The sequence below is a fragment of the Eumetopias jubatus genome, unplaced genomic scaffold, assembly GCF_037043125.1.
Source record: "Eumetopias jubatus isolate StellerSeaLion01/CBP00866 unplaced genomic scaffold, mEumJub1_p1.0 scaffold_9, whole genome shotgun sequence".
NCBI classification, from domain to species: domain Eukaryota; kingdom Metazoa; phylum Chordata; class Mammalia; order Carnivora; family Otariidae; genus Eumetopias; species Eumetopias jubatus.
Genome location: NW_028274815.1, coordinates 11,906,574 through 12,483,289, shown reverse-complemented (window position 1 = coordinate 12,483,289; position 576,716 = coordinate 11,906,574). Strand labels below are relative to the sequence as shown.

The 576,716-nt window shown below is 42.8% G+C and overlaps 2 protein-coding genes and 1 pseudogene across 2 annotated transcripts; 2 read left to right on the top strand and 1 right to left on the bottom strand.

Annotated features, from left to right (window-relative positions):
* Positions 1–158,950: 158,950 nt before the first annotated feature.
* Positions 158,951–200,051, bottom strand: DDX1 (DEAD-box helicase 1). Its single transcript, XM_028099534.2, has 26 exons — positions 199,958–200,051; positions 197,231–197,282; positions 196,871–196,934; positions 195,659–195,688; positions 194,744–194,840; positions 192,965–193,012; positions 190,292–190,375; positions 190,010–190,093; positions 189,573–189,649; positions 188,811–188,883; positions 186,874–186,950; positions 186,584–186,698; positions 185,704–185,842; positions 174,658–174,718; positions 170,932–171,030; positions 169,998–170,087; positions 169,032–169,220; positions 168,320–168,371; positions 166,184–166,330; positions 162,977–163,068; positions 161,567–161,639; positions 161,342–161,414; positions 161,216–161,258; positions 160,386–160,481; positions 159,972–160,092; positions 158,951–159,279 (listed from the first exon to the last, which is right to left on the bottom strand). Exons 1-26 carry the CDS (start codon positions 199,971–199,973, stop codon positions 159,149–159,151), a joined length of 2,223 nt encoding a protein of 740 aa, XP_027955335.1. The 5' UTR covers positions 199,974–200,051; the 3' UTR covers positions 158,951–159,148.
* A 14,665-nt stretch (positions 200,052–214,716) lies between these two features.
* NBAS (NBAS subunit of NRZ tethering complex) lies at positions 214,717–566,017 on the top strand. Its single transcript, XM_028099384.2, has 52 exons — positions 214,717–214,880; positions 217,006–217,060; positions 218,994–219,030; positions 221,619–221,696; positions 222,053–222,100; positions 226,721–226,764; positions 237,167–237,300; positions 239,847–239,980; positions 241,401–241,499; positions 261,426–261,564; positions 268,667–268,735; positions 280,228–280,356; positions 290,023–290,086; positions 290,964–291,157; positions 292,366–292,623; positions 293,351–293,476; positions 296,624–296,775; positions 298,047–298,184; positions 298,443–298,521; positions 303,425–303,529; positions 304,154–304,290; positions 334,402–334,485; positions 340,597–340,750; positions 345,449–345,634; positions 347,396–347,569; positions 355,982–356,115; positions 369,292–369,354; positions 371,414–371,536; positions 375,371–375,473; positions 380,215–380,444; positions 383,334–383,446; positions 390,647–390,760; positions 395,681–395,794; positions 398,134–398,291; positions 399,053–399,142; positions 416,601–416,765; positions 419,987–420,100; positions 420,634–420,757; positions 431,588–431,664; positions 432,044–432,181; positions 451,534–451,763; positions 455,082–455,192; positions 464,448–464,698; positions 465,721–466,055; positions 508,580–508,798; positions 511,675–511,877; positions 513,912–514,001; positions 524,443–524,638; positions 545,183–545,322; positions 548,128–548,272; positions 554,770–554,898; positions 565,594–566,017. Exons 1-52 carry the CDS (start codon positions 214,764–214,766, stop codon positions 565,867–565,869), a joined length of 7,119 nt encoding a protein of 2,372 aa, XP_027955185.2. The 5' UTR covers positions 214,717–214,763; the 3' UTR covers positions 565,870–566,017.
* On the top strand, positions 377,532–378,276 carry LOC114205819 (non-histone chromosomal protein HMG-14 pseudogene; annotated as a pseudogene).
* Positions 566,018–576,716: the final 10,699 nt, after the last annotated feature.

Here is a 576,716-nt window from a genome sequence, read left to right as displayed (position 1 = left end):
TGTCCCCATTTAATTTTCATTTAAAACAAAACAGTTGCCTCAGACCCAAAGCTAAAAACAGAAATCCCTTTCAGCTCCTGGCAAATTAGCAGGAATGTCTTATTATGGAAGCCGTGGGCGACGAACTTCTTCCAGAGCAATACAGGAAGCGGGCCTCCTGGTCACCCGGCCTCCCCTTGCCTCGCCACGCCATTCTCCAATGCTCCAAGCAATTAACCTTGTCCCTCAGGACCTCGGATCGCCCTCCCCTCACAGGCCCGGCTTAGCCTCTTTCAAAGTCCTTGCCTGAGGAATTCTGTCAAAAATCAGTAGCACCTTGAGGAGGCCTGAGGTCAGGGGACTTCCTTGCTACACAGGAAGGCGTGTTCTATCAGAAAAGGGAAATGTTCTCAGCCCCTCAGATCTTGGGCGACTAAAAATAAACTAATAGGTCTTAAATTAACGTTTTCTTCTCTTCCCCCCTCCCTGCCCCCCACTCTCCACCAAGACTTTTCAGCTTGAAGGAAAAGCATTTATTATCTGAGAGTGACACACAGGAAATTAGACTTATAAATTGTGCTTAAAATGTTATAGTTTCCAACTTTCTTTAATGCTAATCTTAATGCTAATAGGTTGTGAGATATGTGTTTTGACTTGAGAGATTTTTTTTTCTTTTCTAATTAATTCTCGGCTACACCACATGAAACATTTGTGTGGAGGGGTTCCAAGGTTTGCACACTCTTGGAGATAGGGCTTCTTGGTGGGGTTCAAATGGCCACTTTCCTAGAGGGGCTTTAGGAAGAATTCTTGTTGGTAGCGGGAGTTCGGTCTATCCAGAGTCAAGAGCACTTACTCACTAGTGGCAAAACACGGCATAAAGGCTTGGTGTTGACATTCCATTATGACCCCAAGTTACCTGCACGACACTGGTCCACCCCATCCTTTCTCAGGTACTTTCTGGTCCAGTCAGAAAGCCCCTCTGCTTCCCATGACTACCGGGCTCACCGGCACCCCACAGTCTTCTTCATGCCACTTCCCACCTGGAATCCCCCTCAACGCCCCCACGTCCACGTAGATTCTTACACCTGCGGCTCTTGCTGAATTATTTTTGACATTTGTATATATCTATTCTTCAGTGCAGTCGTTACGTAGGCAAGGCCCGTGCCACAGCCGGGACTCACCGTCCTCCAGGGCAAGCCCTGCAGGCCTCCAAGATGCCACAGTCACACAGTAGACGCAAAATCCATGCAGTGGCTGGAGGGTGTCAAGAATTTTGGGTGTCACTAGGTTGACATCAGTCATCCAGGACAGGAGGAGGGTGTGATGTGGGAGGAGACTGTTTTCATGGCTTCCCAGATAAGCCAAGACCTTCTAGAAGGTTTGGTTGAAGGGTTGAGAATGTTACTGAGCCCCCACTGGTGATTTGGGAAAAAAACATTTTCGCATTTTCTTATCCTCAAGAATGAAAATAAAATACATGGACTCTAAGGACCTGTGAAAGAGATTAGCTCATCACTGCCGAAACTACTTTCCCTTTCCTCCCAGGCACACGGTTAGGCTACCTTTCCCAGAATCCCTTGCAACTAGTCATACTCATGTGATTGACCTTAACCAACAGAATGTGAGGAGTCATGTTTTACATCCCCTCCAGTCCTGGCCCTCTGGGCTTTCCCTTTCCTCCTCTGCTGGGGAGGCATGGGGGATCCAATGGAGCACTCCAGACTCTAGAGGAGGGGAGAGCCCCTAGATGAGTGGTTTTCAACTGGGGATGATTTTACCACCCAGGGGACACTGTCATAACCAGGAGTGTGTGTGTCCCACCGGATCTAGTGGGTAGCAGCCAGGGATGATGCCAAGTGTCCTGAAAAGCACAGGACAGCCTCCCACAGCAAAGAATTACGGGGGTCCACAGTTTCGGTAAGCCAAGGTTGAAAAACCCAGCTCTATGTGGAAAGAGCCCGGGTCTCTGGATGACTGTGTGGATCCCTGCCAGCCTGAATTATCCTTGGATGGAAGGAAGACATGAAGCTTTTTGGGTTAAAGCACTGAGATTTGGTAGCATGTTGTTCGTGAGTCAGCCCCCTGTGATGAATACCCTGTTCCCTGACACTAGATATGCTGCATCGAAACAGGAGGCAGGCTTGTCCCTTCCAGGGCGGCCTTCCACACTCCCCCAAATCCAAACCAGGGAGCACCCCTCCATGCTTGCCAGCAATCCCAATGCTTTAGATACCTACCACCAACCCCCCACTTTGAAAAGTCATCCGTGTCCACAGGTACCCCTGAAACTCACTGTGAGCTCTTTAAAACCAGGAACTGAATCTCAGCCAAATTCTGGTGAACATGGTCAGCTTTTCCAGGGATTCTACTGTGTACCACACTCTGCAGATAGCTGGGGATGGAGACCTTGATAGGCTCTAGTCCTTCCTTCAAAGAGTCTTTAGTCCAGCAGGAGAGAAGCTTAAAGACATGATGGAAGGCTAGATGGTGAATGTTGTCATGGATGTGTGCATAAGGAGCAATGATTTTACAATCTGGCACATGACATTATGGTTTCCTCCCCTTAGGACACACTCCTGGAAGCCAGGCCTCCTTGGCCACAGCTGGTAAGAGTGGTAGCGAAAGCTGAAGAGCTGTTAGATCCCACTGACCGTACTGGCCAAGGTCTTCAGCAAGGCCCAGACCCCTGCTCTTCTCTCCAGCCCCTTAGCCCCACGCTGGTCCACAAGCCCTCTGCTCTGCGTGCCTGGATGACCATGAGGGGTCTCCTGCCTCTGGTCATGCACTCAGTAAAGACCTGTGTAAATGTGCCTGCCATAAATTGCACCCATAACTAGGGCAGAACAGTCACCAAGAGTTTCGGGTTGCATCTTCCTGTTGCCATGATCCGGTGGGAGCACAGACTATCAAGAGGCAAGCACCATAACAGTGCAGGCTGCAGGGGAAACCCAGGGCAGAAGTAGCTCACCAGGCCCTGGGGGACAGAAACACTTTCTAAATAGAAGGGACTTCTAGGTTAAGATTTTCAGGAGAAGTGGCCTTGGGAGGGATATGGTTAGGAGGTGAGGAGAACCAGAGGGTTCTTCTGTGGGCCCAGAAGAAAGTGAGAACATGTTGTTTTGAGGAACAGTGGGTTTGTTGGTACACAGAGGATGAGTCAGGAGTGACAAAGGCTGAGGTTGGCAGGTGACCGGTGACCAAACCATGCGTGGACTATCTGGGGCGATGGCAAACTCCAGATGGCTTTAAGCAGGATCAGTCACCTGACCTCTTGGGGCAAAGCTGGAGGTGAGAGGTGATGGCCACCAGGCCACTGTGCCAAGTGTGGGGTCCACAAAGAACACAGACTCCAGTCCAGTCTCCAGCCTCATCCATCCTGCAGCTGCTAGAGAGAGATGTTTAGACACTCATCCATCATGTTGTTCTCCCACTCTGAGTTCTTCCGTGTCTCCCATTGTCTACAGGACCGAGTACTAACTCTTTGCAACCAAGGTCCTGCAGAATCTGGTTTGCTGTGTCTTCCTAGACAGCATCATCTCTCATTATCGCTAAGCCCAAACCATGCTCTGGACAATCTCGAACGGCTCACCCCATGCAAGTCAGCTCCATCATCACTTTCTTTACAAAATAAGTGCTCTTTATTTCCATCCAGGCTGTGTTCATGCTTTCCTTCTGTGAACACTTGTACCCTGATCGGTGATCAGCCCAACTAGATGGGGAGCTTCCTGAGGACAGGAAGTAAATCACTCATGTTGACGTGCCCAGAACCCAGCACAGAGTCTGAGGACCCATACACATGTTTAGTAACTACCTGTTGAAAGAAGAAATAGATGGATGAATATCTATCTACATGTTTATGCATCTAGTTCCTTCCAGCTAGAAAGATTTATTTCCCTCTCTTCCTCTGGGAGGATTATCTGGCCTTCAAGGTTATGTTAGAAACATCTACACTGCTACAATAAACAGCTCCCAGGAATTCCGAGGCTTTAAGAACCAGAGGTTCCTTCCTTGCTCATATAGTCCCGGAGTGTGGGTGGGGTGTTCAGGTGGGCAGGGGCTCCAGCTAATCCTGTAATCAGGAATGCAGGCTGACCGAGACTGGCCATTGTTCAGCATCTGAGGGTCTTCGAGCTTGCCGCTAACATGGTGGAGATCCTATACTCCCTTGTTCCCTGTGCCTACGTTAGTTAGCTTCTCTCCTTTTCCGAATGACCAAGAAAACAGTCTATCCCTCATTTTCTCCCCTCTGACTTTGCAACAGAGCAGCGGGAAGAATACTGCAGTAGGAATCAGGAGAGCCCGCCGACTAGCTCGCTGTGATCTTAGGCAAGTCACTTCCCTTCTTTGGGTCTCAGTTTCCCCAAGCACAATGAGGAAGAGGTGGGGTAAAATGCCTCCTATGTTGTCTCGCACCCCTACTTCTCTGCGATCCTAGATGAGCAGCTTTCACCCCTTTGCCCTGGCCTCGCCCCCTGTCTCAGCCCCATAGGAAATCCAGCGTGGACTCTTGGGGCCTGGGCGAGGGATAAAGCAGTGAGGAGAGTGGGAGACTGGAGTTCCAGCCCCGGCTCCATCATCCCATTGCCTTGGGAAATGGGTGTATGCTTCTGAACCCCAGGCTCCTCTCTTATAAATGAAAATCCACCATCTGCCCCGTGGGGCTATTGGGAAGCTCAAGCGAGGTCACAGATGTGAAAGGCTTTTGGTAATAGTAAAAGGATAGATTTCATTTTACCCTAAAAATGTTTATTTCCCAGAACACCTGATGTTTTGTGGTCTGACATGTCTACATAACCACGTTCTTCCCCCCATATTGCTGAGGCCTCCAGAGGAAAGGTGGAGAAGCACACAATGGGGGGGGGGGCAAAAGATACCTTACGACGCTCATTTCAAGGCCAGCACACCCATATCTGGCCTACTTCTCCTTCCCGGGCTTCTGTCAGGACACCTGGGCTGGTAAATGAGGCCATGAAACCAGTCTAGTCAACACAATGGGGACAGAATGGTGACAGGAGTCACTTCTGGGCTGTGGAATTTAAGGGCCTGTTGTGCTGGGATGACCTTGGATGTCACAGGTAGAGATGGTGGCATCCGGGGGCAGAGGGAGTCTGGCCCCCTGAGTCTTGAGTGCTCACATAATTTATCACCCAAACTAGGACACTTTTGAGAATGAAGGAGAGGGGCCCATGAACATTAGGGTGGGATCGCAGTTGTAAACCGACACAGCCCCAGGCAATCCGCTTCTATGTCCTCCTACCTGAGTTGCAGGAGAGAGCGGAGCCCCCGCGCGTCAGCGCCAGACTCGGAGCTGATGATTTATGTTCTACTACGCCACTGAATGTTCGAGTTTCCTCTATTGTGGCAGTTAGTGAATACTTACCCTGATTAATACGTTCACACCATCAAATTCCGTTTCCGTAAATATCTGTGAGGCTGGCGTTATTTCCCCCAGGCGACACAAAGCCAACAGGAGGAACTTGCCCAAGGAACTTGCTAAGATCACACAACTAGGTTGAAACTAGGTTAAAACTCAAGTTTGCCTGATTCCAAAGTTCCTGCTCTTTCGCCATCTCCGTGCTCTTGCCTTCCTCACAGCGAAGCTAGACTCCCCAACTCCCAACAGGCCGATAGAGGCCATGGTTTGAAAGTGACATGTCTTTGCCCCCCGCCCCCCCATAACCCCCAAGAACAGAGCTCCCTTGGCTTCTCCCTCCATCTGCAGGGTTCTGAAGGGAAGTTCCCATATTTCATCTAAAAAAAAAAAAAAAAAAAAAGATCAAACGCCCTCCACCGGTGACTTTAACTTATTTATGGGTTAGATTTTTTTTCCCCTGGATCATTTCCTTTCGTTCCTGCCAGAACTCCTTGCCTGCAATCCTCCCAAGTTATTAATAAAAGAAGTCAAACAGTAGCGAGTGCAGTAGAACGTTCTTGGCTCCTGCTGATGTGTTTAGTTTGGGCTGGAAGCAGATGTTTTCGCCCTGATCACAGACACTTGCCAGGCCTTTCACATCTGTCCTGTTTTCGGATGAGGACAAAAGGAATTCAGAAGACCAAGTCAATTTCCAACCCAAATAGGAGAGAATGAAGAATAAGGATTGCCATCCACATCACGTACGACGCACATGAAATTGTCCAGCTCTGTGCGGGACGCTGAGGACCCCAGGGCGAGCAGACCAGCCACAGACCAACCCCCATGCCCCCTCCTACTGCCTCAGCTGGTTGGGATGGTTTGGCCATTTCTGGCGTGGGGATGGGAGATGACTGCACAGGTCCAGGGTGTATCGCTCACCTTTGACAGCAGGGGCTAAGATATTTTCAGTGTCTTTTGCCATTTTCCTAGGAGTTCTGAATTAAAACAAAACTCAATGGAGAAGTCTGGGATATATATCTAGGCCAAGTCCACCCCACAGATCTTTATGCGGCGAGGACTCCTATCCCCAGAAGGCAAAAGCTAAGCAAGCAGCACTCCTCAAGATTCTCCCGTCACCCTGTCCCCACCTCTGTCGTGCCAGTTAAGGTGGCAGATTAATTTTGCCCTGGGTGTCTGAGTGGACAGCTCTCTCCCCCAGTAGAACCAAGTTGAAGCATTCTCTCCCAGTCACTGTCATTTATGCATTACGATCTTCCATTCGCTGGCCCCGAGCAGGAGGAAACCCTGGGACCAGTCCCAGCTGGGGCAAGAGAAACCAGGAGCCAAGCCGCCAAGGCCAAACCCAGGTTGCCATGAGCTTCCAGAACAACACAGGAGCAGTGAGAATGGAGAGCCAGGAAGCATCCAGTGGGGAGAAACTTCTCCATAAGGGGAGAATCCAGGCCCAGGGCAGGCGGGCAGGCGCGCTGGGGACCCCAGCTTGGGGGCGGGTGGGAGAGGAAGGAAGATGTTTGGCGAAAAGCCGCAAGGGCTCGTTTTTAATGCCAGCTTTGTCGCCAACTGGTGTAAGTCCCCTATACTGGCCAAACCATACCTGCTTCGTCTGCAGAAGATGTTTTCAGGGAAGAGGCCTTCTGCTTTGTTGACCTCCAAAGGGGGCTGTAGAATCAAATGAGACAACAGAAGGAGAATGGCTGGGGGACAGGTCGGCCCGTTCCAGCTCTGGGGTAATCTTGTAATTATTTGCACGTTGCCAGGAAGGTTTGGGGAGCCATTTGCATCCAAGGATGTACCATGCCGTGACGCCATGTACTCTGCCTGAGTGCATGTGCGCACACACGGGATTTTGTTCGGTTCTGGAGGGAGCCTGGACCAGCAAGGGTTTGAGGGCACAAATCTGCATTCCTGTGGCGCTGGAGACTTGTCTCCATGGAGGGGCACAGGCCCAGGCAGCCTTCCCCCTGGGTCTTGGCTGGTAGCAGCCCTGAGGGGTGAGGCTGTGTGCCCAGGGTGTCTCTCTGAGGCTGAGTCTGGCTCGTGGCCTCCCGCCCCCCCACTAGCTGGCTCATTAGCATGTGGCCCTGTGGGTTCCCATGATGGGGGCCACACAATGAGGCAGTTATGCTGGTGGGGCTGCCCTCCAGCCCAAGGCCTGCTCTGTCACTGTGGGCTCCATTCATCCCAAAGGACACCCAGCCCCCAGCCTCCGGAGCCCACCCTGGCTTGGGAAGGCTCAGAGCCCAATCTTCCCTTGGGGGCAGCTGAGGGGCTGTGCCACACGTCATCATCAGGCATCGCTCAGATTCTTGGGGGAGGAGGAGAGAGATGCCGGGCGGGTCTTCCCGGTGGGGCCAGCCAGGAGCATGGGTCGGCTCACTTCCTGACTCTTCATTCTGCTCTTGCCACCCAAAGCTGGCCTGTTGCCCTGCACAGATAAGGAGTAGCTCGGGGGACAACAGTGTCCTTTTTGGTTCCGCTTTCTGCAGAGACAGCTTGTCCGGCTACCTGACAGATGGTGGGAGTCTCAGATTTGCCGCCGACCCACTGTGCAACTTTGGCCGAATTGCTTTGTCTCCCTGCGCCTCAGTTTCCCCTTTGTACTGAGAGGATCTTTATTTCTGCCTCTCAAGACTGTTGTGAAAAATTAAATTAGATGAAGCATGCAAAGCGTCACCACGCCTGGTGCTGTGTCAGTGGCAATAAGGGACTGGAATTGAACAGATGAGGTGCCCCTGGGCAAGGCATCTTATACCTCTGGCCTGAGATCCACCTGGGAAAGGGGGTGACCACCCCTGCGCGCCCAGCTCCCAGTGCTGTGGATGCAGCTGAAGGGACAGACATGGAAACACTTCATGCCCTGGAATCCTACTTTGGCTTTGTTATATGCTCTGGGGGCACCGAGCAGCTGCTGAAATGATTTCAAAGCCCTTGGCATTCACTGTCCTTGGGTGTGTGTGGGGGTGTGAGGCCAGGGGTGTGCCTGGTGCTAAGGGCCACGCCAAACACACATGGCATAGAGCTCCGGAGTTCTAAGGGTCCCATCCGGTGGGTCTTCCCCTCAAAGTGCAATTTCCCAGGTTCACTGAACCCACACAGACCCTTTCATGCATGTGTTTCTGATTCTGATTTCATGCGCTGACATCATTGAAACGGTATGCCCGGGGTTAGGCTCATGACCACCGAGTGGGGAGCGCAGGAATTTTGGTGCCAGAAAAATTGGATAATGTGGGACATTCTGACTTTGCTCTCCAATTTCCAAATCCTCCTGGGACACTTCTGAGCTTGTCGGAGGCTGTGGTCCCTGTCACTCATGTACAGGGAGGATCAGGCCCGTGTCCCAATCACTAGGCACCTGGTCCCTCACCGGCACTGCCTCCGCATCCAGGAAGCAGCCAGGATTTCACGAAGGGGGTCTCTGCAAAGTTCTTCTGAGACCTCTGGATGTCGTGCACGTAGTCTTCCTGCCGGTCTTGGGACAACCCTAGGAGCAGGGAGGGTATTGGGGTCATTTGGAGGGAAAAGGCTAGGTTAGGAGTCCAAGCAACCTGCCTTTGAGACTCGGCTTTGCCCTTTTGGAGATTTTCAAGGGGGCATTGGTCTCTTCTCTCTCTTACGGCATCCCAGTTGGGAAAAGGGTTGCATGCATTTATCAATGGGTTTTTATCTCTGCTTGCATGGTACCTAGCACAACGTCTAGAAGTCCTAGCTCTGCTTGTGTTTGGGTTCATCAGATCGGTACTGAGCACCTGTTCTGGGCTCTATAGCAACCACCAGGGGAAGAACGAGCTGCCTGCCGCTGAGAGAGCCCCAGACCAGTAGGAGCAAGACGGTGATGTGTGTTCACACTGCTGACCTTAAAAGAAAACAGCTGGAGCCAGAGCCATGGGCTGAGAGAGGGCAGCCCTGGGTGCTGGGTGCTGGGTGCTGAGTGCTGGGTGCTGGGTGGGAGGAGACAGGTGGACTATACCCATCAGAGAGAGGATTTCAGGGAAATCTAGGATGGAAGGGAATTCTCAGAGAGGAGGTAGAGGAAGGAGAGCAGATGCCTCAGAGCACATGTCCTTTGTGTCCATCTGCCCAGCTCACACTCCTCCTGGGTCCAGGGTGCCCCAGGACACTCCCGCATCCTCCGAGTCTTAGTCTAGGCAAAGCTCTGTCTGACTCCTGCCCTGAGCAGCCTTGGAAGCCCCAGCTTAACCCAGAAGCCCCTCTGCTATAGCACTCATGACCCCGCAATGTTATCATCTACTTTGTCTTCCCAGAGCTGAGCATTCTTCATGCTGGATGCCAAGGATGGCCAAGGACAGGCCCTCAAAGCGGGTAAGGGCGCCTCCGCGGTGGGACAGGGGGGCTGAATGGCACAGACAAGGGAGAGTGAGTCGAGCAGCTTAGTGATGGGGCCAGGCCACGGGCAGCAGTATGAAGGGGTAGCTGTATGAGTGTGTGTGCGCGCACACGCGCGTGTGTGTATGTGTGTATTTCATTCATAATGAGAGATGAGCCTGGAAGGATCAGGGCCAGACGGTGGGGTTCTTGGAGTTCAAACTTGGGAAGTTGGGCTTTTCCCCAGGAGCATCTGAATCAGCTCAGCTTCCTTTGCAAATACCGACCTACCATGTCTCCCTCTCTGCTCCCCAGCCAAGACCAGTGCCACCGGGCTCAGGATCTCAAGGCTTTCCACCATCTCTTCCCGCCTCCCTCCCTCCTCCTGTTCTGCTTTTCTTTCACCCTTTCTCTAGTTCTCCTTTCCTTCCTTCCACCAATCTTTATGGAAGTTGCTAGGTCCCGACTATTAATTCACAGATTAACCAGATAAAAGCCTTATCCTCAAAAAAGTCACAGTCTGATGGAGAAAATGCATTAACACAAGTGAGTAAGACAGCGTGCTGCTTCTTCTATTCTACTCCTTCTTCTATCTACTTCTATTCTAGGATAGAAGTAGATTTGATGGAAGCATGGAGAAAAGTGTATAACCTAAGCCAGGTAGTAATCCGGAAGACTTCTTGGAGGAGGCTGCATCTAAGCTGAGATGGAAGTAGTTGAGAGTTTTTAGCCGAGGGAGAGGAGAAGCTGGGAGAAGGTCTTCCAGGCAGAGCGAATGAGTGTGCAAAGGTGCAGGGGTGGGGAAGGCAAGGAGGCGGGGTGAGAATGGAAGGCAGAGCTGGGGTGCAGGAGGTGGCGGCTGATGAGCCAGGGAAGGTTGATGGGCCACAGCCTGAGGGGTCTTGTGTGCCAGGCTCGGGAGCTGCAGGGACCCGGAGCCACCTCAGCCCCTCAAGCAGAGGAGGTGATATGGTTTCTCCCTGACAAAAGCTTGGTCGGGCTGCCATGTTGGAATTGGGAGATCGACTCTCTGGATGGCCCAGGGGTATAAGGGGGGTGGCAGGCCCACGGGGGTGGCATGCCGATGGAGAGGAGGGTGGAAATGAACCGAATGAAGTGCGTGAGCTGGGGGAAAGGCAGGGGGCAGGCAGAGCTCTGACACACCGGGGAGGGGGGGTGGCGGTGCCCAAGCCTAGGGTCAGCTCTGGGAGGAGGAGTGGACCACCCCCAGGTGACCCACACCCACACCTCCCATGGGACAGAAGCTGGGCCACACTCCCGCACCAGCCCCATTTTGGTCTTTGGGGGTCAGAATGAACTGATTTTTCTGGCAAGGCCACATGTCTGATCCTGACCCATCTTTGGGGACCTGGTTATGGGACCATTTGATCATATCTATTTGGGACCTCGTGGCCCTCAGAGGCTGCATCACCTGGATGGCTGGATCACAGGCAGGTGGTGATTGCACACCTGTGTGTGCTGGGCTGCCATTGGTCACGGAGGTCTCAGGTCCGGCATCTGCAGCCGGACCCTAGCAATGAGGGCAGAGGGCTGCCGAGGATCTTGGAGTTGGATAGGCTGGGAGCCTCAGATGCCCTCTGGCACTCACCCTCCACCTGGCTGGTGCAGTCAAGGAAGTCTTCCTTCAGAAGGTGCTGTTGAAGCTGAGACCGAGGAGGACGGGACACTTCTCAGCCGGGAAGGAAGGATAAACAACGGTGGTTCAAGTAAAGGAAATCGGTCCCGTCACATGGAAACAGAAAGGGGGTTCGTTGTTCCCCCACCTGTGAACATCCGCTGGGGGTGGGAAAAGGCTAGAAAAGAGGTCCTCACGTGGTCCTTCTCTCTTCTTAGGGAGTCGCCACAGAATTGAGGCTCCAGTAGCTCAGAGGTGGAGAGACAGTCAAGGAAGGCTTCCTGGGGGAGAGGGGCTGGGAAGGGGAAGGAAAGCCTGCCCCACACTGTGGAACAGCGGGGAGCCAGGCCCAAGCTTTCAGGAACCGTGAGCCCCAGAAGGTGGCCTTGGCGGCCAGGCTGAGGGTCTGCGTGCACCCAGAGAGCCAAGGTCGGCTTCTCTCCATCCCTTGCTCTGTATTTTCAGCTCTGTGATTTCCTAATTTATTTGGCTTGAAATTTGTGTGAAACTTTTTTTTCCAGGTGTAATTGAAACCAACCCTCTAAATGCTTGTTCATTCCTTAGGGAAATTAAAGGTGATTTCAAGCAGGAAGATCACAGATTTCAGAAAAGGGGCCTGGGGCGGGGAGCGGGGGGGTGCTGCGTGTTGGCCTGGATGGTGGGGCTGCCGGAGCCCCGTTTGGGTAGATTAGCTGCAGCTGATTGCACTTTCCGGAGGGAGCATCCCCCCGGAAGAATTGGGGAGACCCCCATCCTCCTGCCCTCCTCCACGCAGCAGAGGTGGGGAGGTCTGCCAGCACCAGGGCCTGCCGCACGTGGCCCCTGGTCCTGGAGAGAGCGCAGGGGGGTCAGGGAGTGGAGGAAGCACCCAGCTCAGAAGGGGCTCCCTGAAAGCCCGCCCTGGGAGCCTGTGCCTTGGGAGCCTGTGCCGGGAATGCAGAGAAGGAACGGAAACCTCACCCAAGAGCTGTGGGGAGGATCCCATGAAATGAGATGGCACCCATGAAGCCCTCGGGGTCTGGGTCAGGGGGGAACCGACGATACCGATGGATTCCAAACTGGCGTCCCAGCCCTTGAGGGAAACGGCTTTTGGTTAAAAATAGGGACTCAGCCAGGACACCCCTTTGCTTTAGAAAGTGAGGGCTGGCTCCAAGCATGCCTCAGAAACAAAAATCTTTTCCTCTCTTTGCTGCCCGTGGAGGGGGGGGGAAATACTTTCAAAGGCTGCAAACTTGTCTGGGTGTCAGGCACTATGAGGACCACATTCCACGCAGTTGAGAATTTACTAGTCACCACAGAAATTCGGACGTGGTTATTGTTGCTTCTGTTTAATGGATGAGATAAGATTCAGAAAAGCTGTGTTATCTGTTCCAGGGCACGGGGCCAAGTCCTGGCCCCTTTCACACCCGGCAAGGAGCCCCTTCTTCCCGGCTGGCCTGGGAGGCTCAGGGACACGCGCTCCTGACCCCGCGCATGGCCCCGCGCGTGTCCGCAGCAGTGAGCGCGACACCACATACAGGGAGGCTCTGGACCAAACACCACACAGCAGAGCGGCTGCTGACCCCCAACCCACCTCGGCTGCTCCTCTTGCCTTGCCCCTCCTGCCCCCGAGTGTCTGGCACCAGCCTCCCTACCCGCTGCCCATCCTCCCCGCCTCCCCAGCAGGCTCTTCTCAGGTGATCTTGGATGACATCCGTTTGCCCACCAACCTGGGACCCTCCTCCACAAGGACCACACAAAGGACAGGGGCATCCCCCCTCAGTCCCCCAGCCCTCAGAACTGGGCGAGATGTTGGTTTCCCGTATCTGAAGAGCCGTCTGTGTCTTTAAGATGGAAGTCTGGAAGCTTCAGGAAAGACGATTTCAGCTTGTCACAAAGGAGGCTTTTCAGGAGTCAGGGGGCTTGGACACGAAATTGGCTTCCTCGGGAGGAAGTGAGCTCTCTGCTGCTGGAGGTATGCAAGCAGAAACTGGGTGGTCCCTTGGCAAGAACGCCAGAAAGGGGATTTGGGATTCAACTGGTGGCTTCCCTCCCCACCCCCCCCCACCCCCTGCCGAGGAAATTCTGTCCCATCGGGACAGCATGGTGGATTCTCTTGCTTGCTCCTGGCCTGTAGCCCACGTGGGGATGCACTCAGGCCTTTTTCTATTTGCCACGGGTTATTCCCGTGGAAATTCCCACCAGGCTACTCTCCCTCCGAGACCCAAGGTCTGCGCTACCGCCAGCCGGGGAGGAACGCTCAGGCTGCTAATCTCATGCAGTTGTTCCCCACTGGCTCCTCAGTCCTGGTGCCTGTCCTCTACGGGAAAGTGTCATCTGTCAAGCACATGAATATGAACTTGCACTGAAATTCTACTGAAGCTTCCTGCTCTCCCCAAAGGCTGTGCATGCTCATGAGAGTGCCTCCAGCTTGGCGCCTGGACCCAAGTCCAAGTGTCACACCTCTGCATTTCCTCCCCATGGGACCTTTGCCAACTTTTTAATCTCACCAATCTCCAACATCCTCATCAGCCCTAGGAAGGCTCCGTGATCTCAGGCAGGGCTGCTCAAGCTGTGGGTGTGACTGAATTTTCCAGGGATTCCTGTTAAAACACTGCTTCAGCAAGTCTGGGGTGGGGGCCTGAGAATCTGCATTTCTACCAAGCTCCCTGGTGATGCCCATGCTGCTGGCCAGAGGGTATCTGGGCTCCAAAGAACAGGTGCATGGCTGAGGGTAGCATAGAGGTTGAGAGCTGAGGTTCTGGACCACAGCACCTACTTCTTGCCCTTGGAAAAACTCATTAAACTCACCATGCCTCAGTTTCCCCACTCGTGAAGTGGAGATAGTTTTTATTAACTAACCCCATAAGGTTTTTGTCAAGATTAAATGAGTTAACGCTGCCCCTCCAGATAGTCCTGCTGCTTCCCCTTCCTTCTTTCTTCTCCTAATTCTTTCTCCCAGCCCCAAACATCCCAGCACACTCCTGAAATATCCTCACAGCCCAGATTGGAGTTCTGGAAGTATGACCACTGAGCCCAGAGCAGAGCATGGGGCTTGAACAGAGCCTGGCAGTGGAGGGACTTGAGCAGGGCCCGGGCTGCCACCTTTCCCCAGGAAGATGGCCTGGGTCGTCTTGACCTCCCACGGAACCTACAAGTCCCGCAGAAGATCCACTGAGAGTGAGCCCACGGCTGTCCCTCTGGCTGGGGGGCTCCTTGCTCGCTCTTTCCCTGGCACAAAGGGGAAAGCTCAAGCTTCAAGCCTCCCTGGGGCACTTGGCTTCAGCACGGCCCCAGGCTGGGGGGGTGGGAGCGGACCATGAAGTGTTGGAGATGTTGGCCTCCAGGATGGTCCAGCACCCTTTTGCACAGGCAGGGCGGCTGAGGATGGCATCTGGAAGCCAAATCCAGAAGTCCTTACACCTAAACCCAGCACTTCCCGCTCTTTCCCGTGGATGTATGTATGCTGGGGGATACCGACTTCCTCAGCTCCAATGGGGACCCTCAGTCAATCACTGACTCCCCAGTGGCACCTACCACTCTTCTCTGGTGCTTCTGACGGTACCCAGGACAGAGCCCAGACCCTGATCGGCTGGGGAACCACTCAGTGTCAGAATCACAGGGGCAGCTTGTGTCCACACCACAATATGACAAAGAAGCGAGACAACAGACCATGTGTGTATGCACATCCTTGCCGTCCAGTTGGATGGCCCTTCCTTGAACACTGTATATGTCAGGCACAGTACGAGGCACCCAAGGTAGAGAAGAAAATATGATGTACTCCTGACCTCACCTTGTTCCCAACTGGATACCTATGGCGGAAACAGAAACAGATCACTTAATCACACTAGGAGAGGGTTGGGCAAACCTTCTCTGTAAAGGAACAGATAAAAAATATTTCAGCTTTGTGGGCCATAAGGTCTCTGAAGGAACTACTCACCTCTGCCACTGTCGTGTGAAAACAGCCATAGGTAATACAGGTAAACAAATGAGCATGGCTGTGTCCCAGTAAAACTTTATTTACAAAAACAGGCCATGGACCAGATTTGGCCCTTGGGCAGTAGTTTGCAGCCCCCTGATCTAGGACATAGGTTATATAAGAAGTAATTTGGAAACACCAAGCAGGAGAGATTGCTTATCCCTGGGGTGGTGATGAGGTGCTGGAAAGCCTTCCAGGAAGGAACGACAGGTCGTTCAAGAGGCAGAACCTGAGGAAGGAAGGAGGGAGGGGAAGGAATCCCAAGCGCGGAAAATAACTTGAGGAGAGGATGGTCCGCATGAAATCACAGGTGTGTTCAGAGCACATGGAACAATCTAGTTCATGTGGTGCTTCAGTGCTGCACGCCAGAAAGGAGAATTTGGGCCAGCAGCTCTAGCACCTCCAATCAGAAAGACCTTGGAGGCCAGGAGAAGGAGTTTGCAGTTTATTCAACAGCAATGGGGAGCCACCATGGACACGCAGGAAGTTGTCTGCGGAGAGGTGCTGACATGATTATAGCTCCGCTTTTGATCATCTGAACACATCTGGTGACATGCCCATTCAGCAATCCCCTTTCTGCAGGCAGCATGGCTTGAGTGACAAAGCGCTGGCCGGGGCCTCCGCCCTGTTACCTTCCAGATTTTGGTAGAGCAGTCACTGCCCCTCTCTGGGTCTCTGTAATGCAAATGTCCCCACCGCAGTGCCAATGCAGGAGGGTAGTGGAGGGGAGAGTCAGGGGGGCCTTGTGAGCTCTCCATGGGGACACAGAACCCTCTGATCCACATGTCCTTGCACCCCTCCTATTGAATATTTTCTATGTATTGATGTATTGAGCCCCTACTGTTTACTAACTGAGCACCACATGGAAAGAGCATGACACTGGGCTCTTGACATGCATTATCTGATCTAAACCTTCAAACAGTCCTGCCAGACAGTTATTATTATATGCATTTTATAGACAAAGATGTTGATAGAGGAGACATTCTGATTTAGTAGGTGCCTGCTGGGTGCAAGTTTCTCTGTCCTAGACAGGGAGGTGGCGGTGTTGTGGGAAAAGGCCCTGTTTTTCAGACCTAGGTGCTTACCTTGGTTCCTCCTGTACTATTTGGGTTGGAGAAGACCTAAATGCTCTGATGCTGAGCTTCCCCACCTGTAAAATGGGAATACTGTGTCCACCCTTCAGGATCTCCTTGAGAACCAGAGGCTAGGTGTTGATGCATGGTGCAGCGCCTGGCATGTAGTAGGTGCTCAGTAAACAGATACTGGACAAAGAAATGCGTGGCAACCTCAGATCGTGAACTCTGTTGTAGCAACTTTGCAAATCTCTCACACTTCCTTCCTGGAAGTTTCTGTTTAGGGGGAGATCTTTGGCTGACCCTGGGACCAGGGCAGAAGGCCTCACTTCCATGTGGTTACAATTGGCCCTTTGAGGGGCCAACACCCGAGGGGACAGAGCCGGCTTCCCCCACCTCCACATCAAGTGGTCCGATTAGAGCCAGCCACCAGAGTGAGGCATCCGGGGGCAGAGGCCGGGCAGTGATGGATAACCTCATCCAGGGACGCGCACACAGGGCTATTTTGGGGCCTCCTGCCTGGGAGGCGGCCTCCTTGGGGCATGGGGGCCACTGACCCGGAAACAAATTAAAGGCACATCTGTTGGGAGGCCATTTCCAGCAGTGGCTCCAAGGAGCCGCCTGCATTCCTGGAACAAGGGGGCTGTGTGTTTGGTGAGCCAGGCGCATACTGTCCATGCCGAGAAGCGGGGGCTGGAGCCTCTGGCCAGGAAGGAGCAGCCGTGGGGGATGTGAGGCCTGAACAGAAAGGAAGGGCCATTTCTGGGCCAAGTGAGACTTGCTCCTCTAAAGAGGGAGTTGTTTCATTCTTAAGTGACTAAGGACACAAGATATCAGGATACTGGGTGTTGAGGATATCCCAACACTCCGACTATCATATCAGCACTTTCTGCTTGAAGGAGCCTGAGGAGGAGCTCTCTCTTCCAACCCCCTACTGACAATCGAAGCCCTTCTTATGCTCACACATGGACCATCTTGGCTTATATACTACAGGGGCCAGGAATTCATTGCCCTCCAACTGGGCACCTCAACATGCTTACTTATTGATAATAAGATAATATTTTGTTTCTGGGCCCCCCATCCAGTGACCTCAGTGTGCCTCTGAGGTATGTGCTCAGTAAGTATTCTATGGATGGATGGATGGATGGATGAAGGAGATTGGGTAGATGAAGGATGGATGGATGGATGGATGGATGGATGGATGGATGGACAGATGAAGGAGATTGGAGAGATGAAGGATGGGTGGATGGAGGGATGGATGGATGGATGGATGGATGGATGGATGGACAGATGAAGGAGATTGGAGAGATGAAGGATGGGTGGATGGATGGATGGATGAAGGATGGATGGATGGATGGATGAAGGAGATTAGGTAGATGAAGGATGGATGGATGGATTGATGGGTGGATGGATGGATGGATGGATAAAGAAGGTTAGATAGATAATGGATGGGAGATGGGCAGATGGATAATAGAGACTGGATTGAATGAACAGCCTGTGCTAGACACAGAGAATAAAAAAGATAAGATAAAAAGATGCCAAAACACAGCCCCTGCTTTCAAGACTCAGCATTCTGTCCACATGAAAAGAAATCTAACATGAGCTTCCCTAAGCCTAAATCATCCCTGCTCATTCTTTAAGGCTCAGTACAAGCACTTGCTCTGTGGAAGCTTCCATAACTGACCTGTTCCCTCCCCCTTCCTGGGAGAAACGAAATGATAGACATAGTCAGAGAAAGAAGAGAAATAAGTTCTGGGACCTTAAGTCCAATCACCGCATTTGGGAGAAACAGGGCAGCCAGCAAGAATTTCTCCAAAAAGGAATACAGGGAAAATGTTTTCCTATTTTGTTGTCTGCCTATGGAATATGAAAACCTACCAGTGTTGAAGGTCTCCATTGACTATGTTCATTGATCCATTCATTGAACAAATACATTCTCCAAGCACTCTGGGCCAGGCTGCGTGTGAGGAGCTGGGAAATCAGCATAAATCATCAAACTCCTGCCTTCAAGGACCCCACAATCTGCTGGTGGGGGCAAGGCAGTATGATGGCCCCAACACCACACACTGCACTGAAACCAGATTTTCTGAATGCGAATCCTGGCCCTCCTGCCACCTAGCTGTGTGGTGTTGCACAGTGGTACAGCAGAAAATGCCGAGATTTCCTGGTGCTGCCCATTCTTGAACAGACTTATGTGGCGCAGACTCAGGGACAAAGACCTTATGACGGTGGTGGCATCTCAGCTGGACCTCATTCACTCAGCCGTTCCTTGCATGTATGGGCCCCGGTTATGCTCTGGGCACTGTGTCAGGCCCGCGGTGTGCCTGAAATTCAGTCATCCCCCAGGAGACAGGTGTGGTGCTACGCTCACTTCACACATGACAAAACAGATTCAGCAAGGCTAAGTAACTTGCCCGAAGTCACACAGCAGGGCCATGGCAGAGCCAGGATGCAAACCCAGGCAGTCTGGGTTTTGGCTTTGCCACGCTGCTGCAGGTGATCTGAAATAGGTTACTTCACATTTCTGTGCTCAGTTCTGCTCTGTGAGGGATCGTGAGCGTACATGCCTCTGGGTGAGACATCGTGAGTTAGCGCATGCCGTGAGCTTGGAACAGCGCCAGGCACACTGTAAGGTCTGGGAGAGTCAGCCGTTGGTTGTTGGCTCAGACTCCAAAGCCCTGCTCTGACCATGCTGTTCGGTGGCCTCAGAGCACTGTGGTCTCCCTCAGTGTCCCCTCCGAGGAACTGGTTCTGTGCTTGGGGACTGATGAGACTTTCACTACGGTGGTAGTGGCTGGGGGGTGGGGCGGGGTGTCTGCGCTTTGAGGGCGGCATGTGGTTTGAGTTTGAAACTTTACTTCCTCGAAGTCTAATGAGCCTCTGAAAGTGATTAAGCAGAAGACAGAAAGGTTAAGCCAACGCCTTTTTATCGGAAGAAGTAATATCAAGACTAATGTCCCCAAATCCGTTTCCCACAGCTCCTGCGATCTCTCCCAAGAAGGGGTTATTTCCTGGTGTGGTGGAAATTCGAGCCCAAGTCCCCACATAGCCAGGCCAGATGAGGGACTGGCTGGCAGCCCCCCGACCACCACACACAGTGGGCTCCTTCTTTTCCATTTCCAGGGAGCCGGGCTGGGAGCTGAGCGCTCTAGGTCAGGCCCTGGACCAGCCCCTTCTCTCCCCAGCGTCCTCAGGGGCCAACGCTCCCTCCTGCCCCTGCTCTGCTCAGACTTACCTCTGCACTTTCTCTTGGCTGAGGGGACCCTTGTCCACACAGACTTAGATGCTTATCCTTATAGGGGCCCTTTTCCCTCTGTTGATACAGAGGTCCCACATTTCTGGAATCCCAAAATGAAAGTTTCCTGGCACCAGGTAAGGATTGCTGAGCTACTGCTCAGACACCAGAAAGTGGGTTCCCCATCCAGCCCGGATAAAGGCCCCAGGGGGAAGCCTCTGCTGCCCCGATCAGGGGGTGACTGATGGGTGATTTGCCGATCACAGGGCTGGGCTGCACTCGCGGCTGTGGAGAGCTATTGTGGAAGAACTGTTCTTTCAGGCAGGGGAAGAGCATCTCCACGCCTGGCGGGGACAGAAGGGGAGGGCTCACAGCAACCTCAACTGTTCCCCTGCACCCTGTGACTTCCCCAATCAGGGGGTGATATTTGAGGTCTCCCTCCAAAATGCGTCCTTCTTCCAAAGCTTCTCTGTAGCTCTGCAGTCTCCGCTCCCCTTGGCCTATGTTCCTGCAGTGGTGCCCTGGGCTCTCTGTGAGTCTGTCTTCCCGGGAGGCTGAGAAAGCATTCCCCAAATTTCCTGAGGGGGCAGGACTCAGAAAGTGCTCTTTTCTTCACCTGTTCTTTGAACCTTAGCATATTAGACCTGACGGGAGTCTTCCAGATCACAGAACCATCCCCTCAACGTACAGATAAAGCCCAGAGAAGTCAGGGGACCTGCCCGAGGTCACGCAGTGAGTCAGTCACAGTAATTAGAACCCAGAGAACCTGACTGAGTGCCAGTGACCACTAAGCCCACTACCTGTGTTGGCAAAAAAGGCTGTAAATATGTTGGAATATGAAGCGGGAAGTGGTTACGAGCAGCACATGTGTTGTGTATTGTGTGTTATGCACATATGTTGTGTGTGTCGTGGATGTTGTGTGTGTGGTAGCTGGGTGTGGTGTGTGTGTGTCCGTGGTGTGTGGTGTATGCACGTGTTGTGTGTGTGTGAACATGCACACTTGCTACTGAGAAGGGTTAAGAGTGGATAGGGGGACTTCATACAGGCCAACAGAGTTGTTGGGACAACCAGGCAGTTACTTTTTCTGAGCAGGAGAACATGGTTTCCCAGCGGGACTCCAGAACCCCCATCCAGGAAGCGTATTCACAGACAAACCTTCTACGTGATCTGGACAAACCAATGGGTGGGTGTACACGATGCAGCAGAAACACAAGGTAGGGAAGACCTGGGTAAGTGCCTGACAGGGAGGCTGGGGGTCAAGACAGTGTTCCTAGAGAACATGGTTTGTGCTGAGTCTTGAAGGATATTAGACAAGGTTCTCAGAGAAATAGAACCATGTGAGATATATATACAGAGAGAGAGAAATTTATTATAGGAATTAACTCATGCAACTATGGAGGCCAAAACGTCCCATGATCTGCCCTCCGTAGCCAGGAGAACCGAGAAGGTTGGCGATGTGATTCAGTCTGCGTTGGAAGGTCTGAGAACCAGGAGCACCGACATCCGAGTGCAAGAAAAGAGGGATGTTCCAGGTCAAACAGAGCAAACGCTGCTGAGAATGGGGCCTGGAAGGCAAGTTTTCCTACAGCTAAAGCTCAAAAGGAACTTATTATCCTATACTCCGGCATCCAGCCGGCCCTCAGCTGTCCTGGAACACGTCTGTCCCCAACCCTTCATCAACTCACATGGGTCCAACTCCGAGCACAGGGACCTCACTACTCCTCAAAGCAAACGTTTCCAGCTTTTAAGCTCAAATGTGTCTCTGAATACCGAATTGGGAATCTTGGGACAACGCCTGTCCATTTTGGGGTGGGAAATAGGACCACCATAATCTTCAGGGCAGAGGGATTCTTTTTTTAGCACAGAACACGAAGGTAGCCTTTGTGAATGTCTAGGGATTGTGAGAGCTAGTCACAGACGGGGAGCTAGGAAACTGGGGGTCTGGCCCCACCCCTTCCTTACTGGCCTGGTGCCTGTGACTTCATCTCCCCAGGCTTCGATGTGCTTGTCTGGAAACAATGAGGTTAATCTATGCCCATTTCATATGACTGTGGAGGAGAGCAAATCAACTCTTGAGTGTGAAAGCACTGTGAAAAGTAGGTAGTACTCTTTCAGGGCAAGGAATTATCTTTAATAATGGTGATGATTATCATTAATTTGGGTGGTAATGAGAATCATAACAATTCATCCATAGAAACTTTCTCTCTAAAGCCTGGGAGTAAGTTAGAGCACAAGAGCCAAGGTGAACAAACATTCAGCCTGCTGTCAAGAGAGGGTAGATGACAGCCCAGCCTTGGGGAGATTTTTCTGTCAAGCTGCCCTCCCAAAGGGACAGACCACCCTTCCTTGGAGGAGTGAGCTCCCCATCCCCTGGTGGCATCCAGGCGGCCCTGGGTAGCCCCATGTCTCTGAAAACATAGAGGGGATTCCTGTCTCAGGGGGAGGAGGGTTGGCGGGGTGGAGTATGAACCAGAGATCTCTCAGAACACTTTCACGCAGAGGGGGTGACTCAGACCGTAAGCCCCTCGCTCCCGTTCCTGCTGGCTACTCTCCCCGCCCCTAGCAGCCCCTGGCAGCCGTGGATGAGCTGTTATAAAATCCCGTGCCTGGTCTCTGTGGAGCTCCCTGCCCCCACACCCCAGCCCCTCCTCTCTCGCAGGGTGTGAAGACGAGGGTCCCGGGCTCTGCTTGCATTCCTCTGCTGAGCTCCAGAACGCCGCCCCCTGCCCAGCCCCCTCCAGCCAGCTGGAGCGTCGGGGTGGTCAGCCCCCCCTCCCCAGGCCAGGAGACGGAGAAGAAGACTGGGCGACCTCCCTCCGCCGTTATCTGCCCCCATCTGTAAACAGCGCCCGGCCCTCCCCGGGGCCGCCTCAGCCTCACACTCGGGGTGACAGGGTGTTTGGACGTTCCGAGACCCTCACCCAGCCGCCTTTGTTCTCCAGGCTTAATGAAGGGACTGCTAAAACCTTGCTGGCCAGATAAGATGACAGGGCAGTCTTTTAGGGTTATGGATGGTATACAGAGGTGACAGGACGAATTCCTGTGTGCAGAGGGGTCCCAGGGCACTGCCTTTTGTCCAGAGGGGAACCCGTCGGAGCTGGTACAAGTTTGGTCCTCCGGCCTCCAAAACAAACACTTCAGCCGCCCGCAGAGAGGCTGGAGGGGGATTCGGGAGACAGGCACTTGAGGGGAGCAAAGAACCTTGTCCCCCAAACCAGAGCCCAGCACACCTGGGAGCAGCGGTCTCCACCTCCGGCTCCCCTCGGACTTCTCCCTCAGTCGTGAGAAGAACCCCATCGCGTTCGGGGCACTGGAGTCGACAGAGCGCGGCTCCTTATTTTTACTTGCTCGGCACAAATCCTTGAGAGTTAGGATATGGGGCGGGCGGCGGGGGGGCTCCGGCCGCCGTTATCTGCTTTGAACTTGGGCCAGATCACTCGCCGTCCCAAAGATGGAGAGTCTCACGTGGCTGTGGTGGGAAGGCCATGAATTAGCATATTGGGAAATGCTTGTGAGCTGTGGCCCCCCGTGTGAGCGCTCGGCTGTGTCGCTGGGGGATGGCAGCTCAGGAGGGACAAGATTCCTCCGCCGCCGCCGTGTTCCCTGCTGCGTCCAGCCTGAGCAGGGGTGCGGAGGAGGGGCCGTCCTGCAGTTTTGTTTGCTGAACGCACAGTTGGGGGGTGGACTTGAGGGCTCCCGGGCTCTGCCAGGGCGGTCAAGGGGGAGCTGGTTTCTGTTTCGATGCACAAACATAGGTCCAAGGGTCTCTTGCTCTGGCTTTGAGGGGTCTGCCCCCCGCAGTCCCTGGGTGGGGGGGGGGTCTCTGGCTGTGGATGGAAGGCCTGCTCCCACTCAGCCACCCGGCGCTGGGCCCACCCTCAGCTTCCACATCCCAGGCAAACCAGGCCCCACCGGGTGGGTCCAAACTGGCACCAGGTCAAAACACAGCCTCCTCCCTGCCCCCCCCCACACACACACACTCGCGCGCGCACACACACACACACGCACACGCACGCCAGAGTGCTCTGCTGCAGCTGGTCTCTGAGCAGGGACTGAGTCCTTGGACCTGCACAGTCTCCAGCTGGACTCGAGGGTGAGTCCTGACACCACTCAGGCCTCTCCTCACTTAGGAGGTAGTCCAGAGCTCTGGGGAGCAACCTCTCCTCCTCAGCCCCTCATTCCAGCCCTTAAAGACCAAAGGGGAAGGGGGGCCCATCACATCAGTCCTGGAGGGGATGGTCCAGTTTGGGGCAGACGGTACCAATTCTATTTTACTTTCTTCAACATTGAGCCATCTCCTTCTGGCACTTCTATTTTGACAGACTCCTGTTCTCTTGCAGGTAAGGTAAATAAATGGAGTAAACGGACGGTCGATTGTTGCAGGGCAAATGATGGGGTGTGGAATTGTTTTTACCCCTTTTTGAGACCCTCGATTGGTCTGCCATTGGACCTCAGCCACCACGGGGGGGGGGGGAGTGGAAGCCCCACCCAGGAGCTCAGCTGCCTTGCCGAGCCCGCCCACCCCAGGGGGGACCCAGGAGGGGCCGGATGGGGGCCCGTCAGCCTGGCTGCCCGATCCCAGGCCCCCAGGCGGAGACCAACAGAGGCCTGTGGGACAGAGTCTGTGGGTAGGGTCAGCCTGATGCCTTATGTAACAAAATAGACTATGACAGAGAACAATAAACACCGCCTGGCAGATCAACTTGCTTTCTGGCAAGGGCCCCGTTGGTGAAGAAATGCTTCTTCACCCACTTTCTTCCTCCCACTGAGGCATCCACGGGAGGTGACACTCCTACTCAGGGAAGGCCCCTCTCCCACCTCCGTCAGCTCAGCTCTATTTAGCAAGAGTTTCTGCCTTGGTGTCCCCTGTGTTCTGCACGGCCACCCCAAATCCACAGGCATACTGAGATGGCAGCCAACCTTCTCCACCACCCTCAATGGCTCCACGTTGCCCCAGGATGAACACTGACAGTCTCAGTTGGGGATCCAAGGCTTTGCCCAGTTCCCAAGTCATTTTCTTCCCCTCCACAGCCAATGCCACATTTTTGAATGCACCGTTCCCTTCACTTTCTGGCCACCACAACGTTGCTCATGCTGTTCCCAAAGGCGGACATGCCCACCCTCCCAGATTCTTCCTCATCTACAGATCTTTCTCATCTTTCAATTTCTAACGAAAACTCCCCATGCCATTCACCCCCTCTGTACATCTTCCTCCAAAGTATACTCCTCATGTGTTCATTTTGTAGTTGGCTTTGATATGTTTGTCTTCCCATGTCGTTGGTAGCGGCTTGAGCAAAAGGAGTGTGACTTATTCCTTGTTGTGCACCCCTCCCTGCTCTGGAGGAGCTCTGATCAAGACCGGGGGGTGGAGGACAGGCATTTAAATAAATGCACGCAGCCGAGCTTTTGAGGCGCCATGGCAGAAAAACGCATGGCGTATTTGTTTAAACATCTAGGTCGTGGGAGCTGTTGGGCAAAAGCAGAGGGGGAAATGTGTATATAAGGGACCACAGTGGTTAGTTGAGTATCGTTGGACTATTCCTGGGGTAGAGGACCAGCCCTGTGGGCCATGCTCACAATAGGTCATTGTCATGTAGGTGATGAGAGTCTTTGAAACACTTCTTTCATTATAAATAATCAGAAACTACCTTTGTATCAATAAATATCACAAACCCTCACTTATCAGAGCTTAACTTTCCATTCATCTAAGATGTCCGAAAGAGCACCAATCTAAAGAATAATGAGCAACAAAGGAATAAGAAAACCCTGGGGAAATCAGGGCATGTTCTAATTGGCCACTTTGCTGACCAGAAGATGCACCCACACAACACGTTGAGCCCTTGGCTCTAAAAGACACAAGTTGACAGGACAAGGGGCAGGAGAGAGGAGAGACAGGTGACAGAAGGGCAGAAGGTGGGGGAAGAGTTGGGTAAGATTGATCAATAACTTCAAACAAAAGGAAATCAAGTTGACAGATTGATAACAGGCAAGGCATATTTCTTATACGTTGCTTCATTCCAAAAGACATTTGCCAAGGTAGGGAGAAAAAAGTTTCAAATAGCAGATAATAAGAGAAAGAGTTAATGAAGTTGAGGCATCCCAATCTGGTACAAAATAGGTAAGGCGATACCAGAGCTGTTGACAAATAGGGGGGAGGCTGACACATCGCAGGTAACTCACCCTGCCCTCTACCTGCTCAAACACAAATATAAAGAAGAACAACCTAGAAGAGAAAAATCAATAGGGGCTCCTGCATGGCGTAGCCTGTTAGGTGTCTGACTCTTGGTTTCGGCTCAGGTCATGATCTCAGGGTGGTAGGATCGAGCCTCATGTCAGGCTCCACGCTCAACGGGAAGTCTGCTTGAGATCCTCTCTCCCTCTCCTTCTGCCCCTCCCCTCACTCTCTTTGTCTCTGTCTCTTTCTCCCTCAAATAAATAAATAAATAAATAAATAAATAAATAAATAAATACAATCTTTAAAAAACAGAGAGAGAGAATCCATAGGTAGGCAGAAAACTCTGTATAGTTCAGGTCACTTCCCAAATCTCAGATTGGACCAGTCTTTGGAAATCGTCTCCTTCCTCTAACCAAAAAGCCACCATCATTTGGTAGCACACGGATTTACTTGCCAATTATTTCAAAAATGTCTAGCCATCCTGCCTGAATGAAAATGCTATGTTCCTGTCACGAGTCTTCTGACCCATACACGAAAGTGACGAGAATAGAGCCAGACAGATAGTGAATGGTAAGGATAGGCTGGTAATAAACAAAACGTGGTACATACATACAATGGGATACTATTCAGCCCTGAAAAGGACCGAAATTCTGACATAGACTAACATGGATAAACTATGGTTTATATACCAACAATACCTAGAAGAGTCAGATTCATAGAGACAGAAAGTTACCATCGATGTTACTGTGGATGGGGAATGGGGAGTAACATGCTCTTACTGGGGAGAGATCTTCAGTTCAGGGTGATGACGAAGTTCGGCAGATGGATGATGGTGACGGTTGTACAACCATGTGAATGTTGTACTTCATGCCGCTGCATTGTACACTTAAAAATAGTTGAAATGGGGGCGTCTGGGTGGCTCATTTGGTTGGGCGTCTGCCTTTGGCTCAGGTTGTGATCCCAGAGTCCCGGGATCGAGTCCCACGTTGGGGAGTCTGCTTCTCCCTCAGACCCTCCTCCATCTTGTGCTTTTTTTCTCTTTCTCAAATAAATAAATACAATCTTTTTTAAAAAAATCATGGAAATGGTAAATTTTATGTTATGCGTATTTTACCACAGGGGGGAAATGTGCTGGGAGATCAACAAGGTTCGGTGGGAGGAGCAAGCAAACACATAGCTTTCTTCTACCATTCTGCCTACCCCAACATAATTCAAACATAATTCACAACCAGTTTTCTGGCTGGAGAGCTGACCAAAGGGGCACCGGGCTGTCCCCTTCGCTGCATCGTTTACGTGGGTCAGGAATTAAGTAGCTGGCCAGTGGGGTGGACTGACGTGCGCACCTGGGCCCCACCGGTGTTCCAAGGGGAGAGGGCAGGGTGCCTCAGGACGGCCAAAAGAACGGGACAAATGACATCATCTGCAACGTCAACACACACACAGGGAATGTGGACATGCTCCCCTCTGGAGCTGCACGGATTTTGCGTTCAGAGACACGAGGGGACATTGTGGAGGCAACGTTCATGAACGTTTCTTCTGGAGAGACGCATGAAGCCGCTCCGTGTCCTCAGTGGGACAGACAGGCGTGTGAGCCCATGGGTCCCAGCTTCCAGCGTCCGTGCCAGGCTTTCACCTCCTCGGCGTGTGGACCATGCGTGTGGAACGATTACAGTGCACACCTAGAAGCCCCCTGGCCTCCTACCCACCGTGTGTCACTGCCTGAGCAGAACTGGCCACACGCTGACCTCCTTCTCGGCCCCGCACAGCAGAGACTCACACCCTCTGTGAACGGGTGGTCTTTCTTTGTCACTGCTCCACATTTTGCCATCCCTCTCATTTCTTGCTATTAGCAAGGCCCATCCCCCTCTACTGTGTCCGCCGTCGGGCCCCCCCACCCCCACCCCACGGCTTGTCTGGCAGGGACAGTCACACTGTGACTCAGAGTCATGGAACCTTCTTCATCCCTTCCCTCCTGTGACCCCCACAGCGGCCCCTGGGGTTGGCGGTGCAGGGTCATTTTTCCTTCGACAGCTGAGGACACTCAGGCTTCTGAGGACTTGCCCCGGCATGCAGCACGAGCCGATGACCCCCCTGTCAGGCCCTCTCTCCAGACCTCCCCAGCACCCCTCCCAGGTTTGCATGCAGCTGCCTCAGTTTCCCCTCTGGACCCTTGCCTGACTAGCCAATCCATTCATACTCTTAGGACTGTGAGAGGCAGAACAGACCTGAGCACGTCCCCTCAACCCCCCAAAGGCTTCCTTAAGAGGAGTGTCGTCTCCGTGGAAACTCTTGGGCCTCCTGCCTCACCTGGGCTGCTTCTCTCCATGTTGCCGATCGGCCCGCCCCCTCCTCACACTCAGGCAGTGTGCCCGAGGCCCTGGATTCGGCCGGCGGGGAGGGCCCCCGAAACCAGCTTATGATGTCATGTGATGAGCACTTGCCTTTGGAAGCCCACACGAGCATGCAGCTGGGGTGCTGGGGCCGAGCCAGCCTCGCACCCAACCTCTCCCTTCATGGAGGGGTCCAAGGTCACCAGAGGGACTGTGTCTTCCAGGCCTGCAGGTTAGAAGCCAGCCCTGACTTACCCTTCTGTCAGTGGCTAACCTGACTGGGACAAACAGGCGGGAGCAGGGTGGGGGTGGGGGTGGGGTCGTGAGACAAAAATCCCTTCGCAAAGACAGGTAAGGGGGCGGGTGTACAGTCCCGGCTCCGAGGGCAGCCTGCTGGGCCGTTGGGAGATCCAGGCCCCAGCCCCAGTCCCAGCACTGTTGTGCAAGGTGACTCAGAAACATCCCTGTACTTCCTGACCTTCAAACTTGGGGTCATCCTGTCCACCCTACTGGAAGAAAGTAACGCACAGGGAGCTCTTCAGAGACGCAGGAAGGGCTCACCCCTCAGACCTGAGGGATGGCTGTCACAACCATACCTTCCGTCCAGCGCAGGTGTCCTTCCTCAGGTAAGCGGTCACCATTTGAGGTGCGGAAGGGAAGCAGAAGGAGCTGACTCTAATGGGGCGACCAGAGTGGGCGCATTGTGAGCAGTGCTCCCACAAGACGTTCCTCAATGGGGAGGAGGGTGCTGGGTTCTGTGGGAGCCCGGAAGGTGGGCACCTAGCCCTGCCCGAGGCGTCAGTGGGGCTTGCCGGGGCCCAAAGGTGGACGAGAGGGAAACAGAAGGCTTCTTGGGGCAAGAACCAGGCCCAAAGAATGGGCAGGATTTGTCCCTGTGAGGAAGGTTTCCGGTTCCTCCTCAGGGCTCTGCGCTTAATTGTTCCTGGAGGAATCACTTCCTCCCTAGCTGGGCCCTGATTTTCCTCCTTCATCTCTGAAAGGGCAAAGGCCAGCGCAGTGGCACGGGGTATACGGAAAGGAGGGGGGGTTGGCCTCAGCATTTCTGCAAAGCAAAGATCTTGCTGCTCTGAGTGTGGAGCTCTGAGTCCTCCTCTTCCTAGGACCCCATGGAGGTCAGGCACCAAGAAGGCACATGAGAGCTACAGGCATGGATGGACCCAGGCACATGGAGGAAACCTACATTCAGAACCAAATTTCCAAAGCCCGAGGGGAATGGGGCCAGGGGAATAGGTGTGGACATCTGAAAGAGGGAAACAGAAGGGCCCAGAGTGAGCAGGAGACAGGGCAGCCGGCGGGGGAGCCTCACAGAAAACTCCGTCACCAAACCAAACCACCCCCTTGGTGGCTGCCGCCAGAGGGTAGCTGCCGCCAGCAAGGAGGGACCTCAAGCAGGGGCCAGGCTGAGCAGAGAGAGGCAGGAGTGAGGCCTGGCAGTGAGGCGGATGCTACGCCCAGCACATGCACCTTATTTCCACTCTCCTGCCTTCGGTTCTCCTGTGTGCAAAATAAGAGGTTGAATTCCACGATCTCACCAGACTTTCCCGGGCCTGCTTTTCTCGGTTCTGTAACTGTAGAATTCTAAAAGCCCTGGACTCCACGGTCCCTGCGTCCGGGCCCCAGCTCCACCACTCACTGCCTGTCTCACTTCACACGAGCACTTTAAACCTCTGAACCTCAGTCTCCGGGGCTGCAGAATGGGATCATAACAGTAGCTTGCCTAGCAGGAGTGTCATGAGGATTAAGGGAGAAAGTGCTTTTCAGGGCCCCGGCACACTCACGACCTGACCCACAGGAGGCCTCCAGAGATGGGAGCTCACGCTTCTTTGTTTCTCCTGGCTCAGTCATTTTTCCCCAGGAAGGCGAGCTCTGTTAAGGGGAGAATCAGGGCAGAGGAGAAGGCAACTCAACTTCTCCAAGTCCTCCGGCTGCCCTCAGAAGCATTCGCACAACGGAGGAGACGAAGCAGGCCCGAAGGGAAGGTGGTAGGAGGGCCAGGCTCCAGGCCCGCGGGGACGGACGGGGATGGGGCTGGCCACAGCCGAGGGAACGCTCGCTGAGCCCCGCCGCCAGGATTCCAGGCCCTGGGCCCGGTGCTGTGTCCGCCACAGAACCCCGTCGGCAGCCTGCTGAAGAGGGTCCCGCTGTCCCCCAGTAAACGCACAGACCATCCGTCTCGCGGAGTGACCCGCACCTTTCCTGCTGCCTGGGGCCTCTTGAATGCCAAAGAGCAAACTGGAGGAGAGACTGTTTCCGGACAATATCCTATTAACACTCATTACCCATAAAACGGGTAGGTTTCAAATAGCCAGATAATTGAGGCCATTGGGTGGAAGGGGGCTGAAATTACCTGATTAATTGCCTGACTTCTGGGCCTCACGTGTTTGGACACGGCCTAGGAGAAGCTGTTGGCGCTTTGAAGTCTTGCTACACTTTCCCTGCCCCTCTGTTTCCAGTCTCGGTATCCAGCCTTGCTTCCTGCTTTGTCCGTGAGCTTGCACACCTCATCAGTCAACCCAGGGCCGACATAAACTTTTATTTTTCATTCTCATTTTAAAAAGCAATCCCATTTGGCCCTTTCTCTGCTTTTATGTAGACCCGAGGACCAACAGATTCATTCGCATATTTTGTTCATTCAAGAAAAAAAATGTATCGAATGCCTACTACCCGCCAAGTTCTGTTCTAGGCTCCAGGGGATACAGCAGCAAAAAAATAAAGTAAAAAAAAAAAAAAGAGAGAGAGAGAGAAAACAAAAACAAAACCAGAAATAGAATGGGGCCACCCAGTTCAAACCCAGGCTCATCTCCGGAGGGTGTGGGCAAGTGATTGAACCCTTTCCAGCCTCCGTTTTCTTCCTTGTAAAACTAGGGCGATGACAGTACCTGACCCCGGGGGTTATTTAGAGAATAAAAAGGCACATTATCTAAAATTAAAAACAAAATGAAATTCCCTGCTCATCTGGAGCTTACACTCTAGCGGGGAGAGGGAGACAAATAAACAAGCTCGCATACACTGTTCCAGATGGTGATAAAAGCTTTGGACAAAGAGGAAGGCAAGGTGAGAGGGGCGCTCTGTTCCATCTGGCAGTCAGAGGATGCCCAAGCTCGGGGGCAGCTGCAGCCTGCGTGGGCTTCCGGGGAGGTGGCGGGGGCGGGGTTAGCGCTGTAAGTCCCACACCCAGAGAGCCCCTACGTCCCGGGGAAGTCAGGCAATGGGTCACTCTAGAGTAGGAAGCTCAAGGCCCTGAGTGGGGAGCACAGGAGTCAGGGACAGATGGAGCCAGATGAGCAGGCGGAGAGTGCAAGCCTGGTGGGCAGAGCCTGGACCACATCGGCCCGCATGTGCTTGGCCCCTTCCAGGCTTTACGCTTCCCTAAACCCCCAAGAGCCCACCCCGAAATGTATCAGCAGTCGGGATGTGTTTCCAATGAGAAAAGAATGGAGAGTCTTTTTTTTTTTTTTTTTTTTTTTTTTTTAGCAAACACCTAGTATAACGGCTACTCTTCGATGATGTGTCAGAATAACCCCCACGAGGCAGGCACAGTCCCCGTCCTTGTTTTACAGGGAAGGAAACTGAGGCTGGGGGGCTATTCATTCGCTTCTTGCCCACTCTCCTGGCCCCGAGCTTGGGTTTGACCTGGGCAGCCCGCGCCAGGGCCAGCAGCCTTCCCAGGACCCTGCGGTGCCCCAGGGTGTCGTGCAGGGAACGTCTCCTGTCACTCTCTCCATGTGCTGGAGAAGCAGGCAGGACAGGGAGTGGCCTCCCAGGGCACAGATGGGGAAACAGAGTCAGAACGGGGCGTGGCTGGTATACCACATGGTGGTCTGTTGGGATCGTGACATTCCAATTGAAGCCTTCTGAGGCCCATCCCTGACTTGTCCGTTCTGCGGCATAACTAGTAATGCCCATAGGGGGAAACAGACCTTCTCTCCCCAAACCCCAGGCCGACCTCCTTCCAGGGGCCGGGTTCCAGAAAAAGAGGCAAAAGTCTAGGGATGCAGTTGAGGAGAGGGGCATCGCCAGGAAGGGACAGGGTGCCCCACCCACACCTTCCCCTTCCCAAGGTTGCCTCTCCCCATGGCCGGGGAGCGGGGGGGGGGGGGGGGCGCGGGGGTCTGCTGCATCCGGGGAAACGGCGGAGGGAACTGGCCTGGACAGGTTTCCCCTCACCCCATCCACCCATATCCCTGCTGCTTCTTTCCCAAGGGGGAAGAGAATTATTTGTTTTTCCTGTTGCCCTGATTTATGGGCCACTTTGTTCTTTATCTATTTGCACAAACTCAGTAAAGTGACCCTCTCCTTCCCAGAGGCCAGAGATTCTGTCAACACCTCGGGGTCACAGGTCATTCGACCTGCCCAGGGTGGAAGGGGTTGCGGGAGGTCACCTGGGGATGGATAGTAGATACCAATTTTGCTCAGCCTAAGTGGCTCCAAGGTGGGGCTCCTTAAGGCAGAGAGGGAGAAGTGATCTCGTACAGAGCTTCTACAATGCACCGGGTCCTTAGTCCTTTGGGCCTTCTGGGTCCTTCCACCCATAGTCCTGACAGGGAGACGATCCTTGTCTCCATGTCACAGAGGTGGAAGCCAAGGTCTGGAGATGTGGGGATGGGTCATCAAACATGACACCAAGCGGGACTCACATCAAAGTCTCCTGACTGCCAGCTCACCATCTGCCCAGCACATTTGTCCAGTGAGACACACGGGCCAGGAGGGCTTCACTGACCAGGGCTGGTTTATGTCTCTTCTAGCTGGGGGCTCGGGTCAGAAAACCCAGCCCAGCTCGCTGTCTTCCTCCTCCTCTATGTCAGAGACCCCAGTCCTCTGCTCCCCCGACACCTCTCTGTGAGTCCCAGGACTGCTCCATTACAGGGCCGCTGGACTGTGTCCACGCAGATGCCAAAGGGGGACAAACTCAAGCCACGCTGTGGGCAGACTTCACCACATGCATTCGCAGGCAAGTTGGAACCACTGTCGAGCCCCCAGCTTCGAGCCCCAGTGGCTCCTAAAGGCTCAGTGAGGAGCCCCCCCCGGAGGCCTCTGCAAATGGCAGATGCCCCCTAGCCATGTGACCTGGAAGAGCTCTCACCCTCCCACACTGACATCTCTGCCATCAGTACAATGGTGTGGAATTCACAGGGATGCAGGGCGGGTTCCCCGGAAAACCGTATGGGAATACTCTGTGAACTGTGGAGGATTTCCTTCCCCTCATTTCGCAGAAGCCGGGATAGAGGCTCAGAGAAAAAAATGGAGCTTAGACAGGGAAGCCAGATGGGCCCAAAGTGGCATTGCCTAAGATGTGGCTTCACCAATCTGCCCAGGAGTCCACAGTCCTAACTCTCCCTCTGCAAACATATCACAAAATGGACTCACCAAACACTCTCAGGGAGTTTTGGGAACCTTCCGAAGACCTGCCTGAGCCAACCAATGCTAACCTAATGTAATCCAGGCTCTTCCAACTCGTTCCAAATCAGCCACTTGGAATTCTGTTCAGGCCAGCCAACTGAAATCCTTGAAGCCTAGAATAACAAAAGAAATGCATGGCAATAAATACAATTCAATTAAATTTGACCCACGCCAGTCCAATATTTCCATCTCAACAAATTCCATCAGATTCCAGTTAGTACCCAAACAACTCAATCCGGTATAACCCAACCCATCCAGCCTATCTCAGAGCCATCACCCTAGCCCGTGCTAATCCAATTCAGTCTAATTCATACTGATCTCATGCCAAAATGCTTCCCAGGCCCAGACAATACAGTCCAACCTGTCACAAGCAAATGTCTCTACACATATCTTGAAGATAAAAACATTTTTTTTAAAAGATTTTATTTATTTATTTATTTGAGAGAGAGAGAGAGAGAGAGAACGCTCGCAGAGTGGGGGGAGGGGCAGAGGGAGAGGGAGAAGCAGACTCCCCGCTGAGCAGGCAGCCTGACGTGGGGTTCGATCCCAGGACCCTGAGATCATGACCTGAGCTGAAGGCAGATGCTTAATCGGCTGAGCCACCCAGGTGCCCCTAAAAACAATTTTTTTAAGATGAGAAATTAAATCTGAAGAAAATCACCTTATGATGTTTCCAACCATTTGGGTTCCAATAATTCCTTCAAGGTAAGTTTTTATTTGTTTTTTTTGTTTTGTTTTGTTTTGTTTTTTGTCTATACAGCACACTATTCTCATTCCGGCCTCTACTTGGGAACCCTTCCCTCCCCCTACTCATATCTACTTGTCAATGTCAGTGCTTTGGACAACCCTTGCCTCCGACAAGGATGACTTCCCAGGAGATTTGAGCACATGGTTTCTCTCTCCAGAGGTTCCCTTACATTTACTGAGACCCTTCCTAGCAGAGGGAAAGCTTCTACTATGATGTCCTTTACTGTTAGTGCGAATGGGGTCTTGCCCAGTCACACTGTGAGCTTCTGGAACCAAGGATCAGTGCAACAGTAAATTCTGCAGACGGTATTTGGTGATACATGTAATTTCAATGATCATTTCAACCACACACATTTTTTATTCTACATGTCGTCTTTGTCTTGAGAATCTCACCCTTTCAAAGGATGCAGTTCACTTGGACTGCTCTTTCCTTATTCTTGCTTGCTTCCAATTCATTCCTTACTCTGTAGCTAGATGAAGTTCTAAAAACCTGTCACTCATAGCCTTAAAATCCTCGGATGGCTCCCCATTTCCCTTGACATAGACCAGATTCCTCAATAGCGCTCCCAAGGTTTCTTAAGACACGTCCTTTACTCCCCCCACAACCTTCGGCTTCCACTACCTTCTGCTCTCCACCCTCCTTGGCCCTTTGCAGGTCCTGTCTCCGTTAATGGAGTGTCATCTCTACCCCTCCATCCAGTTAGTTTCTTCCCACACTTCAGTTTTTAACTTAAGAATCACTTATTTCAGGAGGACTAGATTGGTTTCCCTTGCAAGCTATCCCTGTAACATCCTACCTTTATCAATTTTATTGCAGTTTCCTGGGTAATGACTTGCTTGCCCCATAGATGTAAATTCCATAATGGTAAGAACCATGTCTGACTTTTTCCTTGACATCTGTGTTCATGGTCAATATTGAATGAATGAATGAATGAATGAATGAATGAATGAACAAGATACTTTGCATTGCCTCGACCTAATTATGAAGTCTCCAGGTCATTCATTCACTCATTATCTCATTTATTGTTTTAGCAAAAATTCCTCAAATACATTCCACACACCAGACTCTGCTATGAGCTCCAAGGATCTTTACCCCCTCACCTGTGCTCAGGTCTGCCAGCTTCTGTAAAAGGATCTTCCAGTTCATCCACACACTCCACTGTGTGTAAAGGACCGACTTTGCTCCCAGCCCTGTGAAGACACAGAGGGGAATGCAGGGCTGATTAGCTCAGGCCAGGTGTGTAGGTAGGTTGGGGTCAGGGAAGGCTTCACGGAAAGAAAAACACTCAAAGGCCTCAGAGAATAAGGAGCATTTTGTTAGGCTGCCAAGCGAACGAGAGCATTCTAGGCACATGGAGAGGCTCCTTTGAAGGTCGGGGCCGTGACACAGGATGGCACTAAGAGAGGGCAGGATGCAAGTGGTGAGTGACAGAGCCGAGATTCAAGCCCAGGTTTTCCCCAACCCAAAGAACAGTCTCTTTTCCCTATGCGCCGATTTTCAGGGAAGCCCTTGACAAAGATCCACCCTCCTGGGCCTTGCAGGGAAGATTTAGAAACCCTATATCTTGATCTGGGGAGAACTCTCCCTTTACTGAAGCTACTTCTAAGTAAGCAAAGTGAATATCTGAAGCAATTATTCAGATAATTAATGTTAGAAACACTCCCACAAAGTTTTTTTTTCCTTCTCCATTATTACCATATTTCAGGTGTACAGTGGTGGGTTTTTCACTTAAATTATTTGCTTAATTGTCTTGCAGGTGTAGACACATTCTCAGAGGGAAAAGACTGCCAGAGCTGTATGCCCAGACCCCAGCCCCAGGCACCTTGGCACAGAGAGACCTTTGTGAGTGAACCATCTCGTAGAAATCACAGTTATTACTATTTGAGAACATAAGATGTTGGAAAATTGGCCTGTGCACGAGTGCAGAAAATGTGCCCCCCCAGCCCCCCGCCACCTCCAGACCAGGAATTGCCTGTATGGGCAGAGGCACTAAATGAGCTCCCTCGTCATTATTTCAAAAACCGACCTGGTAAGAAATTTGGCCCCTGGAAATACCGCCAGGAGTTCTGAAGTTAATACATTTAGAGAATGTTTAAACATCAGAGATGAAGAGCTCTTCAAACCATCTAAGCAAACCACAAACCCCCTCCTTTTATAGATGGGAATGCCAAGGCCAGAGAAGGGCAGTCCCTCGCCCCGGGTCACACCAGCTGGTCGGAGTCTGACTTTGTCCTCCTTTGGAGGAGAGCCTGCTACTTTCCCTTCGTCTGTGCCCTCTTGGTGACTCTGCCCGGCCAGCCCCGGGGACAACGGCATCCAGCAGGGGACAAGTGGACTCTGATTCTACCTGGCCAGCCACACCTGTCCGCACTTTCCTTTCAATGTCTTCAAGAAATCAGGCATTTCATCTTCATGAGGTTGGTGCTACTATCCCCATTTTATAGATAAGACAGACTGAGGTTCACGAGATTAGGCGACCTTGACAAAGTCTCCAGCTAGGGGTCATAACCCAAGTCTGATGGATTTGAAAGCCTGTGTTACTCATTTTCCCAACAGCAGCCCCCCCCCCACCAATATACCTGATGGCCACAAGCTGGTGGGCAACACAGCAAGATAATGGAGAAGAGACTAGGGGACCAGGGATAGGTTCATAGGACTTCAGGAAAGTTCCTTCCCGTCTCCAGACCTCAGTCTTGCCGAGTTTAGAATGATGCTGTTGGACGAGACACTCATGGCCTAATACAAACCACAGCGTGAGCAATAAACACCAGAGCCACTTCCTGGGGCCCTGTGGCCGCCCTAAGTTGGCTCCTTCCCTGGTTCACTCCCGACACGGGTATTCATTAGGGACCTATTATGGACCCTATGCTCTGAAGCTTTCACATCTGCAAGCTCTATCATTCCTCACGATGCTATTATCCCATTTGTGGGGAGAGAAAATTGAGGCTTAGCACAGTTAAGTGACTTGCCCAGGGCTGGGCACTTAGGCTGTGGCAGATCTGGGACTGGTGTTTGAGTCATGTGACTCCAAATTGGGTGCTCTTCCCCCAGGACCAAAAGTCTGTCCAGGCTCCCAGCCTGAAGTTGCCACAGGGGTTTCTTGATGGCGCAGGCAGGTAAGCAGACAAGGTAAACTGTGCTGGGGGCGTCGGCAACAGGGCCAGACACACTTTTGCCAGGGTGCTTTTCCTCCCCAAGGTCCAAGGTTGGGGTCCAGAACCTTCCCGCTGCCTTTGGGTGACCTCAGTAAACGGGCCAGGCTACCAGTGAAGTCCAGCCAGTGGCCTGCCCTTCAGCTCTTTGCAGTTTGAACTTAGAGTCAGCTGAGGTCCCATAATACCAAAGATGCCGCCAGCCGTGGCCTCAAAGAAATGCCCTCCATGTCCCCACGAAGACCGACCGACGCACGAGGAGCCATTTGCTGCCCGCCCGGCTGAAAGAATGGACATTCTTGAATTCCACCACCAGCGCACAGCACTCCCACACACCCCCTCGTGGGAGAAGCACAGACAAGAGGTGGATTCAGTTCGGGCACAATAAACACACAGAACGCTTAGCCGCCCTGCATCTCCGATCTGATGCTTGGTCCCTGCACCCCGCCTCCCCAGACCAGATCAAGTGTCAAACAGGCCTGGCTGGTTCAGAGTGGAGCCCTGTTTCCTGCAGCACCCTGGTCTCCATGTACTGCAAAGAGGCTGGAGTTCAAATCCGAGTTCCTGGGTACGAGGCCAGCTTGCATTCATGAGCTCCGTAACATTGAGCACATTCCTTGCCCTTGACGGGCCTCTGTTTCTCCAACTGTCGGCTCTGTCCTATCCACCTTGCCGAGGCGCTGGAGGGCCCGCGGGGGGTGATCTGGGTTTAGAGCTCAAGCACTGAGCTTCTCCATACAATGGCGCTTCTTCTTTGGAACCCCTGACGGTCAGGATTCGCAGCGTGTGCCCCATAACTGTGTTGAGTGGATGTTTGTCATTCTCTTTGGCCCCCCAAATCGGACACCCCCCCACACACATATTAGCTACCCACGAGTCCCGATGGGAGTCAGAGCCCACGCCCACGATACAGGCTAAAAATGACTAGCCCTGACTTCCAGCTCGGTGCACGTGCTCCTTCCTGGCTTGGTCTTCACCACCAGCCGCAGCTGCCTAGATGTGACTCAGGGTCGTTGAGGCAGGAAGTGGGACACTATGTGGCGGGGGGCGGGGTGCAGGGAGAAGTAGTAGGTGCAGCTGATGGAGCTCCTGGGCAGTAGTGGGTGCTTGGCAGGCGGCTGTGGCCGTGAACAGTCCGGTCCCTAAGGCTGGGCACGTGGGCGAGCAGCACGCATCGGCGAAGGCATCCGTGTCTGTGCGTATGCTTCTGCCATTCGATTCCCACGACAGGCCTAGGTCTCTAGCCCTCCTGGACTCTCTGACTCTTTGAATGAACTCCCCTTGTGTTCACATTGCCCGGGATCGTTTGGGTGGCTGACAGCTAAGAACTTTGACTGCTAACCATGCCAACTGACTATTTCCCAAGTTGCTGAAAGCCCTGGATTCTGGTCTTGTCTTTGTCTGTGTGTCCTTGGGCTAACCTCTAATCTCAGAGCCTTCGCTGCCTTCTGGGTAAAATGCAAATTGTAATGCACCCCCCATTGGAGGGCTCGAGAGAGTAAATGAGGCCATGTATGTGACAGCCCATGGCCTGAGCATGCCACATGAAGAATTCTTCTCCCATGATGAGGATTTGAAGCATGGATCGGGGCCACAAAGGCGGCCATGTCTACCACTACTCCCTGCCGCTCGCTTGCTGAAGCCACTGCCCTCCCTCTCCTTGGCCCCCCAGGCAAACCTCACTCAGGAAGCCTTCCAACCCTGCCTCCTTCTTGTGGCTCCTCTCTACCCTGACCTCTGCTTAGCAGGTGCATGCTTTGTTTCTCTCTATCCATCCGCCATTTCCCCACCTCCTTCCCTTCATTTCCCAGACCCTACCCAAACTTTTCCCCAAATCTTTCTCCTCTGCTTGCAGTGAGGGCCGTTTCTGAATTCTCCCGGAGGAGTTCAGCAAGAAGCAGGGATGCACCTGAGTCCAAGGGCTCTGACTCCTCCATCTCCAAATCCCAACCTCCAGCCCTGGGGCCTGGCAGGGAGTGAGCTGAAGCAGTCAGCTCTGCAAGCTGGGGACGGTGCAGCTCAGTGCATCTGGTGGTGGGGAAGGCCCGGGACCAACCTCCGTTCGAAAGATGAGAAACACTGTGGAGAGGAAATGACTTGCCCGAAGCCAGCATTTGCGCACAGGTACTGACCCAGCCCCTAGCGCCAGCCTTCGCACCTAACCGAGCCGGCCCTCTCTTGTAAACACAGCCGCTCTGTATTCCCCCCGCGGGCCAAGGGATTCCAGTGGGACTTGTTTGCTAATAGTTTTTGTGATATTCCAGAAATATTACAACCTTGTTGCTTCTTTTGCACAATTTCTTCACTCCATACAAATGTCTATTCTAAAAAAAAAAATTGAAGAAGAAAAAAAGAAAGAAAAAAAACCCCACTTCGGTGGGGAAGATGCAATTACTGCCTATAGATAATTAGGGGGCTATTTTGGTGCCGAAGCAGGGAACACGCTGAGGAAGTTGACAAAGACAAGTCCACAAACAAAGAAGTGACTGGTCTAACTTTCTCTTGAAGCACAAATAATTCACTTTTTTTTCCCCAGTCTCTCTAGAAAGTGAAATCAGCCAGCCTAGGGTGACCTCAGGCCTTGGAAGAGGCTGAATCACAGGGCATAGAAGAGCAGGGGGCACACCCTTGCTGTGCAGGAGAGGAAACTGAGGCCCCACAGGGTAAGGGCCTTGCCTGAAGCCCACACAGCCAGGCAGGGGCAAGGTCTTGAAAAGCCCTCAGTCAGGGCATCACAACTGAAGGAAGGCTCCCACATCACCAGCCCACCATCAGAACCCATTTGGCCACAAATGCAGTGGGCCACCACGTGCCCCCTGCCTTTACCCATGACTTTCGGGCTGCCTAGCATGGCCGAACAAACTCCTATTCATCCTTGACAGTCCAAGGCAAATGTCACCTCCTCTGGGAAGACTTTCCTCCTTGGCCCAGTTAAAATGAACTGTGTTTTTCTTCCTGGGTTCCCATTCCACAGACCCTGTGCTCTCTTGAACTGCTTCAGACCCATCACAATGGAGTATACATTGCTGTGTACTTACCTTCCTCTCCTGATAAGCTGTGAGTTGTTAGAAGGGAACACCATGTCCGAGCCCTGCTGTAGCCCTAGCACCTGACAGCATCCTTGGCAGAGAGTAGGTTCTTAGTATTTATTTCACGAACAAATGATTTTGGTTTAGCAATCTTGCAGAGTCTCCTTTCACTTTAAAATCCTGGAGTCCGAACGAACGTTTGGCGTATCTACTGTCCCATTTCCCTGCTATCTTACGGAAATGAGTGAACAAGGGATCGATTTCCTTTTCACCTCTCTGGGATAAAACAGCAGGTTGGCCTTCCTTGTGTGAGAGTCTTGATTTGTGGGCAAGTGCATTTTCTTACATCAAATTATATTCCAAACACACTTGAAGAACTACCTCTGTAGAGGAATCCCATCAGAATTCCTCTGAAAGGCAAACGTCTCAGCCTTCTCAATGTGCAGTATGGGCTCCGGGCCCCAGCCCAGAGCTGGAAGTCCCTATACCCGATGTGTTCTCTCCTGCTAGTGGGGAGATGCCTTCTTAGAGGCAACCTGGGGAAGGGAGGGAGCCTTGGAACAGATCAGGTGGGCCCATGGCCCATGTGCACCAGCTTTATGGTCCTGAGAGTCTACCTGATCTTTCTGAGCCCCACCTTCCTCTTCTCTGAGATCCATAGCTTCAGGGAGAAAGAAATGAGGTATTCTACATAATGATAATGGCACAGACTAGCCCTCCATACACAGTAGCTCTGCAAACATTGTCAAATGATAAATCACACTACGCGCATAAGCTGTTATAGTCAAGAGTTTGTATCGGTGGTCCTTTGGTGACAGCAGAGAAATAATAAAAGGGAGACCATCAATCCCAAAAAGAAGAATGTGAATTATAGCATACCCTAAGAAGGGAGGGGTGGTGCTTCAAGAGGTAGACTTGAAAATTCAACTATTAGTTAAACTATTTTCTGAAACCCTGTAGATGAGCAGCTGCATCCTCAGGGCATCAGCAGGACTGTCCCCCCCACCCCCGCAAGTCAGGCCTCAGCCACTTTAGGGCATAGTGAGGGGGCACACTTTTCTTTCTTTTTTTTTTTTTTTTTTTGAAATCATGGAATCTGAATGATTATATCCACTTCTCTCAGACATATTTACCGATTCTCCGAAACGAGGCACCAGGCAAATTCAAAGCCTGCATAGAATTAAATGAAAGTGTTGCTCAGATTGAAATCTCTGCTAGAAAAAGCTCTGTTGTTCCCTCCCGTCTTGGATTCACAGGCAGTGAACATGACCAGTGTCTTGGTCCATTTCAACCAAGATAACAAAAATGCCACGGCCTGGGGAGCTGATACGCCACAGAAATGGATTTCTTACACTCCTGGGGGCTGGACGTGTAAGATCAGGGTTGCCGGCATGGCTGGGTCCTGGTGAAGGTCTTCTTCCCGGCTGTAGACTGCCCACTTCTTGCCGGTCCTCACATAAAGAGATGAGAGATCTCTCTGGGTCTTTTTCATAAGGGCACTAATCCCATTCATGAGGGCTCCACCCTCATGACATAAACACCTCCCAAAAGCCCCACCTCCTAATGCCATTACACTGGGGGTTAGGGTTTGAACATACGAATGGAGGGGGATGCGTACAAATATTCAGACCAGAGCAATCAGTGAAAAAAGAAGAGTTTTATGTTATTTGCACGTCATTTGGTTCTTTACTATGTGCTTCGTGTAAAATGTTAGGATAGCATCTGACACAACCTAAGCCCTCAGTAAACATTAAGCCATTGTGTTATTAATGTTCGTACTGAGTTTCAATATACACTGCTGCTGAATTCACGCTAAAAAAGCAGAATGTCACTATTGATCATAACTAAGCTATTAAGATCTATCGGACACTCACGCTGTACAAGTCACAGACATTCTCTTGCTTCATCCTTAAAATAACTGTTACACAGATGAGGAAACTACGACCCGGTGGGATTCGGTTACCCCGAGAGGTGATGCCATTGTGCTGAGCATCTGACATTAGCCTTCATCAGCTCTGGCCGCCTCATGGTCGTTGGATGAGGGACATTAAGTAACAGGCCCACAGTCCCACACCTGGCAAGTGGTGGAGTTGGGGTGAAAGTGAGAACCAGAGGACATGCTGGGATTCCATGGTGTTCTCCCCCCGCCTCCCCCTGCCCTCGCGTGTGAGTTTGCTTGGGCTGCCATAACCAGGTGCCATACACTGGGCAGCTGAGGCAACAGAAATGTATTCTTTCACAGTTCTGGAGGAAGTCCAAAGTGAAGGTGTTGCCAGGGCGGTTTTTCCTGAAGCCTCTCTCTTGAGCTTGTCAACAGCCACCTTCTCTCTCTTTCCTCACATGGCCTTTTCTTCATGGACACATCCCTGCTGTGTTTTCTTCTCTTATGAGGATGCCAGAGAACCTGGATTCAGGCCCCACCCTCACAACCTAATTTTATTTATTTATTTATTTTTAATTTATTTTTTAAAGATTTTATTTATTTATTTATCAGAGAGGGAGAGAGAGAGCACAAGCAGGGGGAGTGGCAGGCAGAGGGAGAAGCAGACTCCCCACTGAGCAGGGACCCCGATGCAGGACTTGATCCCAGGACCCTGGGATCATGACCTGAGCCCAAGGCAGACACTTAACTGACTGAGCCACCCAGGCGTCCCCTTCAAGGCCTGATTTTAACTTTATCACCTCTGTAAAGACCTTATCTCCAAATACAGTCACATTCTGAGATGCTAGGTGTTCGGGCTTTAATAGAGCACAGTTTGAAGAGCACAGTTCAGCCCATAACACCCCTGTCTTCACAATAAAGGTGACTGAGCCCAGAATCAAAGCAAAGTGTGTGTGTTGGGAGCAGAATCCAGCCTTCTGGAGCATTGTTCTGTGCTCTTTCCACCACGGGAAAACCACTGAGTTCCATCCCCCGACATCCCCATGCTCTCCTAGGAAACAGCCACATTCCTAGATGCTTCACATGAATTTTCTGCCCTAATCCTCAGGACACCACGTCATCGTGCAGCTCCCTCCATGAACAGCTTCGAAAAAGACTGTCCAAAAAGCACACATCTTGTTCTTTATGTAGAACCAAAGAAGGATCTCACCTTAATGAGAATTCAGCCCTGGGTCATCAGAATAATGCAATTTTTCAATTCAGCAAATACTTATGAATGCCTCCCACATGCAGGAGCTGGTCTAGGGGCTGAAGACATATCAGTGAACAAAGCAGACCAAATCCTCACTCTGTGAGACACTTTCTAAAGAGAGACGAAACACATAGATCTCTTCTATAATAGGTGTTAAGAAGACAATGCAGGGAAAGGTGATAGAGAATGAGGAGCAGATGCTATTTTATATAAGGTGTTCAAAGAGACTTTTCAGAAATAGGTATGTTTGAGTCGAGACTGACATGAGAGAGCAGGTCAGGCAAATATATGAGAAAAAAGGCATTTCAAGCAAGTGCAAAGGTCCTGAGGCAGGAACACATTTGTATTCTAAGGACAGCAGGAAGGCAGGATGGCTGGAGGGGAGTGACCTAGGAAGAATCGAAGAAGATGAGCTCAGAATGCTAATAGGGGTATGACAGTGAAAAGCTTTGCAAGCCATTATAAGCCCTCAGCTTACATTTTGAGTAGATAGAAAAGGAGGACAGTTTGAACCAGAAGGTGACATGATCATCTGACTTATTTTGTTTGTATTTCTTTTATTAGTGGTGAGGTCAAGACTCTGTCTATATGTTTAAAGCCATTAATGTCCTCTTTTCTGTGAATAGTCCAAACACTGCCCATTTTCTTTTTTTTTAATTTTTTATTGTTATGTTAATCATCATACATTACATCATTAGTTTTTGATGTAGTGTTCCATGATTCATTGTTTGTGCATAACACCCAGTGCTCCATGCAGAACGTGCCCTCTTTAATACCCATCACCAGGCCAACCCATCCCCCCACCCCCCTCCCCTCTAGAACCCTCAGTTTGTTTTTCAGAGTCCATCGTCTCTCATGGTTCGTCTCCCCCTCTGACTTACTCCCCTTCATTCTTCCCCTCCTGCTATCTTCTTCTTTTTCTTTTTTCTTAAAATATGTTGCGTTATTTGTTTCAGAAGTACAGATCCATGATTCATCAGTCTTGTACAATTCACAGCTCTCACCATAGCACATACTCTCCCCAATGTCTATCACCCAGCTACCCCATCCCTCCCACCCCCCACCACTCCAGCAACCCTCAGTTTGTTTCCTGAGATTAAGAATTCCTCATATCAGTGAGGTCATATGATACATGTCTTTCTCTGATCGACTTATTTCACTCGGCGTAATACCCTCCAGTTCCATCCACGTCATTGCAAATGGCAAGAACTCATTCCTTTTGATGGCTGCATAATATGCCATTGTGTATATACACCACCTCTTCTTTATCTATTCATCTGTCGATGGACATCGTGGCTCTTTCCACAGTTTGGCTATTGTGGACATTGCTGCTATAAACATCAGGGTGCACGTACCCCTTCGGATCCCTACAACTGTGTCTTTGGGGTAAATACCCAGTAGTGCAATTGCTGGGTCGTAGGGTAGCTCTATTTTCAACTGTTTGAGGAACCTCCATACTGTTTTCCAGAGGGGTTGCACCAGCTTGCATTCCCACCAATAGTGTAGGAGGGTTCCCCTTTCTCCACATCCCCGCCAACATCTGTCATTCCCTGACTTGTTAATTTTAGCCATTCTGACGGGTGTGAGGTGCTATCTCATTGAGGTTTTAATTTGGATTTCCCTGATGCCCAGCAATGTTGAGCACTTTTTCATGTGTCTGTTGGCCATTTGGATGTCTTCTTTGGAAAAATGTCTGTTCACGTCTTCTGCCCATTTCTTGATTGGATTATTTGTTCTTTGGGTGTTGAGTTTGATAAGTTCTTTATCGACTTTGGATACTAGCCCTTTATCGGATATGTCATTTGCAAATATTTTCTCCCATTCTGTTGGTTGTCTTTTGGTTTTGTGGACTGTTTCTTTTGCTGTGCAAAAGCTTTTTATCTTGATGAAATCCCAATAGTTCATTTTTGCCCTTGCTTCCCTTGCCTTTGGCAATGTTTCTAGGAAGAAGTTGCTGCGGCTGAGGTCGAAGAGGTTGCTACCTGTGTTCTCCTTTAGGATGTTGATGGACTCCTGTCTCACGTTTAGGTCTTTCAACCATTTGGAGTCTATTTTTGTGTGTGGTGTAAGGAAATGGTCCAGTTTCATTCTTCTGCATGTGGCTGTCCAATTTTCCCAACAGCATTTGTGGAAGAGACTGTCTTTTTTCCATTGGACATTCTTTCCTGCTTTGTCAAAGATGAGTTGACCATAGAGTTGAGGGTCCATTTCTGGGCTCTCGATTCTGTTCTATTGATCTATGTGTCTGTTTTTGTGCCAGTACCATACTGTCTTGATGACGACAGCTTTGTAATAGAGCTGGAAGTCCGGAATTGTGATGCCGCCAGCTTTGCTTTTCTTTTTCAACATTCCTCTGGCTATTCGGGGTCTCTTCTGGTTCCATACAAATTTTAGGATGATTTGTTCCATTTCTTTGAAAAAAGTGGATGGTATTTTGATGGGGATTGCATTGAATGTGTAGATTGCTCTAGGTAGCATTGACATCTTCACAATGTTGGTTCTCTCAATCCATGAGCATGGAACATTTTTCCATTTCTTTGTGTCTTCTTCAATTTCTTTCATGAGTATTTTATAGTTTTCTGAGTACAGATCCTTCGCCTCTTTGGTTAAATTTATTCCTAGGTATCTTATGGTTTTGGGTGCAATTGTAAATGGGATCGACTCCTTGATTTGTCTCTCTTCTGTCTTGTTGTTGGTGTATAGGAATGCCACTGGTTTCTGTGCATTGATTTTATATCCTGCTACTTTACTGAATTCCTGTATGAGTTCTAGCAGTTTTGGGGTGGAGTCTTTTGGGTTTTCCACATACAGTATCATATCAACTGCAAAGAGTGAGAGTTTGACTTCCTCTTTGCCGATGTGGATGCCTTTGATTTCTTTTTGTTGTCTGATTGCTGTGGCTAGGACTTCTAATACTATGTTGAATAGCAGTGGTGATAGTGGACATCCCTGCCGCGTTCCTGACCTTAGGGGAAAAGCTCTCAGCTTTTCTCCATGGAGAATGATATTCGCTGTAGGTTTTTCATAGATGGCTTTTATGATATTGAGGTATGTACCCTCTATCCCTATACTCTGAAGAGTTTTGATCAAGAAAGGATACTGTGCTTTGTCAAATGCTTTTTCTGCATCTATTGAGAGGATCATATGATTCTTGTTCTTTCTTTCGTTAATGTATTGTATCACGTTGATTGATTTGAGGATGTTGAACCATCCTTGCAGCCCAGGGATAAATCCCACTTGGTCGTGGTGAATAATCCTTTTAATGTACTGTTGGATCCTATTGGCTAGGATTTTGGTGAGAATTTTTGCATCCATGTTCATTAAGGATATTGGTCTGTAATTCTCCTTTTTGATGGGGTCTTTGGTTTGGGGATCAAGGTAATGCTGGCCTCATAAAATGAATTTGGAAGTTTTCCTTCCATTTCTATTTTTTGGAACAGTTTCAGGAGAATAGGTATTAATTCTTCTTTAAATGTCTGATAGAATTCCTCTGGGAAGCCATCTGGCCCCAGGCTTTTGTTTCTTGGGAGATTTTTGATGACTGCTTCAATTTCCTTAGTGGCTATAGATCTGTTCAGGTTTTCTATTTCTTCCTGGTTCAATTTTGGTAGTTGATACATCTCTAGGAATGCATCCATTTCTTCCAGGTTATCTAATTTGATAATTAGATAGGCATAGAGTTGCTCATATGTTCTTATAATTGTTTGTATTTCTTTGGTGTTGGTTGTGATCTCTCCTCTTTCATTCATGATTTTGTTGATTTGGGTCATTTCTCTTTTCTTTTTGATAAGTCTGGCCAGGGGTTTATCCATCTTGTTAATTCTTTCAAAGAACCAGCTCCTAGTTTCATTGATCTGTTCTACTGTTCTTTTGGTTTCTAGTTCATTGATTTCTGCTCTGATCTTTATTATTTCTCTTCTCCTGCTGGGTTTAGGCTTTATTTGCTGTTCCTTCTCCAGCTCCTGTAGGTGTAGGGTTAGGTTGTGTATATGAGACCTTTCTTGTTTCTTGAGAAAGGCTTGTATTGCTATATACTTTCCTCTCAGGACTGCCTTTGCTGTATCCCAAAGATTTTGAACTGTTGTGTTTTCATTTTCATTGGTTTCCATGAATTTTTTAAATTCTTCTTTAATTTCCTGGTTGACCCATTCATTCTTTAGTAGGATGCTCTTTAGCCTCCATGTATTTGAATTCTTTCCGACTTTCCTCTTGTGATTGAGTTCTAGTTTCAAAGCATTGTGGTCTGAAAATATGCAGGGAATAATCCCAATCTTTTGGTATCGGTTGAGACCTGATTTGTGACCTTGGATGTGATCAATTCTGGAGAATGTTCCATGGGCACTAGAGAAGAATGTGTATTCCATTGCTTTGAGATGGAATGTTCTGAATATGTCTGTGAAGTCCATTTGGTCCAGTGTGTCATTTAAAGTCTTTATTTCCTTGTTGATCTTTTGCTTAGATGATCTGTCCATTTCAGTGAGGGGGGTGTTAAAGTCCCCCACTATTATTGTATTGTTGTCAATGTGTTTCTTCGCTTTTGTTATTAATTGCGTTATATAATTGGCTGCTCCCATGTTAGGGGCATAGATATTTCCAATTGTTAGATCTTCTTGTTGGATAGACCCTTTAAGTAGGATATAGAGTCCTTCCTCATCTCTTATTACACTCTTTGTTTTAAAATCTAATTTGTCTGATATAAGGATTGCCACCCCAGCTTTCTTTTGGTGTCCATTAGCATGGTAAATGGTTTTCCACCCCCTCACTTTCAATCTGGGGGTGTCTTTGGGCCTAAACTGAGTCTCTTGCAGACAGCATATTGATGGGTCTTGTTTTTGAATCCAATCTGATAGCCTGTGTCTTTTGATTGGGTCATTTAGCCCATTTACATTCAGGGTAACTATGGAAAGGTATGAATTTAGTGCCATTGTATTGCCTGTAAGGTGACAGTGACTGTATATTGTCTGTGTTCCTTTCTGATCTATGCTGCTTTTAGGCTCTCTCTTTGCTTAGAGGACCCCTTTCAATATTTCTTGGAGGGCTGGTTTCATGTTTGCAAATTCCTTTAGTTTTTGTTTGTTCTGGAAGCTTTTTATCTCTCTTTCTATTTTCAATGACAGCCTAGCTGGATATAGTATTCTTGGCTGCATATTTTTCTCGTTTAGTGCTCTGAAGATATCTTGCCAGTCCTTTCTGGCCTGCCAGGTCTCTGTGGATAGGTCTGTTGCCAATCTAATATTTCTACCATTGTAGGTTACATATCTCTTCTCCCAAGCTGCTTTCAGGATTTTCTCTTTGTCTCTGAGACTCGTAAGTTTTACTATTAGATGTCGGGGTGTTGACCTATGTTTATTGATTTTGAGAGGGCTGCTCTGTGCCTCCTGGATTTTGATGCCTGTTTCCTTCCTCACATTAGGGAAGTTCTCTGCTATTATTTCTCCAATATACCTTCTGCCCCTCTCTCTCTTTCTTCTTCTTCTGGGATCCCAATTATTCTAATGTTGTTTCGTCTTATCGTATCACTTATCTCTCGAATTCTGCCCTCGTGATCCTGTAGTTGTTTCTCTCTCTTTTTCTCAGCCTCTTTATTTTCCATCATTTGGTCTTCTATATCGCTGATTCTCTCTTCTTCCTCATTTATCCTAGCAGTTAGTGCCCCCATTTTTGATTGCACCTCATCAATAGCCTTTTTGATTTCGACTTGGTTAGATTCTAGTTCTTTTATTTCTCCAGAAAGGGGTTTCTCTAAAAACTTCCACGCTTTTTTCAAGCCCAGCTAGTGTCTTTAAAGTCATGATTCTGAACTCTAGGTCCGACATCGTACTAATGCCCGTATTGAGTAGGTCCCTGGCTGACGGTACTACCTCTTGTTCTTTTTGCTGCGGTGATTTTTTTCATCTTGTCATTTTGTGCAGAGGAGAATAGGTGAATGAGAGAACAAAATGCTAACAGGTTAACAACGTCCCCAGCAAATATATTGTATACACGTCAGAAAAGACCTGAAACCAGGGGAAAAGAAAGGGAAAGAAAGAAAAAAGAAAGAGAAAAAAAAAGAAAAAAAAAGATAAAAACAAAAACAGAAGAATACAAAAAAAGCAGAATATGATCAAATATGATCAGGCTAGTGCATAGATCAGTGCCACACACTAGATTTGGGGCATATTTTGGTCTGTTAGAAAAAAGTGCCTCCTAAAATTTTAAAGGAAGAAAGACATATATGTACAAAATAAGGGTTGATACAATGAAGGGATGGAAGATGACTGTAAAGATGAAAATTATAAAAGATTTTATAAAAGGAATTGATAAGTTGTTTGAAAAAAGAAAGAAGAAGATTTAAAAAAAAAGAAAGAAAAAAGGGAGAGAATGTGATCAGGCAGGAGACTAGAACAAAGCCATACACTAGTGATTTAGGGTATATTTTGATCTGTTAGAAGAAACTGTATCTCAAAATTTTAAAGAGAGAACAACTTATATATATATGCCAAGAATAAGGGTAACTACTATGAAGGGATAAAATATGACTCTTCCAGTAAGTGGTCGCTTCTCTGTTCAGAGAGTTGTTGCTAATCTCCTCTTCGATCTCCTGTTGAGTTCGTAGGTGTTCAGAACGGTTTGATCCCTATTCAGCTGAATTCCTGAGACCAGACGAAATCTAGGTCTCCTACTCCTCCGCCATCTTGCTCCACCCCCCCCAAACACTGCCCATTTTCTTTAAAAGGAGGTGTAATCAAATTCACACAGCATCCAATTAGCTATTTTAAAGTGAACGATTCCGTGGCATTTAGTACATTCACAACGTTGTACAACCACCACCTCTATCTAGTTCCCAAACATTTTCGTGATCCTAAAATAAAAGCCCATACCCATTAAAGACTTGTTCTCTATCCCCCCACACACCTCCACCAGGCCCTGGAAACCACCGATTGGCTATTATGGACTCACGTGTATTCTGGATATCTCATATACAAGGAATCACACAGTACACGACCATTTGTGTCTGGCTTCTCTCATGAAGCATGTTTCTGAGCTTCATCCAAGTGGTAGAATGTGTCATTCCTCTTTAAGGCTGAAGGGTGTGTACCTACCACATTTTGATCCGGTCATCCACTGATGAATGTTCAGGTCGCTTCCACCTTTAGGCTGTCCTGAGTGGTGCTGTTATGAACATTCACATCTGAGTACTCGTTTGAGTGCCTATTTCCCATTCTTTAGGGGAGACACCAGGGAGCAACAAATACTAGGTCATCGAGGGACTCCATGTTGAATTTCCAGAGGTACCAGCATGCTGTTTCCTGTAGCAGCTGTGCCTTGTGACGTTGTCACCTACAGTGCACCGGGACTCCAATTCCTCCAGATCCTCAACAACACTTGTTTTCATTTTTAAGAAATTATTATAGCCATCCTCATGGAATATGGAGGGGCATCTTACTGTGGTTTGGGTTTGCATCCCCCTAATGACTAATGATGCTGAGCATCTTTGCATGAGTGTTTTGGCCATTTGTAGATCTTCTTCAGAGCAAGGAGTTATGTTCATGGTATCACACTGGCTATTGTGTGGCTACCAGACTGGGGAGGTATGAACAGGGACAGGGTTGGGGGATCTGCAGTCATCCAGGGGGCAGCTGATGAGGGCCCAGGTAGGGGGTAGCCCTGGAAGGGTGAGAAGTGGCCAGGTGTGGACTTAATTTGAAAGTGGAGCCAACAGGATTGGGAATGAGTGCCTCACCTTACTGGGATATCACCTTCTCCATCAGTTAGTGGCCGATGCCATCACAGTACAGGGAACCCCCACCCAGAGGGATTTTCCTCCTGTCCTCTGCTGCCGAAAATCACTAATCAGGCAGAGGTGGGTGCCGAGAGTAAGGAGGAAATGTGAGAAAAGAAAAGATTCTAAACCCTCAGCTGCAATGTGGCCCTAGAAGTGGCTTTGGCAAGAAGTAAAATGGAAGAGATGTCTCTGCAACTTTCTGGTTTTTTTCTCAAATTGATGTGATACCTGGATTATCTAGATAATCAGTCCCTTATCTACAGCAGTTCACACCTCTCAAAACACTTTCACACTGATTATCTCAACAGATTGGTTCTCTCTAGTTTACAGATGGGCAAACTGAGGCTCTAGCCTAACCTCCGTGGGGGGCTTGTGCCTACCAGGTACCAACTCAATGATCTCAGCCAAGCCACTTGCCATTCACAAGAGGGGATGTCACCTTGCATGGGCATCAAGTGCTTGAAGGCCACCCAGCAAGCCCGCTTCTAGGTGAAGGGAGGCAGTTTGGAACCTGTGTGACTACATGTGCCCACCCCAGCCTCCACCACCTCCTGCCAGACCACACATTACTCGCCCAAACCCCTGCCCTAGCTCCTCTTGCCCATCAGACTACACCTTGCCACCTTGGGATGGGGTAAGGCACAGTCACCGTGTCCTCCTCCTCTTGAGGCTTTAAGGATTCCTCTGCCGCTGCCCAGGGATGAAGGGTGACCAGCTGCCCATGGTTGCAATCCAGGCCATCCATGTACCACGGGCAGTAGGGTAGCCTCTCAGTGCCTCTGTGTTGTCCTCTCATTTGCTACATCACTTCGGCTTAATAACCTCCCACTCTAGACCTCTTTCCTTACATATAAAATGGAGGAAGCCAATAAACAAGTCACGATCACCACTTCTCGGAAAATGCTGCCTCATTGTACATTTCAGCGAACACATGTTGAATAAATGAATGAGTCATGAGAGACTTGTTCAAAGAAGAGAGAACCCGGTAGCTGACTCTGGCTAAAAGGGGTGGGAGGTGCTCAGGCAGAGGGGTCACCTTGTGCCAGGTGACCTAACAAATCAGCGGAAGTGAGATCATGGGGGTCCATTAGGGACAACCTTCGGCATCACACCATCCCTGACTGCCAACCACAACCACAAAATGTCGCTGCCCCATTGTAACCAGGCAGCTGTTGATAGCTGCTTATTTTTGATCTTCCTTGGAACCCAGACAGGGTTTGCAAGGGGCCGGGATCACGGTGCCAATGCCCCCACCTGCCTCTGGCTTGCTTTGTGATTGTTTTTGGAGCTGTTGTCCGATAGCCGGGAAGTGCATATTTCACACTTGGCTGGAAAGGACAAAAGAACTTAGGGGCCCAAACAGAAGTCGGATTGTTATATTGTTCTAAATAAGAATGTGTTGAGTGGTTGCCAAAGATTCAAAAAGGACCAGAATGGATGCACTGTATTTTGCCGCTGGAGAGCACAAATATTATTTTTGGAAGGTGTCCTGTAGACACACCCTCCACCTCATATTAAGAGATAAAATGTCTCTGTTAATGTGCCCTTGGCGTTGAGAGATGGAGGGATGGAAAGACCATCAGGCCGTGAGCGCCAGCTCAGAGTGGTGGAAGCAGGGCTGGGAGCCCAGGGACCCAGGGCCGAGCCCTACCCACACCACCCTCTCCCAGGCCTTGCAACTAAGAGCAGAGCATGTCCCCACTGCCGCTGGTGGGTTCTCAGCACTAACCAACAAGGAGACCCCGGAAGTGTGCCCAGCATGGCATCCATGGCGGCAACCTGGTCAGGCTGACCCCATAGAGGACAGGGGGATGGGTCATGTGGACATGAGCTGGGACGAAAAGATACACACCCCTCGGGGCGCCTGGGTGGCTCAGTCGTTGAGCGTCTGCCTTCGGCTCAGGTCATGATCCCGGGGTCCTGGGATCGAGCCCCGCATCGGGTTCCCTGCTCGGTGGGACGCCTGCTGCTCCCTCTCCCACTCCCCGGGCTTGTGTTCCCTCTCTCGCTGTGTCTCTCTCTGTCAAATAAATAAATAAATAAATAAAATCTTAAAAAAAAAAAAAAAGATACACACCCCAATGAGAGGAGAGAGAAGCGGACACTGACGCCCTACAACAGTGAGGCACACAGCATCCGAAACAGTCCTTCCCCTCCTCAGACCCAACTTTTACATCCGGCAGCTCCCCAAAGGGCTGGCCAACTAGGTATCCTGAGGCTCTCGACAGCACCGTGAGGCTATCAAGGCAAGGATTCTAAACTCAGCTTTTCCCTTTTCCCCTCAGAAGACTAAAGCTCCAAGAAGCCATGTCAACCCCACCCCTTGTCCAGGCACCCTTGCACTCCCTTCCTGCCTACCTCCTGGGGATGCAAAGCCCTGCCTCCCAAAGCTCACAGCCTTGTCTGCTGCCTCAGTGGGGGGCAGGAGGCTTTAGGTGATGCAGATGAAGAGGCCCAAGAGAGCCACCACTCAATTCTTACAGGCCTTGTTAGAGGGACCTGTCAACTCCTGCCCAGCTTAAAGATGCCCGGGCTCAGGGAACGGTCCGTTCTTCTCCCTCCCAGCTATCGGGTGTGTGTAGCGCTTCAGGGAAAGAGATAGAAAAGCAACCTTCAATGTGGCTGGGATCCATACCAGGATGCAGCCAACTCCCTTGTCCAGAGAGTGGACATTTGTTGACTCAAGATGACCATAGTTTTTGACCTAAATCCAGCTCTAGTTCCTTGGTGCTGTCCAAAAAGCAGTCAGGGTTACTTGAAATGGATTTTTTTGCCTTCAAATCCAAAGATCTAGAGTGCAAATGCGGGCCTCACAGAACTGAGCCCTGGCAGGGGCTTGGCACTGTGCCCTGGGCTTTCGAACCATGCTCTGGCTCAATCACAGCCCCGGGAGGCAGAGACGCTTTTGTCCCCATTTAAAAAAGAAACAGAGGTTTAGAAAGAGGTGCATTCTGCCCTCATCACAAGTCAAAAGTGATGTTCATGTATTCAATGTTGGAAACAGGAACATTAAAAACCAAAATCTGCGCATCCCATATTACTCCTTTTTTTTTTTTTTTTTTTTAATGGACTTTAGTTTTCAGAGCAGAGTTAGGTTCACGGCAAAAGTGAGCAGACCGTACAGAAATTTCCCATATAATCCCTGTCCCGGAGCACATTCCTGCTCCTTTCAGAAGCCCGGGAAAACCCTCCCTACAGCCACTCCCTGTCCGCGGGCGAGGGAGGCAAGTCTTCTGTTCCACAATAGCCAATCTTCCAGATTACTGACATTTTCCATTCCAAGTGATAAGCTTTTCTATTTTTAGCCACCTGTATTGGTAGTATAAGATGGTTTATAAGAATTCCTCACTCCTTTAACGAAGTACGTGCAGCAAGGGGCGCCTGGGTGTCTCAGTCGGTAAAGCGTCTGCTTTCAGCTCAGGTCATGATCCCGGGGTCCTGGGATTGAGCCCCACATCGGGCTCCCTGCTCAGCGGGGAGTCTGCTTCTCCCTCTCCCACTGCTGCTCCCCCTGCTTGTGCTCTCTCACTCTCTCTCTGTCAAATAAATAAATAAAATCTTAAAAAAAAAAAAAAGTACATGCGTATTAGTGACCTTGAACAGACTTGGATACACTGATGTCCTCTGAAAACACCCGAGCTGTCCGGACCAGTTGCCCCTCACTGACCCTCCCCACTGCTCTTCTGAGGACTGATTCCATCCCCACACCTTGCACCCCTCCCCCCCCAGGTCCCCAACTATGGCTTCTCAGCTCCATCTCTCACTGTGTCCTTAGTTGCTTCGAAACCACCTCCCCCTGGAAGAAATTCTGTTTCCCAGAAGAAACCAGACACTCAACCTGATTCAGTAATTCCCATTTTGCACAGAATCCTATGCCACCAAACGCTGACAGGGCGGCCCCAGGCCGGCACAGATCTGCTGCACGGAAGACTGCATGTATTTTGCGGAAGTTATTTTAGTTGTTACTCAGGTGCATTTTCCACTTGCTCCCAGGGCGATGGTCTGCCCTGGAGTGGAGAGGTTCCTCCGCCTAACCATCAGGTGAACAGGGGGCAAATTGCCATTCCGGCTAGATAGAAATGTCCGACGATGACGAGCTTGTTGGGCTGGTCCTGGACACAAGAGGGAGGTGAACTCAGGCTCAGATCAGAGAGGCAGAGCTGGGTGCAAAAAGCAGGAAAGCCAACATAAACACGGATCACTTCAGGACAGGTACATCGAGGAAGAAACCAAGGATCAGGAACCCAAGAGGGCCACCTGTAAGTTTCTGGAATTCTCTCTGCTGGGCTCCTTCTCATACAAAGTATTGTTATCAGATTGCCCACCTGTTGTGGCAGAAATGTCATGCCACGCCATGCGAGTGCCCTGGGCAGGCTAATTGCAGGTGGATAGCAATATGGTACCACTTCCAACTGACAGTCTCTAAATATATGCCCAATATTTGGGGCGCCTGGGCGGCTCAGTTGGTTAAGCATCTGACTTGGGCTCAAGTCATGATCCCAGGGGCCAGGTATAGAGCCCTCCATCGGGCTCCCTGCTCAGCGGGTTGCCTGCCTCTCCCTCTCCCTCTGTCCCTCCCCCTACTCATGAGCACTCTCTCTCTCATAAAATCTTTAAAATAAATAAATAATCCGATATTTTCTTAAAGAGGAAGGGGCTGAGCAACGCTTGCAGGAAGGGCAGGAAAAGCAGGCTAGGAGCCATTTCTCAGGCTCTCCTCCATTGAGCCAAACAGCCCAGCTCTGGCCTTACCTTGCATGCTCCATTCAGCAAAACCGAAGTCCTGCTGTTCACCAGAGCTACACTCCTGGTACGGCGATTGGCCTGAGCATACCTCTTAGAGACCGCCCCTCCCCACCTTCATCCCAGCGGGCTTACCCCTTTACTCTGTCTCTTCCCTGAAAGAAGTCCTGGTAAATTTCTCCATCTTATCATATTTCCTGCATTTCAGAGCCCCGTACCGGTAGACTGGCACCCTAAGCAGCTGTTCAACTGTCCCCCCCTTCATCCATCTGTGATTGTGGCAGCCAAGTGCAAAAGACTGGTGATCTCTTAAAGGTAACAATTCAGTACCACACACACACACACACACACACACACACACACACACACACACACAGCTCTTTCTAGAATATATTCCCAAATGTTTGAAATGAAAGAGCTCTCTAAAAGTTTTTAATCCAATTTCCAGGTAAACAGCAGAAGACACAGAATCTCCAAAAGGTCAAGAAACTGTTCAAGGACACACCCAGGAAATAGCAAGCTGGAAGGTAAGACTTCGTCTGCCTCGGTTGCAAGTCCCTGCTGTCCCACAGTGTTGCTGGCGTGTCTCATGGCATAGGGGGGGCACGGGAGAGCTACTGGCACATCAGCATTCCCTGTGCCTAGTGCAGAGGAAGTCACCTCAGTCGTGCCTGGGGGATTGAATGAGCCGGGGAGTGACACAGGAAGGTCTGGGTCTCAAAGAAAGATCTGGCTAAAAAAGCAGGACCAGGGCAGCGGGGTATGGCTAAGGAGGCTAAAGGCTGAAGACTGGAACCCATTCAGTCCCTCCTTCCCCCGGGCCCACCTACACCTTCCCGATGCTGGGTCCAGCTGGGGCTTGTGGGCACCGGTCATGTGGCCCCGGCTCTGAGACCCAGACAGCAGGAGGCAGGCAGGGCCTGGACGCCTGAGCACACCCAAGAGGAAAGGCTGTAAAGAAGTGTATTTTCGTTTAAAACAGGAAAGAGTGTAATAAGCATTAGTAAATGGAATGAGGAAGAAACCATGAGGCCCCCATCCTCAGAGGCAGGGGAGCAGGAGAACGCAGTGGGAGGGGTACGGCAAGGAGGTCGAATCAGAGAACATCCAAGGCCTTCTCCTGCTCTGAGATTCCACAGCCCCTAGAGGAGGGGGCAGGTGGCGCTGGTACCTGAGCTGCCCTGGTTGCCATGGTGTCCTGGCCCAGGGAACCCAGCCTTGCAGGGGGAAGGGAAATAAACTTTTCAGAGAATCATTGTCCCCGGAACTATGCTAGGGCTACCTTCACATGCTGATCTCACTGAGGTGCTACCATAGCGCTATGAAATGGGCACTTTGGGCCCCTGTCTTCCCATGGAGAATGTGAGGTTGAAAGACCTTGAGAAGGCTGCCCTCGCATCTGAAGCCAGCGAGGCTCAGAGTCAGGATTCAAACCCAGGCCACCCGAGTCTACGGCTCGTGCACTTGCTGCCAGGGCCGACCGCCGCACGATGGCTCAGCGTCAGCCTCCATGGATGTCTGCGAGCTCCATCAGAAGTCATGACTTGAGGAATTGGAAACTGAGTCATCCGTGTTGGCAACAGGACCTGATTAACCCTGGACTAATTTTAGATTTCCTCACAATCGCTCGTCTGAATACAGAACAGCTCCTAAGGGTGATGTTGGCAAATGCTTTGTTTTTGTTTGATTTGACCAGAAAAAAGGAGGACACCAAAGGAGATGAGGTCATGGGTCTATTACCACCCACTCACCATTCTGCTCCTTTGAAGGGTTTCAGGAAACCCTGAGAGGGGACAGCGCCAAGAATCTCCATGAGTTTTTCCAGCTGGTGTTCAAGGGTCTAAGGAGAACAGAGCCAGCCTGCCTGGGCTCTCTGATGTCTCCAAAGTGTACTGAGCACAACTGTGTGCTCCAGGGGCAGTGGCGGGCAGGCAAGAGAGAGCAGGGAGCAGTCCCTCAGGGACCGACGCAAACACACCTGCACACAGCGTGCTGCCAACACAGTGCCTAGCGCACGCTACGAATTTCGTACATATTACAGAGGGACGTTTGAAAATAATCGTAGCAACGTCATCTGGAATACTGAGATTTTATTTTATTATTATGAATATTTTTTTAAGTAGGCTCCATGTGTGGAACCCAACGTGGGGCTTGAACTCACAACCCTAGGATTAAGACCTGAGCTGAGATCAAGAGTCGGACGCTGAACCAACTGAGCTACCCAGGTGCCCCTCAAATATTGAGATCTCAAAAGCAAGGTCCAGGTCGACTGTCATTACATAAATCATTGTGTCACCACAAAATAATAGTTGTGTTCATCGCGTGTCTACTCTGCAGGCATACTACACATTTTCTGTCTACTCCGAGATTTGACAGGTTGTTCAGGGTGCTCCTCGGCTTTTAAGCAACAAGTGCAAAGCCTTGCCGCACCCGGCTGCTTATGAATCCACCCTAGTTTTGCCTCATAGGATTTGTGTGACCTTGAGTGAGTCCTCCCCTCCCTCAGCCTTCCTCTCTTCATCGATAAAAAGGGGAGAAATACTGCCCGGGGGCTGTCGTGGGGAGGAAGTGAGCAACGTGTGCGGATATCCTAGCACAGGGCGGGTCACCAGGGGTGCTCACACAAAGGCAGGTGAGATGCCTAAAGACTCCAACCCTGCAAGTCCTTCTCTCCTCTAATTTCCAAATGCTTTTCTTATGAGAAGTATTAAAACCCATGCAAAGGAAATCATATTGAGATACTGAGCAAAGTGCCTTGTGGAAAAGAACAACCACAGAAGAAACCTGTGCTGTCTTGGGAATTACAAGCCCTGGGGGCCACCTGGTCTGAACAAGCCTCCAGAGACACCTGCAGCCAGACAGGAGCAGGAGGAGAGGGAGGAGGCAAGCTCACCTTGAAAAGAGGGAGCATCGGGAAAACCTGCTCCCACTTTAACCCACCACGAGAGCTCACCGCTGTTACCCTGTCTTCCAGTTGAGGAGCCGAGGCTTGGAGGGGCTTGGCCACAGGCACGAGGGCCTGCAGAGGACACGTGGGGGAACTGCGCATCTGCCTGGGCTTGACCTCCCCCCACTGGCCAGGCAGCCTTAGGAGCGCAGGTTCGGATGAAAGAGATTTCAAGGGCTCCCACCTTCCAGTATTTTCCACAGGCCTTCCTGGAGAAGGAGACGAGCTAGCTAACCCTGTGCCCTCCCCTCTGCCTGTGAGTAGTCTGGGGTGAGCTCACTTAGAGGTCCAAGGACATCGGAACCAGAACGGTCTACAGAGACCATCACATCCAACCGTCTCATTTCTAGAGTTGGGGAAACTGAGGCCCAGGGTGGGAGGCATCTGCGAAAGAACATGTGATCATGAAACCGAAACATCCAGAGTCCTGGTATTGCCCTGGGGCCGGAGAGCCCCCAGCCACCAAATAGAGAGGGTGGAGGAGGGAGGTGATGCCTTGAGAAATGCAGAGGCTCAGCATCCTTCCGGGGCTCACCTGTAATGCACATGGTGGGGTTCAGGAAGCTCCAGTGCCCTTCCTCCAGCCTTGTTAGGCCAAGATCCTCCTTCCTACCCCCTCAGCACCCCCTCCAAAACAGAAAGAACAAAAGCCACCTCTCAGGAGCACACTGCACAGGTGCCACCTCCTCATTCTTCCCCGGCCTTTGATTGATTAGAGGAAAGATAACATTCCAGGGGGCTGGTGTGGGGAGGCCCAGGAGGTACAGATCAAGGCACCCAGCCCGCCACCCCCACCTGGTCTGGGCTTGTTCTCTCAGCTGTCTGTCCATCATGGCTCCAGGCACTCCTGCCCCCATCCCCTGGAATGCTAGGAATCCCCTCCCAAACTCGAGGCTCTCCTCTCCCCAGAACCTCCCCCTCCCCCCCCCCCCCCAGGCATCCATCAGCTCCAGCCTTTCAGGAATGTGCTCCCTCCTGGCACCACCAGGGCCAGGAGCAGTCGGCTAATCCTAGGCACATTCATCACTCACGTGTGGCTCAGGGGGGACCCAGCAGCAGGCCGGAGGAGGCTCCCGCCCTGACCTGCCAATTTGGCCAGGACGGATGGGTGGATGGAAGGACAGCCACAGCCTGGAGGGGCGGGAAGGTGGCCGGGCAGGACATGCCCCAAAGATGAAGCAAGAGAACTGCTGTTCTCGGCATCCTGGCAAAGCCTCTCTACTTCCAGAAATCCTGACATTCAGGAAGCTCAGCTTATTTGATGGTGAGGAGGGTGGAGAACGTTGATGACTTTTACTGTTCTTGGGCAATAGATAAGGTGGGCCCGGGGGACCGCGCAACGGCGACACAGAGAGCCCGCTTCAGAGAATGGCAAAGGCAGCCCTAGCTCCTGCCACCGCATCCCCACAGCTGCCCACGAGGCGGGAGGGTCCCGGGTCCCTCCCTGAGAAGCCCTGCATCTCAGGGCCCCCGGCCTCACACAGGCCGTGCCCGGTGCCTCCCGCCCTGCTCCACGGGGCAGACACTTGGGCTGTCCGTGCCCTCTTCCCTCGGGCTTCCCGCGGCCCCTCTCTCCTACCCTCCGCACTCTTCCCAATGACCTGCCATTGTCCTAGTACCTGCGTGTCTTCCAAGCTGCGTGAGAGCCCCATGATGAGAAGAACTGCGCAAACATGAACAGCAAGACAGCCCCAAACCTGCCATCTCCTAGCTCCTGTGTGGCCCTAGCTGTGTACTGAAACTCTGAGCCTCTGCTTCCCTTTTTTTGTAAAATAGCTGTAAATAGGAGTAAAGACCTGCCAGCAATACCATCCAAAACTTCTATCCCAAGTACCCCATTCGGAGAGAAGCTTAGACGTCCGCAGAAACAACTGAGTGTTTCTCACTCCTAAACCCTTGGGCTGCACAGGGCTTGTTTCCTCATCCAGGACCCGAGCATTGGAACATCTCACGTCTTTATGCCTATGGACATCTTGAAGCTAGAGCCTAGAGAAATCCATACTATTCAGTCTTCACCCTGGACATCTTTGCTTTAATTAATCAATTCAACAAATGTTACCGAGTATCTCTATGTGTTGGACATTGTGCTGGGGATTTAGAACACTACAGAACACTACAGTGAGCCAGTTCCCTTTCTCAAGGAGGCAGATTCATGGACAGACAGATACTGAACAGTGGAAAAACCCTATGAGAGGTGAGCAGTGAGCCCTGGGAAAGGCACGCAACCCGGATGGATGCAGGAGGGAGGTATGCAAGGAGGGCTTCCTGGAGGAAGGTGCATCTAGGGGAACACTGGGGGATAAATAAGAGTTAGCCAGGCAAATGGGAGCCAATGAGAAGGAACACAGAGCCCCAGCAAACCTTCCATCACTCAAGACACATGGAGCAGAGCACCAGGCCCCATGACAAGCCTGTGCCCCATGGGCTGCATTTCCAGGGAGCTCTCCCAGCCCTCTAGCTTAGAGGGAGCCCCGTGGCTGGGAGACAACTCTCACCGTAAATCGTCCAGCCTCGAGAGGAATGCAGGAAGGGTGGAGGGCACACAGCCTTCAGCTGGGGTAATTTTAGATGCATTGTCATCCCTGCCTCGGGCCACCTCTCAGCCAGGTCCTGCCTGAGCTGGGAAGGGCTCCTGGTTCTCGAGACCTTGAGAGGATGTGGGTTTTGGAGGGAGGCCAGGCCAGCAGGATGGGAGGCCAGGCCCAGTCAGGGCCCTTCCTCCGTGGGGGCCGGACATAGGCCGGGGGTTTGCCACCTAAGGCCTTGCTCTGTGCAGGCACCGATGCATCCCTGGTCAATGTCAGGAATGCTAAGGAGCCCCCACTGACTGATAAGGTGCCCCGAAAAGGAAAACAAAGCAGATAAAAGGCGATTTGTTTGGTTGTGGAGGGATCCTGAGGCTAAGAAATAGCAGCAAAGTGGGAGAGGTGGGCATGGCTTGGTGCAAAGGCATGGCACTCGGAGCACCTGCTGGCTTCCAGGCTTTTCTGGGCACCGGTTGCACGAGCTTGGACAAGTCAGCAAGACCCTCTGTGCCTCCGTTCCCCCATCTGTGAAATGAGCTCAGTAATAGTAGAGGGGAAAATAAGTAGCATCTCTCCACTAGGGTGTGAAAAAAAATGAGTTCATCCATGTAAAGGGATTATCAGAATGTCAGAAGATCAAGTAAGTGCTCCATAAATGTTAGCCATGATGAATTTCTTATTAAAGAGCCACAAAGCTGGATCCAGATCCCCAGCTCTGGTCTCAGTTCTAATCCCTTCCTCTCTCCTGGCCTATGTTTCACCATTTTTCTCCTAAAATGAAAGGTTTTGAATAAAATCAGAGGTTCCTCTCCAGGTACAGGGAGAGAAGACATGCCCCTCAGGGTAGAGGGTGATTTCTCAGACTACAAAGTTCTAGGCTGTTCGGTCATCCCCTAGAGACTCTGATATGCCCCCTTGGGGCACAGGCACCTGCCGGGGTCATCGCACATGGACACAGAGAAAAACAAAAATGCTGGGGAATCTCCGAGGTGATCTGGGAGAGCCCCATGGGTGGGAGCATTCAGAGGAAAGAAGATCAGATGGGGCATTATGGAAACCAGCATGGAGGTTCCTCAAAAAATTAAAAATAGAACCATATACGATCCAGCAATTTCACTGCGGGGTATACATCCAAAGGAACCAAAATCAGGATCTCAGTGAGGTGCCTGCACTCCCGTATTCATTGCAACATTATTCACTAAAGCCAAAACATGGAAATAAGCTAAGTGTCCAGCAACAGATGAATGGATGAAGAAAACGCATGCGCACACATGCACGCACACACACACACACACACACACACACACAAAATGGCATATTATTCGGTCATAAAAAAGAAGGAAATCCTGCCATTGGCAACCTCAGGGATGAACCCAGAGGTCATGAACTGAGATAAGCCAGACAGAGATAGACAAATACCATATGGTATCACTTAGATGTGGAATCTTAAAAAACCGAGCTGATTTCATAACTGTGAGTAGAATGGTGGTTGCCAGGGGCTGGAGGGTAGAGGTGGGGGAATAGAGAGAGATTGGTCAAAGGGCCCAAACTTCCAGTTATAAGAAGAGTGAGTTGTGAGGGTCTAGTGGACGTACAAGGACTATAGTTGACAATGCTCTGTGGCATACTGGGAATTTTAGGTCTAAGCATTCTCACCGCACACTGAATAGAGCCAACTACATAAGGTGATGGACACATTAGTTATCTTCTTTTTTTTAAAGAAAGGTTTATTTGTTTAAGAGAGAGAGAGAGAGCAGGGAAGGGGCAGAGGAAGAGGGAAAGAGAGTCTCAAGCAGACTCCACACTGAGCTCAGAGCCCAGTGTGGGGCTCGAGCCCAGGACCCTGAGATCATGACCTGAGCCAAAATCAAGAGTCAGATGCTTAACCAACTGAGCCAACCAGGTACCCCGTGTTAGTTATCTTGATGGTGGTAATAATTTCTTGATATATATGAGTGTGTGTCATAGCATCACGTTGTACCCTTTAAATATACACAAATAGATTTGTCAACTATTCTTCAGTAAAACTGGACAAAAATAAACACCCATGTCCCCACCCTGAAGAAAAAGAAAAAGGACAGGAGAGAAGAGACCTGAGTTCTAGAATGTTCTGTGACTGTTTTACAGAGTGGATCTAGACAAGTTCATTTGCAAAGCCTCAGTGTTCTCATCCTTGAGTGGAGGGATAAAGCACCACCTCTCACAGTGAGATGATCATAGATGATTGGACCCTGCAGAGCACTGCACAAGAGAGAGCTCACCCTGGCTCCAGGCCTTTGTAAAGACTGCCTCCTCTGTTGTCCCTCCATCTTTTTCATCTTTATGACCCTGAAACAGTCTTGCAGTTCACTCAGGTGTCCTCTCCTCTGGGGTGCCTCTCCTGATCCCTGACCCTTGCAGTGGAAAGTCTCTCTTGAAGGTGGGGACTCTTCTGTGAACATATAGACTCTTCTTATGTGTGGGAGGAACCCCTTTTCTAGATGCAGGCTTCTAACTCATTATTTTCAAGCCCTGTCTTATGGTTTAGGCATTCAGAAAGTAAAGGGTGTTATATGTTTCATTACTAGGATGTGTCTCTCCTGAGAGACATGTGCTCAGTCAATCAGCAATAGGCACAAATATAGTTTAGGTAAAGAGGCAAATGGGCTCCAGTTCTGAATAATGAAGAGTAAATAAAGTCTACTCTGTCTCTCCCACTGAACACAAATAAGAAATCTGGACAGAATGTATAGAAACATTATACTAGGAGACTCCAAAACTCCTCTCAGTAATAATAGATAGAACTAATAAACAGAAAATCGGCAAGAATATTGAAAAACTGAACTAGACATCAACTAGGTGGATCTACATGACATTTATAGAACATTTCACCCAACAGCAGAATACACATTCCTTTCAAGTGTACATGGGACACCTACCAAGATATAATTTACCCTGGGTCATTAAACAGGAATCTTAACAAATTTAAGAGAACTAGAATTATGCTGGCATCTTCTCTGATGGTAATGAAATTAATTAGAAGTCAATAACAGAAAGATAAGTGGAAAATCTCTAATCACTTGGAAATTGAACAGTATACTTCCAAATAATCCATGGTCAATGAGGAAGTATCAAGGGAGATTAGAAAATATTTTGAATTGAACATAAATTAAAATGCAGAATATCAAAATTTGTACCAAGCAGCTAAAGCAGCACTTAGAGCAAAATTATAGCATATATTTATAGCATAGCATTTACATGACAGAAAAAGAAAAACCTCAAATCAAATATCTAAACCTCCACCTTAGGAAACAAGAAAAAGAAGAGCAAAATAAACTTAAGCAGAAGAAAGAATATAATGAAGAACAAAAGTCAACAGACTCAATGGAATTAAAACATAAAGTAATAAGAAAATCAGTTAAAATAAGCTGGGTCTTGAAAAAGATCATCAAAATTCATAATCCTCTACAAAGACTGATAAGGGACATGAAAGAGAAAGCATGAACTATCAAAATCAGGAATAAAGGAAGGAAAAGCACTGGGGCACCACAGACATGTAAAAGATAATAAAGAAATAGTATGGATAACTCTAGACACATAAATCTGCCAACTTAGATGAAATGGACCAATATTTCAAAAAACACAAATTACAAAACTTACCCAAGATGAAATAAATAACCTCAACAGTTCTATAACTACTAAAGAAATATATTTTATAGTTATAAAAAAGAACTTTCCGGGCTAGATAATCTCACTGTCAATTTCTACAAGGTAGTTAAAGACGAAATGACATCAGTTCTATAGACTGTTGCAGAAAATAAGAGGAAACATGCCCCAATCATTTTATGAAGCCAGGATTACCCTCATATCAAAACCAGGAAAAGAAAATATACAACAGAAAGCTAGAGATCAATATCTCTCATGAACACAGAGGTAAAAGTCCTCAACAAAGTATTTACAATTACAATATTTACAGAATCCAGCAATATTTTTAAAAGAATATACACAACAACCAAATGTATTTATTCCAGAAATGAAAGGCTGGTTTGATATTCAAACACTGATCGATGTAATCTACCATGGGGCACCTGGGTGGCTCAGTAGGTTAAGCGTCTGCCTTCAGTGCAGGTCATGATCCCAGCCTCCTGGGCTTGAGCCCCACATCGGGCTCCCTTCTCAGTGGGGAGTCTGCCTCTCCCTCTCCATCCGCCTCTCCCCCAGCTCATGATCTCCCTCACTCTCTCTCTCTCTCAAATAAATAAATAAAATCTTTAAAAAAAATGTAATCTACCATGTTAACATTTGAAAGAAGAAACACCCCATGATCATATCAATTGATGAAGAAAAAGAATTTGACAAAATTCAACATCCATTCATTTAAAAACACCTAGCAAACTAAAAATAGAAGGAAATTTCCTCAGTCTATAAAAGGACATCCACCAAAAGGTAAACATTATTTGAATCTTAAAGGACAGGGACCACAGCAAGCTGGCACTATGGAGGACACCCAGGGGTGGGGTGACACGTAGATGATATATTATTATCTCCATGTCACAGTTAAGGAAATTAAAACGGGTTGGAGAGCTCAAGAAACAGGAGGCCTCATGATGTCAGCGAGAGAGAATGCCCACAGAAGAAGTGCTCTGGCTGGGCCCCAGAAACCCTCAGAGAGGACATGCCTCCTAGTGCCAGGGGCTTCGTAGGCACTGTGTCATCCAGTCCTTGCGACCAGCCGGTGAGGACAGTGTGACTAGGAGGGGTTGTGACCTCCAATTTATAGACACGGAAATCGTCGCTCAGCGTGGTCATCTGGGGTACGTGCTAAAATTCTACTGCTGATACGCAGCAGAGCTCGGATTTGAGGTTCTGTCTGACTGCTGAGGGCATGCCTATTTCCTCTACAAATTGGTGACTAGACTGACTACATATAGAATCCTCCAGAGGCCTTTTTAGAAATGTAGAGTCCAGAGCCTCATTATAGACCTTCTAAGAGAGAATCTCCAGAAATGAGACCTAAAAAGCTACACTTTTTACAATCCCAGGCGATTCTGAGGTGCCTGGCAGTTTTATAAAGACCCAAGGCATAAGAGCCACTGTCCTTGGGGCTACTTTCCCTCTTGGCCAATTCATATCTACATCCCAGAATCAAAGCCCAGAACTGCTTTGTTGCTAGTCATGGAATAAAGGTCCCACCAGCTTTGCCACGCAGGCCATAGTCTGGGGTCAAGAGAACAAGTCCAGCATTTATTAGCTATGCAAAGCCATTTTATTCTCTAAGTCTTGGTTACTAGGTCTGTAAAAAAAGCAAGGTAGTATTGCTCTTGCGTAGTTGTAAGGATCAAATATAGGGATGCGAAGATCCTTTGTGTGATCTCCATACAAGGCAATTATTCATCACACATGTGATTCACACATTTTATTCAGCGCCCCACCACACCAGGCATTGTGTGAACACTGACCTACAGAGATGATCAAGACACAGTCCCTGACTTCAGGCTCTTGATGAGCAGACATCTGTCCTCCGCGGAGGATCCGGGAACCCAGGCTCCTTCCATCTTGGGACTCACTTTCAACACTGAGCCCCCGGGGTTGTCAGCTTAGGGAAAGAGCACATAGGACTTTTGTTTCATTTGTTTTGTTTTGTTGTAATGGCCAGGACTGGAAGGATCGCTGACAGTCTATCCTGTGGCACTGCTTAGCTGCAAGGGAGGCAGAGAAATGCCTGGCTGTGTGCCCAGAGAGAAGAGGGAGCTGTGACCGCCAGTCTTGGGGAGACAGGATGAGACTCGGGAGAGATGCCATTCAGACACCATTCAGCCACTTTCTGCTAGTATCTTCTTGGCTCTCTCCGGGTCGCCATACATTGACTCACCCTTGTACACTTTTCAAATACCCTGGCACTCATTTATTTTGTTCTTAAGGGGATTGGTGTAATGAAATCAAGCCCAATGACATGGCAGAAAGGGAATCTCATTTGCATTTTCATACAGGAAGAAGAGGAGATACATTTCCCCCGGGGCAGGAAAGTATTCTCTGATCAACTGGGTGCTTCTCTGAGGGGAGACTTCCCCAGCACTCCAGGCCATGTGGTTCTTGGGGGAGCTGAGGACATACCAGTGAAGTACCAGGAGCAGAAGACCTCCTGCATACCCTGCCCTCTCCCATCCATTCCCTCCATCTTTACCAAACGTCTTTGTCCCAGATGGGTCCAAGGGATCCAAGTGTGAGAAGGGGCAACACTGATCCCCTGAGAGAGAGAGAGGAAATCTCTGCCCTCTAACTCTTCCCTCGAAGGGCTACTGTTGTCTTCTTCTCAGCCACAGACAGAGACTGTGGGATTGAGCTGAGCCAAGCAGGGCATCAAAGATAAGGTGATTATGAGATTGGACTTTTGAGTCACTTGAATTTGAATTTGCTCCCCAGCTCTATCACTTCCTAGGTGGAAACTTTGAACAATTAATTTAAACTCTGTAAGCCTTAGTTTCTTTATCTGCAAAATGGGTCTAATACCTTCCCCATTTATTACTGTAAGGTTCAAATAAGAAGCTATGTGAAGGCACCAGCACCTTTAGTACTGTTCCTACTGTGGCCTCTCTCTTGCAAATGTTGTGTTTATTCCTCTGTTCATTTCTTCATGTACTCATTCACTCACTCGCTCATTTCTCAGCAGAGTTCCCAAACACTGACCTTGGGCTAGGCCATATGAGGAATGGTGGGGACTCCCTCCCAGAGTTCACAAGGGAGCACACACCTGAAGCAATCGTTACAACATGGAGTGATAAGACTCGTATGGGGAGGGAGATTGAGATCTCTGCCTGGGGAGGCAAAAGAAGAGGGGTCTTTTGATCATCTTTAAGCATGACTAGCTCACCAGGTCGGCAAGCTGCTAGCAGGGCATTCCTGGGCGAAAGAACAGCAAGGGCAAAAATACAGAGACATTGAAAGTGTGTGGGGTGTTTGAGAAACAGGAAATGTCCCCTTGTGGTGGGGACACAGACAGTGTGGGGAATGAGGCAGGAGATGAGGTGTTCTGGGGCTACAGGGAGCCAGATCCCACCGGGGACCATGTGCTCCGTGCTAGGTACTTAGAACCCGAACGGAAGCCATGAGCATCGCTGAATGGTGTGAGGCAGGGGTGTTTCAGTAAGATCATCATGCAGCCAGAGGGGACACCAGTGCCTAGAAGACAAGCCTGGAGGACAAAGGACTCTTTAGGGGTCCCTCATTTCAAGATAGCACAGGGGAATGCTGTGGCGTTGGGGATGAAGAGGCATTGAGAGGAACCATATCTCAAGTCAGAGCTATTTTGTCTTTGGTGGCCCCCAAAAGTTTCAGCATTAGCTCCTCGGGGAAAATAAGCAACCATGAGATGCTACTCAGAGATCATCCATCACCTGATTGAGGTCCCATGATCGCCCTTGACTAAGGCCACTGGTGAAAGTGCACTTGGAACCCCATAGTGCTACTTGAATTTCACACCTTGCATGGTTTTGTGGGACTCAGTTTCCTCCAGGAAAATCATGAAGCAATACTTATAACCAAGACGTAAGATCTCAGACTACAAATCATCCTTGTCCATAAGAATTTACCATTCCTTTACTTCCACCGAGACGGCCCAGGGTGCTGTGTTGGGAATGATGGGTAGGAATGAGTCCTCACCACATCAAGGGGGGCAGCGAACAGAGGTGTTTTTGTGTCAAACCCAACCCCCCATCAACTCTCTGCTCTCAAGAGCCACAGGACCTTAGATCCCCTGGTCTCAGTCTCCAATTGTGAAAAATGGGGAATTATAATACCTATTTCATGGTTCCATTTAGTCACGCCTAGCTCATGGCCTGATATGTAGCAAATGCTCAGTAATTCTTGTGGCACTGTGACAATGGGCTCTCTTGGCCATAAAGGGCTTTCTCTATGTGACTTGACCAGGGATGATCAGAGGGCAAGTAGACTGCTCCTCAGGGAAGATGGACACATGCAAGTAACCAACTTCTTTTGTGTCCATGTGCGAGGAGCCCCCTGGTTCAGAGGGTTCTTCCAAGCTCTCAGACTGAGGCTAAGGGACAAGCCCCACTAAGGGACTAGCCCTTTACGGGACAACACCTCAGACTGAGGCTAAGGGACAAGCCCCACTAAGGGACTAGCCCTTTACGGGACAACACCTCAGACTGAGGCTAAGGGACAAGTCCCCGAAAGCACCAGACCCTCATAGAGCTGCCTCCTGCCTTCCTGGAGAAGTTTCGATCCAACACCCACCTTCTGGGGAGCAACTTCCCTCCTCCTTCTGGGAAACGAAAAAGCAGCCAGATGCATGCTTTAAAAATAAACTCCGCAAGAGAAAGAAGAAGAATATCATGTGTTTGCTCCCAAGCTGGTCTGAAATATTTGAAATGCGGAGAGACTCAAAACTGTCAGGAATCAGCAGCACTCTTAGGTTTGTTTCAACATTTGGGGTGAGAAACAAAGGGATTCGAATCTGCTCTTTAAAGCTTCTACACAGCATTTGGGATTGCCATAACAATAGGCATGTTTCTCCATCAAAAGAGAAAGTCAGATCAGGCTCCACAGATAGTAACAGGACCACTAATTTGCGCCCATCAGCAAAGCCGATGAGATCACACAGAGGAGGCTGCCATATGATTTAAACGGCTGTGAGAGAATTTGCCCTGTGGTCAAATGAAAAGAGATTTTTTAAAAAACACATATATCTTAGAGGTTTAGATCAAACACTCCCGGAGCCAGACGGCTCAAGTCTGATAGCCGCCGGCACCGCCCCCCCCTCCCCCGCCAACCACCGCTTCTGTGCGACCTTGGGCAAGTGATTTAACCTCACTGGGCCTCTGCAGGCTTCAATGAAATTAAATGAGCAATTATTTGTAAAGTATAATGTCTGGTTTATAGTAAGTGCTTGGAAAATAATAAATAAGACTAAAATTAAAGGTGGAAAACGGCCAGCCTTTTGAGGCGTTGTCTTGCATTCACCGGGTTCTTTACATTTCAGTCTCACCAGATCATGAGTATAGATTAACCCTGAAGATTTCTCAAGGCCATGATGAAGGTGCTATGAATGGAGTCTCTAGCTCAATCTTCACTCCTCCGGGTCTTACGCGATGATACACATTGGTTCTGATCAAGCAGGTTTTATAATCAGACAAGCTCAGGAACCACTAATGCACACTGAATTCCTTCCTGATGAATAGGAATAACAGGGTTTGACCGGCTGCTTTCTTTGGTGTCAGGATTTTATTTATCCCTTCTCTCATCCAAGTGTCCAATACCAAAACAGGAGGGACTTTCTTGCACAAAACCTCCCTTAGGAGATGCAGGGCAGGGGTTGCTGGGGAAATCAAGAGAAGCTTGTCCTGGGGGTTTTATCACACCCCCCGAACTCCATTCAGATAAAACCACATGAGAGAGGCTCCAAATCACCCCAGATAGGTCAGGCAGGAAAGAATAGCGGAAAGAAATTAACAAGCTCGGGTAAGAAGCTTTTTGAGATTTTGCGGGGGGGGGGGGGGGGGTGTCATTATTTATTTATTTATTTTGAGAGAGAGCGAGCGTAAGTTGAGGGAGGGGCAGGTCAGGGAGAGAGGGAATCCCACGCAGACTCCACGCTGAGTGTGGAGCCTGACTCGGGGTTCCATCTCCCCACCCTGAGATCACCACTGGTGCCAAAACCAAGTGTCAGATGCCCCCCAACCAACTGAGCCACCCAGGGCACCCCAGCTTTTTGGGTTTTAAAAGTATTTTTGAAGGCATTCTCAAAAGGAAGATGCAAATCCCGGCCAGAGCTGGTTGGAAAAGATAGAGATCTTTGGGGCTTTGGCTCTCTGAGCGGCACCAGGCAGAGGCCGGCCTCCAGAGCTATAACCGGGCTGTTTGGAGACGCATGGCCTGGCCATGCTCCTGTCTTTAGTCCCCTGACAGGGACAGTTTCCCGTCTGTAAAATGGAGCCCCCGATAGTGCCCCTCTTACAACAACACACATAGAGCGGCTGCAGAGGCTGGCAGATGAAAGTCATATGGAGAACGAGGTCACAGTCACACAGATGGTGCTTGGAACTGACAGACAGGGACTGTGTCCCTCCTGCACACTAGGAAAGGGATGAGTGAGGGAGGCAACCTAGTCGCTGGTGACAGCCGAGCTGAGCTTCCTCTCTAGAAAGCAGGGATGCTGGGCAGCTTGCATGTCTCCCAAGCTGTGTGGGACCTGGTGCAGCGGTTTATTTGTGCAAATTACACAGACACGCCGTCTCGTGAGATTAGGGCTCATGTGTTATTTTCCTTTTTTTAAAAAAAGATTGTATTTATTTATTTGACACAGAGAGAGAGAGACAGCGAGAGAAGGAACAGAAGCAGGGGCAGAGGGAGAGGGAGAAGCAGGCTTCCCGCGGAGCAGGGAGCCCGATGTGGGGCTCGATCCCGGGACCCCGGGATCATGACCTGAGCCGAAGGCAGATGCTCAACGACTGAGCCACCTAGGTGCCCTCATGTGTTATTTTCTTTCTGCCCTTTTGGAGAAGCTGAGATGAACTCAGTCCAGTCTCTTCATTCATTCATTCATTCCCCAACTGCGCACCTGCTACGTAACAGGTACGACATGGGTGTAAAGGAATAAATACCAGCCAGACTCTGAATTCCAGGGCACCACAGTCTAATGGAGAGAGCCGAACACAAACATGTGACCGGGGATAGTAAAGTAAGAGTGGAGGGGTTTGCCAAGTACTCTGGAGGTGGGGGCGAAGGATGCGTGCAGCAGGAGTCCTCTCAGCTGGACTGACAGAGCAGCAAAGTGGAGACGAGGGGTTCCAGGCCTTGGAAATAAGCTGATCAAAGACAGGACAATGAGAGCTGATGGGTGGGGTAGGACCCAGGGAATTGGGGGGCCAGGGGCGTCAGGGATTGGGCTACAAAGCTCGAGAGCTGGAGGAAAGTGCCTAGAAGTTAGGGACCTGCCCGAGATCAAGTACCTGCTGAGTGGTGCTGTCGGTGGGGGGGCTCCCCGCGCAAGAGCTCTACCTCGGAAGGGGCAGCTTCCCCCATTGCTTCCCCCAAGGGTGGAGCACGGGGCTGATTTTCATTTCCGCAGGCAAGGCTTTCCTAGTCCTCGGTGCCCTCCCCCTCCAGCCCCCACCGGAGCCTGGCTGAGAGCCGCCCAGCGTCGCACTCGCTGGCTCTGCACACCTGGGCTCAGGCCCAGAGCCGAGTGTCCCTAGTCAAGTCGCTCTCCTCCGTGACGCTAAGTTTTCACATTTGTGAAATAGAGACAGTAGCATACACACTATCCCGGGAAACTCAGATGCAAGAGTGAAGCACGTTATGAACGGTAGGGTGCCGTAGGGCCACGAGGAGCTACAACAGAGACGGTGGTTCTCTCGAACCACGCTGCAGGGGCTAGCACACCAGAGATGAACGACAGCTCTGTCCTCGGGGGACACAGGCCGGACACCCAGGCACCACAGGGCTGCATGGTAAGTACCACGGCAGAGACTCCCCAGAGCCAGTCTTGGGCAGCGGGATGATACAGGATTCTTGGAAGAGGAGGCACTTACTCAGCTGGGGTCCAAGGGCCCACAGCAGTCAGGCCCTGAGGAACTGGGGCAGGGTGGCCCGGGCAAGGGACCGTCCCAGCAGGTGGCAGAAGCCTGATGACACAACCCAAGGAAAACCTGAAAGAGGCAGGCTGGAGGGGGAGAGTCAGCAGGGCATCGGTTTGCCAATCTGGGGAGCTGGGGTTCTTGCCTCTGGATAAGCGAGAAGAGCCTGAAAAGTGACACTTTGGTGCTTTTAGAGCTTCCCGGGGGGCACCCATGTACCCCTTCAGCCCTCGGGTGCCCCCACGCTTGCTGCAGGGTATTACCACCCAGGACACCGTTGAGAAGCGCCGGGCTGGGAGGTCATTCGGGCAGGGGAGCCTCTTCCTCCCTGGCACCGACGAGGGGTTTGATAAATGTTGACGGAATGGATAACGCGCAGAAGGCATGTGGGCAGTTTCACCCTTAGGGAGGGTCATCCAGTGGACGCGAGTCCACCAGGCTCAGCTCCGGCCCCGAGCAACGTCTGCGCAGGCCTTTCAACTCTGTGCATCTGTCTTGCTGCGCTCCGGACTGCATTTCTTTCCTCTCCCCAGATCTGCCCCTCGCCGAAGCGCCCCAGAGCCCGGATTCCTGCGGACCTACTGTCATCCCCACGGGACAGCTCCCGAGGACTCGTCCCGACTGTGGACCTGTTGCCAAACCACAGCCACCCGCACTTGTCACCAGGCTGGATGGGTGACCTGGCTCTGTTCCCCGCCTGTACAGCTGGGGAAGAATGAGTCAGCAGGGTCCTGTCGCCTCGGCTTTAGGTGGGGCATGACCCAAGGGCCACAAGAAATAAATTACCTGAGGGTGGTCCCAGCAGGGAACTCGCTAAAACTTCCAAGTCTGAGGGATGGGAAAATCTGGAAGGTCTTCTTGCTCACACCCTCTTCGTGTGCTGCAGGGGCTCAGACCCTGGAGCTGCACTGTGTTGTACAACCTTGAGCAAGTTAACGGCTCTGTGCCTCAATTTTCCCATCTATAAAGTGGGGGTAATCGTAGCACTTACCTGATAGGGTTGTAGGGAGAATCAAATGAGTTCATTAATGTGAGGTGGACATGGCACATGGTAACACCTAGGAAATGTTAGATGTTGTCACTGTCACCGGTCTTGAGAGCATTTCCGGCTCTCCCAGAGCAGCCGATCCATACACGAGGCTCTAAGGTGTCTCTCCCTGGGGCTCGCACAAAACACAAGTACTCCTTCCACCCTGACAGGTATTCTTAGATCTCTCTTCCGGCCATCCCCCCTCAACTCCGAAATGAAGCCCCTCGCTTCATTCTAAAGTTCTTCAAAGGCAGTGTCTCCATGTCTCTTTACTGCCTTGGTCTCTGTCTTGTCTCTACTCGTTAATTTGTCTGCCCTGTCTCCCAACCACTGAAAGCAGTGTTCCAAGTGTGTCACTGTGATGTCAGCTGCGATTGTCATTGGCCCCCAGTCCATCCATTGATCACAGTCCCTCGGACCCAGCCCCGTGACCCTCTCCTGCCCGCCAAGGAATTAGCATGGGGAGGACTCCGTCCTTCTGCAGACAGAGCCGGCAGGCCCCTTGTGGACCCGAGAGCCAAATGCTGAGCTCACCCAGGTGAATGGAGCTATGATGTCCAAGATCCCATCAGAAGGCTTCAGAGACCAGAGGCAGGCCTGGAAGAACAGGAAGAAGACGGATAAAAGGCACGGGGCCTACTCCTACTTTGACACTGACTCTGGAGTGTGACCTTGGGCAAGAGACACCCCTTTTTCTGTTGGGCTTGATGCCTTGAGGCCCTGTCTCACCCACAAATGCTGTCACCCCTCACATGACCGTTGCCCCAAGCCCTCCATGCACTCTGCCCACCCCAAGGGTTAGGAGACACGCAGGTCCCTCTCTCCACATCACTGGCGTGAGTGCCATGCACAGCTACATTAAAAAGCCCCCCAGGTGATTCCCTGAGGCAGCCAAAGCTGAGAAGCACCCATTTGACAAAGGAAAGGTAATTCAGACCGATTTATGCCTTTTCCGGCATGCTTTTTCACCTTCCCTAGACATAAATCTTATCTCTCCAAGTCTGCAAGTCCCAGGAAGGAAGAAGCCAGGTTTTATGACTCTGTGTCCCTCAATGCTCCAAACCCAGAGCGTGACATTTAGGAAGAGCTTGGTAAATATTGGTCCATCACTAATTGATTCATGTCAATCACATTTTCTTATTCAACCCCACATCTCTATAGCACTGAATAAAGTCTAAGAATTCAGTGACTTCTACTGTAAGATGGGGAAGGAGGCCCTTCCCCTATTCAAAAGCCCAGGTTAGGACCATGATAGATCCAGGGGGTCTCACGAGCAGGACTGAATTCTCTCCTGCCAGCCCCGCCTAGAGGGAAGTTAACTCATCCTACGTTGCCATCTAACCATCTCTCACCCAGGTCCTAAGAGGTCTCAAATGTAGGATCTAAATGTGAGCCTCTTGGTTTCCCGTGAACACATCAAGCTGCCCCTACCTCAGGGCCTTTGCACTTGCTGCCCCCATCACCCAAGATGCTTTTTCCTCCTACAGCCACATAGCTTACACCCTTACATCCTTTTAGGTTTCTATTCCAATATCCCCTTGGTAGAGAGAGTCCCCATGTCCACACTACACAATAGCAGTCCCCTTCTAGCAATGAGACAGTCCCTAACCCTCTCACCCTGCCTTATTTTCCCCATCTGACATACCAGCTGTTTGTTTATTGTTGGTTTTCTCCTCTTTTTTGTCAGTTTGTTAACTTCCATGGCCCCCAGTGCTAAGCACAGAGCTCAGCTAATAACAGGCACTGGATACAGAGCTAGGGAAGGAGTTCATGAATAAGGAACTATTTGGGGACCTAGGACAGTGGACTAAGTCACTACAGTGTTTAATCTCAAGTACTTTGATCTGCTCAGTGCTGGGCCCTTGCTCAATCATTCCGCCTCAGGCTTTCTGTCCGTGAAACGTGAGCATTTCTCCTGTCTTACTGACCCCACAAGCGTGAGCAGATTAAATAAGGTAACACGTATGAAAAAGACTTCGTACAAGTAAAGCAGGCTGCACATGAGAAATGGCACTGTCACAGTGATTAGATATTTTTAATACCTGACTTGAGGGGGACCTTAAAATCCAGGCCAAGAACCCCTAGATTAGGAAGGCCCAGAGAGGGGCACCGACTCACCCAGAGTCACAAAGCTTGCCCTGCCAACTCCTCCTTGACGCTCCCTAGAGGCTCCATTCTGTCACCATTGGGTGGGGGTCCCAGGCTGCTCAGGAGAGTGGGACAGCACACCAGCCGTGGCCAGAACCCTCCTCCTTGGAGGTAATATTTCCCCCCCACCGGGAGCTGCGAGCACATCTGGTCAAGCCCCCACAGACCCTCCTAAGCCTGCAGGTCAGCACCCAAGACAAGCTCAGGGCATAGACTGTTCTCTAACCCCCTTTATTCCAAAAGGCAGACCGCGGACCCGGCAGAGCCTCATCCAGTTTCCACCTCTCATAAAGAATTACAAAGGGGGCACCTGCCGCCCTCCCAGGACCTTTCTCACAGCGTCTGTCCCTGTCGTGAAGGTGCTCACCGACTGTCGTGGAAAATCCAAGCTCCCGGGTCAGCCCGGTGCCCATCCTCGCTTTGTCTTCCACCACCCGGTGCTTACACGTCCTGCAGCCTCCCTGCTCCCCTTGGACCCCGGACAGGGTGCAATCGTGTCCCCACCCCTCAAAAGTCCCGTCCTGCCCAGAGCCTCAGAATGGGACCTGACTTAGAAATAAGGCCATTGCAGGGTATAATTAGTTACACGAAGATGAGCTTAGGCTGGAATAGGGCAGGTTCTAAATCCTCTATGACTCACGTCCTTGTAAGAAGAGGAGAAGCAAGGACGCAGAAGAAGTCTGAGGGAAGAAGGCCATGTGACAATGAAGGACGAGATCTAAGGGAGGGGTCTACAAGCCAAGGAAGGCCCATGATCACTGGCAACCCCAGAAGCTAAGAGAAGGGCAGGGAACCGATTCTCTCCCTGGGGCCTTCAGAGTGATCACGGCCCTGCCCTCAAGCTGCTCTTGAACTTAGCCTCCAGGCCTCTGAGACAATACATTTCTATTGTTTCCAGGCACCTGGTGTGCGGTGCTCTGTCTGGGCAGTCCGCACACGCTGGACAGGCCCCCTGCACGATCTCACCCCCTCTGCTTCCCACCTGCCTTCTCTGCCGCTGTCTCAGCAACGCTGGGGACCCCCAGTCCTCAGGTCCAGCCCAAACCTTCCCCCTCAAGACATCTCTGCACCCACTTAATGGCCATGCTCTCTCCTTCCCTGAGAAGCAGACTTCTGCACACCAAGTGCAGGAAAGGAAAGACCTTTCAAGGCTCACTTCTTTCCCAGGATGTTTCTAGAAGTCTGGCCCCAGGGCCCTGGGCCCTCAGCGACGGTGCAAATGGCTGAGCAGAGCAGCCCACACCCACTGACAACTGTCGCCACTGCTTGGTCAGCCGCGAGGCAGCCGAGGAAGGGGACAGGGAGGACACCGCTCTGGGACGGTGACCTGGGGGTGGAACGAAGGCCCTGGCAAGGGGACGGGCTGGCGTCAGGATGCAGCTCTGTCACCACTAAGCTGCGCAGACCTGAGACATCGTGCCCCTTCTCACCTCAGGCTCCCCGTTCGTCCAAGAGGGAGCTGTGTCCCCCTCATCCTGAGGCCCCACGCACGGTGCCTGTTGCACGGATGGCAGACATGAACAGAAAGTACACTTCTTGTCTTCACGATGTGCTAACCGCCGGGCAGGACAGTGCAGGGCGGGGAGGACAGCATTGTCATGGTCTCCAAATCACGAGACAGGAGGCCAAGAGACCCCGGAGCAGAGAGACAAAGCCAGGGGAAGACGGGACAGGCAGGCACCGTTCTGGTGTATCTAGCTTATCTGCAAACCGTGGGGACGTGGGGAGCCCTGCTTCTTAATGAGTAGCAGGTAGCTGCAGTGGGTTTGGGTTCAAACCTGGAATAGCTTACTAAAATAATCCCGCATAAAAACATTCTCCTCACCTCCCACTCCGCCCCAGGAATTCTGCCTCCTCACAGAGGATGAGGCTGAGAGGGTTCTGGAGAGGGAGAATCAAAAGCAGCAGAGGTGGGAGCGGGGCAAAGGCGGAGCGTGTGGCTGGGAAAGCCGGAGAGAGGTTGGTAGGAGAACAGGAAACCTGGCCTCTTCTGGGCTTCCCACACGTCAGGCCGCCCGTGTCCCACCCCTCCTTCTCCTCTCGCACAGCTCCCTCCGGCGTCTTCCCAGACTCCCGCCTCCCTGCCACTGGGGCTGCGTGGTGTCCCTCGCAATTCATATGTTGAAGCCCTAATGCAGCTGAGCATGTGACCACATTTGGAGACGGGTTCTTTACAGAGGTGAGTAAGGCCACACGAGGCTGTTAGGGTGCATCCTGATTCAATCCTCCTGGTGTCCTTATAAGAAGAGGAAATGTGCCCCTCTTCCCTCTCGTGCTCTCTCTCTCTCATTCTCTCTCTCTCAAATAAATAAATAAAATCTTTAAAAAAAAAAAAAAAAAGGGCGCCTGGGTGGCTCAGTTGGTTAAGCGACTGCCTTCGGCTCAGGTCATGATCCTGGAGTCCCAGGATCGAGTCCCGCATCGGGCTCCCTGCTCGGCAGGGAGTCTGCTTCTCCCTCTGACCCTCTTCCCTCTCGTGCTCTCTATCTCTCATTCTCTCTCTCTCAAATAAATAAATAAAATCTTAAAAAAAAAAAAAGAAGCGGAAATGTGGACACAAACACGTTCTGGACATGGCAAGAAGACGGCCATCCACAAGCGAAGGAAAACGGCCTCCGCAGAAGCCGACCTTGACCTCACCGACACCTTGACCTCAGACTTCCAGCCCCGGCGGGTGAGAAATACGTTTCTGCTTTAAACCACCCATCCTGCCGTACTTTGTTACAGCAGCCCCAGCACCCTAATACACTTCCTGCCTTGCCGCCCGCCCTCCCAGCGCCCCCCCCACCAACCACTCACCGCCACCACCGCTGAGCCCACACCAGTCCCCCCACCTGCCCCATTGCAGCCACCCCCAATTCCTGTGGTCCCAGAGCTAGAGGCCTTCCTAGGAGCCTGTGGACTTGGTTCAGAGCCAAGCAAACTGCAGACCCTCTGGGTAGCCTTGAGAAAGTCACTTCCTCTCGGGGCCTCTTTTGTCCTCAAAATTGGGCAAAGTATACCCTGGCTTCTGGTGAGGGTTACATGCCATTCAGAGAGGACAGCGATTTGTTAGAAGGTAGAAGAATCGCAGTGGAGAGTTACCCGGGCAGCCACAGGGGGACGAAAACCAGGAATTACCAAGTGCACTCAGACAAGGGAACAACACACAGAGATGTGTGTTTTTGAACAACAAATGTGATATTTCAAGAATTGGAACTAAAAACTAAGATTCAAAACATTTTGGACCTCGTTCTAGGTTAATTCCCTTCAGATTCAGATGTCATGAGATTTCCACCCCCTTGCAACACTTTAGGGACATGTGAGATTCAATACGTTGTGAGCCCCATTCGTACCTCACAGAGGAAAGCAAATGGAATGAACATATGCCAAGCATCCTCTCTGGGCCAGACACAGTCACATAAATTTTCTCATTTGACTACAGTCTGGGTAGACCCAATACGATGCCCATTTGCAGATGAGAAAACAAAGCTAGATGTGATTCAGTGACTTGCCCAAGGCCCCCTGAGAGTGAGTCACTGGTAGAGCCTGGATCGAAGCTCATGCCAGTCTGGCTCACGAGCCATATTCTTCCTACAATGTCATGACGTCAGGCACTGTGCTAGGCACACCTGGTAATAAAAGCAGAGGTGCTCACGGTGCTCACCCGGGGGTGGGGGTGGGGGCCTGGCTTCCTGGGGGACCTTTGGCAATGTCTGGAGACATCTCGTTCTGTCGCAAATTGTAGGTGGGGGAGGGGCCAGGGATGCTGTGAAGCAGCTAACAAGGCACAGGACAACCCCCCATGTTTAGAAATTCTGTATTAAGGTGATAGCCATAATTACCTTACTGAAAAACCAGCGGCTGAATCAGGCCTAGAGGGTAGACACTTGGACGTACACCATGCCACGCATACCCACAGCAAACCCAGAAGGAACTTATGATGGTTTTCACGTTGAGGAGACTGAGTCTCAGGCACAGTAAGTGAGTTGCCCAAGATAGAAGAGCCAGGTTTCAAACCCAGCCTAGCTGAGGCCAAAGCCCATCCTCCTTAATACACCATGGTGCTTCCGCAAGGCAGAGAGAGAAATGAGGCCTTTTGTTAGAGGGTCCCAGCTAGGGAGAGCCCCCGGAAGACCATGCTCTCAGGAGAAAACAGCTGAGTACTGTGGGCAAAGAAGACAGGGTGTCTTTACAGAAGGCATCCCAAGGGGCCACACTCCTAATCCTAGGGGCTGCAAGAACCTTCTCCAGGTTTGTTGGACAGCCAGCAGCATCGTCCACACTTCTTGTCCCCACTCTGCTTCCAGAATGAGTGGTCTCTACCTTGGCCTTGCCCTTGACAAGGGATGTGGGATTTCTAAAAGCTGTCTTGTGGCTCTGCACATGGCCTCGGGACTTCTCGAAATCGTGAGTGATGCGAGCCTGCCTACAATAAAATGGATCTTTATTTGCATTGCCCGGCTTCATTTCCTACAAGACTCCAGGCAGGGTAGTGTTCTGGAAGATGGTGCGGGGACGAAAACACTGCGTAATCTTAAGTAAATCCCTCCTCCTCTTTGAACCCGGGTTTGCCCATCTGTAACATGAGACCAGGAGATGAAATGGTCTGTCGCGTTCTCCCCTCAGGGACATTTCCCGAGTCTATCACTCTGTAAGCTCCACAGGTTATCGCAGCAAAGAAAGAGCTGAGCCTGTGGCTTTTGGGAATTCTAAGTTTCTAGTTTCCAGTCCAAAAATAAACAGACGTCCGAGTTCAAAGAGCCGTGCCTCCCACGGGGAGAGCTCACTCGACAGCGACAGCGAGAAGCCTGTCCGGGGATGGTCTCAATGAGCCGAGTGTGAAGGTGCTAGAGCCACATGCAAGGATTCGCCTGAAAGTATACAACTTTGCCCGCGTGAGGGAACCGCTCCAGGCATACTGTGGCTGAGGCTTTAGCAAAACCCAAAACATTTGGCCACTTTGCCAAACCCTCAGCCCCCAGTCTCCACCTTTGCAGCCCCGTGCGGGGTGGGGGTGGGGAGTGGGTGGGGAGCAGAGTGAAACGCAATCCCCCTCTGCTCCCCACTCCCTGCTCCCTGGTCAGTCGGAGACTGTGGGTGAGCAATGCTGGGCGTGACTCCTAGGCTACCCCTAGTGTCCTGGCACAATCATTTTTTTTTAATTTTTTATTGTTACCTTAATCACCATACATTACATCATTAGTTTTTGATGTAGTGTTCCGTGATTCATTGTTTGTGCATAACACCCAGTGCTCCATGCAGAACGTGCCCTCTTTAATCCCCATCACCAGGCTAACCCATGCCCCCACGCCCCTCCCCTCTAGAACCCTCAGTTTGCATTAACAGCATCCCCTCTCCCTGAAGAGTTCCAGATAAGTTAGATAGATTGCAAGATACATTATAGGCTCACCCTATTCAGAAGGGGTTAGTGCTACCAAACGTGGGATCCGGAGCCGTTCAGCTTCACAGCCCTGCAGGTCATGTTTGGCAAACCCAATATGAAAGAGAGAGAGAGAGAAATCCGAAATCAACAAAGCAGTGAATGTGTATCTGCTCTGAATTGGACAGAACTGCCTCCGAACTCCTTGGCACCGACTTCAAGGCTCTATGACTGACTTGTCTCATTTCTTCTATTACTCTCCCTTCCCTAACCCCATGCAACCGTAGGGGGAGAAAAGTTCTCCCCTAATCCTCTGTTAGAACAGACAAGGAAACGGACGGGCGGTTCACCGTCTTGGAGAGAAACCAGGAAAACACTGTTTTCCTGGGAACCACCAGATGTGCCTTAAGAAGTTATTTGAAATTCATTCCCTTCTTAACAGGCTTCCTGGCCCGGAATATCGGGAGGATTCAGTAGTTGAGAGGAACCCGTATTCAAGCTAGACAATCCGCAAACTAGGTCCCATTCTCCTTATGGGCAAGTTGGAAAAGAGCACATTGGCTAATGAACCCAAGCGAGCCAGCCAGAGGGCCTCTCCCTGTGGGATCAGGAGATCTACAGGGAGATCTACAGCATTCTACAATGATTTAATGAGTGCTTGGACATGGAAGTGGGCGGTAGGCTGGTCCACAGGGGTGGCACCCTGGGGACAAAGGTAATCTTAAGTGACGGTGAAGTTAGAGTCCACAGGATGATCCACAGAAGCTGGGTGATGGGCCTCCCTTAACAGAATTCAACAAAGCAGCTATAAGTGTGAAATCTATTTCCTCTCTGTAGCCTAAGGACCCCACGAGAAGCTGTAGGGCAAAGACCGAGGGGCTCCATCCATGCAAGGCCAATGTCAGTGAATAGGAAGGAGGTAGCTCTGAGTAAGCTAAGACAAGTAAGTGCTGCATCGAGTGAGTTACATGCCCAGAATAAGGGATGAGATGGCCCAGCTTACAGCAGGTTGGACTGTTCCAACCTGATAAGGGGACCCAAAGGTCAAGTGCCAAGCAGAGCAAAGACGATCCCCCCAGAGGAGGTGTGGGCATGATCCAATCTGCTGTGAGGAAGCAGGAACACCCAGGGGGCAGCATGGGTGAGTGAGACAGGGAGATGGTTTCAGCTCTGTGGACGGGAGGATTTGAGCAATCTGAGCCACGCACAGCCGGCACAGTCTACCTTGGTAGATGGTGAGCTCCCTGTCACTGGATGCATGCAAGCAAGCGCAAGCAGGGGAACTACAAGCTGCAAGTTGTTGGAAGCAGGAGGGTTCAAACAGTCAATGGGAAAAGTCAGTTCATTTTCAGGGTCACATACAGCAGAGCCTGCCTGTGGGTACCCGAAAATATTTGTGGAATACCACGTGGATGATCTAGCTACTCAGCCGGGGACCCAGGACCTCCCAGGCCAGGACCACAGTCAGACTCATAAGCCATTCCCACCCGTATCAACTAGGGCGAATGGATTTTGTCTTCCCTTCTTCCCTGTTGGGGCTGCCATGACCATCAAATCAAAGGAGAATTTTATGTGGCGAAGATCAGATTAATGGAAGCATCTTGCTCTGAAAGAAGAGTAGAAGGCACCGTCTAAAGGCCAGGGCTGTTTTTTATTCTCAGCCCCGGAATGGAAGTCTCTTGGTGAGTCTATTGCTCTCATCATAACAATTCTGACAAGAAAAGGACCCCCAAAGAATTTGGCTCCAGCCTTTTCAAGGAAAAGACATGGAAGTCTTCAAAGAGAGATAAAGTAATTTGTATTTATATGAAGTCAGCAAATTCTCTTTTTTTCTCCCCAGTTCCCACAATTTAGACTGTTAAAAGAACCATATTACAAAACAAACCACTCTAAATAAAGAGAGGAAATCAATCCCAGTTTAGACCTTGTTTAAAGAAATCATTTCAAATCCCACACAAGAAAAACATACACAGGCCCTGATAAATGCTCTGGAAGCTGGCGGGGCCGGGGAGGGGCATGAGGCCGTCTGGGGCAGAAACGTAAACACACGCGTGCGGAGCGGAAAAGTGTGACCAGCTCCCGTGGCCTCGGGTGGCCGCAGGATGGGCCTGGCGGGAGGGGCACCCAGGGGCCACAAGGGGAGGCAAGTGTGTGAGGGTGGACGGGAGAGCGGGGAGTCCTGCACCCCGCCCATGTCAGCAGCCCCCCCTCCTCCCCCTCCCCCGGGGGTAGACAGAGGCCCCAGGACCCCCGCCTGGAGACCTCCAGGGAGCGTCAGCCATCTCCGAAGAAAGACCAGACCCGCTGGCCGTGGGTGGGGGGAGCCAGTGCTGGGGCACGCTCAGGAAGCGCTCGGAGATCCAGGCTCTCCTCTGAACTGCTGTGAGATTTGGGGTCCTCACCTGCCAAACACAGACAGGGGAGGACACCAGCCCCAGGCCCGCCCCAGCGGGTGCCCTGCAAGTGCTCAGTGAGGTTCTGATGGAGCCATCTGGCTCCATCACTGGCCCCCGACCCCTGGCCCCACCACCACCAAAACCCTCTCGGGCCTCCAGCCCCACAGAACCTCCTCCATTCCCGAAATGTGCCAAGGCTTTCTCTTCTTTCTGCTCAGAAACCTCTCCCCTTCTTATTCTAACACACTCCTAGCCAGCTATCTCATATGCTAGGAGCCTGGTCTGAAACTCCAGGCTAGAGAACGAGCTGTTCTCTGCATCTTCATTCCCATTGCCTGGCTTTGCGTGCTGGGTTGATGAGAGCCCCTCTCTTGTTGGTCTTCCCTTCTAGGTTGTGAGTTACTTGAGGGCAGGGAGGAGGCTCTGCCCCTCCATGAATCTTTCAAGCTTATCACAGAGGCTGGTAGAGGGGGAGGAAGGGGGCCAGGGGGAGATAGGGAGGGACTACAGGTAAAAGGTCTGGTTATGAGAGGCAGGATCGAGGACATATGGAATGCGGGTAAAAAGGAAGCAAAGACCGGAAGCTAGGAGCCCTGGAGACATTCCTGGCCCAGCCTCAGCATCCACTGTGACCTCTCCCTAAGCCAAACATCCTACACCCATGTCTTCGGCACATGTGGCTTCCTCCCCAAAGACACTTCCCCTCTCAGTACCTGTCCTCTGCCTCTTGCAAATTCCCCTTTCCTCCAAGAAACCTTCACTGACCCTGGGTTAAGTTCATCACCCTCAGCTTTGAGCTTCCTCCAGCAGCGCTCCTGTCACGACGCCTCCCTGTATCCCCTGGTGTGGTCATTTGCTGCCCTGGCCACTGATCTCATCAAAGATTCCCAAGGACCTTCCACAGAGAGCTCTGGTACCCAGGACTTCGGGTCAGGAAACAGGTGCTCCAGGCAACGCGAGGCTGGTCCTCCTGCCACATGTCCAGCAGGTGGGTCTTCAGGCAGATGGCACCGAGCTCGCTTCTCTTGGATCCCTGTGGTCTCAATGTTGTTCCCAAACACGCCAAGTTTAGCAACAACCACCCTATGTTCCCTCTACCACGGAATACAAGAGAGGGATAATCTGGAGCCCAGGATGGAATGTTCCCCTGGTGACAGAAGGTGTGAAGATGCACAATTAGATTCCTGTTAACAAGTCCTGATAATTTTCTCCACTTCAGAATCGATTGCTCTTGTTCATGCAAATTCCCTCTGTTACTAGAAGTTTTTATTTCTCTATCTTGCAGCCGGGATGTGGGCAAAATTAGGAGATTGATGTGCTAGGAAGGAGTGTGCAAAATGCCTAGCATAGGGCAGCCTCCCTAATATTTGTGGAAGGGATGAAATGAATGAGTGAATGAATGTAGAAGCCCCTCAGGTTAAGTTAGAGACCCGCCTTCCCTCAACCTCCCTGATCCCCTCCTAATAGCATTGGTCACTTCTGCACAGCTGTCCACCCATCAGGCTGCAAACCCCACGGGAGAGACACGGGCAGCACCCGCGTGCCCCTGGCTCCCGTCTGCATCCCCAGCACAAAGCACAACACCGGACTCACAGTTGGCATTCAGTAAGTATTTGAATTAATGGCGTCATCAACTCATGAACAAAGCGCCAGGGAGAAGAGAGAGTGGTGGGCGGACCGCTGCCCTCACTAGCCTCCATTTTCTCGCCTGCAGAATGAAGTGTCAGTCTCTGAAAATCTGTTCCCGGGCCTCCGTGGCAGCTCTTACTTCATCGAACTTGTTTGTTTATCTGTTTGCCTCTCCTATGAGACTGTGAGCTCCTCTCAAGGTCAAGGACTATAGACCTGTCGATCCTGTAAACCCAGCACCAGCACAGGGCTGGCATCTAAGAATGCTCCGCAAATCTCCATCCACTTGAAATTTCTTGAGGTCCAGACTCCCAAATACCATGTCCTTTAGGAACAAAGCATGTCCAGGCCAAATCTTATCTTATCTTGTGTCACATGAGTAGGAAGCAGTCCTCACTCAGCTGAAGCTTTCTATGCCAGCCTCCAGGCCTGGCACTGTGGAGAGAGAGATGAAAACAACTTGATTCCTGCCCTTAGGGAGCTCCCGATCAGGTGGCGAAAGGGAGATGGTCACGGGAACCAGGACCACGCCGTGTAGTGAGCACAGAGCTGAGGTAAGGAGCTCCTTCTGGGCCACGGGCCTATGAGGTGATCTTATTCCCAAGAGAAAACAATTTTGCCTTGGAAATTCCAGGAAAAATCTATTTGCACTTAAAAACAAAAAAACACCACTCTGAGTTTAGCAGGTCATTGGGAATATGCCCTGGGGCGGGGGGGTGATTCACCAGATGGAAGTTCATACCTTGAGACAGGGCTGCGGTTTGTCTCCTTCCCAAAAGGGCAGATTTCCCTTCCAGGCCCCAAGGAACCAGGAACGCAGCTGCGTGGGCTCCATCCGTGGAGAGTAGACCCCTGGTGAATTGTTGGACCTCCTCCAACAACCCCATCCCCAGAAAAAGGTGGCAGCAGAAGGGCGGCTCTGTTCCCAGGATGGCTCACGGATCCAGGAAGAAGGCAGGCCCAGGGATGGAGGTTTGTTCTGGTTCCTCATTCCTGCGGATCCCATGTGGCCCCCCCCAGAGCCCAGCCCAAACCTTCTCTGTCAGGTGGGGGTCTTGTTGTGGGCCTCAGAAACATCATCAGGAGCTTCACCTAATAGGTGACTGCAGGAATGAACCCCGGGAGCTCCATGGCTCAGGAAGCAGGAGGGAAGACATTGACAGCCCCCTGACAGCAGAGTAGGTCAGGGCTGTCCGGCTGCAGGCTTGCCCACAGAGCCACCCGAGTGATGGGCAACAATTCCCTTCTCCCCACCCCACTCCCCCAGGAGCCATTCAGGCAGAGCCTAATTCACTGTTCCCTGCTCTACCAGGGCAGGACAGGGAAAACACAGCTCAAAAGCTTCCCTGGTAGAAGGTTCTTATCTGGGTTTGTCCTTCCACAAGACCATACATTCAGGGTAAATTGACCCCAGCGGGAAACTGGGTTGTTATCATAAGGGGCAATGGATCTGGGCAGCCAAGAGCACCGAATGGCCATCAGATGCTGCTCTTTCAGGAATCCTGGAGAAACCTACTCCATCTGTGGCTGGTCCAGAAGAGTCTTTCAGGATTTCGCTGAATGAATCCACAAGGAAAGAAAGAAATCTTCGTAATGGAGATAATAGTGCTTCTCTCTTTCAGGTTATTATGAGTAGTAAGGGGTAATTTGTGAAAAGAACATAGGAGAGTGCCCAGCATAAGCAAACACTCAATAAAGGCTAGTAATAAATATTCAGCTCAGCACATCAACACACCACATTGCTGGCGTGGCATGTACCCAGTGTAGACCGAAGTGCACAGAAAAGGGACTTAAGCAGATGATGTCTGTTAAGTGGAAGGTGGGGGAGAGTCCCATTTCATAGCCATCGTCTGGCAAGAATAAAAAGTCTGACAACATCAAGTGTTGGTAATAATATAGAGCAAGAGGAACTCATTTCCACCATTGAGAGTGCATGTAAACTTTTTTGGAGAACAATTTGACGGTATCTAGTCATGTTGAAGGCGGATATATTCACTGAGTCAGAAGTCATACATACAAAGAAAAAATTTACAGATGGATTCCACAAGACATATGTAAGATATTTGGAGCCATTTGGTTTTGAGAGGAAAAATCAAGGGGACAAGTGAATATAGATAAATAAATTGTAATATAGTCATGTTATAGAGTCCGACAAAATGAATAAACTAAAGCCTGCTTATAAGAATGGATGAACCTCACAACAATTTAGGACCATATCCTGGGAGGATGTTTCTGCATGAGGCAATCTGTCCCAGGCGTGACACATATAGATAGTCTTGTTTCTTAGGAAAACAATGGAATATTGCTGTCTTTCAAACTTTCCATGTATTCAAAAACGATTCTGGCCCTCGCTAATGAATTGGGAAGATATCTATTCTGTTGACAATTTAGAGACCAAAACAATCAGTAAATATCAATTCTTGCAATGGTAAGTAAGTCCTGAGCCAAGGACATGGGTTGGGCAGGCATGGCGAGAAGCTTTCCATGTCACACCAAAAACCCCCACATGAATCCTGGGAGCCTGCCTCAGTCACTTCCCCGGGCCTGCGTCTCCTAGCTTGCCTCACAGTGGGCAAGGGAGAAGGCAGGCATTTCAGAATCTTTCTGGTAACTCATCCTCATACATTTCAACCTAAAGCTTTCGCTCCTACTTAATCCAGCCCATTCTCCAGAGCTCACCCCTAAATTCCACCAGCCTTTAGAAGCTGGCCACATCCTTAAGTGACACATGATGCACTCTCTAGTTGTCCTTGAATCCACCTCAGGTGGTTATGGGGGGTGCACACGAGACGCTGGGGCAGCGTCCACACTGAGATAGAGATGCACTCGGGACGACTTCAATACATGAGTGTTGTTCTGTAAAGTGCCTGTAGGACTGGCTTGGGTCGGGAAATTCGGCATGTGCAGTGAACACTGTGCACATGTCGTAGAGAAATTCCCATGGGTTCAATCAGGATTCTGATTCCAGAAGCACTGGAGGGGGCGTGACATGAAGCGGAACTCTGACCATAGATATTCAAGGAGTTCATACCTCCCCCAGCCAAAACCTGTTACTCCCCTACATGCCCTCTTTGGAAGATGGCTCTGCCTTCCTTCTGGCTACCCAGAGCAAAACCTACAGGGCGTTCCTAAACATCTCCTTTTCCCTTACTGTGTCACACTTAATCAGGTGCTAAGGCACCTGCTGACCCTGAATTCTTACCAGCTCACATCCGTCCGCTCCCATGGCCATGCATCCCCTAACCATTGCACGCCCGGTAATGAGCTCTCCACCTTAACCCTCTCCCCCTCTGCTGCGCCCTCTACGTGCTTCAAGGACAGTGATCCTAATCCAATGACACATCCCATAGGAGAAATTTTGAGCTCTTAAGTATCCTCCATGACCCACCCCTGCCTCCAGTCCAGCATCAGCTCCCACAATCTCCTTCCATGCCATGTTCTGTAGGGAAGTGCTGGGAATTTCTAGAATTCTCCACACTATTCTATACCCCTGAGATTCGGCATATGTTGATACCTCTGACTGGAAGACCCTCCTCTCTTGTAGTCCACCTGTTGCCCCACATTCGTCCTTCAAGACAGCTCAAGACCTATTTTCCTGTGGCACCTCCCTGACTCCGACCTCTATGGGAGCATGGAAACCTGTCCTTCCTCGTGTCCATTGGCCTCCGTCATGGTCAATGACACTGAGTTGTTTATATGTCTGCCTCTCCCACTGGACCGCTTGCTTGTCACTCCAGAGTTTGTCCAGTGTCTAATTTCTCTCTCTAGCCCCACCATCTATTACAGAGTTCAGGAAATGCTTGTTGGGTACATTTTCTAGAAATTTAAGAGGAAAATCTGATAGTCCTTGGTGACTCATTAATAATTTCTTCTGAATTCTGCAGGACTGGTCTTTCATGAAGAAAAATACCATCAGTTCAAACTCAAGAACCTAGAATGGAACAGACAAAAGACCAAGGATATGGGTCAAAGTAAATGGTTTAGAAGAGCCCAGGACAAAGATCCTTAAGAAGAATCCTTTAAGAATCGGATGATAGTATGTCAGCTTCTTTCCTAAAAAAATATACCCATGTACATATACACAGCATTCAAAGACTCATGGCTACTCTTAGAATCATGGGCCTCAGGTGCAAATGCCGGGCCTAGGGTCGGAGGCAGAGTCCAGATTCTCATGGAGCAGTAGGACCCCCCGCTTCCTGATTCCTAGAATCCTGGGGTATAACTTCCCAGAGTTCAAGCTCCAAGCTGGTGAGCATCAGATGCCCAAGAGTAGTGGTCCTGGAGCAGGTGGGGATGTTGGATTATTATATCCCAAGGCTCTGGGTCTGATCCTATGTCCAACCGCCACTCCCACAGAAGCTGTATTAGCAAATTCACATGGTTAGGGGATTTTTTTCCTGATTTTATTTGATCAATTTTAAAAGATTTTCTTATTTATATCAGGGGGAGGGAGAGAGAGAACGAGCAGGGGAGGGGTAGAGGGAGAGGGAGAAGCAGACTCCCCACTGAGTGCGGAGCCCAACAAGGGGGCTCAATCCCAGGACCCTGAGATCATGACCTGAGCTGAAGGCAGATGCTTAACTGACTGAGCCACCCAGGTGCCTCTGATCGATTTCAAAGGCAAGCAGAACTGGACTCGGGTGGGTAGAGAATGAGGGAGATCTCCTCTTACTCTCCACCTTGAGCCTGGCAGGAGAGGTAAGACACAGATATAAAATCACAATAAAGTGAGGAAGAAAGTGCCAAGTTTTAAGAGAAAGGGCTAGCCAAGAGGAGCAGGGGTCTGGCCTGTATTTTCGAGGGCATGCTGAATTTCCCAGTATAGAAAAGGAAGGAGAGAAAGAAGGAAGACAGGCCTCCAGGCCACGAGGCCTGGGAGAGCAAACAGCATGGAGTAGCACACGTCAGGTGCGCCAAAGCACAGGATGCTAAGGACCCTGCACCCTGCTGGTGCGTGCACCCCTCCCGGGGGCAGGGAGATTTCTATCCTCTGAAGAAGGCTGCTGCTAGGCTTCTGAATACACATCTCCTGCCCAGTCCCCCAACTGTCAGCTCACCGGCACCCCTTTGTCCCCTCCCACTCTGAGCAGCTGGTCCAGTGAGAAAAGAAGATTGAGGCTGAGGGTAGGGCACCTCAGTCATCAAAGGGTAGGGAGCGAATCCTGGAAGAGCCCTTGGCCTTGGAATCAGTTCTTCTGGCTGCCTGGGGCCGTCACACCATGATCTCTGCTATTGGTGCAGCCCCCACCAGCTCCCAGAAGGGCTGTGGTCCTATGCTCCTGCAGGCTGGCCCCTCTCAAAGATGGAATGAGGGGCATGAGGCAAGGGGCCATCCAAGAGTCCCCACAGTGCCACTCGAGTCACCCACCCTCCAGGAATCAGCACACATCTGAGAAGCACATCTTATCAGTCATTCTCACTTTAACATGATTGAAGAAAGGGCCACAGAGACGAGATTTTGAGCACTGGCAAGAAGTCTCTGAACCCCAAATCCTTCATTTATTAGCCACAAAGCCTCAGGAAAGTTACTTAGTGCTATAGGCTTTGGCAGAACCCAGCCACCCATTTTTCTGGATCCTCTCTCCCTTATTGTCCAGGCCCTGGGGCTCTCTCTGCTCTTCTCATGTCTGAGCCCCTTGCTCAGCAGCAGGCCACCTCACCTTGCTCTCCAGAGCCCTTCCCCCTACCATGTTCTTCACCCTTCAAGGGCCATGTCTTTGAGAGCAAGGCAGAGACTTTTGACCCCTGGTTTCAGAGCTCCTGCGACCTTCTGGCATGCCCCCTGTGCACCTCCCATTTACCTGAGGGGTACATTCAGCCATCAGTCTCTTGGTCAACCAAGCCTTCACACTGAGTGGGTCCCCCTGGCCCTGTTCCCCAGCTCTCTAAGGATTCCCCCCAGGGTTCCAGGGAACTGCTCATCTAGAACTATTTATTCATGCAACAAAACGATGGCTACCAAACTGTTAACCCCACCTTCTTGTATTTGTAGGGTGCACACTCCCAGTGCCTCGTGCGATCCTCCCATTTCACAGGTGAGTGAACCAAAGTCCAGAGAGTCACACAAGGAAATGGTGATGCAGCAAGGACAAGAAACCAGATCTCCTGACTGCCTGTCCCAGCTGTGTCCCCTGAACCTCCACCGTCTCCCTGGTCATTCCCACAGAAGCTCTCAAATTCACACGCTTGGCAAAGAAAGTTCAAAGCCTTCCCAGCTTCCCTCCCAGAGGTGTTCTGAGGATGTGCTGAGACAGTGTGTGTGACAGCTCTTAGAGAAGCAAGAGGTGCTGTAGAAACACAAGTCTCAACCACAGCCAAACCTCTGCGGGTCACGTGGCTGCTCCAGCACCTTTCTCTCTCTCTCTCTCTCTCTCTCTTTTTTTAAACTGCAGAAGAGCATAAAGCAGGGCCTGTCCTGAGAGAGGCTGCTAACACCTTGAACATGAGGAAATCCTTCCACCACAGACCAGCTCCAAGCTGAACAGAGAGAATTGTTTGGAAGGGGCTCTCATTTCCTCCTTCCTACCCCCTCCCTCAGGCAGAGTATTCAACAGGCACTAATTTCACTTTATAAATGGAAACTGAATCACTGCATTCCAGGCTGGAAAATGATTGGAAATGAGAGTATGTCCGAGGTCAAGACCTAGCCACTTCCTCTCTGGACAGGAAGTGGACCCTCCAAATGGTCCTGCAGGGCCTCTCACTGATAAGAGGTCGGCTTTGGCCCTGGACTGGGAGAGCTCTTGGCTGTTTGCAAATCACACTTTAAAGACGAGAGAGAAAAAAGAAAAACCAGGATGTCCCTCTCTAAACAGGGATGTCAGCTCAGGAAGGAGGGATTGTGCAGCTGCATTTTTGCGGGGGGTTGTCGACAGCATACGAATTGTTTAAAATCTGTTGTAAACACAGGCATAGAGTTATGGTGAGTCAGGCAACAGTGCTGGGTCCTCTCTTTCGAGTGCTGCATCAGGCCTCCCAGAGCCACCGGGGCCCTGCTTATACAACTGGCTATTCCATATTGTGAAGATCCCAGGAAACTCGGGCCTCTGGAGGGCATGACTCACCGATCGCCTGGGCAGCAATCAGCAGAGATGACAGGTGCCCCGTGCCTGTGGATGGACCTGGGGAGCAAAGGCAGGGAAGGGGGCTGAGGGTTGGAGCTGTGTTTTCTGGTCTGCACCAGTCTGGGAACCCCTGAGAACAAGGACTGGTCATCTACGCCCCAGTTCCTGGCTCCGGGTGGGACACAGGGCCCGCATCAGCAAATGCTGTTAAGCAGACCCTGAAGGTAAAGAGTATCATGTGTTGGCTCCTCTGGTCTACAAATAGCCCTGGGTTCAAATGGGGATTCCTTGTGTATCAGGTGTGAGGTCTCAGATCAAGTCACTCAACCATGTGGGATCTTCACATACACACCTGTAAATTGGGCCTAATGCTGCTGAATTTCTAGAGGTGCTGTTGGGATGAAAGGTCATGTCTGGAAATGCAAATCCGTTTTGGTTTGGAAAGCTGAATTTGTTTATTCAAATGCCTGTTGAGTCATACTCAAAGATCATCAGCCTCTGTCCTTGACAAGCCTCGATCGTAGTAAGAAGAAGGCTGAGACAAATATGTTTGCTTATCACAGCAGCAGAGCATACACACTATAAAGCACTTGGGGACCACAGTAAAGAATGCATAAACAGGAAAACAATCACCAAAGGCAACCCCCATTAACGTGCTGGCAGGTTTTCTCCCAGTTTTCAAATTCATTTTTTTTATGTGATTATCCCACTCTTGTACTGGTTTCTATTGCTGTGTAACAATTTCCCACAACCCCAGGGACTTAAGACAACACCCACTTATTATCTCACAGTTCTGTTGGGTCTGAAGTCCAGGTGGGCTCATCTGGGTTCCCTGCATAGGGTCCCTTAGGCCCAAGTCAAGGGGTCAGCCTGTCTGTGTTTGGCAGCTGGGATGACTGTCCTTCCAGGTTCATTCAGCTGGTTTGGTTGACTTCTGTCTCTGGCAGTGGCAGGACTGAGGTCCTTGTTTCCCTCTGGCCGCTAGCAAGGGGCCTCTCCCAGCTTCTAGGGATTTCTTCCAGGACTTGCCCGAAGTCTTCTCCATCTTCAAGCACAAGAGCATGTCAAGTCCTTCCCATACTTTCAGTCTCTGACTTCTCCTCCTACTGCCAGCCAGAGAAAACTCTTGGCTTTACAGGCTTGTGGGATTACATTAGGCCCACCTGAGTAATCTCCGTTTCACCACAGAACGTAACATAATCCTAGGAATAACGCCCCAGGCAAAGGTCACTGAGACCACTGTAAAGATCAGCCCACCACACACTGTGTACTCAATTTGTATCCCTTTCTGTCCCCTCACACCAGAGGACAGTGAGAGCTAATTATCACACTGGTTACTTACTGCTGAAAGCTGTTTGGGCCATGCCCTGTCTGACTGGCCAGTCGTTAACTATTTTCAGCGTAGCCCAAGCTTTTGCCCTGCTAATGATGGTCTTTTCACGCGTGAAATGACTGCATAAAATTCCATTACGTGGATGTACCATAATCTATTTAATAATTATGCTAACAAGTAGCCGCAATATAAGAAGTATTGATTGACTCAGTAAGGACAGCAAGCCACTGACCCTGGAAAATAACCTGATCAGTTTTGTATTTATAAAGATTCCTCGGTCAGAAGTGGGAATGGCTGACAGAAGGAAGGGAAACTAGGCAGCATCAACAGAAACAAACTGGAGGACCCTGCAGGGCATTCAGGTGGGAGAAGTGTGAGCCGACTCACATCTTCACCAAGAGCTGCGCACTTTCAGTCACCCATTTAACCAGCAACCACTGAGCACCTACTGTGCATTTGGCATCATTCTAAACCCTGAGGATACACAGTAGTAAAGCCCTCTCCCTGTCTTTAAGGAACTCACAGTGTAATAAGCAAGAGAAACACGTGCATAGCCCAAAAGCCAAGTTCTAGGTCCTCTGATGGTCTTTGTACAGAATCCAGGGAGGGCACAAAGGAGGGGGTAGCCAATTCTTCCAGGGGGCAGAAAGACGACAGACGGGAGATGAGAAAAGAAAAGTCTTAAAAAGGAAAGTGTTACAGGTTAGATTGTGCCCCTCCCCAAACATATGTTGAAGTCCTAGCCCCCAGTACCCCAGAATGGGGCCTTACTTGGAAAGAGGGTGTTTATACGGAGAGTCAAGTTAAAATGAGATCGTTAAGGTGAGCTCTAAAGAGAGCAAATTTGGACACAGATGCACAGGAAGAATGCCCTGTGAACATGAAGACAAAGATTGGAGTGGCGCCTCTAAGAGCGCCAACGACCGTCAGCAAGCCAGCTAGGAGAGAGCTGAGCACAGATCCTTCCCTAATGCCTTCAGAGGGAGCATGCCAGCACCTAGACCTCGGACTTGAAGCATCCAGAATTGTGAGGCAATACATATCTGTGGCTTATGCTATTCAGCTTGTGGAGCTCGATCACAGCGGTCCTGTGTGGAAACGAATACAGTGAGCAGACCCAGGGAAAAGCTGTTCTAGGGAGACACCATGGTATAAAGCAGGCTGGCGAGCTTGGGGCATGAGGCACCGTTGGGGAAGCAGGCGCTGAGATGCAGAGGCAGGCCGGGGCTGGATCATGAAGGGCCCTGCCTGCTGAACCAAGGACAAGGGAGGCTGCTTCTGGAAGGTGCTGGAGGCGCCTGGAAGGATTTCAGCGGTCAATGCATAGGGTTTGGTCACTAGTGGCGTGTGAGATAGGCGGCATTTAAGATGATGCCCAGCTTTCTGCTTATAGGTTATTCTAAGTGTCTCTTGTTTCTAGAGGAGGAAAATGCAGCCCATCCGTCAAGAGGAGCTTGTTTCTCCCGTTGCCAGGAGCAGCAGCTCAGCTGGGTTACCGTGATAGCATCTGACCATCCGATCGCAGGCTACCTCCTCTGGTAACCACGGTTGTCCCTGTCCAGAAAAGGGAAGCTAAGACTATCACTGTCATATGCCCTCCACACCCCTGGGGAAGAAAAAAAAAATCAATGTTTCCATAACCATGACTGCCTTGGGAGCCGCCAGGAAATTCCAGCAGGAAACTCCCATTTGGAAGTGTTTTGTTTTGATTAGAACGTGTTTATTCCCCTCCAAGGATGCGCTTTGGCCCTGGGGCTGAGCCAGGCGCTTGTGCCTAACACAGGCTCCGGGAGGGCATCGGCCACCGCTGGCAGCGGGCCGAGTGGCCAGAGTGTGGCTGGCCGCATTCAAGGGGCACCCACAGCCTGGTGTCCGCAGAGGCATCCGCAGGGAACCAGGATAAGCCACTTCAAGAGGCACCAGATGCCTTTTGCTTTGGCCTGGGACTCCTGGGGCCCAGATGAGCTCAGTTCCTGAACCACTGCTCCAATCGCCTCTTGGCTTGGTATTTACTTTACAACAAAGGTCTAGGAGAAGGTGAATCCGCCTCAGCCCTTTGTTCAGAAAGCTCATGCTTAAGCTCTTCCCAAATCAACTCCACCTCAGCTTCCAGGCACCAGGAAGACCATGCCAATGGTCAGGACAGGATTCGAACTGCAAGACCAAATTCCACATTCCATTACCGCCCCACCCCTCCCTCCAGCTCCCAGCTGCCCTGGTGAAACCCAATCAGGCCTCCACTCCTGCCCGCCATCCATTGCGCCTCAGGGTGAGGGTGCAGAGCCTCGGGGCCAGGGATACCCTGCAGCTGCCCCAGCACAGAGAGCCCCCCCATTCTGTCTGGGGGAACGGTGGCTGTTGGCCTTCTACCAGGGCTGCAATAGGGCTCCTAAGTCCTCTCCTTCCCTAGACATTTTCAGTGGGCCTTTACAAGCAAGCTTCCCAGGCCAGTATAGGGATCCGGAGCACAGCCTTTGCTCCAAGTATGAAGACCAGGGCTGGAAATTCCATTACCTGCTTCCCTCAGGTTCCCCAGGCTCCTCCCTGGTCAAATGTTGAGGGGATTCTAGTCAGCTCTCCATAGCACAGCTGGGGATGGGTATCATGCATTTGAAAGGACCAAAGTCACAACCCGCACTCCCTTCCTTCTCAATATTCTAAGATCTTCAAACAGTCTATGAGGCCCAGGGAGTAAGGGACATGGTGGCTCCTGTCTTTGCCACTCACTTGGGCTGGGCTGCCACGGGAGCCAAAAGAATGGGCACCCTCCTGCTGAGAGTTTCTTCAATACTGTCAGAAAGAAGGCTCAGTGATGAAATTCCAAAAGAGAGAAGTGAGTGACTCCTTCTCACATGCTGCTGCCCCCATCATCCAGCTTCCTGCTTGGCCAGGCTGTTCTTAAACGTGGGTTTTATTATGAGTCAGGTACAGTGAGGCCAGAGATAGTTTGTTACCCACACGTCCTAAGAGGAGGGGGCCACCACACCACGAAGAACCACACGAGGAAGCACCAGGGTCGGTCAGGAGGCAGGTGGGGTGATGGGAAAACGTGGGCCAGAGACTTTGTCGTGGTATTCATGGGAAGGAATGGGAGAGGCAGGTAAATTGGCTTAGAACTGGCTAAGTTGGATAGTTTCAGTGGGCTCTGGGGCATGGGGGCTGTCCCTGGTTGTCTGGAACGTGGCCCTGGGGTGATGAGAGCAGGTAACTCGGTGGCCTGGGCAGAGAGCCTGATAAAGGAGGTGGTTGGGTGTCAACTCTGGATTGGTGGGTTTACGTAGGAAAGGCACACTCAGTGAGTCATTTACTGTCTCTAGGAATTGGCTGACCCTCAGAAGGGCAGTCCTTCCGGGGTCAGCAAGGCCCTAGGTGTCAGAGCATCAGAATAAAAATATGCGCTTAATATGAGGGCTCACAGGACCGAGAGCAGGCTTGGTGGTGGATGCCAGCAATTTTCATGCAAAGGATACAGAGCATCTGACAGCGAACAAAGAGCCTCCTGGGAGTCTCAAGGCAGTTTTGGTAGGTATTTGGGGCAGAATTAATAATCCCCATTTATAGATGATTAAAAGCACAGTGAATGATATGACTTGCCCAGGGTTGTGCATAACAAGAGTAGATCTGGGCTTAATTGCAGGCGTCCTTGGGAAAGTTCACAGATCCCTCTTTCAAGTACATCTCACTGCCTTTCTGGGAGAAGAGGAACAACCAGGCAGTGGGGGGCTGGACAATGATCTTGTCCTTAAGACTGTCTTTGGAAGGGGAGAGAGATCGTCAGAAAACATCTGTTTTCCATTGGCTACACTGATAGCTACATCAATAGCCAAATAAGTATCTGTTTAATTGAATGAAGGTCATTAAAAAACAATTAACACTTTAGTGACTTCATTTGTCAACTTAATACTATCTCATGTTGTTTCTTGCTTTATAGTTAATTGAACTTCTCATGCTTTGTGCCACTTGCTTCGATTCAGTTGAACACTTATTTAGTGAGGTTTATTCTGTGCCAAGCTCTGTCCTAAGAGCTAGAGAAACAGAATAAATATAGCCCTACATCAGCCCTCAAGTTACAGTGTTGTCAAGGGAGGGGTTACACACACATTACAATATGTCTGTAATAAATACAAGTGTAGGGGCGCCTGGGTGGCTCAGTCAGTTAAGCGTCTGCCTTCGGCTCAGGTCATGATCCCGGGGTCCTGGGATCGAGCCCCGCATCGGGCTCCCTGCTCTGTGGGGAGTCTGCTTCTCCCTTTCCCTTTGCCCCTCTTCCCTGTTTGTGCTCTCTCTCTCTTTCTCTCTCTCTCTCTCTCTCAAATAAATAAATAAAATCTTAAAAAAACACAATGTGGCCTCGGTATAGTGAACACACAAAGAAGGAATGATAAACTCTGGGCAGTAATGTTCAGGGAAGAGTTCCTGCAGGAAGTGACATCCAAGTTGATTTTTAGGGACAAGTAAATGTTCACCAGATGGATAAGAAAATATTCTCATGTCTGTCAATGGGAATAACATGTGCAAAGACCCAGAGTAAATGGAATATTTTTTACTGAATCATTTTTTATTGCTCTCAGGTACAAGTAAAAGATTCAATTAAAGGTGGCTTAAACAATAAAAATATATACATATACAAAAATAAAGAAAACATTAAAGTCAATTTATGTCACATAATAAGTAGTCCAGAGGGAGGGCAGTTCCAAGGTTGGTTAATTCAGCTGTTTAATGACATCATCACAGATGCAGCTTCCTTCTATCTTTCTCTCCTGCCATCCTCAATGATAGACTTTTATTCTCAGGCTTGTCCCCTCATAGTCACAAGATGGCTGCAGTAGATCCAAACATCACGGCATCATATAACAACATCACAAGACCAGAAGGAAGCACTTCCTTTTCTTGGGCTCCCTTTTTAGAGGGTAGAAACCTTCTCCAGAAGGCTCCTGGCAGATTTCTTATTGGCTAGAATTGCATCATATGGCCATTCCTTGATTTAAAAAAATTATTGGTCAGGGAAATGGAATTAGCACTGTTAGTTGTTAGACTACTCACACTTCTCTCCTAGGGGCCATGGAAGGGCCCCACTTCCCCTCTGTACATGGCCTCTAGTACCTGAACAAATTGGGATTCTGTACAGGGGAGACTGATAGGCCATGGCTACTGCTCTAAGACCTTACTTAGGAGAGAGGTCACCTGGGCTCTGGCCCTCATTATGTGACGTTAGGCAACCACTTCCCCTTTCTGAGCAGTTGTCTCCGCCTAAAATAAGGACGCCAACATGTGGCTGAGTGCTTTGCCTAAATGAGCCAGGAGGTATGGAAGCACAGACAGTACAGCCAAGGCCAAGTCCAAGCAGGAAGCCCACCCAACAGTCTACGGTTTGCCTTCACTTGAGTGCTCTTCCATCGGCCCCACATGGTGGAAGGCACCAGGACCTTTGGCCTTTCTAGGGCACCATACTCCACTCGCGTCTGATTGCTGCAGGGATGTTTGGTGCTCAACAAAGAGCCAAGTGCACCTCTAGGTCTCCAACACCCCCCACAGTTAGGTTGGGAAATGTGAGTGGGTTCTGGCCAGTGACATGTGGCTTCACCTTAACAGCATTCTGAGCAGCCCTCCCTCAACCTGGGAGGCCCCAGGTCCGAAATGGCAGGGGGACAAAATGACCCACATCCCTCTGTCATCTGATGCTTGGCCAGTTTGTGAGCAGGGTCAAATGAGTTGACTGGTATGAAGAGCTCTGTAAACTAGGAAGTGTTATTTAAATGTGAGCAAATAAGAGAATTGAGGGTAATAATAGTGTTAGTTACAACAAGGGTACTAGTGAAGGTGGTGGGAGGGGTAGTAAGTGTACAAGTTGCAGTTACAGGGGTGAGAGTAGATGAGGCAGAGGTGGAGGAAGAAACATGGTGGTGACGTCGGTGCAGTGGTGTCACGGCCATAGCAGACATGGTGGTGAATATTTAGAAATAAGCTAAAATCTGTACAATAATGATAATAGGAAGAAGGGTGAGAAAAGTAACAGCAGTACAAAGCCTACTTGCCTCCTAAGCAGTGAGGGGAAAGCCAACATGGCAATGCCTGGTCCTGCCTGGGGCTGTCCCTGTTTCTTCCGTCCTACGGTCTGGACAATTGTTTTAAACATGCATCAGCCTGGCCAGTCTGACCTTTGGAAACGCTGGCCCTTTCAAAAGAAACTGCTTGACTTAATTCACAATAAAGAAACATCTATACGTCATCAGCCCCTTAGTTCACTTGGGCTGCTATAACAAAAGACCACAGACTAGGTGGCTTATAAACATCAGAAATCAATTTCTCATAGTTCTGGAGGCTGGAAATCTACACTCAGGGCACCCCAGCACGGCTAGGTTCTGGCGAGAGCCCTCTTCAGGGATGCAGATGGCTAACTCCGTGTTGTGGCATCCTCAGATGGCAGAAGGAGGAAGGGAGCTCCCTGGGGGACTCTTTTATAAGGGACCTAATCCCATTCATGAAAGTGTTGACTTTACAAATAAAACTACCAATTATTTTACCAGCAAAAATGAGTTTATTTGGGAATATCAGACAGTTGGAGTCCAGGACGTACAAACTCCAGCAAAACCATAGGCAAGTTAGGAGAACAAAGAGAAGAGCGTGGTTTTCTCGAGGAAAGGGAGGTAGTAGGGGAGACTGTTGTAAACAAAAAATTCTTTGGAGTAAACTGGGAGGTCTAAGTATACTGGCTTCTCATTGGCTGAGCTGTGACTGTCTCTCATTGGCTGGGCTGTTGCTGGGGGAAGAGGAAACCTCTCTTCCCCATCCGGCTGGGAAAATGAAAGTACCAGCTAAAGGAGCATCAAGTCGCAGGGTACTTCGCTTCCTGTTGGGTCTGCAATTGGCCACCAGTGGCAAGGCCTCAGAGCTCCCCCTTCTGGCCTCCTAATTTTTAAACACGGATTCTTTTTATTCATTTTCAGAAGGGCACCGCCCTCATGACCTCATTACCTCCCAAAGGCTCCGCCTTTTAATATCATCACCTTGGAGGGTAGGGTTTCAACATATGAATTTGGGGGCGGAGAGAGAAAGATACAGACATTTAATCCACAGCAATCAGGTTTCCCAATGAAGTATATAATTCTAAGAGTTGAGCTGCAGCTGAGTATATGTTTTATAGACTTCCAATTAAATGCTTATTAAATTCAGTTTGGCTGCTTCCTTTACATGTTTTGGAACAAATAAATTTTTCAGGCCTCAAACATTTTTGTAGGCCCTTAAAAAGCTAATAGAACCTGGACCCTGCACTTACAGCGGCTAATGGTCAAGCAACTCTGGCCCAGAGGGTTATTCAACTAGGAAGGAATGGATTCTTTCCATAGCCCACCTCACCCGTCACCCCCAGGCCTTGAACTTGATTGGCTTTGATCTGAGGAGGGTCCCAGAAATACATGGCAACAAAGTGGAAAGCCAAATATGGGCCCCTCTCTCCGATAACAAAAGCCCAGAAAGGTCACACACACACACACACACACACACACACACACACACACACAAAAACACACACACAAATCCCAGTGCGCCCCACCCATCCCCCCCCACATGCTCCTCTAGGCCCGGAAGTTGGGAGACCAGGGCTGTCATCACCTATAACCAGCATGCCAGGGCCTCCCGGGACATGGGGGCATCGAGGCCCAGCCCTAATGACTCAGGCGTGCCAAAGGACCCCACAGCTCTATGGGTCATAGTGTCTTCCCTAAGAAACAGCAACAGTAATTACTGTTTTAAAGAGAAACAGAGAGAAGGGTGATAAGTGGCAACAGGAGGTCTTGCTCTCTGGCCTCAGCAGATGTTCCCATCAACGCCCTTCTGAGGAAGGGGCCCTGAGTCTGGGGGCCAGTTCCCAGACAGAGTCCTAAAGGTTTGGAGCTGCTTGGAAGTGGCCATGTAAAGGTGCTGGAGAATCCAGGTGAGGGTCTGGGAGCCACAGGCAGCCTCAAGAAGAAACCTCACCAAGGTCTTGGTGAAGGAACCTCAGAATCCAGAGTCTTGTTAGACCCTGGGAGATTTTCTATGCAACGGGCAGCTGACAAGGGGGACCAAAACCCATTGAAATGGTCAGCATAGGTGCTCATGTCTGGCCTGGAAAGAGTAAAAGTGAAAACTTCCCAATGACTTCTGTTTCCTATAAGGCAAAATACAAACCCCTAAACAGGGAATCCAGGGGTTTCTATGATTCGCTAGTTAGCCTTATAAAAATTTTTAACTTTGGCTTTTGTACAGGCCAGGGGCTTCCTCCTTACCCCTCTGCCCTTTCTCCTACATCTCAACTGCACTGAGCAATTTGTTCCTCCCAGGTCCAGTCTTACATCTGGACTTACCCATTCCTCAGGGTCACTTCCTCCTTTAAGCCAACCAAGATCTTCCTTTCTGCTGGGCATTCTGCTGGGCCCCACTCAGTATTTACCCAAAGGAGCTGAAAACGTAATGTCCACACAAAAACTTTCAGAGGGATGTTTTTAGCAGCCAAAACTTTGGGTGATCATGATGTGTCAATGTAGGTTCATCTATTGTAACAAATGCCCCACTGGGGGGCAGACGCTGAGAATGCAAGAGGCTGTGCATGTTGGTGGGCAGAAGGAGAACTTGCCCCAAATTTGCCAAAATTTGGAAGCAACCAGATGTCATGCAGTTGGTGAATGGATACCTAAAGTGTGGCCCATCCAGACCATGGAGTATTATCCACCTAAAAAGAAAAGCTACAAGCCACGAAAAGCCAGAGTGGAAACTTAAATGCCTATCGCTACGTGACAGAAGCCAATCCATAAGGGCTGCAATACTACATGATTCGAACTTGGTGACATTCTGGAAAGAGCAAAATGATGGAACCATGAAAAGATCCGTGGCTACTAGGGCTTGATGGGGGAAGAGAGGGCTGAATAGGCGGGACAGAGGGTTTTTAGGCAGTGACTTACTCTGTGTGATGCCATCATGATGAGACATGTCATTATATATTTGTCCAAACCCACAGAATGTGCCACACCAAGAGGGAACCCCAGCGTAAACTCTGGACTCTGGGGGATGATGATGTGCGAGTGTGGGTTCATCAACTGGAACACAGGTACCGCTCTGGTGGGGATAATGGGGGAGGCCTGTGTGGGGCAGGCGGTATGTGGGAAATCTCTGTACCTACCTCTCTACTTTGCTGTGAATCTAAAACTCCTCTAAAACAACCTGTCTGAAACAAAAAGAGGAGCGGGCCTCTTCTCCCCTGGGGTGGGCCCCCGGTCGGGGCTGTGGAAAGGCTTTGCTGCTACCCCTAATGCTGGCCATGTGTAGCATGCTGGGCGGGCAGGCAGGCCACTTCATTACCTTGTGCTTAAGGAAATGCCTCCCAGCTCTGCACTTGCCTTTTTAAATTTCACAACCACTAAATCCACTCCCAGCAATTTTTTGTTGTGTGGTTTTTTTGTTTTTGTTTTTGTTTTTTTAAATAGCGAGCGAAAGCAGTGTGGGGATCTGCAGCAGACGCCTTTCCATGCAGCTGGTCCGTGAGTCACCTGGGGGCCAGGCGACCCACAGAAACCCAAGGCTGCCTCTCCAAGGAGACCTGGACCCTTCGCCAGATCAGCTGAGCTGGGGTTAGGGGAAAATTCTTTCCCTAATTAAAGCCAAGTCCTTTATTAGGTGACAGGTTCTAAAGGGCACTCCACTAGGGACCAGATCAGTGTGGGTTTAAATTCTAACTTTGTCGACTTACCCCTCTGGGCCCCAGGACCACATGCTGGCTTCTCCTCTGAGTTCCTAGGGGAACTTTTTCCTTTGTTTGGTTTTATTTACCCCAGCACCAAGCACAGCGCCCAATCCACAGTGAACCTGCTGTGAAAGGCCGTGGAACAAGATGGTATACGGGCAGGACATCAGTAACTCAGAAGTCCTGTGTTAACTGAAAGGAGTGAAACACCCACCCAGATGGGAGGCCCGCTGCATAAGAAGAGCCCCGTGGTCCGAAACTGGGGTCCAGCTCCAATTCTGCTCCCCGTGTTGCCATGGATGGGCCAATGCCATGGGGAGGCCCTCAGTGGGCTCACAGGCAGGGTGTAATGATGAAATGAGATCCTGGGAGTAGAAGGGTCCTGGGAACTATGAACTCTAGGCTCAGGGATGCAGACTTTTGGAGGACAGAAGGGCCATCTGCTAAAATCAAGCTGCTTGGCTGCTCCTGTCTTCTGCAATGCAGGGGGAATGCAGAGGGGCAGGTGGCTCCCACGTGGCTCCCATACGTAGGCTCCATCTTTGTATGACTTGATGACCTTCATGAAGCTGAGTATGATAGCTTCTAGGCTCTTTGCCAAAGGCTCAACGTTGGGTTATATTGTCTAATCCCTACAATAACCACCCCCCGCCCCGAGTCAGGACGAAGATCCCTATTTTATGTATGGGGAAACTGACCCTTAGGAGCAAGGGGCGGAGCCAGCATTTGAACACAGCCTTTCTGGCCAACCCCCAACACTCTTGCTCTCACCAGGTCATCTGTGGGCTTTTCCATCCCACATGGAAACCCCCCTTCATATACACAGACTAAGCGTCCAGGAAACCACCTGCTCAGGGCATTCCCAGCAATTTGCATGAATGACTTTCCCGAGAAAGACCTGCGGTCCAACCCACCTGGTGCTGCAAGGTAGCCTAGGGTCTGGGTGCTAACGAAAACTCCTCCACGTGGGTCAGAGCGAGCAATGCTGGTCCAGCCCTGGAGAGGTCTGAGCCAGAAGGCCAGCTTGCAGCTATGGTTTTCAGGGCTGGCAATCCTACACGCCACAGAGCTTCTTTGGGTAGAGTGAAAAAGGAGAAGAATATTGCCGGTCTGTACTCCCCCTCGTCTAGACCAAAGGATCAATGCTGCTGAGGGCTCAGCTTTCCAACTTGGGCTCCACTGCCCCCTCCCACAGCCCCATCTCTATCCCAGCCACTTGCTTCGACCTAGAGACCAAGGCTCCTGCCAGCCTGCAACCAGGACCCTCCTCCCGCATACGCTCACTCGACAAAACTCACTGAGCTGTCCCTGTTTGCTATATACTAAGCAGCCAGAGGTGAGTCAGACATGGTTCCTACCTCAAAGGAGGCCAACGTCAAGGGCCAGTGGACAATCTAATGAATGAAACAATTTGTCTGTCCAGCGTCTCTCCACACCCCTGCTGCCTTCCTGGCACGAGGTTACAGAGATTGTGCTAAGTCAGAAAAATGAGGGGAGAGGGAAGCCAGCCTTAGGGTGGACTCTGGCAATTTAGACAACCGAGGCAGAGAGAGACTTCGTGCCTGCCCAAGGTCACCCCCAGAGGAAATGGCACACTTGGAACCAGAATGAGAAGGGTGAGGGGCCCCCCAGACATAGTTGCCGTCTCTAGGAGACTACTTGGCAGGCCATCAGCTGGACCCCTTCAAGGCCCCCACCCTTGAAGGCCACCACACTGGAGCCGTCCACCTCTAGAAGGCATGCTCGTGTACAGTGGCATAAATACGAGGCTCCAAGATTCCAAGCATCAGCCGAGGCTACTGCTCAACAACCGTGTGGGAGCCAGCCCACCAACAGGGCCACCCTGAGACCCAGGCGAGCAGGTTGGTGCCCTGGGCCCAGGCTCTAGAGGGCCCCCCTCCCCACCCCCATCAGGTGTGGAATCTTCTGGAGCCAGGCAACATGCTCACCTGATCTATGCCCCAAATGCGCTCCCTAGACTGAGCTCCAAGTACCAAGCCGCCGGAGTGCCCTGCCATCCGCATAGCTCCGAGCCTGCTTCTGGAGCCCACTCCCCTAAGGGCTGATGGGGCTACTGAGGTGCTCACCTCTAGTCTGAGGGTATCTGGGGTCAGGGTGCACGCGGCTTGGATCTGCGAACTGCAATGTTCAATGAGCTCCCCTCCCATGTGAGACAGGGCCAGGGTTGTAGAAAGAGAAGGGAGGCAGGCTGCGGGCCTAGAGCCTTCACTTCTACTCCGACCTCCAGCTTATGGAACACAAGAGGAGAGGCTATTTGCAAAGCTCTCCCAACCTCCCTTACTCCCCAGCCTCCTCCCCTCCCTTCAGGCAGGTGCAGAATTTGCTAAGCAACCAGGAGCTCTTGGGCTGTTTCTCTCAGGTCTCTTCGGTTGCTATAGAAGCTGGTTTAGAAAACCTCTCCTGCTAACAATCAAGGCTTTTTTGTCAGAGCCTGGTTCAGGGCACCTTGCCTTTCAGTGAGAGGTTGGTGGGGGCGGGAGGGGCAGAGGCTCCCGGAAGCGTAGGCTAACCGCACCCTTGCCAGACCCACGCCATCCCCAGTCTCTACTTGACCCTGTTTGTCCTCCTGACCACCACCACCACCCCCAAAGAGATCCTGTCTCTTAAACCTTCTGTCCTTCCTCCCTGGACCTTCTTCTTTGCCCTGGGCTTCCGGCCAGGCTGTCTGTCCCTGGGCGCCATGTTTACCGTGAGGGTGTCGGATCCTCCCCGTGGCCAGGTGGTAAGATGAGGAAAACCAGTCCTTCTCTGTCAGGCCTCAAGGTGAAGTACCTTCAAGCACCCATTTTGCTTCTGCTAAGATGAGCCATCTCTTAGCAACATCCCAGTGCCCTATTGTGCTAAGGGGGCCCCTGTCTTCTCTCCCTGTGTTACCAGTGGCCCCCTGCCATCAGAGCTGAGCAAGGGTCAAGGCCCCAGAGTGGGGAAGAGCAAGAGGGAGAATGTTTACTCTGCCACGGGGCTTTAGCAGACTCCGCCCCATGAGGCAGCACTCTCCTTCCTCAAGCAGAAAGTAAGTACCTGATGCTAAAGGAACCAGGACCACAAAGAATTGGCCTTGGAGGAGGAGAGGAAAGCTGACACACTGGAGCATGCCCACCCACGCCTTCTTCCAGGATGCAAGGGAGACTAGAGCACAGGGGAGGCAGCAGTGGTTTCAAGAGTGCCTGCCCCAGTGGGAGGAGCCACACCACGGACTTGCTCTGTGATCTTGACCAAGGGGTTCTACTGCTCTGAGCCCAGGCTTGCTCATCTTCAAAAATGGCAGTGACGGTTTCTACCTGGTATTGCTGTGAGATATTGAGATGTGTGCCACCCAGAGGATGCACTCCATCAGTGCTGGTGCCCGGCCCTGCGTGAGCCCTGCACCTCTGGGAGTCTGCAGCTGTGTGTGGTGAGCATCGTGTGACTGAGCCCATTGAGTCACGTGGAGCTGTGATCAAGCCTGAGCACTTTATCTGACCAATCTGAGTGTGTGCTCCTTTGAGGCCTGAGAGCTCATCAGGCCTGTTCCCGGCTCTGCTCTTAGCACCAGAGAGGGTCTGGTGCTACGGACGTTATGTCAAAGAAGTGTTTGTGCAATGAATGAGTGTCATCTCAGTGCCCAGCGCAGCAACACTCTCACTCTGGGTCCTCATGCCCAGGTCTCCGAAGGCAAAGATTTTTATTATAAAGGGTGAAATTATTTCAAAGATGAGAAATAGTCCCACAGACCCATTTCTGAATGCCAAATTGCTCAAGTGACTAGAACAGCAAATGGGAAATAAAAACTAAAAGCCAAAAGAGACAAAGCCAGATGATATGGGGCCCCTTAGATATCAGTTTGCACTGCTCCCCGCTGGCTCCCCAAGGATGGCTTCCAGCACAAGGACAGATGTCCCCCGCACATTTGCAGCGGGAGCTCCATTCATCACACCATTCCCTTCTTGCTTCATTGTGATTTTGGCCAAAAATACCTGTTGAGGATCTGTCTTTCTTCTCAAAGGAAGAATCAGAATTGTCAGGTGAGAGAAGTAAAACGTGCTCATTAAAAAAAAAAAAAAAAAAAACAATAATTGCGAAGGGGCTCAATTAAAGTAACAAAAAGGCAATTGCAATTGATTTCTAAAAAGTCTGAGTTTATTGTTAAAATTTTGCTTTGAATTTGAGATTGAAAAGCTTCAAGAGGAAAAACTATAATGAATACAGCCTTTAGCGGATTCCTTCACTTTTAAAGAAACAACTCTGTCCTCTTTTCTCAGATCCTAAGAAACCCAGTTGAATATTTGAAAATGTATTTTTTTTAAAGACCCAGTTTCATACTCTTGAGCATCTCACAGGTTTTCAAAGCTGGAAAAGCCTCAAAGTCCAAAACTCTGGCCAATTCTTTAATGCTCCTTGGAGTGAGAAGAGCAGTCTCTTTGGATTCAGACCGGCCTGGGTTCAAATCCCAGCTTTACCATTGGCTGAGGGTCAGCCTCAGGCAAGCCACACACTGCTCCGAAACTCTGTAAGCACTTCTTTACAAAATGCTGATGATAATTTCTACCGTGGTGCAGAGTTAGGACAAAGATTCCCCAGCACAATATATGCACACCTTTAGAATAGCGTCTGGGTATTTTTCTTGGGAAGAATCATGGCTCGATCATCGGTGACAAGAGACAGAGAAGCTCCCAACATGCTCAGGGACTGGCTTTGGGGGAATAGGCAGGAAATGATGTTCATCTAAGCCAAGCTTTGTTCTCTTTCCCAACCCACCAGGAGTATGGGTGTTAAAGCGCCGCCCACCTCCGGCAGCCTGATGCCTACCTGACCACATCAATGCACCCCACACTGCACACCTGCTTCTCCCAAAGGTTAGCCAGGTTCCACGGCAGCCAGGTTCCAGCAGGTCCACCCTCGCTGCTCCTCCACAACCTGAGCCTGTTCCTGCACTTGACACCACCTAGTCTCAGCTCCCCACCTTGAAGCCCAGCGCCCCCACTCCCTGCCATTGCAGGGATCTTGTGTTAAGGACTTGGGCTGCCCTCTAGGGAGTTCAGCTTGGCCCACCTTTTTTCTCCCAGTCGCTTCAGGGAGGATCTCTCATCCTATCCCAGCCTCTTGGAGTGGAGCCCTCACCCAACAGGGCCATTAGGAATCTCTCTGGCAATTTGCTGGGGGGAGGGAGGGGTGTAAATGAAACACTTCCTTGTGGGGTCATCTACATATTTATGGTAGGTTTACTTGGGGGATTGGGGAGAAAGCTGGAGAGAGTATGAGGAGGCTGGATACCCCTTCATCCCTTCCGCCATCATTGACCCATCTGCCCTGATCTTTAGAATCCTTATTCACAGCTTCACTTCCAAGTTGGCAGACTCATCCATGGTTCCTCCATCAAGGATGGTAGGAAAAAAGACAACTAATACTTACCGAGTCCTAAGGAAAGAACCTACCTGCACTCTTCTGGGCACTTCCACATTTGAGTATCTAAAGGCTTATGCCCTGTGTCAGCCTAGCTGAGCTGGAACTACATTTCCCCGAATTCCCTGCCCTACACCCTTCAGATTCAGGGCTGCGTACAGGACATTTTTGGGAGATGTGGCTGGTGGACGTTATGCTCCGAAGGCAGTGGGGCCTGACACTATTGTTGCCCCCACGTATTGTCACCTATCTGCACGGTCACCCTGTTGGCCTGAGTTACCTACCTCATAAGGTGCTTGCGCTCAGTGAGCACTTATTCCCGTCTTAGATGGTCCTTAAAAACCCATACTGAGCTAGTATATTTTAGTCATTGTTCAGGGAAGGGAAACTCAGCAAGGTTCAGTGACCTACCCAGAGTCACTTGGATGGGAAGTGACAGACCCGGGGCTCAATCCCAGGGGGGTTTGCTTCCAGACCACTTGAGGCAGGGGAAGGTTCCCCCTTCCATCTCTTAACTCTAATCTTTATGGGAAGGAGTCTCTGCGAAGAGACTCTTGTTCTATAAGGACTCTTCTTCACTTTAATCAAAGAATGGAAATATTCACCAACCCAGGCTTCTTTACACAGACTCAAAGATTTTTTTCCCTTCAATCCTGAACCCTTTTCTGAACACAGTACAACTTCACTCATGACTAATTTGGAATTTCAATTAATCCACATGCATTTATTCAGCTCTGTTGTCTGGCCAAGGTGGTGCTAAATGCTAAGGGAGAAATAGACAACAGCGGTGCAGTGGGAGCTGGGCTTGAACTTGGAAGGTAAACACGTGCCTATTCACTCTGCAGTTGGCTCTCCATAGCGGAGTCGGATGTAGACCCACTTCTGTATTAGTTACTACAGTGGACTTAACGGTGGCTCCAAAAAGACATGTCCACATCCTAATACCTACACCCTGTCAATGTGACCATATTTGGAAATAGGGTCTGTGCAGATATAATTAAATTAAGGATCTTGATATGAGGACATCACCCTGGATTATCTGGGTGGACCCTAAGTTTGGTGACAAATGTCCTTAAGAGACAGAAGAGGAAACGACACAGACGACACAGATACAAGAGGAGGACGAGTCCCCAGAACACGAGGCAAAGATCAGACGTCAAAGAACACCCGAAGCCACCAGAGGCTGGAGGAGAAAAGGGAAGGTTCTTTCTTAGAGCCTTCAGGGAAGTGCAACCCTGCAGACACCTTGGTTTCAGGCTGCTGGCCTCTAGAACTGCAAGAGAATACGTTTCTGTTGCTTAAAGCCACCAAATTTGTGGTAATATTTTCTGTCAGCCTTAGGAAACAAATACGATTATCTACTGCACTGTAACAAGTGACCACAAACTGAGTGGCTTAAAATGACGCCCATTTATTATCTTGTAGTTTTGTAGATCAGAAGCCCGGACACGATACGACTGGATTCTCTTCTTGGGTTCTCACAAGGCCGTAATCAAGATGCCAGCTGGCTGCACTCTCGGCTGGAGCCCAGAGTCCTCTTTTCCAACGGATTGTTGGCAGAAGTCCATTTCTTGTGGTTGTCGGACTGCGGTCCCCATTTCCTTGCTGGCTGTCAGCCAGGGGTTACTCTCAGTCTCCAGATGCCACTCGTGGTCCCTGCCACATGGTCTCCTCCACCTTCAAAGCCAGCATGGTGAATCTTCCTCATGTCAAATCCTTCTCATGCTTCAAGTCTCTGACACGCCCTGTCACTCACCTCTAGACCCAAATATGAAGAGTGCCCGTGATTAGAACAGCCCCACCCAGAATCATCACCCTTCTTAAAGTCCACTGTATCCTGTAACATACGACAAATGCGCCATAACATAACATAGTCATGGGATTAAGATCCATCATCTTCATAGTCCTGGGGATTATGCTGGGCACACCGGGGACAGCAATTCAGGGAGCTTGGAATTCTGCCTACTGAGGTAGGTATCGAGATTAAATGTGACAATGGTTGCGAAATCATCTTTTAAATAATGACAATTAACAAACACGAAAGATTGGTACTGTTTGAAAATCCATACTTATTTTAAAGGAGAAAAAGAACGTTGATAGGCCCTGGGCTCTGTTGTCTGGAAGAGACATGAGAGAACAGATGGAAGGAAGGCCTGGCTCAGTGTCCCAAAGAGAGAATGGAGATGGACTGAAATGAGGACAAAAGTCAATGCCAGGTAGTGGTCTGAATGTATCAATTCATTCCTCCTGACAATCCTCATGAGGGGCTATTAGTATACAATCCATTTTATAAGTGAAAAAAAATGAGGGCAAGGAAATTAAATAACTTGCCCAAAGCAACACACACACCTAATAAGCAGCAAAACCAAGAGTTAGCCCCAAAGGGTGGGGCTCCAAAGGGTGTCTATGTAGTCTTAGCTGGTCTGCTGCACCTGCCTCTGGCGGAGGGGGCCACTGAGGCATGGTGGGTGGAGGTAGAAGTGTTGGGTGAGGCAACCTGCCAGGCAGACAGGGGGTTGAGAGCGTCAAGAGGACAAGGTGGTAAATGAGAGTAGCAGGAAGTGGGGGCCATTCCAGTTGAAGGGTCCAACCTCACATAGGCAGAGATGCCTACAGGTGACATAATGCATTTGTAGGGTTGAGGGAAATCTGGTAGAGTCTGTCTGGAATGAAGTTATTTTTATAACTACTGCCAGTCGGTTCTGTGGCCATATGTGGCCTCTGAAACCAATCCTGGGTTAAGTCAGCTTCATCTCTGGGCACAGAAACATTCAGGCTTCACGAACATAAAGTTTATGTTGGGAATCGGTATCGGTATAGCTCCCCAGTGGCTTTAAACAAAAATCAAAACCTCTAAGAATAGGAATATTGTGGCAGGCTGTGTTTTCTGAAGATGGTCACAGCAACACATCCTACCCCCCATGTTCTTCTTACAATGTGACTTGGGGACCTAGTTCCTGCTCGTGACTCTCACTCTCGGGACTGCTTGACCAACAGGAACAGGTAGCCTGCGATCGTCGTTCCTTGGGATGCTTGTTCTTGAAACCAGCCACCATGCCATAAGGAAACCCACTTGCCCCATGGGGAGGCCCAGGTAGAGAGTCAGCCACCATCAGCACCAACGTGTAATGTGTGATCAAGCCCTCTTGGGATGGATTCTCCGGACCCAGTCGAATCGCCCCTCTTGATGCCACGTGGCACAGAGATGACCTGTCTCTGCTGAGACCTGTCTAGAATACAGACATGTGAGTACAATTAGTGATTCCTGGTTGTTTTAAGCCACTGAGCTTCAGGGCGGTTAGGCGGCAATAGTTAACTAGAACAGATATTTGTACCTGGAAATAGGATGTTATCATAATAAAATCTCGAAATGTATGACCCTGGCTTTCAGACCAGGCAGCAAATACAAGGCTAGAGGACCTCAAGGAGAACATTTGTGAAATACGAAGGGGCCTTAGGAAGCCTGTCAATGAAGGCTGTGGGGAAAGTCATGAAAATGTTACAGGAATCCTGAAATAACGCAGATCATTGTTATAGAATGTTATAGAAATTTTGGCAACACTGCAGCCTGCAGCAACATGGAAAATAGGAAGGCACCTAATGATCTCGATAGGCTAGCTAAGGTTTCCAGGCAGAATATCGAGGGTGCCACCTGGCTTCTTCCCCCTAGCTATGCTACAATGTGAGAGGAGAGGCACGAGCTGAAGGAGCCAGGGCTTGATGGGTCCAAAAATCAAACTGTTTTTCATTCTCAAGTCTTTCCAGATGACAAATAATTCTCAGCTAAGAAAGGGGCTCAGGCCACACACAGATCCAGGGTGGGACTATAAGACCTTCGGCTAAGACCTCAGGAAGATGTCAAGTAGTGCCTCGTATAAACTCTCAGACAGACAAAAGGTCCTCTGAAGATCTCAAGGGATTGCCCAAGTCAAGCTGTTCTAGTTGATGCCACATGGTACAGAGATGACATGTCCCCCCTGGGCGCTGCCCAAACGATCAATTCGTGAGCACAGTTAATGACTGTGTTGTCTTAAGCCACTGAGTTTTGAGATGGGTGATTATGCAGCAAGAGATGAGCAGGACAGACACAAATCCCTGGGCCCCCATCTCCGCCCAGTTCCATCGACCCGATGACCTCTGCGCCCACAGCAAGAGCTCGGAGTCCTGTCTCGGGCCCCTCAGAATCTGCTATAGAGAAGCTCTGCTTGGATCTGGAAAACAGCAAAGTCTCCTCTCATTTGTGGCTTTTCTGAATCCAGAAGCCCGAACTTTTGCTAGAGTGATACAGTGTATTGATCAGGGTCGGGATTGGCCTCTGGGGCTCCAGCCTAAAGAAGTGTGTGGCAGGAGGGGCACAGAGTAAGCTGGGATGAGATCAGGGCAGGAAATGCCTTGACCTCAAGAGGCAGCTGGGTGTTCCCTCCTGGGATCTTCTTCCTCCTTTCCTCTCTCTTCTTTTGAGCAGATTCCAATGGGGCATCTATGAATTATCTGTGGAGAAAACTCTTAGAATCCCCCTCCTTCCTGCTAGACCGGGGGAACAAGACTACTCGTGCGAGAGGTCTGAGGAGGGGTGCCTGTGGTAGCCTTTACCCTCTCCCCCCCAACCTCCGATCTGTGATTGAACAACTACTGACATGGGCCTCCCCCATGCTAGGCACCAAGATGCATATAAATCAGATGCATTTCCCACCCTCAGGGAGCCATCTGTCTGGTGGAGGAAGCAGGCAGGGACACGGACAGCCACAGGGGGATCTTTGGGGTCTCCGTGAGGCACATACTGGGGCCAGGAGAGGCCCAAGAAGGGGCTGAGGAGGGCGTGGGACTTGGAGATAGATATGTGGGCGGGGCCCCTGCAGATGAACCGGGCGTCGGAACCTCAATGATGACCTCTTCCCTCCCCTATACTCTGAGCTGGGACCTCAGCCATCAAGACTATTGCTAGTTCCCTCCAGGCTGTGCTTCTAGGCTTTTGCTGAAGCTGTTCCTTCTGCCTAGAAAGCTTTTCCCCACCTTCCCTGATTCATTTGGTCCTTATCCTCTGAGGTGCGTACCATACACGTGAGGAGACCAAGGATCAGACAGTTTAAGGGATTTACGTACAGTCCACACTGAGAGATGCAGCATAGAAATCAAGAGCCATCATCTGAATGGAGAAAACAAAACCTTTTTAAAGCTTACAGCCTCCATTCTCTTGAAAATTATCAATATAAAAAGAGGATGCAGCAAAGATAATGAAAATATGAAACCAACAAAGAACTCAGCTTGCAGGTACTCAGAGGACTTCAGCTGTGTCTATAATGTTCTACTTCTTTTTAAGCCATGAAGCGAGCCTGCCACAGTATTTAGATTTGAGGGTCAGGTAGTGAATACATATTTGTTATTCTCTGTGCTTTTCATTATGTATAAATGCTTTCATCATATTTTTTGATAAGACAATTTAATAAACCCTCAGGAGTCAGATCTAATGTATTTCATGTTCAAATGATTTAATTCAGAGATCATAATGCAGATAACAAAGGTGGTTTCTCAGTTTTGGGTACGTTGACAAATAATCTCAGGAAATCAGAGTATAAACAATAATATATGTGTGATGTGTAGAGATATATATATATATATATACAGTCTCTCTCCGCCCTATGCTATGTTATTTTTCACATTTTTGCTTCTGGTCCTGGTTCACATGGAGACAACATTTCTCATAAATTCCATCACAATTTGAATTCTATTTGCACGTACCTCCGTCATTAGCGTTTTTGGTCTGAAGACTATGGTCTGAATAATCTTCATAATTATTCTTCTTAAGAGCTACAGTGTGCTATAACTTATTAAGCACTTCTCCTATTACAGCCCACTTTCATCATTTCCAGCTTTTGGCTCTTCTGGACCCACTTTCATAAATATCTTTATGAATACAATTTTTTATTTATTTTGAAACCTGTATCTTTATATAGCATATGAAGTATACGCAATCACACTATTCCCTGGTTGATATTATAACAATTTATAGTGTACAAGTGTAGGTTTTACCTCATTCTACCCTTATTGGATAGTCTCATACATTTGTTGCTGACCTAGGGATTTCTTCTGTCTTTAGTAGACCTATTCGGACCTTCCATGTTTAGGAGACTTATGGTTCCAACAGACATTTCAGGAGCTCAAGTACCCATAAGTGAACAAAGGAATGTTGTAATCTGTACACTAACATTGAAAAAAAAAGTCAGTACTTTGCTCTTTCTACCACCTTGGATTCTTTAAGTCCCCAGAACGAAATGTTATTACAGCTCATCCTGGTATCATGGTGCAGTGTTCTTCTTGCTCTTGGCGGGGTGGGAAATGGCAGGGAGAGCCAAGGGTAAGGAACAAAGGTGAAGGTAGAGAGTGATGGGGAAGACGGCAAGCTGGGGGGGAGGAAGCCACAAGATCTTCCCCATCACCACCAGGTGAGTCCCCCTGGCAGGAGCAAAATTTTACTTGGAGGGAATCCGCAGCACCTTTGCTTTGTTCCTTTAGGTAGACTGAAACCCAAGGGAGACTAGGAATGACCCCTTTGATAGGCAGAACATTATAAAACATGTCTTTCTTCCTGGTACTGGAAGGAGCTTAGGCCTTTCACTCCCCTTGCGATACCTATCCCAAAATTCCCAAACTCATTTTAAATAATTCGAACACTTCGAGGTATCAGACTGCTAATGAACTGAGCCTTGGTTTTCAGAACGTAATAAGGAGAATTCTGACCTGCTCTAAATTTCTCTGACTAAAAGTGTCCCACCGGGATAGGCTCTGGAATTCCTGTGACTTCAGAGTTAGGCAAGGATTTTATAACTTTGCCCCAACTTTTCAGCACAGGGATAATGACAGTTATAATGGATGGGACATGATCACAGTGATCCTCAGACTGGAATATGTCTGAGGGCTGAGGGCACTGACCTAAGAGCTTGGAGTCCAGGTTCAAGTTCACACTCAGGCCCCAGCTCATTGAGATTGGGGGTAAATGACCTCCCTGCCCTGGGCTAGAGCTTCTCCATGAGTAATATGTGGCTGGTAAATACTGCCCTGTCTTCTTCCCTGCACTCCTGGGAGACTCAAGGGGGCACAGGTGGAACATGCTTCAGCTACAAAGGGAGGCATATATGTAAGGGGTGGTGATGGTGATGCTCCGTATTTGTACAGAAAACCAAAACACGAATGTCTTTTATCAGATAGAAGGAAAATCTTTAAGAGGATAAACTAGGATTGTTGACGAGGACGAGCCACACCACCGAAAAGAAATTTTAAGACAAAGGTCCTGAATGACATACCTCCCCAACATGGTCCAGCTTGGTGGTGGAGCGGTTCTGAGGTCCCACAGTCAGTCCCGGGAGCCACCAGCAGGGTCCAGCTGGGTTTGCGGTCCCAGTTGTTCTATTCTGTAGAGTCCATTTTTAGGAAATAATCAAATTGATATTTTACACTACTGCCACCTTGGGATACTAATAGATGTCTCCTTTTCTCCCTTTCTCCTCACCCTCCACCGCCACAGCTGCTAAACTGTGAAGACGGAGAAGCATACCGTGGCCGGGAAAGTGGGAGGGGGAATGGAGAGAAATGGTCCCAAGTAGAGCCCAGAGCCAGAGGAAGACACAAAGGACCCGGAGAGGTCAACACAGCTTGGGTTTGAAGTATATTAAATTCAGTTCAACAAACATGTATTGAGGTCGCCCTGTAGACACTGAAGTATGATCTTTTGGGGGCTTCTCCAAGAGCTCACTATCTGGTGGAAAACACAAGAAAATAAATTACTGCATGACTGTATTATACTTGCTTTAGACCAGCAAAGAGTCCTAGGGAAACTGCAGATGATTCTTAATTGTATGGAGGTGGAATGGAGCATTGTTGGAAAATAATTACCTCACTGAGACACGTTAATATCTAAGCCCAAGTTTGGACAATGAAGCAGCTTATGCCAGTGACATAAGGGATAGTAGAGGCATTCCAGACAAAGTAAACAGTGTGAGTGAAGGCCTGGAACCCTAGACTGGTGTGGAATGCTTAGGTGGGAGCCCATGAAATATGTGTGATATGTATGGCATGTAAGTTAGGATGGGTTACAATTATGCTGCAATGACAAGCATCCCCAAATCTCAGGTGCTTATAACATCAAGGATTGGACAGGCTACACGTCCGTCATGGTCAGTGATGGCCCTCCATGTCACCTTCACTCCAGGACCTAGGCTGATAAAACAGCCACTGTCTAGAATCACTTGTCCAATATAGTAAGCATTAGCCCCAAGAGGCTCTTTAAATTTTCAATAGACACATGTGACTAGTGGCTACCATATCAGGCGGCATAGATATTATAGAGTATTTCCATCATTGCAGAAAGTTCTTACTGTACAGCTTGGTCTCAGAACAGGGGTCTGCAAACTGTGGCCAATTGGCCAAATCAAATCAAATCTGTTCCTCTAAATAAAGTTTTATTGGCACATAGCCATGCTCATTCGTGTGTGTATTATCTATGATTGCTTTCACATGACAATGGGAGAGCTGAGAAGCTACGACAGAGACCATATAGCCCTCAAGGTTGAACCTGTTTACAGAAAACGTGTTGACCCCTGCTTTAGACCACTGCCCCAGGTGTCGTGGTGGAGTGGGAAAAGGGACCAGCTGGCTAGCGCTGCTCACAATGCATAGCCAAAACTAGTTGTTCCCAACTAGTTCCCAACCACATGGGAGTCGGGAAGTGTAATATTTACCATTTGCCCAGAAAGAGAGGAGCCTGGAAACACTGGGTGCCTGGTGACAACCACGGGGGACATGGCTGGACACAGCATAAAGTGGAACTGATTCTACAGGACCCAGAGGCTTGAATGTCATGCTGAGAGGGTGAGGCATTACCAGAGCTTTTCGTTGAGGAAAGGGATGTGTCCATGATGTGTATCAGCACCCGAGGTTTCTGGGAAACTGATAAGAGTGACTGATACTGGCAGAAAGGAAGCCAAGGAAGAAATGGGGGGAAGCGCTCAAGAGAAGCATGATATGGCCCCAGCTCTAGAAGCTCCCCCAGGCCTGGACTATTCCCAGGGACCCACGGTTCTGCCCTCAGCAGGTAGTAGCCCATTTCCAAGGCAGAGACTAACAACAGGCACTCGTTCTCAAAGTCCTTTGCACATAGTCACACACGGAACCCTCCCAACAAACCCAGAAGGTGGGTACTATTTTATCTCCATTTTCCAAACGAGGAAACTGAAGCCCAGTGGGATAACTAACCTGCCCCAGGGGTGGAGCAAGAATCCAAGCCGGTGCCTCTGGGGTCCCGCGCTCAGAGCAAGTCCACCTGCCGCCATCACGGCGCAGGGATCGCGGGTCTGGCGGTCCTTCAGGTCCCCTGCTCCAGCTCCACTGACTGTAGAAAACTACCCAAATTTATGGATTATGTGGACTGTTGCCTTTTACTCTCCAAAACACATTAAGTGATTTTGTCTGGAAATGTTTTACAAGCCCCAATTATGCCTCCTACATTCCCTCCCCAGTACAGCCCAGGTCCCCAGCCAGGGCTGTAAAAGGGCCTTTTCTTCTTTCTAAAGCCTCTTAACTCTCTGCCCCCAGAGAGGGCTGGTTCTCCCCGAGTCTGGGAAAAGCAAAGCTCCCGTTCTGGCCCACGGGGAGATTTGAGACGGACCGTCATGTCTCAGCTCTGCTCTCCCTCTTTTCACGAGACTCTTTAATTAGGTTCAGAAACATGTTTATGATCCTGAGAACCAGCCCGTGTTATATTAGGCAAGTTCAAAGCTCCATTTCCCTCAGCAACTCTCAGAACATTTCAGTCAACTCAGAGGCCTGGCTCAGAGCCAGCTCTGAACAAAATCAGACTGTGGGCAAACAGCGCCTCCAGCACCCCTGCTCAGGGCAGCTTTGGAGAGTCGGTGGGCTTCTGGCTTGGACAGAGCTGGGTTTTCACACCTGCCCCTCTCTACCAGCTGAATGACTTTGAGCACTTTACTAAACCTCTGACCAGGGCATTCTAATTTAGGGACTAGGTGCATTTGAAATTTAGAGTGGGAGTTACAGTGGCCATCAAGACCGTGAACCCGAAATGACATAGAAGCCTTGGTTGTCCTCCCTCTTCCTTGTTGGGCCTGTTCCTGACCCCTCTAGGGGCCTGAAGGGGCCATGCTCTCAGGACAGGCAGGCCACCATCGCGCATGGGAGACCAGACCCTGGTCCATTCTGGGAGATGCTCTCTCCTCCCTGTGAGGACCTGGGCTTCTCCAGGGGGCTTACTCCAGGTGGTACGAACACCTTCACAGGGCCAGGAAATGTGTCTCTGCAGCCGGGGAGCCACCCACATCAGCAAAATGACAAAGTCAGTGTGGAACATTGCATAGATTTCACAGACCCAGGCCCATCTCATTTTCACATGACCTTTGCTTTTCGATATGGCTTTATTGAGCTAGGATCCACATCCCATACAATTCACCCACTTACGGTAAACCATCCGTGGTTTTTACGCAGTCACAGACTGGCGCGGCCAGCACTGCAATCGCTCACTGACTGTTTTCATCACCCCAAGAAGAAGCCATACCCACTAGCACTCACTCCCCATTTCCCCCCAGACCCTCCCCTTTCCGTCTCCATGGATTTGCCTATTCGGGACATTTCCTATGGAGGGAATCACGCAATATATGGTCTTTCGCGTCTGGCTTCTTTCACTTCACATAATGAGTTCAAAGTCCACCCACAGGGCAGCTCTTCCCGCTGTCTCCCTCACCCCTTCTGCCCGCCGCTTCCCGGGTTCCCTCTGCCTGCTCTGGGTGGGGCTGCAGCCTTGGCTGCCTCTTTGTGAAGGCTTCCCAAACACCAGGCGCCCCTCCCTCCGGAATGCTGTGCAGGCCACCTGGGGGCGGGCGGTGCACAGCCCCTCAGTCCACTGCCTCCCGCCCCAGGAAATACATTGCTCAGTTCTTTCCACAATTTGAAAGGTTTTAAGACAAACTGGCCTGCTGTTGACAGCAGTAATTCCTTTCTTCCTCTCCAATGCTCCTGTCTCTTCTCTCTCTCTCTTTTTTCCCCCCCAAAAGGATTTTTTTTTTTTTTTATGTTGTGTGTATGGGTTTTTTCCCTGCCTCTAGCTGTCACTTTGGTATGGGGATTGATGTTAAGTAGCACTTACTGGTTCTCGCTATATTCCAATTGCTTTATATACAGTACGTCATGTACTCTCCAGAGGACAGGCCTCATCATCCCCATTTTATAACTGAAGGCACTGAGGTTCAGAGAGACACTGGGATTTCTCAAGACCACCCCAGTAGATGGCAGAGTCAGGATTGGACCCTTATCTATTTTGCTTATTCTGCCTTCCCAGGGACCAAAGTCTGTGATCGGCTGGTGGTAGTTCTGACGATTTCTCCCAATGCCTTAGATGCGATCAGACTCACTGCAGACTGCTGGACCAGACTTTCCCGGGCACATCCATGGTTGCTCGGAGAAGGTCAACACCAAGTTCTTCCTGACCTCTATAAGGAAGAGGCCACAGAAGTGGCTTTACTATTTAGTAGAAAGAAGTTCAGAGGGAAGAGTTTAAAGATCTGTGTTCCCAGCACCTTGTTATAATCTTCAATGAAATAAGCCATTGATATCCTCATTATTCATCTCTCTGTGCTCTTCTGCTGCTTCCAAAACCTTTGATGGAGGCTACTACCTACAGGAGCATTTCCTACCTTTCTGCCTGTGGCACAAAAGGCATTTCTTAATTGCAGGGGCAGGCAGGGAATGACCTTCTCTGACACAGAGTCCCTGGGATGTCCTGCTCAACCCTTATTCTCCACCTCTTGAGAAATCTTTCAAAACAATGATGTCAAGTGACAATATTTATCAGCCGAGCTGAAGCCCAGGGGAGGCACTAGACAAGAAGGTTCGGGGAAGGAGGAGTGGGTGACGTGCCTTGTATCCTGGTGCCCTGGGAGGCTGTGGAGAGACTCCAATTTGACCCCAAGTGCATGGTCAGATCCGCATGCTAGGTCGGAAAGAATGGATTTGTAGGGAAATACACTTGTAGGGGAATGCGGAGGAGATGAATATGCCAGGTCCTGCTGGCAGCCTCCCCGCTACCGGTGCAGTAGCTCAGAGAAGCTGCTGGAGAGGCTGAAGAGCACGAAGCAAGTAGAGAACGTAGGTGTGGCTCAACAAGAGGCAGCCATGGGGGGGCGCCTGGGTGGCTCAGTTGGTTAAGCGACTGCCTTCGGCTCAGGTCATGATCCTGGAGTCCGGGGATCGAGTCCCGCATCGGGCTCCCTGCTCAGCAGGGAGTCTGCTTCTCCCTCTGACCCTCCCCCCTCTCATGTGCTCTCTCTCTCGCTCTCTCAAATAAATAAATAAAATCTTTAAAAAAAAAAAAAGGTTTCTAAAAGAGGCAGCCATGGTGAATAGTACTCAGGTTCCAGGGAAGCGCAAGGGGCTGTCCGGCTGGCTGTGGGCTGGCCCCGAGGGTAGTTCTCAGCAACCGAGGAAGCCAACAGAGACAAAGAATGTGGGGTGAGGGCAAAGGGGTGGCCCCAAAACAGACGGGCAGGTAAACTGGTCAAGGAAGCAAGGGAGCGCCTTGGGGAAAGAGAAGAGGGTAACTTGCTTGAGTGTCTATTGCTGTGTAATAAATCACCTCAAAGCTTTGCCGGCCGCAGTCCTTGATTATCTGTCCCAGTTTCCAGGAGTTTGGATTGTAGAGCAGTCGGACTGGGGAGCCCTCTCATGAGGTTATGGGCAGATGTCGGCTGAGCGGCAGTCATGAGGGCCTGGGAGACCCTTCGAGGGCTGCTCACCCACACGCCTGGTGAGTCAGTCGGTCATAAGCCTCAGCCAGTCTGCATGCCGGCCCTTCTACCAGGCCGCTCAAGTGTCCTCATGGCATGGCGCCGGCCTTCCTCAAGCGAATGATTCTAGAGACCAGGACAGGACCTGCGATGCTTGCATGACCTCAGCTCAGAGGTCACCCACCATCACTCCCGCCATATTCTGTTGGTCAGAAGGGGCCAGTCCTGATTCGGGGTGAGAGGGGACTACAGAGGAACGTGGATAGCAAGAAGCAAGGATCACTGGGGCCACCTTGAAGGCTAGCTACTACAACATGCACTTATTAAGCCTTTGCTATATGCTGTGAAAGATGACCACTGTGGGTAAAAATCTATGTTATTGTTATCTCGTTACTCCTTCAAAATCTCCAGCACTAGCACTTTGCCTGTGCAGCATAATAACTCAATAAAAAAAGTTATAACTCATACCCTCCACCTTCCAGTCCCCTCTGTAATCAGTGAGACAACTGAGGCCCAGACCTGTTAGGCAACTTGCCCAAGGTCACACAGCCAGTAAAGGAATGAGCTGTGATTCAAGCCCAGGAATCCTTGACTTCAAAGCCAGCATGGTTCTGCTCCACTGGGCCCCCTTAGCAGCCACTCTCCATCAGTAAAGAGGATGTTTCCAGCCGCCCAGGCTGGATGGACCTCAGAACTGGATCTCCAGCAGGAGAGAGCATCTCAGGGGCTCTTCTCGAGAGCTGAGGCCTCCCCCCAGGCCATCAGGACAAACCAGCCTCGAGGAGACCAGAGAAAGCATTGAGTCATGTGTTTATACCATTTTCAGTTCTACCTGTGTTTCCCTCTTCCTGTATACAACTCCCAGCAGACTATTCCAGACTCTCATCCCGCAGGAACTTCTGGTTTCAGAGCCAGAGTCTCCAGCCAGGCCAAGGAGGAAGGATGGGGACCTCAAGGGACTCAGGGAGCTGGAGCCCACACTTTGGTTAAAACTTCCTTTCCGGTGGGGACTGGAAATCCCCATTTCCTACCACATCCCCGGCAAGCTCTTCTGCAGGCCTTCCAGCTGTGCCGGGATGTGCCCGCAGCTTCAGCTCCCTCTGGGCCCCCAGCTCAATCCGGGAGGCCCTTTCCTCACGGAGAAGCGGAGAGATGCATGGGCCACAGTCAGACCAATGAGGTCAAGTCCCAATTCTGCCACTTGCCAGCTACAACTTAGCCAAGGTAACCTCTTGGAGCCTTGGTGTTGCTCTATTTAACGAGAGTGGGCTTCCCCAATCTCGCATCTTTTATTCAGTATCATGGCTGCCCTCAGACCTCTGGTGAAGCCCGAGCTCATGGAAAAAGGGACTAAGAAGTTCATCCGGCACCAGTCAGGTCAGTATGTCAAAATTAAGCGCAACTGGAGGAAACCCAGAGGCATGGATGTGCCCAGAAGACTCAAGGGCCAGATCTTGATGCCCAACATAGGTTACAGGAGCAACGAGAAGACAAAGCACATGCTGCCCAGTGGCTTCCAGAAGTTCCTCGTCCACAAGGTCAAGGAGCTTGAAGTGCTGCCGATTTGCCACAAATCTCACTGTACAGAGATTGCTCACAGTTCTCCTCTGAGAACCGCAGGGCCGCCCTGGAAAGAGCAGCCCAGCCGGCCCTCAGAGTCACCCACCCTGATGCCAGACTGCACAGCAAAGAAAACGAATAGACAGAGGGCTTATGTGCACAGCGTATTTGTGTTAATACAAAAAAAAAAAAAAAAATAGTGGCCCATTTAGGGGTAAAATGCCCTGCCATTTGCAATGGTGGCCTCCACACACGGGGAGGGTTCTGCTATTTTGGCCCACCTCCTCCCTCGAGCCCGAGTTGCCTAGGTTGGTTTAAAAATTAGACGCAATGCGTGTTAAGGGCCTGCTCATGGTAAGCACACATTGTTTTCCTATTAGGTCCTCCTTCCACCTTCCACGTCTGTCTGTCCTTCAGGGCCTAGGTCATCACTTCCAGTTTCTAGAACACCAGCCCGCAGGGCCCTGGACCTTTTCTAAGACAGGGATGCGCAGTAAGTCAGTAACGTAGGTCCCCCTCAACACACACACTGTATCTCTTCCTATACGTTGATTCATAGCCCTTGGTGCCTTAACAGACTTTGCAGATTTCAGAGTTAGCGTTTGGCGAAGAGGTTTTGTGTCACTTGATTGTCCTCACAGGCTCAGGACATCAAATGTTTATTGAGCGGACAAAGGAGCGAGCATAGTCACCTTCAACACTTGGAGAAGAGCATCGGGTGGGCTGGCCCAGCGCTAGCAGTGGGGGGCAGAGCAAAGCTCAACACTTGGAGAAGAGCATCGGGTGGGCTGGCCTGGTGCTAGCGGTGGGGGGCAGAGCAAAGCTCAACACTTGGAGAAGAGCATCGGGTGGGTTGGCCCGGTGCTAGCGGTAGGGGGCAGAGCAAAGCTCAACACTTGGAGAAGAGCATCGGGTGGGCTGGCCTGGCGCTAGCGGTGGGGGGCAGAGCAAAGCTCAACACTTGGAGAAGAGCATCGGGTGGGTTGGCCCGGTGCTAGCGGTAGGGGGCAGAGCAAAGCTCAACACTTGGAGAAGAGCATCGGGTGGGCTGGCCCGGCGCTAGCGGTGGGGGGCAGAGCAAAGCTCAACACTTGGAGAAGAGCATCGGGTGGGCTGGCCCGGCGCTAGCGGTGGGGGCAGAGCAAAGCTCAACACTTGGAGAAGAGCATCGGGTGGGCTGGCCCGGCGCTAGCGGTGGGGGGCAGAGCAAAGCTCAACACTTGGAGAAGAGCATCGGGTGGGCTGGCCTGGCGCTAGCGGTGGGGGGCAGAGCAAAGCTCAACACTTGGAGAAAAGCATTGGGTGGGCTGGCCTGGCGCTAGCGGTGGGGGCAGAGCAAAGCTCCGGCCTGTTGGTGGTCTCCGGTGTTGATGGAGGAGAGTCAGCAGAGCCTCACCTCTGCCCTCCCTCTGCCCCCCTCCCCTCCGCTTTCCTTCCCCCTGTCTCCCCACGCCACATCACACATGAGCCCCCAGCTGTTTCCTGGGGGGTCGGGGGGCCCAGATCAGTTGATCCCAAGAACAGCACAGCCTCCAGCCCACTCTTCATTGTCCCGGGTAGGTCTGCCACCCCACTACCTTACCACCCTCAGCAGATGGTGACGGTCGCTCTTATATTTTTAAATGACACCCCGGTCCCACATGCTCCTTCTAAATTGCCGCTTTCACTGGGCGAAGAATTCTTTCCTTTTTTTTTTTCCTAGAATGGAATTTGCAACGTGTTTTCTCAACCCACCCCCACCATACTTGAGTGTAATGAACCCTGGGCATGCCTGCTTCTTCCAGCAAGCCTCGCCTGATCTAAGGACAGTCATTAACTTGTTATTCTAAGTAATCCTCTGCTGAAAGCTATGAGCCGCCTGTGGTGGACCAGAGCAGGGTTTTCAGGCACAGAAACATGGGGTTTGCCGGCTCCCAGGACAGACAGCTTCCCGGGAGGAGGGACGTGGCCCAGAGAGGCGGGCTTGCTCCCAGACGGAGAGATGTAGCCTTTGCAGATCAAGACCATTTGGGGTTGGCCATATTACATACTTTTGTCACTGCCTGGGGACTATTTCATCAGCCCCCCGACTCCCTAACATTTAGGTCACCATCGTCAACAGAGGCTTTCCCACCTGTCACCTCAGATCGACAGATTACATACCCTGCCTAAAATCCTGAAAACTGGCCCAACACCGAGTTATTAGACCTTCTCTGAGGCCTTCCTCACTTGACTCTCTCCTGCCAGTTCCTTCTCTGACCACATCCCAGGCCTTCCTCACTTGACTCTCTCCTGCCAGTTCCTTCTCTGACCACATCCTCCGGCCAATCATCCCCTAATCCTGTTAAGCTCCTCAAAGCCTGGAAATGCATGGGCACCCTGCTGTTCCCTGTGCCCACGCAACTTTCCAGAATTCACGGGAACTTTTCTGATAACGAATTCACGCCGACTTTCAAGGCAATTCACATCTCCCAGGCCGACTGTGCTCTTCCCAAACACCTACCTCCATCCCACCACCTAGCAGGCTGGAATTATTTGTGTTCATGTCTGGTTTTCCCCGCAGGAACCTGCTCCTTCATCTCTAGTCACCTAGAGGGTCTGCACCTGGTGGGTCTTGACCGCATTTTTGGTTAATGGAAGAAAAACTGACTGAATACACGTCTGAGGGAGTTGGGTGCTGTGATAGGATGTTGTAGCCCACAAAAGTAAAAATAGAATGCCACTCCAGGGTTCCAGACCTCTATGAGCATAGGAGTGTGTAAGCTCATAAAAATTCAATAATCCATAGTCAAAAGTGGTAAAAAAAATATATATAAAGGGACACAGGGCAGAGCTCCAGTCCTGGGGAACTTAAATCTAGTTTCCAGAAAGGACTTCCGTGTGCACATAAAGGATTCACATTTCACAAGTCTGCGTGCTCCTGGCCAGCTGGGCACCCAGATGCAGGGGAGGAGGCTATTCCCGCAGGCCAGGTGGTCAGGGAAGCTTTCCTAGAGAAGGTGGGGCTTGAGCTGGATCTTGAAGAATAGGCAAGATTCACAAATAAAGAGGCTTTCCAGGCACAGGGAACAGAATGAGCACAGTAGAGGCGTGGGAAAGTGAGTTCAGGAAACTGCCCCTAAAAAAAAAAAATTAATCTTAGTAAAGGGTTTGTGAGCTGAGAAGCTATTGGGGGGATTTTCAGATAATGTAAGGTTTTTGTCATGGTGGTAGTTTTAATTTCAAATGAGCTTAAGGCCTTGATCGAGGGCCACTCCACCAAATTTTCTCCTGACTGGCCGATGGTGCACCCCCAAACACAAGTGGTAAAGCAAATTGTCTCTTCATATTTTGGTTTTAATTTAATATGAGATATTTTTGCTTAATATTCTTCCATACCTTTTGCTAAAGTTTAAGGCAGCATAAGGTTCTGCCTTATGGAAAGAGCATAGGCCTGGCCCCCTTGGGTTCAGAGCCTGAGTCCACTTGAGGCCGTGAGTTCAACACTACCATCACCAACGGTTACCTAGTGTTGGTTTGGGTGCCAGGCACTGTTTGAAGCATTTTACAACAACCCTGTACTATTTTATCATCCCCATTTTCCAGATGGGGAAAACTGATGTACAGAGAAGAAATAACTTCCCCAGAGTGATCTGTAGCTAATAAGTAGCAGAGCTGGGATTTGAACCCATGTCGTTGGACTCCGGGGTCCTCACCCTGAACCGTTCCAAGCCTCAGCTCCTCATCTGGAAAATGAGGATAACAATCACTAAACGCTCACCGTCATTTTGACATGGCACAAAACTGTATCACTCCCTGAGTGCCCTTGAGAGTGAAAACAAAAGCCCCTTTAATGTTTCCAGAAGCATCACCTTCTCCTACTCCTACAGTGATTCAGATCCAGTCTAAGCATGAGCAGATTTTGCTCTTGGCTTTACCATTCCCTTCCCAAGCGTGTCTGAGAAGCCATTCTGTGCACTGACCTGTTCCCTGCTACCCACAAAGTCTCTCATGTCCCACCCTCCGCTGTCCCAACATGCAGCCTTTGAGGGGCAAACACACAAACAGCTGCTGCGTAGCAGAATTCCAGCCCAGAAGCCCTGTGTGCCTCTTCCGATTTCCCCCTTTCAAACATCAGGGAAGTTTCTGGAGGAGACAGGGGCCGTTGCAGACTGACGAGGGCTGGAACGTGCTGGGACTCCGCCACACAGAGGGGGCAGAAAGTTCATACTGAGACCACCAAACGTCTCTCTTCTAGCACTTACCTGATAGGGCCCCCTCTGAAAGAATGATGGAACAGAGGCCAGCAGGCATTTTGATCTTTTGCAAGCAAAGACATGTTCCTTCCTTATATGGAATTTGATGTCTCCAATAATAATAAACGCAAAAATAGGTAGCATATTTTCTGATGGCCTGCCACGCACCCAGCGCTATTTGGGGTCATTCACATAGACATTTTAATTGAATGATTACAATCACTCCTATGGATTAGGAACGATTCCAAGCTGTCCCACCCCACCCCCATTTCACATACGAGGAAACTGGCATCTCCCTTCCTTTAACGACCCTATAAATAAACAGCACGCGGTGCCTGGTACAGGAAATGCTCTGGGTATCAGGGAAAATCATTCACCAAGACAAGCACGGATGTTAATGTTACGAGCACTGTGTGGTGGAATATATTATCACCAGCTCAAGCATGACAATGCTCAGCCACCCCAGGCCAGGAAATGTAAGCACAGGGATGAATGGATAGTTTTCCCATGCCTCCCTTGCCTGCTCCCAAGGGCTGAGGCCGCCCAGAGAGGGAGCTTGACCTCCTCCTCTGATCCCTGGGGAGAGGTCACCGCATTGCTGTGCCTACAAAGCACCAGAAGAATGGGCAGGTAGAGGTCAAGCCTGGGGCGTGTGGCCAATGGTGAGGGAGCACTTACTGCAGGGTTGTGTGTGTGTGCGAGCGCGCATGCGTGCTATTTATTTGGGCAAACCCAGGGTCTAGATGCATGCCTGGCACACAATAGGCACCCAATAAATACTTATTGAATGAGTGAGTGAAGGAAGGAAGGAAGGAAGGAAGGAAGGAAGGAAGGAAGGAAGGAAGGAAGGAGGAAGGAACTTGCTCATGAGAATCAGCTAGCAGAGTTGGAATCTGAAGCCAGAACTGAGGTTCATGCGAGCAGCTCCCTCCCAGGGATACACAGATGCAGAAGAGGCAGAGATGCCTGAAGACTTTTCCCCTGCAAAGGAGAGAGGATGAGTGGCAGCCCACAGGCAGCCCACCCTCCTGTCGCCAGAGCGTTGGGCAAGATCTCAGCCCACCCAGGTCCTGGCTCTGCAACTGCCGTGCTGGGATCCGAACAGTCCGGCAGGTCCCTTCCCCTGTGTGGTCCTCTCCTTACCCAGATGTAAAATGGACTTGTTAATGCCCTCCTGCTCCCACAAAGAGAAGTGGATGAGATAAGGCATGCAACATTGCTTTATTAGTCACAAAGGTAAATTAAACACCAGTTGAACCAAGGCTCCCCGGCCCTCCCCTATCCACGCAGAGTGCCGCTCCCTCCCCCCATCCACACAGAGTGCACGGTGGGCACTGCCAGCTCTCCCATGTCAGGAGTTCCATTGATCGGCAGGGCTTTCACACTGCATGAGTCTACAGGGCTCCACCACTTAGACAGCAGAGTCTGTTGAACCCCCTGCCCTCCCCCAGGGAATGGTCAGTGCACAGCCAGCACAACCGGACCCAGTAGTTCTAGATCAGGGCCTATTTTTGGTGGGACCATGAAGTCAGTACTACGATGGGGGAGAAGATAAGAAAGTAGTTCCCTACTGCTAGGAGCTCTCCAAGAGGAGGCAGTATTTCCAGGGAGCAGGGCTGGTGAAGTCTCCCTGGACCTGGCAGGCTGCCTGCAGCAGGCTTCTAGAATCTAGATGGGCTCTTCTGCTTTCTCCAGACCCAAGGCTTTGCCTGCTTTTCTTCTCACCCAGTGATAGGTGAGTCCTTAGGCCAGAGGGAGGATGTGGGAGAGGGGGAGGAGAGGCCCCTGCCCTGGCTGCTGACCCCTGCTGGCCCCTACGCCCTCCTCAGCACATGGCCTTGCGGCATGGATGAGGGAGCTCAGAGTCAACCCATCAGGCCCTAAGGGCCTGAGAGCAGAGACCCACTCAAGGTCATGAGACGAGTAAGACGGAGCTCTGACGCCCAAACCTGGTTGTCATTGCTCTTGGCCCCATTCTTTCCACAGCCCCACGTGCGTCTACACCAGCACTGAACATTGCTAGAGAGGCAATTTCACCCACCGTCAAAACACCCAAACGTATCAAAAGTTAAAAATTCTCCTGTTGGCTGGGAATCTGTGGGTGGGATCTGGGGAGAGGACCGTGGGGGGCATCTTGGGCCACACTACAGTTCACCCTGGGCCCCCCTGCCCCTAGGCTGTACTTTCTGGGGGTGGGGAGCTTGGCCCAGAGCTGCTCCCCTCACACCTTGGTGCTCACGGCTCAGGATTTTCCACACCTGTTCTGACACTGGCCATCCTGATGGTACCAGCCTGCTTCCCTGTCACCTCCTGCATGGCCTTCTAAAGTCCTTGAGGAAGGAGCCCTCCCAGGGAGGTGAGGGTGCAGCCTCTGGGTGGCACCCTGCTGCTCTGGGTGCCCCGAGTCAGGTGCAAACCTCAGCCAAAACCCCACGCGGCCTCACGCCCATGGCCTCAGGGCTCGTACAGCATCAAGGTTCTGCTAACAGGGGCCCTCGGAGCGCTCGCATGGGACCCGGGGTCTGAGCCCCTCATTAGGCAGAGGCCGCTCTCACATAACGCCTTTAATGTGGTGCGATGGTATTTTTCAGGCTTCTTTTCAGAAAGAAAAAGTTAATAATGTGAAAGCTTTATTACCCCTCTCTCCCCCCGCTCCAAGACATGCCCTTTGGTAGTGGAACACCAGGGCTAGTTAAGGCCGCAGCCCGGGGATTTCCTTCTCTCTGGGAACGGCTGTAATTACGCACACGGAGGGGCCAGAGCAGTAAAGAGGCAACACACCAAGGCCTTCACCTCGGAGGCTGGAGGAGGCTAGGTGTTGGCCGCTGTGCCCCGGTCTGCAAAACAGAAACATATGGGGAATCCATTACCTGCTCTACAAAGGAGGCGGCCTTGCTAATAAACATATTTACTGGGTTAAATAAATATGCCGAGGGTTGTTAAAAGCCTGGCCTGTGACTTAAAGTCACCAACATTTTTCATTTGTCAGAAAGGGGCTTTTGGAAGCTTTCAGGCGGCATGCCTTCCTGCCCATGTTTATGCATCCACTGTGCCCCCTCAGCTCCTCCTGACCACGGGGAAAGAAAGGGTCTTTGTCTAGCAGCAGCGTGGAGACCCTACGGGTGGGCAGGCAGATACGCTCAGGCTGTGTGAGCCGGGGACTGCCGGCAGAGGGATCCCTGCCCGGAGCGGGTTCGAGGCCCCGCCGTGAGGAAAGACATCTTTACACGGTGACGTATCCTCCGAGAAGGCTCCATCCGGATGCCAAACCCAGCATTCCCCAACATGACCATGGAGTCTTATAGAGTATACTCACGCTCCCTCCTTTTTTTTTTTTTTTAATACTGTGGTAAAATGCACCTAACATAAAATTTATCATTGTAACCAGCACTAAGTACCTTTCATAATGTTGTGCGACCACCCCTACCATCTACGTCCAGCACATTTGCATCCCCCCAAAAGGAAACCTTGTACTCATTAGTCCCCATTTCCTTCCTCCCCGCCAGCCCCTAACAATCACTGATCTGCTTTCTGTCTCTAGCGATTCCGCTGTGCTGGCCCATTTCGTATCAACGGAATCGCATGATTTGTGACCTTTGCGTCCCTCCCTTTGCACCTGGCGTGTCCTCGAGGTCCATCCGTGTGAGAGCACGCGCTCAATACCTCAGCTCATCTCCCAGCTGTGTTACACCTCTATCCAGATACGCGGCATGCTGTTGAGTCATTCGTCGGTCTCCCCACATTTGCTTTGCTCCTACCTTTTGGCTATGGTGTGTGGTGTGGCAGTGAGCAGGTACAAGCTTTTGTCTGAACACCTGTTTTCAGCTCTTTGGGTGCAGACCTAGGAAGAGATTTGGCGAGTCACATGGTGATTCTGTTTCACTCACCGAGGAACCGCGACGATGCTTGCTATGTTCTTTGTACCTGGTAGGAAGCAGAGGAACAAAGACACATTTCTCACTCAAATTTTCAATGTCTGGTAAGACGCTGACATGACATTTTCAAAGATGAGAGAAAGCTAACAGTCGATGAGGTCGTACTAGGCCCCAGGCACCTACTTCCCGCTGCCCCCCACGGAAGTACTCCGCCACTAAAGGGACTACCGTCCGCATCGTACAGACAGGGAAGTCGAGGGACTTACGGTCACACCGAGTATGTATGTCAGGGATTTGAAACCTGGTCCTTCAGACCATGGAATAACGTACTCTTTCCAGCACCCCCAATGACCCGAGAATGTAGAGGGAATGGCACGAGGTCCTATGGCCCCAGGAAGGTCTCAACACGTTGTTAAATAACATTCTAACTAATGCCACATGGCAGGGGACCGAAGGCCTGGGCACCACCTGCTCTGCTTTGCATCCTACAGATACCATAGGAGAGGGGGCCCCAGAGTGTCCACCGGGCTCCAGCCAGTCAGGAAAGCACAGGGCTCCTAACATCGTATACCCACCGACACCACGTTGACTAGCCAAAAGGGCTTATTTTCCTCCAAAAGGGAATGTTATCACATTAAAAGAGTATTTGTTGATTCTAGAAACACGGTAAGTACCACACAGGTGCATTCTTCAGTGCTAGCCGTGGTAGGCATAGAACCTCACTTTTAGACCTGTTCCGTGGTAAAGGACTCCAATGAGAACTGTTGCTAACTCAAGAATTACATGATCATGCCCATTTCTCCCTTGGCTGTATTCTTTGTTTGCTCATCTAGATTTTATTGTCACACCCCAAGTAATTTCTCTCAGCGTATTTTATCCTAACCTTCATTTTCTCCTTAATCCTTTAGCTTCTTGTACATCAGCCATTTCACACACATGCACGCATGCATGTACACGTTCATGCACACGCACTCGCACACACACAAGAACATATATGCACACATGCATGTGCAGAGACATATACACATACACACTAGCACATATATGCACACATATACACACATGCACACTAGCACATACGTGCACACATATACACACATGCACACAGAAACACATACACACTAGCACATGTGTGCTCACATATACACACATGCAAACACAGACACATACACATTAGCACATATGTGCACACATATACACACATGCACACAGAGAGACATGCACACTAGCACATATGTGCACACATATACACACATGCACACAGAGAGACGTGCACACTAGCACATATGTGCATACATATACACACGTGCATGTGCAGACACATACACGCATACACATATATACACATGCACACACAGACATATACACACTAGCACATATACATACACAAGCAGACATACAGACACACAGACACCTATGCCTGCATATGCCTCTGGTGACCACACTTGACCTCTCCAACCACTAATCAGTCCCCACATTCTGGCAGATGTGACAGAGGCAGGAGAAGGAGGCTGGGTTTTGGTATCATGAGCCTCGGGCTTGAAGCCCACCTGCAACACGAACCACGTAAGTGAGGTTAAGCAACATACATCACCGGTCTTTGCCTGCATTGTCTCACCTGAGATGATAACGTAACTCATGCAGCGTTGTGCTGATAATTTAATTAAATAATGTTTCTAAAAGCCCAACACCTGGCACAGCAGTTGGCTTGGCATACGTAGTAGGCATCCCGTTTTCTCTCTTATTATGGGGCAGGAAGTGAAGGGGCACTGGGGGAAGGGTAATGACAAAAGGAACAAAATACATTGAAATTATTCCATGAACTGTGGAACGTGTTACTCCTGTGTGTATGTCGTAGAGATCACAACCTTTATTCAGATACTATAACTTCATTCTAACTTAATCTCACTGTAGTCTAAACTATAGAAAATCCAAGTTTCAGGGGTTTTGGAAAACCGAATAAGCTGAACGTTCCACAAAATTCTGTAAGCTGCCTCCTCCCCTGCGGTCCATGCAGGCAGGCATGAAAGCCTTCAACAGCCCCCAGGCCGCTTAGACTGGAGAAAACTTTCTGGCTTATATCCACATTATCCCACTCTGTTTGCCGAGAAACTAGTGACTTCTCCGCGGTAAATGCTTTCCTTTGGGAACAGAAAAAGGGGGAAAGCAGAAAAGGCGTTTGCGATAATGAGCAGAAGTTTGCCATCAATTTGATGCTTGTCAGATTCTCCAAAGATGAGCTATGTGCAGCGAACCCCCTTCTTTCAAGTCCTGTTTATGGTTGGTTAAGTAAGCAATGAAGTCATCTGTCACCTCTGCTCTCCAGCCAGTGAGTGGAGAGAGCAACAAGCCAATCTGATGTGAAATGATTTGGACAGTAAGTAAATAAATCCCACCTTGATAAGCCGGCCTCTGCTGCAGCTCTCCCACGGGCCCTAAACATTTTGACTAAGGACTGATGAGGGCTTCCCAGGGGGAGGCCAGATAGTCCTTTTCCCTGGAGGTCCTTACAAAGAGAACCTCACCTCATCCGCTGGCAACCGTTTAGGTGGAAGAGGGTAAGTGGGGAAAGGGGGCAACCCGGTGACCATTGTAGGTCTTTTCCCCCAAGGCATCTTAAGGGACAATATCCGATTCCTATCACAGGAGACTAACTCCACTCCGGAGTATTGGACTTACCCACATTCCTGCTCACTAGACACATGGATGGATAGATAGATGGGTGGACAGGGGAGAGAGTCACAAGCTTGTCTTGCCCAGGCCATTTTCATAAACCCAGCTGCGTAATATATCTGCTGTCTGAATGGCAGATGGCCGGAGCAGAACATACAAACGCAAAATCACTACTTTATTGGGTAAGGAGTGTCTCTTCCTGTTTGGGGAATCTGTGCTCTTAATGGAAACTTTTTCTTTCCCATTGAGAGGTGGAAATGTTTTATTTATGTGCAGCTTTTCCTAGGTTTATACCTATTTCCTAATCACTAACCTTTCAAAAACATTGCCCCAAACCAAGAAGCCATTTCCTTTAAAATGCCCCAAACTCACAGCTTGCATGTTGTTCATGTTTTTGAGCTGTTCCAAGCACTTTTCTGTCTTGCAAGCTGAAAGATGTCCCTTGGCACAGGCAGTGGTCACAACCACATGGAATTTACTAGACAGCCAGACTGCTTTTGAGCCTTAGATCTATACTTACAAATCATGCTAAGTTCTAGCTCTATAGGCTTGGGTCCTAGCTCTATACTTAGCAATCATGGGACCTTGGGCAGGTCCCTTAAGTGCTCTGTGCCTCCTTTTCCTCCTGGTACAAGGCGGATGGTATTAATATCTAACCCACAGGCTTGTCCTGAAGTTTACATGAATGGATCCATGTCAAACACTTAACAACAGCAAGGACTCACTGATATTCTTGCAACTCACAGCAGATTTCCAAACAGATACAGCTCCATTTTTGGCAGATTTCCCATTTGGCAGAAGAAGAGGGTAGAGATTGTCCGAGGCACGTGGTGAGGGGGACAGCCAAGCTCGGGCTCGAGCCCAAGATGTCCTGAGCCTCAAGGCTTTTTGTAGACATCAAATTCATGCTCAACCACTATTATTGCTCGATATTGAGTGAGCTAATTGTGATCCAACGTTATTTATTACAGAAAATTCCAAGAGCTTTGCCTGAAGATGAGAATTTCAGCTCTTGCTCAGGCCCAGAACACCGGTCCACAGAGAAAGGCCTCATCAGCAAAGCTCTAGATAGCCCAGGGATATCAAGCTCTCATCTTCCTTTCCCGTTTGGATTTGGACAGAGTGGTGCTTTTTGCTTTCTTTCTCCTTCTTTTTCTTATTTTACTAATAGGAAAGGCACCTTTCAGAAACATGATGTTTGGTTTTTAGATGTTGATTATAATATACTTTTATAGTGTTGAAAATATAGGAAATTGATGTAAAGCAAAAGAAGAAAAAAAATGTTAACTATCCAAAATTCTATCACTCAGAAATCAGTGTTGTTTTGGTATATTCCTTTCGTGTCTTTTTTCAGTGCATGGGATGAGCATATGTACATTTCTTTCTTTTACATAATTTGGATCTTGGTGGTGGCGGTGGATGGGGTGGTTTATTTATTTTTTTTTAAGATTTTATTTATTTATTTGAGAGAGAGAGAGAGAAAGCACGAGCAGGGAGAGGGGCAGGGGGAGAAGAAGGCTCCCCGCTGAGCAGGGAACCCAATGTGGGACTCAATCCCAGGACCCTGGGATCATGACCTGAGCTGAAGGCAGACGCTTAACCAACTGAGCCACCCAGGTGCCCCATGATGGGGTGGTTTATGTAACATATTGCAATTACTTTGTTTGTTCACCTTTTAATTGCTTTGGGGTTAATTCTCCAAAATATAGATAAAATAGCAGCATGTGAGGGTGTAGAGCAAGGACAGCTTGGGTTTGAGTCCCTGCTCGGGCACCTGTTGGCTGTGTGACCTTCAACAAGTTACTTAGCTTTACCGTGTCTCAGGTTTCTCTGGGTAAGAGAAGAATAATAGTACACACCTCAGAGAGTTGACATGCTTACGGAATGGAATGAGCTAATGTTAGAATCAGTAATGGCTTGAACTTGGAATGCAATGCTTTTATTTTGTGAGTCTGGACTAGAGCTACATTCCATGTAGGATTTCTGGTTGCTAACAGACACAAACTGATATCAACCAAAAAGAAGACTTGAAAAGACATTGAGTAGGATACCTAGTCTTCCACAGGGAAGGCCATCTGGATGATGACCACAAGCATCACGTGGGTGCCTACCTTGTACCAGACATAGTGACTATTTTAGGCCCCTCACATTCATGTCCTTTGTCTTCATAAGTTCCTACAAAGCAAATATTAGGATCTTCTGTGTATTAGGTATCTGAGTCTCAGAGGGATTAAATGATTGCTCAATATCACAACTAAGGAAGTAGTGGAATAGAGACCCAAGTCTGACCTAGTGGTGTGTCTGCTTCGTGCCCGCCTGCGTTCATCCATTCAGCACCACCCAGTGCTCACTCTGTGCCAGACCAGGGGTTCTTTGGTGAACACGCAGACAGGATCCCTGCCAGTATGGAGCTTACAATCCAAGGGGAGAAAAAGACGTTTGTCCAGTTACCACACAAATAAAAGTGACACGGCAGCAGTAATGTGGGCTTTGGAGGGGAGGTCTGTAGCTATGAGAACCTGTACTAGGGGGCGCCCGAGTGGAGTGGCTCAGTCGGTTAAGCGTCTGCCTTCGGCTCAGGTCATGATCCCAGGGTCCTGGGATCGAGCCCCGCATCTGGCTCTCTGCTCAGCGGGGAGCCTGCTTCTCCCTCTGCCTGCCGCTCCCCCTGCTTGTGTGCTCGCTCTTTCTCTCTGTCAAATAAATAAATAAAATCTTAAAAAAAAAAAAAAAGAACCTATACTAGGGATTTGATCTTGACAGGGAGGTGATGGAAGATGCTCTTAAGGAAGTAATGCCTGAATGGAAATGGGATGTAAGTGGAGTTGATGGCCAAGGCCTAGGCAGGTGGAGAGGAGTGTTTCAGGAAGATGAAACTGCAAAGGTTCTATGGGAGAAAGAAGCGTGAGGTTGCGAGAACTTACACCTGCCAAAGGATGTATCTGAAATGGGGCAAAGCAAGGTGGTTGGTGGAGAGATCATATAAAGTTTTGAAATTAACCAAGGAGCTTTGGCTTCTCCTACGGTCAATGGAACTCTTTAAAGGATTCAAATATATCACTCTGGCTTCAATGGGGAGAATACATCAGGGTGGGGAACTGGTTTACCATCAGGGCCTATGGCATTAGCCCAGCATGGCAATGACAGCAGCCGAGACCAAGGATACGGAAAGATGTGGACAGACTCGGGAGACCTTTGGGTGGTCAAACCTACAGAGTTTGGTGATGGATTGGCTATGGAAAGGGAGAGAGAGGGAGGGGTTGAGGATGATGCCTGGGCTTCCAGCTGGTTTAACGCAGACAATGATGGTGCTATTCTGACCAGGTGCATGTTGGGAAGATTCACATTTGAGAAGGGTTTTTATCAGTTTGGGGTATGTTAAGTTTGAGGTGTATTTAAAATACCTCCCCAAAAGATGTTGAACAGGAAGTAAAATATGGAGGTCTGGAGTTTACAAGGGAGGCCTGGGATGGAATCGTGTAATCAGGCATCATCACCTATGGATAAAGGTTAGCGGACATTCGTCATTCTTTTGGCTGTCCCCCATCGAACCCCCTTCTCATGTTTGGAGACTCCCTCATCTTATGAGGCAAAGCCCACCTCCCACTGTAGGAGCTGAGAAAACCAGCTTTGGGATGACCTACAACAGTTTAGATACAGGCCCACAACTCCCAGGTCCTCTGTGGTCCCACAAGCTCCTGGTTTGACTTGGCTTTGAATTAGCTCCTCCTGCCTTGCAAAAGCAGGTTAAGTCTTTCCCCATTTATAGCAAATGAGACCAAGGCACAAGGGTCAAAAGAGAAGTTGTAGGTTGTTTGCTAAGGAGAATGGGCTAGGGACAGGAGTCAGGAGGACCCCTTCTGCCACAGGCTAACCGTGTGGTCTTGGGTAAGTGCCTCCCCCCTACTCTTGCTTTTGCCAACCCTACAAGGGACTGGGGACCTCAGGACTCTCCTTACCATCCCTAGTAAGCTCTAATATGTGCTTGCCCTTAGCGGCCTAAGGACAACCAGCCAGAGCAATTACCTAGTGAATTCAGAGAGAAGAATTATCTTACTGGGATGAGAAAGCAGATTTTATTTTCCTGGCCCTGAATAATCGAGATTGTTCATCCCCAAAGCTGTAAATATGCCACCCAAAATAGCAAAGAATTGAAAGAAAATGAGCTCATCAGCAGATTGAAAACAAAGTTCCCTTTTTCTCATTAACAATAGATTTTTTTTTTAATCTACATTTTTCTTTAGTATGAACTTCATTTCATTTTGCTTACCTAGGCTAATGTAATAAAACAGTCCCAGGGGGTAGTAGTTACTGATAATTGAGGCATAACAGAAGCAGTTTGGGCCCTGAGTGGTTTTGCCTGAAGAACAGACCGGCGCTGTCCAATAGAACTTTTGGCAGTGATAGGAGTCTTCTATTCTGCGCTGTAATTTAGTAGCTACTAGCGACATGTGGTCAGTGAGCAGTTGAAATGTGGCCGGTGCAACTAAAAAACACAACTTTTTATTTTAATTAATACACATGTAAATTTAAAGAGCCACACGTGGCTGGTGGCTACTGTTCTGGACAGGGCAGAAGACATTTGCAGCCAAGTGGACCTTACCACGGACGTGTTTTCTGCCCCTACACGAAGCTCAAGGCAAATCTACATTTCCGGAAGCTAGTCATTTGGAGTTTGGGCACGGAATCAGGGGGAGGGGACAGAATTCGCTCTTTCCCGGTGCCGTGTGAGGGTTTATTAATTGTCTACATGACTGCTTTTGTAAAAAGACTACCTCTCTGAACCCAGAATTAGGAGCTCTGAATTTGAAGCCATTTATTAGGCTTAAATTTATGTGGTGTGAAATCTGTTAGATCATTTGCTCATCAGTAGGTTGTCTAGAAAAAAGGCCCATCTACAAAGGCTTTTCAGGGTGAGGGTCACCGGTGTAATCAGAAACATACCAAGCCTGGCCTCCAGCAAAAGATTGTGTGCTTTCAAGTAAATTTTGAGTTTGCGAAGTGGCCTTTTGAAGACCTTGCCATTGGTAACATTTCCTCTCTTATTAAAAAAAAAAAAAAAAGCAATTATTTTTCACTATTGTTCAACTTAACCGAAAGGTAGAAAACTCTCTGGTGGTTCACATTTGAAGATACGGAGTACATGAGACCTGCCATGCTGATAGGAAGCCTTCGAAGCTAATAGGCAGATGTTGGGATCCAATAAGAAAGTCTGATTAAAATTCAGACAAATCATGCAACAGGACCGGCCAACCAACCCCAGGAGTCAAAGTCATATTCACTGCAGTTTACGAGAGGAAATAATTCGTCTTGGGTTGGAGATGGGTCCATTCATCCCACAGACACTGACCATGGGCCCCATGCGGGTGCTGAGCAGGGGTCTGGGGACAGCCGCTGACCAGGGGCTCACTGCCCAGGGGCTCACTGCCCAGGGCAGAGGCCCGGCGTAAGCCAGGCAGCGTGCTGACCCCTGTGAGCATTGTTTCCCAGACCCGTCGGATCCTAAAAACCATCTGAGGTGCATTTTGAAACACGGATTTCCAGACCCTTCTCTCCAAATACCCTGGTGCCGTAGGTCTGTGGCCCCAAGAATATGTATTTTCATACAGCGCCCTTAGAAAGCTCTTATTAAAGACGCTTTGGGAACTTTCTCGAAGTGAATGCAACCTCTCTCCATCTGTAGCTCTTCCTTATCACTTCATTCACTCCAGCGAGAAGCGAGGAGCCACCCTAGGCCCTGGCCCCTCCCTCGCCACATCACTGAGTCCAGCTGAGGGTCCCCCTTTGTCACCTCACACCGGACTAGGGCTAGTCCCTAACCTTCCTCAAATCTTGATTCTTCCCTCTCTGAAGTCATTCCCCGTGGAACTGTCAGCAGGAGCTTTTCAAAACACAAGGTTAAAGGTGTCTCACTCGCTAACACCACCCTGTGGCTTCCACTGCCCGAGAACAGACCCCGGCGGCCCCCGGCGGCCCCCGGCGGCCCCCAGCCTGCCCTCCTCCCCGCCTCTCTTCCGCATCCCCCCTTTGAGGCATGGATGTTACTACTTCACCTTCAGGGCTCACCCCACTGCACCGCCTCCAGGAAGCCTTTCCAGATGGTGCCACATCATATCATCTGTCTGCCTGCCCCTGGCCAGGGCACAGGCAGAGAGAAAGAGAAGTGGGACTTGAGATTGGGAGAAGCAAACGGTCCACGTGGTCAGCGCATCGGGCAGAGCAAGGTCCCAGTGAGACAAGAGCGGGGACGCAAAGGCAGCCTGGGTTGAGAAGGGCATTAACAGCAGGTGCCGAGGTTGGCTTTTATTCTGTAGGAACCGGGAAGAAATCTGGGTAAGAGTTGCTTCACCTCAAGGAAGGAACACGGAAAGCCCCGGGGTGGGGTGGGGAGGGGGTTGTTATTTTTTTATTTGTTTTTTACTTTGTATTTTAGAAAACATCTAAAATGTTTCAAAAATAGGGAAAATAAAATAACGAAACCTCATAGATATCTGGGAACGAACTGAATCTGGAACATTTTATCCAATCAAGGGGGAACAAGGGGAGCTTCGAATTGACATATTCCAATAATAACCACCGACTGCCCAGGCACCTCTACATGCCCGAAAGGTCTCATCACTCCTGACTCACACCTTCTTCTGGGCTTCCACCTAATTCGGGAAGTCGCTGCCCAGAGAGAAAGAGAGGGGGCAGCACCCCTCATATTAGCATGGGGCCACCGATTGCCCGGCAAGATGGACAGGAGCACGCTGTCCTTCTGTCTGATCACGCAAGGTGTGCGGTGCCGGAAGAGAAACAGGGGCTGGGCGCGCATACGTGGCGGGCACCGCGGTGGGTTGGAACATGGCAGGTGCTGGAGGGAGCGGGGGCGGACTGGACACTCAGAGCCTCGGGTGCCCTGCCACGAGCCTGGAGGCCTCGGGCAGCCACACAGGGCTCCCAGGGAAGAGAGCGACAGGCTGGGACTGTGTTTCGGGAAGAGCAGGGTGGCAGCGTGGAGGCCACAAGCCTGGAGCCTGGAGCCCAGTCAGGGAGACTTTAGGACCGTGTCCACGAGAACATGTCACTAGAAGGGAGCGCTGTGGCAGAGGGCAGGCAAGGACGCGTGTGCAGGAGGTAAGGAGAGGAACCCCGCAGGCTTTCCTTGGTGACCACGGCCAAGGGGGCAGTCGGGGACAGCGCCGCCTCCCTCCCCAGAAAGCCTCTGGACTCCAGCCCCCACCCCCGACCCCCTCGGGGCTCCATTAATTCCAACCACCTGGCACTTGCCATTTGGTGGCCTGACGCTGGCCAGGCCTCCTCGGGCACCTTTCATGTGACATTCCTCCCTCTTCGGCTTTCACAGGACGAAGGGTTACTGCCCGTGGCGCTGGGAGATGAGAAGCAGGCCCCAGGGGTGAAAGGAGGTCTGCTGGGACCCCAGGCTTCCCGGGGGGCAGGGGCCGCAGCTCCAGAGCTGCCTGAGCTGGACAGGAGGTGTGAAGGCCTTGCGAGGGGTTGATTTGTGCAGTCATCACGTGGGGGCCCGGAGAAGGCTGTGACTCCTGGCTGACACATCTATAGCCACAGAGTGTCACCAGAAGGCCAGGAGAAGCTCTCCCGCCGGCACCCGAGTTTTCGGAGAAACACAGACCCGGCGCTGCAGGTCGCCAGCCGTGGGGGGCACGGCCAGATCCCCTCCGAGGACGCTCTGCGGGGCACGTTTGCAAAACCCTTTGGTCTCCAGTCTCTCAAAACAACGCGGGAATTCAAAGCATTAGGGGCCACTACTGGTGTGATTACTTTAGTGGGGAGATTATTCAGAAGGTTATTAGTGATTTTAGGCACAAATCTCTTCGAGCCAAGCTAACCCAAGAAGCAGGAAGAAAAGAGTTCTGGAATGGAGCGGGGTGGGGGGAGGGGGGTGTCAGGTAGCGCCCAATTCAAGTCCTGAGGCTGACTCTTTGCATCCCAGGGACCTTGGTGGAATCATGGAACCTCTCTAGTTCCTCGGGCGGCAGGGACAGCCCTGAGCTGCTGCTGGTGACATCCTCTTGTGGAGGGCTGGCGTGGGGAAGGACACTGCACCGCTCAGGCGTCAGCCGTCCATCCGGGCTTTCGGGCACCCGATCCCAGCTCATCTCCCAGAAACAGTGCAAGGTCATCCTTTGCACACCTCTGTTACAAATGGTGGTATTTAACTTGTCTCACATGGAACAGCCCGGAAGGGGCCGAAAGCTTTGAAACTGGGCTCAGTTACTCTAACCCGTGTCACAGAGTCCTGCAGGGACCCGATACAAAGCTCCACCACAGAAGAGTCCCAAACTGGGGGCCGAAGCCTTGTGCGGACTCGGTGTCTGGGTTCCCAGGGTGTGCGAGGCACGCACCTCACCCCCCGAGGGGCCGCAGGGAGGACAGGACTGCGGTGTTGGATGTCTGTGGGAATTGTCGAGTTCGCTGCTCATTTGGAACTGTGCCTCTTTGAGGGCTGATTTACGTGTGCTCCGGAGGCTGACCTGTTTGATCTCCAGCCCGAGGGCTGAGTACATTAGCACGGCCATCCGCTCCCACCCTGAGGGTCTCCCATCACCAGCCCGTGCCTAGCTTGGCCCCCAGAACCAGACAAAGGGATGGGGCCAGGCTTACGGGCCTGGTGGGCCAGCCTCAGGGGCAGTGCTGGAAGGGGAAGGATGTTCTTCAGGATTAGTTCCAGGGAGGCAGAGCAGGGTAGCAGAAAGATCATGAGCTCGGAGGCAGAGATACCAAAGTTCCAACCCCAGGCTCAGACTTAGCAGTTGAGAGAGTCTCTGGGGGGCATTTCTCAGAACTTCCTTGAGCCTCCATTTCCTTATTTGTAAAGTGGAGGCGTGGTATGGCCTCATTTGAAGAAATCTGGGGGCAATAAAAATAGATAATGAGCCTAGAGCCCCTGCTTTCGGGAAAGCACTCAATAGAATGTACCAATAGAATGAAAGCACTCAAAAGAATGTTATTATTTAATCAGAAAACCGGCCCTGCGACAATAGCCCAATTTCTAATCATCGGCCCCAAGTTTGAGTTTGCAGTAGTTAAATGAAAGGGAGATTTATGAAGCTTTTTGCCAAGGTAGCCAGCCAGCAAGTTCTGCTACCAAGCACCACTGCAGCCCAAGCCGGAACTGGAGAGCTGACTTGTGATTTCATCTCTGCCTTGGTTGGACCTGGGGTGCCCCTGGACCCTCTGAGCCTAGACCCAGGGCAGGCAGGGGGCCAGCACTTAGATGAAGCTTCTCCGACTTCAGACTGACGACGAGAGGCTCACCATGTTGGCAGCATCCGCCTCACCCCGTGAGAGTTCTCAGCCATCTCATCATGGCTTGCCTAACACCTAAGTGATGTGCGGGGGAACTTGAAGGTGTTGGAGAGCTGGAAGGGAAGTTAGTCTTTTTTAAAAGGGAGAAAAAACAAAGGCGCAACAGCAGCGGCAAAGCAAGTGACGTGAAGCCACCACAAATGGTCGGATCAGGGCACTTGCAGCCCACAGAGTGAAGAAGGCCCCCCTCGGTGCGGGAGGAACTCCCCCCCCCCCCGCCACCTTCTGGGCTAGGCATACCTGCACAGGTCCCAACACATGAGTGCACATGGGTCCTCAATATGCAGTCCCTATTGGTTCATGCATAATCCAGTTTTGTGTCAAGACCCAGGTCTGCCCTTAACTCCCCACTGACCAGAAGTGGTAGGACCAGACGATCCCCCTGGCCCTTCCAGGTTGACCATCCAGCTTCCTGTGCTCTCCCATGAGTCACTGATGTCTCTGACTATGTCCCTCCATGTGGTACGTCCTTGGAAGTGGTAAAGGAAGAGAAAGGCCCAGCCCTGCCTTTAAGCCCTGGCAGGGTGCTGTCCCCAAAGTTGGTGCCTGATAAGTGAATGGGGCACAGGATAAATGTGGGACCAAGCTAGGAGAGACAGAGCTGACATATGAAAACAGAGAGAGAGAAACAGAGACAGAGAGAAGAATATGACAGAACCAAATCCACATCCTACACAGCAACAAGAAGGTACCATCGGGTGTTGGGGAACAGGAAGAAAAGAGGGGGGCCTGGGACCCCTGCTGCCTCGGGCAGCCCTGGTCTCCCCTCTCCCTGCTGGAGGCTGCCAGGGATGGCTCTGCAGCGAAGGCGACCCACTGCTCAGAGTCAATTAGCTGCTGCATGGGAAGACGGGAAAGATGGATCCAAAGATTAGATGGATCCAAAGATTAGATGGTCAGAAACTGGGGGAAGGAACCATTGTCCTCTAGGAGGTGAAAAGCAAAACACCTGAGGGGAAGGACAGAATCAAAGCTGTGGAACCCTGATGTGCTGGGACCAGCAAGGTAATCTCTACCAGGATAAGCCACAGATTTGGGCTCAAGATGTAATTTGAGGAGGATGGTCTACTGGCTGGGAACGGGTGGGGGTGGGGTGGAAAGACAGCTGAGCTGCTCCTAAAACCTGAGAGCTGCCAACACTTAAGGCCACCTGAGGCCACATGAATAGAGGTCAAATGTCCAGTTCTGAGGAGGTGAGGACCCTGTTTCATTCCACACCAGCGAGACCCGACTTTGAGCATTGCATCAGTCCTGGGGTCCAGCCCTTACCATTTTGAAAGTCAGAGCAACATTAAAGAGACACAATTGAAGGGGTGCTGGCTCTTTGGTCTGGAGAAAAGCAGCCCAGTGGGAGGTATTTCTGAAGGACTTCAAGGAGTAGAGATTTATCTGGTTTGGGGGTGGGAGAGTGAAGAGCAGTGGAGGGAATTATAGGAATCCATATTTCAACACAGAGTCATAATTTGTCCAGCAGTGAACTCATGGTCTTGCACAGAGTGAGCTCCCCATCCCTGGGAGCATGCAACTGAGATGTGCAAACACCACGTGCATGGTGGAGGCGTGAATCCCCGTGTCTTGCTCTGCATTTTTGAGATAAGCTTCTGTGGTTAAATATGAATTCTTCCCCAGGTTGCAATGCAAGATGTGCCCATCCAGATGCAGAAACATCGGCTGCCAGTCTCCCTTCCAACAGTGTGGGCTGTACACGCTCGTTAGGTCCAAGACGCCCAGCCTCAGGTCCGCAGCAGAGGTGATGTCACTGTGGAAACACGAACATCCCGGCCCACACCTTTCCAGGTCGCGGAGCTGTCCCTGCAGCAGGAAGAAGCACTTCCTGGCTCTGGCCCCTCAGGGGTCCCCGGCCTGGTATCCTGTTTCTCGTCTGGCAGGGCATCCTGTGATGCACCGGGGCCGCTGCAGCCGCTCGGGGGTGTGGGCCTGGCGGGGCCCTCGGTGCGGACCACGGCCCTCACAGTGCTTGGGGCGGCTGAGGAACTGGGCAGAAGCTAGCGGAGGACACGCTGGGCAGCAGCCGTCCCACAGCCGGAGGAAGTGCGGCCCCAGAGAAGACCCCTCTGCCCTCCTGTCCCTGCCTTCAGCCTCCCTCAGCTAATTCTCTAGTAAAACCCCTTTCCCGCTGTGCTGGATGCTGCCCCTGAAGACGACCCAGCTCCTGCCACGTGCCAGGCGGCGTGGCCAGGGGGAGGGTCACCACAGAGCAGGCGAGGACAGAGGTGCTCTCGGAAACTCAGAGGCCTGGGGGTCTGTCCCTGAGGAGTGCTCTGTGTGGAAAGGGCTTAGCTCCCAGTGGGGAAAGGGGTGTCTGTCCCCCAAGAGGAGCAGGCAGGAGCCTGAGCCTGGCTGCAAGGAGCCTGTCCACCTTGGAGCCCCTTCCTAAGGGAGGAATCAGTGGTCTCTCAGCCCTGAGTTTAGGGAATTTAGAGCCTGAATATATGGGGTGTGGTTTCACTGGCCACAGGTCTTGAAGTGACCAAGATCATAAAAGACAAAAAGTGCCTAAGGAAGCGGGGCAGACCATTCAAAGGATTGTGTTCAATGTGCCGATGGGGAAACTGAGGCACTCGTCGGGCTAGCTTTTTCTTCCTCTAGGTTCTAAAGGCCATTTCAGCAGCGTCCCAGAGCAAAGCCACCAGGCCACAGGTCTCTGCAGTATCAGTCATTCCTGCCCCACCAGGACAACCAGTCACCCTTCCGTGAGGCGCCATCCAGCTCCTGAGGGCAGTGGGGGCTGTCCTTCGTGACTGCCTGCCAGCACTAACTAGCGCCCGGCTCTGGTCCCCATGCTGAGGGTGTGATTGCCTCTGGGTGCTGCATTTGCCACTTAGAGGGTGTTTCCAGGTTAGAGGGACGGCCTTCACCTATTCCTAACAGACTTTCTAATCCCAGAAGAATCCAGTGCCCTAGCTAACCAGCCCCTCCCTGAGGCTGCCTCTGTCCCTCAGGTCTGGCACGTGGCCACACTGGACTGAGGGCAGCCTGCCACACTGCTTTCCTCAGCAGGACTGTGGGAGATGCATCTTTACCTCAAATATTCGGGTATAGACAGACATGCCCAGATGGACATCTCCTTACCATGTTGTGTGGAAGGTAAAAATGGATCAACAGCGATGGGTGCCTCAGGACACAAACCTGATTTCACATTCTGATGTCTTCCCTGATTTCCAGGGCTCAAATCCCAACTTGCTACTCACCAGCCATGGATTGTGGATAAAGCTATCTAACGTCTGTGAACCTAATCGTTTTCATCAGTGAATGTCCACACCCTCAGGGCCCGTCTGGAGTGGGAGTTGGGTCTTTGTCACCCGGGCTCCACGCCCCTCTTTCCAACCACAGCTCTAGCAACTTCTCTTGGGGGGTGGTCTTGCTTCCTCATCCCATTCATTTGCAGTGGGGCTCTGACCCCAATGTGCCCAGATTTTAAGGAAGGAAGGAAGGGAGAGAGGGGGGGAGGGAGGGAGGAAGGAAGTGGAAAAAAGGAGAAAACGTAACATGTTCTAGCCTCCCTTGCAGAGATGTGGCCTCAAGTTCTGGCCAACGAGATGTAAACAGAAGTTGTTGGGTCAGACTCTGAGAAGACTCTTCGAAAGGATGACAAGTAGGGAGGTGTCCCCTCTCTCTCCCCCACCTTCTAGTGTTTTTAGTGCACATATGATGGCTGGAGCCCCAGCAGCAAGCTAAGACCATGAGGCATCTTTGAGGATGAAAGCAGTGAGCTTAGTATGGCAAAGTGGAAGGAACCTGGGTGATAAAGGACCAGCCACATCAGCTTCAGACTTGGTGTTTAAGCCTCCATTATGAGTACATTGCTGTATGTAAATGAACCTAATCTTGATGTAATGTATCACCAGATTTTTACACTAATGTTCCTTGATCATAGGTGGTTATTTTATTCTAATTATAAAATGAGATTTTAGATCTATGCCCAACATTTTGAATAGTGCATGTGTGCCAGACATTCTGGTGGCCAAACAGTGGGAGATACGGACGTAGGAATGAGAAAGGGAGATATTTTACAATTATATCACTTTCTCTAAAAAAAAAAATTTAAAAAGGGGGGCTATTATTTCACTGATTTTATGGTATAGAAATTAGAGGTGGTTAATTCTAAAGTTAGAATTAAGGCTTATATTTCCTTATGCTTAATTCTGGTCCCTTCCGCCCCATCAACAGCAGGTGGGAGGGCTCTGGGTGATCAGAGTAATTCCTCCATGTCTTCCTGCCACGGAGCCTGAGTGGATCAAAAGGCCAAGAGAATGAGGAGACTTTTCTCCTTCAAAATAGCTCCTCAGCCCCTTGAAATGAATGAGCAGCTTCTTTATCAGACTGTTCCTCCAGCTCACATTCCCCATGGTTGGTGAGGCAGAAAATTCACACGAACAGAGCTCTTGCCCTAAAAAGATCTTCTTTTCAATTTAGGGTCAATTCCACATTTGGGGCTTCCAGGAGAGTCACCTTTAAATTAAGAAAAGAAAAAAGGGGGCTGCTGCAACTAAGCTAGGGAAATCACACACATGAATGTGCACAGAGCCCGCCCTCCCACCCTGCACCACACACACGCACGCACACACACGCACGCACACACACACACGCGCACACACGCACACACATACACGCTTCATGGGAAACTCATAAATGGCGGGCATTCCTCAAGCGGGCTTCCAAGAGGCAGGGGTGTGCCAGAAATCACTGGACCTGGGAGTCCCCAGAATGGATTCATTGCCCTCCCCACTGTGAGTCCTCGGGCGACTTCTAGGGGCCTCATCTAGTCCTTCTCGAAAATGGGCAAACAGCCTGCATCCTGCCTTCCTCACATAGCAGGTGTCCACCCAAGAAGATGTGCCATTTGTGAAGCCATCCTGCCTCCCCCCCCCCACTCCCAGGACAGGTGGCCTTGTCCCTCCAGCCTGAACACGTGGTAGCATTCTGGCATATAATCTACCTGGGATCACCTTCCCCCCTCAGCCTTTTGGGACATATCAACATGCACTTGGGTTAATTAAAGTCAACATTCTTTACATTTCACCCCTTATAAAATGTCAGAAAGCTAGACTCCACGTGGAGCCTGGTCTGGCTCAGCGCGGGGGCCACTGCTGAACCCTCGTTCCTAACCTATCAGCGTGGGGTGGGATTCAGCCTCCTGTGCTGTGGGATCGGCTGCTCCCTCTGGGCCGGCCAGCCCTCAGCATGAGTGGTAACCAGGATCGGGGAGAGGGCGGCCAGGCGGCCAGTCCGCACCCAGGGGCCAGGTCAAGGTGATCAAGTTTCTCACTCCAGTCAGAAACCCCATCACCCCTGGCTCCAGGGTCATAAACTCAATCTTGGGGCTTGAGCTGTAACACGGTTCATTTCTGGGCCAAATCCCTGAAGCCGAGGGTTTATTTTTAAGGACAAGCAGTTTGCTGTTTTCAGCGTTTCTCATCAGAAATAGTGCAATTCAGCCCGATCTGCATGGGAAGCATAATTTATCATCTCACACAGATGGTTGACTAAGGGTGGGGAGGAGGTTTACTTTCCATTTTAGTCCAGCAAACATTTCCTGAGCCCCTGCGTGTGCCAGGCACAGGGCAAGGCAGTGGGGCTCACAGAGGAGTAAGGAAAGCTCCTGGTCCTTGAGACACAGTCTAAGTAAGAGGAGACAGACCCCCAAGCCCAGCTTTGGCATCAGACAATCCTGGCTGGGAATCCCGGTTCTGTCCTTTACTATCGGGGTCACACTGGGAAATTACCTCACCTCTTTCTGACCAAGGTTGGTCAACTTTGTTGATCGTCTCAAAAACCAACTTTGGTTTTGTTGATTTTCTATTTTCTGTTTCATTAATTTCCATTCTAATCTTTATTATTTCCTTCCTTCTGTTTGCTTCAGCCCCTCCCCCAGTGCCTTAAAGTAGGTTAGCTTGATTTGAAATCTCTCTTCCTTTTAAAGATAGTCACTCACAGCTATAAATTTCCCTCCAAGCACTGCTTTACCTACATCCGCATAAGATTTCCAAGTTGTGTTTCTGTTTTCTTTCATCTCACAGTACTTTCTCTCTTCCTCTTTGATTTCTTCTTTGATTCATTGGTTGTTTAGTAGTGTTCATGAATTTCATATTCATGAATTTCCCAAAGTTCTGTTATTGATTTCTAGTTGCATTCCAATGTGATTGAAGAACATATTTGATATAATTTCAATCTTTTCAAACGTACTGAAGCTTGTTTTATGGCTTAGCATATGGTCCATATTGGAGAGTGTTCCATGTGCACTTGAGAAGAATGTGTATTCCGCTGTTGTTGGGTGGATTGTTCTGGAGCTGTCTGTTAGGTCCAGTCAGTTTATAGTGTCATTCAAGTCTTCTGTTTCCTTATTCATCTTTTGTCTAGTTGGTCCATCCATTGTTAAAAGTGGGGTATTGAAGTTTCCAAGTACTATTGTTGACTTGTTATATCACGTCTTTGCAGGAATAATGATTCCTGCCTTGCAGAGCTGTAGAGATAAAGAATGCAGAGCATGGCGGCACAGCCTGCCACACAGTGGATATCACTGCTGTGTCGCAGATCGACTAGACAGAGTATAGCCAGGTGATGCTGAGGATTTCCTCCAAAGGTGGTTCTGGGTTAAGGCAGCATAGCTTCAGCCCAAAAAACATAAGCCCTGTTAAAAGAGAAAGATGAGGCTCACAGCCTTTTTCTGTGGCCTTCTATTCAGGATATGCAGATCTCCTATCCAAAACATAAAAACTAAGTAGCAAGCCAATCTTATTTTGTTAGCTAATGTCTAAAATTCCTTCATAGAAGTTTCTTGTGATAATTCATCCATCCACCCATCTATCCTTCCTTCCTTCTTCACACGTGTTTGTGAACCTTCTCTGGGCCAGACTCTGCCCTGAGGACCGAGGATACTAAAACCAGACCTGCTGTAAAGGGCCTATCCTACCTGGGGAGAGACACTGATATGTAAGCAGGTAAATAAAAGGTAGGCATATAAATGCTCTAATGAAGGAGCAAAAGGTTTGCAGGGCACAGAAGAGGGAAGTGACCTGCCTGGGCCGGGAAAGAGAAGCCGAGGTCAAGATGGCTTCCCAACAAACGTTAACAAAACTGAGAAGATCAACAGTGGCGGGAGTCCATAACCCTCCCGCTCCACCGGTCCTCTCAGGTAGGGGGCCCCCGGGAGGAAAGGGAGGAAAACAAGAGGATGTTACACAAAGTGAGTCATCAACCTCAAATAACCAGGAACTGCAAAGGCAGAAAGTTCTTGACTTGGAAGTTTGCCAACATCAATGCTGCAAAAATAACCATGATGAATTCACATATTTCTGTGCAAGTATCGGTCCACCATAACACTGAAATCTCAGCCATAGGAAATTGGAGCTTTAGGCCCCATATGTTCAAAATCATGCTCATATTTTGGTCGAATTTTTCTTAAAGAAGCTAAAAGCTGTATTTTCCTGTTGAGAGTGGTGCTGGTCTTCCATCCTGGCCTGGAAGAGACCACAGAAGGAGACCACAGTTCCTGTTCCAGGTTAAGTCACGAGGTTTTGGGTCTCTGTTTGGGGTCTCAACCTCCACAGAAGAATTGCCGCCATCAGCTAAGTCGATGGCCACTCCCCATAGCCTGAAACTTAGCTAACCAATAATACTTGTTGTATGCCCACTCTGCACGCTGCAGGGAGAGAGACTGGAGCCCAGATACCCACCCTTCCCTAGAAGAACTTTCGATCCACCTGACAACACTGGAGAAAAAGAGTCATAAGACAGTTTTTAAAAATTAAGAGCCACCTAGGGGTGCCTAGGTGGTTCAGTCATTAAGCGTCTGCCTTCGGCTCAGGTCATGATGATCCCAGGGTCCTGGGATTGAGCCCCGCATCGGGCTCCCTGCTCGGCGGGAAGCCTGCTTCTCCCTCTCCCACCCCCCCTGCTTGTGTTCCCTCTCTCCTGTCTCTCTCTCTGTGTAAAATAAATAATAATAATAAATCTTTAAAAAAAATAAAAATAAAAAAATTAAGAGCCACCTAAAGTGTAAGGACAACACACAGAGTAAGATGCTAGAAGGCTTCCTCGGGGCAGAGCTTAGGATGGAAAAGCACAGGCTCCGGGGCCAGACAGACAACTTAATGGACTTGGACTCACCTCTCTAGGCTTTGGGTTTCTTATCTGCACAAAAAAACTAAAAAATTAAAAAACTTAAGAACTCTGGCTCTTACATGAGGCTGAATATAAAATATCTGGCTCATGGCAGGCATTCAAAAACGTGGTGTTCTCTTGCCCCCATGAAGGAGGTAGAAGTGACTCAGCCCCGTAAGGATGGGTGGCATCCTGGCAGGCAGGGGGAGGTGGGAAGGTCTGCCCGCAGGCAAGAGCAACCATGCAGTCCCAGCAGCAAGAATGCATGGGACTCAGTGGGTCAGTGCCTGCATGCAAACTCTGACCCCACCACTTACTAGCCAGGGAATCCTAAGCCATCACTAAGCACTGGGTGCCTTGGTTTTCTCATCTGTAAAATGGAAACACTAATAGAACCTGTCACCCAGGGTGGTTAGGAGAATTCATAAAGACGAGTAAACCCACAGAACAACACCTAGCACATAGTGAAGGGTCAATTGATGTCAGCTATTTTTATTACATACAGAGGGGCGTGAGGAGGCCCGATTCAGGAGGAATGGCAAATAAAGGAGATGACAATAGGAAGGCTGGCACTGAATTTTAGAGAACCCTAAGTGCCCAAGTTAGTCTGGACTTAATGAAGGCAATAAAGGCCCATTGCAAGTTCCTGAATGGAGGTTGACGTGGATTAATTATAAGCTGAAAATGATAGAAGCAAACGAGCTCCTGTCATAGCTTTATATTACACCAGAAAAGGCTATTCTTGAAGAGTGACTCAAGTCTCCTCCCGCCTCTACCCCTCAAAGATGGCATTCTTTGGAAAAAAGTAGAAGGCAAATGACAGATCTTCTATCTGCTCATTTTTCTGGTCTCTCAATTTACAACCCCAAGAAGTCACTAGGTCAGCAGGGAGACTGGCACTCGGGGTGTCTGATCATCGTTCTGACTTCTCAAATTGAGTAGCCATGAGCTACTTTCTGAAGTGACTAGGCTCATTGTTGGGCTGTCTGTCCAAGCCCACACATCCTGCCCTCACCGCCACCCACCCCCACCCACCGGCGGGCAAAGTCAACTGGGGATCATTCCGCAAATCTCCACGATGCTCTCAAAGGGCAATGCCGTAATTCCTAGGATCAGCGGGGAAGGGGTAGGAAGATGAGTGGGCACTAACACACTACCCCCACTCACTTTATTCAGATCTGGGCCTTTAGAGACAGGCAGAATCAAAGGAAGTGACTGAGGAAGTACATTCTGCAGTCTAGAGATGGTAATGAGAGAATGGCAATTAGCATAAATGCAATTTTGACGTGTGTGGAAGTTCTTTGTACAGAGAACTCCAAACGCTGGGTCTGGGAGAAAGTGGGTGCCGTGATCCTGTAAGTGCTTTTGTAACAGGAAAACCACTGGAGCACAAACTGTGTGGAGGCAACTCATGGAAAAAATCCTAATGCACATTTCTTGGCCTTCAGGATCCAGAAAAAAAGACCACAGACTCTGACAGATGTAATGGGAAGTAATTCCTTTGAATCTATGATTTGCCTAGCAGAAGGGGGGAAAAAAAAAGGAAGTCAGGTAATCCTTAACTGACCCCAAGTGGTAAAAATACACCAGCCTGTGTTTAGGTCTTTGTGGGTATTCACGGTGTGACATTAGCGCCACCTGGTGCACTGACAGGGAAACGACAAACCACAAAACCACAAGAGCTAGTAGCATAGGAGGGTCCTACTGCCTTCAATCATTTTGTAGGAAGTATTATTTCGGTGCAGGGTGGTGAGTCGACAGTGGGAAAGTAAATAACAATTGATGGACAGAAGTATATGATAGAGTTTGTTACTACAGCCAATAGAACTAATGTTTTAAGTGAACAGTATTTGATGATACGGGTATAATCCGATGTCTCCAAATTGCTAGCCTTCAGGAGCCAAACAGAATACCTCAAACTTCCAGCCTGTATGACTACAGGTTAGACAGTTCTGCCCCAAATATGTCTAAGAATTCTTGGGAGTGCCTGCTAAACCTGACTGCCACTAAGGCTGATTGTCAGCTTTCTAAGTTTTGGTTTAGACAACTGCTCAGGAGAGTTTTCTGGTCCCCCACCCCAACCCCTGCAATTATGTAACAATTTCCCAAAGGACAGGCAGGGTCCTAACCAAACCACCCTCCAACACCACTTTGTCAAAACACAGAGCCCTCCCTTTATTACCCAATTCAGACTGACATACCTACTTGCTAATAAGATAGCAAAGTTTTGAGGATTTCAAGGGGATCACCATGTAAGAAAAGGAAACCCCAAACTCATTATCAGACCCCATTGCTCCCATATTCAACTGACCCCATCCCTCCTGGTGATCTCTGACTCCAACCTCCATCCAGGCAATTCCTATGCTGATCAGGATATCCCATGCTGGCCTCTCTTCCCGGAGACCCTGACCCACCACAAAATACTGGGAAGCCCTTAACACCCAATTTATCGCCTGCAGAGAGAACCTCTGGCTGCCTCTTCAAAGTCCTACTTTGGCAGTAGAGAGTATTTATCCTTTGATTGGGATTTAAGGAAACAATACAGCTAACAGGCAACCAGAGCCTCTTCTGGTGAACAGGATGAGTTATCAGGCAGGGAAACAAGATGTGAGGTAAAATAACAGGTTGAACTAGTGATTTCAATAAGTCTATAAAGTAGCTCTGTCTAAAGCATTTGAAATATTTTAAGTAAAAACAAAGTGGCAATGTCAAAAACAGAAAGAAATTAAAGCATCCTTAAAAGATCTGTCTGAATCGTCAAAATCACTATTTTGAAGGAAACTAAATTCATCTGGCTACAAAATTTTTTAAAATAATCTTAGTTTCTCAAAAATGATAGGACACCATTTTTATAAACTTTTTTCTCTACAATAACCTCCACTGCATAATACAGTAGCAAGGGTTCCAGCTTGAACCTAAACTCTATGTCATCTTAGAACATACATTAGCTTGGACATGTGCAGAGGGCACACACTGATTTGCAACAGAATCAAGAACTATGTAGACCCAGGCTCCGTTTAAAGCATCGGCCCTCAATCCTAGCAGCAGCTGAGCATCACCTGGGGTACCAGGCCCCACTCCAGAACAATAAAATCAAGAGTTTCTGGAGGTGAAGTACAGATACGGGCATGGTCTTTTAAAACTCCCCAGGTGGTCCCAGTGTGCAGCCAGGGTTGAGAACCACCACCTAAGGAAAGAAACAAGGTATCATTTAGGCAGCCGACCAGCACTGAACCACCAATGATTCTAGTAGAGCAAGCCTCTCTCTCAGCCGTCCTTTTGAATTCTCTTGCCTGGGTCTCAGGGCAAAACATTACAGTGAGAATTATAGCTCTAAGAGCCATTGCTCTGGAACAGTGTTTCTTGATCTGTGGTTCAAGGTGCATCTGCACCACGATCTTCTGAGGAATGTGTTAAAATGCCGATTCCCCGGTCCTACCTGAGACCTACTGATCTCCTCATGTGATTAGCTAACTACAAGTCAGGGACTGTGGCCAGGGTCAGATCCAGGCCCGTCCGACTCCAGGTTCTTTCAAATTCCCCTCAACACCAATGACCAGTAAGAGTGGGATCTCTGTCAGGAAAACCAGAGCTGTAGATGATTTTAAATGAAAGGTAATTATTTAAAGCAACAGAACGGAAAACAACAGCAAAAATTCCCCTTCCACTCCCCCCTCCAAAGGAATCCTCTATCAATTACTTTAGAGTAGCCAAATAATATCCCTCCCTTTCCTTCCTGTTCCACTACATTCTTTCCCTCCTAACAAATATTCCCTTTTCCCCCAAATAAGGTCACTTGGAAAAATCCCTGGTAGGTGTCAGCATCTATAGGAAAGTAATAAAATCTCTGTAAGTGAACCTACCCCAGATCATATTTTATATTTACACAGTTCTCGTACCTTACCTAGCTTGTTCAGAATGCAGTGAAGTGCAGAGTAGGGCCATCTGAAGTCTGAAGAATAAGGTAAAAAATGTGACTAAATGGTTTTGCCCATTTAGAACTGGCTGGAATGAAATCCGGGCTATTTTCAGTCACTGCCATACACACTTCTACCTTGAAAAAAAAAAAAAGTTTTGCCCCTGATTTACAAGCTGGATCATTGTGCAACAACGATGGTGGTGGCACATGAATGCGGCAAGGAGTCGTGCGCAAAGAAGCCACATGTAAGGTTTAGGCGACCTCTGGCACCAACTCACACACCACACCAAGAACCAGTATGAAAACAAACTTTAAATGCAACAAGTACCATTTGTAAAATACATTGTGCAGAATTCTTCCCATCTTGTTAGTGTGTCAACCAGTACAACCCTTGCAGGAAGTGATCTGGTAATGACCCTGAAAAATGGTCATAAGCATCACTCATTTTAATTCAACAATCCAGTTTCTAGGAATCCAGTAGCAAGCAATCCAAAAGAGATCAAACATGTTCACGGCCGTGAACAGTATAAATACTATAAAATACTTTATGAGCACCTCTTATCTGCTGGACTTCACTGAATGCTTAACATAATCCTGAATGATGAGAATTACTTTCTCACCATTTCTATAAACAAAGAAACTAAATCTCAGAGAGGCTAAGGAACTGGCCTTGTGTCATCCAGCTCTCATGGGTTAGGGGATTCACACCCTCCTCCAACCCCTTGGTGCTCATGAGCAGTTAAGAATGCAGCAGTCATGAAAATCACAGCACATTCCATGGATTACATAGCCATTCAAGTATTTACAAGGAAAATACTAAGTCCAGTGAAATACAAAATTGTACATAGGTAGGACCTAAACTATACCAAAAATTTCACACACAAAAAATGAACTAAAATGTTAGTGATTTCCTCTGAGAGTGGGAACAGAAGTCAAAAGGATAGAGGGGAGATGGGTGGGCAGTGTTCTAACCTGAAATTTCCATTTCTGTTTATTATAGGAAAATATGTGCTAATGAGGTAAGCGAGGTTTTGGCACTCTTGTAACTAATGCCACTGGTTAGAGTCCTTGAGACTCAGTTCTCTTTAACACAGTGGATCCATAAAGAGTCAGAGAAGCTTGCTTAAATTATTAATATTTGAAATAGAAAAGAAAAGCCCCAAACACAAAACCAGTCACTATGAAAGTAGAACTCTACTAACCAAAGCCCGAAGCTAGCTTCGAAGAGAACAGAACGACACACGGGATAACGAGGGGGACTGTGGCAAGACTCCTCAGCCCCCGGCCGTCTAGGACATAGTGAAGGTGGGGCGAGTCTTTGTATTTTTGTGTAGCAGGGAGACTGACAGAATTACAGGCACAAGGTATGTGAGTACACTTGACAAGCTCCTACACTGTAAAGGCTGAAGCTATGAGTCAGAAAGACTAACAGGTGATGGTTAATATTTAATATTTCCTGGGCTTTCGTGGACCCCTAGTGTTCTGTATTAGCTGGGATAGAGACCTAACCATACGGTGGCTTGGCGACGATAAAGTTACTGTAACAGGCAGGTCAGCCAGAGAGGATAGCAGCTCCCCTCTAAGGTCCTCTAGGTTCCTTGTCCCTCTGCCATTCCCTAAGTAGGACACTTTTCTAACGTGGACACTGGCCCACTAATACCATCTCCGAGTTGCAGCTTGAGAGAGGAGAGCAAGGGCAGGTGCAGGACGTGACCAAGAAGTTGTGCGCATCACTGCCGCTCATACCCCCTGACCAGAGCCTGGGAAAGGCAGTCTCTAGCTAGGCAATCTGGTTCTGCCGAAAACTCAGGAGGTTCTGCTTCTAAAAGGAAGAAGGGAGGCAAATTAGCATCCCTCATGGCTCAGTGACCACCTCTTTAAGCAGACTTTTAACAGTTCTTTACTTCGTTAGCGTGAATCCAGAGGCCTGAAGGAATGGGTATCTAGAAATAGGGACTAAGTAAAGGGAGCAGTTACTGGTGATATGAGTAGCTAGAAAGGGCCAGCCAGGTCTCCTGGCTACCCTCTGCTGGTCTGGTCACACACAGCTTGCCCTTTTAGAAACTCCGTTGCCCAGGTCACTGCAGGTGGACAGTAATTTGCATTGGAAAAGCCAAATACCCACTTCCAGTCTCCATTCTTCCCTGACCTACCCATTTGGACCTGAGGATCATCTTACAATGGGAGACAAAGAGTAGAAGTGGAGACTGAGGAACCCAAGTTCTAGCTCACTTCTCCAAACCAGGCCACATGTGCATGCGTTCCTCCAAACTGCGCTTCTGCAACTATAAAAGGACCACCACCAGCCCCAGTATTTAAGTGGTCTGGATCTCAGTTTTTTCCTTGCTGTTATATCAGTTAAAATAACCCCTTTCTAAAGCAGTGATTAATACGCGTGGACACTGGAGGGCTGTCAGCGCATAGCTCTGAGATCAGCTGGGGCGGTTCAAGGACATCTCCAAAGAACATGGTCTAAATGTGAGAGGATGATATTCTCTTCATCATTTCACACAAACTATGACTCAAAATACTAGGCAATGGTTTTCCCACTGGTAATGTCTACGCTGAGTTTCACTCAAGATTTTGTTTGAAGAAAATATTTCAGTGCTAAAAGGTTTGAAAACCATCATACAAGAATTTATAGTACCCTGTGTTCTAGCACAGGAATTATACTTTATTAACTAAGAGTCAAAAGGCACAAAATAACAACTCAATTTTATCTGTTTAAATTTTCTCTTTTCCTTCTTGTATCTTAGGCAAAAGGGATTGAGGAGATACATTCCAAAGAACTGTGTGTAATTTTAAAAACACAGGAAAACAGAACAGTCTTATCTTTATAAGTAACTATCCTGTGGAAAGAAAGTTCTTAGAAAGAAGGTAAACCTTCCAAGATACATCTCTACCGTCACCATCACACACCAGCCTTCAACCCTTAGACGCAGAACCCTTTCGACCTCTCTAAAAAACTCCAGGCCCCCTAAAACTAACCAAGCTGTCCTTCTGCCTTGGGATCATCCAATTTTCTTTCCTGTCACGAGTTTCCTCCGGCTTCAGCGTATACCTAGGTAACTACAACATCTCAAGAACATCTCCATTTAGGATCACTTCCTATGATAAATTCTACTCAAGATATTCACTGGTGGTTCCACGCAGGTCCTCTGCCAAATTCACATACCCATAAACTTTACCTCATCAAGCCATAGTTTTCTTGAAAAAGAAAACTATCAAGTAACTTTAAAAATAAGACGCAAACCTTCATAAAAATATAGTCATCAAATTTATTATTCTCATTAGGTTGCCATTTTATGAAGAATTCCTAAGATTAATGTTTCTTGACATGGAAGAGTTAGCATTAATAGCTTATGTTACTATAAATACTGCTGCTTGGAAGCAATACAACTGTTTTAGAGTTTTAAGACTACAGACTTTTATTACTCAAATCTTATTCAGTGTACGTTAAAATCAGAAGGTTCTGAACAGCTGGTTAGGAAGGTAGCCAAGATGCAGGAAAGATGTCTGCGCCTCCTTTTCAAGGGCAGCCAACTCTTGAACTGTAGGTGCCAAAATATCCACATGGCCTTTATAGTTTCCACCTGCATCACACACACAAATTATAAAGTAATGTAAATGACATGCTTGAAATAACTTGTCAGCAATACTCTGGCTCAATTACATCCATTTATACATTGCTTCTAGCAATAAAAATGTACTACCGGGCAAGTCATCTCCACAAGTGAGTTTTAAAGACGTTAAATCCATATAAATGAATGATCAGACCTCGCTAATAGTGTCCCCAGGCCCCTAGCAACCCCTCCTCCACTCCTTGTTTTTTTTTTTTTTTTTTGGTTTGGAAACCACTAGGCTCACTACCCTGAATCTTAAAAAAAAAATTTTCAGGAATGAGCTAAGGGCATTCCAGGCAAAGGAAATAGTATGCTGGGTTACCACTTGAAATTAAATCAAAGGTTTTCAATTCTTTTTTCAAAACTGCCATTATATTCACTTCCTAATAATTCCATAAATGTTCAACTACTCTTTGTAACATTAATACCTCAAGAGAAACAGCTAAGCCGCTGTTCTTCATTCGCATACAAATCACACAACCAAAAAAATGCTACAAGACAGGTATGGATACCGTGCTATGAGAGTTAATAAGGAGGAAATGATTAATAAACTAAAAATAGACACGTACCATGATGGTATGAAATTACTCTCTTCTATACATTGAAGCCCAAGAAGGACACATTCACATTTAAAATAGAAATTAAAGTAATTCAAAACTCACCACCAGCGGCCCTTTTCTGACCATAGGTGACTTTGCCATCAAATTCATCCACTGGTACCTTTATATCTGGTTCAACCTGAGAGATGGTGCAATTCAGATGCTCTTCTATCTCAGACAGCAACTAAGAGAGGAAAGGAAATATAAAAAGCATTTTCAAATAAAAATTTCATTTTGACAGAGTTGCATTTTAACAGTGTCCAATAAAACCAGGAGGACTATAATACTTAGGATAAATGGAAGTTAGATTTCTGAAGAGATAAACTCACAAGTTACAATGTACAAAACTATAACTAACTTTATAATCAATTACTACTTTTCCTCACAGCTAACAAATAGATAAAAGCTGAGGTATTACTTTTATAATTAAATGTGGTCTATTTTTGCCAATTTTAGTACGTTTTTTAGGAGTCTTACCTGCATCTCATTGTACCATATGGTACAGCCACCATCTTCCTTGAGTCTTGTGTTATAACATCCTTTTCCACGGCTGCTACATACATGGTACCAAACCTACATGAAAGATGGAAAAAATATTAACATGTATGGAGACTGAAACATGCTAGATATTTGTATTCTCAATTAGTTTTTTAAATACTTTCTGTCCCCAAGGAACAAGGAAAACAGACTGCAGTATGGTATGTCATCCAATTACTACCACCATTCAGGAGCTCATTAACTAGGTCTTCTGAAAAAGTTCTTTTTGAGAATAATCCTGAAGTCTTCCTAAAATGCATGTCAATTACAGAAACGAATTCTCAGATAAAGACAAGGATGAAAAAGTAAATACTGGAGAATGGTATAAATAAGGTCCAAATGCTTTCTATAATAAAGCAAATAGCAAAAAGCAAAATGAACAACTAGTTTGGACAATGAGTTTATGGGAATTCCTTATTCTTGAAACTATTCCATAAAATTATATCAAATTATATTACAAAATAATAAGTTACCACCCTCTCCCACAAAAGTTTTCTCTGACATGATGTCAGGGAGGGCTTAAATAGTTTTTGGTGAAATCAAGTACATTAAAGCTATTAGTGAAAATTACATTTTGCATTTTTCCTTTCTAAATTTCATCCTACTGCAGGTCCATTCAAGAATATGGAGAAAAAGATGCCATTAAAAAGTTCATTTATATTCCATATGCAACTGAATTCAATGTAAATGGAAAAACCAAACTGCTTTTACTTCCAACATCTAAAATGACAACACAAACAATGAATATAATACAGCACTGAAAAGATTACCTTTTCTTTCTCTGTTGCCACCAGGGAAATGGCCAGACCCATCCTGAAAGATTTTAGAAGTCTTTATTAGACTTTATTCCGGAAGCATAGAAGCATAAAAAAAAAAAAAAAAAATTACAGCAGTACCTTTCAGCTCTTCCTACTCTGCCAATTCGATGTACATAGTTTTGCTTTTCATCAGGCAAGGTGACGTTTATAACTGCAAATCAAAATAATTATTACCAATTGCCATTAATTTCTAAAATTTTCAACCTCATTAGATGTTTGATGTTCTAAATATTTCAAAAACATCAGAGGGTTAACTTTGAATTCCACAAAATTTAAATTGCAGTTATCAAACTTTCTTTTTACCATAAGGAACACCATGGATATCAATTCCTCTGGCGGCTACATCTGTGCAAATCAAGAATCTTACATCTCCTTTCTAAAGAGAAGAGAGGAGAGAAAGGAATTTATTAGGACATAGACTAAAAAATAAATAGAAATACTACCATTCCAGTAAATGAGACCTCTAATAACTAATGTGTTACTATCAGATTAGAGGTACAGATATTCATAATGCACTGCACCATATCTTAAATTTTTAAGTTATGATCTACTAAAACAAGACATTTAAGGTGAATAAATCAATAACTGGATTCATTTTTTATTTTCTTTTTTCTCACACCAAAGACATTAAACTGCTATAATTTGGCTTTATCTTTAGAAATCCTGACTGATAATTCAAAAGAAAGTTTATAAAATTAAAAAAAAAGGAAAGATAAAATAGAACAAAAATGTTATAATATAAGCATTATCTTTACCCTTATATTAAAATAAATTCAGAATACTAGGTATTTTACCTTTAGGTTACACTTTTTGTGACAACAGACAAAATCCTAAGACAAGGGAACAGAGAGTGGGCCCCAGTGCTCTCACCAAGGAAATACAAATTAGTCTCTGGATGCCATTTGTGCCCCAAGGCACAGCAAAGTTAGAGACGGGGTGGGGAAGGGATGCTGAGCTGGGGTCCAGCGTAAGACCCTGGGTAGAGATGGTCCGACACACACACTGAAATGCGACCATAAAACATGCTTCAATATCCACATTCTGCTCAGTGTGGAAGCATAACCCAAAGTTCCTAAGCTCAGTTCTTCCCACCTTTTATTCATATGATGGGTCTGAGAGAAAATACTATTTGTACTCTGTCTGCACTGGGGTAAACACACTGGTAAGTAATGAGAATGGAGTGGGTGGAGGCTACTGACCTTGTGTTCTAAATGGCTCAAGCCCTCCCCACCTCCACCAAGAGCTAACCAACCTGTTCCCGGGCTGCCAGGATGTAACGAGACAGTGTGCCCCAAACAATTACAAGTATTTTTAATTCCACAAAACCATATTCTTGATACCTATCTTAAATTAATCTACAAATTAACTTCTCTAGGGGTATTACTACAAACTGTTAAAAAAAATAAGACTCACAGACACAGTTTAACTATCCCGTGATGCTTCTCCTAAAAATATCTACCTGAAAGAATTTAACTAAAACTTAAGTTGAAAATTCTTATCACAGCAGTGTTGTGCAGAGAATATATTAATTTACTATTGACTGCTAAAGATGACTAAGCCCTGCTGTCATGGCAAGGATATTCCAACAGGGTAAAAATCTTTTGAAATTTCTAGGACAAGAATGGCTTTAATAATATTAACTGGAACTGATTAAAATTGGCTACAAATCTCCTCTTAATTATTAAGGAAATACAATCAACTAAATAGCACTACCTTAAATCTTTCCAAGTTTTGCTTCCTTTCATGAGGCTTTCTGTCCCCATGAAGACAAACACATGAGAACTGGTGTCCTTTTTTATCAGGTCCTGGTGAAAAGCACATTAAACAGTTAACCTTGGAAAATATTACACCAAAGAATATGTCAAAAAACCAACAACACTCAGACTACAATGGTGCCATATAATTCTACAGAAATCTATACCCCAATCTGCCATAAACCATGGTTAACACAATTTCTGTCATAGGTGAAATGCCATTAAAATAAACTCCATGAGCATTAGAACTGATTTGCTTTGAAGGACATTTTTAAGTCACTTTTCCTGATCTGCAGAAGTAGACAGAACAGTATGCCAATTAAGATGTGTTACTAAAAGGAAAACATACATGTATAGCAGGAACCTCTCCTATCCCATATAAAGCAAAGAACCAAAAAATGTAGACAAGAGAGATCTATCTTGGAAGAACAAAAGAGGCATTATGAAGTTCATGCCCTTACTAAAGGCCACATCCACAAGCCTACCATCCTCTGGAGGTACCCTGGCCAAAGCAGATTAGAAGCAAACTGGTAGGATGGAAAGGCAGATGCAGTGGTAGCCAATCCTAAAAATAAAGCTCAAGTAGATATAGTAACAAAAAGCAGTCCAGTCCAGACCAAAGTAAGGGTAAACAGCCTTCTAGAGCACAACAGAACCTGTAGGAGGCTCCAGTATGAGCACAGAGTAACAATTATGCCGTAACTACTCTCCACAGTAAAGTTTAGGTTCAATAAAATTACTTCAGAATTCAAGGAAAAATATATTATGAAAGCTACCCACCCAAAATGACTAACACAAGAACTAATTATGCAGAGAAGAAATAATAACTAATCAGAACTTCCAGAGGCCTACAGCTTAGGTCTTATTGCATTCTGAATTCAGGTGGTTTAGGAAAATATCACAAATACACTCCTACTCCCCAGTTGAACTGTGTAGAGAGAAGGGAGGGATCCTTAATTCCCTCTCTTAAACCTCTGAAGTTCTGGTATATATTGTGTTATTTTGGTTTTGGAAACTTGGTTTTTAGACAAAGGTACCCAGAATACTTAGGGAAGGAAGGTAAAAAGAACTAAAGAATATTACTGCTTGAGCAATGGCATTTCTAACCAAATAATCAAATAATCCTCCATTCAAAACCAATACGGACAGGAAGTATTACAAAACAGCTGCTGTAACTAAAAACAACCAAGCAAGTCTGTTTGCTATGACTTGGGGGCGGGGCGGGGGGAAGGTACTAAACAGTTCACTGTAATGAACAATATAACCTGTTCTTCATATGACCATTTGTTCCAACTTTTTAAAATGTTTTGAGTTTTCTGGCTCCCTGATGTATTATCAATTACAAAAAGAGACGTGTTAGAGTTCTCCCCATTATGAAAGCAGGATTTATCTGTTACCTTGTACATCTGTCAATTTTTGCTTTATATATTTTTACATTGTACTTTCAAACACAGCAACAATGAAAGAATTCTAAAAGTAGATAGCTATATTTTCACCTCCTAGATTATACCATTAACATTTACTGTATTTCCTTTACTGTCTATCTAGCCCTTTTTCCTATGAATTTATTTTTATATTTTTGATACATTTCAATGTAAATTGCAAGTATCTGTACACAGTTCAGCATGCACCTCCTTAACTAGAGATGCAGTTATTTATTTAGGTTTTATGATTTTCCTTCCAGGTGAAAGTTACATACAAGGAAATGTACAAATCTTAAGTGTGTATCTACTGAGTTTTGACAAATGCATGCACCTATGCAGCCCAAAGCCCTGTCAAGATAGGGAATATGAATGCCACTCCACAAAGTACCCTCATGCCCTTTCCCAGTTAACCCCACTTCCATTCTGCTGGGGAAAAACCACTATTGTGGGTTTCTTCCCCTTACAGATTAATTCTGACTCTTCTAGAACTTCACGCAAATGGAATCATACAGAATATAGGCTTGTGTAAGAAATCTTTCATTCTGCAAGTTGTCTGAAATTCACCCCCAGCTGCTGAATCCGCTCCTTTGTATCACCAAGCAGTATTCCACTGAAAAGATTTCACATCTGATTTAAGCCATTCCCCTACTGAGAGCCACCTGGTATATCTTCAGTTTGGGGCTATAATAAATAAAGCTGCTATGACCATTCTTGCCCATAGCTTTTGTCAATAAATCTTGGATAAATTTTACTTATCTTGAGTAAATATTTAGGAATTGAATTACTAAGCCATAAGACAGCAATGTCAATTTTATTTAAAAATGTAAGACCTTTTACCGACGTGGCTGCGCAGCAACTAGTATGAGTGCTCCAGCTGTTCCACATCCTCACCAAAATCTGGCGTTGTATTTTTAATCCAGCCATTACAATGAGCGTACAATGGTATTACATTGTGACTTTGCATTTCCCTAACGACTGAGCATGTTGAGCATCTCTTCATGTTGGTTTATTTATTTCATGTTATAAGGAGCATAACATTAGAATCATCATATATTCATTGTAGGTTAACTATTTGATTACATAGTGACCTTTATTTCTAGTTAATATTTTTGTCTTAAATTCTACTGCATCTCTTGTTAATATAGCTAAACCAACTGTCTTTTGATTAGTAGTTTAGCTGATACATATATTTTTTCAGCTCTTTCAATCTATCCATGTCCTCAGGTTTTAAGTATGTCTCTTGTAAATAGGATATAGCAGTCTAACCACCATCTATGCTTTTTAAACGAGGACTTCAGTCCACTGATACATAGTGTTTACTCATATGCTCAGATTTTTCCACCAGCCATCTTACTCCGTAATTTCTAACCATTCTGCTTTTTCTTATTATTTTTCCTCTTGCTTTCTTAGCTTTTTTAAGATGGTTTTTTCCTCATTGGTTTAGAAGATATACATTCTATTATTTAATGATTATACTTGAAATTTTAATATTAAAGTTAATCAATAACATTACCCTTCTTCCAAATGACAGCAGGGCCTCAGAACACTCTACTGAACCTGGAAAGCCCTCACTGTTTTCCTGGGGCTTATCCTATGAAAAAGTACTAGATGAGCATAGATACTCACAATACACCACCACTACTTTAAATTCTGTGCATGCACTCTAGGCCTCAACAACATGAGACTAATAATCTATTAAATGAGGAGATAAACACAATTTATTTTAAGTGAGGAAATATTACCTCCTCCTTGTTGCATAAAATATTGCTCCAAGTTATCACAGTCAATTTTGGTTCTACAGAAAATAATTGCTTGATCCATCTTGTGTTCCTTGATTGCCCGGACAGCATACTCCCCCTTCAGGATTTTAATAGCTTCAGACCACATCTCTTGAATACCATAACAACAAAAACGGAAAAAGAATTTCAATCTAAAATTGTTATAAACACACACAATTACAATCATAGACTTACTGCTTAACTCATCTAAAACACTCTGTTTTAATATAAGTATTACTGACAAAAGTAAGTAAGATTAAGATAGGATGAAATGGTGAGAAAATATCCATTCACTCATTTATTTCTATTTCTGTTAATGTACATTTGTGCCAGTTTAGGGGGCACCAAAACACCTATAACCATACTTCTTATGAGGGAAAACTGACATACAAACACACGAGTAAACAGAACTTCATACCTACAACAAAACTGTTTCTACCTCTCACGGACAACTAATCATATTCTGCCTTGCATTAACTTCCCTAAGTGCTCAATAAATGTTTAGTCAATTATTTTAACCCCTTTTAAAAATAATTAATGTACTTTTTTTTTTAAAGATTTTATTTATTTATTTGACAGAGAGAGACACAGCGAGAGAGGGAACACAAGCAGGGGGAGTGGGAGAGGGAGAGGCAGGCTTCCCACGGAGCAGGGAGCCCGATGCGGGGCTCGATCCCAGGACCCTGGGATCATGGGACCTGAGCTGAAGGCAGACGCTTCACGACTGAGCCACCCAGGCGCCCCAATTAATGTACTTTTTAAATCAATCTAACATCAGAAAGTTCATACTTCGCTCTACAGAATAAAAACTGTATGTCAAACTAAGTCATTTCTTAGCCATCACCCCCCATCTCTGTTTCAGTAGGAAGTTGCACTACGGTTACCAACTATCTAATGTGAAATTTTAATTCTGTAATCCACCATATTTCTGAAGTCTCTCTAGTCATACCTAATTGTTGTATAAACTTAAGCAAAACACTTACAAGAAAAAATACACGAAGTAACAATTTTTATTTTATAAAATGCATTCTCCAACAGTGGGAGGATACACTATTTTGAACCACCAGCGTCTCTGCCCTTCTCTAACAATAAGGCTAGTGAGCAAGCACTTTATAAATTTGGAACTGCACATAAAACTGAATTCAAAGGGACACTATTTAATCAAGATTTCAGAAAATTCACCTTTCGGATACTTGTCATAAGTCTACCCATGAGTCCAACCGTGAAGCAAGGGCAGTCTCACGCTTCCCAATGATCCAGCTGAGACATCTGACATCAAACACGCAGCCTAATGGGTCTGTGATCTACTCTAGGTTCTATAAGCACTATCCTTGCAAAACAATGTACCTTCATAGATCTTTAAAATATTATGCACCTGAAACAAACGGTCTCCTCTCTGCACAAAAGTATCTTCATTGAATTAAATGTTCAGCTTTTTAAAAAAACTGATAAATATTTAATGGTTTAATGATATTCAGTTTACGAAGATGAAAAAATCCTGGAGATGGATAGTGGCAATGGATGCAAAGTAGGAATGTACTTCATGCCACTGAACTTGATCCACTTGAAAATGGTTACAATGGGAAATTTTGTGTTAGGTATACTTTACCACACACAAAAAGAATAGATAACATATTTCAAGATAATTTCTGTATCTTTCACAAAGTTGTAAGCTAAAGACATTTTCCTTTGTTACTTAATTCCCTCAACGAAGAATCTACGTGACATTTCTCCTGGAATTCAGGACCAAAATAAAATCTGCTGCCAGAGAAATTTGCTGATAGCCCACGATAAATAAGAATTCCCAAGTCCAAAATATGACTTGGATGCCAGCAGACTAACATGTGAAATTCAGTGATTAATACTGCTCTAAGTTCACTGGTAACAGCAATTTCCCCCATTTTCCTTATTATTTTTATTGCTTTTATTTTCAGATTTCCTGTTCTAATTTGGTAGGTCACCTCAATCCTTCATGAAAATAGGGCATAAATTCAGTAAGACAAACCAATTCATTTTCAAAATCTTTCAACACCATTTATTCATTAATTCATTCACCCATTCATTCATTCATTCATTTATTTGTTCATGCATTCAACTTACCGGGACTATTAGCACCAGGTCTTGTGTTATCTTTTGCATGTACATCATCAGTCTATCAAAAGAAAATGATATAAAAGGGGTAGCAAGTGGCTAAGTAAGGATTCCAAACAGATATTTTTTTTAAAGGGAAAAATGTTTCTAACTTTGGACTGCATTTCAGACATACATCTTTAGAGTATATAGGCAAAACCATTCTTCAGATTTAGAAAACCCTTTCTTAACTGTGGATCTAAGGCTAATCATTTTTAAATGTAATAATAAAAACGCAAAGGTGGCTTTTAGAATGTTGTATATTTACTATAACACACCTTTATTTTATAAAGGTAAATCTAAGAATAGTGGGGGGGGGGGGGAGACCAGATGGGCACATGGAATTGATTTTTAGGAAAATAAGGAACCTCAAGAGGACACTAAAATATTATTAAAAATAGCAATCATTGTGTCTGAAATTAGATCTATGTATACACATAATCCTACTCATTTATAAAAATTACATCAAGGAAGATGATCGTTAAAAGTAACTCTTACAGAGAAAAAAATAAAAGCCCATCAGTTATTCTGCACTCTCAAGGCCTAAACTTTTCTGGTCAATGTGCTGGACTTCTCTTTTCTTAGGTATAATATCTGGCTATAAGTATCACTAAGAGCCCAAGGTTAAGCTAGTTTATGAAAGTTTTATTCTCCACAAATGTTAAAAGTGTAAAGTACTCACTCTAATGTGGTTTTTCCCAAGCCTTTCCCAGAGTCTGTCAGTTTTGGGATTCACTGGGACAACAACATGGTGTACAGTGTCCGGAACGGAGTCTTCTCCTTTTAAATCAACCCACGTGGGAAAATGCATTATCTTCTCAGACAGCTTCTTCACATCAAAAGAATGCAAAGTAGCAGAGCAAATAATCACCTAAGAGGAAAAAAAAATTTAGATCAACTTTTATTTTACAATAATAATTCTACCGTATAAATACTAATATGGGGTCCAAAGTCTGTTAACCCGGAATCTACAGATGAGTTTAATACCTGACCCTGCAGTAGCAACTAGTGGTATGACTTTGGGTTGGTTAATCTCTCTGATCTACAGTCCCCTCACTCACAGTGAGTCCCCTCGCTCACACCGAGTCCCCTCGCTCACACCAAGTCCCCCACTGCCACAGAAACCATGCCATCGATTCCACAAGGTCCTACACACTAAGATGAAGAGGTTTCTGAAGATCTAAAATCTTAACTTACTATTAATTCCCTTCTCTCCCCCTTAAAGCCTCTTCTACCTCTCAAATTCTTCCTAGGAAAGAAGGGTGAGAAAAATAAGAGTAATATTTTAAGAAATATGATGAAGAAAACAACTGTTATTCAACAGCTCAAGATATTGCCCCCTCAAACAGGAAGCAGTACTCACAGTCTGGAATATAAACTCTAAATGCTCTGTAGAAAAAAACAACTAAGAATTTTTTACTTATCATCTTTTGTGACACCTAATTTCCTCAAGTTCCCTTCTCCTTCATTTCTACAAGAAGCTTTTAAGACTGTTTCTTTGTGTGTACTATTTGCTCAGGTAATAAAGAAAATGTTTTATACAGCAATTAAATCAGAAGACACAAACAAAATGTAAAACAAAACAAAATAAGCATTAACACATAAAAATTGTCCACATGTATTTTAAGATGCATCCGTCATTTCATACCTGAAGTCTTTTCCCATCAGAGGTAATCTGAGGAATCTGATTGTGAATCCTATTTATGAAATCAGAGTAACCTTGAGAAAGAAGCCCATCCTGAATGAGAAGCAAAGAAAAGCATACATTTTTAAATCAATACCTGAATCCTTCTTTTGTAAATCAAATGTAGAAAGATAATGGAAATGAATTCATAAACAAACATATCCCCATATTCTCAATGATTATTTCCTATCAGATAAAGACAAATTATAAATTCAACTTTAAATTCCATGTGACTAAAATATGAAAAAGCTGACAATAAACAATCCAAAAACTATACTCCAGTATTCTAGAATGAATACGAGAGATAACCGCTCCTACCATATATCCTTAAGCACACGATTTTAATATGAACAAATGAAAACAAAAATCCTCAGTGCTAAAAAACCACCTCAATTCATATTGAAAATACTCTGGAAGTACATCTCAAGAGGCTCCAAGACATTAATGTCCTTAGAGTTCACATTGTGCAACTATGACATGAAAAAATAATTGTAATGTGTAAAATAATCTATGTACCAACAAAGATAACTATTTGGAGTAAAAAACAAATCAATATATCTAGTCACAAGAGGGGTTAAATAAATCATGAAGTATCCATATAACAGAGCACTAGACAACCTTTAAAAATTGTTCACAAATAAGGACATGAAATACTTTTACTTTATTAAGGGAAAAAAAAGGGTTTCCTAGATTCACATAGCTTGATTTACCACATAAAACAGTATTTATATAAATACAAGGAGTGGATGAAAATATACCAAACTGGTAATAATGATTATTTCTAGGTATTGGGATCATGACCGAATTGTGGTTTTTTTCATCATTTTAACATATTTTTATCTCCAAAAACATAAGCAAACATTTTTTTTTTTTAAAGCATAACTATATTTCAACATACAGCTTCATCCAGGACCAGGAATCTAACTTGGGATAAGTTCAGTTTTCCAGTTGACACCAAATCATCTAGTCTTCCTGGAGTGCCAACGACTATATCTACCTGAAAAATATCAAAAGAAGCACCTAATGAAAACCAAAGCACTATTATGATCACCGTAAAACAGCAACCAACAGTGGTTTACTTACAGTGAAAACATGCATACTAAAGCAGTCTCCATCAGCTCAAAATTCTCAAGACAGGAGCTCTAGATAATGCCCTATTACCAAACCTGTATTTGGTTTGGAATTAATGTGAAGATTTTGGTAACTGATTTTGACATCCTTAACTGTTATGTACAGTCTAATATATAAAACTTGTATTTTCCGAGTGAATGAATTTATGGGAACTCTGAAATCAAACCAGGATTCAAATCCCAGGTCCACCATTACCCAGTTGTGTGACCTCAACTTAGTTCACCTCTTCTAGTTTCAACTTTTTCTTTTTTGAAATGGGCAACACCTTTGACATCGTAAGACGGTTGTGGCAACTGAGAGATGAGATACATAAATCACGTGATGCCTAGTACGCCAAGTGCTTGATAAATGTAGTTATAGTTGAGAACGATGACGATCTGACTACCTTGGAATACATTACTACATGTCAAGTGCTTACAATGAACAGGCACTGTGCTAATGTTTTACAAGTATTGTATCATCTCATGACCACTCAAGAAAACACTATTATTATTCCCTTTTTTAAGTAGGCTCCAAGCCCAGTGTGGAGCCCAACGTGGGGCTTGAGCTCATGACCCTGAGATCAACACCTGAGCTGAGATCAAGAGTCGGATGCTTCACTGACTCAGCCACCCAGGTGCCCCAATTAGTCCTATTTTTAAATGAGGAAACTGAAGTTTAGAATACTAAAATCACAAGAACTTAAATGATACAGCTTGTAAGTACCCAAACTGGGATTTAAAGCTCAGTCCAAACATGAGAAAAGGTCTAACTCAAGAACAAGTTTTATTTAACTTTTATTTTTTAAAGATTTTATTTATTTATTTGACAGAGAGAGACACAGCGAGAGGGGGAACACAAGCAGGGGGAGTGGGAGAGGGAGAAGCAGGCTTCCCGCCGAGCAGGGAGCCCGATGTGGGGCTAGGTCCCAGGACCCTGGGATCATGACCTGAGCTGAAGGCAGACGCTTAACGACAGAGTTACCCAGGCACCCCTTTATTTAACTTTTTATTATAAAAATTCTCAAACATACTCAAAGGGAAAAGAATAATGAACCCCCACACCAGTATAAACAATGAACATTTTCCATTCACACACACACATCTTTTAATCAAGCTCATAGTGATCAGGAATATGGGTTTTGAAGTAAGCTCTACCTAGGAGTTGTAACATCTTGGGGAAGTGACTTAATATTTAGTATAAGTCCTCTTCCTAATCTGTAAAAATGGGGGAGAGTACTATCTGAGGGCTACTGTGAGAACTGACTAAGAAAATATATGTTAAGCATTTAGCTGTGCTTGGTCCATTTCCAGAAAGTAGCCAACAAAGTAAGTTTTTTTATTTATTTATTTTTATTTTTTTTTTTGACAGAGAGACACAGCGAGAGAGGGAACACAAGCAGGGGGAGTGGGAGAGGGAGAAGCAGGCTTCCTGCTGAGCAGGGAGCCCGATGCGGGGCCGGGTCCCAGGACCCCGGGATCATGACCCAAGTCGGAGACAGACGCTTAACAACTGAGCCACCCAGGCACCCCAAAGGTAAGTTATTTTTAAAGTGTACATAAGGATGAGTGTGTGTGAGCACAAATAAGATATTATATAAAATCATTCAATAAGTTAGGCAATTCAAAACAAAACTTCTACTCTATTAAACGGCCTGAAAACTGACTTCTATTCTTAATTGTTTTCTCCACTGTAACCTAAAAACATAACTTTCTCCTAACAAATTTATCACTGTAGTATCATTACTTCAATATCTCACCCCTTGAAAAAGCAGAATACTGCACTAAACAGACTTTTGATTCGAACCAATATGAGGCATTTATATTCCCATGAAAAATTAAACACTTTTCGGAAGCGACTATTTCATTTGTACTGATGACTATAAGGAAGTCTCAATTCATTGTAGAGAATAGTGCCTAAAAATATGAAGATAAGGTCTGTTTAACGTATTAAGAACCAACTATGTGCCAAGCACTGTGACACAGGTGCCGTACATAGCAATGCAAAATATCACTCTGGTTCTGTGTGTAACATCTCTTTACTACAGGATTCCAGCCCACATGTGAGTTTCCACTCTCAATTTCAGCAGCTAAAGTCAGTGTGAAAACTCACTTTATGTGAAATATAGACACTGGGTCTCTCAGGTTTAAAAAAGGATAAATTGGAAACCCCCTACCCCCGTATAATAGCACCAACTATTCCTCTAGGCCTCAACTGCACATGTTGCATAACTGTGCAACTTCTTAAAATTGTAAAAATTACATAGTTCTACTCTCTCATTCCAAAGCTGACTTCTAGCCCAGCACAAGACATAACATAGGACTAAGGCTGAGCCAGAGGATGATGGGAGATCATAGGAGGAGAGAATACAGACGGAAAGAGAAGAAAGAGAACATATTAGATTCCCTAAGTAGAATGGAACTGAATCCTGTCAAGAAAGCCACAGAATAACATTGCCATTGGATTTAGCCAGTACCAAATTTTAGATATGACTGAGAAGCATACAGAATTCCCTAAAAGCTCCACAGCTGGAAAATAGAGGAGTTAAGAAGCTTAATAACTTATGAGGAAAATGGATTTGGGTTTGAGGAGCCAAGAATGGGAATGAACATTAAATCTCTTACAACCACTGAAAAATACAGCACAGCAAATAAGAACTTATCAAAGCAATATTACTATCTTAAAATAGTATTAACAAGTACAGTAATAGGATTCTTTGCTTTTAAGATGTCACACCAGGTCAATCTAAACCATACGGCATAAAATTTCATTTGACAGGGCACCAATGGAACCGAAGGAAGTGGACATATTTCCTTGCTATGATTCAGTATCAGGTGGGTTAGATTAAATGATAAAATATTTAGGAAAGGAAAGGGAAGAGAAATTTGAAACAGGCAAGTTATTTCATACATATGAAATATTTTATGAAGTCCTTTCTATATCTAGCTTCACAAAATTGATGAGCCCAGTTAAGAATATTCCCCAATAATGAGGATCCTGGTTCTAGCTTTGCCCTTTGTAACTGCATGCCTGAGCACCCTCTGTAAGACTCCCCTGACCCATATTTGCACTCATCTCCCTCCTCCTAAAACCACAGTTTATCACTTTTCATCCTTCCCTTGGGTCACTGCCAAAACGTCTATATTCTCTGCAATCCACTTGATTTCCATTTCTATTCCTAACTCCAGTTTCTTCTTTTTCCATTATCCTCAAAAGAAAGGACTCTTAATTCATGAGAAAGCAAGAAGAAAATCTCCAAGCGCTCAAAAGGTAAACCAAAAAAAAAAAAAAAATCATGTATGTTGAATTTTGCATGAGGGGTTTGGAAGTAACTATGGTGCTGTATACTCTTGGGAAAAGAAAAAAGACATACTTGCAACATGTTTTGAACAAATTTTGTTTTGATCTTGTTCTAATTTCAGCCTCACTTGATTTTTCTTGAAACACAACAGAACTACATTGCCAAAATGACAACTCATAATGTAACCTCTTAAAAATTAAAAGTACAACTTACCCCATTATCCAAAACAGAGAGCTGATCCCGCGCTGCAACACCTCCAATTATCAGAAGCTCCCTGAAATAAATACCATAATGATAACATAAAAAAAGATTAAAGCTTCCTTTATTGTTTGATTTATTGTATCCATTTCTCTTAAGTGGAAATGAAGGTTGAGTTAGGTGAGAAAGAATCTACAACAAAAGGCTGCAGGAGGGTGGAAAGCGAGCACTTCATTTCCAGCAGCCACATAAATGCTAGAGCAGGCCGACATGCCAAGGAGCACATGAAAGCTCAGAACCCAGAGGATGCCAGTTCTCGTTCATCTCCATGTCCTCCTGTACTAGGTTAATTGCTGGGGTTCCAAAATCTGCTTTCAATCTATACCTTCTTGGACAGTTGTGGCTGTATGTGTATAAAATATCTCTGAAAGAATATATAAATATCAATTTTTAAAACTTGCCTCCAAGGCAGGATAACTAAAAACTGGGGTGAAAGACTTATTTTTCACAGGATATTCTTTTGTATTGTTTGAATTTTTCTCATTCCTTATAATTTTTTTTTCTTATGTTTAGGTTAAAAAAGATCATCTTATGCCAAGGCAATTCTGGGGGCGGGGGGGAAGAACAGTCTTTTCACCAATGGCGCTGGAACAAATGGATATGCACATGCAAAAGAATGAAGTTAAATCTCTTCTTTATACTACACACAAAAATTAGCTCAAAATGAATTACACTGCAATTATAAGACATAAACCTATAAAACTCTTAGAAGAAAACATAGGGGTAAATTTTCATGAGTTTGTGTTGGGCAAAGTCTCATCACATACAACACCAAAAACAAAAGCAACAAATGAAAAAAAAATTGGACCTCATCAATATTAAAAACTTTGGTACTTCAAAGACACTATCAAGAGAGTGAAAATATTTGCAAATCCTATTTCTAATAAATAATATTACATGGGTATCAGAATATATAAAGAACTCTCACAACTCAACAAAAAGACAACCCAATTGAAAAATGGGCAAAGAATGTGGACATTACAAATGGCCAATAAGCATAAGAAAAGATGTTCAACATCATTAGCTATTAGGGAAATGCAAATCAAAACCATAAGATACTACTTCACACCCATTAGGATGGCTATAATCAAAATGAGAGATAAGTGTTGATGAGGATTTGGAGAAACTGGAACCTTCACACAAAACTAGTAGGAATGCAATATGGTGTCACTTTAGAACACAGTTGGGCGGTTCCTGAAAACACTGAACATGAAGCTACTATATGAGCCAGCAATTCCACTACTAGGTATATATCCAGAAGAAATGAAAATGATGTCCACACAAAAACTTGCAAACTAATGTTCACAACACAGTAGCCAAAAAGTGGTAACAACCCAAATGTCCATCAACTAATGGATGCATAAGCAAAAACATGGTGCATGCATACAAATGGGACACTTTTGGGCAATAAAAAAGAACTAAGCACAGATCCACACTGAACCCTGACAACATCATGCTAAGTGAGAGAGGCGAGTCAGAAAAAAGCATGTTATCACCCAATCCCATTTATGTAAAATGTCCAAAAGAGGCGAATCTATAGACAGAAAATATATCAGTGGTTGCCTTGACATGGAGAGGTCAAGAGGAAACCAAATGGCTCTTAACAGGTACAGTGTTTCCTTTGAGGGTGAGGAAAAAGTTTAAAAATTGGTTTTGTTGATAGCTATACAACTCTGTGAATATAATAAAAACTAAAAGCAACCTGAACACTTTATAAAGAGTGGATTGTATGGTATGTGAACTAGACCTCACTAAAGCTGTTTACCAAAAGATTGTCTCCTTCTTATAAAGCAGGCAAAATTACGTCCTGATACAGCCAGATAACTTTCAATCAGAAATACCTACCATGTATCTTCCTTTATTAATTTTATTTTTAATGATCAATCTTTTAAAAAATCTTAGAACACACTAAGAAAGTGGATGATTTTAACACTGAGTCTTACAACACTACGACTGATTAAGAATTGGCTTTATGGTTTCCTACCTTCATCTTGAACAATTTAGATAGGAGAAATACAGAACACAAAGTGCTTTCTCACCTATGAATGTCCACTATCTTAGCATAGTCCCTAACCACCTACCACTCTAGAGCCATTACATTTCCTAAATCTGGTAATATTAGATGCCAGATTATCTAGGTAAGAATCACCTGAAGAGTTGCCATTCTTAAGAAAACAAAAAATTCTAATTCCTATTCCCTGGAAATTCTGATTCAGTATATCCAAGAGAAGAACAATAAATAATTTATATCTTTAAATAAGGTTCCTAAGTTCCCAGATTTGGAAACTATGGTCCTTAAATCTATCATTTCTTCTGCTACAATAATCTTAACCACTTTCCTTATCAGATATATTTATCCCTACGAATTTAGCAGAAGATACACACACCCCAATCTATGCTTGTGTGCAAAGCACTGTAGGCTTGAGGAATATAAAAGAACTGCCCTTGACTTAAGGATTGTAAAACTAAATTGGGATGAGCAAAGCTATGCATATTTAAAACAAGGAACACTAACATGTGACAGTGTATAAGGATTAAGGTGAGGCATACACAGTCAGTGGTATCCCAGGAGGGAGAAAGGACTGGGCTGGTACAGCCAGGTTAGCTTCACAGACTAGGACTTGAGCTGGGTTTTCAAGGAAGGCTCATTTGTACAGAATAACAAAATGAGTAAACCACAATTTTACCTTCTTAACAAATAAATTGATTTTATTATTCATCTTCCCTTCCAGTCCCTGTCCATAAGCACGTTAATCTTTACACATAATTATAGCATAAAAATCCATTCATATTAACATTTTACATTCTTCCAAAATACACTCCCTCATGAAGAATTCCAAGTCCCTTAGGCGAGCAGGTGCCCTGGTTGTGTCCTCCGACAGCGACTTTCCCTCTCGTACCCCAGGCATTCTATCCCATTTATTCCACTGTTCCTCTCCCTTTCACACAAGGCCCACACCCCCACACTTAATTCTGTGAAAGCAAAGACTTTCTCATTGTTATGGCCCTGACCCTGAGCCTAAGACTTCACACACAGTAGGTATTCAAATAGTTCCCAAATTAGTGACATGCATCAATCCTCAAAACAAAATTAAGAATTATTTTACCTGAAAAATTGCATCAAGTATAATTTATCCCTGAGTAAGTTTAACTTGTAGGAAAGATCAGTATTAAAAAGATGGTCCTGTGTGATGTCAACAATTCCAAGTTTCTGAAATCACACGGTGGTGATGCTGGTACAACCTGACTATGCCAAAAAGGACTGAACTGTACACTTTAAATGGTGACTTTTATGGTGTGAGAATTATGTTTCAATAAAAAAGGTAATTAAAAAAATCAAGTGACAAATCAACCCACAGAGTAGTTTATAAGGTATGGCCTTCCTCAAAACAAAAGGCATTGCTAGTGAGGAAGGAGCTCCACAAGATCACCTAACTTATGGTCTCCCTCAAAGGTACCCAGAGCCCTCTAACTAGGTAGTGACCAGTGAAAGGCCAAATGGAAAGTCCTCATCCCTGTGAGACAGACTAGACTTAGCTTCCCCAAAGTTTACCAACATGCTAGAAACAGTGATATATTTTCTACACAAATGAAGTAATGGATCTAAACTGAATGAAATGTTCCCTTTAAAAAAGTAATTTTTGGGCGCCTGGGTGGTACAGTCACTTAAGCCTCCAATTCTTGGTTTTGGCTCAGGTCGTGACCTGAGGGTCATGGGATTAAGCCCCACTTCAGGCTCTGTGCTCAGGGAGGAGCTGGGTTTGCAGACTCCACACTGGGTCAGCTGCCAGAAATAGAAACACTCGGTCACAGGCCGGGTGAGCACGGAGTGTGGCCAGAGACCACGGAGACGGGAGTGACTGACTGCTTTTCTCTGGGGGCACACTGAGGAGCGGGCCCCGAGTTCTCAGCTCCTCCAGGCAGAGAGTGGGAGGCCACCATTTTCACCCTGGTCCTCCAAAGCTGTACCGAGACCTTGCAAGGAACAAAAGCTCCTGAGAGCAAACCCGAGCAGCTTGCTTAGCCCCGACCAACAAGGGCGGGGCAATTCCGCCTGCGGCAAAGACATTTGGGAACCATGGCAACAGGCCCCTCCCCCAAAAGATCAGCACGAACAGCCAGCCAAGACCAAGTTTAATGATCAATGAGAACAGCAGAACTCCAGCGCTAGGGGTATACTGCACAAAGAATTCATGGCTTTTTTACCACGATTCATTAGTTTTTCAACGTTAATTTTTTTAACTGTTTTTTGTGGTTTTTTTTTTTCTTTTTCCCTTTTTCAACCAACATCTTATCAATCCCTTTTTTAAAAAAACATTTTTTATTTTTCATTTTTAGAGTCATATTTTATCCCTTCATAGTAGTTACCCTTATTTTTGGCATATATATATAAGTTCTTCTCTCTTTAAAATTTTGAGATACAGTTTCTTCTAACAGATCAAAATATACCCTAAATCACTACTGTATGGCTTTGTTCTAGTCTCCTGCCTGATCACAGTCTCTCCCTTTTTTTTTCTTTTTTTTAAATCTTCTTTCTTCTTTCAAACAACTTCTTATCTTATCAATTCCGTTTATAAAATCTTTTATAATTTTCAACTTTACAGTCATCTTCCATCCCTTCATTGTATCAACCCTTATTTTGTACATATGTAAGTCTTTCTTCCTTTAAAATTTTAGGAGGCACTTTCTTCTAACAAAACAAAATATGCCCAAAATCCAGTGTGTGGCACTGATCTATCCACTAGCCTGATCATATTTGATCATATTCTGTTTTTTTTTTGTTTTGTTCTGTTTTTGTTGGTTTTTATCTTTTTCTTTTTTTTTCTCTTTCTTTTTTCTTTCTTTCCCTTTCTTTTCCCCTGCTTTCAGGTCTTTTCTGATTTGTATAGAGTATATCTGCTGGGGACGTTGTTAACCTGTTAGCATTTGTTCTCTCATTCATCTGTTCTCCTCTGGACAAAATGACAAGATGAAAAAAATCACCTCAGCAAAAAGAACAAGAGGTAGTACCGTCTGCCAGGGACCTACTCATTATGGACATTAGTACGATGTCAGACCTAGAGTTCAGAATCATGACTTTAAAGATACTAGCTGGGCTTGAAAAAAGTGTGGAAGTCATTAGAGACACCCTTTCTGGAGAAATAAAAGAACTAAAATCTAATCAAGTCGAAATCAAAAAGGCTATTAATGAGGTGCAATCAAAAATGGGGGCACTAACTGCTAGGATACATGAGGCAGAAGAGAGAATCAGCGATATAGAAGACCAAATGATGGAAAACATGGAGGCTGAGAAAAAGAGAGATAAACAACTACTGGATCACAAGGGCAGAATTCGAGAGATAAGCGATACGATAAGATGAAACAACATTAGAATATTTGGGATCCCAGAATAAGAAGGGGGGGCAGAAGGTATATTGGAGCAAATTATAGCAGAGAACTTCCCTAATGTGGGGAAGGAAACAGGCATCAAAATCCAGGAGGCACAGAGAACCCCTCTCAAAATCAATAAAAATAGGTCAACACCCCGACATCTAATAGTAAAACTTACGAGTCTCAGAGACAAAGAGAAAATCCTGAAAGCAGCTCAGGAGAAGAGATACGTAACCTACAATGGCAGAAACATTAGACTGGCAACAGACCTATCCACAGAGACCTGGCAGGCCAGAAAGGACTGGCATGATATCTTCAGAGCACTAAATGAGAAAAATATGCAGCCAAGAATACTATATCCAGCTAGGCTGTCATTGAAAATAGAGGGAGAGGTAAAAAGTTTCCAGGACAAACAAAAACTAAAGGAATTTGCAAACACGAAACCAGCCCTCCAAGAAATATTGAAAGGGGTCCTCTAAGCAAAGAGAGAGCCTAAAAGCAGCATAGATCAGAAAGGAACACAGACAATACACAGTCACAGTCACCTTACAGGCAATACAATGGCACTAAATTCCTATCTTTCAATAGTTACCCTGAATGTAAATGGGCTAAATGCCCCAATCAAAAGACACAGGCTATCAGATTGGATTAAAAAACAAGACCCATCAATATGCTGTCTGCAAGAGACTCATTTTACACCCAAAGACACCCCCAGATTGAAAGTGAAGGGGTGGAAAACCATTTACCATGCTAATGGACACCAAAAGAAAGCTGGGGTGGCAATCCTTATAACAGACAAATTAGATTTTAAAACAAAGACTGTAATGGGAGATGAAAAAGGACACTATATCTTACTTAAAGGGTCTATCCAACAAGAAGATCTAACAATTGTAAATATCTATGCCCCTAACATGGGAGCAGCCAATTTTATAAGGCAATTAATAACAAAAGCGAAGAAACACATTGACAACAATACAATAATAGTGGGGGACTTTAACGCGCCCCTGACTGAAATGGACAGATCATCTAAGCAAAAGATCAACAAGGAAATAAAGACTTTAAATGACACACTGGACCAAATGGACTTCACAGACATATTCAGAACATTCCATCCCAAAGCAACGGAATACACATTCTTCTCTAGTGCCCATGGAACATTCTCCAGAATTGATCACATCCTAGGTCACAAATCAGGTCTCAACTGGTACCAAAAGACTGGGATTATTCCCTGCATATTTTCAGAACACAATGCTTGAAACTAGAACTCAATCACAAGAGGAAAGTCGGAAAGAACTCAAAATACATGGAAGCTAAAGAGCATCCTACTAAAGAATGAATGGGTCAACCAGGAAATTAAAGAAGAATTTAAAAAATTCATGGAAACCAATGAAAATGAAAACACAACTGTTCAAAATCTTTGGGATACAGCAAAGGCAGTCCTGAGAGGAAAGTATATAGCAATACAAGCCTTTCTCAAGAAACAAGAAAGGTCTCAAATACACAACCTAACCCTACACCTAAAGGAGCTAGAGAAAGAACAGCAAATAAAGCCTAAAACCAGCAGGAGAAGAGAAATACTAAAGATCAGAGCAGAAATCAATGAAATAGAAACCAAAAGAACAGTAGAACAAATCAACGAAACTAGGAGCTGGTTCTTTGAAAGAATTAACAAGATTGATAAACCCCTGGCCAGATTTATCAAAAAGAAAAGAGAAATGACCCAAATCAACAAAATCATGAAGGAGGAGAGATCACAACCAACACCAAAGAAATACAAACAATTATAAGAACATATTATGAGCAACTCTGTGCCAGTAAATTAGAGAACCTGGAAGAAACGGGTGCATTCCTAGAGATGTATCAACGACCAAAATTGAACCAGGAAGAAATAGAAAACCTGAACAGACCTATAACCACTAAGGAAATGGAAGCAGTCATCAAAAATCTCCCAACAAACAAAAGCCCAGGGCCAGATGGCTTCCCAGGGGAATTCTATCAAACATTTAAAGAAGAATGAATACCTATTCTCCTGAAACTGTTCCAAAAAATAGAAATGGAAGGAAAACTTCCAAACTCATATTATGAGGCCACCATTACCTTGATCCCAAAACCAGACAAAGACCCCAACAAAAAGGAGAATTACAGACCAATATCCTTGATGAACATGGATGCAAAAATTCTCACCAAAATACTAGCCAATAGGATCCAACAGTACATTAAAAGGATTATTCACCATGACCAAGTGGGATTTATCCCTGGGCTGCAAGGTTGGTTCAACATCCGCAAATCAATCAACATGATACAATACATTAACAAAAGAAAGAACAAGAATCATATGATCCTCTCAATAGATGCAGAAAAAGCATTTGACAAAGTACAGCATCCTTTCATGATCAAAACTCTTCAGAGTATAGGGATAGAGGGTACATACCTCAATATCATAAAAGCCATCTATGAAAAACCTACAGCGAATATCATTCTCAATGGGGAAAAGCTGAGAGCTTTCCCCCTAATGTCAGGAATGCGGCAGGGATGTCCACTCTCACTACTGCTATTCAACATAGTATTAGAAGTCCTAGCCACAGCAATCAGACAACAAACAGAAATCAAAGGCATCCAAATTGGCAAAGAAGTCAAACTCTCACTCTTTGCAGATGATATGATACTTTATGCAGAAAACTCAAAAGACTCCACCCCAAAACTGCTAGAACTCATACAGGAATTCAGTAAAGTGGCAGGATATAAAATCAATGCACAGAAATCAGTGGCATTCCTATACACCAACAACAAGACAGAAGAGAGACAAATCAAGGAGTCGATCCCATTTATAATTGCACCCAAAACCATAAGATACCTAGGAATAAATTTAACCAAAGAGGCAAAGAATCTGTACTCAGAAAACTATAAAATACTCATGAAAGAAATTGAAGAAGACACAAAGAAATGGAAAAACATTTCATGCTCATGGACTGGAAGAACATACATTGTGAAGATATCTATGCTACCTAGAGCAATCTACACATTCAATGCAATCCCCATCAAAATACCATCTACTTTTTTCAAAGAAATGGAACAAATAATCCTAAAATTTGTATGGAACCAGAAGAGACCCCAAATAGCCAGAGGAATATTGAAAAAGAAAAGCAAAGTTGGCGCCATCACAATTCCGGACTTCCAGCTCTATTACAAAGCTGTCGTCATCAAGACAGTATGGTACTGGCACAAAAACAGACACATAGATCAATGGAACAGAATCGAGAGCCCAGAAATGGACCCTCAACTCTATGGTCAACTCATCTTTGACAAAGCAGGAAAGAATGTCCAGTGGAATAAAAGTCTCTTCCACAAATGGTGTTGAGAAAATTGGATAGCCACATGCAGAAGAATGAAACTGGACCATTTCCTTACACCACACACAAAAATAGACTCCAAATGGTTGAAAGACCTAAACGTGAGACAGGAGTCCAACGAAATCCTAAAGGAGAACACAGGTAGCAACCTCTTCCACCTCAGCCACAGCAACTTCTTCCTAGAAACATCGCCAAAGGCAAGGGAAGCCAGGGCAAAAATGAACTATTGGGATTTCATCAAGATAAAAAGCTTTTGCACAGCAAAAGGAACAGTCCACAAAACCAAAAGACAACCGACAGAATGGGAGAAAATATTTGCAAATGACGTATCAGATAAAGGGCTAGTATCCAAAATCGATAAAGAACTTATCAAACTCAACACCCAAAGAACAAATAATCCAATCAAGAAATGGGCAGAAGACATGAACAGACATTTTTCCAAAGAAGACATCCAAATGGCCAACAGACACACGAAAAAGTGCTCAACATCGCTCGGCATCAGGGAAATCCAAATCAAAACCTCAATGAGATACCACCTCACACCCGTAAGAATGGCTAGAATTAACAAGTCAGGAAATGACAGATGTTGGCGGGGATGTGGAGAAAGGGGAACACTCCTACACTGTTGGTGGGAATGCAAGCTGGTGCAGCCACTCTGGAAAACAGTATGGAGCTTCCTCAAACAGTTGAAAATAGAGCTACCCTGCAATCCAGCAATTGCACTACTGGGTATTTACCCCAAAGATACAAATGTAGGGATCCGAAGAGGTACGTGCACCCCAATGTTTATAGCAGCAATGTCCACAATAGCCAAACTGTGGAAAGAGCCAAGATGTCCATCGACAGATGAATGCATAAAGAAGATGTGGTATATATATATAATGGAATATTATGCAGCCATCAAAAGGAATGAGATCATGGGGCACCTGGGTGGCTCAGTTGGTTAAGCGACTGTCTTCGGCTGAGGTCATGATCCTGGAGTCCCAGGATCAAGTCCCACATCGGGCTCCCTGCTCAGCAGGGAGTCTGCTTCTCCCTCTGACCCTCTTCCCTCTCGTGCTCTCTATCTCTCATTCTCTCTCTCTCAAATAAATAAATAAAATCTTTGAAAAAAAAAAAGGAATGAGATCTTGCCATTTGCAAGGACATGGATGGAACTGGAGGGTGTTATGCTGAGTGCAATAAGTCAATCAGAGAAAGACATGTAACATATGACCTCGCTGATATGAGGAATTTTTAACCTCAGGAAACAAACTGAGGGTTGCTGGAGTGGTGGGGGGTGGGAGGGATGGGGTGGCTGGGTGATAGACATTGGGGAGGTATGTGCTATGGTGAGCGCTGTGAATTGTTCAAGACTGTTGAATCACAGATCTGTACTTCTGAAACAAATAATGCAATACATGTTAAGAAAAAAAAAAGAAGAAGAAGAAGATAGCAGGAGGGGAAGAATGAAGGGGAGTAAGTCAGAGGGGGAGACGAACCATCAGAGAGGACGGACTCTGAAAAACAAACTGAGGTTTCTAGAGGGGAGGGGGGTGGGGGGTTGGGTTAGCCTGGTGATGGGTATTAAAGAGTGCACATTCTGCGTGGATGGAGCACTGGGTGTTATGCACAAACAATGAATCATGGAACACTACATCAAAAACTAATGATGTAATGTATGGTGATTAACAATAAAAAATTTTTTAAAAAAGTCTCTCTCCCCTCTCCCTCTGCCTCTCTGCACCCCCCACCCCCACGCACGTGCACACGCTCTAAAATAAATGTTTAACAAATACAAAATAAAAAATTAATTCTTACTGATATTGTTTTATACACCATGACATTTCACGGAAAAGAAAAATCTCAATTTACTTACTTTTGAACAAACTTATCAAACAAGAGTTTTAGGGGTGCCTGGGTGGCATCCAACTCTTGATTTCAGCTCAGGTCATGATCTCAGGGTTGTGATATCTAGCCTCTGTCTGGCTCTGGGCTGGGAATAGAGCCTGCTTAAGAGTCTCACTGCCCCTCCCCCACCTCACCTCCCCATCCCAGAGTGTGAGTCGCTCTCCCTCAGGAAAGAAAAAAAAGAAAAACAAAAACAAAATAAACATTTAAAAAACTTAACAAGAGTTTTATATAAAAACTAAATGCTACTATATATCAAAATTAAAGAGTTACACACTCACACCTGTGCATATGTATGCATACTGAATTTCTACCTCATTTTTTTTTTTATTCTTCTTCCAAAACACCTCAAACCTAAAAACAGGCATTTGAGCACAAAAGGAAGCTTTACCTTAACTTAGGATTATCAATATATTTCTTAAACTGCTTGACGTTATTCAAAGTTTGTTCAGCTAACTCTCGGGAGGGCTCGACGATGAGAGCTTTCGGAGCATTGGGCAGAAACTTCGTTTGTGCCACTTGTGCATTACCTTAAGAAAATAAAAACCGATGGAACATGTTCAAATCACCCCTCAATACCTTTAGTTGTAAAGCATGAGTGCAAATATTCCAATATCAAAATTTTCAATAACAACTGTCAAAAAGTATAGGAGATGTTCATAAAACAAAATAAAGCTAAGATTCCTAAAATGAGCTACAGCTTCTTTAAATTTACTTGCAATGATTGCAATTGATTATACGTCTTGCGTTAAAATAAACAAGCTATGAAATGTATTTATTTTAAGTAACTGAAACTGATTAGCCAACACAATGGTAGAGTATGAGCTTTGGAGTCCGACTGCTTGGGTTTAAATTCAGTTCTACCACTTACTTGCTGTGTGACCTTGGGCAAGTTACGTCAAGTCCCTATTCCTCGAGGTCTTTGTCTGTAAAATGGGAAGAGTACTACCTTATAGGGTTGTGAAGATTAAATAATTTACGTAAAGAACTTTAACACAGTGCCACGGCACTTAATAAGCACAATTTTATAAATACTAGATATCATCATCATGATCAAGTTCCCCAAAATGCCTAAACTGAAACCAAATACTCAAGAGTTTATGAGTTTATGAATTAGGTTTTGAAACTGAATTTTACTGACGTGTTAAGTAAAGATGTGTGACTAAACCAGCACAGGGAGCATGTGTAACTCACTCACTATAAGAAGCCTCCTTACTGGAGTTTTCACCAGTACCCCATTCTTGCAATTCTTACCCATTCAGGAGCAATACCTGTGTGCTGTGATTTAACAACATAACTATCCGATGCCTTGGAAAGAGCAACAAAACCATCTTTTGGTGGAAACTTAAATTCTTCTTCACCGAAGTTAAATTTTAGTTCGGCATTCTAGCATGGAATAAAGGGAGAAAATGAAAATTCTTAACCTAACAGCAAACTAACCAGTACAAAGTAAAGCGTATCAAAGTAGCTTATGAAAATTCTTAACCTAACAGCAAACTAACCAGTACAAAATAAAGCGTATCAAAGTAGCTTATAATCATAGCATCATTTTTCTGATTACCTTCAAAACACAAGCAGGAAAGAGGGCTTGGTTCTTCATATGTGGTGGTATTTCAAATGCCAGACCAAGGTCTTTTCCTAAAAAAAAAAAAAAAAAAAAAAAGAGAAAGAGAAAGAGATTGAGGAAAGTGAAATGACCAGAAAAGAACATCCACATGTTGACATCATCAAATCTACCAACCTACCCGCATTCATGCTTTCCCATCCTATTCCCACGGATAAATTGGGCTGCCTAATGTCAAACTCTTCACTTTTTTACTTTACTCCTACAAGTGCCCCTTCACCCGCTCTACATTTTCAATCATTCCCTTCATACTGATTACTTCCATTAGACACTTCAACATGACAGTCCATGGCATACAAGCATACTATAACACTAAAACACAGACAACCTCCCTGAATCCACATCTTCTTCTATTTACCTTCTATTTTTCTTCTCTCGTTTGTAGTAAAACTCCCTGATTTCCATTTTCACTGTGTCATTTCAATTCATCCCATTCTCTGTTGAAATGACTCCCAATCAGGCTCCCCCCAGTTCACCCTTCACGCTCACAAAAACAGAGATCATCAGTGATATCCACTTGCCAAACCCAGTAGTTAATCTTCATCTTTCTTTCTAGGCTACCCCCATCAGCAGCACTGGATACGATCTGATTCTTCCCTTCTTCAAATACTTTCTTCACCTGGACTACAGGACCTCAGTCTCTCTTGGTTCTCCTCTTCCTTCACCTCTGCTAAGATTCTCCACAACTTGCTGACTTCTAACCAAAAGAACACCCCAGGACTCAGATCTCTCCTATTCCTTATTTACTCTCATTCCCTAGGTGATCTCATTCAGTCCTCTGGCTTTAAATATCATCTATAAGCCAATGTCTCCCAAAGCTGTATCTCCAACCCTGACCTCCTGACTTATGCATTTAACCACTTACTTAACTTCACCACTTAGATGTGTAATAAATATCTCAAATTTAATATGCCCCAAATAGAATCCCCAGCATCCCACTGGCTCCCTATCTACTGCTCCCATGCCTGCCACTCTGTTTTTAACACAGAAGCATGATATACGGTGAACGTGAAGAGAGAAGATATCAATTCTCTACTCAAAACCCTAATGGCTTCCAATCTCACTCAGAAAGTTTGTATATGGCCTGGCCTCACTACCCCAACTGACCTAACATCCTACCATCCTGCTCCATGCCTAGTGTGTTCCAGACCCACTGGCCTCCTCAATGTCACTCAAATACCTCAAGCACACTTTTGTCTCAAGGCCTTTGCATTTACTGTTCCCTCTGCTTGAAATACTCTTTGAAGATTTCTGTATGGCCCACCCCACCCAACTCATTCAGATTGCTATTCAAATGGCACCTTATCAGAGAGGGCTTCTCTGACCACCCAGTCTAAAGTAGCATACCCCTAGACTGTTTTCACCCTCAGTCCCTTACCCTGATTACACTCCTTTGAGTGCACTTGTTCCAACCTCACATATTATGCATCTGTCTCTCTCTCCCCACCAGTAGGTAAGCCACAAGATGAAACATGCTTGTCTACTCCATCTTCTGCTCTAACTCCAGCACCTATCAGTGTGCCTGAGCATTTACAGAGTAAATGCTCAGTAAGTACTGGTTCAAAAGAAGGGCAGGGAGGGAGGGAGGACTGAAGAGGGTAAGGGAATTATAAATCACAAATATTGGGTATCTATCTTCTCTAAGAAGACAATCCATTGAGGGGTGCCTGGGTGGGCCAGTCGGTTAAGCAGCTGCCTTCAGCTCAGGTCACGATCTCAGGGTCTTGGGATCAAGCCCCATATCGGGCTCCTTGCTTCGCAGGGAGCCTACTTCTCCCTCTGCCTCTGCCTGCCTGCCGCTCCCCCTGCTTGTGCTCTCTCTCTCTCTGTGTCAAATAAAAAAAAAAAAAGAAGACAATCCATTGAAAGCTTACCATTTTTGGAGAATTTGACATGCCCTTTATCTATATCGAGGTAACATCCAATGGTATCATGCATAGTGAATTCCTAGAAAAGTAGAAAGTGAAATGCTGTTAATAGGAAAAAAAATTGTAAATTAAAGCTAAAAGTTCATGTACAGCTACATCAAAAGTAGTCAGTGCTTCCAAATAATTCCTTGAAGCCCTAGTGGAGGTGTTAAAAATGCCTACTGGGGTGCCTGGGTGGCTCAATCGGTGCAGCATACAGCTCTTGATCTCAGGGTTCCAAGTTCAAGCCCCACATTGAGTGTAAAGATTACTTAAAAGTAAAATTTTTAAAAACAAAATGCCTATTACAGCAAATCATGTATCATAGTAGAGGCATCTTGACAGGCTTTTTAGAGTCAACATGATATTCAGGCTCATCCATATTACTATAGATTTAGACTTGTCAGAAAACCACACTTAGATTCACCACGACTGAAAATAAGAGAAGAACATATGCATTCAAGTCAAAGCCAAATATCAAAATGGGTGAAAACAGAGATAAAGTAATATATTTTGGAGAGGCTAATAAATGGTATTAGAGAAAAATATTTATCTCATTTTGTAACATTTCTTCACTGAAATCCAAATCTGAACTTTCTGTGGAAAATATTCAGAAAATCCACTTGAATTTCAGAGTCCCTTTTATACCCCTAGACATGTCACAAGTGATCAAATTAAGTACACAAGAAAACTTACTAGTGCTACGACTGGGTCAATAATGCAACTTACCTCTCCATAATTATCAAATTGTTTATTATGGGATTTCTTTCCTGTTCCACCAAAGCCAAATCCGAACTTGTCAGTACCTAGATTTTAAAATGTATTTTATTTATGTGGTAAAGAGTAAATATAAAACTAAATCTATAAATCTACAAAAACTTGAAGCAACTGTGTGATACCATGTGGTACGTACTGATGTATCCTAATTGTACTCTGACTTCACTCAGATTCTTAACCCTCCTCCTCCTGTTTGACGCTGTAATAATATGTACTTTCTTAGTACTTCAAATCTTTTTGGAACACAGTGAGGTATACATAGATTTATTATTTCCAAGTCTTGAAAATATAAACTTTGTGTGGTTAAGCTTATGATTTTGCCTCCGCTAAAAATGTCAACAACCCACAAATATAAACCAATAAATTCAGTTTATTTTAGAAACGCTTACCTAGGTCTAAGGAAGCCTGCATGGACGACCACCCAACTCTGCATAATCCTTGGTCATGACAGGACACTTCATAGTAGTGCTTCCCTATAAGGGCAAAATACTTTGAGATTTATACACACCTATGAATCATTTACCATGTAGCCACTTTCCCATTGTTTCTGAATTACAATTTGTATGTTCTAAAAGAGGAACTATCGATCTTTCTGTAACATCAGAAATCTTTTCAGATCCTTGATTTAAAGCTACTTAAAGTTGAAACAGGTAAAAATGCTATTTAAATACCTTTCGTTAATCCTTTAGTAGCTCTGCATCCATGCCACTCCTTCACTTCTCTGCTTTGACAACAAAGACCATCAGACCCAATTGCTGGATTTGAGAAAAACACAAAAAACCATGTCAGTACAGATTATATAAAATTAAGCATCCTGAAGCAAATATCATTCAGTCACCAATAAAATAATTGCTTCATTTGACTTCTTGCAACGTTCCAAACACTGAGACTTACTGATTTCTGAGTAATAAGATCTTCGTCAAAAGTAATCGCCCTTATTAATCCCTTGGAGGGCCTTGGCCATGTGGCGGACTAGTTCCTATACTGTTACCTGTTAACTAGGACAAGATTTTACTGCATCAAGTCTGGAAAGTAATCAACACAGCACCTAATCTCACTCCCACTGACAGCTGTATCACCAACACAAATGTGTTTAGACAACCATTCCCTAGAGTCTTTTAAAGAAATGGATCCTCAGAGGGGATGCAGCACTCACTCATCAATACCTGTGCTCTGATTTTATGCTTAAATTAAAGCTTAAGCAAATACTACACTAAAAGGAAAACAGGACGTATCTCTGGCTTGTTCCCCAATCCATGGATCCAGATCCATTAAGAGAAAGCAGGAAAAAGCACAAATAAATAAACCTGTCATTGTTATTTGCTAATATTAGGACCCTAAAAAATCATGTTCTATATTCTACCTCATGGTCAGTCACAGTGCTTATTAGAGCTTACTGACTCTAAGGAAAGCATATGGCTTTTGTCTGTACTGGAAAGAAACTATAACTTCTGTCCTGGTTCAGGCTTGCAACCCATATTCAGCACTTGAATGTAAAACAAACTTTCAAGAAAAGCATCTCATCACACATCACCAGAAATTAATTTATTCAAAGTATAAATTCTTACTCATATGGGTACTATGTTCTGTAAAACTTTGAACTTTTTTTTTTTTTTTGAAGATTTTATTTATTTATTTGACAGAGAGAGACACAGTGAGAGAGGGCACACAACCAGGGAGAGTGCGGGAGGGAGAAGCAGGCTTCCCGCTGAGCAGGGAGCCCGATGTGGGGCCTGATCTCAGGACCCTGGGACCACGCCCAGAGCCAAAGGCAGACACTTAACAACTGAGCCACCCAGGTGCCCCAAAACCTTGAACTTTTTAAAAGGTTCTCCAAGCAATGGCAAATCCTTAAAATTCTTGTATTTAAAATTCTTTATGCACGTATACAGATATAAACTTTATATAAATTAGAGGTCATATGGTGGAGAGCAGCAATTTGGATGTTTTTGGCTCTTTGGGGCATGATTCCTCAAGCCCACTCTCAATTTCTTTGCATCCTGCTTTTCTTACTCACCAACACCTGGTGAAAATTTCTCCAAGTCAACACTGTAGTTCCGACTCATTCTCTGTAATAGCTACACGGTAGTCCTCAAATACACCCTAATCTGTATTAACCAATCTCTTAGCAATAACATTCATTTTGTTGTCAGTTTTTACCATTACAAATAATGCTGCATCAAAGAGCTTTGTATGTATATCCTTATATACTGGCACATTTATTCTAATGGGCTAGACCCTCCAGAAATAAATACATATTTTTAATTTTAATTGGTAATGCTAAACTGCCTTCCAGAAAGGCAATTAATTTGTTAGGTTGGTTATCACTCTATTCAATTCTTACCAATAAATGGGTATAAAAAAATAATCTCACTGTAACTTTAATTCCCATTTCCCTACTATGTATAAATGTTATTTTTGAATGTTTTGAACGTTATTTTTGGATTTGCTCTTCTGTGAACTGCCTATTCGTATCCTCTGTCCACTTTCATTATTGGTGATCTTTCTTACCAAAATAAGTAACTTAATCTGCTATCTATGCAAGAACCACTCACCAGTTTATAAGTATTCTTTATATTTCATCAACATTGCAAGTGTTCTCTCTGTATTTTTTCGTTTGACTTTTTTCTGTGGTATCTTTCCCACGTATTTTTTATAATGGTATACAAATAAACCTCTACCCTTTACAATTCCCAAGTTTCCTCTTTGGGTTAGGAAAACTCCTCCACCTCAAAATTGTATATGTAGTTTTCTATATTTAAATTATATACATACGGGCGCCTGGGTGGCTCAGTCACTTAAGCGTCTGCCTTCGGCTCAGGTCATGATCCCAGGGTCCTGGGATTGAGTCCCATGTCGGGCTCCCTGCTCAGCAGTGAGTCTGCTTCTCCTTCCTCCTCATCCCTCCCCCTGCTTGTGCTCTCTCACTCTCTAATAAATAAAATCTTTAAAGAAAATAAAAATTATACATATATATATATTTAAATCCTAAGAACATACAGAATTTGTTTCTAATTATAAGTTAATTTTACATTGCTCAGGATGGAGCATCAATTACGCCAGCACCCTTACTGAATAAATCATCCTTTTTCCCACTGAAATGAAATGTTGTTTTCTGCATGTTAACTTATCATATATACTGGGACATATTTCCATTATATTCCAATGACTCACTTGACTATTCCTATGGCACTACTAAACTACTTAAACGTAGTGACTATATTCTAGTGTCTGATAAATTAAATCTTCATTTACTATTCTTTTTCATAATTTTCTTGGTATTCTCAGGTATTATTAAAAAAACAAATTTCTTACAAATAAGCTGCTAAAATCTGTCCACTTACCAAAAGCAGATCCTCTATCATATGGGTTCATTTGCCATTTGTTGAGCACTAAAATTAAAATAAGTCACAATCATATGAAATTAAAAACATTCTCTAAAAAATATATTTTATATACCTTAATTCCTCTAGATTTAATACGATTTTACAAATTATTTGGAATATACGAGTAAATGTTTTGCTCTTATTAAAGGCAAAATTGAAAGTGAAAGGCAATAATCACTGCCCTATGGGCTAAAGCCTTTTCTCCTCACTTGCTTCACTGCACTTGGTAAGAGATGGAGCTGATCTCTGTTGTAACTATGAAGGCACTGATAAAATGAAGCCTTGGTAACTAAACACGTTGAAATAAATGACCAACATAACAGGATCTAGTCAAGCATCATTTTTAAAAGAAAAGCAAGTCCTTTAAATAAGTTAATATCACATTCAAAAGTCAAAATTTTTTTCCCTCCTCAATTGCACAGAACCAGCATTTTCCTTTTTTAAAACATCTTAATAGTCTACGGATAACCAAAGAATTGTAATAGCTAGAGAACTCTATATGTTTTCAGTCCTAATTTCCTGCCCAAGGTGGAAATCTTTTCTAGATTACTTGTGGTCAAATAATATCTACCATCTGCTTAAACACTCTGATGGAGAAGTAACTTACTCTTGAGGTTCTCTCTCTCATTGTGGGCTCCATCTAATTACTAGTAAGTACTTAAACAGAAATCTTCATTAGATTATTTCTAATTAGTCCTGGTCCTTTCTAGAACAGTTATTTTCTCTCCAGATCCCTTCAATGATTTTACAATTATTTCATCTCTTTTGTACTTGTTTGTTAAACTACTACCATTCTGGTTATCCTCCTCTGCAAACATTCTCTTTTATCACCATCTCTCATAAATGATGGTTTATAGTTGTTACAAGTTCTAAAACTATTTCTGAATAGGCCAATAGTCTAAAGAGTTCATATCCATTATCTCACATTTACAAATGAGTTCATTCTATGAACTATGCAACATTGTTACTTTCAAATTACTGAGAAGAAAAATGTTGATATACCAAGTTCATTCCACTTAAGCTTGCTATTTTGTCACAATCCTGTTTTGTATCAGGAAACAAATGTGACTTAAAATACAGAACAAATGTTATCAAAATATAACAAAACCATAGATTACTCATGGTAGAACGGGATTCAGAACTATTTAATAAAAGCAACACAATTTACAGATGAGGAAATTGATATAAGATTACCCATGGCATAGACAGGACTGAAAATCCTAGTAAAGGATCAATCTCCATGTAAATAGGACTAAACATAACGTACTTTAAAATTTACACTTTACATTTTAACTTCCTGGACTCCTTTCTTATCTTAAAGGAAAAACAAGGCATGCCTCCTTTCCCTGTGGGAGGCAGTATTTACCACCATCAGGGACTTTTATTCCATCAATTTGTTATAAAATCCTTAACATTTTTGTAAAACATCATACCAATTTACCTTTAATACTAAACGTAAAAGGTATTAAGAAAAACATTAAAATAACTAAATATAATTTCCAAAAGGCCAGTGTCCTCTCAAAGAAAGCACTATTAGTATTTTAGGAAGGACAATCTTTCACTGTTTATGCTGGAAATGGCATTTAGCATCCCTGATTTCCAGGGCACCCAATGCCAACAGCCCTATCCCCCAAATATTGACAGTAAAAATGCACACTCTCACCTCCCATCTGTCAATGCCAGGAATGAGAATTACTATTTTTACACAAAAGGAAAATATTAATATGCAAAACTTACCTGAAGCACCAGTTTTAATTGTTGTTTTTCCTTTTTTGCCTTCCTGTTGGTCTTTCAGAGTTTCATAAACTATCTGGATAACTGGAATACTGAAAGCCTATCAAAGAAACAATAGTTCCCTACATGAGTATTCAGATATTAATGACAGTTTAACAGTCAGTGTTACAAAAGTTACACATGCACATTAAATAATTACATATTCCAGATTGCTACTCTAATTTCGTTTGCCCAAACTCAAAATACCAGCAAAGTAACAAGAGAGTTGATTAAATGAAGGAACCAGGAGGCAGCTGATAACCCAAAACCATAAACAATGGGGACCTTCAGAACAATCTCAAAGAGGAAAAATACTGTCCAGTTTGACAAACTGCTTCTCTGGTCCAGGCCAATAGGAGAGCCATCTCTATTTGCAGCCTCTTTATTATTAGAGCCATTGCATTAAAACTCAGAAATAGGGGCGCCTGGGTGGCTCAGTCGTGAAGCGTCTGCCTTCGGCTCAGGTCATGGTCCCAGGGTCCTGGGATCGAGCCCCGCTTTGGGCTCCCTGCTTGGTGGGAAGCCTGCTTCTCCCTCTCCCACTCCCCCTGCTTGTGTTCCCTCTCTTGCTGTGTGTCTCTCTGTCAAATAAATAAAATCTTTAAAAAAAATAAAATTCAGAAATAAATATAAATACTAAAGATACTACAACTCTTTATCCAAGATCAGTTTAAAACTGTTCCAGTCTTAAACCTGTACTCTTGCACATCTTATTTCAGAATTAGCTGGCAACTAAAGTATCATTCTCAGTGGCAAGCAATCAATTCCTTACATTTTGGAAAAGGTTGTTTTATTAAGTATTCAAAGTAAAAACCACTGTTCAAACTTGCTTTAAAAATCAACTCTTACAAAGTAAGTCAATTTAAGTTTATTACTTACACCAGTTTTTCCACTTCCTGTTTCCGCAGCCTAAGTGGGAAAAAAATAGTTGAGTTTACAATTTAGGTTGTCAATTAAAAAAGTCAAATTAACATGATAGCATGGAGAAATCTTTAAGACTTGACTGGCTACTATAATTTTCACAGTGCCTCTAGATTCCTCGGGTTTCTTCAGTCAACTATGACTACTGCCAATCTTGTCACTTCTCCCCCATCCCTCAAGAATCTGCTTTCCCCTTTCCTTCCCCATCGCTACCATTCAAATCCAAGCCCTCATCGTTCTAACCTAGATTATTACAGAAGTATCCCAGCAGTATCTAATCTCTGAGCTATACTACAAACTGCTACCAAATCAGTCTTCATAAATACACAGTTCTAACAATGTAACACATCCCCAGTTAAAAATTTCCAGATCCCAGGATACCTGGGGGGCCTCAGTCGGTTAAGCGTCCAACTCCTTGTTTTGGCTCAGGTCATGTTCTCAGGGTTGTGGGATGGACAGCTACATCGGACTCCAGTCTCGGGGGAGTCTGCTTAAGATTCTCTCTCTCCCTTTCCCTCTGCTCCTCCCCCATCCCCGGCTCGTGCGGGCATTCTCTCTCTCTAAATAAATTTTTAAAAAAACTTCCCATGACTCCCCCCTGCCAACAAATACCAATTCTTTAACATAACACTTGAGAAAGAGCCCAAATAATCTGACCCACTATATACTTCCCATCTTATCTCAAGTTATACCCCTCCCCCCCCACACACACACATTTTATGCTACCATCTAATTGAATTATTCTGGGATCAGATCCTGCATTCTCCTACTCACTGTGTTTGTTGATACATTCTCTACGTATAGAGCATTTCTCTTTCATCTCTCCTTTGTCCCAAATATACTCCCCCGAGTAGAGCCCCTTGTATGACAGACATTTATCCGTGTACCTGGTAGAGCCCCTTGTACGAGACATTTATCCGTGTACCTGTCTAACTATGCAACTGGATTCAAGCTTCTCAAGGGTAAAGGCTGCATCTTACTCACCTTTGTGTTACGCACAACTTCTGCCTCATTACTTTGAATATAGTATGTGTATCCTAAATGTTTGTGAATAAAAGTAATTTGGTGAAAATAACATTTCTAAGCCTATGGAGCTCTTCAAGTGGGTCACAAACAGCCCCAGAAATGTGTGTCCTCAGCTCCCAAATACCTCCCCAAATGTAAACATACCATAAGTACATCACCGCCTCCTAGGATCAGTGGGATAGATTCAGCCTGGATATCAGTTGGGAGACTAAAAGAATCATATTTTGAAGAATTTTAGTTAGTAAAAAGAGAATCACCTATGCTAAAGAAGTTATGTTAAACTATAAACCTAAAAGAGAATTTTATTTGGTAAATAGCACTGATCTTTTCCAGTTAAAAATAAATCAAAGTTTAAAAAGGAAGCTTTCTATAATTTTGAGAATCTTAAGAAAAACTGAATCTTAGTTACTCAACTAGACTCAAAAATATTTTATAAGTTCACTAGCCACTGTTTAAATTACTGAACATTGTTGTCACAGGTACATTTAAGCTTTGTGTACTTACAGCCAATCCATCTCTTCTACAGCTTGAGCAATCTCAGGCATAACACCCATCTCTGAAAATAAAAATTCACTTGAAAAAAACTGAACATATTAAATTTAAATAATACTGCTTTTAAAATTACTGTTCAAAGAAAAGGGAAAAGGCTTTGGAGCATAGCTGTTACTTAGTACCTCCAGACTATGGCACCATTAAGAGTATAGTTAACAGACTTGAGCTAAAATACAAACCCTCACTAGTAAAGTGACCTTAAGCAAGCTCTAGAGCTTACAAAGCTATAAACCTATTTTCTCCACAGAAAATCACACTAATATGACCTGCCTTGTAGGGCTATAGGAAGATTATAATTGGTAATATGTAACACATCTGAAACATAGTTGTCACTTGATACATAGTAACCACCAGTGAGTGCTTCCTTCCTAGGACTGGTGAAAAATCAGCCAGAGTTGGAGAGAGGTTTCTCAACCAACATCTTGGTTGTTTTATACAGAAATAATGTGGAAGTCATGTGCCTTGACAATTTGCGGACCATGTGATTAGCCTCAGCGATCTGAGAAAAGTGAACAGCCAAGTGGAGAGAGAGGCCCACACTTATTGGCAACCATAATCAAACTCTGGTTAACTAAAAAGCGAGGGGCCAGAGTGAAAACTTGAGTAACTGGAAGTCACAGCTGAAGAACTACTGTTCTTAATTGTTCAGATATTTAGGTAATTCACTTTGAAGCCAGTCCTAAATTAATAGATTGGGTTATTTCTGATTGTATTTTGTCACTTTTGTCATTTCTCAAATGAACTTTTGTTCATTTGAGAAATGAATGTCATTTGAAATGTCATATCTCAAATGAACTGTAGAGGGTAGTTACACATGGAGTAGTTAGTTGGATTGCGTAAACCTCCTTTCCAAATAAGTAATTTTTAAGTCTGCATTTACAAAATGAAGCTTTTATTATTATTACAAAAATACATATTTCTATTAAAAAATTAACAACACTCAAACATTCCTAAGCCCCAGAGATAACCAATTTGGAAATTTTTTATTTCTTATAATTATTTGTGAAAAGGCACAAATCTACATATTGAATATATGCACCGGAAAAACAGCTTTTCTTTGCATGTGAGAAGAACCATACTAGCAATTAACATAATAGGTACAACACTAAAACTTTAGTACATAGTCAACTAGTTAATATAAATATTAACTATATAGGTAAGTATGAAAATCGTTTTCAAAAAAAGTTCTCCTACCTCTAAATCTCCCCAGGAAAATCCACAGATCAAAAAACTAATCAAGCACTGAAGTTGTATATCCAAGCAGACCTTTCTAAGAATTGCTCCCATTAGAGTCCAGCTTTATTTTCTCTCTAAAATCTAAGTGCTTGAAAAAAAGGGAGTGATGGTCTTAAATATGCTGCAGTCTCTACTGCAAGCTCAAGTTGCCTGTGAAATGTGATACTGCACGCAGCAACCACAGACTGCTTTCAGCAAATTCTAGACGTCTTGTTGTCTCCATGTTTGCTTTGGAACCATGTTTTCTCTAAACAGAACACTTTACTATTTAAGGGAAAAACAGGAACATTCATGTTCTGTGATTCCATGTCTTTATTTCCTATCACAGACTCTAACATTCTTGAAATTTGTGCCTGACTCCCAAAGAAGCAAACCTATAAAATGACAATCTGGAACTGCTCTACACATCTCAGGCTCTAAAATCTTGTTTTAGGAGAGCTGGGGAAAGAAAACCTGCTACCACTCTAAGCGGATGCCGCCTTGCCTCCATTTAGGAGATGCAACTAACACTAACCAGAAATCCTCTCTGGTGACTTAAAGATGTGGAATTCCTAATGTTCTTAGAGGAATAAACTGAAGGAAGTACAGTACTGTGTTATATCAGAAGTCATCTTAATAGGTTCAGAACATTAAACGATATTAGGCCTAACTTGATACATTCACTTTCATAAATTCACCACCTTTAGTATGCATAACGTTTATGGAAGCCTCGTAAAATTATGGATGTAAAAAGGATGACAAAGAAGAGGGAAAAATCACAACTTTGGGGTTAAATAAGCCACCTCGAATTACTGTTTGGAATAAAGGAGGGAATCATACAGCAAAACGGCAAATCAAGAACAGAGGAGCTTTCAAAACGTGTGCTGCGCTAGTGTGTTTGCGGACGAACGTGCTTCAATATTTAACGTTAAGGTTGCTATCACAGCGTTTAACAACACATAAATAGTAGACGTGTGCCAGGGGCTTTTCGTTCCAGAGAGGCTTGGAAAGACTGGACAGAGGCAGGACGGTCACGTCCGACTGAGCCCTGCCCACGCGCCGCCGCTAGTCGGCCGGGCCGAGCTCCAAGCGCGGGCAGAAAAGGGTTCCCGAGCACCACTGCCACGTCAAACACGCAGGAGGCCTAGCGCTCCGCCGCCGCCGCCTCCTTTCCGCGGCCGCGGGTCCCCGGGCAGACGGGCCGGCCGGCCGACGGCAGGGCAGAAAGACGAGGGGGAACAGGGGGACGCCCGGCCAGCACCTAGAGAGAAAGGCACTGGCCAACACCGAGGCGCACCGGCCCCCCGCAGGGGGGGGCCCCGCAGTTCCCAGACCGCTGCGGACAGCTCCCTCCCCGGCCGCGCCGCACCTGTCCGCCCCCGTCCCATGGCTCCCCGCCGGCTGCCCTAGCGCCCAGGCGCGGATGGAGTCGCCCGCAGCCCCTGCCCCGCTCCAAAGACGCACCAGAAAAGGCCGCCATCTTCGCCCGGTCTTGCGCGGCTCCGCTCGCTCGCTCGCTCGCTCGCTCTCCCTCTCTCCCTCCGCACGGACACGCTTCGCAGTGGCAGCGCGCGCTTCCGGCCCTCGGTCTGCGGCTTTCCGAGTCCGGGCAGGTCCCCAGCCCCGGGAGAACGGTTCCGGCCGAAGAAAAGACCCGCCCTGGAGCGCGCCGCGCGGTGCCCAGGTTCAGGTGGACCTCGCCTTCCGCAGGGACCCGTCATCATCGTTAGCCGTGCTAATGGTTTCCGTTTACTTAGAGCGTGCCATGTGTCACCAGGACCACTTTTCCACACGTGAGGAGGCAGACGTTATGTGATGAGGGGCACACAGTGGCCCAGGATGATCTGATACTAAAACATTGCCCTCTCCGCAGCCTCTCTGAGCACCCCCAGCCTCTGAAGATAAGCGCCCAAGACATTCACTTAATGCTTTTGATCTGGGTCTCCCAACCTCCCTGACACGGGGTCTGACGTCCTGAGCATTCCAAGGTTATTTGACTGCCGTGCCGTTTTGACTCCTTTCTCTTTGCAGAGTGAGAGGAAGGGTAAATGAATGTTTAATCCTACCTACACCTCCTGTCAGGCAGTGTTAGTATTTTTAGATGAGGACAGAAGATTCAGGAAAGTTAAGTAACTCATCTAAAGCCATACACAGCTACTCCAAGGCAGCGTGGCGTCTGAGCCTTGTGTGCATCACTGCGGGGTGCGTGCTGTACTATCTTTAGGCTGCCCCAGGATGACATGGAGGAAAAGTGAACCCCTCCGGCAAGATTCATGGACAGAGAAGTACAGCTGCAGGACCCCCACTTCCTGAGTAACCTGTGTAACCTTAACAAGTCTGGGCTTCGGTTTACTCATCTGTAAAATATAGCCATGAATAACAGTAGCTGCCTTATAGGATTGTTAGGAAGATTCAACAAAATAGGTAAAGCATAGCGCATGGTAAGGATATGTGTTACTGTTACATGTAACAGGATTCGCCTGAAGCTCCAAAAGCCAAGGACAATACATTCCATTCGGCCCTGGAGCTTCACACCTCCTGGGGGCACCACTTACGTTATATTCTATATCCTCACACCTACCATATATATTTCTACAAATGATAACCCCTGAGAGTTATGCAATGTAGCAATTCTGAATAGGTGCCACATTCTAAAGACAGGCATGAGATCACACACCACACAGGATTTGCCTTTAGCCAGGCCCCAACTTAAATGTGTGAAAGGATTGAAAGTATAAGAAAAAGAGATTTCGCTGAAGAGAGTTGTTGGCATCCTATGGCATTTTTCCTCTCTCAAGACAGAAAGTGTTTTCTAGGGGACTACTCAGAATTTTTGATCGCTGGGCTTTGGGAAGCATTGGACATGCTGTGAGAAGCTGTGGCAGGCAGAGACAAAGGGAAGCACAAGGCTGCTGAGGGAGCAGGGCACATTTCCAACACCTGTGGGGGAACACGTGTGACCTTTCCCCCAAGGGCTCCCTGGACCTGTGGGAATGGACTTGAAGCTACCTTCAAAGGAAATGTGCTCCGAAGAGCTGCCTGAAGAAGCTAAGTGACACAGCAGGCAGGCTCCCAAAGAGCCCTGTTGAATTCCGACCTTCTAAGCAGAGGAGCGGTATCACCTGCCTCAAGTGAGTTGCACCTGGAAGATACCAGCAAAAAAATCTCCAAGATACCCACAGAAAGTAGCCCCTCTGAGAATCCACCTTGCACATGACTGAACCAGAGAGCCCCAGAATCAGATCACATGGCAACAGCCAGATGAAGGTAGGTATCTCCCCCACCACACATGACTTTATCTCTCACCAGACACCAGAAACAACAGCTAATGGGAGAGGGGAGAGCAGAGACTGACCACACACTCCATCCCATTGCCAACCTGGGGAGGGAGGAAGCCACAATTTTGATTCAAGTTGTGAAGTTTGATCATTACACTGGACTTGCTCATTTAATTAAAGAAATGAGGCTCTCCTTGTGATGGAAGAAACCGGACCACTTTTCATTATCTGAGAGTAACCAGAAAAGCTTTGGAAGATGCCAGAGGCTCTATCTAGGTCAGGGAAAGAAATAGCCCATAGAGAGGGTTTGAAGGGAAGGAATGATGTTTTCTGCTTATGCTCTATCAGGTTTAGCTCATTTAATATACTACTTTAATAAATATCAGTGGGGGCCGGTGTGTGGGGGTGTGGTAATACCCTGAATAATGTGAACTGGGATAAAATGTGATTGGCTACCCACTTTGGCAGGTAAGGACATGGCCAGGCAAAGAAATAGCAGGCAACTCCTTCACTAAACCAAGAGACAGAGGAGGAGTGCCCCCAGTCCAGTATGCCGCTGGTCTACTCTTCCCAGAACAAGCTGATAACGTGGAGGCCTACTCTCAGGGAAAGTCCTAGAATCCCAGAAAACCAGCCACTCTTAGGTCTTTAGGTGGGATGAGAACCACCAGCAAGTGGCGCCAAACTGCAGCTGAGTCTTGGTAGAAGTTTGCACTGGATTTAAAACTAACAGCTGGGACGTTCCCCTGACATTTATTTCTAGAACCTCACATAGAACCCCACATTTTATGTACTTGGGTCTTTTGAACCCCAATAATCATGTTGTGGTGGAATTTTAGTACATAATCCATGTACCCAGAAAGACTGTGCTATGTATTTTCAAGAACCTATGGTTGATTTTGCAACTACTAAGACAGGCCTGGGAAATATGCCCTTCAGAAACCCAGGACAGTGTAAAGAGAAGGAGTCCAGTGAAGGACTCTGTCGACTGGCCACTCGAAAGCCACACACAGTCCTCTTCCTCCTTGATCTTCTCTATTATACAGACTGGGAGAAAAAAGAAAAAAGAAAAGAAAAAAGGAAAAGAAAAGAAAAAAAAAGAAAGAAAGAAAAGAAAAGGAAAGAAAAAACTAATCGCCTTTGCAGACTCCCTTGTAGAGAGGGATAGCCATGAGCCCCGGTTCCGCCTGGAGAGATGTGAATGGAAATCCCATGTAGGGACTCTTTAAAAGATAAAGACCTAACTGGTATGTGCTCTTCTTCCTCCTGGGACCTGGACATGGTCCCTGGAAAGGCAGCAATGCATTGTGCAGATGAAAGCTTCATGCTATGGCTATTGAAACAAATTAGGAGGAGGTTGGATCCTTGATGACAATGGTAATCCAAGTTGCCAGGCCAGGTCTGGCTACCTCTAGACCTCTTGTGGTTTGAGAATGCCTTATGTACTTAAGCCACTGATAATTCTCTCTTGCTTGCAACCTAACACATTGCCAATAGGCACAGAAAAGAATGGAGATGAAACATTCATCGGTATGGATTTGGTGTAATGTGTCATTCAGAAAATGTTTTCAAATGATCTAGAATAGAGCAATAAGCAACCAATTGTGGCTCTAAGGAGGAGACATTTTTAGCCTGGGTCATGAAGGCACCATCGAAAACAGTCCTTGAATACATGGTCATTTCCTCAAAACCAAAAATAAGAATGAAATGTGTCATATACAGTGACCCTGAATCCAGCCTAGGAAATAGAAGTCAAATCAGGTTGTTTACTTTGTCCTTTTGATTGACACCCAACCCACTCCTCAGATCTCAATCTGGTTCTTCTTGGGTGCTGCCTAGTGCCTAAGGATCCAGCCCCCAAGAAGATGGAAGCAGTAAGGGAGAAAAGGTTATCTTAATGTAAAAGAAGTTGATCAGAAAATGCGGTATCTTCATGATATAAACCCAAGTCCTTCCTCATATGATACAAACCTACCCATCATTCCGTACATGAAACCACAAGCTTCTGCCTCCTCCAGTGCTGCCCAGGGAGTCTGCCCTCCCATCCACAGGTTAGGAGAAGAGAGGACTCTAGACTACTTGGCTCCAGATCCTGAATCCTGCTATCAGTAAACCTCATGTGGCCAGCCTTCCATTAGGAAACCCCCTTCCCTTTGATACAGTTCATAGTTGGTAAGGCTCCTGAACCCACCCTCCTTAGTATGGCACACACCAGACCCTCCATGTCCAGCCTCCTGTTTACTTCCAGATGATTACTTAGGGTCATTTCACCCTCCAGCAAATTAAATGATGTAGGATTCCTTACATACACCAGATTGCCTCTTACAGCTGTGTATTTTCTTATGCTGCTCCCTCTCCCTAGCATAGCCTTTCCTTTTTAGTTTCAGTTATCTCTTGCTGTGTAACATCCATTCCAAAATGAATACAATAACCAATGTCTTTGCTTATGATTCTGTGAGCTGCCTTCAGCAGGCATCTGGCTGGGCTGGAAGGTCTGAGAAGACTTCACTGCTTTGTGCGGTGCCACAGTGCTCCCATTCATGGTCTCCCTCTCTCCACAGGCCAGCTTGGATCTTCTCATGGCAAAACTCGTCCCAGTAAGACAGACTTCCCACCCGGTAGCTGGGCTCCAATAAGATGTGTTCTAAAGATAGAAAGCAGATGCCGCATATTTCTTAAATCAGCCTGGGATTTGGTAACTGTCACTTTTGTCACATTCTGTTGATTAACACAAATCATGTGGCCAGCCCAGATTCATAAAAAGGGAAAACAGACTCAATCTTTTGAGGCAGGGATTGGCAAAGAGTATACAGACATATATAGTATAACCACACCTATCTTCTCAGCAAACTCCTGGTTGTTACTGAGATTCAGCTAAGCTAGCACCTAGCAGCAAATCCTGTTTGATGCCAATCCCCAGCTAACAAATACTGCTAGTTTGCCCTAATATTTATTTCTCTTTTCCTTAAATTTCTGACTCTTAGCTGGATGTATGGCTACCCAGAATAAGGAGTCCCCAGCCTCCCTGGGACTTAGATATGGCCATATGCCTGTGTTCTGGCCAATGGCATACACAGAAAAGGCTCCTTAAGAGAGGTGATATATTCTTCTCGCTCTTCTTCCTTCCTGTTGGCTGGACTATGGACATGATGGCTGGAGTTTGAGCAGCCATACTGAACCATGAGAAGAGAGCCATATATTGAGAATGGCAGAACAAAAAGAGAGGAGTAGCTTGAGTCCCTAGTAAGGGGCACCATACTAGCCAAAACTGTGACTCAAGATTTCTTACATGGGAGAGAAATAAACATCTGTCTTACTTGTTTTGGGCTGTTTGTCCCACACAGCCAAATCTAACCCTAATTGATATATTCCCATTAGGTATCTCTTGCTACAAAACAAGGTGCCCCACAATCTAGGGACTTAAAACAGTAACCGTTTATTATCACTCACAGTTTCTCTAGCACAGAAATTCAGGAGCAGCCTGGCTGGGCACTTCTGCTGACAGTCATTCTTGTTATTGTAGTCAGTCTGCTGGTGGGGATTGCAATCATCTGAGGCTGGGGAGGGAGGCTCAGTTTGTAAAGGTAGCTTGCTCTCATGACTGTGTGGCTGTTAGCAGGAGGCTTCTCTTCTCCACATAGACCTCTTCTTTGGCTGCTTGAATGTTCTCACGATATGGCTGCTAGTGCCCCCCCCAAACCCCACTCCCTTGCCACCAGAAAAAGTGGTCCTAGAGAACAAGATAGAGTGTGTGATATCTTTCATGGGCTAGCCATCAAAATCACACAGTCACTTCTGCAGTGCTTTATTGGTCACAAAGTTGTGTTCAGTGTGGAAACACAAAGAGGTGCCAGTGCCAATAGATAAGGATCATTTGGGGGCCATCTTAGAGGCTGGTGACCACACCCCCTTGCTTTCATAACAGACCCCTGATCTATTCAAGTAGCAGGTGGTAATCCCTCAAAATCAGGAAACAGTATTTTCATACAGCATCATCTGGGACAAATCCTGTTCCTTCCAGACCAGCCATTGTTGTCATTAAATTTGTTGGCCTTAGCTTACCCTATTTTTCTCCATTTGCCTGACTCAGAAAGCAGTTTGGAGACAGGGAGGCTCACGTTTAAACATCCTCTTTTTTCCCTCTGAATTTCCTATAGCTTCTAAGCTGAGCAACAATCATTGAATTTTATGCTTTTGTCAAAATAAGCTGTCAGAAACTGGTCCAGATCTATTAGAATGCAACATCATTCTCGCTGCCCCAGCATTCACCTTATGCTGCAGGGGCCAGAGAGGGCCTGGCAAACAGACATAAATCCAGAGATCTGTAATTCTCTATCCCCTGAAGAAGTGCCCATAAAGTCCATCACTCCAGATATACGGGGAGAGGGAGACAAAGGACAACCTGAATGAGTTCCAGAGGGACTGTAAAACAGAAAAAGAGATCTCACTAACAGTGTTGGTCTCATTATAAGCTAGCCAGGCAGGGACATGATTTACAGTTGGGTGTTGACTGGCCGACAGGCAATGGATGCCACTCTCTTTCCCACGCCTGCCATCTTGAGTGCTCATCAGCCCCTGTGAGCGATGCCGGTGGCTCTTGGGGAGATGGTGCGACACTTGGAGCCTGAGCAAGAGAACATGGCCTGGAGGTTGTGGGTGTTTAAGAACAGACTGTGCACCAGAAAAATGTTCTGAATCCAGCTGCCCAGAATCTTCCAGGACCCATGAGTTCCATTACCCACAGAAGAGAGCCATTTTTCATCTGCACACAGGCTTCAGGCTTGCTTTTTCAGCCTCCCTCCCAGGGTCCTTGCTTCCTGGCACCTCCTTCCTGTCTGTGAAACTGATCACAGGTTTTCTTGTTAACAAGGTCTGTGATTTCTATTTAAAGCTGGCTGAGGGGCGCCTGGGTGGCTCAGTCGTTGGGCGGCTGCTTTTGGCTTGGGTCATGAGCTCAGGGCCCTGGGATCGAGCCCCGCATTAGGCTCCCTGCTCGGTGGGAGGCCGGCTTCTCCCTCTTCCACTCCCCTGCTTGTGTTCCCTCTCTCGCTGTGTCTCTCTCTGTCGAATAAATAAATAAAATCTTTAAAAAAATAAAATAAAATAAAGCTGGCTGAAACAAGACAACGTGCTATATGAAAAAAAAAAGCAGAGGCAATAAGAAAGATGGCCAAGAATTCTTCAAAATGCCTCGAGAAAATAATTGTGAATATGGAAATTTATACTACCTGGTCATAGGTTCCTATGATATTACAATAAGAAGACTGGGAATTCATGGCGACTGCTTTAAGTATAGCTCTGAATAGTGATGTTCCAGGTACTTTGGCTGCATAACAAATTACCCCAAAACATAGTGGCATAAAATATCCATTTATTATGCTCATAGATTTTGTGGGTGAGGAACCTGTGCAGAGCACAGCAGGAATGACTTACCTCTGTTCCTGAATACCTAGCACTTCAACTGAAAGACTCAAAGCCTAGGCGTTGGAATCATTCGAAGTTTCCTTCACTCCCATGATGTAATTGATGCTGTCATGTCATCAACGCCCTGGCTGGGGCTGTTGGCCAACTGTGGCCTCTCCATATGACTTGGACTCCCTCACAACATAATGGTTATATTCCAAAGGCAGCATCCCAAGGACCAGGTCATCTTTAATGACCAAGCTTCTGAAGTCAAGCAGTATCCCTTCCTCCCTATTCTATGAATTGAGGCATTTACAAAGATCTGTCCAGGTTCAAGAGGATTCTAGATATTACCACTTGAAACATGAGTGGTAACATTTCATTACAAGAAAAGCATGTGGGACAGGGTATAGATTTGTGTGGCCATGTATTAGAGTTCTCCAGAGAACAGAACCAAAAGGATGTATATATATACATTTATATATATAGAAAGAAAGAGACTTGAGAAATTAACTCATGTAATTACAGAGGCTGGTAAGTTCAAAATCTATACGATGGGTTATCAGACCGGAGAACCAGGAACTGCTGTTAATGCAGTTCAGATCTGAAGGCTGTCTGCTGGCAAAATTTCCTCTTCCTTGCGGGAGGTCAGCCTTGTGTTCTGTCAAGGCCTTCCACTGATTGAATGAGGCCCAATGTTACCCAGACAAGTTGATGCATAAAATTGAGCACTGCAAATTCACCCCTTGTCAACTTGGCCACCATATGTATCTTCTTAAACTATACTTAATCTCCAAACAAAGACAATGACAAGGTCACACTCCCAGCTAACATGATACAACTGTGTTGTGTACAACTGAGAACTCACTAACCCTTTCCCCAGATGAGGATGCAAAGTCCTTGCATGATGTTTACTCTTCTTGGTATCTTGTCATTTGAATACCATTATGTTAAGTTAACAATACTTAAATACTGGGACATAAAATAAATACATCTTATGTTACATGATAAAGGGGTAATAGAGGAAAGGAAATATATTTGCTTAGCGTATATGTATAACACATACACATTCATAACAAAATAGGGAAGAAATACTCATGACAATTGTAGTCACATTTCTGAAACTGGTCACATGGTCATAGCTTTTTTTTTTTTTAAGATTTTCTTTATTTTTTTGACAGAGAGAGACACAGTGAGAGAGGGAACACAAGCAGGAGGAGTGGGAGTGGGAGAGGGAGAAGCAGGCTTCCCACAGAGCAGGGAGCCAGATGCGGGGCTCGATTTCAGGACACTAGGATCACGACCTGAGCCGAAGGCAGACGCTTAACGACTGAGCCACCCAGGCGCCCCTAGTCATAGCTATTATTTACAACCACTTTCTTCCACTACCCATTCCATATTTCCCTGCCCTGTGTCTCATGCCATTGTTGCCACAATATCCTACTTGTTACCTGGACAAGCCCTCTTCCCTGTAGAGGGAGCTACACAAAAGCATGGATAAAATGAGGCTGGAATTGTTGGTGGGCATTTTTGGAGCTGAGCTCCTACACCTGAACATGACAAATATTTCTCCATTCTTCGGATGTCAAGTTCAAATCATCCAATGGATACAAATAAGGCTACAGCAGTTGGACCTGGATTAGATCAGGGAGGACTATGTCTGTCAGATGAAGAAGATTGGTTTAATCTGGTAAGTCAGTGGTTCCCAACCCTCAGTGTGCCTCAGAATCTCCTGGAGGGCTTGCTAAAATGCAGACGTGGGGCCCTCCTCCCCAGAGTTTCTGATTCCGTAGGTCTGGGGTTAGTAGACCTCTCATTGGCATTTCTCACAAGTTCCCAGGTGATGCTGATGCTGATGCTGATGCTGCTGGTCTGGGGACAACAGTTTGAGAACCACTGTCGTGGGTGAAGCAGATTTAAAGCAAGCAAGGCAGTGACATGATCAGATTTTCATTTTATATGACTCTTTCTTGGGGTCTCGTGAAGAATGTATTTGTAGAGGCAACAATAACGGGTTATCCCAGTAGTACATATAAGAAGTAACTAAAACTTGAACCAGGACCATGAAAGAATGTCAGACAGGAAGCGACAGGTAAGAGCAATATCATTAAACTGGCAGCGTTGGATTTGACTGGGGGCAGCATGGCAGGTCGAGGAAGTGGGATAAACGAGAGAGGAAGAAAGGCATTGGTACTACTCCCGAGTTTCTAGTGGGGATAACTGGGTGAATGGTGTTAGCATCAGTTGAGAAAAAAGATTAAAGGCAAGGCAGCAGGTTGGCAAACAAGTCTATTTCTTTTGGATGCTGCCAGTCACCTCCCTTTGGAGCCTCTCCACTGGGCCTCTCTCTCCAGTAGCATAGCCTGGCCTTCTTGGCAGCTCAGGAATCTAAGAGGGAGAAAACAGAAGCTGCTAAGCCTTAACGTCTAGGCTCAGATGTAAGAGCAATCATGCACAGACCCAATGCAGATTCAAGAACAGGGGACATATAAGCTTCATGCATCCATTCAAGGGACAATAATCCCCCCATGGAAGGACTGGAAGACTTGCGGTCCTTTGGCCTAGACTTCTTTCCTATTTATGTAGGTTCTGATGAGAAAAGGGCAGAATTCCATACCTGCTCTTTTCCCTCCCCACCCCCACCCCTAATTTTTATTTGAGAAATCTTACCTAATAAGTGCTAAGGCCAACAGAATAAGTACTATGCCCTAACTGCTTGTTTAGAAGAAATTTTTCACCTGCACATTTATACTTGATTAGGCCACTGATCTTTAAACTCAAGTAGATCAGAATTACTCTGGGGAGCTCTTTCAACTGCAGATTCCTCGGTCTTGCCACCAGGAATTTTGATCGCTCCCATCTGAAATGGAGTCCAGAAATGTGCATTTAAACACGTTTTGATGGATGTGGGCATCCCTGGACCACGTATGTAGAGAGATGATTTTAGAACTGATTTTTTTTTTTTTTTTTTTTTAGAGCTTGTCTACTTGGTCATGTTGAGTTCATGGCTTTATTCTTAGATGTCTACTATATTATTTTATTTATTTTATTTTATATCTTATTCTATTTAAAACATTTTTTTTCTCACTTCTTGAATTGTCAAAGATAAAACAAGCCAGACACTGGTTAAAGTGGTAAGGACAGGTTTTAATCAGTAATATATTGTTGCATTAAAGAAAGTCCAGAATGAACAAAGACTAAAATTTGATTTATACAGACTTGGTTGAACATTTTAAAAAGAAAATCAGGGAACAGGGAAGGGAACCGGTGGAAGGTTAAGCAAAGTCAGGGAAGTGAAAAATTACAAAGGGTTGGTCAGTGTAAATGCATTTTAGGCCATCTATGTTAGCGGGCAATTATGGAAGTTAGTATTCTATCCTTACACAGAGACTTCCAAGACAGAGGCCCTTCCTGAGGATTACATTTGAAAGGAAAGCTTTCAGCTCCTTGAGAAAGACACTGCTGAGTTGCAGGAAATATATATATATATATATATATATATATACACCCCTCAAAGGGACAGAGGAAGGATTCACCATTGTAAACTCATTTTAGGGAATGAGAATGGGTGGTCAGGGGCCTGTGCCAGGTGTTGGCTAGAACAAACAGTTCTAGCTTTTTCAAACAGGCACATTGGGGGAAGGGGGACACTGAGACCATCTTAGGGATGTATCTTGAGGTGTTAGAATTTTTTTTTAATGTTTAAGCTCTTTAGTGGTGGGAGAAGGGGGTGGACAATATCATTTGTGCTGAGAATCTACATGTTTTAATAGACCAAGAGGAAGACTCAGAGGAGGTACCTGGCTGGCTCAGATGGAAGAACGTGCGACTCAAGAGGAGAACATCTAGAGTTTGGTCAGAATTTTTGTCAGAACAGTGCCTTTCTTTAGGTCTTCTTACTTTAGTTAGGAAACCAAGGCACAGATAGATTAAATAATTTGTGCAAAGCAATAGTAGAACTAGTCAGTAACAGCTATTGTTCAAAAGGAAGTTTTTCAGAATCCAGAGTCTATGCCAGAAGCAGAGAAGGAACTGGAAGATTGTACAAGTCAAGATCCACTCGGGTAGAAGAGATGTCATTCTATAAATGTGCATTCACTGAAAAACTATTGAGTTTTACCTCTTAGGTTCAATGTCAATTCCAGAGCAATTCCTAGCATATCAGTATATTTGACTTTAACATACTGTTTTCTTCCTCGGTCACCTAACTTTGGTAAAGATTTGTGTCTCCTCTGAAATGCCTTTAATATTTCTTTTGGTTAATTCCCTTAGGACTTAATTAGGTTGGAAAGCTTCTTTTAAAATCATTAATCTCGTGTCTGTATCAGAATATAACAACTTAAACTTAAAAAACTTTGAGAGTTTAACACTGAGCATACATTTTTATCTTAAGAGAAACCTAAAATGATAAGGACTTCACCAGGAAACAGTTCACTGCATGAAATTCCACTGAAGAGGTTAACATCATTAAAATTGGAAGACGTTTAATAATTCTAACTCAAATTGTTTTTAATCCTTGGTGTTTAATTTAGGTTTGTAGAAAGTGTCTGATCCTATGTAATAGCTTCTAAAAAGTTAGTACATTGCTCTACCAAACACATTATTAATTCCTCATTGGCTTCATTGAATCCTTGTTCTGTTGGTTAATATTCCCACTGTAGGTTTCCACTAGCAGAAACTCAAGGATAAATTGGACTTGACCATAATTTCAATACAAGTGTAGGAAAAAAATATAGCTCATAAATGGGCTATCCAGAGAAACTTTCTTTGAGAAAATTACTATTTTATTGGAGAAAATAAATGACTTTTAAAAGTTGCAGTTTCTTTTTTAAGCAAAAAAGGGTTAATCTATAACAGTGGGAAAATAACCATGAAAAATTCATGCAGTCAAGAAAAATGTATTCAGGGCCACCCTTCAAGCTGGGTTTATAGAGATTAAAAAGCCATCGTTCCTGCCCACAAAAAATTACAGTATTTAGGTTCTGTAGTTGCCTTTTGAATTCTTGAATTATTGGTGTTATTTGAGACCCCCTAGTTGTCCCCAGACTGTGGACAGGAATGGTAGTCATCATCCTAACATGAAACACTGTCATTTCACTGGTCTTACTACCAGCTGGTGACACAGGACCCTCAGCCATTTGTAAACTCCCCTCCCAAATATTTCTGGGGAGTTCCGGAGGTGTCTTCTACATGTTGACAAACAAGACCATTTCTTTTGGATGCTGCCAGTTGCCTCCCGTCAGAGCCACTGTTAAGCTGCTATCTGTGGTCTGTGCATCTGAGCTGCATGGCTGTTTGTGGCAAAGCTGGGGAGAATGCCTACCCCCATTGTGTTTCCCTCTGTGAGGTTCAGGAGGTTCATTTCAGATAATTGGTCAGACAAGATGTCCTGAAAGACTCTTACAAACCCCAACAGTGCAAGCTAGAATATAAAAGCAGAAACACAGCTTTTAAAATAAGTGGATGAGTTGGTTGGAAGGAAAAGAATCCCTGAGTCCTGGCAACAGCCAGGAGAATCCACAGAAGAAGCAGTGAAGTCATTATAGTCGCCTCAGGGATGAGTTTCAATTTCAGGGCAGGTGATAGAGGTGCGGCGGGATGGAGAGGCTGGGTCAAGGCCTCAGACTTGTGGGGAGAGGGGAGCTGGAGCACTGATGAACCTACAAAATGTTAGGATCCATGATGAGCAACCCTATTAACATGAAATCTCCTAAAACAGAGCCAGACAGCAAATAAACTTGTCTGCTCAGCTTGGCATCTGAGTGGCTATAAAAGTCTCCTTCGAGAATTTGTGGCCACGGCCTGCCTGAATTTACAGTATTTGCAATATCTGAAATAATTTAGAGTCTTAATTTAAAGGGGATCAAAGTCTCACGGGTGCCTTGCAAAAGTGAAGGCAAGTCTTTCCAGGGCAAGGCACCATCCAGGGCAGAACTCCAAAACTTCTCCCAGAATGGATTCCAATTCACAATGACACACACACAGAGTGCATAAAGAAACAAGTCACCATGAGCAAGAGTCAGCAGGAAATTAAAGAAAAATTAGGTATTAGAAATATCAGGTAGAGAAACAAATTATGTTTGATGTATTTCTAAATGTAGGAATGGGAACATAAGAAGTAACAAACTCACCCTACACAGGTGAAAAGCTGAGTGTTTTTTTTTCTCCATTTTAGCATCGGTATGTATATAATAGTGCACTCTGTCCTGGTGGAGCCTACATTTTAGTGAATGGGGACAGACAATACAAAAATAGGACAAAACATACATTATATGGCATTTTGGGTGATAAGTGTTATGGGAAAAAAAAAAAACCCACAAAAAACCCAGAAGGTAAGGGGGATCTGGAGACCTGGAATTCAGGGAAGGTGGTTACAAATTTAAAAACAAGCAGTCAGGGTAGGCTTCCGGAGAGAAGGTGACATATGAACAAAAACTTGGAAATGGGGGGGAGAGAGAGACAGATATTTGGTAGAAAGCCTCTCAAACAGAAGGAACAACTTTTGCAAAGTCCCTGAAGTGTGCTTGCTGTGTTCAGAAAGAGCAAGGTCAGTGAGGCTGAAGGTGGTAGGGCCAAGGGTGAGGAGCAGGAGTGAGGTAAGGGGAGTGGGCAGGTGATACAGGGCAGGCTTTGAGCATTTAACTTTGAAAGAAATGGGATCCCTAGGCTTCCCAGCTGAGGCTTTTAATTGCATTACTGCCTAATGCATCTTAATGGGTATTATGCAATATAATTCCTGCAAGAAATCTTCAGTATTTGTGTTTCTTTTGAGTGTGACACAGTGCTAATTTCTTGTACACTGTATATTCATTAGGGTTACGATAGACTCTGCTTGCACGTATAGGGTTTTCCACATAGAGGCACTTGTTAAATGAATAAATGAACAAATGAGGCTGGCATTTTAGCTACCTCCCAGTAGGTCCTCAATGTATTATTTCAAGTTTATTGCCTCCATACCCTTTTCCCACTTGGGTTATATTCAGCTGCCTGTTCTTTCAACTATGTATTTTTCTGCCTGTCTTTGCTCACCCCATTCCTCCTGACTTGAGATGCTCTCCCCAAACCTCGATTTGATTCAAATTCTACTTAATGTTAAAGACCAAAGACAAGCTCCACTCCTCTTGACTCTGTGAATTTTGTTGCCTTTTCTGAGCTCCTATAGCATCATTCCTCTGACACCTTTCATTGACTTTATCTATTGAGTTGCATAATTTTTGGTGTTTATTTAAAAACCACTGTTTGCACTCTTTCTTTGTATTTGGCTACAGATACGCAAATGAAAGCTAGCATCTTAGATCCTTTACCATCTTTGTTTTATATAAGCTGGCTGGATAGGAGGGGTTCAGACTTGTTTATCTCACGCAGATTAATAAACAAGGGGTACCCCGGGGCTAGGACCTAAGTCGTACCCCTGACCGGCAAGAGTCACTGTACTTCCTGCTCTTGAAAGGGTTAATCCAGCATTTCCTTTCCACGCCCAGTTAACCACGGCCCCTTCCTGTGACTCAGAAGCCGCAGCGGCCTGGGAAGTTTGTCCGTTGCGCGAAGCCGTAGTGGCGCTGCTTCGGTTGCTCGGCTCGCGGGCGAACATGGCGGCCTCCGAGTCAGCCCCGGCTGTGAGTCCAGCCACCGCGGAGAGCGAGGAGGAGACGATTCTCTATGACTTGTTGATCAACACCGAGTGGCCCTCGGAGACAGAAGTACAGGTGAACCAGGCCCCTCCAGAGCTGCGGCCAGCTTGGCGCGGGCGCTGTCCGGGCAGAGCCGCGTAGCTGGAGCCACGTAGGGTAGTGGAGCTGGGTGGGAGGGGGAGCAGGGCTCCGCCGCTTGTGCTGTCGCCCTGGCAACGGCGCCGCGGATTTGTAACCGGGGTCTGGGTCCCCTAAAGCGGGAGGTACCTGGGGTCCCTCCTGGGCTTCCGAATTCGGTCGTCGGGGCAGAACCTCGGGCTCTGGGGCACGAACCTTCCCATTCCGGATCTCAGTTTCACTGCCTGTATTTGGAGGGGAGGCACAGCTGCTGCCGGGATTCTCGGTGGTCCTTTCCGGGAGGCGAGGCAAGAGCTGACCAGGGCTGATCCTCATCTGCAGTGGGAGAACTTTCCAGGACCCTACAGTCACCTCAGCATCTGGAGGGCCGCCGTGGAGTGCGGCATCAAACCTTTACCCCTCCTTGGTGCTGAACTGCACCCATTCCTGTGTTATTTCAGTGAGCAAGCATTTAATATGCTCGTGTGTCGGGCCGTGTCCCAGATAATGTACGTGTGTGTCCGTCCACGTCCCAGATACTGTGTCGGGCGGTGGGCTTAGAAAGGTGGTAACTTAGGTAGTGTCTGCAGTCTAGATGGCAGACCATCCAGTAAAACCTTTTTCGTCACCTAGTATAATTGCGCTGTGATAGTGGTCTGAACAAAATGCCCCGACAGGGAAGAGTGAGGAGCTGCTGACCTGGGGTTGGGTTCCTTGCTGAAGAAGGGGGTCAAGGGGTTGGTAACCTTAACTGGACCTTAGGGTTTTCAGTCGTTGTGTAGAGAGGGGCCTCCCGGCACAAGGTGAACAGTAGGAACCAGGAACCCACATTTATTCAACATATTTACTGAGTGTCTGTCATTGTTTTAGACTCCGAGGATGCAACAAGATTCCAAAGGACTTTTATTAAAGATCGGGGAGTCCTGACATAGGAGTTCTTTTTTACAACATCTTTCCCGTTTCTTTACTGGAGAAACTGCTCATTTTCCTATCTATAAAGTTTGTAGTTTTTCTTTAACGTCCTTTCCATTACAGTTTTTGCTTGTCTTGAATTCTTGAATAATGTATTCTTTCATGCTGTACATATTGTTTTTCAAGTATATACTTAGTTTCTGTCTTGAACAATGTGAATATTGTAGGGTATGTACTAGGAGGCTGTTGCTGCTGCTATTGGTCAGAAAAGGTTGCATATTCACTCCTTAGCACCCACTGGTTAATTACAGGAATGTTTCAGAATGCTTAACATTATAAATTGATTAAAAAAAGTATAGGGTCAACTTACATCGAAACCTCATAGCACTTTTTTTGGTTTTGTTTTTGTTTTGGTTCTATTGATTTCACCTGCCCAACTTCAAGCTCTTGGAGGGCGATTACATCTGATTCATCTTTATAACCCTCCCCAGGACCAAATTGTGTATTATTGATCAGTGGATAATCAATTCATGTTTGTGTAATGAAATACCTTTTCGGTGCTTTTAAGCTGTATCTGTCTGCACTTACTGTATGTCCATGTTCCTCTCTTAACAGCACATTAGTACATCTTATTTGTAGTGCCTGCTATTGTTCAGCTTATTGTTTAGCTTATTGTTTAGTCTATACTTAGGAACTATTTAATATAGCAGTTGTATATCAGTGTGCGTGTTAGTAGCATTTTCTCTGTGGGTGTACAACAAATACTCAAATTTGTCTCCAGGTACGAGTTTATTAATCCATATGAGCACTTTTCCTGCAAGCAAAAAATTATAGGCCTTTCTAACCCACCCAAGTAGACTGCTGAACTGGCAACCAGTATGGTCTTTGCCCTTGACTTCTTGTCTCTGGACTGGTGTTTCGATATTTGGTGTTTGAGTTTCCAGCTTTAATCCTTGTCCTTTGTCCTGATGAATGCCTGCAATTCCACCGTGTTTACTTTTGCTTTCACTGTTTTCAGTCCTGCTTCTATTTCTTTTGTTTCTAAATAGCGGTTTGTAAATACTGGTAACTTGTACCCTGCACTGAGTATTAGCAAAGAAATGTAACTTTACATATTGTATGAATATTACTAGAAAATTCTCAAATGTAATATTCTTTTTTCCCATTGCAGTCTAGAGGCAACCGAAAACATGGTGCATCCTTTATTGTCACAAAAGCGATTAGAGGTAAGTATAGCTTAATTTTCTTTTTACAGTGATATAGTTAGATAATTTTTTCATTTCATTTATAACTTTGCTGTTTTTGAAACTTTAGGAATTTTATTTATTTTTAAAAAGAGTTTTATTTATTTCTTTGTCAGAGCACAAGCAGGGGGGAGTGGCAGGCAGAGGGAGAAGCAGGCTCCCTGCTGAGCAAGGAGCCTGATGTGGGACTAGATCCCAGGACCCCAGGATCATGACCTCAGCTGAAGGCAGATGCTTAACTGACTGAGCCACCCAGGTGTCTCCAAAACTCTAGCAATTTTAAAATGTTCTTTAGACTTATAGAGCCTGATAAAAATGAATAGCATACATGTTACCCGATTTTAATTTTATATATGTGTATATTTTAATTTTAAGTGGTTTACGTGATGTTTCAGCGACATCTGGTCAGAGTTATTCAGATTAAAAATTTGATGAGCCAGAGCATTCATGTAACTCCTGACAAAGTTTGCATATGAGCTCACAGTATCTGAGAAAATCTTGAGCACTGGCTGCATTACGTTGGTGCTGTGAGAACTTTATTTATATTTATTGATCTAATCCTTTATTAGACCAGCAAGTTAGGTGCTGTTACAACTTCATGTTTTTAGATGAGGAAACTTGTCCAAGGCACTCATTTGGAATTTGACTGCATGTCTTTCTGGCTCCAGAGCTCATCCTTGTAATAATTGGTGAATTTGAGCTACTTACACAAAGAAGATTCAGTTTCAAAGGAGTTAAGTACTTGAAATTATCTTCTCTTATAAGCACTAGCATATTCAATTTTCATTGTGACATATGTTTTAAAATTTTGATAATTTAGAAAATATACACAAGTAATAAAATTCATTTAGAGAAATTCAGAGAATATGGATAACTATAAATTCGAATGAACAATTTCTCATTTTACCACCTGGAGAAAATCTGTTACCCTTCAGACTTTTTTTCGTTGATCTACACCTACATGTTCACACTCCCATACACAGTTTAAATGAGATCATATAAAGCATCATTTGTCTATAGTGTAGTTAATCTTAAAAGTAAAACTGTCAGTTGTTTTACCAGCAAAAGAGGGTTATTCAGGAACAACAGATTTGCAATTCAGGACAAGCAAGTTACAGTAAAACTATAGCCAAGTCTAACAGAGGAGAAGAACATTATTTTCTGGAGGAGGAAGTTGGGAGGGGTTGTTTTGAATGAAAGCCCATTGAAGTAAAGCATTCAGGTGATGATGGTTTCTTACCGCCTGAGTTGCAGGGGGAGTCCATTTCTTGTCGGCAGTGTGATGGTACATCGGTACATCTCTTCCTTCTTGGGGCCTATAACTGATGATACTTTCCTGTTGATGATTCTTCTGTTGAGGACTGACACTTCTTCCTATAATTGATGTTGAGTGTACTGCTCCCCCTTCTAGCCTCCCGACTCTACTTAAGTGAGGTGTCCCTTTATTTTCAGTGTGTTAGAGATTTTGTTTTCCTTGGACTTGTGCATTTTAGGTATTTTTTTTAAACCTTTGCTATAAAGTACAAAATAATATCTTAATTTTTATACAAATATTTTGGTTTTAAAGGGTGACTTCTACTCCTTGGTTTTATCAAAGTCTTTGATGGAATTTAAAATTTCAAACCACATTTCCCACATCTCAAACCACATTTCCCACATTTCCTTTTTGTACTGTTAGGAAATACTTCAAAGGTTTGAGTAACACAAACTTGGGACTTAACATACACAAATGTATGATCTTATAAAAGTTATAGTGTATATTAGATTATATACCTTTATTTTAAGAATTTTGTTCTCCATATTTTCTAATGGTTCAGTCTGCAGTATATTTTAGATTTATGGTCACTGAAACTAATTGAAAGCGATTCCTAAAGAATAGCTGATTCATATTTGGTTTTGCTATTTTTTGTTACAGATCGTTTATTATTTTTACGCCAGTACATCTGGTACAGGTAAGTGTCCTTCAGAGAACAATATGAACGTCAAATGCAAATATTATCCTATTAAGGACTTAAGTTTTCAGAATTCAGTCCCAGATTGTGATACAGATGCTGACATTCAGGTGAATGAAGTAAACCTTTTCAAACAGTTGATACACTGACAAGGTATCTCAGTTGACTTAAGGGTAATTTTTGTCCTTTAGTCATTAGTCAGAATATCTCCGGATGACTTCTGCTTTCTCTGATGAGTGTTCTCAGCCTTATCTTGAATGCCCACATGCTTGGGGAGCTTTTTAAAAACAATTTTGTTCTTACTGTATCAACAATTATTATGGTCAATACTCAGTTGCTGTGTATCAAGGAAGTTCCTTTAGGTTTCAGTTCTTCTGTACTTTTTAATTCTTTTGAGTGTTAAAAGTCTTTTTAGGCATGGTTTAAGTGTTCAGCCTTAAAAGGAACAAAGAAATGATCGTTCTGACAAATGATATAGTTCTGCTTTTAGACAGGTGTATAGGAATTGTTTTATAGATTTATTTAACACAGATTGTTTTTTCCTTAAGGACATCTAATCTTAAAAGCTCCGGAGATAATAGAGTTTTATAAAAGAGACCTTTGACTGTTCTCTAGGATTAGCTCTGATGTTTTTCTGCTGTGTGTGTGTGTGTGTGTGTGTGTGTATATGTGTGTATAAATTTAATTTCTTATTTAATTTTGTTTTTTTGGGGTGTGTGTTCAGTATGATAGGGTAAAGAGATAAGAGCTGAGGGAGGGGCAGGAATGGGGAGGAGTATTTAAGAGGTTGGCTGTTCTTCCTGAGCTCACTGGGTGATCTAGCTTGCTAGTCCTGAACATCTTAGGGAAGTGTGGGCAGAAAATACGTCAGTATAGGTCAATGCCATGAAGTGATTATTTAATCTTCCGATATGTTATTTTCATAGGTAACATAAAGTTAACTGAAAAAAGTTCAGTTTTTGCTCTTGAGTTTATAGTAATTAAAGGTTTCTGGGGAATATTTGTTTCAAGTAGCTTTTTCTTTTAAATTTTTTTTTCTTTTAATTATTAAGTATTATAAACAGACTGAGAATTATAGACCTTGTAAGTCAGAACAAGTTTATTGTGGTATTATCTGCATGTGAATTAGGCAGTTGCTACTGTTTGGTTCTGATAGGCTTTTCTCTCTTTTTATGCAAAATGTTACAACTCCTTGCCCCCCACCCCTCTTCCCCACGGGAGGAAATTATCATCCTCAGTTGATGGTATCGTTCACATGCAAAGTTTCATATCTTTGTTATAATATTTCTGTAACTATGGTATAAAATATTTTGTGTTTTAGAAATGAACATAAATATGCTGAATGTCTATTACTGATACTTTTATCCTACTTTTTTGTTTTCTAATTTCCATGGTGGTTTTTATCCTCTTTTTTTTTTTCCCCACCAGCTTGTTTTCTTTATTTTTCTTTTCCATCTGTTTTCTTTTCTTTCTTTTTTTTATAAAGATTTTATTTATTTATTTGACAGAGAGAGAGAGATAGCGACAGCAGGAACACAAGCAGGGGGTGTGGGAGAGGGAGAAGCAGGCTTCCCGCGGAGCAGGGAGCCCGATGCGGGGCTCGATGCGGGGCTCGATCCCAGGACCCTGGGGTCACGACCTGAGCCGAAGGCAGACGCTTAACGACTGAGCCACCCAGGCACCCCTTCCGTCTGTTTTCTTGATTTCCTCCTGCCCTTCGTTGCTCCTGATTTGTTGTATCTGCTTGTACACTGCCGGTGAATCCTTTCCTCCTGTCTTTTGTGAATGATGTTATTGTGAGCTTGTGCTTGGCGATTCTTACACCACTTGAGTGAAGTGAAATTGCGGTCTGATCTTGCATGTAGTAAAGATTTGAGATTTTTCTTTTTCATAGGGGATTTCATTCCCATCCTCCCACAGACCGAATTCCAGACAGAGATGACATTCCTGAACAACGCATGCGCCCGCCCCCCCCCCCCCCCCCCCCCCCGCCCATGGCGAGGTTTGTCTAGTCCTTCCTCCTCTCATGGAGTGCAGTCATGTCAAGGGGTCAAGGGAGGTGCTGGCCTTGCTGGAGTCTCCCTTTCAGCTGTTCTTTCCATGCCCTTCAGCTCCTTTCCTGTGCCAGGTGTTACCTCCTGTTTTGAGTTCTTGTACCTGTACCCAATTCGAACTTTAAGTTCCCCTTTCATTTCTAGCACTTGAAGATTTCTTTCGTTCTTGTGAGTTTAGCTGTATACCAGAATTTGTTAGACATGAGTCAATTTTTAGGTGTGTGTAACAGGAAGGGTTTCTCGCAGGCTTACTCTGGTATGGTACTGTTATCTTCGATATCTTTTCCTTAGGAAGGACATAAAATTTATGTATTTGAACATACCGCCATGTTTTTCTGGAAAAAGAGGTATGTGGTCAAATTTCAGGTAACTAATTAGTAACTCTTAGTTTTGGCTTTACCAGTATTCAAATCTTATATTCGAATGGAAAAAAAAATCTTATCTTGCTATAGCTCTATATGCTATTTATAATATTTATTTACTTATATGTGTCTTTCATGATTAGATTTTAAGTTAGCTAATGTGTTGTTTCAGGCCTGTGCCTTTTTTGCTCCCTGATGGACTGGTTCGCTTGGTTAATAAACAGATAAACTGGCATTTGGTACTTGCAAGGTAAGGTGTTAAAAATTTATGTGTTTCTCTGCTGGGATTAGCACTTAAGTTTCATTACGGACATTAATTTTGGGGTCTTTTGGCTTGCAGTCTTGATTTTATTTTTATTTTACTGTATGTGAATTCACTTTGTCACATATGATTGGTATCTTTTAAATGTATTAATTCACCTGTATTGAATCATTTTTGTGTACACCTTGGTACCTTTATACTCCTTTAGTTTTAATGTCAAAAGTTGGATAATTGAAGATGCGAAAGCATTTAAAAATGATTTTTAACTTAGAGTCATTCCATCTTTGTTGAAGACTGCTGCAAATATTCACATAGAATTTTTTTCTCTCTCTCGGCCATGAAAGCAATGGAAAACTTTTGGCTGCTGTTCAAGATCAGTGTGTGGAGATCAGGTAATTGTTAATATTACTCATATTTAAAATTTCCCTTGAGAGAGATCAGGTAATTGTTCATATTCTTCATATTTAAAATTTCCCTTGAGAAAATTTTACTTGATTTATGGGAACTAAGATTTTTGAAGGGGCGTATTTAAAGGGATTTTACCATTAACTCGCATAATTTTGTGGGGTGTCAAACACCACTTATGCCAATTACAGGACAAAAGATACTTTGTTAGAGTAGCATGGCCTATTTCCCCAGATCAGTCTGCTGTCACCTGCGAAATTTTACTTTCTCAGGAGACCAGGCATGTCTTCGGAACTCTAGAAGTCACTCTTGTTTGACTGGTTACTGCTAAGTCAGGTGAAGCAGATACTCAAGAAGGTATTGAAGTAGGGACTACTTTGCTCTGTTGGCATAAAGCTGTAGATGGAATATGAGTCTGTGAAAGACAAGGATTACATATTACTTGAGATCAGTGATATTCTGTCATCTTGAGACATTCAGTGGTATTCTATACACATCTAGAAGGCTTCTCTAAGCTGGGCTTTCCATGTACTTTATTTTTTAAAATTTTATTTATTTTTTTTTTAAAAGATTTTTTTATTAGAGAAAAGGCAAGAAGGGGAGGGGGAGGGGGAGGAAAAGCGGAAAAGGAGGGAGAAGCAGGCTCCCCGCTGAGCAGGGAACCTTAGGCAGGGCTGAATCCTAGGATCCTGACATCATGACCTGAGCTGAAGTCAGATGCTTAACCAACTGAGCCACCCAGGTGCCCCTCCATGTATTTTATTTTATTTTTTATTTATTTTTTTAAAAGATTTTATTTATTTGAGAGAGAGAATGAGAGAGAGAGCATGAGAGGGGGGAGGGTCAGAGGGAGAAGCAGACTCCCCACTGAGCAGGGAGCCCGATGTGGGACTTGATCCCAGGATTCCAGGATCATGACCTGAGCTGAAAGCAGTTGCCTAACCAACTGAGCCACCCAGGCGCCCACCATGTATTTTATTTTTAAGTAATAGATCAGTTGTGAAAGAAATAGCAACAATAGCAACTAACTTAGGAAAACTAGTTAATTTTGGGGGGAAATTACCAATAGCAGACAAAATGTGTTGCATTTCTAAAATTAGAGGCTACTTCTTCAGGCAAGGTGTAGCTCTTGGTTTTTTAAAAAATAAGCAATGAGACTGAAATTTCAGGATGCCTAGATACCAGTCAGAACTTTTTTCTGATACTTTATTATTCTTGACTAAGCGTAGTATAATGAGCATTCAGTTGTTATCACACTGGTTTTAGCTTTCTGTTTGTGTAATTTCTTTTTCTAGTTATCCAAACAGACCTGGGCCCCTCAACTTGTGGGGGAGTAGACAGAGGGTTTGTCCGCATTGGAGCATCAACTTCAGATGTGGAGGCTTTGTTTCATGATCCCTCTTACAGTTGTCAGGATGGAGATGATTGACAATAATGACAGCCTTTCCAAACTACATTACTTAATTTGGCATGCTTTGATAGGCAGGTCCCTCTTTTTTAACACAGCATCAGTAAGCATCAGGCTGACACAATTTTTGAACTTCCATTGTTCATAGGAATGGGCAAGTACTTGCTATTCTGTTGCGGTAATGTGAAATGTATCTTTTTGAGAAATGTGTTTATGGTGTCACTTTACAAATAACCGTTAATTGTCAAAATTTCCATCTTCCATGAAATGAGAACATCAGTGGAATGATTTTAGGTGTTAGGGTCAGAATGTGCATGTGGGGATGGGTTTGACCATGGGTTTCTGGAATTCGTTAATAAAATTTTTGACGAGAAGAATAAAAAAAATTTGCTTTTATAAAAGGATTTGCTACTGGATTGTTAGAGTGTAAGATATTTATAAAACTTGTACATATATCCAACTCTAGGAATTCACTCATGTATTTTGAGACTAAGTGGTGAGCAAAGATTTCTAGGCAACGGAAGCGATGCTCATCAAGATCTTATTCATCTGGTGTGTAATTTGCAAAAGCTTTTGATAACATTATTATATCTAAGGCATCTTATATGGTGAGGCATGAATTCCACTAGCAAGCTTTTCAGGAACACACTCCCTATGGACCCACCCCTCCCCCTCAATGTTTAGGTACCAATCCTTTATGCTCCTGAAATCAGCACTATTATACTTAATGATAGGCTAATGCTAATGGTGTTGGGCACTCTCTTGTAAGTGCTTTGCATGTGTTAATAAGTAAGGTGTTTGTAAGTGGGATAGAAGAACCAGATGCTGGGGGGCATTACAGGGCATAGTCCACTGACTTGCTCAGAGTTGGCAAGGAAGAGTGTTTGAGCAAAGATGTGGAATGGTTAGCAAAGAAAAAGGGCAGGGGTAAATCCTCAAAGTAAACCTGATGCACAGTGGCTCTGCCTGAGTTAAGACCTTTGTTCTCGCTATTCCACGTTTGTGTTTTTGTGCTGTGGTGAAGAGCACATACAAGGCAAGATTGCTCCAGTAGTGCTAGTAGTGGGCACCTGGTATTCGGTCAGTATTTGTTGATTGTATTACAATAATGAAAGATCGCTCTAGTGTTCAGGGTCATTATTCGATATTTGGAAGCAGGGTCATAAATAGGAAATGTTTTTGAGGAGAGAAAATGCAAAGCTGAAACACATTTTAGTTGTAGTTCAGAGAGAGCCCTGCCTTTTGCAAGATCATACCAGGGCTGCTGGGCCCCAATATGTTTGTAGTGGGTGGCAGGTGACTCCAGTCCTTTGCTCTGATACGGCATCCCTAACCTGCTTGTGGGTGGGGCTCACATGAATAAAAAGCAACTTCTTGTGAATTGCTACTTTAATTTGTAATTTGGCAGTAATTACATATTATAAGTGCTAATATCTGTTTCCTTTTTTCCTAAATAGTGAAGTAACAATTTCTTATTATGGGCTGTTATAAATACAAGGACTAATTAGGAACCATCACAGAACACAATAAAAAGCATTAAAATAAGGGACTCATAAAAAAAGGCACTCTCCCCCAAATTTGCTTAAGTAAATACGTTTATGAAGTTTTGACAGAACCAAATTTATGTCTCTCTCTCTCCATTTCCCCAGCAGAAGAGCAACTATTATTTGTGATGATATTAAGGATGAAAGTAATAAACACTGACTTAGGTCTAGTTTGTGCTAATTTATACGTATTTATACGTGTCTTCTTTAATCTTTCCCTAAGCTATGAAGTTGCTATTACCCATTCTATTTTATTGAGAGGAAATAAAACTCCTACTGAATATTTTGTCCAGGTTACCCAGGTGAGCTGAAATCAGGTCAGCCTCACTTCAAAGACCATGTTCTTTCCACTGTATTCTACTTGGAGGCTGAATAGTCAATTTCTTGAAGAAATTTATTAAAATATTTATAATTGGCTTTTGTCTGTCATATTCTTTTTTAAAAGATTTTATTTATTTGACAGAGAGAGACACAGCGAGAGAGGGAACACAAACAGGGGGAGTGGGAGAGGGAGAAGCAGGCTTCCCGCTGAGCAGGGAGCCCGATGTGGGGCTGGATCCCAGGACCCTGGGACCATGACCTGAGCCGAAGGTAGACGCTTAACGACTGAGCCACCCCGGGCACCCCATGTCATATTTTAATAAATATTAGTCTTTACAATTTGTTTTAAAAGTGATGCTTAGTCATTTTACCAATATTAGAAAAGAGTTAAGTATTTAAGAAAGAAGAACTACAAATTACGGGTCAGCCAAAATGCTGTATGTTTTTTGCACCTTTTCTGTGTGTGGGTGTGATCTTTAGTCTAACGATACATTCTATACATTCTATTTGATAACCTATTTTCTTGATAACTTATGGGAAGATGTTCATAATATATTAATTTTCAAGTCACATACAGTAATTGCATAATATTTCATTGAGTGCATTAGCAAAATCTAATCTTCTACTGGATGTATTTTTTGTAAATTAAGCTGCATGAATTTCCTTGAGATCTGTATGTATCTGTAATTATTTTCCAGGGATAACTTTATTATAGAAGTTGAATTGCTAGATCAAATAACTGTGGGCATTAAGGTTTTTTGATAGTTGTTACTAAATTATTTTCTAGAAGGTTTACCAATTTTCATTTTTAAACATGTAATTATATTACTTTGGTATATATTTCAAGATCACAGATTTTAAATAGGTCACTGGTAAAAAATATGGTCACTTCTTAAAGCTATTTGATATATTAAAGCAAGACTTTTTTCCCCTAAGTGATTTAAACTTTGTACAATGATACCCTGGTTCTTTACCAAGATCAATCTGTGGAGCTTTAAAAAATATTGTTGCTTGGCCCTGTTCCATATTTGCTGAATCAGAACCTTTGGGGAGGGGCCATGCATCTGTATCATATTAAAAGACCATGCTTAATCTAATTTACGCTTAACATTATTCTATTCCGGATGTAGCTCTGTTTCTCGTGAAATAAGGTTGGAAGAAAACATTGTCACCAATGGAAGGGTCTTATTTGAGCACAAATCCATGTCTGAGAGAAGGACTGGGTTAGTGTTGGGCAGACAAGTTGTCTATTTTATCATTTTTGTGGGGTTTCATAGTACAACAAAATGGTATTGTGGTGAAACTGTTGGCTTAATTTTATACATATTTTGCAGGTCTGCAAAAGATGATTTTACATCTATTATTGGGAAATGTCAAGGTAAGAGTTTCCAAAATATTGAAAAAATGAAAATTTCAAATTTATAACAGTTAACAGTATTCCTTAAATGTCAGAGGAGATATTAATATTAATAAGGATTGTTGTGACTCTATTAAAATAATTTTAAAACTTCTTAACTGATTTCTCTTACTGCCTTAAATGTTGTGCTTTGTCCATTTTGGACATTTTAAAGAGATTTGAAATTGCCTGGGTGGCTCAGTCGGTTAAGCGTCTGCCTTTGGCTCAGGTCATGATCCCAGGGTCCTGGGACCTAGCCCCGCATCAGGCTCCCTGCTCCGAGGGAAGCCGGCTTCTCCCTCTGACCCTCCCCCTGCTTGTGCTCATGTGCTCTCTCTCTCTCTCCTCCTCCCTCTCTCAAATAAATAAAATATTTTAAAATAAAAGTCTGCCAGTTTGGGGATAAAGTATTTGTGTCTGTAGTCTTTTTTTTTCCCCCCCTAATGTACTCTCTCCACTCAATGTGGGGCTTGAGCTCCTGACCCCGAGATGGAGTCACATGCTCTACAGACTGAGCCAGCCAGGCACCTCTAGACTTTTATTTTGAATTCAACGCCAAAAAAAAAAAATATATATATATATATAAATCAAGAGTTGATTAGATACAGACTAGTAAAAAATAATCTGGGATTTGATCATTCTTCTGCTGATATATTCAGCACACATTACTATCATTTATGTATATGAACCATTTTGCAGTGTACTAGGGATATGATTGTGAGCAAAAAGGCACGGTCCCCTACCTCTTGAGATATACAGACACTCAAAATATAATTACTGATTTTGACACATCTGATGAAGGAAAAATACAGAGCAGAGTGAGCGTTTAACTAGGGCTGTAAGATGAGATTGTCGAGAAAAAGTGACTTTGGAAAGCAGCCTAAGGGATGAGTAGAAGTTAGAAGAAGCTGGGGGCGTGTTTCTGTCTGCAGGAGCAGGTATGAAAAGGCAGAGGGAACCTTACAGGAAGAAAATCATTAGGAGGGTGCTATTAGGTAAACGCAACTGCTCTCTGTGTTTTAGTCAGGGACCTGCAGTTCCATCTGTCTGACCATGGGTCAGTTTAACAGTGTCATAGTTGTAGGAATCCTGACCATGGTAATCATGGTTGTTGTGATGACGACAAACATTTATAGTAATCTTACTGTGTGCCAGACACTGTATTTAGGGCTTTATATGCATTTTCTCATTTATTTGGAAGAACATAGTATACATATTTTATCTCCAAGTAGCATTAGGTAAGATGATAAATCCTTGACAGTGAAAGAGCGAGGAGAAGGAAGACATCGATAGTTTTGAAATCTACAAAATGATGGTAATACAGAGGATTTCTCCCAGCTTCCCCGTGACAATGCTGGTCTTAAACTCCTTGTCAGATGTGCCATTAGTGAATGGCTTAGGGCGAGTTTCCTTCTCATCTTTCTCATTTTTGGCCATCCACATGTGCTCAGAAAAATAAAGATCAGATGTTTGAAAGATATTTTTGGTTTTCTTATGAATGGTAATATTCTATTAGTATGTCAGAATTGCTGTATTTCTATAATGCCACATCTTCTAGTGGATAAGGTAGTAATCGTTCTTATGGAGTTGCCTGTATGCATAGTATGTATTACAACTTAAAAGCAAATGTAAAACTGCCTATTTGTTTATATAAACTTACCTCTTGTAATCTGTTCCTTGACTCTGTCCCCTGGATTGTCAGTGATACCATTGTCTGTACCAAGCCAGAAATCAACACATTCTTTCTTTTTTTTTTAATTTTACATTTTTAAAATTTTATTATGTTAATCACCATATATTACATCATTAGTTTTTGATGTAGTGTTCCATGATTCATTGTTTGTGCATAACACCCAGTGCTCCACGCAGAACGTGCCCTCTTTAATACCCATCACCAGGCTAACCCATCCCCCCACCCCCCTCCCCTCTAGAACCCTCAGTTTGTTTCTCAGAGTCCAGTCTCTCATGGTTTGTCTCCCCCTCCGATTCCCCCCCCTTCATTCTTCCCCTACTGCTTTCTTCTTTTTTTTTTAACATATAATGTATTATTTGTTTCAGAGGTACAGATCTGTGATTCAACAGTCTTGCACAATTCACAGTGCTCACCATAGCACATACCCTCCCCAATGTCTATCACCTAGCCACCCCATCCCTCCCACCCCCCACCACTCCAGCAACCCTCAGTTTGTTTCCTGAGATTAAGAATTCCTCATATCAGTGAGGTCATATGATACATATCTTTCTCTGATTGACTTATATCGCTCAGCATAATACCTTTGTTTGATAAATATTTGGCTGCTGCTGTGTGCCAGGCACTCTCCTAGGCGCTGTGTACAAAATGAGGAGTAAGCTATAGGCGACATTGATTGAAGGGTTTGCAGTCTGTCAGGGAAGAGAGAAATACTTCACTGCAGCAGTACTGACACAATGGGGAAGCATTGCTTTTGCTTAACATCAAGCCCTGGGAACCTGTGAAAATGTCTCTCGCCCATCACAGCCCTAGCTCAGGCTTTTAACATTTTCACTAAGTTTTATTTATTTATTTATTTTTTACAACCGTTTCCTGACCAGGTTTTCTTCTGTTTGCCTCTCACTGATCCACACTTCACACTGCTTGCCAAATTGATTGCTGTTAAATGGGAATTCCATCCAGTTCCCCTTCAGATCTGGCTCCCTGCTTTCTAGAAATGTGACCTGGGACAGGTTACCTTACTCTCTGAGACTCAATTATCTGTAATGGCATAACGTTACGGACTGAGTTGTGGAAAAAAATAATAAGCGCTAGTATATGTAAAGCTCTTAGGATAACGTCTGACACATTCAAGTACTTAGGGGACCTTAAGCTTTTATTATCACCACCACTACTAGTCCTGTTATTCTGCCTAGAATCTTTCAGTTGTTCCCCACTGACTGTAGAATACTGCTCATTTTTTCCGACCTTTCAGTCAGTCTGTCCCTTAAAATCCCCCTGCCATACAGCCTGTGTTCTAGTACAAAGCAGCTCGCGCTTTTCCAGCCCCATCGTGCTTTCATGCCTTGGTACAGATAGTTCCTTTTGCCTAGAAGCTCCACTTTTATATTTAATTAATGAGTCTTACATATTTTAGTTCAGGCATCCGCTCTCTTGGGAAACCTTCCTTTCCTGTCCACTTCCTCATCATTTGTACATCTTTCTTAATGTTTTCCTAGGACTTGTTTGTACGTGTATCACCACCCTCAGGCTAATCGACTTTTTCCCCCCTTAATTGTTGATGTGCTTATCTGATTCCTCATTAGACTGTAAATTCTTTGAAGGCAGGGCTCCCATCTTTTGTTTTTTTTGTTCCTCATGCCCAGCGTGCTGTCTCACATAGTAGGCACACAATTCTTGATCCTATCAAGTTTTTATGAGTTTATGTATGACTCCGTATGTATAACTCCTGTGAGTTAATTTTAGAAATTCATGACTGTATGTATATTTATAATTTGTATATACATATATAAAAATTATGGATAATTGTCATGATATTCCTGGTTTTTATTCCCTATGCACACAAATGTGTATATATACCACAAAGAATAGATAAGGGGCTCTATTTGCTTAGTATCCTGTTGAGAATACTAGAAGAGTAGTGTTTGTGCAAGCTCTAGCATTTTCTGAATTTGCTTTCAATTATCTCCTCGCCAACGCTTAACTAAAGTAGACCAGACCTGGCTTATGTAATGTGTAAGGACCAAGAAGTTCCCAGAAGAATAATTTAGGATGGATATTCAATTACCTATATCCAAGTGCTGTGCTTCTGTTGGGTGATGGCTTGGGGAGCCCGCGGTGAGCTGCTGAGAAGCATGTTCAGAACGTTGGAGTGACTCAGACATGAAGGGCCCTTTTGAGCTGTGACTTTAGACACTCACTCTTAGCCAGTATGTAGATTGAGAAAGCTGCAAGTTAACATGAAAATGGGAAGCTTAATCCTCTGTATTTCACACAAATTATTTGTTAGAAGTTTTAGTGTGTACAGTTAATGTGGTAGGATGGGATAATAATGCATTGAGAACTAATGTTTTATATTGTTGGCCTCCAAATGTTTGAATTTATGACCTTAATGCTGCATTAATAGCTTCTTTCCATTTCATATAATTTTGAGGTAATGATCATTTGCTTATTATCTGACTCATCTTTATGAGAATAACTCTCATATGCCAAATATTTCCTGTGTATGCTTGAAGAAAAGGAGCCAGATTGTTGTTAATGCATTTTTGAAACTATACATTGCAGAGTCTGCAAACTAAAATAGGAACTATTTAGTTCCACTTTGATATTTTTCAATTATTGCTTTATAAAATATATGCCATTTGAGAATGTTTTAAATGGGGTTGCATCTTGTTTTGGCTCTGTTTGCCAGGCCATAAATATTAGCCTTCTCTTTCTGCCTTGAATAGTGACCTAAATAATAGCATATGGAATTAGAAGTTTAGATTTTTTTTTTTTTAGAGCTGTACTATGTTAAGAGATTTTTCTCATATTTCTGATTTTGAGATCCCATAAGCCAGAGCTTCCAGTGCTAAGGAGCAGCTTGCCTATTGTAATTTTGCTGAGATCCCATCAGCCCACTGGTGGCCTGGTGGGCCCCATGACAGCCCAAGCTGAGATACTGTTTTTTGCATTTTTGTATTTCTAAAACTGGCTTGAGATTTTGTAGTTTCCATCATATTTTTATTGAGATTCTCTATATATTCCTTATGTTTATGTTTTCCTTTGAATCCCCAAATATGCTTTAATAGTTGTTTTGAAGCCCTTGTCTGCCTATTCCTTAATTTGTATATTTCTGGGTGTATTTCAGTTGGTTGAGTTTTCCCACGTTTATGGATATTTTCCTGCCTCATATGTCTAACACTTTATTTTTTAATTTATTTTAAAATTTTATTTTTAAAATTTGTGATCAGTTGATTTTTAAAAATTATTTAAATTTTTAATTTTTAGTTAACATATGCCATATTATTTGTTACCAGGGTAGAATTTAGTGATTTATCAGTTGCATATAACACCCAGTGCTCTTAATTTATTTTTTTTTTATTTAAAAAAATTTTTTAAGTAGGCTACATGCCCAATGGGGAAGCCAACATGGGGCTTGAACTCATGACTCTGAGATCAAGACCTGAGCTGAGATCCAGACTCAGACACTTAACTGGCTAAGCCACCCAGGCACCCCTTATTTTTTATTTTTTTACTATTTTATTTTTTTCTAACACTTTAGATTGTATGCTCAACATTATGGAGTTGAGTTATTAAATTTTGTTATCTTCCCCTAATAGATTATTGAGTTTTGCTGGGATGTGGTTCATTTTATTGTGGATCAGCTTAATCTTTTAAGGCTTGTTTTTAAGTGTTAGAGTATATGGTTTAGAAAAGCTTTTACTTTGGTGTTAGATTAGTGCTACTTTAAGGTGGGGTCTTTCAGGGATCTCTTATGAGACGTCTGAGTGTGGGTGTGTGTGTGTGTGTCTGTCTCTCTCTCTCTCTCTCTCTCTCTCTCTCTCTGTCTGTCTCTGAAGGCCCAGGGTTCATCTCTGTAGATTTTTATAGCTCCTTCTCTGCCTCGGTTCCCTCTGGAATGCTGCCTTGCAGATTGTATTCAGCTTAGTAGCTCCAAACTCCGTTCTTTATCTGCTGTGTTCATTGAGACTTGCACATGCTGTTGGAGGTCCCTTTTCATCCACCGTGGTCTGGAAGGTGCCTACTGGCTGAAAGTAGCTTCTGCCAGTGACCATAGTCTTGCACTGCCTGTAGTATAACGTCTGAAGATAGTTATTTTGACCTATTTTTCTTTTACAGTAGAAGATCTAATCTGAAACTAGTTACCCTGTTTTTTTTTATGACAAAAACAGTACATATGTGTAACAAATTCAAACAATACGGAAGTAGAAAAAGTAAAAATAAACTTTTTCAATTTGTATTTTTCATAAGAACTTATATTAATTTAATATAAAACCATCTATGGTTATATAAACCTGTATATACATGGATTGACTTTTTTCTTTAACAAAACAAGATCATCTTGTATAGTTTGTTCTCCAGCTTCCTCTCCCTCTGAGTGTATTGATGTCTTTCCCGGTCAGTATGTGCAGATGCGTTTCAGTCTTTTAAATGTAGCCACAGTACTCCATTGTAAGAATGTGAACCACATGTTTTTTATTCCCCTCTTGATAGAAATTGAGGTTGTTTATAGTGACTTGTTTTCTTCCATTTTCTCTTACCTTTGTCCCAACCCCCCCCCCCCCCCCAAGCACTGGAAAACACATCCTGTTTGTCTCTGGGTATAGTATTCAAAATAGCTACTACTATAATTCTTTCCAGAAAGTTACACCTATTTATACAACTATGAAAAAGGTATGATTGAAGCTGTTTCTTTTCTCTACTGTCAGTACCATATGTTACCTATTTAAAAAATATTCGTTATTGGGCGCGCCTGGGCGGCTCAGTTGGTTAAACGACTGCCTTCGGCTCAGGTCATGATCCTGGAGTCCCGGGATCGAGTCCCGCATCGGGCTCCCTGCTCGGCAGGGAGTCTGCTTCTCCCTCTGACCCTCCCCTCTCTCATGTGCTCTCTCATTCTCTCTCTCAAATAAATAAATAAAATCTTAAAAAAAATATTCGTTAGGTTCACAGGCAAAGGAAAAAAACATCTCATTTTCAATTTGCATATTTTTAGTTATTAGGTAGGGCATATGTTAAGTGGCTATTTTTTTGTGAATTGTTAGATCATATCCTTTTGCCTATATTACTCTTAGATTACTTGACTTTATCTTATTGGTGTGATAGTATGAATGTTAACCCTCTGTCATATATGTTGCAAATATTTTCACCCAATCGATTTCCTTTTAAATTTGTTACGGTGGTTTTTTTTTTCGGTCCACAGAACTTTTTTTTTTTTTTTGGTAACTGCATTTGTCACTTTTTTTTCCTGTATAATTTCAGGGTTTCTCTTCGTGGTTAGACCTTTCTCATTCCAGGACTGTAACATTTTTCTCATGTCTTTACTGACACTATTATTTCAAACATTCAGATATTTAGCTTCTCAGCAAGTCTTTATAGCTCCACTGGTTTGCTCTTGCTCACTGGAAGAGATTGTTCATTCAGCCCTTCGTTTTGCAAATGAGGGAGCTGCACCCCTGTGATCTCCCCAAGGTCGTGCCCCTTCATTTTATGGCAGCACTGGGAATAGAACCCAGTGTTCCTTGCTTCTTAATCTTTCCCCCATTTCTCTTTCCAGTCTGGGTGGGTGTACACTGGAGTAGCCTGTCCTCTGTCAGCACTTGAGTGCCTTTTACTAACACTAGAGCGCTGGGCCCTGGGGATGCACTTCTGAACAGAATGGGCCTAGCACCTGGCATTTTGGAATTTATAGTTCAGTGAATAGACGATAACAAGTAGACAAAAACATGCATAATTGTTTGGGAGAAGAGATGTGAAGGATGTGAAATTGTTGGATAGTGGAGAATAATGGGGCCTTGAGGCTGCTTAGACAGGATGGTCAGAGACGCATCCGGTGAAAGTGATACGTATCACTGAGAGATTTGAGAAATTGAAAAACTTTTGAAAAAATTGAGACCTGAAAGATGAAAAGGAGCCAGGAAAGGGCTCAGGGAAAGGGGCTCCAGGCTGAGAAAACAGCACAGACAGAAGTGTAAGGGGAGAAAGAACTTGGCAACTGGGCAGGTTGAAGGGGTCACAGCTGGTGCAGGATGTGAGCGAGAAGAAATGGTTTCACTGTGAACATGGCAGGTGTCAGATTGCAGGCTTGGTTTACCAGCAGCCATTCTGAATACTTCCCAGACAACCCCACTGACACTTGATTTGTAAAAATCTGAACTGTTCATTCCTCTCCAAAACCACACAGTCAGCTGGAAAAATGCGGGGATAAAAACCTTTTTTTTTTTTTTTTTTTTTTTTTACAGTATTAGGTGAAATCTTATTTTGTGTTGAGAACATGTCTTTATCTGGGTCAAAACACATGCTGAGTTTTCTGGAGCTGCTGGTTATAACTAGAAGTAATAGTAAAAACAAATCCCTTTCAGATGAAACTTACTTTAGATAAAGAATGTGGTACATAAATCTGTTTATCCTATCAAAATGCCCCTCTGCCTACCTGTGGTCTCTGTCTCTCTGTTAAATAAATAAATAAATAAAAATATCTAAAAAAAAATGAGATAGGAGGAAAAAACCTATTATCACAGGTAAAACTAATAGTAGAAAAATGTTTCTGTGTTTCTTTAGCACATGAATATTTTTCAGGGCATTAATTTAGCTCCCCTGGTGTTTGTGTAGCATCTGTGTGTAGGCAGGTCTTGTATTCCTGTGCTGTTTATCATTTTGTGCTTTGTTTACTTCAAGTTTGATTTTTTTTTTAAGCTTTATAAAGATAGAGAACTGGTCTTTTCCCTCATTTTATTCCCATTAAAAAATTTTTTTTTCTAGAGCATGTATAGTATTTTGTTTGTCTTTAATATATCCACTAGACCCTCCTGTGTTCAAGGGCCCCTCTTGGTTTTTTTTTTTTTTTCTGTATGCTTTTTACCTGTCGATGAATAGTCAAAGAAACTCCTTGATGTCTGGCATACTTTCCTCCTATACAGAACATCTATTATGTGTATTACACAGATAAGAGGGAAGTCTGAATTCTATAGCACCTCTTCTAGGGGAGAGAACAGTTATGTAATTCACCTTTAGTTGGTAGTCCTTGAGGGATGGTAAACTCTTACCATTCCCTTTTCCTGCTAGTATAGATTTTCCTGAATGAGTTAGTCTTCAATCATTAGTGAACTCTTCACTCATTAGTGAAACACTAGTCACCTTCCGTTCCAGGTTCTAGGATGGCAGTGTTGAATAGGACACTGTCTGTGGATTTCATGGAGCACAGAGACTCGTGGGGGAAATAGTCCTGTAAACAACATAAAGTGATGTGATAAATGCTGTGGAAGAGTTTTGTACAGGATATTTGGGCACAGAGAGAAGAGCAGTCAGTTTTGAAGAGTGCCAAGGAAGGAGGAGGGAACCATTTGTTACCTCAGGTGGTTGTTACAAAAGCGAACCCTTTGAGGAGTACTGAAGAAGAACATTCTAGGTAGAGGCAGCAGTGTGGATGACAGACTCTTAAGTATGCATGGTTTGCTTGTTTGCCAGGTGGCTGTGTTGTTGGTGGCTTATTAGCTGTGTGCTGCAGGAAGTGGTGGGAGGCGACCCTGGAAGGCTGTGATGGGGCCCTTTGTAAGGGCCTTGCAGGATGTGATCTGTTGCTCTTTTTAGAAAGATCTCTTTGGACAGTATTGAGGAAGGTTTGGGGGAAAAACTGAAGGGAGGAGACCAGTTAGGAGGCCGGTGAGAAAGGCTCAGCAAGAGATGGTGAAGCCTGAATGGGGTATTCTGTTAGCCGGGGAAGAGAGAGAAGCCCATGACTCTGAGAAACCTTCTGAGGCAGTCCTGAGGCTCAATCCAAACGTGGACTGAGAGGCAGTGTGTGGTAGTGAGCTGCTCAGTGTTTGGGAATGCAAGACACAGAGGTTCTGGGTTTTCTTTGCTCTTGACTCTGATGTCACCTTGTCAGTCCCCTAATCATTTGGAATTCCTGCTGGTAAAAGGAGGGCACTGGTTCTACCGGTCTCTTCAGTTCTGGGATTCTAATGAGGGGACATTGAAGCGAGCAAAACCGCAAACACCTTGAACAAATCTGAGTTTAGAGTTTCACAGTCCTTTTTTTTGCAGTTGATAGCCTTTCTCTTCATTACTGTACTGAAAAATTCAGAGCAGAAGAAAGGTGTTGGATTATTAAGGTTGATTATTAAAATACTATAATTGTGGGACTGATTAGGGATAGTACTTGATTCACCTAATACATATGTTAATGTATGATATGTGTGTGTATATATATTTCTCCAATACTGTGTCTGTATAACCCTGCGTATTTCCTTGTTACCTATATTTGATGTATTTAAAAGATCTCAGTTGAAATTTTCATTTTTTTTGCTGTTAGAGGAGCTGAACTCATTGGATTGGAAATAATTTTATGCCCATTCTCTATGCTTTTGATCTGTCTTAATTTCATAACTATTTTGGAGGTGTACTATTCTGAGCCTTTGCCAGACCTGGCTCTGCTCAGCATTCAGTAGACCACTGGTGTCAGTAGTCTTTGCTTCTTAAGTAAGTGGGGCAGAGTTTGCTGTGGTTTATATTTCGCACTCTTACTTGGAGTGGCTTTCTGGAAAGTGTTCTTTTCTGTTGAACTGAAGCATTAGAAATCCTTGGGAGAGGATGTAACATAGTTGAATAATTAGTTTAGTTGCAGTAACTGTAAATGTTAACTATCTGTATGACATATTGTTAAAAGCACTTCTTTTCTTTTCATTCTAGTTCCAAAAGACCCAAAACCCCAGTGGAGACGTGTAGCATGGAGTTATGATTGTACCCTGCTGGCCTATGCTGAAAGTACAGGAACCGTGAGGGTGTTTGATCTCATGGGAAGTGAACTTTTTGTTATTACCCCGGTACGTGCATAACCTTAAACTGATTACATAAAAGGCATTCAAAAAAATATGTGAAAGTACTTGAGTGACCGAATGTGAGGAGAGGGGAAATAGACCTATAAGTCTGAATAAGTTGTGATCTTAAGATGTTCAGAATCTAGTAGATACCTGTATGTGAAATATTTTTTCTTTGTATTTTGTAATGCAGTATTCAGCGGTAATCCACCGTTATGGAAACATGGTGGTAAGTAAATACTAAACAGAGGTACAGAAAAATGTTAGAAAGTTCCATTGAGGGAAAGTAGTCACTGGACTGTCACAATAGGAACAGCTTTCTGAGGAGTTGGAATTCATTACCCTAAAGGGGATAGAAATTGAAAGAGAGAGTGGAGAAAAAATTAATGGTGGTAATAACTTGTATTTGTATAGTGCTTTATACTTAATTAATGGGTTTGATGTATATTCTTAGTTAATATTCACAACAACCCTTTGAATAGATTGGCCAGATATTGTCCACATTTTACAGTTTAGAAAACTAAAATTGAGAGGCAGTTGAATGACTTTTCCCATGGCAATCCAGTTAATAAGTGTTTCTTTCAGGAATTCAGTGCTTTTTTAAATTTTTTTTTTTAGGTTTTTTTTTTTTAAGATTTTATTTATTTATTTGAGAGAGAGAATGAGAGAGAGAAAGAGAGAAAACAGGAGGGGGGGAAGGTCAGAGGGAGAAGCAGACTCCCTGCTGAGCAGGGAGCCCGATGCAGAACTCGATCCTGGGACTCCAGGATCATGACCTGAGCGAAGGCAGTCGCTTAACCAGCTGAGCCACCCAGGCGCCCAGGAATCCAGTGCTTTTTACTTTGTATCCTTCTTCCTTGAATGAACAAGATACAGAGGCAGGTAGAAAAACAGTGCTAACTCTTGCTGCATTTTAGGATCAGCTGGGAAGCTTTGTAAAGAAAAGAAAAACAGCAGAAAAATTACTTGATTGTCTAGGTTCAACCCATAGAAATTCTGATTTAATTGATTGGAGTGGGCTCTGGGCAATAGTATTGTTTACAAGTTTTCCAACTGATTTTTAATGAGAAGCTAGGGATAAGAACCTGTGATATGGAGAATAATTTTTGTTCAGAAATAATGACTGGAGAAACTTGAAAAAAATGTGTTAGCTTCATATTATGGAAGTCCAGGGGAACCAAACTAACAAGTTTGGATGACTGTTTTCTAGACTAGCACTGTCTGATAGAAAAGTAATGTGAATTATATATAGGATCACATTGTAATTTTAAATTTTCTAGTAGTTGCATTAAGAGTCAAACAGGTGAAATTTATTATATAATCTAGTATATCATAAATATTATTTCAATATGTAATCAATGTAAAGATTATTAATGAGATATTCTACTTTCTTTGGTACCAACTCTTTGAAATGTCATGTTTATTTTTATATTTAGAGTCTGTCTCAGTTAGGACTAGCCATATATCAAGTGTTCAGTAGCCGCATGTGGCCACAGTATTTATTTTGTGGTTCTAGATAGTGAGGTCTGGGGCGCCTGGGTGGCTCAGTTGGTTAAGCGACTGCCTTCGGCTCAGGTCATGATCCTGGAGTCCCGGGATCGAGTCCCGCATCGGGCTCCCCGCTCAGCGGGGAGTCTGCTTCTCCCTCTGACCTTCCTCTCTCTCATGCTCTCTACCATTCTCTCTCTCTCTCTCTCTCAATAAATAAATAAATAAATAAATCTTAGATAGTGAGGTCTGGTCATTCAGTGTGATAAACTTTATTATGTGTGCTTCCCAAGGTGCACATGCCTTCAGATCCTTAGCAACATAGCCTGATATTTAGTTCATGGGAAAAGGTTGCCATTGAGTGAATGTTTTAAGTGTCTTTTCCTTTTAGTTGCTGATGGGGCAAATGGGAAGTAATTGAAGGTTTTTTTTTTTTTTAAGATTTATTTATTTGAGAGAGAGAGAGAGCACATGCATGCAAGCGTGGGGGTGCTGTAGGGGGAGGGGCAGGGGGTGAGAGAAACACAAGCAGACCCTGCGCTGAGTGCAGAACCTGACTTGGGGCTTCTCGGTCTCATGACCCTGAGATCAGACCTGAGCTGAAACCAAGAGTCAAATACTCAACCAACTGTGCCACCCAGGTGCCCCGAGGCTTTTTTTTTTTAAAGCATTGGTTACTCCTGGCAATGAAAGTCAACATTTGGGAGCTTATATCTGAGCTCTGTATCTTAGAATTCTTTGAGGCTGAATGGTGGCATCCCCCCCCCCCCCCGCCCATACACACACACAACAGAAGTACAGTCTCAACAGAAATTCACGTATCTAGGTGAATTTCTCTTCCAAAGAGGGTTGTGTGGTTGTAGCCTGTGTTGGGAGAGCAGGTCTAAAGTTGGGTGTCTGGTTCTAGGCACTCTGATTTGCATGATTCTTCAGTATACAGAGCAGTTCTCGGACTGTCTTAATGTGTACCTGGCAAGGCCAGTGCCTGGGATGTCTTCCAACTATACATGTGTTAACTTCTATCTGATATCTTTTCAGTGTCTTGATTTACCTCTCTTCCATAGGCATCCAGTTTAGCCGGTGATTTGAGCTATGCCATTGCTGGGTTGATATTTTTAGAATATAAAGCCAGTGCACAGTGGTCTGCAGAACTCCTGGTCATCAATTACCGAGGAGAACTGAAAAGTTACCTTGTAAGGTAAAAATATATTTTATTTGGGAACTCCTATTTGAAATAATGTTTTTCTCTGGCTTAGTGTCAGATTTTGTTTTGTTTGTTCTTTCAGCATATTATTGTGACAAATTGCAAATATAACAAGAAGGTTGAAACCATTTTATAGTGAATACTCCTATACTGTCACTTAAATTCTATGATTAGCATTTTACTATACTTGCTATTTCACATTTCTGTCCATCCCTCCATCTAGCCATTAATCAATGTTATTTTTTAATGAATTTCAGAGTTAGTACTTATGTACTTTAGTGTGCATGTCATTAATTAAGGTTTAAAATTTGCTTACAGTTTTCTCTTTTGAAATAATATTTGCATTCAATGAAATGTACAGATCTTAAGTGTACCAGCCAGTGAATTATGACAAATGCATACACTGTGCAATTCAAACCCCTATCAAGACACAGCACATTACCATCATGCTAGAAAGTTCCCTCATGCTCCTTCCTAGTAAATCTGTCTACACCTACCCCTCAGCTTATCCATTCTAGGTAAGTTTTGCCTGTTCTGGTAATTCACAGTAATGGACTCATAGTATGCACTCTCCTGTCTAAGGCTTCCTTCACTTAGCATATTTTGAGATTTGTGTTTTTTCATGTATCAGTAGTTTATTCCATCTTATTATAGTAATTATTTCACTGTATGAATATTTCATGTATCTTAGAGTTGTTACAACAAAGTACCATAAATGGGGTGCCTTATCAACAACAGAAATTTACTGCTGACACTTCCCGAGGGTGCCAGTCTGTGTTCTGGGTGCCAGCATGGTTGGGTTCTGGTGAGAACCTTCTTTTGGTTTGAAGACTGCTGACTTGTCTTTGTATCCTCACATGGTGGAAATAGAGCTAGGTAGCTCTCTGACCTCCTCTTATAAGGGCAGTAATTCCTTTCGTGAGGGCTTCATCCTCATGACCTAATAATTACTTCCCCAAAACCCCACCTCCAAATACCATTGCACTGGCATTAAAGTTTTAACATAGGAATTTTGTGGGGGACACAGACCTTCAATCCATAGTGGGGTCCCAAGCATTCAGACCATAACGTTCATGATTTCTTGATTCGTTCTTCTTTTGATGGACTTCTGATTTCCAGTTTTGGGCTACTGTGAATAAAGCTGTTATGACCATGCTTTACAAGTATTTATGGATATGTATTTTCATTTCTCTTGGGTCACTTCTTTGAGTGGAACTGCTGAATCATAGGGTAGATACTTCCAGACATTTTTCCAGAGTTTTTATATCATTCATATTCCCACTAATTACGAATCAGAGTTCTGGTTGTTTTGTATCCTCAGCTGTGTTTGGTGCTTTTAAATCATAGACATTGTAGTGGGTATTTTTTGGTCTCTCACTGGGCCTTACTGGTAATTTTTTCTTCTTAAATGTAGTGTTGGAACAAATCAGAGCTATCAAGAGAGTCACTGTTTCAGCTTCAGTAGTCATTATCCTCATGGAATCAACACAGCTATTTACCATCCTGGTCACAGGTAAGCATCTCCTTTTTGGTGGAGTATGAGGTGGATGGAGAGGTCTTGGCACAGTTTCAGAGAGAAGAAAATGTCTACTCTGCTTATTTTGGCTTCTTCATTTCCCCCTCTTGTGCATAGTTGTCTTCAGTATCTGTGATGTGGTTGTAGTGCTCTTCGGAGCATTTCTGTTCGTCCAGCTGACTGAGCTCTGAGCCGTATGGGGCAATGGGCAAGCTTCCCTGAGGAAGTTTTTCTTTTCTCTTCACTTTCTTAATCTTATTTTTCTCATCTGTGAAATGAGTATGTAGCTAACTCCTAGCGCCGTGACATGTTGCGAGAACTCACAAAAGGCTGCATCTGAAGTGCCCTTGCACAGGACGGCCCCGCCCGCATCCCTGCCCTCCTCCCCTTCACTGCAGGTTGGGGCTCCTTCGATGGTGGCACAGCTGACTCCTGCAGTTGTCGCCCATTCTTCATGGAGGTCATTTCTCCACGTATTTGCCACCTACATTGAGGGTTAGTTGAAAATTGGGCATTTTCTACTTACCGTGATTTCTCGCCTTTCATTTTGTTGTTTGAGAGTGAAATTTACATTAATTTTATAAGTTAGCCAAGCTAACTTTGTGGTTCTCTAAATGGGGAGACCATCAAGTTGTAAATCAGACAAACCTAGCTTAAGTTCTGAATTTTGAGACTTATGACTCTGTGTCTGTTGTAAGTCCGTAAACTCACTGATCCTCTATGTACTTGCATACCTTTTTCATCAAAAAGACTTAATTTTTGTATTCTATTCAGTCATAGGTCTGTCCTTTTTGTTCAGAATTTTATGATTATGAAATTTTCACACTGCAAAGGAACCCACACCCACCAGCGTCCCTTTGCGCTCTTCCCTGACCCTTCCCTACTAGAGATAACCACTGCCCTGAATTTTGTGCTTAGCATTCTTTTGCTTTCCTTTTAGTTTTACCACCTACTCATATTTAGTTTTGCTGTTTGGCTTTATGTAAATGGAATCATGGGAAACACACAAGTCTTGCTTTGAGGCTTGCTTTTTGATGCATGTTTTTCTAGTTCATTCATTTTTAACTACCATTAGGAGATTTCATTTTATGAATATATCACAGCATGTTTATTCGTTCTCCTGTAGATGAAAATTTGGTTTGTTTCCAGTTTTTGTTTTTTTTTGGTTATTAAAAAAAAAAAGTACTGTGGCCAAAATGATTATGTATTCCTCTGACACATATGTGTAAGAGTTTCTGTAGGATATATAAGTAGAAGTGGAATTGCTGAATTATTGAGTTTGTACATCTACAACTTTACTAGGTAATGCAAATGCTTTTCAGAATGGTTCTGCCAGTGCACAGTTCCATCAGCAGTGCATGAAAGTTTCTGTGGCTTCTTATTAGTGCTCTTGATATCAGACATTTAAATATTTGCTGATCTGGTTAGATATAAAAGACTATCTCATTGTGGTTTTAACTTTTATTTCCCTGATTACTGATGAGGTTGGACAGCTTTTTATGTTATTGGCCATTCATCTTTTGTCATCTATGAAATGCTTTTTTTAGATATAATTTCTTAATTTTTATGGGGTATTTGGTTTTGACTTCTTTATGTGATCTGGATGTTAATTCTGGATTATGTGCCTATTGAGTATTTTCTTCCAACATGTGACTTTTTTTTTTTAAATTTACCTTTTTTGAGTTATGTCTGTGTGTAGTTTCAACTGTTAAGTAATCTTAAAAACTGACCTTTTCACCTAATTTCTTTCCAAAGATAACTACTTTGAGATATTTTGTTTGATACCGTCGGTTGTTTTCACACATAAAAATAAAATCCTGTGTTGTGACTTCTTGATTTTTCTGTTTTACACATTACCTATTAATGTCTCTTTATGGAATATGAGTATCTAGTTTTCTTACTCTGTCCTTCTCACATACACAAACCTAGCCTTCTCTTGTTCAATTTTGATTTTGTAGGGTAAATATTATTATGGTTATGTAGATGCTATTCACAGATGAGACAAGAACCTTCTGTAGTATTGTGTGGTTGCCTTTTCATTCTTATTTATTTATTCATTCATTCATTCAATAAACATTCATTTCCTGCTCTGTGCCATGTGCTGTTCCAGATGCTTGGTAGATACCTAATGGAACTTACTTCTAGAAGGGGTGACAGACAACAAACAATGAACATAGAGTATTTGAGGAACTGATAAGTGCTGTGTGGGGAAAAAATGAACAGAGGATGGAGGACAGTGGCAGGGTGGGGAGTAGGGTATGGGTTGTAATTTTAAGTAGGGTAGACAGGTTACCCTCACTGAGAAAGTGACATTTGCGGCAGACCTGCAAGAGGTGTGGGTATTCGTTATTTGGATATCTGGGGGAAGGAGTAGCCAAAGTGAAATGAGTTGGGAGCCTACTGGCTGGCCATTTTCTAGAAACCACAAGGAGGCCAGTTTGGCTGAAGCTGACTGAGTAGAGTAATATATTGATGTCAAAGAGATAAAGCCAGTGCTAAATCATGGAGGGGCTTTGTATGCTGGAGTAAGGCCTGTCTGGTAACTTCTTACCTGTATATGTACTTGTAGTTAATTTTTTTTTTTTTTTAGTTTGCAAAGTTTTTAAATACATTCATTATAGATTTAACAATAAACTCACTCCTGTTAGTGTAGATCCCTCTGTAGTATACCATATGCATTAGATATTCTGTAGGTTTTGTCTTCTTGAAGTCTTTCTCAGAACTTTCTGACCTGCTCTGATGTGGGTTTGCATCTGCCACATAGCTGTTTCCTTAAGAATGTCTGTAAGTTTCACTTCATCATCCTGAGGATTGCTTTTATATTTTTTGTTGCATCACCTGTTTCCTGGATCCTATTTTTTTTTTTTCTTTTTTGGTTTATTTTGCTGTTTTGGTGAACTTCTGTAATTCCCTGAGGAAGAGTACATGGGAAATATATAGTTTTTGAGGCCTTGCCTGTCTAAAAATGGCATTTATTCTATATCTTCATGCCTAAATGGTAATTTGGCCGAATAGAATTGTAGGCTGGAAATAATTTTCCTTTTAGAATTTTGAAGATATTGCTCCATTGTCGTCTAGCTTCTCGTGCTGCCCTTGAGAATTCTCATGCATTTTTTTTCCCCTCTATTTTTTTGTCTTCCTTCTCTCTGGAAACTCAGATTCTTTCTTATTTTCCCACAGTGTTCCAAAAATTGGTCGTGTTATGTCTTGGAGTAGTTTTTTATTTCCACACTGTTGGCCCTTCAGTTTGAATACTCACTTTTGGAAAGATTTATTGAATTATTTCTTTGATTGTTCTTCCCCTCTGTTTTCTCTTTTCTGTCTGGAATGTCTGTTCTCTATATGTTAGTCTCACTGGGCTCACTTTTATTCTTTTTTTTTTTTAAGATTTTGAGAGAACGAGAGAAAGAGAGAGAGAGAGCATGAGAAGGGGGAGGGTCAGAGGGAGAAGCAGACTCCGTGCTGAGCGGCAGGGAGCCCGATGCGGGACTCGATCCCGGGACTCCAGGATCATGACCTGAGCCGAAGGCAGTCGCTTAACCAACTGAGCCACCCAGGCGCCTGGACTTACCTTTATTCTTATTCTCTTTTTTCCCCTCTTTGTGTTTGTTGAAAAAGAGAAGTAAAAGGTTATTTTAATTCCTTCTATATAAATGTATATATTTACCAGAGAAAGTTTGAAGCACTTTTGAGATCTATTGTAAATATAATGAATTAATGATACATAAGATTTCCAAATGAGTATTCAGTGAGCTGCTAGTTGTTTTGAGGATTAGATATTTAGTAGGTACTCAGGATATGATAGTAGTGGATAAACATAATACTATTAATTTCTTCCTTTTGATTTTTATGGCTTCTGCCATGAAGAGTCAGTTTGCTATATCATCCTTAAGAAATTTGAAAATTGGGGCACCTGGTGGCTCAGTCGGTTAAGCGTCTGCCTTTAGCTAGGGTCATGATCTCCAGGTCCTGGGATTGAGCCTTCCACTGGGGCTTCCTGCTTATCAGGGAGTCTGCTTCTCACTCTCTCCCTCTGCCTCTCCCCACTACTTGTTTTCTCTCTTTCAAATAAATAAAATCTTAAAAAAAAAAATTGAAAATCAGTTGCAAGCCTAGTTAATTAAAAAATTTAAAAAATTGTTTATTGTATTTTGCATATTATTTTCCAATCTGAAATAATAGATCTTTGTTTTATTTTGGATACAGTTAAGTGATCACATGCACAGTTAGAGGTCTTTACATTTCATAAAATTGAATGTAATTGTATATGCTGCAAATTACTGCCATTTTCTTAAAACATTTCATTATAAAATAAACATGTTACAAGAATAAGAAAATTGTGTTGTTTCTATTTTATTCTTTCAACTTCTTACATGAAATGTGGCCTCTTAATGTTTGTTTTTATAGCTCAGATACCGTGTTTTCCTGGCATAGCTTCACATTAAGGTTTGAACTTAAATTTTGCTGTTAGAAAGGGGGTAGCATGTGTTTTGCTTTCAACTGCTCCGTTTTCTGGGGTGAATTTTATCAGGTCTAGACAGTACCCATGACACTCTGCTTGCTGGTTTGATTTCTGTGAGGTTGACCTGTTTCTTTATTTGCATCTTCTTTGATACTGTGTTTTAGTATGTTTAAGCCAGGTTTTTCTCTTTGCTCTTTTAAGGCCTTTTTTGTTTGTTTGTTTGTTTTATTTAACTTGATTTTGTTGTTTTAAAGCCTAGGTATTAATACCTTTCTCGGTACATATATACTTTTTAGAATTTATATTGTACTTTACTTCCTTAGCACATATATACATTTATAAAAATTTAATCTGTTGTCCATTAAAAAGTATATTCTGTTAGAGGAATTGTCTGTATTACAAAGAGGTAGAAAGTCTGTTTTATCTTTGGCCTGCTTTCCATTACTCTTGTATTTATTGTGGCTTGCAGTGTGCGGCACACCCTTGGTAGGTGTTGTGGAAGATGTAAGGATGAAGGACAATCTTGACCTCAAGGCCTTATATTCTTGAATGGAAAATAATGTACACACATATATATGTGCATGTATATCTAATATATGTATTTCTAATGTCTGACATACATTTTCTCTGTTTAAAAGTGTGTACAAACAGGTGTGTTTATATTATGTGTGTGTGTACTTCTGGAATGCACACTAGAAATATGTAAGTGTCTTAAGAGGGTGCAGGTATGGTGATGTGGGGATCCAGATGAAGGAGATCTTCCTTCTTCGAAAGATCAGGGAAGTACGGCAGGCCTTGCACTTGCTTTGGAGAATGGCTGCAATCTGGGCATGATGGCTGTTCCAGGCAAAGTGATAGTGTGAACAGTGACGAGAGGAAGGAAGCCACAGTGTACTTTGGGGAAATTGCAAGTGGTGTAGTTTGGCTGACACTGTAGGGTGTATGTGGTGGGGGAAGAGACGTTGTGGTGGGAGATGGGGTCTTGGGAAGGCAAGTTGAGGTCAGATAATGGGGAGCTTGAGTGGCAGCTTGTTCTTTAGGGAACTCAAATTTTTGAGAAGAGAAAATAAGATCATCTATGCTTGGAGGAATGTTGATTCAGCTGGGAGAGACTAGAGGCTGGGTGACTCCTAGCCGATAGTGTCCTAGTTAAGGACACAGGCAACGAGACCCTATTTGTTTTCTTATATAGATTTGCTATTCTCAGTTTGTGTAACATTTTGGGCACTACTTAGGTAGACATCATACTTAATTTTTTTCTATTTTGGTGAATGGATCCTATATCTGCAGTTAGAGTGTCGGATATCTGAAGGCAGAGAATGTGTGATGTACGTTTTTCTAGAAGCCCTTGCCTCTAGTATAGGATTCTGTTTTGCTGATTGATAACTTTCCCTCAGTGGGTTTCTTGGATAAGTAATTTTAATTTCCTGAGTGGAAAAGAAAGATTAAGTTTCTTTTGATTTTTCTCTTCCTTTTTTCTTCTATTTTTGTATTCTTATTCATCTCTCCCATTTCTGTTTTATTTTTCTCATCCCTTTTAAAAGAAGTGTGTTTTATATCTTAATCCTTTCCTGTTTTGTTTGTTTTGCTTAGTTTATTTCATACGGACCACTCCACTGTCTTGATTTATTACAAACGTCAATATTTGATTTCTTTTTTCCTCACAGTATTTCAGGAGGGTATGTGGGGGGGTTCATTTGGCACCATAGGTTTGAAATTATCACTAACTAAATACTTATTACATGATAACAATTTGTCATATGTCGGATTCTGTCTATTACTCTTAAAGCTTTCGCTTTATGGCCCAGGATCTAAGCAAATTGCAGGTGTTTTTTTGGAGGGGGGTGGTCTCTAAAAATTTTGGAATTTTAACTATTAATCAAACCACAGAAGGAAGGCCTGTTCTGGGTTCTGCAATCACATACAATTCTTGATAGCAGTCAACTTGGAGATGGATGACTGCATTAAGGTTTCTGAATGAAAATTGTTATAAAGCAAGGGGTATGTGTAAATGCCCTGTTGTGCCTGACAAAAATATTGCTAGGTTGTTTATTTTTTCCATTATGCAGTCTTTTTTAAGTGAAAGAAGCTGAAATATTCATCACATTTTTATTTATTTTTGGTTACTCTAGTAATGTGAGCCTGTGATATTTATCATCTACAAGGATCTTATAAATGTGAAATAAATCAGCTAGAGTGGAGTTGGAATAAATGGTAATGTACAAACTCAAGGTTTTATGAAATTCATTGTTTTGTCTGATGCTGCAAGCACCGTTGAAGAAGAGAAATCGAGGTGGTAAACTGGGTAATAAGAAACAAAAATTAATGGAGCAGCTTCGGGTTAACTGTGGATTTTCTAATTTTGACCTTTTCCTTCTTTACATGTCCTTACTGCCTAATGAATGTATTTTATTCCCCTCCCCTGCCAGACTCTCTCCTCTTCTGGTCCTGCTCCCCTTTGAGACCCACCCCAAGACCTCCCTGCTGTTTTTAGTATTTTCTGTTCTTAGTATTCTCTGTTAATTTTGGCTTAGATTGCACCTTGATTACAACTAAGAGGAATTTCTTACCTCCTCTGCATTCTTAGAGGGGACTGAAGTCAGCTTGTAGTACTGTATGCTCAGGGTTGGAGATGCCCATGTAGTGCCTCCCCTCTAGCAGTCTGCAGCCGATACTGGGAGTCCTATTCACAGAGAAGGGCACTCAGTGTGAGTTAAGTTCAAATAGAAGACTTTATCTGTGTCTGTATTTTATAAATGACATTGCTTCCGTCAGTATATAGCTTTTTTTTTAAGGTTTGGTTTTTAATTTCATTGTGAATTTCTACAAGCAAAATTGGACATAGTCCACTTTAAATGTCCAACAGTTCCTTGATAACTACACAAAGAGTGTTTGAAGGTAACTTCTTTTAGACTCTAATTTACATCTCAGCAGTGACAAACAATAGAGAGTATGCCTTCTTTCTCTGACCCTTTTGAGAGGCCACCCATGCTCAGAATCCTTGATGACTTTTTGATACTGATCTCTTAAGTGTGTAATTCAGTGTTTTATTTTTAGTAAATGTTTATAATTGTGCAGTTGTGCACTACATCAGTTTAGGATATTTCCATTAGCCCTAACTTTCTCTCATGCCGGTGAGTTTTATGGAATGTAAATCCTATCTCAGTAAAACTGTAATAAATAATGAATGAATAAGAAAGAAAAAAAACCCTACGCAGGCCTTCTTTTGAACATTTTTTATATTAAGAAAAATACTCAGCTTTATGTTAAGAAAGATATACTGTCTGTGGGGAAGAACCATGACTAATTATGTCACGGTTGTGCAAAGGGAGAATCCAAACATTTGGATAATGACAAAATTTTTTTTTCTCTCAGCTGTTTTAAGGCAAATACAGTTTGTACAGAAAGAACTTGAGACAACACTTATAGGGAATAATAAGCTGTGGTTGCCTTAAAATAGGTTACAATCAGATTACAAAGGACTTCGGTTGAAGAGTAGTTAGTAATTGACGCATCAATTGGAGCTGCTGCTAATCTGGGGGAGACTCAGAGGGTAGAATGGAACGTGGTCTCTAGAAAGCTGTTCATTTTCAGGGGGGACTGAGGAATACCAGTAAGTACTGGCATGCTGCAGTGTTAAAGGGCTTTGCTTTATATATATTGACTTGACTCATCTCCTGTGGGTTTCTGATTTCCCCGAAACAAAATCGTAGCCATTTTAAATATGTGAGCCCTTTATCCTCACAGGGGGTAAAGGCAGCAGTCCAAATAAAATAGCTAGTACTTAGTGGTAGAAATAAAAAATGCTTGTTGTGTTAGAGAGCTCTCAAGTGACAGGATGATAAGTTCCCTGCGACAGAATGGAAGGAAAACAGTCTTGGGGATAGAAAGGGAAGGGGTGCAGTAGAGTATGCTGAAGGCCACAGTCTCTTCTTAATACATCACTTTCGTCTAGGGAAGGGTACATGGGTGCCACAAATGTTTAAATTTGATCTTGTGGAGGGGGTAGTGTTGAGAGTTCCTACCTTTTGTTTATCCAAGGGCTTAGGCAAATTTTATTCTCCTACTGTGAGGTATAACTTCTGTTAAGATCTATGAGATGCATTTGGAAGCCAGTCAGTGGATTTTCACAGCCATTACATTGCTGTAACATTGCCCATCTTTCTGGTTCCTAAGGTCGTACGTATTCTGTGAGAATCAGGGCATGGTTAAGTGAAAAGATATGCTCTGTTGACAGCTGGAGGACCAGTTAAGTGTAAATTGCATTGAGATATTTTTCATAAACCCTAACTAGATAAGATTAATAATTTTATGAAGGATTCTTTCTAGAAAAGGAAAGAGAGTACTGTAGTTAGGATCATTGCTGATTATCTGCCACTGCAGTGAGAGAGTGCATTTGGCCTTTGATAATGTAGGGGCTATTGGCATTTGAGAGATTAATGTGCAGCCTTGTACCTGGGAAGTGTGAGTGTCAGTAATTGAGTTGACCTTATATTAAGGAGTTTTTCATTTTGCCTCTCAATTTCTCATTTCTCCAGCATGAGAAAATTCTCCTTTTTCTAAGTTCAGGTCAGTTTTTTGAGGAGAAATGAAGGGTGCTATTGTCTGTGGAGAAAGCTGCATTGTCTCGTAGAGGTCAAGCTCTTGGTGTGAATAAGGGACTTCTGAGCTTCACGGACTAAAGTTTTTGGTTTTATAGGGATTTCTTTTGGGGAGACAGGGGAGTGGAGATTCTTGGCCATATCCTGTGATCTGTTTTCATCCAGAAGATGTTACAGATAGGTAGTTCTGTGTGACTCAGAAGTATCTTGGTCCTTAGCGCTTTCCATCTGGCTGCCTTTTAAGTCGAAGACTTTGGTGTTTAAAGATTCTTTGGTAGGAGGGGCTCATTCCCTTATGTTACAGTTACATATAAATAGACTTTGAAGACCTTTATAAATTTTTTACTCTGTTCAGCTGATAATCAACTGATCCCCCTTCTCCTCTCCCCTCATCTTTTTTTTCAGAGTGTTTGATTGTAGTTTAATTTGATATAACTTTATTTTTTCTTTTAAAAAACTTTTATTATGGAAATGTTCAAGCATACACAGAAATTCAGTGACCAGTATAACAAATCTACCTATTACCCAGCTGATGTAACTTTATATATCAGTGCAGTTCATTCATCTTAGGCAAGATATTTTGTACTTTGTTTATACCCCCCACCCTCTGGTTATAAGGACTACTCTACAATTCCTCTGCAAAGATTTACGGAAATGCAATTTTAGGAATTAACTAGGGCCAGATTGAATTTTTTCTTCTACCTGGAGCGATGCTAGCTATTGTGCATTCCCTTTGGGAGTAGAGAGCTGAAAGAAGACTCTTGAGGTTAGCTCATTTTATAAGAATGAAGGAGTGATGTTTAATTATGTTTTATGGACAAATAGAAAATTAAAAAAAATGTTTCTGACCTAATAGAATGTGTACTGGCTTAGGGGACAGGAGATCTGAATTCTGTTCTTGGTTCTGCTTATTAGCTGTGTAATTTCAAGGTAAGTCATTCTTTCTGAACCATTTGCTGGCATTGCGCCGGGCACAGATAGTATATGGTTTTAGTAAGCTGCTCAAGTACCTACAAGGTCTGGTATAAACTACGGACAGTGTTTAACAGAGGAAAATTGCGGTAGGGAGTTTAGTAGCAGGCATTAGAGACAGACCCATTGCTGGGGATACTTGGTGGGCCACAGTAAGGGTTCAAAGACCAAACTTCTTTTCCTGGGAAAACAAGTTTGAGAAAGATTTTAATAATTGAACTAATTGAGTTGAAGATGAATTTGGTTTCAGAACCTGGGTAGTTCTGAAATCAGGATCCAGGGTAGACCTGGGATGGACCAGATGGGAGGATGCTGAACATACTAGGCTTTTGCAGTGGTGTTGCTTAAATCCATCCTGAGGATTGGAAGGCAATTAAGTCTTCAGATGATCGTTGGCATCAGCTGTGGGTTGAGGGAAGGAAACAGGGTCAAAGACCTCTGGGAAATCTAAGTTAACTTGTTAATTAGTATTTCTATGGACATTCTGCTTACCAGGCTTGCAGTTCTTAACAAGGTATGGACACCAGAATCACCTATTGGAAAAAAATTTTAAAATATGCATACCTAAGCTGTACTGTTAAAGGCTTGATCAGGTAAGGTATAGGATGGGATTGTAGCATCTGTTTGTTAAAAGGCTCTGTAGGGGATTCTGATTCCCCCACTTGAGAACCCTGTGCTAAGACTTTGAAAGATTAAATAAAGTTAATAAGAAGATATCCTTGCTTTTGAAGTTGCCCTAATGAAGGATAACGACTAATTTCATTTGACGAGTCACCTCCTTTCCATAGTTATGGCTGCTTAGAATACTGGATTGAGAAGTGCTGGGTGCCCAGGTCTGTAGTTTACTGACTCCTGTTCTGGATAACTCTAGACCTATATACATTCTTATATTTCCCAAAATGCCTTTTTTTTAAACAATAAAGGCATAGATAGTTTTATTGGTAAGTTTCATCAAGCTCTTAAGCAATAATTACTATTTTTATACCAAAATATAGATCAAAATGCTTTTGTTCTTCAAGATATTTGTACTTTTCATTTCTCCTTTTTTTTTTTTTAATTCCTCTCATTTATCTGTACCTTGTCTTAGCATGATTGTCAGTGCTGATTGCAGTGCTTTGGCTGGAATATCAGTAAATTTTGGTTCAGTTGTTAACATTTACTTGGCTTTGTCAAAACATGAAAAAGGGAAAAAGCAGTCCTGATGCACTGGAATGCAAACTTCACGAGGGCAGGAACTTCATCTGTGTTATTTGTAGCTCTATTTTCAGTGTTTAGAATGCAGCCTGGTGCGTAGGGTGCTCAATAAATATTGAGTAAATGAATGAAAGCTTGAGTTTGGAAGAATTAAAATGTAAGAGCTCAGGCTGAAGAACTGTATGAATGGAAGGCCTGAAACAGGTTTTTTCAAACCTTTCTTAGACGAAATTACATTCTCATTAACCTATGGGACTATAAATTCCTTTGGGGCAGGGAAAATTTGGTTTCCTTACACTGCATTTCTTACACTGCTAGCACAGTACTTAACAACATTTAGCCATTTCTTAAATTGACATTGAATTGACTTAACCTGAAGTTATTAATGTTATAATTGAAAATTTTTAGAGTCTTTGCTGATTACCAGATACTTACTGAATCTCAGTCTTCACAATTCAATAAGATGGTATCCTAACTGCTCTTGTGTAGATGGAGAAACTAAGCTCTGAGAGGTTAAGAGACTTGCCTGAGATGATATGACTGTTATGTGGTAAGCTCATCTCTTCTGATACTCACGCTCAGTAAGCTTTTCTCTGTACCTGAGTTTGGAAAACTACGGCCTGTGGGCCAAATCTGACCTGTTTCTGTGTAAACCTGTGAACCAAGGATGGATTTTAACATTTTTTTAAATGTTTGAAAAAAAAGAATATTTTATGGCCCATGAAAACTATATGAAATTCAAATTTAAGTGTCCACAAATATAATTCTATTAGAACTTGGTGACACTTTAAAAAAAAAATCTATGCTTTTTTGTACTGTGACAGAGTAGTTGTGAAAGAGGCTGTGATGGCCCACAGACCTTAAAATATGTGATTTCTGTTTGTTTTTTTTTTAAAGATTTTATTTGTTTGACAGAGTGAGCGAGCACAAGCAGGGCGAGCGGCAGAGGGAGAGGGAGAAGCAGGCTCACTGCTGAGCAGGGAGCCCGATGCGGGACTGGACCCTCGGACTCCAGGATCATGACCTGAGCCGAAGGCAGACGCTTAACTGACTGAGCCACCCAGATGCCCCTATTTTCTTTTTTTTTATAGAAAATGTTTGCTGACCTCTATTCTGTGCCAGTCAGCCCGCTTGAGTATGGGTTCAATTCTGCTTAGAAGATAGAAAATAAAGAGTACTGAACTTTATATATAGATTTCCTTGCATCTCTTGGTTCTGATTTCTAGATTGTATTTTAAGGAGTTTATAACCAGGTACCGCTCATTTTTAAATACATTAAATGTATAATTATTAAATTGCTAGAAAAATGTGATGATTTTTATTACTAAACTAAGCAGTCTTTTCCCATCCAAGAAAAATTCTCATTGTTTTGCCTTTAACAACTAACCATTCATTAAAATCAGTTTTCTGTGGTCATTCTTAGGTTGTGTTGACTAAGTAGTGTCATGCTTCATAATTTGATTTCCAGTGAGCTGTGTCCTCCAGAGCTCAGATTATAGATTCAGGCATAATGTAAAGCTGCGCTCTTATGTGGGTTCTGTACCGGTAGCATCAGAATCATTGGGAGAGATTGTTAGAAATGGGGACTCTTGGACTCCATCCTAGGCCTACTGAGTTAGACCTCTGGAGGAGTGGCCCAGCTTTCTGCTTTTACAAGCACTGTAGCTGATTCTGATGCATATGTGTGTTTGAGAATCACTGATGTAAGAGTCACGATTATGTATATTTTCTTCCTATAAGCTCTTTAATAAATAGACATAAGCAGAATTTTAAATTTTGAAGTGGTAAGATTTTTGAAAGAAAGAATGTATAAGATAGACTAAAAATGAATTAAAATGGGAGAATAGTTTCCATTATCCCAAGAGAGCACCGTCTTCTAGCTGTGAAATAGTAGGTAACAGTTTTTGAGCCCTTATTTTGATAGGCACAACCTTAGGCACTTCTTAATTTTGAGACCTGTAGTTTCTTTTCTTTCTTCCCCTTCTGTGGGTTGTATGCTGCAACCCCAGCGGTCAATGGACAGAGCGTATACAGGTGTCTCCTTGTATGTCAAACTTCCTTCTTTCCTCAGCTTTAAGAAGTTTTGAGCCACTAGATGGCAGATTCTTCCAACAATTATTAGATTGAAGAGCCTTCTTAAACCATTTGTAATTCTTTTTTTAGATTTTTTATTTTATTTATTTATTTGACAGAGAGACAGTGAGAGCAGGAACACAAGCAGGGGGAGTGGGAGAGGGAGAAGCAGGCTTCCCGCAGAGCGGGGAGCCCGATGTGGGACTCGATCCCAGGACTCTGGGATCATGACCTGAGCCGAAGGCAGACGCTTAACGACTGAGCCACCGAGGCTCCCCCATTTGTAATTCTTCTTGGAAATAATTTGTAGTGTCCCATTTAGCTCTCTCAGGATCACATGTGGTGTGGTGCTTAGGGACACACATTCTCTCCCTACCTCCCTTTCCTCAGATGGCCTTGACCACCCCTTTGTCACTGCCCCTTGTTCTGCTCTGGCCTCTGCCTTTAGTCCTGCTCATTTAATTCACCACTTCTTGTGTTTTTGGCTCCATCAGTCACAGTTTATTTTTGTTGTCTGATCCCTGTGTTCCTGCTTTGAGTTTTAGACTCTTAGACTGTCAGAGCTGGAAAAGAGGTTCATCTATCATTTGGCTCAGCCCCTTCATTTCTCAGGTGGGAGAGCTGAAGCCTGGGGAGGTTGAGCCAAGGACAAGGACTGTGTCTTATTTATCTTTGTGCCCTGTAGTGCTTGGCACGTAGCACGCGGATAGAGGTTTCTTGAGTGGAACAATTGTGGTAAATGCTGTGAAGAATACAGATAGAATCTCTGTGCCCAAGTGGCTCCAGGTTTTCTAATGGAGGCATGATTTAAATAACTGTCCCAGTATAGAGAGAGAAGGTGATAAGTGCCCAAGAAGGGAGCAAGACAAACCATTTTGTAATGTTAAGGCCCCCTTGGAACTTTGTCTCCCGCTCCTCCTGCTTTTTCTTTTATAGGCTAGAAGCACGCACTATGTTTATTGTTCTCCAAGCACACCATTTTACAAACTAGAGTCTGTTCTTTGCATTGAGTTCCCTTGGCTTAGGATGCTCTTTACCTGATCTCTTTTTCTGTCTGGGAAATTGTTTAAAGGGTAAATTTTTCTGCTGATTTTAAGCCAGGGAAGCCTTCCTCGGCCTCTTCCTCCATGCAGTTTGTTTATCTGCCCTTTGGGCTGTCTTTGTACCTAATTCCAAGGTCATTGAAGAGGTCCTGTGCAGTAGTGGCTTGTGTCCTTTCCCCTGGAGTGGACTGTGCTCGTTTTCATTCCTTTGTGTCAATATTATCCCCAAGGCTATCCGAGGAAAGGAAGGTAGGGTCAGAAAGCGTGCCCCTAAGCACCACACCGTGCTTGATCCTGATGAACTGAGAAAGCTAAATGTGACACTGTAAATTGATGACAAGAAGAATTATAAATGGTTTATTAAGAAGCTTCTTCAGTTGCTTAGCATATTCTTCATTGCTTAGGACACAATTTGCATTTAGCAAATATCAATGGGATGCAGGGCATTTCTTAAGATTACATTTGTTGCAGAGGTATTGGAATCTAAGACCCAAGATTTTCCTATCTTCCACAAAATTTTGAGGTCAAAGATTATTGGGCAAGGTAATCTCCTTCTCTCTCTGCATGTTAGTATTCTGGATGGAGGAAATTATTGCAACAGAACAACATTAATGATATAAGTTATTTTGTACAGTATGTCTGTGGACTTAAGTTCTGTAAAAATCTTAACAGTCCTTTCAGGAGTAAATCACAGAATGCTTAAGCTATAACCATTAATGTGTAAACAACCTCAGTATTTGGCTAGACTTGTGGGTTGGTGTTATGTGTTAGAGCCACTTTACTGAATTTTCTCTCCTGGACTTCATTAACTAGAAAAATTTATGTACATAATTTGGGATACTCTATCTTGATGTTACTCTTTTTAAGCTAAAGAGAGAATGATGTAATGAACACCTAGGTACCTACTACTCAGAATTAAATATTAAGATTTTCTTAAAATCTTAAGGTGTGTGGGTGTGTGTACATACACATACATGAATAAAAGACAGTAGTACAAACAAAACTTCCTGCTTCCATTGCTTTGTGTCATGATTTTGTTGTGTGACCTTCCCTATCTATCAATCTTTCTATCTATCATTTATCTGTCATCTATCTGTTGTAGTTACATTGCATGTTTCCCTGAACAACTTACTGAATTTATCCATCCCTTGTAAACATTTAAAATACTTCTAATTTTCCTGCATTATAAATAGTGCTGCATGAAATAATCTTTTACCAGGAAATAGATATACCCATATAAGAATTTCTCTAACAGTTCCTTAGAATAGTTAGGTGTATGTGTTTGTTAGGTATTGTCATATCATTCTCCAAGATGATTGCTCCAATTTGCAATTTCACCAGTACTTTTTAAGAGAAACTGCGTCCTTAAACATACTCTGTATTGTTTTACTGATTTTTTTTTTTAAACATAAACTCTGTGCCCAACATGGGGCTCGAACTCGCAGTGCCAAGATCAAGAGTCACATGCTGCACTGACTGAGCCAGCCAGATGCCCCTAAATCTATATTGTTTTAATCTGCATTACTGACTTCTGGATTTCTCCTTTTGTGACTTGCTTAATTCTTTGTCCGTTTTTCTTTTGGGCTGATTGTGGAAGATCTGTATAAATTGTTTGCTAATACTGTTACTTTCATGTACTCCCCTGGTGTGTGATTTATCTTTGTATGGATAGAAATTTTAGATTTTGATATGGTGAAATTGGAAGGAGAATGTCTTAATGACACTAGGGCAGGGAAGTATTTGCAGGTCAAGATGCACAAAGCACATCTCATAAAGGGAAAGATTATCAGTGTGAATGGAGTTGGCTTTTCTTAGACTTGCTACCTGCCCATGTAAATTTTAGATTTGTCTAGTTCTGTCACATCAGTTTCAGTTCCATGAAAAATTCTGTGGGGATTTTATTTGAAATTGCATTCAATTTATAGATTTAGAAGAATTGACATCTTTAAGGTATTGAGAGTTTGTCAAAGAGCATGGTATTTTTCTCTTTTTATTCATGGCTCTTAGTCTCTCACAAACATTTTGAAATTGTTTCCCTAATACTTTGGTTTACCAGATTATCGGCTTAACATTGTTTAGTGCGGTCTTTATCAGTGAACCACCCCCTTCCCCCATTTCTGCCCACCCCTGCGGCCATGACCTTTCCCCTTCTCCCTGCCTCATCTTCTTGTACTTACTGGTGAAACCTAGCAAGCATGGGGACAGGTGGGGGAAGTAGAGTTGCTCTAGTACCCTTCACTGTGCCACTTAAGGAGAAAGTTGGAGTTTTAAATTCAGTCATTCAGGAAACGTTTATTCTGTGTACTGTGCTGGGTCTTGGACTTCTCTCCCCTCTTTTTCATTGACTGTTTTCATTCAAGTTACATCATTTTACCATCTAGTGAGGACAGTACATGATTAGGGCCATCGTTCTGCCTCTTTTTCCACTTACCCCTTAATTGGGCATTAATGGAGGAAAGATTATTTGGAAGCAGATATTGAATCTCTTTTGTTCTTGATGGAGTTTGTCATGTAGCCAATTTGATGTGTGTATGGCTGTCGATGATATTTATCAAAAATCAGAGAGAGTCAGTGTACTCTAGTGTTAAGACCAAGGGATAAGAAATCGGAAATTTTGGTGAGCTTTGTATCTCCTTCAGTAGTCAGGCGACTTAGTTCTATACATATGTATGTATGTATATATATATATATGTATTTTTTGGTCAAATGATCCTTTATTGAAATATTTTCCTTTGTAGCTCTTAACTAGTGGGACATTCCACTGCACCACTGTTGATGTCATCTATGGATGTCATGGGGTGGTCACTGTTGATGTCATCTATGGTATCACGAGGGTGCTGACCATCAACACTGCAGCCCACAAATTGGGCAGTTTCCAGAACCTCTTTAATGGTTCCAGAGAGTTCTCTGGCTAAGGAATGGTGCCGCATCAGTCGGGCAGTGTTGACAATCTCATCAAAAGTGATATTTCCGCTGTGTTAATATTTTTCTACTTCTTTCTGTCTCTTGGTATTTCCTTGAGGGCTTTGATAATCAGGGCAGAGGCACAAGGTACCATTTCAATCTGGGCCTGTCTGTTCTGAACAGTCCGTTTCACTGTCATCCTTAGACCCTTCTAATTACTAGTTGATAACTAACAATGTTATTACCAACTTTTTTGGAGACAAACCCAGGGGGCTGATCTTGGGGGCCAGGACGGACGTGGCACCGACTTTGCCTCCGGTGCACCTCAGGTATATCTCATTGGGATCAAACTTAGGTGGCATGGGAGACTGAATCCGGATTCTGGATGACTGCAGAGAGTTGCACCTTTACTTCTGCCAAGCCAAAAGCCACATACACTTTTTTAATCTGAAAATTAGATGTGTCCCCTCCTTGACATGGTAGTGCAGATTAAAAAATAATGTCCAGTCCCTTGAGAAAAGAATTATATTGTTAATATAAATATATATGTTGTACATTGAGCCGAGGAAAATTAGTTATCAGGATCTGCTTTATCCTGGCCTTTTAGGGATTTGTTGAATTCTCTAACAGTGTTTTTATTTTTATTATAATTATAGGTTACTCATTTTAAAGATATGCTTTATGAATCACATATTTCCTATTTGGAAAACCATTGAGATTAAATTCAGAAATGTAGATATTCAAAATTGCCTGTTTTTTTCTATTCAGAGGACTTTTTTTTTTTTTTTTTTTTAAGTAATCTCTATGCCCAATGTGGGGCTTGAACTCATGACTCCAAGATCAAGAGTTGCATGCATGCTCCACCAGTTGAGCCAAGCCAGGCGCTTCCGGAGTTGTGTGTGTTGTGTGTGTTTAAACAAATTGACTTTTGAAAAAAAATTTCTTTGTGGAATATTTGAAGCCTGTTCATAGAGACGATAGTATATTGACTCCTTTGTGCCTGTCATTCAGTTTCAACAATCATTTCGTGGCCAGTCTTGTTTCATAGATATCCCCAGCTCTTCCTCCACCCACCTGTTTTGGATTACTTTTAAGTAAATCCTTTTGATATGCCAACACTAGAGAGCCTTATGAAGTGTTGTTTTCTTTTACCTTCCAATTTCTATGCAGAAACTAAAGTTTTTTAAGTTTTGGTTTTACCATGAACATGGTCTAGAAAAAGGTAATGACTTATTTGTGTGATGGAGTGCATCTTCTTTCTGATAAAATGGGAGCATAGTGATAACAATACTATGTGTTTTGCTTTAAAAGGAGCTTGATAATTGTTTTCTGTCATTTGGGACAGTGATAGTTCACGTTAGGGGCGCACTATATGCACAAGACCAATGAAACCTGTGGCCTAGCTCTCTTCTCCTACTATATTGCCTTATTGTCATTGGGAACAAAAATAATTCACTGGTAATTGTAGTGCTTCCTTTAATATATCAGAACTTTACTTTCAAACTTTTCTCTTTTTTAGACAGATGATTATAATATCTATTATATAGTTCCCTGCCAGGTTTAGAGAACATGACTTTAAAAATCATGACTGTTTGTGGTGACTCTAGTTAAAAATACTGTGTTGTGTATTTCAAAATTCTTTTTTTTTTTTTTTTTTTAAAGATTTCATTTGAGAGAGAGAGAGAGAGCGCATGAGAGTGGGGAGGGTCAGAGGGAGAAGCAGACTCCCCGCTGAGCAGGGAGCCCGACGCGGGACTCGATCCTTGGACTCCAGGATCATGACCTGCGCCGAAGGCAGTCGCTTAACCAACTGAGCCACCCAGGCGCCCCATGGATTTCAAAATTTCTAAGAGAGTAGATCTTAAAAGCTTTCGTCACAGGAAAAAAATTTTTTTTTTTTGTAACTATGTATGGGACAGATATTAGCTAGACTTATTGTGGGGATCATTTCACAATATATACAAATTTCGAATTATTATGTCATACACTTGAACTAATATAATGTTATGTATCATTTATACTTCAATAAAAAGTCATGACTGGGTTTTATTATTAATCAACTTAGTTTGTGTAGTGTCACACAGACTTTGAACTTTTAGTATATGTTAGACTGTTTGCTCTTTTGGTACCTCACCTCTAATTGCTAATGAAGTAGAGCAAACAGTAAAGTAAACACATCATAATGCACATCTAAACTACTACATAGTCTTGTTTCAGTGTAGTTAGACTGTAGAGTGCTGTCCTATCCAGGGCGCTCCCAACTGTCCTTGCTAAAACATCTGTAAGTGTGTATAACCCGCTGCTCTAACGAATACATACATACCTGGGTGTGGTGACAGACCTATGTGTTAAAGTTTACTGGTGTTGATAACAGTTTCTTCACTGTTCCATGGTCAACCTTAAAACCTTTTTACTCTTCTTAAAATTCCCATCCGGATTTCAGGGGCTTGAATGTTTAAGCCTTCCTCTCTAAGTGAAGGTGAAATTCTAATTGAAAAACCATCTGCTTTTCTTTTGGTGGTTTCTTCTAAAATGTTGAACTTCTAGGTTTAGTGTATAGTAATTTTACTTTAGTTTTCTTTGTGAAGGTGACTGTTTCTGCTCTCCTTGTTTTGATGTCCTCTTATTCAGACTGCAATTTATCAGTTCTTTTTATTTTTCTGTGTTTTTTTAGACTTTTGCTGGTTGGTGGATGTGAAACTGCTGAAGTGGGCATGTCAAAAGCTTCTCGCTATGGCCTGTCTGCCTGGAGAGTTCTTTCGGGATCGCCTTATTATAAGCAGGTTACTGATGGTGGAGACAGAGTCACTGCCGTAAGTATTAGTCACGGCATTTCACTTTGCGAGTAGGTCTCAGGCAGGACAGGAGGAAATACTTTGTCTTAAATGAGGAAAGTGACTTCATGTGAAATTTTAGTACTTCTTTCAAATATCAAATTTATCTAAAGTGTTTTTTTGTTTAACTTGGTCTCATTTTTATTAACAGTATTGGCAGATATTAGAGAAAGAACCTAACAGTAGTCCTATTACTTGCATTTGCTTATTTAGACATTAATGTTTATTCAGCACTTTTTATGGGCTGGCAACTGTTCTGAGCGGCTGTGCATATTAGCTCACTTAATTCCCACTGACTTTTTGAGGTAGGTATCATTACTAGCCTGTCTATTAGTGAGGAGAGTACAGAGTAATTAAGTAGCTTCCCTGGGTTGCCAAGCTTGTAAGTAGCAGAATCGGAGCACAAACTCCAGCACAGGTTCCCCCTGTTCAAGTTCTTTACCACCATGGTACACTTGCTAATATTTTGGTCTGTGTTCACCTGGATGATTTACCCAGCCGTTCATTCCTTTGTTCTGTAGCAGAGCACTCTGGTGTGCTGTAATAGTTTGTACAGGCTAGGTTCTGCTGTGATAATAAAACCGTCCGATAAACAGATGAAAACTCCTGACATGGGTTACTGTATAACAATTCATTCCTTATTTGTGGCAAAGCCTGTTCTTGGTGCCATGACTCCCCTGGACAGTTTGTTCCAAGTGATGGTTAAAGAATCCACACAGGTTGGTGACCTTTGAGATTCCAGTGTCTCAGTATATAGGAGGGGGAGGAGGGGGTTAAGAGGTGGAACTTTTCAAACCAGAACTAACATTGCCTGTGCTCACAGTTCATGTGTTCTAACTAATCACATGGCCCTTCCTACCTTCAGCAGGCCTGGGAAATAGTTTTTCCATGTGTCCAGAAAGGCAAGAAAAATGAGATATTCGTGAATACTAATTTCTCTGCTGTATTGGCACCCTACATATTGTTTACTTATGTAAACTGCAGGAAATCAAGCACTTGATCACAATTATGCATCCTGTGCTTAGCACACTGCCTTACATGTAGTGGACGCTCAGATACGTTTCAAGTGAGGAAGAAACCAAGAAATTAAAGGGAAACACAACATAAGTGAATGTGTTATGTTGTTTTTTCCTGTAGTGAATGTATTTGTCCTGTTATTTCTGTTCTAAAATGCACTGATTTTAAAATAATCCTGTAAAACCATGAATGGTTAAAGGTTTGGTGTTAAAAAGGAAATAATGAAGAAGTACTTTTAAAAAGAAATCTTAAGCAATTATTGTAAGCTTCCATTCTTTTTTTTTTTCTTTAGCTTTTGGCATGTTTTGAAGTACGTGATTGTGAATTTAACCCAACAAAGTTATTCTTTTTTTTTTTTTAATTAGCTCAATGTAGTGGTTTATATGCTACTAGACCTTCTAACAGTTTGTGTTTCTGCATGAATTTATAGTCGAGGACTGTGCTTTGTCTTTTTCCTTCCATGCATTATCCCTCTACCCATTCTAGGTACAGCCTCCTCCTGCAGGATGCAGGGAGGAGTCCAGACTAAGTGTTAGTGGCCATACTTCACAGATAAGGAGCCCAAGACCCCAGGACTAAAAATAGGGGAACACAGGTGGAACGGATCTTCTAGACTCTGTTGAGTACCTTCCCCCGCTCCCCATAGGAAGTTATATACAGATCAGTGGTACCGTCAGATTTATCTATGATGATTATCCCATAATTCATAAAGAGGTAGGAGTTGCTTATACATATTAAACATATTATTTCGTTTCTGCAGGAAGTTAGTCCTGTTTCTCTTTCTGATTTAATTCATACCCAGTTTGTAGTTTTCTCTGTGAGATCTACCAGGGCAAATCTTGGAAAGAGTTTGAAACCGTTTTGGCTCTTGAATCTAAGTGTGATGTCTGCAACTTATTTTTAAATGGTTTAGTCAAAAACATAATTTTTAAGTTTTATTTAAGTAATCTCTACACCCAACACAGGGCTTGAACGCATAACCCCAAGATGAAGAGTTGCACGCTCCTCGACCGAGCCAGCCAGGCGCCCCAGTTAAAACCCATAGTTTAAAAGATGTGTATACACACACAGAGATACAGCAAGTGTGGCAGAGCGGTAATAACTGGTGAACCCAAGCAAAAGGCATATTGGTGTTTTGTTGTACATTCACTTCAGCTTCTCCTTAGCTATGAAATTTGTCAAAATTAAAGGCTGAGGGGAAAAAAAAAAAAGAAAAAAGCAGGTAAGTGTGGAGAATACAAGGAGAGATGAAGTAGGCAAACGGTGAAAGTCCGTTTCAGTACAGATAATCAAGCGTGTTTGTGACAGAATGGTCTGGGAAAGGAAGAGTCACAGAATATGGTCACATACCATGAAACCTTTCTTCACCTTGGCTTCTTTGAATTCTCTTGTGCTTTCACTTTGTTCCTCACTGAAGTATTGGAATCTGATTTGCTATGGTCCTTCCTTCTCCAGCTGAAGCTCTGGGATTGCAGTCTCTTAGAAGAAAATTGCCTGTTCACGGACAGAATAAGTGGGGAAAAACATTAAATTGCAAATCGAATGCTTGGCTGTATGATTAATTTCTTCAAATGCTGCAAGTGTATTTTAATTACATTAGTGGCTCTTAAATGTGTCTTGCCGCTAAACTTACAGTCATTCTACATAGCCTGCTCCTGCCTCGAAGTAATTTGAATTACAGGATTAATTCCTTTCGTCAGGTGGCAGATATTGTCCTCATTGAAGGTGTTTGTTTAAGGTTGCTATTATGTTGGGGTGGATATTGACGAAAAATGCTGCTGACACATACATTCTCGTCTCTCACAAGGCTGCTAGGTTGTAAAAAACGACTATGCAAGATTCAATATGTGCATTGACCAAAGTTTCCAAATTAATGTGAGATAGTTTTATTTATTCATTTGTTCAACATTGAATCACTGCTCTGGGTATTAGGAATAGGAAGGTAGCATCCCTCAAGGGGTTTTACTGTATAGGAGTATACAGCTATGTCCACAAATAAGGGCAGTAAGCTGTAATAGATAGCAGGTTTGAATCCAGTAACTGGGAGAAAGGAAAGAACCCATACTTGGGAGTCAGAAGTCTGGGATTGGAATCCTAGTTCATCACTTACACTTGTGTAGTAAGGCTTTTGCCACAGTCAAACGAGCTAATGTATGTGAAGGCCCTTGGTAAGCCATAAAATGATCTATAGTGTTCATTATTATTACCTGTTTGTATTTTTAAGATCAGAATTGTAGAAAATATGTAAAAATGAACAAGACTAATTTTTATGTTATTGCTGTTGCTGCTTTCTGGGTAAAGGATGTTTTGTGGAGAGAACACGGGCATTTTGGAATCCTTTTTCCCTGAGAAATCCCATTTCCCTCAGAAAATAGAAATAATCGGAGGACTATTTCCATAAGATCCCACTCCTTCCCTCCATCTGTCTGTACACGGTACCTTTTCTCTTGTTTTTACAGATGAACTGTCTTTGTGCTGGCTAAGGCCAACCTGTCTGTTTGTCCACCAGATCTCACATTCTTGCTTACTGAAGGATATTTTTCCTGCCTCATGAATTTTGCTGTCGATTAGATTTATCAGCATACAACATGGTTTTATTTTTCCATCATTAAAAACCATTTTGTTTCATTTGGTTTCGGGGGATTTAGACCCCACTAAATCCTGCTACCACCCCCATTTATTTCCCTTTCTTCAACATGTTCGGGAGCTGTCTGTATTTGTTTACACTTCTTCTCTCTTGAATTCGAATTCGCTTGTGTGGGAATTTACCTCCATCATTTCACTGAAACTATCGTTTTGATGTTATCATTGCCCTCCAATACTTTACCAGTTTATCAGTTTTATTGGTAGTTTGTCTGTCTTTCTTTCTCTCTTTCAAAAAAGATTTTTATTTATCTGAGAGAGAGCAAGAGAGCAAGAGAAAACACGAGTGGGGGGAGGGGCAGAGGGAGAGGGAGAAGCAAGACTCCCTGCCGAGCAGGGAGCCCGAGGCAGGGCTCCATCCCAGGACCCCGGGATCATGACCTGAGCCGAAGGCAGACGATTAACTGACTGAGCCACCCAGGCACTCCTATTGGTATTCTTTAATCCCTACTAATTGCTTTTACAAAAATCAGTTTATTTTCCTTTTTCCCTTTCTGTTCTCTTCCCTTTTTAAGTTGTGTTATTGCTACTTTGACAAAATGTGTAATATTTGCACGTTAATTTCTACTCTCATCCTTACCTTTCTTTAGCCTTCGATGTCCATTTCTTTTTCAGAATGCTGTTACTTCTTTTGTCGAAATGTTCCCAGTTATCTCTTGGTTGGATGAAATTATCTTCTAGTAGATGTGGTTTGTTTTTGTTTTTGTTTTTTAAGATTTTATTTTTAAGTAATCTCTGCACCCAACGTGGGGCTTGAACTCACCACCCTGAGATCAAGAGCTCGCTGCATGCTCTACTGGCTGAGCTAGCCAGGTGCCTCTCTTTTAGTAGATGTTTTGAGAAGGTCTCATAGGTAAAGAGTTCCTTCGGTTCTTTTATGTTCAAAATTGTTTTCCTATAGCCTGGATATTTGAAGGAAAACATGTCTGGAGATAAAATCCTTAGCTTACCATTTCTTTCATTGAACTTAAAGAAAAGCCACTATTCTGTTATTGCTTTGCTTTGCCTGTGGAATTTGAAAATTCTCACTTATGTTAAATCATTTTCCCTACAAAGGGAAACAGAAATAACATACAAATGTTATTTGGCCCTTTTGCTTAGAGTGCCTTGAGGATTTTTGTTATCTTTGTGTGAAATTTAATAGCTTTCCTGGGTTTTTCTTGGAGTTGATTTTTTGGGGGTTAATTTTCTCAGGTACCCCCATTGGCTCTTTCAGTGTATAAATTCAGATCTTTTTCAATTTCTGGCAAGCTTTCTTAGATTATAATTTTGACAATGTTTTTAGATAAATGTCAGATCCCTTTGCTGCCTTCCCTTGTCTGTCCTTCCTGGGCCCTGCAGTATTTTTACAGTCTGCTTTGGCTCACCACCAGGCCTTGTAGTGAGTGTCATGGGGAGGTGGGAGTTGGCAGGAGCAGTGGAGATGACACCTGGGATTTGGTGATTTTTATTTTTCTACTTAAAATTATTTTGAAGTTTGGGTTATCTTCTGTCTTCAAGTTAAGCTGAGGGCACTTTTTTTTTAAGATTTTTTTTAAAATTTATTTGAGAGTGAGAGAGCACGAGTAGTTGGAGGGACAGAGAGAGAGGGAGAAGCAGGCTCCCCGCTGAGCAGGGAGCCTGAGTTGGGGCTTGAGCCCAGGACCCTGAGATCATGACCTGAGCCAAATGCAGATGCCCAAATGACTGAGCCACAGAGGCGTGCCTGAGGGCATGGTTTCCACATAGATTTATTTATCTTTTTCTGTCTTTCTGTCTGTCCTGTAATCTCTGCACCCAACATGAGGCTTGAACTCATGACCCTAGGACCAAGAATTGCATGCTCTACTTACTGAGCCAGCCAGGCACTTCATATTTTCCCTTGGTTTTTTTTTTTTTTTTTTTTGGTGTAAATATTGGGAGATACGAAGCTAGGTCATCACTAATGGCTTTAGCTACTCAGAAGTTCTGGTAGGAAAATTTTTAACCTTGACAAAACAGTACTCCTCTTTGCCTTTTTCTCTTAAGGAAAAATTCGTATAGTATAAAATCAACCATTAACCATCTTAAAGTATTCAGTTCACTTGCATTGAGTACATTCACGGTGTTGTGCAACCAACCATCACCAGGATCTAGTTCTAGGATATTTTCATCACCCCAAAAGGAAACCTCATACCTATTAATTAGGTTGTCACTCCCTGTTCTTCCTCCCTCCAGCTCTTGGCAGCTACTAGTCTGTTCTCTTTCTATGGATTTACCTATTCTGTTTCATATAAATGGAATCATACCATATGTGGCCTTTTGTATCTGGTTTCTTTCATTTAGCATAATATTTTGGAGGTTCATCCAAGTTGTAGCATGCATCAGTGCTTCATTCCCTTTTATGGCTGCACAGTATTCCGTTGTGTGGATATACTACATTTTGTTCATTCTTTCTTTAGTGGTCATTTGAGTTGTTTCCACTTACTAGTATTGCTATGAACATTTGTTTGGTACAAGTATTTGTTTGAATACCTGTTTTTCATTCTTTTGGGTATGTACTTAGGATGGAATGGCTGGGTCAAATGGTAATTTCATGTTTAGCTTTTTGAGGAATAATCATACTTTTCCCCAGCAGCTGTACCATTTTACATCCCCTCAGTAGTGTACTAAATTCTCTTCATCTTCAACAAAACTAGTGGTTTTCCATTTGTTAAAGTATTTTCTTCTCCTCTCTTGCTTTTATAAATGTATCTCTTAAATCTAAAGATAGTCTTGTGTTATATTATTTCAAATACTGGTTTCTAAATTTTTTTTTTTTTTTTTTTTGGTATTTTTCAAGTATAGGATCAATTCCTTAATGAATGAAATTTCCCTACTGGAAATTTTGACTTTTCCATAACAATGATAGGATAAAAATGATAACCTGGAGAACCTCATTGGAGAAGAGCTTGAGTGGCTTCTGATTTGCATAGATTGTAATATACTTGTTATGTGTGTATTTAAAAAACAAAACATTTGAGTATGGGTGTATGTTGACAGATTTACCACTTGTTTTTTTTTCCCCAAATAAAAATAGAGTCTCACCAAGATCTTGGACACCTATTGATGATTTTCTCAACTATTTCTTTTTTTTTTTTTTTTAAAGATTTTATTTACTTGTCAGAGAGAGAGAAAGAGAGTGAGCCAGCATGGGAGCAGGGAGGAGGGGCAGAGGGAGAGGGAGAAGCAGACTCTCTGCCTAGCAGGGAGCCCAATACAGGGCTTCATCTCAGGATCCTGAGATCATGACCTGAGCTGAAGGCAGACATTTAACCCACTGAGCCACCCAGGCACCCCTGTTTTCTCAACTATTTCTTAAAATACTAGGTTTGCTATAATTTGCATTTCATAATAAAAGAATTTTTACAGCGAGAAAGCATTCCATTAATTTTTCTTTGTATGATGTGCATTTATTTTGTAGGTACCAAAGACATTGGGATTATTAAGGATGTTAAGTGGCAAGTTTTATAGTCGCCCGGGACAACAACAGGTAACTCACAAGCTTAACCTTGTGCTTCTCAGATACTTTCACCCTGAGTACCTTTAAAGGACAATTGAATGAACCTTGAATGTTATAGATCTTCATCTGGATGTGCTCTTAATTGCACATTATGTGGGCGTATACATAAGTAAAAATTCATAGAACTATTCACTGAATTTGTTTTACTATATATCATTATCTCTATAAAGAAACTTAAAAAAGTAAAGAATGAACCTAGTTCTCTTGAGTCTGGGAATGTAAGCCAAAGAATTCTCCTGGAATCATTATATGATCTGAAGTTTTTTGTTTTATCTTGAGAATTTTGTATCCTTGTCTACAATATATCCTTTTCAGTTCGTTTTAATTAAAAAAAAAATTCTGAGATTACTGAAGCTCCCAGAAGAAACAAGCCACGTTGATTCTGATCTTCAAGTACCATTGTTATACTGCTTTCCTCAGTAAGAGATGCGTGGATTCATGGCAAGGTTGTTTGTCAGCTTCATCCTGATGTGAGTGAGATGCTCAGGAGCTGCCTCTGGGGGAGGTGGTTCTATTCACTCTCTCTCTGTCTTGCTCTCACAAGTGTCTGGGCCCACATGGAGGCCTCGGATCATACCCTTCCTGTTTTGGGGAGAACCAAACCTCATTTTTCTGTTTCTCCAATTTCTTTACTAACCCAAAGGAAATTATAAGAAAATACAGAAATTGTAAGAAATAAGATGAGCATCCTATTGTTGCATTTGTATTTAATATATTTAAAATTTTGGGTTCTAGTTCTTTCTGTGCCATTGACTTCAGCTAAATCGTGTATTATGGATTTGTTTGGCATTCTGTCTGTAGAAGCAAGCAGTACCACTACTGTTTATGTCTGAAAGTCACTTTCATGTTGAATCCCCATATGTTTGTGCTATTTTCCAGTTAGCATTCTCCTCAGTCAGTTCATGGAGTTTGTTTTCATTTTGCAGATGAAGAAACATATGGAACATCAAGTGACTTGGCCTCTGCCATGTACTTGGTTCTCTCTAATTTACTATGTTGCCTCTGTTGGCCTGTTAACCATTTTAGTGCAGGAGAGCCAGAGCATTACTTTGCTTTTTCTCCCTGCGTCCTTTCCCCATTCTCCTTAATACTATTTAAATTAGTCTTTTTTTTCATATTTTTAATTTAACTTCTAGTTAGTTAACATGCAGTGCAATTTTGGTTTCAGGAGTAGAATCTACTCCTAAGTTACTATCTTTAACAAATTTTAAAGTGCTCACTTTTTTTTAAATTTTATTTTGTTGACTATACTAAAACAAAAATAATGTCATTTCAGTGTTTATTCATTTTTTTTTTCAGTCAATGAGCAAACACTCCATTTGAGCCCAGGCATAATGTTAGAGCTGAGAATAAATAGGTGAATAAAATGCATTGTATTTCCTCAAGGAGCCGTCAGTGTAGTGGGGGAAACGGTTATAGAAGCGGTTGTGAAGCAACACAATATTACACATTTTATAACCCCTGCTATAACATCATATGAAGTACCACTGAGGTGCAGAAGAGGGAGCCTTTCATTCTGGAGGGGATACTTGATTTGGAAGTAAGAGTTCCTCATGCAAAAGGAGGAACACTGGACGTTTCCAGGCTGGCAGCAGCATGTGCAAAGTTCTGGAAGTGTCAGCAGTGCTGGGATTCTCTGGTTTGCTGGGCTGCAGGATCTGTAGACGCTTGTGGTTTGTATTTGGTGCTTATTTCATTTGGACTAGTGTAGATGTAGTATCTTTAGAACAAGAATTATTTGGGGATTGCTATTCATGCTTCTCCTTTGTGTTATATCCTGTGTAATTATTAGATACTGTGTTTTTTAGTTGATTTGGGATATTAATAGGCAAATATGACTCTGTTCAACCGGTATAGGAAGACCTGTTTTTAAAAAAACGTTCTTACCACCTGGGACCTCCAGTTGTGTGTTGCCTTGACCCTGCTATTGGCAGTTCTCTTGTGTGGAACGCGGCTCTTTCTCCTTAATATGTTTTGATCTATCCTAATGGCACATTGTACCAGAATCCTTAAAAAGACGTTTTGAAATTAGTATTCTAAAATCAATGCCTTCAGTAAATATCTGAAGGTTATGTGTTACCTTATTTGTACCTGATGGTTCCTAGCCCAGAAATAATTATGGAGCATAGATTTTTTTTGTGCTGTAATTGTAGAGCTGAAAGGCCTCATACGGGTTATCTAATAATTCCCTATTATTGTGAATGCTTTCTAGCTTACATGTACTTTCACATGATCTCACAGGAAGCTTGCATTGTTGGCATTATGATGCCTATTTTATTTTAATTCAAATATAGTTAACACACAGTGTTGTATTATTTCAGGTGTACAATATAATGATACAGCACTGTTATCTGTTACTCCATGCTCATCATCAGTGGACTCTTTAATCCCCTTCACCTATTTCACCCATTTCCTGCCTCCCCACCTCGCCCCTGGCAACCACCAGTTTGCTCTCTGTATTTAAGAATCTGTTTTTTTAATCTCCTTTTTTCTTTGTTTTATTTTTTAATTCCACACATGCGTGAAATCATACAGTATTTTGCCTTTCTCTGACTGACTTATTTCGCTTAGCATTATATCCTCTAGATTCATCCATGTTGTTGCAAATGGCAGGATTTCATTCTTTTTAGGGCTGAGTAATATTCCATCATTTATAATATGCCACATCTTCTTTATCCATTCATGTAAGGATGGGCACTTGGGTTGGGTCCATAGTTTGGCTAGTATAAATAATGCTGCAATAAACATAACAGTGCATATATCTCTTTGAAACAGTGTTTTCATTTTCTTTGGGTATATATCTTAGTGGAATTTGCTGGATCACATGGTAATTCTATTTTTAATTTTTTGAGGAACTTCCATACTGTTTTCCATAGTGGCTGCACCAGCTTGCATTCTCACCAACAGTGCATAAGGGTTCCTTTTTCTCTACATCCTAGCCAACAGTTGGTATTTCTTGTTTTTGATTTTAGCCATTCTGACAGGTGTGAGGTGACATTGTGGTTTTGATGTGCATTTCTCTGATGATTAGTGATGTTGAGCACCTTTTCTATATACGGATGTCTGTTGGCCATCTTTATATCTTTTTTGGAAAAATGTCTTTTCTTGTCCTTTTTTTTCTTTTTAGTTAATTTTTTTTTTTTTTAAAGTAGGCTCCATGCCTGGTGTGGAGCCCAGTGCAGAGCCTGAGCTCATGACCCTGAGATCAAGATCTGAGCTGAGATCAAGAGTTGGATGCTTAACTGACTGAGCCACCCAGGCACCCCGATCTGTTCATTTTTAATTTTTTTTTTTTTAGGTGTTGAATTATGTAAGTTCTTTATTTTTTTATTTTTAAAGATTTTATTTATTTTTAGAGATTGAGGGTGCACGCATGTGAGCAGGGAGAGGGGGAGGGAGAGAGAATCTGAAGAAGACTCTGTGCTAAGTGTGGAGCCTGAGGCGGGGCTCCATCTTATGATCCTGTAATCATGACCTGAGCCGAAATCAAGAGTTGGACACTTGACAACTGAGTCACCCAGGCACCTTTTTAAGTTCTTTATTTTTTATATTAGTTTCCTATTGGATATAAAATTTGCAAATACCTTCTTCCATTCAGTAGGTTGTTTTTTGTTTCGTTGATGTTCCTTTGCTGTGCAAAACTTTTTATTTTTGTGTGGTCCCAATAGTTTAATTTTCTTTTTGTTTCCCTTGCCAAAGTATGCCTAGAAAAATGTTTCTATGGCTGATGTCAAAAAGATTACTTTGCCTATTTTCTTCAGGAAACTTTATGGTTTCAGGTCTTACATTTAAGTCCTTAATCCATTTTCAGTTTATTTTTGTGTATGGTGTAAGAAAGGTGTCCAGTTTCATTCTTTTGCATATAACTATCTTGTTTTCCCAGCACCATTTGTTGAAGAGACCATTTTTCCCCATTGTATATTCTTGCCTCCTTTGTCGTAGGTTAATTGACCATAAAAGCATGGGTTTATTTCTGGGCTCTCTATTCTCCTCCATTGATCTATGTGTTTTTTTGTTTTGTTTTGTTTTTGAGCCAGTACCATACTGTTTAGATTACTATAGCTTTGTGTTATATCTTGAAATCTGGGATTGTGATACTTCCAGTTTTTTTCTTTTTCAGGTTGCTTTGGTTATTTGGGGTCTTTTGTGGTTCCATACAAATTTTAGGATTATTTGTTCTAGTTCTGTGAAAAATGCTCTTGATATTTTGATAGGGATTACATTAAATCTGTAGATTGCTTTGGGTTCAGTAGTGTGGACATTTTAATAATATTGGTTCTCCCAACCCATGAGCATGGGATATCTTTCCATCTGTTTGTGTCATCTTCTGTTTTTTTTCACTGGTGTTTTATAGTTTTCAGGGTACAGGTCTTTTACCTCCTTGGTTAAGTTTATTACAAGATTTTTTGTTTTTGTTTTTTTGGTGCAGTTGTAAATGGGATTGTTTCCTTCCTTCCTTCCTTCCTTCCTTCCTTCCTTCCTTCCTTCCTTCCTTCCTTCCTTCCTTCCTTCCTTCCTTCCTTCCAAAGATTTTATTTATTCATTTGAGAGAGAGAGCACAAGCAGGGGAAGAGGGAGAGGGAGAAGCAGACTCCCCTCTGAGCTGGGAGCCCAACATGGGACGTGATCCCAGGACCTGGAGATCATGACCTGAGCTGAAGGCAGACCCTTAACCATCTGAGCCACCGAGATGCCCCAGGATTGTTTCCTTAATGAAGTAGCAGAAAGAGAAATTATTAGTGTATAGAAATGCAACAGATTTCTGTATATTTTGTATCCTGTGACTTTACTGAATTCATTTATCAGTTCTAGTAGTATTTTTGTGGAGTCTTTAGGGTTTTCTATATATAATATCATGTCATCTGCAGATAGTAAAAATTTTTACTTCTTTCTTACCAATTTGGATGCCTTTTATTTCTTGTCTGATTGCTGTGGCTAGGACTTCCAGTAGTATGTTGAATAAAAGTGGTGAGAGTGGACATCCTTGTCTTGTTCCTGATCTTAGAGGAAAATCTCTCTTAGAGGAAAAGTTTTTCATCACTGACTGTAATGTTAGTTGTGGGCTTTTCATATAAGGCCTTTATGATTCCAAATAACCAACTGCTGATTGTCTGGCATATAATATTATGTTTCAAAGAGTATATTAATAATAAAAACTATGTATGTTCTTTTATAAAGAGTATTGGCTTGGAAAATTTTTTTCCCAAGAGTTTTCTCTTTCCTACATACTTTTGCACCAGTGTTGCTCCCCACTGCTGCCCCCAGGTTTGTTAACCATGCTTTTGAGGATGATTGATTGATTGATTGATTTGGGGGAGGTCAGACTTATAAACCACAGTGGGCAAGAATATCTACTGAACTTCTTGAGGGCAGAGATTTATGTTTTGCTGGCTCCCCAGAGTGTAAAATGGTGCCTGACATGTAATATTGTATTATTGAGTATATTTATTCAATAAATAATTGTTGAATGTTGGAAGAGCAGGGCTTATGAATTCACCTTTAAGGCTGCGTAGTAATTTGGAACATTTTGAGTGTATGCACTACAGTTCAGACTTTAATTTTAATATAGCTTGTACATTTGAAAGGTGTAATGAAATAGGAAATCACTCATTTTTAATTGTTCTATGTAGATGATATGCAGTGGAAGAAAGGCAATTTAAACTAATCTCAGTATAAAGATCTGATACTTAACATTTAAAAGAATTACTCTCTTAGAAAGGACAGTTAAAAGTTTTATTGCAGTGTTTGAGAGCAGGCACAATTCCACTCTAAATATTGCTGCCAGTAGTAGAAGGATTTAATTAGTGTTTTTAATTAAGAAAAGATCAAATGGATGTTTGAGCTAGTGGTTTAATAAATGAGAAATAGAGGTGGAAGTTAAAATCCTCTTCATATTATTAATTTCAATAGTATTAGTATCACATTGCTACACAAGAGGTTCAATGAGGTAAGAGGAAAGTACCTTTTGAAAAGTTTTGAGAAGAGATTTGAGAGAGGGAGGTAAATAGAATTGATAATACAGTCAGTTAAAAGGGCTATAGATTAATTTCTGGTGGAAGAAGACCATCTACTGTGTAAATGGGCTTTGCCATCCAACTTACTTTGTCCCATGTTGCCTACCCAGTGATAACAACTTACCAAGTAATTACTTAGTGAGACTGCCTTTCAGTGGCTACTCACGGAATAGAGTAGACTGAAGCAGGTAGTAAGTGATATTTATCATTTTCTTTCTTGTTTTGTTTGTCTCACCTTTATTAAGGTATAATTGTAAGATATTTAAAGGGAACAGCGTGATGATTTGCTGTATGTATACAATGTGAATGGATTTTCCCCCATCGAATTTACACATCCACTACCTCACATATTTACCTTTTTCTTCTGTGTGTAAGAATGTTTAAGTCCTACTCTCTTAGCAAGTTTTAGTTATGTAATGAAGTGTTATCAAGTGTAGTCATCATGTTATACATTAGATCTTCAGAACTTCATCTTATAACTGAAAGTTTCTACCCCTTTACCAACCTCTCCATACTTCCTTCACTCCCCCAGTCTTTGGTAGGCAACCAGTTTCCTACTATTTGTTTCTAGGAGTTTGATTTTTTTTTTTAAGATTACATATAATATATATAAGTGATATCATGCAATATTTGTCTGTGTTTGTCATATTTCACTGAGAATAATGCCCCCCAGGTTCATCCATGTTGTCACAAATGACAGGATTTCCTTCCTTTTTTTAAGGCCAAATGATACTTGTGTGTGTATGTGTGTGTGTGTTTGTGTGTGTCAGTCTGTCTGTCTCCACATTCTCACCAGCATTTGTACTCTTTTCTTTTTGATGATGGCTATCCTAACATGTGTGAGGTGATACCTCATTGTGGTTTTGATTTGCCTTTCCCTGGTGATTAGTTGTACACCTTTCCATGTACCTATTGGCCATTTGTATGTCTTTTTTGGAAAAAAATGTCTATTCAGATGTTTTTTCCACGTTTAAGTTGGGTTATTTGGGTTTTTTTGCTATTGGGTTTTTGGAGTCCCTTGTGTATTTTGGATATTAACTTTTTATCAGATATGTGGTTTGTAAATATTTTCTCCTATTTCATAGGTTGTCTTTGCTGTGCAGGTGTTTTTAATTTGATGTAGACCTGTTTGTTTATTTTTGCTCTTTTTGACTTTGCTCTTGGTGTCAAATCCAAACAAAATCATTGCCAAGACCAGTCACGGAGCTTATCCCCTGTTTTCTTATAAGAGTTTTAGGGTTTCAGGTCTTAAGCTCAAGACTTTCATCCAGTTAGAGTAGATTTTAGTATATGGTGTACATTAGGGGTCCAGTGGCTATCTGGTTTTTTCAATACCATTTATGGAAAGAGTATCCTTTCCCCACTGTGTGTTATTGGCTCCTTTGTTGTGAATTAGTTGACTGTCTATGCATGGGTTTATTTCTGGGCTATCTGTTCTGTTCCATTGATCTTTGTGCCTGTTTTTATGTCAGTGCAGTAGTATTTTGATTACTATAGCTTTGTAACAGTAGTTTGAAATCAGAAAGTGTGATACCTACAGCTTTGTTCTTTCTCGAGATTGCTTTGGCTGCTTGGGGACTTAGGGTCTTTTATGGTACCATACGAATTTTAGGATTATTTTTTCTAATTCTGTGGAAAATGCCATGTGAATTTTGGTAAGAATTGCATTGAACCTATAGATCACTTTGGACACTATGGACATTTTAACAGTATTCTTTCAATCCATGAACATGGACTATCTTTCCATTTATTTGTGTTCAATTTCTTTGATCAGTGTTTTATAGCTTTTCTTGTACAGAGCTCTCCCCTCCTTGGTTATATTTATTCCTAAGTATTTTATTCTTTTTGATGCTAGTATAACTGGGATTGTTTTCTTAATTTCTCTTTCTGATAGTTCACTGTTAGTGGATAGGAATGCAAGTGGTTTTTGTATGTTGATTCTTGTATCCTGCAGCTTTACTGAATTTGTTTATTCTGACAGCTCTCTGGTGGAGTCTTTAAGGTTTTCTATATATAATACCATGACATCTGTAAAGAGACTGTTTTACTTCTTCCTTTGCAGTTTGTGTGCTTTTTCTTTATTTTATTGCCTAATTGCTCTGGTTAGAATTTCCAGTACTATGTTGAATAAAACCAGCAAGAGTGGGCTTTCTTGTCTTGTTCCTGCTCTTAGAGAAAAAGCTTTCCACTTTTCACTGCCAAGTATATATATTCTTGAGCAACATTCCAGCTGTTGTAATGATTAAAATAAACATGACATTTATATTTGAGGAATATAAGAGAAATTCAGACACATTTTAAGTGAAGTGAAAATTACGGCTAAATTTTATTGCTTTTGGAGCTACTTAATTCAAATAGAGAAGATGAGACAAAGATTATTATTCACTTATGCTGAGAAATCTTAATACAGTATAAGGAATTACGGTTTGAAGGTTTGAGGTTTACTTTTATTGTGACGTGCAGTTGATTGAAAAGGCATTTCCTCTTATTTCCAGAGCACGTACACTGAAATTCTCTCTCTGGCCGACCAAGAAGCACTCAGACTTCTAAATACTGCAGACTCTGTTCACAGAATTTAGCCTGGATTTTCTAACTGTGGCTTTAGATCTTGTGTAACACTTACTGTCAGGATAATAAATTATTCCCTGAGCCTGAAATACTCTGTGTGCTGTAGAGACTCAGAAATGTTTCTACAAATAAAAGAGGAGTTTTTATTTCACAAGGAGAACACCTTGTTTCTAAAGTAACACAGGTGACTTGTCTATTGCTGACTGGCTGTAATTCAATTACTACTGGTAACTGTATCTTCTCACTGTGGGTATATATGAAACTTAAACAGGTAACTTGGGACTTTAAAGAAATGTATATACAGCTCATGTCTGGGATCTGCCTTTTTTTATATATTATGTTAATCACCATACACTACATCATTAGTTTTTTTTAATAATTTTTTATTGTTATGTTAATCACCATACATTACATCATTAGTTTTTGATGTAGTGTTCCATGATTCATTGTTTGCGTATAACACCCAGTGCCCATGCAGTACATGGATCTGCTTTAAAACACTTCAGGGGAAAAAAAAATTCCCAAGAATATTGTAGTGACTTGGAAAGGAATCATGAAACAAGTGTAGAATGTTGATACTTGTTTATAAGCTGGTTGTTGGGTCCGTGGGTATTCATTGTACTATAATTTCTACTTTTGTGTCTGTGTAAGTGCAGATTTCTACAACAAAATGCTTAGGAAAAGGAATGGTAAGTTTGCAGTGTGGATATCATAGTATCAAATAAAACTAAGGGGATTTAAGAACCCACCAGGTTAAAAAGCAAGTGGTAATATTTTAGTTAATATATTTACTGCTTAATATCTAGAAAGAAAAGGAAGGAAAGGGGGGGAGAAGGATTAAAACAAAGGATAATTTAGCATATTTGTTCAGTGTTTTCTAGGTCACAATGCTATTGTTAAATTCTTCACATTATTCAGTATACTTTTTGTTTGTTAAAGACATTCATAAACTTCCTATTTGCTTTCAGAGCACTTTTAGGGGAGTTGGTTAATGAAGCATTTGTAATACCTGGGAGTGCTCATCCAGATCACTAGTGACTAATTACGTAGGTGAGAAAAACAGTTAAGTGTACTTGACCATTACTTCTCCTGAGGAGCATACCTGTGGCTCCTGGAAAAGCTACGACCCAGGGGAGGGCAGTGATCATGGTGCGGTGGAAGTGACCTGTGTCGGGATTGAAGATGCATCTAGCTCAGGTTCTGTGGTCTGTACTTGAATGATCTTCAGCAAGTGTCTTAACCCTTGCGGTCTTCAGTTTCTTTCTTTATAAACTCTCAAGTGATGAGGGAGAGTTCTTCTAGCTAATGAGAATCTATGCTTGTGAGGTGTACCTTACACCAAACCGTGGAGCTTATTGACCAGAGTTGTGAATGGAAGATGCCAGGCTCTTCATCTTCTGCTCCTGACCTTTCCATCACAGAGGAGGGGATGGGGTGTATTTAACATCGTGCTGTACGTGCTTTTGCTTTCATTGCTTCTCTTTCTTGGGCTTCTGTATTTTATAATTTCTTACATTTAATTCTGGCATTCTGGGCTAGACATGTTATATCCAGCTAAAGTGATTTTACTCCTTGGTGAGGAGATTAGAGGATACTCATCTTTTCATCTGTCTACTCATCCAGCAGTGTTTCTCACTTTCTGAAATCGTTCTGTTTGTTTTGGATGGCTAATATATCTTAGTCATTGTAGACCTGAGGACTTAAACTCTTGTGTCTATAGAGACCAGGTAGATAATGTGGTGAATTGAGCCAGGCATACTTTCTTTTTTTTAGTATAGTCATGTTTAATTTTTACTTCTATAGCTGATACTTGGCCTTAATCTTTGGGCCATAACCAAGAATGATGGGGGCTTTGGCTAACTGGAAAGTTTCTGACCCTTTGAAGGGTACGTATGCTACCCAGTCCCACCTGATCATTGCCATTTGGAGGTGCCGGGCCCTGTGTTGCCAGTTTTCTAAATGTTAAGGACAAATACGGTTGTAGGCCCTCATTTTGGGTCTGTTTTATTATTTGTGGGTAAACTACCTTAAACCCTGGTTTTAATAAATGCTTGATGGGCACTAGATGTCAGTTAGTGTTTGTTTGATTCTTCTGATTCTTCTTAGACAATAGGCAGGAGACCTTTCTGCTTGTGTGGTTTCTCTTGTGGTAACTGAGCAACCTGGTATTCTCACTGGGAAAGGACTGAGCGATTGTTTGGACACGTAGGACTCTGTGCACACTGAGTTGGCCATATGAAATCCGTGCACTACAAAGTTTCTCTTTTCTGTAGCAACAGTTAGATTCCTCAGATTTACCAGGGGATCTGGACAATAAACACTCCTAGTGCTCCTCAAGTGCAGGAGTGCGTGTCCCCCTTTGCCTTCTTCTCTCCTCACCGTTGGACCCTCTTTTCTGCCAACTCTCTCTTCCTCCTGTCCCTTTCTTTTTGTCCACACAGCATGAATCTGTGACCTGTTTGTGGTAGAATATTCCAGACATTGTGTACATACAGAATCTTGTGAAAATGTGGAGCCTAAATTCAGGAAACTCACAGTCTGGTCAATATCAACCCATAAAAGTTAATAAGAACTCATGGTAATTGATGTGTGATATAAGAGTATTTTTATAATGCTCACATATTTGGGTTTTCAGTTATATGTAAATTATAACACTGTAAAAGAGATTAAAAAAAAAAAAAAAACAACTCCTGAAGGGTAAGAGTCCTGTTTCTTTATGCTGGAGCACATTATAGTGTTATAAAGTTGTTGGAACCCTTAATTATGAGAGATCACTTATGACATGTCACCCCCTGAAGAGTGTTATTAAATTCTGGAGGTTACTTCTATTCAGCTACAAGTTCCTTGATCTGACATTAATGTAATATAATTACTATATAGGATGGCATCTTTAAGATGAGCCTTTCTCCAGATGGGACCCTCCTTGCTGCCATTCACTTCTCAGGGAAACTAAGCATCTGGGCCATTCCATCTCTGAAGCAGCAAGGGGAATGGAATCAAAATGAGCAGGTATGTCTCTTGATTATTATCATTCTAAGAATGAGTCTTGCTTAAGGGTGCATACTGACAATACTAATTTCATTTGGTTGATATTTTACTGTAGCACACAGCTATTATTTATTCACATCATGCGAAAGCTTTAGTTATATTCGAATATTATCAATATAGTAGGATAAATTTAGAGTAGAGTAGCACTGTGTACTGACTGTAATTTGTAATGCAATACACTCTGTATACAGAGTGTACTCTGTCCACCAAATCTCCTCTTTTCTCTTTTTCTCATTATAAAAATACAGAATGAAGATATTAATTTTGTAGCAATAGTCAACTAATATGATGGCTTCCAAGGGTCAGTATTCTAAAAGGGTTACAATTCTTCCCACATCTTGCAACACTCATATAATATTGGGCTTATTTAAGGCTTAAGACTTGAAGGGAGTTACCTTCTCTTCACTCAAAAGGGTAAGAGTCCTGTTACTATCTACTCAAAAGGTAGATAGTGAAGATTACAGTCTGTTAATTTTTTAGTGTCTTGAAATGACAGTTTTTAAGAATGAGCAATGTCACTTGTTTAGCAACAGATTCAATATCTGTTATAATCTAAAATCCTCATGGGCTGTGTATTGTGATAGAGTGAAGATTTAAAGAAAAATCTTCCCAGTTAGATACAACTTATGTTCTAGATCTTTTACTCCTCTGATGACTATTTAGCATTTCAGCACTTAAGGTTTACACTTCCCCATACCCCTTTTCCATAAGAATATCTTGTCACCAGCTTTAGTGGTTGGTTTTGTGATTCCAGGATTGGAGCCTATGCCCTGAATGGTCTGAATGGATTGATGACCTTTTTCAGAATTCTTTTTAATGTCATTTCATCAGTTAAACTGAGCTATTAAAAGAATTTTGAAAATCAAAGGGTGTTTGGTTATTCCCAGAGTAGCAGAGGGAAAGAGAAACTGGCTTGGCATTTTCTTACACTTTTCACAGACTTAAATTTGTTTTCACTATTCTTCAATTTTTTGTTTTTATGCACAAGTTTGGGAAGATTTTTTTCCCTCTAGCTCCTACTCACCTTGAATGTAATTTGGTTTCCACATGTCTACTGCACTCTATCTCACTAGATCTAGATTTGTTCTAAATAGAAGAGGCGCTCCTCAGTCTTCAACCTCAGTGACTCAATACAAGGAACATTCTCTCTCTCTCTCCTTGGAATTTATAGCTACCTTGATTTATATCTTCCTTCTAGAAGTGGAGTGGATCAACTCTAAAACCATTTGTGTAACAAATATAGCTATGCATACTGGATTATTGATCTAAAAGGTACCATGTATTTGTCATGGTTATTGACGTATAGTGATAAATTTGTCATTTGGGAATACCCTGTTGTATTATATGTGTGGAATTTTACATTTGGGCAATTTTTTTTGAATTTACTAATTTTCTTGAATTATTTCATTCACTTAATAGAAATACTGATGAAGTTCAAGGCACACTTAGTATTTTATTTTGTTAATATTCCAGAATGGCATATGTGTGTAGTGCAAAGGCTATTTAGGCAAAATTCATTAGTATGCTCTTAATGTTTACTGAAATTCTGGATATCCTTCTTTACCTGCAAGGATAAATTGAATTTATTATAGTCCTTATTAGCATATATTCAACTTTTTAACTGGTTAGACATTATTTTGTCATTAGTTGCCAATCAATATCATTTTAATTAACTACTCTTTAGCTCATTAATGTTAGTCATTAGATTTTTATAATGATTGTACTAAGAGTTAAAAATTGTTTAAAAATCTTGAATGAATAACTCTAAATATCTCAGTAATTTGGAAAATGCCATCAGAAAAGTAATGGGGCAGGAAGGGAGGAAGAAGTTTATGGTGTAAAGAGATGAGTTCGTGCCAAAAGTTGGTCTCCAGTATTGTCCCAGGGAGACTCTTTTGAACTCTACCTTGAGAGTTTATCATTTTATTTTTATTTTTTTTAAGTTTTAATTTATTTATTTAACAGAGAGAGAGAGAGTGAGAGAGGGAACACAAGCAGGGGGAGTGGGAGAGGGAGAAGCTGGCTTCCTGATGAGCAGGGAGCCCGATGTGGGGCTTGATCCCAGGACCCTGGGACCATGACCTGAGCCGAAGGCAGACGCTTAACGACTGAGCCCCCCTGGTGCCCTCTACACTGAGAGTGTAGAAGGGTAGTTTGTCAGGGATGGCTGGAGAGGGACCTTCCTGTTGTACTCCAGGGAGCTTCCATCTTACCTCTTCTAGCTCTGTGTTATGCTGTAGAGGGATCCTTCTGTTGTACTCCAGGGAGCTTCCATCTTACCTCTTCTAGCTCTGTGTTAGCACCCCCCCAAACAGTCTACAGAGACCATCTACTGATGCAACTTGTTATATCTTTTATTACAAACTGACCAATTTTTAGGGTAATATATCTGTCTTTTCAGATTGGGTTGCTATAAATTCCCTTGAATGCCTGAGCAAACTAGAGAAAAAACAGGTTTGAGGACTCACAAAACTGCAAACCAGGGACCTGGTTGCCATTACCATGGACATTTTGCAGGTGGTAGATTCCTTTGCTGATGGAACAGTGGCTTAGTGAGAATTACTAAACCTAATCCTACCTTTATGGCTATTTCTGCTGCTGCTCAGTACACCACCTCATTCTAGATTTCATCCCATCCTGGGCTGGTGGCTGCCAGGCCCTCTGTTTTCTTTCTGTAGCTCAGCACATGGAAAGACTGTGGCTAAATAATTTAGAATAGATTTTGTGCTCCGAGACCCCTGCTCATTTTGGTCTGAGAAGAAATTTTGTCCACAGTTGAAAACACAAAGAATTTAATTTCATATAATCTTTTCTTTAAAATTCTAAGATTATGGTCAAAATGCAAACTGATTTGTTTACCTGTCATCTTTTCTCATCTGATGATGATGCTGTTTCACACTTGCTTCCTGAACTTTCCTCTCCCTGCTCCCTGCTTTTGTCCAACCCTTTCTACTATTCTTTCTGAAACATTATTCCATGATAGACAAATGCCTATGAGGCTTCATCATTTTCACAGGAAGAACACTCTGGTTTCTTTTGATACACTCATTTCAGGCTTATGTAGCTCAGTAAGATCATGGTTCATGTAGACAGTATTCTTGTAGCTTCTGCAAAATTTGCTGTAATAATAGCCTCCATTATTATTTATTGAGCACTTATTTTGTCCGAGGGTTACTTAGCAAGTCAGGTAAGCAGTAGAGTTGAGATTGGGTTTCATCTCTCTCTGACTGTCTTGTACATGCTCTATCCATGACCCTGTGGGAAAATAAATACATTTTTAAAGAGGTGGAAAAAACATTTATCTGGTTTTTTAAATTAGGCTTTGTTTGACCTTTAAAAGAATAGAGTTAAATCCTTTTTCTCAGTGACTGTAACACAGATTTCTTCAGCCTTCTCGGATGTGTTGAACTCTTGAGCCCCAGTTAGTGTGTACACCCAAGAACTGGAGTAAATAATTGGCATGGCTTCTCACTGGTAAATCCTTAAGTTTACAATAGATAGATACAGTACTTACGATGTGTGGAGAGATTATGTGAGGGTGGTAACTCTTTGTTCAGCGAAAAGAGTTAGAACAACTACTTTGCTTGAGTCTTTCACCTATATCCTGGGAGTTCATCAACTTGGATTGGACATTTTGGGTTTGGATATTACTATATGAAGGGAGTCATTGAAATCTAGTGTACTATGGTAAGTGCTATAAAGCTTGTATGTAACAGTTCTATAAAGAGTAAGCTGTTAACTATATTTGTAATAATAATCATAAAATAATAGAGTTCAACTATTTACTGAATCTTCACCAAGTTTCAGAGTAGAAAATGCACTGAAGTCCCAGTGCTTGTGCCCTTAAGATGTTCATAGTCTTGCAAGGGAGATTATAAACAAATCAATAAAGGAACATGTTAATATTATGAAAAGATAAGCTCAGAGGAAGGACACACAATCCATTTGGTGGAGTTGGGGGGAAGGATCTTTGGGAGTAAGTAGCATTTGTATAGTAAGGTTTGGCTGTCCACTCTGAGTGATTGTCACCTATTTCAGTTACTTCACTGCAGTCCTAGAAAGTGACAAGTGTTTTCGTATTTTAATAGATGGGACTAGTGCTAAAAGAAGTAAACTTTTATCACTGCATGTTAGACTCAAGATTCTGGTTGGGCTCGGGTTCTCCGACCTCATAGGTTAAGCCTTTTTTTCAGCATATCTTCTGTAGCCCTTGTGTTGAGAGCTGCTGACTTTTATCTGGGCCAGTTAGGCACTAGCGATGATAGTGACAGAAAACAAGGGAGAGAGTCCATGCAGTTTATGTGAATGACACCTCCGGAGTTGGGTGGTTCGTTGTGCCGAGACCCTGGAAACGTGAAACTATAAGTAAGTCATTTACCAAATATATTGGTGTCATTTTATGTACTCATCACTGGGTGAGAAACTTAAACAGTGCTCCTTTCTCATTTGTCCAGCAGTAGTCAAGGGACCTTGGGTCAGCCAGCTAGGACAGGGCTCTACCTCTTCTTATGGCTGTTCTAGGAGATGAATAGCCAAGCCAATGAGTTTGAAATAGATTACATGGTAATATATAGTGTACAATCAGCTATCGTTTTAGCTAAAACATTGCCTGAGAAGAAACTAATGTTACTATTGCCTATACAACCTTTTAGACTCTTTTACGAAATTGTGAATGCAGCTCATCTGGGGCTTTCTTCGTGTAATTCGCTACTTTATTAGTTTTTCATAATATGCTTTGTGTGATTGAGTATTTTCTCTTTAAAATCTAATGATTAAAGGTAGTTGTGGAAGTGCCTATTCTGATTTACTTCTCTCCAGTTTTGAGTTGATTAAATACTTCAGCTTTCATTGTCAATATGAAATTCCATCTGGCTAGAAATCTGTGAGTATTAAGTTTTGTTCATGTCTGGAATATAGTAAAATTGCTAAAGTGTTTTTCATTTCAAACATTTCCCATATGTTATGTTTATATATTTCCATCTCATTTTTGGCCTTAATTTTTGTCTGAAGAAGTTTTATTATTTTTCTATTTGTACTTCCTTAGATGAAATAGGAAAGATAAGTTTCATTTCTCCTACAATTTTATTTGCTTTTTGACACAAAAGTAGGTATTGAACAGATTTTGTTAAATGGATCAATCAATGAAAGATAAATGGGAAGATGACAGTTAATGTGATTAATCTTGATACAAGCCACAGCTGTTTTCACAACTTCACTCAACTGTGAACTTCTGGAGAATAGACACTGAATATACATTTCTTCCATGGGGTCTAACATAGAGCTTGGCATATTAAATACTAATAAGTGTTTGTGGAATGAAAAAAAAAAAACAAAAACATTTGACAGGTTGCTTTTATGCTGTTGCATGCGGGGTCTTCATTATATTTAGCTCCTAGCCATTAAAAAGGATCAACAATTAAATTCCTAAATCCAAAGAAAACATTGCAGTAGCCATGATAGCTTTTCTGTACAAAATCTATAAGTGTATTCTTAGGACATTCTCCGTTAGGCTGCTGCTACACCATGAGATGGGGGCACCTCGGGCTGTTTTCGGACACAAGGTAGCATGTCCTACAAAGCAGAGTGACACGGAGGTTACTTCTCAGAACATAACAACATGGTACCAGGAGTGAGTACTCCTGGCGTGCATTCATAGGGGTCATGGTGACCCTGCTCTCAAAGCACCAGCCTCCAGAGTGTATATCAGACGTCCTATAGCACGGCCTATAGCACAGATTGCGGATCCCCTCATAGAGTTTTTAGGGATCAAGGATGGTAAGTCTGGTGCAGTTTGAATAGTATGGGGGATGCAGTAGGAATATCAGCTTTTTTGGGGGTGGGGAGGTGCCTCTTAATCCCCTTTACCTATTTTTGTCCATCTCCCCCCACTCCTACAACTACCATTTTATTCTCTGTATTTATGAGTCAGTTTATATTTTCTTTGTTTTGTGTTTCAGATCCCACATATAAATGAAATCATATAGTATTTGTCTGTCTTTGTCTGACTTACTCCACTTAGCATAATACCCTCAAGGTCTGTGCATGTTGCCATGCAAATGGCAAGATCTCATTCTTTTGTATGGCTGAGTAATATTCCATTATATGTATATACCACATCTTTTTTAATCTCCTCTATCAGTGGCCACTGGGTTGCTTCCATATCTTGGCTGTTGTAAATAATGTTGCAGCGAACATAGGGGTTTATGTATCCCTTCAAATTAGTGTTTTTCTTTTGTTTCTTTGCTTTCTTTCATTCAGGCTTTCATAGCCTGAAGCAGAGCTAAGTTTGGAATTTTGTTTGGGCTTCTTTCTTAAATATGCTGTGCAGATAATTTCATCAGACTTGCACATATTGTGAAGTTAAACATTTAGTGCACATATCTAGAGTGAATCTGCTAGGTGTACTGCAAAGGTGATAGTGTATAGATCGGTGTATATCCAGAAGAATTTAAAACAGGTACTCAAACAAATACATTTACATACATGTTTGAGCAGCACTGTTCACAACAGCCACAAGCGGAAGAAACCCAAATGTCCATTAATGGAAGGCTGGATAAATCAATTGCGGTAAATACCTACAATAGAATGTTATTTGGCCATAAAAATGAATGAAGTACTGATACATGTTATAATGTGGATGTACCTTGAGAACATTATGCTACTCGAAGGAAGCCAGACACAAGAGGTTACATGTTGTATAAATTCATTTATATGAAACATCCAGAATAGGTAAATCCATATGAGGCAGAAAGCAGATTGGTAGCAGCTGAGGGGAGGAGGAGCGGGAGATAACTGTCTGCTGGTAAGTGGTTTCATTTTGGATTGATAGAAATGCTTGGAAACTAAAAGGAAGTGACAACACGGTGAACATACTAATGCCACTGAAGGTTCATTTTAAAATGGTTAATTTACATTATGTGAATTTTAGCTCAACCACAACAAAAAATGACTTTGTGAACCCCTCACTTCCCCCAGAACCCCAAGACAAGCAAAAATGCAGATCATGAGAACTGATATTCCTGTGCTTTAGTTAAACGAACCTACTTTTTTAAAAGATTTATTTTTTTACTTTAGACAGAGCATGAGTGGACGGGAGGGGCAGAGGGATAGAATCTTCAAGTGGACTCCCTGCTGAGTGTGGAGCGCCACGTGGGGCTTGATCCCAGGACCCATGAAATCATGACCTGAGCTGAAACCAATAGCCGGACGCTTAACTGACTGAGCCACCCAGCCACCCTCTGACCTTCTTTTGTTTTCTGAAAAAATTTAGTACTTTTTTAACCTTTTGTGTACTTTTGCTCATGTTATATTTCTCTGACTGGAATGTCTTCCTCCACCCATCTTCCATGCCCAGGTTTTATCCACTCTGATAGCACCAAGTGTAGCACTTTCTTTATACCTCTTTAACCCCTTTCGGCTTTCTCAAGCCTGTATTCAAAAATGATCTCTTCATCCTTTGATACCCTTGGTGCTTTTATCTATGTCTCTTTTTGGGTAGTTACCAACTTTGAACTTGGGTTATAGTAAATTTTATCTGTTTCTTAGCTCTCTGCCTGCTTGAGTTGTGGGACCTACAATATCTGATTTCTTTTCCCTCTCTCACAGTGTAAGTGCACAGTATTCATGGACTAAATAGCAGAAGAAACCACACTTGTTAGAGGGTGTAGGAACACTGCTACTATGTCAATGAATTTTCCTGTACCGTAGGCATTCTCATTAGAGTACAGTGATGTAAAAGATTAATTCATTCACTTATTCAGCACTTAGCTCCTATGACAGGTGAGCACCATGATGGATCTGGGAATAGGAGGATGACTGACAGAGCTGTGGATGCAGAAGAACAAACCTTCAGCTTGTGGTTAGGCATGGAATCACAAGGGACACCCATTATTTAAGCCATCTGCATGGAACAGTCTAGTCCCAAAGTGTCTGGAGACTGACCCCCATAGACTAGTACTGCTTGTTCATGGTGCGCCTTCTCATCATTTACTTGAATGAAGACAAGCTCACCTTGAATTCTGAACGTACTTATACCACTGAGGGATTTCTTCTGAAAATTTTTTGAAGATTTCTTTTAAATTTCATTGTGATCTGTATGTACTTAAATTTACCTAAGGCTGAATTATCAGTGTTGTTGTTGTTGCTTGTGGGACTTAAAGCTTTACTCCCTGCTCCCCTAGTGTACTTCAGAATGTCAGTTTAGGGAGGCACACATGTTGTCATATAAATCAGTGGTATGGGGCGCCCGGGTGGCTCAGTTGTTAAGCGTCTGCCTTTGCTCAGGTCATGATCCCAGTGTCCTGGGATTGAGCCCCACATCGGGCTCCCTGCTCAGCGGGGAGCCTGCTTCTCCCTCTCCCTCTGCCTGATGCTCCCCCTGCTGTGCTTTCTCTTAGTCTCTCTGCCAAATAAATAAATAAAATCTTAAAAAAATAAACTCAGTGGTGACGTGCATGTGGTACTGGGGGAACATGTACACCGATGATTCAGAGGGACTGAAAATGGCTAAAGTGCCCTATAAACGATCAAATAAGATTTCAATAAGTTGATTATTTTCACTAATACATACCTTCTGGTATTCTAAGTCTTTGAAAGTTAATTATCTTTTTTATGATAAAGTAAACCAGGACATTCTATTTCTTGGCTTTTATGGTAACTTTTTGGATAAAGTTTAAAGAATTATATCTTCTGTTCTCAGGGACTGCTCTGAGTGATTTATCATAGTAGTGGAGATCAGAAAGTTCTTTTAGGCCATGAAAAGAAGTATTAATTTTCATACTCGAAAGGGTTAGCTGCTGAGAAATTGTTAATAAAACATATATGCTTTTTCTGTTACATTAGATGAAAAAGCACATTTTGATGTAATATAGCATTTTTTTTTTTAGGCTTAAGATTTCAGATAAATAGCCAAATGATTTTTTGCTGGCCTTTTCCTATACTGTTAAAATTCTGAAAATGAAATAGTTAACAATGAGCCAAGAGGGTGTATGGCAGTGCCTTAATCTTGGTTGTTTTATGATATTTGAGATTCTAGGAGGTGGGCATGGCATTATGTTCCATGAAATTAGAATATGAATAGATCAGGTTTGAGGATTGCATGGTTGTATTTTTTTACTTAGTAAATTTTTAGTCCTAGGAAGTTAGAACTGGAGATAACATGGGGGTTGCAGAGTCCTGTCTCAGAGCTGGGGAGCCCAAGGCCTGGAGGGGTTGCTCAGCTTATTAAGTTGTAGGCGTAGGACTTGCATCCAGTTCTGTGTTATTTACAACGGCATAGCTGTTCTCCTCTCAGAATGTAAGTGTGTGTGTGTGTGTGTGTGTGTGTGCGCGCGCAGAACTGTTAGTGTATCTTGCTCTCATTTGTGTTAATTGCATACTTGCTGTCTTACTGTTCTTCTGCATGCTATTTTCTTTATTAAATTGAGTCACAGTAGTTGCTTGTGCACATTTGAAGTGTAAGAGCAAGATTATTGAGAGGAATAGATTTCAGCTAGGTATAATTAAAAGATTGAAGGAAAGCATCATTTCTGTATTTTGTGACTTTAAAAAATCCATAGTTCTTGATGATGTTCTCATGATTTTCTTACATTGTTGACTCGAAGTCCTGTGCATATTTTTCATATTTAGCCAGGCTATGACGAACTTAATCCTGATTGGAGACTCTCTATTGAGAAGAGAAAAAAAATCAAAGGTGAGTTGTATGAAATATGATAATTAAAACCTTAAGAGACTACTATTGTATAATAAAAGTGCTCTATGGATGATATATATAGGGGACGAAAAAAAATCTTTTTTTTACTCTCCATGGTTCTCTGGCTGAGGCCCTGTATAATTAGATTAACACAAAACAGATTAACAGGAGAAGAGCAAACAGAAGTTTCTAGGGTGTACATCGAGCTTACACATGGGAGTACCCAGAAATGAGTTAACTCCAAGGGTTGTTTGGAAATTGGGCTTACTTATACAGCATCTTGGCAAAGGAACAATAAACTTATTAAGAGAAGTGACAAGACAAAAAGAACTTTGGGTTTCTCAAATTTCTTTATCTTAAAATATTTATATCAAAGTGGCATATTTTGAGGTGGTGATTCTGATCTCCACAAGTTTAAGAGGAAATCAGCTTTGAAAATGATTATATTTCTGTCTTAAATTTTTATTAAGAGTATAATTCTCTCATATTGTTTGTCTGAAAAAGGATATATGAACATTTTCTAAAACCTTTTATAACCCTTATGATATGTATACTTTGTACACACCAACCTTCAGCTTACTCTGTTTAAAATGGTGATACTATCTGTATATTCTTCATTTTTTAAGTGGAAAGACCTAAACATACTTACTCCTGCGTCCTTAGAATTTTGGACTTTGGTAAATTGTTGGCACTTAGATGTTTATTAAATAAATTCCATTTTGTAAAAATTTGGGTGATGACTTACAATTTATTTTTTCTTATTTAACATGTTTAGGGCCCAAATACGGTTTTTAAATTGATCATTGGACTAAATGTGTTGTATTTAAGCCACATTGACGGATGGACTTGTATTGATTTTTTTTTTTTCCTCCATTAGATAAAGAGTCCTTTTACCCACTGATAGATGTAAATTGGTGGGCAGCCAACGCAGTGACTCTGGCTCGTTGCTCTGGTGCTTTGACTGTTTCATCAGTGAAAACTTTGAAGAATTTACTGGGAAAATCGTGTGAGTGGTTCGAACCGTCACCTCAAGTCACTGCTACCCATGATGGAGGATTTTTAAGTTTGGAGGTAATGCTTTCCGTTTTAGAGCAGCTGGTGTGTTGGAAAATAAACATGCATTTCACCAAAAATCTAAACACCTGATTTTAATGTAAATTTAATTTATTTTTTAATGATGGCTGTCCGTTTATTTTTACTGAAGTACGGCTAAACATTTGATTTTTAAATTTTAGCTCTCCCATTATCTAATCTTGTCCTTAAAAACAAAAACCTGTGATTGGAATCAGAGATTGAGTGCAGTGTAAGAAAGATGTATTGTTTAGTCGATTAAAAAAATTGCATTGTAAGACTGAGGAAAATGGAGTCATTTTGTTCTTTATAAAGCATTTTTTCTTCACAGGCATGTTAGTTTGTTTTCTTTTTCTTAGATTAGACATCTTAAAAGATAAAAGGTATTTCTACTTAAATATGGTCTTTAACAAACTATTTCCATGAAGTTTGGGAACTTAAAAATTCTGGTTCTTCTTAGTAAAGAAAGCTTGTTTGTCTCATGTCAAAAGACGCAAAAATGGAGGCTAGTAATTTAAAGTTATGTTTTGGTCATTAAAAATTCTTATTCTAGGCCTTTCAAGGGTAAGGACCTTTAATAGCTTTCACTTTAGTGCAGATTCACACGTATTTTTTACCTCAAAGTTTGTTACTGAGTCCACAGATGTTATTTGATAAATGAGAACCATGGCTTAAAATTGAAGCCAACTCCGTTAAGTCTGGGAATGAAAGTTATCTTTAACAGTCAGGCTTTCAGACTCAGAAGTTTGTGAAGCTGTTAGACATTTTTTTTTTTTTTAAAAAAGGGAGGGAGGGCAGGAGAGCTGTTCTCAGTAAAGCAAATAAATACCTTCATGTTCATTTTCTAAATAGATGAAAAAATCCTATTTCTCTACAGCAGCTACAAAGATACCAGAAGTGAAGGAATTAGCATTCTTTTTATTTTCCTAAAATAATTGCTAGACATATTTGGGAGATCATATTAATGAGCCATGATGAAAACAGGGTTTAGTTTTGGAGATTTGTGGCCACTAAGGCTATGGATATTTCTGGAGCTGTTGATGGGTATTCTGTTTGCTGTTGGGTTCCTCTGAAGTCTACTCTTTGTCTTCATCATGTGGCTCATGTCATGCATGAACCAGAGTAGAATTAAAAATATTTTTCTCATGGACTCGAAAGCTTGTCTTGACTTCCTCACTACTGATTTAACATTTCCTTTTTACATTTAGTGTGAGATTAAACTTGCCCCCAAACGATCTCGTTTGGAGACTCGGGGTGGAGATGAAGAAGAAGGGGAAGAGGATTCTGATTCTGACCAGGAAGTGTCTGCCCGGGCTCGCTACTTTGGCTACATCCAACAGGGCCTGTATCTGGTGACGGAAATGGAGCGATTCGCACCCCCACGGAAACGCCCGCGAGCCATTACTAAAAACTACCGCCTCGTGAGTTTGCGCTCCACGACTCCGGAGGAGCTTTATCAGAGAAAGGTGAGGGGGCATCCTATTACTTCCAAAGTTCCCAGGCCTCCAGATTTTATTTCAGTGAGGAAAAAACTAATTTCTTAATACAGAAATTTAAAGAGGGATTACCCTATCATGGACATGTCAGGCGTATCAGTGGGATAGAGCTTGTGAAAATAGTGCCGGCTTTTTGTGCCTGAGGAGTCAAGGTGACAACAGTGGATAAAAGATGAATTCACTTAGACTGTCCACTTGTGGCTTAGCCGGGTCTCTGTTGCCCTTCCCGTGGCCTTCAGCACTCACCTCATCCTCGGTAAGCGCAGCTGTCTGCTCAGACTGCAGATGGGGAGGGAAGAAATGCGGGCCTGCTCTCCAGCCAGGGCTTTGCTTGGGGAGCAGATGGAATCCATGCTGAGCATTCCGGTTATGTGTGCTGTCCCCGCAGTGTCCCGGTGGGCCCTGGACTAGAACTCGGGCTGTCGGCACTCCTTTCCTGGTTCTGCCATTGTTTTACTCTATAAATGTGGGCACTTCAACTGTCTCTCAGCTTTCTGTTGAGTGTGGAAAGGAATACGTGGTCTGTCTGCCCCCCAGCAGGTCTGTGGGCCTCCGGTGCCACTGTGCGCATGAGAATAGTTAGCAGTGCATCACCTGCTGTGAAGTGAAGGGATTATCCTCATCTGTGACCTCATTGTAGTGACAGTGTGGACGACTCAGTAATGTAACGTTCCTCTTCCCATTTCCTTGTGCCAAGATTGAAAGTGAAGAGTATGAGGAAGCCTTGTCTCTAGCTCAGACCTACGGCCTGGATACGGATCTGGTGTATCAGAGGCAGTGGAGGAAGTCTGCGGTCAACATTGCTTCAATCCAGAATTACTTGGTATGTTTCAATATTTTGGTAACATGGTAAAATTCAAATGTATGGAATTTTTTTGTTATAGGGCTTCATATTGGAGCATTTTATATTGCTGACATTTCTGATGCTGAAGTGTGTTTCATTCAACACGGATAAGTTATCTTTTATCTGGGTGTATTGGCCTTTCAGCTGAACTTTAGTGCTGAAGATGTGTGAACAGATAGGCACTGATAAACCAGCTAACTACCTGGTTTTGGCCTAATCCTTTCTCTTCCTCTACCTCAGTTACTTTCTTCGCCTCCATCATTCAGGGTCCCCTCAGGAACCAGAAACCACCTAGTAATTTGAACAGGGAAAGTTTTAATATGGAGCATTATTTTCTAGTGAGATTTACTATAAAGGGGTAAACAGAACCCTGAGGAATAGCTTAAGGTTGAAGGAGCAGACCCAAGAAGGGAACAAACTTGGAAGGGAGCTGGGATTCAGACCTCACTGAGCTTTGGAGTAGTTGGGGGCACATTGGATGGAAGAGTTCTTTGGGATGCCTTGGGCCAGGGCTGGTTCTTAGTTGCCATGGTTGGCAGGTAGGAAAAGGTGGGATGGTTGGGCAAGCTGATGCCTATAGTTAGGGTGCCCCGGCAAGCTGAGGTTGGGGGTCGGAAAACCTCAGATAAGGAACCATGGCCAGGACTGAAAAGAAAAAGTTCCTAGTAGGCAGGTGGGCATAGTCTAGGAAGACCCCAGACCCCCCCCCCGACCCCCCCGCGCATGTGTCTGGGAAATTTACTGGGAAGGAATATGCCCATGGGAGTAACAGCTGAAATTCAGTGGGAAGTTGTGTTCAGTGGGAGTAAGGGGGGAAGCAGGCACTTCTGGGTGTCCCCTACAGGCTTTTCTGGCTGCTAAGCCATAGGAACAAGTTTAGAACCTTAGCGCATTAGGATTAGAAACCAGAGCCTTTCCTCTGCAGTGGCCCTCCAGCGCCCTCTCTTGACGAAGCTTGATATTCTGTCAGTTGCAAAATGGAAATGCTGTCCATCCCATGACTGGCAGTGAGGAGAACTTTTGAAGCTGAGAGGCAATAGATAAGTGACATATCAAGCTTTCCAAATTCTCCTTCTTTGTTTAAATCTTACAGCTGGGTTCCTCCTGCTGCCTGCTGCCTGGGTTAAATTTGTTACGTAGCCTGTGTGTTGGGACCCTCGGCTCTTTTGTGAGGATGCATTTGGATTTATGGCATGCTTTAAAGAGGGCATGGCTTCTCATGTGACATTTAAAAAGGAAAATGCTTTTGCATTTAGGAACATCTAAGAAGTGTTGGGAAATTTTCATGAAAATTTTTTTCCATAAAATTCATGTACACAAGTAGTTGTAAGAAGTTCAACCATTTCAGAAAATAAACTATTAACAAGTAAGACACCAGAGAAGAGAGAGCATGAGCGATAATGAAATAAAGGAAGAAGAAGAAGTTGCTTGTATTTCCTTTAGAAGATTAGAACACCAAAGCTGTATTATCTTTCTTCTTTTGTGGCTCAGGACAGTGAGTGTGTGAGTTTATGTATACCCATTCAGGGCTTTTTCTGCAACACAGTAAAGGACAATTTTGGTCCCTGAAGGAGTTGACAGGTGTTAAGAGAGACAAAGCAAGTACATTTTTTATTGGGAGAAATACTTATTTCAGCTAAATAAATAGGCAATTAAGAGTAAAAACACTAGGCGAGAGAAAGTGAAAGGAGTACAGGAGAAGCATAAATATGGCCTTCCCTTTTAGGGAGCTTATAATCTTTCTGAGAAGATAAGCTTCATGTCTAAAATATAAATAACCATACCAGAAGATTCCAGAAAAATGCTGTGGGAACCCAGTGAAAGTAGCAATCATTTTAGATCCAGTGGTTATGGAAGGCTATAGAGTGAAGACGTTTTGAGCAGCTTTGAGAGACTTCAGAGCAGGCATCCTGGAGTTAGAAGAGAGGAAGGCATTCTTCATGGGACAGATGGTATAAGCAAATTAATAGAAAATGAGCATGACCTGTGGCATTGACTGAATTTGTCATAATCATTGCTTCATGTCTAGATTAGTACCTGGCCCCCTTAGGCGCCTAGTCAGTATTTTTTGGATGAGTAAATGAGCTCTGTAAGTAAACGCATCTGCTGGATCAGCTATTCAACAGCAGTGATGAACTTTGGGAAATATGATTAGAAGATACATTGACTTGGGTTCTGGAGGATGTGGAAGGCTTGTGATGACTTAGGCTTTTTATCTTTAGGGTAATGGGGAAGTGTTGTGGATTTTTGACTGTGGAGGTACCGAGGGAGATGGTATAGAAGATGAACTAGCATGGAAGGAGAGTGTTGGTGGGAAACCCTTCTAAGGACAAGGGACTCCTGAGATGTCACAGGTGTCCTGTGTCAATGACCTGGACTGGTATGGAGGCCATAGAGCTGGAGAAGAGAAAATGAGTTAAGAGACATTTGAAGACATTGACATTTGAAGAAAGAACTGATAGAATGGAATGTGTAAAGGAATACAGAGTAGGAGTCAAATCTTACTTAAAACTTAAAACCACAGTGACTTTTTCTTGAAGAGGGCAAGTCAGGGATTTTGAATGGAGTCAGAGGAAGCAGTTGGGAGGGAGGAATTGGCCCCTGGTCTTTCCAAAGAATAGCATATCATGGCTTTTTATGATTAAATTATCATCTGCACTTTATGTTACATCTCATAGGCAAGTAAATATAGAACTTTGATGTGCTATGCCTCATTAGTTTTGTTTCAAAGTGAAGCATGCTTGTTACAATAAGACATATCTTATCTTGCCTTTCTGCTTGCTTTTCTGCTCTGTTATATAGCCCAAATGCAAACTAACGAGCAGCTATAAAAATTTGGGTAGATCTTTTTTATGTTTCTGAAAAAGAGTCCTGAGCTTTGTGTTTCAGTGTGTCTCATTAGAAGAAAAAAAAAGAAAACTGTAGGAATCTCATTTTCTATATCCCATTCCAATCACCATTAGGGAATTAGCCTTTTCCTGTTGAGCTTCTCTAGAAGCTACTTGTGGCTAAGGGCTTAGGTAGCTGTACCCCCTTAGGTCTAACTTTATGATTCTAGAAGGCAGTTGTCACATGTTATCAGATGTCCTGGGTTCTTTACTGCCTCTGTTTTGTATTTGTATCCAGAGCAAAATAAAGAAACGATCCTGGGTTCTTCATGAGTGTTTGGAAAGAGTTCCCGAAAATGTGGATGCTGCGAAGGAACTGCTTCAGTATGGATTGAAAGGCACAGACCTGGAGGCTCTGGTAGCAATAGGGAAAGGAACACACGATGGCAGGTTGGTCACAGAAAGATTTGGATTCAAGAGGGAAGGTGACTTTGTGAAAACATTGAAGCTGAGACATGGCAGAGGGTAAACTTTTCTTTATTTAGGTTAACCTGTAATGAGACAGTTGCCTTCGATCAATGCTTCTCTTATCTGAGGTCACAGCTTTCTTTCCTTTGAGTTAAATATGTGTACCTATGATAGCTTGATGCTAAGAAAAGAGCAGATTGTCCAAACCTTTATCGGATGCTGGCAGTTTCTAAGCTGTGGGCTAAAGACGCATACCTGGGAGTGCTTACCAGTCAGGAGCAACCCCTTGGCAAGTGTGAGCTTCATTCACTTTGTCTTGGCCTCATACCTCTTTTAGAGAATTAGAGTGATTAAATCGTGTGTTTTATGAAAGCACTTCATAAACTTGTAAGTACCACACAACTGTCTGTCAATAATAGTAATAATTTGACAAGAGCTATTGTTCATTAGACATTTGGAATTTTTTAAAGATATAAGTGTGATGGTATATTTAATAAATAAGTACTGTAAATGAGACTGACCTTCATTATCATTTTCAAACCTTATTTTTTGTACACTAATTAATTAATTTTAAGTAATCTCCATGCACAATGTGGGGCTTGAACTCATGACCCCAAGATCAAGAGTCCCATGTTATGGACTGAGCTAGCCAGGTTCCCCTCAAATTTTATTTTACTTTTATTTATTTATTTATTCATTTATTTTATTTATTTTTAAGATTTTTATTAAATTGAGAGAGAGTGAGCATGCGTGCGAGAGCAGGGGGAGGGGCAAAGGGAGAAGGAGAAGCAGACTCCCCGCTGAGCAGAGAGCCCAACATGGGGCTCGATCCCAGGACCCCGGGACCATGACCTGAGTTGAAGACAGACACTTAACCGACTGAGCCAGTCGGGTGCCCCTATTTATTTATGTTTTTAAGTAAACCATTTTAAAACCTTAAGTAGAAGTGATTCAGACTGTAAACTCTGGGCAACATTTTCTTCATGGGCTATTTCACACTGGGTGAGTATAACCTCACATGTTTTCCTAAGTAGTTTTCATTGCCATGATTTTAAAATTTTTGTATGTGACAATTAGTGATGACTTTGTGCTCATCCTGTGGATACAATGAGTGAATCACTTTGCAATGCAAAAGCTTTCTTTCAAATAATTGGTTCTTTCTATTTCTGTGGAAATCAACGTAGTGATAAAATCAGCCAGAGTAGGGGAATGCAGCTTTCACTAATAGCTTTGGGTTTTTTTTTTTCTTCCAGATTCACATTACCTGGTGAAGTAGACATTGACGGTATCCCCTATGAGGAGCTTTCACCACCCGATGAAGAGTCTGCCAAGAATAGAAAGGAGAAGATCAAGAGGAGACGGGAACTACTTAAATTAGTGAACTTTGCAAAGTAAATGATTTATGACTGTTTGGTACTTTCCTTAAAATAACTAGTCATTTAAGTGTGTTCCTTACGAGGATTAATTGCTCTGAATTACTCTAGCAACTTACATCAAACGCAGTTAGTATTATTTTACCCTTGTGCTTTTGTGTATTGTTCCGTCAGTTTGGGGCTCAGTGGAATATTGTTATTTTTATTCTATTTTAACTTGTAGAGAAGTGTGCTTCTGTGTTAATATAAGTGGCCTGATATAGCTATTCACAACAGGTTAACGCTGGAACAAAGGGAACTTTGCCGTTGTAGACTGAAATTATTAACCTACTTAGATCGGCTTGCAACATATGAGGTAAGGACTAGTTTTAAACCAATTATGTTTATTCGGTCCATCATTGTAAATGCTATGGCTGCCCTAATATCTGACATTCTTGATCTTTATAACTAGTTATATTTTAGGAAAAATTTCATTTTGTGCAGAAGCAGTTTCTCTTACATACCAGCTTTGGTAAAAATTAGAGACTGTGGAAGGCAGAAGTTGTGTTAGTCTAGGAAATAGAAATGCTTTAGCCATTTCAGTGTATTTATGTTTTCTAGATATAGGATCCTTTTCATTTACTTTTATTTTACATTTTGATTTTAAGGTTATGGCATATAGCTTTCTCCAGTACTAAATTTCAGTATGCACTGGGTTTTAATAATCCTAATATGAATATTTCTGATGCATTTTAATGATTTGCTAGTGGGTTGAATTTAGTCGGTTGAACTTTGATCCTAATTATGGCCAAAATGAGACACTTGAACTTTAAAAAAGGTATACTTTATTTCTTTAGGGACACAAATACTGATGTTTCCATGTTTGGTAGCACAATTCAGATGTTGTTAAAGATATTTCAGCAAATATATATAGTTTAGACTGCTTTTTTCACATGACCCTCATAGCTGAAATCACCCAGAAATTAATATAAATTTCTAACTTTTAAAGTTTGACTTCACTTGCAGGTTACTTCCTCCATCTGTGTTAGTCCTCCTTTCTGTGGGCACACCTCTCTTGACTCTTGGTACTCGTACAAAGCAGGTGCTCAGTAAATGTGACCTCTAATGATGTGATGCTTGTCCCCAGAATAATGCAGATATTTAGTACTTCTAATGCCTATAGGCAGATCCAAAAGCATTTGATTTCCCACCTGCTAATGAAATAGAAGTGTTTTCAAACAAAATACCACTGACAAAAGAGAGCTATTTATGGTTACTAGAAAACATGGTAGTGAGTATATCATTTTGTACAAACAGGTTGAAAAAAAATTCCTAATACTTTTATCTATAGGTGCTGGTTTGATTATTGGATGGTCATGTTATTTTAAAGCATATCCTTTTGTTGTGTTGGAGTTCTATTTTGAGGTAATACATAAAAGCATGTAATGAACTGCCGAAGTCGGTACAGATATGATTTATTATGTTTTCTTAGCCTTTGTTTTACTAAATTTTATTGATTTTGAGATCTTAAAAGAGTTCCATAAAATGTTCAGAGTTTGACTACCCAGTTAATTTTCTTTCATTACCCTTTAGTTACCGAATCGCCATTTTTCTATTTGACAGTTGTCAGTACCTTTACTAGTGCATGGTTTAAAGTATTTGTTGAGCCCACTTTCTTAGGGAATTAGGCTAATTAGGCTTTTGAAAAGTAGGCGAAGTTGATGAATTCGGCTGTTAAAACTTAAAGATGAAGATGGTCAGATACAGTGGCTCACCAGCTAGATAGTAGTAGAGATAGGCATTGCATTTTAATCCTGGGGCATAGCTTATTTTATGAATTCTGTGATAAATTAGATAAAATGGATTCATTTCGATGTGACACAAATGCCTGGTATGTACCAGCCATCATGGCAGTGCTGGAGGCGGGGAAAGGAGCAAGGAACTGTCCCTCTGAAGTCTGTATTATATAGGCAGTAAGCGATGACCACAATGTGTGAAGAATTGATGAGAGAGCATAGTGGAGAAAAACATTCTATTTTTCCTGGGGACGTCTGAGAAGATGCTACATGGGAAGTGATATTCCAACTAGTCCTCAAAAAAAAGGGCACGCAGATTTAGGGGGCTGGGGAGTACTCCAAGGAGGACATGGGAGCAGAAGCTCTGGAAAAGTGTAGGGGTTTTGTCTTGTTGGCTGCTATATCCCCAAGCTCAGATTGGTACCTGGCTCCTTGAGGAGCTCAGCAAATATTTGTTGAAGCAATCGGTAGGTAAGAGACTACCTTAAGAAATACGAACACGTTTGTTGAGGACTTAGTGTTTGTCAACCACTGTGCTGGGCACTGAGTCTGGATTATTTCTCAGCAGTCCTTTCAGGCAGGTCTTGTTTTATGGATATGAAAACTGAGGCTTGGAGAAGGAAAGTGATTTGCTTAAATAGAAAGCAGGAACTCATAACGAGGTCTCTTGGATTCATTTGCCTGCCCTGATAATGAGCATGCTGTATGAAGAAAGGCCCAGCAGCGTGAAAGGAGATGGGGTGCTCCTGACAGAGTGAGCTGGTAGGGGGGCTGGACTGCAAGGGAGGGGCAGCACAGACCAAAGGGAGGAGAGGTAGTTAGAAGGGTTTCTGGCCACGTTTTGAAAGGTCTGTCATGCTGTATAAGGAATGGAGTTGCACTATTAGAGGTTGAGTGAGTTTAGGAAAGAACAGGAAGTGGGTAAGTGGAGACGGTAGTTGTAGACAGCTCTTTCAGGAAGTTTTGTTTCAAGGGAGCCAAGAAGATGGTGTTAGCTACAGGGTATATGAAATTAAGAGTTATTTTTTTAATAGAAGGAGGAAGTATTGTTTGTATGTTAATGGGAAGGAAGTAGTAGAGGGTGAGGAGGAGTTTATCGAACAGAAGAAAGAGGAGATAATGGCATGATTATAGAAACGGGAGAAATGGGATTTCGAGCGTGAGTAGGGTTCGGGGCTGTTTGGGGAGCAGATGTGTATAATTTTTCTGTTGTAACTGAAGGAAGGAAAAGCCTGTTGGTATAGATGCAGGTAGATGTATGGTTTTAGTGGGTTGGAAAATGAATGGATAGTCCATCTAATAGTGTCAGTTAAAAAACTAAATGAAGCAAGTTTTCAGTTGAGAATGGAGACGGGAATAAATGTTGGAGGTCTGGAAAGAATGAAAGAATTGTGGGAAATGTTCCAAACAGAATAGGAGACAAAACTTGTTAGGGAAATGTAGTAGCGTTGAGGGACAGCAGATTTGAATTGAATTTATAAAATGTCAAACCTTCCTTAAAGTATAGAGAAGAGTATAATGAACCCGGGTATACTCACTGCCCAGCTTCAACCATTTTGCCAATCTTGTATCTTTTACTCTCCATTCCTGCCTTTTCTTTCACTTAGTTGTTTTAAAGCAAATCCTAGACATCTTAACCATTTCACCCATAAATACTTACATGTCTGTAATTGGTAAAGACTTAAAAAAAACCACAATCACACTATTATTTCTAAGAAAATTAGTAGCAGTTCCCTAATATCATTTGCTATCCACTTCACATTCAGATTTCTCTGGTTGCCTCACAGATGGTTTTACAGTTGGTTCATTTGAATCAGGATCCTAACAGGGCTGAGATCTTGAAATGAGAATTGTCAGCTTGGTTTTGTGATATTTTTTTCAGACTCCTGGTAACTTGTAATCAGGGTTCATAGTTGCCTTGGACTAAGGATGAGGTTTCGCCAGGTAGTATGATGAAGGGAAAGAAGCAAGGGATTATTAAATCTCTGTAATGATGGACCAGGGACTGGTTGAAGGGGATAAGAGACTTGGAGGAAAGACAGCAGGTGAAAAAGGTAGGGTCAGGGGACTGGATGTCCCAATGGCTTTGAGGAATTGCTGGAATGCCCTGTGCTGGGTTGAGTGGGGGCCCAGTGTTTGACATGCGATGTCCCGGAGACTTCCTTCTTGGTGGTGATAGGGGTCCAGGGTGGTGGTAGGACGTGTAACTGTGATGGAATAAGGGGAGTGATTGTTGTGGATGAGGAGTCAGGGAACTGAGAACATTTTTGAGATGTTTTCTTTCTTGGTTTCTGTGAGAATGTGTTAAACACTCCCCCTGCCCCCCCTACTTCTTTGGCTGCTCCTTCATTTGCTTTTCAGATGCAGATTCCTGCCCTCCCTTCCCCTTCCACCACCTCCCAACCTTTTTTTTTGGTTGATCCTTTAAATGATGTTGCTCCCTAAGGCTCCTTTCATTCAACTTAATCTCCTTTGAAATCACACTCCTGTGTTCCTGAGAGTATGGCATATTTGTGACCCATCTTACTCCAGAACTCTCGACCTGTCGATCCACCTGCCTCCTGGGAGGCTCCTTTTAGATATGCTCTAGTTGCAAGCCCAACATATTTGCAAGTGACCTTCTCAACAGTCCACCCTCCCTCTCTCACCTCCTCCACACCTCCTCATTCTTGTCTCTCTCCTACCTCGGTAAATTAATTCAATCCATAAGTAATTATTGGTTACTTATTATATGAAAAGCAGTCTGCTAGGTATCTGGAGTTAGCGTTCAACATGACAGACACGAGCCCTGTGTCATCCAGTGCAGTGGGCAGATCCTCACTTGCAGTCGCCGTGGCTAACTCCTGTTTGTCCTTTATAGCCCAGCTTCGGGCCCACTCCTGGGAAGGCTTCCCTGCCCTCCCCGAACTGGCTTTATGGTACCCTTCCTGTGTGTTTCCTCTTACCTACTCCTGTGCGCTTGTTTGTCTGCCCTACTAGATTTTAAGCAATTTGGAGGGCAGGAAACATGTCTTGTTCATTATATCACTGCTGCCTATCACAGTGCCCCTAGCACGTAGTAGACACTCAGTAAATATTTGTTGAACGAATGAATGGCTCAGTCTGCATTGTACATCGATCACCAGCAGCTGTCAAGTTCACCTAAAGTTCTCTCACCGATGCAGGTGCTCATAACGCACAGCCATGTATAATGGTTGCTTATTTGTTTTTAGCAGGTGGTGTGTTTTGGTTCTCTTACTGTAATTAATTTTTTACTGCCTATTTCATTTACTTCTTAATTTTTTCTTAATTATCAACATTTATAAATACAGCCATTTTCAAAATAAAGGCAAGAATGCGGATGTACTACTTCCGTTAACAGTTGATAGTTTAATTAATTCAGGGCTTATTTATTTAGGGAGGCAGAGTTGTAAAGGTTTTTAATCTTTTCTTGTCGCCCGTATTTAAAAGCCTTTTCATTATTAAGTCGCTCTTTCCCCTCAGGAAATCCTAGGAGTGCCTCATGCATCCGAACAGAGATATGATGCTGAATTCTTTAAGAAGTTCAGAAATCAGAATATTGTTCTCTCAGCAAGAACTTATGCTCGGGTAATTTCTTTTTTGTAAATAAAATAATTATGGTTATTAATACTTTCTAAATCTCGGAGCCGTACAGTTAATGTTATTGCACGATTTAGCATCATTTCATTTTTTGTTGTAATATTAATGTAGAGAAAATGGAATTATATTTTAAAAAATGTCTGTTCATTGTCCCTCTGCCCCTCCCCCTGCTCTCACTCCCTTTCTCTCAAATAAATAAATAAACAAACAAATAACAATAAAAGGTGGGGGCGCCTGGGTGGCTTAGTTGGTTAAACTTCTGACTTTGGCTCGGGTTATGATCTCTGGATCCTGGGACCCAGCCCTGAATCCTCGGGGAGTCTGTTTCTCCGTCTCCGTCTGCCCCTCGCCCTGCTCGTACTCTTTCTCTCTCTCTCTCAAATAAATAAAATAAAATGTTTATTCATCATTCTGAATTTTAAAAATAAGTAATTTTCACAGCACTAGATTGGGAAATGTGATGCAGACTAGGAAGAATTAGAAATATTTCAAAGTACCTTATATCAGAGCTGCATAAAAAGCTAACTTTAGGTTTTTGAACATTGTCCTACAAAAATCATTCCTTTATTTCTAAGGTTTACAGTGGAAATTTACCCCTTGCCATTTGTACAGGAAAGTAACGTACAAGCCCTGGAAATTCTGTTCACTTATCATGGATCAGATCTGCTTCCTCATCGTCTTGCAATTCTCTCCAACTTCCCAGAGACCACTTCTCCGCATGAATATTCTGTTTTGCTGCCTGAAGCTTGGTATGTGACTGGGTTTACTGAGTTTTACCTTCTTTCTAAATCATTACAGTTTTTTGTTTCGTTCTGTATAATTTGAAATAAACAAAAATAATTTTAATGTAATCTATTTAAACTTTTTTCTGATTATAAAATTATTTCTAACTAATTTTTAAATGCTCTCAAAGCCAAAATGTGTCTAACGTAGCAGGATAACATTAACTTAATGAACATGAACTTTACTTTTTATTTTTTTAATGAAGGCCTCTTGATTTTACTGGGGTGTACTCAGTATGTTTTTATGGTTCTTTTTTTGTGGGTTTTTTTTGGTTAAGAACAGTTTTTAGGATAACTATCTGAATTAGATCTATCTTTTAGAAATGAAGTAGTTCTGACAATATCAGGTCATAGGTCCAGAGGACTCAGGAATGTCTGAATCCTGGCTCCCTTAACAACCGTTTCTCCCTGTGAAATTCCAGAGGCAGAAAGACAAATGGGAAATCAAAGTTCCGCTTGATTATTAATTGAACTGATGCTCTTTATCTCAGTTCAAGGTATTTGAGAATTGGGTCATGACACGTGACATAGACTCTAAGTTCAGTGGTCCTCCTTGTAGCACTCAGTGGGCTTGTGGAGGCCAGAATATTTCTTCTTGAGAATGAAGAAAAGAGAATAAATTTGCCTCAGTGCCTAGCTCAAAGTGTGTAGGTAGGCCATCAGCTCCAGGCCCGAGTGGCACCTGGGAGCCAAGAGGAGTGCAAAGGATACTTGGGTTGTCCGTTACTGCACTGAGGCCAAAGGCAAGAGTATTCATCGTGAGTCCTTTTGCATCCAGTGAGTGAACTAGGTTAGTAAATGTGAGACTTTTTATGTCTACTAGTAAATGTGGCTTAGTCACTGATTTGCATGACATATATCCTTTCTGAATTTGAGTTTACTTATCTTTACCATGAGTTGACAGTCCTTGTGCTGCTTATTCATATTGCATATGTTGAGTAATGAGTGAATTGAGATGTATAAGGTCTGCTTGTGATCTGTAAAACACTGTAAGAAATTATGACCATTCCAGTTGAAATCATCATTACAAATTTTAGCTACTGGCAACTTTACACTGTTAAGGGATGTTACTGGAATTTAGTGGATCATTTAGCTTCCTTATTTCTCCCCTGTCACCTCCACCCACTATCCTATTTGTAGGCTTGGGTGTTGATGGGGAAGGCCAACATTTATAGAGTAATTAGTAGGTATTTCATACATAGTTATATCTGGTTTCCACTTTTGGTATTATTCCTCTTACTACAGAAAACAGATTTACAGAGGTTTAGTAATGTAACTCTATATAAAATACGGCCGAGATTTGCAACTTTTATTTTTTATAGTTGTAGATCAGGAAGCTCAAAAAATAAGTTCTAAATTCCTCATTTGGCACTACTCTTAGTACTAAAAAAAAAAAAGTCTTTGTCATGATAAAAGTGAACAAAAAGAAGCTTGAGGTGCTCTTTTCATTTTCAAATAATTTCTTTTATATCCTTGTAGTGATATGTAAAATGTATTTTGTGAATGTATATTTATAGGCATTTTAGAATATAATTTTATTGTTCTCTTCCTCTTTGCAAAAATAGATCTAATCTGAAAATAAATGGGCTATCTCTTTTTTAAAAAATTTTTTTATTGTTATGTTAATCAACATACATTACATCATTAGTTTTTGATGTAGTGTTCCATGATTCATTGTTTGTGCATAACCCCCAGTGCTCCACGCGGAACGTGCCCTCTTTAATACCCATCACCAGGCTAACCCATCCCCCCACCCCCTTCCCTCTAGAATCCTCAGTTTATTTTTCAGAATCCATCGTCTCTCATGGTTCGTCTCCCCCTCCGATTTACCCCCCTTCATTCTTCCCCTCCAGCTATCTTCTTTTTTTTTTTTCTTAACATATATTGCATTATTTGTTTCAGAGGTACAGATCTGTGATTCAACAGTCTTGCACAAATCACAGCACTCACCATAGCACATACCCTCTTCAGTGTCTATCACCCAGCCACCCCATCCCTCCCAACCCCCCACGACTCCAGCAACCCTCAGTTTGTTTCCTGAGATTAAGACTTACTCATATCAGTGAGGTCATATGATACATGTCTTTCTCTGATTGACTTATTTCACTCAGCATAACACCCTCCGGTTCCATCCATGTCGTTGCAAATGGCAAGATCTCATTCCTTTTTTTTTTTTTTTAAAGATTTTATTTATTTATTTGAGAGAGAGAGAGAGAATGGGAGATAGAAAGCACGAGAGGGAAGAGGGTCAGAGGGAGAAGCAGATTCCCCGCTGAGCAGGGATCCCGATGCAGGACTCGATCCCGGGACTCCAGGATCATGACCTGAGCCGAAGGCAGTCGCTCAACCAACTGAGCCACCCAGGCGCCCCAAGATCTCATTCCTTTTGATGGGTGCATAATATTCCATCGTATATATATACCACGTCTTCTTTATCCATTCATCTGTCGAGGGACATCTTGGCTCTTTCCACAGTTTGGCTATTGTGGACATTGCTGCTATAAACATCGGGGTTGAATGTAAATGGCCTATAAACATCGGGGTTGAATGTAAATGGCCTATCTCTTAAAAAAAGAGGGCTATCGTCTCTTAATTTTTTTTTTTTTTAAGTAGTTTGTCCTTAGATTTGAGTTCAGTTGTGGTTATTGTCTCCTGATGACTGCTTAGATGAACATATGATTTTCTGAGATTTCAGAATTGGTTTGCAAAATAGTTTTACAATGCCCAGTGCTGGGTTATCTCTGAATGCCCTGTGGTTCCTTTATTGGGGCTGCTATAACCAACTTAAATTGTGATAAATACTTCAGCTATACCATATTATAGCAGAGGGTAAAAGAAGATAAAGTTATTTGGAATCACTGTGTTGGGATATGTTGCTTAGACAAATTTTGAAAAGACTCTGGTTTCTTAGGAGTCTTTATATTCATTTTAAACACATTAAGGAAATAAAGATTTTTGTTTCTCAAAGTCTCATTGAGTGTAGTTTTGCTCTAATTAGAAAGAATGAGGAACAACAGTAGGTTTTAAGAGTATTGTCTCTGTCTCCTTATGATTTTATGTGGCTGCAAAGCAAACCTGTAGTTCTATTTTAGGCATAGCCTCTTTTGTGAGGTCTTCCATAGACTTACTCCTTTTCCTATATTTTCATCATTCTTTGTTCTTGTAGTATAACCCTTTTTACAGTGTATTTTAGTCAGTCATTTTTAGTTCAGCTTTTCTCCCTTTTGTTCCCTTTTTTAATAAACATCCAACCTTCAACCCAAAACTAACTCTTTAAGGTAGAGACCATCTCCTCCTTATTTTTGGATTCTCATGGCCTAGGCTGGTGCTTGTGTGATTGATCTCTGAAAATGTTTGTTTGCTGGATCAATTAGGGCTCTCTTGTGTCCATTTATAAGAGAGATCAAAGTCCCGAAGGAAGTACAACAGAATAGACTTCTTTTTTTTTTTTTAAAGATTTTATTTATTTATTTGGCAGAGAGAGAGAGAGAGAGAACAAGTAGGCAGAGAGGCAGAGGGAGAAGGAGAAGCAGGCTCCCCCGCCGAGCAGGGAGCCCGACGCGGGGCTCGATCCCAGGACCCTGGGATTATGACCTGAGCTGAAGGCAGCCGCTTAACCGACCGAGCCACCCAGGCGCCCCCAGAATAGACTTCTTACCTTTAACAATGGAGGCATCCTGGTTAGTGTCTCACTGAGGCTCTGATGACCTTAATTCACGAGTCCAGTGCTGTTGTAGCCCAGAGTGAAAGTCTGACTTTTTTCCCCAGTTTCAAGTTTTTTTCTAATGGATGTATGGATCAGTAAGATCTATTTATAGAAATCATTTCCTTTTTGAGGAAATTTATTCTTCTTTGAATACTTGGTATTTATTTTCCAGTCAGAGCAACACAAAGTGTCTCTTTTGTTGGGACATGCCCCTCTGCATGTCCCCACCCACCGTTTGCTGAGCACTGTCTGTGTGCCTGGCACTGTGGGAGGGATTCTGAAGTGAGGAAAAAACACACTTCCTCTTTAGCAGGAGTTAATCAGGTATGTTTGAGGCATCAAGAGAAATTCCTGCGTACAGCATCATACTTTCAAACTGAGGAGGAAATAAGAGTTTGAAAAGACTCTTAATACATTTGCAGCCTTTTCTGCCTTTTTTTTTTTTTTTTTTAAAGTCCCCTCACTTGCAGTGTTTGAAAACTAGTAACATGATCTTCCCTCTTCCTCATTTACTGCCTTCAAGGACAGTAGAACTTTCTGTACAGGTGCCTTTTTTCTCTGAGTGTATATACTGCTCAGCACCCAGGCCTGCTTCATCCTGCTTTATTGGCCCGTTAACCCCTCCACTTGTATTTTGTAAGAAATGACTTTTCAGTAATCTGTTAAATGGATTTGGAACCAGCTACTCACCTCTAAATGTATGGCTCCTAGAAGGCAGAATGGCTGTGGAACTCTGCACAGTCTTCAGCTTGCCCTTAGGACAGTGGTGTCCAGTCCCTCGTTTCCTCCCTCCTGCCCCACAAGCCCCTCTGCCCTGGAGCGTGCCATGCCTGCCCCCGCCATCGGGCTTTTGAGGCCAGTGTGCCTCCTGCCTGGTGCACCCTTCTCCCAGATCTTCATGTGCCTGGGCCTCTTACTTCTTCTGAGTCTCCTCTCAAAGGTCAATCTCTTTCTCTGACCACTCTCCTTCCATAGCCTCCGCTCCCTCCCACTGCTTTTGCCCTTAGCAGGTGTTTCTTCGTAGCACGTACACCTAACATATCATATGGTTGCACGTCTTCTCCACTTTATCTCATCTCCCTTGGCCATCCTATTTACGATTTTACCCGCACTTTAAATCCTCCTTTTCTGCTTTATTTTCTTGCTAGCATTTATCACCCCTACCTTAGCTTGAGTTCTATTTACTTATCTTTTTTTTTTAAAGATTTTATTTATTTATTTGAGAGAGGAAATGAGAGAGAGAGAGCATGAGAGGGGGGAGGGTCCGAGGGAGAAGCAGACTCCCTGCTGAGCAGCAGGGAGCCCGATGCGGGACTCCATCCCGGGACTCTAGGATCATGACCTGAGCCGAAGGCAGTCGCTTAACCAACTGAGCCACCCAGGCGCCCCTCTATTTACTTATCTTGTTATTTGCTTCCCTGCTAAAATAACGGTTCTAGTAGGACAGGGACTTGGTGTGTTTTCTCCCCTTCCTTAGCCCCTGCTGCATTTAGAAGATTGACTGGCATGTTGTAGGCACTCAGTAAATACTTGTTGAATGAATGAATATCATATCCATAAGGGAAGGACCTTGTGTATTGTTCACTATGTAGAGTGTACATGGGAGGGTTGGTAGGGCTTTGCATTTTAGAGTTCAAGCCATGTAATATCTTGGGAAGCAATAGTAAGTTATGCCAGCAAAGTGGCCTTTTACTGACCTCGTGTCGAGATTCTGTAGGCAGAACTTTTGCTTTGTCATTTACTCAAAGTTTGATGAGCCAGTTGTGTTTGAACCAAATTTGATGATTATGATTGCTGGGAAACTTCTGTGACATGTGTTAGTTTTGTGTTTTATGTTGTCATTCTTTAATTATCATGTGTGTTTGACAGTGATGAAATGTGAGCAAGTTTTGTAAAACTTTGAAATTACATTTTCTATCCTAGACAATACATCTTTTTCTTACTATCCTTAGTTTGTCATTGCTGTAAAATGTGTAATACTTTATATTCTAGTTGACTGTTTTAGTTGAAGTACAAAGGTGACATTTCTTACTGTCTTTATTAGCTGTCACAATTTTTGCTAATAGAATTGGTTTTTATAAAAGGGATTTTTTTTTTTTTAACTTTTGGGATTTTTGATATTTAAAGCATGGTTTAGAAAGATTATTTTATTTTTTCCTTTTATGCCTCTTTTCCTATTGTAGAATATTTCCAGAATGATGGAAGTAACCTAGTTCAAAAAAGTTGTATTTTGAACAGTTGTCTGTTGAAGTAGCGTTGGTGTAAGAGCTTCGATTCTAGAGCCAGGTAGTCTAGTTTGTGTTTTTGGATAACTTTTCTTAAATGCACCTCAGTCTTCTCACCTGTAAAATGGGCATGCTTGTAACACCTACCTCTTAGCCTTGTGAGAATGTTTAATGAGTCAGTGTATATAAAACACTGAGAACAGTGCTTGGCACCAAATAAAGGCTACGTAAGTGTTAGCAATTGTTAATGCAGAATCCTATAGTAGGGCCTTGGCTTTATCTACTTTATATGCTTACTGTTTTAAACTTCTTATTGGCATAATTTTATAATTACAGAAAAGTTGAATGAAGAATACAGGGAGTTCCTGTATGCCCTTCACTTGGCTTCTCCTTTCTTCCCATATAATCATATCACATTTGTCAAAACTAAGAAATTGTCACTGGAATAGTCAGTTCTGCTGTAACGTGACATATGCACTCCTGAAAACCACTGACTATGCAAAATCTTGCAGTGAAAACCCCAGGGCTGTTGGGAGAAGTGGGATTAATGGTCTAGCACTCAGAAACTTTGTTCAGGGAAACAAACCAAATGAAAGTCCTAACATATTTTTACATGTTTTACATGGGTAACAGACATGCAAATACTAAAATATGGCACTTACCTTAAAAAAAAAAAGCCCTTAGAAATACTTTGCGCATGGAAGTGGGTGTTGGAAGAGTTGCACGCCTGTGTTATTGGGAAATGGAGGAAGGGGGGTGGTTAGAAATTCGTGGAAAGTTGCTCCACCAGATGTGGATGGGGGGCTTCCTAACACATTCTGGAAACTGAGGTCGCTGGTAGATGTTTGGGTGTCCCTGCACATGTAACCCGACGTGGCTGGGTTCAGTTTTCTGTGTGCACCTAACATTTCTTGTGGATGAAATTGGGCGTCAGCAAATGTGAAATTTGTGTTACGCTCAAGTGTACAAGGGAACACCCTTGTATATATCACTGGAACAAATTTGCGTCTTCAAAACCGTATAGCAGAACTGACTGTACAATACTGTTAACTAAATGACAGATTTATTTGGATATAATTAGTTTTTCTACTAATACCCTTTTTCTGTTTCTGAATCCAATCTGGGATACCACATGTGTTTAGATTTCATTTATTTTTAATATATGGAAATAAACTCTGCTGTACATATATATCAGTCAGGAAATTCTTTGACACGTATATTTGCTAGACAATGAAAATTGATACTCATATCTATATTCCTGGATCATTTCCAGATTCAATAAGGAAAGATTGCATTATTTAATGTGTTTGGGGATATTATAATATTTAATATGTTTTAGAGTTACAAGTGGTAAAACTCTATTGATGGAAGTCAAATATCCAGAACACTGCATTGTCCTTGTCCTAGACAAGCTGTTACTATAGTAACTTGGCAGTTTGTTGCTTGTAAATATCTGAGTTTAGTTAGATTATTTGGTGATTGAAAGTTTGAAAAGCGTGCTGTAACATGCGGATGGATTGTACTTGTGTGAACCATAAAAATGTGTTGCAGACGTTTGTTTTCTTTTCTGAATTTGTGATTGTAAGAATTATTTGTTGACTTCTAATCATTCTCTGCCTTCAGCTCCATGGTAATTTATGTGACATCCCATTAAGACTAAAAATCATAAGGGGCTGGGTAAAAGACGTTAAGTCATTCGTTGTTTAGATCATGTAGGATGTCAGCCTAATCTTATGTCAGTACATACCTGGCTATTTAGAAACTGCTCTTTTTCAAATAAATAAATCTTTAAAAAAAAAAAAAACATAAAAAAAATGGAAAAGAAAAAGGGCGCCTGGGTGGCTCAGTTGGTTAGGCAACTGCCTTCGGCTCAGGTCATGATCTTGGAGTCCCGGGATCGAGTCCTGCATCAGGCTCCCTGCTCAGCAGGGAGTCTGCTTCTCCCGCTGACCCTACCCCCTCTCATGTGCTCTCTCTTTCTCTCTCTCTCTCTCATTCTCTCTCTTTCAAATAAATAAATCTTAAAAAAAAAAACATAGAAACTGCTCTTTTTCTAGAGCATAGAAATAGAAAGCACTTTCTTTCACCTGCGTTCATTTAGAACAATATTGCAAAACAGTACGATAAGTTGTATGACTGGCAGAAGCATTTCTCCCCATGACCTGCAGACCCAGGACCTCTTTGTGCCATGCATACTGTAACGCATGTTTGTCCCTAGCATTTTATTCCCTTGCTAACCTTGAATCATTTCTACTTTTCCTAGGCTTTAATCTCTTTGTGGTGCTCTCTACCTGACTTGATAATGCAGCAAGGTGATAGACTAATTGTGTTCTTCAACAGTTCGATTCAGAATGAATATATCTTTTGTGCATTTTGAAGTCATATTTTTGGCTTTGTATATTTCTGGCTCTGTTATGCATGGGGGCCGTTAAGACTATGTGGCCATTATAAGCTTTTTACTTTTTTTTTTACTTTTTTTTATTGTACGTTAATCACCATACATTACATCATTAGTTTTTGATGTAGTGTTCCATGATTCATTGTTTGTGCATAACCCCCAGTGCTCCACGCGGAACGTGTCCTCTTTAATACCCATCACCAGGCTAACCCATCCTCCCACACCCTCCCCTCTAGAACCCTCAGTTTGTTTTTCAGAGTCCATCGTCTCTCATGGTTCGTCTCCCCCTCCGACTTACTCCCCTTCATTCTTCCCCTCCTGCTAACTTCTTCTTCTTCTTCTTTTTTTTTTTTTAACATATATTGCATTATTTGTTTCAGAAGTACAGATCCGTGATTCAACAGTCTTGCACAATTCACAGCGCTAACCATAGCACATACCCTGCCCAATGTCTGTCACCCAGCCACCCCATCCCTCCCACCCCCCATGACTCCAGCAACCCTCAGTTTGTTTCCTGAGATTAAGAATTCCTCATATCAGTGAGGTCATATGATACATGTCTTTCTCTGATTGACTTATTTCACTCAGCAAAACACCCTCCAGTTCCATCCACATCATTGCAAATGGCAAGATCTCATTCCTTTTGATGGCTGCATAATATTCCATTGTATATATACACCACATCTTCTTTATCCATTCATCTGTCGATGGACATCTTGGCTCTTTCCACAGTTTGGCTATTGTGGACATTGCTGCTATAAACATCGGAGTGCACGTACCCCTTCGGATCCCTACATTTGTATCTTTGTGTTAAATACCCAGTAGTGCAATTGCTGGATCGTATCGTAACTCTATTTTCAACTGTTTGAGGAACCTCCATACTGTTTTCCAGAGTGGCTGCACCAGCTTCCATTCCCACCAACAGTGTAGGAGAGTTCCCCTTTCTCTGCATCCCCGCCAACATCTGTCGTTTCCTGACTTGTTCATTTTAGCCATTCTGACTGGTGTGAGGTGGTATCTCATTGAGGTTTTGATTTGGATTTCCCTGATGCCGAGTGATGTTGAGCACTTTTTCATGTGCCTGTTGGCCATTTGGATGTCTTCTTTGGAAAAATGTCTGTTCATGTCTTCTGCCCATTTCTGGATTGGATTATTTGTTCTTTGGGTGTTGAGTTTGATAAGTTCTTTATCGATTTTGGATGCTAGCCCTTTATCTGATATGTCATTTGCAAATATTTTCTCCCATTCTGTCGGTTGTCTTTTGGTTTTGTGGACTGCTTCTTTTGCTGTGCTAAAGCTTTTTATCTTGATGAAATCCCAATAGTTCATTTTTGCCCTGGCTTCCCTTGCCTTTGGCGATGTTTCTAGGAAGAAGTTGCTGCGGCTGAGGTCGAAGAGGTTGCTACCTGTGTTCTCCTTTAGGATTTTGATGGACTTCTGTCTCACGTTTAGGTCTTTCAACCATTTTGAGTCTATTTTTGTGTGTGGTGTAAGGAAATGGTCCAGTTTCATTCTTCTGCATGTGGCTGTCCAATTTTCCCAACCGCATTTGTGGAAGAGACTGTCTTTTTTCCATTGGACGTTCTTTCCTGCTTTGTCAAAGATGAGTTGACCATAGAGTTGAGGGTCCATTTCTGGGCTCTCGATTCTGTTCCATTGATCTATGTGTCTGTTTTTGTGCCAGTACTATACTGTCTTGATGGTGACAGCTTTGTAATAGAGCTGGAAGTCCGGAATTGTGATGCCGCCAGCTTTGCTTTTCTTTTTCAATATTCCTCTGGCTATTTGGGGTCTCTTCTGGTTCCATACAAATTTTAGGATTATTTGTTCCATTCTTTGAAAAAAATGGATGGTATTTTGATGGGGATTGCATTGAATGTGTAGATTGCTCTAGGTAGCCTTGACATCTTCACAATGTTTGTTCTTCCAATCCATGAGCATGGAACGTTTTTCCATTTCTTTGTGTCTTCTTCAATTTCTTTCATGAGTATTTTATAGTTTTCTGAGTACAGATCCTTTGCCTCTTTGGTTAAATTTATTCCTAGGTATCTTATGGTTTTGGGTGCAATTGTAAATGGGATCGACTCCTTGATTTGTCTCTCTTCTGTCTTGTTGGTGTATAGGAATGCCACTGGTTTCTGTGCATTGATTTTATATCCTGCTACTTTACTGATTTCCTGTATGATTTCTAGCAGTTTTGGGGTAGAGTCTTTTGGGTTTTCCACATACAGTATCATCTCATCTGCAAAGAGTGAGAGTTTGACTTCCTCTTTGCCGACGTGGATGCCTTTGATTTCTTTTTGTTGTCTGATTGCTGTGGCTAGGACTTCTAATACTATGTTGAATAGCAGTGGTGATAGTGGTCATCCCTGCCGCGTTCCTGCGAAAAGCTTGAGAATGATATTTGCTGTAGGTTTTTCATAGATGGCTTTTATGATATTGTGGTATGTACCCTCTCTCCCTATACTCTGAAGAGTTTTGATCAAGAAAGGATACTGTACTTTGTCAAATGCTTTTTCTGCATCTATTGAGAGGATCCTATGATTCTTGTTCTTTCTTTTGTTAATGTTTTGTATCACGTTGATTGATTTGCAGATGTTGAACCAACCTTGCAGCCCGGGAATAAATCCCACTTGGTCATGGTGAATAATCCTTTTAATGTACTGTTGGATCCTATTGGCTAGTATTTTGGTGAGAATTTTTGCATCTATGTTCATCAAGGATATTGGTCTGTAATTCTGCTTTTTGATGGGGTCTTTGGTTTGGGGATCAAGGTAATGGTGGCCTCATAAAATGAATTTGGAAGTTTTCCTTCCATTTTTGTTTTCTGAAACAGTTTCAGAAGAATAGGTATTAATTCTTTAAATGTTTGGTAGAATTCCCCTGGGAAGCCATCTGGCCCTGGTCTTTTGTGTGTTGGGAGATTTTTGATGACTGCTTCCATTTCCTTAGTGGTTATAGGTCTGTTCAGGTTTTCTGTTTCTTCCTGGTTCAATTTTGGTCGTTGATACATCTCTAGGAATGCACCCATTTCTTCCAGGTTATCTAATTTGCTGGCATAGAGTTTCTCATAATATGTTCTTATAATTGTTTGTATTTCTTTGGTGTTGCTTTTGATCTCTCCTCTTTCATTCATGATTTTGTTGATTTGGGTCATTGCTCTTTTCTTTTTGATCAGTCTGGCCAGGGGTTTATCCATCTTGTTAATTCTTTCAAAGAACCAGCTCCTAGTTTCGTTGATCTGTTCTACTGTTCTTTTGGTTTCTATTTCACTGATTTCTGCTCTCATCTTTATTATATCTCGTCTCGTGTTGGGTTTAGGCTTGATGTGCTGTATTTTTCTCTAGCTCCTTTAGGTGTAGGGTTAGGTTGTGTATTTGAGACCTTTCTTGTTTCTTGAGAAAGGCTTGTATTGCTGTATACTTTCCTCTTAGGACTGCCTTTGCTACATCCCAAAGATTTTGAACCGTTGTGTTTTCATTTTCATTGGTTTCCATGAATTTTTTTAATTCTTCTTTAATTTCCTGGTTGACCCATTCATTCTTTAGTAGGATGCTCTTGAGCCTCCATGTATTTGAGTTCTTTCCAACTTTCCTCTTGTGATTGAGTTCTAGTTTCAAAGCATTGTGGTCTGAAAATATGCAGGGAATGATCCCAGTCTCTTGGTACCAGTTGAGACCTGATTTGTGACCTAGGATGTGATCAATTCTGGAGAATGTTCCATGGGCACTAGAGAAGAATGTGTATTCCGTTGCCTTGGGATGGAATGTTCTGAATATGTGTGTGAAGTCCATTTGGTCCAGTGTGTCATTTAAAGTCTTTATTTCCTTGTTGATCTTTTGCTTAGATGATCTGTCCATTTCAGTCAGGGGGGTGTTAAAGTCCCTCACTCTTATTGTATTGTTAATGTGTTTCTTTGCTTTTGTTATTAATTGCCTTATAAAATTGGCTGCTCCCATGTTAGGGGCATAGATATTTACAATTGTTATATCTTCTTGTTGGATATAGTGTCCTTCTTCATCTCTTATTACTGTCTTTGTTTTAAAATATAATTTGTCTGATATGAGGATTGCCACCCCAGCTTTCTTTTGGTGTCCATTAGTATGGTAAATGGTTTTCCACCCCCTCACTTTTAATCTAGGGGTGTCTTTGGAGTTAAAATGAGTCTCTTGCAGACAGCATATGGATGGGTCTTGTTTTTGAATCCAATCTGATAGCCTGTGTCTTTTGATTGGGGTATTTAGCCCATTTACATTTAGGGTAACTATTGAAAGGTATGAATTTAGTGCCATTATATTGCCTGTAACGTGACTGTTACTGTATATTGTCTGTGCTCCCTTCTGATCTATGCTGCTTTTAGGCTCTCTCTTTGCTTAGAGGACCCCTTTCAATATTTCTTGTAGGGCTGGTTTCATGTTTGCAAATTCCTTTAGTTTTTGTTTGTCCTGGAAGCTTTTTATCTCTGCTTCTATTTTCACTGACAGCCTAGCTGGATATAGTATCTTGGCTGCCTGTTTTTCTCATTTAGTGCTCTGATGATATCATGCCAGTCCTTTCTGGCCTGCCAGGTCTCTGTGGATAGGTCTGTTGCCAGTCTAATGTTTCTACCATTGTAGGTTACATATCTCTTCTCCCAAACTGCTTTCAGGATTTTCTCTTTGTCTCTGAGACTCATAAGTTTTACTATTAGATGTCGGGGTGTTGACCTATGTTTGTTGATTTTGAGAGGGCTGCTCTGTGCCTCCTGGATTTTGATGCCTGTTTCCTTCCCCACATTAGGCAAATTCTCTGCTATTATTTGCTCCAGTATACCTTCTGCCCCTCTCTCTCTTTCTTCTTCTTCTGGAATCCCAATTATTCTAATGTTGTTTCATCTTATCGTGTCGCTTATCTCTCGAATTCTGCCCTCGTGATCCTGTAGTTGTTTCTCTCTCTTTTTCTCAGCCTCTTTATTTTCCATCATTTGGTCTTCTATATCGCTGATTCTCTCTTCTGCCTCATGTATCCTAGCAGTTAGTGCCCCCATTTTTGATTGCACCTCATTAATAGCCTCTTTGATTTCGACTTGGTTAGATTTTAGTTCTTTTATTTCTCCAGAAAGGGTTTTTCTAATAACTTCCACGCTTTTTTCAAGCCCAGCTAGTATCTTTAAAGTCATGATTCGAACTCTAGGTCCGATATTGTGCTACTGTCTGTATTGAGTTGGTCCATGGCAGACGGTACTACCTCTTGTTCTTTTTGCTGAGGTGATTTTTTTCGTCTTGTCATTTTGTCCAGAGGAGAATAGATGAATGAGAGAACAAAATGCTAACTGTTTAACAACGTCCCCAGCAAATATACTCTATAGAAATCAGGAAAGACCTGAAAGCAGGGGAAAAGAAAGGGAAAGAAAGAAAATAGAAAGAGGAAAAAAAAAAGAAGAAAAAAGATAAAAACAGAATAAAACAAAACAAAAACCAGAATATGATCAGATATGATTAGGCTAGTGCATAGATCAGTGCCACAGATTAGATTTTGGGTGTATTTTTTTCTGTTAGAAGAAAGTGCCTCCTAAAATTTTAAAGGAAGAAAGACTTATATATGTACAAAATAAGGGTTGATATAATAAAGGGATGGAAGATGACTGTAAAGACGAAAATTATAAAAGATTGTATTAAAGGAAATGATAAGATAAGAAGTTGTTTGAAAGAAGAAAGAAGAAGATTTAAAAAAAAAGAAAAAGGGAGAGAATGTGACCAGGCAGGAGACTAGAACAAAGCCATACACTAGTGATTTAGGGTATATTTTGATTTGTTAGAAGAAACTGTATCTCAAAATTTTAAAGAGAGAACAACTTATATATGTATGCCAAAAATAAGGGTAACTACTATGATGGGATAAAATATGACTCTAAAAATGAAAAATAAAAAATGTTTTTTTAAAAAAGGGATTGATAAGATGTTGGTTGAAAAAGGGAAAAAGAAAAATTCAAGAAAAGAAAAAACAGTTAAAAAAAATTAACTTTGAAAAACTAATGAATCATGGTAAAAACTCCATGAATTCTCTGTGCAGTATTCCCTAGCGCTGGAGTTCTCCCGTTCTCCTTGATCAGTAAACTTGGTCTTGGCTTGCTGGCTGTTGGTGCTGATCTTCTGGGGGAGGGGCCTGTTGCCGTGGTTCCCAAATGTCTTTGCCGCAGGCGGAATTGCCCCGCCCTTGTCATTCTGGGCTAAGCAAGCTGCTAGGGTTTGCTCTCAGGAGCTTTTGTTCCCTGCAAGCTCTGGTACAGCTTTGGAGGACCAGGGTGAAAATGGTGGCCTCCCAATCTCCACCTGGAGGAGCTGAGAACTTGGGGCCCCGCTCCTCAGTGTGCCCCCAGAGAAAAGCAGTCAATCACTCCCGTCTGCCCGGTCTCTGGCTGCACTCCGTGCTCACCCGGTCTGTGACCGATCGTTTCAATCTCTGGCATCCGACCCCGTGTGGAGTCTCCAAACCCAGCAGATCCCTGCGGTGCGCTCCTGCGCCGCTCCTCCCGGGCGAGGAAGGGGAGTCTCCCCGGCTCTGCCGCTTGTTGGGTCCCTGCTGGAGGCGCAGTGGCCCGACTGTGCCCTGGATCACAGTTTATGGCCACCCCGAGCTGAGAGCCCGCGCCTTGGCTCCGTCTCTGCAGCCGGCTTCCCCGCTTCGATACCCGTGAGCTCTACTGCACTCAGGCACCCCCTGGTCTTTCTGTGACCCGGAGCGTCCTGAGGCCACACTGTCCCGTGAGGGTTCCACCCCCCGCTTAGCCACTGGAGCGACGTCCCTCAGCGGAGCCGACTTCTAAAAGTTCTGATTTTGTGCTCCGGGGCTCTGTCACTTGCCAGAAGCGGCTGACGGAGGCCCCCTCCCCCGCCGTCTATCCTCCCCAATATCACCTCGGATTCACTTCTCCGCACGTCCTACCTTCCAGTAAGTGGTCGCTTCTCTGTTCAGAGAACTGTTGCTACTCTCTTCTTCGGTCTGCTGTTGAGTTCGTAGGTGTTCAGAATGGTTTTATCCCTATTCAGCCGAATTCCTGAGACCAGACAAAATCCAGGTCTCCTTACTCCTACACCATCTTGCTCCGCCTCAGCTTTTTACTTTTTTAGAGAAAATTTTAATTGTAAAAAATGCGTAACATCAAATTTACCATTTTAACCATTTTTCAGCATACAGTTCAGTAGTAATTACATTCACCTTGTTCAACGAATTTCCAAACTCTTTATCTTGTGAAACTGAAGTTCTTTGCCCATTGAACAACTCACCATTTTCCACTCAACCTGGCCCCTGACCAGCACCATTCTGCTTTGTATCTGGTTGAAGCTGTCTACTCTAGGTGCCTCACAGAAGTGGAATCGTGCAATATTTGTCTTTTTGTGGCTCTTTTATTTCACTTAGCATAATATCATGCAGGCACAATACACTTTTTAAAAAAATTTTTATTTTTTAAAGATTTTATTTATTCATTTGAGACAACAGAGATACAGAGAGAGGGAGAGAGAGAGCATGAGCAGGGGGAGAGGCAGAGGGAGAAGCAGGCTCCCCACTGAAGCAGGAGCCCGATGTGTGGTTCGTTCCCAGGACCCTGGGATCATGGCCTGAACTGAAGGCAGACGCTTAACCTTCTGAGCCAACCACGTGCCCCGCATAATACACTTTTAGGGTAGTTAATATTACGCTTAAATGAAATTTAGAGTGGCTTGCCATCTGTGGGTTACGTTTCTATTTATGCTGCGAAAGTACTTCCCAAATGAAGTAAAGGATGAAGATGAATTCTAGTTTGAGATGCAAGTTACCATTATTGCCTAACTTCCTATGGAAAACCTCTTCATCTCTTGGTGATAAAGAGGGTGTACAAAGTGAAGGGAACTTCTAGTATCTCCTTTAACACTTTGTTTTCTAAATCTTGGGTTTGAGTAGCCAAACATGGAGACTTTTTCTATAATTACAATAACATAAAATTTATGTCTTAAAATAGCAAACATCAATATGCATTTTATTAAAATTCCCAGTAGGACAAATTTGATTTTGGTCAAATTGATTTTATCTTATAACGTAAATCATTAATAAATAATTTATCCTTAGGAAATCAGATGACATTGTTCCCTTATTCACAACTGAAAGATAGGTAGAAGTTTACTTTTTATTACACTTGCAGTTTCGAATTGTTGATGCTTTGATGTTTTATATTAGTTGGTGGTCTTTTTTTTTTTAATAGAAATAATTTGAACCACCTTTTTTGTTGAAATCAGAGTTGACCCTAAGCAGCTTTTAATTCCGAGCTGTAAATTTTTGTTTATTCTCCTTGAAAGGCAACAGAAGACCGTACTGGAATCAATTAATGGTGGCTTAGTTTCATAGTTTTAAGGATATTCTGGAGGTTTCTCTCCCATAAGAAGCATATTAATGTTTCTTTCAAAGCAGACGCTGATTTTTGAATTTTAATCTTTTTTAAGTGAAGTTTATAACAAATCATGAGTACCTGTGAAACTGATTTAAAGATTAAAGCATGCTTATATAGCTTTATCTTACTTTGTTTTCATTGAAAGAACAGTTTAAAGAAGATGGAGGAGTCATTTGAGATCGTGTGATGTGAATCAAATGTGGTGCCTGTCCACAGGTAAATTAGAATCTAGTAGGGAAGGTATCAGGTGGATTAGGTATAGCTACAACTGTCATACAATTAAAATACATGTTGTAGGACGAGTATAGATAGGTTTGGAGGTGGGAGAGGTTACTGTCTGTTACAAAGGATGTAAATCAGGAAAGCCTTCTTGGAAGAGGTCAAGTTTGCTCTAGATGTTGAAAGTTGAGTGTGATTTTTGGTATTGGGAAGTTTGAGGAGGAAAGAGTCATCTGAATATTTAACATGAAGTTGTTTTACCCGCTCAGGCTTCACCTGGACAAAAGATGTTCCTGGTGAATTTGTTAGTTGAAATGAAATGAATTAATGCACAGGATTTCCAGTAAACAATCAGGAATCTGTTTTTCCTTACATTTTTATGTAGCTTACTCTTGTTCATAGAGATTTCTTTTTTCTTCTCTGAAATTGTTAAAAAGCAGTTTCTGTTGGTCATTCCCATTGTAATTTTGTTGTTGTAATGGAAATATCACCTAAACTAGCTTGGATGATGAAATAATTATGGAAAAAATTGGGGCATTGCATTCACTTGTTTGATTCTCAAGAGAAAAATAAAAGTGTTTCTTTTCCCTTTAAAATTGAAAAGTTGATTAGTTACCTAATCAAAATTCAGTTCCCATATGTGCAGTTTATTTCTGAACTGCTGTGAACAAAGAACAATAAATTGGTTTGTATTTTAGACTTGGAATAAGTATTTGGCCTTCTGTGGTGAGAGGAGTATAGAGAGTACTTTACAAAACGGGATATGTTGGCAGTTTCTGAATCCAAGGATAACCTGGTATTTGGATCAGAAAGGAAAAGCTAATCACCTCAACTGTCTGGGAGCAGGGTCTGGGGCTGGCCATGGGATAGTTGGTTTGCTTGTCTCCGGGCACTATGGGCACCTTAGATCTTGACTCAGTTAGTTCTTGTCTTCCTATTTATGTAAAGCAACAGAATGCATTTAGGGCAATTTCTTTGATTAACAAGGTGGAAATGAATATTATTTCACTGTATTTTTTTATGGGCTTTGGAAAGTATGTTGATACTGATATTTGTTATGTATTTGGTACTCTGAGAAGAATGTATTTGGTACTCTAAAGAAATGAAGGTGTACTGATTTGTTCATTCATTTCCTCTTTTGAGTATGGAACTTTTTTTTTTTAATTTACAAACCAATTTTATGTTTCACATGTAATTCTCACAGCATGTTTATGGGATAAACAAAAGGGATTGTTATCCTGCTTTCAGGGCAAAACTGAGAGGCATTAGTAGGAATATATGCTGAAATAGGGAGTTATTTTAAAAATAATTTTAATTGCACTGTTATTTTAGTGTATATATGTAATATTGTCAAATGTTTTTAATATGGCTTAATGCGGTTCAAAGTTTCTAATTTTATTTGAAATTAAGACCTCTTTGAGAGGGTGCTTGTTTTTTAAACGAATGCACTCTCCTAAAAATCTGTTACTAGATTCAGCATTACCTTATGGTACCAAATGATACTCTTTTCATGGAGATGAGATTTTTCTTTCATTATTCATTTTCCTCCCTGCTTTAAGTACCCCGCCCAATAATTCTGAACATGTGATCTTTAAGTAGATTATAACATCTTCTGAATGGTTGAATTACCTTAGGGAAATAGTCCCTATAATTCTTCTTGATCACACAATGTCTTTTCCAGTCAAGATTTCATTAATATGTAAATACTTGTCTGTAACAGCAGTGAATCTCTTTATCACACTATATTTAATTAACATATAAATAACCCTGTGAGACACTTTCCCAATTTCTGATATAGACAAGACTGTTTAAATATTGTATTTGTAATAAGAAAAATTCTATTAAGAATCAAATTCATATTTCATACACAAAGTCCATGCATTATTTTAAGAAATGTTTTGATCTCCATACGTACCCAATTTTTAATCCCAAAAGTTTTGATACTATATGTAATGACTGTAGGGAAAAAACTCCATGACGTACATAAATGTTGGGATCATGTGACATGGTATTGCCATCTGTTTGATGGAGAGAAGTGGTAGGACAGTGGTATTCTGGGAAGAGCAAAGACTTTCATCAAAAACATGGGTGTGTGTCTTGGTTCTGATACTTTGCTGGCTGTGTTACATTTGGGAAGTCACTTAGCTTCTCTAAACTTGAGTTTCTTCATGTGTGGGATGGGGACATTGTGGAGGTATCGTGACGCTTGAGTGACGTAAGAGTGATGTCCTCTGCCACTGTTCCGAGCATGGCGGTGGCGTCCCATGTACGGCAGTGGTTAGAGTAGCCAAAGGTATGGCTGTGGCAGCAGCACCAGTGTCCTTGGTGCATGTTGAAAAGCATGTCATAGATTCTTTTAGTTTCAGGCGCATTAAGTAGGCTTGCAAGAGACTGATGAATGAACAAAATGTCAAATTATAATAAGGAATATCCCTCCTGATGACACTGATGCTGTGATTGCTCATCTGGGACAGCACCCCTTTCCTGGAATTGGGTACCTGAGGTTCCAGATTATTAATCAAGAAGTTGCTTAGTGGACCTTATTTCAAATGCAATTTTGAAGTTTTTGTTTTTACTTTGTATTGAATTATATATACAGGAAAGTGTACAAACCGTAAATGTACAATTTGGTGAATTCATGAACAAGTTGAAGAACAACTTCATCAGCATCCCTTATCCCCTGTCCTGTTTACCTTCTTGTAGTCACCTCATCCAAGAGAACCACTACCCTGACTTCTGACGCCACAGCTTAGTTTTGTCTGTGAAAGAAATGGAGTGGCTTCTGCGGACTATTTTACCTAAACTCTGGAAAAGCATAAGTAACTTCTTACTCTCAAGAGAGCTCAGGTTTCTGATGTCTTTCAAGTTGGATACTTTTCTAAAGCTGGATGTACATTGTTATTTTGTTTTTTATATTTAAAGTATATTTCTTATAGATAATACACAGCTGATCCTTGAACAACCTGGGTGTCAGGGGCACTGACCCCCCTGTGCAGTCAAAAATCCACATGTAACTTTTGATTCCCCCAAAGCTTAACTACTAATAGCCTGTTGTTGACCAGAATTTACCAGTAACATAAATAATCAATTAACACATATGTTGTATGTATTATATAACTGTATTCTTACAGTAAAGTAGGCTAGGGAAATGGAAATGTTAGTAAAAAATCATAAGGAAGAAAAAACAGTTGCAATACTGTATTGTATTTATCGGAAAAAAATCTGTGTATAAATGGACCCACATAGTTCAAACCAGTGTTGTTCAAGGGTTAACTGTAATTGAATCTTGCTGTTTAATCTAGTAATCTCTGCCTCTATGTTGTCATGCTCTGGCTATTTATATATAATGCACAGTTCAGTATGGTTCAGTTCAAAGATGACATCTTGGTATTTGTTTATCATTTGTTCCATTCATTGTTTGCCTTTTTCTCTTTTCCTGCCTTCTTTTGAATTGGCTATTTTTTATAATTCCATTTAATTTCCTTTATTGGATTATTAGCTATACCTTTTTCTTTTTCTTTTGGTGGTTGCTCTAGTGTCTACAGCATGTGTCTTTAACTTAGATAGTCTGCCTTCAAATAATACGGTAGAGCTTCATGTATAATGTAAGAACCTTACCACAGTATGTTTCCATTTTTCTCCCTGCTGGCTTTTGAATGATTGTTGTCCTATATTTAACTTTTACATATGTTATGAACTCCTCAATATATTTTTATCTATCCATCAAGTATTTAGCGGGGTTTAAATGAATGCCAGGTATTGCACTAAAGATAAAAAATACTCAAACTTTGAAGGAGCTTGTAGTTTAGTAAGGGAGCAAGACACAAATAAATAATTGTACATATCTTATATGACTTATGATGGGGTTATAGCCTGATAAACCCATTGTTAAAAGTATTAAGTTGAAAGTACATTTAATACACCTAACCTACTGAATATCATAGCTTACCTTAGCCTACATTAAACATGTTCATAATACTTAATACTAGCCTACAGTTGGGCAAAATCATCAAAACAAAGCCTATTTTATAATAAAGTGGTGCGCATCTGAGGTAATTTATTGAATACTGTACTGAAAGGAAAAACAGAATGGTTGTATGATTACAGAAGCTTTGTAAGTAAATTGGGTGTTTATCCTTTGTGTCGGTCGCATGGCTGACTGGAAGCTGGGCTCATTGGCGCTGTCCAGCATCAGGAGACGGTATCATACTGCATAACACTAGCCCAGAAAATGACCAAACTTGAACATTCAAAGCACAGTTTCTACTGAAATGCATATACCTTTCACGCCATTGTAAAGTAAAAAAATTGTAAATCGAACCATTCTAAGTTGGGGACCATCTGTAATTCTGTGCAGTGACAGCAGTAATGGTAATACATACAAAGCTTAGTAATGTGGAAGAAAGTCAGGTGAGCTTTATCTAGGAACATGACAGAAGGTTTTAATTTTTTTTTTCCTCTACAGATCACCACATTGATTGAGCCAATTAAAGACAACATTGTAAATATGCATGCCATGAATCAGACTGCTTTTTGTATCCATTTAGGTGAGGTTAAAGTGCTGAATTTATAATTTTTAAAAATTCTTTTTGAATCTCAGTCCACATTTTTTTCTTCCTATTGCCACTATACAACTTGATTTCTGAAGTGTAAATTTTTCTTTTTTTTTTTGTAGAGTTTTTTTTTTAAGTTAGAGTAATATAAGGCTTCCTTTTTAAAAGGAGCTTGCTGAGTCATTACTTGATTGAATCATTTTGCTGATACTTTTCTGTAAGATAGGTACTGAGGGTGTAAAGTGCCTCCACTCTGAATCACTTGTGTACAAATAATCACAGTGACAGTGAGGTAAATGCTGCAAAAGTATCACAGTCTCAGCTATGTAGTCTTAATTGACGTTTATGTTTTTCATTTATTGTTCAGATTAAATTTTTTTCTTTTTTTAAGTTGAAATTTAGTCGACACACAGTGTTACATTAGCTTCAGATTGGTTTCAGTGTCAAATTAGTTTCACAACATAGTGATTGGACAAGTCTATGCCTTATGCTATACGCACTGCAAGGGTAGCTACCATCTGTCATCATTCAATGCTATTATAATACCATTGACTGTATTCCCTAGCTGTGCCTTTTATTCCTGGGACTTACTCATTCCATAACTGGAAGCTTATCGCTTCCACTACCCTTCACCCATTTTGCTCATCCCCCCACTCACTTGCCCTCTGGTAACCATCAGTTCTCTGTGTTTATGGGTTTCTTTCTTTTTTTTTTAATTTAGATTCAATTAGCCAACATACAATCCATCATTAGTTTCAGATGTAGAGTTCAGTAATTCATCAGTTGCATAACACGCAGTGTTCTGTTTCTGCTTTTCGTTTGTTTACTCATTTGTTTTTAGATTCCACATATAAATGAAATCATATGGTATTAGTCTTTCTCTGTCTGACTTATTTCACTTAGCATAATATCCTCTAGGTCCACCCATGTTGTCACAATGGCAAAAAAAAAAAAAATCTCAACCTTTTTTATGGCTGAATAATATTCCATTGTATATATGTACACTGCATCATCTTTATCCATTCATCCATTGATGGACACTTGGGCTGCTTCCATATCTTGGCTCTTGTAAATAATGCTGCAGTAAACATAGGGGTGCATGTATCTTTTCAAATTAGTGTTTTCATTTTCTTTGTGTAAATACCTAGTCATGGAATTACTGGATCATATGGTTTTGAGGAACCTCCATATTGTTTTCCACATTGACTGCACCAATTTACATTCCACCAACAATGCATGATGGTTCTTTTTTCTCCACATCCTTGCCAATACTTGTTATTTCTTGTCTTTTTGGTTCTAGCCATTCTTACAGGTGTCAGGTGATACCTCATTGTGGTTTTGATTTACATTTCCTTGATGATTAGCGATGTTGAACAATTTCTCATGTTTTATATCTTGATTAAATCTTTTCAATTCTTAAAAGGTTTTTTTGTTGTTGTTGTTTGTTTTTGAGAGCTCTGATATTAGAATGAAGAGAATATCCGTGGATATGTTCCTACTGATCATTTATTCATTCACTCAGTAAGTCAGGTTCTGGAACCAGGCTGTCTGGGTTCAGATGCCAGCTGCAGCTTTTTAGTTGTGTGACTTTGCATTGTTAGTAAACATTTCTCTGCCACTGTAAAATGAGAAAGATAATGTCTGTCTCTCAGGACTGCTGAATTTATATGTGTGTATATATATTGGTTAGAACTTTGTATTTGTGCTCACACATAGGAAGTGCTATATGTGAAATGTCCATTCAGTGCAGGTCTAGAGGTAGGAATATATGGGATCTTGAAGGGTGATAATGGGGAAATAACATTTCCTGTGTCTTGAGATCTGCGTAGGCATTATTTTGCTGTTTTCTTTAGTTGTATGAGTAAAAGGAAGATAAAAAAATGCTTATTTTTCTCTCTAATCCTTTGTGGTTCAACTTTGGTTTGGTTCAGACTCTGTTAGCATTATAACCTTATACAGGGTCAGGGTTTGTAAAGTACACTGATACAATGCATAAACATTTTGGTACATTTCAGTTTTGTAGTTGGTAAATTTTGTAGTTGATAAATTCAGATGTCATATACCTTTATTTTTGTCCTGGAAGGTTTTGCTGGGGTTTAATTAATAGACCAAAGGAGATTTGTCAGGGTCTTGTTTTCTTTAAGTTGTATGAAATGAGTTTTGCTGCTATTCAGTCTAAGTAACAGAACAGGGAGTGAAATTGACTTGATTTCTCTTAATGTTACCTCCCTGATGGTGGTTGGCACTTGTAGTTTTGAGCCTCCCTCGTGTGAAATAGTCCTCATCAATGCTTAGTTGACTCTTAGACCTCAAATCTTTCCATATTGTCACATTGAATGTGTTCTCCCTTCCTGAATGAAACACTGGCAACTCTGAAACTATAGTTGAGTTTATGCTATAAATGAAAGTTATAATTCACCAATTTTAATTCACCCCATTTTCCATAGGTGGAGTATTATAAATATGAAAATCATGACACAAATAAATTAAAAAAGAAACATTTATAAATATTTGTTGTGTGTGACACCACATGCTGAATGTAAACATTACTACATAAATGTTTTGGGGATTTTAAAGAAAAAGTTGTCTATTTTAGCCTATTTTTTTAAAGTATATGCCACTGAAGTCGGGTTTGAGGATGCCTTTTTTTTACCCCTAGTAACTTTCCTTGTAGCAAACATAAGTATTTTCATTGTTCTGAGGACCTTGAGTGCCTCTTCTTCAGATTTAGGGTTCTCTCTCCAAGGGACAGGTGATGTGCAAGGGTCAGTCTTCCAATCACTGACCTCTCTAGTCATCTGTTGCCCCTTGTTTTGTTGACAGCCAACACCTTGGTGAAAGAGTAGCCTTTCTCACTTAGCTTTTCGGGAGGGATTTTCCTTTGAAGTTTGTGGCTTTCCCTTAAACTTTAATGATTTTGCCAACTTGTTCTCCTCAGAAGTAATCAGGTCATCCTTTGCTGATGGTAAAATATTTATTTTCAAACTTTGTTTTAAGCATTTTGGGAGAGAGATGATGCCTTGTAGATATTGTTGCTTATTTCTACCCCACAAATCAGCTCATCACTGCTTATTACTGCTTATTATGTTGGCCAGGTACCATATGTTCAGGATGGTGTGCAGTTGCTAGGTATTTGTAAACATAATCATTGGTATTATTTATATAGTGTTACTATTTATCATAAAGTAGATCTTGAAATGTCACCCAGTTACATAGATCTTGTGTTTTACTCCCCATGAAAACCGTCTTGCTGGTGTTAGGAATAATGATGCTTTTTATGATGGTTGAACACTTATTATTATCAGGTACCACTCAGTCTTTAGATGTGCTCACTCGATTCTCCCCAAATCCTGTTATTCTTTGTTTTACTAATGGGGAAACTGAGGCACAGGCCGATTGAAGAACTCCCTCAAGGTTACACAGCTGTGTAGGGTGGCATCTGTCACAGAGGTTAGACTTCTGAGACCGTACTCTTAATTATAATGGATTAGAATTCAAGAAAATATTTGTCTAGTCTTGTCTTCATTTGGGGCAGATAATATTACAGTAATTGCTAAATAGATGAAGCAGCTGGGTCCCAGGGAACAGAGGAAGTAGCTGGTGGAGCGGGGAGGACAGTCCAGTCCTGGAGGTGGTATTTTCACCCTGGTCTCTTGTATTCATCGCTAACATCTGAGAATATGGGTTAAGTTTCAAAATAACTCCTTAATCTGCTGTATTTTCTAAGTCATATATTAATGAGAGTGAATCCTGTTGGTTCAGAAGAGAACTCGGGAGTGATGCCTTTTTTCCAGCCTGGCCTTCTGAATGACAACAGCGTTTTGATTGGTTTCCCACTGAGTTTCAGACCAGTGTGATTTCTTCAGTAATGGTAACCACAGTGTAGTATACATTTCTTGTCCTTTATTTACCAGAACATTTTCTTCTATGCTAAATAACAGAAATAAATATAAATAAATATAACTCCACATCTTAAAACCAGCACATTAAAAGGTGGCAATTAGTAGTAATGCACAGTCTATTTTGCCTTTTGTTTCCATGGCACAGAACATGAACAAAAGAACTTTCTGTAAGTTTATTCTTGATAAAATTTCTTTGAAATAAAACATTCAAATTTAGTGTGAGAAATAATTGGCGAGAGAATAGTCAGACATAATAGAACTTGTAATATTCATTCCTTTCCTGCTGACAGATAAATGTTACCTTCAGATGAAACCAGCAGTTTATTGTTTGGAATAAAACAATGAACACGGTTCTAATATAAAGAATCTTAAAATTAAGCAGCCATTATTTTGTAAAGAGATCATTTAAGTTTACCCTGTACTTCCCATTTTTAGTGGGGGATGATGCATTTAAGTTTTAAGACTTCTTAAGCCAAGCAGAAACAATAAAAGACAAAGATGAAACAAAGTATATGTAAATGTTTTGTGTTTGTGGAACTTTAGATTCAGTGTAACTTTTGCAACTTCCCAAAACTTCTTACAATTCTTTAGAAGGAAGTAATCGGGCTCCCTGCTCAGCGGGGAGTCTGCTTCTCCCTCTGACCCTCTTCCCTCTCGTGCTCTCTCTCTCTCTCATTCTCTCTCTCTCAAATAAATAAATAAAATCTTTAAAAAAGAATCATTAGAAGGAAGCAGTGTGTTCTCTAGGTTTTTTTTTGAACCATAGTTTCACCTAGCCCATTGACCGATTTACATGACTAATATGTTTATTGTGAACAGAATTAATGAAAAAGGTTTTCTCTGAATTTTATTGTATGTGCTATCATTCTGCTTACCTTATGAGGGAATAAGTAACTAAAATTTGGGCATTTTTAAAAAGGTAATGATAGAACCAATTAGTTATTTTCAAGTGTAAAGAATGGTGAGATTTAGGGAAATATATATTCTGAAATATTTTTCCCACCTGAACTAGAACATGACATGTCCCACTACCTCGATTGGATGTGCACCACTACTAGTGTAGCTTACTGGTTCATCAGCGTGTAGTGGTCTATTTAAGGAAAGTATTTGTGTTCTCACGCTCAGATCTGCAGATTCTCTCTATACATGTGTGTGTACTTCCTTGGCATATCTGTTTTTATGAACAGATTGTCCGCTTTCATTGCTTTATTCCAATTTTGAATTTCTGTGATACTCATGAGAGCACTTTTTGAAAAAAAATTGAGTATAGTTGACAGTGTTCATGTAAAAAAAATCTTTGTGCTTTCATTTAATAATTCAATTGCCACATTATTTTAGAGTCTGCTAAATGCCAGGCACTGTTTTAGGTATTGAGGATATGGCAGTAAACAAAACAAACAAAAATTTTGCCCTCAAAGAATTTATATTCTGGGTAGGGAGGAGATCCTGTTTTTGAAATGCAGTTATTTGAAGCATGATAAAGAACTTACAGTATTTTTATAGCAAGTATTTTAAACTCCTAAAATGTGTTTTAAAAGAGTTTGCTTTGCAGAAACATCCTGTAAGAAAAGAGCAGAAAGAAAGTTTTTGGTTTTTTTTTTGCTTTTATCTAAGTGTCGGTAATCAGACCTAAGGTCCAGCCATATTTGGTAGAAGTTGGTTTCGTCATATTAGTAAGCTACTGGTATTGAGTTTGGTTTTATATTGTACTTAAGGTATGCATGTAAATGGTCCTTATTGGGTTGTCTGAGTTAAATTATCAGGAAGGCTCAAGTGACCCTCTTCTGGCCACCTACACATCTTGCCTGCTGGCTCTTAGGTATGAAGCACGGGAATGGTAGAAATGAGAAAGGATGGATTTGCTGTTGGGGGCTAGATTGTAGACCCTGTGCCCTTTCTAGAGGTCTGTGCTAGCTAGAAGTCTTAAGTTTTGGATTCTAACTGGTTGTGTTGAAATCCTGGCACTGTCATTTATTAGTTTTATGAGGATGGGCAAATTAACTTAGGCCTCAGTTTTCCCATTGTAGTACAAGGAAGATCCTATCACCAGCTACACTGGATTGGTAGGACTAAATGAGGTATTGTAGGTTAAATGCATTTCATCCTGTCTAGTCCATAGTAAGAGATCAGTAGATGTTAAAGATAATTGTTGCCGATTATTGCCAATATACTAATAGTAGTACAGGTCGTACTATTACTACATCAGTGGTGATGAGCACATGTAGGAACACTTAGTTGTGCCTTGCTTTGAAAATGCAGCAAAAATACTTTATTAACTCAAGATTCTTCAGGCCTGCCTTTTGGAGTGTACCTCTGAGCAGAACTTGTCTTTAATACTGCATTCTGATAAAAATAGGTATGTTTTCATACCCATTTCTGTTCAGTGAAGCTTAACAAAGTTTTATAGCTTTCCAGTCTTTAAATACCAAATGAATATTATTTTGCTGCGGGTCCCACGGCATTATTAATCATTTCAGTAATAACCCTTGTATCTAATATGTACTTTGTGTAGAAAGTACAAATCTCAACTTGCGATACATTTTTCTAAAATTCTTTTAGAAAGCATTTTGTGTAGCTATGGAACCATGTCTGCTTTAATTAGAAAAGGCAGTAATCGTTTGTTCGTTTTTTTTTTTCCTTGTTCCTCAGTTCACTTCTATAATTCTTATGTTGGAGGAGTGAACGTTATTATCATCGTTGTATCCCCGTGTTCTTCTTTACTTTCCATTTCAGTAGCCTGTGATAAAGTATTAGTTATTGACATAGAGGGAAATAAAATAGTTTTTTATTTGGTGACAAGTGAAATAGTGTGATTATGGCATCTATGCTAAATAATCATCCATGTGATGCAGAAATTTAAAAATATGAACTCAGATGCCTTCACGAATGTGTCTCTGGTACACAGTTTGCAAGGGCATTACATGCTAGCTGCAAAGTGGGTAAAATACTGTGTTTATAAAATAAGGTATAATGCATTTCTTCTTGTCTGTATCTAATGGGGAGCTTTGACTTTGGATAATTTGCACCAATAATCATTTGATGGGGACGCTGTTGACTGATGGACAGCACTGCCCATTCTCAGACCTTTCAGCTTCCGTCTCCTACCTGAAACCATCCATTGGGCTCCTGTTACCTCGTACATGAGGACTAATATTCGGCATAACATTCAAATGTTTATGAAGTGTTTCTTGTGTAAGGCATGTTACATAACCTCATAAGAGAAGAAAGAGAAAAATACAACCTATTATAAGAAAGTGCAAGCCTTTCCCTGGGGCTATGATAAATTTTAGAAAATTGCAACCATTAATACTCAGAAACAGGAGAGAAAATGTTTCGTTGAATTATAAAGCAGAGCAATTGCAATTTGTTCTTAAAATTTTTGCCTTAATTCAGAATGTTTCATTTATTGTCATGGGCTTATCGAGTATTAGAGCTAAAAGCGGCCTTCAAGGTAATGTCTGAAGTGTTTTGCTTTAGAAAGTTACATGTCGAAGACCGCAGGGCTGGGTGCCGGCAGCTGGGTTTCTGTGCTCCGTGCGACCCGATGTGTGGGATGATGCTCTGCTCTGTTACCATACTCTACTATCTGTACCTCGCGGGTCTTTCTGAAATTATTCTTAATTCCATCCAGTCAAGCCTTATTTTTTCCCTTCTTAGTTCTCCTCTTCATTTTTTAGTGATATGCTTTCTTTCCAGTTTTACTGAGAAATAAATGACATACATCCCTTCAAATGTAAATTGAAGGCACACAGCATGATGGTTTGATTGCCATACGTTGTGAAATGATTATTGCAATAGGTTCAGCTAACATCCATCATCTCCTATAGATAAGATATAAAAGGAATAAAGTGAAAAAGAAAAAAAATTTCCTCTTTGTGATGAGGACTCTTAGGGTTTCCTGACCCAACAGTTTTCCCATATATCGTGCAGCAGGGTTAATTCTAGTCATCATGTACATTACATCCCTAGTATTGTTTATCTTCTAACTGGAAACCTGTACCTTTTGATCATTTAGTGTTATTTTTAACCTGCAAAATCATTTCTTCCCTCTTAATGATTACCTGTCCTCCAGATCTGTGCTGTCATATACAGTAGCCACTATTTAAATTTAAATTTTATGTGTCTATTTAAATTTTAATTAATGCTAATTAAAATGAAATAAAATTAAAGTTCTCTTAGCCATATTTCCAGTGCTTAATACATGTGCACGTAGCCCCTGGATTTGCAGTTGGGGGCTAGATTGTAGACCCTGTTGTAGAATAGTTACAGAACACTTCTATGGTCACAGGAAGTTCGACTGTAAGCTTTTCGAGGGCAAGGGGCCATTTATGTTGATAATAAGAACATACGACTTAGGCTCTTGATAAATGTTCTAGAATGTGTGAATGAACACACGCCCTTGCTGTCCTTTAGTTCCTTGCCAAATTTTTAGTTTTGAAATAATATCCTTTTCTTCTTGAACCATTTTCTGACTGAAGAGAAATCAACAATTGGGTATTTTCCATTTACATATTGTATATAGCATGTAGCATGTACCACTTAATAGACCATAAGCAGGAACGGAGATAGAACATTATAGAAATACTTTTTGCATCATGTTCCCTGTGTAGCCAGTCATTGAGCTAATGTGTATTTTAAATGCTTATGTATTTTTTTTTTTTTTAATTTAAGTTATAATGGTGACTCCTTGGTGCTCATTCCTTGGCATGAACACAAACACCGAGAGAAAGATTGGTGCGAGGATCTGGAGTGCAGGTAAGGATGAGCCTGTGCGAGAGACCTTCGTTTCTCCGGGATGGATGATTAGAAGGCCCTTTCGAGGTGGTGTGTGGTAGGTGACCGCGTACTTGATAGTCCCTGATTTAGAGAGTTTGAGTGGAGTTGTTTTAAACACTTGACTTGATTTTTACTCAGTTACATTACAGTTTTCTTAAAGGAAGAATATTAAATTCTACAAAGTAAATAATCTGAAAAATGATCCTGATACACCAACTCTTTTCTTTTTAAAGTATTTCCTTTTAGTCTTTGACACGTAGAAATATAATTTTCATGGTTGTTATTATGGTATGCACACAATTTTGTTTTTGATTCAGTTTGAATTTTTATTTTTGTAAGACTTAACCTTAGAAAGCCTCAGAACATGGAGTCATCAACTACTGGCAAGGGGGTGGGAGATGAGGTATGGGGCTGAAAGCATTTGAATTCCCTTATTCCTCACTCCTCAAAGTCAGGTAAATGTTCCTTTGCTATCTCTCCTTCCATATTTCTCCTACATGAAATCAGAGGTTAATTTTTTGGATTCATGAATTGAGGCCTACAGCCTTCAGATTGATCCAGAAATCCTCCAGATTCGTGGGCATCAGGCACAACATAGGGTGGGGTTAGAGTGCTGGAGTTGAAAATCGGAGCATTTAGTGAAAATCTGTGTCCTGAACGTTGACGCTTTGGTTCCCTGCCACCTCCCAGCTCCTGGAGTGTAGGCATATTCCCCAAGTAGAAGTTTGGAGATTTCTGGAGAAATGGAGTAGCCTCTGAGGAGAGTCCTCTAGATACCGACATATTGTCCTGAGAGATTCGTGCATTACTAGGTCACAGTGAAATCAGCAAATGAACAAGTCCTATGACAACCCCCGAGCTTCCTGGACGTCCAAGGACTGGTGCCGGCAGGCAGAACACATGGAAAATGGAACTGAAAGTCAGAGGCCACACAAAAAAAACTTCAAAAATTAATATTGCCCAGGGGATAAGAGAAGATGCTGTGAAGTAACAAATGGATTTTATAACATAGGAACAGAGAACTACGAAAACTTTGGAAAACAAAAAATACGATAGTTGGTGTCTAAAAACTAGAAGGGTTGAAAGATAAAAGCAAAATACTTTCCCAGAAAGTAGAATAAAAATATTATAGAGCTAGATAAGAGAGCAAAGATAAAAAACAAACGTAATATTCAAATTATAGGCGTTCTGGAAAGAGATGATATATATAATAGAAGGGAAGAAATTTTTTTTAGAAGGGAAGAAATTTATAAGAAATATTTCAAGCCTATTATTTAGAATTGAAAGCTATGAGTTTTCAGATTGAAATGCCCAGTGCACTAAAGGATACCATCACGACCTTCCAGAATATCTGGGATGCAGTCTACCAGAGAGAAAAACATATTACATAAAAGGAAGTTTGAATTAGAATGACCTCTGATATCTCCAGAACAGCAATAGAAGCTAGAAGAAAAACTTTTGATGGGAAATATTTTTTGATCAGGATTCTTAGATCTAGCTAAAATCATCAATCAAGTATGTGGTTAATCATGTGAGATTTTGTAAAATTTACCACCCATGTACATCTCATTTCAGGAAGCCATAGAAGATGTGTTTTATTAAAATGAAGGAATCAGTGGAAAAAAAGAAAGCCATTAGATTCAGAACTGGGCTCTAACATAGGCCATGGCAACGGGAGGGTCCAGGCTGACCAGCTATGTTCTTATCGAGTGAGCAGCAGCCAGCACAGACTGTGGAAGGGTGTGGATGGCTTCAAGAGCCAGGTCTCTTGGAAAATATTTAAAAATGGAACAGGAATATTACCTGTTATGTTTGACTATTTGGGAAAAATCTTTATATCCTTTTATACTTTGCTCTTAATACGTTTTTTAGAGAATTTGGAAAGCGTAGCAGTGGATGCATGGAAGTCTGTGGTGGGACAGGAGGACACTTGGCACTTATTAACTCCAAAAAATGAAAAGTTGTTCAAAGAGAGCAGTAGTTATGATAATGTACCACTTGGCTCAGGAGAAGATAACCATAATCACATAATAATAATAATGCAAATAATTAGTGGTTTAATTGTGGTAAATTGTGATATATCCACTGTGGGAGGAAAGGGTGTAGGGGAAGTGGATGGCTGTGGTTTAAGACAGCAGAATAGCACGTAGGGTAGATAAATCAGAAACGGTCACAAGCACATACCGTTTAGATTCGCAGAGGAAAATCCAGGAAGTTGGCTGAAAGATGTGAAAATGGCGTAGAGGGTGGCAAGGATGGCGGCAGGATGGATTGTGTATGGAATTGCTGGCTTTTCTTTTGATAGGACTCTTTTCATGCTTTTGGATTTTTGAAACTATGTATATATACTATCTGATAAATGATAAATAAAAGCCCTAAGCAGTAGTGTAATCACTGCAAGTGACAATTGGGAGCTTTCTCAATGTTAGTGGTAACGTTGGCCGTTTCCTTTCATTTTGTTGTGTTTTGGATATCTGAGATAATGGAGTAAGTAATTCTTAGTTACCTTTTTTACTCCAGTAAGTTTTAGTGTAATGGCAATTGAATGTCTTGCTGTGTTTTTGCTGTTTGCTTTTTAAAAGTTGTTTTTAGGGCGCCTGGGTGGCTCAGTTCGTTAAGCGACTGCCTTCAGCTCAGGTCATGATCCTGGAGTCCCGGGATCGAGTCCCGCATCGGGCTCCCTGCTCAGCAGGGAGTCTTCTTCTCCCTCTGACCCTCTTCCCTCTCGTGCTCTCTATCTCTCATTCTCTCCCAAATAAATAAATAAAATCTTAAAAAAAAAAATAAAAGTTGTTTTTAGGGGCACCTGGGTGACGCAGTCAGTTGGGCATCTGGCTCTTGGTTTTGGCTCAGGTCACGATCTCAAGGTCATGAGATCGAGCCCCGCGTCAGGCTCTGTGCTCAGCGCAGCGTCTGCTGGAGATTCTCTCTCCTTCTCCCTCTGCCCCTCCCTCTTGTGCTCTCTCTGTCTCTCTCTAAAATAAGTAAATCTTTAAAGTTGTTTTTAATTTAGTTTTCATTTTTTAATAAAAGTATATATTTGCAAGTAGATTAAAGAGCTAAAATTTTCTACAAAGCTTGTTAAAAAAAAAAAAAAAGCAGAACCCAAACCCGCAGTCCTTTGTACCCTTCTCCCCATTTCCTGCTCTCCAGAAGCAATTACTTTTAATTCTTTCAGACAGTAGTTTTGCTGTTAACTCCATATCTCAGAATAACAGTCGTGCTGCTACTTGATTTTTTAGTTCTGGCCGTTAACTGTGGGCTTCCTGGAATGGAAGGTAATGACGTGCATGTACCCTGCTCCTCCTGATCGTGTGTGTGGCATCCTGCACCCCCTCCCTTTAACGATCTTGTGCTGCCATTTCAGGGCAGTTGCAGGAGACTGGAGCTTAAATGCGTGGTCTTCATCAGCCCTATTTAATTAGAAGTCATCACTTAGCAATTGTAGTGAGAGGTTGAAGAGGTAGAGAAACTGAAGATGGTGGGAGGTCGGGGCCAGTAGACAGGGTGATAGGCAGAGGTGTGGAGAGACTGCTGACAGGTGAATTCTCTCATTTCCAGATGGGCTTTTGAGAGAGTGGCACGGGCAGAGCCCCGACCCATTCATCCCCTGCTTCCCAGTTCCCCGCAGCCTGCACCTTTGTATGATTATAAGTAGATGTAAGGCATGAGGGCATTTCTTCTTAGACCAACTGCAGCAAGCTGAAATGTAAGCAGAGCTTGCTGTGCCAGGACTCCTAAAACTAAAAATGAAAAGTCAGGAAAAGTTTGACAGAGGAAAAGATGCTTTTGAAGATGGTACAGATTTTCAGTATTACAGGACATACCGTGTTGCTTATTTGTTTAATTGGTGTCTGTCCTCTGCTAGATGCAAAAATACTGAAGGAAGAAAAGCAGATGCAGTCCCTGTTCTTGTGAAGTTTATACTCTGGTGGGAAAAATGGTCCTGCTGTAAATGACTGACATGATGGGTGCTAGGAAAGCCCAGGGGGGTGCATGGGGAGCACGTCCCAGGGAGACCTCTGCTTGGTGCAGGGCAGGGAAGGTCGTCCTGGGCAAAATCTTGTGAAATCTGAGATTTGAAGAATGAACAGGATTTAATTTAGCCCGGTGGAGGGCAAGTTTGGCAAAAGAGAGAGGGGTGTGTTCTCAGCAGAGAGAACAGCATGTTGGAAGAAGGCTCAAGGCGATGTCCCCTTCGAGGACTAAAAATAAAGACCTGCCTTGTTGAAGTCACCAGAATGAAAGTGAGATTGGCACCAAGAATAGCCTAGAATATTTTACAGCAGATTACAGACTATAAAAGTAGGCACAGGGATGATAAAATCAGGTTTCTGTTTTTATAAAGATAACTATTTTACCCAAGGAAATCCTGAATTCAGTTTTGATCTTGTTGCATTTGAAATGCCTGTGAAACATGGAGGAGCAAATAGGAACGTTTTGGGGCTTCTGAGTGAAGTGTGACTTAGGGGTAAAATAGGGTCGTTGTTGTAGTGCATGTGGTAGCTTATGCTGCAGTCAATGGTGAGACCAAGAGAGAGTCCAGAGTGAGCAGAGAGGAGAGAGCTTCACTGGATGTGGGGAGGAGCCAGGATGCAGGGGTTGGCTGGATGAGGCTGTTCTGGTGGAGATGACCCAGGAGGAGCCGCCAGGAAGATAAGAGAAGGCAGACAGCCCCACATACTGGAGTGAGGGAAGCCAGCTTCTGGAAGGAGAAAGCAGTGAAATTCTGTCAGTGCCGAGAGGGAAATATTAAGGACTGAAAAAAATATCAAAGGACCTCATAGTTGCTCATGGGAATTTTTCCCTGCTAAAATGGGCAGCTTTAAAGATTTCAGGGGGAAATGTGACTTTTTTTCGTGACAGCGATGGGGAAAAACCACCAATCAGAATGTTAATGGCAGTTGTGGGACTAGCTGGGTAAAGGGCTACCAATTATAAGCACAGTAGGTTGTCTAAGGCATGTGACTAAAATGCCCAAATCTTGATGGGCTTTGTGTCTGCTCATATATTACAGCTACTAATAATTCTAATAAAAAAATACCTGTAAATAAAAAATTAAACACCTGCTCCGTGCCAGACGGTGTTCTCTGTGTACTTAATTTATATTATTTTGAATACTCTGGCATTGCATTCTCCCCATTTTATATGAATAAAATGAATCTAAGATTAGTTTTATCTCAGTAATTAATGCAGAGTTTCAGGGCTTTCAGCAATGGAATGTGCTTCAGTTCTGACTCCAGAGCCCACTGCCTTGTAACGGTAACCGTGACATCACCTGTCATTACTGTGGGCTGGCCCAGATGAGTGGATGGCCCTAGTGGCGTCCAGCAGCTTTCCATAGGTCGCTCTGAACTCTATTGGTTTAAGTCCTTTTTTTTAGTCCTTGATTATGGAGGGCAATTGGCCAGGATCACCCTCTTAAAAAACTCCTCATAATTTGTGATCCCTGAGCTGTTAGCCTTGTGTACTTTCCTCTTGGGGTCCTTCTTTACCTACGGCGAGTGGCACAGAGCAGTTCTGTGCTTTGTAAATGTCAGGGCGGTACCACATTGCTGACACCTACTAACAGTGTGTTACCGATGTAAATAAGACGTATTTCCTCTGATTTTTATGAACATGGAAAACAAGGTTTCTGCATTTATATTTGAGTTACAATCACCTGGAGGTGTTTTTCCTAAATGAGGCCTGGCTGGCCTCACAGGTAATTTTGATTGGGCAGGCTCCCAGCCATGTGCATTTGGTAAAAGCCTCCCAGGGTGATTTTGATTTTTGTTAATACTTATTTGATTGATTTGTGGCCTGGCTGTTTTGATTTATCGTCCATCCTGATTTTTTTAAATTGGGAAACCTAATAGGAAAGTAAATTAAGCATCTCCCAAATGTCCCATTTATTTTGTAAGTGTGTCCACAGATACAGGAAAACACATACACACAAACATCCCCACCCCCCTCCCCCCACACATACATGCATACTCCCTGTCTCTGTCACCACTCCCTCCCCATCTCTGTTCTTCTCTGTCTTTCACAAAATTCTAATTTTTCCCAGCATTCCAATCAGTTACTAATTGCTCCTTTTGTGCTTTGCAGAGCGGTGGTTGAGCCGAGTCTCCAAGACGAAAGTGAGTTCTTGTACGCCGCCCAGCCCGGGTTACTGAGGTACAGGACATCAGAGCTTACGGTAGAGAAGGTTATGGACTGGTATCAGACCAGAGCACAGGAAATAGAGCATTATGCCCGACAGGTGAGGGGAGAATGATGGCTGCTCCTCAGGGACGCCAGCCGTGCCGCGCTGGGGCCTCAGGATTCTCTGCGTGTCGTGGCAGCCGACGGTGGGGCCGGGGAGCGTGTGTTTGGTTTGCAGAGATGAAATGAATATTTCTTATTACATTTGTTCTTTCATCCTTTGCCTCAGAAAGCTTTTGTGGCTTTTTTGGGGATTCTTAAAAAGCAGATACATAGAAGAAAAATTGTTCAAAATCGTTCTCTAAAATGTAAGTTGCAAAATATGGTACATCCTATCCACGATTTTCCATATATTTTTAATAGGCTTAATACCATATTAGTGGAAATGACTGTATCAACCCAGAAATACTTGATCAGCTCCCTGTCATATCACAGTAGTGCAGGTGGTTTTTATTTTGCTTTTTAGGAACCTTGTTTGAGGCTCTGTCTCTAGTGTTTTCCTTGAGTCTAAGCCTAATTCCCCTCAGTTCCCCTGTGCCTTCATGGGGCTGCAAACGAACTACATCAGACAGAGGAGGAGAGGGATAGAATGTACTGAAGCTTAGGAGGTCTGAACACTAATCTCAGATCTTCCACTAACACGCCTTGTGACTCCGGACCTGCCACTTACCTTTTCTGCTCATTGATTTTTTTCATGGGCTTGGTTCCTATACCAAGGTCAGTGAGAACAAAGAAAATGCACAGGAGAGAATATTAAAAATTCTGCTAATTGAGTGCCCTGCACATGTAAGCAATAGTTGTCTTCATCTTAGACAACAGAAGTTGGCAATTCAAAGCGAAGAATGGCAGAATGCACATTAAAATCTCATTTAGGGTCTGGCCGCTGGATGCCTTTTTCTTTCTACTTGTGGTCTTGGCTTTGGACCACCTGTCCTACCATCAGTTTTTCGTGTGACAGGAAGGGTGATTCTAAAAGGTCTGATGAGCAGCAGTACTGTGGGAAGGAATTTGCACCCCTTTGTTTACATTTCTACATAGTGATTGGTGCGGCCCTGTGTCTCCGTTTGATAGTCTCCTTGAATTTCTGCCTACTCGGACTCCTACTTTTCGTATTCATAGAATTGAAGGGGAGCTATGTGTTGGAGCTGATGGTAATATTATAGATCAAACTTTTGGGAAGGGTGGGCCAAGAATATTTGATTGACTTTCCAGGTCTTTGAAGATGGCTAAGGACCATGGTACATTCGAAAATGCTTAGAATCCTGATACTGGGATGAGAAGAATCTCTGGAGGTGCTCCAGTCTAATTCCCAATGTGCTCTTTGTGCTTTATCACCTTGAGTGATAATCATGTGTTGGTATAGGTTTATCGATTGTAACAAGTGAACCACTCCAGTGGGGGCTATAGATAACGTGGGAGGTGGGAGGTTGTCGGTAGGTGGGGGTAGAGGCTCTGTGGGAAGTGGCTGTACTTTCTTCTTGATTTTTGCTGTCAATGCTGCTCTAAAATGTAAAGTCTATAAAAAATAAACAGAAAGGAAACTATAGAGCTTTCTGAAAGTTAAATTTTTTAACAGTCCAGTAATAATTGTTAGACATCTTGAATTCATTTTTGTGGAATTAGGAATAACTATAAAGAGAAGTGATTGGGGGGTGCTTTAGCTGCCTTTTTTATTCTTTCATCTCTTTCCTTTATATAAAAACACTTCTAATAGAAGTATTATTCTTCAGCTTCATTTTATTTATTGATGCTTCATGTGGCTTATGCTACAAAGTGATATCTAACATAATTTTTATCTTTTTCATTTTTAGAGACTTAATTGATGTGGGACTTCTTTTTCCTTAGAGCCTACAAATGCCTTTTAGCAAGACTTATTTGTTGGATTAGGAAATGTGTATAGTAGTGAAATTTATCCAGTGAGGGCTTTGGGGTACGTGGCATAATTCAAGTTGCATTAGAGCCTGCTTTCATTTAAGGTGTCAGTAATTTGGTTCTAAAACATTTTTACCTCAGTAAGTATCTGGGAAAGCAACAACTTCCAAGTTGGTACTAGGAAAACCAATCTGGATCACAAAATTGGTGAGTGTGTTACACATGGCAAGTGTGCTGTGTTCAAACCATTACCAGCACAGAGTTGTGTTTTATGCACCAGGTTTTCTTCACGCTTTCTGAAAATTCACTTGTGATAGTTTTTTTTTTTTTTTAATTGGTATGCGGGTAGATCTGTCTTTTCAGATGTAAACTGTATTTTTATTACTAGAAATGAAGTAAAAAAACACTTCTCTGTTGAAGTATACCAGATTACTCCTGTTTTGCCTCATGCCTTACCTACCTATAGTGTCCCCCGCCCCTGGCCCCTTGTATTTACTGGCACCGTTCTTTCCAACTGAAAGAAAACCGGGTTTTTCTTTCATTTTATCGGTCCCTGGGGCTTTAAAGGGCTTTAAGAGTGGTTCTTTAATGTTGCTCCGTGTCCTTCCTCGCCTTGATGCACTGCCCCTCCCCCTTCTCTGCTCCTCCCAGCCTATCACCTCCTCATTCCCAGAAGATGATTTTGCTTTGTATTTCACTGGGGAACTTGAGAACTCAGTTCCATTAGTCCTTACTCTTTCCGGCTTTTCCCAGAGGAAGAGATCTCTTCTCTTGCATCCAGGCTACTGCTTTCCTTCCCTGTGCTCTGGATTCCACACCCCGGCCTGCTCAGGCTGCTCTGTGGCTCTGGGCTCTCTCCCCAGTGTCTTCAATCCCTCTTTCTCTACTCTGTTCCCTTTTTTTTTTTTTGGACCTAAAGTCCCAACCACTCCTGTTTTATAAATACAACAACAACAAAGATTAAGAGTCCTAATCTCCCTGGCTTGGGTTGCAGCTGTCTTCCCTCTGTCACAGCTCAGCTCCACAATAGGCCCCCTGTGCTCTTTGTTGTCACTTTCTTGATGATTCTTTCCTCCTCATTTGTCTGGCGTCTGACCACCCCTGCCACTCTAGGGAAACTGCTTCTTCACATCCGATTCCCTTCCGGTGTTATTTTACACATCGTTCTTGGACACCACTGCTTCCTCTCTCCCCCCCCGTCTCCTCTGTGTGGCTTCTCAGGTGTCTTCGTGCTTTCCCCCTTGTCTTTGTCTCAGCCATTCGTTTTCATCTCCGGTGGCTCACGTCCTTTGGCTTGTCCCTTAAATTTTGCTGTCCCCCGGGTGCTGTTCTTGTCATTAGTCCAGAGTCTTCTAATACTAGTAAGTGCAGTTCTCTTCACTGGCCTGTTTTCTGTTCAGTTCCTTTCCAGTTCATCATTCAGTGAATACTGACCAAGTATTCTTTCTCAAGTGTGTAAATCGACTTAGGACATGCCCCGCTTGGAAATCCTTTGGTAGTATTTGCATTTCAGGATAAACTGTAACTTCCTTAGCTCAGCGAACAGTATCCTCCGTTCTGCGGCCCCTCCCCGCTGCTCTAGCCATGTTTCTCATCGCTTCGCTTCGGACCATCTTCTCCATCTTAAGGGAACCAACTGTACTCTCACAACACGTCACGCATCTCTGCCTTCCATGCTGTTCTCCTGCCCGCCTTCCTTTGTGACCTGCCAATATCCATGGGTTCTTCTTTTTTTTTTTTTTTAAGATTTTATGTATTTATTTGAGAGAGTAGAGAGAGAGACATAGCATGAGCGGGGGTGAGGGGCAGAGGGAGAGGGAGAAGCAGACTCTCTGCTGAGCAGGGAGCCCGATGCGGGGCTCGATCCCAGGACCCTGAGATCATGATCTGAGCCGAAGGCAGACGTTTAACAGACTGAGCCACCCAGGTACCCCTATCCATGGATTCTTGAAAGTGCATTTCAAGTCTTCCTCCCTTGGGGAGACTTTGTGACGGTTTGGGCCACGTGCCCTTCCTTGAGGTCCCCTCACTGTACTTCAGCCTCTGATGTACCAAGTCAGTTTCCCTACGAGGTGGAGAGATCATTGAAAGAAGAGACCTCTTCTTATTCAATTTTATGTTCCTAACACTTAGAATGATGCTTAGTTCATAGGCAGTCCTCAATAAATAACTGGTAGTCTGGTAGTCTAGGAATAAGGGAGGAAGTGAGGAGTACGAGGTGCCGTGAGTGAAGGACACATTAGATGATTTTGCCATCAGTCAGAGGTACGTCCTTTCATAAACCCGATCAAGTGATAGGGAGTCAGATTGCTGTGTCCTGAGCTTGTCTAGGAAAATCAGTCCTCATTTTGGTCTCAGTGAAGAGTAAATGTTTGAATTGAGACAGAGAAAGTGTCTCCCAGAGTTCATCATGCAGCGAGTATTTATTGAATGCCTTTTATATGGGAGGCGCTGTGGAAGGACAGGTACTGAACAGGGATATAAACACAAAAATTTTTGTTTCTGGAGCAGAGTGATATAGTGAAAATAGGATTAATTTGGCATTATCACTAACTAGCTTTCTTCCCCCACCCCGCCCCCCGCTTGTTAATGTTTTGAGAGTTAAATTGACAGATATATGTAAAACTGCTCTTAAACTGTCATGCTCTATGAATTTAAGATGGTTGTCTTTTATTATCTTCGGTATTTCTTGCTGATTCTTTTGAAACAGTTTGCTGATATATTTGATGAAGAACTCTGTTTTTATACTAAATAAATGCATGTTGCTGATAATACGATTTTATATAAGGTGATGAGCAGAATTAGATTCTGTACTGGAGGCTTTTATTTGAGAAGATGTGGGAGACACAGAACACTCAGATTTACTGTCGCTTTTCCATTTCAGGTTGACTGCGCGTTGTCACTCATTCGACTTGGAATGGAGCGGAACATTCCCGGTTTGCTGGCTCTTTGTGATAATTTGGTTACTCTGGAAGCTTTGGTTTATGAAGCCGGGTGTGATTTAACCCTAACCTTGGAAGAACTCCAGCAGATGAAAGACATTGAAAAACTAAGACTACTGATGAATAGTGTAGGTTTTATTTTAATTTTCTTCTTAAGCATTCCCTATGTACTTTGATTAATGTGGGTCTCAAAGCCAAAGACGAAATATCCTCCAAACCCGAGCACTTAGTAAATAAAATAAAAAAATTAAAAAAAAAATCCAATTTTTGAATACATTACTGAAAGCATCCCCAAATTATTTTCGCTGTTTTTGTACCTTGCTTGCCCTTTATTCATACTCCTCTGTATGTAACTTTTTTGTCTTTTAGCTAGGCATATTTCTAAACTAGCTGGCCATTCTAATAATCATGTTTCTAGTCCTTCACTAATGTTAAAATTCCCAATTACTTATATATTTCATTTATACAGAAGTACTGGAGTTCAGAGGGCTAGGTGCTTGTGTGAAGAAAACATCTTGGCTTAGGGGCTCATGACTTTAGGAGAATTTGCCCAGCACTTTTAGATTCTTCCTGGGTCACCCTGGGGAGAAAGTGCACTCGCTCATGCTAGGACCTGGTTTCTACTGAGCCCACTGAACAGAGAGACACCACTGAGAGAGGAATGATGGGGCTGCAGAGCACTGGCTGTCAAGGATGCCCCGGGTAGTCTTTTGCTCTTGGGCAGCCGGGTTCCAGTGGGTTGGCTGAGGGGGAGGAGTCATGGCTACCTGATGTGCTCTCTTTCCTCCAGGACTCTCTCTCTCTTTTTCCTGTACTTGCTTTTTCATCTTCCCTCCTTTTCTTTCTCGTCATCTTTCTCCCTCTGGCCCTCCCTTCCCTTTTGCTTAGTAATTTTTACCCCCTGATAACCTACCCAGTGAAGATGGATTTGTGTTATAGGTAAGACTCCTCTTACGGGATTTAGGTTATCTTCGGGGATAATTAAAAGAAGGAATTAAGGAATGTCAGGGAGAATGAATAAAATCATGTGCGTCATTTGGAGTTTTGTGAAGGTGGATGTAAAGGGGCAAGACGAACCAGGAGAGATGATGGACTCTGAAAAACAAACTGAGGGTTCTAGAGGGGAGGAGGGTGGGGGGATGGGTTAGCCTGGTGATGGGTATTGAGGAGGGCACGTTCTGCATGGAGCATTGGTTGTTATGAACAAACAATGAATCATGGAACAGTACACCAAAACAAATTATGTAATATATGGTGATTAACATAACAATAAAAAAATTAAAAAACAAAACAAAACAGGAAAAGGAAAAGGAAGGGAGAGATTCTGGGATTTTATGCAGAAGATGGTCCTCAAGTGCTTCCCTTTTAGAGCCTTTCAATGCTCCTGTCTCTGTCTCTCTGCTTTTTTCTGTTTCACTCTTCCTGTCCATGGTCGGTCTCTACACACACACACACACACACACACACACACACACACACACACACTTTTGTCGGTCTCTACACACACACACACACACACACACACACACACACACACACACACACACACACTTTTGCGGTAGAAGCTCTCTTTGCTCTGAAGACCTCATGTTGAAGTCGTAGTAGCAGCGTGTTGGTGTTCCAGAGCGGGGCTTGGGCTGTGAGGGACCCCGAGTGACCATGGTCCCGCAGAGATGGACTGCACTGCTGTTAGCTGTACTAGCCCCAGGCAGAAGGTGATTCTCCTGCCACTTCTCAGCCTATCTAGGAGAGGTGAACTGGAGTGTCTGTTTTAGAAAGTGTTGGGCTTCTACTGTTTAACATTAGTCTGATTATATGTGAGTTTTAGAACTTGTTGTCTGGTATAATCCGGTATTTAGTATGTTTGTTTTGGTTGATTGTATTTCCAGTGTTCTGAGGACAAATATGTGACAAGTGCCTACCAGTGGATGGTTCCCTTTCTTCATCGTTGTGAGAAACAGTCTCCTGGTGTGGCTAATGAGCTATTAAAGGAATATTTAGTAACATTAGCTAAAGGGGACTTAAAATTTCCCCTGAAGATATTTCAGCATTCCAAACCAGATGTAAGTAGAAACTCTAACTTCTTAAGAGCCTCTGCTTTTTCCTCTGCAATAAATTTGTCAATTTATTATAGTAGGCTTTCTAAGTAGTTTCCCTTTAAACAGAAAAGGAAATGGTTGTCATGTTATTCTTTTCTTTTATTACTTAAATTTTATTTAAAATCAATTAACATATAGTGTATTATTAGTTTTAGAGATAGAGTTTAGTGATTCATCATTTGCATATACACCCAGTCCTCATTACATCACGTGGCCCTCCTTAATGCCCATCACCGGTCACCCCATCCCTCCCACCACGTCACCTCCAGCAACCCTCAGTTTGTTTCCTAGAGTTCAGTGTCTTTTATGGTTTGCCTCCCTCTCAGTTTGATTTTACTTTTTTTTTTCCTTCCCTTCCCCTGTGTTCATCTGTTTTGTTTCTTAAATTCCACATATGAGGGAAATCATAGGTTGTCATGTTATTCTTTAAACATGTTTCAATTCGGTCAGTTATTTTAGAAGTTCATGTTTATTTTGATTTATTTATTCCAAAGTTTGTTGACTTTCTGTTTCTACTGATTATATGTATTGATATATATCAAGACCAAAAATACTAATAGTTGATAGATAACTAAATTCTTACTATAGACTGGCACTGCACAAGTGTTAACTCATTTAATCCTTATAACAGTCCATGAGGTGGGTCTTTTTATTAATTATTGGAGGGAAAGAAAAATTGTGATATAGAGTGGTCAGGCAGTTGCTCAGGGTCACACAGTAAGGAGTGGGATGTGGGTTCACACATTGGTCTTCTAATTTCACAGCTGCATTCTTCATCATTAAGCTTTACCCTAACACCAATAGAAGAAGAAAAGATTCTTGCCCTTCAGGACTTTCAAAATATTTATGAAAATCTTTAGGATTTCATAAGGAAATCTATAATTATTCTTAATAATTTTTGTATTTGCTTAAGAGTACTATATAGTTGACTCTCAACATAGCGTTTAGGGGTGGCGGCCCTCCACCCCCTATCCGGGCAAAAATCCATGTATAATTTTTTATTCCCCTCAAACTTAACAATCGGTAGCCTACTGTCGACCTTACCAGTAACATAAACAGTTGATTATTTTTAGAAAAAAGTAAGCTAGAGAAAGGAAAATGTTATTAAAATCCTACAGAAGACAAAATATATTTACAGTACTGTGCTGTATTTATAAAGAAGCCATTGGGTTGTAAGTGGACCCATGCAATTCAAGGGTCAGCTGTATTTAGAGCGCTATACTTCTACAGAATTCAAATGGTTGTTCAGATTCATTGGCAGTAAGTCACTTTATTAAGTGCAGCATACTTTTGCAACATAAATAACCTCTTAATTTAGCCATAAATCAAATATGCTGTTTCAAGAGACAGTGGCTCCCTTCCTATTGGAGGGGGCTCAAGCAGGAAGCAGGATAGCACAGACAGTGGAAGGCACTGAATTTGTAGTCAGATTCAAAGCCTTGGATTGGGTTTCAAGCAGAAGCCTCTTCCAATCCTAAGTTCTAATTGAGTTACTTCCTTGAGCTAGCCTGTGTAGCAGTCTGAAGTCCTCAGAAGTATATGGCCACAGACCATATAATCAAGATAAAGAAAGAAAGCATTGCTTAGCTAACCTTACACATATTTTGGTTTCTGAAAGGGCTGCTTGTCAAACATGTATCTGTTCTTTGGCTATTTAAAATTTTCCATCTTGTCATAGGCCGTTCCCACTTAGCATTCCGATTTTGAATTTGGGATGGTTTGCTGTGAGCCGAGGGTGGGTTGCTTATGACAGCAGAATACTATGTGAGCAGCAGGATGGATTGAATATGAATGTTTTATGAGGAAGAAAGAAACGACTTTAAATTCCTTCCAGTAATCTTGTTTGTGATACTTCTCTTTCTTACAGTCTTGTAAATCCTTTGTATGCCGTCAGCTTTTTGTTGTTTTTACTTGGCAATTTAGCATGTGCCTTTTGAATAAAACATACTGCCATTTGCTTTTGTTGAAATATGTAAACATCAAAGCAGAAAACAATGGTGTTGCTGGGCTCTTCCTTTCCAATCTATCCTCTTTATCTCTATCAATATTATCTTTCCCCAACGGAAATTTGATCATGTCATGATCTATGGGAAACCAGCGTCTACAAGGTAAACGTTGGGCTCTCTAGAGTGGCTTAGAAGGTTCTTTGTGGTCTGTTCCCAGTCTGTCTCTTTAGCCTCTTTTCCCTCTGAGTGAATGTGCTAGTCCACTCACACTGAACTTTGCCTCCTGTCTTCATGTTGTCCAGCCTTTTTTTTTCTTTAAAATTTTTTATTGTTATGTTAATCACCATACATTACATCATTAGTTTTTGATGTAGTGTTCCATGATTCATTGTATGTGCATAACACCCAGTGCTCTACGCAGAACATGCCCTCTTTAATACCCATCACCAGGCTAACCCCTCCCCCCACCCCCCTCCCCATGTTGTCCAGCCTTTTATGCCTCTTTATGCTTTTGTAGACTATTTCCTTTGTTTGGGATGGTCAGCTTCCCTTTCCTTCCCTTTACAGACACCTGCCTGTCCTTCAAGATCCTGCTGTGTTAGATTCCGTCTGCTAGGAGACCTGTGACCCATCTGTGCTGTGACAGGTCTTGTCATTGCCTCTGTAATAACCCATGTCACACTGTGTCATAATTAATGTTCATGGGTTTCTCTTTCCCTCCCTTTGTTTCCTATGTATGTTCTCTGTGTCTCATGCATCTGTGTATTACCTGGGAGTCAGTGCCTTGCAGAGAGCAGGTGCTCAGTAAATTTAGTCAGGTCAAATGACGGGTGAATGATTGAAACTGGGTTTCATTATGATGCTGTAGACCACTTGGTTACATTTGTTTGCTTTATTAGGATTGTGCTTGGAGCACTGTTTTTATTTTATTTTACTTTTTACTCTTTACAAAAAGAATGTACCTTGGATCTGCCATGAGTCATGCACAGAGTGTTTATAGTAATATAACAGGAGCAATGATTTCCATGTCAGACAGCTTAGGCTAAATTATGCTGCATTAACAAGTGATCACTAAATCGCAGTACTTGAGAACAGCATACATTCATTTCCCACAAACATCATATAGGCTATAGTCGGGCTTCTGCTGTGTTCCGTGTCTTGTTCATTCCAGGGCTTGGCTAAAAGGCCCCTTTTCTAAGCTGTGGCACAGGAGAAAGAGTAAAGTAGAACCACAGTGGCTCTTCAAGCTTACCTCAAAATGCCTCAAGTTACATCCTCTCACATTTCACAGGCCAGAGGAAGTCTAGCCCCGCCTGTTGTTAATGAGGCAGGGAAGCATAGTCCTGTCTTGGGAAGAAGGGAGTGAATACTTGGAAACAATAATACAAATACATATTTGTCCTTTTTAACTGTAGCATATGCTTCAAACTCTTCCTCTCCTTTACGACATCCTGATTTTAAGCACTCATCTGTGATTTTAAGCTGTTGCTCGTTATTTGCATGGCCCTTTGAAAAGTGGAACTTCTGAAGGAACTTGGACAAGTCTGGATGGAGGTGATTTGGGAATAACATATTCTGCCTTCTCATATTGTTCTCAGTCTTCTGTACTAGCACTTTTTTTTAATTTTTTTGGATGCATCGTGTATGGGAACTATGGACTTTAAAAAAAAAATACAGTTTTCTCGGCTCACCCCGTATACAATGGATTAGAATTTGGGGGATATGGACCTGGAATATGCATTTGACAATTTATCCAGTGATTCTGATAGAAAGCCTTTTGATCTGTGTTATAAATAATTCCCACTGTTGCTTTGCTGTTTCTCCAGTTCTAGTAGTGGTGAAACGGTCACTTTCATCTGATCATCTGATCAGGAATGGAACCCTGTCAAGTTCTCCCGTGTTCCTTTAGTACAGCACTCCAGGGCTCTGAGTTTGGAAGCTTTCGGTGCTGACCTATATGCCATATGCCAGCAATGGCATAGACGGGAAAGTCTACTTAACAGTTTAAGCTCTTGCCTGCAGTTTCCTGCTTGTCTACTTTGGGCCCACACTCCTTAGGGAATTGAAAGGTGCCTCTAGAACCGTGCTGTTCAGTATGATATCCTCTAGCCATGGGTGGCTATATAAATTAAAATAATAAAATTAAAAATTCATTTCTTCAGTCTCCCTGGTTTTCTGTTATTTCTAGTATTTTGTAATTACAAACAATGCTACAACGAATAACCTTGTTCATATGTGTTTTTGTGTCTTTGGTATACTTTCAAGGTGTATTCCTTGAAGGGACTTCCTGAGCCTAAAGGCAAGGGATGGGTTGCTGTTGCCAAATTTCTCTCCAGAGGGCTTGGTCCACTTGACATTCCCACCGGGAGTTTAGGAGCATGCCTATTTCTCCAAAACGTTGTGGACAGAATCTGTTGCCATATCTTAAAATTTTTGCCAGTGTGGTAGGTGAAAAGCGGCATTTCAATGTTGTTTTAATTTGCATTTCTTTAATTATGAGTGAATTAGCACATTTCCTCATATATTTGAGGGGGTTCTCTCTTTTTTGGTGAATTGTCCATCATGTCTTTTCCCCATTTTTTAAAAAATTTTATTATGTTAATCACCATACATCACATCATTAGCTTTTGATGTAGTGTTCCGTGATTCATTGTCTGCGTATAACACCCAGTGCTCCACGCAGAACGTGCCCTCTTTAATACCCATCACCAGGCTAACCCGTCCCCCCACACCCCTCTCCTCTAGATCCCCATTTTTCACTTGGACTTTTGTTCCTTTGTGATTTACTTTTGTAGAAATTCAGATATATTGGTGTAATTAGTCTTTTTTGTGTGTGGTATGTATTGTGTATATTTCTCCCAGTTGGTAGGCTGTCTTTTGACTTTGTTTATGGTGATTTGTGTCAGGCAAAATTTTTATCTTTTTATGTATAGTCAAATTGAGCAACCTTTTATTGCCTCTGTATTTAGAGTCATGGTGAGAAAGCCTTTTCCTACTCCAAGGTTAAAGAAGAATTCACTCATTTTCTTTCAGTACTTGTATGGTTTTATTTTTATGTTTAGATCAGTAATCTACTTGGACCTCATTCTTTTGTATGGTGAGATGCCAGATGGCTATATTAAAAATTTTGTCTTTTCTTGAGTGATTTGAGATGCCACCTTTGTCATCTACCAAGTTTCCATTTGTTGGTTAGTCTAATTCTAGAGTTTTTATATTGTTACTGGTTTGTTCAGACACTAGGAGCACACTATTTTATTTTATTTTTTAGATTTTATTTATTTATTTATTAGAGAGAGAAAGCAAGCAAGCAGGGGGAGAGTTGGAGGGGGAGGGAGAGGGACAAGCAGACTCTGTGCTGAGTGCAGAGCCCCATGTGGGGCTTGATCTCAGGACCCTGAAATCATGGCCTGAGCTGAAATCAAGAGTTGGATGCTTAACCGACTGAGCCGCCCAGGTGCCCCTAGGAGCACACTGTTTTAATTATAGAGATTTTATAACGGGTTTTTAAAGTCTGGTAAGGGTAGTATTCCTCTGTAGTTTTTTTCCCTAGGTTTTTTTTGTTTTTGTTTTTTAAAAGATGTTCTTATATGTTTCTTTCTCCATCTGAACTTTCGTAACAACTTGGCTAATTCCATAAAATAACTTGTTGGTGTATTTACTGTTACTATATTAAATTTATAAATTGGTGAGACCAGTATCTTTATAATGTTCAGTCATCCTATTCAAGAAGAGCATGTATCATTGTGTTTGTTCATGTCCTTTTTTACTGGCTTTCAGGAGTGTTTGAAAGGTTCCTCCTGTGGGTCATGCACATTTCTTGTTAAATTTATTCCTAAGCATTTAATTTTATGTTTCTATTTTAAATCGAGTTTTCCCTACTTTCACCCCTCTGTTTGTTGTTTCTGTATATGAAAGCTGTTCATTTTGTATGTTATTTTTGCATTCTGCCACTTCACTAGTTTTTTGTATTGCTTCATTCTCCGGGGTTTTCCAGGTATCATATCTTATCATCTGTTCTTTATCTACTAATCTGTAGTGCATAATTTTAAGACCATTTTTAAGAACCAAATTATAACTTTCTTATATCTTACCTTGTGATGCAGTATGGAAAATAATCAGCTGCCCAGGGTGGGGAAGACTTACTGACTTCCTAGAAAGTTTTAGAGGGGCTCTTTTCTATCAGCTTGAGGTGGGGCAAATGATGGTTTAATAGTTACCACTGAGATATTAGGACAGGAATGATAGAAATAAGAGAGGACGTGTGTCTTGACACTTTCTGAAGTTAGGCATCTTGTAGGGAGTTGAACCGAACAAGAATAGAATGTGTCTTAAAAATTTAAGCGTTACGATTCATGTACATGATAGATTGCATTAAGAAAGGTATGCTAAATGGCACAGGAAGAGAACAAAAAGAAGCCATAGGAATACAGAGAGGAAAAAGGATTTATGTTTGAGAGTTGTATGAGGATGTGTTCATTGGACCAGCATTTATGGAGCTTTTGGAAGAGACTAGAAATCTGGGAAAGCCCAACTGAAGTCAGAGTCAAGCAGGATTATCAGGGAGGATTTAGATAGGGCAAGACTGAGTTTTTGAGAAGAAGGTCCATGTAGGAGTAGAATAAGATGAGGAGACAAAAGACCAGTAACATGTTTACATAAAGGCAAGTGATTTAATTTGTGTGAACTAAAATTTGCATAGTGGTTCAGAGGACAGGAAGGGTGAGTTGGCACCAGGCCATGAAGGAACTTGAGTAGAAGGCAAAAAACTTATTCTTTACCTTTCACATTGTAGGGCTACTAAGGGTTTTCAACAGAAGATTTTGAACATACGTGATCAGTTGTGGATTCTAGAACAGTTCACTTCCAAGTGATACTTGAATGTTGCTGGGGGGGAAAGACAGGAAGCAGGGAAATCAAGGAAACCATCACAGAGTTGGCTTCTGTTTCATTTGGTTTTCCAATTTATTCCTTTTTACTGAAACTGGTTTCAGTTTTTTTTCCTTTTCCTATATGAGCTGTTGATGACTATAGTTTTCCTCCATCTCTCCCATTCTTCCTGTATGTCAAGTTTTCCTGCAGGACTGTGAGAGTCTTAGTGTGGGCTCTGGAGCCGGCTGCCTGCGTTAGCCTCCACAGGGCAAGTGATGTGTCCTGTCAGTGCCCCAGTGCCCCCTTATGGAAAACTGAGATAGAGCTAGTATTAACCTTACCGGATGGTTTGAGGAATTAAGAATGAATGCATGTGAAGCACATAGAAATAGTACCTGGCACACAATAAGAAATCAGGAAGAGTTAGCGATTTTAATTAATTTTTAATAATAATTATTTTACTGTGCTCTGTTTGTCTCTGTTTCACCAGTCTGTCACTTTGCAACCTTGGATAACTCTGTCAGATGTCAATGGCAAATTAACAATATACTTTTTTCTTAACACCTTGAAGAAAGGTGTATAACTCCTTTAACCCTAGTACTTCAGAAGACTTCACTTCCCTGTAACTTGAATGTTTCTTCTTTCCATCCATTGGTGTGATTTTTTTTTTTTTTTTACAGAGAAGCTTCTTATCTGTTTTGTGAGTTTCTACTAAAATGTTGAAAACCACTAGATCTTTATTATGGAAATTACTTTAAACTTATTTTGTCATTGAATAGGGCTCTAAGAATATAGTTTTGACTTTCCATTTTGGTGTCTTTGGCAATAATGGAAGCATTCTTTATGTATTAATTTAATCCTCACAACAGTGATATTAGGAAGATGTTAATATCCAGTAAGATGAGAAGGAGAGATGAGAAAAACAAAGCACAAATACAGTATTTTTATATCCCAGAAAATAAGAAAGAGAGTCTGGTTTGTGATGGGAAGTGTGTATCCTGTAGAGACAGTGACCCATAGTAGTCGGCTTTCTGCATCGGAGTGTGTTCTGTGATTTGAATATTACTGCATAGCCATGTGATTTCTTTCGAATAGAATGTCAGTACTGTTTAGTTACATGACTAATATATAATGCATACTGAAAAATAGTAGGTTCAAACATCTCTGAATATTAGTTAAGGAATTTTATATATTTTTGTAATTGAAACACATAAAATTTGGCTTTGGGGTTAGAAATGTTTTTAATGAATTGCCTTTTTAATTCACTGTGTTTCTTCTATCTACTTTATCCTGAATGGGTCATAAATTGAAGAATCTGTTTTTAGCAGATGCAAAGCTTATGGGTACAAATTATCTTTTCTAGCTGATTCTGTAATTAAAATGTGATTTCATTTAGAATTATTAAAGACCCCAAAAGTCTGTAAGCTAAAGAAAAATCAAGATTTGTTTTTGCAGCTGATTAATTGCACTACTTAATATTCTATTGACAGTTGCACTGGGCTATGGAAAACCTGAATGTAAATCTACTGACGTTTAGTACAGCATGCTTTATTTTCTCTAGCTGCAGCAAAAAATTATTCCTGATCAGGACCACCTGATGGCAGTAGCTCTGGGCTGCATCTACAACTGTGAACGAAATGACCAGCTGTCTCTTTGCTATGACATTTTAGAATGTCTTCCACAAAGAGGATATGGGTAAGAATCCACAGCATGCCAATCCTATTGTTGTCTTTTCATCCTAACAGCTAAAACAAAAATGTTGCTTCCCAGAGTGTTCATTAGACAGAATTTTGGGAATATAAAAAATATACAGAGAAGAAAATGGAACCATCTGCAAACCTGTTGCCTAGAGATGAACGTTTGTTTTTCCAGCAGTATATGAGCAGTGACTATAATTTTGTCAACCTTGGTAAATAACCCATTAAAAAACAAAAATATCACCACCACCACAACAAAATATACTTTGTTTTTAGTGGATAGACAGTGATGTCTCTGTTTTAAGTTGTGTTTCTTTTCTTTTCTTTAAATTTTTTTATTGTTATGTTAATCACCATACATTATATCATTAGTTTTTGATGTAGTGTTCCATGATTCATTGTTTGCGTATAACACCCAGTGCTCCATGCAGAACGTGCCCTCTTTAATACCCATCACCAGGCTAAAGCATCCTCCCACCCCCTCCGCTCTAGAACCCTCAGTTTGTTTCCTGAGATTAAGAATTCCTCATATCAGTGAGGTCATATGATACATGTCTTTCTCTGATTGACTTATTTCACTCAGCATAACACCCTCCAGTTCCATCCACGTCGTTGCAAATGGCAAGATCTTATTCCTTTTGATGGCTGCATAATATTCCATTGTATGTATACACCACATCTTCTTTATCCATTCATCTGTCGATGGACATCTTGGCTCTTTCCACAGTTTGGCTATTGTGGACATTGCTGCTATAAACATCGGGGTGCACGTACCCCTTCGGATCCCTACATTTGTATCTTTGTGTTAAATACCCAGTAGTGCAATTGCTGGATCGTATTGTAACTCTATTTTCAACTGTTTGAGGAACCTCCATACTGTTTTCCAGAGTGGCTGCAGCAGCTTCCATTCCCACCAACAGTGTAGGAGGGTTCCCCTTTCTCCGCATCCCCGCCAACATCTGTCGTTTCCTGACTTGTTCATTTTAGCCATTCTGACTGGTGTGAGGTGGTATCTCATTGAGGTTTTGATTTGGATTTCCCTGATGCCGAGCGATGTTGAGCACTTTTTCATGTGCCTGTTGGCCATTTGGATGTCTTCTTTGGAAAAATGTCTGTTCATGTCTTCTGCCCATTTCTGGATTGGATTATTTGTTCTTTGGGTGTTGAGTTTGATAAGTTCTTTATCGATTTTGGATGCTAGCCCTTTATCTGATATGTCATTTGCAAATATTTTCTCCCATTCTATCGGTTGTCTTGGTTTTGTGGACTGCTTCTTTTGCTGTGCTAAAGCTTTTTATCTTGATGAAATCCCAATAGTTCATTTTTGCCCTTGCTTCCCTTGCCTTTGGCGATGTTTCTAGGAAGAAGTTGCTGCGGCTGAGGTCGAAGAGGTTGCTACCTGTGTTCTCCTTTAGGATTTTGATGGACTTCTGTCTCACGTTTAGGTCTTTCAACCATTTTGAGTCTATTTTTGTGTGTGGTGTAAGGAAATGGTCCAGTTTCATTCTTCTGCATGTGGCTGTCCAATTTTCCCAACAGCATTTGTGGAAGAGACTGTCTTTTTTCCATTGGACGTTCTTTCCTGCTTTGTCAAAGATGAGTTGACCATAGAGTTGAGGGTCCATTTCTGGGCTCTCGATTCTGTTCCATTGATCTATGTGTCTGTTTTTGTGCCAGTACCATACTGTCTTGATGACGACAGCTTTGTAATAGAGCTGAAAGTCCGGAATGGTGATGCCGCCAGCTTTGCTTTTCTTTTTCAATATTCCTCTGGCTATTCGGGGTTTCTTCTGGTTCCATACAAATTTTAGGATGATTTGTTCCATTTCTTTGAGAAAAGTGGATGGTATTTTGATGGGGATTGCATTGAATGTGTAGATTGCTCTAGGTAGCATTGACATCTTCACAATGTTTGTTCTTCCAATCCATGAGCATGGAACGTTTTTCCATTTCTTTGTGTCTTCTTCAATTTCTTTCATGAGTATTTTATAGTTTTCTGAGTACAGATCCTTTGCCTCTTTGGTTAGATTTATTCCTAGGTATCTTATGGTTTTGTGTGCGAGTATAAATGGGATCGACTCCTTGATTTGTCTCTCTTCTGTCTTGTTGTTGGTGTATAGGAATGCCACTGATTTCTGTGCATTGATTTTATATCCTGCCACTTTACTGAATTCCTGTATGAGTTCTAGCAGTTTTGGGGTGGAGTCTTTTGGGTTTTCCACATAAAGTATCATCTCATCTGCAAAGAGTGAGAGTTTGACTTCCTCTTTGCCGATGTGGATGCCTTTGATTTCTTTTTGTTGTCTGATTGCTGTGGCTAGGACTTCTAATACTATGTTGAATAGCAGTGGTGAGAGTGGACATCCCTGCCGCGTTCCTGACCTTAGGGGGAAAGCTCTCAGCTTTTCCCCATTGAGAATGATATTCGCTGTAGGTTTTTCATAGATGGCTTTTATGATACTGAGGTATGTACCCTCTATCCCTATACTCTGAAGAGTTTTGATCAAGAAAGGATGCTGTACTTTGTCAAATGCTTTTTCTGCATCTAATGAGAGGATCCTATGATTCTTGTTCTTTCTTTTGTTAATGTATTGTATCACGTTGATTGATTTGCGGATGTTGAACCAACCTTGCAGCCCGGGGATAAATCCCACTTGGTCATGGTGAATAATCCTTTTAATGTACTGTTGGATCCTGTTGGCTAGTATTTTGGAGAGAATTTTTGCATCCGTGTTCATCAAGGATTTTGGTCTGTAGTTCTCCTTTTGGATGGGGTCTTTGTCTGGTTTTGGGATCAAGGTAATGGTGGCCTCATAAAACGAGTTTGGAAGTTTTCCTTCCATTTCTATTTTTTAGAACAATTTCAGGAGAATAGGTATTAATTCTTTAAATGTTTGGTAGAATTTCCCTGGGAAGCCATCTGGCCCTGGGCTTTTGTCTTTTGGGGGATTTTTGATGACTGCTTCCGTTTCCTTAGTGGTTATAGGTCTGTTCAGGTTTTCTATTTCTCCGTGGTTCAATTTTGGTAGTTGATACATCTCTAGGAAAGCATCCATTTCTTCCAGGTCATCTAATTTGCTGGCATAGAGTTGCTCATAATATGTTCTTATAATTGTTTGTATTTCTTTGGTGTTGGTTGTGATCTCTCCTCTTTCATTCATGATTTTGTTGATTTGGGTCATTGCTCTTTTCTTTTTGATCAGTCTGGCCAGGGGTTTATCCATCTTGTTAATTCTTTCAAAGAACCCGCTCTTAGTTTCGTTGATCTGTTCTCCTGTGCTTTTGGTTTCTATTTCATTGATTTCTGCTCTGATCTTTATTATTTCTCTTCTCTTGCTGGGTTTAGGCTTTATTTGCTGGTTTTTCTCCAGTTCCTTTAGGTGTAGAGTTAGGTTGTGGATTTGAGACCTTTCTTCTTTCTTGAGAAAGGCTTGTATTGCTATGTGCTTTCCTCTCAGGACTGCCTTTGCTACATCCCAAAGATTTTGAACCTTTGTGTTTTCATTTTCATTGGTTTCCATGAATTTTTTTAATTCTTTAATTTCCTGGTTGACCCATTTGTTCTTTGGTGGAATGCTCTTTAGCCTCCTTGTATTTGAGTTCTTTCCAACTTTCCTCTTGTGATTGAGTTCTAGTTTCAAAGCATTGTGGTCTGAAAATATGCAGGGAATGATCCCAGTCTTTTGGTACTGGTTGAGACCTGATTTGTGACCTAGGGTGTGATCAATTCTGGAGAATGTTCCATGGGCACTAGAGAAGAATGTGTATTCTGTTGCTTTGGGATGGAATGTTCTGAATTATGTCTGTGAAGTCCATTTGGTCCAGTGTGTCATTTAAAGTCTTTATTTCCTTGTTGATCTTTTGCTTAGATGATCTGTCCATTTCAGTCAAGGGGGGTGTTAAAGTCCCCCACTATTACTGTATTGTTGTCAGTGTGTTTCTTTGCTTTTGTTATTAATTGCCTTATATAATTGGCTGTTCCCATTTTAGGGGCATAGATATTTACAATTGTTAGATCTTCTTGTTGGATAGACCCTTTAAGTAGGATATAGTGTCCTTCCTCATCTTTTCTTACAGTCTTTGGTTTAAAATCTAATTTGTCTGATATAAGGATTGGCACCCCAGCTTTCTTTTGGTGTCCATTAGCATGGTAAATGGTTTTCCATCCCCTCATTTCAATCTGGGGGTGTCTTTGGGTCTAAAATGAGTCTCTTGCAGACAGCATATTGATGGGTCTTGTTTTTGAATCCAATCTGATAGCCTGTGTCTTTTGATTGGGTCATTTAGCCCATTTACATTCGGGTAACTATTGAATGATAGGCATTTAGTGCCATTGTATTGCCTGTAATGTGATTGTTACTGTATATTGTCTATGTTCCTTTCTGGTCTATGCTGCTTTTAGGCTCTCTCTTTGCTTAGAGGACCCCTTTCAATATTTCTTATAGGCCTGGTTTCGTGTTTGCAAATTCCTTTAGTTTTTGTTTGTCCTGGAAGCTTTTTATCTCTGCTTCTATTTTCACTGACAGCCTAGCTGGATATAGTATTCTTGGCTGCCTATTTTTCTCTTTTAATGCTCTGAATATATCATACCAATCCTTTCTGGCCTGCCAGGTCTCTGTGGATAGGTCTGTTGCCAATTGAAGGTTACTACCATTGTAGGTTACAGATCTCTTGTCCTGAGCTGCTTTCAGGATATTCTCTTTGTCTCTGAGACTTGTAAGTTTTACTCTTAGATGTCGGGGTGTTGACCTATTTTTATTGATATTGAGAGGGGTTCTCTGTGCTTCCTGGATTTTGATGCTTGTTTCCTTCCCCACATTAGGGAAGTTCTCTGTTATAATTTGCTCCAGTATACCTTCTGCCCCTCTCTCTCTTTCTTCTTCTTCTGGGATCCCAGGTATTCTAATGTTTCGTCTTACAGTATCACTTATCTCTTGAATTCTGCCCACGTGATCCAGTAGTTGTTTATCTCTCTTTTTCTCAGCTTCTTTATTTTCCATCATTTGGTCTTCTATATCACTGATTCTCTCTTCTGCCTCTTTTATCCTAGGAGTTAGGGCCTCCATTTTTGTTTGCAGCTCATTAATAGCCTTTTTGATTTTGAGTTGATTAGATTTTAGTTCTTTTATTTCTCCAGAAAGGGCGTCTCTAATAACTTCCATGGTTTTTTCAAGCCCAGCTAGTATCTTTAAAATTATGATTCTGAACTCTAGGTCCGTCATCGTACTAATGTCTGTAGTGAGTAGTTCCCTGGCCGACCGTACTAACTCTTGTTCTTTTTGTTTAGGTGATTTTTTCCATCTTGTGATTTTGTCCAGAGGAGAACAGATGAATGAGAGAACAAAGTGGTAACAGGGTAACCACGTCCCTAGGAGATATACTCTAAACAAATCAGAAAAGACCTGAAACCAGGGAAAAAGAAAGGGAAACAAAGAAAAAACAGAAAGAAAAAAATAAAAGATAAAAACAAAAACAGAACAAAAGAAGAAAACAGAATATGATCAAATATGATCAGGCTTGTGCATAGATCAGTGCCACACACTAGATTTTGGGTGTATTATGGTCTGTAAGAAGAAAGTGTCTCCCAAAATTTTAAAGAGAGGAAAACTTATATAAGTAAAAATAAGGGCTGATACGATGAAGGGATGGAATATGACTGTAAAGATGAAAATTATAAAAAATTCTATAAAAGGAATTGATATGATAAGAAGTTGTTTGAGAAAAGAAAGAAGAGGATTTAAAAAAGAAATAAAAGGGCAGAGAATGTGATCAGGCAGGAGACTAGAACAAAGCCATACACTAGAGATTTAAGGTATATTTTGATCTGTTAGAAGAAACTATATCTCAAAATTTTAAAGAGAGAACAACTGATTTATATATGCCAAAAATAACGGTAACTACTTTGAAGGGATAGAATATGACTCTAAAAATGAAAAATAAAAATGTTTTTTTAAAAAAGGGATTGATGTTGGTTGAAAAAGGGAAAAAGAAAAATTAAAAAAAAAAGGTTAAAAAAATTAACTTTGAAAGACTGAAGAATCATGGGAAAAAAGCCATGAATTTTGTGTGCAGTATTCCCCTAGCCCTGGAGTTCTGTTGTTCTCATTGATCGGTATACTTGGTCTTGGCGGGCTGTTCTTGCTGATCATCTTGGGGAGGGGCCCGTTGTCGTGGTTCCCAAATGTCTTTCCTGGAGGCGGAACTGCTCCGCCCTTGCCTGGTCCCGGCCAAGTAATCTGCTCGGGTTTGCTCTCGGGAGCTTTTGTTCCCTGCAAGCTTTCCTTACAGCTTTGGAGGACGAAGAGTGAAAATAGAGCCCTTCCAATCTCTGCCCCGGAGGAGCCAAGAATTCAGGGCAGCACTCCTCAGTGCGCTCCCAGAGAAAAGCAGTCAGTCACTCCCGTGTCCCCGGTCTCCGGCCGCACTCCACGCTCACCCGGCCTGTGACCGAGCGTTTCTATCTCTGGCACCGGACTCGTTGTAGAGTCTCCAAACCTAGCAGATCCCTGCGGTGCCCTCCCGCGCCGCTCCTCCCAGGGGAGGAAAGGGAGTCTCCCCGGATCTGCTGCACGTTGGGTCCCTGTTAGAAGAGCAGTGGCCCGACTGTGCCCTGGATCACAGTTTATGGCAACCCCGAGCTGAGAGCCCGCGACTCGGCTCTGTCTCTGCAGCCGGCTTCCCCACTCTGATACCTGGGAGCTCTGCCGCACTCAGGCACCCCCGGTCTTTCTGTGACCCCGAGGGTCCTGAGACCACACTGTCCCGTGAGGGTTCCACCCCCCGCTTAGCCACTGCAGCGATGTCCCTCAGCGGAGCCGACTTCTAAAAGTTCCGATTTTGTGCTCCGCGGCTCTAGCACTTGCCAGAAGCGGCCGACGGAGGCCCCCCTCCCCCGCCGTCTATCTTCCCAAATATCGCCTCGGTTTCACTTCTCAGCACGTCCTACCTTCCAGAAAGTGGTTGCTTTTCTGTTCAGAGAGTTGTTTTTGTTCTCTTCTTCGATCTCCTGTTGAGTTCGTAGGTGTTCAGAATGGTTTGATCCCTATCCAGCTGAATTCCTGAGACCAGACGAAATCCAGGTCTCCTACTCCCTCCGCCTTGTTTCTCTGCCCTTTAAGTTGTGTTTCTAATTATTTTTAATATTTATGAGCTCGTGGGATTCTGTGAATTATTTGTTCTTGGCCCTTGCCAAACACAGAATAATAATTGTGTTTAAGTAGTAATGTATGCATATGCATAATTTTATTTTACTTCATTTTTTTACAGTTTTATTGAGATATAATTAACACACAGTACTGTATAAGTTTGAGGTGTTTGGCATAATGACATACATACGCATAAATATATCATGAAACGTCCACAGTTTAGTTAACATCCATCAGCATGATGAGATCTTTTACTTTCATAACAACTTTCAAATGTAACATATAGCAGTGTTTTGGTTGTTTTCAGTTGGTTTCCCAAATTGTTCCTTGACTGAACATGTTGTGCGTTATAAGTCATCACAGTGCATCAGGTCCCCTGTACTTACTTATCTTAGACTTGGAAGTTTACCCCTTTCAACCACCTTTATCTAGTTCCCACACCTCCCACTCCCACTTCTGGTAACCACAAATCCGATCTTTTTCTATGAGTTTACTTTTGTTATTGTTTTGGGGTTTTTTAGGATTCCACATAAAAGTGAGATCCTCATTTCATCATACAGTATTTGTCTTTTTTTGTCTGACTTATTTCACTTAGTATAATGCCCTCGAAGTCTGTCCGTGTTGTCATAAATGGCAGGATTTCCTTCTTTTTTTTATGGCTGAATCCTATTCCATTGTGTGTATGTAAATAGCACATTTTTGTGATTCATACATTTGACGGTCACTTAGGTTGTTTCTAGTCGTCTTGGCTACTGTGACTAATGCTGCCCCCTCTCTCTTTTCCTCCTGAGGAAATTTTTATTTTTTTGTGAAATGAATGATAGACATCACCAATTTTGTACCGCATTGTGAAATAATCGTTTCATACAGTCACTAATGGTACTGCAATCAGGTGAAAGATTGATGTGTAAAGGATATTTGCATGGTACCAAAGTATTACCTCAGCGACCTCATTTATTTTTTTGTCATTTCAAAGGGGAAATTTAGCTTTATAAAGTAGAAGTCTGACTGCCATCACCTTTTATCAAGCTGCCAAATGGACTAGCACAATCAGCATCATGTTACATGCCTCCTGCTGAGATGCCAATATGAAGTAAAGTTCTGTTTTTTTTTTGTTTTTTAAGATTTTGTTTATTTATTTGACACAGAGAGACACAGTGAGAGAGGAAACTCAAGCAGGGGGAGTGGGAGCGGGGGAAGCAGGCTTCCCATGGAGCAGGGAGCCCAATGCGGGGCTCAGTGTCAGGACCCTGGGATCATAACCAGAGCCGAAGGCAGATGCTTAAAGACTGAGCCACCCAGGCGCACCAAGTTGTTCATTGTTAATCTAATCAGTCTTTTGGGCCAAACTTCAGGTTTACAGGGAATGCAGAGAACAGGAGAACAAGTTAAATAGCACCCTGAAGGAAAGTCAAATAAATGCAAAGTGTGAGACACTCTACAAGTCAGCTGGTCTTTTCACTTGGAAAAGTCTGTGTCATGGAGGTGCTGATCTAAAATCAAGGAGTCTGGTTGGCTCAGTCAGGAGAACATGCGACTCTTGATCTCAGGGTTGTTAGTTTGAGCCCCTCGTTGGGTGTAGAGATTACTTAAATTATAAAAAAAACATTAAAAAGAATAAAATGAAGGAGTCCAAAGAAACATAATTTTCTCCTAATTTTTAACTATATAAAGTGACGTATGCACATAATGAAAGTGAGGGAATTGAAAACCTTGTAATTGATAAACAGCTGTTTGCTGCCCCACCTTCCCTGTTCTTGAATACCTGTCTCCTCACAGGAAAAACTTGCATAGAGCATGTTTTTCTTCAGCTCATGTTGTGACTGCAGTTTTACATGATTATTGACTTCCTTTTGAAGTCTATGATGAAGTCTACCATCCCCCATACCTACTTCTACCATTTTTTCAGTGTAGTTAAGGTAATTTTCATCATTTTCATCATTATGTTATGTAATTATTGTTTCTGTAGAGCTGGGTATGAGTATCTTTCTTTTTTATGCAACTTTTTGTTTTTCCCAGGTTTTTTTTTCCTTTTTTGGAAATTTCCTTTTCCTGTTTTGTTGTTTTATTTGTTTCCATTTATCCCCTTCTCTCTTCTGACAGTAATAGAAAACTCTTTTTTGTGGTCAGACATATCTCAGTTCCTTCCCTCTTTCCCCCATATTCTCTCCCTCTCTACCTTTTGGAACATCCTTCTTGGAATTGTCTTTTCTCTTGCTTTGAATTGTCCCATATTCTGCACAACTGCTATCCTGAGACTTGGATTTGCCTGTCTCTTGTGTTACATACTGCATTTCTGGAATTTCTTTTCTCCTTTGTTCACTTAGTTCTCTAATTTTGTTGGAACACGATCTTAATAGCTTCATGTCAAAGATTACATGGAGGCATTTTTATTTTAAGACTGTCTCATGTCAGAAAGATACCAGAATTGCCCCCCTTGAACTTGGTAGAAACCTTGGCTATGTATGCAGTTCTAGGTTTATATTCATTTTTTTCCTCGTGAGTTTTGAAGGCATTAGCCTTGTCCTCTCCTCCCACGTTTATCGATTAGTCCTATACCATTGTAAATCACTACTTTATAGCTGGCTTTTCTTCCTTTTTGGATATTGTAGTACCTTCTCTTCATCTCTAATGTTCTGAAATATCATAAGGACGTGTTTTATTATGACACTAAATTTGTTGTGTTATTCATTTCGATAGCCTGTTCCAATCTGGAAATTCCTGCCCTTTAGAGCTTTGGGAAATTTTCTTACATTCTTTCCTTGGTAATTTTATTTGTACTCCCTTCCTTTTTCTTTCTCCATTTTTTTATACTTTATTTACTGCCCTTTTTATTCTTTTTCCCACTTTTTGATCTTCTGTTAAATGATCTGGGAGTTTCTTCAGTTTTATCTTTTCATCCATCTTTTGAATTTTAAAATTTATTTTGATTTTCTTATTTAAATTCTAAGAACTTTTAAAATAAGATAGCATCCTAGTCTTGTTTCAGAGATGTGCACCTACCTGTCCCTCTACTCTTGGCACTACCCACTTTCTCACCATGGTTTCTCATTTTTCATATCCTGTTGTTTGTATATCTGCCTTTTTACTGTTAGGGACTTTCGTTCATGTTGAGTGATTCTTTTTTTTTTTTAAGATTTTATTTATTTGTTTGACAGAGAGAGGGAGAGCACAAGCAGGGGGAACGGCAGGGAGAGGGAGAATCAGACTCCTGCTGAGCAGAGACCCTGACATGGGGCTCGATCCCAGGACCCTGAGATCATGACCTGAACTGAAGGCAGACGCTTAACCAACTGAGCCACTCAGGTGCCCTCATGTTGAGTGATTCTTGACCATTAATTTATCTCTAAGACACTAAAAAGCTGATTGGAATCCTTGCGACAAGATAAAGTGTTTGGGAGGTTGCCTCATATGTGAGCATCTAGCTTGTCCTCTTGTTTCAGTTTTGATTTTTTTGTGTAGGATAATCTTAGATTCTATTATGTTATAGAAATGTTGGGTAGTTTATAGATCCTGATCATTTATCACCTCATCGGGGTCTCAGTACTGACCACCAAGAAGGAATCCAAGCAATTAGACGTGTTAGTGGTAAAGTTAAATGGAGATTGTAGTAGTGCTTAATACATACTTCCCTTCCTCAGTCTAGGTTTAGGGAATCTTCATGTAGGGAAAGGTAAATCACAGAGTGCCTCAGCATATGTTTATTACCCAGAATTACAGAGATATGACCGTAGGCTATCTCACGTCCTTAGTAAAGAGTAGCAGGAACGGCAGGTGAGCCTCTGGGAACCGTGGGTCTCTCTGAGAGCCATGGACTGTCAGTAGGCAGCAAAAGGCTGGAAAAGGGATTGTATGAACAGATTTTGTAGGAAAATGTCATTGCCCATCATTTAGAAACCTCAACCCATTGGCTCTCAGGGTGTTAGTAGTAAAATTGCTCTCCCTAGAGGGTGGCAAGAGATGCAGAAGCTTCTCTTAATATCTGTGTCAGAGGGCAGAAGTGGTGGGGAGTTTCTTACTCAAATGGTCTTGCTGGGAAACGTGATGGTTTGTCTTTCAGCTTTGTGCCTCCTTTGTTGTCCTCGAATCAACTAGTCAAGCTCATTGACTCCCAAGTAACGTGTATAATTTTTAGGAATAAGTGTATTAGACTTTGTTTTTCAGTAAGATCAAACTAGCATAAATTTCAACTAGGGCTAATCTATTAATTTTTAAGCAGTAATTTGCCTACCATCAAGTATCAATGGAATGATGATATTAAAAGAACAATTTTTATGTAGACATTATAATTACAGAATTAATGTGTTTTTGAAGAGTGTGTAGGCTAAGAAGTGTCTCTTTTTCTTGGCTTCAGATTAATGATTTTTGATCTAACATTTTTTTTTTTGTAAATACAAAAATAGATTGATACTCTCTTGTTTTCCATTTCTTTATGATTATATTTCATATTTACAATTTTCTAAATAACTTATAATTTTAAATTAGCCTAGTTTTAAAATATAGAGCTTCAAAATATTTTCTGTGGTTCTCTTCATGCCAAGTTCATCAATTTTACTCTGCCTGTGGTTAATTGCTCATTTTTAGTGGTTATGTGGTTATTTACCAAATGGTAAACGGTTATGTTTTTTGCCGTTTGGGAAATGAACACTTACTTAACCTTATTAATTTTTGTGCATCTTATGTAGGCAGCATATTCCACTGGCTGAAAAAAAGAGTCTTTAGTAATTATGTTTATGGATGTCAATTCACAAAGGAAAAACCCTGTATTCTTGAAAATCAGTGACAAATGTTTGTTGTAGAACTACAAAATATAATTAAAACAATACTACAGTATTGTACCTTAATAGAAGGTAGCTGTGACTAGTGACCTTTTGAAGGACTTTAAATGGAACATACACTAACTTAACACTCTAGTTCAAGGCCTAAAACTTGGTTTGAAAAGATAGTATAATCTTTGTAAATTGCACTAATAAGTGACCAATAGATTTAGACCAGGAAAGATCAATAGTTTTAAAAAATAACGAGTTTGTGTGTGTGTGTGTGTGTGTGTGTGTGTGTGTGTTCAAGTTAGGACATTTTTAATTTTCTAAGTCCAGACAAAGATTTTATTTGGGCATCTTACTAATAAAACCCTGAGATCTTGCTGGGGTTCAGTTGCATCATTGGCTGGAAGGCACCCGGGAGCGTCAGGTGCATTGGTTCTCCGCTGCGAGCATTCCCTCCATAGTTGGGGCACAGAGCTGTATAGCATGGAAGGGGACTTTTATAGTAGTGTCTCAGCTTTGTGACAGATCCCTGCATTCACTTATACATGTGTTGTGTCATACTACATCTACTCTACCAGCCACATTTTCATTTAGTATATGATCCTTTGCCATGATAATGTTTCTCCTAGTCACCTGTCCACATGCTTCCTCAGAAGGGACTTGCTTTTTATCTCCACCACTTTCTAGGGATTATCTAGATAATGGTTGTGCTTCTTTTTGGTTCCTTATATTGGAGTGGGTGCAGAGGGAATGATATTATGGAAGAAGTCTTCTGAGTATATAGAATCCTAATGGAAACTTCCTAGGGGGTGTGGAAGGGATATAGACAGGCCTAGGAGCAAGCCAGTATGCAGGGCCATGCTTCCTTACCTGTTTTGTTTTATTGGTTAAAAGAACAGAACCAGATGGTGATTTGACCCTTTAACTCTTCTTTTAAAAAAAAAAAAAAGACTTAAAATTGATTTATAATGCTTTGTTGCCTTTTAGTGGAATTGAACTAAAAGTTCTTCAGGAAATAGTTGTCCATATAACACTAATCAGTAATAGATAATATTCTTCTAGTCCAGTATTTTTTATCTTAAGCTCTTAAGTCATGAAAGATGCTGAAGGCATTCAGGAAATAAGACCAAAATTTTGCCCAGCAGTGTAATATTGTTGTATATTAACCATAAGGGAAACATCATTTCTTTTTTTCACTTGAGTATTATGTGTTATGTAAAAAGCTACTACTAAAACTTTATTTTTTTTCTCTTAATCTTTTAGTCATAAAACAGAGGTAACAAATGCTCTTCATGACATGGTAGACCAACTGGAACAAATTCTCAGGTGAGAAAAATGTTCGTCTGTTGGCTCTGTGCTGATAGATGAGGTCTGTCCAAGAAACATTACTTTTCATATGTCTCATGGTCATTTGCAGTTTGACTTCCTATTTGTTTGACTCTCTTGGGAGTGAATTTTCTTAATACAAATGTACTGCTAGCTTATGGTAGAGTAGTAAGAGCCTGGATTTTGAAGACTGGTGGACCTGTGTTCAAATGTAGGCATTGCCACTGAGAAGCTGTGTGATTGAATCCCGAGTTTCCTTCTTTATAGCATCTATAACCCATGAGATAATGGAATTAATGTCAGAATAACCATTTAAAGTGCCTCCTACGCAGTAGGTATGCAAGAAATGTTAGTTCCTGCAGAAATTATTGTGTCTGTCAGCAAACAATATTTATTATACTCCTGACTTCTGTTTTTTGGGCATACTACATTTGATTGGAATCTGGATTCGATCAAACTGCACTAGAGCCTTCAAGTAACTCTATAGTAATATTCTTCACTGTCAAAATGAAGCATTAAACTTTCTATCTTGGAGCCTGAAATTCCCAATTTGCCATTTAGGAAGTCAGATGTTGTATACTAGTATTTATATGTGTATATGAAGATGCTTGAGTAGTTTTTAAGTATTAAAAATGAAATTTTAGTGATAAATTTTTTCCAACACATAATTATAAAATTACAGGTAATACCATCACTTTATAGTGATACGAATAGTAAAGTACAATAATTTGGAGTCTCCTAATTAGAAGTTTTATTCATTCAATTTAAGGGATTTGAGTATAAAAATATTTCAAGTTGTATTTAAGGAAACAGTGTTTTTGTGCCATGTATGTATGGGAGTTGAATGAAAAATTAATTGTTCACTTTCCTTGGGACCTCTGTTTCCTCTTTTTATTACTACCTTGCTGCTTGTTACTTTGTGTCCTGAAAGCTATATGGTTGGTTTTTTTTCCCCTTGAAAAATTCTTAGTAAATCAAGCTTTTTCTTTCTTTTCAAGCTTTGGTTATTTTAGTTTGGCTGTGTCTCTCCTTTCCCCAGTGTCCCTGAGAAGTTGAACATAGTTTGAGTAAAGCTTAGTGGATTAAGTCAATGTAGATTCATTCCTTACAAATTTGCATGATTACCTTTTTTTCCCCTAATGAAACTGAGACGAGTGATCTCAAAAAGATATGGTGAAATAGTATATTTCACAGTATGTTCCTGGGTGTAACCATGAGTGGTCCTGATGTCACATTATGCTCTTACTACTTCAAGGAAACAATTATACTCGGTCAGTTTCTGGATGATACCCATGTCTTTCCCTGTTTAGTTTAAGTTACTGACCTTTTAAAGTAAGAATTTTTATTTCTGTTCCACCTCATAGCTACTAATCATTGAAAAATGTTTTAGCATACATGATGTCGGGTGACATGACCCATGAAACCTGTCTTCATGATGAGCTACTGAATTCTAGCCAGTCACGCTCTATAAACCCAGTAGTAGTTATTTCAAAAATGTGAGATTTGGTGAGGCCAACCATCATATATGTATGATGCTGATGATTAGGGAATGAGATATCTCAAGAAGATTCATATGGGACAAAATTTGTGACCTATTTTGTATTTTTATATAATAGATTCTGGAGGGAGATTGAGCCTTGTGATGTTTCTGTGGCTCCAACTTTAACATTGTTTATTGCCTTTCTAACAACCTTGCCTATAACAGATTACTCAGTAGGATTGCTCAGAGTTAAAGCTAAGTATTGAAATGATAGATTTGGCTTGTTTTACTGATTTGATGCTTTTAGAGTAGAGGAAAATAATAAAAAATATTTTTAGATAAAGATATGTCATACTTTAAACAAAATGGGTTTGTAATAAAAGTGCAGGAAATAAGATTTGATATATAATTGTTAGCTTTTTTTTTTTTTGCTGAGAATTAATGCACTAAAATTGGGTCATTCTATATGCTACTTTTTGGTTTTAGTTCTAAACCCCTAAGTGCTACTTTTATGTTCAAGACTCTTAGACTTTTTTTGTTTGGTAGCAAGACTTTAAAAAATTTCTCTCTCACTTTTAGTGTGTCGGAGCTCTTGGAGAAACATGGCCTTGAGAAACCAGTTTCGTTTGTTAAGAACACTCAGTCTAGCTCAGAAGAGGCGCGCAAGCTGATGGTCAGGTTGACCAGGCACACTGGTCGGAAGTAAGTAATGAACAAAATTAATTGATACTTTATATGATTAAAAATAAAGTACTGTTCTTTTTATTTACTTCATTGAGTTATAACTGACCAACAATAAATTCCATGTTTCAAGTGTTGAATTTGATAAGTTTTGATATATGTAGATACTCATGAAACCATCTTGCAGTCAAGGTAATAAATATGTCACTCTTAAAAGCTTCTTCTTGCCCCTTTATGTGCCCCTCCCCCTCCCCCTCTTATTCCCTCTCCAGACTACCACTGATCTATATTCTGTTCCTCTATATTACTCTGTATTTCCTATAATTTTATGTAAATGGAATCATCCAGTATACACTTTTTGTTTGTTTGGCTTCTACTCAGCGTACCTATTTTGTCATTCATCCATGGTGTATCATGGATCAATAATAATTCCATTTTATTTATCGAGTAGTATTCCCTTTTATGGATTTATCACACTTTGTTGATCTATTCACCTGTTTATGGACATTTTGGGTTGTTTTGAGTTTTGGTTTTTATAGATAAAGCTATGGATATTTGTGTACTCTAAAATATTCCTGAGATTTTTTTTTTTTTATTGTAGATAGTTATTTCCGTAATTTCATTTTTGGATTGTTCATTCCTAGTGTGTAGAAATGTTGATATATATATATATATATAGATAGATAGATACATCTTTGATTTTGGTATATGTTGAGCTTGTGTCCTCCAACCTTGCTAGATTTCTGTATTAGTTCCAGTAGAGTTTTTTTTGGCGGGGGGGGATATTCCATAGGATTTTCTGTATACAGTGTCATGTCATTGCAAATAGAGACAGCTCTACTTCCCAAGCCCTACTAGAGCTAAACATGCACCAGCTAGATGGCTCTGGGAATCCTGAGCCCAGTCAACAGTAGTAAACTGCTTATGGAATGCAACTAGTAGTGGCTTGCTCAAGGAACTCTCCTTCCTAAGAAATTCCCTGGCATTTTGTATCTGCCTCTCCCTATCTGTCTTTTTCAACAGTGTGCTATAATTATTGATGTCTGTGCCTTATGTTCCTTTTGAGATTATAAGCTTCTCCAGGACAAGTGTTATAGTTCCCATACATCTAATATGGGACCATATATACCAATGGCCCTCTCTCAATAATTATTAAATGAATAATTTAAAAGGTTTTGTCAACTCTTAAGATTTTTTTTACAACTAGAAACAAATGGTCGATATTTCTGATCATGCTGACTCTACTCTAGAACCTACTCTTCAAGAAAGCCTTGCTGTTACAGCTAGATTACTTCCTGTGTTTTCCTTGAGTTCCTCAAATACTTCTGAAGCCTTTGAAGTTAATCTCTGCTCATGGTGTTCTACTCTGAATATGTAAGAGAATATGGCCTCTTTTTTTCAAACTAGTTAATTTGAAGTAAATATTAATTATATGCTACCATGGCTTGGCCTTAGCATCTATGGAATATTCTTATGGATATTCTAAATGGTAGGAGATTTAATTGAATCTGTGCAAACCAAGTTTTACCATCATGAGTGCAAAACTGTTTCTCCTTGGAAAATATACCTCTGTTCCAAGGTTGTAACTAATACATCATGTTTATATTTAGGGATCTCTCTGTTAATTTGCAACTCTCTAGTATAGTGCCTGCAGGTTCTACTCTTGGTTCCTATTTACTGAATGTATTCTGAAAAGGCCATTGTAAATAATGTCTTATAATTTATTTTAATTAGAACCTGTACTTATGGCTAGCCATGTGTGAGAAAACATTAATACCATCTGTCCCAGTATTGATGGCTTCCAGAAGAACAGCTGGGCTATGAGAATTTGAATTCAGCTAGACAATGCCTAGATTTGATTTTATCCAGCTGGTGCAAGATGGACACTCACTTCATCAAACATTTTGCAACTTACCTGCAAGCCACATCTGAAAGAACCCTCCAGTTCTTTGAAGTTCACCCGAAGAGTTCGCATATCAAGGTCTAACTTATGGAACACTTCAGGGATTGTCCTGGAAGACATGAAAATATGTCAGTTTGTTTTTTCTGTTTGTATGCTGAGGAAAAAATGTATTCTCTTATGCTTTATTGCATAAAGATAGAAGTAATTATTCATTTTGTGTAATATAAAATAAGTAAATGAAGCATATGCTTATTAAAAATTGTAGGTGAAAAAGTTCCTGAAGACCAGAAATTTCGTAGGAATGATCTCAAATACATGCTTTTCCCTTGGCAATACTATTATATGCCTATAGTCTATTTGCCCTGTTTTTAATGCATAAAAAAGGGAAAGGTACATGGGAAAGAAACATCCAGTTGTTATTTGACAGTTGGTATTTGACAAGCACAAAACAAAATAAAATATGCTCTTTCAAACAGTGATATTCAGGATTATGTAGAACGTCAAGATTAGCAAGTAAACATAAATAATGATTCCAAATTCATAGACAGTCAACAAAGGTGAACTTTTGGGGGAAGCAGAGAGAATTACAGCACTTTCTCCCTTCTGCTAAACAATATTAGTAATCATCTATGTAACTATAGAAACCAAAGAAATGTGTTTGTAACTTTCAGATTCGTTCATTAACATTTATTGAATACTATTTTATACCAGAAAAATGGGAGGAGTGTCTTTTCATACATTCTAGTTTTAGTTAATCCTCGCAATGTACAAAAAGGGAATCTAGCTCAGAGAAATTAAGAGACATATTCAGAGCTGTACAGGTAATTGAGCTTGTTTTTATACTTAGAAACATCTTGCTTCACTGCCTGTGCTTTATCAGAGTTAATCTCCTCCATTTCTTATCACTCTCCAAGATGGGCTTTAAGTGAGGAAACCAAAATTCAGGAACATTAAGTGTTCATGATCATGCAGCTAATATGTGTCTGTCAGTGAATTTGTTAACAAAACCCTTTCCCGGCTGCAGGAGAATCTGAACCATTAATCCTCTAACTCTGTAACGGATCCCAACATAAAATGCTATTTGATCAACAAGACTGTGTATGCCTCATTGGTTGTGTAAACCTGATCCCTGGTTGGTAAATTGCTTCTGACCCGGAGGAACTGGAAATGAACTGGAAAACCTGATAGGGGCTTTATGCTTTGGGCTTTCCTGAGTGTGGTCACTGGCATGTCTTTGAGGAGACCCTGAGAACTGTGCCTATGGAATTGTTACAAAAGATATTGGTTCTTGGGGGGGGGGGCATGAAACTCCTTCCTGAATTAGATGGGGCAGCTTTTGCCACTCCCCTATAGGACTGTCTTCTGGCACCTTGGCTGTCTCGTGGGATGAACATAACCCCTGCGGCACTTGGTCAGTCGCTCTGCAGACTATTGCAAGGACTCCTTGTTGAGGAGAGCCACTAGTGCTGCCCTGCTGATGAGCTTGGGGTCCCCAGCCTCTCGACTGATGTCAGGGGTGGCCTCTAGTTGCCTTCCAGGTCTGCACGTGTAGTTGTAGTTAAGAAGATCCCCTGTGGGGATTGCAGTGTGATAAAGATGGATATTAAACCAGTTCTCCTGTCTCCGAGTGCTTTTTCTGCTAGATCACAGCTGCTTTATCTTACTGTGCTTTATTTTATCTTGGAAACTCACACTTGGTTTACCTTTGCTATTATCACTGTTATGCTCTTCTAGTTCTGTGTGCCGAGGTGGCTCAGGCAGCATCTCTAGCATTGATACAGAGCCCTTCAACTTTTCCCTCTGATCGATGTTTTTTCCTGGAAATTCAAATGAGATTCTTCCTATTGATCATTTGGGAGCTGTGTGGCATATAGAATGGTGATACCATTTTTTTTTTTTTTTTGGCCAATCGAAGAGCGATTTCATGAATTATTTTCTTTTCTTCCCACCAGGCAGCCTCCTGTCAGTGAGTCTCATTGGAGAATGTTGCTGCAAGACATGTTAACTATGCAGCAGAATGTTTACACCTGTCTGGATTCTCATGCTTGCTATGAGGTAACTCGATGCATGGAAGTTACTTGCTTTTAATTTGGAAAGTTTGGCTGTTGCAGTGTGTTTCCTGGACACAGAGGTGGTGACCATAAGCCTCACTTGTACGTAATGCTATTGAGTCATAGCAGTGAATCCAGTAGAGGAGTGCTTTCTAAGTTGAGCACTCGCATATCTCACCTCCTGTCTCCCCACCCCCCGCCCCAATCTTCGTTCACTGCAGCAGCGGTTGTTTGGCAAGCTAATCCTCAGCTAGGAAACAGACTCCTGGACTCCTCTCACTACCATGGTCTTGGTGGTCACTACTGCCTATTTGATTGATGTAGCTGGGAAAAGTCTTTCAAATCTGTCCTATCTCTGCTAAATTGCAATTCCTCCTAACTTGTCTCCCTGCTTCCATATTTCCAATCTACACTGATTCAGAGCATTCTCTAAAACACCTTTTCATAACACTCCCCTTCTTAAATTTTCTGCTTGTTACGTGTCTGTATCAGAAAGTAACCATACTTCTTAGCGTGGCATAGAAGGCCACAGCAGATCGAGCTTCCCTGTCCACTCTCCCCTGTGCCACTCTGTAAGTACAGGGGACACAGTGTCCCCCCTGCTCCACCCTGTCCACCAGATCTGCCCTGACTCTCCACGTACCATGCTGCTTCACGTCCCGTGACTCCACCTGCATTGTTCCCTGTGCTTGGATCTAGTTCTCTTTCCTTGATCTGAAAATTCCTGGTAATTTTCAGCACTCACTTCACTAATTATGCCCTCCAGGATGCCTGCCTTTGTCCTTTCATGTAACTTGTCTCTGTTATAGTCTTTCTTTCAAATGCAGTAACTGGTTTCCATGTGTGATTTTTCCCTTTGGTCATGAGCCCCTTGGTAGGCATTATCATATTCATGTTCAGCCTCCTAGCCCCCAGTGTATGTTGTAATGTCCAGAACACAAAGGATACTTAAGAAATGGCTGCTAATTGATGGAGGAGTGTAACCCAGGGGGATTTAATTAATATTTTTGGAAGGTATGTGTCTTAACCAAATTACTCCTAGCTCATCTGGAGAAATTATCCAACTAACCCATTTTTAATGAGATATAATTTAAAAGCAGATTTCCATTTTGAGTTTTTCTGTCAATAAGCCAAACATGAAATTCTATAGGATATTTCTTTTGTTGCTCTGCTCTGACATCACCAAGTGTGACCCCTTGATAAAATGAGTTTAAAAAATAGGTCTCTATTTTGTGAAATTGGTTGGTATTTTTATTCAAGGTGATTTTAACAAAAGAGTGCTAATATAGACTGTTGAGAAATGGTTTTATATTTGGACTTCAGGTTTTAATGAATGAGTGTGAAGTTTACATTGATGATTATAGTCTCAGACCATGTACATACAACTGCCAGTAGCTTCCCCTTTTGTGTCTAAAGTGAAACTTGAATTCCAATTCCAGGAGAACATCTGTATTCACATGGGCTCCAAAGCTTAACCATCATTTATATGTCTGCAGTAGTGTTTTTAAGTTGGAATGGTATTATTTTGCTATTTTCCTGTTTCTGATTCTGATTGGAAAATTGGCATAAATATATTACACTTGAACTAGCTCATAACAACTTGACATATTAAATTGTTTTTGTTACATCTTAACACCTTTTTATTAGGCTTTGATATTTTAATGACTTCTGGCCATTAGCCTCTCTCCTTTGAGAAAACATTTGAAAGCATATAACAGCTTGAAATGGTTCTAGAGGAAGGTAATATGGATTTGGCAAACTTACATTTTTTTTTCAAACTTACATTTTAAATATTACATTTTAAATATCATTTTAGTAACTTTTAAGTTATGCTATGTTGTTTTACTGACTTGGCTATTAGGGGTTGCTATCTTGGAAAATGATTTGAAAGCTCAGTGGCACAATTTTTGAGAAAGTTAAAGGTTTCGTTACAGCATGTAGAGCAGAAATCTATATTTTTCATTTTAGCAAAAACTTAAATTTTAGAGTGAGTGACTTGTATTTCTCAATACTGGGCATTAACTATGGCTTACTTGAATAAACGAAAGGAATAGAGGGCGGGTCGCAGCAGCTCGGGCGGCGGGAGGAGCGGTAGCGGCCAGGCAGCCCAGCTTCGCGAAGGGTCTCGGCGCGCCGCGGCCCGCAGGCACCCGGCACGCGCCCGCCCCGCCGCCACGATGCCCAAGAGGAAGGTCAGCTCCGCCGAGGGGGCGTCGAAGGAGGAGCCCAAGAGGAGGTCGGCGAGGTTGTCAGCGAAACCTGCTCCTGCAAAAGTGGAAACAAGCCAAAAAAGGCGGCAGGAAAGGATAAATCTTCAGACAAAAAAGTGCAAACAAAGGGGAAAAGGGGAGCAAAGGGAAAACAGGCTGAAGTGGCTAACCAAGAAACGAAAGAAGCCTTACCTGCAGAAAACGGAGAAACTAAAAATGAGAGTCCAGCCTCCGATGAAGCAGGAGAGAAGGAAGCCAAGTCTGATTAATACCATAAACCATGTCTTATCAGTGGTCCCTGTCGCCCTTCTTGTACAATCCAGAGGAATATTTTTATCAACTATTTTGTAAATGCAAGTTTTTTAGTAGCTCTAGAAACATTTTTAAGAAGGAGGGAATCCCACCTCATCCCATTTTTTAAGTGTAAATGCTTTTTTTTAAGAGGTGAAATCATTTGCTGGTTGTTTATTTTTTGGTACAACCAGGAAATAGTGGGATATTGAATGTGGGAGGCTTTGATTGTCTTGGGTGTCAGCTCAACATTCCATAGCTGGGGTAGTTTTTATATCCTATAATACCAAGCATACTAAATGGCAATTTGGAGTCGGTCGTGCATTTACTATGTCTTGAATATTTTAAATTACTTCTATTCCCATGTTGTTTTCGGTAGAATTGTTTCCTAAAGAAAACCACTCCTAGGTCTTGGCTCTCCCGGTCCGAATTCTTGTGCACTCTGTAACATCTTGGTCGTCGTAGTCCGGTTTTCCTAGTAACTCTGTTAATGTGCTGTGCAAGATTGAGAATCTGAGTATGTAGTATATATGATATTAAATTGTGAATTAATGGGACTTAATGTAACAGTGTATCAGCATTTGAAGATCTTGGTACTTGATATACTGTTAAGGAAAATTTGCCTCCAAATTTTAAGCTGGAAGGTCACTGGAATAACTTTTAGAAAAGAATCACAACTACATGTTTTTTTTAGATTTTTCGGTACGTATGTTAAGAATTGTGTACAAATTGAAACGTCTGTACTGATCCTCAACCAATAAAAAATTAAGAATTTTGTGAAGCAAAAAAAAAAAAAAAGAAAGGAATAGAGAAACCGTCATATCTAAGTCATTTGGGTCACTTGGACTAAGCCATTTTCACCTGTCAGACATAAATGATTAGGGTTGCTCATTAGTAATTTGCTTTCTGTCACAATAGGTATTTGTAGCAGATCACTTGTAGATTATTAGTAATTTTAGTCATGTCATCATAGTCATTTTAATAAAGGCCTGTCTAAGAATAACTACCTTCCCCAGAAGCCTAGAAAGTAGTGAAAATAGAGGATCCTATGAAAACTGGGTAGTCTTAATTGTAAGAAGATTCTTGATTCTTCATGAAATCTGCTTTTCATCTCTTGCTTCTATTTCTGTGCTATCCTCATCCAGCAGAGGCCTAATAGGGGTGAACATTTTTGGGGAAGTTCTTACACTAATTACATGTTTACATTATTAGTGTATATTTAAAGATCTCTTTGTTTAAGACTTTTCTAGACTAAGTAATAAGTAAATATTCTCAGTTATACAATAAATGTTATGTTAATTGATGCTACTGGTTGCCAGTAGAATACAATGATATTTGCACGAATCCCTTCCATCAGTGGCTCTTGTCGTATTTAAATAGTTTTTAGTCTGCAGATTGGAAAAAAAATCAATGTTACATTTATAGCTTGGCTGTTTAGTCTGTAAGACTGAATTCAGATGCTTTAAGCAGTTAGAAATTTTATGTGTCGTATTCAAAGATTTTCTTTAAAAAATTCAGTGGTTATAGTTTAAGCAGAGTGGACCCTATTGAGTATGGGACAGTATGTCTAAGGAATCCTGTTTTTAATTAGTATGAATTTCAGATAGTTTACTCAGACATTCCTTGTAACACATTAAGATACAGTTGATTCTTGAACAACATGGGTGCGAACCACATAGGTCTGCTTATATGTGGGTTTGTTTGTTTGTTTGTTTGTTTTGGTAAGTACAATATTAAATGTATTTTCTCTTCTTTATGATTTTAGTATTTTCTCCAGCTTACCTTATTGTAAGAATACAGTTATAGAATACAGTAAATACAAAATAATGTGTTAATTGCCTGTCCATATTATTGGTGAGGCTTCTGGTCAACAGTGCACTATTAGTAGTTAAGTTTTGGGGGAGTCAAAAGTTATATGGGGAGTTTTGACTGCATGTGAGTTCAGCACCCCTAACTCCTGTGCTGTTCAAGGGTCAACTGTATTAGGCTTCATATTGGTTTGTTCCGTTAAGTTACTTCTTCTTCCTAAAAGATGAATTTGGTTATTGAGGTGAAATTCACATAACATAAAATTAACCACTTACAGTGTACTTCATTGTCATTTAGTGCATTTACAGGGTCGTGCACCTGCTACCTGTAGGATGGATGTATTTTTAATTTATTTCATTTGGATATCAGAGTCTTCATTTTGTTGAGAACTGAATCTGCCCTCTTTAACTAATTAAAGTTTCTTCTTTTCCCCAGATATTTACAGAAAGCCTTTTGTGTTCCAGTCGCCTTGAAAATATCCACTTAGCTGGGCAGATGATGCACTGCAGCGCCTGTTCAATAAACCCACCAGCTAGTGTAGCCCATAAAGGGAAAACCCAGTACAGGGTCAGTTATGAAAGAAGTATTGACTTGGTTTTGGCTGCCAGCAGAGAGTACTTTAATTCGTCTACCAACCTCACTGATAGCTGCATGGATCTGGCCAGGTGGAGTAATTCTGTATTCTTCCAGAAGAGGGAGGGGACAAGTCAGAATACACAAATTCCATTGTTGGTTTTAGTCTTTCCTTTAAAAAATATATTGCCACCAGTACAGATTGACTATTACTGTATGGGGCACAGTTATTTATTGCTTGAATACAGAAAGATAATTATATCATGAATATTCATCAACTTTCCCATAACCCCTGTTCTCCAGCATGCTTTCCCAGTCTTTCTTGCTGATTATCTGTAAGATTGTACATTGTTTCTGTTATGAAGGATTCATGAGCTAGCCTGCGAATTCAAGTTCTGGGAATTTGTAGCACATTGAGGCAATGGCTGTATGCTTTACATGACTTGTGCTCTGTTTAGGGAGGAGGGACCTGATTAGATGATAAAGATTTGAAATCCCTTTCAGGTGGAAATTTCTGGACTGTGAATTCAGTTTCTCTCTTGGCCTGTTGTACTGGAAATTTAGTGTTGATCTTTTTATTATTGATTTTTTTTTTTAAAGATTTATTTGTTTGAGAGAGTGTGTGTGCAAGTGTGTGTGTGGAGAGAGAGAGAGAGAGAGAGAGAGAGAGAGATTGAGAATCCTTAAGCAGACTCCCTGCTGAGCACAGAGCCTGATGCTGGGCTTGATCCCATGACCCTGAAATCATGACCTGAGCCTAAACCAAGAGTTGGATGCTCGACTGACTGAGTCACCCAGGCGCCTCTTCTGACTATTGGTTCTTATGAGCTTTTTGTGCATAAAGGACATTGCCCTTTTCCTCTCTCACATGTTTTAACCATGTTGTCAAGTTTTTATATGATTTATCTTTCAAATTGCTTTTCAAAATCTTTAAAGATTTTAATTGTTATTTTCTTTTATAATGTCTGTCTTGTGTGTCATCCTTTGAAAGACCTATAATTCCCAAGACCATTATAATAGTTTTTCATACTGCTTTTTATTACTTTGATAGTGATATTTTCACATTGAAATTTTAGGCTCATTTGGAATTTATTTTGATATAGTGATTGTTTTAGCTATTTAGATTTATTTTTCCCCCTGAATGACTAGCAGCTAAAAGCATAAAGGAAACTTTTTTCCCCAGTGGTATCTTATTACAGAGAGAGCCATGTTTTCTCAAACCATGCTATTGAACTTGACAGAGTTGTTAAAAATAGTAAATTTTTTTTTCTTCTCTCCTAAGGGATTGTATTTCTATTTCAGATGATGAAAATATCAAACAGAATAGCTTTTGAAACTGGGAGTTGTGTTTGACCTAAATCTTTTTGGCAGGTGTTCTCACAGATCATTTTTAAATCTACACTTCCAGTGTTTCCCTTTTTCTCCCACAAGGACACACCTTAATTTGGAAAAGATGTTGTATGTGTATAAGGTGACACCAGACATGATGATCTGTGAGCCTGGATATATTTAGATATTCACAGTTATATTTAATATAGAAAATAGCCCATACATTCTTACTGATTAAATTATTATGAACTAGTTTTTTTAATTGAGGAAGTAATACATTCACAAGATAAAAATATTCAACAATACAAAAAAGGATATGTATTTACAATAATTCTGTTTTCATTCCCGTTTCCCTAACTTTATCCCTCAGCTATCTTTTTAAATCATTTTCCTGTGAATCCTTCCAAAATACTTTCTTAAACGTTACCCTCTTCTTTCCTAAGTCATAGGTGAGTGCTTACTACTTATACATACCTTTCTGGATCTCATTATTTTCACTTACGATCTATACTGAAGGTTTTTTCGTGAGGGCATCTAGGCTTGATCTATTCTTCTTTTGATGGTTGTAGAATATTCCATTGTTTGACTTTCTAGAATTTATTTAATTCATGATAAAAATTCATTCTGTTGTATTTTAAAAACACTGTGGTAGTGAACATCCCTAATTATGTGTGGGTATGTGGGCATGTGCGAGCCTATCTGTAGTACAAATTGCTAGAACTCGGAATTCGTGAGTTTGAAGGTAATGCAGTAGAATTTTAGTAGATACCGCACGTAGGCTCTGTCCCTTGTTACACTCGAATCAGCAGTGTATGTTAGGGCTCATCTCGTTTAAATTTTACAATTTTGCAAGTAAGGTAGGCTCAGATCTGTCACTGAGTCATACAGATGCCTCCTGGGGCTGAGGGATCTTCATCAGACGATACATGATTTTAGCACCGTTAGCCCTTGCTGGCCTGATCTCTGCCTCTTTCTAGTCCTGTGTTCCAGTGTTCCTCCACACGCACCTTTCAGAAAGTAAGTTTGTTAATGAAAAGATTTCTTAAGTACACTTTGTCTGGATTTTTTAAAATGTGCTTAAAATACTCCATAGGTGTCACAGATTCTTATTAGTGAAGTCACTTTCTCCTGTGTTCATCTCAGCACTGCATTACCAACGGACTCTTTCCTTATGATCAGAAAAATGTCCTTTGTGCAGTGTCTCATCTTATTCGTGTTTCCTTTGGGAATCGAAGTTGTCACCGAAACGAGATGTCTGCTTTCCCTGAAGAATAACTGGAAATTTTCTGAATTCTGTCTCTCTTTTTAAACCTTCCCTGTATGATTATTACCTCTGAAGGCAGAGTTAACATATTTTGCTTTGTAATGTGATACCATTCCCTACTATCGGTACAACCTTGCACAGACCACTACACCTCTCTGAGCTTTGATTCTGGCTCCTTAGGAAACAGGTGATGCTATTTGCCTGTCATACAGGCTTGCTATGAGGATTCAGTAAGATAGCAGAAAGCATCTAGCAGGATACCTGGAATGTAGGAGGCTTTTGATAAATATGTGTTGGATCTCATGTTGTTGAATACAGAAAGGCAACTTAGCCAAACATATGTTACTTCTTTTTTTTTTTTATTTAAAGCTGATCTTATTTCCCCTAGGTGCTGCTTACAGCTGATAACTGATAGGCCAGCTGCCATTCAGGAGGAGCTAGATCTTATCCAAGCCCTTGGATGTCTTGAAGAATTTGGGGTAAAGATCCTGCCTTTGCAAGGTGAGTTTCTATTTAACGTTGCATTATTAACTTAGTATTAACTTACTTTGCATTGAATCAACTAGCGTAGTTCCTTGGTAGTTTTTTGAATTAAAGAGTACCTTTGGTCATTTAATCCATTAGCAGTAGATCTGACCCTCTGACCCATTTTTCAAAGGAAACTTTAGTAGAAACCCAAAGAAAAAATAAAGCTGACATTTTATCATAAATTTATTTTGTAAGTTCTCAGTTATGTCATTAAAAGAAATAATATCAGTAAATTTCACTGGATAAAACCAAATGGGGGATTGTGGATTAGAGTTTCGGATCTCCATCAGTTTTGATGTACAGTTTTTTTCTGTATTTTGTTTCAGTTGCGTAGATTTAGAAATAGCTGTACGTATTGATAACAGTTTATTTTTTTATGCTTACTACAGAATATTCTTTAATTATGTGATACTATTTTATTAAAAGGAATGACAGGAATTTCTTGTTTAGAGTTTAATTACTAAGGATATCTTAACATTGCTCAAGTTCTTCTAACTAAGTATACAAGTCCGGTAAGTACCACCCCAAACAAGCATGCCGATATGCAGTCACGTGTCATTATCTACTTTGTGCTGTGAGGACAGTGTGTGTCTCCCAGTGTCCTGAACCTCACCTCACAAGTGGGCGGTAGACTTCCTGTTGCCCCGAACTCTGGACCTCAGTGCCCTAAATGAAGCGGGTAGCTTGGTTATTAGCAGTATGCTTGGTACCTTCCACATAATCTCTTTTCTTCACTCTTAACCCGGGCAATGTTTGGAATTGGGAGTAGGGCAGGTGTAGTCACCTTCTTTCCATCTCTGGTTTTTGATAAATTTTCACTAGAATTGTCTCTCTTCTTCCTCTTCCTCTTCTTCCTCTTCCTCCTCCTCCTCCTACTCTTCTTCTTCTTCTTCTTCTTTTTTTTAACTCCTGGTACCTTTGGACAATGGGGTCCTGCTACAGGTTTCTCGGTGTCTTTGTCCTGTGTTTTTGAGGGTTTTGAGTCAGATGGATCTTAGGAGATAAAAGTCATTAGACACATTCTCATGTTTTCATGTGGGTTTTCACTGTAGTTTTACTAAAAATTAAAGCTCTGCTTGTCGGATAAATTTATTAGACTTGAACAAGGTAGTATTACTGTTACCTTGAATATCATTGTTTGGAAATAATTTCTTCATGATTATACATATCTCGTAGCATCTTAAACAAGTATATATAAGGAGATTGTCAAATTACTGGAAAATTCTATTTCATAATATCATTCCTGTAATTTTTGAGCCCAAAGCTTTTTAAAGTTGTGAAGATTAGTTAGAGATACTAAAAATATTTTCATTTTTTTCTCAAATGCCTTAAATCATGAACTGCCTCCCCTGAAACACATTTTCAATTAAGCGTTCAGTGGTGGGGGAGTCCAGAGCACTATGAAACTTGCCCTTTTTGTATCTCTTCTAAGGCCAAGTTATTATAGCTTTGACTCTGTGTATATGTGTGTATTTTAGCTACTTATTTAATCCAGGCAAATTAATGTAATACAACAAAACCTTTTCTTGCAGTCCCGCAAATGCTAAGGAATTATTTCAATTGACTTGAAATAATAAATAGAGCTTTAATTTTCTGTGGTGCCCAGTTAGCAGTATTTTTGCTGACAGTATTTGCACATCATCTGATGAGTTTGAGAATCTGCAACCAAACCTGCTATCCTGCTCTTGCTTCTGAGAAATTTCCTGACTGAAGAGTGTTTTAAGAAGGACATTTGCTTTCATGTCTTGACAGCTCTCCAGTTTGATATATTGATTTGGAGTTTCCTATTAGAATGAATGTCAGAAAATCTTCTAGGAGGGAGATGGGATATTGCCTTTGTATCCTGTTTATTGTGTTTATGCCGCAGGTACAATTTAGGTGTAAGCTGCTTTTGTATTCATCGGGAATACTGGACAAAGTAACTGGATATTTAAACATTTATAGTCCAGGTATTTTTATAGCATACATTGTTCATTTTGTCACTTTGCTTTGTTTTAAAGCCTCCTTTGCTTACACTTCAGGAGTTGCTACTAGTCACCAAGGAAAGGCTAGCTAGTAGCCACTAGCTATTAACTTCTATTAAGGAGTTAATAGAAAACAAGAACAGAATTATGCAAAAATGATTCCTTATGTTTGAGTCTCCTAAGAGGTGTTTGTGTGTGTGTGTGCATTTGTGTGCTTTCCCCATAATTTGGATGTTTGTGTTTTGTGTAAATAAATTATTCTTGCTATTCACATGAGCAGATTCAGGGTGTTTCAGTTGTCCCCCATGTTCTTTCTGTAATAGGGTAAATCAGTTTTTCAGCCCCCCAGCATTGCAGGTAAAGCCAGCCTGGAGCCACTTACTGCTGAGTAACTGGACAAGTATCTGACCTTGCTTTCTCTTTAAGTTTTCTCATCTACAAAATGGGCATACTAAGAAGCACTGTCTATAATTGCTTAGAAAGGTTAAGGCCATGTGTGCACAGTGCTTGGGACTTTGCAAGAGCTCTAGTCATCTACTGTCATTTTTGTTACTTCTCATGGAGCTTCTAGTTTCTGCCTGGTGGTGGAGTTAGAGTCTCTTACCTGCTTTCTCATTCTTCCTCTCTTCATTCCCCTCTTTCCACTCTGCTTTCCTTCCATTCAAAAACCACTGAGTTAGCTTCTTACCCTGTTCCAGAAACCGAAATGATAAAAGGAATAAGGTGCACTTCCTGACTTGGAAGGACTGACCCTGATGACAAGACAGAGTCACACTAGTGTCATGTATGAGTTTAAATTCTGATTCAGCCACTTTGAGCTGTGTGCCCTGTGGCATCTTCATGTTTTTGAGCTTCACCTTCCTCAGATGGAGGTAATCATAAAAGATTCTCTAGAAGGACCTGAAAGTTAAATTTGAAACATTGAGAATTTTTACATGAGAGGCTGCTGTACTTCATAAGCATTTCTGTGAATAGGTCAGTAGCCATAGTAATAGTAATAACTAACATTTACTGAGTGATTTTTATGTTCTCAGTATATTTATAGGTATTCATGCATTCTCAAAAATACCTTATGAAGCAGTAACTATTATTGTTTCCAATTTCCAGATGATGAAATCAAAGTTCAGGGGGTTAAATAGCTTGCTTAAGGTCACACAGAGGTGGACCTAGAATTCAAACCTACATTTGTAAACGGTACACCATTCTCTACTGATGAAGCAACGTGAAAGTAAAAGATTCGAGAAGGAAACTTGGGTGTTCTCACTCATGAGCTAAGTGACTGCTGCATATTGTCACCTTCTTCACCTGTACAATTCAGATTTGTGCTTCAGTGTCACAAGTAACTGCCTATGTTGTTGTGTGCCTTTTATGCTGTTCACGAATGACCGAAATTAATATTTTGCATCTGTGGTTTACTGGGCATGATTCACTGTCTGTGTCTCATATAAGGTGGTGATGAGAGTGTTTGGCATGTGTGTAGCTGATCAGCACATGCTTCTTTATGCGTTTACGTGTGTGTGTCTGTGTGCATTATAGTTTTTTTAAAATTTATTTTTTAAATTTAATTTTATTATGTTAATCACCATACATTACATCATTAGTTTTTGATGTAGTGTTCCTTGATTCATTGTTTTCGTATAACACCCAGTGCTCCATTCAATACGTGCCCTCCTTAATACCCATCACCAGTCTAACTCATCCCCTGCCCCTCCCCTCTAGAACCCTCAGTTTGTTTCTCTAGAGTCCATAGTCTCTCATGGTTCATCTCCCCCTCCGATTCCCCCCGCTTCGTTTTTCCCTTCCTACTATCTTTTTTTTTTTTAACATATAATGTATTATTTGTTTCAGATTTTTTTTTAAACACTGGATATATACTTGTGAGAGCCACAGGAAAATAAGAGATCTCCAATTGTTAAAAGATGCATACATGCATATCCATATTATTAGTTCCATTTGAAAAGGAATTTTAGGTGTCGAAGACTCCTTTCCTTCATAGAAATATAATAATATCTAAGGCTTGAATTTACCTAACTGAGAAATCACATTTTGAAATATAATTTAGCATGTCCTGCTGTAAGCAGTAAAAGAGAATTGGTATAATGATTGTCCAGAGGCTCAAAACATAGATAAATAAATAAAGTAAAAAGACATTTGAACATGGCAACTGCACTCTGTTAGAGTCCCACTCTCCAAATTTACTTAATGTACTTGAAATATTAGTAGTTACGGCTTGCTTAGGGGCAAGAATCAGACAAAGAACCAAACTTGGAACTTCAGAGAAAATGAGGATCCATTGCTATGTATGGTTTCAGTTTTCTACTTTGATTTTATGGAGCTAGAAAAAGAATGGTGACAGTAAGGAAATCCACTTACTAGAATTATTAAAACTAGAGTTTCTCTGAGAGCACCAGCATTCATCAAATACAGCTATAAAAGCCTCTGTGAAAACCTCAGGTTTTTACATATATGTGGGGTAACGATGGGGTCTATGATGGGTGTTGTTTTGAAAATCCAATTAGAAACATGTAGAAAGTACCTTTCTCATAGTAATTGAATCTGGAATATTGAAGTAGTAATACACATTTTCTTAAAATACACTCAAGGAGAAAGCCCCGTAAAACAGCAGATATTGAATGAAAAAAACCCATTTTTTTGATTGGGAAAAGTTTGAAGTATTCTATATCAGTTAATTTTTGCTAGGCTGTGCTTTGTAGGAATCTCAAAAGCCTCAGTGACACGTGATAGCAAGTTGCTCTCTCGCTCCCAGGCATTTCTGCAGCACCTCATGGGATGGCATTCTCTCGGGAGGCGTGAAGGTCAGTAATGGGATCCCATGGTGACTCTTACGAAACATTGGCTCAGAGGTGGCACGTGTCACTTCCACTCACATTTCATTGCCCAGGAAATCACCCTGCTGAGCCCAGTGTTAGTCGGGTGGGTATTTGGGGTATGAATAAGTGCAGTGAATGCTGGGAACAATAACACAGTGTACCAAAGTTAGACTCAAATGTCGATGTTGGCTGTCATGATGGTAAACTAAGTAATTGAAGTCTGCATGTACTTTACGTTTTATAGTAAAGCCTCAAAAGATGACTGTACTGGCAGATGTATAAGTAGCCATCTCAGAGTAACCCAATGCACACTGAAGCGTTTAGGAGCAAAGGACAGGGTATATGCAACTTAGTCTCGAATAGTTCAGAAAAACAGACATGTGTTTGTGTGTGCACGTGGACTTGTGTGTGTGTGGGTTGTATGTGCACGTGGACTTGTGTGTGTGTGGGTTGTGTGTGCACGTGGACTTGTGTGGGGGGGGTTGTGCGTGCACGTGGACTGTGTGTGTGGGTTGTGTGTGCACGTGGACTTGTGTGTGTGTGTGGGTTGTGCGTGCACGTGGACTTGTGTGTGTGTGGGGGTTGTGCGTGCACGTGGACTGTGTGTGTGGGTTGTGTGTGCACGTGGACTTGTGTGTGTGTGTGTGGGTTGTGTGTGCACGTGGACTTGTGTGTGTGGGGGGTTGTGTGTGCACGTGGACTTGGGGGGTTGTGTGTGCACGTGGACTTGTGTGTGGGGGGTTGTGTGTGCACGTGGACTTGTGTGTGTGGGGGTTGTGTGTGCACGTGGACTTGTGTGTGTGGGGGGGTTGTGTGTGCACGTGGACTTTGTGTGTGTGGGTTGTATGTGCACGTGGACGTGTGTGTGTGGGTTGTGTGTGCACGTGGACTTGTGTGTGGGGGTTGTGTGTGCACGTGGACTTGTGTGTGTGTGTGGGTTGTGTGTGCACGTGGACTTGTGTGGGGGGGGCTCCCATGTATGATGGCACATGTGCAAGTATAAATGGAGCAAATTATTAATGATTGGTTATTCTTGGCAAAGAGTTCTTTGTACCGTCTGGCAACCATTCTGTAAGTTTGAAATTAAATCATAATGAAAACTTAAAAGAGCCCATTCTAGGGCGCCTGGGTGGCTCAGTTGTTAAGCGTCTGCCTTCGGCTCAGGTCGTGGTCCCGGGGTCCTGGGACCGAGCCCCGCGTCGGGCTCCCTGCTCGGCAGGAAGCCTGCTTCTCCCTCCCCCTCTGCCTGCCTGCCGCTCCCCCTGCTTATGCTCTCTCTCTCACTATCTCTGTCTCTGTGTCATATAAAAATAAATAAAATCTTTAAAAAAAAAAAAAAGAGCCCATTCCAAAGAAAAACCACCACCTCTCTTCCTTTACCTCCCCAATCCCTGGGCCCTCTGCCACCTATAAAAGGTTCTGGGGAGAACACAGAATGTGTGGGAGATAGCCATGGATTTGGCAATGGATAAATGAATGAAGGCTTGAAAAACATTTAAGGGGCTGGGTTGAGTTCTGGTTCCATCACTTTTTCAATGACCTCTCCCTACTGCTTTTTCTGAAGATGATAGCACCTGCCTTGTCAAGTTCTGCCTTGTAGGGTTAATATATGTAAATCCCCTGCAGCAGTGCCTGGGACATAGGCCATTCATGTAATGTCGGCTCCTCTCGTTATAGTCGCTACTGTTGTATTTATGGGGCCCCTGCCATCCAGGTAGTGCCATGCTTCTTACATCTTGACCCCTCTCCCTTAAATAAATAACCATTTCTTCCTAGCATATATAGAATAATCTTTACTGAAGTTTTTTCTCCCTTTAAGTGTCCTTAATTTACCTCATAATGTGAATTGGTGTGATCGGACATGTTTTATTTTCCTAATATCTGGCCTAAGTGAGAAGATTGGACCTGTTTGGAGAAAGGGTAATCAATTGGAACAGTGAGCAGTTTGAAGATTCCTACCCTTTAAATTGGGGTGTTGAGGTAGAGGTGGAAAATGCATGTTTGGAACATGGAATGGGTTTTGGGGTAGGGGGTAAAATGATTGGGGGCTCTGGTGTAATAGGAAGTATGTGAAGTTTTCAAAGACAAATACTGAGTTCTTTAAAATTTTCCCTAAGGCCTTACGTGGCATTTGAAAAGGTGACACTTTTTCTTAGCTTCAGAATGCCAGTGCATTTGCTGTTTGAGGACGTTGGTAACAAAGGATCCTAGCTGTACAGTATTCAGAAGCAACAATAATTTTAATTTTTTAAAAATAATTGTGTCTTTCTAAATTCTTTTTGATCTGGAGGCTAAGAGTTTTCATTGTGTTTGCTTACACCATCATGACACTCTTGGGTGATGTCCCTGGTTACAAGTCTTTCGTCTTTCTTTCACAGTGCGACTGTGCTCTGATAGGATCAGCCTCATCAAGGAGTGTATCTGCCAGTCCCCCACATGCTACAAACAGTCCGCCAAGCTTCTGGGCCTTGCCGAGTTGCTGAGAATAGCAGGTAAGTTTTGAATGCTGAATTGCAGAGTAAGGTTTCCATGTCATTCTTGACATCATCCTGGGCAAACGTCAGAATATGTGCTTGCAGGTGTCAGAATGCTGCTCTTGAGCAAGGATTTCTCTTTTCTGCAAAGATCGGCATGTTAGAGAAATGTGTCCCCATACTGAGCTGTTGGTCCATCTGTCCTTTAAACAAGGACAGGCTCATTCAGGGTGCTAGTAGGTGACTATGAGGTCAGGAGTAGAAGCTGGGATGAGTGTGTGTAACCAGAGAGCTTAAGAAAAGTCAGCCCTACCGTTCACCTTCAGTGTCCAAATCTGATATGATATTTTTGAATTCAAGCAATTTCTTAGAAGAATTTGTGCATTTGCTATTTGGTGTGGTTTTCACACACGTGATCGTGCTTCATCTTCTATTACATGGTAATGATGATGGTATTTTTCTCATTTTACAAGGGAAATTGAGGATCAGAGAAGTCCAGTATCTTGCTCAGCAGGGTTAAATAGCAGACCCTGGCTTCCAAGGAAAGTCTTTCTGACTCTACCTTTTCATGCTTCTTTAACCGCACTGTTCTGCTTACCAGAGTCTCTTAATAATTTTCTTTTGTATTTTTGACTTAACACTTATCTCTACAAGAACAGTTGATGGCCAGGGGTGCCTGGGTGGCTTAGTTGGTTAATCGTCTGCCTTTGGCTCAGGTCATGATCCCAGGGTCCTGGGAGCGAGTCCTGCAACGGGCTCCCTGCTCAGTGGGGAGTCTGCTTCTCCCTCTCCCTCTGACCCCCCCTGCTTGTGCTTCTCTCTCTCTCTCTCTCTCTCTCTCTCTCTGTCTGTCTCAAATAAATAAAACCTTTAAAAAAAAAAGTTGTTGGCCAAATATTTTATAAGCTGTGGTTTGAAGTTAGACTTGTTCAAACCACATATTATAGACTCAAAAGTAAACAGGATTTCTGTTTACGTTTTGAACTTTAAAAAACATATATATTTAGTGTATTAGGGGACATACATTAACTAATGTTTTTAAATCTCAATATAGATGAGTCATTCTGAAGGTCTATAGTTTCAGTACATTCTCCTTTGTCAGTTGTCCAAAAGCAGAGCATTATCATCTTTACCTGTGGGTCTGTTGCAGCTTTGGAACCTATCACCCATCCTAAGGCATCTTGGATGACGGGGGAGAGATTGAATGTAGGTCAGAAGGCTGCTTCAGTCCTGACTGTCCCATACACTTGCAAAGCGACTTTAGCTCCAGTTTCTGTCTCTGGAAGATGGGAATGACACTCCCTGGTTTCACCCTCCATGTTTACAAGACCCCCGAATGAGTTAATGCCTATAAAAGCACCTTATAAACTTTGAAGCGCTCTGATCATCAGGGAAGACTTTCATAATGAAATTTCGCAGAAACTAGTGAAGCAGCTCAGGGATGCTGTCAGCATTTTTTATGTACCTACGAAGACCAGTTTCCATTTTTGCCCTCTGTTATGTTGACATGGAAACAGGAATACCCGTGATCTTGGTAAATTGTAGGAATTTTTAATGGGTTTAACAACCTTTCAGTCCCCTTCTCTACTCTTTTTACATATTAGCTCTTTCATGATGTACAAGAGGCTCTTGTTAGCTGCATTTTACAGATGAAGAAATAAAGCAGAGACAGGTGAGGGAGTATCACTGTGCTGGGTACTTGGGATACAAGGATCTGGTACACACAACGTCTTCCTTTTGGGAATTCAGAATCTTAGAGGGCTGAGGAAGCAGATAATTATGCTGTAGCACAGGACAGGATGTGTACCTGTATTCTGCATACAGATACTATAGAGCTTGGAAGAAAGGCAATGCTAATATTTTATAATATATATAATATAATAATATAATATATAATATATATAATATAATAAATGCTAATATATATTATGCTAATAATATGCTATATATAATATATAGCATATATATAATATATATAATATAAATGCTAATATATATATTATATATAATATAATAAATGCTAATATATATATATTAAATGCTAATATTTTTGCCTGGCAAGGAGGGTAATTAAGAAGGGGATCGCAAGGCTGGTGACATTTATCTGAGGCTTTTAGGGTGTTCTGGTTGTCTACTGCTGCTTTATAAACCACTCCGAAGCTTTAGTGACTTTAAAACAAAATCATTTAATTTTTGTCTCTCTCAGTTCTTGGAGGTTGACTGGGCTCAGCCAGGCAGTTCAGAATCTTCTATGCAATTGCACCCAGATAATGTCTAGGGAGGGATTGGCTCATCTCAAAGGTTGCTTTACTTACATATCTGGCACCTGGTCTGGAAAGACTCAAATAGCTGGGGGATAGAATAGCCAGGGCTGAATCTCTTCTTTGTATGGTTTCTCCTTGTGGTCTTTTCATACGGTGGTTGCAGAGTACCGCGATTCTTACATGGTGGCTGAAGGCTCCCAGAGTCTGTGTTCTGAGAGGAACCAGCAGAAGCTTTACGGGGTTTTCTAATCTAGGCCTTGGAATTTGGGCAGTTTCATTGTCATCGTGTAATGAGGCAGTCACACGGGCCCTCCCGAGTTTAAGGGAAGTATATATGAGCTCGACCTGACGGCTTGACTGGGCCTGGATGATTTGCTTCTGAGCTGGCTTACTCATTGGGCAGTTGGAGGAGACCTCAGTGTCTTCCTGGCTGATGATAAGAGGCCTCAGTTCCTTGCCACATGGACCTCTCCATAGGGGTTCTTAAATGTTCTGTCAACATGATACCTAGTTGCCCTAAAGCAGTTGATCCAGGAGAGAGTGAGGAGGAAGCTGTAATGTCCTTTATGATCTAGTCTTGGAAGTCACACATCATCATGTCCACCATATTCTGTTAAAAGTAAATCACTAACCAGCTCCCATTAAGGGGAAGGGCAATGAGCTTTAGAAAGGAGTGTCAGAGAATTTATGGACATAGCTTAAATTACATTTCATATACTCAAAGCCTTGTTATGCCACCATTAATCTTCTCCTTTACAGACTAAGTATCTGAATCATTTTCTTTAATAGATGTCTTGCCAGGCTGTACTCTTGACAGTTAAGAATTTGTTTTGTTTTGTTTCATCTGTAATATTTTTCTAGGTCATTCTTTTAGGCTGTTTTTGGTTGTTTCCCCCTTTACCCACTTGTTCAGATTGGAACTTTCTAGAATGAAAAGTAGTTCAATATTTGAACTTTGGAGTCCAAGGTGACTGTTTAACCCATCTTCATATAAAAGTTTACATTAACAACAATAATTCTCATTTTATGCTTTTATACTTATTTAAGTTACTTCTTCCTGTGTCCTTTATAGCAGAGATATGACTCTTATGTGAGGCGTCATGTGAGGCGATAGGAATAAAGAAGTTAATTTACTGAAGATTTCAGTTAAGAAGTTTCTCCCTTTGAATCCTTTACTCTTAGTCTTTGTTTCCACCTTTTCTTTTTTGGTTGTTGGATGATGGTAATCACTGGACCCGTTACTTAAAGTCAGCTAATTAGGGGATTTAATTATACCTGCAAAATATCTTTGCAACCTATTCAAGTTGTCTCATGAAAAAAAGAATCACCTGTGGCCCTTTTCATTTTTGATTTAGGTATTCTGAATAAATGCAGAAATTTCAAGAGTATTATCCAGGAAATAGGTTTTAAGTGTGATATGTGCATTTATTATTGAGAAACTTTTTACATATTCTATTTCCAGTGTTATATGTGAGTGTTACAGAATATGGGTGTTATTCTAAAATAATATTATGAATCGTAGTGTTTTATCTTTTTTTTCTTTTTTTTTGATTGGCTTAGGCCAGTTTGTGGATTTTATTTAAACCTATGCAGCACAGGATGGAGATTAATGGTGACATATTTTAAAACTTTGATTCAGACCCTTCTGTGATATGTTTATTTTTTTCTTCCAAATCACATTGTAGCCTAAAAATGCAGGGACCATTGGGTAATTTCTTTTTTTTTTCTTTTTGGAAATATTGAAAATAATGAGGTTTCATTACCTCATTGAAATATAAAATATTTTACTTTTTTTTTTAGTCTAAGTATGCATATTGTGTTTATGTTGTAACTTTGAATTATTTGTCTTATAATTGAAAATTACATTCTGGATAGAATCTCTACTCATTTCATTGAGGATATATTTTTTTGAGCTCCAGTTATGTGTATGACTTGGTGCCAGGTACTGAGAGTTTAACAAGGAAAGAATCCCTGTCTTCAGAGAGCTTAAATTCTGATAGAAGATGTAGATTTTTAAGTTGATAATCTTAAATTGGTATTCACAGAATGAAAAGTGAAGGAACATGTAGGAGGGGCACCTAAAAAATGTGTTTCTTGTGAAGAAATCTTGTGTAGAGATGTCAGAGAAGGACATAACATCTAAGTTGACTTCCAAGAATCTTCCTGAGAAAATTAAGATCTTTGTGTTAACATAAACTGAATTTTGGTATGTGTTCTTAGAGTCTAGATGCTTACTATGATAAATAAAAGGTAGTACTGTTGGAGAAACTATAAAATTCTATCCAGTTTACTGTGTGTTTAAGTCTCCCCCCCTTGTATTTGTCATTTATTAATTATAATTAGAAACAACATTCAAAGGGCAAAATATAAAAGAAATAGCAAAAAGTTTAAAGTTCTCGTTGGGAGGAAAACTTTTTCTCTACCCACTTAGGTTGGAATGGTTGGTCTGGGGCTGATACTAGTCATTGATTTCTTAGGAGACTGAAAGCTAATTCCAGGATTAATAAATAGATTGGAAGGTCAAAGTTGCTGTGACATTTGTCCTATAATCTTTTTAAAAAATCAGTCTAATCTCTGCCTTTTATTTTTTAATTAATTTGAAACACAATGTTAAATGAGCTCTTTTATCAGTTGATGCTACCATAATCATTAAGTCATTTGCATGTGTTTACAGGTGAAGACCCAGAAGAAAGGCGTGGACAGGTTCTGATCCTTCTAGTAGAGCAAGCACTTCGTTTCCATGACTACAAAGCAGCCAGTGTGCATTGTCAGGAGCTGATGGCCACAGGTGAAATAGACAAATATACTTAACACTTGGCTCAGGTCCTTTTCACATGATGAATAATGGAAAATATCTGTTCTCAAATCAATTGGCCTGTTTGGGAAGCCAGCCACATTTTTTTCAAAAGACATGAGAAACATTTTATGAGCCCTGATCAGTATGTACACCATGTGCTTATATACTAATAGAAGTATTTTAATAGGCTTAGGGGTTAGATTTTAGCTGAGATTTTGGTTGCTTTCTATTGCCTATTAAAAATATGCTCATTATTTTAAGAACAATTTTATGTAAAATATTTTAATGGCTTTTCATGTATTATATAAAAATTAAACATTTTGAAGTATCTATAATTCGTGAGTAGTTAATATTTCTAGTTTTTAATTGTTTTTAAAGGGATAGCATAGTGCTTTTCAAACTGACATTGAGAAAATAGGAAGTAGTTTGCAATCCTAAAATTTTCTATTTGGAAATTCAAAGTCAGGTCTCTGGGATATCAGATTTTTTTGCGGCATAATATGAGAGAACATATTCCCCTGTGGGGTAGGAAGTGATGTTGCCTTATCAGAGACTCTTTACTAAACGATCTGCTTTCTGGAGCAGTGTCTGAACATACGAAAGCCCAAGCAGTCTTTTTCCCTACTGTCTGTGCTTTCATAGTGAGCGGTTAAAATGTAGTGCTTCACCTCATGATAACTCATAGAGCTGTGCATTTAGGAGTTTTGCACTTTTTGTATGTATACTGTTAAAGAAAAATATTCTGACATTTCTTAAAAATGGTAAGGAAGACTTTATTCAAGGCTTTTGCAGTAGATGTTAAAACTATTGCAATAGGCAAGAGAGATCAGACTTAACTCCAAATAACAGAAAAGACAGCTGGGGACTTAAAGCCAAGGAGCATAGTGAGGGGTTGGTGGATGGAAAATTCTATGAGACATCAAGTTTAGTGGGTTCTCGCTGACCTGACTTAACAGGATTCTTGCTGAAGGCAGGCCTGGGTGTTCAGATTGCAAGGATGAGGGAGGAGGAATTTAATCAGGTATCAACAGTGATCAGTTATCAAGGGTGGGAGATTCTCTATAAATGGACTTTGTAGGATTATTGCCAACACTGGACTATGCAGGCTCAGCCAGCATGGGCCAAGGTGTGGGCCTAGTTGTGAAGAGGTTTCAAAGGAGCTTGACCAATATTTGGTCAAGGAGAGAATCTTTGTCAGGACATCTATGAAAATGTTTAAAGCTCTGGGGGGAAAAAAGCAATGCTTTATAACTTCAGCATTAGAAAATCAGTTTCATAAAAGAGCTACATTCTGTAATACTATGTTAATATTAACCAATTAGTATTAATATTAACTAGTATTAGCTAATTAATGTTAATATTAATTAGTGTTAGTTAATGTTAACTAATAAGCCAATATTAATATTAACCAATATTGGCTTTGTAACATTAAGTTCAGAATAATTATGATGTTTTTGAAAAAACAATGAATTACTCTAAAATTATTTAGAGAGGTTTGTAAGAATTTTATTCCCATAAGGGTAGTGCCTGGATTTTTACTTTACATATTTAGAGAAATTATTCTGGACCAAGGCCTTTGTATTTAGAAGAAACAAACCCTTTCAAACTAGAACTTAGTACTTAGAAAAAACAAACAAAACCCTTTCACACTAGAACTCCTTCAACTACACATAAAAATAAATTTTAAGACTCTGGAGTATAAAATTGTGGAGGACAAAGATCTCTGCTGGGAGCAGGGCAGACTGTAGGCGTTGCTCTGTCCTTGGATCTCTGTCTTCTATAAAGTGAATGATTCTGTGTAGCTGCCTATAATAATTTTTCTTTTCTCACACCTTGCAGTTTACAAAGTGCTTTTAAATAGAAATGTTATTTAATCCTTCAGGAACTCAATGAGGAAGGCATTATTATTGTCCCTTTGTAGTAGTAAAAGAAGTGTGACACTTGGAACTCTCTCAAGCTCACACAAGTGCTAAATAGCAGTGTTGGGCCATACCCTCAAGTCTTCCGAATTCAGATATCCAGCTTTTTACTCAATGTCAAAGCTAAGTAGATTATTTGTAGTTATTGTCAGGTATTCTAAAATGAAGCAGAGTTCATCAGAAAAACATGTTTGGAATATTGCTAAACTTTCTGCATAATAAACCAGCCTAATATTTCTTTTCTATTTTAGATCCTTATGTATTTCTGCTTCTGAAAATGTTATGTATCACTAATGACCACGATTGCGCTTTGGTAACATAAGACCTGAGCAGAAAGCCATTGGATTTCTCATGTTAGGTTGGAGACTTTTCTTGTGAAAATCGGTTTGTTTTTGCTTGCCAATTTTGCAGGTTATTCTAAGAGTTGGGATGTTTGTAGCCAGTTAGGACAATCAGAAAGTTACCAGGACTTGGCCACTCGTCGGGAGCTCATGGCTTTTGCTTTGACACACTGCCCTCCGAGCAGCATCGAACTACTTTTGGCAGCTAGCAGCTCGCTGCAGACAGAAGTGAGTGTTCCCAGGAAAGCAAATCTCAAACTGTATGAAATGTATTTTGTTGGGTGTGTGGATCTGAGATCTGTGATCATTTTTTAAAATAATAGAATTTTAATTTATGGAAGAAAAATAGCTTGTCACTTATGTGAAAAGGGATTTGAAGGTATTAGGATATAAAATAGTGTTGTTACAGTAAGGAAGGAAGGATACAAGGCAAGTATGAGAAAAACAGGAATTAATATTAAAAAATAAATTATTGAATATAATGGGGAATGTTAGTGTTGTCAAGAATAAAACATAAGAAATGATCACGTAAAATATATTTGAAACCATAGGAGTTAAAACCAGGGGTGACACCATCCCTTAGAGGCCCTTTGGAAATGGGAGGGGAAAGAGTTTTGGTTGAGGAGATGCTGAATTTCCTCAAATTCACAGGGTAGATCTGCCTGAGGGTGGATTAATGCTCTTGTTGCAAAAATATAGGAAGGGATCAATACAGGATATAAGAATATAGGAAGAGATTCTGGAATTCTCATTTTCATGTCCTTGTCATTCAATATGTTGTATAACAGTTTTTCCACCAGTGGTTCCCAGTTCTGAAACTGGGAAGCTGTCTAGGAAGTCCTGAAGTAAGCCTGTTCCCAAAAAACTGTTCATTATGAAATAGCAATTTTTTCCTCAAAAGAGTAATTTTTAAATTTCCAGTCTACATTGTGAAGTGCAGTGAATTTAAAAACACAATTCCTTCATAGTATGTCATGTTCTTTTTCCAGATTCTTTATCAAAAAGTGAATTTCCAGATCCATCCGGAAGGAGGGGAGAGTATCAGTGTCTCACCATTAATTAGTAAAGTGCAACAAGAGGTGAGTTAGTCTTGGGGGGCGGGGGGGGAGTTTGAAACCTGGCCAGGAGTGGAGTGAAATGGGAATCGCCTGGCCCTGTGGACAGGGGTGGAGAGACTATTTTTCTTTTTTCTTTCTTTCTTTTTTTTTTTTAAGATTTTATTTTTTTATTTGACGGAGAGAGACACAGAGAGGGAACACAAGCAGGGGGATTGGGAGAGGGAAAGGCAGGCCTCCTGCAGAGCAGGGAACCCAATGCGGGGCTCGATCTCAGGACCCCGGGATCATGACGTGAGCCGAAGGCAGACGCTTAATGACTGAGCCACCCAGGCGCCCCGAGACTGTTTTTCTTTTAAGCTTCTTTTGTGTGTCTCGTGAAGTGCAACATTCATATAAAAAAAAAGTACACAAAAGTGTTCACCTCAATAAATTATCACAAAGACAGTATCCATGAAGCCACCAGAGAAATAGTGTATGACCAGCCTTCCACAAGTCCCCACACACCCTCTCCCAGTTTAATCTCTAGCCCTTCTTTCTCCTTCCAGAAATCACCCATGTCGTGACACCAGGTCTTTGTGGCTTTTGTTCTTATTTTAAAGAATTTTAATACACCTCACCCATTATGATAGTTTAATTTTACGTGTTTTTGTACGTAATAGAAATAGCTTACGCTCCGTATCGTTTGTGAGATTCATCCACGCTATTCTATGTAGTGCAGTTTTATTTATTGTTACTGGTGTGGAGAAATTAATTGCAGTGTGCGTATTTTACAGTTGATCCATTCCAATGATGATTGGCATTGGTGTCTGTTCGGTTTTGGCTAAAACTGAAGCTGTGTACAGGTCCCTCATGAACAAGTCATAACTTTGTCTCTGGCATCTACTTCCCCGGCTCTGGAAGTGGATGTTAGCAGATATCCATAGTTGCAACCTCGATCAGTAACCCCAAATGATTTTCCAAAGTGGTTTTACCAGTTGCATTTTTCAACAGCAGTGTTTGGGATTGCCATTTATTCCAATTTAGCACTTTGGCATTGTTAGTTTTTTTTTTTTTTTTTATTTTATGTGTGAAGTATTTAGTGGTATTTATGATCTTGATTTGCATTTTTCTCATTATTTATGAGATGGAATTAGCTCAGGAGAGATCATCTTTTGTGAGGTACATGTTCAGTTCTCTTGCTCATTTTCTATAGGATTTTTCTCCTTTTCCATCACCTCATTGAGATTCTTGTGAATAAAGTTTGTCTGAACCACTTAAGTATGTCCATGTCTCAGGATAGTTCATCCTGGGAGAGAAAGGAGGGAGTACATATCCCCTGAAAACTTTCTTTTGGTCAGCGTTGGCTCTGTGGCATTTCACTCTCCATGACACTTCACTCTCTCTGACTATTTCTAACAACATAAATATTCTAATTAGGTCAGTTAAGAGATGGTAATCCTCTTTATAGATTGGTTTTCCGTAGGATTCCTTTAAATGATAAACTTCACTTTCAAAATGTGAAATGTCATTCATATGGGGAGATGTCTATTGTGATGAGTGAGTTGCATCTAGTCTTTTTTTTTTTTTTCTTTTTTAGTTGGCTGTATCCATTTTGCCAGACTCATTTGTGGTTGTGTACTATGTCATTACTTCTGGAAGTCTGACACAAAGCTTCAGTTGTGGAATCTGTTAATGGAGTTACTGCAGAGATACTTAGTTTTTGCACATAGTGGAATACGTATGTCTATGCCATTTCCATAATTCATTCTTTTATATTAAAATTCACTTTGACAAACATATTGAATATACTCTTGTAACCCTAGTTCAGTGCTGAGTGATCTGAGGATCTCAGAGTTGTTTGTAATGTGACTTTTTTGTCCGTAAGGAATTTTCTCCTATTCTTCTGTAATGATGACTTTGGGATAGCACCAACCAATAGATTTTTCTACAGTGAGGGAGATGTTCTATATCCCCACTGTTCAGTATGGTAGCTGCTAGTCACATGTGCTGTTGAGTACTTGATATATGGCTAGGGCACCTAGGGAATCATTTTTAAATCTAATTTTAATTAAGTTAAATTTAAATAGCCACATGAGGCTACTGGCTACCAGATGGATATCACAGTTGCGGAAGATCAGACACGGAATGGAGCATTGTGTTTTGCCATCAACTGAGACAGTAGACTTTGTTGTTATTGTTGCATTCTCTCTGGATGGAAGCCATAGCATTTTCTAGGGGCCTGGAGTATTGTGGACATGTTTTGTCTTTGGCATGTTTTGACTTGTAGTCATACTGATTGCTCTTGGTTTGTGTTTTTTCACTGGATATGAAAGCATATTAAGTTCTGTGGTGTTCTCTCTATGGGATACAGAGCAGTTCTTATATTGGCCAGCAGTCCCTAGATGTTTGGTATATTAGGAGGAAGTTGGCCAATTTTACCGTCTTTCAGGGTCCAGTTGAAGACTCACTTTCGATGGCACCTTCTTTATCCCAAGTTTTGTGTCTTTTGAGCCCCTGGTCCTTCTCCACTGATTCAGCCACATCTCATCTTGCTCTCTCTAGCCTCATCTCCTTTCATGCCTCCCAAACATGCACTGGGTTCCAGTCCTACCAAAATCACCACCATTCTCTAGCTTTGTCTCACCTTTGGTGTCATTTAGTTAGAGTTTTCTTTCAGTCACTGCTGTTTTCTTGCCTTGTGCTCTGGTTGTCTTTCTTACCCCTTGATCCCATCTGAAGTATCATTTTCTTTGGAAAGTTTTCCTTGAGTCCTCTAATTATTCTTCTTTCTTTATCCTCCATGTACTCTCACATCATTGTGTCAGCTCTTGTGTGGTGTGCTTTGGTATTGTGTGGTAACTGGAAGCATATCGTTTACCTTTGTACTCTCTATAGAGTGGGTTGTCACATAGTGAATGCCTAGGAAATGTTTGATAAAGCTCAGTTGGAAACTTCCACTGCATAAAGATTAGTCTATGGTAAAAATTAGTTAGAAAATAGATTTTAACATAAAAATAAAAGGAATTTCCCATTTAATTCATATATATGTGGCTATTGAGATCCTTTTATGTTTTGGCCAGTATAAGGGGTGTATCATTTCTCTGTTCAGCATAGAATTGCAAAGTGTTTCTGCTGAGTTCAGCTCCATAAGCTTATTCTGAATCCCCATCCTTCTTTATAAAATCCAGGAAAAAACCTTTGTGACTTTTGGATTTCCTATTTTCTCCTTCTACAATGAATTAGAAAGTGTCAACCTGACCCTTTAGTGGCTTCTTTGGAGTGGGACATGCTGTGTCAGTCACTGCAAGTGGACACATATTAGTCCATTAGTCTCTTTAGTAAATGAAGGAGACTGCCAGTCGTCCTTTACATGTTCTACTTAGCAAGGAAAAGGAATTCTTCTAAATGATTCTTTTTTTCCCCTTTCTCCTTTTTTTTTGTAGCTCCTTAAAAGCTTTCTTGTCTTTATTTGTTCTTTTTCAGCAAGTTGTAAGAAATCTAGATCTCATGAAGTACAAATCCAAACCCTCAATGAATACATTACGGCTTTGATTCTTGAAGCACATTTCAGAATATTATAGCTACTATTATTGGATTAAAATACAGTGCTTAGCTGTAAGATGCTGTGTGTTACACATTAACAGTAGATATAATAACCACATTAAATTATAACCATAAATGAGAGCTGACTATATGTGTAATCTGCTTAACGCCCAAGACTTTCATTACTCAGTTGTGAAAATAATAATTTTTATTTATATATCCAAGCAAAGTAAAGATGTAATTGCTCCACAGTAGCATTTGCATTAGTTCAAGTAGAGCCTACAAGTTTGAAGATATTGGCTATTGTCCCCATGGACAAGATATTACTTTATAAATAGAACAGAATGCATATTTTGTGAATAACTACCAAAATTACAGTCTTCCATTTTCTTATTAATTTTGGTTATTATGTTTTTTTAGATGTAGCAGTATTCCACCATTTAGAGTGTATTAATGTTTGTTTAGCTAGTATTTGTTATATCACTTAGCCAATGGTGTTTTCCCCCAGATAAATCTAATTGGATTTGGAAATGGATTATATATATAAGGTTCCCATTAAAAAATCATTTTCACCGTGGGAAAACTTGTTATGAACATTGTAAGTGGCTATATAGATTTATACAACTGGACTAATTAATATTTAGAACTGGGGCATGGGCTAAGCATAGAGTGATTTTGGATTTATAAAAGGATTATTTAGAAATATCTAGAAGTGAGCAAAATGGCAGTTGTCTTTCAGTATCAGAGACAACCATTTTTTTTTTTTTTTAAGATTTTATTGAGAGAGAGAGAGAATGAGAGAGAGAAAGAGAGAGCATGAGAGGGGAGAGGGTCAGAGGTTAGAAGCAGACTCCCTGCTGAGCAGGGCGCCCGATGTGGGACCTGATCCCGGGACTCCAGGATCATGACCTGAGCCGAAGGCAGTAGCTTAGCCAAATGAGCCACCCAGGCATCCCGAGACAACCATTTCTTTTTCCATTCACCAGTTTATGGACATTTGGGTTGTTTCTTCCTTTTTGCTATCATGAATCATGTTGCCTTGAACATTGGTGCACACATCTCTGTATGGAAATGTGCTTTGATTTCTCATGTAGGTATGTAGGAATGGAACTGCTAATTGCATATATATATGTGTTTAACACTTGAAGAAATGGCCAAATTGTTTCCCAAAGGGGCTGTACCATTTTCCTTTCCCGCCAGGAGGTATTTAGATTCCTGTGTCTCCACATTCTCATGAATGCTTGTTATTACCTGGCTTTTTGGTGAAAGCCATTCTCAGGGATGTGTGTGATATCCCATTATCATTCTGGTATGCATTTTCCAAATAACTAATGATAATGAGCATCTTTTTATGTGCTGCTGCTTATTGAGCTGTAAGAGTTTTGTTGTGGTGGTGTTTTGTTTTTTTAATTCTGGATACAAGTCGTTTCTCAAGTATATGATTTGAAAATATTTTTCTCTCTGTGTGTGACTTCACTTTTTAAAATTTCTTAATGATAGCTTTTGAAGTGCAAAACCTTTTAATGTTGCTGAAGTCCAGCTTATCAATATTCTTTTATTGCTATTCTGCTTTTGGTGTTGTAGCTAAGAAATTGCTGCCTAACTCAAGGTTACGGAGATTTATTCCTATGCTTTTTTCTAAGCGTTTTAGAGTTTTAGCTCTTATATTTATTGATAAGTAAGTAAAAATAAGCCACTTTAAGTGAAATAACTATAGGTTTGAGGAATATCCACATGTGAAAAGATGAATTTAAAATTTCTTACCATACATAAAAATTAGTTCAGTGGGATGATTTTTGTTTTGTTTTATTGTTTTCTTTTTTATGATAGCTTATTCCCTCTGAAGGATTTTAAATCTCATGTTTGGTATTCACAAAGACAAATTAATATTTTGAAATTTTAAAGGAAACTATTTCATCTGGAATGAATTTTGTTACAATTATCACTTTACTGTCTCTTTTCTTTAGGTGTATTAGAATTTTGGTTTTCAAGCTCATTGTTGAGCCATCCTGTTCAGTTTACTTTTTATCTCCCTAGACTGTGTCTAAAGATTCTCTAGTTTTGTGGTTTTCCTCAATTTGAACCCTTGGTGCTTCAGTCTAGAACCATGTCCTGTAGTAGCTTTTGACATGGGACTCCCTCTTGTAATGTTGAGGATGTATGAGAAATAAAAGCATGGAGCCAGTGAAGGAGTTGGGCCCTGTCTTAGTTCTCTCTCTCTCTCTCTCTCTAGATTTGCAGTTTTGTATAAATATATAGTCCCAGGCAGTGAGTGTGAGCTTGTTACAGGGGATCCTTTTGATTCCCAATCCTCTAAAAAGGAGCACCTGGTAACCACTGATAGCACCGGAATTCTGAGCCCCCAAATGTTGAACTCTATTGAACTTGAGTGCCTTTCTGCTCTTTTCATCATTTATCCTCAATATTTTGGAGTAGAGTGAGCACACTGAAACATGGGTTCATTTCTCCATCTTAACTGGAATTCATAATTTTTTTTAATTACAGAAATTAATATAGGCTTTTTAAAAAAATTTATTTATTTATTTGACAGAGAGAGAGAACACAATCAGGAGGAGCAGCAGGCAGAGGGAGAGGGAGAAGCAGACTCCCCGCTGAGCAGGGGGAGCCCGATGTGGGACTCGATCCCAGGACCCTGGGATCATGACCTGAGCCAAAGGCAGCCTCTTAACCCGACTGAGCCACCCAGGTGCCCCAGAAATTAATATAAGCTTTTATTTTAGCAATCCCTTTAAGAGAAGACATGGTTCAGATAATTGACATTATTTGGCATATTTTATTCCTGAAAATAAAAAAAAAATGAAATGTGAAACATCTGTGATAAAATATTAACATTTGTTAACTTTTGAGAAGTACATGGAAATTTGTGATAACTTTGGTTTTTCTACTGTTTTAAAATATGAAATAGTTCAATCAACAATACATTAATATGATAAGTTCTTTCTGCCTACACCATGAACACCACTGCTTAGAGGTAAACATTTTTATTTTTAAGTTTATAAAAAATGTTCCAGACTTTTTTTGAGTATAAACAGATTTTCTGTGCAACTATTGTCCGTATCATGAAGAATTATTTTATTTTTTAAACCAAAATGGAGTCATACTGCATATATTAACCTGAAGCTTATTTTTTTCATATAATGTTATTTGTCGTGGGTATATGCTTTTCTCATTATATACAGACCATTTCTATAAGGGTGAGTTAGTGGTCATTTGATGCATATACAATGATTTATTTATCTTTTACTTTGTTTTTGAACATTTAGATTGTGTTCGATTTTCCTCTATTTTAGACTGAGCCGCACTGAGCATTTTATGTACACATTTTGCATAGTTATATTAGCATTGCTCTGGGATAAAGTGGTAGAAATGGGCTCCAGAAATAGAGAATTTCCTGTTTTCTTGTGGTGTGTCCTCCGTAAGTTTGTGTAAGTGCTGATTGTGCTTTCTTCACTCTCGTGATGCCAGCGCATCACTGGGAACAGACTAGGTCTTCGTTAGTTTTTTTTTTTTTTTTTTTTTTTGGATAACATTGCCTGAGGAATGTTTTCTATGGGACACCGAGTTTATGGTCATCCGTGATGTCCGAGTACTGGACGATAACACGGCGCTAACATGCTTCAGAATACTCAGTATGTCATGTTTCCTCTCTCTGACTGAAGGAGGCCGTGCTCTGCTCATTGGCATGCTTGTAGGATAGTGTGTTTGCTCGGTCCATAGCTTGATGGTCAGGAGTGTGCGTCCTGTCGTTCTAATTGGCTTGGAGGATCTCTGTGGCAGATTTCCGTTCCTCACAAGGGCTTTCGCACCCCCGTTGGTATTCCAGGCTTTGTTCTTTCTTTTATCCCGCCCTTTCTTCATAGGGCTCATGCATTTCTAATATATTTGTTTTGTTGTCTTTACATTTCTTTCACTCTTTTCGTAACAAAGAATACGGTTTTTACTTTTTAATTAGTCTTGCTGTTAAAATGCACTTGCAAAGATAACTTTCCAAAAATAACATATCTTAGTTTCAGTGAAATCTGGGGTATTTGACAGTTTCTTTTTCTTTTAAGGAAGCCTTGTGATAGGACCACTTGGCCACATGTACTCTTCTGGGGGACTTTTCCTATACTCCTTTGTTTTAGACTAGCAGTGGCCCCCTCTTTTTCTCCGGTTACCTTTTGCCTACTCACCATGAGTCTTTCTGTCCTCCCTGTTGTATCACAACAGCTTGTGTCTGGGTCACCAGTGACCTCTTGTTGCTAAATTCATGGGTCAAATCTGTTTTTATCTTATTTGACCTGCCAGTGACCTTGGATACATACTTGTTTCAGGACAACCTATTTGTTTTCTTTATACTTCATTGGCCGCTTAGGCTCATCGTGTTTGCTGGTCCTTCCTCATTTTCCCAGCTTAAGTGGTGGATACCCAGGTCTCAGTCTTTAAATCTCTTCTCTGCCTATACTCATTCCCAAATGATTGCACCCATTATCATGACTTTAAATATCAACTTTATACAGATGATTCCCTGCTTATAGCTTGAGCCCTGATCTTCTGAGTTCCAGGCTTGTATGAATGGCTGCCAACCTAACATTTGTACTTACCTTTCTTACAGACATCCATCTCAGTGTGTTAAAAGTAAACCACTGATTTTAACATCCCACGTTCCACCTGGGCCAACAGTGGTGTTCCTTCCGTGCCCTACCTATGTCAGAAAATGGCAGCTCCATCTTTCTAGTTGTTTAGGTCATAAAGCTTGTTGTCATCCTCATTTCTTCTCTTTGTCCTACATAACACATACGGTCTGTCAGGAAATCCTGTTGGCTCCACTTTCCCAGTGGACTTGGAATTGGGCCATATTTTACTATTACCACAGCTACCGCCCTGGTCTAAATTATCATTGTGTCTCACCTAGAGTGTTATGGTGGTGTTCTGTTTGTCCACCTGCTTGAGCTCTTTTCCTTGCTACAGTCTGTACTCAACAAGGCGGCCTGAGTGATTCTTTAAAAATACATCAGATCGTGCCACATTCCTCAGAGTACAGACTAAATTTTTATGATCTCCCTCCTATAAGAACACCCATGATCTGTCTTCCCTACTAGCTGTTTGACTTGATCTCTTCTCTCCTGCCCTGCCCCTGCCCTCTCTCCTCCAAATCTGGCTTTGCTCAGCCTACTCTAGTCCTACTGGCCTTCTTGCTATTCTTGAAACTTTCCCATCAAGTTCTCCCTCTGGGTCCTTGTGCTTGCTGTGTTCTCCTGCAGTGTTCTCCCGCATATACATACAGATGACTTGTCCTTGCTTCTTCCGGGTCTCCGCTCAATTGTGACCTCAGTGAGAGCTTCCCTGCTTTCTGCATACACAGTTCTACATCACTGTATTTTTCTTCCTAGCTCTTATCCTATCATTGATCTGATAAACTTCTCTGACATGCTATTTATTTTTTGCTTATCTCTTCTTAGAATGTAGGGGGGCGTTGTGGCAGGAACAATGTTCACTGCTATTTTCAGTATCTAGAACAGTGTCTGTCCTTGTTATACTTAATGTCAAATATATTTGTTGAATATGTGAATAAAATAAATGACAAAGGTTAAGATGTAGATATGATGGTGGAGATAAATTCTGTTATTATAAGGGGAGGAATATTTGAATGGGGTCCAATTTGATAAGTTCTCAGTTCATTGGTGAAATAAAGCAAATTTCCTATTTGCCTTTCTTTCCTGATGTACTAGGAGTTCTTTGAGAACAGGGACAATATCTTAATCATCATGGTAACTCTGTTGCCTAACACTGGGTCTTAAACATAGTAGGCATGCCAGAAGTATGTGTTTAGTAAATTTATTTTGTGGATGCATTCAGAACTGCAAATCATTTATTAAAATGTGATTTAAAAATTGGGTATGGTAAAAGAAAATAAAAATATGCTTCAGATACCTCTATTTTTCCTAATGCCTCTTAGTCTTGGTACAAGAATGCTAGGAGATTCAAGAAGGGTTTGGTTCCCAAAGCCTCTGATATCGTGTGTCAAATTTGGTGTATATGTATGTGTATGTCTGTTTGTGACTTTGTTCATGTGTGTGCACATGTATGTGCATTCTGTTTTCTGGAGAAAGGACTTAGAGCTTTCATCAGAATTGTATAGGGGTTCATGACTTGCAAAGGTGAAAACATCTAAATTGCAACCTAGCCTGTTAATTAGCAGATGAACTAAAGCAGAATCAGACTATAGTGAGTGATTTATTCCATGGGGCATTTTTCTACTGCTTCTTCTGACAGATACTTCTAAAAGTGGCATCACCCATAATAAAGATTGCATTCTTAATATTTTGAGTTCAGGGTGAAATTTCCTGTAAGTGTTAGGTACAGGGAAGAGCTTTAGATCATCTAAAGATCTGTTGGAGGAGAAGGGATAGTGGGTGAGTTTAGTTTGAGTGCTCTTTGTAATCCTTACCTAATTTATGTGTACCACCAACTCAGTTTATAGTGGGCAAACAGATTTCTTGGAAATTAACCCATGTGTTACCAGACATCAGAGAAAGCAACTCCAAAATGGATTTACAATTCATTATAGTAATTGATCAGCAAGAATCGTTTCTCTAAGCCAAGCTTGACATGGGACGCTTTTCTTGTTCTTATGAACCTGATCAGTAATGGTGTCTGTTGTAGAATTTGGAAGATACTATTAATGCTTAGTAAGTTAACCTTTGAGCTATGTAACACACTTGACATTAATGAGATTTCATGTTAAATTTTATGCTGGGAGTTGTTGATTTGGCTTGGGGAATTAATCTATTTCTGCTGTTGCACATTCTAAATTAATTAGCAGTGTGCAACTATGAATATAAAAAGTGCCAGTAGTAATCATTTGAGTAAATTTTGCCTAACCTCTTTTCTTTCCCCATTACATGTAGTTGAACGAAAACTATTTTCCTCATTAATTTCTCTAGTTACAGTATAATCTTGTTAGATTGTCCCCAAGTTTGATGCTTCTTCTGTGGCCCAAATGAGCCTTTTATTTTACTTTATCTTTTGTAATTCTCATAAGGGGACTCTCTTACAATCCTTTTATCTTGTACATTTCTGAGCATGTGAATTTCATTTATCTTCTGAAACAAACTTTTAAGTTTTATATATCTTAAATTTCCTGTCTTGAGTTAGCCTATCCATATGAACTATAAATAAAGTTTAGGTTCATTTTATGAAATGGAATAATTGTTTTATAGCCTATATTTTTTGATATCTTTCAACTGACTTGATTTTCCTCTGAGTGAAGTGGCATTGTGTGTAAGTGCCATATTTCTTACCTTGTTTATATTTTTAATTCTATACTTGGATTAGTTGATGACATTCAAATCTTTCAGTATACCCTCTCGATTAAGAAGATTCTAAAGATGAACAAGATTTGAAAGTGTGGCATGAAATCTCATTTGAATAACATTTAGATACTATAGGTGCAACATATTAGGCTTTAGAAAATGTATCCTCAAACGGGCAGTAAAACCAGACTTCTTACATGTATCTACGGATACAAACTACAGGTTAGGGATTTTCACATACTTTGAGGATATAGCAATGAATAAACATAGTCCCTATGCTTGAAAAGCTACTGTCTAGTTGGGAAGACAGACAAAAAAAATCAAAATATCAATATATTATGGTAAGTGCATTAGAAGGATGCATCTGATACTACAGGTGCATAGGAGAGGGGGTAGTACACTGTCATAACAGGATTTTACCTACTAGTAAAAATATTACATGTCAAGGAAAGTATGGAAGAGCATCTTTGTGACCTTGGAGTAGGCAATGATTTCTTAAATATACAAAAAATGCTAATCATAAAATAAAAAAACTGATAAATGGAGTAATTTAAAATTTAAGTACTTCTATTGATCAAAAGACAACGTTAAAACAATAAAAAGATAATCTGCCAAATATTCACAATTTATACATCTAGTAAAGGATGTGTATTCAGAATATATAAAGAATTACAAGGTGCATAAAAAAACAGATAATCGACAGAAAAATGGCAAAACACTTGAACAGACACTTCACAAAAGAAGATGCTCAAATGGCCAATATATACATAAAAAATTACTCAACTTCATTAGTCACCAGAGAGATACAAATTAAAACCACAGAGAGTTAACTATTATATACTCACTGGTAATGCTAAAAGGAAAAAGAAATGTAATACCAAGTGTTTGCATGGATGTGCGGTGACCAGAACTGTTGTAATTGCTTGTTAGAGTTCAGTTGGTATAACCATTTTAGAAAATGTTTGGCAGGATTTACTAAGTCTGGACAGATGCATACTCTATATCTAAGTAATCCTTATTTCCAGAAATGCATATGTTCACCAAAAGATAATTATTAAGATGTTCAGGTTGGCACTGTTGGTATTAGCTCCAAACTGCAAAGTATCCAAGTGCTCATCAATGGAAAAAAGGGTAAGTTCTGATATGTTCACACTATATAATACTGTTACATTAACAATGTAACAGCACTGCACTGACAGTGAGTTGGATAATCTTTGACTACTTTCAAGAATATGAATGAATTTATGTTGAATGATAGGGAGCAGACCCAAAAAAGGACATAATTCCATTCATATAAAGTATAAAAATAGGCAAAACTAATTTATGCTGCCAAAAGTCAGAATAGCATTTATCTCAGCCATGGGAGTGCCTGGAAGTGACCACGAAGGCCGTATCTGGGATGCTGGTGTGGTGGTCTGTTACTAAGTGCTGATTACCTGCCTGTGTTACACTTTATCAAACTGTACACTTATGTGTACACATTTTTTAATATATCTTATCCTTGAATAAAAAGGTTTTATAGAAAAATCTCTTAAGCCTGGATTAAAGACAGGAAGAGAGAATGTATACTGGCAGTATTGTCTTTGTATCATGGAATTGTGAATAAGTACTATCTTTTTTTCTCCTAATCTTTTGAATTTTTCAAGCCGTCTTTAATGAGATTTTAGTTTTATAACACAGAAGAATAAATGACCTTAAATGTGTGTGTGTGTGTGTGTGTGTGTGTGTGTGTGTGTGTGTGTGTAATATTATGTCAGAACCCTGTGAAAAACAGTGGACCACACGTTTTGATAGCCAGACCTGGTCAAGAAGAGAGGAGACACCCTTAGGCCAGTTGCCTGTGGGCAGCATATTCTGCTTACTGGATCTACAATTTACTTTTTCATCATATGGCGTTCTCCTACCTACTCTGCAGTGTTACTGTAAAATTTAAGAATGAACATAGGAAGCACCTGCTCAGTACCTGACATATAGTATGCGTTTAGCAAATGGTAACCATTATGTTTCTTACATATTATAAACAGGACTTCTACTAGACGTTGCTCTTGGGGGAGAAAAGGTCTCTAGGTCTTTCTTATTCCTCTCTGTGGACCTGGTCCTCTGTTCATTCTTCCTCAGTAACTTACGTTGCTCGTTTTTACCCCCAGGGCATCTAACCTTGCTCAACTGACTGTGAACATTTGCTTATGTTCCTGACTTTTCTTCTGTTCTTGTCTTCTTTCTCTCAGCTCTTCACTAAGACCCATCTGGTGACCATGTACTTTATTTCTTAGAAAGTTGGATTTCTCTGCTTATCTGATTTACCTCAGGCCCTTCTCACTTTTAGAAGGATTAGGAATAAAAACACTTACACTTAATGTATTCATTCAGGTAGACAAATACCCTATGGTAACCTCATACGTTTGTGGCATTATGATCTTAATTCAAATTGTCCCTGATTAGTTTAAACTTGGACTAGCACACCAACCTCCTAACTGGATTCTTGTGCCTGGCATCATATTTTAAAACACAAATCTGATTATGCGACTCCCTTTGTTTAGAGTTCTTCAGTGGCTTCCCATCTGTCAGGGCGGCAGCAGAGGTGCTTTGGGCTGGTCAGCGGAGCTCTTGTTCCAGTCCCCTCTCCTTCCTTGCATCCTGATGTTCTGCCCCTTGCCCTTGTGTGTCGGCTTCCGCACCTTCTCTGACTCGCTCAAGTTTCCTCCAGTTGGCCATGCTGTTTATTTCATGCTCTTGGTTTGCATAAGTCTGCCTGAAACTCTCTCTGCCATTCCTCCGTTGGGGGCCCTGTCATCTTTCCTGCTGGAATATTACCTTCTCTGTGAAGCCTTCTTTGATCGTGCCTCCGGGCAGGGGAGGTATCACCTCTCTTCATGTTCCCGTGGTGTTTTTTATGCACCTCGGCTTGAGACGTTGATATTACTCTGCAGTGACGTGTCTGCATCTCTGCCTCCTTCCCTAGTTTCAGAGCGACTTGTGAGCTCAGACTGTGTCTTAGGCTGTTTTTATCACCTCATTGCCTGGTATCATGCATGATACTGAATTAAGAGTCACTCAGTAACTGCTGAGTAAGTGAATGAATTCTCATTTGTTTCTGGGGTGTTTTTTTTTTCAGATGTAAATTTTAAGTAATTCAAAAATATAGCCAATAAATTGAGATACTTACTATACATTTTACATATATTTATATATATACACATATATACACACATATCTATATCTACATATCTGTATCTTTATAAAGAGAGAGAATGTATACTTCAGATTCCTTCTGAGCTTTATTTCTGGCAAAGAACTATTTTTGGCAGTGTTATGCACAGAGGGACACACAGAGCTGTTTCCACTCTGTGCACAGTTATTAGGGGGAAAAACTCAGAATCCGACTGAAGCCCAAGTGTCCACGATCTCCAGGATTTTCAGTAGCCCAGAGAGCAGCGCTTGGGCCGGACTTGGTGGGTGACACGCATGATTGCCAGCAGCTGTCCAGTGGGAAAAGGCCCCACTCCAGAAATGCAGGCTGGGACCTGGAGGTAACTTTGCCACTGTGCACCATCAGAAGCTTGTTGGGGGGGCTTGGGGCCTTCTGAGAAAAGAGGGGCCCCTGGGAATCAGCTTGTTTTTCTTCTGTTGACTTAAGTCCGACATGATGAACCAGCTGTCAGTGGTACCAAAGTGGAGAATAAATCAGCCTCTACTGCCATCTCACACAGTGAAGAAATTACGGAAAGAAAAGAATTGTAGTAATGCAACCATTAGAACTATTTGTGTTTTTTTGTGTTCCCTTCCAGTTTTTATGCCCAGTCACATATGAAGCACTTTGTGCAGTCCTGGCACACAGTACGCTGTCATCCTTATTAGACTTGGAGGGAGAATTCTATGTTTTCCTACGTAGGACTTTCTACCTTGTCCTTTCAGAAGCATTGGATAATGAGCTAAACTCCAAACAATTATTTTTTTTTTTTTTAGCATGGTTGCCCTTATGAGTATACAAGCAACTTACCATGATTTTTTCCTTATTAAACTCCATTTTTTATGTTATTTTCATAATCAAATTACAGTGATTGCACTGAGTTGATAGTTTATACTTTTCCCAATGTCCAAAAAGTTCATAGGAAACACAAGTTTTTAAAACTTTTTTTAAATTGAGATATATTTGACATAAAACCTTGTGTTAGCTTAAAGGATACAGCTTATTGATTTGATACTTTTTTTTTTAAGTAAGCTCCACGCCCAGTGTGGAGCCCAACATGGGGCTTGAACTCATGACCCCGAGATCATAGACCTGAGCTGAGATCAAGAGTGGGCTTGAACTCATGACCCCGAGCTCATAGACCTGAGCTGAGATCAAGAGTGGGCTTGAACTCATGACCCCGAGCTCATAGACCTGAGCTGAGATCAAGAGTGGGCTTGAACTCATGACCCCGAGATCATAGACCTGAGCTGAGATCAAGAGTGGGCTTGAACTCATGACCCCGAGATCATAGACCTGAGCTGAGATCAAGAGTGGGCTTGAACTCATGACCCCGAGATCATAGACCTGAGCTGAGATCAAGAGTGGGATGCCCAACCAACTGAGCCACCCAGGTGCCCCTGATTTGATACATTTATTTTGCAAGGTGGTTGCCATTGTAGCTTCGCTAACACTATTACTATTCCATAATTATCATTTCTTATAGTGTTGGGACACAATTTTTTTTGTGTGTGTTAAAAGCACAGTTTAGAAAATCTTACGAGAAACCTTAAACGACAAATTGGACAAATTGTAAGCATTGGTTGGCATAGCTTAAATTCATTTCCTTTTGCAAGTAAGAGTAAAGTTCACAATGGTTTTCTAGAAGTTAAGTATCCTAACATGATATTATTTGTTTTCTATTGCTGCTATAACATATTACCACAAATTTAGCCACTTAAAAACGGTGCAAATTGATTATAATTCCCGTGGGACAGAAATCTGGCAGACTTGGGCAGGTCTCCCCTTAGTCACACATGGCCACAATCATGGTGCCAACAGGGCTGTGCTCTTTTCTGGAGCTTCTAAAGAAGGGTCTGTTTCCATGCTCATTTATGTTGTTGACAGAATTCAATTCCTTGTGGTTAGAGGACCGAGGTCCCTGTTGCCTTGCTGGCTGTCACCTAAGGGCTGTTCTCAGCTTCTAGATGCCACTCACACCCTGGCTTGTGGCCCCTTCCTCTATCTTCCAAGTCAGCGATAATGGGTTGAGTCCCCTCGTGCCTCAGGTGTCTCTTGCCTCTGCCCCATGGCATGTCCCAGACACCCTCTGTCTGACCCCGGCTGGGACAGGGTCTCTGCTTAAAGGCTTGTGTGACTAGGTTAGTCCCACTCCGATAATTTAGATAATCACTTCAAGGTGTGTGTCCTTAATCATATCTGCAAAATCCCTTTGCCGTGGAATGCAGTGTATTGCCAGGGTCTAGGGATTAGAACATCGACATCTTTGGGGCCTATGATTCTACTTACCATGTAGGGCAGCTGTCAGTTTGGTCTACAACAGTGCATTTGTATCCTCAGTGTTTGTGATGTGTGATGTCCTGGCAAGTACTGAGTGATTACATGATTTACGTTTTTTATTTTATAATGCATGAATAAGTGATGTGATGTGGACCTAAATAGCCAAACTACGCTCTCCTTCTATCAGTATCAGGAAGGCTATTGAAATAGAGGGACTAGGCCTTAACTTCGCTTTCATTTAAATGGGAAACTTAAGAAAAAGTAAGTGGAAGTAGATAAACACTAAACCAAGAGCTTTGTTTTTGTAGAACAAGTAGTGTTTTTCTTTGATCAAAAGCAGATGTGGTTGTTATTGTTTCTATTTAAAATAATGTTACTGTAGGGGCGCCTGGGTGGCTCAGTCGTTAAGTGTCTGCCTTTGGCTCAGGTCATGATCCCGGGGTCCTGGGATCGAGCCCCACGTCGGGCTCCCTGCTTGGTGGGAGGCCTGCTTCTCCCTCTCCCCCGGCTTGTGTTCCCTCTCTTGCTGCGTCTCTCTCTGTCAACTAAATAAGTAAAATCTTAAAAAAAAAAAAAGTCAATGTATTAGCATTTTTCTCCACATGGAATCTCTCAGATGAGTAAATGGAGAGTCAGAATTTTAGCTGATTGCTTCAAGATTGGCAGGAGGTTTCATGTTATAAACCTTTTAAACACTATTAATCATCCACTTGTTTAGATGAAAAACAGAATACCTTTCAACATTTATAGATGGGTCCTCCAAATCCTCTGTCTTTGTCTGGGTCACCATAGCATTGTTCAAATGAATAACTTATTTTGTAATTAACCTATATAATAAATATTTTCAAATGTCTAAGAAATAAACATGAGTTTTTCATTGGTAGGATATTAGATTGGTAAAAAAGAACCCATTATTTGCTTCATAAATGTTTCTGAAGGGGATTATTTGACTAATGCACGGTGATGGTTTTTCCTTTACCAAATTTCTTTTGTACATGATCCAAGGAGGTATGATACGCCGCCAGTAGTGCTTTGTTTCACATTTTTTTGTTGCTAGCAAAGACGGAGTTTTAAATTTCTCGTGTCTGAGAAGTGTAAGTAGTCTCATGATCACTCTCTGTTCTTCTGGCCATGTGCATTTTTTGCTCTTGGCGTTTTCTGTTTTAACTAGGGTGAAGCTGGTGTTCCTGGCAGCAACTCCGACCTCTTAGGCTGGAGCACAGCTGCTACCAGGAAGGTCCTGTCCAGCACCACAACCACCACCAAGGCCGTGCTGCAGGCGGTCAGTGATGGGCAGTGGTGGAAGAAGTCCTTAACTTACCTCCGACCGCTTCACGTAAGCAAGACCTCTGTCTTTTCAAAATCCATCCTGGGGCTTCTGTCAACGCATTAGCACTACTTCTCAGTCGTTTTCATGTTGTGAACAGCTTTATCTTCCCTAGATTATTAAATCTCTGAAGAAATCGAGGCCTCCCATCAGATAGGGGAAGAGTCACTTATTTTATAGAATGTAACCGACTCCCATAGGGTGCTTGCAAAAGACACTGATACAGATTGGGGTGGGCTTGGATTTGATGTCAGAATTAAAATTTAGTGGGATGAAAAGGAAAATGATTTCATCGGTGCTTACTTGTTTTTGCTCTATTTCTCTGGGCCAGTAGTCGAGGAAAAGCACTGGAAGATGGCATGGGGGCTGAGGTTATTGGGGCTACTAGAACAATCATACCACATACTGTGGGGCTTAAACAACAAACATTTCTTCCTCACGGTTCTAGGGGTTGGGAAGTCCAAGATCAAAGCTCTGGCAAATTAGCTTCTGGTGGGGTCTGCTTGCTGTGTTCTCACGTGTTGGAAGGGTTGAGGGAGCTCTTTGCAGTCTCTTGTATAGTATAGGGGGCTAGTCCCATTCCGAGGGCTCCAACCTCATGAGCCCATCACCTCCCAAAGGCCCCCGTATCTTATTTTTTTTAAACGTATTTATTTACTTTTAATTAAAGTATAGTTGACGTGGAATGTAACAGTAGTTTCAAATGCACAACAGAGATTTGATAACTGTATGCATTATGCTGTACTCACAAGTATATCTACCATCTGTCATGATATAACACTATTACAGTACCTTGACTGTGTTCCCTGTACTTTCATAACCCGTGACTTACTCATTCCATAGCTGGAAGCCTGGACCTTCCCCTCCCCTTCACCCACTTTGCTCATCCCCCACCCCCTTCCCTCTGGCAGTCATCAGTTCTCTTATTTATGGGTCTGCTTATGCTTTTTTGTTTGTTTGCTCATTTGTTTTTTAGATTCTACATGTAAGTGAAATCATACATTTGTCTGACTTATTTCCCTTAGCATAATGCCCTCTAAATCCATCCATGTGGTCGCAAATGACAAGATCTCTTTCTTTTTTATAGCAGAGTAATGTTCCATTGTGTATATGCACCCAAAGGCCCCACCTCTTAATACCATCATGTTTTGGGGGCTTAGAATTTCAACATGTGAATTTTAGCAGATGACACATTCAGTTTTTCGTAGGTGCTTTAGGTAAAGAGAACAGCGTAACATATTCTTTCACCCATTCTGGAAATAGAGGTCGGGACAAGTGGTATAACGATGGAGTGTGCTTTCTGTGACCAGTGAACGTATTGCTCCCCTGCTGTCTTCCCTGCATTCTCACACTGCAGCCCTTAGTCTCTCTGGAAAGCTTGAAGGACAAAGAAACATGCTTGTTTATACGTTCACCCCAAACACTCAGTGGGTGTATCGTTCATTTCATTCATGCTCCAAATACGCCTCAGGTGCTTTCTGTGTGCCAAAGCTCATGCTAGCGATTGGGAGCAGAGTTGGGAAACCCTTCACGTGCAGAGCCTGTATTTCAGTGGGGGAGACAAAGAAACCCAGGGTAAGAGGAGAGTGCTTGACATTGGGGGAGTGAAGGTCTGATTTAGATCAGAAGCCTGGTGTGTCAGGAGTCACTCTTGAGCAGAAGCCTGACGGGGCCAAGCAGAACAAGTACAGAGAGCCCTTTCTGAAGGAAGATGCTTGACATCTTCGTAGAACAGAAAGGAGGCTTGTGTAGTATGAACAGGGTAAACAGCGGGAGGAATGAAGGGAGATGAAATCAAGGAGGTGGCAAGAAGAGGCCGACGTGCCACGCCGTGTACAGACTGTGAGGAGGACCCCGGATTTTATTCTGAGTAGGACGGGAAGTGGTTGGCGAATGTAGGCAGTGCAGTTGTGTGGTCCAGATTCACTTTCCGAAGACCATCTAAGTGCTTTGTGGAGAACTGGCAGCATGAGTCAGGGCAGGGGCAAAGAGGTCTCTGGTCTGGTGCTCCAGGGGAGAGGTGGCGGAGGGGTGGACCGGGGCAGCGGCGAAGCAAGTGGGAGATGAATTTTGTGGACCTGCGGATGGTCTGGATGTGGGATATGCAGGGAGGAGGGGAAGCAAGGGTGATGTAGCCGAGATGGCTGGGTAAATGTCGATCCCACAGACTGAGATGGTGGGTGCTTGACTCGGGGTACGCCTGCATGTCTCTTCTCCTTGTGTGTATCACACTGGGTATGATTATGGTGACTTCTCTGTCTCGCGTCTTGGACTTTTTGAGTGTACGTGCCTCAGACGAAGTGTGTAACCCTGTGCCTGATGCCAGATTGTTTTTCTAAGTGTCAGTTGTCATTCTCGTCATCATTTCCAGTAGTGCCTTCACGGTTTCCCAAGGTTGTGGTTGGCATCAAGTGAGGACTCTGTAAACTCGGAGGAATGGGTGACTGTGTTTGACTTGGCTCTTCCAGTGAGGAGCTTTACGATCTGAGGAAGGTCAACCTGAAGACAATTAACTACTAGGTATCCGAAAGCGCTTGCCAGTGAGGACCGCTGCTGACAGGTCCTGAAGGCAGTTGTGGGGTGGCGGGGATGAGGCAAGGGGTGCACTTCCATCTTGCCTCCAGCTTGGTAGGGTTTCAGCAGGTGAGATCCTGGGTGGGCCTGGAAGCAGGGTGGGGTCTGACGAGGCAGTCAGCATGGACAGGGCCCGTGTGGTGGAAGAAAGGCATAGAAGCTGGTAGGATGCGTGAAGTAGATCTTGGTTGGAATAGGGAATTAGCCTTGAATGTTTGATTGACATTGAATAACTTTAAATGTTATTTTACATAGTTTAGACTTGCTACTGTGGCCTGTTAGTCTTGTTCAGAGCCACTAAAGGTGTGTTGAGCAGGCGAGCAATATGTACGAAATGATGTTTTAGGCAGGTTACTCTGACTGTAGGATAGAAAACTTGTCATGTGTTTAACACTGATTGCTTCTTTGTTTTTAACACATTGATGTCTAAATGACCAGGAAAATCAGAAGGCACTGCAGGCTGAGGTTGAAGGGCTGCTTTTAGAATGTGGGTGCCATTCTTGGCCGCTCTGCTGGGTGTCCACGTCACACTGACACACAGTAGGTCCCACAGTTCACGTGGGTCCATTGCTCCGGAAGTAGCCCCCCTTCTCCTCTCCGCTTCCGCCCCAGCACTCTTTCCTTCTGTCCACTGTTCTTCACTTTGTTCTGTTTAGGGACAAGAATTCGGTGGTGCTTATCAAACTGGAACCATAGCCAATGAAGGTCTAGAAAAACAAGGCTGTCATCCTTTTTATGAATCTGTCCTCTCCGATCCCTTTGTCACAGAGGTAAGGACAGTGTGCTGAAGAACATAGATTCAACTGTCATGCTGTTGTGGGCATTTTAGTATAAACAAAAATGAAAGTGTTCCTGAAAATGTACTTCTTTAGCTTTGTTCTTACTCATGTTATTCACTGGTTTTATGTGACTTTTTTTTAATATATATATTTTTTAAAGATTTAGAGAGAGGGAGTGAGTTGGGGGAGGGGGAGAGGGAGAGAGAGCACCTCAAGCAGACTTCTGCTGAGCGCAGAGCCCGATGCCGGGCTCAGTCTCACAACCTGGAGATCATGACGAGCTGAAATCAAGAGTTGGATGCTTAAGTGACTGAGCTATCTAGGCGACCTGGTTTTATGTGACTTGTATATATTACATTATGAGATTGAAATCTGTTTCAAGCTTTACATATAAAATAATATGTTTTAGTAAGTGAGAAGTTATAATTTGAATCATCAAAAGATATAAAATCCTGTAATTCTGTTCTAAGAATATCTTCAAAGAAAAAAGGTGCCTGCTAAAAGGTGTAACTGCTTCTGTCTAGTCTGCAGTGACCTATGAGCCCCACCAGCATGTTCCAGTGGAAAGCTTTGCAGAGGTATTGCTAAGAACTGGAAAGCTGGCTGAGACTAAAACGGAAGGGGAAGAGGTATTTCCAACAACAGAAGGTATGAAAGAAGGTTCTAGTTCCCTGACAGTGTGTAACTCCTATTAGGGGAACCATAAATGAAAAATGATGAGTGAATGGGAGTGGGGAAAAACAATAATAAAGTTTTGTAATTCTGAATAGCTTAACTTGACACCATCATGCATTTATTTAGAACATTTGAGTACTCTCAGTTTTCCGGATACTTACTAATATTGAGGATTTAAAAGGATAAGTATGATATAATTGAAGTGATTCTTACAGGTGTTTCTGATTTTATGTGTTAATTAAGAACTCTTAAGTATTTGCTTCACAGAATGTAGATGTATATTTCATCTTAAGAATTTTCTCCGTGGCTGCATATCTTTCTGTGTAGAATTTTTTGGAAAGAATTAAATGTATGTAAGTTCACCAAAGTTACCTTTCCATTTGTATGTTTTTTTTTTTCTCTTTAGTCTCCTTACTTCTTTTTAAGGTTCCAGGGTAGTTTCCTTGACTGCTTTTTTTTTCAGTTCCCCCTCTCTCTGCTCTGCATCTTTAGTGAATACCTCATGATACAAAGGCTGCTGGAGCTCCAGGCATCAGTAAGGAGAAGAGAGGAAGTAGGGCAAAGCAGTCTCCTTGGTAGCCCTATCTACGCCTTCCACTTAGATATTTCTGGCTGTCTCTCACTGCCAGTAAACCTGGATGATGTGGTCTTAACTGAGCACATTGCTGCATGGAATAAAATTTGGGGAAAATGTAAATGGGGAATAAAACTGCCGTTTTCCCAGAAACCTGATCCTGTCACTCATTTTTGGATAATCCTTCTTTGAATCAATAGTTATATGTAGTTGGGAAGAGGGGAAGCAAGTACCATTTTTTCTATCTACTGTGCGGGCCTCTTGAATACTAGAGGTTTTTCCTAAGTATACCATTTTCCTTCAGTTCTGAGATGCATTTTTTTTTTACCTTTATTTCTGAAATCAGGGTATCTCACAGTTGATGAGTACATTTGTTTGTTTTTTTTTTTTTTCTCCTCCAAAAAGCTATTATTAAATTCATGGCACACCTTACAAATAATGCTGAATATACGTAAATTGCTATTTACCCTTTTAATTATTCTTTATTACTACTTTTTAAAATTATCTTTTATTTTTTTCAATTCCATAGACATTTATTTGTAGCTAACATTTACTTTGTCTACAGTAAGAGGAGACCTATATCAAATGCTATTAGTACAGTATCTTACTTAATAACAGACCACCTGATATTTACCATCACTCCTATTTCAGAGATAAAGACCCATATCTCAGAGACATGAAGTCCTTGTGGTTTTTGTTGTTGTTGTTGTTTTAGTTAACAAAGCCAGTGGTAGGTTGAGCTTAATTCAGATTCAGCTTTGTCTGATCATTGCAGTGGGTAGTATTGTCCACGTTTGGTGCTGTGCTAGACCCTGAATCAAAAAAAGGAGTAACAGTAACAAACAAAAAACCTGCCAGTGTTGTTGTTTAGTTTGGTATTTTCTATTCAAAACTTGTCAATCTATTAAAGATAGCATTTTTGCAAGGTGGAGTTTGTGCTGAGGAGGAAAAATTGTCCTGAAGAGAAAAACACCTCAAAATGGAATTATGGTTTATTCCCCTTTCATTTGACCACACATGACATTTCCATACTCACAGTAAAATTCTGCAGGTAACAGAGAAATAGGAGGTGTCCTCTGTTTCACTCATTTGTTCCTCAAACTTGCTTCTAGGTAAATTATCTTTAATTATTTGCTTATGGATCAAGCTGTGATTGATTATTGAGATGGTTTGCACGGATAGAATCTAAGACCTTAAGAAAATAGTGGGTTGGGTGTGGAAGTGTATCACCCACTGGTTGGCATAATAATGCCTGAAATCATAACCAAGAAGTTTGGAAACATTGATTCACACAATATTTCTATTATTTAGCTTGCAGCATACAGATGTGTGAGTGTGGGCACCTCTTCGCAAAAAGGCAAGATAATGGCATCACATTATAAAGGTCCCAGAGATGGATGCCTTCTCAAAATGATTTCTCAGTTTATGAAGGCTTCTATTTTTCCAGAGCTGTTTTCTTGGAGAAAGTGAAAGGCCTGTGTGAGGCACAGATTTCTGGGTTATTAGGCCTCCCCTTTTCATAGGGTCTTGAGGTACTTGACCATCTCTGCTACAGTTGCTAACTAAATGATGAGGCATCCAAATGATCATGAAACATGAAGCAAATAGGTGTTTCTCAGGAGCTATTGGAGTAGGGGAGACATACCTAACTATGAATCAGGGTTTCCCTGTCTCGTTCCTTTTCTCACCATGTGTTCATTATTCATGAAGGAATCATTCTTCAGAGTCCTTGTACTTGGAATGTAAAGTTAAAGAAGACATGGTCCTATCTTGAGAGGGCTTCCCCTTGGGGTGAGGAGACAGACAAATTTGTGTATGATAAGGCCTGTAACAGTCCAGCACAAGAGGCGCTGGGATCACAGACATGTGACAGCGGAGTGGGAAGGGGTTTGAAGAGTCTTCCTGGAGCTGGGTGATACTTGACCTGGGTTTTGAAGGATGAACAAGGGCAATGTAGATAGAAAGACCAGGGTGGGTGGAAATTGAGAGGGAGGTGGGAGAGGGAGAAGGGGCATACTTTGGAAGAGGGAATAAAATTCACAGAAGCAAAGATGGCGAACATCACAGTTTTCCAGGGATTTGTAGGTTATTCTGACACCTGGAAAGAAGAGTATATGTAGGCAACCAATGAAGAAACAAGGCAACACAAGACTGGGAAGAGATGAAAGGCCTCGTGTGCTAAGTTAAATGTTTTAAATGAACCTTCCACTGAAAGCTGTAGGGGTTTCAAGCAGAAGAGTATTATTTAGTTTTTCTTTACCTTGTTTTCTGTAAAATGGGCGCAGCAGCTTGTAGGTTCTGTCCCTGGACTGTTGCTCACGAGCAGTGATGATGGGTCCCTCTTGGGCACCGTTTCGTAGACTGGTCCCCGGCCTGTGTTAACAGTTCTTGGAGTCTTCGTGTGTTGTAGCCGATCCAGTTATCATTTCCCCTTGTTTCCAAGGCCAGCTGCTGTCGTTCATCCTTGTTTCACATTTAGAACCCCTTAGGGAATTTTTAAGAAGTACGGAAGCCTGGGATCCTGGGATCCAGGTTCTGTATTTCAGAACCTCTGGACTGTGGCCCATGCATTACATATTTTCTGGAGTTCCTAAAGCAATTTAGTTGTTAAGCTGTGGTTCAGACCCTTTGGAAGTTTCACTTAACATTGCTAGCATCTCCCCACCTATCAGGTCTATTCTTCAAACTGACACACTTGCTTTCTGAGCCTCTCACCTGACAGTCTGGAGAAAGCCATGTATCTGTACCTTTGATGTCTGCATCTGGACTCTCCCACCTGAGGGTCAAACCCTGAGTGTCCTGTCTATTTCTAACATGTGTTTCGGGCTGCTTGGGTTTTCTGTGTGGCAGGTGCAGTGTCTCTCCACAATGATGAAAGTGAGCATGGTGCGCGCATCAATTCGCTGCTGGGACAGGGATGGAGGCTGCGTGCCCGGTGCAGCTAAATCCGAGGCCTAGGGGTGTGTGTGCTCTTTTAGTGTGTCTGTGAGATTTTAGCGGGACTGCACGTGTTTCCTTTCAGTCCTGGTGTTTCTTCAAATTGTCTTTTCTGACGCTCAGCTTTTACTACTCCACCAAGGGAAAGAATCCAAGTCCATTAAAGCATTAAAAATTTTTTCCGATTTTGTTGAATTGAGTGGGGAAAAGCTTTCAGAACCCTTGTATGTATTAAAAATGAATTTTTGCTTAAAATATAGAAGTGATTTTAATAATCCTTTATTTTGCATTTGGGGTTGTAATTTATGATGCATGTTCATAAATACTGACACGTTAGATATCTCTTGAGAATGCTAACTTATCTGAAATAGGTATCTTTGAATTTTGTCAGGAACTCAGCAGAATTGAAGAATGATATAGGTTAAATGACCCAAATTAAAAAATTGTAAAAATATGACTTCTGACTTTGGGTCACAAGTAGGTCATAATACAAATTAAACTTCCCAACATGATCTTACTTTTCAGAATTTTTTTAATAAAGTTGATGAAAAGGTTTTTATGGAGACTAGCTGAAGAAAATTGATCATTATTTATTTAGCTAAAGGAATGATTTAATGGCTGATGATTTCCAAATCAATAATATGGGCAGCTTTCCTATATGAATTTAATTCTGGAATTAAATTTATCATAGAGTGCTTTCCAGAGGTACTGAATTTGCACAGAATTAGTGCTTGGAGGCTTGGGTGTAGATTTCATCTGATTTTGGCTGTATACCTTGTTTAGAAAATGCGTCATATTCAAGATTTTAGAACCAGCATTGCAAATTAAATTCATACACACTGATAAGTAAATGTAGGGTAGGCTCTTTTTTTTGGTTGTTTTTCATATACCTTAATGTTAATGTCAAATCACTGTGACTCCCATCTGTGGCAAGTGTGACATCTGGTGAATCCCAGTGAGACCCCATGGGATCAATCTACTTCACATTCTCCCTGATAGTTTTGTCAAATGTTGCTTCAATGGCTTGCAGATTCAAAGACTAAGAAACTTCCTATATGTGGGGTTTGATTTCCACTTTGTAAGAATCCTTGAGTCTCCATGCTGCCTAGAAGGTTTTGGTGCCCAGGGGCATGACCTCATATAACCCTGATTACCTCCCAGAGGCCCACGTCCATCACACTGTGGATCAGGGCTTCGACAAATAAATTTTGGGGGAGCACAGACATCTAGTTCATAACACTGTCTTGACAGATTAGCCACCTTTCCCAGTTTCGGTCATTTATGTTAGCTTTCCAAGCCGGTGTAAAAGCAGTGAGGTAATACTATTTCCTTTGTGGGGTTTTTGTGACACTTAGAGCTAATTCATGCAAAACATTTTTCTCCTATCTGGCTTCTCCCAGCAGAGCAGATAGTTTAAAAATGATAGGTATTTTTGTTTTATAATAATTACTTTTGTTCTATAAAGCAATGGCATGAGCACAGTGCAGAGAATTTGCACATAAGTCATTTGAGTGTCAGACTAATTTGGCTGGTGTATAGAATATGGATAATATCAGTTAAAACCACAAATTAATTTTGGCTCATATTTACAGAGACCTTACGTACCAAACAGAATTTAATTTTCATTCTTTATGAAATGGCAAACCATTGAAGAGGGTGTGTGTGTGTGTGTGTGTGTGTGTGCGCGCGCGCGTGTGTGTGTGCGTGCGTGTGTGTGTGTGTTTTAAGCTGTCGAGACATGATTACGCTAGTTCTTGATTAAAATTAATAGAAAAGTAGTATGAAAGTGCTGTTTTAGAATGGATTGGAAGAAGAAAGACTGAAGGCATCAAGCAAGGTCGGAAGGTTGTTGAAAGAGTCCAATTTTTAAACTACAGTGTGTGGCTGTGAAAATAGAAAGTGTGGGAAAGAGTTCTTTGGAAATGAATCAGCTTGCTTGGATGGCTGATGGTTGGGAGCAGAGAGGAGGGTGAAGTCCAAGATGACTCTGGGATTTTATGTTTTGCTAGTGGGGAGAATAGTGCACCATTGTCAGAAATACGAACGATACTGGGTAAAGAATTAGTAATGTGGGGGAATATTTGAGTGGCAGTGTCCCAACAAGCAGTTGGTAATGCAGGTCTTGTGAAATGGGTCAGGACTCTAGAGATAAAAGTTGGGGGAATACAGTGAGGTATTGTCTGAGTTCTGGGAGGAACTTGTGAAGTGGGATTAACAGAGGGTCATGAAACAGTCTAACTGAATTCCCACATTCAGCAGTTGAGGAGAAGAGGGTCTGGTGACACAGACATGGAGGAGGGTCATTTGAGGAGAGCTGCCGGGGAACCCTGGAGGAGGGACCGTGTGGCAGTGCCTTGTACTTGGGTGAGCCCTGAGAGAAAGTGGAAAGGAGAGGATTGTTGAGTTTGTTAGAACAGAGAGCTCCCAAAGGAACATTTTTCCCTGAGACTGGTGTGATTCACTTATGTATTGGCACAGGGCCAATGGAAAAGGACTTGCTCTGATTCTAAATCCCCTTTGTTGATTGAGGAAAACAATTACTTTCTTCCACAGAGAGGTTGGGAGGAATAACTAGTTCAAATAAGTGTTGAGTGCTCCGTGAGAAGCAGCTGAGTAACAGCGAGGATGGTTCCAGAAGTGCGTCAGCTAATCGGGTGTGACTGTAAGTCTTGCTGTTGTCTTCCTGCTGCAATTAGTCTACACGCCTAAATGCAGTAGCTAAATCATTAATAACTATGATTTATATAAAATGGAAGTAATCACCTCTGTTACGGCCATGGCAGTTACTAATGGAAGAACCTATTATCTGTCATTTTGGGGGGAAATCAAAGAGTGTCCTAAATGAAGAAATGAAGAAAATGATTTGTTTCCTCAAGTCTGTAGTTTATAGAGATGGGGGAAGGAACTTTCTGGGTGCTTTCTATATGCTAACGAGATGATCTGCGCTTTACTTCATTTAATCTTAGTTTACATGTGAGGAAAATTAAGACTCTGATCTAAAATCCAAAATGCTTTAAGGACTTTTTGTAATTTGGCATCAAAACCTGAACTAAGCTGACATGAGGTTATTTAAGTCTTTGCTTTATCTCGTTTAGTGTGAGCATTTAAATGTTTTACAGCAGAATATTAATGTCCTTGATTATTGGGTGCTCTCAGGCTGGCTGAAGGTATCATATAATATGTGATATAGTTACAGTATAACTTCCTGGAAGTCTAAAACATTCTGAATTCTGGGACACAAAATCATGCAGTAAATGATTGGGAAACCAAGGAAATATTTATGTGACACCAGCCTGGACTCTTGTTGTCCCCTCTGAACTGGTCTCCAGGCTTTTCCTCATGCCCCCTACCCTTAATTTTTTTTCTCCACCGAACACCCAGAGGGATCCTGTTAAGATGTGTTTCAGACTATGTCACTCCCATACTCAAAGCCTTCCAAGAGTTAATCAATTACTTCTAGTAGAAGTCCGAGTTCTTAGACTGATCTACATGGCCCGGTATTAGGGTTCTGCAAACTATGGCCCTCTGGCCAGACCCAGCTGCCCACTGCCTGTTACAAATAAAGTTCTGGAACTGCTACCCTTTGTTGAAAAAAAAAAAATCATGCAGTAAATGGTGGGTGTCAGTTTTGATCCCAGAACTTTCTCTTTCTGAAGATGGTTTCCTTCTCGCTTTATCATTCTGATGTAGGAAAGACATTATTAGGGTTCGAAGCCGATAGCCAAGAAAGAATTCTTGAGACATCTTTGGTGCAAAAAGGTGATTTTATTAAAGCATGGGCACAGGACCCGTGGGCAGGAAGAGCTGCTGCCCGGGGGTTGTGAGGGGTGGCTGATTATAAACTATGGGGTTGGGGGAGGTAAGTAAAAGGGAGGTTTCAGGAGAACTTTCATATGCTAAGGAGGACCTACAAGATACCAGAGGCCTTGCCAATGTCAAATTAAGGTCGTTTTTTTCCCCTCTGGCAAGGCATTAACATTAAGATAGTTGGGAGATTCCTGGAAGAAGGTCAGACATGTCCCACCCAGGAGCACGGGGTGTGGGAGGTTGCAGGGTGTCAGCTTATGCTTTATTTTCAGCCTTCCTTCTGCTCCCTCATCAATTCTGCCTCATTTTATAGTTTATAGATGTTTTAGTTCTAAAATTACATGGGATTTTGGTTTTATTTAGATATGCTAAGACATCCAGAAGTGGAAATGATTGTCACGAAGGAAGAAGTTTATATTCACACATCTCTAGAAACAGGAGGCAGGGCACGGCCACTCAGCCCCAAGGGGGGAAGCCCTTGGGTCATTCAGGAGTCAGAGGCAGAGTGTTGAGGGAAAGCAAGCGCAAAAACCTTTATTGTGCTTTCCATGGGAATGAATAGGGGAGGGATTGTAGGAAAACTTGAGAAAGCCTAAAATAGATGGTTTGAATAATTTTGTAAGATTCCAGGCTTGAGAGTTGTCTCTGCTTGTCCAGTACCTAGCCGTGGGGTGATTAGGACAGAAGAATGTAAAAGCCAGTGAGAAAAGGTGGTTCGGAGTACTGGCTCTGAATTGGTTGGTTTGCATATGGAAGAATGCTCACAGGCAGCTTGTTTGCTATCTTGAGGAACTGTCTAGCTCTCCAAGGGCAGTCTGTCCAGGATTATCAAGACCCCCCCCAAATGTCAAAGCATCATAAAAAAAAAAAGATAAACACATTTTTATGTATGAAATAAAATCTATGTGGATATTATTCACTTAGAGCAAACATTTGTTGCTTGGTAAAAGTAACAATGATGATTCTTTAGACTTCCGAGGGTGATTTTGTCATCTTTGAGCGCATGAAAATTTGCTATTTTCTCTTTCCTGCTGTATTAAGCTTTATATGTCCAAGAAATGCTAGAGATCATCTTGTCAATTATTTCTATGAAATAATATAACTATCTTAAAAATAAACCTACTGGAATTTAGGTATTCAGATGAAGATCCTCCCCTTGAAAGATATTTCCTGGGGACTATGCATTTATTTCAATTATGTCATCACTGTTCTTTTTCCCTGTTTTAGTTTGTTATTGGGTTGTTTTGGAATTTCCTTCAGGGTCTGTAGCATATTCATTGCAATACCTCTGGAGTATTTTCTTCTCTTGAGGGTGTTTTGGTTTTGGGATACAGACAAATGCACGTTAAATGGAGTGAAAGATTAAGTCAGTCATACGATTAAAAAAAAAAAAACCCAAACAGATCTGACTGGAAGAGAGTCAGTGACGGGACTGATACTCCCAGGAGGCCTCAGATGGGCCCAACCGCACTCTAAGAGGTCTGGCCCTTCGGTAGCTGGAGCAAAGCCCCACACCTGAAATAAGGGCTCTTGAACTTTGAGGAGACAAGGCTAATATTGATGAGTGGGTTCACATTGGCTTGTTTGAAAGTCGGCTTCCTTTGTGCATAAAGAAGGGAAGTATCTGAAAACAAAATGGGGGTGGGAAAAAAAACTGGGTGAGATTGCAATTGTAGGTCACTTTATAAGAAACTACATAAGAAAGAGAATTAACAGGGAAGAATTATTAGTATGTGAAACTATTGGACTTTTTTTTTTTTCTCCAAAATACGGGTCCTGAAGGATTGTTAAGTTAGGCAGGTATCGAATGGTAGAATATATAAGGCAGATAGAAGTCAAGTGGCAGCCCTGGGGTTTTGTGTATGTGTGTATTTGTACGGTATGCAATTTCTTTCTTTTTTTTTTTTTTAAAGATTTTATTTATTTCTTAGAGACAGCTAGAGAAAGAGAAAGAGCACAAGCATGGGGGAGAGGCAGAAGCAGACTCCCCGCTGAGCAGAGAGCCCGATGTGGGACTCGATTCCAGGACCCAGAGATCATGACCTGAACCCAAGGCAGACACTTAAACCAACTGAGCCACCCAGGCGCCCCCAGTATGCAATTTCTACACACTAAGTAAATCTTTCTGATATCATCCAGAGTGTTCTGTAGATTAAACTTACAAGTTTCTTCTTACTTTGTCTTCTAGTGTGTTTATCCCAAAGGGCAGAGACTTTGATTCTTATTAGTGCAATGTCTGGTTCAGAGAAGGTTCTCACTGATACGGAAAGAAGAAATGAATTTACAGATAGGCCTTGAAACGAGTAGCTTTTGATTAGCAAACCTCTCAAAATAGTACGATTCCTTGGAAGTCCTGAGGCTGACTGGTGGTCCAACTTGGTTCATAAGGTTTGGAGAAATCAGAGGATATAAATATTTAGAGAACCAATATTCTCTCTGTAAGGTACAGTGGAGAAAGCTCAGTTTTTTCCCTCATGAGTCATCCACAGGAGATTTTGAGTTCTAAGTCAGATTTTGACACTTGTAGGTGGTTCCTTACCCTACCACCATCTCATTGCCCAGACTGCCAGCTAAGCCCAGATTATATAAATGACTTAAGTTTCAGTTCAAGTAAGACAGGAAGGTAAATCTTCTGGAAAAAAAGTTATATGGTGTTTTTCCAAGGTCAAATATCATTTACTTTGGATTATTCACATACTGTTCTCCTTCATTAGTGCAGATCATGAGAGTCTGTGTTCTTTAAAAATAAAGGATTTACATTGTGATTACATACGACTACCTGGTATTTGTCACTAAGACCCTAAATGAATGGAACATTTCCTTATTAATGCAAACTGTATATAAACACAGACTTTGTTGGCAGTGTGCTCTCGTATTAGAGCCATGACATTGATAGGTCATTGCTTATATAAAAAATTTTGTGGAAAAGTTGTTAATAGTTGGGATATTTTAAGATATTATATAATTAAGGCAAGGGTTCTTTTTTTGTGGAGTATGATGAAGAGGGATGTTCTTGGAAGGAACAAAACCATCTTCATTGCAGTAATCAAAAGATTTATCCTAAATTTGCACTCACAGCTATTTTGTTTCTTTCATCTTTAGTGCTCATATGCTTATTTTCCATATTAAGCTGTCAGTGATAAACATAATTTTATACATGGCCTGGGTCTTTAAAACTAAAAGATTAGCTGTAAGAAACCATCCTCCGTGATCTATTTGCACTTAGACTTTGTACCTGCACTTAACAGAATTTTCTCCTGTTTAAAAACATAACAAATAGCACAATTTGTCTGAGTTAAGGCAAGGTTACTATTTAATAACATAGTTTCCTGTGATCTGTATTTGGGTGGTGTTAAGAGACATTTGTAAGAGGTCTTAAAGAGTCCTCTGAAGCTAATTATCTGTTGAAATCACATAACTAAAAACCTGGCACTTAGTAACTATGAAGGTCATATAGATGATGCATTTTTTTTTCCTGCTTTCAGTTCTCTTGCGGCTGGCAAGCGATGCTTTACCAAATGACATGACCTTGGCTCTTGCTTATCTCCTTGCCTTACCACAGGTAAGTTTCCCCTTACCAAGAGAAGACGTCATGAGTAAACAAGAAACCTACACTGGAGATTCTTCACCAATAAATTGTTCATTATAGGCTTCACTTCCTCCTGATTGTTCTTTTGTGCAGGAAGGACTGTGGTGTCAGTATTCAGAGAGCAAATTCTACAGTTTTAGCTGAAGTGTTAATTTCAAAATCTTCTTTTGCACGCATAGGAATCTGCCTTTACAGTTTTTCTGAATTCTAACGTCCTCTTAAAGTTGAGCTTGGGATGATGCAGTGGAAACTTTGAACCAAAATTCTACAGCGATGACTAGAAATGTAATAGTTTATGATGATTTCCTCAGTTTCCTTTGAGCTGAGTTCCTTCTGTCGTGTTCCTTTCTAGGTGTTAGATGCTAACAGGTGCTTTGAAAAGCAGGCCCACTCTGCTTTATCTCTCCAGCTGGCAGCCTATTACTACAGCCTCCAGATCTATGCCCGCTTGGCTCCGTGTTTCAGGGACAAGTGCCATCCTCTTTACAGGGTGAGTCCTCATGGCTTCCACTTGATTAACAAGCAGAGTTAGAGCTTCTCTAAAACAGTTAAAACACGTGTTTATCCCTTTGGAGGGACTGATGTGCTTTGTGTCCAGAATGCATTCCCCGTGGCCAACAGCCCCTGCCTTTTCTGTGTTGGACATAGTTGCTTTCTAGGCAGCAGTTAAGAACAGGTCGTTTCCAGTGTTTATTGTGAATGCTGATGCTTCCCACAACTTGGCTGTCATTTATATTATTTTGCAAAGTTCTTAGGGCAGGTTAAAGTAGTAGGAGAGGAGAAATAGAGAATTGGTTTTTTCATTCACTGCCCGAAAGGAAGATGGCTCCAGTTTGGGACAGTAGGCAATACAGTTCTTTGAGTAGCACTGTTCTTTGATTTATTTTAAAGCCAGAAATGTGAGAGTAGTAGCTGGACAGATGAAATGTTGAAACGTGTTATACCCACTTGCCACCACGCTCCAGACAACTTTGATATAACTTTATTGTTGATTTCTGAGCAAAAGTGCCTAAGCGTGGCCTCAAGTTCCATGTGCCAACTTTTGTGGACACAGAGGTGTGACAGATGCCACTAAAAAATCAAAGCCCTCCAGGTTTACCTGTATATACCAGTTTTAATTATCAGCCTGGGGAAATTATCTGTTTTTTTGTACTGGAGTATTTTAAGAGAATTGCCATAATCTCTTAAGCAAATATGGATAAGCAAATATATCAGACTTTCATATCCACTATGTGTACAAATAAAAGGTTCCGATTGTATTGAGGCAGGATTCTTTCTCCCCTGACTTCAAAGCACCCTGTAAAGAAGTAACTTCACAATCTAAGTGTGACTGAAAGTTCTAGCTGTCTCAGCCACCCAAAACATAGCTAAGTAAATGAAAACATTCCATTTGTGGCAAAAATCTGTGGCTTTCCTTCATCAATTTTTCTTTAAAGAGGGTAAGAGTGGCGGGGGTGGGGGGACCATCTACAATACAGGATAATCTCCCAGGGGCTTACCGTTATTATACGTGGATTGTCCTGCGGCATAGTTTGATCATGATGACGTTCGGCCAAGAAAGGAATGTTTCCTTCTTTTATCCAGTTAATAAAAGGTACTAGTTATTTTGGAGATTCTGAATTTATTTTTTTTTGTTTTTGATAGTTACTGCCGCTTTGTACAGTTACTTTATTCCATGCTCTAGTAATTTTCCTTTGTTCTCTTTTTATGTCTCAGGTATGTTTTTATGTGAAATAAGGAATTGACCTACTGTGCTGTAAATTGAGGGAAAGAAGTGATTATATAGGTGGAAATGTGGCAGGTTTCCTTCTGGAACTTAATGGCTTTCTTACATTCAATCAGAATGTTCACGGCATGTTTGCTGGAGTCTGCTTCTAAATACCCTATCTTTCATTAGTGCTGTGTATGTACCCAAGTAACCGTTTACTCCGAAACTCCAAGTATGTTGAAACACAATGAAGCTTTACTTCGATCAAAAGCATTATGCCTTGTTATAACCACCAGTCATGTCCTCAGAATGTACTTGACTGAGATTTCTATGTGGCTACCATGGGGATGGGAGCCACCTCTTTTGTTCCCACGTCCATGGTCTGTGTCAAGATCACTCTGTGTGCCTAGCACTGTGTTCTGTTTTCCATGAATAAGGAGGATTGAAAGTCCAGTCAGCTGCGCACCTCGTGTGTGCCTTGGACTCTGACCGAGTGTTAAGATGAAAAGGCGGATGTGGCTGCCTGGACCCACCACGTACTATAAAAGCGTAGAAGACAATTGGGTACATGGGGATTGGGGGGCTGCCCAAAAGAGCACTGCAGACCCATGTGGCCCAGACCACATGCCCATCCTTTAAGGGCCAAAGAGCTTGCTGCACAGCCACACTGTGGCCCTGTCTTCAGTATCATTTCTTTACAACCTTAGTTAAAGGAGTCCTCTTGAAGGAAAATTCTAGTACAGCATATATTTTTCCTGTTTTCCCCAATAGTAAATTATTTTGTACCAAAAGTTAAAAGTCCCAACTCATGTACTGTTTGTGAGAGAGGTAAGTTAGGAGAAAACCATGAAATTACATCCCAACTTTTATATGTAAAAATCCATTTCCTTCTTCAGATGCTGCAGTCACTCCATAAGGAACCCCATTTAAAATTTCCACAACTGAACCGTGGGAAGAGACAAAGTATATGTGCTGCCGAAGCGAGCACTGGGAAGAGACAAAGTAGAACATTGAAAGCTAAGGGTTAGAAGTAAAGGTGCTTGCATCTTGGTTTCTTCTGTGTTCCCAGCAGTTCTTTTCACTTAGTAGAAGTGTGAGCATTTTATTTCCAGGTCCTGTATTTTGTATATCAAGTGCCTCGTGTGAAGGACCTAGAGCATGGCGTTGCAGTAAGAAAAATAGTAAGACTTGATTCCTGCCCCTTTTTACCCTTAACCCCAGTTTCTGTTTCTTCCTTCCATCCTGTGTCACCTCACTATTGCTGCCCTTCAACTCTTGGTCTTGTTCCTGTCACCGTTTTCCTATCAAACTATCTTTTCCTTTGAAGGTGCCCCTTGGAGCTCTCCTCTCTTGCCGTATCCCTGGGCCTCTGATCCTTGGTTGTTAGACCCCCCCGCCCCCCGTGGCATGATTGCTAACACCTGCTCCCATTCTCCTTTTGGGCCCAGTAGCAGAAGGCAGCTGCTGTTCAGGGTCATTGGTTCAGGAAGCAGCGTTAGATTCGAGTGGGAACAGAAGCCAGTAAAGTCCATGTGGCCCAGTGGTGATGTCTCCGAACATGATTTCTAACTTCTCAGCTGCTCCAGACAGAAACAGATGTGCCCTCCAGGAGTGTTACGACAGCACCGGCTCCTCGGGCCAGCTCATTCTCCAGGGACTTCTTGGCAACTCTGTCTGAAGCATGGGGTTGGTTGGTAGCCTGAAAGGTGAGCGGAAGAGTTAGAAAGTATCCATGATTTTTCTTTTTTTAACATCAAATACAAAGATGTTCTGAAATTCTTCCAGATAGATGTGTTAATAGGGAGTTAATAGGTGTGTGAATACATCTCCGGTTTTCTCCTCCCTGCCCCATGTCTTCAAGTTAATTCAGTTTCCATGGTTCCTTCACCTAAACCAGTGTAACAGCCTGGTAAACCCCACCCTGTCTTCATTTTTGTTGGTTTTGTATCTTTTCCCAGACATCTGTCAGAATGGCCTTTCTGAGGTGGAGACCTGGTCATCTGGCTTTTGGCCTCAAATCCCTCCGTGATTTCCTGTTGTCCTGGCAAGGTCTGCACGTCCCCCACGGTCTGGCCTCTGCCTGTTTCTCCAACTTCATCTTCCTTTGTTCCTGGCATGCCAGGCCACTTAAATTTCTCAAATGTCCTGTGTGTTCTCTTTCCTTGTCTTCAAACCTGTGCTCTTTGCCTGTAATGTTTGCCTCCTCCTTGGTTCAGACGTTACCTCACCCAGGCAGGCTTCCACCCGCCTGCTGCTAGCCCGCCGTGCTCGCAGGCTGTGCTTGGTGCTCTTACCTAGGCATTGTACTGCCCTGTACTTACCTCAGTCATAGCTCTTAAACACTCTCTTGTTTGGAATTTAAAATGCTTTTCATCTCACTAGATAGCGAGCTATGTGAGGCCCGTGTCTGTGTTGTATTTATTGGTTTTCCCAATGCGTAGAGCAGAACCTGGATAATAAAACGGAGTAAATAAATGTTCACTGGGTAGATTATTGAAAATTAATAAGTAATTCTGTAGCACATGTGAAATGATTGAATTGTGTGTGTGTGTGTGTGTGTGTGTGTGTGTGTGTGTGTGTATTTGCTCAAGTATTTATCGGGTGATTACTTTATGCCAGGCAATGTTCTGGATCCTGGGGAAACACGAGTGAACAAAGTACATAAAAACCTTTTGCCCTTTCTAGACTTACATTCCATTGAGGAAAGGACATCATAAGCAAAACAAGTAAATAAAATATATACTCTGTTAGATGGTGATAAGAGCTATGAAAATGAAAAGCAAAGAAGAAGAATAAGAAGTATGTGTATGTAGAGGACAATTTAAACAGACTCAGGAAACATCTCAAATTGAGAAAGTGACTTTTTTTTAAAATTTTTTTATTGTTAATCACCATACATCATTAGTTTTTGATGTAGTGTTCCATGATTCATTGTTTGTGCATAACACTCAGTACTCCACGCTGAACGTGCCCTCTTTAATACCCATCACCAGGCTAACCCATCCCCCCAACCCCCTCCCCTCTAGAAACCTCAGTTTGTTTTTCGGAGTCCATCGTCTCTCATGGTTCGTCTCCCCTCCGACTTACTCCCCTTCATTCTTCCCCTCCTGCTATCTTCTTCTTCTTTTATTTTCTCTTAACATATATTGCATTATTTGTTTCAGAAGTACCGATCTGTGATTCAACAGTCTTGCACAGTTCACAGCGCTCACCATAGCACATACCCTCCCCAATGTCTGTCACCCAGCCACCCCATCCCTCCCACCCCCACCGCTCCAACAACCCTCAGTTTGTTTCCTGAGGTTAAGAATTCCTCATATCAGCGAGGTCATATGATACATGTCTTTCTCTGATTGACTTATTTCACTCAGCAGAACACCCTCCAGTTCCATCCACGTCGTTGCAAATGGCAAGATCTCATTCCTTTTGATGGCTGCATAATATGCCATTGTGTATATATAACACCTCTTCTTTATCCATTCATCTGTCGATGGACATCTTGGCTCTTTCCACAGTTTGGCTATTGTGGACATTGCTGCTATAAACATTGGGGTGCACGTACCCCTTCGGATCCCTACATTTGTATCTTTGGGGTAAATACCCAGTAGTGCAATTGCTGGATCGTACGGTAGCTCTATTTTCAACTGTTTGAGGAACCTCCATACTGTTTTCCAGAGTGGTTGCACCACCTTGCATTCCCACCAACAGTGTCGGAGGGTTCCCCTTTCTCCGCATCCCCGCCAACATCTGTCGTTTCCTGACTTGTTAATTCTAGCCATTCTGACTGGTGTGAGGTGGTATCTCATTGAGGTTTTGATTTGGATTTCCCTGATGCTGAGCGATGTTGAGCACTTTTTCATGTGTCTGTTGGCCATTTGGGTGTCTTCTTTGGAAAAATGTCTGTTCATGTCTCCTGCCCATTTCTTGATTGGATTATTTGTTCTTTGGGTGTTGAGTTTGATAAGTTCTTAATAGATTTAGGATACTAGCCCTTTATCTGATATGTAATTTGCAAATATTTTCTCCCATTCTGTCGGTTGTCTTTTGGTTTTATGGACTGTTTCTTTTGCTGTGCTAAAGCTTTTTATCTTGATGAAATCCCAATAGTTCATTTTTGCCCTGGCTTCCCTTGCCTTTGGCGATGTTTCTAGGAAGAAGTTGCTGCGGCCGAGGTCGAAGAGGTTGCTACCTGTGTTCTTTAGAATTTGGATGGACTCCTGTCTCATGTTTAGGTCTTACAACCATTTGGAGTCTATTTTTGTGTGTGGTGTAAGTAAATGGTCCAGTTTCATTCTTCTGCATGTGGCTGTCCAATTTTCCCAACACCATTTGTTGAAGAGACTGTCTTTATTCCATTGGACATTCTTTCCTGCTTTGTCAAAGATGAGTTGACCATAGAGTTGAGGGTCCATTTCTGGGCTCTCGATTCTGTTCCATGATCTATGTGTCTGTTTTTGTGCCAGTACCATACTGTCTTGATGATGACAGCTTTGTAATAGAGCTGGAAGTCCGGAATTGTGATGGCGCCAACTTTGCTTTTCTTTTTCAATATTTCTCTGGCTATCGGGGTCTCTTCTGGTTCCATACAAATTTTAAGATTCTTTGTTCCATTTCTTTGAAAAAAGTGGCTGGTATTTTGATGGGGATTGCATTGAATGTGTAGATTGCTCTAGGTAGCATTGACATCTTCACAATATTTGGTCTTCCAATCCATGAGCATGGAACGTTTTTCCATTTCTTTGTGTCTTCCTCAATTTCTTTCATGAGTATTTTATAGTTTTCTGAGTACAGATCCTTTGCCTCTTTAGTTAAATTTATTCCTAGGTATCTCATGGTTTTGGGTGCAATTGTAAATGGGATCGACTCCTTGATTTGTCTCTCTTCTGTCTTGTTGTTGGTGTATAGGAATGCCACTGATTTCTGTGCATTGATTTTATATCCTGCCACTTTACTGAATTCCTGTATGAGTTCTAGCAGTTTTGGGGTGGAGTCTTTTGGGTTTTCCACATACAGTATCATATCATCTGCAAAGAGTGAGAGTTTGACTTCCTCTTTGCTGATTTGGATGCCTTTGATTTCTGTTTGTTGTCTGGTTGCTTGTGGCTAGGACTTCTAATACTATGTTGAATAGCAGTGGTGAGAGTGGACATCCCTGCCGCATTCCTGACCTTAGGGGAAAAGCTCTCAGCTTTTCCCCATTGAGAATGATATTCGCTGTAGGTTTTTCATAGATGGCTTTTATGATATTGAGGTCTGTACCCTCTATCCCTATACTCTGAAGAGTTTTGATCAAGAAAGGATGCTGTCCTTTGTCAAATGGTTTTTCTGCATCTATTGAGAGGATCCTATGACTCTTGTTCTTTCTTTTGTTAATGTATTGTATCACGTTGATTGATTTGCGGATGTTGAACCAGCCTTGCAGCCCAGGGATAAATCCCACTTGGTCATGGTGAATAATCCTTTTAATGTACTGTTGGATCCTATTGGCTAGTATTTTTGAGAGAATTTTTGCATCCATGTTCATCAAGGATATTGGTCTGTAATTCTCCTTTTTGTTGGGGTCTTTGTCTGGTTTTGGGATCAAGGTAATGGTGGCCTCATAAAATGAGTTTGGAAGTTTTCCTTCCATTTCTATTTTTGGGAACAGTTTCAGGACAATAGGTATTAATTCTTCTTTAAATGTGTGATAGAATTCTCCTGGGAAGCCATCTGGCCCTGGGCCTTTGTTTGTTGGGAGATTTTTGATGACTGCTTCCATTTCCTTAGTGGTTATAGGTCTGTTCAGGATTTCTGTTTCTTCGTTCAGTTTTGGTAGTTGATACATCTCTAGGAATGCACCCATTTCTTCCAGGTTCTCTAATTTGCTGGCATAGAGTTGCTCATAATATGTTCTTATAATTGTTTGTATATCTTTGGTGTTGGTTGTGATCTCTCCTCTTCCATTCATGATTTTGTTGATTTGGGTCATTTCTCTTTTCTTTTTGATAAGTCTGGGCAGCGGTTTATCGATCTTGTTAATTCTTTCAAAGAACCAGCTCCTAGTTTCGTTGATCTGTTCTACTGTTCTTTTGGTTTCTATTTCATTGATTTCTGCTCTGATCTTTATTATTTCTCTTCTCCTGCTGGGTTTAGGCTTTATTTGCTCTTCTTTCTCCAGCTCCTTTAGGTGTAGGGTTAAGTTGTATATTTGAGACCTTTCTTGTTTCTTGAGAAAGGCTTGTATTGCTCTATACTTTCCTCTCAGGACTGCCTTTACTGCATCCCAGAGATTTTGAAGAGTTGTGTTTTCATTTTCATTGGTTTCCATGAATTTTTTTAATTCTTCTTTAATTTCCTGGTTGACCCATTCATTCTTTAGTAGGATGCTCTTTAGCCTCCCTGTATTTGAGTTCTTTCCGACTTTCCTCTTGTGATTGAGTTCTAGTTTCAAAGCACTGTGGTCTGAAAATATGCAGGGATTGATCCCAGTCTTTTGGTACCAGTTGAGACCTGATTTGTGACCTAGGATGTGATCAATTCTGGAGAATGTTCCATGGGCACTAGAGAAGAATGTGTATTCCGTTGCTTTGGGATGGAATGTTCTGAATATGTGTGTGAAGTCCATTTGGTCCAGTGTGTCATTTAAAGTCTTTATTTCCTTGTTGATCTTTTGCTTAGATGATCTGTCCATTTCAGTCAGGGGGGTGTTAAAGTCCCCTACTATTATTGTATTGTTGTCAATGTGTTTCTTTGCTGTTGTTATTAATTGCTTTATAAAATTGGCTGCTCCCACGTTAGGGGCATAGATATTTACAATTGTTAGATCTTCTTGCTGGATAGACCCTTTAAGTAGGATATAGTTTCCTTACTCATCTCTTATTACAGTCTTTGTTTTAAAATCTAATTTGTCTGATACAAGAATTGCCACCCCAGCTTTCATTTGGTGTCCATTAGCATGGTAAATGGTTTTCCATCCCCTCACTTTCAATCTGGGGGTGTCTTTGGGTCTAAAATGAGTCTCTTGCAGACAGCGTATTGATGGGTCTTGTTTTTGAATCCAATTTGATAGCCTGTGTCTTTTGATTGGGGCATTTAGCCCATTTACATTCAGGGTAACTATTGAAAGATAGGAATTTAGTGCCATTGTATTGCCTGTAAGGTGACTGTGAGTGTATATTGTCTGTGTTCCTTTCTGATCTATGCTGCTTTTAGGCTCTCTCTTTGCTTAGAGGACCCCTTTCAATATTTCTTTCGGTGCTGGTTTTGTGTTTGCAAACTCCTTTAGTTTTTGTTTTTCCTGGAAGCTTTTTACCTCTCCTTCTATTTTCATTGACAGCCTTGCTGGATATAATATTCTTGGCTGCATATTTTTCTCGTTTAGTGCTCTAACGATATCATGCCAGTCCTTTCTGGCCTGCCAGGTCTCTGTGGATAGGTCTGTTGCCAATCTAATGTTTCTACCATTGTAGGTTACATATCTCTTCTCCTGAGCTACTTTCAGGATTTTCTCTTTGTCTCTGAGACTCATAAGTTTTACTATTAGATGTCGCGGTGTTGACCTATTTTTATTGATTTTGAGAGGCGTTCTCTGTGCCTCCTGGATTTTAATGCCTGTTTCCTTCCCCACATTAGGGAAGTTCTCTGCTATAATTTGCTCCAATATACCTTCTGCCCCCCTCTCTCTTTCTTCTTCTGGGATCCCAATTATTCTAATGTTGTTTCGTCTTATCGTATTGCTTATCTCTCGAATTCTGCCCTCGTGATCCTGTAGTTGTTTCTATCTCTTTTTCTCAGCCTCTTTATTTTCCATCATTTGGTCTTCTATATCGCTGATTCTCTCTTCTGCCTCATGTATCCTAGCATTTAGTGCCCCCATTTTTTATTGCACCTCATTAATAGACTTTTTGATTTTGACTTGGTTAGATTTTAGTTCTTTTATTTCTCCAGAAAGGGTTTCTCTAATAACTTCCACGCTTTTTTCAAGCCCATCTAGTATCTTTAAAGTCATGACTCTGAACTCTAGGTCCGACATCGTACTAATGTCCGTATTGAGTAGGTCCCTGGCAGACGGTACTACCTCTTGTTCTTTTTGCTGAGGTGATTTTTTTCATCTTGTCATTTTGTCCAGAGGACAGTAGATAAATGAGAGCACAAAATGCTAAGAGGTTAACAACGTCCCCAGGAAATATACTCTATACAAATCAGAAAAGACCTAAAACCAGGGGAAAAGAAAAGGAAAGAATGAAAAAAGATAGAGAAAAAAAAGAAAAAGATAAAGATAAAAACAAAGAAAAAGAGAACAAAACAAAACAAAAAAAACAGAATATGATCAAATATGATCAGGCTAGTGCATAGATCCAGTGCCACACACTAGATTTTGGGTGTTTTGGTCTGTGAGAAGAAAGTGCCTCCTAAAATTTTAAAGGAAGAAAGACTTATATATGTACAAAATAAGGGTTGATACAATGAAGGGATGGAAGATGACTGTAAAGATGAAACTTATAAAAGGTTTTATAAAGGGAATTGATAAGAAGTTGTTTGAAAGAAGAAAGAAGAAGATTTAAAAAAAAGAAAAAAGAAAAGAAAAAGAATGGGAGACACTGTGATCAGGCAGGAGACTAGAAGAAAGCCATTCACTAGTGGTTTAGGGTATATTTTGATCTGTTAGAGGAAACTTTATCTCAAAATTTTAAAGAGAGAACAACTTATACATATATATGCCAAAAATAAGGGTAACTACTATGAAGGGATAAAATATGACTCTAAAAATGAAAAATAAAAAATGTTTTTTTAAAAAAGGGATCGATAAGATGTTAGTTGAAAAAGGGAAAAAGAAAAATTTAAAAAAAAAATAGTTAAAAAAAATTAACTTTGAAAAACTAATGAATCATGGTAAAAAAGCCATGAATTCTATGTTCATCATTCCCCGCTATTCCATAGCGCTGGAGTTCTCCCGTTCTCCTTGATCAGTAAACTTGGTCTTGGCTTGCTGGCTGTTCGTGCTGATCTTCTGGGGGAGGGGCCTGTTGCCGTGGTTCCTAAATGTCTTTGCTGGAGGCAGAATTGCCCCACTCTTGTCGGTCCGGGCTAAGCAAGCTGCTCCGGTTTGCTGTCAGGAGGTTTTGTTCCCTGCAAGCTCTCGGTACAGCTTTGACAGACCAGGGTGAAAATGGTGACCTCCCAATCTCCACCTGGAGGAGCTGAGAACTCAGGGCCCCGCTCCTCGGTGCGCCCCCAGAGAAAAGCAGTCATTCCTGTCTCCCCGGTCTCCGGCCGCACTCCGTGCTCACCCGGCCTGTGACCGAGCGTTTGTATCTCTGGCCCCCGGCCCCATGTGGCGTCTCCAAACCCAGCAGATCCCTGCGGTGCACTCCCGCGCCGCTCTTCCTGGGGGAGGGAGGGGAGTCTCCTCGGCTCTGCCGCTTGTTGGGTCCCTGCTGGAGGAGCAGTGGCCCAACTGGGCCGCGGATCACAGTTTATGGCCACCCCGAGGTGAGAGCCCGCGCCTCGGCTCCGTCTCTGCAGCCGGCTTCCCTGCTCTCATACCTGGAAGCTCTGCCACACTCAGGCCCCCTCGGTCTTTCTGTGACCCCGAGGGTCCTGAGTCCACACTGTCCCGCGAGGCTTCCCCCTCCCGCTTAGCCACTGAAGCGATGTTCCTCAGTGGAGCCAACTTCTAAAGGGTCCGATTTTGTGCTCCGGGGCTCTAGCACTTGCCAGAAGCGGCCGACGGAGGCCCCCTCCCCCGCCATCTATCCTCCCGAATATCGCCTCGGATTCACTTCTCCCCACCTCCTACCTTCTAGTAAGTGGTTGCTTCTCTGTTCAGAGAGTTGTTGCTACTCTCTTCGATCTCCTGTTCAGTTCGTAGGTATTCAGAATGGTTTGATCCCTATTCAGCCGAATTCCTGATACCAGACGAAATCCAGGTCTCCTACTCCTCCGCCATCTTGCTCCGCCCCCTCGAGAAAGTGACTTTTGAGGAAAGACAAAGAGATGAGTGCAGTGCCGTGAAGACAGGAGGGGAAGAGTGTTCCACACATAGGGAACAGCAGTATCGATACAAAGGTATCGAAGTGTCACTGTGCCCATCGTATGTACTGTGGTATTTTTTCACAGTGTATTTGAGATCGTATTGAAATTTTACCATATAAAACTCAAAGTGTTGAAGAATTGCCTGCCTCTAGATGAAAAGGACAGAAATGCAATCTGTGACCAGACTTCACTGTGACCAGTAAGGTTTCCTCTGTCTGGCTAAGAAGTGTCAAAAGGATGTGTGTGTGCAAGTGCGTGTGCGCGCGCGTGTGTATTGGGGGTGGGGTGGGTAACAGCAAGGGTCAGCTTAGGGACTTGGCATAGGGGGGTTGTAAGTGGACAGTAGAAAGATCAGACTAACGCTGAAAAGGCATTGGCTCTCTTAAGATACCTCACACATTTATTCTGCCAGTTGATCCTTTGAGTAACCCCATTTGGCAGATGATAAGACTCTGAGAAATCCAGTGACTCACTCCACGTTGCTCTGGTGTAAGTGGCATCCTGTCACTTAGAGCTTCTCCTCCCAAGCTCTGCCTGCTTTTTGCTTGGACCAGAGTGGTTTCTGGCATGCAGGCCTAATGAGTCCTTTCCAGGAGGACATTCCACTGTGGCTACTGTGTAAAATGGAGACTCCTTCATGTGATAGGGAAAACCCTCAGTGAACTCACTGGCTCTTCCTTACCCCACCAGCCATGATCCCGACACCAGCTCTTTTGAAGTTTATGTTTTAGCTCTTCAGAATTTATATCTCTCTGAAGTTAACATCCTTTTTCACACCTCTGTGCCTGTGCAGATATAATTTCCCTGCTTAAAGTGCCTCCGTCTTCTTCCCACTCTCAGCATCTAAGTCTGAGCTCAAAAGAGCCTCCTGTGTGGAACCTTCTCTGCCCCCTGAGCAGACACGGGCCTTTTCCGTGTCTCATGGCTCTCGTCTGGACGCCCTGTGAGTGGTTTTTTGTGGTGGTGTAACTGATGCACAGCTGTCCCCTCTCCATGTGGTGGTCTTCTTTGAGAGCAGGGACCCCCTCTCTCTCTGAATCCTCAGGACCTCACCTGCTGTAGTTCCTCAGTGGCTGTTGATTGGCATGTGAATAACTTCAGGACTGCCGTGGATCGGGACAGCCTTCAGACTTGGGTTTTGTGAGCTCCAGCTCGCTTAGATTTGCAGGACTCAGGCATGGGCACCAAAGCTACATGTTGTAAGTACATAGGAGTTGTCCACTGACCACTTACGGGCTTATTATTCAAGTCTTTTCAGCATCTTCTTTTGCATAAAACAGCAGTGTTGAGTTTGGAATTAAATGTAACAAACTCCTGATGAATCATCATAGAAATTGAAATAAAAGTGGTTTCGATTTGTTGCCTACGCATAATAGCACTCAGTGGAGCTAGCTTTCACTCAATTGTCACTTCACCTTGTTTCTATTTTCAGCCCTCCTGTTCTCTCCTTCCACCGCCTGTAGTTCTGATCTGCGGGAGGATTACTTAGGTAGATTACTAGGTTTGAATGAAAGTACTGATAGAATTTGTGGGGTTATTTCTGACAAAAGACCTGTGCATCCTGATGGGAAGCCCCACCCGGAGCCAGGCAGCCAGGCAGCACAGGCTCCTGGAGCTTTCCTAGCTTATTTTTGGAGCAGCCCACCTTGCCTCAACTTTTCTTTTTCCGTGACAGAGGAATATGATAGATGGTCAGCCAGAGAGAGTTTTCTCTCCTTGTATTTGCCCTGATTGACTTGTTCTTATATTTAAGAAGTAATACACACATGGCCACAAAACTCAAATGATGAAAATGGTATACAGCAAAAAGTCAGTGTTTCCCTTTTGGTTCCTTCCAGAAATAGTTTACAGATATGCATATGTATGTAACAGTTTTTTATGCAAATGTGAATATATACATTGTTACTTACACTGATTTTGTTTTCATTTACACCTTACCTTTATAATTACTGTAAATGCATCTCGAAGTGTGATCTTTTCTAGCATTCTTTTTAAAAAGTTTCAGGAGATAAAATCAGTTAAAAATGGAAACATGTCCTTTAGTTTTATATGCTAGAGAAGCACACCCAGCAGGGGATGAAATTCAAAACTTTATGGCAGACTATTTCTAAAATGTGGTTTTTTAAGCCACTAATTGAAAATACTAAGTAGAAAATTATCTCAAGCAAATAACAACCCTAGAGGGGAAACACAGCACCTGTTTAAAACTTCCCAACCAATATTACCAAGAAATGGAGACTATTAAACCGGAATGGATTTATTACCTCTACTAGTAAGCAGTAGATTAAGTCATCGAGCATTCCGTAGTCATGAATATTTAGGCATATTTTCTTTTTACAGGGACTTGACCATATTTAAAGAAATTATATTTTATTCACCCCCTGAAGAACATTGCCTAATTTTGGGAAAAAATTAGAATAACTTAATTCTCCACACTTTCTGTTTTAAATTTTTGATGCCTTTTTTTGTTATTAGTTTTTACAGCCTGTGATGTTTTGCAGTATCACTTTGAAGACTGAATATGGGAGATTTTGAAGCTACCTGTAAAGTCCTTCAAAAGCTTCTTAGAAGCCAAAAGCTTTCATACCCTTGGATCATGGCATTGAGCTTAGTTGGGAAAAGAGAGAGAGCTTTGAATATACTCTATACACACAAAAACAGCGATTTCAGATGTGAGTTTGGATGTATAACATTGATGGAAATCTGTCAGGAGCATAGGGAGAAAGGGCCTGATGTCGTGGACAGGGCGATAGGTGGGAGGCGAGGGGTTTGCCTCGCTTCCTGGCTACCAGACCACAGCCGAGGATGCATGAAGGGCAGATTGGCATCTCTGAATCGGGAACCATAGTCTCGTGTGCACATCGCTGGGTTTGTATGAGGGTCAAATGACATTCACGTCAAAGTGCTTAGACACTTGAATGCCATACACTTGGGGGCTGAATGAATGAGATGAAGTGTTGGGGTGAGTAGGGGGATGCTTTGGAGTATTTTGAGAGAAATTGTAAGCTCAGGGGAAGAACTGTTATTAAAACTTAAATATTGGAAGTAATCACGACCAGTAAAGTTCCTTGAGGAGGAGCTTGGAGGTAGTAATGATAGTGGTAAGAGGATAATTTGCATGGAGGGCTGGAACTTATAACACACTAATCCATCTAGCCTCATTTAATCTTTATGAAGATTCTATAAAGAAGAAATGGCTTCAATTTTAATAATGGAAAACCTGTAGCTCAGGGAGAAGAACCAGTAATCAGGGTTTCTGATGCCAGTTCTTGTGCTTTTTACCCATAACTGATTCTCCTTTTTCTTAGAAGCCTTTGCGAATTGTCCCTTCTCATTAGTATTGGGTTTTACACAATGAATTGAAGTTTTGAAAACCTTCCTGTACATTTAACAAATATTTGATGATCCATAAATTTGAAGATACTTGGAAACCTATCATCAAAGAATTAATCACCTGCTCCTAGTCACCACCTTCTTAGGACAGAATTTTAAAACCAAGTATACTTATGTCAAGGGGTTGAACAAAAAATGATATTCTAAACTCTCTCTGTTGTCACTGGAGAAGAAAAAATGAAAGACTTGTAGATACAGCTTGAATCAGATATTTAGTTGGATACCTACCACTGTGTGTCCTTTACGGTTGTTTGTATTTACACTTGCATATTATATATGTATAAAAGGGATGAGAGGGAGAATGTACGTGTGTGTAAAAAAAAAAAAACAATCTAGATGTAATATAGAATGACAGCATTAAATCCATCAGTGAAAGTTGATCGTTTGTAGAAGGACTCTAATACCAAGTCTTAGTTACATTTGGTGGGAGCTCTTCATATACTGGGCTTGTCAAGATCCTTATAATTTCAGGGGGCGCCTGGGTGACTTAGTCGATTAAGTGTCTGCCTTTGGCTCAGGTCATGATCTCAGGGTTCTGGGATTAAGCCCTGCATCAGGTTCCCTGCTCAGCGGGGAGTCTGCTTCTCCCTCTCTCTCTACCTGATGCTCCCCCTACTTGTGCTCTCTGTCTCTCACACTCGCTGTCTCTCTCTCTCAAATAAATCTTTAAAAGAAAAAGAAAAAGATCCTTATAATTTCAAGAGCTACCCCTTCCTTGTTGACCAAATATAAAAGGATGGTTTTTGGGGGGAGGCATTGTGCTTGGGAGTCACAGGCCACCCTGCTACTTAACCCAGCGGCCTTGGTCAAGTGTCTCACCTCCTATGCGTCTCTAAAACAGATGATACAAGTAGAGTCTGGTCCCACAGAATTGGTAGTATTAGATGAGGTTCATTTCATGTATGTTTAGTACTATGCCTGTCTCCATACTGAGGACTGAAGGATTAGGTATTTGTTCTTAAATAATTCTTAGTAAAGTGAACATATTTGATGTATAAAGAATGTGAAATAAAAAATACAGAGGGGTTAGATAATTTCTACTTAGTAAAGGAAAAGAGATTAAAGTTGTTTAAACCGTGTAGGAATATATTGGCTTTAATTCATTAGTCTAAGGTTGTACTTTGAAGATCTGCTCTGAAGATTTAGTGGAGTCATACATGAGAAAAAATGTGCAACTTCCCCGATTCCATACCTGGAGGGATTTCCAAGGATTTATTTTATTTTCATGATTGAATTCCTGTACATTCATAGGATTTTAGCCTTAGAAAGGGGATCATCTGGTGATGTTCCTTTGTTTTACATCTGAAGAAACTGAGCCCCCTGAAGAGTCAAGAGAGAGGACCCCTCTCTTGACTCCCTCTGTGGCGTTCCCATCACTCTTGGTCTGTGATCCTGTAATGGTGCTTATATTCGGGAGCCTTCTGTGGGTTGCTTCTCTGTGTATCTTTGTCTGTCACTAGTTTTTAATTCCTTGAGCATAAGCTCTGGGTCCAATTTGTTTTCTTAGAATGATGGAGAAAAAAGTACTTTAAAATACCTTATTTTACTTGTGCCCCATAACAAAGCATGAGGAGGGTATGCTTACTGACTCCTATAGGTGAGGAAACAGATAGGAAATAACTTGCCCCAAATTGCATCCCTACTGAACGAGGGCACTGGAATATACAGTGGTATACAGTAGTGCTGTATATTTACTTTATATATACTCAAAGCCACTACTGCTGTTGACCGTGCTTCCCTTTTACCGTGTACCTGATTTCTGCAAGAGCCTCTACTGAGCCCTGGAAAAGACAAATTCATGAAGTATACGTGCTCTTGGCCATAATTTAATAAGCTATAATTTAATATTTCTGAGAAAAAGAATTGTAAAGTAAATTGTGTAGTGGAGCTATAATTAAAATGAATGCTTTTGAGTAAATCCCATAATCCCTTTCATTTTCAGAATACCTGCTTCATGCCAGGCCTTGGTTTGTGTATTATATATATAGTCTCTTTGGCCTCACACCACCACGCAGACTGTGTTTTACTGCCATTTTGTAGATGGCACAATTGAGTTTGTAGTTGTTAAGTAACTTAGCACAAGGTCATCCAGCTAGTACCTTCTGTGTGTCCATGCTGATTTCACTATGCCGCGTCATTTTCATTGGCAAATATATGAAAATGAAGGTTGTATGTGGAGACTGGAAACTTTCTGTGGGATAAAGAAAAGCCCACACAAATGTTATTGGTAGTAATTATGCTCGTTATTGCTTTGTGCTACCATTTTGAAGCTCTGCCCTCTACCAGGTCTTGGGATTTTTCCATAAATTGTATCAGAATACAAAGAGAATAGAAATGAGAAGGCGTTACATAATCAAGGTCAGATGAAGAGCGTGTAGGCCACTCTCCCCAAACAGGTACCAAATCCCCAAGATGCCAGAAAACAAAAGGTTAAAAACTGAATGTGGTGAAAACCTGAGGGAAACCCTTGAGAGAATGGAGGTGGTGGGCTTCATGAGCAGGGGTGGGAAGCAACAGCCTGGGAGAGATGGGGCTGCATGGTTCTAGCCTCTCCTTCCCAGGGCATTGGGCAACTGCACACTGAGGGCTTCGGTCTGAAACCGCAGGGTCAGAGTGACTTACGGGAAAAAGGCGTCCTTGTTGTGGTGAACATGGGCTTGCTGGTGGAGTGCAGAAGTGGGTACAAGGTGCTCCGTGAAAGGACAGCTGCGGAAGATCTCTCCCTTGCCCCGGAAGCCCTGCCCATCGCATCTTTGCTCTTGCTCTCTCTGCTACTAGGCAGGAATGTGCTAACCGGATGAGGTGTGAGGGAACAGGCAACAGTGGTGCCCAGCCAGGGGCAAAGCAGGTGTAGACGGGCTGGCTGGCCCTGAAGCAGCGGCCCCGTACCACATAACCTCAGGGCTGGCTGAGCCCACCGTGTGCGATCCAGGGTGCTGCCCGAGAGTTCAGTCAGCAAGCAGAAAGGGGGTGGGGGTAGATGTCAGCTGTAGAGGCGGCACTGGGAGCTGAGGAATGGGATCCCCTTTGCCTAAAGCCATGGCCAGAAATACCATCCATATGCGGCACATTCCCACATCACTTCTAATGGTAGGTAGATTTGCTGCTTTCACGCCATCTTTCTGTCAGGTCTTGGCTTAGTTGTATCACACCATTTTATAACTGCTTGTATTCACACCATTTTATAACTGCTCGATTGTGTCTCCAGATAGACTGCATTCCTGGAGGAAAGGGTCACATCTTAGTATAGTACATCACCTGGCACAAAATAGGTGCACAAGAAATATTTGCTGAACAAATGAAAGATGGTCTTGGAGCTTACTTTGGAGAGGTAGCTTTCAATCCGAGGTCTTTTTGACTTGAGATACCCTTAATTTGTGGTTTTTGCAATAGGACTGAGTGTATGCATAGCAGTAGGGAAAAAACATTGACTTTTTTCTCAAATCCACCTCCTGGAACCTAAGAAGATTTCTTTAATTGGTTTTTATTGGCAATCCCCGATTGTTCCCTAATAGGATCAAGAGAGAATGTCAGACTAGGTTTGGTAACATAGACTCAACATTGACAGATCTCCTGTGTAGCTCAGAATAATGGCTTACACATTAGAAATGCTGACCCCTTACTATAATTAGGTGTGTTTCTGAGAACCAAAGGTAGATTCTGGAGTTTTTTCCTAATTTGCTTATATTAAAATATAAACCATATCGTCCCAGTCATTGGGAGTATTGAGTTACTGTTGTTCAAGTATCAGGCTCCCTGTTAAATATTCCAAAATCATGGCTGAGCTGCTATTGCTTCGTTGACACCCAGACCAACTTTAATGTAAATAAATGTGGCCAGTTAATCACTTATTTTTCTTTCCTGTCAACTGTTGGATTCTGGGGTTTGTTCTATTTGGATGATTTTATTGTTGTTAGAAAAGCTGTTAAGAATTATAGAACAAGGGTGCCTGGGTGGCTCAGTTGTTAAGCGTCTGCCTTTGGCTCAGGTCATGATCCCGGGGTCCTGGGATCGAGTCCCACATCGGGCTCCCTGCTCGGCGGAAAGCCTGCTTCTCCCTCTCCCACTCCCCCTGCTTGTGTTCCTGTTCTCTCTGTGTCTCTCTGTCAAACAAATAAATAAAATCTTTAAAAAAAAAAAAAAGAATTATAGAACAATATCCCATTGAGCCCCCAACTGATCAGAATAAAAATTGGTTGGGTACTCTCTTATACAACTAGAAGTGTTTATGATTTTAGGAACAGGGATAGGTTTTTTCCTAACTTACCCCTGGAGAAAACACTCCTCTACATAACTGTCTAGGCATTTATAGTGGCATTATTTGAACTGCTGCTTTGTTATTGAGAACACTTAGATGGTCCAGAGAAAATTTATCCGGGGGTAATGATGACAAAAATTACTTCCAGGGTGAATTATAAATGATCAGATAATTAGGGAATCAGTCTAATGAAGGATGATGGTAGTTGAAAAAACAAGTGGATATTATTTTTTAACTGGTTGGGAGATTTTAAGGAAGAAGAACAGAGCAGGAGTCCAGAAACCTCCTTCCAGACTCAGTTCTGTGTCTTGTCTTTGTGGTCTGCAAAATGTACTACCTCTGCCATTGACTGCTTAGGGTGGTTGTGAGCCTTGATTAAACAGCAACAGGGGAAGAGCCAAACACTGCCCTGTAGACGTGGTCTTGTTGTTACTTTGTTCTGTTTTTGTTGTTGCTCTTTTTGTTATAGGCTGATCCCAAAGGGCTAATCAAGATGGTCACCAGGCATGTGACTCGATACGGACATGAAGCCTGGCCAGAGGACCTGGTCTCACTGACCAAGCAGTTGCACTACTACAACGAACGTCTCTTGGATTTCACTCAGGCTCAGATCCTTCAGGGCCTTCGGAAGGGTGTGGATGTGCAGCGTTTTACTGCCGACGACCAGTACAAAAGGGAAACTATCCTTGGTTTAGCAGAGTAAGGGGATGCCTTTGTCTCATAAAGGGATGGATTTAAAATATTAAAAGGGGGCGCCTGGGTGGCTCAGTAGGTTAAGCATCCGACTCAGGTCGTGATCTCAGGGTCATGAGTTGGAGCCTCGCATCAGGCTCCACATTCAGCAGGGAGTCTGCTTGAGATTCTCTCCCCCTCCCTCTCCCCTTCCCCAGCCTCTCTCTCTCTCTAATTTTTCTTTGTGGGTATGGAATGCCCCTTGGTTTTAATACTGGTTTCCAGTTTTTAGTTTAGATCAAATGAGAATTACTTACATGTCAGAAGGTGGAGAAAATAGGGGAGGGAAAAAAAAACAAACTTAAAAAAAAAAAAGGTGGGAAAGTGTGTTCACCCACAATGGTTATTGAGTAGATAGTCACAGTTTGTGGAGTGCTTACCATGCGCAAGGAGCTGTGTTAGGTGCTCTGTAAACTATTTTATAAATATCGTTTAATCCTCAAAGAGAACCCTACAACATAAAATGTCATCCCCATTTTATAGCTGAAGAACATGAGACTTCAGAGTGTTGAGTAACTGGCCCAAGTTTACATGGGTGGTAGGATCATCACTGGGATGTTGACCTTGACCTCTCACATAACAAAGCCATTCCATCTTCACAGTGCCCTGTGTCTGCCCCCGGACTGCCTGGTTGTGTTCCCAGGAAAGCACTGGCATACAGTTCAGTCGAGGCTTCCAGCCTTTGAAACTAAGGTTAAATTGTGCCTATATTTAATGGTTATTCTTCCCTCCTGGTACATTACTTTAAAATAACAAAGATAGCCCTGCTTATGAAAGTGATATATGCTATTTTTCATTATTATTATTTAAATCTTTAAGAAAGTGGCAAAGTAGCCTTGGCTCTCTGTAATAAGTTTATATTAGCCCGAGTTTCTTTCCTACCAGAAGATACCCCAGATTCTTTTTAGAGTAAGGCAGGGAATAGAGAGATCAAAGAAAAGATAGAACAATCTGTCACAGGATTAGGTTTAATTAAGAGAACTACGGAATCACTTTTTCTTTGCCCCTCTGTTCTTGTAGAGATTAATAATTTCATAGAGTCATTTAATGTCTAATTGGAAAGTGACCAAAGAGGTCATTTAATCCAACCTCCTCACTTTTGGAAGAAGAATCTGAAAATCAGCTTTAAAGAGTGGTTCAAGGTCACACAGCCAGGGAGGTGAGAGCCTCAGCTTCCCATTGTCAAGTCCAGTGGGCTTTTCCTCCAGGAATTCAATAATCCTTGGGGCCATGCTCATGGCTTTTTAGAAACGGGTTATTATGTAGAATAAAGGTTACAAGGTAAGACACATCTTAACATCATCTGTTACATTTTGCTAGGGTTATTGTCCTTGATTTTCTTTTTTAAATATCCAGCTAGTGTATGCTACTTGAAGTATGTCGATGAGAACAAAGACCTGCTTTTGACAAACATATAATGGAATCTTACTACTTGGAAGAAGTACTTAGAAAAATATACAGCAGCCTTTGAATGGCTTGTTTAAAATGTCCGAGTGTCCGTGGCATTTCCGAGCTAGCAGTTCTGACTTAGAGACGGGAGTTGGGCATCTTACAAACGAGAACCCGTGAAGTACCTGCTTCCTCCTGTTCTGCCACTCTACCTTCAGCTGTACACGACGCCACCGTTCTTCATTTTCTTACTAATTGTGTATCCATTTTTCATGGCATTTGTATTCTGTAAGTGCAGCGTGTCTGTCCTTTGTTGCCTGTGTAGCTTACATGATAGGTCGGCAGTGGTTAGTCAGGCTAACCTTGGAGAGGGCACAACATAGCGTGGTTTCTTCCCACCTTTATCAGGTGATAATGGTATCCGTACCTGGTGAGCACGTTCATGTGGTCAGGCAATGTCTCAGACTGCCCTAACAGAAAGGATGAATTGCTAATGGTTGCCATCCTCAGGGATTTCTCATTCCATCATGGAGATGGAATAAATACTTTAAGAAATTTTTAATTGACAGTGCCCTAGTAATTCTTGCCATGACAGACTTATTCCACCCCTGGGCCTCCTTTTTATAGTCCATGAGCAAAGAATGGTTTTTACATTTTTAAAGGTTTGTAGAAAAACAAGAATAAAAAAATAATAGGAATTTGCTACAGAGACTGTATGTATGGCAGTGAAGCCTGAAAGATTTATTAACTTGCTGTTTACAGAAAATGTCTCCCAACTCCTGGCTAATCAAACATACAAGTAAATGTCCTTTGCTCCTGGCTAATCAAACATATAAGTAAATGTCCTTTGTCCTTTTCTTTGCTAGGGTGTATGTAGTCTTAGCATTATTACTTAATAAGAATAGAGATTTCATTTCTGTGCCTGTGGTTCTGTCCACCAATCCTCCAACCAAGAATTGGTTCTGCTTGGGGAATCTAGGGGTCCCGTGATAGTCTTTACGGAATGGCTTTAACGTGGGCACCCTGGCCCGGAATTCTTGATATATCTAGAGGGCCTCAAGTTTGGTGGCCCCATCCCCTGGTTTAAACCTTCCCCTGGCTCTCCATTGCTAAAGGATAAGGTGCAGGCCCCTTGGCTGACCTCCCCTCTGCCTTCTCTCTCGGAACTACCTTGCCACTGTTTCACTTGTTTATCCTCCACACTTCAAGCTCAGATCGGTCACTCGCTCATCTCTGCTTGTCAGTATTTGAAGTCCTCTCTGGTGGCACTTCCCGTGTTGTATTTAACTGTTGGTTCACATCTCACATCTTCCACTAGGGCTGTGCTGTGAGTTCCTCAGGAAGAATCTTGTTTGTCTTTATGTCCTAAGCAGCCAGCCCAGTACCCGGCGCTAGAAAACAAACAATTGTTGAGAGACAAACTGCTTTTTTGTATCCCTGAACTGGTTTTTGACTGTAGGTCTGGGGTCTAGACCAGAATTTTTTCACTCTCTGTACATTTTGGACTGGATAATGCCTTGTGGGAGAGCTGTTCTGGGCATTATAGGATGTCCTGCATCATCCCTGTCTTCTACCCACCAGATGCCAGTAGCACTCTCCTCCTCTCCCACCATGATAATCAGACACTGTCGGATGTCCCGGGGGGCACAGCATCCTCCTCGGGTGAGGACCACTGGTCTAGACTGTTCCTTGGTCAGTTGCAATGCACCACAGTGAAAATGGAACATTAGAATTCCTTGGAAGTACTTTTCCTGAATTACTGTGAAATGTCTTATAAGGACTGTGCCGACCGCACCCCTCATAGCTGGAGAGAGTCCTAATGAACATTTTCTTTGCTGATTAAGGTAATGTGTTTCTCTTCTCTTCCTTCCCTGTGGCTGATGGACATTCTTGAAGAACACTCGAGGAGAACGTCTACAGCATTGCTCTTTCTCTGGCGCAGCGTTACAGTGTCTCCCGTTGGGAGGTTCTTATGACCCATTTGGAATTCCTGTTCACTGACAGCGGGTAAGCACACGATTTGTATGTACGTTTATTGCCATGTCTGTTTTTTCAGATTCCATTTTAGAAGGATCTTGAAGTTGTAAAGTACAATTTCACCTTCCCTTTTGAGCTATAGTAAACCAATATCTGGACATTCTGCCTTTATATGTTTCTGATACACATTTCAGTATTCCAACAATAGCTTATTACTTTTTACCTTTCAGTAATTAATAGTCCTGAGTTACATTAATATTCTTGCATTTATTCAGAGGTTTTTTTTTTTTTAATTGAGAATCTGCGGCATACGAGGAACAGTGTTAGACACTTGGGTTACAATAGTGAGCAAAAACAGGCATCCCAGCTGTCTTGGAACCTGTAGTCTAGTGTGGGAGACAAGACTGTCATTGAATAACGAGAGACAAATGTGAAATTAAAACTGTGACAAGTACCACAGAAGAGAGCCCATATAGCGGATTTGGCGTAGTTAAGGAAGACTTTCCTGAGGAAGTAATGCTGGAGCTGAGATCTAAATATTGCATCACAATTATGTACACTGCGATGAGAAGGAAACCATTTTCTTTCTTTTCTTTTTTTTTTTTTTTAAGATTTTATTTATTTGAGAGAGAGAATGAGAGAGAGAGAGCATGAGAGGGGGGAGGGTCAGAGGGTGAAGCAGACTCCCTCTACTCTACTTAATAAAATGCCAAGGAGGCATTATTATCCCTCCCTGAGCAGGAAGCCCGATGCGGGACTCGATCCCGGGACTCCAGGATCATGACCTGAGCCGAAGGCAGTCCCTTAACCAACTGAGCCACCCAGGTGCCCAGAAGGAAACCATTTTCTAGGGAGACAAGATGGTTAAGTGCTAAAGCTTTTGACAGGAAGTAGCGTGATGCGTGTGAGGGCCTGACAGGTGGACAGTGTGGCTGAGGTGCAGAGAGTCGGGGGAGCTCAGTGTGAGGTGGCTCTGTGGAGAGACCTAGAAGCCAGGCTGTGGGCAAGACTGCAGGCTTCTCACACGAGTCCTAGGAAACTACTGAAGGAGTCTATAAAAGAGAGGAGGGTAATAGGATCAGGTCTACGTTTGGATGAGATCACTTTGGCTCCCATGTTGAGAAAAAATTTTAGGGAGACCAGTCCAGGCATACAGAGACCAGTTGGGGAGCCATTGGAGTAATAGGCCCTGACAGGTGACCATAACTTGGAGTCGGGTTTTGAAAGTCCAGAGGGAGAGATGAGAATGACTTTCAGAGATACCTAGAAGGTGAAATGGTTAGTACGAAATGCACTGATCAATAAGGACCAACTAGGTCTGAATTCAGTGAGAGGGTCAAGATCAGCGCCAGGATCTTACTGGGTCTGCCTGTTGGGTGCTGACATCCTTCGGTGAGACAGGTAGCCCTAGTTACAGACAAGGCATTTTGAGGGGAGCGTGAGGAAAAGGCAAGCAATTGGGGGAAGTTACACACATCGAAATGCCCAAGAGGAAAGGTCATGCAGACAGCGGATCTTACTGCTCTGGAGTTCAAAAGAGGAGGAGGAGCCGGAAATCCTAATCGGGGAGTTACATGCATATAGATGATAAATAAGCTATGTTGTGGGTGCACTTTGGGAAAGTATATGGAAGGAGAAAGGAGAGAGACCTAAGACACACCTTGCGGACCTTCCACAATTAATGGCAGTTAAAGGGCTGCCAGCAAAAGGGACAGGAGAGCGCAGCCGAGAGGTAGGACGAAAGAAATGGGGCATCCTTGTGCTAGGGAAGCTGTGGGAAGAAAGACTTTAAGGAAAGGAGGGAGTATTGAGTGGGGCCAAATCCTGCTGAACAGTCAAGACTTGCTTATAACTCAGCATTTTTAATTTTTATTAAATCTTTAAAATGTTAGCATCTACGTTTTAAGTATTTATGAAATTGCTACACAGGTGGGTGATAGTGTTATCTGTGATAAATATTGCACAGACTTCACCATTTTTGAAGCATAGTAATATGTTCAAATAAATGTTTCTTACGCATATTGGCATTTAAAAAATACCTTGGCATTTTATTAAATATCTTTTTCCTTTCATTGAATGTTACATAAGAGGCTGCCATATCTGTACAAGCAGGATGCTCCGTTGGTCTCTGAATATATTATGAATTATCAGGCAATCTAGTAACGTGCAAGACTGTTCACAGCACATCATTATAGCTGATAGCAGTGTGATTATGCAGACGCAGCAATTACAAAAGCAGGAAATCATTACCTCCTGGCATCATTACTTTTGAGTGACAAAACACCTAATACTGATTTAGAAGTGGTGTTTAGTAGCGCCTCTCGTTCTTTACTTAAAAGATGTAGTTTGCCTTACTATTTAATCAGACTTGGGGACATAGGTATTTGAAACCAGCCTTGTCAATACAGTAGAAATTGCCCAACATTCACTCATTGAGTCACTGCCTATGGGAAGGTAACAGATCAGAGTTACAAGAAAAATAACGGTCTTTTCCTTAAGATTTTGTTTTCCTATCCCTTTAAAAAGCCATTTTCCCCACCCAGTGGAGAAAATATGTTTCTTTCTTTTCCATGCTCTTTCCTGTTGGTTGAATTAGGGAATGTGCCCTGTGTCAGCACACGTCCAGGTATGCACGCGCCCACAGTTTTCAGGGGAGGTGGCATATGCAACAGAGCATAAACCTTCAAATCAGGCTAGCTAGATCAAATCCGACTGTCTCTCTCTCGCTGTGTGTCCCTGCGCAAGATAATTCAATTCTCTGAAACTCATTTTCCTTAACTCTAAGGTGTAATAAAAATTAAATGATTTCACGGTAAAGTAGCAAACCTATGTTCCTGTTACACGATTGGTGCTTCATTCATGGCAGTTATTCCTGCCGTTTCACTCCACTGTGAAGGCGATAATCCTCATAAACACCCATACTTGAATTCTGGTCTCCTTTGCCCCCTTATTTTTCCTCCGTGTTTTTTCTTCTCAGTAGTGTTGAACGTCTGTGATGGCTTTGAGTGGGCCTGTGGGCCTGGCGTCCCTTCCAGCCGGTGGATGCCGGCTCACCCAGCCTCCTCTTCTCCTGGGTCTTGTTCAGGGCTGATGCATCCTGAGTAGCCACCATCCCTTCCGGGCTGTTCGGGACACTTTGGTGGGTCTTAACATCATTAACTACCAGTGTACGTATGGCTTAGCGTGAGGGCATGGGTGTTGGAGTCAGGCCACATTTCAGGGTCCAGATCTGCTGTCCATAACCCCAACTATGTAACTGTGATTGAATCACTGTTTTCTCAGTTCTCCAACCATTTTGCTTACCTTGTAAGGTTATAAAGTTTAGAGAAAAATCTGTGGAAGGTATATAGCTGGGTGGCTCTGTAATACTGTTGCATTATTCCTGTTACTATTCTTGTCAATTCTGCTGACTCCATGAGTGTCTTTAAGTTTTGGACACAAGAGCAGTTTTGGAATACCAGAGGCTGCTTCTAGGTGATTGAATAGTGCCACGTTTGTTCATTCATTAAATATTTTTATAGTGTTTTCCTATTCTAAGCTTAGGTTTAAGTGCTGGGTACATCATTACCCTCATAGAGCTTATATTCTAATAGGGGAGACCCCTCCCACCACCCCCAAGACACACACACACACACACACACACACACACACACACTTACTTAAAAATAGCCCAAACCTAAATTGCTAGTCATGGTAAGTCCCATAAAGGCAATGCACAAGGCCGAGGGTTCTGGGGCCAGGAAGGTCTTGGTGTTTTTGAATAGATACAGGAAGACCACTGTGGCTGGAACATATGGTGCCTCTGGGCACAGGAGAACTAGATAAGGGCCAGAACTACCTTTGACTGTCATTTTTGGTGACACCCTCCATTTTCCCCCTTCTTAGTTAAATAACAGATCTGAAGGCCACGCATCCTGCACTTTCAATTCATTCTGATAGCCAGTCACCTTTTAGTCACCTGGGTGATTACCCAAGGGATTTTGCTTGGGTGTCTGAGATCATGATACCATCTTCTTCTGTGTCGGTTGGTGTAGTACTGTCTCCTTTAGACCCATGGCTAGGGCCCCTGGTCACAGGGAATCTGACTGTGCACTGCTGTTTTCCACAGTCAGTTTTCATATTCTCTGGTAGGATTCTTTTGGTCTCGGGTACAAGGATGAGCAAGGGCAAGTTATAGCTGTAGGAAGATGAAAACACTGTAAGGTGTCTGCCTTTTTTATGAATTAGAAGATGCACAGGACCTGTGCCCCAGGGTTGCTGCTGCTGAGAGTGGGGATTGTGTCCAGAGAGCCACTTTGTAAAGGATGCTGAATTCTGGCCGTCTCTCCCATCTCCTCCGCCTTTAAGCAAGCCTGGCATAGTTGAGGATGTAGTGTGAGAATAGTTAGTATGGAGTGGGATTTAAGGTAGCTCAGCTTGTTAAAAGTAGGTCATAACGTTGAAAATTAAGATGAAATAAAAACTCAGGACCCGGAAAAATCCATATTAGAGGAGGAGGGTTGAATATAGATGTTCAGGTCATGGGTTTTATAGAATTGTTCGATTTGGTTTTGATCTTTCTTTTGGCCTAAGGGGGGAAGAGATCATGACCAAGACTGTGATTTGCATTGTGCATAAGAAGAAACCTACCATTCCTAAAAATGGAAGAACTAGTTACCACTATTACTAAATTGGAAGCAACTCCTTCCTTACGTCTGTAACCTTCGTTTCCATGTTGTGATCGTTAAGGTCACTTCTCCCTCAAAGAGTCAGAAGTTCCTGACGCTGGCATAAAATGTAAGCAGGAACATGCATCTTGGCTTATTTCCATCTTGTGGAAAGTGCTCAGGCTTTGAATCCTGCACATCTGGGTTCAAACCCTGGCTCTTTGACTTGTATGCCTAGGTTTCCTCATCTGCACAATGGGTGTTCTAATTACATTTGGCAAAACTGCTGTGGGATTTAAGAGATTTATACAAAACACCTGACATGCAGTAGATGCTCAAAAAAAAAAATAGTTACTGTCATCACTTCTGGTAACAGATCATATGTGCTGAACCCATCCTGTGACCACTGTTAGCCTAACTTTGCACATCTGATTCTTGAACAATTATTTCTCAAGTCAACACTGACATTAATTATAAGGTATCTGCTTCTTTGAGAAGTGAGATGACATGATACTTAATGCCTAAGTGCTCAATACATGGTGCCTATTACTATGTCTGTGCCATGGTGTTTTTTAAAATATTTTTTGTTAGGTTATAATATGAGACTATATAAACCAGTCAGAATTTGAGGGGTTGGGATTGTCACTGTAGAGGAGACAAAGCCTGCCTGACCTCGTGGCTTGCCCCATCATACTCAGTTCATATAAAACATTCCACAAAGAAGGGTGGCTCAGTCGGTTAAGCGTATGACTCTTGGTTTCAGCTCAGGTCATGATCTCAGGTTGTGAGATTGAGCCCTGCATTGGGCTAGGTGCTGGGCGTGGAGCCTGCTTAAGATTCTCTCCCTCTCCCTCTGCCCCTCCTCTCTCTGTCTACCTCTCTAAAACAAAACAATATGAAACAGACAAAAAAACTTCAGTAAAAAAAAATATAAAACATTCTGCAGAGGATGTCACTGAGTATTCGTATGACAAGAAATAGATGCTCGTTATTGGTTATCCCATCAACTGTGTAGGTGAACTTGGAAAGTTAAATTCCATTTTTCAGTTTGCAAAGACACTTGGCCAAAATGTTGGCAAAACTGAAAAATGCCATGATTATTTTTGACCTCATTTTCTCTTTCAGTCCCGTGCTCAGCTGTCAGGCAGCACTGCAGATCAGGTCAGCCACCTCGAGTTCATTCTGAGGCATTTGTGTGGTGAATACCTTGGATTGTTTCCCTCAGGCCGGAGGGAAACTTCGAGGGTAGAATTGTGTCTTTCCACAGGCACCCCTGGGGGACCCTGTTCTCCCATGATCGTGGTCATTAATTTGGACCCATATGACTTTAAACTTACAGGCTCGGCTTTGGGGGAAAGGCCTGTTAGCTGCCACCCGCGGATTCTCTGAAGCCCTGCCGCGTCCCTTTCTGTCCGTCGTTCCCACTTGCTCTCCGTCCTCCCACCCCACTGCCTTCCTCCTCCTCTCCTCAAGAGTTCCTCATTCAGGTGATGGAACTGTTACCAGTCGCACACTGAGTAAAGAAAAAGGTGTTTAAATAAAGTTGTTTGCCTATACAAACATAAGTTCTTTCAATACATGCTGTTCTTGAATCACAGTTTTGAGTGATGGACAACTTGAAGCCATTACAGAACACCAGTCAAAAGATTAGTGCTCATAATTTATTCCTTGTGCATTGGGTACAACTAATGCTAGTTTCTTCCTGTGGTTAATCTCTAAAAGTTAAATATGCACTACATTATATAAGCGGCTTTATGCCTAAAACTTGGCTCCAGAAAAAGCCCTTAAGTAGTTTTTAAGGGTAATCATTAATTTGATTAGTAAAAGGTCCATAGTGGTTTCATGGTATTTCTTCCTACTCTCTTGAATATGGGTTCTTTGGAATTGTTTTCTAAGCAGAGATTTCACTTTTTGTTCCAAAGGGAAGATGATAGCTTCTTTCAATGGAAACTATTAAAATGGGTTATTGATTACTGGCATCTATGAAAGATCTTAGCACATTGTAATTTACTGAGGAGGGAGGTTTTGGTATTTATCATGTGTCAGTAAAGGTATTCCAGTATCTGTCTTGACAAGATAATTAGGTAAAATTGTACATCGGGCAAACTGAATTGTAGGCACAGAATAAGTGTGTGGGCAAGGGGGAAAGTAATGCTGATTGAGAGACTATATTCAGAATGAAGCCAAACACTAGTGAACCAAGACTGTGATAGTTTAGTCACTGTCCATTTTGTAGATGAGACTGTCTTGAGTATTCTGTTTATTGGGGTGTTAGGAATGAAGTATGACAGGAGAACTCTTTTAGAATAATGCTGCTGGGAGAGAGAGCTAGTGTCTGTGTTACAGAAAACAATCCTGTTTTTGGAACGGTTGGTAGTGCAGGCGCTCGACCTTCATCAGTCAATGGCTGCTTTGTGGTAAGCTGAGCAGAACGCACACAGGGTCCAAACAGATGTGGAACCTTGGTCCTAAGCGAGTCGCTTAACCTCTCTGATGGCAGTTTCTCATCTGTAGGTTGCTAATTACGTATATTTAGCTTGCCTTGCATAGTGATCAGCGTCATAAGTGCACGTGTGTTCTCCCCCTTCCATCAGGCATGCCGTTCTGCCTGCAAAGCTTTGTTAGTATGAACTGTCTTAATGGGGTGATGTGGTTTCTAATTTACTTTTTCAGACTTCATTTTGCAAATTATGCAGAAACATAACAAAATTCTGTGAATCACTTTCATATACCACTGTGTATGCAGTATCTTTCAGAGATGACATTGCATACTTTGCATAGTGATAGTATCAAGAATATTTTCTGGCCAGCCATTCACTTATACTCCGTGTTTGTTGCACAGACCTCGTGCTTTCTTGTCTTGATACTTCTGTGATATTATTTTTGCTTCATGCCTTTTGACAATGACAAGCTCAAGTACTTCCTTCATTAAGCCTTCTGTTAACATTGACAGCCACCTCCTCTGTAGTTACAGCTTTGGTGATCCCACTCTTAATGGAAATATGATTGTGTGGCCTTTGTCCACCCATACCATTATTTTGCATTGTTGTTTAAGTATTTATAGCTCAACCAGATTTTCAAACCACTGGATGACAGCTCTGTGTTGTAAACCCCTCCCCGGTGCTGAGCACAGTGCCTGGTCCATGGAGGACGCTTAAGTTTTTGTTCATCCACCCATCTATTTGGCATTCAGAAGACACATGTTGAATGTTTCCTTTTGACCACACACTAGTGCTTGGAACTGAGAAACTAAAGATAAAGAAGATGTGGTATCATCTTTGCCATCAAGTGGTCTATAGTCTAGTAAGGGGGACATACAAGGTAATGAAAAGCTAAAGCATGTTACGAGTACCAGAATTCAGAGGACGCAGCCAGGGAAATTTTTATAGAGCAGGGACATTTTTATAGATAGGGATATTTATGTTGATGTTTGAATTTTGTCTTAGCAGAAAAACAGGATTTCTCTTGAAGTGACAGGTTAAAAGAGCATTTTTTAAAAAATTACTTGATATTTCACTTTGTGGATTGCTGCTGTTATCCCAAGTATTATCACACACTTGTAAAAACTTTAGAACATAATTTGTATTACCTTTATCTCCATAAACCAAAAACATGTCTTGGCATTTTCTAAAAATGGGAGTTCCAATAAATAGGGTATCATATTCCAGAGGAATTGCTTTTCAACTGTAAGTAATCTAACTTTGATACTGCCAGAAGTCTCGCTAGCTGCCCCCACATATGTTGCTTGCCACTGCTGAGATCCCTGGAAATGGGGCATTTCTAGGAGTACTGCGGGCTGCCTGAAGGACTCTGAAAAATGGAGTTTGAAATTTATTCTGCATGGGGCATCGGGGTTACACTGTACTGGAGGCATTATATTCTGTCCAGGGTGAAGCCAAGATTAAAATTAAGTCTTCTCCCCCCAGATAAAAACTGATCAACCAAACAAAACTCCTTAAAATTTTTTCCAATAGTTTAAACTTAAGTGACCTTTTTTTTTTTTTATAGTATAAAGGCATCTAAGTCAGGATGGAAAGATCAAGATATGTGTGTTTTATTCAAATGGCATTCATTAATTCAAGTGAAAGCACACACATCTTTTCTTACCTATTTTAATTCTGTTTGAACACAGTATCAAATTTGGGTCTATGGAATAGCAATTCAGGGCTCTTGGATGTGAAACGTATATGCCTCAAAGTTGGAGCTGTTTCTTCCCCTCACCATTTCCTAAATTCCTGAAATAATAAGATTGTTTACATTTCTATAATGAAGCTCAGGTTTTAAATGCTTCCTGTGACATAAATAAACAATGCATCATGGAGGCTGACAAGTCTGGGTTCATTTCCTGGCTGGTATGCATTGGGGGACTCTCCCATCTGAAGGAATGTGAAGTCATGCCTACTTCACGGGGTTGCCATGACCCACATGAGATAACATGAAAATTGTATAATAGTAGGCATCTAACACATCTCTTTCCCTTAATGTAAACTACTTACCTCCTGGTGGTTTACTGAATTTGATTGGCAGGAAGAAGGGACTTTGTAAGAAGCAACTTTCTTCTTCAGTATTTAAAAAAAAAGAGCACACTGTTCAATAAAGGGACCAAATCTTAACACAATTTGTTTGTCCCTAATTTCAGTTTGTCCACAGTAGAAATTGAAAATCGAGCCCAAGCCCTTCATCTCTTTGAGACTTTGAAGACTGATCCAGAAGCCTTTCACAAGCACATGGTCAAGTATATTTACCCCACAATTGGTGGTTTTGATCACGAAAGGTTGCTATATTATTTCTCTCTTCTGGAAAGCTGTGGCTGTGCGGATTTGGAGAAATATGCCATTAAACCAGAAACCCACATTCGGCTGCTGAAGAAATTTAAGGTAGTTGCTTCAGGTAAGATAGTCATTTCCCTGCTCGAACTCATTCTTTAAATTAAATCTAGGGATTAATTTTTTGTACACAATCATGTTTGTGCATTGTGGCTGGCATAGATCTGAAACCACAAGATTCAACGCTAATTGACCTTTGTTATTATCTTTCCAGCTCCTTTACTTACTGTTGAAGGAATTAAATAGCAAAGAAGCTATAAGAAACCTTTTGGAAGCCACATAGTAACTTAGAGTAGGCCTGGTACTAAAATCTGAAGTTTTTAACTAATCCTCCGGGGGTTTATTCCCTACTCCAAGGGGTTATATTTTACCTTATGTAAGGACAAGGCTGAGACCCTTTACAATTGGCAATCTGGCATAATTTCACTTCACTGGAGCCTCTAAGTTTAAAGTGTGTGTGGAACCCTTCAGATAAGTGCCTTTGAACCTTTGATACATTGTGGAAATCTTTAGGATGGTATCCGTGTCTCCTTATGCTCATAACTAAGAAAGTCAACATATTAATACCTCTTCAATCTGTGTGGTGCTTTATAATTTACAGGGCACTTCGAAATCTTTATTCATGTGATACTGATAACAGTTGTGAGAATTTACTTCCGTTTATCAGTGGTTTACTGAGTAGCCGAATTAGAAACTGGACCATTAGAAACAGAGAAAAAGGAGTAAGATCCAACCCCTGCCTTCGGGCCTTCAGGTAGCGGAGGGGAGGCCAGATGAACAGCAGGTGACCCGAAGGCAGTGCGGTGAGTGCGCAGGTGGAAGAAACCATGGGTGCCCTGCAGGCCGGAAGCAGCAGGGCCGCCATGCCTCCAGCGCCCCCTCGAGGCGGTCCATGGACGACTCCACCGCCCATAACCCTGCAGGCCGAAGACTGGCGCTCAGGTCTTCTGACCTGTGTAATTGACAGACTGTCCACTGTAAACCGGGAGATGAACTTTTCCCTCCAGCCACACAGAGGGCTATGGATGTGTGTGAAAGCTCTTGGAATGAACCTACCCTCTGTTTTTTTTCTTTTCTTTCCATTAGGTCTTAATTATAAAAAGCTGACAGGTGAAAACATGAATCCTCTGGAAGCACTGGAGCCAGTTCTTTCAAGTCAAAATATCTTATCTGTTTCCAAACTTGTTCCCAAAATCCCTGCAAAGGATGGACGGATGCTTTCCCCGAGCTGTCTATACACCATCTGGTTACAGAAGTTGTTCTGGACTGGAGACCCTCACCTCATCAAACACGTCCCGGAGTCCTCCCCAGAGTGGCTCCACGCCTATGATGTCTGCATGAAGTACTTTGATCGCCTCCCCCCGGGTGACCTCATCACTGTGGTGGATGCAATTACATTTTCTCCAAAAGCTGTGACCAAGGTAACTGAAAAGATAGCTTACAGTGCAGTGCATTGGATGCTTTAGAAGAAATGAAAATTGTTTTTATTTACTTTCTCGAGATGGAGAATACTTACATGTTTGACGTTTTAGTTTTTTTTTGCTAAGCGTGAGATATTCTAATTGGGAAATCGTTTTCTTCTATCACAGATGTGCAAGTCGTCTAAATCAGACTCCGACTGTTCTCATTTACATGTACATTTTGTACATGCTACTGTTCTCCTATGTCATTTTATAGTAGATATTCCATCCTTTTCTTTGCAGTTCATAAGTGGGAAACACCTCCAGCGCCTGGCCCACCATGCCTGCATTCAGAGGCAGGCCGACAACTTCGCTGTGGTTAAATTGAGCACTTAAAAAATTTCGCATGAATGCCACGTGGTAGTATGTGGCTTGGTGATGCAATTATCCATGAAAGTCTCTGTAGACATTTTCTAATGTCTGCTCCATGCTTAGGTCTGAGCCCCTTTAACTGGACTCCAAATCTTGCTTTGGATCCTTCTAACAATGTATAGTTTCACACAGAGTAAATAATGTGGGTCCCTCTCCCCCGCTTCTTGCCCTCTGCGTGGCCACAGGGCACTCTATCCTAGACAGCCTCCTACCTCTGCTCTCAGCTGCTGAGCTCTGTTGCCTTTGGAACTTCCTCCTCATCTGCTTTGCTGCTGCTTTCTTTTTCCCCAAGTTGATTGGCAAGTCCCCCCAGTATCTTACCACAAGAATTTTTACTGTGGCTAATATTATCTTGAAAATTTACTGTAAAGGCTTAAGAATTCAAGTCATTCATTTGGAGGTTGGCACAGGTAGAGGTTCAAACATCTGTGGGGATTTCTAGTTTTGTTTTTTTTTAATTTTACTTTTTTTAAAGTCTTTATTTGAGAGAGATTTGAGAGAGAGAGAGAGAGAGAGAGTGAACACGAGCATGGGGCAGAGGGAGAAGCAGGCCCCCCGCTGAGCTGGGAGCCCAATGCGGGGCTCCATCCCAGGACCCTGGGACCATGACTTGAGCCGAAGGCAGATGCTCAACCGACTGGGCCACCAAGGTGCCCTGGGATTTCTAGTTCTAACTAACTTGTTAGATCAACAGTTGTGGATAACTGAGGATTTCATGTCCTTATTATTAGAACTCAAGTACTTCAGTTAATAACTTGGTTTTAAATTCTATGAGCACTGCTATGAAAAGGAGATGATCATTTCTGTTGTTTTTAAGGAAGAAACTAAAGATTTCAAAGGGAGATATCATATATTTGAAAAGAGTACAAGTTTCGAGTCCTGTAAACCTGCCTTGAACTTTGAACCTGCCAATTAATAGTTCTGTGGTTTAGACTGAGGAATCTGCTAGACCTCTGCCTCCTTGTGGCCGAGTTATCTGTGTTGCAGATAATATTATTACTCCCATTTTGACAGGTGAGGAAAGTGAGACTCCACGAGGTGAGTTTGATAGTAGAGGAGCCACACCCTGAGGTCAGGAAGGCTTTTTTCGAGGGTCCTTGCTCTTAACTGTAGTGTATCTAAGGAGTCTCGGAACAAGCAGCTAGAGTCAAGGGCCCGGAGCCATTCTAGGAACTGTGGGAAGGCAGGGACCAGAGAGCCCCAAGGATGTTCAGTCCAGTGGAGAAGCCTTTCACTGGATGTGTCCAGAGCAGGGCTGAGTCTAAATGAAGAAGGCCAGGCAGGAACCTGGCAAATATGGGAAAAGATAAGAGTCCAGCAAACACGGGTTTTGAATCTCCCAAGAATGAGAAGAGGGTCACAGTTCTGACTGTATGTATTAGCAATGTAGGAGGTATGTATCGAGGGAAGGGAATGAACCAACTGGGGAGTCGAAATCCAAGGAAAAGGCTCTAGAAGTGGGACCGTGAACTGGCTACAGGGGCTACACAAGCAAACAGACAAGGTGGGAAGCCAGGAAGACAGAGGGTCCTTCATTCCAAGGCCGTTTCCTTCCCCTTATGCTGAAGCAGCTTTTCAGTATTTTACGTGAGGGCAGCAATAAAGACTAGCTCCATGACCGAGGCCATATGCTAATTGTGAGCATGTATATGGACATGGACAGACAGTTCTAGATTTTCCAGCAGCAGTTATTGACTCATGATTAAACAGAAGAGTTGGATGTAGAATCCACTATGAGTGTTCGTTTTTATTTATGATGTTTTAAGTCAGATTTATGCAGTTACAGCACATTCTCATCACCTTAGTTTCTTACTTAAACCTTCAGATACCCTCCCACCACCTGAGAATGTAAGCCACAGTTGTTTGTGCACATAGGTGCATTTTTCCTGAGGAAAAGATGCCTGGCTAATCCAACAGAGAGCGAGTCAGTTAATTATGGCATTGCTTTCTCTTAGTTCAGATGGTATAATCCTTAGCAAGGTACTCTTGTCTAGTAAACTATCTCAAGAGATGGTTTTCTACGGAGTCAGGTAAACTATAGAAAAGTGAGGTGGAGGCACTTAAAGTTAATTTTACATCTTTAGTCTAGCTTTATGTTTTCCCTCATTTTATTAATTGGCAAGCTTTTAATTTTCCATTGAGAGAGGAAAAAAATAAAAAGTTTAGATACAAGGCTTGCTTGAAATCATACAATACTGTGCTAGAGTGAGTGAGAGCAAGAGAAATTCAAATTAAAATACAACCCTTACATGTCAGAGGACACATTTGGAAAAGGAAGTGAAACTGGATTTGGCCAAATTTGCAAAACACCAGATGTTCCTACAGCTCCTACATGATGTTAAAAATGTAAAATAAGTGTATAGTACTCATATATAGGGTGCAATTTTCAAACGTATGCCCACATTTAATTCAAAACCGAACTTTTTTTTTAAAATTTTTTTATTGTTATGTTAATCACCATACATTACATCATTAGTTTTTGATGTAGTGTTCCATGATTCATTGTTTGTGCATAACACCCAGTGCTCCATGCAGAATGTGCCCTCTTTAATACCCATCACCAGGCTAACCCATCCCCCTCCTCCCCTCTAGAACCCTCAGTTTGTTGTTCAGAGTACATTGTCTCTCATGGTTCGTCTCCCCCTCCGATTTACTCCCCTTCATTCTTCCCCTCCTGCTATCTTCTTCTTTTCCATTTTTCTTAACATATGTTGCATTATTTGTTTCAGAAGTACAGATCTGTGATTCAACAGTCTTGCACAATTCACAGCGCTCACCATAGCACATACCCTGCCCAATGTCTATCACCCAGCCACCCCATCCCTCCCACCCCCCACGACTCCAGCAACCCTCAGTTTGTTTCCTGAGATTAAAAATTCCTCATATCAGTGAGGTCATATGATACATGTCTTTCTCTGATTGACTTATTTCACTCAGCATAACACCCTCCAGTTCCATCCACGTCGTTGCAAATGGCAAGAACTCATTCCTTTTGATGGCTGCATAATATTCCATTGTGTATATATACCACCTCTTCTTTATCCGTTCATCTGTCGATGGACATCTTGGCTCTTTCCACAGTTTGGCTATTGTGGACATTGCTGCTATAAACATCGGGGTGTACGTACCCCTTCAGATCCCTACATTTGTATCTTTGGGGTAAATACCCAGTAGTGCAATTGCTGGATCGTACGGTAGCTCTATTTTCAACTGTTTGAGGAACCTCCATACTGTTTTCCAGAGTGGTTGCACCACCTTGCATTCCCACCAACAGTGTAGGAGGGTTCCCCTTTCTCCGCATCCCTGCCAACATCTGTCGTTTCCTGACTTGTTACTTTTAGCCATTCTGACTGGTGTGAGGTGGTATCTCATTGAGGTTTTGATTTGGATTTCCCTGATGCCGAGCGATGTGGAGCACTTTTTCATGTGTCTGTTGGCCATTTGGATGTCTTCTTTGGAAAAATGTCTGTTCATGTCTTCTGCCCATTTCTTGATTCGATGATTTTTTTCTTTGGGTGTTGAGTTGGATAAGTTCTTTATCGATTTTGGATACTAGCCCTTTATCTGATATGTCATTTGCAAATATTTTCTCCCATTCTGTCTTTGGTTTTGTGAACTGTTTCTTTTCCTGTGCAAAAGCTTTTTATCTTGATGAAATCCCAATAGTTCATTTTTGCCCTTGCTTCCCTTGCCTTTGGCGATGTTTCTAGGAAGAAGTTGCTGCAGCTGAGGTCGAAGAGGTTGCTGCTTGTGTTCTCCTTTAGGATTTGGATGGACTCCTGTCTCACGTTTAGGTCTTTCAACCATTTGGAGTCTATTTTTGTGTGTGGTGTAAAGAAATGGTCCAGTTTCATTCTTCTGCATGTGGCTGTCCAGTTTGCCCAACAGCATTTGTGGAAGAGACTGTCTTTTTTCCACTGGACATTCTTTCCTGCTTTGTCAAAGATAAGTTGACCATAGAGTTGAGGGTCCATTTCTGGGCTCTCGATTCTGTTCCATTGATCTATGTGTCTGTTTTTGTGCCAGTACCATACTGTCTTGATGATGACAGCTTTGTAATAGAGCTGGAAGTCCGAAATTGTGATGCCACCAGCTTTGCTTTTCTTTTTCAAGATTCCTCTGGTTATTCGGGGTCTCTTCTGGTTCCATACAAATTTTAGGATGATTTGTTCCATTTCTTTGAAAAACTGGATGGTATTTTGATGGGGGGATTGCATTGAATGTGTAGATTGCTCCTAGGTTGCATTGACATTTTCACAATGTTTGTTCTTCCAATCCATGAGCATGGAACGCTTTTCCATTTCTTTGTGTCTTCTTCAATTTCTTTCATGAGTATTTTATAGTTTTCTGAGTACAGATCCTTTGCCTCTTTGGTTAAATTTATTCCTAGGTATCTCATGGTTTTGGGTGCAATTGTAAATGGGATCGACTCCTTGATTTGTCTCTCTTCTGTCTTGTTGTTGGTGTATAGGAATGCCACTGATTTCTGTGCATTGATTTTATATCCTGCCACTTTACTGAATTCCTGTATGAGTTCTAGCAGTTTTGGGGTGGAGTCTTTTGGGTTTTCCACATACAGTATCATATCATCTGCAAAGAGTGAGAGTTTGACTTCCTCTTTGCCAATGTGGATGCCTTTGATTTCTTTTTGTTGTCGGATTGCTGTGGCTAGGACTTCTAATACTATGTTGAATAGCAGTGGTGAGAGTGGACATCCCTGCCGCGTTCCTGACCTTAGGGGAAAAGCTCTCAGCCTTTCCCCATTGAGAATGATATTCGCTGTAGGTTTTTCATAGATGGCTTTTATGATATTGAGGTCTGTACCCTCTATCCCTATACTCTGAAGAGTTTTGATCAAGAAAGGATGCTGTCCTTTGTCAAATGGTTTTTCTGCATCTATTGAGAGGATCCTATGACTCTTGTTCTTTCTTTTGTTAATGTATTGTATCACGTTGATTGATTTGCGGATGTTGAACCAGCCTTGCAGCCCAGGGATAAATCCCACTTGGTCATGGTGAATAATCCTTTTAATGTACTGTTGGATCCTATTGGCTAGTATTTTGGAGAGAATTTTTGCATCCATGTTCATCAAGGATATTGGTCTGTAATTCTCCTTTTTGTTGGGGTCTTTGTCTGGTTTTGGGATTAAGGTAATGGTGGCCTCATAAAATGAGTTTGGACGTTTTCCTTCCATTTCTATTTTTTGGAACAGTTTCAGGAGAATAAGTATTAATTCTTCTTTAAATGTCTGATAGAATTCCCCTGGGAAGCCATCTGGCCCTGGGCCTTTGTTTGTTGGGAGATTTTTGATGACTGCTTCAGTTTCCTTAGTGGTTATAGGTCTGTTCAGGTTTTCTATTTCTTCCTGGTTCGATTTTGGTAGTTATCCATCTCTAGGAATGCACCCATTTCTTCCAGGTTATCTAATTTGCTGGCATAGAGTTGCTCGTAATATGTTCTTATAATTGTTTGTATTTCTTTGGTGTTGGTTGTGATCTCTCCTCTTTCATTCATGATTTTGTTGATTTGGGTCATTTCTCTTTTCTTTTTGATAAGTTTGGCCAGGGGTTTATCCATCTTGTTAATTCTTTCAAAGAACCCGCTCCTAGTTTCATTGATGTGTTCTGCTGTTCTTTTGGTTTCTATTTCATTGATTTCTGCTCTGATCTTTATTATTTCTCTTCTCCTGCTGGGTTTAGGCTTTATTTGCTGTTCTTTCTCCAGCTCCTTTAGGTGTAGGGTTAAGTTGTATATTTGAGACCTTTCTTGTTTCTTGAGAAAGGCTTGTATTGCTCTATACTTTCCTCTCAGGACTGCCTTTGCTGTATCCCAAAGATTTTGAACAGTTGTGTTTTCATTTTCATTGGTTTCCATGAATTTTTTTAATTCTTCTTTAATTTCCTGGTTGACCCATTCATTGTTTAGTAGGATGCTCTTGAGCCTCCATGTATTTGAGTTTTTCCGACTTTCCTCTTGTGATTGAGTTCTTGTTTCAAAGCAGTGTGGTCTGAAAATATGCAGGGAATAATCCCAATCTTTTGGTAGCGGTTGAGACCTGATTTGTGACCTAGGATGTGATCAATTCTGAAGAATGTTCCATAGCCACTAGAGAAGAATGTGTATTCCGTTGCTTTGGGATGGAATGTTCTGAATATGTCTGTGAAGTCCATTTGGTCCAGTGTGTCATTTAAAGTCTTTATTTCCTTGTTGATCTTTTGCTTGGATGATCTGTCCATTTGAGTCAGGGGGGTGTTAAAGTCCCCCACTATTATTGTATTGTTGTAGATGTGTTTCTTTGCTTTTGTTATTAATTGCCTTATATAATTGGCTGCTCCCACGTTAGGGGCATAGATATTTACAATTGTTAGATCTTCTTGTTGGATAGACCCTTTAAGTAGGATATAGTTTCCTTACTCATCTCTTATTACAGTCTTTGTTTTAAAATCTAATTTGTCTGATAGAAGGATTGCCACCCCAGCTTTCTTTTGGTGTCCATTAGAATGGTAAATGGTTTTCCACCCCCTCACTTTCAATGTGGGGTGTCTTTGGGTGTAAAATGAGTCTCTTGCAGACAGCATATTGATGGGTCTTGTTTTTGAATCCAATCTGATAGCCTGTGTCTTTTGATTGGGGCTTTTAGCCCATTTACATTCAGGGTAACTATTGAAAGGTATGAATTTAGTGCCATTGTATTGCCTATAAGGTGACTGTGAGTGTATATTGTCTGGTCCTTTCTGATCTATGCTGCTTTTAGGCTCTCTCTTTGCTTAGAGGACCCCTTTCAATATTTCTTTCAGGGCTGGTTTTGTGTTTGCAAATTCCTTTAGTTTTTGTTTGTCCTGGAAGCTCTTTATCTCTCCCTTCAGTTTTCAATGAGAGCCTAGCTGGGTATAGTATTCTTGGCTGTATATTTTTCTCGGTTAGTGCTCTGAAGATATCATGCCAGTTCTTTCTGGCCTGCCAGCTCTCTGTGGATAGGTCTGTTGCCAATCTAATTAATTTCCACCATTGTAGGTTACATATCTCTTCTCCCGAGATGCTTTCAGGATTTTCTCATTGTCTCTGAGAGTCGTAAGTTTTACTATTAGATGTCAGGGTGTTGACCTATTTTTATTGATTTTGAGAGGGGTTCTCTGTGCCTCCTGGATTTTGATGCCTGTTTCCTTCCTCACATTAGGGACGTTCTCTGCTATTATTTGCTCCAATATACCTTCTGCCTCTCTCTTTTTTCTTCTTCTGGGATCCCAATTATCCTCATGTTGTTTCGTCTTATCGTATTGCTTATCTCTCAAATTCTGCCCTCGTGATCTTGTAGTTGTTTCTCTCTCTTTTTCTCAGCCTCTTTATTTTCCATCATTTGGTCTTCTATATCGCTGATTCTCTCTTCTGCCTCACGTATCCTAGCAGTTAGTGCCCCCATTTTTGATTGCACCTCATTAATAGCCTTTTTGATTTTGACTTGGTTAGATTTTAGTTCTTTTATTTCTCCAGAAAGGGTTTCTCTAATAACTTCCATGCTTTTTTCAAGCCCAGCTAGCATCTTTAAAGTCATGATTCTGAACTCTAGGTCTGACATCATACTAATGTCCGTATTGAGTAGGTCCCTGGCAGATGGTACTACCTCTTGTTCTTTTTGCTGAGGTGATTTTTTTCGTCTTGTCATTTTGTCCCGAGGAGAATAAATGAATGAGAACAAAATGCTAACAGGTTAACAACGTCCCCAGCAAATATACTCTATACAAATCAGAAAAGACTTGAAACCGGGGGAAAAGAAAGTGAAAGAAAGAAAAAAGAAAAAGATAAAAACAAAATAGAACAATACAAAAAAAGCAGAATATGATCAAATATGATCAGGCTAATGCATAGATCAGTGCCACACACTAGATTTTGGGTGTATTTTGGTCTGTTAGAAGAATGTGCCTCCTAAAATTTTATAGGAAGAAAGACTTATATATGTACAAAATAAGGGTTGATACAATGAAGGGATGGAAGATGAATGTAAAGATGAAAAGTATAAAAGATTTTATAAAAGGAATTGATATGATAAGAAGTTGTTTGAAAAAAGAAAGAAGATATAAAAAAAAAAAGAAAAAAAGGAGAGAATGTGATCAGGCAGGAGACTAGAACAAAGCCATACACTAGTGATTTAGGATATATTTTGATCTGTTAGAAGAAACTGTATCTCAAAATTTTAAAGAGAGAACAACTTATATATATATGCCAGAAATAAGGGTAACTACTATGAACGGATAAACTATGACTCTAAAAATGAAAAATAAAAAATGTTTTTTTTTAAAAGAGGGGTTGATAAGATGTTGGTTGAAAAAGGGAAAAAGAAAAATTTAAAAAAAAACAGTTAAAAAAATTAACTTTGATAAACTAATGAATCATGGTAAAAAAAGCCATGAATTCTATGTGCAGTATTCCCCTAGCGCTGGAGTTCTCCCGTTCTCCTTGATCGGTAAACTTGGTCTTGGCTTGCTGGTTGTTGGTGCTGATCTTCTGGGGGAGGGGCCTGTTGCCGTGGTTCCCAAATGTCTTTGCCCGAGGTGGAATTGCCCCACCCTTGTCGGTCCAGGCTAAGCAAACTGCTGGGGTTTTCTCTCAGGAGCTTTTGTTCCCTGCAAGCTCTGGTACAGGTTTGGAGGACCAGGGTGAAAATCTTGGCCTCCCAATCTCCGCCCGGAGGAGCTGAGAACTCGGGGCCCCGCTCCTCAGTGCGCCCCCAGAGAAAAGCAGTCACTCCCGTGTCCCCGGTCTCCGGCCGCACTCCGTGCTCACCCGGCCTGTGACCGAGCGTTTCTATGTCTGGCACCCGACCCCGTGTGGAGTCTCCAAACCCAGCAGATCCCTGCGGTGCGCTCCCGCGCCGCTCCTCCCGGGGGAGGAAGGGGAGTCTCCCCAGCTCTGCCGCTCGTTGGGTCCCTGCTGGAGGAGCAGTGGCCCGACTGGGCCGCGGATCACGGTTTATGGCCACCCCGAGCTGAGAGCCCGTGCCTCGGCTCTGTCTCTGCAGCCGGCTTCCCCGCTCCGATACCCGGGAGCTCTGCCGCACTCAGGCACCCCCGGTCTTCCTGTGACCCCGAAAGTCCTGAGACCACACTGTCCCACGAGGGTTCCACCCCCCGCTTAGCCACTGGAGCGACGTCCCTCAGCGGAGCCGACTTCTAAAAGTTCCGATTTTGTGCTCCGCGGCTCTAGCACTTGCCAGAAGCGGCCGACGGAGGCCCCCTCCCCCGCCGTCTATCCTCCCGAATATCGGCTCGGATTCACTTCTCCGCACGTCCTACCTTCCAGGAAGTGGTTGCTTCTCTGTTCAGAGAGTTGTTGCTGCTCTCTTCTTCGGTCTCCTGTTGAGTTCGTAGGTGTTCAGAATGGTTTGATCCCTATTCAGCTGAATTCCTGAGACCAGATGAAATCCAGGTCTCCTACTCCTCCGCCATCTTGCTCCGCCCCTAATTCAAAACCGATCTTATGGAAAGAGCTAGTAAGCTAATTCTAGAGTGTGTAACAAGAACAGCAAGCAGTTGTTCAGATGCTAGAATTCAGACAGGAGTATCTGTAAAGCCTGCACTTAGTACCCATCCTCTGATGGAATAAAGCAGAGAAGGCCCTTTACATTCAAGATAATTGTCATTCACTTGCCATTTGCATTAGTAAAATTTGTGGAAATTCTAAGGAAAATATTCACTACATGGTATGATGTCATGTAGGCAGAGATTTAATTTGCATGACATTTGAGGTGATGAATATGCAGAAGGGAGAATATGAATGTCTAAATTTGGAGCATTTGCTCTAAATCTAAATTGTTTCATTTTTGTGGAGTCAGGTAAGAGTTGCTTTCCTATATCTTTTCCAGTTCAGCAATTAGAAACGTTTTTTAGAAGAGACAGAGAGCAAGGTAGTAGGTTAGAAATCCAGGAAAATGGTCAAAGAAGCTAAAATTCAGGTCAGAACACTATGTGCTTGGTTCAGATGTGATGTGGTTGGATAAGGGCGACTTCTGTGCAATCTCAGCCTTCATCTTCATCCCAGCCTTTCATGGTTCCCACACACTTCCGGTTGTTGGGAGAGCTGCGTCCATAATTAAGGACACGGGAAATACCCCTCTCACCTATGAGATGCTCCCCAGGAGTTCGCTTAGGACCCTTCTTGAGAAGCCCCAGAGCGTCATAGAACTAGAAGAGGCCTTCTGTCATCCTGCCTGGTGCTTCTCAACCTGGAATTGGATGGGCATTTACCACCCGCAGCCCACCCCACATGAGCCCTCTGTTCCAGCTCCCACCATTTGTTTCTGATGGGAACAGGCTATCTCCTTTGGGTTAGAGTGGGAAGAATATTTGGAACCTCTTATCTAGTCTGACCTCTGACCCTCAAGCATCGTATCTATTGATAACTACCCCTTGTGTGTGTGTGTGTGTGTGTGTGTGTATGTGTGTGCTTATGTGTATAAAGGATTTTTCTTTGGGCTTCTTATAGTTTCCACTTTTTGGTTCTGCTTTCTAGAGCTATAGAAACAGTGTAAGAGAATCTGTTTTTCATATTATGACTGTTCTTGAAATAAGCTGCTGTTTCTTCCTTATTCTATTATCCAGATTATTTGCTTTAAAAATCTGGAAGAGTCGATTTGTCTTAAAAAACATATGACCTAAAAATCAGGGGTGCCTGGGTGGCTCAGTCGTTAAGTGTCTGCCTTTGGCTGAGGTCATGATCCCAGGGTCCTGGGATTGAGGCCCACGTCGGGTTCCCTGCTCTGCAGGAAGCCTGCTTCTCCCTCTCCCACTCCCCCTGCTCATGTTCCCTGTCTTGCTGTCTCTCTCTCTCTCTCTCTGTCAAAATAAAATAAATAAAATCTTTAAAAAAATAAAATAAAAATCAAATGTATTTTCTAAGTTTGTCTCAATCAAAGGCTGCAATATAGCAGTAACTTCAGGGTCTTCACAGTGCTAATATTATCTCTTAACAAAGAATGGCAGCACATTTTTCACCATAATGAGCAATCAGTGTCTGAAACCACTAAAAATAGTTAGATAATGCATATTACCTAATTGCATGGCATGATACATGACTTTCTGATGCACAAATCAAATGCGTATTGTGTAGATTTCAGACTGAATCACTAAGTATTTAGGCATTAGCTGTATACCATATACAACATTAGTTGGCATTGACAACATTAAGATGTAAAAGACATTCCTAAGAAAGTTAAAAAAAATTTTTTTTTGAAGATTTTCTTGTTAAGCTGTACACCCAACATGAGGCTCCAACTCACCACCCCAAGGTCAAGAGTCGCATGCTGCACCAACTGAATGAGCCAGGTGCACAACATGTTTTTTTTCTTTATAGTAAAATTATTATAATTGAGAATTACACTCCGTATGAAAGTAGAAATTCTTTGAGGCTAGGGGTGGTACCTTTTATCTAATTCTGCAGTTCCTAGTACGGTATGAAGTAGGAACTCCTCAAGTGTTGTTTAAACAATTATTATGAAAATTGGTGATTGTAAAACCTTTTGATCTCTGGGTGCCTTAACATTCTTAAAAATTATTGAAGACTATAAAGAACTTCTGTTTATTAAGGTTATATATATTGATATATACCATATTAGAGATTAAAACCAGGAAACTTTGGAAATATTTAATTCACTTAAAACTATCAATGATAGACCTGTTATAGGTCGACATGAATAGCATATTTTAATGGAAAATAACTATTTCCAAAGAAAAAAGATTAATGGAAGACTGACATTATTTTATATTTACATGTCTTGCTTAATAGAACACAGCTGGATTCTTGTGTTTTTTTTCTGCATTAGGTTTGTTGTTTGGGTTGAAGTAAATGAAGAAAATCCAGCCTTACACAGGTTGGGAAAGGGAGAAGTTCTTTCATAGCCCATAACTTGGGGTGTTCCCCTTTGATACTGCACTGAAACTCAACAAGTGGTAGATTCTTAGAGGCCAGTTGCAATGTGGAATCTAAAACTACATCATTGTACACTTTGTACTCTGTTACATTAAAATCACTGGTCTATATTGTACTTTGAATGGATCTTTTACTCATGTATGGTTTGTAATATAATGCATTAGAGCTTTGGAAAATAGTGATCCACTGAGTTATGCAGATCATCCAAATGTTGATAAATTGCATTATATAATATCAACAAAGTCACATGCATTAATATGAGCTCTCATCTCAGCAGATGAGTCCTTAAGTATTGGGAAGCTGTCAGTCTCACCGTGGTAGATACAAGTTTTCCAAAGTTCTAATTTTTTGCTTGACAGCTCAAATTTTATCAGTGGCAGCAAGTACTATGAATTGTTTTCCTTGAAGTGACAGGCTCATTTTGTTCACTTTGGAGAAAATGTCTGCCAAATATCCAAGTCTAAATAACCAGAGTTTTCTATTAGTTGTACTTTTAAGCAGAAATGGTGATGCATGCAAAAAGCAGCTACTTGAGCTCGTAATTCAAACCATCACACAAACGCTTTTTCCTTATTATGCTTCGGTATACGGTGAAGTGCCTTGTGTGTATATGTCAGTTCTTCATACAGACTCTGAAAAAAATGTTCACTCAATGGTTGAGGTTTCATAAAATTAATCATTTTTACTCCTTCATCAAGAACATTCTTAAGTGAAAATTTGCCTGCGAAGAACACAGTGGCTCTTAGTCCAATCTGGTGCCACTCCCTTGATCTGTGCTAAGTTCTCACGCTTTCAGCCACCATTGCTTTTTTTTACCAACCTGTAAATGTCAATACAGTGAAAAAAGATAAACAATGTCTTAGTTTCCTCAAAATAATTTTGACTTAGCAGACTGCTCGAAAGAGTCTTGGACTCTTGTGGTGTGTGGCCCACACTGAGAATCACTGTCCTAGGTTATTGTTACCAAAACTACAGCTGTCTTTGATGCCTATGTGAGAGATCATTTCAGCTTCCTAAATATTTATAATATCAATAAGAATAATGAAAATATGTTCTGGTAAGTGCATACAGGATTACCCTAAATTTTCAGTTCCTTAAAAAAGATTAATGTCTTTTCTTTTTTTCTTAGAGGGAGAGAGTTGGGGAGAGGGGCAGAGGGAGAGAGAGAATTTCCAGCAGGCTCCATGCTCAGCACAGGCCCTGACTCAGGGCTCAGTCTCAACCCTGAGGTCATGACCTGAGTTGAAATCGAGTCAGATGCTTAACCAACTGAGCCACCCAGGTGCCCCAAAGCAGATTAATTTTTCATCACCTTTCCGGATGTGGAAATATTATAAATAATTTGAAAATGCAAGGTGGAGTGTGTGCCTGGTTATGCCATTACACCACCCTTTGAATTTGTGAACTGTGCACTATATTTTTTCTTTCTTCACATTTTAGTTTTTATAATTTTTTTTTAGCCAGCACATTTATCTTTTATTGTTAATCGAGCTTAGCGGGGAGCTCCCTGGGAGATGTCTGAGAGACGTGTTGGAAAGGAGAAGGGGCTTGGAGTAAGGGGGCGTCTCCTAAGGGACCCTCAACTCTGTGTTCCTAGGCCAGGATATCAGATCAAGGAAAGGTGATTTTTCTGGGGTCTGTTTGCTGTAGTGTTGAGGGTGATGCTTAATCATGTTCCTCTCCTCCTTCACTAACACCCACTTTTAGAATTCAGAAAGGTGAGAGCAAAAACATCAATAAATAAATGTTGGTAACTATAGTTGGAAAGCTGGTGTTGGGGAGTGTGGCCTGGGTCTGTGGCCTAGTGGGCCCCTCACCTTTACACTCACATGGAACTTGACTCGTTAGTGCTGCCCCAGAGGCCATTCTAGAAAGAAGTGGAGAATGAGTGCATACTGTGGACAGGCAGCCTGCGGACAGGAAGAGCCACACTCCTCACGGCTTCTGTTGGCTCCCGTCCTGTGGGGACAATAATGGAGCAGAGGGAGAGAGATGCCGCAGGTCTTCCTCCTGTAGTTTTCTTCCCGTTGACTGGAGTGAACTTTGCTCCCTATCATGGGAAGATGAGGAATGGGCAGTGGGCTTTTTGCTCCCTGACCTGACTATAGGCTTAATAACAAAAGCTCTTGCCACCGAGGGGAAAAAGTTGTCTGGGTTCTGTCAGAACCTGGTTCCGGGGCCCCCACTTCGTGAGGCCATTCCCCTCATATGTACAAGTGTCTGAAACCCACAGTGGCAATTAAGCCATAGCTTCCAGAGAGCTCCGAAATAGAGCAGAAGAGCACACTCTTCTGACTCTTCTGACAAGGCTAAAAATTTGCTCTTTATTTCCTATCCCAGATTTTGCCCAACTGAAAATTAAAACTCCTCAGAAGTTAAACAAGAGCTTGAATGGGAGTAGAAAATGTGCCAAGTAATATAGGTCAGCAATTTTAGTCCCCATTTAAATTCCCAGAGGAGAAATTGACATCTTAAAAATAAAATCTTCTTTGCCCTTTTATTTGTAGTTCAGTTACATCAAAATCAAAAATTCATAAGTTCATGGAGGGAAGGCTCACAGAAGATTTTTCCTTGTTTCTGCTCTCTTAGCCAGAGAGGTCTGACTTAGGTGTCTGGGTAAAAGCAGGTTCCTTCAGCAAAATACACTTTCTTTCTCTTTAGTAGTATAGCTTCTCAAATCTGAAGTTAAATTAATCCCACCTCAAGTTTTTATGCATCTTATTTTAAAAATAGGGGGGAAAAAAAGTCATATCAGCATCAGCTCCATAGCCATGCAACTTGACCAGCCCTGAAACAGCTGAGCAAAACAAGGTTCTAGAGTTCTGGTCTTAGTTTACTCCAAACACACATTCCTAGAATGCTAGAGAGCAGAACCCGTGGCTCAATGGTGCGTGGGGTGCCGGGGAGGACAGTCGACACCAGAAACCCCACTGGCTTTAGCTTTGCCAGGATATCAGGTCAAGCCATTTGTCCAGAGATTGGTTGAGAAAGTCTCCTGTCAAGGGCTTAACTGTGGCATGTGTTCTCCATGAGGGAAGGAAAATCTGTCCATCCATGCTGTCTCCAATCTGAGATGGATTTATTTTACATGTCCCTGTCTGTAGTCACTCTGCCTTCCTGATATCCACGTCATCATTGGAGCACTTGTTCTCTCAGTTGAGTGCCACACAGCTGCCGTCCCTGCCACTTTGCTGCGGAGTCCTCCGTGTCTCGGAAACCAGTTTCCTGGGGGAGTTTGCCATTCATGCCCGTATTCGTTTTGGTTGAAAACCACCCTCAACTGCAGTCAGTGTAGATGTTTTTGAAACCTGTGCCCCTCAGGACCTAGGGAGGACCACGACCTTTACTTGGTGCTTGTCCCTGAACTTTATGTTGGTGCTACTTTGCGAGCATAGAAATATTCCTATCCTGTTTTTAGGGTTTGATGGGGAAAGAGCAATAAATAACAACCCACCTTCTCAAGTTAAGATCAGTGAAGAGATAGATCAGGTGGTTGGAAATCAAAAGAGCTTTGTTTTTGGTCGAATTGGAGTGGCGATTGTGGCTCAACTCTCCACATCAGTGTTCCTAGCAGTGCTCTGTGGTGCTCCCTGTAGTGCTCCACACCTTCAGACAGCTCTGCCAAGAGCACATTAGAGCTTCAGAGCCTCCGTGCTCTCTCAGAAGGACTGCCTACCAACTTGGTTTCCATTCATGGCATCCCCATAGGTGGCCTCTAGATCAGTGCTGTCCAGTAGAAATTCACTGTGAACCCTGTGTGGAATTTGAAATTTTCTAGTAGCCAAATTAAGAAAAGTAAAATAAAATAGGTGAAATCGCCCTCATTAACATTTCAACATTTACCCAACATAAAAATACTAATGAGACATGTCTTCTCTCTCTCTCTCTTTCTTTCTCTTTTTAATGCTCTTTGAAATCCAGGGTGTATTTAAAGCACATATCAGTTCAGACTAGTCACATTTCAAATGCTCAGTAGCCATATGAATGTATTGGATAGATTCACTTCTCTGGAACCGAAGTCTGGGCCTGACCCACAAGTGTTTATCCCTGGAAGGAGACGAGCAGAAAAAAAGTGTAGTCTCCTCCTGTCAGGCAGATCTCAAAAAGAAAGGAAAAGGACTATCCGCCCACCATCAATTTCTTCTCCCTGTGGCACCAGACGTCACCCCTCCTGTCTGAGTACTGAAAGAAGCACAACTTAATTTCTTGGGGTCCGTAGGGGAACCTTCTGCTTTATGGGTAAGGTAGGCACTCCAGAGTCGGAGAAAATGGTCCCTCCCACACATACCCCAATGGATGTCAAGCTAATAATAATAAATTATAAGACCTGAGATGTTCTCTCTCATCTACAGAAATCACTGTCCCTGCTACACAATAATGATAATAAAAGCTACCATTTGTTGTTTGCTATTATGTACCAGGCACTGGCTTGACATTTTACCTTATCTCTAATAATCATCACAAAAGCCCTGCAACATGGCATTAGGTCCCAGTTTAGAAATGAGTAAACTAAAGGTGAGATGTTAAGTAATTTGTTCAAGGTCAGAGTGAGTTATCTTGGTCTTATCTACTCCATGTTGGAGGTCTTCAGCAAATGGTAATCTTTTCCTCCCTTAGGCAGGGCCCACTCACTGTGTTCAGAGGCAACCCATTCATATGTTGAATCCCTCTATTCATTACTCTCTTCCATGTAGTTCCCATCTGCCTTTTTGATCCACCCTCCTTTCTGTAACTACAGAGAAATAGAGCCACTTCCTCCTGCCCATGACTGCTCTTTGGGTAATGGAATAAATTATACCTTGTATCACCCAAGACTTTTCATCCCCATTTTTTCTTTATTTCTCAAATAACCTGGATTCCATGTGTTTTAATTCTATTCATCTTTTCCTTGACAGTTTATGTTCCCCTTAAAAAAAATAATCCCTCTGTGTTTTAGTTTCCTAGTGCTGTTGTGACTGAGTACTACTAGGCTTAAAGAACACAAATGTATTGCTTTACGCTTCCATAGGTTAGAAGTCTGACAAGGGTTTCACTGGGCTAAGATGGGGGTGGACAGAAACTGAGGACTCTGGAGGCTCTCGGGGCAAATCCACTTCCTTGCCTTTTCCCATATCTGGAGGCTGTCTGCCATCACTCCTTGGCTTAAGGCTCCTTTCCGCCATCTTCAGAGCCAACAGCATTAACCTCTCTCTGACCCTTCTGTCTTCACATTTTCCTCTCTGACCAGAAGCCAGGAAAGTTTCTCACATTTAAGAATCCATGTGACGAGACTGGAGCCCGTGTAGATAATGTAGGATAATCATCCCATCTCAGGGTCCGAACTATTAATATATCTGCACGGTCTCTTTGCCACGTAAGGAGCATATTCACAGATTCCAAGAATTAGGACGTAGACATCTTTGGGAACCGTAGTTCTACCTATCGATACCTTCACATATACTAAGGTTTTAGAGACTTCATAGGCTTTATAATAAGGTTTTATAGAAGGACTGAAGTTAGGGGTGCCTGGCTGGTTCAGTCAGAAGGGCATGGGACTCTTGGTCTTGGGGTCGTGGGTTTGAAAATTGAAAATATAACACGTACATATTTTTTATCTGTAAGAAAATGGATTTTAGTTTATCCAGTATATAACATTTGTACTTTAAAGCCGAATAAACTACATTTTTCTCTGTTTCTAATTAACTGGTTGTGTGTGTGTGTAATGACATGGATCAATTATTGGAGTATATATTGTAACAATGAATACAAATCTTTCGATTATCATGACTTTTTAAATTGAAAGGATATCTAATCCACATTTGTCTCAGAAAGCACTGCATTTCTGAAGCTCCTGTTCCTGAGTGGAAAGTGGCATACTCCTATGTTTTTTAAGACTTCATCGTTTTTTAAGAGCAGTTTTACGTTCACAGCAAGATTGAGAGGAAGGTACAGAGATTTCTATATGCCACTTGCCCCTGTCCAGGCACAGCCTCCCCCATTATCACCATCCCTCATTAGATGGTACATTTGTGACGACTGGAGAACCTACAGTGACATATCATCATCACCCATCGTCCGTAGTCTACCTTAGGTCTCACTCGTGGTGTCATATATTGTAGGGGTGTGGACAAATGTATAATGACACGTATCCATCAACCCATCATCAGAATATCATACAGAATATTTTCATTGCCCTAAAAGTTTTCTGTTCTCTGCCTATTCACTCTCTACCCTCAACCTCTGGCAACTACAGATCTTTCTGCTGTCTCCATAGTTTTGTCTTTTCTAGACTGTTACAGGGTTGGAAGTGTACACTATATGGTCTTTTCAGACTGGCTTCTTTTTTTTTTTTAAAGATTTTATTTATTTGAGAGTAAGAACACACAATTTGGGGGGGAAGGACAGAGGGAGAGGGAGAAGCAGACTCCCTGCTGAGCAGGGAACCTGACGTGGGGCTCGATCCCAGGACCCCGAGATCATGACCTGAGCCAAAGGTAGACACTTAACTGACTGAGCCGCCCAGGCGCCCCTTAGATTGGCTTCTTAAACTTAGTAATACGAATTGAAGTTTCCTCCGTGTCTTTTCATGGCTTGATAGTTTATCTCTTCTTGGTGCTGAATAATATTCTATTGTTGGATGTATCACAGTTTATATACCCGTTTACCTGTTAAAGGACATCTTGGTCACTTCCAAGTTTTGCAGTTTTGAACCAAGCTGCTATAAACATTCAGGTGCAGGTTTTTATGTGGACGTAAGTTTTCAACTCCTTTTAGTAAATACCAAGGAGCATGATCATTGGAGTATATGTTAAGAGTATGGTTAGTTTTGTAAGAAACTGCCCAGCTGTCTCTTAAGGTGGCTTCACCATTCTGCATTCCCACCAGCAATGGATGAAAGTTCTTGTTGCTCCACATCCTCGCCAGCATTTTAAGTTGCCGCTGTTCCCTATCTTAGTCATTCTGACGAGTCTAGTAGGTGTGGGGTGGTATGTCATTGTTGTTTTAGTTTGCATTTCCCTGAAGATACATGATGTGGAGTATCTTTTTATGTACTCACTTGCTATCTTTATATCTTCTTTGGTGAGGTATCTGTTAAGGTCTTTGGCCCAATTTTTAATCAATTGTTTTAAAAAAAATTGTTTTAAGAATTCTTTGTGTATTTTGTATAACTTTGCAGAGTGAAAGTTTTCAATTTTAATTTAATCAGTTTTTTCACCGGTTTTGTCTTTGGTGCTGTATCTAAAAACTCACAGCCATATCCAAGGTCATCTAGAATTTTTTCTTTTGTAATCTTTTAGGAGTTTTATAGTTTTATGTTTTACATTTGGTTCCGTGGTCCATTTTGAGTTAATTTTTGTGTAGGGTCTAAGGTCTGTGTCTAGATTAATTTTTCTACATAAGGATGTCCAGTTGTTCCAGCACCAATTGTCGAAAAGACTGTCGTCACCCCATTGTATTTCCTTTGCTCCTTTGTCAGAGACCAGTTAACTGTATTCATGTGGGCTATACTTAGGTGTTAGCCCCCTCCTCCCCAGATTTATGTTGTTCAGTGTTGGTACTTTTTAATCATACTAACCTCAACTATGAAAATATTACAAAATGTTTCCTCAGTGTTACAATATGACTAAATGTTAACTTTCTCTTCCTCCTCTTCTTCTTCTTTTTCTTTTTTAATCTCATGGGTATTTTTCCCATTGATACCTGGTTTTGGTTTAGCCATCATTTGACTCCTTTGATTCTGAACTGAATGAGTTTTATTCGTGCCAGATACATTCAGGAAATGTTGATGTGAGTACTTTTTCATTGCTATTGTTCTAGGTGCTGTAAAAAAAGACTGCCAAGTTTGCCTTTGAGAAGCTCATGGTTGATTGGCGCAAATGTATGCATGTGTAACAGATGAGTTATAAGTTAATATAAAAAGTACTATTTAAGGGTTTAATAAATGCTGTGTGTAGGAAGGAAGACACAATCAACATTTATTGAAGGCCTTCTGTTTTGTATATTTGTTAATAATGATACCCAGTAGTGTTTATTTCAAGATTTTCAAATGTGCGATATATACTACTCTCATCTGACTTTCAGCTAGCCTGTGCATATTATTATAGATGTAAACATTATCCTTCCATTCCTGCTCTTGAATGCTTTTGCTTTTAAGGAACTATTTTCTTCTGTTTCGCAGGGTGAAAGTTTAGTCCGATAAACATATCTTATATCTTGACAAAAATGCAAAAAAACAGGAGCTTAGGAGATAAGCATAGAAGAGAAAACCTAAAAAGGAATTGGGTGTTTTTTTTTTTTTTTTTTTCCATTATGACTGTCAAAGGCACAGAATAAATGGGAACAGAGAATACTTAAAGGATAGAGAATACAGTTTTTGAAACTTGATGTAATGTAACATAATTTACTCATATATAAATAAAATATACATAGTCCTGAGAAAAATGACCGTCTATTACAAGACTCTAAAGAAAGGAAAGTTTCCCCCTTTAAAGGTTTTACATGGTGTTTATACTTCCAAAGTTGATTATTTGTCCTTCCTGCCCTTTTTCCATTTATTAAGAGTAAAAAATCCATAAGTTCCTACAGAAGTCAATCTGATTTTCCCATTTGACTTAGGATCTTCTTTTTTTTCCAAGTATACATCATTGGTTAATTTGTTCATTCACTGAACAAATATTTATTGAGTGCCGGGGAAGACAGCTTGTAAGATGGCCCTTAATGATCCCTACCTCCCGGTATTTAATCCCCTGTGTAATCCCCTCTCCTAGAACGTGGGCTGGATTTATTGATTTTCCTCTAATGAACAGAATACAGCAGAAATGATGGGTTGCCACTTAGAAAATTAGGTTACAGAAAGACTGTGGCTTCCTTCTTAGGTGCTCTTTCTCACTTTCTCTTGCATGACTTACTCTTGGGAAATGTAGCTGCCATGTGGTGAAGAGCTCCATATGGCAAGAGCCCAAGGCTGCTGATAACTATGTGAGTCAACGTGAAAGTGGATCTCCTCCTGCCACCCAACCAGGCCATCATATGAAACCGCAGTCCTGGCCAATCGTTTGATTATAACCTCAGGAGAGACCTTGATTCAGAGCCATACCCAGATTCATGATTTATAGAAACTGTAAATAATACACTTTTAGCTTCTAAAATTGAGTAATTTGTTACACAACAATGGACAAATCATTATCAGTGCCTACTACGTATCAGGAATTGTTCTCAGTGCTGGTTATCTAGCACTGAACAGAATAGACAAACACCTGTGACCTTAGGGAACCATGCATTAGGGAGAGGTGGAAACCAGACAATAAACAAGAATGAGTAGGTTCAGACATGTGAAATGGCAATACAAGTGAAAAATAAACCTAGAAAGGACTCAAGATGCAGGATGGCTACAGTTTAAAATAAGATGGTCGAAGAAGACCTTACTGAGAAAGTAACATTCAAGCAAAGACCTTAAGGAAGTAAGGTGGCAATGGGCTCTTTGATTATCAAAGGTAACATGGATGGGGAAGTAAAACATCTTGACAAGGGAACATGCTGGAGGAGCAGCAAGGAGGCCAGCATGGCTGAAGGGGAATGAGAGAGGAGAGCATGGGAGAGGAGGTCTGGTCAAAGAGGTAGCAGGAGAGCAGGACCTTGTATGAGAGAAACAATTTGGAGAGTTTGATCGGGCCTGGCATTTTAGCAGGATTATTCTGCTGTCTGGAAAATGTTGTAGGAGGAATGGTAGAAAGAAAGGATGTCACTTAGAAGGCAGTTGCAGTTTTCCAAATAAAAGATGAGAGTGGTTTGGATTTGGGTGGTAACAGTAAAAATGATGAGAAGTGGTCAAATTCTGGTTTGATTTGGAAGATAGGACCAAAGGGATTTGCTGATGTATTTGAGGTGAGATGTGAGGAAAAAGTTAATACAGGATGGTATCAGTATTGTTGTGAACATCTATATAGAGGTGCCATTTTCTAAGATTGGGAAGGAATAACTTTTGGGAGGGGTAGTCAGGAGTTTGTTGCAATATTAAAATTGATGTGACTTTTTAAGATGTCAACCATCAGAAGAAGCTGGGTCATGGGTAACTGAGATCTGTCTGTACTATTTTGCAATGTCTCGTGAGCCCGTAGTTATCTCAAAGTAAAGATTTTTGTTTGTTTGTTTTTTAAATATCGATATGACTTTTAATATCCAAGTCAGGCTGTTGACAGGCAGCTGTGTATATGAATCCGGAGGTCAACAGAGAAGTTGGCTGCAGAAAAACATTTCAGAATTGTCAGTGTATAGAGAGGAGTCAAAGCCAGGTGGCTGGATAATATTCCCGAGGGAGTCAGTAGGTAGAGAAGAAAAGCAGAGGATGAAGCTGTGGGGCACTCCAACATTAAGATTTGAGGATAAGGAAGAACCAACAAAGACTGACAGACTTCTAAGATTTTTTTTTAATTTAACAGTTTTTTGTTCATTAATGGAAAAAAACTAGGAATGAATGGAAAAAATGGTTTTGGAAGAAGAGGGAAGAATTTCTGCTGTAATTGGTGAGAGTGGATGGGCCCTAGAGCCCAGAAGGAGCGATTGACTGTGGACAACATCCCTGTCAGCCTCCCATGATGATAGCAGGAGGGAGGCAGAGCTGATGGGCACAGATGCAGTGGTAGGAGATGGACGCCATTGGCTTCTCACTGCTTCTATTTCTTCAGTCAGAAAAGAAGCAACGAGAGAAAACTGAGTGTGAGTATAAAGGAAGGACAGTGAAGATTTGAGAGAGGAGAAGATACAAAGCAGAAATCATTTAAGAGAGTGGGGAAAATAGGGAAATGTAGTCAGAAGGCTGCCCACCTCCAGCATTTTAATGAGCGCCTCTCCCAGTTTTTAATTATAACCCTAATTATGAGCTCTCAAAATGTTAGTAAGTCTCCCATCCCTAGAATCTGCATGTTTTGGACAAACCTACCTCCCCTTCCAGTACCTTGGCTTTCCCTATACTTGACCGTGCTGTTTGCCTTCTGCTTGCCAGATGCCTGTTTTTATCCTTAATAAGATTTATATGTTCATAAAACTTACTAGAATTCTTTCTTTTTCAGTTCAGTCATTTCTGTATGATGAAGTACAAATATTAAGGTTTCTTACCTAATGACCCAATACCAGTGTAGTGATTTGAACCATGCTTGAGCAGTAGTACATATTAAAATTAATGTTGGCTGTCACTGCTGATGATGTTGTTGCTGCTGATACTGAGTCCTATGTTAGTTTTATGGAGGAAACCCAAAGGAAATGTGAGATGCGATCCCTGCCTTCAGTGAGCTTACGATCTAGGAACACAAGGCAAACATGCATGAACAGAGCCAAGAATTCAAGGCAGCATGAAAGTGATCACGGAGTTTGAGTGTCATAATTTCCCCAAACATTATGTCATTTGATATTCACAGATCTCTTGTAGGGGTGGAAATTGAGCATGCATTATCATCTCCAGCACAGAAGGTCAGATTCCTGAAGGATAATTGTCCCAAGTTTTAATAAGGAGCAAGTGTCCAATCCCATTTTCACACCCGAGTCTCCTGGTTCCAAATTTGACATTGATTGCATGACACAGTTCTGCTCTCAGAACTGAGAAGAAAGGTCTGTAGCTGAAATAAGTAAAGTCCAGGACATAATTAGCTGAAATAAGTAAAGTCCAGGACATAATTAAGTACTTTTGTAGGTTCATGAGCCCATGAAAAGTCTGTCTTACCTTTAGGAAGTTGGAGAGTTTGGTCCAAGTGGGCCTATGTTATGAAGAGTCCCCAAAAGACACATAAGCAAGAAGCCCGTGGACACCAGTGCACAGCTCATGGGCTGGAGAAGGACAGTCTGAGGAGGGGAGCGAGAAGTAGCATTTGAGGGCCAGGGCTGTGCCAGGAGCTACTGCATACAGTATCTTCCAAACTCTTCGTATCAACCCCATGGGGTCAATGATGCCCCCCCCCCATTTGACAGATCATCAAAAACAGGCTCAGGGGAGTTAAGGGCTTACCCTAGACCGCTAGCATTTAAGTGCCAGACCCAGGATTTGAACTGAAGTCTGTCATAGTCTGAAACCCTGTGCTAAACATGCTGTTTATACAAAAACTGCTCTGTTTTACAAATTTATTTTCACTTGTTACTATGCTTTAAATAATCTGCCTTAAAACTGATAACGTTATGTCTGTACAGGCTAGTGGGGCAGGTGGAGGACAGTCGTTAGAAAGATAAAACTGGAGTGCCTCTGTGGGGGCAGCAACCTAGAAATGACTCCGTGTGTAAAGCGTTTGAAAGCATAAGTTGGCATGAGGGGATCAGCCTCAGCTTTCCTCATGCTCCGTCCGTCTTACTGGTAAACCTGTGTGTGGCTCAGAACGAAGCTGTGTGTTGCGCCTGGGGTTGGCGTTGGGTGACACTGAAGCGAGGACAGTCATGTGGAAACTCTTTCCTCGGACAAATGTGCAGTGTGCTCCGTGCTTTAGAATTCTGTGAGCATTTGTTTCAGGCTGTAAGGAGCAACCCCCACCCCCCGCACCCTGCTACCCAGTCCGATTACTTCCGTTAGTGGGGCATTACAGTAAGAATACTGTGTCCATGGAGAATGTGAGTGAAGGGAGACTGTCTCAGTGAACAGCTCACAAGTCATGACCTCATGACCTGGAGGTGCAAACCTGCTCACTTGCGCTTCCTGCCCTCCTTCCCGCACACTTACAATCACTCACACCTCCCCCCCCCACCCCCGCAAACATACTGTGCCTATTAAAATTGCCCCAGACAGGATCCTTTTTGATTGTGTCACTATCCAGTGTCGAGCAGCCTTGTGGGACAGAACTCTCAGACACCCAGCAGGTCATCATCCAGCCTCTGTGGCTGCCCCTGGCTGCAGTGCTGGTCCTTGGTCCCATCAGCTGTGGTCCAATTATGAAGAAGTTTGTTGCCAAGCAGATACCCTATCTTTAACAGGCCCCTTTTGGCTGCTTCCTCGAAGGAAGATCATGGACATGCATTCACTGTGAATATTAGGACATGTAGAAGTCTAAGAGTTGGCTCTTAAATGTCTGTCAGTGTCCCCCCGTAATGGTAAGGGGAGCTAATCTTTCCTTCCAGAGTCTCCCATAGACCTCCAGTCCGCACCTGAGTACTGGTGGGGGTGGACCAGTTGCCTTCATTTACCTCTTCACATCCAGCCTTCCAAACAGATGCCAGAAGAGAAAGAAGAGCCTGATATTGTAACATTGCTCTGTGAATTGTCCAGCCAGCCCTGGGGAGTACTTTATCACCATTTTAACAGAAAAGAAAATTAAATCTTAAGGAAGTTGAAGAACAGCTCCAGTGTCTTGTGAGCTAAAGGTGGCAAAGTCAAGATTTACATAGAGCCCTGCTCCCAAGATCTTGCTTTCTGTTAGCAACCTTGCCTGAAAAATTTGGCTGCAAAAGCCCTTCTGGGGCGATCATGATTATTGGCCTGACTGGCAAACCGAAAACTCATTCTCTGTGGGTGCTTGGAAAATTATTTCAAATTGGCTAAAGTAATAATTAGTAACAGAGATTGAAAATTGGCTGGTGCGATCAAAAATGAGGTTGCCCCAGTTCCCGAGGAGGGGTCTGGCTGGACACCAAGCCAATGTGTTTCTGCAGCCCTTGCAGGCTTTCTCTTTAATCCATGCAAGAAGGAGTGCACACTCCTTCCTGTGAAGCATGCAGGCTCTAAATCCACTGCGGGTGGAAATCGTGAGGAAGGCAGAGGAATAAATAAACAATCTCAGAATAATGTGCAGCAAATACCAAAGCATATTTTAACATGAAAAAAGGCAGCGGGGAAGAGAAGTCTGAAAATAACCTCCCTCCTGAAATGCTCTTCTCTGGCAGATTTCTCAGTTCTGAGTTTACTGTTCAGCTGTAGATCGTCAGTGATATGGGCTCCCTTTACCTCTCCATTCTTTGTTCATTCCGTGCACTCCATTCTCTCGTTTGAGGACCTTTTAAACTTATACACATATTTACCTCCAAATTGCTAGTCTATAAATCCTTTCTCTAGCCTATACAGCAAAGGAATTTGGAAGAAAAAGGTGGGCCCTCTCCTCTGCACTAGCGCCTACTGCTTTTGCAAGTATTGGTACCTGCAGGAAGACCCTGGTCTAACTGCCCCCGCCCCCAGGATGCTAGTTGTTTTTGCCTACTTGCCAGTGGGGGGTACTCTTCAGAGATGAAGCTGGTCAACAGATAAGTTAGTGAAAGATTCATAACTGATGATTTGATACATGATTCATGATGTGGAAAAAGCAAGGTAGAAATGGTTAATAATTGGGTCAACAGGGTCAACAGGGCTGGGAAAGGCCTCAGGGTAGAAGAAGTATTTGAGCTGAATCCTAATAAAAGAGGATATTTGTCATGAGTAGCACGGAGGGAAGGCTTAGAAGGGGAGGACCATTTCAGACAGATTTAGCAGTTTTAATAAAGGCATAAAAAAAAAAACCCTAGTACCTTCAGTAAACTACAAAAAATATGGTATCAATGAAAGCATAGGAAGGAGGCTCCAGAGATAAGGAAGGGCCTGGTAATTAAAACTCATGTCACTGGCTAAAGAGTTTAGACTTCATCCAGGTCATGGATGAGACATAACATTTTAAGCCAAGTAGTGACACTGTCAGATTTTCACTTTAGAATGATCACTTTGGTGATGACTGGAGAAGGAGCAGAAGGTACCAGCCTGGGGACAGGGAAACTCCAAGGTGAAGACAACCGCAGCATCTTTTTTTTTTTCTTTTTTTGAAATTGAAGTGTGGTCAACATGCCATGTCATATTAGTTTCAGGTGATAACATAATGGTTCAGCAGTTCTGTACATTATGGGGTGCTCATCGCAATAAGTGTAGTTACCACTGGTCCCCATACAGAGGTACTGATTATTGACTGTATTTCCTGCACTGTACTTTTCATCCCTGTGACTTGTGTATTTCATAACTGGAAGTTTGTAGCTCTTGAACCCTTCGCCTATTTTGCCCATACCTCCCCACCCTTCCCCCTCTGGCAACCACCAGGTCTCTGTATTTATGGGTCTGTTTCAGTTGTTTAGTTTTTTAGATTCCATATGGACTTTGTTTTTCTCTAATTTTTTTTCACTTAGCATAATACCCTCTAGGTCCATCCATGTTGTCACAAATGGCAAGATCTCATTCTCTTTTACGGCAGAGTAATAGTCCATTGGGTATCTGTACCACGTCCTCTTTGCCCATTCATTTGTCAGTGGGCGCTAGGGCTGCTTCCGTATCTTGGCTGTTGGCAAATAATGCTGCAGCGAACATAGGAGTGCATATATCTTTCCAAATTAGTGTTTTTGTTTTCCTTGGGTAAATAGTAGTGTAACTGCTGGATCATATGGCATTTCTATTTTTAACTTTCTGGGCAACCTCCATACTGTTTTCCATAGTGGCTCTACCAGTTTACATTTCCACCAAGTGTGCACGAGGGGTCCCTTTTCTGCACATTTTCTTTAACACTTGTTATTTCTTGTCTTTTTGATACCAGCCATTCTGACAGGTGTAAGGTGATAGCTCACTGTGGTTTTGATTTTCATTTCCCTGAGGATTAGTGATAAGCATCTTTTCATGTGTCTGTTGGCCATCTGTATATCTTCTTTGGAAAAATGTCTATTCAGGTACTCTGCCTGTTTTTTAATCAGATTATTTGTGGGGGTTTTTTTTTTTTTTGGTGCTGAATTGTATGAGTTCTTTATATATGTTGGATATTAACCCCTTATCAGAGAAATCCTATACATATATCTTCCCCCATTCAGTAGGTTGCCTTTTTGTCAATGGTCATTACAGTGTCTTCAGGGAGATGATGATGGATCTGGGTAAGGCATCAACACCAAACTCACTTGATCTGTGATAGTTATGATAGCACAGGCATGTGTGCTGTAAGTATTTGTTTTCTTTCTTTTTCTTAAGATTTATTAGAGATGGGGGAGAGAGAGAGAGAGAGAGAGAGAGAGAGAGAGCGCGCGCACGGGCACGAGCAGGAAGAGGGGCAGAGGTAGAGGGAGAAGCAGACTCCTTGCTGAGCAGGAAGCCTGTTGCGGGACTCAATCCCAGGAACCTGGGATCATGACCTGAGCCAAAGTCAGACGCTTAACTGACTGAGCCACCTGGGCTCTCTGTATGTATTTGTTTTCACAGTGCATTTTTATAAACCTCTTTTGAGGAAATTCCACATACTACTTAACCTTTTTTATTTTTTTTCCACTGAATCACCTAGCAGAGTTCCTTAATCAAGAGTATAACCAGTTTTTGTCCAGTATACCTGGTCTGATGAGGGATTTTTAATGCCACCTGTATGTGTGAAGACTATGAGACATTGATACCAGCTATGAGCAGATGTTAAAAATTCTCAGGAGAACAGAGAAAAGCAATTTTAAATCACCACTTACCCAGAGAAATCTGAGAAGTTTCATATATTAATATTGTAGCTTCTCAACATATTGAATTGAGATAAATTGATGGATCTTAGACACATCTTAAGTTCTTTTAATGGAAGCATAGTGATGGAGAAAGAGACAAGTTTATGTAGTCAGATCTTTTGAGTTCCCATCCAGCTTGACCTTGGGAAAATTACTCTTATCTTCTGAGTTTTCCTCACTGTATAATGGGGAACAATAATTACTACTATATAAATATAGATTAGTTTTAGAATTTTTTAGACACAAATAAAAAAATCCAATTAAATTGGCTTAATTGACCAGAAAATTTACTGGCTAATGAACTGAAAGGTCCAGAGGTGGGGCTGACTTCAGGGTTGGTTGATCCAGCAGCATGCGGTCATCAAGGAACCAATTTCTTCCCATCTCTCTTCACTGCTGTCTTATGGTGTTAACTTCATCATAGGGTCTTTGCTTCAGTGTGATGGCTGGAAGTAATCGGGGCTGCATTGCTTCCTAATTTACGTCAGCCAGATAGGGTGCGAAAGCTTCCCCACAGGCACCAAACAGAAATTCTAAGTTTTCTGCTGATAAGATCACCAGCTACTGATTGGCTTTGATCTGGATTTGCCCGAACTAATAAACACTGTGGTGAGAGGAGTGAGATCCTGCTGAACAATCTAGTTCTAAGTCCCAGAGCAGCACTGAGTGGGTCCTCCGCAGATGGTCGGTTAGCTCTTGGTAAACGTGGTATTGAGTGGGTATAAGGGAGATGCCTGAAATATCTGGAACATGTACCATGAGTAACTATGGTGAGGATTAAATAACATAACATATATAAAGATTTTGGTGCAAGTAGATACACAAGTATTGGTCAGTTCCCCTTCTGCTTTTCTTTATTGCTCTTTCTGTTTTATTCTTACTTAAAAGGTAAAAAAAAAAAAAAGTTTGAATTTGTTTTAGTCCAATTTCAAAGCTCTAGCAAACAGTTTTCGTTTTGAATGATCCTCTGTAGCTTTCAGTGTTGAGTTAAGATCTGGATTTTCAGATTCACATTTGGTTTTGATATAAATTGAATGGATCTACTTAGAATGATCTTAAGTACAATTTGTATTGTGATTCCAATGCATGCATATGATAGGAAAAGATTTTTAAATGGAAAATTGAATGAGTGCTTTTAGATCTTGTTAAAACCTGGATATGCACAACAGCAATGGAAGGTAGTATTCATTACTGATTGCAGTAATATTTCATCTCATTTCTAACATTCTTCATGTCTTTCTCTATTAAGATAAAGGTGACCTTCAAGCTATTGAAAAACTTAGGAATGTATTAGCTTATGTCACTGCTGAAAGTGAATAGTAAAGAAGATCGGGCCATTGACACTTGCTGAAGAATAATAATATTTCTGTGGTTAGTCTACAAGGCAAAAGGCAGAGATAAAGTGGCCTCTGTCCTGTGTCATTCATTTTTATTGTATAAGCAATTGATGGTTAAAGCAAAAAAACAAAGTTATAACGTTGATTTTCTGTTAAGTATATAATTGAAGGTGACAAAACGTGAATTCTTATTTTTGTGGTTGAATTCTAGTTAATATATTAAAGCAAAATTTATAAGACTTCTCAATTTTCATTTTCTGTTGTATAATACTTAAGATACTATTTTATAATATTTTATATTTGTAATTTAAAAACAGTGCTTAAAGGAGCACCTGGGTGGTACAGTTGGTTAAGCATCTGACTCTTGGTTTCAGCTCAGGTCGTGATCTCAGGGTCATAAGATCGAGCCCCACATTGGGCTCTGCGCTCAGCGGGGAGTCTGCTTGAGATTTTCTCTCTCTCCTTCTCCCTCTGCCCCTCCTTCCACTCTCTCTCTTTCTCTCTCTCTCTCTCTCTTTCTTAAGATAAATAAATCTTAAAAAAATAAAAAAATAAAAACCGTGCTTAAATCCTATCTAAGTACTGAGAATTAAACATGAATAAGATATGGGTCCTGTTCTGATGGATCTCATAATCTAGTAAGGAAGGCAGACATAAAAATAAAACATATATGAAGCATTCAGTATCCATATAGAAGTTAATGGTGTGTCGTCGGTAAAAAATAAAGTGATTTTTTTCTTTAATGAAGTCAATTAAATCTAACCTGGACAATTTGATACCTCGTTGGTAACCCTGACATTTGCTAGCCCCTGCAAGTCATCCTGTTATTGTTGGAGCAGCTTTGCAGGTGTTCTACAGACGGAGTTATACCCCATTAGTGAGTCCTGTAATTTAAGTGCTGTGATCGGCATTCAAAACAAACAAACCAAAAAGACTAGACTGTAGATTAACATCAGAAACTATCAGTATGCCTCTCATCACAGTAGGGGTTGTATTGTTTCAGGAAACTTGTTTGTTTTTAATATATTCATATATAGATACAGATACTGAGTTTTGCTATGCAGTGTGCTTCTTACTCTGGGTCTTAGACAGAAGGGTTTGGAACCTGCTGGTTCTGCTGATAGGCACCTGGATACATATATCGGGGGAAGTGCATACTGGGGCAGCTAGCCCAGGACAGCATATTGATGTCTTAGTTCTGTTATATGTATCATCTAAATTCAGAATTGCCACCTTCTTTCATCTCCCCCTTCCCCCCCCACCGCCAACCTGTCTGGACTCTTGCAGTGACCTCTTACTGCCCCTCAGCTGCCTTCCCAGGAGCCACTTGCAGCTGTATCCCACATTCACCGTCAGCCAGTTGATTGGGTCCTTCAGAAGCTTAAAGTTCCCAGAGCTTGCAGTCATGGGTCACACACTTTCATTGCCCTTAGAATTAACTACAGGAAGCTTTTGCGAAAGACAGGTTTCTTCCCACCAATGCCAGTGCCTTCCCTAACCCCACACACAGAGTCGTAAGTCTAACAGGGGCTCAAGATTTTTCATTCTTGAAATAGTGCTCAGTTATTTAAATGCAGGTGGTCTAAAAAATCACACTTCAGGTAATAGTGTGCAAGATAAAGGCACCAGCATAGTTGAGTTCTGGTGAGATCCCTTTTCCTGGTCCGTGGTTGGCACCTTCTCCCTGTGTCCTTACACAGTGAAGGGACAGGGAGCTCTCTGGAGCATCTTTTAGAGGGCGCTTGTCCCTTTCACAAGGGCTCCACCCTCATGACTGAAGTACCTCCCAAAGGCCCCACCTACTAATGCCATCACTTTGAGGGGGAGGGGGATAGGATTTCAGCATATGAATTTTGAGGGAACACAAATATTCGGACTGTAGCCTTTGATATCTAAGATTTTTTTATCATAATTTTAAATGGGTACAAAGGGTGATGTAATTCTCTATATTTTAATTGTTGACATTAAAGTAAAACTGTTAGGTAGCTTTGTTTCTATCAGGGTAATCTACAATAATATAGCGATTTGATAACGACCACCGTCCCTTTAAAAAGTATAAGAACAAGCACATCTTTAGCAGTTAGAATGGTTGCATCTTTCCTTTCTCTCAAAGGATTTGTACTCTTTCTTTTGTCAAAGAGAAATAAAGCTGGGCACTAGTTAAAGGCAATAAAGACAGATTTTATTTAGTGATAGCTACTGCACGTTCATTGAGTTCAACTTCTCTGAAACAAAAGGCAGGAGACTTTCAGGGCTGGGCTGGAAGGGCCCTGTCTGGGCCGTGGTGGGGTTGGTGCATAGGACTGGGTCATCTGTTGATTGACACCGTCCTAGAAGAGAAACAAGCTTCTGGAGTCTTTATGACAGAAGATAGTGGTGCAAGGTGGAGCTGGGTGCTCTGCCCTCCCACAGGATGGGGAGCAAGGGCAGTCTTCCTGAATGCTTGCATTTCAAAGAGATACTTCCAGGTGACCCTTCTGGGTGGTAGCAGATTTACATGTCGAAGAGGCAGAGAAAGGATTTAGAATGGCAAGCCTTCTAAAGTTACTGCTCTAAGAGTGGGTTCAGGGTCCTACTGGCCTATCTCTGGGTTTTGGCTAGAACAAACAGTAAATTCTACTGGCAGTTTTGAGCTTTCCCAGGAAGGAATCTTAAGAGACACTGTGGTCATCCTAGAGACATAGCCTTAAGCTGCTAGATGTCCCACTAGAGTTTGGTCATGCCCCTTAGTGAAGGAGTCCGGGAGTCAGTGAGCAAACGAGCAGAGTGGTTTTTGTGCCAGGACTTTCGTAGTTCCCCTTCATGTAATTTTAGCACAGTGCAGTGTTTTTATGCTTAAAAGTCATTTCTCTGCATCAAAAATCATTATACAAATAGAAATTAACATTTAAAATTTTTCTTGTGACCATAGAGCTCTAATATTTAAAGAAATTACTCTGTATTGAGTTACTGTTTCAGGTGTACCTTTGATCGCAACAACATAGATGTGTTAACTTTTGATAAATAAGGATCCTAAAATTAAAATTGTATTTAAAATGTACCTCTTAATGAGATGCATAGGGCTTTCAACATTGCTTTTTAATTAGTTTATGTGCCCTTCAGTGAGTATTACTTATTGCTGGATTGAAATTGCATTCAACATCCGTTGTTTCCATTTTACATTTTTATAGATAGGAATATTTAAAAACCTTGTTCACAGTGGTTGGGGAGGGAGTTTTGCCATAGCAGTGCCACTCAGGTTTGCGCCCTCCAAGTTATCAGCCAAAAAATCCCATCATGATCTATTGTGAAAAATTATTTTTCATGATTTATCAACTGCCAACTCAATTAGATCTTTCATAAATTTTGTTGAAAGTACAAGAACTGGAAACCTTGTGACATGCAAAAAGGAATTCATTATTCAGTTGTTGGAGTCTTGTCACACACCAGTATTTTCAGTTGTCCCTTGTCATGTGTTCTGGAACTTTCTAGACTCCAGGACGATGTGGCAGAGTCAGATTCAGAACGAATGTGATGCATGTCTTTCTTATGTAAGTGGAGCAAGGCCTATGTGAAAGGTGAGCTGAGAAAGAGAGTAGGTTTGACATCTTGACCTCCAGAATCTCCTCGAGATCAGTTTGAGGACAGATCTTGGAGAAGGTGAAGATTTAGAAATGGATTCCCTTAGAACCATCTGCACTGGTGTACCCTTCAAAAAAGCTTTGCATTGTGCTATTGGCACACGTACCCCAGTTGAAGACCATTGGCCTAAAGGCGAATGTGTTAAGTTCCCCACTGTGGCACCCTGGTGACCCCAACCCCATCCCTCCTTTGCGGGACAGTGTCCTGCCCAAGCACACACACAGTTGGTGCCCCCACAGGCTTCTCCTCGCCCCTAGCACGGTGATTGTCTGGGTCTGGCCTGGGAGTGAGACTGGAGGAGGAGGTGTCTAGCTTTTTGTGGGAACGGGGTGGGGGGGCCACCGTGGGGCATCACAGTCCTGGGATTGTTTGCTCTTTTTCAAAAACACTTCTTCCTCTTTTCCCCAAATACACTGTTAGCTGCTGCTGTGCACCCCCTCCCCCCACCACCAGAGATTCTTTGAGGTAGTGAGCTGCTAGGTTTGGGGGGAGGTATTCTATCCCTCAGGTGTTCTAGAGTCACAGTCCCAGAACATCCTCTTTTATAAAAGCCTTTTTAAAGTCCTCATGCTGCTGTCTTTGCCCGAAATCCACCCCACCTGCTCCATCCACATGAATTCTTGCTCATCCTTCAAGTCCTGGTTCAGGTATTACCTCTTTTGTTAAGACTTTCTTGCCTTTCTAAGACCGTTTTTCTTGATGCACCCACATCCTTCGTTTATACTCTTTACATTTTATAAGTGCTTATTTTTGAGTTTGGCTTTCCCAGTACGATATATGTTCTTCCCAGGTAGAGATCCTGTCTTATTTTACCTTTGTATCTCCTGTGCCAAGACCAGGGCTAGCATATGGTAAGTGGAGAAGTGTCTGTGCTTGAAAAGGAGGAGGGAGAGGTGGAAGATTCTGTCTCCCTCTCCCTCTGCCCCGCTCCCGGCTTGCGAGCGTGTTCTCTCTCTCTCAAATAAATAGAATCTTTAAAAAAAAAAGTATCTGCTGAGTAAAATTGATCAGCCTGAAGGAACCTGTAGATGAGGAAAGTTGTCTTGGTGAGTTTGAATCAAGCCATGACCTGAAAAGGATAGTACTGATCCTGTCAACTTCTGCTTAAGCTCTTTCTGGTCATGCCTTCCCAGTCATGGTGGTAAAGCCCTGTCCCATCAGCCTGGCAGACAGGCCCTCCGTGTGGTCACCACTGCTGGGTTCCTCCCCATTCCCTGAAGGCCCTTCACTTGCACACTCTGTTCCAGCCAAGCCAGCCGACTCGCTTCCCCACTTGCTCCTTTGACCTGGTGGCTCTTGGAATGCTTCTCCTGTCCTCCAGCCTCCTCACTGCTGAGGATTCCCCTCAGGAGTGGCTGCCGTTGGCAGATGTCTCCCAGCCTCCCAGCTGCTCACTTCCAATTGGGACAAAGCTCACCTTCTGAGGCCTCTACATGCCTCCTCCTTACTCTCTTGCTGTTTTGTAAGGATCATGCTTCTTTGTCCTGTCTTTTCTCTCTCTCTATTTCAGACTAGCCTTTCACATTCCCGGGGGAAGGGACCTGATCGAATATTGTCTGTGTTGCCAGCACCCAGCCCACGGGCAAATGTATAGCATGTATTCACCGGATGTGTATCAAATGAATACATTCCAAGTGATCACTAGTTTAATGTCCTTGTGTCTCTTCTGCGTGGCCTCCTCTCGCCACAACGGGTGTTGTGCTGATGGCACACATTGGGTCCCGGTTGGTTGGTTGGTTGGTTGGTTGGTTGGTTTCAGGTCCTTTAAAATATCCTTTTGCAATTTTTGTCTCCAAAGGCCTTCTCACAGGAACAGGACATTGCCGGGTCCGTAGTAAATTGGAGTCTTTTGGCCCAGTCTGGACCACAGGTTTCTAGGAACACCTTGAGAGCATGTCATTTCTTTGTACTTCTAAAGGTTCTCTTTCCCCTCCTATGTTGATCAGAGTTGAATGATTTAACAGCTATTTTCTGTTTGTGATGTGCTGGACATTGTTTAGGAGCTAGGAATACAGAGATTAAAAACAACAACAACAACAACACAGTTTCTACAAAGGATCTCCTTGACTAAACAAGGAGACATACAAGTACCCAGGTGATTTGAATGTGATGTGATACGTTCTTTGATAAAAGTAAGCACAGAACGCTTTAGAAATGTCTGTGAGTGGTTTATGACCTGGAGAGGAGATCTTGTCAGGGATGCTTCCAGATGTGTGAGCTCTGAACTGATTCTGGAGGGACAGATGAAGGGAGGTTTGAGAAAGAATGACATTTTTTACTCAGATACCTGCAGTTTCATATTTTTCTTCAAAATAAGATTCTTTGACAGTGTGTTTTTCAGTGGGAACTGAATAAGGCATTTTTATATAATTGTAATCCTCAGTATACGGGTTGCCTTCGGTAGCTTCTAATTCCTGTACCTCAGATTCCATAACCAGCCTGGTACTCAAGGCCACTTACAGTTTATTCTCAATTCTCCTTTCCAACTATAGCTGTTTAATGTTGTAGATCAGGGGGTCACGCAGCCTTGGCCTACAGGTTAGATTCAGCCCCCTGCCTGTTTTTGTTATAGCCCTTAGCTCTGATTGGTTTTTACACCTTTTTAAAGGATTGTAAAACCAACCAACCAAAGACCATGTACAGAGACCGTTTGGCGTGTCAAGCCGGAGTATTTTCTACAGGGCCCTTTAGACCTCTGCTCTTTCTAATCAGTGCTCCCTAGTGGTTACACATGTACTGTATACCACAGGCTTCCCCACCTCTGCAACTCTGCTTCTGCTATTCTCCCTTTTAAAATGTGCTCATTCATCCATTAATTCACTTTCACATTCAACAAATTGGGCAGTCGTTATATAACGAGCCACCATTCTGGGTTTGGGGTTCTGGGAATGTAACAGTGACAGACAGCACATGGAAATGTAATCATGTCAGTAGAGGGTAAGGAGAGAGAGAGAGAGAGAGAGGGACACCGGTTAAGAGGGGGAGGGAGTACTAGCTTTTATGGAGTGGTCGGGGGAGGCCTCTCTGATGAGGTGGCATTTGTGCCAAGTCCTCAGGAACGACCATGGGGATACCTGGAGAACATCTTAAGCAGAGGGACCAGCATGTGGAAAGGCACAGAGGGACTGCACGGAAGTCCGTCTGTCTAGAGTGGAGCAAGAGTGTTGAGAAAGGGAGGAAGAAGGATTAGACAGGTAGGGTAGGGGAAAGAACAAATCATAGCGGGTTTCATAGGGCATTGGAGGCTGAGTTTTACTCTTAGTGGATTGGGAAGCTGTTAAATAGATTTAAGCAGAGGAGTGACATGGTCAGATTGATGTTTTTAAAATATCACTTTGCTCCTGGGTAATGCTGGAGTACCCAGTAAGCCCCAGGATCACAGTGGCTTACCACAACGAAGGTTAATGTTCCTTCATGCTCCTAACTCAGTAAGAGACTGTAAAGGGCTCTACCACAAAGCCACTTAGCATCCAGGCTGATGGAAGCTCTTCCGTCTCGTATTGGTGGCATCTGGGACCTGCCCCCTCCTCAGTGCCATGGCTGGGAGAGAACGCAGACTGGATCATGATGCATGGGGGTTATATCTTGCCTTGGCTCACAAAAGAAATGTGTCTCCTCTGCTCAGATTTCCTTGGCTGGAACATGGCTCATGGTAGCTGCAAGGGGATTGGCAACTGTGGTAGGGCCCCTGGAATGCTTGTGTTTGGTGAGCACTGTGCTCTCTGCCATAGCAGGAGACCAGTTAGAACCATCACAGTACAAGAGAGGCGAAGTGGCTTAGAACTGAGGGGTGGCCGTGAACATGGGGGAAATTGGGTAGAGTCTGGATGTATTTCAAAGGTAGACCCAGTAAGATTCGCAGCTGTCAGGGATGACTCCTCAATTTCTTCCCCTTCCCACCATCTTATTTCCTATACAAAATATGATTTCTTTGAGCCTGGCTCATGTTTTCTTTCATTTTTCCACAGGGCCTACAAAATAGATGCTGAATACATACTTTTTGAGTAACAGAACAATTTAGGCACTTTAACATTATTTTACAAAATCTAATTTTTTTTATTAACATAAAATGTATTATTTATTTCAGGGGTACAGGTCTATGATTCATCATTCTTACACAATTCACAGCGCTCACCATAGCACATACCCTCCCCAGTGTCCCTCATCCAGCCACCCCATCCCTCCCATGCCCCTCCACTCCAGCAACGCTCAGTTTGTTTCCTGAGGTTAAGAGTCTTTTACGGTTTGTCTCCCTGTCTGGTTTCATCTTGTTTCATTTTTCCCTCCCTTCCCCTATGATCCTCTCTCTTGTTTCTCAGATTCCTCATAGCAGTGAGATCATTTGATACTTGTCTCTCTCTGATTGACATATTTCACTTAGCACAATACGCTCTAGTTCCATCCATGTCATTGCAAATGGCAAGATTTCATTTTTTGATGGCTGCATAATATTCCATTATATATATATATATATATATATATATATATATATATATATACCACATCTTCTTTATCCGTTCATCTGTTGGTGGACATCTAGGCTCTTTCCACAGTTTGGCTATTGTGGACATTGCTGCTATAAACTTTGGGGTGCACATGCCCCTTCAGATCACTACATTTGTATCTTTGGGGTAAATACCCAGTAGTGCAATTGCTGGGTTGTAGGGTAGCTCTGTTTTCAACTTTTTGAGGAACCTCCATACTGTTTTCCAGAGTGGTTGCACCAGTTTGCATTCCCACCAACAGTGTAGGAGGGTTTCCCTTTCTCCGCATCCCCGCCAGCATCTGTCGTTTCCTGACTTGTTAATTTTAGCCATTCTGACTGGTGTGAGGTGGTATCTCATTGAGGTTTTGATTTGGATTTCCCTGATGCCGAGCGATGTTGTGCACTTTTTCATGTGTCTTTTGGCCATTTGGATGTCTTCTTTGCAGAAATGTCTGTTCATGTCTTCTGTCCATTTCTTGATTGGATTATTTGTTCTTTGGGTGTTGAGTTTGATAAGTTCTTTATAGATTTTGGATACTAGCCCTTTATCTGATAGGTCATTTGCAAATATCTTCTCCCATTCTGTCCGTTGTCTTTTGGTTTTGTTGGCTGTTTTCCTTTGCTGTGCAGAAGCTTTTTATCTTGATGAAGTCCTAGTAGTTTATTTTAGCCCTTGGTTCCCTTGTCTTTGGTGATGTTTCTAGGAAGAAGTTGCTGTGGCTGAGGTCGAAGAGGTTGCTGCCTGTGTTCTCCTCAAGGATTTTGATGGACTCCTGTCTCATGTTTAGGTCTTTCAACCATTTGGAGTCTATTTTTGTGTGTGGTGTAAGGAAATGGTCCAGTTTCATTCTTCTGCATGTGGCTGTCCAATTTTCCCAAAACCATTTGTTGAAGAGACTGTCTTTTTTCCCTTGAACACTCTTTCCTGCTTTGTCAAGATTAGTTGATCATAGAGTTGAGGGTCCCTTTCTGGGCTCTCTGTTTTGTTCCACTGATCTATGTGTCTGTTTTTGTGCCAGTACCATACTGTCTTGATGATTACAGCTTTGTAAGAGAGCTTGAAGTCTGGAACTGTGATGCCGCCAGCTTTGGTTTAATTATTTTTATGGAGCCCAATGTGGGGCTTGAACTCGTGACCCTGAGATCAAGACCTGAGCTGACATCAAGAGTTGGATGCTTAACCAGCTGAGCCACCTAGGCGCCCCGAAACTTGTATTTCTTAATCTCACCTTATAGTCTTTCAGTGACAAACCTGTTTTTATAAAGAGTGAAAAGCTTAAGTGTCCAATGAAGCAAAATGCCCAGTTCTTATATCTTCTATCATAATATCATTCGGCCTCTTATACAGGCCCAGCTCCCTCAGGAAAATTAATTTAGGGTTGCATTTGTTTACACTCTATATTCTTAGTAACTGTTGGGTTATTTAGTTATTCTGAAAGATTATTAAAAATAAGGGGTGGGGGACCTTTTCTGACAACACTGGTGATGAGGTCCAATAATTTAAACTCCCAGAAAATTCACTTGCCTCTAGTGGCTATTCTATGACCATTCCATAGCAGTTTCTATGCTGTGGAACAGAAAGCACAGACATCAGTGTGAGGCCTAGACTCAGTATTGCTCGGCAGTTAGAGTTTCCATGTATATAAGCCAGTAGATGATGCACTTGTTGGAATAGATGATCTGCTGATGGACCAGCCAGTCTGAAGAAACAGATGAGTCCAGGATGACTTGTGTGTGTCTTGGTATTAAAACGGGTAGGAATGTGCCTTGCAAAGAAGAGAGGAGAGAGCATTTTGCTGAGACAACATACCTAGTGATCCCAGGGAATGATGAAAAATTTATGTATATAGAGCTTGGAATGGGGGCTACAATTATATTTGAGAGTAGAGGTTAGCTTGGAGCCAGCTTGTGAAAGACCTGAAGTACCATACCAAGGAATTTTCCAAGCTTATGGAAAGGTTTTTCTAGAAGGGATTATGTGGCAAATTGATTAGGAAGTTAAAAAAAACTAACCGGTAGAAGATGGCCTGTGTATTGTATCAGTTGGTCAAATTACAATTCAGCTTATTTTATATATTATCTCATTTAAATTCTCAAAAATGACATTGCATACTAGATGAGATTTTTCACATTTCACACAGAAGAAACAAAGGCTTGAAGCATGTTGTCAAGTTGTCTAGTCACCCAGTAGTGAACATTACGCACAGATTATCTGAGGTGAGTGCTCTTCCTACTTACCAGCTATTCCAGGGGTGGTTGACAATGGCACGTTAAATCTTGGACAACCAAGACCACATCTGGATCTGTCCCAGGGCATGGAGACCAGCTGTTTCTCCCAGGATGCTACTCCCTGCATGTGTGAATTGCCCGCCCTGTCCCTACTCTCTAGCTGGTCTGTGGTTGAAATTCTTCCATGGCCCTCAATAGGCTAGGAGGGAATAGACGTTTGGCCAGCTGGTATATCCAAATATTCCCCAAACCTGTCTTTCTTAGGGAGACAAATATAAGTGACTAGAAAGGAAGGGTTCACTCTGCCATATTCTTATTTGTCTTTGCTTCTGTGGAGCACCCAGCCAGCATGCACCCATCATCGCTCTGTCAGAGCCTGTGAGGAGGTAGCTACAGCAAAGTGGAAGCTGTGTGATGTGTGGGGAAAGGGCAGCACCAGCTCCATAACAAGGCACCTGGATGCTGGCTTTTACTCTTGTCTCTTACTTGAGGAACCCCAGCATATCTCACAACCTCCCTGGGGCTCAGTCTTTCCATCCACATGATGGGCGAAGTAAGGAGGGCTATGAACTACACAAGGTCTATTATCTTCTATTTCTCCACCACAGAAAAGAGTTCACAGTGTATGCAAGTGAAGAGAATAATGTAACTACTTGCCTGTCAGTTGGGGGCTTCTGATTTTGTTGTATGCCATGAGTCCTTGGAGGTAGCAATCTGGCCACAAAGCGTACTTGAAGCTGCATTTGCAAAGCACACACTTAGTTAAAGTTCAGTGGAAATAGTACTTCCTAAAGTTACCTTTTACCCATATGAACATGGGATGAAGAAAATGTCAGCCATCTGCATTATACAACATGAATTCTGTGTAGAGTGACTTGGAGGGAGCTGGTGGGAAATGGAGGTCGGGAGGGGTTGGCCTCCTAGTACGGTCACTGATGCCATGTTTTGATGCCTGTGGTACTTTTCAGAATAACCAGAGACACACGGTAACTGATTTTAAGAAATAACAGTAAAGATAAGATTTTGCCCTAGGACTCTATCTGTTTTTATTTTATTTATTTCTTTAAATTAACACAACGCCCTTTTAAGGCTATAGTAAAAATGTGCTTGAGTAGTTGACATGAGGCTAAATCTAGGATCCAAAGCAGCACAAATCAGTCGGGCCTGAAAAGGCCCAACATGGCTGACCGATCTGTGGTACCTCCGTCAAGATGGGTCATGTTTAGACTTGAGGCCAGGTAAGCTTAATATTTTTAATAATAGAAAAATATGATTCCTGCATGCCTAACAAAATGACTCTCACATATCAGAATTCAATAAATACTTGGTAAGTAAACAAGTGAATATGACATTATTATAGAAAATTTGGAAAGTTGAGAACAAAATTGCTCATAATCCCAACATGTTAACGTTAATAGTCACTAATATTTGTGTGTGTGTGTGTTTATTTGTGTTCAGCCATACACACAGGGTTAGTTTGGATTTTAATATAAGCATGACGTAGACAGTTTTATGATTTCTGATGCCTAAAATTTAACATTTTATGATACGCACTTTCCAAATTGCTATACTGTTTTTATAATTCTGATTTTAATGATGGCATAATGTTCTATCTAGTAATTTATCATAAGTTAGTTACCATTTATTTTATATCAGGCGATTAGATTGCTTTTGAGGTTTTATTTTATAGTCTTATTCCAGTTAAAATCTTCATGCCAATACTGTTTTCTTCTTTTTAGTTATTTCCTTATAGTAAATTATCAAAACTAGTAATTGTGGTTGTAGAAATGATTCCTCCTTTTTTCACTGTAACCAGGACTCTGTTTGAATGCCAGTTTCATCATATCACTGCCTACTTTTGGATATTAGATTAAAAAAAAATCTATATTTACTAGTTTAATAACGCATATGGTCCCTCGTATTGTTTCCTCACAGAAGAAAAGCTAATATTACAAAAGCCTATTCACTGGTTAAAGTTATATGTTAACATTTCACTTTGGTTCTCTCTGCCTCACTAGTACCTTGTTAAATGTGGTGTCTCTGATAATGTGGGGCTGGCTTGTCTCACTGTTGTTCAATCCCTTTTTGTGTCGAAGCTGTCTGTGGAAGCACGTAAAGAGATGACTAAAAAGGCTATTCAGACAGTCAAACATTTTACTGAGAAGATGCGGAAAAGAAATTTGGAAGACGACATTCAGGAAGCTAGTGACTCTAAAATGACCTATGCAGATGCCCTGAATCATCTGGAGAAATCACTTGCCCACCTGGAAACCCTCAACCACAGCTTCCTTGTTTCTCTGAAGAATAGTGAGCAGGTAATGAAGTGAAAACTTGTCCCCCATGCTCACTCACTCAGATGACATCAATACACGCTTTCATTTCTCCTCTCAAGCCGTATTAGTGGTTTTGCTAGGGTTTTCAGTCTTGCAGATGTCTTTAAAAATGGTCCTCAACCTTTTATGCTTTAGCTTCTTCATTACATCCTGATTGTCGATTTGGTTTTCATTTCTTTGAAAAGGATTTGAGGCCACTTATCAGGATTAATCTCTGGCAGGGAGGAGGTGGGAAGGATGGGGAGAAAGAACCCTGAGTTAAACCCAGGTTGGGTGCCTGGGGGAGGGAGTGGTCACTGAAGCTGAGAAATGATCAGGACAGTGGTTTGCAAGCTCGACAAGCTGGTAGGTGTTTTGCTGTCTCAACCGAAAAATGATAGATTTTTTTCTCCCTCATTTTCAGAAAAATTCAGAAAGAGCCATCTGTACCTGCTTCAACAGGTTTTTTTTCTCCAGTTATATGCACTTGTCCTATTTTTTTATATTTCATGTTCCCAATATCATTTTATTATTGATATGAATTATTTTGGCTAGTAAAATTGTTCCTACTTGGTTTCCAGTTGAGACTCTCGTGGTGTCTCAGAAAATACTCTCAGGAGAGTCCGGAGCCGCTGCCCATGAGGAAACGTGAGGCCCAGTGTGTTAGGACAGCTCGGGGAAACCCTCTGTAGCTTTTGTAGTTTCTCTTCTGTATCGTTCCAGCCCAGAGAGTTTTAGCTATTCTTTTCCATAACTGAGAAGTTGACAGATCAATCAGTAGATGGCTTCATATAGGTGAAAACAATATTTAGAAGTCTAAGTAATTTTGCATTTGCCCCTTTAATGTTGATGGTAAATGAAGCTCTAAGTGGCCACTAATCTCCTCTTTTATTTTTCTCACACCGTACATGTTGATTGAATTGTATTCTTGGCTTGTAGAGAGCTCTTCCTGATAGAAAGGTGGGTCAGTGGAGAGCAGTTCAGATAATGAACAAATGGAAGACTTCAAAATATGTATGAGACACATAAATGCAAAGCCCTCATGGAAAAGATGATGGGAAGAATCAAAAGTTTGATAGCAGTTTTATTTCATTTTGTATTTTTCAGTGCTATTAGCCCATCTGATGAATCACATTAAATGATGTACAACCAATAGAGAAGGCTTTGCAGGGAACAGATTGGCTTTACCAATCTGGATTTTATCCTACTGACATGTACAGTGCTATAATCCATAATTATGAGAACTAGGGTAAAATTTGAATTCTTCAAGTAAAAGTGATTATACTTATTAGTATAAAAAATTAAATATTTGTCTTAGTTTTTTTAACTAAATATACGGTGCTCAAATCTGGAGAATTGTCATCCCTCTCCTTGGGACAAGTATTGTCTTTGAGTGACTAGAACAATGTATATGAGGTCAGGGGGATTATTAACAGAAACAGCCGTCTGTTCGCGCTCGGCTGTGATTTAAAGGTACCAGTGGCTGCTTGCAGATGCCGTTCAGCCAGACCATGGATGGTCCATAATAGCAGATTCTTCTGGTCCCTAAAGTGGACCTTATTTGATTTTATTCGGGTGCTTTTCAGAGCAAACACTGGAAATCACTTTCAACTTCATACATTTGTCCCTTTTAAGGTCAGACCTTAATTTTAACTCTTCAGTTGTACACCCAGTGCAAGAAGATCCCCTGTACCCTAGGTGAGTGCAGTCTAAACTAGAGGCTTTTATCCTGTGGCGCCTCGGTTCCCTCTTGCTCAGGACGCATACGAGTAGCTGCTCTGTTGCACTCACGGGCATTTTCTTTTGTTAGATGTTTCACAGCGGGGAGAGGAGTAAAATGAAATGTCGTGTGCTAAACTCCCAGGGCAATCATTCACTAGTGATCGGAATATGACCTCTCTTACTTCATGCATACTCCCACCTACCCTCACCCTGCTCCTGTGGATTATTTTAAAGAAAATCCCGGTCATTGGTTTACTTTATCCGTAAATACTTGCACATCTGTTTCTAAAGGATACATGTAAACACACCACTAGAACATGATCACAATAAAAAAAATTAACAGCAGTTCTTTAATATCATCAACTATCCAGCTAATGTTTGGATTTTACATGGTGGTTCTGAAAGACAAGAGAGCATATTCAAGATTACTTGAGAAACTATACAGAACCTGGAAAGCACTCTTAACCCTAAGTGACCGTGTTTGGTATGATGACAAACAGTAGCTTATGGCCTGTTTCATACATTATTTGTTGTCACATTGGTTTTTACAGACATTATCAGAGGCACAGGCTGTGTGGCATGGGGGCAGGGAAATGTAGTCTTTTGGATTCTGATCCTCATTTCCCGAATTGCTAGTCATGTGACTTTGGGCGTGTTACTTTACATTTTTGGTTTTCAATTTACTTTTTGGCAAAATGGAGCTAATGAAAACTCCTTGCAGGATTATTAGAATTAGCATTAAATCAGGTGACACACTTGTCCTGCGTGGGTTTGTGCAGCTGATGCTTGTAGATCTGAGCTGTCACGTGGTTGTAGCCCAGTCACAATAATAAACTTACACTTCATGAGCTTTACTTTGGGCCTGACGTTGTGCTACAGGCCTTTTGTCTTCCCTCATTCAATGTTTGTGACGTGCGCTGTGCGCAAGAATCTCTGTCCTCCTCCTCATTTTGCAGCCGCTGAAGGCCCACGCACTACTACGTGGTACAGCAAGGATCTGTCCCCAGGCCTGGTGTCCCTGGAGCCCACGCTCTTACTAACCACTGCCTGTTCTTCGGTGTGCGGTTTGAGAATCTTCCAAACATGCTTCACTGCATACATGTGGACACACTGAGTTCCTGTTTGATACTCAGATGTTGCATGCCATGTCTTTGCAGGAAACACTGCGGAAGTATGGTGACCTCTACGATCTGTCCCGATCAGAGAAAGGGAAACTTCATGACCAAGCTGTGGCCATGTGTCTAGATGGTTTTCCTCTAAGAATGATTCAGCAGCTGCTGCAGGTGGCTGTGGGCCCTCTTGACATCTCGCCCAAGGATGTGGTGCAGGATGCAGTAAGGAAGATCATTTCTGCATTGAGGTAGGCTAGAGAAGAGTCGTTGGGAACCTGAGGTGATAGTTTGCCAGTAGTCGTGCTCATTTCACAGGAATGAAGAAAAAATACCACGTATGTAGAAACATTTTATGAACAATGAAGAACTTTATAAAAGCGAGACATGATCATGAGATTTCTCAGAGTCTTGTGTCTTCAGAGATCTTGAGAATGGAGAAACCATGAACATGCTTCCCCACTGGTGTTTTGTGTAACATGTCCTCAAACTAACTTTCAGCTAGGCCCTCTTCTCCCCCGGGCCCCAAATAATTCTTGAAATAGGGTAAGGCCAAAATGGCCTGTGTGGGAGGTAGCCGAGTGTCAGGTTGCCTTGGGACCCAGGTGGATGTGCAGCTCTTGGCTTTTCTACTTCCCCTTCTTTGTAGAGGCTGCAAAATGGGTCCAGAAGCTCCTGTTGAAGTACACAAGGCAAAGTTAATCATATACTGAAGGTTTAGACATCTGTTAAGTGTCTTAGAGTTTTATTTACCTGCAGTTAATGGCATGAAACCAACAACTGAGAAGTTCAAGCTCTCTGTCAATGTGCCCGTGTCTTCGTGGGTGCATTCAGGAGGGTTAGGCAAGAGGGGGAAAGTTAAGCTCAGAAAAGAATGAGGCATGAAGTGCTTTCTGTGAATAATGCAATTAGGCTGAAAGATTTGGTCGTATTTAATGTATTCTCTTTTTAAGCCTTCTTTGTAATTCTGCATTGCTCTTGAGGAACTTTTTGATTCAATGCATGTCAGTTTTCCACAGCTGAACTGAAATCAAATGAGCCTTTATCAGTTTAATTACCCTAGCCTCATACAGTTTTCACCTTAATGATCTGCGGTATCTGGTAATTTGAGAGAGAGAGAGAGAGAGAAATAAAATATAACATTTTTTAAGGAAATAACAAATGTCAAATTAATAAAGCTTTGTTCTGTTATTAGCTTATTATGTTTTGGTGGTGGCTGTAAGAGCCACCTGCTCTCCTCCCTCAGATGCTGACAGACACTTGTTGGTCGTATTTTGCACCTTTTGATCCATAGCTCTCTTCTTATTTTTTCTGAAATTGAGATTTAGATGAGCCTCACAAAAACATTTTGAAAGCTTCGTGCTTTGACAAATTTAGTTTATTTCCTAAAAATTACACATTGTCATGAATAATTAAAATAAAATATGATGTGATATTTTTACAGTTATAGAATACTGACATAAATTATACTTCTCTCTCTTTCCCTGTGCCCAGTTCCATTTGTAAAGACGGTTCTTCTCTAATAAATGTTACGCTTAACACACAGAAGACATTCAATAAATGTGAACTAAATCATCCTGCAGTGGGAGGAGAGGGAACTTCAGGAGTTCAGCTACCTCCTTTTCAAAGGAAAAGAAATTGCTATTGACAGCATCCATAACATTTACCTTTTAGAAAGTTAGTACAATTCAGTAGATATAAAATAACAAAGGCACATAAAGAACTGAATCCAGCAGTTGATTTAAATCCTATCACTTAAATTATTCAGAAAGCTCACCTAAAACTTTTCTTCTATTGCTTTTTCAAAATTCAGTGGAGTCTTAGACATACACAGTTATAAAATGGGCATAATAATAGTACCTAGCTCGTAGACTGCTGGGAACTAAATGGTAGAATGTATGTAAAGCACTTGTACCTGGTAAGTACCACATAAATATTACTTTGGTTTTTTTAAGTCCATCTGGAGAACTTAGATGATGATATATTTAATGCTTAAAATAGCTCTTATATTTAGTGTCTATTGAATGTTTTTTAAATGACAGAATGCAAGTAGATTTTATTTTCTTGATAGGAAAAGAAGCATATATTAGACTATGAGCTCCTTAAGGGCAGAAAATGTTTCATTTCCCTATCTTTAGCACTCGCAGACTGCATAGACCCTGCATGGCTATGAGCTGGCAGCATCCTCTGCCAGAATCCAGCTGGGTGCATCTGAGTGTGAATGCCACACTGCTTTCTGAGGTCGAGCCCTCTTCTGAATCGGTTCTGTCTCTCTCCCTTCACAGTGGGGACAGTGCTGACCTCGGTGGGTCGAGGGACCCCCTCCAGGTCCTGGAAGGTGTTGTTGCAGCTGCCCATGCCAGCGTGGACAAGGGGTAAGCCTCGCACCGTGCGTGCATCTCACCTCATGGCACTCCTCAGAATCGCAGGATTACTTTTAATATCACTGTTCATGTAACTGCCCAGACCAACCAACTTTTCTAGGTGGTTTTGAAGGAAGAGCTGAGGACTTTCCGCGTAACTAAGGAGGCTCTGTGTCTGCAGTCATGGTTTCTCCAGCTACCCTCTTACCCCATCAGCTCTAGCAGGACACCCTCCTGCTCCCCAGAGCCTTGTTTGCCTGGGAGATCATGGTCTCCTCTCTTCTCGTTCCACGTGAGGCCGGGAGGGGGAAGGGATTCACATCTCCAGGAGGTTAGCTGGACTGATTAAGTAAGGGAACTTTCTAGAGTATATGTATTGTTGTTGTTTTTTTTTTTTTTTTGAAAGCTTTATATATGTTAGGTCTGCCGTGCCTGAGGGCTATGAGTATACAGGCCTTATACAGAGTATATAAGTATACAGAAAGGTGTGTGTCTCTAATGCCATTTTTTAAAAATTTAAATTCAATGAACATATAGTGTATTATTTGTTTCAGGGGTACAGGTCTGTGATTCATCAGTCTTACACAATTCACAGTGCTCACCATAGCACATACCCTCCCCGTTGTCCATCACCCAGCCACCCCATCCCTCCCACCCCCGTCCCCTCCAGCAGCCCTCAGTTTGTTTCCTGAGATGAAGAGTCTCTTATGGTTTGTCTCCTTCTCTGGTTTTGTCTTGTTTCATTTTTCCCTCTCTTCCCCTATGATCCTCTGCCTTGTTTCTCAAATTCTGTACATCAGTGAGATCATATGATAATTGTCTTTCTCTTATGACTTATTTCGCTTATCATAATACCCTTGGTTCCTTCCACGTCATTGCAAATGGCAAGATTTCATTCCTTTTGATGGCTGCATAATATTCCATTGTATATATATACCACATCTTCTTCATCCATTCAAACTGTCAGTAGACATCTGGGTTCTTTCCATAGTTTGGCTATTGTGGTCTAATGCCATTTTTAGAAAGAATTTTTCATCCACGTGCACTGGTAGTGATAGGAAGAACAGCAACAACTGTTGGTTTTTGTATGCAGTGGGAGGAAAGGGAATAACTGTGGTTATGTGTTTGCCAGAGTTTATAGACATCTTTCATATATCTTATAGCCATGTTATCCCTATAAGGCCTCGCCCCAATTTTCTTATTTTATTTTTTTAAATAATCTCTACACCCAATGTAGGATTTGAACTCATGAGCCCAAGATCAAGAGTCACCTGCTCTACTAATTGAGCCAGCCAGGTGCCCCTGTTTTCTCTTTTTTAATGGGAAATAAATAATAATAATGAAGAAATATTTGTGAAATCTCCTCATAGTTCATTCAGTAATATAATTATTTTCATTTGCATATTACCTTCTAGTTATTGTGCAGGTACACATATATTTTTATATAGCTTCAATCAAAATGTGTAAACATTTCATATTCTTCTTTTATTTACTTGCTACTGTAACTCTTCTCATTTGTCTTTGTATATTTCCTTATGATTATTTCTGATGGTTGCCTGTGTTGTTGCCATTTTCGAGAAGGCCTTGCCCTGAGTCACAGGCGGGGGAAATGGAACCAGGATCCCAGCAGGCTCTGAGTCCTAATTTAGAACTCAGATGCCTGCATAGCACATTTCCATGTTTTGCTTTGTGCCCGAGGCTTGAGTGGAGGAAAATAGGATAAGCCATATAGGTGAATCTGGGAAAGCATTGCAGTCAGGGCCCTCTACTTACTCAGCCTTCCGCTTTGCACCGTTTTTCTAAGCCCCTTTGCTTTGGCGTCTCGAAGTATAATGAAGCTATTTTATGCCTTATTCAAAAGCGAAATGAAATGATCTCCCCCATTCACTGTGTGTCACGCCCTGTGCTGAGTCAGGAGGAGTTAGATATGGGGAAGAAATAGCCTCGCACCTGAGAAGCTCAGAGTCTTGCAGGCGAGACAAGCCTTCCCATAGCTCTAGCTGCCATACTACCGGGGGGTAAGTGCTGTGCAGAAAGCAAGGTGGACTGAGCGGTTTATTCCGTCTGGGGAAGTCAGGGCGGGGTACGCAAGGGACGACATTGGTCCTGGTCCATGAAAAGGGAGTCTGTGAGGAGGAGGAGGTGGGGAATGGTACCCCAGGCCGAGGAGGCCCCCTGCGCCACTGCAGATGGAGCAGGTAGCGGAGCCAGGCAGGTGCTGCGCGGGGAACCCTCAGCCGCCTTCCAGAGGTGTGTCCAGTGTCTGCCATTCGGGTCAGAGCCCGTCCACCGGCCCCCTGCCTGCCCCTCCCCGGTGAGCTGCTGTCAGAGCACGCTGCTTTCAGCTGATGCCAACCCACACCCGGCCTCACAGGATGACACGATCTGAGCAGGCAGTAAGTCCCTTCCAGGGGAGACATCTCAAAAAGATTAGAAGGCAGTATTCTTCTGAGTGAATTTCCAGCCAGAAACACAGGTGAATCCAACTTGGGTTTCTTGCGTACAGACTTACTTTTTTTTTTTTTTAAGCTTTGATTTCCAAAGAAGAAGACATTGGGGAATGGAGAAACAGAGCAAGATCTTACTTTTTATTCCAGAGACACAGCATAACAAAGTCTTCTTAACAGAAAAACTTAAGTGAACCTTTTTTTTTTTTTTGGCTTAAAAAAAAAAGGAAGAAAGACAAAGTCATAACTTTTATTTCTGGCAACTACTTTTTGAATCCACACAGTTAAAACCTAAATCCTTGGCTTCGATTTCTTTTCCCCAAACTGTGCCTGGCAGATCACATGCGGGAGCCACTCCCAGGGGGGTCTTTGGAGTGACATGGGGATTCAGACCCTTTGAAAGTAACCCTCTCGGTCACTCACTACATGGCCTGATATGGCCGCCTCACCTCCAGGAGGCCACGCCAGGCCTGTGTGTCACCCTCACCCTTAGGGCCATACCCAGCCTCCCTCAGTCCTCGCCCCGAAGTGCGTCAACATGCACTGCCCTCCATGGCATCTGTTTGCAGAGTAAATCCCCTCTCTTCATGCACACACATTCATGTGCTCTGAGGTCAGGCCCCCACCAACCCAAGAGTGTTACTGGCAGGTAGACTGCACGGAAAAGTCAGAATTTGGGTGTGTGTATTCATGGCTACCACCAAGTGTGTGGTTTTGTTCCTAATTTTTAGGCAATTTATGCCATCATCAGCATGTCCTCCTTTGACTTTGTATATTGGTACAAGTCTGATTTGCCTTTGAACTGCAGCTTCTGCTTCATTCACAAAGCCCCCTGTCCCTCCTCGTCTGCCTGTGCTAAGTGCCACCCAGACAGGCCACCAGTGGCGTGTCTGGACAGACAGGCTTCCTTTCCAGCTTAACCACATTCTTGCCCCCAGACATCAGGGCTAAGTATTGTAAGGATTTGAAATAGTGTCAAAAATCTTTTGTAGCATCAACGATTAAAGATGAGATTAAGGTAATAAATTATTGAGAGGCTCGGGTACATGAATTGAATTTTATAAGTGTGTTTTCTCCCATGATTTATGTATGTCTGTAACATATTTTAAGAATATAATCTAAATTTCCTGTTTGGGTTAAGAATTAGTTGATTAGATTGCTTAAGAAAAATGGGTTTAAAAAATTCCCTAGCTAATTTTCTAAAATAATATATTTGTTAAACCTAGAACTAAGAAAGGATCATCAAGCATTTAAAAACAAAAAAGTAATGAACATCAGTGACTCAGTGCTGAGACCTTGGAAGTGGCTGTTCAGCAGCCCACTTAATCCTCACGACAACCCCCTTATGGTGGTGGTGTTGCCTCCATTTCAGATTAGAAAATGATGCTCAGACAGGTTTGGTAGTGTGCCCGGGCTCACCCAGGTAAGGACATGCCCTGAATTTTCTCTCACCAGATCTCATCTGCTTCCGACATTAAAGAGCCTGCAACGGACAGGACTTCTCAAATGCCACTGTGCACAGGGATTACTTGGGGGTCTTCTTAAAATAGAGATTTTACCCGAGTAGGTCTGGGTAGGGCCTGAAATTCTGCATTTATAACCAGCTCCCAAGTGCTACTTAGTCCACGGATGACACTTGAAGCAGCGGTCTTTGGGCGTCACTTCCCTCTGTTTTCCTGCCTTTTTCATCTCCTTCCCTCTGCCGTGGCCTCTTTTCCTTTTCTACAGCCCCCCACCTTCCTGTACCTTTAGAGAGCTTCTTAACAGGAATGACCTACCAGTGTGAATCAGTACATGAGCGGTTCTCAAAAGGATGTACAGAAATAAATCCACTCAGAAAATAGATAATTAATGCGGAATTCCTCTGTGCACTATTCAAAAAGAGAGATTTCCTTCAAAACTATTGCGTATTTTAGAAGTTTTTGTTTGTGTAAATTGCTACTTAATCACAGTCTGGCTTCAGCTGTCTGAGGGCTTCATGGATATTGAACAGTGTCAGATCATTCAGACTTCGTTGAGCTCTTTGGTATTACCTAGGGATTTCACAGTATTTTTAGAGCTTGGAAAATAAAAGGAAGAAAAAAAAAAAGAAAGCCCACCAAAGCAAATCGAATCTGATTTCTTCTTCAGTCTTCATGCTCTGTGGGGCAAAATAAATCATCAGCTGTTGTCCGAGTACCCACAGTGCGCGAGCATTTGTGGTCTGTCGCCCTGAGCCGTGCTAACAGCCGGGGTCACCAGTCAGGAGGGCGGGTCCACTGTCCTGCAGTATTTCTCGAGGCCACCTCAGGCCATATTTATGACTTAATAGCTGTCATTTTTGCCTCATTTTAGTGAGATGTGCCCAGGCTTTTATTGATAAACAAAGCTCAGGAAGAGATTCTGGATTGGCATATGTTTGAGAACAGCCACAAAGAGGTGGTTATTCGTATTTGCCAAAAAATTAAGACTTGAGATTGGGATTGTGTGTACATCAGAATTATTTCCTTTGTAGGAATTTTTCTTTTGATGGAATTTGATTGTGTTATTTGCAAAAGTCATGCTTTTTACACTACGGCAAGGCCATTATCATATCATGAGTTGATTTATTTGCAGTTCTCTTATTCCTGGCCAAGTGCCCCAGTTATTTCATGGAAGCTAATGAATAGAAGATATTACACTGGGGAAGGTCTCCTCCACCCAGCTCCGTATGTCGTGAGGAAAGTCTGTGTGGCGTGTGGATCGATGACCTGAGTTGCGGGATCTACGTAGAACAAGAATATTGGGGTCTCTCACTTAGGTTTACTTGCTTCCCTTCCTCACTCCCTTCTTCATCTTGCCTAGCCTTTTACACATCAGAGTTTGCACATGCATTTCCCACGGAGGCCAGGCGGGTAGCGGGAATGAACGAGGTGGGCTGGGCTTACGGAGAAGTAGGAGGGGGTGAGGGCTGAGGGGAACTAGGGCTCACATTGTAGACAATACGGGAAACAACTGCGAGCATGTCCTTTTCATCCAGCTTTTCAAGGGGAGCTGGGTTGTTAAGAGAGTAGATGCGAAGAGAGCTCATCACAAGGAAAAAGATTTCTTTTTTAATCTAAATGAACTGCTGGATGTTAACTAAACTTGCTGTGGAATTCTTTCATCATACATGTAAGTCAAATCATTATGCTCTCCACTGTCCACTTATACAGAGCCGTATGTCAGTTATATCTCAGTAGAACTGGGGGTGGAAATAGAGGAGCTAGAAAAATCTTGATTTCCTGTAAGAATTTTAAATTTTGAAACATTGGCGTGTACCATGCAAGCCCACACAAAAATTCAGCTGCCAGCTTGTAACTTCCATATAGAAGATATGACTGAGTGACCTTCTGTTCCCTTCAGGCATTCAAATTCTAGGACATTTATGTTTATAAGAAATCACAGTGGCCTGTGTTTTTCTTGTTGGAATGCAGTCTTTCCTTCCCCCATTCCCAAATAAGAACAATAATTTTATTTGTATAGTGTGTCATGATTATATAAAGTGCTTTTTGTATTTGCTGTCTCTTTTAATGAACCTTAACCATTTAAATTCAAGTTGGAGTTATCTTTGTATGAATATGCCGTGCAGAACCTGAAAATTCTTTTACCAAGGATGAGCTTGTTAATCTTCTCACAATCTGTCTTTTTACTTTGAATAATTGCTTTTGTTTGACTGACACTCTCTTCCATTCCTTTTGTGGAGATCCTCTTGTGCTACATTACGTAAGAACATCACTTTTCTCAAATTAGTCATTCAGTGAACATATTTTTGTTGTTGTTGTGCTGCTCTTCTTCTCTGTTAATAGAGCTTTTTCAGAGGACTCCTTATCTTTTGGGCCAAAACCGATTGTGTGGATGTGTGTTTCCTTTAGTAGTTAATTTTTTAAAAATAGTGTGTAGTAAGTTACTCTGTGTAGTATAATAACCTCCTCCCCAGAAAATCCTCACTATAGAGAAAAAGGGGGAAAATGGCTATTTGCAGTGAAACTATGAGTGATTTTTTCTCTTATCTGTTTTATAACTTTTTAAAAACATTTATATAACTTGTATAATAAAGTAAAAATGTTTCAAAATAATGTTCTTTTTATTCCTAAGCTCATTAAATCCTCTCCTTGCCTTCATAAAATACTATATAAATGGAATCATTTTCCTTCTTCCAGTTCTGTTTTTTTCACATTATAAAAGTCATAATTGGTTATTTTTCACTCACTTATTTACTTCAAAAATTTCAAACCCACAGAAAAGTTGCAAGCATAGAAAAAAGAATACCTGTATACTCTTCCCCTTGATTTGCCAGTTTGTTGCCATTTTATCAAATTCCTGCTCTTTTTCTGTCTCTGTATATGTGTGTGCATGGGTATTTGATGAGTCACGAGAGTGACTAAAAACTCAGATTGAAATGAAAATATTAACCATTTTGCAACTGAAATCCTTAGGAGACGGTATCTAGGTAATGTCCTTGGGTAGCTTTCCCACAGAGTTGCCTTTCACTTCCGTGTCGTCTTACTGAACACCAGTATTCACGTGGCTATACAGTGAGGCTTACCTAGAACATGGTGCTTCCAGAACACAACACTTCTGTCCTAGAAATGAGTTTTCCTAATTTTATTATGTGTTCGAACTATCTACCCGAAGTTAGAGCAGATTTCCCCAAAATGTCAAGTGTTGTCAACGGCACAATAACTTCTAATGTAAATGGAATCTAACTCAATGTCATGACTTGGAAAACACAATAATGATCTTTCTATATCACATCAGTATCTGAATGATTGTAATCTGCTGCCACCGTGTTCTGGAACATGCCCCGTTTGGTTTGGTAGCACTGTGTAGTAATTGATAAGGCATTAAGATCGTCCAAGTTCAAATACTGACTCCACTCCTTACTTTGTGACCTTGGACACTAAACTTCTCTGTGGCTGTTTCGTCATCTGCAGATTGGAGATGGTATTAGAATACATGAAAGAGTTAACGATTAAGTGATAGAATTCATAGCTCCTAGTCACTTCCATGGGTTGCTGTTCTCATTCTTGTTCACCATATTCAAATCTTGAGTAATTGTTATACTTCCGGCGGCTCTTCATGACTCCAGCTCCTTCCCCTTCTGGCTCATCCTGCCTGCTCCCCACTTGGCACGTGGGTGACAGGGTCAAAAATCAGCTTCAAATTATGTGAAATTGCTTTGGACTCCAGGCCAAAAATGTGCTTTAAACTCCTTTTCTCGTGAATTATACCTAATTGGACCCCGGCAGGCTTCAGCAAAAAGGGCCTGAGTCTGCCCCATGCCCTAGCCTGTACACTTCTCTGATCACTTCACGTGATTATGATTTTTCAGTGCTCAGAAGTCCCCTGATTGTTCTCATTCCATACAGAGTTAAGACCAAATGTCCTCAATAATAATGGTTGCCACTAATTGAAGCACTTAGTTATATGTCTCTTAATGTATTATGTGCTTTATATTTATTATTTATGTATTTGTTTCGTTCTCAAAAGCTTCATGAGTAAGGGGGAGGTATCCATCTCCATTTTACAAATGAGGAACTGAGGCTCAGAACCATTAGGTGGCTTCTTGGTCAACGTCACAATGTCAGGAAGAGGTCAATTCGGGAGCCGAATCTGGGCCTGACAGCTGCAGAGCCTGTGCTTTCAAAGCCTGAAGCTGCCTTTGCAGCCTTAGGTGTGTGCTCTTGGCCATCCAGGTGAGGAGACCTCTGCGAGCTACCTCAGCCCCCTCCTCTCATGTACCACCTGGACGTCTGTGCTTTAATCACCCTCTGGACATGTGCTGTCCTTTCAGATCTTTGGGTTTCTTTTTCTTGCTCTCCTCTTTGTCTGGATTCTTTTTCCCCACCTTTCCATGTACATACATCCCATCTGGCTTTTATGACCCTGCTCAAATGCCACATCCTCCTTGAAGCCTTCCCTGATTCTACTCGCTCTTCCTCCAAAATGATTATTCATATTTACATACATTAGTCATTTGAATGATAGTCACTTTTAAAATCTTTCTATAGTGTTACTAGTTCTTTGAAGGCAGGAATCCTATGATTTTCATCCCTGTATCAAGCACAAACTGGTGCTTTGATAATACCAATAATAATCATAGTGATCATTATGCAGATGATGGTTATTATTTATTAAGTACTTCCTCTGTGCTATGTGCTGTGGCTAAGTACTTTATATATATTATCTTGGTTTCACAGACTCCAAGAGACACACTTTCAGGACCTGTCTCCTTAACTATAAAATGGGGATGATGACATTCGTGATTTTTATCTGCGGCCAGGGTTCACACTTATATCACATTCCCGCAAAATGCTTTTCCTCTGCATGACACTGTCTGCTTACTTTCTGCATAGATTTCCAGGAAATCTTGGTAGTGGTCTCCTTTTCTTGCAGCCCATGTTTGCCAGTTTTGATACATATCAAGGACACACATAAGTAAAGCTAACAGATGACTTGGTAGATTTAGAAAATGCTTGAGCCAGTTATCCATGGCGTCAACTCATTTCTTTTATTCTGAAATACAAATAATGAATTGTCTTTTTGATTTGAATTCCCATGAAACTATTGACAAGTATATTATAGAATGCATACTAACAGAAACACTCAGTGGTAATTGTCGAATCTTTAAAAATTTCCTGTGGTCTTGTTAGGTCATGGAATTTGGGACTTGGTCTAGGTGATTTATTGCTGGAAGCCTCATAAGGATGTGGTTACAGCAAAACCTATATGATTCAGTGCTTTAGCACTGCTCCCCAGGGCCCTGTGCAAGTGAGGTATCTAGTGGAGACCTCTTAATAGTAATCAAGTGTAATTCATTGACATCATCATCAAACCCGTTGCTTTCCCGAGATGGCCCATTCGGGATTACAAGGGAAGAGATTCTAGTGCCGGATAGAAAGTAGCACAAATATTTCCTTCTCTGAAGCCTTTTACACGTCACAGTTCTTTAATAAGCATGCATTCGTATTTTATCTTTAGGGTAGTATGAAACCTGATGCTTTAACCCTATACTGAAATTCTATCACAGAGAACAGTGGTAGAAAGAACGTGGACTTGGGGGTTGTATTACCTATTCCAGATATCTGTGGTCATGTCATATTCCTTCCTTGAAGCCTGTTTCCTCATCTATAAAAAGGAAGTTACATGTGCAGCCTAAGGACTATAGTTAACAATATCTATTTGAAGGTAACTAAGAGAGTAGATCTTAAAAATTCTAATCTCAAGAAAAAATTGTTGTAACTATGTCAGGTGATGGGTATTAACTAAATTTATTAGTAACCATTCCACAATATATATGTACATCAAATCATTAAGTTATGCACCTTAAACTTACACAATGTTATATGTTAACTCTATAACTGGAAAAAAATTAAAATAAAATGGAATTTTTAATGTCTACATTGCATAGTTACTGTCAACTAGAAATAGTTTATATAAAACTTAGAATGATGCCTGGCTCTCTGTGTATTATTAACAGAAATAAACCATACTTCTTATTAAACGTTGCCTAAAACATAAGAGTAGCTAAGAATATATTATTTTTCATCTGCTTTATGTAACTCAATATGATACTGCTTAAAAATCACATTCATCTTATAGTTTTTAAAATACCTAATATGGTTGCCTTATGCCATTTAAAACCTAAATTTTTCTTCTCAGTGGACCAAAAAAAAAAAAAACACAACACAGTGTCACCCAACAAACCAGTCTTTGGGTCAATCGCCACATTTGATTACTGGGATTTTTTTTTTTTTAAAGACTTAAGAGTTTTTTTTTTTTTTTTAAAGATTTTATTTATTTGACAGAGAGAGCGAGAGAGGGAACATAAGCAGGGGGAGTGGGAGAGGGAGAAGCAGGCTTCCTGCTAAGCAGGGAGCCCGATGCAGGGCTTGATCCCAGGAACCCGGGATCATGACCTGAGCTGAAGGCAGATGCTTAATGACCGAGCCACCCAGGCACCCCGACTTCAGAGTTTCTATCTAACCCTTGATTTTGCCCTTCAGAGAAGACCTGGTTTCCGCCGAGGACCTGCTAGAGTGGCTGCGGCCCTTCTGTGCTGATGACACCCGACCCGTGAGACCCCGCATTCAGGTGCTGCAGATTTGGGGACAGTCCTTTAACCTGACGGAGGAGGATGGCAAGCTCCTTGTGTTCTTTAGAACGGAAGCCATTCTCAAAGCCACTTGGCCCCAGAGACAGGTAAGGGAGCATCCATCTGGCTATTGAATATTGTCCCTATTCAAAATCATTGCAGCTTATTTCTTGATTACTTTCAATGACGCTCCAGGGAATAATCAATTTGGTGATGCCAACTTTCCACTATGGTCCTCAATCCAGCCGTTTAGAAGTTAAATATATACAGCAGAGTTGGTTCGGGTTTTTCCAGCTGTTTGAAAATGCATATGCACTGGAGGTGATGTCTCTTTTCACCTCACATGTATGGATCATTTTTCTCTTCGTAGGCTATAGTCAGGATTCTTCACAGTATCAGTTAATTATCACAGCTCTCCCTGTCCCTGGAGAAAGGCGGATGGAAATGGAAACGCAGTGTGCAGTTTAGCTAATTCATTCTTTTCATACTCTGCCCAAGTAGGCAGGTGCCTCATCTCTCTTCTGTACCTAGATCAGTAGGGTAGCACACACACAAGATCTCAGTTTCTCCATCCCATCCTTCAAGACTCACTCCATCATCTCTCTGCAACCTTCCCTGACCATTTCAGACTTTGAATTCCTCACATTTGAGCTTTAATTGTGTATCAGGTATTATTATTATTATTATCATCATCATTACTATTAAAGTCTTGTCTCCCTACTACTGTGGAAACTCAGAAGCCCTGGAGGATGTATTATTGTCTTTTGAATTCCCTTAAGTATGCTGTGCACATACTCTGAGCTTGGATACTTGTTGATTGAGTAAATGGGAATGCTGATTCCTAAATCAAAGAAATATGGTGGTCATTGAAGTTTGGCTCAAACTGTAAATTGATGCATCCTAAAAGACATAGGATGTAAGGATCAGTTATCTCAGTCAAGTGTGTTAGCCTGCAGGGTAGACTATACGCCAATAACATAAAACTTCCCACATAATCTACTCTGCAAGACAGTTTCCTGGAAGTCTGACTGCAACTCAATTTACCTTCTAATTTTAAAGCTTTGTTCTGTAATTAATATTTATGTCCTTATTACTACATTGAAAGAACAATGAATTTCTTTTTTTTAACAGTGAATCAGATATTAGCAATATCTTGAGACTCATCTCAGAACATCTTGATAATTATTATCTTATGTATTATTTCCCTATATGAGAGGAAGAGGTAAATACTATTATCTATTCTTCTGAGTTAGAGAATTTGAGATGCAGAAAAGATGGACTTATCAGAGATCCTCTAATCTTGCCAAATTGCTGAAATGGATTGTATTATGAAAGTCACTGGTATCTGAATAATACTCTTTCTGAAGCCCCTTGACCTTACCGACATATTTAGTTTCAACATTTTGCCTTGAATTACATTAAGAGATCACTAACAGTCTTTTTAAAGAGCAGTCTATGAACACAAATGCAATAGATGATGAAGTATAATTCCAGGTCTCTGGCATAGTCAACGTTAGAGTTATGCTGGTTTTAGTGACAGGAAGTTTCATGTAGCATCTCCGAGGTAAGCTCAGAATTAGGTTATGTTATGTTTGCCACATGGGATCGTGGATTGTGACTCATTCTGAAACAAATTAATGCTCCTGCTCTTAGGTGCTTTTCTGATAGAACCTCCAGTTTCCAAGTTCTCAACCTTGCTCAGTTTCTTCTTCCTCGATGCCTGGAGCCGGGTGGGACCATGGGGCTGGTTTCTCTGGTTGGAGCCTCGCTTCATGTTATGTCCGGTCTCTATACCAACAATATTACAAAACAATACGGAGACCAGGGAAAGGGGAAAACATCCATCTTCTCTGTCATGTTGAAACAGTAGAATAGACACTTTGATATTTGGGGCAAAATGCTTCAGAAATAACATGAGTATAACGACTATTTCTTCTCTTAAGCTTTCCTTCACTTTCCAATTAACCAAAGAACGAGTTCCAACATTTATAGGATTCCAGTGATTTCTGGTTATTTCTGAGATTTTAATTTCTTTATAGCGACACTTTTTCCAAAAACAGGATCTAAGATTCCTTTTCCATGTACTTTTCTGAACTGACTGGACTATTTCACTGAGCACGGTCTGGCTTCTCTCCTTCACTGTCTGTGTGTAGAACCTCATGTCACTGCATTTTCAGGCCCTTAGAAAACATCTCTCCCAGCATCTCTGACTCAAGTAAAATTCACCTTGTGCCCCCTTACTCTTTTTATGTTCTCCCCCTTTTCCTTTGTCGTTGTAGAAGAGCAGTTTCCCTGTTCTTAGAAGCTAATGAGCTGAGTTTCTTCAAGTATTTGGTAGCAGAAATACAGAAACTACCCTCATGGCTTAATTATGCTGTTCATCTATAGTTTTTTTCCCCAAATAAATGAAGTCAGTGAGTTTCTCCTCCTCCTTCCATTAAAATGAAGTATTTTGTGTCAGCCTGGCATTGCGATTCAAATCTGTTTTGGAGGGCAAGTGAATTTGGTCAGGAAACTCTGCCTATAACTATAGATAACTGTTCACTACATGGAAAATGAATGCAGAAAACTTGCCACTTCACAGTGGAAACAGCAGCAACTTTTAGAATGTTACAGAACTGTGTCCAGAGTTTATGTTGGAGGTCATCTCCATTATTGTTTTTACCTTTCACTAGAGCAGTAGAAAGATCAGGGCCTGGTGGACAAATCCTTTGTAAGCATAGGTCTTGGCCGCCCAACCTCCTCTGTTGCTTTATTGCCCTAGAGAGGATTCTGAAACTGAGCCTGGTCTACTTGGTGTGCAAAGTGGAACCTTGAACTGGAGGAGATAGAGCATGGTTTGCTCACTGTCATTTCTTCCACACACACTAAACTCTTCCTCATCTTTCTATCCCAGACACCTGGAAGACCCCAGAATGTTGGCTGCACGGGCTCACATTTTCTCTGTTCCTTATCCCTTTCTTCATTCTCAAAGGTAGTATTGAGGGTAGAGGCAGATTCTTACTGAGCAAAGACAAGAATAGATAATGATATTGCAATGTTCAATTACCAGAAAATGTAGGACTGCTACTTATGCTGTGGCTGGTAATCCTCTTAGGCAGATTTTGCGTACATCAAAGAAGGACTTAATATTTAATTATCCTCGAGGTGCCCAGAGTAGTGGCCCCACAAATCAATGTGTTGCTGGGAAGCCAGCCAGCTCCTGCAAAATTAAACAGGGTCTGTGGAGCCTGCTACCTCACTGGTTCTCAGAGAGACAGCAATTTCTAGTTTTCTAATGATTAGTTAACAGAATTAAAAATTCAGAGGCCCTCATTTTTCAACTGCCTGAGAGGCCTTCCTTCCCATTCCACAAAAGTGCCCTGGCATGGAGGACAGGGGAGAAGGGAGGGAGAGAAAGTTTTTGGGAGTGGGAAGGGATGAATGTATGGTGTTCATTCCCTTGGTACAATTTATCTGAGTTTTCAGGTTTTGTAATTTTCTAGTTAACTGGTGCATGAAAAATATGGGCCGAAATACCGATGTTTCCTCAAAAAATTCCATACCCCTTCACCTTATAGTTTTTTCTGTTTTTGTATAAAAAGGGACATGTGGCTTAGAGTTGCACTCTTTAAATTTCAATCTGTCTGGATTTGTGGTTCTATGTGATCACCAGAAAAAATTAGTTTAAGAAAACTTAACTATTATTTTTAAGTAGGCTCCATGCCCAACATGGAGTCCAGTGCAGGAAGGCTTGAACTCGTGGCCCTGGCATCAAGATCTGAGCTGAGATCAGGAGTTGGACTCTTAACCGACTGGGCCATAGACACCCCAGTTTAAGAAAACTTGTGATCTTATTACAAATTCCTGCATTTTGCCTACTTTGAAACACGCAAGGACATATTGACTCTTCTGGTCAGAGGCCAGTTTGGCTTCATTTGCCGAAACATTAACAAAATACACACTTCTTTATCAGAGCTCAGAAAATGAACAGTAGGATCGGTTCAGTATGCAAAGCTAGATTTAGTTTCTTACAAAGAATTTTCTGTTACCTTAAATGTCTTCAAAGCTAAGACTCACTGCCATAAATGATCTGCTTAATCAAGCATAGGATAATATTTGATGTTAAAAATATATGTGCCTACACACATATATCCCACACATGTAAATTACCCATACATATAATATATCTTTGATAGCTGTGTGGAAACCGTTTCCTGGAACCAGAGGAGACTTTGGAAAGCCTGCCAGTTCCATAGCCACATTTTATAGAAAAGGACACGATGTCCCGAAAGAAGAAGTTACTTCCTCTGATTTTAGCTTAAATGTCACCATTTCTAAAATGACTGCATCCTAAAGTAGGTCCCTAGTCACAATCTATATCATAACCTCTTTAATTTTCTTGTAACCATCACTATCTGCTAAATTCTCCCTGCCTGTCCTTCTTTCTGTCTGTTATATGATGTCTTTCTTCTTCCATCTGAATATAAATAACAGAACAGGGATCTTACGGACACTCTCAGTAAATAGTTGTTGACTAAATGAATATTAAATTTTTAAAAGACTTATCTAAGGTCACCTTTCAGATGGCAAGGCCAGGACCCCTGAGTTTCAATTTGCTGTTCTTGCCACGAGTGGGGAAGGATTAGACCACACTGCTTCCTCCTTATATGTAAGCAAAAATGATTTGTTTGGAATAATGAAAAGGTTTCCTTGCAGAGTGGACTGGTGCTTTTAGCTTGATACTGTTCTGTACTAATTTGCTGTACTTTGCTGACAGTGATTTCTGACCAGCCAGTTGGTTCTCAAATGGAAGCAAATGAGTCACAAGCATGTTTGTCCGGACATAAGCAAGAGGTCAGAAATGTTCTAATAGATCTCAATGTGCCTTTTCTCCTAAAATATATTAAAGTTGAGAGAGCATGTGTGTTACTGGGGTCTGCAAATATTTGGAAACCTTGGAAGGCCCCTCTTAATGAATAAGGGTTTTTTTCCTTTAAAGATATTCCCTCTTGTCATGGGGTATCATCGGGGGAAGAGGGGACTGTGGATTGTGTATGAAGTGCGCATTACCACATGTGTAACCTTGCTAAGTTGTTACCATTCTCTGGTTAAGAGGTCACATAACCTGTTAAGGTCACCCAGCTTATGAATGATAGTCCTGGAGTTCAAACCCAGTGTTGTCTGGTCTCAAAGCCTGTGTTCTTGGCCCTATACCACACTTCTTCCCATCTGCCAGGGAAAGATATCCAGCACTAACGTTTGGGTAGCATTGGACTGCATAAAGCATGCTCTGCTCACCTTCTCTTTCTGCTGTGACTTTGCCTGGATTGAATGTGACTGGGCATGAAGAATGAGGAGCTTGATTCAGAAAACAGAAAGCGTTGCCTCATCTCTTAGCATTTTTCACTGTCTCAGTAGAGAGCACTGTGTATGTTCACTGCTGCTCAATCAGAACATTCTGAAAAATGCCATGCCAGTTAACTGTTGTATGTGAACTGTTCATTGAAGATTCTTCAGGCGCAGATTATGCACCATTCACTGTGCTATACGAGGAGACCAGGCAATTAGCAGTAAAGCGTTTGGGGTCTTCACACAGAGCTGCATTCAGATCCCAGTGTTACCACTTGTTGGCTCCTCGACCTTGGAGACATCACAAACCCTCTCACAATGGGATAATGCATGTAAATCTCTAACTCCAGCCCAGATTAATGGGCCCTGTTGGTCTGGGGACTCCGATCCAGTGGAGCTTGTAGATACAGAAGCGAAGAAGCAAATTTCCTGAAGACTGTAGATGCTACAGTAGATGTCTGCATGTAGCCATCATGTGTGGAGGCAGTGAGGAAAGCCTGCTCCGAGGAGGCGAGTCTTAAACTGAGTTCAGCACAGCTGGATGTACGGAGTGAAGGCAAGAGATAAAATTGGAAAGAGGCCAGCCAGACTACTTCCAGGGTCCCGCACAGGTTTCACCTTGACAGTGCTAAGCCCCCCTGGAAAAGGGATGCCCAAGAAACAACGTGATCAGATACGTGTTTAGGAGAAGCCCTCTGACCTCTGCGTGAACAGTGGGCTGGAGGGGTTCCGGTCAGCGGCAGTGGTCAAGTGGCCTGAATTTGGCCTTGAACTTGGTACCAGCTGTGAAGATAGAGGGGGGTAAAGAAAGCTGAAGGGGTTACCACCAGGGGCCTGGGGAACTGCTTAGACATGGGGGGATAAGAAACATGTTTGGGGTCCCTCTGATGTTTACCTAGGTTGCCTGAGGACGAAATGGCACTAGGAAAGAGCAGAGGACAAACTGGTTTTGTGGAGAAAGACACTAAGTTCAGGGCTGTGTTTTACATCTAAACAACACTTTTCGGGGGGCGGGGGCTGTGTGGTAAGATAGGCTCTGCTTACCCCCTTCACTGGGCAGACTTTCTTCATAGCCTTATATATGTCCTAGGTCACAGTGACCTCTTCCTAGGCCGCACACTTGGCTTTAGTATATGTCCCTGGATGGGGCTGCTTCCTCCACCCAGGGCCCTCCTCCCGGGGTCAGGCCAGCTCAGGACCCACCTGGGCTCTGTTCGTAGCGGAAGAATCACATCCAGGGCCTCGCGCCCCAGAGGCGTGAGAACCTCAGCGGCCGCCCTAGTCGTGCTCCTCACCTCTCCTATGGCAGTGCTGTCTCATCGTTCCTTCTGAGGGTTAGAGACAACTTGCAGGCAGCAGGAGAAGAGGCAGGCAGCGTCTGAGCATTTGGATGTTGGAGAGTGGGGAGGCTGTGAGGTAGCTGGGGGTGACTTCTCTGTTTTATCCTTTAACTTTTTGTTTGGAAAGAATTTCAGATTTACCCCCAAAATCGCATAAATCATAGAGGCAGTGTAACAGCTTATCAACTCCATAGTATTACCACAGAGGATAATCCTCTACGTGGTGGTAATTGTTTCCTGTTCATGAAGTATGTTTATGTGCATTAATATCTATTTCATATTCACGAACACCTGAAGGTAAAATAAGCCACGTTGTCGGTGCCTCTGGGAAGATGCAGATTTCAGGAGGAAGGCTCAGTTTAGGGTAGCCGTGTTCACGCTCCGTGGCCACAGAGAAATTTCCGCTTAAAGCTGTTTCCATTGGAGGAGAGGTGACTCGGTCCACTTTTTCAAGGACAGCAACTCTCTGTCTGATAAGGAGGCTGCAGCTACTTAAAACATTGACTTACAGCAAGGGCTAAAGTCACCGAATTCAGTGAGGACAGAAACATCGCTTTCAGAGACAAAAGGGAAAGAGATATCTTTATGTTTGAGTCACATTTGAATTTTGCCCTTTAAAATCCTATGATGTTTAGTTAGAGGTGTCTGCGTGGACTCGTCACTAATTGTAGGGTGCCTGTAGACTATTGGACCTTTTCACCCCCCCACCCCCCCACCCCCGCTCACTGGGAAGGAGACAGAGACATATATTACTTTTTCTTCCACTGGAGAAAAGGGTAGAATCAAACAAAACTTAGAAGAAAAACTCATGAGAAATGACTGATTATTTTCACTCATCTCTAGAAGGCATGCAATGGAGCCATTCCAAATCCTGTATTGTACAAATAAGACTTTAACAAGAGATGTACATTAACCCATGACTCCATTATCCTAAAACAGCCACATTACTTTTTTTTTAATTAACTTATTTTTTTAAAGATTTTATTTAGATATATATAGAGAGAGACACAGTGAGAGAGGGAACACAAGTAGGGGGAGTAGGAGAGGGAGAAGCAGGCTTCCCGCGGAGCAGGGAGCCCGATGCGGGGCTCAATCCCAGGACCCCGGGATCATGACCTGAGCCAAAGGCAGACGCTTAATGGCTGAGCCACCCAGGGGCCCCACCGCCACATTACTTTGTATTCTTTTTCTGTCCTGTCTAATCTATAGAGCTAATTTTTTTTTAATTTTATTATGTTAATCACCATATATTACATCATTAGTTTTTGATGTAGTTTTCCACGATTCATTTTCTGTGTAGAACACCGAGTGCTGCATGCAGTACGTACCCTCTTTAATACCCATCACCAGGCTAACCCATCCCCCCACCCCCTCCCCTCTAGAACCCTCAGTTTGTTTCTCAGAGTCCATAGTCTCTCATGGTTCGTCTCCCTCTCCGATTTCCCCCCCTTCATTTTTCCCTTCCTGCTATCTTTTTCTTCTTCTTCTTCTTCTTCTTTCTTCTTTCTTCTTTCTTCTTTCTTCTTTCTTCTTTCTTCCTTCTTCCTTCTTCCTTCCTTCTTCCTTCTTCCTTCTTCCTTCTTCTTCTTCTTCTTTCTTCTTCTTCCTTTCTTCTTCTTCTTCTTTCTCTTTCTTTTTAACATACAGTGTATTATTTGTTTCAGAGGTACAGGTCTGTTGAATCAGTCTTACACAATTCACAGCGCTCACCATAGCACATACCCTCCCCAATGTATAGAGCTAATTCTTATTAGAAGAAATCACAGCACACATCCAGCTCTGGTTTTTTATATGTAGCTGTAACGTAAATAATACCTGTCATTTATTATGTCCTACCATCTGCCAGTCACTTTACTAGCTATCTTAATCACATTATCTTATTTAATAATCACAACTATCATATAATATGCATTATCTTCATCTTACAGAAGAGGCAGTTAGGCCTCAGAAAGGTCCAGTAATGTCTCCAAAGCATAAAGTCTTTCCATGTTACTTTGACTTTATCAGCACTATTTTGAAAGCTGCATGTTTAATCAAATTGCCCTTTATCATTATTTTACAGTCTCCTTAGTGAGGTATGTTGAAGCATTTGCTAGCCACCTACAGTTTGTTTTTCCTCGATGCTAAACTATGTTCTATGGTCATTTCGTCTTGTAGTTGTTGAGGCACATAGTTCATTTCTCCGTACTCCTCACACTTGCCTTGAAGCGTTTTTAGATGCCGGCAGTACATATTTTAATAAGAACTGTGCTACTTTCTGGAAAAGAGAAAATCTGATTCTTTCCTAGGTCTGCATTCAGGTTCATTCTGCACATTGTTTTCAGATAATTTTAGGGAATTTAAATGCCATGATATTAATATCGATCTGTTTCTCCTGCAACTTCTGTAGGCCTCTGAGACCTATTGCTTTCACTTTTATTGACTCAGAACAACACTTCCCTCTTTAATTTTTTTGCAGATAATTTGTCAGATTTATAACATTGTGATTTTCTTCAACTCAAGATTGATTTTTGTAGCCATGAATGAGTAGCATTACTAGTTGTGATATGAAAATATATTGGGCCAAAACCCATGTCCTTTCTCTTTGAAGAAGTTTATTTAGCCAGTCTTTAAGACGAGGACTGTTTGTGACAGATTCTTTTAGTTTTCCTTACCTGAGAATGTTTTCATTTCCCCTTTTTATCCTAAAGGATAGTTTTACTGTATATAGAATTTATAGTTGACAGTTCTTTTAACACTTGAAAAATATTGTGCTACTTTTTTCTGGCCTCTGTGGTTTCAGATAAGCAATGCCCTGTTACTAAAATCATTGTTCTCTCTATAGGGAATGTATTGTTCTCTTTCTGGCCTCTTTCAAGATTTTTTTTTTCTTTGTCTTTAGTTTTCAAGAGTTTAATTATGATGTGTCTGGGCATAGATTTCTTTGTGTTTACCCTGTTTGGGGTTAGCTCAGCTTCTTGAATCTGTAGATTAATATCTTCCACCAAATTTGGGAAGCTTTAAAATGTTATTTCTTAAAACACTCTTTAAACTCTACCTTCTTTCTCCCTTCCTTCTGGAGCTTGATGAGAGATGACCTTATCTGGACTGTCTTGTATTTTTTGGTCAGGAGTCAGAAAATACTGAGTCTAAGTATCCTCCTTGCATTGGGTGAGGGGATACCAGACCGTGCACGTGTTGTGCCTCCAGGCCTGGGGTCCCAAGCTAGTTAGCTTTTTTCTTCCCCCTACCTTTAGGAGTTTGTTGGTTGTCTCTTTCGTTATTTCCAAAGTTTATAGTTGTACTTAGCAGGGAGGAGTAGGGAAAAATAGGGTCAGAACCATTTTGTTCAGGCTGGAAGTCCTTTGCATATGTTTGTTTTTTCTTCATGCAGAAATTCACTTTGAGTTTTGGTTACCTGAAATTATTTTTAAAACCTTATAGGATATGAAGAACAGGATAAGTTTATATTATCTTGGTGAATTTAGATAAATTTAGATATTTTAATATGTAGACACAAATCCTAGATTAGCACCTGTATATCAAAGTATGTAATGATTACCAGCGAAGCGTATTCTTTCTCAAGTGTTAAAAAAAACACCTATTCAAGTCCATCTTCAGGCCCATTTTCTTCTCTCATGTGAGGTAAGGCTTTTGCAGCTACAGTGGTAGAGAATTTAAAATTACCTTCTTAAGAGCTGAACAACTTAAACACTTGAAACCCTTTATGATGTGAGGGGGAACATACAAGTGTGCCTACCCAAAATGGGTAATTGTGTAAATTGCTATATTTTTCACATTTCTATTTTAAATCTGAGGTCAGTGCTTTGAAAAGTAAGTTACTAATAATTGAAGTGGTTAATGAATTTTCAGAAGAAGATGTTTCCCAACAAAAACATACTTTTAAAAAGTCTATGTACACACGAAGAAGGTGTTATACAGGGAAACTCCTTGCCAAACACATTTTAAAAATGGAAACTATTGGCACACTAATATAAAAACATATAAAGCTTTAATTGATAATTTTTTTAAAGATCTTTCTCTCCCTTAGGATACACTTCATGTCCTGAAAATTGACAAGCTGTTAGTTTTTGAAAAGAAAGAAATCCAAAGGTTGCTGAAAACAAGAATCACTCTTTTCTAATCTCTTCCACTTCATGGTAGGCGTTGAGTAACCCATGTAGACTCTATATTCCATGTAAAGGAGAAACTACTTGTTATTCATTATGCAGGAGTTAATTATAGCAAGTGGAGTATTGACGCTGCTCACAACATCACAGACCTACCATTCAGTTGTTTTTAAATATTTTCAAAACACAAAACCTTTTCTTCAAATAAATTGTAAAAATTTGGATTTTAACTCAGAAAAGAGCAGCCATTTACCAACCCATTTTTCCCCATTGCTGACCATCAGGCACCTCCTCAGAATTTCTGAGACTGGGGATTCTTGGAGCCCATTTATCAGATGAAGGAAATGAGACTCAGAGCAGGGCTGTGCTGAAATTACACAGCTACCCACAAGGCATTATTGGTTGAGACATAATGTCAATAAATAGGCCCCCCCGGGGTCTCTTTTAGTGATTTCCTTCTAGTGGCATCTTCCTTATAAGCCTCACGTCTATCTCCAATAACAAAAGAGCCAAAAACTTATGGCCACTCCATGGATAATTAATATCACCATTCTATGCTAAAATATTTTATAAATGATGGAATATCTTCATTTATTCATTTGTCCATCAGTTCAAACACTCAGTAAGTACTGTGCATCTGCTGTCTATCAGGTATTATTTTAGGGAGCAGGGATAAACCAGTGAACAAATGAATGTCTCTGTTTTCAAGGAGCTTCCATTGTTATGGAAGGAGAAAGGCAATAAGCAAAAGCATATGTAATACATCACATATTTGTACATGCTAAGAAGGAAAATAAAACAAGGTGAGAGAGACAGAAGGTGGAGGGGAATGCAACCTGAGGTGGGCTGTTACACAGCACATTCTCTGATGAGGTGACATTTGAGAAATTTGAAGGAAATAAGCGAATGAGCCCTACAGATGTCTGCAGAGAGAATGTGCCAGGCAGAGAAAACAGATCAGAGTTCGCGAGGTAGAAGCATGCGTGATGGACGTGGGGCGCCTGAGCCTGGAACGGGTTGAAGGTGGGAGGTCGGGTAAAACAGGTGGATGTCTTGAGTTTGAGATTTTTTGTTTTAAATATTTCTTTATAAATAGGCAAGGAAATATTGCCAAACTCCCAATTAGACCACCCATTTAAATAATTCAGAGCTTGTCTAGCTTATTGAGTCCTCTAGTTTCAGAACATCCTGATCTGATTATAATTACGTATCGCCTCTGCCACTTGCTAGCCACATTACCAGGACAGATAAGGCTGTTTTCCTCATCTGTAAAGGGAGGTAATAACACCTGTGCTGTCCTCCACCCAAAACGGTTGTAAGGGTGAATGAACTCTTCCTGGATTCTGAAATTATTTCAAGAACTATAAAATGTGGGGCGCCTGGGTGGCTCAGTCTTAAGTGTCTGCCTTTGGCTCAAGGCATGATCCCAGGGTCCTGGGATCAAGCCCTGCATTGGGCTCCCTGCTCGGCAGGGAGCCTGCTTCTCCCTCTTCCTTTCCCTCTCCCCGTGTTTGTGTTCCCTCTCTCTCTGTGTCTCTCTCTGTCAAATAAATAAAATCTTAGGAAAAAAAAAAGAACTATAAAATGCTCTGGGGTTATTAGTCCATGGAAGAATGATGTGGGGCTTTCAGGCAGGTTTTGAAGGATCTGTTGGGTCATCGTGTGAGCAGGACTTGCTAATTACCAGTCATTTCATAGTACGTATCAACTGCTGTGGAAATGCAGAATTCGTGCTATAACTTTTTCAGGTGGCTACTTGGGATTAGAGCCCGAATGCCCAAAATTAAATGCTTTGGAAACATGCATTTGTACAGACAGTTTAACAAATGTCTAGATAACCATCCGTTCTCATTATCCTTTGAAGGTATCTGTCATCATCTGAGTCTTAGGTACCCAAATGTAGAGAATCTGTTTTAAGAAAGGCTAGGGAACAGGAAAACCAGCTGTTGATTTACTTTTATATTTAAAACTGCTTTCTAATTTAACACAGCAAACACTGTCATCCACAGATATGTAGGAGATATGATTTGTTTCATGACTGCCTCGATGTAAAGGATGTATCATTCAGTTACACAATGAGAGGACAAATTCGTGTTCTTTACTTGATCAGAACTACTTCTGTGGTAGAAATGGATATGGGATGCTTTATTTTGATATGCAACGAAAATCCTCTGACAGGTGCACTTTAAAAAAAATTTTTTTTTATTCTGTTAATCACCATACATTACATCATTAGTTTTTGAAGTAGTGTTCCATGATTCATTGTTTGTGCATAACACCCAGTGCTCCACGCAGACGTGCCCTCTTCAATACCCATCACAAGGCTAACCCATCCCCGACCTCCCCTCTACAACCCTCAGTTTGTTTTTCAGAGTCCATCGTCTCTCATGGTTCGTCTCCCCCTCTGATTTACTCCCCTTCATTCTTCCCCTCCTCCTAGCTTCTTCTTCTTCTTTTTCTTAACATATATTGCATTATTTGTTTCAGAGGTACAGATCTGTGATTCAACAGTCTTGCACAATTCACAGCACTCACCATAGCACATACCCTCCCCAATGTCTATCACCCAGCCACCCCATCCCTCCCACCCCCCACCACTCCAGCAACCCTCAGTTTGTTTCCTGAGATTAAGAATTCCTCATATCAGTGAGGTCATATGATACATGTCTTTCTCTGATTGACTTATTTCACTCAGCATAACACCCTCCAGTTCCATCCACGTCGTTGCAAATGGCAAGATCTCATTCCTTTTGATGGCTACATAATATTCCAGTCTGTATATATACCACTTCTTCTTTATCCATTCATCTGTCGATGGACATCTTCGCTCTTTCCACAGTTTGGCTATAGTGGACATTGCTGCTATAAACATTGGGGTGCACGTACCCCTTCGGATCCCTACATTTGTATCTTTGGGGTAAATACCCAGTAGTGCAATTGCTGGATCGTATCGTAGCTCTATCTTCAACTGTTTGAGGAACCTCCATACTGTTTTCCAGAGTGGTTGCACCAGCTTGCATTCCCACCATCAGTGTAGGAGGGTTCCCCTTTCTCCGCATTCCCGCCAACATCTGTCGTTTCCTGACGTGTTAATTTTAGGCATTCTGACTGGTGTGAGGTGGTATCTCATTGAGGTTTTGATTTGGATTTCCCTGATGCCGAGAAATATTGAGCACTTTTTCATGTGTCTCTTGGCCATTTGGATGTCTTCTTTGGCAAAATGTCTGTTCATGTCTTCTGCCCATTTCTTTTTTTTTTTTAAGATTTATTTATTTATTTATTTGAGAGAGAAAATGAGATAGAGAGAACATGAGATGGGGGAGGGTCAGAGGGAGAAGAGGACTCCCTGCTGAACAGGGAGCCCGATGCGGGACTCAATCGGGCGCCTGGGTGGCTCGGTTGGTTGAGTGGCTGCTTTATGCCCATTTCTTGATTGGATTATTTGTTCTTTGGGTGTTGAGTTTGATAAGTTCTTTATAGATTTTGGATACTAGCCCTTTATCTGATATGTCATTTGCAAATATTTTCTTCCATTCTGTCAGTTGTTTTTTGGTTTTGTGGACTGTTTCTTTTGCTGTGCAAAAGCTTTTTATCTTGATGAAATCCCAATAGTTCATTTTTGCCCTTGCTTCCCTTGCCTTTGGCGATGTTTCTAGGAAGAAGTTGCTGTGGCTGAGGTCGAAGAGGTTGCTGCCTGTGTTCTCCTTTAGGATTTTGATGGACTCCTGTCTCACGTTTAGGTCTTTCAACCATTTGGAGTCTGTTTTTGTGTGTGGTGTAAGGAAATGGTCCAGTTTCATTCTTCTGCATGTGGCTGTCCAATTTTCCCAACACCATTTGTTGAAGAGACTGTCTTTTTTCCATTGGACATTCTTTCCTGCTTTCTCAAAGATGAGTTGACCATAGAGTTGAGGGTCCATTTCTGGGCTCTCGATTCTGTTCCATTGATCTACGTGTCTGTTTTTGTGCCAGTACCATACTGTCTTGTTGATGACAGCTTTGTAATAGAGCTGGAAGTCCGGAATTGTGATGGCGCCAGCTTTGCTTTTCTTTTTCAATATTTCTCTGGCTATCGGGGTCTCTTCTGGTTCCATACAAATTTTAGGATTATTTGTTCCATTTCTTTGAAAAAAGTGGCTGGTATTTTGATGGGGATTGCATTGAATGTGTAGATTGCTCTAGGTTGCATTGACATCTTCACAGTGTTTGATCTTCCAATCCATGAGCATGGAACATTTTTCCATTTCTTTGTGTCTTCTTCAATTTCTTTCATGAGTATTTTATAGTTTTCTGAGTACAGATCCTTTGCCTCTTTGGTTAGATTTACTCCTAGGTATTTTATGGTTTGGGGTGCAATTGTAAATTGGATCGACTCCTTAATTTCCTTCTCTTCTGTCTTATTGTTGGTGTATAGGAATGCCACTGATTTCTGTGCATTGATTTTATATCCTGCCACTTTACTGAATTCCTGTATGAGTTCTAGCAGTTTTGGGGTGGAGTCTTTCGGGTTTTCCACATACAGTATCATATCATCTGTAAAGAGTGAATGTTTGACTTCCTCCTTGCCGATTTGGATGCCTTTGATTTCTTTTTGTTGTCTGATTGCTGTGGCTGGGACTTCTAATACTATGTGAATAGCAGTGGTGATAGTGGACATCCCTGCCGTGTTCCTGACTTTAGGGGGAAAGCTCTCAGCTTTTCCCCATTGAGAATGATATTTGCTGTAGGTTTTTCATAGATGGCTTTTATGATATTGAGGTATATACACTCTATCCCTATACTCTGAAGAGTTTTGATTAAGAAAGGATGCTGTACTTTGTCAAATGCTTTTTCTGCATCTACTGAGAGGATCCTATGACTCTTGTTCTTTCTTTTGTTAATGTATTGTATCACGTTGATTGATTTGCGGATGTTGAACCAACCTTGCAGCCCAGGGATAAATCCCACTTGGTCATGGTGAATAATCCTTTTAATGTACTGTTGGATCCTATTGGCTGGTATTTTTGAGAGAATTTTTGCATCCATGTTCATCAAGGATATTGGTCTGTAATTCTCCTTTTTGGTGGGATCTTTATCTGGTTTCGGGATCAAGGTAATGGTGGCCTCATAAAACAAGTTTGGAAGTTTTCCTTCCATTTCTATTTTTGGGAACAGTTTCAGGAGAATAGGTATTAATTCTTCTTTAAATGTTTGGTAGAATGCCCCTGGGAAGCCATCTGGCCCTGGGCTTTTGTGTGTTGGGAGATTTTTGATGACTGCTTCCATTTCCTTAGTGGTTATAGGTCTGTTCAGGTTTTCTATTTCTTCCTGGTTCAATTGTGGTAGTTGATACATCTCTAGGAATGCACCCATTTCTTCCAGGTTCTCTAATTTGCTGGCAGAGAGTTGCTCATAATATGTTCTTATAATTGTTTGTATTTCTTTGGTGTTGGTTGTGATCTCTCCTCTTTCATTCATGATTTTGTTGATTTGTATCGTTTCTCTTTTCTTTTTGATAAGTCTGGCCAGGGGTTTATCCATCTTGTTAATTCTTTCAAAGAACCCGCTCCTAGTTTCGTTGATGTGTTCTACTGTTCTTTTGGTTTCTATTTCATTGATTTCTGCTCTGATCTTTATTATTTCTCTTCTCCTGCTGGGTTTAGGCTTTATTTGCTGTTCTTTCTCCAGCTCCTTTAGGTGTAGGGTTAGGTTGTGTATTTGAGACCTTTCTTGTTTCTTGAGAAAGGCTTGTATTGCTATGTGCTTTCCTCTCAGGACTGCCTTTGCTGTATCCCAAAGATTTTGAACCGTTGTGTTTTCATTTTCATTGGTTTCCATGACTTTTTTAAATTCTTCTTTAATTTCCTGGTTGACCCATTCATTCTTTAGTAGGATGCTCTTTAGCCTCCATGTATTTGAGTTCTTTCCGACTTTCCTCTTGTGACTGAGTTCTTGTTTCAAAGCACTGTGGTCTGAAAATATGCATGAATATTCCCAGTCTTTTGGTACCGGTTGAGTCCTGATTCGTGACCTAGGATGTGATCAATTCTGGAGAATGTTCCATGGGCACTAGAGAAGAATGTGTATTCCGTTGCTTTGGGATGGAATGTTCTGAATATGTCTGTGAAGTCCATTTGGTCCAGTGTGTCATTTAAAGTCTTTATTTCCTTGTTGATCTTTTGCTTAGATGATCTGTCCATTTCAGTCAGGGCGGTGTTAAAGCCCCCCAGTATTATTGTATTGTTGTCAATGTGTTTCTTTGCTTTTGTTATTAATTGCCTTATATAATTGGCTGCTCCCATGTTAGGGGCATAGATATTTACAATTGTTAGATCTTCTTGTTGGATAGACCCTTTAAGTAGGATATAGTTTCCTTACTCATCTCTTATTACAGTCTTTGTTTTAAAATCTAATTTGTCTGATATGAAGATTGCCACCCAGCTTTCTTTTGGTGTCCATTAGCATGCTAAATGGTTTTCCACCCCCTCACTTTCAATCTGGGGGTGTCTTTGGGCCTAAAATGAGTCTCTTGCAGACAGCATTTGATGGGTCTTGTTTTTTAATCCAGTCTGATAGCCTGTGTCTTTTGATTGGGACATTTAGCCCATTTACATTCAGGGTAACTATTGAAAGATATGAATTTAGTGCCATTGTATTGCCTATAAGGTGACTATTACTGTATATTGTCTGTGTTCCTTTCTGGTTTATGCTGTTTTTAGGCTCTCTCTTTGCTTAGAGGACCCCTTTCAATATTTCTTGTAGGGCTGGTTTTGTGTTTGCAAATTCCTTTAGTTTTTGTTTGTTCTGGAAGCTTTTGATCTCTCCTATTTTGAATGACAACCTAGCTGGATATAGTATTGTTGGCTGTATATTTTTCTCGTTTAGTGCTCTGGATATATCATGCCAGTCCTTTCTGGCCTGCCAGCTCTCTGTGGATAGGTCTGTTGCCAATCTAATGTTTCTACCGTTGCAGGTTACATATCTCTTCTCCTGAGCTGTTTTCAAGATTTTCTCTTTGTCTCTGAGACTCGTAAGTTTTACTATTAGATATCAGGGTGTTGACCTATTTTTATTGATTTTGAGAGGGGTTCTCTGTGCCTCCTGGATTTTGATGCCTGTTTCCTTCCTCACATTAGGGAAGTTCTCTGCTATAATATGCTCCAATATACCTTCTGCCCCTCTCTCTCTTTCTTCTTCTTCTGGGATCCCAATTATCCTCATGTTGTTTCGTCTTATCGTATTGCTTATCTCTCGAATTCTGCCCTCGTGATCTTGTAGTTGTTTCTCTCTCTTTTTCTCAGCTTCTTTATTTTCCATCATTTGGTCTTCTATATCGCTGATTCTCTCTTCTGCCTCACGTATCCTAGCAGTTAGTGCCCCCATTTTTGATTGCACTTCATTAATAGCCTTTTTGATTTTGATTTGGTTAGATTTTAGTTCTTTTATTTCTCTAGGAAGGGTGTGTCCCTAATAACTTCCATTCTTTTTTCAGGCCCAGCTAGTATGTTTAAAATCATGATTCTCAACTCTAGGTCCGACATCGTACTAATGTCTGTATTGAGTAGGTCCCTGGCTGACAGTATTACCTCTTGTTCTTTTTGCTGAGGTGATTTCTTTCGTCTTGTCATTTTGTCCAGAGGAGAATAGATGAATGAGAGAACAAAATGCTAACAGATTAACAACGTCCCCAGCAAGTATACTCTAAACAAATCAGAAAAGACCTGAAACCAGGGGAAAAGAAAGGGAAAGAAAGAAAAAGAAAGAGAAAAAAAACAAAAGGAAAAAGATAAAAACAAACAAAAATAGAACAGAACGAAACAAAACAGAATATGATCAGATATGATCAGGCTGGTGCATAGATCAGTGCCACACACTAGATTTTGGGTCTATTTTGGTCTGTTAGAAGAAAGTGCCTCCTAAAATTTTAGAGAATGAAAGACTTATATATGTACAAAATAAGGATTGATACAATGAAGGGATGGAAGATGACTGTAAAGATGAGAAGTATAAAAGATTTTATAAAAGGAATTGATAAGATGTTTGAAAAAAGGAAGAAGAGTATTTAAAAAAAGAAAGAAAAAAGGGAGAGAATGTGATCACGCAGGAAACTAGAACAAAGCCATACACTGCGTGATTTAGGGTATATTTTGATCTGTTGGAAGTAACTGTATCTCAAAATTTAAAAGAGAGAACAACTTATATATATATGCGAAAAATAAGGGTAACTACTATGAAGGGATCGAATATGACTCTAAAAATGAAAAATAAAAAAAATTTTTTTGAAAAGGATTGATAAGATGTTGGTTGAGAAAGGGAAAAAGAAAAATTCAAAAAAAATATTAAAAAAAATTAACTTTGAAAAACTAAACAATCATGGTAAAAAAGCCATGAATTCTATGTGCGGTATTCCTCTAACGCTGGAGTTCTCCCGTTCTCATTGATGGTTAAACTTCTTCTTGGCGGGCTGTTCTCGCAGATCTTTTGGGGGAGGGGCCCTTTGCCATGGTTCTCAAATGTCTTTGCTGGAGGCGGAATTGCCCCGCCCTTGCTGGTCCCGGCTAAGTAATCTGCTTGGGTTTTCCCTCGGGATCTTTTGTTCCCTGCAAGCTCTTGGTACAGCTTTGGAGGACGAGAGTGAAATAGCGGCCTCCCTATCTCTGCCCCAGAGGCCGAGAACTCGGGGCCCTGCTCCTCAGTGCGCCCCCAGAGAAAAGTAGTCGGTCACACCTGTCTCCCCGGTCTCCGGCTGCACTCTGTGCTCACCCGGCCTGTGACTGAGTGTTTCTATCTCTGGCACCCGGCCTCGTGTGGAGTCTCCAAACCCAGCAGATCCCTGCGGTGTGCTCCCACGCTGCTCCTCCCCGAGGAGGAAGGGGGTCTCCCCGGATCTGCCGCTTGTTGGGTCCCTGCTGCAGGAGCAGTGGCCCGACTGGGCCGCGGATCACAGTTTATGGCCACCCCGAGCTGAGAGCCCGCGCCTCGGCTCCGTCTCTGCAGCCGGCTTCCCCGCTCCGATACCTGGGAGCTCTGCCGCACTCAGGCACCCCCGGTCTTTCTGTGACCCCGAGGGTCCTGAGACCACACTGTCCCGGGAGGATTCCACCCCTGCTTAGCCACTGGAGCGACGTCCCTCAGCGGAGCCGGCTTCTAAACGTTCCGATTTTGTGCTCCGCGGCTCTATCACTTGCCAGAAGTGGCCGACAGAGGCCTCCCTCCCCCGCCATCTATCCTCCCGAATATCGCCTCGGATTCACTTTTCCGCACGTCCTACCTTCCAGAAAGTGGTCACTTTTCTGTTCAGAGAGTTGTTGCTATTCTTCTCTTTGATCTCCTGTTGAGTTCATAGGTGTTCAGAATTGTTTGATCCCTATTCAGCTGAATTCCTGAGACCACACAAAACCCGGGTCTCCTACTCCTCCGCCATCTTGCTCCATCCCTGAGAAGTGCAGTTTAGTCAAATTTTTATTTCAAATTAGAGAAATTTTCTAGACAGTATGAAGACTTAGCCATAATAATAATGCTAAAATGAAAAGTAGAAATGCATTTCGGATAATTTAAAAGAAAAACAATTGGCTAATGGTAAGTATGATGAACTATTACAATTTCTTATACAATAATTCCGTATTTTAACATAATAATATTAAATATCAATAAACCAGTCCTGTACTTGTTTGAATTTATTTTTGTAAAGAACATTAAGAACCTTTGAAATTGGGTAAGGCTTAGAGTCTTTTGAAGATTTTGTGCATGAGGGTGGTGGTGTTGAGTCTACCTCTCAACACATTGTAAACATTTTCAGGAGTGTTTAATCAAAGTCCTCACATCTGAATTCTTCTGTAAACCAGTGAAGTAGCCTTTGCCACCAGTGTCCAGTGTTTATTTCCACTTCCAGGTAGACATAGCTGACATTGAGAATGAAGAGAACCGCTACGCCCTCTTCACGGAACTCCTGGAATCCAGTCGCCAAGAGGTGGAATTTCAGCACTTGGTTTTGCTCTTGCAAGCTTGGCCACCTATGAGACATGACTCTGTGTAAGTGTGAATATAAAATTAGATTTCTCTTGTTTGCTCTTGAGTTTTAAAAATTCAGTACCTTCAAAAGAACCAATGAAAAGAAATATGTAAAACCAATATTAGCCTTTAGCGGAAATTAAGATTATTTATTTGAAATATTGCAGTTTCTCTCCTTTTCTCCTTGCCCTTACATGCAAATATTTTACTCAGAAATACCAGATCATGCTTAGTGATAGCATCTGATTTGGGGGCGCCTGGGTGGCTCAGTCAATTAAGCTTCTGCCTTCGGCTCAGGTCATGATCCCAGGATCCTGGGATGGAGCCCCACATCAGGCTCCCTGCTCAACGGGAAGCCTGCTTCTCCCCCTTCCTGCGGCTTCCCCTGCTTGTACTCTCTCTCTCTCACACACAAATAAATAAAATCTTTTAGCTCTCTCTATGGGGCCAGGGAATCAGTTTCTAACCAGCTCCTCTGTGATGATACTGTGCAGTAGATGTGGGACCCACTAATTAGATTGTCAGTTATGCTTTGCTTTTTTAGCAAAGGGTTTAGGGTTGCATTGTAGCTTTTCTCATGCCCTCAAAATGGCCCTCTTGGTCTAAAGAGAATTTTTCAAAATCATAGTACAACCTCCTCTAGTACGTTAGTTTACTGTGGTTTTACAGTTTCTTGTAACTTTTAGAACAATGACCATTTCAAATCACTCTCTTACCCACAAGAAGTAAAATCAGCTTCACTTAAGACATTTATTGCATGTTAAACATTTAATGCATTTGCGTGTATTAAAATCCTAGTTTTTAAAGGTACATTCTTTCTTTTGTAGCCAGTATGAAGTGAAATTTGTAAATTGCTATCCTGTGTTTTAAAAACCTCCTTTATGAAATCATTAGAATCAAAACAAAGCATTACCGGTCCACTTAACCCCTCTTACCAGCCATGTCTCCAATCCAAGAGGGGACCTGAGGGTAAGTCAAATAAAGTCTGTTTCGGCTTTTTTCCTGGCCCAAATTGGTGTTTTACCACAAAAGACTCTATGATGGGACACTTTAGAAATAGGATCTTAAAAGTACTTTTGAGTACCTTTTTTTGGTTGGCAGATAATCCAAGTATGACTTTAGTACTTCCAGAATAACGACCCCCAAAAAGGGGGTGAGGGGAGAAAGACCAGGAAAGGCAGGAGGAAGGGAAGGATAGTGTGGCAATGATTAAATGTTGCCAGTTAATATAATAAAGTTAAAAACTAAGAAATTTGCTTGATCTACATGACTCCTCATTTACTAGAACCAACTTGGGTTTTTTAGTTTTATTCCCTTGTAGGAAAATGCACGAAAAGCGTAATAGATTCGTACTTATGGCAGACTTATAATTCTCATCCAGTGTATCAAAACTGGCTGGTGAAAAATATGTTTTGCTAATTGTCATTGAAGCCACATGGCCCATCACGGGTGCACTGTTTGGCAGGCCAGTACCTCCTCTGCAGTGAGGCAGCTCCTTAGCGCAGACCCAGGAGAGTGGAATTCAGAATTTGAAAGAGAAAAGCAGAGGGTGAGTCCTTGAGTGTAAGAAGACTCCCCAGTCCACCAGACCCTCTCAGAGCTTTGTTCGTACAAATAAGCAGTGTTCTTTGTCCTCACACGGTGGTAGTTTGAGCTGAGACACAAAGGCTTTGCCAAAGGCTAGTATTGTGAGTCCCTTTGTCATTGTTACACTTGACATTTTTCTTAGGGGGCAAGGAGTGAAGTCCTTTAAGGGAAGAACCACCTTAGGTGTTCAGTGTCTGGAATCTAGAGCTGTGCAAAGAGAAAAGGCTCTTACAAATAGTAAAATTATTTTAAAAACACTATAAGTAAAATTGATAACCTGTTCCTGGGGCCAGGAAATGAATGTATCTTTAACTTGTCTCTGGAAATGTAAATCATGAGGTTTGTATGAAACACGGGTAGTGACATCCAGAGAAGGGAGACAAAAAGTAACTTTTGTATGCTTTTATGTTTTAGAAATAAGGAAACTGGGGATGCCTGGGTGGCTCAGTTGGTTAAGTTGCTGCTTTCGGCTCAGGTCATGATCCTGGGGTCCTAGGATGGAGCCCCGCATTGGGCTGCCTGCTCAGCGGGAGGCCTGCTTCTCTTCTGCCCCTCTCCCTGCCTTTGCTCTCTCGCTCTCTGACAAGTAAACAAATAAAATCTTAAAAAAGAAAGAAGGAAACTGTGTGAAGGGCACCGTGTGATCGTGTGCTTCCAGGCTGATCTCCGCGGCGTACTGCCCTTACTGTCCTTCGCTCCTGCCCTGGCCCCGGAGGCCTCATCCTCATCATCGGATCAACAAAAGCCAGTGTTTAGGTGGTAAATAGTGAGATGTGCCTGCTGTTGTTGAGAAGGCACAGTTACAAACATCATTCATCGAATAAAGCAGTTTTGTAAGGAGAACATTAAATTACTTTCTCAGAAAGAGAAAAACTGAGGCCCAGAGAGGTTGAGTGGCTTCCCCAGCACTGAGTGTCTGGGCTGAGAGTGTTGAGTCACCAAGGTGGGAAGCCAGGGAGCTGGCCCGGGAGCCCGTCGGGAGCTCTGGCCTCCAGGTCGCCCGCGGCCTCCGCACTCCTGGGCACCTGCTGATACCACAGCAAGCTCTTTTTTCTCTGGAAGGTGTTCTCTTTTCTGCAAGAGGGACTTGAAGGAACATATCATCTAGACTGTGATTGCAGTTCGCCAAAAAGCATTTTACTTCCCAAGGTGGCATTTCTCTTCTTTCTTAACGTTTCACATGCCAGTCGTTACAACATTAATCATTCATTCCCAGTGCGTCGCGTTTTTCCCCCTCAGAACCAACATAACCAGCAATCCGTGGGTGCGGCTGGTGACCGTGATGCTGAGCAGGTGTACAGTGGAGAACAAGGAAGGACTGGGGAATGAGGTCTTGAAAATCTGCCGCTCCTTATATAATACGCAGCAGATGCTCCCTGCAGAGGTGAGTGGATATTTCAAGTGGTTTTCCTGGGGGGCATCCCTTCCCTTATCCAAACTCTTAATGAGAAGCCGTGTCAGCAACTGTGCCTAAGGCACACTTAGCTTAAGTTATCAGGAAGTGAAGGCCCGTAATTTGGAATAGATCAAATGAAGAACAGCCGTGCTGAGAGGGTGCTTTGAGGTAGTTTTCTCTCTGTTGGAGCTCTGAAGCCTATTCCCTTTACAAGTCCCAAAGTGTAACTCAGCTTTCAGTTCCTGTTGGATGCCCTTTTATGTCTAACTCGAGCTCCCGTGCCCGGGGGTCTTGGGAGCCAGCCCGTGTGCTCTCTCTGCCCGAACCGGGCCAGCCGAGAACGAAGCAGTAAGCCCCAGCACCCCTCTCGCCAGGTAGCCAGCCACTCTCCTTGTGACGTGCCTTCTCTGTAAACGTGGGAAAAACTCAGCCACCTCCACTTTGACCATCATTCTCTTTGTTCCCATAATTTGGTTGTCACTGAGGTATTTGCTTAATATATATATAAATTTGTGCATTCTCAAATAAGCACATATTAATTACAGCTTCCTGCTGTGAATCAGAGCTCAGCAGTGTATTGTTTGAGCAATTTTTACATGTCTTAAATGTAAGCATTTGGATAATGGCACTAAATTGATTAATTGGTTTTCAAATTTCTACCACATAGGAGGTAAACTTGAACACAAAGTTGTAAATATGATTTTTCGAATCCTCACTAATCACTCAAGGAAAATATTCTTATTAGGAATGTACATTTAATGAATTGTTTTCTGAATGAGGGACTGGCTAAGTGTTTTCTGATTGAATTTTAAAATATTTTATCCATTTAAAGAAGTCTTCCAACTACCAGAATGACAAAATTCTTCTATAAAATATTTAAAGTACCACCACCAGAAATAACTTCCCTTTATACCATGGTGTATGATTTGCTTGTATCAGCTACTTATTTACCTATAATGTATTGTGCTATATTGTGGGCCCCTGAGGGTTGGAAGGAACCATGGCTGTGTCCTCCCTCTCTCACCCACGGCATGATTCAACGTACTACATGGAGTGGGGACTCAATGCAGTTTATTGTCCCCACCAGGGTGAGTAGTATGTAAATAATGAAGGGTTCATCTTGGCCTTAACAGAAGCTGAGATCAAGCTTTGTTAGATCAGGACCAAATGCCAGAAGGACCCCACCAGTTCTGCTGAACCTAGTTGGGGAAACGTGATTTAGGGTTGCAAGCTGAGTAATGGTGATGACCGGCATCCACTAGCACTCTCGGCCTCCCACTCCCACTATCTGGTTTAACCTTCGCCATCACCCGAAGGAGGTTCCTTGACCTTCATTTTTCAGCTGATGGAACAGAAGCTCTGAGAGCAAAGGTCCTGTTCCAGGTCACTCAGGCAACAGATGGCGGACCTGGTCACCAAATGGAGGCTCTGCTTGAATGCTGGGAAAATAACTTCCTCAGGGGCCGCTCGTAGTGCACTTGAGGTGTTTGCATATTGACTGTTTTATGTAGTTGTGTAAGTTTTACTGTCATTTCCCCCCTTTCCTAGGGTATTTCTTCAAGAATGATCTGTAGTCTGTAAGGCCTACATTATCCATGTTTTAGGTGGAAGGGTGTTAGGATCTCCATCATTACCTGGGGAAGTTTGTTAGTTTGTTTAAATATCCTCATCAGTTTAGTTTTACTATAGTTAGTTCTGAGGTGTAAGTTAGCTGAGAACATGGCCATGGCCTCTTTGATCTTGACCGTATACTGTTAGTTTTGTAATCAAGGTTCAGTAACAGTTACGTGTGTTAGCGTTCAGCCACCCGGCGATGGGTGATAATCTCTGAATGTCCAAAGCAGTAATGAGTACTGTCAGCATTGTATTTGAAGTTTAGGGGGTGACCTTCTAGGACATGGAGGGAAAAGTATGTTGTTTTTTTTGTTGACTAATGAATAATAAGTGATACTTTGTATTTCCTATTTTAAAAAAAGGAAGTCAGTGATTAAAGGAGAAGCTAAATAGCTGTAAAGATTCAGCTCCCCAATCCACTTCTACGGCCAGCTTGAGGCACTTTGACAAATGGAGTAATATTTTATTTGCAATGGCCCTGCTTGATCTCAGAATCATCGGACCAGTGATTCCTGAGTGTTTTAGGGAAAACAGAATGGATAGCACAGTGCCTTAAGCACGCGTCTATTAAAGTACTCCTCACACACCACGGAGAGGGATCTCCTTGCTTCTCCTCTTCACTGGGACTGGGAGCACCTGAAGGGCAGGGGACATGAGACGTACTACAGCAGCAGGAGTCCCGGAGAGGCATGAAATTGTACAGTCTTCTTCCACACGGGGCCACACATGATCTGTGTTCATGAGGAAAGCACCAGATGCTCCGGACCTACCCTTTCTGGCCTCTGAAACAAGGAGTTAGATTATGTGATCTCCGGGGGAGCTCTAGTTCTGAGTATTCTTCAAGGTTTCTGGGCCTCAGAGGAGGATGACCTGAGGCTATCTGTTTAGGATTCACGACTTTTCCATAGGTCCACAGTTCTCTCAGGGGTGGGAGAAGGGCACTGGATTAAACCCCATTTTGAAGGAGGTCCTTATCACTTCTGTGTTCCAGTTTGATGAGAAGAGAGGTAATTATTTTCAAATGAGTTGTGTTGCCACAGTTTCTTTTGTTTATTTTTCCTTATACTGCCTCAGTGCTGTCTTTTAATTGGGTACACATACAGATTTTTGTCTTAGGATGCCATGATTAAAGGAATCTTGCCAATGTTATGTACTATTTTTATTGATTGTTAACTGTGCTCAAGTGTGAGTTAAAATTGTTACAAAGGAAGGAACATTGTAATTAAGAAATGGTAATGTCTTGTTAAGTTTATTTTACTGCATTTGGAAATTACACAGTCTAATTTCAGAACTGCATAATGTTTAATATCACCGTGGTGGGAAAATTATCCATGACTCACTTTTTTGTAACCCAATACCTTCGGTTGCCTTACTCTGTGGTTTATAAAGTACGTGTGCCTTACTGCCTAGGACAGGGTACTTAAAGGGACTTACCTTTTGCTTCATCTGCATTTCCCATACCCCCACTAAGTTCCCATATTTAGAGATTTTTTTGTTCTTCATGACTCTTGAGAACGTCTTTACATGATGCCTGCCGTTGTTCCTGGTACTTGTTTACTTCCGGTCATTCTAGTTTTGCTGGTGAAAAATATTACCAGAAGGATAAAATCAGTGTTGCTCATAGGTCATATGTCCTACAGTCTTGAAAGTTCTGTATCCTTCTTCTTAGCTTGTATCCATGGCAGTATATGAAACATTCTCAGGAACAGGGGATATTCAGAATGAAAATGGGCACAAAACAGATTCCTGGCATTGACAGATTTAAAGTTCTAAGTTCCAGCTATTTATGACCGACCCTGAAGGTCCCCGGTTTCGTGGAGGCACAGCATGAACTAGAGTCCCAGGGGCTTTGGATCAGGTGGATGGGAGTTAGATGCCCAGCTGATGAGTGAGCCTAGCTAATCTCCAGCCTCTAAATCTCAATGTGATTGTTCCTTCTCATGGTTGAGGTACTATTGATAATGTCTGTGAGTTTGATTTTCAGATCAGATGACACCCATCCCTGTACACCGTGCCCTATATTCCTTCTGCAGGCCCTGCCACATCTTTGGGCGTAGGATACCCCAGAATGAGCACAGGAGGGCTGTGTAAGGACAGAAAGACTGTTGGTGGACTGGTCCTGCTTCTCTGACAACCATCAGCCACAGGAACCGTGCCCCAGGGCATCACTATATAATGCAGTCCACAGGGTTCTGGCCTGGCTTTTGGCCCAGACACGCCTGTTCCTCTGCATTCAAGGTCTCTTGTTCTGTATCTTGATGGCTAGACAGGTTTGAGCTGGGAAGGTGCCTATGGGGTGTTTTAGGGTTCTCTTTGCTACTTTGACCTTTCTTAGAGCTCTATAAATCTCCTGATAGACTGTCTTCTTGCAACAGAGGGGAAACTACCCAGAGAACATAGTTATAGTAGTTAAATATGGAGTATTTAGCCAATAATTGTTAGCTAAGAGATTAAAAAGTACTCAGTAGCTCAAAAAGTACTCCTCCATTTTTAGATGTCCTTGATTTTATCCTCCAGGTAGTATTTTCCATCAGCAAAATCGTCCTGGCCATAAGTCAGCGAGTACCGTGAGCAGCAGCAGGCCTGACATAAAGGCATTCTAAAGAGTCATGAAGGAAAAAAAAACCAAACAAACCCTCTAAATATGGGAACGTAGTCAGGGGACAGGAAACAGGGATGAAGGAAAAGGTAAGTCCCTTTGAGTACCCTGTCCTAGACAGCTAGGCAAACATACTTCATCATCATCTGTCCATGTTGCCTGCTCCAAGGGGTACCCAGGTTATTTTGATAAAAGTTGTCATCAAAGCTAAGGTCAACCAAGTGCAGTGCTTAGTCTAAATATCATAAAGTTCTGAGAAATACCTCTTTACCTATTATTGATAACTTAGTGAATGAGTAGATATGAGTGCTGAGAGGGAATTATATACAAATATTTTAACGTATAGTGTATACCAAGCAAGTTTGGAATACAGAGAAGGGAAAATATTCTTGCCCTCAAGTGAGGCAGATGAACAAATGAATAATTACAATAATGCAAGACGACAGTGCAGGAAATATTTACGAAGTATAGTGGGAGTATAGTATAGGAGTATAGTATAGTATAGGAGTGCCGGGTCTGGGAAATCGGAGGTGGCTTTGTAGGAGTTGGGGTTTTCCTGTGCCCTTTTCCAGCTGAGACTCCAAGAACCAATAGGGGTCCCTCAGACAGAGAAGCAGCAGAGGTTAAGTCTTGTGCACAGACCCAGAGGTGTGTGGGCGCTCAGCATGCCCTCTTTACCTCCAGGACGGTAGCCACGGGCCATGTGTGGTTACTAAAATTTAAACTTAAGGCCAGTTGAATAAAAATTTAAAAGCGGTGCCTCAGTTACACTAGGCAGGTCTCAAATGCTCACTAGCCAACATGCGGGCTCCTGGCTGCTGTGTGGGACAGCAGAGATCCAGAACATTCCATGGTGGCTGGAAGGTCTCCTGGGCAGTGCTGTCTGAGGAACGTGCAGGTGGGGGGAGCATTGCTGGTATGTTCCAGGAGGAGGAGGGCAACAGAAGCAAGTTGGTGCATGAGAGCTGCGTGAAATTGCCGTGTGTGGGAGTTTATATTTCATCCTCCCAAATACTCTCTGCAAGTGTTGGCATCTCAGATTACAAATCTGCATTTGTCTGGCCCAGATGCTCGGTGAGACTGTTCTTTATGACTGTGTGCTTTAGGGCACACAAAGCACTCTTCTGAGTTGGAATCCCTGATGTTTGAAGTACATACTTGACAAACCTGTCACCCTGCTGGTATTGATGATGTTCACACAAGTGCATGTAGCAGGACCTCCCAATCTGAAACTGAAGGCCTTGCTGCTTTCCAGCGGGGATGGCTAAGGGGAAAGGTCAAAACACTACAGTGAGCGGAATGCCAAAGAGGCCTTTATCCCGGGCTTTAAATAGGAGCTTCTTGTTTTACCGACACTTTATAATAATGTAAGGAAATTATGAAAATGTCATAAATTTGAGTTTTTCTTCTCTGATATGCTACTGTTAGAGGAGTTCAAGAGAAAGATCAGTCCCATGGCGGCGGGGGTGGGCAGCAATTTCTCAGTTCTTTCAAAAATAAGCCTTGCCTTGTATAATGAGGTTGCACTCATTGTCTGGTCCTTGGTCCAGATGTTCTGTTCTTTATGTTACAGCTAGTTAGGACACCAGGGGAGGAAGAGATTGCAAATTTATTGTCTATTCTCTTATACTTTCATTGTGAAGGATTATCATTTGTTATCTTATATAAAAGTCTGCTCTCTGATGACAGGTCCAGCTAGGATAATAAAGCGCTGAGAATAAAATTCAAATGCATATGTGGAGATCCAAATACATTCTCATTTTTCTGGACCACAGATAGTTTTCATGAAACATTCAGTTCACCTCGACATTAGAATTATAAACAGGTTTTTAAATATTTAAGTTGCTGATTTTTCTTGTTTCAGAGGACAACTAGATATTGTTGGTAATATTAAGTGTCTAATAGATGCTGAGCATTGTGTGTTATTATTCATTAGCACTTACTCTCATACACACACAAAACTGCAAAGTTGATATAATTACCTCCACTTTGCTGGTGAGGAAACTAGGGCTCTCGAGAGATTAGGAGAATAGACCACAGTCCTGTATCCATCCAGGGTGATACTAGGCAGCCTTTATATGCAATATCTGATGAATATCAGGTAGATATCTGATAGCTCAGAAAGATGTTTACTATCTATTGTGAAGTGAATGAAACAGCTACCAAACACTAAATCGGTGGGGCCCCACCTGTGCTTCGTACACACAGACACACATCATTCATACAAAAAGGTGTGGGAGGAGACCCCACAGAACTGTACTTGTGGTTTCAGGCCGTGAAGAAGCTGTGCTCTCTGCTGCTCAACCAGTCCCTGCTGCTCCCGGCCTTGAAACTTCTCCTCGAGAGCCAGGATGAGAGCCTTCACGCTGTGGCCCTGGAGCACATCACGGCTGTTGTCAAGGTATTCCTGGGGGCATGTACTCTTGCTTATGTTTCTGAGAAATGAATTCACGTTGTCATTCTTGTAAATAGTATCCATGGTTTATTTCAGACCATTTTATCTGCAGTATTCTCTGACCACAACAGCTCTTTCTGTTTTGTCTAAGAAGTAAATATTTATTTTATAAACATATACTAAGCCCCTCCCATGAACCAGACTCTGTGTTTATGTGCTGAGACTACAAATCCGAATAATGAAGCAGTTTCTCTAGAGAAGCCAGCCTATTAGTCCCTTTAAGGAAGTGTCAAAGTCGCCCAGCACTAGTGGACTTGTCCTTGCCACTTGAAATGTGGATCGAAGGAATTTCTCGTATCGGGCAGGCTTCTGTGCCTGGATGTAGGTGTTTGTTTACCTACTAATAAAAGGTGAGATAGTGGCTTCAGATTATGTTTACTGGCACCATCTGAAATCTCAAGCTCTTACTTCCTCTGGCAAACTAATGTGCCATTGAAGCAGTGTCTTGGCTTGAGGAATGACATACTAAAGTCAGGGCCTGAGATTTCTCCCTCAAGGCTGGTTGTCTTGTTACCATGATTAAGGAAGAAACTTTCACTTCCCTTTTAAAATTTTACACTTTGGGAAAAGATAGCTCAGGGTTGTGTTTTAATGCATTTGTGTTGTATGATCCTTGCCGAAACCCTTCTGTAGAGAGATCATTCTTTCATTTGAAGTTTTGTGAGTGTGTACACACACTATGCACACACAGTTTTAGGTGTGTGGGTATACTCATGCATGTGAGTTTTTAACAAAAATGTAAGGGGATGTTTTCTAGGGACCAGAGAGGGGAGGAGAGTTCTGGAGCGGAGGGTACAGACTTGCCAAACAAGACAGTGAAGATTTAATGACAACAGATACAGAAAGTTAGGTATATGGTTAGAGAATGTAGGCCATAATTGCATTTGGAAATAGTCATAATGAACAAAATGAGTAAAATCTAATGCATTTATTCATTGAGATGTATTTCTGAATTCTGTAAAGATTTGGTGACTACCCTTCAGTCACTGAAGATTGATCATAGCAGGGCCTCTCTGGAGACTAGACAGAAGTAGGGAGTGGAGGGTACCTGTGTGCTGGTAGCCCCCCGTCCATCTGTGCTAAAATAAACATTGTGTAACGTTGGGAATTTACAAGAAGCTAGGAATTACAGTGGACTTTTTTTCCCCATAGCTTATTTTTTTATTGTAAATCCAAGAAATCAGGAAGAAGGGAAAAATGGAAGAAAATCAAACTGCATATTTTCAGTGCTTTTTTCCCTCGCCACCATTGTACACTGTGTTAGTGTCTCTGCTTAGGTATTCCCACTATATTTGCCATGGGTCTCTTCCAGAATAAAACAGTGATGTATTATACATCGCCTGTCTGTATTCATCCTGCATAGAGCTCTCAATGCAATCCTAAATTCTGAAGGCGAGTGTATCAGTTTTCATTTTAAAGATTTTTATCTCCAATGCCTCTGTCAGAATTGCAGCTAGAACTGGGACTCCCTAAATGCTAACTAGCTTTGCTACCCACCACCCCCACAGACCGCCCCCCTGCCCCCATGCCCTCTACACTGCCCCACCCCCGACACACACACACACACACACACACACACACACACACACACACACAGGCTATCAAAATAAGAAACCAAGTGGGAACCTTGTAACACCAAGTCATTTTGAAATGGTGCTGATTTACCTCTGTACCACTTTGATCTGATGTGCAGCATTATGCTAAAACTCTGTGCTTTTGAAATAGCCCTGGAGACTGTGGGTGGTTTGCCTGGGGTTGTGATAACACCTGAAACCTCTGTGGCCTTCAGATGCAAAAATCAAAATCAAAAATCAAAACCAGAGGTGTCAGTTGCCGAGATGAGTCACTTACCTGCCCACCGAGACCCTCACCTGTGAGAATTGGGTAATGAGACTTAACTGTAACTTCTCCATACTAGGGTTGAGTATTCCCATTAGGCTGACCCATCTATGACCTTAAATTGTGTTTACAGAAATGCCAAGTATCTTCAGACCTTATACTTTTGAATGTTATTCCTTGTTTAAAATAGTAAGAAATAGTAGTTTTTAAATCATATGTGGTATTGCAGTGGAAAATATAATACACTTGCTTTCTTTTCTGTGTGTTTATTTTGCTGTTCCCTCTGTCCCTTAGTAGAGGGCCTGAGTTCACCAGTAACTTCAGTTTCCCCCTTACAGTTATGGACGGTAGTTCCTGTTGACATTAAAAGAAAAAGCATCCGGCACAGGGACTCCTCTGATAGGCAGCTGCTCCTGCACAGCGTGTGGATCGAGGTGGAAAAACACCCCCACTCGCTCACTGATCGCATGTGTTACTTCACTATTCGTTGTAAGACGCTGACAGCTTTGTAAGTGTTTACAGCCGCGCGGATGATGCGTAGGTGCTGATGCCTGAGATTGTACCGGCTTTTCCTCCAATAGCGGTACTTGTTTCCTTCTCTGAGCTTTTCCGAAATTGCACACCCCCAGTGTTGAGCATGTAACCTCTTACAAGTGGCCAGCAGCCTCTTTCCTGAGGAAATAGAAAGTCTTTCTTAGAGACCATGTTGTTGATGAATAATTAAAACCCTTGCATGGTACAGATCTTCCTCAGCTAACGATGGGGTTACGCCCCAATAAATCCATCATAGTTGAGAATATCATAAGTCAAAAATGCATTTAGTACACCTAACCTACTGAACATCGGAGCTGAGCCTCCCCTACCCCACACGTGCTCCAGACACTTCCGTTAACCTACAGCAAAATCATCTAACACAAAAGCCTATTTTATAATAAAGTATCGAATATCTCATGTAGTTTGTTGAATTTGAACTGTGCTGAAGGGGAGAAACAGAATATGGGGGTGGAGCTCAGTGTATCCGAGTGGCTGGCGGGGAGCTGTGGCTGCCGCCCAGCTTCGTCAGAGAGGATCGTACTGCGTGCTGCTAGTCCAGGAGAAGATCCAAAATCAAAATTCAAAGTGATGTTCCTACTGAATGTGTGTTGCTTGTGCACCATTGTAAAGTCAAAAAATCGTAAGTCCGAGTTAAGTCGGGCTATCTGTCCATCAGCCTCAGTGAGATCTGAGCTGGCCTCCAAAACGTTACTCTCTCCAAGAAGGATATTCCTGCTGCTGTGTTCACATCTCACCCCTGGAGTATTTCCTACAGGGTAAAACTCATCCCTCATTTCACCAGAGTAAGCAGATGTCGATCTATAATAGTTCCGTAGACTGAAAAATAATTCCGGATTTGAGCTAGCTTCTGCTCTTCGCAGCTTGCGTCCTTCACTTTAGTCCTGCTCGACGCCTCGACGCGCACCCTCCCTCCCAGGATCTGTCCTGGACCAGCGTGCCTACTGAAAGAATCATTCAAGGGGTCATAGAGGAAGGGTTTAAGACCTTATCACCTACTTGAGCATTTCTCTCTGAACCTAATAATAAGTACCATCTTTCCGGTGCCAGCTCTTTGTCAGGCACTGTTAGTAGGCACAGCCGCACTTACTCTTCTTAATTAACTTGTGGGGAGATCGCATTCTAGTTTCACAGATGACCCAGGGGTCATCCAGCTAGTAGGAGCTGGCGTTGAACTTGAAACCCTGGGCCCCACATTCAGAGCCTGTACTCAGCCGTGCCGCTCCTTTAACGTAACGGGGCAGGCTGTCCTATAGTGGAAGAGAGTTCTCTCTGCAGAGAAGTGAAATTGCTGCAAGCATCTCGAATCATGTGAGCTCTGAAAGAGACTCGGGCAGAGCTAGTCTAACAACTTGCCCACCACAGGGCTTCCTTTTTCAAGCCCACTCAGACACTGAGGTCCTGGTCAAGCGCTGCTGGGGGTCGGGAGCTCACCACCTCCCAGGGTGCTCCCTGCCAGTTTTTGATAAACCTCGTGGTAAGAGAGTACCTCCAGATTGATCTTTACCTTGTGTGGTACTTTATCTTGAACACATTGATCTTAGCCTTCCCGGATAGAGTTGCTCAGAATTAGTTGCTTCCATGGACAGTCCTTCGTGTATTTAGTATTGGTGATTCTCATCTTCTTTCATCTTGCCTTGAAGGCACAGGAACCTGCCAACATTACTTACAATGCACCTGTGTCTAGGTTGGAGGGAGAGCCTTCAAGATTCTCAGAAACACGTCTTTACGTTAACGTTGTTACACAGAACCAAGAAACCTTCCTTTCTTTGTCCCCTCTTTAACTCTATCCAGGTTTCCAACTAATACCTCCTTAGTGAGAGTCTCTTCCACTCTGGAGGGTTCCCTCAATACTGCCTTCTCACACAGCTCTTAGCTGGATACCTCTGGTGACAGGCAGCTCACTCCCTGTAGGTTAATCTATTCGATTTCTTGGCTGCATGGATGGTGAACAGCCTGGTACTGGGTGCAGAAGTGAGGAATGGGCAGGATGTCTGTAAAGATGAAGTAAAATAACATCGTATGTTCAAAGGAATTACGGGGAGATTCACATGTGAAACAATAGCACAAGAAATGAAAGTGAGAAGGAGGTAGGAACAGTGTGGAACCAGCCAAACTCAGGGCCCTCGATGCAGCATTTCCTGCGGTCATAGATGTGATCAAGCTTGGCTTTTCAATGATTCTCGCCCGTTGCTAAAGCATAAGTTAGATGACTTGTCATCATTTTGGTTTCAGAAGAGGTGTACTGTTAAATCCCGTGCGGGGAGAGAGACTGGTGCTTCTGCCAAAGTGGAGTCTCTGAATATCATTCAGATAAACAGAGTACAGAAGAAACCCTGCGGGTGTTGTTCTTACCCACACATATAGTTGTGCTGCCCTTTTATTTTTCTGCCCTTGTAGTTGGTGTTTAATAACTTTCATTAATAGCAGTATATGTAAAAATGAGACAAATATCCTGTCCTCAAGTAAACAGTGAAATAATATTAAATCATCTTCTTTAAAGTAATTGGAATGAGGTCCTGCATACATTATGCTCCTGGAATTTCAGCTTACTTCATTACTATAATTACTCTCCATTTGTTATAGATCCATAAAATCAAAGATTTTAATTCAGAGAAGGTTCATTACCTGTTGTGGAAACCGGAATTAAGCAGATAACATTTTAATGACTTGGAAGACAGTAGTGCTTTGTGCTTTAATAGATTTCTTTCCCAAGATCTGCAAAGTTTCATTTATTCTCAAAAATTAATTACTGACAGAAGAAATAATCAGTGACCGAGATGGCAAGCATTACCCATTTTGTGATATGTGTACGCCTTCCCCTTCTAGAATATGCTTCATGCCTTGTTTGTTTGACTGTAATAACTTCGGCCCTCTACTGAGCTTGAACTCTGCACCAGGCGTTGTGCTCGGCACTTAAAAGCATAGGTTCTCACAGCCCTAGAGATGGGCTGTTTTTCAGATGTGGAATCTAGGGCCCAGAGAGATTGTCCTTAACAAGGTCACACAGCTCTTCAGCAAAGAAACCAGGATTGGAAATTGGTCTCTAGCCCAAAGTCTGTCTTCTCTTCCCAAGACCAGACTGCCTCTCAGTCGAATTCAAAGTTATTCGATCAAAGGAATTAAATCAACTAATCCTCCTGGACTTGTTTCATATTTATTTCATCCAACTGAGTCCAGAAATGACAGAACATATTTTTTTTCCTCAAGCTCTGAAAGCACCAGTCAAGCAAATGTCAGCGATGTGTATTTTTCCACAGACTATATACTGAAGTAATTCTTGAACAGTTAAAAAGTTACATATTTTTAAAATTCAGAAAAAAATGTATGTATATCAGATCATTTGAGGAATTACAACTTCTAAGTTTTAAAGCAATAGAAAAAAAATCATAAAGGAACCGTTCTTTTTCTAAAAATGTAAAACTCCCATAAAACAACAAAACAGAATTGCAAACAGTTTAGAATGTTCACTATAACTAAAATCGGGGTTAACATTTAAGTTATACAAGAACTCTTTCACATGTGAAAGAACGATGTAACAACTCCAGTAAAGGAGCAAAGGATTTGATGCTTCCCACAAGAAAAAATAAAAATGATAGGAAATGGTATGGGAAAAAATGGTCCTTGCAAATAAACATTCAAATTAAAGCATCCTTGAGGTATCATTACATATCTTCTAAATTAGCAAAATAATTTTGTTTTCAAAATAATAACTGCCAAAGCTGAGATGTTTACAGTGAAACCAACACAGCCCTCCATGGATGCTTCCCCTGTAAACCGGACAGTTGACTTTACTATGGCTGCACTCACATTCACGTCCACGCCAAAAAAGGTTTCAGGTACTCTTTCCCATGTATTAGTGTGTGTGCGCTACAGTAACCAAGCGCCATGGACCGGGCGACTCAAATCACAGAAATTTACTGCCGCACAGTTCTGGAGGCCGAAGTCCAAGATCAAGATGTCAGCAGGATTGATTTCTCCTGAGGCCTCTCTCCTTGGCTTGCAGACAGCCACCTTCACCCTGTGTCCTCACACGGTTGCCCCTTGGTCCATGTGTGTGTCCTTTCCTCTTGATAAGGACACCAGTCAGATTGGATGAGGATCTACCCACGTGACTTAGTAAACCTAATTACCTCCATAAAGGCTCTTTCTCCAAGTGCAGTCACATTCTGGGGTCACATTCTCGGGTAATTTATCCTATGGAAGTGATTTCAAGAAAGCACATACAGGAAAAAAATCATTGGTAGTACTTCAATAATACCAAACATTTAAAAACAGCTGAAATATTCCTAGCAGAAGTTAAATAACTTATCTCCACTCAGTAGACTATTTTGTAGCCATTACAATTTTTAAGAATGAAAACTATGTAAAAACATTAAAATTTTTTTTAACATGTCATGAGTAAAGTAGACTACAAATACCCTATGATTGTGAAAAAAATCTCCATGCACATGGAAAATTACTGGAAAAGAAAAGGAGGAAAAAGTAATTTTCTGGTGGTGCACATATAGACAATTTGTTTTTTCAAACTATTTCTGCCTTTTTATTTTTAAGTTAAGTTTTTTATTTTTAAGTATTTTTTATTTTTAAGTTTCAAAAAGGAAAATAAAGTAGGTTAGGAATAATGGGTGGTAAGATAGTACCAGACTTCTAGTGCCTTAAGTTAGAATTTTGGCCAAAAACAAGAATGAAGAAAAGTTGAGGCTTAACAAATTCCTGAGGCAACTCAGCAGTGGGGCATTCGTGCCTGGGAAGGCTTGGGGGTGCCAGACGCTCTGCTCGGCTGAGGACAACGACCCAGCTGGCCTTGGCACCCCCGAGGCAGGAGGCCTGGCGCGTGGAGAGAAGCAGTTTTGGCTCTCGGTGACCTCGGGCAATCCATCTCTTCTCTGACCCTCAGGCTCCTCTTCTTTAAGCTGTAGTTGTTGGAACGAGTCCCCACAAAGGCCATCTTTCTTTCTGTATTCTTTTCATTCTCTATTTTGTCCCAAATATGCCCAGAATAATTGTGCAGTATTTTCCTTGTACATGACAATTATAAAGTATACTCTGGCCATGCTATACCTTTTGCAAAGAGCCAGAACCAGGTACAAGGTCAGAGAAAGGAAAACAGGTCAGCCACTTCCATCTTCTTAGCACCTGATGACAAGTCACTGAACCAGAACTTCCGCCCAGACTTTGGCCTGGCCCCTGCCCCAGCTCAGTGGAGGTCAGCAGTCTCGGACTCTGCCTTTCTTGAGGGAACCTCTGGGTGGGCCAAAGGGGAAATTTGGTATCTGATTTCCATGACTTCTGCCTCAGGCTTTCTTAGCCAAGGGAGTACGTAGAGAACTTTTAGAGGTGGATGCCCACCCTGTCCCTGCCCGCCTGCCCGCCGCGGACTCCCACCCTGCCAGCACACGGCAGCTCTCTGCAAGGCTGGGTGCATCCAGTAGGAAACCGATTTTAAGGATGTCATTGCCCTGGAGAAAAGCAAACAGAAGAGGGGAGCGAGAGGAGCAGCGGCTGCAGGCCTTGACAGAACCCCTGTCTCTTCCTCACGCTGGAAAAATCCATCACTCTCTTTCTAGGAGACTTTCGGGCCCCTAAAGGGAGGGTTCATGAGTAAACAGAATAATAAAGGTGGCCTAGCAAAGAAGGTATTGCCCTGCAGTGTTTGGATGCTGAGCCTTTTATCTGTACGTTTTATCAAACATTTGCCTGGAGCATCCTGGCACACATTCTGGTCCCTTGTAGAGGGCCAGGTGGAGGGATTCTTTTAAGGGTGAACCGAACAATAACACGCACAGTAACTCAGGTGCCCCATGTGTGCGTGCGCGCATGCATGTGGGGAGGCAGTGGCCTATAGGGGAAGGGCGAGAGCGTTGGAATTACTCATTCATTCGTGGATTCATCCCACACGTCTTGCCAAGCCCCTAGCATGTGGCAACACTGTTCTGGCCATCAGGGATGCAGGGGTAAACAAAGAGAAAGCTTTGTTCTGGAGGCTACATTCTGGAGGTGAACAAACAGTAGACAAGTCCGGGATGAGGGCTTGGGATGAGGGCTGCCAGTCCAGCGCACCAGTTAGCAGCCCCGTGACACTTGACACATGACTGTGACCTCACTGGACGGGTTTCTTCATCCCTCAAATGAGATAATAGTCTTAAAGGGATGCTTTAAGGTTGAGCAAAGTGTTCACTGGCACGTGGGCAGCCCTCCGTAAGTGTAGACACGGTGGTGGTGGGGGCAGCACCCGCAGGGGCTCAAGATACTTGTTTCCCAACTATGAAGCAGAAGGAGGAGGAAGGAAGCTGGAAGGCAAGAAGATACACAGAACCCCTCAGCAGCCCCCAGTGGGGAGTGTTGAAAACACCCGTGCCCGTGCCCCTTGCAGCAGCAAAGCTGGTCCTTCCTACCACTTTCCTCTCCTCTCATCTAGCCTCTAAAAACACAAAAAAAGCTCCTAAATTGAGTTCAACCAAAGTGTCTTCCTGAGCCAAAGGTTGGGGAGCCGCATGTGCTGGGGCAGAGTGAGAGGCCCAGGGTTGGCAGAGACTCTGAGGTTCTAGAATCCAGCTGTATTCAGATTCTCTGCAGAGAGAGCATTCTTATCATGTACTTGTGCCATTTACAAAAATGTGACAGTGTTCAATAATGCAGCTTCATTCAGCCGTGTAGCAAATGTTGATTAAACTGGATGCTGGACGAGAAGGAGGATCAAACCTCTGTGCCCTCAGGAAGCCCCCAGTCCAGCGGGGGAGATAGGCCTACAGATGACGACCACATCTGTAGGTGGAGCATGTAGTCCACGGAGTGCCACGGAGCGGAGGAAGGAGGAATCAACTTGGCCGAGAGATTTAGGGAGAATGTCATCCCGAAGATGGCCTTGGAGTGGATGTTTATGTTGGTTTTAAAGGATCACTAGGTTGCAGGAAAGACAGATGCTCTCTGACAGTGGGCAGTGATTATTGTTCCCAGAACTGCTTTTGTTTTCATTCTTGAAGTCAGTGGACACAGTTGACCCCATCCTCAGAAGCCTTTTCTCCTTGTCACAGAACATGTGGGAAGACCACACTGTGTTCAGTTGTATAACATAGTTGGTCTACACATTAGTTAATTGGCTTTGAAATGCCACATTCTTTCGGAGGTGCCTACAACCAAAACTACTAAAAGTGCACAGTAACATTAAGAAGAACCGTCATGAAGCTGTTCTTTGACACCCCGATGTAGATGAGGGGCTCGGAGTTCTGAGTGTGATTAATGTTGACTTGATTCCTTACAAAAAATACAGACAATAATATTAAATGGAAAAGCATAAGCAGAGTGTCAAAGCCATGGAAAACCATACAGAGACTAAGCAGATGAGGGCAGAAACGCAGAGGATATCCAAGCTGAAAGAGCCTGTAAAACAGGTCCTGAAGCTATATAAAAATGTCTTAAAGGGGCGCTTGGGTGGCTCAGTCGGTTGAGCTTCCGACTCTTGATTTCAGCTCAGGTCATGATCTCAGGGTCATGAGATTGAACCCTACATTGGGCTCTGTGCTCAGTGTGGAGTCTGCTTGAAGATTCTGTCTCCCTTTTCCCGCTTGTGGGCTTGCACGCGCAAGCTCTCTGTCTCTAAAATAAATCTTTTTTTAAAAAGTCTTAAAAAGGTAAATTTGCTACTGAGCTTTCTAGAGGCTTAAGCAAGAACAGCCTACAGCCCTCCTGTCCGTTACCCTATTTACATCAGCAGGATTGACAGATGTGTTTTCTCGGTGGAGTAGAAAAATGGTTTTCCTGTTCTGGAGGGAATGTTTTTCATGTGGATCTACGTACAGGAGAGGTTATCAAGGATATGGACCGTGGGGCAGCACCAGTGAGACGGGAAATGCCGCCGTTGAAAGCCCAGCTCCTGTCCTGGCTCCCTGACCTGCCACGATGTGAGGCCAAGCCCTTACACCGCCTTTCCCTCACCTGTGACTGCTCGGGTTGAATTGGGAGGCGTGCACACACGTGGCAGTTTCTGGCACTCAGTATTTGGTAGCTGTTGCCACGACTCGGGGTTCTTGGTACGGGGCTGTGTGTGGGATGCTGTGTGCGTGATGGTGGACACAGTCCACGCGGGCACTCTTTTCGGTGCGAGCACCGTGAACCTGAGCGGCGGGGGTTAGGGTGGCGAAGGCAGAAAGGCAGTGGGTAGCAAGCAGTGGAGGGTGTGCGTGATGAGTTCGCTGGCGGGAACTAAGCAAGGCCACACTCATGTTTTGCCTGTCTCCTTTCTTAAAGGTGAATGACTCAAACTGTGACCAAGAGCTTCTGTCCCTGCTCCTGGATGCCAGGCTGCTGGTGAAGTGTATCTCCACTCCCTTCTACCCACATATCATTGAGCACCTCTTGGCCAGCCTGCAGCAAGGGCCCTGGGATGCCGAGGGGCTGGCCAGACACTTGCGGGAGGCCGGCCATGAAGCCGAAGCGGGGTCGCTCCTTCTGGCCGTGAGGGGGACGCACCGGGCCTTGCGAACCTTCAGCGCGGCGCTCAGCGCGGGGCAGCACTGGGTGTGAGCCCGGCCCGGCCCTGCGTGGCCACGATTCCTCGGCCACCCGGTGGGAAGGAGCCCTGGAGCCAAATGCTGTTCCACCGGCATCACGCGTACCTGTCGACTGTTCTCAGTGGTTCCAACAAACTGCGAATAAAGCTGTCCATAAGTGACGAGCCTCGTTTACGCTTTTTCTTTCTTGCAGTGGCTGGTTAACGTACTCTCTCATTGACTAAAAGAGACTTTTCATCTTTTACTTTGAACTGCCTTTTCTGGGTAGAGCACAGTGAATAAAGACATGTTGGATGTGGTGGTGGGGAGGGCTGCATTTGAAAGGGAGAGTGTGTGTGGAATGGTTAGTGGTTGGAGCGGATGTCCTAGGACGGAGGAAGGACGTCTCGAGTTAGTGATGCAGTTTTGCTCACAGCACTCCACCTCTCTGAACCTTAGTCAGTCAGTGTAAAACGAGGGTTGTATTGTTTATGTCACAGGTTTTTGAGTTATGTGAGGTTGTGTGTGTGAGGCTCTGTGAGATACATAGTGAGGCCCAAGAAATGTTACCTCCTCCCTGCTCGTTAGTGTTACACTATGTGAATCACGATTGTGAGGCCACAGCCAGATCCATGTGAGCACGTGAGGTGCCTACTGAATCGGGGGTCCCCACACTCGTCAACATCACATACTAAGCTTGGCAGAGTTGCATATCTGGAATCTGGATAACCAGGTGGGTGGGCTAACAGAGCCGCTCTGGGCACTTGTCCTGTTGAGGGGTCACTAATTTGCATGTAGCCCCTCATAGCAAGGGTGTGGATGGCAACGCCCTCAGGAAAACCAACACAGAGGGGGTGTCCCCTGCGCAGGGGCATAAGACCCCAATGCATGACTCGCTGTCACTTGCTCCCACGGCAGAAGTGGGTGCTTGAAGGTGGAGGCTCGGAATGGAAGTTCTGGACTTTGCTGTCATGAGACTCTCACGCCAGATTCAAGCCACAGCAGCGGTCTGGACAGTAGCTGGTCGGGCCCACCCTCTACGAATAACATTGCTTTACCTTACCGTCCATGCCATCATCCTCATCACTGGCTTCACTTCATTTCTACTCCTATGGGTGCAGCTACAGAGTGCTCGAACAAAAATAAAAAGAAGTTTTCATCATCTCTGGATAAGATTTATCGGCTTCATAGCCCACTCCCCTGACTTCTGACCAGTTGTCTACCCCTGGACCGAGTTCCTTGTCCAAACCTTTGGTAGCGCCTAGAATTTGGGAATGGCTTACACAAGCCTCTGGAATGCTTTCAGAGGAAAGGGGTCAACATTTTTCTCCCCACTTAGGTAACACCTGTGCAGAGAGACCTACAGGCCAGAAAGGCCTTCCTAGAACTCTGAGGGCACCAGCTGTACCAGATGGCATTGATCAAGCCACTCCCATGAGGCATGCCTACTGGTCACTTGGGTTTTCTCGAACCTTACAGCTACCTTCTGTCATTTCAGGTGACTGAAAAAACAAAGTGGGCAGTATTCTGAGATAACATAGTCCATTTTAATGGGATCCATCCAGAAATGTTTTTCTTCAAATTGCAGAATTATAGGCCCTAGACACCAATATTAACACCATGACTCTCTAGGTAAATAAACCGAGGGCCAGAGGGCTGAAGTGACTTGCTCAAGGCCTGCAGTGAATTGTGGGTCTCCGCTGTGCAATGCTTCTGTGGAGGGGAGTCCTTCCTCTAACCTACGTTGCTCTGATCGGACTCATGTCCTCACCAGAAATCAAATTTGCAAAGTTTGAGCAGTTTCTATGGGGAGGGGGGAGAAGGAATACGTTCCAGATTCATTCCAACTGCATAGATACTCTAGAAGATTGAGTTGGTCTTTATGTTGGTATTTAGAATGTTGACCATAAATGTTAAAGATGTGAGATAATCTGCTTTCTTGCTGTAAAAAGCTCCTAACAGTTATCTCAAACCTGTCTCTTTGAAAACAAAGCAGAATAAGAAAGGACTGCACTCGTCCTCAGTCACACTCAAACTTCATAGCTTGGCTTGCCTGGAAGGTGGACCCGAGGATGGGCAGAGCAGGGAGTGAGCTCTGGTATGTGATGGCAGGTCACCTCATCTCTCTGAGTCTCATGTTCTTATGCAGAAGGAGGGCTAATAATGCCTTCCAGATATTTGCATGTCAACTAGGTCAGGCTGCTGCATCCCTGCCGCCCGGCATGCTCTGTGCCCTGCTGGATCCCCCGTCGGCCCCAGGACTCCTGTCTCTCACTGGTGCCAGGCCCTGCTTCAGCTGAGGGAATTCCCCACCCCAAACATAGACCCCAAGCTTGAAATGCATTAACTCATTTCATCACTGATAACCTCATAAGGAAACGAGGTGCAGAGAGAGTAAGTAGTTAGCCCTACACAAAGCTAGAAGTAATGGAACTGTCGGGCAGTGGAAGGTGGTCTGACTCAGAACCTTGGCCACATGCTGCGTGCAATTCCATCCTCATGGCACCTCCTCCCGGTGCTGAGGGACCTGGGTGAAGTTCCTGGCGGGCATCTGAATGGCCCTGTGCTATATTTTCCATCTTTCTTTTCCATTCATGAGCTGATAGTATGGCAAAGGGGGCTCTGAAATGTTGTTCGAGTCTTTCCAACTGCCTGCTGGTATCCCAGCCTGTTCAAGAGCTCAGACACTGAAATGTCCAGACCCCTCTGCTTCCCACACAGTACCCAGGGCCTTCCTTCAAACCTTCCCTACCATTCTGCGTTTCCCAAAACGTGCCCATGGCTTTGACCACCATGAATACTCTCTGTAGACAATTACGGCATCACCTAGCTTACTAAGAAGAGGACGAGTCAAGGACCTGAAGTGCTAATATCCACTTGGAAGGTTGTCAGGACCCGTGGTTAATGATCATAGCTGTGTATTAGAATCACCTGAGGAAAATTTAAAACCTGATGCTGAGCCCCCCCCAACCCCTCAACCTTGACCAATGAGAATTATCTAGGGGTGAGACCTCAAGTCATGCTGAGCTGCAGCCAGCCGGAGAACGGATTGATGTCACGTGGCTCCTTGTCTCTTGTTGGCCATGTCTCTGGCCACTTGCCTGTCACTCAGAAGCAGACAAGGAATGTGACAGGCTCTAACCCCAGCCTGTCTGTCCATCCAGCCCCACTGTGGAAAAGTGGGCCTGGACTAGAGGGGCTGGAGCTCCTGGTCTGGGAGGGACTGGCCACAGCCTACATACCCCCGGCTCTCACGTGCCAGGGTGAGCAGGAGCCGCCTGTAAACGGGAGAGATTTAACAGAGGAATGAAAAGGCCCCTCGCTTGTTTAACCCGCAGCTAAATTTAGATCTGGTGTGGAGGCTGCCCGAGTCAGCTGGCTCCGTGTCTGAAAGGCACTGCCTTTAGAACGCTAAGCTTCCCCTTGCAAACTGGGTCTTATCTTTTTGGAAAGAAAACTCATTACGGTAATTGTAGCAGGAGAGCGTTCAAATGCTGCTCTGCCCTATTCTTTGGAGAGAGGCTGCATCTTGCTCGGGTTCACTATAAACACAGCAGCTGTGTGCTCTCATTGAGCTCCAACAGTTGGGGCTTGCATCTCTTCTTAGTAACTTTAAACTTATTATCAACCAGAGATGGCTTAGAAAATGAGAAAATAGGGAAATAGACTCCCGGGTGTCCAGGGCTTGAAAAGAAGAAAAGGGAGCGTCTTGTGTGAGCAGCTATGCTGTGGGCTCTCTCCCCACCCACCAGGGGAGACGAGATGCAAGGCTTGCTCTCCCGCGGTCCTGATGGCACTCGAGCCTGACACTGCTGATCCCGGAGCTGTGGCGTGGGGCCCCCACTCGGGGCTGGGAGCCAGCAGGGAGCACAGCAGACTGGCCGGACTACAATGCAAACTTGGTTCTGACGGTGGTGGTGAGGGACTGGAGTGGGAGTCTCTGCCCCGCCGCCCGCCCCCCGGTGGTGAGTTCTGGAAGGGCACCTCAGGGCACAAGGGGCAGACCTCAGAGACCAAGGCCTCCACAAGGGGCAGCAGGAGAAGCCGTAGGAGGTGTGACAGAGATGGCCCTGGAGGGGTTCTACTGGCAGGGCTCTCCCGTCAAGGGGAAGGGCCTGGATTGGCATTTTCACTCAGCGGGAGGCAGCCCTTCACCTGATGGAAGTTGGATCCTGATGAGCCACAGACCTCAGCCACGCTGATGATCCTGGGCTAGAGCCGGGATCTGGGTTGGAGGGCTGGCCTGGCTAATCTGTGACTCTGGGCAACATCACTTGGTGGCTTTCTCTGCCTGTGTCCTGATGATACCACTCCACTGGGGGAAGGCCCGGCTTCAGCAGGGGAGTGCTCCCCGTGGGGCCTCGGGATAGGGAGGGTGTGCGGGAGGAGAGCTGGGCTGGAGAGGACCATCTGCACGGGCGGGGGCGGGGAGTGGTCTCTGAGACCCCCGCTGACCTCCCTAAGGTCCTCTGCTGCTCTTGGGCACCTGAAAGGTCACGGACTCCCCACCAGGCCTGAGCTGGGCTGAAGGCAAAGCTGTCAGGACGCTCGGAATGCTGTCATTCTGGGAGGAGGAAGGCGGCCACTTTGTCTACAAACGAGGACCCTGAACGGGGTGTCCTGGTGTCTGAGGAGCATGGCTGGGGCTGAGCCACAGGGATCTGCCGCCACTTCAAGCTCCCTCAGCCGGTGGCCCAGGAGCAGGGGTGAGGCCGCCTGTCCCTGAGATAGAAGCACCGCACAAATCCCGCTCGTCTCTCTCTTAGAAAAGAGACTGTCTCTTCCGGGCACATGAAGGTGTCCAGTGTTGTGTCTTCGACGCTGCCTGTGTCTCCCAGCACTCGCCTCCCGTGCTTGCTTCCCTTGCCTCCCTTTTCCAAGTGAGCCCTACCGTTTACATCTTCTTCCCCGGAGCTGGACCAGGCCTCTCCTTTGATAGACTCGCTTGTAGCCCATTCTTTATGACTCCTGTTTTAACTAGAAGAATTTTGCTCTTTGCTACTACCAGCAATAAAAGTAGCATAAGGAACACTTTACCGAGCACCTATGTGCGTGCAAGATCTCTCGTTTACACTCCGCCGTGAACCGCTCCGGCAAAGCAAGTCGATACTGTCCCCAATTTGTGTTTGAGAAGAGCACCTCAGAGGGGTTAACTGACTTGCCCGAGGTCGTCCGATCAGGGAGAGTCAGGAGCAATCATACCGGTCTGATTCTGAAGCCTAACACTTGTGTGAGTCCATGCTCCTTGCGAATTTCGGCTTCCTGGGCCCTGCTAATAGTCGCAGTGGCCACGTGCTTTGATTCTGGGGGCCCACCGCGGCCGGAGGGTCTCCTTGTGTCGAAGAGATGATCCAAAATGTATCCAGGATCCATTGGGCAACAGACAGGTTCTCTGAGCCCCTTTGTGTTCACTTCTTATTAAAGTGGAAGCTTTTCTCCTCCTGTCCGAGAGAAGGATTTAGAGGAAAGACCGTCTTATTCCGGGTAACCCCACACAGTTGGTAGAAAGTACTTAAGAGTAGATCGGATGAGGTCGGTTTCTTTGTGGGGGAGCAGGAAATCAGCCTTGTGGAGGGGAGGGATCCCTGGGGGTCTCCTGGTGCCGCCTTCCAGTTGCCCCTGCGGAGACCCCTTGCTCAGTGCCCTTGACAGGTGGTCCAGGCTCTGCCAGGGCGGTGTCTCACAGAGCAGCTTGTCCCCCGAGCGGTGGCTGTAGTTTGAAAGTCCCGGGTATGGGGTGCCTCCTGAGCCCGCTGCCGCATTGCCCTGGCGTGCCAGGCATCTCAGGGGACCCGGCAGTGAGGCTCCCGTGAGCACCACTGAGCCCTGCTGGCCTTCGCCCGCGCCTGGTGGCCCAAGTGCCTGCAGGCTTCTTTACTCGGCCTTCTCTGCTACAGCAGGTGCAGAGGGCTCCCCACCCCTGGACCCCACACTAGCCTGCCCGGTGTCCTGCCCTCCCCTCTCTCTACTCCAGGGAGAGCGGTGAGGGCAAGGAACCCGGACCCCAGGGAACGGACAGTCGGGTTTTACCTCCATCACCCTAAGAAAGAACCACTCCAAGAAGAACCCTTTTAAAACATGAAAGGTGCTTTTTGGTTTTGTTTTTAAATAAGAAATGGTTCTATATTGACTTTACACAATATATAATGTCAACACGGAATGATCTTAATTTTCTTTGATCCAAATTGAAGAGATGAATTAATAACTCTCCTACTATTAAACCTTGCTTTTCTTGCCTCTTTTCAAATTCTTTGCATTTCTCCAGTAAGATCTAGAGGATGGTAATCAATCATTTGTTTGCTCTACCACTGGATGCAGCCACAGTGTTTGAGCTGAAAGTTTTACGTTTCTTCATAATGGATGAGACTGGCTTGTAATGTTTGTGCACATATATACTCTCCATATCAAGGTCTGAGATTTTAGATGAACTAAACTAGCTTTATAAAATGATAAGCATTTTTAATGCTTTATTTTTTTTAAAGATCTTATTTATTTATTTGACAGAGAGAGACACAGCGAGAGAGGGAACACAAGCAGGGTGAAGAGGCAGAGGGAGAAGCAGGCTTCCCGCTGAGCAGGGAGCCCGACGTGGGGCTCGATCCCAGGACCCTGGGATCATGACCTGAGCCGAAGGCGGACGCTTAACGACTGAGCCACCCAGGTGCCCCAGCATTTTTAATGCTTTAAAATCACTGACCTAGCATGAGTATTAACTGTATCTTAAAAGTTTGAAAGAACTCCCTCAAAATTTAGATTGAGTATCTTTTAGGAGTTAATTCTAACAACATTTTCGGGTTGGTTTTATGGTAATCTGATCAGGTTTTCTACTCCTTGACTCAGTTGGGGAGTCATTAGTATTTTTCTCAGAAGTCCTCCATTTCTTGAGATTTAAGATCAGAGCATAAAGTTATAAAATGAATTCATCTGCATGTCTGTATTTTTTATTGTATGCAATTGATCATTTCTAAGTTTGTGTGTTAGGACTTTGCTTTTTCGATAAAGCAAACTGAAGTGTGGCAGGGTGTTTGGGGCGGTTGAAAGGTCGCCTTTGGCCTCATCTTCTAAGTTTCGATTATCATGTTCGTGTTCCCAGTCATTTCTGACATCCCGTAAGTGCAGGTTTTGTTAAAGTTGTTCAGGAGTTTGTGTCTGTGACTTCTGTAGACATCTGTTCTTCCCTTCTAGTTTCTGGCATTTTCCCCACCGTCTGGGAGCGCCTCCTTACCGCTGTGAGGGGCTTCCTCACCTCCAGCACTCGGTGCTTGTCTTCCCTTTCAAGGGCCCAGTGAGGTTCTGCCAACATCCCCCGCCACCTCCTGGGAGACCGCACTGATTTCCCGGAGGGCGGAGGGATTGAGAGTCAGTGTTGACTACGTTCCCTCAATCTGGTCCTATCTGCTCTGTTCCTAGTTGCTACTCCTCTACGTCTGTGACAGGTGGATGGTCTTCCTTGTTTTGAGTCCTGGGGCAGGATCCCCCTGCTTTGTTATTCCTTGCTGATTATAGTAAGTGCCGGGGGGTGGGGGGCCAGGGTCTGGGTACCCGTGCACATCCTGCCAGAACTCCCATCTTTCCTGGAGCTCTATGCATCATCTTCCATTCCTACAAGTCTGGGAAGTGGGTGTTGTTACAGACCAGGGAACTGAGGCACAAAGAGGTTGTGTCACCCTGCTGCGAGTACACCTGCTACATCTAGGTCTAACTCCTCCTTCCCCAGAGGTCCTGCTGTGCTGATGTCGCCTGTGTTCCCTGCAGGCGGATGGCTGCCTGCAGGGTGTTTGAGGGATGTGGAAAGGCATCCCAGCCTGATTTCCTCCCTCCTTGTGTCTGATGCCCCTTCTGAGCCTCTTCCTGTGGGGGAAGAGAAGCTTTCAGGTCCCAGGAGCAGGAGACGAAGGATCTCCTGGCAGAAGGGTACAGTGACGGCCGCTGCACCAAGCTGAGGTCGCCACAGCCGTAGAGGGCGTGGAGGTGGGAGAAAGGTGGATGCTCTTAACAGAGCACAACTCAGAGCAATGGGGAGGAGCAATTCTTTACTCCCATAACCAACCGAAGAAAGGGTGGGGGGGGGCAGCGGACCTCTGGGAACACTGGATCTAGGAGCTTGGACACCGACAAGGGTCCCTCTTACTCTTTACCAACCATCAGTGAGTTTCCCTGCCTGCCCCTTTCACCGTCTGCTCCTTTGCCACACGGCAGGGCTCACTGGCCACCTGGAGCCCTGGGTGGGCTTCATCTTAAGGTAGGCAGGAGGAAAGGGAGCCCTCCGGGCCCCGCCCACCAGCAGGTGGATCCCGGGAACGGTCTCTGGTAGGGTCAGAGCCACAGTGGGGCAGGAGAGGGGCTGCAGTCTGGGGCCCGGCAGGCGGCCCTACCTGAGATCTTCTGGTGGCGACAGGGAACGGGTGTCTGCAAGCCCAGAGAGGGAGGGTGGGAGGCCTGCGCGGCAGAGACGTGATTTCCCCAAGTCTGGATGTTTGCAGCCTGGTCCAGTGGGAAGAGCAGATTCGGGAAGCCGTCCTCGCTGGGCCATTTCCTAGCTGTGCACCCCAGGCAAGGGCCTTTGTGTCTGCGCCGGCACCGGGAGGCCCCTCTCACCCGGTGACCGTCCTTACTTTTAGACTTTCCGAAAGGGAGAGAAAAGCAACCTGAACCCCTTGGCCTTGTCGTTCCTTTCAGGAACACCTGCAGGAGTTGCCATGGCAACGGGATCCGCAGCCCTGCTCTTCTCTGCCCGGGGCTTATTAACTTCTGCTGTCTGTTAACTGCGGGACTGCCAGTGCTGGGGCCCGGAGAGCTGACCGGGAAAGGGTAATTGCTGGGTAAGGTCAGCACTCTCGGTCCTGGAAGAGGCTAGAGATTGGGGTCCCCGGAATCAGCCTGCAGGACGACCTGGCAAAAGTGGGGGGCGGCAAGGTCCCCAAGACCTCCCGGCCGCTCGTGGGCACGGGTCCGACTGCCCTGAGTGCACTCAGGCTGCGTTATTCCTGTTCCTGCTGTCATCCTCACAGGTCTCCAGGGCCACTCCCAGCCTCGGACTCAGCAAACAACAGCTTAAGGTCAATACTGTTATCCTCACTTGGCAGATCAGGAAACGGAGGTGAGGACAGGGGCCCCCTGCTTGTAGGCAGCAATGGTGGGCATGGAAACTGGTGATTTCCCACCAGATCCCTGCTGTTCCCATTCTGTCCCCCGGCCCCACCCCTCCTGCCCTTCTCATGACCTGCGTGGCCTCTCCAAGTGGCACGTGCACACCAGCTGTCATCTCGAAGGTGAAAAAAATGGGCTTGATGAAGCTTTCTGTGGAATACTTAGATGTTTTGCTTCCGATGGAAAAAGATACCTACCTGTTCTGTAGGTCTGTTCAACTGGGTGCCTGGTCAGTATATTAAGGCCCCGAGGAGGGGCACTCTGGGTGGTGACGAGACGGTTCAGCAAGCAGAGGCCCCTGAGGGGGGCACGCTGGGGAGATGCTTGGAGCCAGGGGGCACGGTGCCTGGATCTGTGGGTTAGGCTTGGTCCGCTTCCCAGGGTCGAGAAAGAGGCTTCTGTTGAAGCTGTGCGATCATTCGACACTCTGCTCAGCTATAGATGAAGCAGGGTCATCGGGTGGGGCCTGGCACCCATGCTGACCTGGACTTGGAATCCATCTCTCGTTATCACTCTGGTCTTGGGTCAATGACCGTGGGAAACATGGAGCTGAGCGTGAGGGGACCTTGCTCCCAGAGAGCTCACACTCAAAAAGCAAAGGCACCCTTGGACGGTGTTTCCCAGGTGGCACACAAATTAGGCCACGTCGCTTCACACACAGATGCCCAGAGGAAAACAGAAACAAGCTTTGCAAAACCACCCCCGCACCCTGGGCCTGGGGACCTGTCAGCCTACCTGCGGGGGAGGTCCCACCCCCCCACCTCCCTGGAGGGCGTCGGGGCCCCACTCTGGCTGCAATGCCGCCCTTCCCAGCAGCCCTGCCCTACTGTGGAGAGCAGCCATCTCTCACCCAGGCTGGCTCAGTTCAAGGGAACAAAAAGAACTCAGAAGGCACCATTTTTTAAGGCAGGAAATGGTTGCTTTTTATGCTTGTCTAGTGAGAGTGTCTAGTGAGAGTCAGAATAAAACCCACCACTGTGAAAGAGAATATGAAATAAAAGGAGCTTTTATTACCCTCGGTTCTGCCTTGTTTGAGATACTTACCTTTCCATTGTGAAACAGAAACCTTCTGTGTGTCTTGGCACCGAGACGCGCCTGGTGATGCGTTGTTGTTGATTTCTTCTCATAAACCATCTGGGCACCCAGACCGGGATCTGGAGGAATGCTTACGTGGTGGGAAGGGAACAGAGAAAGGTACTAAAACTTTTTCAACAGTCAGTTTTATGCACGGACGGCAATGCCTTCTGCAGGAAGATGGGGGAAGAAGATTTACTGCGTCGAGAAATGTGAGAAATGTGAACGTCGTGCCATAAAATACAGCGTCCGGAACACAGCCCGGCTTGGGAGTGGGTGGCCCTGCTGTCGGGAGCCCGGGCAGGACACCCCCTGCTCCCAGGGTTCAGAAGAGGGGCTTCCGGTTCCCCTCTAAGCCACCGGAAATGGCCCCAGCTCCCTTGGGCCTCACATGGAGTGTGGGGCGGGAGGGACCCTCAGTGGCAAGCGGTGGTGGCCTTGGCAAGTCCCCACTGAGGAGACGGGAGCCACCCCCTCTTCCGTTCAACTGTTGTCCTTGCATCCAGCTCCCCTCTTTCTGTCACATCACCCGTCCGGTCTCCAGATAAAGGAGTCCTTACTTCCTTAAAGGTAAAAAAAGAAAAAGAGATGTTGTCCATCTCCTGTTGGAGATGTAGGGGGCAGGAACTAACAAAGGTTTATTGAGCCCCCACTAGG

What these genes read in the sequence shown, in the direction of transcription:
- DDX1 (XM_028099534.2), bottom strand. An exon ending in TGATAGAGGATCTGCTTTTG is followed by an intron (nt 190,376 to 192,964) that starts GTAAGTGGACAG and finishes TCTCAAATCCAG; the next exon opens with CAATTGGGTCTGATGGTCTT. An exon ending in TGTCAAATTCTCCAAAAATG is followed by an intron (nt 186,951 to 188,810) that starts GTAAGCTTTCAA and finishes TTTTTTTTTTAG; the next exon opens with GAAAAGACCTTGGTCTGGCA.
- NBAS (XM_028099384.2), top strand. Translation starts at nt 214,764, where the DNA reads ATGGCGGCCTCCGAGTCAGCCCCGGCTGTGAGTCCAGCCACCGCGGAG. An exon ending in ATTCTCATGCTTGCTATGAG is followed by an intron (nt 375,474 to 380,214) that starts GTAACTCGATGC and finishes TCTTTTCCCCAG; the next exon opens with ATATTTACAGAAAGCCTTTT. An exon ending in ATCTCCTTGCCTTACCACAG is followed by an intron (nt 431,665 to 432,043) that starts GTAAGTTTCCCC and finishes GTTCCTTTCTAG; the next exon opens with GTGTTAGATGCTAACAGGTG.